Source organism: Opisthocomus hoazin, chromosome 9 (assembly GCF_030867145.1).
Source record: "Opisthocomus hoazin isolate bOpiHoa1 chromosome 9, bOpiHoa1.hap1, whole genome shotgun sequence".
NCBI lineage: Eukaryota > Metazoa > Chordata > Aves > Opisthocomiformes > Opisthocomidae > Opisthocomus > Opisthocomus hoazin.
Window position 1 is genome coordinate 38,115,977 of NC_134422.1, and position 555,208 is coordinate 38,671,184.

The 555,208-nt window shown below is 50.1% G+C and overlaps 16 protein-coding genes and 1 long non-coding RNA gene across 29 annotated transcripts; 16 read left to right on the forward strand and 1 right to left on the reverse strand.

The window, feature by feature from the left end:
- The first annotated feature begins 4,366 nt into the window (after positions 1-4,366).
- On the forward strand, positions 4,367-99,272 carry PCNT (pericentrin). Of its 10 annotated transcripts, none has more exons than XM_075429698.1 (55): positions 4,367-4,522; positions 10,246-10,443; positions 12,348-12,398; positions 13,336-13,515; positions 14,911-15,054; positions 16,654-16,818; positions 18,106-20,601; positions 20,686-20,778; positions 21,003-21,179; positions 22,185-22,440; positions 24,167-24,225; positions 24,404-24,578; positions 26,357-26,493; positions 27,014-27,125; positions 28,812-28,844; positions 30,085-30,349; positions 30,627-30,714; positions 31,998-32,214; positions 33,644-33,882; positions 35,904-36,379; positions 37,665-38,241; positions 39,372-39,605; positions 41,280-41,444; positions 44,118-44,264; positions 45,808-45,959; positions 46,786-47,000; positions 47,888-48,099; positions 49,555-49,717; positions 50,809-50,952; positions 54,264-54,302; positions 56,944-57,173; positions 57,582-57,701; positions 58,238-58,258; positions 60,930-61,157; positions 64,659-64,829; positions 65,833-65,985; positions 66,547-66,714; positions 66,975-68,096; positions 70,807-71,331; positions 72,142-72,247; positions 72,685-72,839; positions 77,943-78,140; positions 78,344-78,517; positions 79,156-79,351; positions 79,977-80,190; positions 80,887-81,037; positions 82,742-83,452; positions 84,152-84,432; positions 85,178-85,280; positions 88,509-88,673; positions 89,971-90,209; positions 91,176-91,264; positions 92,837-92,990; positions 94,999-95,126; positions 98,870-99,272. In XM_075429698.1, exons 1-55 carry the CDS (start codon positions 4,469-4,471, stop codon positions 98,911-98,913), a joined length of 13,509 nt encoding a protein of 4,502 aa, XP_075285813.1. In that variant the 5' UTR covers positions 4,367-4,468; the 3' UTR covers positions 98,914-99,272. The 10 variants fall into 10 exon arrangements, with proteins under 10 accessions (XP_075285813.1, XP_075285815.1, XP_075285814.1 ...); XM_075429700.1 differs by having other exon boundaries at positions 72,145-72,247; XM_075429699.1 differs by having other exon boundaries at positions 47,891-48,099.
- A 3,985-nt stretch (positions 99,273-103,257) lies between these two features.
- Positions 103,258-227,225, forward strand: DIP2A (disco interacting protein 2 homolog A). 4 transcript variants are annotated; one of them, XM_075430667.1, is made up of 39 exons: positions 103,258-103,391; positions 140,719-140,790; positions 157,914-158,033; positions 166,641-166,760; positions 171,952-172,197; positions 179,111-179,239; positions 180,053-180,172; positions 182,241-182,438; positions 184,052-184,143; positions 184,405-184,515; positions 185,280-185,403; positions 185,679-185,788; positions 186,232-186,334; positions 190,457-190,521; positions 190,852-190,945; positions 191,418-191,537; positions 192,972-193,086; positions 194,185-194,324; positions 202,077-202,213; positions 203,291-203,371; positions 203,570-203,697; positions 205,653-205,767; positions 206,915-207,116; positions 207,703-207,812; positions 207,952-208,032; positions 210,574-210,697; positions 211,522-211,643; positions 211,961-212,072; positions 212,305-212,414; positions 212,927-213,057; positions 214,824-214,992; positions 216,179-216,349; positions 218,471-218,500; positions 219,630-219,691; positions 220,696-220,753; positions 221,212-221,286; positions 221,913-222,087; positions 224,272-224,395; positions 225,225-227,225. In XM_075430667.1, the coding sequence occupies exons 1-39, from the start codon at positions 103,295-103,297 to the stop codon at positions 225,475-225,477; spliced, it is 4,746 nt and encodes a 1,581-aa protein (XP_075286782.1). In that variant the 5' UTR covers positions 103,258-103,294; the 3' UTR covers positions 225,478-227,225. The 4 variants fall into 4 exon arrangements, with proteins under 4 accessions (XP_075286782.1, XP_075286783.1, XP_075286784.1 ...); XM_075430668.1 differs by lacking the exon at positions 218,471-218,500; XM_075430669.1 differs by lacking the exon at positions 171,952-172,197.
- A 6,543-nt stretch (positions 227,226-233,768) lies between these two features.
- Positions 233,769-236,767, reverse strand: S100B (S100 calcium binding protein B). The gene is made up of 3 exons (XM_075430854.1): positions 236,458-236,767; positions 235,231-235,383; positions 233,769-234,713 (listed from the first exon to the last, which is right to left on the reverse strand). Exons 2-3 carry the CDS (start codon positions 235,366-235,368, stop codon positions 234,573-234,575), a joined length of 279 nt encoding a protein of 92 aa, XP_075286969.1. The 5' UTR covers positions 235,369-235,383; positions 236,458-236,767; the 3' UTR covers positions 233,769-234,572.
- Positions 236,768-242,241: 5,474 nt separating this feature from the next.
- On the forward strand, positions 242,242-252,034 carry LSS (lanosterol synthase). The gene is made up of 21 exons (XM_075429884.1): positions 242,242-242,378; positions 242,491-242,629; positions 242,708-242,816; positions 243,186-243,307; positions 243,641-243,737; positions 244,535-244,670; positions 244,898-245,006; positions 245,352-245,470; positions 245,854-245,951; positions 246,067-246,094; positions 246,658-246,714; positions 246,919-246,990; positions 247,649-247,699; positions 247,844-247,993; positions 248,337-248,433; positions 248,950-249,055; positions 249,607-249,672; positions 250,099-250,179; positions 250,476-250,646; positions 251,448-251,526; positions 251,747-252,034. The coding sequence occupies exons 2-21, from the start codon at positions 242,551-242,553 to the stop codon at positions 251,930-251,932; spliced, it is 2,013 nt and encodes a 670-aa protein (XP_075285999.1). The 5' UTR covers positions 242,242-242,378; positions 242,491-242,550; the 3' UTR covers positions 251,933-252,034.
- Positions 252,035-254,792: 2,758 nt separating this feature from the next.
- Positions 254,793-280,211, forward strand: LOC104338880 (maestro heat-like repeat-containing protein family member 2B). Its single transcript, XM_075431069.1, has 39 exons — positions 254,793-254,906; positions 262,414-262,514; positions 262,750-262,928; positions 263,409-263,545; positions 264,204-264,326; positions 264,775-264,940; positions 265,315-265,413; positions 265,683-265,834; positions 266,099-266,242; positions 266,681-266,773; positions 267,089-267,173; positions 267,285-267,398; positions 267,794-267,867; positions 268,311-268,430; positions 269,400-269,507; positions 269,692-269,860; positions 270,213-270,253; positions 270,526-270,667; positions 271,568-271,620; positions 272,028-272,135; positions 272,379-272,498; positions 272,675-272,797; positions 272,927-273,049; positions 273,096-273,257; positions 273,485-273,607; positions 273,676-273,729; positions 273,863-273,930; positions 274,281-274,410; positions 274,516-274,611; positions 275,080-275,184; positions 275,396-275,519; positions 276,458-276,567; positions 277,005-277,157; positions 277,985-278,130; positions 278,361-278,523; positions 278,814-279,007; positions 279,423-279,560; positions 279,760-279,871; positions 280,058-280,211. Exons 1-39 carry the CDS (start codon positions 254,793-254,795, stop codon positions 280,094-280,096), a joined length of 4,605 nt encoding a protein of 1,534 aa, XP_075287184.1. The 3' UTR covers positions 280,097-280,211.
- A 12,171-nt stretch (positions 280,212-292,382) lies between these two features.
- On the forward strand, positions 292,383-307,637 carry LOC142362436 (maestro heat-like repeat-containing protein family member 2B). Its single transcript, XM_075431070.1, has 32 exons — positions 292,383-292,412; positions 292,861-293,026; positions 293,401-293,499; positions 293,769-293,920; positions 294,185-294,328; positions 294,766-294,858; positions 295,174-295,258; positions 295,370-295,483; positions 295,879-295,952; positions 296,366-296,485; positions 297,455-297,562; positions 297,747-297,915; positions 297,977-298,308; positions 298,581-298,722; positions 299,623-299,675; positions 300,083-300,190; positions 300,434-300,553; positions 300,730-300,852; positions 300,982-301,104; positions 301,151-301,312; positions 301,540-301,662; positions 301,918-301,985; positions 302,336-302,465; positions 302,571-302,666; positions 303,135-303,239; positions 303,451-303,574; positions 304,513-304,622; positions 305,060-305,212; positions 306,040-306,185; positions 306,416-306,578; positions 306,869-307,062; positions 307,478-307,637. The coding sequence occupies exons 1-32, from the start codon at positions 292,398-292,400 to the stop codon at positions 307,617-307,619; spliced, it is 4,056 nt and encodes a 1,351-aa protein (XP_075287185.1). The 5' UTR covers positions 292,383-292,397; the 3' UTR covers positions 307,620-307,637.
- A 5,115-nt stretch (positions 307,638-312,752) lies between these two features.
- Positions 312,753-330,503, forward strand: LOC142362437 (maestro heat-like repeat-containing protein family member 2B). Its single transcript, XM_075431071.1, has 39 exons — positions 312,753-312,805; positions 312,958-313,036; positions 313,538-313,614; positions 313,734-313,839; positions 314,498-314,620; positions 315,069-315,234; positions 315,609-315,707; positions 315,977-316,128; positions 316,393-316,536; positions 316,974-317,066; positions 317,382-317,466; positions 317,578-317,691; positions 318,087-318,160; positions 318,604-318,723; positions 319,693-319,800; positions 319,985-320,153; positions 320,506-320,546; positions 320,823-320,964; positions 321,865-321,917; positions 322,325-322,432; positions 322,676-322,795; positions 322,972-323,094; positions 323,224-323,346; positions 323,393-323,554; positions 323,782-323,904; positions 323,973-324,026; positions 324,160-324,227; positions 324,578-324,707; positions 324,813-324,908; positions 325,377-325,481; positions 325,693-325,816; positions 326,755-326,864; positions 327,302-327,454; positions 328,282-328,427; positions 328,658-328,820; positions 329,111-329,304; positions 329,720-329,857; positions 330,057-330,168; positions 330,354-330,503. Exons 1-39 carry the CDS (start codon positions 312,753-312,755, stop codon positions 330,390-330,392), a joined length of 4,389 nt encoding a protein of 1,462 aa, XP_075287186.1. The 3' UTR covers positions 330,393-330,503.
- Positions 330,504-333,343: 2,840 nt separating this feature from the next.
- On the forward strand, positions 333,344-357,244 carry LOC142362438 (maestro heat-like repeat-containing protein family member 2B). Its single transcript, XM_075431072.1, has 37 exons — positions 333,344-333,665; positions 340,218-340,328; positions 340,666-340,892; positions 341,010-341,188; positions 341,700-341,805; positions 342,464-342,586; positions 343,035-343,200; positions 343,575-343,673; positions 343,943-344,094; positions 344,359-344,502; positions 344,940-345,032; positions 345,348-345,432; positions 345,544-345,657; positions 346,053-346,126; positions 346,540-346,659; positions 347,629-347,736; positions 347,921-348,089; positions 348,442-348,482; positions 348,759-348,900; positions 349,801-349,853; positions 350,261-350,368; positions 350,612-350,731; positions 350,908-351,030; positions 351,160-351,282; positions 351,329-351,490; positions 351,718-351,840; positions 351,909-351,962; positions 352,096-352,163; positions 352,514-352,643; positions 352,749-352,844; positions 353,313-353,417; positions 353,629-353,752; positions 354,691-354,800; positions 355,238-355,390; positions 356,218-356,363; positions 356,594-356,756; positions 357,047-357,244. The coding sequence occupies exons 1-37, from the start codon at positions 333,344-333,346 to the stop codon at positions 357,242-357,244; spliced, it is 4,734 nt and encodes a 1,577-aa protein (XP_075287187.1).
- A 3,642-nt stretch (positions 357,245-360,886) lies between these two features.
- Positions 360,887-375,367, forward strand: LOC142362439 (maestro heat-like repeat-containing protein family member 2B). Its single transcript, XM_075431073.1, has 31 exons — positions 360,887-360,970; positions 361,033-361,228; positions 362,890-362,986; positions 363,139-363,217; positions 363,910-364,020; positions 364,679-364,801; positions 365,250-365,415; positions 365,790-365,888; positions 366,158-366,309; positions 366,574-366,717; positions 367,155-367,247; positions 367,563-367,647; positions 367,759-367,872; positions 368,268-368,341; positions 368,755-368,874; positions 369,844-369,951; positions 370,136-370,304; positions 370,657-370,697; positions 370,974-371,115; positions 372,016-372,068; positions 372,476-372,583; positions 372,827-372,946; positions 373,123-373,245; positions 373,375-373,497; positions 373,544-373,705; positions 373,933-374,055; positions 374,124-374,177; positions 374,311-374,378; positions 374,729-374,858; positions 374,964-375,059; positions 375,203-375,367. The coding sequence occupies exons 1-31, from the start codon at positions 360,887-360,889 to the stop codon at positions 375,365-375,367; spliced, it is 3,522 nt and encodes a 1,173-aa protein (XP_075287188.1).
- A 534-nt stretch (positions 375,368-375,901) lies between these two features.
- On the forward strand, positions 375,902-386,217 carry LOC142362440 (maestro heat-like repeat-containing protein family member 2B). Its single transcript, XM_075431074.1, has 9 exons — positions 375,902-375,970; positions 376,909-377,018; positions 377,456-377,608; positions 378,436-378,581; positions 378,812-378,974; positions 379,265-379,458; positions 379,874-380,011; positions 380,211-380,322; positions 386,101-386,217. Exons 4-9 carry the CDS (start codon positions 378,436-378,438, stop codon positions 386,215-386,217), a joined length of 870 nt encoding a protein of 289 aa, XP_075287189.1. The 5' UTR covers positions 375,902-375,970; positions 376,909-377,018; positions 377,456-377,608.
- Positions 386,217-399,976, forward strand: LOC142362441 (maestro heat-like repeat-containing protein family member 2B; the record flags this gene model as incomplete). Its single annotated transcript, XM_075431075.1, has 32 exons — positions 386,217-386,237; positions 386,896-387,018; positions 387,467-387,632; positions 388,007-388,105; positions 388,375-388,526; positions 388,791-388,934; positions 389,372-389,464; positions 389,790-389,874; positions 389,986-390,099; positions 390,495-390,568; positions 390,982-391,101; positions 392,071-392,178; positions 392,363-392,531; positions 392,884-392,924; positions 393,201-393,342; positions 394,243-394,295; positions 394,703-394,810; positions 395,054-395,173; positions 395,350-395,472; positions 395,602-395,724; positions 395,771-395,932; positions 396,160-396,282; positions 396,351-396,404; positions 396,538-396,605; positions 396,956-397,085; positions 397,191-397,286; positions 397,755-397,859; positions 398,071-398,342; positions 398,785-398,855; positions 399,133-399,242; positions 399,554-399,832; positions 399,905-399,976. Coding segments are annotated over 32 exons (3,720 nt in total), but the record flags the coding sequence as incomplete, so codon positions are not given.
- A 2,189-nt stretch (positions 399,977-402,165) lies between these two features.
- LOC142362375 (uncharacterized) lies at positions 402,166-402,885 on the forward strand. The gene is made up of 3 exons (XR_012765014.1): positions 402,166-402,235; positions 402,435-402,546; positions 402,732-402,885. It is a non-coding gene; the product is annotated as an uncharacterized LOC142362375 (long non-coding RNA).
- Positions 402,886-414,604: 11,719 nt separating this feature from the next.
- LOC142362442 (maestro heat-like repeat-containing protein family member 2B) lies at positions 414,605-429,633 on the forward strand. Its single transcript, XM_075431077.1, has 31 exons — positions 414,605-414,964; positions 415,413-415,578; positions 415,953-416,051; positions 416,321-416,472; positions 416,737-416,880; positions 417,318-417,410; positions 417,726-417,810; positions 417,922-418,035; positions 418,431-418,504; positions 418,918-419,037; positions 420,007-420,114; positions 420,299-420,467; positions 420,529-420,860; positions 421,145-421,286; positions 422,187-422,239; positions 422,647-422,754; positions 422,998-423,117; positions 423,294-423,416; positions 423,546-423,668; positions 423,715-423,876; positions 424,008-424,226; positions 424,482-424,549; positions 424,900-425,029; positions 425,135-425,230; positions 425,702-425,806; positions 426,018-426,141; positions 427,080-427,189; positions 427,627-427,779; positions 428,607-428,752; positions 428,983-429,145; positions 429,436-429,633. The coding sequence occupies exons 1-31, from the start codon at positions 414,605-414,607 to the stop codon at positions 429,631-429,633; spliced, it is 4,359 nt and encodes a 1,452-aa protein (XP_075287192.1).
- A 7,197-nt stretch (positions 429,634-436,830) lies between these two features.
- On the forward strand, positions 436,831-451,555 carry LOC142362443 (maestro heat-like repeat-containing protein family member 2B). The gene is made up of 31 exons (XM_075431078.1): positions 436,831-437,190; positions 437,639-437,804; positions 438,179-438,277; positions 438,547-438,698; positions 438,963-439,106; positions 439,544-439,636; positions 439,952-440,036; positions 440,148-440,261; positions 440,657-440,730; positions 441,174-441,293; positions 442,263-442,370; positions 442,555-442,723; positions 443,076-443,116; positions 443,393-443,534; positions 444,435-444,487; positions 444,895-445,002; positions 445,246-445,365; positions 445,542-445,664; positions 445,794-445,916; positions 445,963-446,124; positions 446,352-446,474; positions 446,543-446,596; positions 446,730-446,797; positions 447,148-447,277; positions 447,383-447,478; positions 447,947-448,051; positions 448,263-448,386; positions 449,325-449,434; positions 449,872-450,024; positions 450,852-450,997; positions 451,228-451,555. The coding sequence occupies exons 1-31, from the start codon at positions 436,831-436,833 to the stop codon at positions 451,553-451,555; spliced, it is 3,993 nt and encodes a 1,330-aa protein (XP_075287193.1).
- A 4,352-nt stretch (positions 451,556-455,907) lies between these two features.
- On the forward strand, positions 455,908-476,518 carry LOC142362444 (maestro heat-like repeat-containing protein family member 2B). The gene is made up of 32 exons (XM_075431079.1): positions 455,908-456,229; positions 462,794-462,904; positions 463,242-463,468; positions 463,586-463,764; positions 464,276-464,381; positions 465,040-465,162; positions 465,611-465,776; positions 466,151-466,249; positions 466,519-466,670; positions 466,935-467,078; positions 467,516-467,608; positions 467,924-468,008; positions 468,120-468,233; positions 468,629-468,702; positions 469,146-469,265; positions 470,235-470,342; positions 470,527-470,695; positions 471,048-471,088; positions 471,373-471,514; positions 472,415-472,467; positions 472,875-472,982; positions 473,226-473,345; positions 473,522-473,644; positions 473,774-473,896; positions 473,943-474,104; positions 474,332-474,454; positions 474,523-474,576; positions 474,710-474,777; positions 475,128-475,257; positions 475,363-475,458; positions 475,927-476,031; positions 476,243-476,518. Exons 1-32 carry the CDS (start codon positions 455,908-455,910, stop codon positions 476,516-476,518), a joined length of 4,116 nt encoding a protein of 1,371 aa, XP_075287194.1.
- A 2,126-nt stretch (positions 476,519-478,644) lies between these two features.
- LOC142362445 (maestro heat-like repeat-containing protein family member 2B) lies at positions 478,645-497,245 on the forward strand. Its single transcript, XM_075431080.1, has 25 exons — positions 478,645-478,740; positions 478,971-479,133; positions 479,424-479,617; positions 480,033-480,170; positions 480,370-480,481; positions 486,287-486,397; positions 487,056-487,178; positions 487,627-487,792; positions 488,169-488,267; positions 488,537-488,688; positions 488,953-489,096; positions 489,534-489,626; positions 489,957-490,266; positions 490,662-490,735; positions 491,179-491,298; positions 492,268-492,375; positions 492,560-492,742; positions 493,406-493,547; positions 494,449-494,501; positions 494,909-495,016; positions 495,260-495,379; positions 495,556-495,678; positions 495,977-496,138; positions 496,366-496,488; positions 497,162-497,245. Exons 1-25 carry the CDS (start codon positions 478,733-478,735, stop codon positions 497,243-497,245), a joined length of 3,213 nt encoding a protein of 1,070 aa, XP_075287195.1. The 5' UTR covers positions 478,645-478,732.
- A 567-nt stretch (positions 497,246-497,812) lies between these two features.
- Positions 497,813-501,655, forward strand: LOC142362446 (maestro heat-like repeat-containing protein family member 2B). The gene is made up of 8 exons (XM_075431081.1): positions 497,813-497,854; positions 497,961-498,065; positions 498,277-498,400; positions 499,339-499,448; positions 499,886-500,038; positions 500,629-500,774; positions 501,005-501,167; positions 501,458-501,655. Exons 2-8 carry the CDS (start codon positions 498,063-498,065, stop codon positions 501,653-501,655), a joined length of 897 nt encoding a protein of 298 aa, XP_075287196.1. The 5' UTR covers positions 497,813-497,854; positions 497,961-498,062.
- The last annotated feature ends 53,553 nt before the right edge of the window (positions 501,656-555,208 follow it).

Sequence of the window (555,208 nt, forward strand, 5' to 3'; positions counted from 1 at the left end):
TGGTATGGCCCTTCATGTGAGTTTTCATCACTAGATAGTAACTAAAACCTCAAAAAAATTAAGGAGCATAGCTGGAACTCATCCCCGAATGCATAAAAGAGTAGAGAGGCTATGGTGTGACACCCTTCTGCTTACCATCTCCCAAGTGACATGTAGGGAGCAACCCTCCCAGCAAAAAAAACCCCAGGGTGACATCCATAAAATCAACACCAAGGCACAAGAAAGAAGCCAGGTAATAGATACTCATTCTCAGGATCATATTTCAAGCTCAGTTCTGCTCCTTGGGCAGCAAAGTTACGATCCCATCCTCACTTCAACGCCGTAGAAGAGCGGTATCTGAGCCACCGCTGGCAGCTGAGCAGCCGATAGATGCTTGTAGGTAGCTGCGTGGGAGCAGCACGGGGTCACCTCCTCCAGCTGTGACCCACGCAGCGTGTGCACGACCCATCCTTAGGAACACACGGGCTGGGAGCTGCTGGAGAGGTTATAGCCACAGAGACGCGGGGATCCCAAAAATAGCTGTGCCGTGGCAGAGCTGGGGCTCAGCTTTCTGCGGCGGGGCTCGTCTGGGAATGCTGCGAGTGACACGGCGGAACGGGAAGCCCTCTCACCTGCCAGCAGTTTTCCTGAGAAACAGCTCTCTGTACACTTCTGTGCTTTAAAACCCCCAATAGATTTTTCTCTCGTTATCTCCAATACCTTTGATCCTTACATCCTTTGGGCAGCTGCAACAACCTTCGGCGAGGAGTTTACTAGTTGTCTTAAACTTAAGCATAAGCCTAGTTATGCAAGTAAACTGCATAAGTATAGTTTACTTCAGTGTTAGGCAGAAAAAAGGATTACTTTTAGACTGTTTTAAATCCAGATTCCTGAAAAGTTTCTTGGAATCTTCTCTTTTGTTATGTGAAATGTATATGCCCGTTCTTCACGTGCTTTTGCCATACCATTTGCGACTTCTATTCCTGTATTGTATTCCCATTCTGGTGTCTTTTTTTCTGAGCAAGAGAATCTATTTAATTCATCCTCAAACAGTAGGTTTTCCTTATCCGTCGATCTCATAACTTGGCTGGGAAGGTGCAATGCAAGAGCCCAACCGGGCTGCCCTCATCCCCCCCGTCTCAGCCCCGCAGAAGGTTCTGCATCAGCTGTACCTTCGATCACTGTGCGTCCGTATGGTCTCGCCTTCATCCTAGCTGCTTCTCTCCATGCCTTGCTAGTCCCTAAACCCTTTTGGTTTTGATGGGGCCTGCGGGCACCGACCGGGCAGCGACGTAGTGAAGCGAGCTGTGTTGGCGTCTCCAGACAACCACAGCAGCCACAAGCCCGCTCCTCGTCGTTGCTGGTGCTGCGGTAGCCTTTTTGACCGCTGATGAGCATATTGAGTTGAGGTTTTGCCATCAACCGGTTTAATAACGTGCACCCTAGAAGTTCAATTTCTAGAGTTTTCATTGCAATATGAATAGAGGGTTACAAGAAAGGGTGACAAAAAAATCCAGGTATAATAATTCCATTAAAAATACAGCGCCAGCGTCAAGCAACCGAGTCGACAATAGAGGAAAGGAAGAGAGAGAAACTTCTTGATGCGACAGGTATCCCAGCGAAAATCCAATACGCTAGGTAAAAAAATGCTTCCCAGCAAATCTGCTAAGGGAGCTTTCCTGTCCCACGCTTACGGATGCTCCGGTCCTGGTGGGATCTCTGCTCTGTGGACATCTTACAACCTGCTAGGTAACGACTCGCCAGGAATCTGCCAGCTGGACGCACGAGGATCCTGCCAAAGGGGATCTATAGTTGCGTTGAATCGCAAACTAGGGATCACCCGTGAACATGGTGATGCAAAAGAGCAATACCAGACGAATTTAATACTGCAAAAGATTAACAGGAGTGTTGTGTGCACCTCGCAGGAGATAATTATTCCGCTCTATTTAGCAGCGCTGAAGTCAGAGTTTGAATACTGTGCCTAATTTTAGAAGTGGTGGTTTAGGAGGGAAAGAAAGTCCAGAAAAAAAGATTAAAAAAGGTAGATTTACAAAATGTAAGTTCTGAGGAATGCTTTCAAGAACTGGCTTTGTTTAGTTAGTAAATGGGGGGTGAGGACAGGACAGGCTAGCAATCTTTAAATAAATGAAAGGTTACAATCAAGAACAGAGTGGGGATTTTTTTCTGTCTGAAAAGACCAGGCAAGAAGCAATTGCCATGGTGAAGGAGAGGAAAACAGGACAAAAACAGGAAAAAATTCTTAATTGTGCAGTAAGATAAATAATGGAGCAGCTATCTAGGAAAAAACTTTCACAGAAGCTGTTTAAAAACAACACAGGAAAACAACTGTGATGAACATTGTAGGGCTATTGGATCCCTTCTCAGATACAAGAATGGATGAGATAACCTGGTGAGGTCCACACCAGTGCTACATTTCTATGGTGTCTTTTATTGGTTATGATACTTTATGCCCTTCATTTTAATTACTATGATTTCTAAAACACAATATAAAAAGAACCAGACAGACACACTTGGAAATATCTGGAGACAATAAACTTTCACGCTCTGGTTCCCCAGGGAGCAGTCTTTATCATTTCAGTCTTAGACGAGTTTTTTTATTTGCTAAAAGACTAAAAAAGAAAACAGGCACACAAAAAAATCTCCAATGATTAAGTGTGTATAATTTCCTTCCAATCAGCTGTCTGCTTCTGCCAATCGTAGCATTGCAAATTAACAGCTGAGAGCTCTTGCTAGGCTGCTTGGCGGTTACAAGTATTGTAGAAACGTCCCATCCGCATTTGAAGATAAACGTGAATAAAAGGTATCTACAGTTTGGTTATTTCATGCCGCTGCCATGGAACGATGTGGAATGGTGGATTTTACTGTTGTTTCTGAAAACAGTGATCCCAGATTGTACCAAATTATACTTACCGTTAAGTCTTCTTACTCAGGATGGAGCACACTGTACTAATCATATACTATAGACTATTGTCTTCTTCTACGGCAAGGGCAAACCACGAGTCTCTGCAAACGCTGCTCATTTATTTACAGATAACATTGCAGCAGCACCCAGAGATCTCCGGAAGGTTCCGTCACCAGTCGGATCTTAGATCAGCAGCGTTACCGGAGGGCACGGAACCCGAGTTGGGGGGTACCCGATTTGCGGCGTTGCTGGTGCTAGCTGGTTGCCGGCTAGCTGTTGGGCTGCTGGAGACGGGTCCCTTTTCAAATATTTCCGCCTGAGTCCATTTAATTTGGATTATTAGCACTGGAAATCCTGGCTATGAGGATGATGAGGGGACTGGAGCATCTCTCCTACAAGGAGAGGCTGAGGGAGCTGGGCTTGTTCAGCCTGGAGAAGAGAAGGCTGCGAGGGGACCTAATATATGCTTACAAATATCTCAAGGGTGGGTGTCAGGAGGATGGGGCCAAGCTCTTTTCAGTGGTGCCCAGCGACAGGACAAGGGGCAATGGGCACAAACTGAAGCAGAGGAAGTTCCAGCTGAACATGAGGAAGAACTTCTTCCCTCTGAGGGTAACGGAGCCCTGGAACAGGCTGCCCAGGGAGGTTGTGGAGTCTCCTTCTCTGGAGATATTCAAGACCCGCCTGGACAAGGTCCTGTGCAGCCTGCTGTGGGTGACCCTGCTTCGGCAGGGGGTTGGACTGGGTGACCCACAGAGGTCCCTTCCAGCCCCTGCCATCCAGTGATTCTGACAGACAGGCAGGGAGATAAGAAATATAATGCATGAGTTGGCTGTTTAAAAAAAAAAAAGAAAGAATTGCCAACAAAGCAAAACCCCATTAAATCCAAACAAACATCACTTATTTATTTCACATTCTTAGCCGGAACAAGAAGTCAATGGAGTAATTTATTTTAAACCACTTTGTTTTTTAGGTAACGCATCCGGCTTGATAAAACCGCCGTTACAGCCGCCATGACACCTTATCGGTTCTCCATCACTTTCCCGCCGCACCCATCCACCTCCTCCCATTGGCTGTCTGCCGCCACTGGGCGGGGCCGATGCTGGCGGCCCGTTTGAAACCGACCATCCCGCGCAGCGCGGGCGGGGGACGGCGACGTGTGCCATTGGTGGCTGCTGCGGAGGGGCGGGCACTGGCGGGGGTGGGGGTACGGGGCTCGCTGCAGCTTGCGCTGTCTATCCCGAGAGTCAGTTAGCGAGAGTGGGCGGGGCTAGGCTCACAGATGCTCTCGGCATTGGCTGGTGAGCCTCCCGGGTAGGGTGATTCTCGCCAATTGCCGGAGAGCTTCCTCTTTTCCCCTGGCGGGTGGGCCTTCCCTGATCTGTTATTGGCCAGCGCTGGCTGCCGCCGCGTCGCGGTTGGCGGAGGAGCCGATGTGGGCGGGGAGAAGTCTCTGAGGCGGCCATGACCGAAAGTTTTGTGCCCGCTGCGCTGTGACAGTTGGGGCAGCGAGGGGCGCGGGCCGGGGCCGCCTCCCGCCTCCGGGCCCCCGCCTCGCCTGCCGCCATGGACCTGGAGGAGGAGGCGCAGAGGCGGAAACTGGAGGTCGGCAGGGCCAAGGTGAGGGGAGGGGGGTCCCGGCTTGGGGGGGGCCGCGCCCGCCCTGCCGCCGCCTGGCCCCCGGCCTCCTGCGCCCCGGCCTCCGGTGCAGGCCGCAGCTTCGCCTCCGGCTCTCTCCGGGTTTCCCCCTCGCTGCGTGGCGGGGTCGGGACCGCCCTCGCTGGGGTCCGGGATTCCGGGGCGTTGCTGGGGGCTGTGTCGGGAGGGCGGTGGCCTTTACCGGGGCAGCGCGGCCCTGCCAGCCGGAACCGTGCCTGGCGGCGCTCCCCGGGTGCGGGGTGACCGGGAGGGGGATCCCCAGTCGCCACAGATGTGTGTGAAATTTATCTTCGCTGAGCAACGAGCAGCCTACAGTGCGCAGATACCTTCCCCCACGTTCTGGTTTTATTTTGGGTTTTAGTTCTCCCACTTTTAGCTATGTTTCAACTCAGTTATTTGTGGAAATACGGTATTTCCAGGCGAGAATCTCCAAGAGTAGGTGTTGCGTGTTTTACTCCTTCGGTGACTAGTCCGCTTGCCCTGGCGTCTGCAGGTGGGTTACTGGAGCCCTGGGTTGGCTGGTTCCCAGTCGTGCTGTCAGCAAACTCTTTGCACGCTGTAAGCCTGCAGTTAGGTGTGGTTTGGTGGGACGGTGGAGACACCTCGTACGACGTGAATGATGCACAGAAGTAACTTTCTGTTAGTGAGTGTCATCTCCAGCTATGTGATGAGCACTTGATGGGTATTAACCCTCTTAGACAAAACCTTCTCCTTTGTTTTTGTAATGATGTTCAAGAAGGTGGTTAGAAATGCCTGGTTACTTTTATTCAGCATTTCTGCTCGTTTTTGAGCTGTTATTTTCGTATTTCCCTTATGGGAATCTATTGCCAAATAAGGCTTGCTAGTCTGCAGCAACAGCTTTTTCCCCTGTTCTCGCCATCCCAGTAGGACTGGAGTGGGGGACTGTAGCTACAAGGAGATAGCTGAGGCTGCACAGGAGTTTTGGACAGATCAGATCTTTCCATGATGTGCTGCAGCCTCTTCACCCCTGATGTCGCTCCTAGTGATTGTTGCACAGACGTAGGGGCATGGCCCTTTCTGCAGGGGACCTGTCTGGAAATCTAGCTAGTGAGGTCAGAGGTGGCTTGGAGCTGTGCTGTCTGCCTCAGAGCTTTTCAGCAGTCTTCTGTGTTTCTGTTTCAGCTCCCTCCTCCCAGTGCTGTGTCAATTAATCAATTAAAGAGAGCGGTACTGGGAGGGGAAGCGGGGTTGTGGCTGGAGTGGTGCTGAAGCAGCTGGATGGTGGGCAGTACAGCTCTTCTGTCCCTGGCCTGTCCCACCCAGATGCTGCCATGGTTGCCACGCTCCTTGTGTCCGCTCAGCAGCTCCTCATCCGCTTGCCCTCACAGCCTTGGTGTGTGCTGGTGGACACAATCCCCTGTTGGAGAACGGTTGTGTAATTGGTTTCTGCTTTAATACTGAGAGAGCAGATTTTGAGAACAGGAGTTCTTCGGGTTGAAAAGTTACGCTAGCTGTGTCAAGACTTAAGTTAACATTTTTTTTTTGTAACCCTTCCCTAAGTGCCGTGTCTGTTTATAGTTAGAAAAATGTGATGGACTTGCCTTGAATAAGTTATTAGTTCCCACCTGTTGTACAGCTGTTGCTTGCCATTGGGAGGAAAAAAAAAAGTAGGGACGTGCATTGCGTTTCAAGTTCTGTGTACAGAGCCAGTGCTGCATTATTACTTTTTAAACTGTCTGATAAATATCTCTCATTTTACCATTTAAAAAAAAAAAGTGTTAGCAGCCCACCGATGTTGCTGTTGCATGGTATCGCATGCCTTGTATGCCGAGAGGAAAGCGTTCAGAAAGGCAGAGATGGATGTAGCGCTTCCTCTGCTTATTAAAATGTCACGGAGATCCGTTACTTAACTAGCAGATTGTGGGCACGAGACAATTTTTGAAAAACACCTGGATGAGTAAATGGAAACAATATCCATTGGGGACTTGCTAAACGCAAAGATAGTGTGTTTGGCTTCAGAAGGCAAGCACGCGAGCTGCAGATTCCTTAGTATGCTCACACCCAATTTCTGGCGTGTATGGCTGTGTGCTTGTTCTGGTTTTGTATCTTTTACTTATATACCTGCAGTTGTAGAGCTAACTTACGGAACAGAAGCATATTGGACTAATTAGTGGAAGAAATGCACCCTTGGTCTTACTTAGAGTAGTCCTTTGTGTGTTCTTCAGCCCCTTGTAGGATGTGGTCATGCTGCGGAGTAGGTGGGCTGCAGGGCTGCGTCTTGCTTCAGAAACCTCCTCTGGGTAGCCTGTGTTTTTGAAGGCTCTTCTGTAATGGAACAGTAGGGAAATGTCCCTCCTTCTTGTTCTTTTCCTTTGTATTTTTTCTTGCTTTCTTTGCGCAGCCCTCCTCATGAATATAAATGCAGTTTTGAAAGGGAGAGATACCTGTGAGCAGGTACAGTATTTGCCTCCTGTGGTGCAGGCCTGCAGCAGTTTAAGGTGATCCCACCGCCGGAGCTATGCAGAAGTGTTCGGTGTTAATCCAGATCAGCTGCGAGGGTGCTCGCCATGGCAGGAGACGGGAGCGCAGGGCTGGGTGTGTGTTGCTGGCCACTGTTGTAGCAACCTGGCTTGGAGCAACCCATGCAGTCAGGCTAACTGCTTGAATCTGGCAGTGTGAACTGCTGTGAGGGTTTCTGCCTTCCTTCTGCCCCCCCAAAACTTACTTTTTCTCTTTGGCATCCTCTTTGGCAGCTAAGTACTGACTATATCAGGTACTTCAGGTTTCCATTTTTAATAAATGCAATACTGATAGCCAAGGTAGTAACTGAGAAACAGAACAAAACCCAAATATTCAGTGCTGCTTTTTTCTCCTTGTTTTTTTTCCACCTCAAGCCAGCTAGCTAGTGTGCATGCTGGCCCTCTGTGCCTCTGGTGAGAGACCTGTGTGTGCCAGACCTCATGTGTGAGGAGCTTTTGCTGTTCCTGCGTTTTACACGGTAGTTGCTCAGAAAGGAGTGCGTGTTTTCCAGGAAGTTTTCCTGCTTCATCAGTTTGAGGAAGCTCTACAAAATGTTTCTGGGCTTTGTCTAAGAGCACTCGTGCTTATGTTTACCGTATCTAGGAGGTGGACTAAGGTTTATTTGAACAACCTGGTTCTGTGTGGTGCTGATGTGGTTTTCTGCTCTGTTCCATTTTCTGTGGGTATTCTTTTGGTACTGATTTCTGAAGCAAGTAAAGCAGTAAGTCGAGAAGTAAATTATGTGAGAGGTAGGCTGGGGAGAGCTGAAGGGTGCTGCATGTGCTGTAGTTCTGTCTGCTGGCCCACGCCGCTGGCGCCGGTCAGCTTGCAATAGTGTGGTGGAGGGATGTCAGCGTAGCAGTTTGACGGGGACGACACGGGGACCACAAGACACAGAACGTGGTGGGCTTGTTCCTCCAGTTCTGGGATGCTCGTGTGGTGCTGGCTGTCCCCCTTCAGTGGTGCCTGGCCGTTGCCGCTTCTAACCGACTGGTCCTGGGGGAATGAAGCTGCTGTGTATTGGTACCTGTGGAAAGGCCGTGTGTTTCTTCACGGAGATCTGCTTTGGATGCTGTGGTGGACAGTGCTGTTGGTGTTCCTGCGGCACGCTACATCTTGACTAAAAGTGAAGCTTTCACCTTTGCGTGTGCTGCTAGAAAGCAGACTGAGAATCGGGCCCTTCAAAAGGGGCGAGATGGGATCTCACCGGGGTGGGGGAGTGTCAGTGTTGCCTGCTTTCTTCATATTCACACGCACTGCTTCATGCTGGATGACTGTCGGTGTATCTGATGATACTCTTATAATGACACTTAAAGTCACATAGCTGATTAAAGGCTCTGGAAACCCGATGCTGCCCAAATTAGCACTTTTCCCAATCCAGGGATTCCGTAAATCTGGCGCGTGTTGAACTCCACTTTCATGGACTGGCAAGTCCAGTAGTTCCATAAAATTTTGGAGTAGTTGGATACTTTTGCATGATACATATTATGATTTCATGAGTTTAGTGCATGTGAATGGGACAAAATAAGCTTTTTGTTTTCTTTGAGCTGTGCATTTAAAAAAAATCATACTCATTTAGATGTTCAATTGCGGCAAATTGTGGTATTTTAATGTCAAAGACTGTCACCCTTCATGAAATCATTAACTGCTCTCTCTGATGGCCACTCTCTCTACCTTTCTCTTCGCATCTTTTCTAGTTGTTTTACTCCTGTTTTCCCTTTTTTCCTGCTTCAGCAGCTTCCTCTGTTCTCCATTTTTCTGCAGGTTTCCTCTTGTCTCTTTCCCCATGTTATCAGGTTAATTAGTGCAATAGCTATTTTTGACATCTATCGCCATCAGCAAGTGCTAGCGTTAACACCTGATTCCAGAGAATGGTGTTTGTGTCTCCCTACAGCTTGGTTTACTGCTCTGTTCATTTCGCTTACTATAAAAGGCAATAGGGCACCTGGCAATCTTTGTTTAATCTGCATTCACTATTAATTGCTATGGAAACTACAGAATGTAATCTTAAAAAGAAACTATTGTATGTAAACATCTTAACTGCTGGCAAGAAACTGATGTCCTTCTGCAAATATACCTTTTAGACAGGCTGCTGAGGGTGGCAGGTGTGTAACCACCTATCTGTTGAGTAACTAAGCTGTCGGGTAGGAGCTGCTGTAAAAGCCTGGGTGTAAGGAGAAGGGACTGAACTAAATCCATTTCACAAGTTGAATGAAAAGAAATGGACAAGATTTTTCTGCAAGGTGGCTGTTTTACAGGACAACCAAGCTGTCAAGCAGTGGATTTTCGTATTTATTGAAGGTAGAACTTGGCAATTCTGTCTGCATCTGGTCATCATTTGACTATTTTGTCTCATTATTAATGGTGCACTTGATAACTTATGGCTGTAACCTTGGACAAGGCTTTTTCTTTATGAGAAGGATGTCTGGATTTATGCTGTGAGGAAGATGTTACTTGGAAATGCTGCCTAAACACAATACTAGAGTTGAAAATACGATAATCCTTTCAAAGCTGTTTAAGGTGCTTGGGAAACTTGGGTAATAAATTCTGTCAGTGACATTCTTTAGAAGTCCCTGGTGCTTCCTAGGGCTGTGATACTCTGATAAAAGTAGAGCATCTGATTCTTCAACAGAAGAAATTAAAATGACCTGGCTTAATTGATTTTCTATTTATGTACTGGAGACTGCTTTCTGGCTAGGAAGTTTTGCTGTATTCTCTGAAGGGGGTGGCAGGGAAGGAGCATGAGGATTCACTTCCGTTAATTTTAATCTTAAAGCTTACGCTGGCAAAGATCTGTTTGGATACATTTCTAGGGGGTTATTGGTTTTGCCGGTCTTGCAGAAAGGCTGCTCAATTATTATTTTTTTCCTGCTGATGCTAGTATATTAACAACTCGTTCCTTTACTAATCTGTCTTGCTGTAATTCTGGATTGGCATTGACACACAAAGTTTCACTGAGTAAAATTTGATTCTTGTATGGAAATGAGTCGTTAGTACTGGTGTGAGATTTATTGCTTAATTTTGCACAGTTATCCAGTATGTTCTGAATGTGTAGAAAGTAGGAAGATAGAGCAGGTTTTCTGCAGATGTATATATTTTATCAAGATAGGATCTTCGTCACCCATGAGTGTGTTAATCTTGTGGTCCTGCTACCTTTTTCTCACTTACCTCTCCCTCTACCTCTTCCAATCTTTTCTGCACAGTTTGCTCACTTCAGACAACGAAAAACAAAAAGCGACGTCGCGCAGTCGCAGAAAAAGACGGCGAAGAGGAAGGGCTCGTCTGTCCACACACATGACGTTCCGAAGGAAGAGTACGCACTAGCGGCCCGAGATGTTGGTGAGGGTGTAGAGAGGAAGGCTGAAGACACCAACCTACTAGAGACAACAACAGAGACAGAGGTAAATCTTAGTATTTCTTGCATTTTGCTTCACTCTGTCTGTGGATAACAAGTGTTCCAGGTGATGGTTTTACTTGATTGGGCATTAGCTCGCTGGCACTGTCAGCTAGCTGCCATTGAGAAGTAAGGAAAGTGATGTATTTTCACCTGTAATAATTAACTCTCTTACAAAGTGATGTAAATAACTGGGAAAAACCTCCATTACATGGACTGGGAAGCTGGTACTGTCAAGGAGGTGTCTGCTGTTAGCCTGCTAAATTGAGGTCTTTCGCCTTTCACTGCCGTGAATTTCTCTTTGGGCAGGCTTCTGGTTATGTGGCTGTGACTCCATGAAATGGCAAATCCAGACTGGGAGGCGTAGTAGATGAGCAAAACTGTCAGCATCTTATAATGCACAGCATTAGTTTGCTGTTTTTATCGCTTTGCTGGCTCAAATGTGCTTAATGTTTTCTGAAAAAAACGCAGTTTGTTGCAGCATGCTCTTAGTAGCCATTGTAAAGCTAGCATAGATGTTACATTGTCCAACAAACTTGTTTAAAAAGTGACTCTGCTTTAAAAAGTGACTCTGCTTTAAAAAGTGACTCTGCTTTAAAAAGTGAGTCTGCTTGTGCCTGATGTATTTCAGTATATTTGTGCTGATGACCTGCTAGAGGTAGCCCTGTGGTCATGTCAATAAACATAGAAACATAGTTTCTGATATAGCTGGAGATGACCAGACATCTGCTAATAGATATACTGCTCTGCCTAAATTAAGCAGTTCCTTTCTTGCTTCAGCTCACCAGCAAGATTTTTATGTCAGCTGTGTATTAGACAGTCATGTGATGCCTTGCCTCTCTTTCTGTCTTGTGATAAAAATAAGCGAAAACATAGTTCTGAACAATTTCTGGGGGGGGGTGTTTAGGAATTAGTTTCCCAGTGCATTTCAGCACGTGGTCCATGCAAAGATTTGTGAGTTTTGGGGAGGTGGTGCCTTCTGCGTAAAAAAAGTCTCTGAGGCTGTTGCTGTGTGTTGTGAAAACATGTCAATAGCATCAAGCTAGTGTATTTGCAAACCTGAAGTAACGGAGGCTATAATTTGCATGTGTTATCCTGCTTTCTGTTGTGTGGTTATCCCTAGTGCTTTCGGGATATCCGGAACGTCATGCTAGCCTTGCAAAGGCTTCTGTGAAGCCGCATGCCAAGCTGTGTGCACCAAGAAAAAAGCGTGCCGTATTTTGTCACTCAGCTGTAGCGTTGTCAGCAGCATCCTTATTACATTTGTGTGAACTTAAATTAGAAAACAAGCAAAAACCACTTAAGGCTTCTAAACAGCTTCTGTCAAAATTGCTGGTTTGTGAAGCAAGTGGGATTGCTCTCTAGGTTACGTGGAGAGGGCAGCAGCAGTCGTTGAAAACTACTTCCTGCAGATTCAAAATACAGGGAGGGTTATGGGCTGCCTTTTCTAAATAGAGCTACAGTCAGCTTTGTCTCGTTGGTGAATTTAGTGAGAGGGAAATGTCTTTCAAGATATCAAGCTACATTAAGTATGTGTGTCAGAAAATAGAACTGCTTTAATAATCAGTCAGTAATATTTAGTAGTGGATTTAAGAGTGTTCAACTGTATTTGCAAGCCACAAAAGCAGAATATAAAACATTGAGTCTCAATGGTGAGAATTAGCCCTAAATTTGAGTAGACATTCATAACACTTTTAATTTTTTTTTTTGCATCTATTTCACGCATTTGACCATGGATGACCAGCAGAGTTTAGCATTAAAGTCAGTCTCTCTCTCTCTCTGGTATGTTGTCTCACAGTGCGGACATTTCTGGCTCGTGTGCTTAAGGTGTTCCCAGAATAATTCAGCTTTTCATTATGTATCTTTAAAATGGCCATGATTTAGTGTTTGTTTTATTTGTTTACTTACCAGGGGAGTGCTGACTTGTCCAGCTGGGATGTACTGAATGATCATGGGGCTGAAGTAAGTGTGAAAGAATGTATCTTTAGTAAAAGATGTTGATATATATGTGAGAGTATGATAATTGGTTACGAAATTGATTAGTTATTGAGCACTGTGATAAGAGTGATGTGACTTCACTATTTTACAGTCTAAACAAGGTACTTGCCTGTACGTACATGTACTAGCTGTGACATTGGTTGCTAAGAGAATTGGTTTTAGTGAAATCATGGACCTTGTCCAGAAAAATTTGAATGATGTTTTTAATTAAAAAGTAGTTTCACTCTTTAATTGTTTCATATAATTAAAACCAAAAAATATTCAAAATACAATACAAGATACTGTCTCCTCTGTGACAATAGTAACAGTATTACTCCTAAGAAACTACAGGATTGACTGGAGCGGCTTCTCTCTTTGTACGTGTTTTCTTGCTTTGCTGTTAAAGGCCATGGAAACTCGGAGTATGTTGAATGTTTATTTGCAATAGCTGCTTACACTTCAAAGTAATGTTAAGTCAAGAACTCTACAGTATTATTTTTTCCTGTGGATGGACTGTTCTCTGGTCAGCACAGAAGTACGTAAAAACTTTGTTTAGTTTTAGTAGTATTCCCCACCTGCCCACTTGTAAGTTGGAATGTGTTTTAAATCCCAACACGTGTCAAAATGGCGCTTTGCCACAATGTGGTGCTGTAGAATCACAAGGCTCTTCTCTCTCATTTAGTTTTGTGCCGTGAAGTAAGTAAGTATGAGAAAGTATAAGCTATGAAATTTTTATCTGAAATTTTTAAGAATTAAGGACTGTTTATGTAATGTTTCTATTAAATACAAAGTCCCAATGTTGAATTACTTTTAAACTAGAGTTTTCCCATAATTTAAGCTTGAATTTGTATTCAGAGTAATCACAAGACAGAAATGGTGTATTGTTTTGGTGAATAAATACCTTTTTGTTTCTTTTATGAAGACAGTTGTGGTAAATTCTGCTGCAGAATACAGTGAGCTTGATGCTAAGATGTGTCAGGCGAGAATAGCTGAGTTGGAGGAGAGACTTGTGGAGAAACAGGACGCAGTGGAAAGACTCACTGCGCAGATGGACGAGCTGCAGGAACAACTCGCCCAGCACAGTGACTCTGTGCAACTGCAGGTATGTTTCATAGAACTGGATAATGGAGATAATATGACTTTATTTTTAATCCTAAAAATACTTAGGAGGCAAAACTCAAAATGAATATTGGTTTGTACTGAAAAGTGTTTTGCCTGGTTAAACATGCACTGAGGTTTTCCATTCACCAGTGTCCAGGGCTTCATATGGATTGAATCAAGTGAGAGCAAATCAAATCTGAAACGTTTCTGTTTTTAGAGAGTTTTTATGAAGTGCGTAGTTAAATTCTTCTGCTGCGAAATGGTTTTTATGGGTAAATTTTCTTTACTATATTGAGGAGTGGGCCTTTATAGAAAAAACCCGTAAGAACCGCTAAGGTAAGTATAGTAATCATACATTGAGGTAGGGGCTCAATGTGAAAACATGGGACTTGCATTAAAATCAGTATTTATAAAAATATATATATTATGTTTGAGGTCGTACTGAAAAATGGGGCAACCCCCCCCCCCCCCCAACCTGAAGTATTGTTCAAACTATTGAAAAGGAAGTTCTTACTGAAATGTCAGTGTTTCTGTGGATATGCCTGGAAACCACTTTGTGGACGCAGCGCGGTTGCTTTTCAAATGTTCACGCGGGACAGCAGACACTACTGCCACCCCCCAACCCCGATGACTTTTTCCCCCGGAGATCATTCACACTTTTTGAATGTTTGTAAATACTCATGGCTTTTTGGTTTTGGGGTGTGTGTTTTTTGTATGGGAAAACGATTAAGTAGGATAAGTTAAACTTTATTAGACTGACATGTACTCTCCCCTCTCCTAAAGTGTTAAAAAGAAGATATTTTGAATTCCCTTTCTCTAGCATGTCTATGTAAAGGTAAATTATTGGTTGCTTCTGAAGAACAGTTACTTCCCCCTTTACATGTTGATTTTTTGCTTTTAGGACTGGGAAACAAAGGCATTTCCTGTTGGTGAGAAATTAGTCACACGAAGCTTTTTGTTTTATATAAAACAGGATTAATGTATCCCATCTCATTAGCTTTCTCTCACATGGCTGAAAAGAAGAGCTGACAGATAGGAAACAAGGGTGTACTAAAAATTCATTATATTCTGTAGAAAGCTTCATTGCTTTTATATCAATAAAAGCTACAAAATTTTTAGGTAAAAATATCTGTTTCATTACTGGTGTCATAATTTGTTTAAAAAAGTCACTTTTGATTAGGTTTGTAGTCTCTTTGAGATCAATGTAAGATTCCTCCTTCATCGCGCCTGCCATCATGTTTGAACACAAATATTTCTGGTCCTTTGGTGCAAGTTTCTTAAAACTTAAGTGTAACTATAGACTCCAACAGCTTTGCTTTAAGAAAGGTTACTGGGTTCCTAATATGTTAAGAATACTTTGATTTTTTTAAAAGTGCACGTCTTGTGATCCATGTAGGAAACCACTGTTCAAGAGCAAAATGAAGTCATCGGGAAACTAACGAGCTGCCTTCAACAGACGAAGAAGGATCGGGATGACCTACAGGAAGAGGCTTCACGTGTAGCTGGTCAGATCCATGGTTTACAGCTGCAGTTGCATCAGGTGTGCCTCTCCTCCCATTTTTGTTTCCTTACGAGGAGAATAAGAGCAGGTTTGCAGTATGAGTGTAAAACCGTATTGAGCTTGTCACAGAGCTCTTCATAGTTCAGTGTGCAATGCAGCAGTGAAAACAATTTCAGGGCGAGGCAGAGTTTTCTCCAGATGATAGGGAGAAGTCCTGGAGACATCCTTATATTTTTCTGCTTACTTGTGTGTGTAGTGTTTGGGAGGTTGTTACACTTCTTTGTCCGTCAGTTTAGCCCTTGTTGGGGAATTCTACACCATATTGTTGATGGTTTGGGATCCATACACAACAATCACCATAATGATACGGGCTTACTTGGGCTCAGTTTTCCTTGCCTTTGCCAAAGCAAGCTCCGAGTATACGCATGGGCAGCTACAACAGCTCAGCTGTTATGCAGTAATTTGCTATGTGGAGGTAATGTGACTTGGCTCAAAGAAGGAGATTTAAAATAACCTGAAGACAGTTGATGCAGCCCCTATGATACGTAGGAACCTGCTTCAGTGCAACAAGTTGATCATGGATCTAACCCCTGGATAATGAGATTCACTGCAGCCTTTCATCTACTTCAAAAGTTTTTTTTTAAATACTTTATTCTTATTTGGTGATGCTCAGTGTTTTAGTGGCTGTTCGCTCTGAACACCTGTATATTTGTTGTCTCAGGAGCCTTGTAGTAAATGCTAAAGAGTAATATTTATGCTTACTTACCATTTCAGGTTTGCAAGATAAGAATTGCACTAGGAGGGATTACATGTCTTAAACGTCTGGGTAGGAAGGGTGTTTAAAAAAAAAAATTAAAAATTAAACCTGGGACTTACTGAAGTCCAGGGATTATGTTGGAGGAGTTGCTTCTGCCCTGGAAAACAGATCCTCTGCTAAATGAAATTCAAACTTTGGGAAAGAACAAAAAAATACTGCTTTCCATGTACAATTCTGACTGCTGTTGACAAAATACAGTGAAAATTACTCTCCAGATGATTGTTAGAATTTGCTCCATAAGCCGTTGAAAGACAACAATAAAGCCTGTAAATAGCACTTCAGGCATATTCCAAACAAGGCTAGTGATATGATGCCAGTTGTTTGTGGAAGCATGTCAACTTTGTTAACAGATGAAAGTGCTAATACTGTCTTAAATATTACCTCCTTGGGTTTTAGCAAAGCCTTTGGAAAAAGGTTTAAAAAATCAATAAATCACATTTTATTTTACCCCTATAGAGGTAAATCTTTTCTTTTAATTTGGAGGGAGGTGGAGAGAGAAAAAGCTTGTAGCACTGAGCTGTAAATCCTTGGGGGAGCAGGCTGGTTTTGTTCATTGTCCTCTTACCTGTATGTCCAGTCCATGGGAAGTCCTGCTTTGTTTCTGGGGCTTCATAGAGAGGGATTATCTAACATTTATATCTTTACAGTAGGTAACAGTATCTAAAACAATGACAAGCATTGTATGACTTTCTAGGGAGATTGTCTTTTACCCTATGTTTTTCATTGAGAATCAATCAGGAGTAAATGAACACTTTGAGTCTTGTGTCTGAGTTATTTTGATACAAACTTTCTTCTGACTGTGAGTACCTTTATCTGTTCAGGTTACTGAGATGCTGAGGAATAAAAGCCCTGGGAAAATTCAAGTGTTAGAAGCCCAGCAGCAGATGGCCTTGTTTCAGAACCGTCTCAGAGAGCAAAATGCGCATTTGGAGATGCTGCGTCAGAAAGCATATGACCTGGAAGTACAGCTTGAGTCTTCTCAAAAGGTAAAAATTGTTGAAAGTGCTTTTATAATTGAGTTCTAGGCAGTTAGGTGTTTGTTGCGATTGTGCAAGCCAAGGTGGTGCTTTTGGGAGGAAGAACCTGCAATGAACATGTAGTTTGTGCATGATACAATATTGATGCTTTAAGACTGAAACTACACTTTAGTATGGAATTAAACATCTATTCTTCTGAAGGTAATGATATTCAGCTAAGGCAGAACAGCTGCTCGCAATTTAAGATATTTTTGGTTTTTTGTGCGAAGTAAATATTGAGTTCTGGCGCTTTATAATTTACTTCTTTATTGAAATGATTCCATCGGTTTCTGTTGCAGAAGGGTTGGTCTAACTCTGCTAAACTGCTGTATAACACGAAGAAGTGTGCACCAGGAGCAGGTTCACCTGGTGTTAGTCAAATTGAGGCATGTGGGAGCGTAACTGACAGAGGCTTGCAGTGGGGTGAAGGTTGATGGATGGGCTGTGTAAGCGTATGACAGCTCACAGTTTTGTGTGAACTTGAAAAACCTAGACGAGAGTAAAAGTTAACTGTATCTGTAATCATGTCAGTTTCAGATCCAAAATAAAGTTAAAAGCTTGTGTGGGAATGTTTTGATGGGATCATTTCGGAAACAAACTCTCTGAATAAACAAGCTAAGTTAAAGTTAAAAACACATAACAGATATATATTTTTGTTAATAATATGTATTTCAAATTTGGTGATAACTTTGACCTGCTGCAGTGGCATGGTCATTAAAAAAGTCTTTAGGCTTTTTGATTACTAACATGCATTAAAGGAACAGCTTAAAAGGTCCGATTTCCTTTAAGCACATAACCAGCAATACCATAGGTAGAAGCCTTAAACTTTGAAGTGAGTCAGATGAGTTAGAATTTGACATGGCTGTTCTGTTGGCCTGCTCCTGCCAGCAGGAGGTGTTTTCTCTGCTCAAATGGATGTGAAATGGAGAGGTGGCTGTAGCTCTGATTTTTTTAAACTTTATTTTTCTTTTAATAATAAAAATACGCAGAGTTTGAGACGTACACCGTTTTCTTTCTCTCTGGAGTCAGTGACACATCATTTGTTATTGCTTGGACAATTTGGTATTTGTTACCATATTTGAATAGTCTTTCAGTAGTACTTTCTGCTCGCAAGGATGTGCTTAAAAATCCTGTTGCCTAGGCCAATGATACACCTTGCACTTAGTTGTAAATATGTTTTTAATGTATCTTCATAAATAATGAGGCTTAAGGAAGTTAAAACGTGTCATATTTCATATGTAATATTTTATTTTTAAGAATACCAAAGATAAAGAGAATCTGCTTTCCCAAATGGAAGAGGATATGAAAGATACAATGCAACAGCTATACAAAAGCATAGGAGAAAAAGAAGAACATATTAAAAGTCTTCAAGATCTCCTGACAGCGGAAAGGTTTAGCTTGTCTATACTACAACATACACTTTCTCTCCGGGACTCAGAAATAACAGAATTAAAAAATGAAATAGCTTTATCCAAAATGAAAGAACAGCAACATATTGAAGAACTGAAAATCAGTCATGAAAAGGATATTTGCAGACAGTTGGAGAACTTGAGGGCTGAGCTGCAGAATTGCCACAGAAGAGAGATTGCAGAAGCCAAGCAGGTATATGAAGAAGAAATTATTTCAAAATATAAGAATGAACTCGAACAGCTGAAAAAAGAACTCTGTGGTCTGAATTCTGACGAGCACATTCAGAATTTGAATGGCATAATAATTGACTTAAATAATAGTCTTCGTGAGTCTGAAATTAATAAAGAAAATTTGAGAAAGAAACTTGAGATGCAACAGGAAGACTTCAAGAGAGAAAAATCTGAAATTGAGACTAGATACAAGGATTTAATCGATGGCCTAAAGTCTCAACTTTCTGATGCAGAAGAGCAGGTCAAGGAAGTCCAGCGATATAAACAAGAAAAACAGTTCTTGAATGAAGAGATTCAGAAACTGAATTCTTTCATCCAGGAATTAAATGAAAAGCGACTTTATGAGGCTGAAAAAAATATAGATGTAAGGCAAAAGCATGATGAAGAGATTGTTTCCAGTAAAAAGCTAAAAAAATTGAGGGAAAACCAGATTGTACCAGAAGTGTCGCAGTTGCAGAGAGCAGATCTTGAGGAGATGTGGAATAAACCGCACCAGTTCGAAAGCGAAGATGAGCTAGTTCACAAAGAACCAGAGTTCCAGCATGACTTGGGAGTAGGCTCCTCAAGGGATCAATTAGAAGAATTTCAGACTTCAAAGATCACACAGAACAATGAAAATACTGAAGGAGGTAACCTGTCTGAAGAAGGCTTGTCAGGGCTTTTCGGTGCTGATGAAGGCATATTGGCTAAATATCTCATCTCAACGGGGGGACCAGAAGAGTCGTATGTGTCCAGCACTTCTGAAGCTTACGCCATTGAAGAAGGTAGATGCAGTAGGTATGGGTTAGACAGTAGCAGTCTTCTAGAAGCCAGCAGCGATTTTATACCTCCTCTATTAAACTTTAGCCTTGATGAGAAAATGTGTCCTAGGGGTTTGGCTCAAGAGACCTTTGAAGAGAATGAGTTGGGAGCAGAGGCCTTTGCTTCGTTTTTGTCAGATAGCTCCCTGCAGCAAAACAAAATAAAAGACCACAGTGACGTAAAAGATGATGAGACAGCTTGTTTAGTAGAGAGATGTGTGAAGCTAACTGAGCAGCTCCATGAGAAGGAGTCAGCCTTGAAGAAATCTAGTCAGGAGACCCAAGAAGCTGTTGGAAAATGGAAAAAATTAATGGCTGAGCTCTCTCAGGTGCGTGCGGAACTGGATGAGGAGCGTGTAGCACGGATCCATTGTGAAAAAGCGCTTCTTCAAAAAACAGAGAAGGAGAAAGAATTGGAAAACAAAGTCATTCTTCTGGTAAAGCAGAAGGGTGAGGATGGAGGCCAACCTTACTGTGCTGTAGAGCCTCCAACGCAAGTGTCAAAACCCTCTACCTGGCAAGAAATGGTAAAAGACCTCCAGGAGGAAAGAGAAATGTTGATGGTGCAGCTGCGAACTCAGGAGCAGTTAGTGAAAGATGTTCAAGAGCAGAAAACAGCTTCTGATTCTGTAACAAGTGAAGTACAGTCACTTTTTGGACGTCAGTTGGCTGCTTTGCAAAGTCAAAGGGATGAAATGCAAAGCCAGCTTGATGCTCAGAAGGCTGAAAACCAGACAGTAGCAGAGCTGCTTGGTCAGAAAACAATATCTGAGGAGACATTGCTAAAAGAACAGGAGTTGCTCAAAGCTGAGGTCAATAATAAAGAAGAAAATTTAGCACTCTTATTGAAGGAAAAAACGGCCTTAGGAGAAAGATTATCTAACGTGGAGGAGGATCTAATAAAAGCAGAAAAAGCGCTAGCAGAGAACGCTAGCATCATTGAGGACCTTGAGAAGAACATACATGAACTTAATGCTGAAGTGAAAAACCTCAAAGAAACACAGGAATGTGAAAGGCTGGGATATGAAGACAGGTTAAACTTCAGCAACCTAGAAATTCATAAACTTAATGCTGAAATAAAGGCAAAAAGTACAGAATACAGGGAGGAAAAAACCCAGCTGACTGAAGAAATTGCCAATTTGAAGAAAGTTCATTTGGAACTTGAGAATCGCTTGCAGGAGTCCTTCCAGTCTGCACAAGCTGCTCAGGAGGCACAGTCCGAGATGGTGAGACACTACAAGGAGGAAATCGATAAAATGGAGACTCAGCGCCTTGCCGAATTAACTAAAGTGAGTTTGACACACAAGAAGGAGGTAGGAACCCTGATAATGGCATGGGCCTTGGGATTTCAGGATGCTTATGGTAATCATTGCAAACGTTTGTATGCCTGTTTTCAGATAGAAGAATTAAATGCTGAAATAAAAGATAAAGTGGAAAACCAGCGGAAGTTGGAAGAAGAAAGAAAGGAACAGATTGCTGTAATAAAAAAGGTGAATGCTGTAAAAGGGTTTATTTCAGAAAATTATACGAATTTTGTGTTGTTTGTCATTAAAGCAGTATAAAAGTTTTGGAGATGCAAAAATCTATTCATTGTTTTTTTTGTGATGTCTTTGATGTTGCATCAGGAGGAGGGGAGAATTTTGGCTAAGTAATTTATCAGGGGTCTAATAAACCATATTTTGAAGACCGCTCTTTATCCGAGTATTCTCTGCAGGTACATGAACGAGAGCATGATCGTGAAGTCTCTGAACTGATTGCTAAACATGAGGAGGAAATGGAGAAGCTTCGTGCTGAACTAAATAAAGAACAGCAGCACCTCTTGGATGAACTTCAGCAGCAAATGGCAGCCACACACAAAGCAGAGATTGAGCAAGCTCAGCTCCAATCACAGGTAAAATAAAGAAACGGTAATTACTGTAGCGGTTACCTGGCTGTTGCAAAGAGAAGGCTCCTTGATTTTTGTGCATCCTATGTGTGCTCTTTTATGTAGTGCTGCACTTGAAGAATTAGGAGTGTTCCGTTGGTGGGTAGTAGTAGATATTTTCTATAGGAGTTCTCCAGCATCCTCGTTTTTGAACATTAGTTCTGAAGAAAACTGGATGCTTAAATTGATGGGTTTAAAAAAACCAACAAACCTTTGTCTTTTGCATCTTAATAAGCTTAACAAAAATCAATAAAATAAATTAATTTTATAAAACATACTAAACCCCACCCACTTTCTAATTTTCCCACTAGTGTAATTAGGAATGCTTTAGTGCTAAACTGAAGTGTGTAAACCTGACTTTTTCCTCTAAATATTTACTGGGTTTTTGAACACTTCCACTAAATACAAAGTGGAGATGGAAAGAATACATCTAGCGTTAGGTCTAATTACAAGATGTTGGGTGTACTGTTAAGTTTATTTATGAATTGAAAAGTTCTGCTGGTCTGTTTCAGCTGACATCTCTAATTGTTGGATACTCCTCACTTTTTTAATGAGCCATTATGAATTTTGTTTCCACTTTTCCCAATTCAAAATTCAGAATTTTGCTTTTTAAGAAATTGTGACCAAGAGCAGATATGAGGAATTTCTATAACAGGTAGTTATATGAGCTTGTGTTCTGCTCTGATGACATTGTGAGGGCAGATGCAAGGTATTTGGTAGGAGATGGAGTTAAGAGACAGGCAAGGAAAGCCTCTTACTTCAGACTGAAAATGTTACACAAATCTCATTGTAACAAAAGTCTGCTTATTTTCGGGGTTCTGTCCCTGCCATGAAGAAACACTCTCCAAGTACAGAAAGGCAAAACTTAGATGTGTTTAACATTGAAAGCAATTGAAACTGAAACCGGGCATGAAAAAATTGAACACATTTCATGAAAGGGAAGGGAAAACCCCTTTTTCTTCTCCGTTACAGACACTGCACAGCCTTGAATTGGAAGCTTTACGCCTAAGCTTAAATAATATGCACACTTCCCAGCTTGAGCTTGTGCAGTCTAACTTGAGAAAAGAAAAGGAAACTGCCCTTGTGGAACTACGGGAGATGCTCAATGATAAGCGTGCCCAAGAGTTAGCCATTCTGCAAAGCCGCCATCAGCTGGAGTGGGAGAAGATTAAAGAACAGCGTCTGAAGGAAAAAGAAGACCTTGAATCAAAATATCAGCAAGAACTAGGTACTAAAAATTGAGAACAATAGATCATAAATTGAAACCCCGTCAGTACTTTTTTTCCTCCACACGTTCTTGTCTGGGTGTAGAGCTGGCCTTTTGCGTGACGGCTGGTGTTGCCTTGAATAGGGACAGCAGCTAGACTGGCATGCGCAAGAGAGCGTGTCTTGCATGCAAAAATGAAGTTGTCCAGACCTAAGTTTCATTTTTCTTCAGCTATATGGGTATATTGCTGCTACATCTGTAAAATGGTGCTATACGGAATTAGCTGCTTTCAGGAAGCATTAGACAGAGCTATCGTAAAGAATTTAATGGGTGCTCTTGCCCCTTATGCTTCTGAAGGGTTTTTGTTGCCCTAAGTCAGCACTGACTCCTGTTGTGTTTCTGACGATACGGAAATGCTTCCTGGCTTGCCTCCTCAGTTGATTCGAAAGGAGGATGAGGGAGTTGGAAAGGAACCAAAAGGCTCAGTTAGAACCTGTAGCTGGGTGTCCTTTGAGATGTGTTTGATAGAAGGTTGTATTTTGACATCAGCAAGAGGAAAGCTGCACTTGGTAGTGCTGAAGGCCTGCTGGTGGTGCGCTTGGCATTGTTTGGGATACTTGCCTCTTCCCAGATCAGGGGGCCATTTCTGGCCTGTATGGCAGAGCTGGAGGAATTTCTGGAGAAAGGTGAGGCCTGCAGCAGTTCACTGAGGAAGTTTAGGAATCATTCCTTTAGTTGTCATTCCCTGAGAGGAAGAGAATGTTTTAGGATTGTGTCTTTTTGACCCGAGAGTAGAAGACCATTTGTTACCACCAGTAATACAGTGAACTGATGGCATGGTGGGATTTGGGAGCAGGAGGAGGTCTGGATGCAGTTCTTAAGATCGATGCTGTTTATGGGCGTTTTTGCAGTGTAATTTCATATGAAAGTAACCACTTACGAGTGCTCAAATGTAGGGGCTGACAAAGAGAATCTGGAATCAGAGGGTCATAGAATCATATAAGGTCCCTTCCAACAAAAACCATTCTAGATCACCTAGTTCCAATCCCCCTGCCATGGGCAGGGACACCTTATAGCAGAGGTCTTCAGGAGACCTGCTGAGGGGCTGTGGATACTGTTACCTGAGAGACTAGAGAAGAGGTATTTCCCTTCAGGGAGGTGATGACTGGGCATGACCCAACTCAAGGGAGTGCTGGGACACTGTGGTGTAGCTTAGGTGATCTTCCTTCCTTTTCTGGACCTTTAGCTGGTTAGCTGGCACCGTCTTAGCCTCTGAGTTCTCATTTCCCACTGAGAGACTTGAAATAAGGTTGTGAGCTAAGGCAATGGTACTTTGAAGCTGTGAAGAGGGGACTGATAGGCCTTTACAGGGTTCTTGGAGATCAAGAATGGTGCTGAACAAGACGTTGTAGTGAATCTGGGGAGGAGCTGGCAAGGAAGAAGCTGTTGGTGTCTGTGGTAATTGAGCAGATAATAGCATCTGTCTTGCAGTTGGTTTCCTAGGCATTTTTAGAAATTTGAAGGGAGCTATAAGTGCTAGATGCTTATTTTCTAAGGTGAAAGTGAATTACCAGGCTATGGTGTAACAACAGCTTTGGATACAATGCAGTACCTGATGCTGCTGCATGCCTACCTATTCAAGCCCTGAGTCTGATGCTGAAAATGGAGATCTCATCTATGTTTCTACTTGTCATTTAACCATAACGTTTTATGTAAATTTATTAATAAGCAGTATTTTATTTCACAGTTGATCAGAGAAAGAAAATAGAATTGGAAATAGAAGAGATGCATATCCAGGCATTAGAGGTAAAAATTCTGTTCTTCATACAAGAAAAAAGTAAAACTCCTTTCAGTAAACTAGAGCTGGTAGAAGTCCCTTGTTGACTACACATTTATTGTAGAGGACAAATAAATGGAGGAGTCAAAAAATAAAGTGCTAACTTAGTGAATGTGTTTGCTTTAATAATGCATGTTTTGCTCTTAGGCTCTCAAAAGAAACTGGGAAATGGAATCTGATATGCGTTTAAAAAACACGTGTGAAGAGCTGTCTGAAAAACATCAGACTGAAATGGTGGAACTTCAGAAAACTCTGGAAATGGAACTAGAAAAAGCCAAAGCAGAGCTGGGGCTTCTTGCTCTTGAAAATGAACAGTCTAAAAGTAAGTGCCATGGTCTGGTCATAGGTGTGTTTATTGAACAATAGCAAAGCTAACTAGGTGTGTTGAGAACCTGTATAAAAAGCAAATACAAGATATATCCGTGTACTCTTACTGAAAAACTGGGTTGGAGGCATGAGACTGCCTAGAAAACAAGACTTGAGTGAAAAATTGTTTAAAGCCTAATTAGTTGTGTTGCGTTTTGACTTGCACAGAATATGAGATGGACTAGGTTTTCCTTCATGTATATTGAAGGGAGGTGCTGTTTTGCTTCCAGCTGAAAACAGGCTTTGGCAGTCCCTTAAGCAAAATTCCAGTTAATATCAGTAGAAGCTGCTTCTAACAAAATAAAATGGGGTTGGATTGTGAATAGTTAAAGCTTGGTGGAACAGTAGGAAATAGTGTTCTGGAAGTATTCTGTTTTTGAGACTACTGTAATTGGAGCTTTCATTAACTTGAAAAATGAAATCTGGATGAGTACCTAGTGGGTACATCAGTTTATGTCTTTTGCTGAGGTGCAGATAAGAGGACTTGGAAGAGTTTGTGTAGGTCTCAAAAACCTGACACGGTTTTAAAGATGGTGGTTGACTAGCACAATAGTGTTGGATTTGCTGTAAGTGGTGGCATGAAAAGGAGCCGTGACGTGGCGTGCTGTGAAAAGAGCTAGCTGGTCAGGCTGCCTAGCCTCTGAGGCACCGTGCAGGTGAGAGACGTGAGAAATAATGCAGTCTTCAGAAAAATGGAAATGCAATGTTAAAGGTACTGGATGATGCTGGCTGGCAGTCAAAGAGAGCAGGTTTGAGAAGTGAATCATAGAATCGTTAAGGTTGGAAAAGATCTCCAAGATCAGCAAGTCCAACTGTCACCTCAACACTGCCATGTCTGCTCAGCCATGTCCTGAAGTGCCACATCTACATGTTTTTGAACACCTCCAGGGACACTGACTCCACCACTTCCTTGGGTAGCCTGTTCCAATGCTTCACAACTCTTTCAGTGAGGAAATTTTTCCTAATATCCAATCTAAACCTCCCTTGACATAACTTGAGGCCACGGAGTGAAGAGCAGCCTTTTCAATCTGGCAAGGGCCGGATGCTTTCACAGTGTTTGGCTCGCCTTTGGCTGCCATGAGCATGTGTTTGTAGCAATGGCTTGTTCTTCCCAGCCAGCACTGGCCTTACTAGATCTCCCCGAACCTGTATCGCTAAGGTCCATTCTGTGAGGATAACGTGCCCCTCTTGCAGCTCACTGTGGCTGAAGTGCAGTCACTTGATTGCAGGTTCTTCCTGGGCAGGTCACGACTTGTTGACCACATGAGGTAGTAGCAAGTCTGCAGGATTCAGAGAGTGCTCGGCGCCAAGGCAGAGTGTACTTGGCATGAGCTTTCCCAGTCCTGCCTGTTTCTCTCTTCTACTGCCTGCTACTGAGTGCGGTCGTAGGAGAAATTCTGTGTTTGTAGGCTGTGAAGAAATACTTGATTCCTTGCTACAAGGGTATGTGCTTCTAGTTCAGGACGCTTGTTCATGTATGCAGAGAGCAAATGCTTATCCCTCTGCCACTGCTGTTGTTTACCTCTTGGCTAACAGTGTGGGCTGTGGAGAACTAGGAAGCTCTGCGTGGAAACGTTTGACTTTCAAATACTTTACTATTCAGGTATTTTTGTGATTCCCTTTAAGCTAGCATTCTAGTCTAGAGACATACATTTGTATTGTAGTTGCACAGAAGTTGTACAGGTTAGTCAGTAACCAGGATGGTGGTATAACAGAAGTCATTTTTAATTTTAGTGAAATGTGTAGAATTGGAGAAGCAACATCAATTAGCCATTACAAAATTACAAGACGAGCTGCAGGCTGAACATAACAAACTTCTAGAAGATATGAAGGTGAAAAGCCAAGAAAACGAACAGAACCTTCAGAAAGAGGTAAATAAGATATCTTTACTCTTTTCTAGTGATTCATTTCTCTCTACGTAACAAAACGAGACCATATACATATCATTTGGGTGACTTGTTTATGTTTAGGGATTTTATTGAAAAACTAAAATGCATGTCATGAAGTAGGTAAATACTCTGGGATTTCCTGTAGTGCTTCAGAATCTTCTGAATGCAATTGCCTTTGTGCCATTTGGTGCTGTTTCTTCCTCTGTGTTTATATACTGAATTTTTGGTCTCTTGTTTTTTGTTTTTATCTAGCTAATACTTTATTTTTGCCAGTGATAAATATGGTATCAGGAACAAATTCCCCTCTCTTAGAGGAGTGGTTCTAACAGTTAAGCACTACTCAGTGTTTCTGTTGCCTGGGTCAGCAGCTGAGAGCCTGGCTGTCACTAAGTGTTACCGCCTATTTCGGACAGAGCTGTCTGTTGCATATAAAATAAGCAATTAGAACAAAATTGTTTAAAAATTTGCGCTTTTTTTTTTTTTTTTTAACATGCCTTCATAGCTGGAGAAACTTCGTGTCATGCATGAAGAACTCGAGGCTCGGTCACAAGAAGAAATCAGGCAGCTTTGGTCTCAGCTTGATAGTACCCGAGCAAATCGGCAAGAGCTATGTGGTATGTTCAAAACTGACACATTTTGGTTTTTGCATCTTCTTCATATACAATTATGCATTATTGACATGAAATACTTCTAACTGTGTACCAGAAACACGCAGGTAGGTCACGGGAGTGTCAGTAGGTTGTACCCTAGAGATCTGTTTCTGAAGTGCGAGGTGAATCAGATGAGTAGCTGGCTCTGCAATGCCAAAAAGCACGGTATGGCTGTGGGGAAAAGCTTGCCTCAGCTGTTTTCCTTTGCCTTCCCATTTCATTCTGCACCTCATAAAAGTCTTTAATGGAAAACAAACATTTTTCATTGTAATGTCAAATTAAGTATAATGTATTTAAGAATTGGAGAAAATGCTGGTCAATGCAGTAACATGCTTCGATTTGTGCTCAATATGGAAGTGTGTATGTATTCAATTGAGAAAACTGTTAATTGTAGGAAGGCAGTAAAGCTCACTGCTTAGTTTGTGACTTTGAGTAGTTTATTGTGGCTATTTTCATTTATTTGGCGATAATTAAGAGATCAGACTGCTTAAAAAAAAAAAAGGCAGAAATGTTTTAAAACTGTAATTAGGTTAGATCTTGAGGTAGAAATGGCTTTTTTTCCCCTTGCAGGTTTGAGGTGAGTTAAAGAAAATGCTTTTTCATTGACACTCAAAATGGAGATTCACCATCTTCTGAAAGGCTTTTATTTCTTAAGTACAGAAAAGCCCCGGGTTAAAGATCTCTCCATTTAAAAAATAAAATAACAACATTCGGGTGATACTTCTGAAATCAGAATGAATGATAATGTTGTTTTCCTATAAGGCTAAAAATGACCTCCTTTTTCCATAGCGGTGCTTCTGTTTAAAACATAAACAATTTCCCTAAACCCTAAAATCAAAATAAAAGGAAAACATTGTGCATAGCAATTAACCCAAACAGTTTGGGGGTTTTTGTTGTTGTGTTTTTTTGTTGGTGTTTTTTTTTTAATTAATATTATGTCTGTCTGCATTAAACTTATGAAAAAGTTTTAGAGCTTGAGGAAAAAATAATGACTAGCTGGAATCTCACATTGTATGCTTTATATATCTTGGGATATCTGTTTCAAGATTTAGATGTATTAAAACAGTCAACTTTACAGTCTAGTGATTGAAGATGACACACTTTTTTGGTTGAAATGAAGCAGAACATGTCTTGGATGTGTATGTGTGTACAAACAGATGTGTAATACATGAAAGAAGAAATTTTGGGAAAAATAAAAAAGCTAGAGACCATGGTTAACCTTGACTATGTGTGCTCACCTTGTATTGAGACTGTAACATTAGGTGGTGGGTTTTTTTGGCTACCCCAGCAGCAGTAGCATGTTACATTTGCCTTTTGTTTTAAATACAATTTCATGTTTTCTAAATAATATTTCAAAAGCTATTTACAGTTACATAATAGGGTTTTGTGAGGGTAGGTTTTTTGTTAGGCTTTTTCGGTCATAAATTGAATAAATAATTTTTCTACTTAGACTTTACCTTGACTTTTTCAGATCTCTTTTTTGGTATTACAGAATTATAGCAGATAGCACTTTATAGAATTTGGTGGATTTCTTATATCTCCTCTCTGTAGCACTAATGTTTATTAACCTTTCAAATGTCTTTCCATGTTTCTAATCACTCCCATTCCCGTTCTTTGGACTTTTTCTGTTTCTTCTTCATCTTGCTTGAGATGGTGAGACCAGAAAGCAAGCCCATGGTCCAGGTGAGGATATCTCTTTTGGTGTGTGAGCTCTTAAAGGTGTTTTGTTTTATGCTGCTTTTTTTTCACCCAAGTGACTGTTTGACAATGCATTTGTGTTGGTTTGAGGACTTGCGGTGGTGGATTCAAACCATAGCAGCTGTATGATGGGATCGCTGGTCTGATGTAAGAGTTCAAAACTGTTAAATGCTTTTCTGGGTTAATTTTGTGCTGGCAGACTTTGCTGGTTAGGCAAAACATACCCATACCATATTGGGCTTCACTTGTCTGTCCCGTTGGTGGTGTTACTGGTCCCTGCTTGTCACTTGATTCTTCTGGTCCCCATGCAACTGCAGGCTTCAGCCATGTACTTAATTCTTTTATTCTTTCCGTTTGCATGTTTGTTGTGAGAATTTTTTAGATGAAGTGGGCATTTTCTGGGTTGCTGCACAAAAATACGCTGTGACAGTCAGCCATGTTGCTTGCTGTGTGGCATCCTCTGTTTCCATGAATGTTTCTGAATTTTCTCTTCTTGTGTAACATTAGCATCTGCTTTTCTCTGGGTTCTTTCTTCTGGAAATACAGTTCCATCTTCAGCTGACCCTATGGGGCTTCAGCTAACTGAAGTCGCCTGGGAATCTAAGACATCTGGGAAACTTTTTTAATTCCCTCTCATGGTTTTTGTCCTTTTTTTCCCCCTACCTTTTCCCTTCCTGATACATTACTGCTTTTTTAATACAAAACGTGGGGAAGAAAGCTCTCAGAGTTCATGAATGCACCGCAGTGCTGGCCATTGCGCTCACTCCCTGAAAGGAGGATGGCTTGCTGAACCAGCCTTGAGCACTATTTTCTGCTGCATTCTTTTTTTTTGTTGTTGTTGGATGGTTATTTTTAATTCACTGAATTCAGCCTCTGCTACAACAAAGCAAGCAGGTGTGAGGATTAAGTGATGTTGCAGGACTCTGCATGTCATTGGCCTGGACCTGAAGCACAAGGACACGAGGAGGGCTAGCAGTCTGCTCATAGTTTTGATTCTTGTCGTGAGGATGGTTTCTCTGAATGCAGTGTAAATGGAGAACATGGTTTTAGTGTCTTCCGAGGAAGGAATGTTTCATCTTTCAGAAGTTCATTTTTTTATGTAGCTTGTGGGATAACATTTTACTGCTATCTCAGTGACTGAAATATGGCTGAATGACTCACAGAATGACTTAGCCAAAAGATACGTGCTTCTGAGTACTTGTGTTTGGTTTTGCCTCTGTTCCAGAGCTGAAAGAGCAACTCCTGGCTCGTGCATCACGGGTGGAAGAAATAGAGCGTTTGAAAGAAGAATTTGAACAGCAGCGGCAGCAAAGAAAAAGTGAGCATGAAACTGAATTGGAACAACTGAGACTTTATTTTGAGAAGAAGTTAAGAGTCGCTGAAGAAAACTACAGAGAAGAATTGACTTTGCTGCATCAGAGACTGCAAGAACTGAAGGAATATTCACTGTCAGAGTTGGAAGTGAGTCAAGATCAAGCAGGGGACATCAGGTGATCTATTCCTTTTCCTTTCATCTCAAGCTATGACAGCATGCATCCATTTTAATTTTTTTAATGTAAAAGATTGTTAGCATCTAAATATATTGGAATTGGGCATTAGGTGATCTGTAGTTAGAAACACAGTGATGGAAGTCCCGAGTGTGCAGTCCTGAGCAGTGCTTATAGTTGCTCTGTGCCCATGTTCAGTACTACGTTGTAAGTCAGCAAGTTCATTTAACTTAATTTGTGACACATGTTACAATCTGAAACTTTAAAACCCTTTTCTCAGTTCTTCTGTTGCAGTTTTTGAAGACACTGCTGAAAGAGAGAGGAGGGATATGCTTCGTCAGCTAAATCAGCAGCTGGAACAACATCAGGTAAGATGTTTGATATATTGAAGTTCTACTATTCATGATGTGACCTGTATGAAAACTGATGTCTGATTCCCAGGTCTTAGCAAAAAGTTACTTAATTTGAGACATTTATTAAGGCTTAATTATTTCTGACAAGCATATTGTAAATTACCAACTTTAAGTAGTTCTCAGACTAGCAGAACAGACAAAACACGATATTCTGTGATCTTGCGTCCTCTCCTTGGGTTATCCCGTGCCTAGTAAGGAGCTTATCAAAGCTCTTCCACACAAGTGCAGAATTCATGGTGTTTCTCCTCTCTATAGATTCTGTAGTAATTGTGCCTTTTATAGCTGTCTGTTCTTTAAAAGTGGAGATGTGGATTTGGTCCCTGTTCTGTTTATGCATCTATTTTCATGTACCTTGTGGTACTTTAAGTTCTTGACTTCTTTGCTCGACTTACTTGAAGTTAACTAAGAGTTTCAAAAAGGGATTTTCTTTTTTTGGCTTTATAATTCTATTTTAAAACTATAAAAAGTAGTATTTTTTTTTTTAGTGAGGAAAGGACAAGCAGACAAGACATACTCAAGACGGCATGAGCTCCATTTTATTAGTAAATCACACAAAAACCTTAGTAGTTATAAATGAGAAATGTACACATCATGCCCTTTTTTCTTGCTGCTATTTGTTACCTAGAAGAATATGAAACTGCATTCATACTCAGGGTAATGACCTCTGAGTTCTGGGGGGGGGGGGGTGTGTCACCTCAATGTTGAGAGTTGATAGTTTCTCTACCCAGATGTGTGTGGGACTTCCCCCTCTATTATATTTTCAAAACAACTCCTGAAGCTCGAATCTGTCGTGTGACATGGTTCCAGAGTGTATCTACTTTTTTGTTTTTCTACTTGAAAGGTTCAAATATCCAGATTTTTTTTGAGACTATTTTGTTCTTACTTGCCCTTTTTCCCTATTCAGAGTAGGCCAAGACAACACTTAGGGACATGGTTTAGTGGTGGACCTGGCAGTGTTAGGTTTATGGTTGGACTCCGATGATCTTAAAGGTCTTTTCCAACCAAAATGATTCTATGATTCTGCTTTGAGGGGCTCCGCTGCTCTCATAGCAGATGGAGTGGCAGGAACAAAGCAAAACCAGCAGGGGTTTTGGAAACCATAGATGTATATAGAGATATATATATGTATGTACGTATGTGTCAAGCAGGTGCATTATGGTGCAATTCATGTAGTACTGTCATTGAAAGCGTGGTTTCTTCAAAGCTGAAGATGTCTCTCTAACCCATTTCTTATGTAGGAAGCACTTGCCTGTTTGCAGGTACAACTTAAAGAACAACACAGGCATGAATTAGATTCCCTAAGGTCTTCCCTTGCACTTCAATATAAGGAGGACTTAATGAAAATGAAGATGGATCTGTCAGACAAATATATAACAGAAATAGAGGAAATGAAGAGAAAGCATTGTTTAGAACTTGAGCAGCTCCGTGCCCGACTTTCAGAAGAACATATTAAAGGTAAGATGAGCTGACAGGCTGGGAAGTAAAACGGTAAGCTGCTTATGTGGCTTATATTTTTCTTTAAATATTTAAAGGCTTATCTGAAGAAGTTTTCAGTTTGTTATTAGTTTGCTCTAAACTGTAGGGAACACTTAAAACATGTTAATCCCTGGCATCGAACACTTTGCTTTTTGACTTTTATGGGCATGTTGAGTTGCACTTCCAAAGATGCGGTGACCGGAAGTTGATCATTCTGTAGTGAAACCTACTACAACTGTGGAGCGGTTGCTAGGAGGAGTTGATTAGGTTTCCATTCTTGATGCCTAGAAGGGCACTGTCAATTCCTGAATTAATATTTATTTGAAAATTTCTTAGTGTTGTCTGTCAGCTATGTTAAAGGTCTCTTGTATTCTTATGAAATAGGGTCAGTTCTCACTCTGTTCCATAGCGTAGACCCACTTCTGTGTTCCATGCCTGTTTTGCCTGTGTGCCTTTTGTGAGTTTGATAGTTCTCTGCTCATTTAAGATTAATATTTCTTTTTCCTCCTGTGTTTGCCAACTAGTTAGCATACATATTGGGATAAATTTTTTTGAACAAAGAGGGAAATATTTATGGGGAGCAGAATTTGTAAAAGGTATCTTTTTGCTGTAGGGTTCAGGTTAAAGTTCCTCTTATGGCTAAATTTAAGAAGACTTCCTGTGTGATCATGGGATTATGTAATTTCTGACCAGTTGCTGCTTCTCTTGGAATTGTAACTTATAGAAATGTACTGCCTTGTAGTGGTTCAGTATGAAATGCATGTATCACTGAGGTGCAGGTAAGGGATCATGGTAGTTCTTGTATCTGCAGCCTCCTTCTGGGAGCATGGTATGGTACACAGACATTTGAACTCGCCATCCATAACCTACAGTTAGCCATATAACACGCTATAACTGTATTCCACTCTATATTTGTTAAAAGGATCAGTGCAAGTTTTTTTAATTTGCAGTTATATTTTTATCTTCATTTATTTACTTTTAATACTAGGCAGTATATCAAAACTGCTCTAATTAGAATGTTTAGAGGTTTGTCCCATCTGCTTTTTGGGGGTATGCCTTATGTAAGTAGTATGTGCGAAAGAGGAGATAAAATTTGCATAAATCTGCCATTACATTGTGCAAAAAGCAAGTCAGATCCTGTGCCTGTTGCTGATAGGAGCGAGGCCCCGTCACAGGTTTCATGATCCTTCTCCATAATTTTGTGTGAGATACTGATAAATTTCAAAGGTGGGATAAAGCGGAACAGAGTACAAAATTATCCTGATAAGGGATTCTTGTTGGTTGGTAGTCAGTATGGCTACTGATAAACTGCACAGCTGACAATGTTCAGCTTTATTTCTGTGCGGTAGTAGGACTTGCTAAAAGGAAAATAAATTCCAAAATGTCTTTTTTATTTTTATCTTTTCAGAAATCACCAAACTGCGCCTACAGAGTGCTCAAGATGCAGCACGTCAAGTTGAAATGGAGGTGGCTGAGCGAGTGTCTGTGCTGGAGGAAGAGCACAAAGCTAGGCTCTCTCTTCTCCACTCTGAGAAACAGCGTATTGCAGAGCTTTTGGAAGAAATAAAACATTTGAAGGAAGAGATTACCAAACAAAAAGATTTTTCTGTGCAGAATGAAAAGCATCTGAAAGAGGAAATGGAGAAGGTAACTCATATTACAGTACTGCTTTGTATGGAGTTGAGCAAGCTCAGGTCCGTGGAGAAGGCCAAGGAAGGTAGAAGCAGCACTTATCTTGAAATGTGCCTAGCTTAGTGACAGTAGCTTCAGCTTTAGATGGGCTTGCATGGATACACACAAATATGGGAATACGAGTCTGAAGTTCAGAGCATTTTCATGTTAAACGCTTAGTTTCTCTGCAGGTGAACTTTTCTTTAAGAGCAGAGATAGTGCGGGAAGGCAGGTGCTTCAGGGGTTGATCCAGTCGGCCTTTTATATTGATGTGGGTCAAGCATACGTAGGCCGCTCCAATGCAGGCACGTACAAGAGGTCCTCATCCTGACCATCTCCCTGCAGCACATCGAAGTGTCCCGGTGCGAAAGTAACACGGTGCGCTTGCGTCCTGTCATGTGGTAACGCAGAATTCAGCAGAAAGCACTGTGGCAGATAGAAGAAATGCCTCTGCTGAATGGGTCCCCTCCAAGAAATTTCTGGGTTTCATAGGACTGTCTTTTGAAGCAAAGAATCAGAAGTAATTTTTCAGACCATTTTTGGGGGGGGAAGAAGAAAGAATCGGACAACACATTTCTGCTTTTACTTTGCTTTGGTGTAGCTCTTATGCTTTCACCATCAAAGTCTTGGAGTTGAAAGAATCGTACCTGGCACCTTCCCTCTTAGCAGTTAAATCAGCTGTCCCATCTGAGGAGGAACTTAGATTGGATGTTAATTCATTGTCGAATTTGTTCCGATACCTGAACGCTTATGAGAAGTAGATGGATGAAGCTCTCATTTCTCAAGTCCTCCTTTCCTCCCTTTTTAAAGAGAGATAGGTGTGTGTATCCTTTTTCCAGACTTACAAACTGGTGGAGAAGGATAGGGAAAACAGATTGTTTGCAGATTGTTTGTAGACAACGTGGAGACTCACCTGAAGCTTCTAGCAGGGAAGCTTTCAATACTGCTAATTTACTCCTACCACCTGCAGGATCTTGTTTGTGGCACTGCTGGCTGGGTAAGATAAGCATGTACAGAATGCGGTGTTTGAAGTGAGCCTGCACCGCGTGCTGATCCGCTGTTTAGAAATCTAGGTTTTGTCTGTTTTCTGATCTCTCACTCTCAGAAACAGTGAACCAGTTTCCTTGATTGCCTTTCTATTTCCAGTGTGCCTCCCAGAACGTTTCATGGATTGTGTTAATCAAAATCTGGGGTGGTTGCTTTGCTTTCCTTCCACTTCATTTAGCTTGTAACGTAAGTGAATGCTGAAATATTTTTTCAGAACAAAACTTCGAAGTGAAAACTAAAGAGTATACTTCATAGTGATGCTCCCATGTGATCTCTTATTAGTTTTTAATTTCCTTTTAAGAGGTGACCCTGTTGTTTCTTTAGTTTACTATTTATTTGATTACCTGTTTACCCCTAGTGTGTTTTTAGAGTCTTTTTTGTCTTTGGTCATTGAGCAATCATTTGATGCTTTGGCTTCTGTTTTTATGCTACATGCTTTTTATGTTGCTTTTATGCCACGTACGAGAACTGTCCTTGTCACAGACTTGGACGCTGCATATAAAGTACTACTGGAGCATAAAAGGAGAGGAGAGGTTTAAAAGAGATTTTTGATTATGCCCAGTATAAATATATAAGGTGTCTCTAGCTTTATAGGTTGAACTCCTGAAGTGGCCCCAAGGGAAAACAACATAGAGTACCACATTAATTCTAGAATGTTGCCTTAATTTGAACTCCTGAAGTGGCCCCAAGGGAAAACAACATAGAGTACCACATTAATTCTAGAATGTTGCCTTAATTTTTTTCTTACCTTCCCTACTTCAATTAATTATTAATAGTGCGTTGAAGTCAAGTACCTATAAACTGACTTTTCAGCCTTACTTTTAATTGGAAGGGTGACTTCACTGGAAGAACTGACTTGCTCCAAGACCTTAAATGCCTGACAACGTTCACTTCATGCACTTCAGTTTGGTTTTGGTATTTTATGCATTTTTTAATAACTGTGTTCACAGGTAAAATATAAAATTGCTGAGGATCACCAGAATAAATTAAGGGAAGCCAGAGAAGAAGTCCAGAAAATAGAGACTATGTACAAAGAAAAAGAGAAGAAATGGAAATGTGAAAGCGAGGACCAGAGAATCCAAGCAGAAGAGAAGTTATCGTTGTTGCGTGTAGAACTGCAAGACAGAGCGGAGTCTGAGAAGCAGAGCTTACAAAAGGAGTTTGAACTTCGTGAAGCTGAAATGAGTCAGCTTCAAGATCAGCAAGCTGCCAGAATTCTAGAATTGGAGAAGCTGGTGAAAGAGCAGCAAAACAACCTGCAGCATCTAGAGGACAGCCTGGCAAGCGCACAGGCTATGCAGAAATCTCAGGAGCAATTTGACAGCGACCTGCAGGCAGCCAAAGCGCTCATGGCAAAAGAAATGGAAAAGGCCACGCTTTGTCTGCAGGAAGAATGTGCACTGAAACTTATGGAAGCACAAAACAAGTCAGTCCCTGAGTATTTGAGCACTTTCACTTACTAATTCAGTCAGTGTTATTGACTTTCCTTAATTTAAAATTAAGGAGTGGTAGTGAGTTAGGTTTGTCACTTGATGGCACCAGCTGAATTTTATATGTAAAGCTTACTCTGCCAAGGAACAGTAATGCTGTCCATTATGGTTTACTATAGAATTTTGCTTCATATAAATGCATTTAGTTTAGTCTACCAAATCAAATGAGGTGTACTCTAGTTCTGCCTGTTACAGTTAAGAACACAACACAGCTAAAAATCACATACTAGGCTTGGAGAAGGCAAGGTGTTACAGGACCTGTAAGTGGAAAAATTCTCTGAATTTTTTCAAGTGTTTTCAAACAATTAAAATAATTTGAGCAAGTTTTTCCTGCTGAATGAAGCTTGTGTTATCCAGTGAATGCTGAGGTTGATGGGCCACATATGGTATTCTTCTGTTCTGATTAGACGTAAAGGTTGTAGCTGCTCAATTTTTTCTTCCCTTCCTGCCCCTGCTGTTTTAAGTGTATTAAATGAAATACTCAACTGCATGTTTGTATTTGCATGCATTGCTTCAAATTTATCCCTTCTTTCCTCCCCAAACATACACTCACAGAGGAAGATTAGGGACGTAATTGCAGTAAGAAAACACTGAAAGCAGGAACTTAGCCTTTAAATACCCAATCACTTTTTAATTATTGGTGTCTGTATCCAAAAATAATATAGTTAATGATTACAGGAAATCGCAGCACTTCAGATACTAAATTTTCTGCATCAAGCTTTAAGCAGACCTCACAGAGCTGAGATGAGTTTGGAGGAGCCCCCAAGTATCCCATATACGCTTCCATGGTGGTTTTATGTCTCTGTCTTAACCATGGCTTTTTAGAGATGTGTCTTATGATAGTTTGTTTACTTGCAGACAGCACATTTGAGATGTAGACAATGCATGTCCTAGATGCTCTCATATGGCACTACTTTCTCATAAAGACAGTGAACAATGTTTGTGTGCTGCTCTCTATTAGCGAGTAATTTAATAGGGGTGCCAGTCTACCTGGTGATAACAGATGTTACCAAATGACATTGCATAAACCTTTCATTGGCTATGAAATCATCGTTGTGGCTTGCTTTTTGAATTAGTTCTGTGATTGAAACATAAGGTAAAATTTATGGAGACTGAGTAAGGCCTATTTATTTTTCTTTGATTTTTATTATTTCAATTTAAAAATAAACACAACAGTGCCTTTTTGACAATATTCTGTTAATTTTCTTGGAAATAATACAGGTTTATGGAGGAGCACAAAGCTATGACTCAGAAATTCACAACGGAGCAAGAGATTCTTCTCCAAGAGCTGAGAAAGAAACATGTTGATGAGCTGGAACTCCAAAGTCAGCAGCTACAGGAGAAGCATAAGCAGCAGATTATGACTCTTACAGCTCAGTTTCAGACAAAGCACCAAGCTGAAATCGAGACACTTAAATCTACACTGGAAAGTAAACAGCAGGTTCAGCTTGAAGCTTGTGTTGCTGAACTACAGAGAAAGCATCAGGCACAGATTGATGAGCTCGAGGCTAAACACCTATCAAATCTGGATTCCTTGGAGTCGTCCTACCTATCTGAAATTCAGAATATAAGAGATGAACACAGTCAGGCTCTTGAAAAGCTACAGCTGCAGCACACGGAACAGCTCCTTGAAAAGGATAAAATGGATCAAGCCTGCTTGGTTCAGGAGATAGAGATGTTGAAATTAAAGCATGCCGAAGAACTTCAGCTTTCCCAAAATAATTTGAAAATTGAGCTAGCTACTGCTCATGTGGAAAAACTTAAAACCATGGCTGTTGAAGCAGAAGCAGCTCATAAGGTGAGTCGGAAAGAAAACTTGGCAAAGAAGGTAAAATTTCATGGTACGTTATGTGGGATCACCTTCTCTCTTGTTCTTGGGGTTGTATTTCTAAAAACTCATTTGTGCCAGCACTAACACTTGTGTGTAACTATATTGTGAGCTGAAATGGAAAACTGAGATGAAAATTAAGTCTATCTGTTGCTCCCCCACCCTGAATGCTCAGACTAATGGGTTTTCTATCTCAGTGTGTAGAAAAGGTACAAATGAGGGAAATATTTTTTACAGAATTCAGATTGGAGGGTCTCCATGTTGTGGCTCAGAGCTTCTCTGCCCGATAAAGTTACCATGTAATTCATCAGAAGTGATTAGAACAAAGTAGAGGTAATTCTGTAGGTTAAGCTATATCTCTAGCAGTCTAAAGATCCCTCCCTAATGGCACAGCCTCAAGGGGAAGAGTAGAAGAACGGTATCTCTAAAGATTCTGGATAGAATTTTGGGAGCAGGTTGTGGGTGAGCAGGTCTCGTCTTAGAGCCTTTAACAGAAGTCCATAGCGTTACTCTTGATAGGGCCGAGGTTTGAGCTTTTGTAGACTTCAGGTGGGTAAGAAATGATCCCAAGACTTCCAAGTCAGAGATAAGAAGGCTTAGCTCATTGCTAAAACTTCAGAGCCTTCCAGAGAGAAACATACTGTTTTTTCAGACTTGTCTGTCCCCATGCCCAGTTCCCAAACTGATGATTATGTTTTTGGTGTCCCCGCAAAGGCTAAGAGGACGGTCTTGGGGGGAGGAAAGGGATGTATTTTTGTTCTGTCCCATTTTCGCTGACCAATCTTAAATCAACATTTTAATTGTTCTTTAATGTGAAGAACTTCAAAAAGCAAAAGCTGAAGATCGTGCTGATGGGGAGTGCTGTCATAGATAAAGGAAAAAGTAGGGGATTTACAAAACTTTTTACTAGGTAAGAAAAATAAACCCATTTCAATGATACAGACAGTGTGCATAGGTATGTGTGCTCATCATTCATGAGGCAGTATTGTTTGTGTTTATTTAAAAAGGCTTGATATAGTAGGACACATGCTTGACAAATGGGTTACAAAAATATTTGTACTTACTTTTTTCTCCCCTTTTTTAAATTGATGCTTACACAGGATGATCTGAACACAGCTCTTCAAAATCAAAGGAAGTTGCTGGAAGAAGAAAAACGTCTGGCCCTCGATATATTACGTGAGGAAGTATTGCGTATGGAGGAAAAGCATAGAAAAGCACTCCAAGAACTTCAGGATCTTCATGAGGCAGAAATCAAGAAACATAAGGAAGAATACTCCAGGGAGCTGGAAAAAGAACTGGGGAAACTAAAAGCACAGCATGAACATGAGCAAGAGGTCAGAATGTTGCTAGTACCTAAACCCAAAATAATCCATACTTTCTGTTAAAATAAATTCAATTTGATTAAACTTGCGAGTAAGGCTGTATATCTAGATGCTTTTTGGATTCTTTTCTAATAGTGCCAGTAAATAAGAAGAGACAAAGTAAACATTTTCAAGCCTTGCTTTATCTAAAAGGTTTTAAAGGATTCGTATATGTGTATTAGCATGGATTTTTAAAATTTAAATCCATGTTTGTAGTGTTCTCTTTACTGGGATGGACGGAGGAGGGGGGAAATGGGCTGGCTTTCTTCTGAGTTCCTGCTGTATTTAATTCAAAACTTTAAAGCTGCCATTTTGATAGAAAATTAATAGGCAATAAATTAGGTTATTAACCATTTGTGGAAAGTAACTGCTCACTTCAGGCTTTTGTAAGTGAACAACCTTTACTAACCTCTATTTCTTCTTTTCTTAGAGAAATTATAGTAGGTAATACTTTTCCAAACATGTTTTCTCAGTGAGGTTTCGAAATCTTCCCAGTTGCCCTTAAAGCTTTACTATTTCTTCTTGCTGGGAATGTTTATGTGTAAGCTTGATGATGTTTACTTCCATAGGGAAGGCTAGAAATCTGATCGTCTGCACTAAGTTCTCTTTAAACATTGAAATGGAATGGGATGTTCTCCTTACTCAGTCTTTTATACAATCTGACTTCTGTTGATGCAAGCAGCCACAAACGATCAAGACTTTTCACTTTTCTGCATTATTACATTGGTGTGTTAGGAGAAGTCACAAACAAAATAAGCTTTATCCAGCTATAACCAAATAACATATGTTAAAATGTAGCTTACTTTTGCTTTTTCACTTACTAATCTGAAAATTGGATAGCATGCCAAGTAACCCCCTAGTCACTGCTGTACCTTTTGTATTACATGGTGCACCCCACAAAAACCTCTTGGGTCTGAGGAGATCCCCTGTGTTCTTTTGGGCTGTCAGGCTTTAGAGCTGGTAGTGGTTTCCAGCTGGCTGGAGTGCGTTGCAAACTCTCTTTACTTTTGGATGAATAGCTTGCCTGGGAAGTTAGTTTTGTGGGAAGTTCTCATGATTATTACATTTTTAAGCCCTTCGTCCTAGAAACAGGAGTTCTCTCTAGTCTGATGACTAGAGTGACTCTTTTTAGCGAGGATAATAGAAAAAGAAACAAACATAAATGACAAAAAAACCCCCTAAACCTTTCTCTGGTATTGTTGATGCACTTCTTTGTATCTCATAGGATAATTGCACTAAATCTAGCTGTGTAATGTTTAATCCCATTTGAACAAGAGAAATCACATTTCAACCAAGTATGCTCTCCTTGTGTTTCTCTCCCCTTCTTTCTTCCTTATTTCTCTGAATTTCTCTTAGGCAAACGTCTGTTGGAAAGACAATTAGTCTGACCTGATGGTCTCATGAATACAGGAGATACATGGTACCTAATGCCTTGTTGTTTTGTGCCTATTTTTGTAACTTTTCTCTTTAGTCAGCACGATGATAGATAGCAGCTCTGTGTGACCTTGAGGATTGGAGAGAACTATTGTAAAAATACTCATAAGAATTTGGCTGAGCTTGATGGTTTGGTTTGTTTTGTTTTGGTTTGGTTTTATTTTTTCCATAATTATAACACTGGCTAAAATATTTTGTATTACTTGTCTGCAGATGTACGCTTCTGCATCGGCCTCTGAAGTAGAAACTGTGCGGACAGCTCTTCTGGCTCAGTTTGAGGAGGTAAAACTGAAGCAGCAGCTTCAGTTCCAGGAAGAGATTGAGCTGCTGAAGTGTCAGTCGGAGGTACTGCTTGAGCAGCAGATTGCGCAGCTGAAGGTAGGGTCTGATGAAAGTGAACTTCAGAGCATGTGCTGGTAGCATGTTTTTCTGAAAAAGCAATATTGGAAACGTTGCGGTGTTTTGTAAGCAGCTGTTATTTACTACAGGGTTGTCTTAAAATCCTGAACTGGATGTGAAACGGTGCCCTTCAAACAAAACAAACAAAGAGTGGAAAGTATTTGTGTACTATATAGCTAAGCACAGTCCTTGCATATGTTTATGTTCAGTTTGTCATTTGAAACTTTTTTTTCTCTTGGTGTCTGCGAAGACTATGCCCTTGGCCTATCATTCCTTGTCTACTGCACTTGTGTATATATATGGCAAAAAATGTTCAGTGTTACATAAGCTTTCAGCAAGGTGTGTGGTGACAGTGAGCACTTCGCACAGGAGATATTTTTTTAGTTATTCTTCATTTCTGCTTTCTTGGGTTCATCATCTGTCTTCCAAGCTTTCATGTTGATGAGCATCTTCAAGATGCTTATCCCTGAAAATTGTCTTTGTTTGACCTCATAGAATCATTAAGGTTGGAAAAGACCTCTAAGATCAAGTCCAACCGTCACCCCAACACCACCATGCCTGCTAAACCATGTCCTGAAGTGCCACATCTACATGTTTTTTGAACGCCTCCAGGGCTGGTGACTCCACCACCTCCCTGGGGCAGTCTGTTCCAATGCCTGACCACTCTTTCAGTAAAGAAATTTTTCCTAATATCCGATCTAAACCTCCCCTGATGCAACTCGAGGCCATTCCTATACAATCATGTACGATACAGTAATCGCCTATCATCTTCTGAGCCTTGTGCAAAATGTCTTCATTGGTTAGGTGACAAGCACATGTCAAGCCACTAAATGAATGGAGAAGACATATCCTGTGTCCAAAGAGAAAGGGAGACTCGCCAACACACTGAGAGCAGTGCTTATATTCCTCTTGGAGCTATCGCTATACTGAGCATGTGCTGAGCTCAACTGGTTGAGCACAAATAAATTAGATGAGTTACCCTTTCCTTATTTGCTTCTCCTTGGGAGATTTCAACAGATCTTTCCTGTTCCTGTCAGTGCTCCAGCCAGAGGTGGGACTCTTCTGAACCGTTGTGCAAACCTCTAGAACTGGATGCTGCAGATGCACAGAAAATTTCTCCTCTTTCCCGCCTCTGGCCCACTGTGGAGTCCTGGCTGTTCTCTGACCTCGCTCGGTCTGGTGCAGCTGTCTTTTGAAACAGAGGACACACGTGTGTCCTGCAAAGCTGCTGGAGGTATATTTGGCATCGCTGTCCTCAGCTGAACCCCGGCCTTCCGTCCACAGGAGCTGGGGCTGGGCTGACTGTTGTGCGTATGCCCCAGAAGTGATTCCTGCTTTTCTCTCCTGTGCTGCCTAGGTGCTTTAGTTAGCACTGGGGACACAATGGGGACACCTCTCTTTTTGCTGACTTTTGCCAGGGGTAATTCTGCTGCTAGTACAGCTGTCTCTGGGGGTTTTTGCTCATTAACTTCCAGTTAATGTGACCAGTGTTTTGTCCCAGAAGAGACTGACTGGATCTCTTTGCAATGTCAGGCTGAGCTGCATCATAGTCTGATACAGGTTTTTACAATGAGCCTTCCCCTGCCTACTTCCCCCCTGCTCTTTTACGGGGTTGTCTTTATGCCAGCCAATTTCCCTGCTTTCTTCTCCCCTGCCTCCCCTAGCAGAATTTAGGTGTTCAGAGTTCCTTTCTGCAGTCTGACATACTCTTCTGATGGATGCACAGCTTCTGAGAAGGATGGGCAGGCTGCTACAAAGACTTTGTCCACAAGTTTGCTGTACTCCTGTGTGTCTGTTCATTGGCATCTTGCTAACTGCTGCTCTGCTGTTTGAGTCTACTCGGTGCGAGGGCTGGCTGAGTCTTCCCCAAAGGCTCCAGGGCAGCTCAGATGATGACATATGTTCTACTCTGAAGTCTTATTTCATGCTCTGGGGAAAAACTGGATTTATCAATAATAAAAGAGGCAGCTATCACCTTTGTGTCTTGGTGTTCATAGATCAAATCGCACAATTTTTTTAATACAGTGATCGAGAAGAGTCATTTCCCAGTCCTGGTGTTGCAGAAACAATTACTGATTAAGACTCCTTTTAGCCTCTTTGGGGAGGGATCCCAGGACCTTGTTTCACCTCCCTTATTTGCCGATGCAGGAGTAGGGGATGTTTGATAATCCCTTCCTTTAGAGCGCTTTAGAGTGCTCTGAGGGAAGTGAGGTCCAATTTCATAGCTTCTAGATAATTTAGCCATGCAAATGTACCTTGTAGATTTGCATTTTTTTCTGGTAAATCACTCCTCCTGTGTGGAACTCAGTACTATGCGTGTTGTACTATTTGCAGTTGCTTAAAGTGGTTTCTGTTCATCCATGTCTTGGCTTATCCATCCGTTTTCTGTCCCTCATCACTATCTCAGCAGTCTGAAATGAGCCAGGTCTCGGCACATTCAGATAGTTTATTTACCTACTTAACTATTTTTAAATCATAGTTTCAGCATCATTTTTATTGGGGTGTTAACTATGTAAGTTACTGCTAGTTAATCTGAGAGGTAAGGTGTGCACATTTAAATGGAAAAAAAAAAAAGGAGGGGAGGATTTTGGTTGTGGGTTTTTTGGGGTTGGTTCCTCCCTCTCTAAATGAAAGTATATGTGACTGCCGCAGGATGAATTTGAAGCTGAAAAAAAGGCATCACTACATGACAAGGAGCAGCTGTTGATTCAGGAGAGGGAGAAAGCACAGGCTGCTCACCAAAAGGAGCAGGAGATGTTATCAACCCAGTTGCAGGACAAAGCCGCAATAATTATCCAGGTGCGTGGAAAATATTTTAAACCTTGATTTTAAATGTGTGTTGGTGGTTGTGTTTTAGCACAGTGCTCAAACCGTTCTCAAGATGTATACAGAGGGAGTGTGTACAGAATTCTTATGATCGCTAGTTTTCAAGGTGTGATGTATGAGGGACTCTGTTAGTTGGACTGCTACAGCAGTAACGTGGAAATTGAAACTGGGTATCGGCTTGAAAACTGGTCTTCAGCCATTTCTCAGGGAGATGAAAACTGCTCTATAAGAGAAGATTAGATGTTTGCCTTTTTGTTGTCTGTGTATTGATGCCATCTGTATCTATCATGTTTTTTTTTGTCAAGAAAATAGTGCTCCAGTAGCTTTTGTTAGGCCAACTGACCTATAACTCGGAGGACGTAGGACAGGCAAATGGGAAGTTTGGATCTGGAAGAGGCAAAGATAGTGTTTGTTTGCCAAACAGAATGAAGGCAAAGATAGTATTTGTTTGCCAAACAGAATGAAATTTTATGCCTCCTGTAAAGCAAATACCTAGGTTGAAGCTAGGTTACCCAGAAAGCTTTAGAGAAACAGCTTTATAAAGGTATCTGTTTTCATCAGGGAGTTTAGAAAAGTCAAATTCTTTTTCAATGATTAAAATAATAGCTTTGAGTTTTCAAAATAGAAGATAAAACAAAAGAATACGTTTATGATTTCTCTCACAATTCAGGAAGCTCTGACCAAAATACAAGTTTGGTATATTAGACTGTTCTGTTAGGCCTTTATGTTTAGTGCGAAAACTGGGAATAATACTCAATTTCCCTACTGGAAGAAAAGCATTATTGTCTCCTGCTCTTCATACAGGATTTGGTGCGGGGTGAAAAAACTGGCACAGGAGTGGAATGCTTTTCTTTCCTTGCAGTTCCTCCCAGATAGAAATTTTGACTAATACGTTGGCTTACTTATGACACAGTTTCTAACAAAATAGAACTGATATTTTTGACAGCAAAATCTAGGGCTTGGGGTGGGTATTTACTCACTTATATGTATTTTATTTATATTTTAATGGGATGGAGGTGTCCTCTGAACATATATACATGAGGAGAGAAGACATTTTTCTAGAAATTGGTTTTCAAGCAGAGCTTATAAAGCAAAGAAGAAAGATGACTGGCATTGATGATGCTGGATCGGGTTGCCGTTCAGGTTTGTGTGCTACAGTGTCAAATTTGTGCTAGGACATCGCTTTGTGTCTTTGAGGCATAATGATGAACACAAATTAAGCCCAAACTAAAGTATGATGCAAAGTTTTTATGAACTTTTTGCATTACTTATATGCACTGAGTCTGAATGCAAGGCAGCTCCCTGCAGCAAAATCAACATCAGAGAAGGAGAACTGAAAAAATAACCATTCATTTTTCATCGTTCTGCTGTCCTTCATTTCTAGTGCTTGTAGAAGTAAATTTATGTAATAGCAGATGATGATTGTGTGAATATGTAGAAAGTGATAAAGGGTAAGATCATTGGGTGAGGTTTGTAGTTTAGACAAAATGATCGATTTTGTTGCTGTTTTCCACAGCTGGAAAAGAAAGTGGAGTCTTTAAACCATGAAATAGAGGAGACCAACTCCCAACTGGAGACACTCCTTCAGCGGCGGGACAGAGAAAACCAAGAAGGAGGGAATTTAGTAGCCTTGTTGAGATCTGATATCGAGCAGTCCAAGGATGAAAGGTTCATACATCTTGGGTTATATAATGTTGAGTGGTTGGCGTTTTGTTTGCTTGTTTTCTCACTTTCCATAAAGAAATCAATAACTAGGCAAAATTAAGTCAGCTCAAATTAATAGTGTAGGATGATAATATATTAGCTTTATTTGCAAGTTTTTTTGAGGGTTTTTTTAAATCCCAACCTACCTTGATATGGAAAGCAAGGATTTTTTTTTTCTTCCTTTTTTTCTTGTGGCCTGATGGAGACTTTAGTGTTTTGGGATTTCCACTGTATAATCTTGGAAAAAGCTAGGAAATGGAGAAAGCCTCTTGGCCATAGAAACCTTGCAGTGCAATGTAGATTGGTTTAGTGTGTCATTGGAGTGCATGGGCTAGAGGGAAACTGCTGTACTGAATAAGCTTCTAGAAGAATTCCCTCTCTCAACTTTGAGAACCTGGCTTACTATTTTTGTTAAAACTACAATGTTTTCATAAATATAATTTTTGTTGGCTACTATGCTGGAACACCCCGAATTATTTTGACATTACAGATACTGTAGCAGCAGACATGTTCTCCCTGCTGGTGCTTCCACAGATGTGGAAGCCTGAGATGCTTGTGACTGTAGTATGATCTCTCCGTCTACCTGTGGAGAAGACAAAGGTTTTTTTGCTGAGCCTGCTCTGTGAAAATAACCTTAGTTTTTTTGTGAGTCGTCTGAATCACCTTCACTGATAACTGTCAAGCTATGGCAAGATACAGGTTTTAGACTGTCAGTTTTTCAGTAGGTTCAAAGCATCTTTTAAATCAAGTACTTGCAATCTTTGAAGTGTTCGATATGCTTTTGTTCTAGGAAAAAACTGCAGGAATCTTATCAGCATGTTTTGAAATTGCTTATGGAGTTGGTGAAGGCCACGATAGCTGTTGAGGACCTCATCTGTAGCAAGATTGGTCTTTGCCTTGATGACAGTCTGGCTTCTGGAGATTCTAGAGAAAGTCACATTATTATGGAAGAAATGGCATTCATGCAGCATTTGAAAGCCAAAAAAAATCATCACCTAGAAAAAGGTGAGTATAAATCTACGTAATTGGATGTAGCCAATTCATGTTCTGGAAAAATACCTTTTCATTTCCTTTTACATGGATGAGGTTCAGAAGGGAGATGGCTCTTATTGCAGTGTTTTCCGTGTCCCTTTCAAAGTTGCTTCACGCTTAAGATAGTGTCTATCCGTGTTCTTTTGTTTTAATTCTTTTAATAGTGCAACTGCTACAACGTTGCTGGAAAAGGCTGAGTGGATTATAGGGCAGGAAAGAGGAAGTTGGGGAATGCAGAGTTTCAGGCCTGGTTGTATAGCACAGTATTTCCAAACATCATGAAAGACTGTCTTGATTTGTCAACACCTGAGTTATAGATGTGTACAAGTTTTCACCTTGTAACACATCTTCAGGACCAATCAATGTCACTGTCTGGTGTCAGTTGTGTTTTGGTTTCGGCTGCTGCCAGCAACAAAAGTGCCACGCGGCCGCCCCTCCCCCCCCCCGCCGGCGTGCGGAGGAGAATGGAAAGAAAGAGGCAGAAACTGGTGGGTCGGGATAAGGGCAGTTTAACAGAACAGCAAACAGAGGGAAACAGGAACAAGAACGATACAGATAAGGAGAAAACACGACAAAAACAGACCCGCTCTTTCGGACCGCACCGGCGCCGCACGCTCCCGAGCCGCGAGTGAGTTCCTGCCGCGCCACCCCTGCCACCGGAACCCAGCCTGACGGCACATGGTATGGAATACCGGGCTCTGTTTGGGCAGGTGGGGTCAGCCCCCACCCCCCAGCTGTGCCCCTTCCTGGAGTCCGGTGAAAATTAACCCTGTCCTGGCCAAACCCAGGACAAGTTGTTATCTGAGTGGCGAGTTCTGTGTCATTTTTCTGAGATTTTGAAGTAGTTTGCTTGTTTTCAGTAGATGAGCTACTTGATGAGACTCTCACAGAACACAACCAGCTGTCTCCAGCGACTGACGAGGGGTCTGACTTGAGCCAATACTTGTGTGAAAGTCTTTTTGCAAAGCCAGAATTGGCATGCGAAAATGAAGAAATGACACTGAAAATTTGTCATCGTTTGCGCACTGCAGTGGAGAGACTTCTGGAACTGGTTACGGAATCAACTAAACAAGTAAAACTTTAGTCTGTGTAGATGTATAATTACAATGAAAATGTGGAATCTGTTTTAAGGCTTGTGTATTTAGCACCCTGTAGGACTGGCTACTGAAAAGAAACGAATTTGGTCCGAATACATGACAAGCTATCAGTGTAGGGAGGCATGTGCATCCCCTGCTTCTTGCTGTGAAGATTTTGTCCTTATTTGATCATTTCTTATAAATGAGACTTTAATGAATTGTGTTTTTTTTCTTCTAGCAGATTCTGTAGGAAAGCTACAAATGGGTTGCCTTAAGTAAATTTAAACTAGGATTTTGGATGCATTTGGTAACTTCAGGAGACTGAGAGTTATGGGTTTTTGAGGGGGTTTTATCGCACTCCATCAGTGCTTCTTCAGCACTGATAAGGAGGTTCAAGAAAGCTCAGTCGCATGTTAAAATGTTTTGGGACTATATAGACAGCAACAAGCAAACGTCCTTGTAATTATATACTGCTTAACTGTGACGAAAGGAGCTGAACTCAATATCATAAAAGAATATGAGTATTTCCGTGCTGAGTTTTGCAGTGTTTAGACATTTGGCTTTGAGAAGAGATGTTGTAACTCTGAGGTAGATGTCTGAGTACTGTATACATTTAGAGGACTGAATTCAGTGCTACAGAAATTAGCTTGTTGATTAAAGCAGCCCCTAATTTAAGAGAAAATATGAAGGGAAGGAATATATCTGAAATTCATCTTTTCGTCAGGTATTTTGTGCAAACCAGAGAGAAGTGTCTGTGTGAAATATATATTCACCTTCTTCAAAAATACCTCCTAGAATGAGGTGCTTGAATTTGTACTTTTAGGTACTGATGCTGGTTCCACTAGCATGTTGCTAACTTGTGGTTAAAGCACTTGCCTGAGCCGTGGCAGATTTAGATACTAAGTCACTTTCATCAGCTGCATTCAAACATACTTTTCTTATGTCTGTGAAATGTTCACCAGGAGAAGCTAAATATAAAGTAAACAGGAGTGGGGCTGCTCTATTCTTTACCTTTGAACTTGAGACGTTGCGCATAGGAGTGCAGGATACGTAGTGTCAGATAACTGGCGCCCTACCTTGGAAACCTGGTGATGTATTGACTTCACTGTCTATTAGACACGCCTGAATCTCTTGAAGAACTTAAGAGTAACGAAGTGTCAAGCTGAGCAGTTTAGCCAACAGGGAGGTATCTCTTTTTATGCACAGTGAAGAAACTTACAGGCCTAAGGAAGATTTGTGGCGAAAGTATGGGTATGTGAGTACAAGGAGTCACAAAAGTGTCCAGGGGTTTTGGGCAAGGTCAACCTAGTACTAAACTGAAACTTGAAAACCTGGACCTCAATGCATAAATGTTACAAAAAATTAAGAAGGTTTTTGTTTAAATGTCTGTAGTATTAATACATTGTATGTGCATCCAAGATCCGATGCTAGGGGAAATTGTTTACTTCTAGCTGGAGAAGATGCATGAAAACCATGCGCAATTTGAAGAAGAATTCAGCCGCCGAAATCGGGAAACTGCCCAAGTGGTTAGTCACCACCAGGAGCTGATGGAGTGCCTCAGTGAGGAAAGTGAGGCCAAGAATCAGCTGGCACTAGAGCTTCATAAAGCAGAGGGTAAGAGGATGAAACCAATATAAAGAGATTTCAGTGTCATTTACTCATAGCTCATTCCTACAAGTATCTGTGATATACTTTTTGTGTCTTTTGTTGTTGATTTGCCTGTCTGTAATCCATTTTCTGCTTTTCAGATTGCCAAGTTACTCGAAGTATGGGTCTGCTCTTGCAAATCTACTACTTAATTCTCTTTGTGCATTTCCCTGGGGCAAGCGCAATAGTGCTTAGTCCTATAGTTATACCATTGACTGTGTGTGAAAAATACTGTAATTTTTAAAACAGCAGTTTGCGTTCCTGCATGTCTAAACATGGGAACTTGGATTATTGAAAAGAATGTATAGTCCCAGTGTAAATCAGCCCACCTGTCTGACCTCTGAAGGGTTCAGCACGAACTAGAGCGCTATTTGATGGTAGTGCAGGCATGAAGAGATTTTCTAAGAAGAGACAAAAAGGCTGAGGCCATTGATCTCAACAGTATCTCAGACTGCGTATCGTCTGTCTGATTCCTCCTTGTGAAGATTACAACTTCAGGTCTTCGACTTTATCTAGGGGAATCTTTGAGGGTTTCTGTTGCAAATTCAAGTTGAGCTTCTCTCCCTCATCATGGCGTCTGCTTTTCTTCCCTCTTCTCAGTCCGTGTTCCTTTTAGGCTTATTTCATCTTTACAAAATCCTGTTTCCTTCCTTTCTGTGAATCATTTCTGGATTTCTTAGGTTCTGAATCTACACTTCATCTTACTTTCTGGAGATTCTGTTTCTTGGAACCTCAGCAGAGGATGTGTCAGGCTCTCGTGTTGTGAGGTGATCCCAGGCCATCCAGGCGTAACGATCCCCATATACATTCTGCGTGTTTGGAGACATTCTGTGACATGGCAGCCTCATAAAAACTGTTAGAATATATTAACTGGAACATTTCATTCTTTAAGATACTTGAAAAAGCGTAGCTACAGTGTAAATTTAAGTCATCTTGCACTTCTTCCTTTCTATGTCACCTGCCTATTTGCAAAAAATTGTGTACTCGTGTTCAGACTGCTTTTTTCCAGTAGATGAGATTGTCTGTTGCTTTATTTGCATTCTGACTTGGAATTTTAGGCATTATTGAAGGTTATGTTGCAGAAAAAGCTGCATTGGAAGAAGCCTTGAATCTGAAAGAGGAATCTGAGCGTCGCCTTGTTGTGGAGCTGGAGAATATGCGTGAACGCTTCCAGGAGCTAACGCAGGAGCAAGCAATTCTTGGTGAGGAGTGGGTATGACACTATTGGTGGAAAACAAATGGTCTCCAGGCAGGGTACACTGCAATATGTTTCTGTAATTAGTCAGTCTTGGGTTTGATGACCTAGTGAGCAGCTCAGTCTGGTACAGAGGTTAGCAGGGTCTTCCTGGAAGAGCAGAAAATACAATAAAACAGCTGGTTCTCTGCTTGTAAGACAATACTACTGTTAGTGAAGAGTACTGCTGTAGTCTTATACTTAGTTAGAAATGGAAAGTGTCGTGAGAAAATAGGAGGTGTGTATTTGTGTATTAACTACAGGTAGTTAATTGCAACAGAGAATTAGCACCTAGTTAGTAACTGAAATGCTATTTTTTTGACACTGCAGTCAGAGAAGAGTTGGAGCTTCCAGGACTAAGGAGGTAGCTTAATGATGGAAGAAATAAAGTACTCCTGGAAGATAATTTGAATTACAAAAAAATTATGATGGTGATGAGTACTTAGTTTCATGCATAAACTTTTTCCCGGCTCCCCAGCCTTGTCCTGTCGAAACACACACGTGTGATCATTAAGGGTGCCCGTGGAAAGATTTTAATGATCAAGCTCAATGTCTGCTTAGGTTTTTAAAGGAAAGCACATGGGTTGAAAAAGCTGAATGAGGTAGTGTTCTTGGAGAGGATAAGCTGAGGCAAGTATCTTAAACTTCTCTATAAAGGGTGATTCACTGCAAGCCCAAGACAGCCACTTGAAGTGCCAAATCAAACTCGGGTAAGTAGGTGCAAATAAGCAATCCACAGAACTCCTTCTCCCACTCCATCACTCCCTCGGCCCCACAGAGTGTATGATGTGATAAAAGCTAACTACAGGGAGCTTGTGTGGGGAAGTGGAGTAGGATAAAGGGGAACTCTTCAACGCACTGGATGGGGTCTAGTAATAGTGAGTAGAAGCTGAGGCTGTGATAACTCACACTGCAAATGAAGGAGCATACGTTTTAACAGTGGCAGCAGTGATTTAATAAAGATTCAGAATCTTGGTATGTAATATAGCTGGCTTACATGTAAGTTTGTTTTTTTGTTGGTTTTTTTTGATTCAAAGAAGAAAATTCAGGAGGTGTTATGAGACTTGCTCTATGCAGGAACTCAAGACTGGGTTATGCTGGTTCTTAATGATGAATCTGTGAATCATTGAAATAGTGTTATATAGTTTTGGCTTCTTGAATTGACAGCCTTAACGTCATTCTAGTACTTGTGTAAGTGAACTTCTCTGTATCATCTTCCAGTAGAGATGTTATCGTTTGGGATCACTTGCCTTTCCATTTCTGCTAACGCCAACATTACGCTACCCTCAGCTATGTCACCACAATGCCACCTTCAGCTATGTTTAGCTCTTTACTGCCTGAGCAGACTGTAGAACAGGGAGCTGTATGTAGCACATGCTTAGTCAAAAATAAGGACAGCAAGAAACAGTTTTCTAGTGAATGTCTCCCTTGTCGGTAGTAGAAGAATGTAAAGATGCTAGGTTTCAGGGTATGGACCCAGATTCTGTAGGGGTGTGTTTGACTTGACACAGTCTGTATGTTGCAGTTATCTGTCCACTTTTCAGGAGCCTCTGTTGTAGACTCCTACCTGGCTTTCAGCCATACTGTAGCATTCCTCTGCAACTCTTGTTTGTCTCTCACCTCTCCCCCAGCTCGTCTTTTCTTCTCTTCACCTTGTTGCTCTTCACCTCTCTTCTGACTCTTGACTCCACCGTTTTCCTGGTCTTGTGGGCTAACGTCCTTCGGAGTTCTTCCTTTTGGCTCTGCACTCAACCTTTCAAATATAGTGCAATCAAAATACTCGTGTTTTATGTAGAATCATAAAGGGTTTGGGTTGGAAGGAACCTTTAAAGGTCATCTAGTCCAACCACCCCACAATGAACAGGGACATTTTCAGCTAGAATAGAATGTTTTCAGTTGGAAGGGACCTACAACGATCATCTAGTCCAACTGCCTGACCAGAGCTGACCAAAAGTTAAAGGCTGTTGTTAAGGGCATTGTCCACGTGCCTCTTAAACGCTGACAGGCTTGGGGCATCGACCCCCTCTCTAGGAAGCCTTTCCCAGTGTTTGACCACCCTCTCGCTAAAGAGATGCTTCCTGATGTCCAGTCTGAAGCTCCCCTGGTGCGGCTTTCAACCACTCCCATGCGTCCTGTCCCTGGATCCCAGGGAGAAGAGCTCAGCCCCTCCCTCTGCACGTCCCCTCCTCAGGAAGCTGTGGAGAGCAATGAGGTTGCCCCTCAGCCTCCTTTTCTCCAAACGAGACAAACCCAGAGTCTGTAGTTGCTCCTCAGGGGACATGCCTTCCACCCCTGTCACCAGCAACTGGACCAGGTTGCTCAGAGCCCCATCCAACCTGGCCTTGAATGTTCCCAGGGATGGGGCATCTACCACCTCTCTGGGCAACGTGTGCCAGTGTTTCACCAACCTCAGTGTAAGAAATGTCTTCCTTACCTCTAGTCTAAATCTACCCTCCTTTAATTTAAAACCATTGCCCGTTGTCCTATTGCTACAAGCCCTATTAAAAAGTATAGTAGATATGTTAATATTAAACATTGTGTCTGTCTCTGACCTCTCATATAACATTTTAATAATGTCTTACTATTACCTAAAGAGAGAACTGAGTAGTGATCTCATGCAGGTTGTTTTGGCTTACAGAGCCTACGCTCATTTGCCCCAGTAAGCAGAGGAAGAGGTTGGGGCAGACTTCTCTGTCTCTGGGGAAAGACAGCAGAACATCAGCGGGTTCAGGGGTTGTCACTGGAACTAAACACGTTGTGCTTGCTTTGCGACAGTAGTTATGGCCTCAAGGAATATGTACTGCAGGGAACGCAAAATAATTCTGTGGTATTGTTGAATGCAAGGATATCTGTGTGTCGTGGAGAAGTATGGCAGATTAGAGAGTCTGTAAGTCTGTGCCGGTGAGTCCCGCTGGACCGAATTCTGCTTTGAATCCCACAGCAGGGACTAAAAGGGGGGGTGAGGCAATAATTATTCTGTCTCTGTCTGGGGAAAACTGCAAAAAGAGAATATTGTCTTAGAAAATGCTGAAGTGACTAGCCAAGAATGTTGCAGCAAACTTGCGTGGTTGTAATGTAAAACTGTTTCTGTAGTAGCTCTAGTCCAATTACAGACATGGATCAACGTATGCTGTAAGGAGCTTTGTGTCTTAATAAAGATGAAGTGCTTTTTTTCTGAATGAAAGGTAGGCACTGTCTGCGTTGCATTTGAATTTTTAGTGCTTTAGGAGATGGAATGTCCTGTTCTTGTCTTGTACATCTCTGTGTTTCGATTTCTAGGAACACCTGTTGCTAACGTAGCACGAAAGAAAGGTTCAGGTTTGTAATGATCAGTGTGGCTTTTTCTGATTTGTGTTGCTGTAACACTGAGTGAATGAGTTGATAGTTTTGGTTTTGATTTAACAAAGAGGAATAGTACTTTGTAAATAGGCCCAAGAAGTTACTGGGATTATGTGTATCTTGGCAAAAAAAAAAGTTACAACTTCTGCGATGCATTAGAAAGCAACCCAAACTAAGAATATTCAATTCACTGATCAATATTTAAAGGAAAAAAATGTTTTGCTGCTGTTGGCTTAAAGTGCATTGTGCAATTATCTTCGAATTTGCCAGCTTCATTTTTATGCTGAGGGGATGGGGTGGGTTCTAAGCTTGCTGTGAGCTGCTGCTGATACACAGTGGGCTCTTAAAATGATTAAATGAAAGGGAGAAGACCAGAAAAAATATTTGACTTGATGTGAAATGGAGAGCCAAAAAACAAATGCAGCAAGAACTGAAGGAGAAGTCTAAGGGAGACTAGGGAACTGTGATTGAATGGATAGGTAGATCAGAAAAAAGAAGGGGGGAGCAGAAATGTAGGGAAGGCTGGCTAGGTATGGGAGGAAAAATGAAACCGAAAACAAGCAAGAAGGATCAGCAGAGTTTTACACGGAGTATGGAAGTCTTAAGGCTGAAGTAAAATTTGTAGGTGCCATATTGGAAGGGGCATCTTTTTTATTTATTTAACTTTCCTCCTAAACTAGAGTGTGCATACTTAACTTCTGAGTAGCAACCATGTAAGTCTGATAAATTCAGAGCTGCCAGGATTAGGTTTTGTGGTCTACTCAAAATATAATTCCCTTACCACATTTTTAGATTAATTTTATTTATACATATATATTCGTAGCTGTCTTCTCTTGCATGTTCACTGTCTCTTGTTTCTAGACTTTTTCTTTTCCCCCAAAGGGTGTGAACTGGGTAAACCAAGTCCCTCGGGTGAATAAAAAATAATTATCTAGGTAAATTCCAGTTAGGGTTAAAAAGATGCACTGGACTGTCTTGTCCATTACTGTATCTTTATTCTGTCTGTCCATTCAGATCCCTCAAACACTATTTTTATTTAAAATATTTTTGGTAACCACCTTACTGTTCTGAAACTTGCTGCTGCCCGCACAGTGAGAAGGAACATCTAACCTAGCATTCTCCGGGTAGCTACAGCCCAGCTCTTGCTAGCAGCTCATTAGAACTTCAGCAGCTGCATTTGCTGCAAGTGCTGAACCCTCAAAATCATCCCTTTTCCCCCACCCCAGCCATCTGTAGTACTCTTCCTCTGCTTTGGAATTGGTTGTGGTATGTGGAAAATACAATACATAAAAATCGTATGGTTTGGAGTTGATTGACATGGCTGATTCCTTGCAAAGCTGCTGCCCCCTCCCTTCTTTGATGTGGAGTACTAATGTGAGTAGAGTGGCCTCGCTAATAAAATGCTCTTAGAATGGAGCTTGGCGTTTGCTAATGACGATCTTGGGAACAGGGAGGAGCGTGCCGAGGCATTGGAATTGCATGGTTTGAATTAGCATTAATAAATAGCAGGTTTTTCCCTACAAAGAAACATATCTGTGATCTGGTGGTCTATTCATGTTGCTTGACATTATATTTATACAATTCGATGTGTGCTTAAAAAAAAAAATTTAAAAACTGCTCAAACAGATTACATGTATTGAGATTGGAAAAATTTGATACCTGCTTTCCATGATACACTTTAAATTCCATGTAAAATCTATTAGCCTAATTACTTTTTTACATTAACTTGCATTTCTGTCTGAGGTGGTGACCGTGACTGTTTATTTCAGTTTTATCTAATGAGTATTTTGTTCCTCAGAAAGCAACAGTGTTCCTTTTGAAAATAAAAAGAAGCCCTCGGCTTACTAATGACCACGAGAGCGTCAGTGCCTTTCTCGGGGTCCCAGCCCACCTACGTGCCCTTCCTGCGGGCGCGTGTATCTGCGCACGCCGTACCTTGCCCTCCTCTCTCTAAGCGCGTACGGTACAGTACTGGTGTATTCCCAGCTCCTGCCTGGCAGAAGACAGTGCTGGGTAAATGATCCGCTCTGTTGTGCGGCTGTGGCTGGGATTCGGTCTCCTGAGGGAACTCAGACTGGCGTCGGCTTTTTTCTGGGCTGTGTCTTTCAGCCTTGGATAACCTGGCTCTGTTGCAGCGCGCGATGGCAGCAGCCTGTGGCAGGCAGAGCCCAAGTTACATCCACAGCCCAGTGAACCACTGGATTAGGAAATTCAGAGCTTAGTCCATGTGGTTATTTAGCACTGCACTAGAAAAATAGGGAGCATGGCACAGCGATTGTGCAGTTGTGATTCCGTAGGCAACGGAGATGCCACTCTCGGTAATCGTGAGTTTGCAAAATTAGTGCTTGGAGTGAGATGTAGTTGGAATGTAGGTGTGGATTATCACTCAGAGGCAGAAAGTACTTATACTTACTAGGACTAGAGCTTTTTGAGATATGTAGTCTGGGTGTATATCTCCAGCAGTTCCTCAAAGTCCTTAATTAATCTTGTGATTTGTATTTAGCAACCAATAGCAAACTTAAAATGGCATTCTTCAGGTTACTGAATTTCATCTTAAACTCAATTTGATTTTTATACCATGCACTAACAACTTTGTTGTTATTTTTGTGTCCTTATTCAGGTCTACTCAAGGAAGTAGAACTTTTAGCAAAGGAGAAATTAGAGCTTCAGTGTCAGGCAGAAAAGGACCATTCCAACTTACGCTCTCAGATGAAAGTTTTGGAGGTCGAACTGGAAGAGCAGCTGAATAGTAATCAGGACCTGGCTACACAGTTACTGGAGGTTGCTGAATTAAAACAGCAAATTCAAGTTCTGGAAAAACAGCTTAAAAACCAGCGGCAATTCATGGATGTAAGCAAGCTTGGTACCACATTTCCATGGTTTTGGAGGTGATGAATACTCCTCCTAGTTTGGGACTGAGACTGGGAAGATGGTTCCTAAAATGCGATACTTTCCGTTTTGTTTGAAATTAAGACCTTGGTATTCTAGTATTGTAGAAGAAAAAAAAGGGGTAGTTTTTTTTTAATTCCTGTTCTGTAGTATTAAAGGTTTTTTTTGTTTTGTTTTTATTAATTGCTAATGGTAGTTTGTATGTACATTGAAGTCAAAAAGTCTTTCAGGACTACTAATAGTTGTTAATTATTTTTAGGTGAGCATAGTTTCTTCACCGCAAAAACAAACCCCAAAATCTTCTTATACTCAATATTTTAATGACATGCAAAGTTTCTTAAAAAAGGTTGTCTCTGGCTGGGCTTACAGGAACAAGCTATAGAAAGGGAACATGAACGTGATGATTTTCAGCAGGAAATTCAGAAACTGGAAGAACGATTAAAACTTTCATCAAAATCCCAGACTTCAGGAGAGCCCAAAGACTCCAGGGTGAGTAAAATCACACTTAGTGGCCAAATGAGTTTGTTTACTACAATTAAATACCAAAACCTGTATTGTCTTGGGGCACTGGCTTTTGAGAGACTGGGAGGGGGGGGTTTGTTGTCACCCAGAGGGCAGCTTTTCCCCCAACTGAGTGGGCTGCGCTGAGGCAGTGAGAGTCTACTTAACGTTATTTCTTATGGAGATGGAAAGAAATGTTCCATGTGCGTTACAGTAACTTTTTGCAGCCTATGAGTCTGGTTTACTTTTAATTTCAATTTTAATTGAGGAGGACAACAATACAGACACTCTGCTCTACAGAGCACGCCTGAGGCATGACTTCTGCGTTCTAAATGTGTTTAGGTTTTCCAGCTAGAACAGTTGTAATAAGAGATGTGCTTTGCATGCCTTGTCGTATGTAAGTTTATAAATCAGTCCTTTTTTTCACATGTTCATTTGTTTGATGCTTGGTTTCAAAGATTAACTTTTTTGTTTGCTTTTTTGGTGTTTCCCCCCCCCCCCCCCCATACATGAACATTATGCAGAACTATGAATTGATTCTACAGGTACGGAAAACAGCATGAACCTCTCTAACTTTTCTGTCCCTTTCCTTCCTATCCCTTCTAATAATTAGATCTGCTTTGGCTTTTTTTCTTGTTCTTGATATGTCAAGGCTGCTTCAGCTTGACTTGGAGGTAAGGATACACGTTTCAGAGAGGCAGAATTCTTGCAGGGAGTGAGGAACTGCTGTCAATTTAATTTCCTGTACATAAGTGCTTCAGTCTCCTGGCTTATTACTCAGACGTATTACAGGCAGTTACTTACTGTAAAAGAGCTTTTTGGCATGAAAGAAGATGAGGTTTGGAGTACGAAACAGATAACAGAATTACGATGATACGCTGTGCCTTAGCCTTCAGCTTTTGTTTGTAGCCCTGCTCTTAAGGCAGCTCCCATGTGTATACTACTTAATTTCATTTCTATCTATTCATTTATGTACAGTTCATGAAACTGTGTACTTTGCTGTCAGAGAAGCAAATCTTGTAGGAACAACTGAATCTGTGATAGAGTCAATTTTCCATGCTGGAGGGCACCTGATTGTCACTTGTCTCTGTAACACCTGATAGGTCTTCATTAGGCTGCGCAAGAAGTAGAGCGATTACATCAGTCTCGGTGTCTCATTTGCATGAATGCTGTTATCTGGCATTAAGATTTTTCATGTCCATCACACGCATGGTCTATGTGTTATTCACACTGTGGCAAAGATTAGAAAAAGAATGGCAAAGAGTTTTGTTCTGAAGGCCACATGACTTGTTGGATATCTGCTTGTACCCAGATGATGTACCTCTGGGGCACACAGAATCATAAAGGAGGTATGTCAGGTTATTCAAAATAGGTCAAACTGTGAACACAACAGCGTGCCTTCTATCCAAAGTAGTAGGTGGATGACAGTTAGTTACTCGTGTGCTGGTGGATTAGTGAAGAGGAAAAAAATTAAGACTAGCTGCTGTAACTTTGCAACCTCTCTCAGAAAGGATTAAAACTTAATTGGAGAAAGGCACACGAGGTAACCAAGCAGATGACACTTGTGAGTAGGGTGAGATATGCACGCAATCTGTGCCAAAATAAAATACCAGGGTTTAGACAGTTCTTGTACGGTTGTTTAATGCAGCTGTAATGTCGGTGATTGCTTAACTCGCTGTGAAACAATTTGGTTCACTTGAACTAATTTCTGCATGTGGGAGTTAGAGCATAAGTTCTTAGTTGTTCTCTCCGCTGCTCTCTAGGGCCAAGGTGGAATGATTTTGTGAAAAGAGTGCCGACTGGTACTGGGAACTGCCATCTGAGAGCATGCCGTGAGGGTGAAGGATGGAAAGGTGCTTCCTCAGCTGCAGAATGGCAGCATTAGCTTTCTAGCAATGTGGTGTTTAAAAAAAAAAAAAAAAAAAAGTTTTTCACATTTAAAGTGCCCTACTGTCTGGGATTCTGGTGATTCATGCCAAAATTTTACAGCATTAGGAAGTACCAAACTTCTAAATGAGTTTTTTCATTCCGAAAAGCTTTTTTTTAATTGCTGATGAGATGAGAAGGGAATAAGATATGTACATAATTAAGCAATTGTCTATGTGCCTGCAAGCAGTTGAAAATATAATGTTAATAACTTTTGGTTCTCTTAACCAGTCTGTGATGCTCTCCATGCTTATTAATTTGACTAAATTAACTCTATTTTTCTGTATTTTGCTAGAAGGTGTTTTTATGCTTTAGTAATATCTCTATAATATTTTGAAGATGTAAAGTTCTGTATCAAGAAAAAGAATTTTTATTTTATAGTATTGAAGTGAAATCTGCATAAATTCAGACACTTATTGGTCAACAAAGCACTTATTTTGTAAAATCTCATCTTCCTTACTCGTTGATACTGACCAAATTATTTCTCCTTTAGAAGGTTTCCTATTGCTTTCCTCTCTGAGCTTGCTTTCAGTGTGCAGAATGACTTTATCACTTCTGACGTAGTCTCCGTCACCCTCGGTTCTCTCCTGCCTCTGTTACCCACCAAAGCTCCTAGCCTTGCCTTTGTGCCAATTACTGGGATGAATGAGTGACTGTTTTCCTGCAGCTCTGTGCATGGTTGGATCTCAGTGAGCTAAAATGCAAAATTGTTATCCTCTTCATATTCAAGCGATTTTTGGAAAAAGAGTACCTGTTCTATGTTACTACTGTGAATCTCTGATTTGCAGGAATGGAGTATATTGCACTGCATATTTACCTTTCAATTCTTGGTATCTTTCTTTAAGCTGGAATTCCTCAAAGGAAGGAGTTCTGAGGTTACAGAAATACATCTAATGCTATTAGTAAGAATTCATGAAATCTTGGGGTTTTTTTTTTAATCCTAAATAAACAAACAAAAAAAAAAATCAACAAAAGAACCCCGCGCCACAAGGGCCCTTCTGGTGACCACTGGGCCTTGAGAGTATGCCTTCATCCAGCACTTTGCTAGAATACTGCAAATATTAAGAGAGAGGAATCAAATGTGTATTCAAGAGCTGCTGCATTTGGAAAACGAGACTTTACAAAGTTACTTGTTCATCCTTTCTGTCCACATCTGGTTTTACTTTCACCTGGGATCTTAGCGTAGTTTAGTCCATAGTAAAACTTCACCTACTTTGACATGAAATTACTATGGCTTCCAACTGGAAGTTTGTTATATTGCCTGAATATCTGTATATCATTTCTGTATAGGTAGAATCTTTGCAAGCACAAATAAAGGAGAAGATAGATGATTACAATAAGCTGTTGTTAGAAAAGGAGCAAAACCACCGAGAAATTACAGCTCGTGATAAAGAGATAGAAAAACTGATGGCACAGATCCGAGAACTGGAGCACAGCGGTGCTGACGTCTCAAAGACTGTACACCACTTGGAACAACAGCTGCAGAAAATGAAGAAAGTGGAAACCGAATTGAAACAAGTAATTTTTAAATACTTCTTTAAATGGAAGTGGGGTTGTGCAGTCATCAATGACTGTGTTACGGTGTTGTTTAGGCACCTAGTGGTGAGTTACTGTTGTATTAATGGCAGGTGTCACAGCTGCAGCTTTAAACAAACTCTGGTTTTATGAACTATAAGCCTACTTCCTACAGAGACTGCTTTTTGACAATTGTCATACTTGCATGCATTAGAGCTGCTCTTTTGCTTCTCTGGAAGTTCCTGAGAAAATAATTAAACATCATGGATCTTCAATAAATAACAGTGTTTAAATTCATATCATAATTGGTCGCTCTTCTTGCTGTGTGCCTTCAGAGCCAGATCCGCTTGCATACTCCAGAATTTTTAGTGCTCTGTTACTACTGCAGATTGTAATTCTTAACTCGAAGCTGTGATTCATTCCATTTGGCAAAGGTAACTCAGATGTTGGGTAAAATACAAATACCTTTTTTGCCACCTTGAACCAAATGTTTCAGTTTCCTCCCAGCAGTTTTCCTTGGTTAAGTATTGTTGGTGTGTTTGTCAAGTCAGAAGATTTGAGAATGGCATGATCTAAACTAAATTTGTTAGTTTAATTGCTAATTCTGTAACTATTTGCTTCCATTATTTTTCATTTTTAAAATATTAAACAAAATATATTTTTGTTTTAGCTTCAGCTAAGGTGATACAGAGTAGCCAGTCTCAGTGTATTAGGTGCTGTTACTCCCATCTACTTGGCACTTGTGAGATTCCATCTGGAGAGCTGCTTGGTTTTAGACTCCCATGTACAAGACAGACGTTGGCGTACTGGAGCAAGTCTAGCAAAGGGCCAGCAGGACGGTTACGGGGCTGGAGCAAATGGTTTTTGAGGCGAGGCTGAGACAACAGGGTTTGTTTGGCTTTGTGGAGATCTTACTGTTGCCTCCAACCACATAATATGAGGTTATGGAGAAGATGGAGTCAGACCTGGAGGTGCACAGTGAAAGGATGAGAAGATAAAAGCATAAACTGCAACGAGGGAAATTCCAGTGAAATTGTGGGGGGAAATGGCTGCACAGGGGGCAGCTGAATGTTGGAAAAGGGGCTCAGGGTGGCAGTGACATCTCTGACTTGGAGATGTTCAGAATTCGGCTGGCTGAGGCCTTGAGCAGGGCCATGCTGGTTCTGCTTTGCATCGGAGGTTGGACCAGAGAGCTCGAAAGACCCTGCCCAGCTTAAGCTATGCTGTGATTTTATCCAAACACACAAAAGCCGCACCCGTTAGCTTTCTGTATGACTTGCCTTGGGGTGGGTGGAGACTGTGGTGCTGCTGTTGGCACATTGCTCTTTCCTCTGAAATCTTAGCTTGCTGATAAACAGGCTTTCTTTATCCGTGCAGATTCAAAATGTTCTTTTAGCTGTCTGAATGTCCCAGGAAATTGGTCTTTCTTAAAAATCCTATATAAGCCAAATTCAGACTTTTTTTTGTTTTCTTTTTTCCCCGAGAAACTAATTCATCAGATTTAAACAAGGCTGTACTGTTCAACTTGCCAGCTGTAGGCATTGTAACAGCTTGACTTGAAGCAATTTTGTGCAGTAAGTTCCAACAGAGCTCTGAGAATGATTGATTGCACGTCATGAAATTTTTCTGTAATGATACACTTGATGTGAATGGCAATTACGGATCTTTTATCATCCCCCAAATTCCAGCATATGAAAAATGTAGGTATTGGAGATCATGGGTACTAGTGCTAGTAAGAAATAGGTCTAGAGAGAATAATTTTGAATATGAAATGGTATCTTTTTTTGAAGAATACTGACTAAACTCACAGCTAGCGGATCCATTTACCCTGCCGTCATGTGCACGGAGCAAGTATTTGTTTTCTCCTGGTCCAATTCCTTCTAGTTGTTTGGGCTGCTGATGGGTAACACTGAGGCTGCTGCTCAGGGTTGTGCTGGGAGGGTTGCTCGTTTGGGGTCTTGGAAATGGGGCTCATCTCAGGAGTCTGCTGTCCTATGGATTTTGGTATCGGTGGAAAGAGGTACCACATTAGACTACATCTGTGTGGGCATCCAGAAGAAGGTTTTACAGCGAAGCTGCATTACACAAAGTTCTGATTTTTTGCCTGGGTTGCCACTTGCTTTTGCTGGGTCACTGTAGCAACCTCGGGACATAGCAACTGGAGAATGCGAGGAGAAGCTTCGCTTTTGTGTGCAGAGCCGTGCCACGAGCTGCGGCACGCTTGCAGCTCTGCTGTCTGGTACGTGCAGGAACGTCTGAGGTAAGGCAGCCCAGTTCTGCAGGAATCTGGATTTGCACATCATTGCTGGAGGGGTTTTGTCAGTGAGCAAGATGAGCTTTAGAAGTGAATAACGTCTTATTTTTAGTTGATATAAATGGAAAAAAGATAGGCTCTGTTGTTGCTTGGGTTTCATGGTTACATGTGTCCTTTCGTGTACAGCAGCAGTGGCAAGAAGAGTTCATTTTTCCCTTCAGAACAAACAATTTCTGTGATAGGTGCTTTCCTACCCAAAAAAGTGCAGTTGATACTTTCATAATTATTACCTTTTGGTTTTTTATCCTGCCAGTGGTATTAGGTGTGAATGACACAGATGTGGACCCTCACTGCCTGCCTCCCCTATAATTTCCTTTCCTCTCATGTGCCGTGTGTGCCTGGACAGCCACAGAGCTGGCCCGAAAGCTGGGGGCTAGTGGGTGGGTAGCAGGTGGCCTATGCAGTGTGGACGTGAACTGTTTGCAATACCTGTTCTTGGGCGTGCTGTTTTGATACTGTGATACAGCATTACCTTGGTAATTTATATTTTTATTTTTTAATTGATGCTTCTTTCATTGTAGGATCAGTAGATGCTATATGCATGTACTCTGGGTCTCAGTTCTTTTTGATTAGAGAAAATATGGTCATATTCTACTTATTTTTATGGCAAATCATATGATGAGTCTAAAATAACCCTTCCGTGAGAGGTATGTGTATTGAGCTATGGAGAAATTTTTAAAATAAGTAGAACTATGGTAGCTTGCCAGACCACAGATCTGACAGAAACTTAGGGCTGGTGCTTCACATTCTGACTTAACATGGTGTATTTATAGTAGGTTTTTGATCTACCCAAAACTCTCTGTCTCTTGAATTTAAATTAAGTCTCCGCCTCATAAATTTAGCTCGGCAAATATATAGTATCATAATAAATTTGGAAATGGCTACAAGAACAAGATGTTTGGGTTATTAGATATATAAAATGCTGTGTGATTGAGAAAGTATAATACATCACTGAATGCTAGATTTTCAGAAGTTGTTAAACGTGGGTTAGAAAAAAATAAAGGGGTGAAAACTTAAATGAGCCAAAAACATTCAGTTGTTTTGAATTCCTGTTTCTTTTTAGGCCATTGGGATCACGTACTTTTCTTGTGCTGGGATTTGTCAGGGATGCTGAAGTATGTCGTCGGGATTGTTTTGCTTACAAATCTGACAACAATTAATTCTAACATTAAAAAATATATATTTTGCAGGATAAGGAGGCGCTGCAACAGCAGCAGTACAACAACCTGATTCAGATCTCTGCCCTCCAGTCTAAACTGGACGAAGCGAGGCACAGGGTACCAGCAGACGGCGGGTCTGCCCCGGTGCTGAAGGAGCAGTTGCAGGCGGAGCAGGAAGCACTGCAGACCAGAGAGAGAGAGGTAAGAGCTTTGGCAAGGTCCTCTAGACTTACGGGTCATTCATGTGACTGCAGAAACACTTTGGGCAAACTTCTGTACTGGGAATTTAAGCCATTCAAAAACTCGGTGACTAATGGTGTGGCAAACATGCCTTCTTACCCAGTACTGTCTCTGCTTTGGTGTTAACTAACCTTCCTTTTTCTTGGTTTGTTCTGTTTTGTAATCCCCCTGTCTGTCCGTCTCCCTTGCCACTGGAAACTGTCTTGTGATCATTCACATCAGCTTTGAGACTGATCGATATCTGTTGTAAACCGATTTTCATTTCCTTCCAAAGTTGAATTGGAGCAGGAGGTAGATATATTTCTGTTTGAAAGTGGGCAATAATTCCTTTTAAAAAAGGAAAGGACGGTTACCTATAATGGTGTCATCTGACCTTCTCTATTTTATGAGCCAGAAAATGTTAGCGATGAGCTCTTGTGCCAAGCTAAGCTGAAACCTGGTGTAATTGGTTACGTTATCTAGAACTTTTATTGGATTTACATGCACAGATGCATACACATCCCCCCTGTATGTTCATGTGATATTACATAATTATTTTAGTGTCTGTAATATACAAACATACAGACCAGTTTAGAATGTGCAAAGAACAACAACATGGGTGATCCTCCGGTTAATTGTACGCCATTGTTTCAATAGCAGCAAGATAATAAAAACCTTGATTATTCAGAACAGAAGTGAACAGATGTTTTATGAGCAGTTAGATATTATTATTTTTTTTTAAAGAAAATGGAAAACCACTTTTGCAATACTTTGGTTTCACAGCTGAGGGGCTGGAACACTAGCTTCTTACTCCCTTTTTGTGTCTCAAGTACTTTATTAATGCAAATTGATTAGAGAGAGTTTAAATCACAGAATTTGCCGGTTACTTGCTGGCAGTAAAGAAGACTATGAATGAAGTTTTATCTTTGCTGCTTAAATAAGAGGACTTAATTGAAACAACTATGCGTTTTCTTCTTTTTTTTAGATTGCAAGCTTGTTAGAGCAACTAGAACAATATAAAGATAATTTGGTCAGTAAAAACGAGGAGATATTGCAGCTGAACTTGCAGTTAGAGATGCAAAAGAACCTTAGCACTTCCAGCATCAGCCAGCTTCAGTTGGAGAATGCACACTTGAAGGTAGGTTTCCTCAGCTTCAGCATGCACCAGCTAAAACCTTAGAAGACCTCCTTTCTTGGGTGTTGTGGTCTTCATCTCATGATGTTATAAATGGATACTTAGTTTGCTCTCTAGTCAAGGGAATATTGCATTACTGTTACAAGGCTAATGCTGGTTACTGTAGAACAAAAAACCCCGATCCTCTAGATTCATGCTTATGGCATTATCTTCTGGAGTCATTGGATTTAAATAAAAAGCTTAGCTTTTTTCTAGCCCTGACAGATTATGAACTGCAGTGTTTTGCGTGCATTGCTGACCTCTGTGGCCATAGCAAATGGTACAAGTTACAAAACTGATTGGTTGTCGGTCTGGTGGCTAGAGTATTCCTGTCTTACCTTGAAAGTTGAGAAACGTTGCGGCAGTGGTACAAATCTAAACAAAGCAGCTGTGGTTGTGTTCTTGAGTTCTTTGAGATTATAGTAAGGAGGAGAATGTTTAAATGAAACTCTTGGTTCTGTTCTGCCAGTAGGTTGTGAGAGAAAGTAGGTCCTTTCTAATGAGATTGCTGGTTTTTCTGATCAGGAGGATCTAACAAAACTTCATGTGAAGCAAAATCAGGACCTGGGTGTTAGCGATTCCTCAGTTTTGTCATTCCCACAAGCACTACTTAAAGAAAAGAATGAAGAAATCGATCACTTGAATGAGCAGATGAAGAGGCTCCAGCACGAGCTAGAGAACAGTCTGAATAAAGTAAGAATACTGACTGTCTTCACTGCTTGATTTTGAGGGAAGCAAGGTATACAGAATCTTACTGTAAATGAAATCTATTTGATAATTCTCTTAAAGTAGAGAGTATTCTGAGTAGCTGCCAGCTGAAGTGTGCAGTTCTTCCTGCTGTTAAGTGTGATTTAATGCCTGCATGATTCAGATTTAAAATGTAATTTAAACTCTATGTGCAATAGTAATTCTACCTACATACAGTAATATTTGGACCTTATCCTTTTGCTCAGGTTGTGGAAGACCAAAAATCTGAAATTGAAGAACTCAAATCACTTGTTGAGCACCTTCGCGGTGACCAGGAAAGGCTGCGTAAAGACAAAGACGAAGAGGTAGAGCAACTCCATGGAATAATTGAGAAGCTTCAAAAAGAGCTGGCACAATTTGGACCAGTATGTCATGAAGTTAGTGACAACCAGGATGATCTCTATCAACTTGCTTTGGGAGAGCCAGTGGAGAACCTTCAGAACGAGTTGAGGAAGGGACTGGCGGATTGTCAGGGCGATATTGATCCAAACAGCAGAAATGCATTGCCTCTTTTCAAAGTGAGAGAACTTCAGGAGGAACTAGAGCTTGTCTCAACTGCCAGAGAAGCTCTGCAGCAGCAACTCGAAGAGAAGGAATCGCGATTCAAAATGGAAGTCGAAATTTTGGAGAAAAAGTGCCAAAAATTACGAGAATCATCAGAGCAGCATGTTGCAGAGCTAACCTCTCTGAGAAAACAATATGACGCGCTTCAGGAAGAGTACAGCCTTTTCCAAACACATTTTTCTCAGAGAGAGGTTGAAGCAAGGATGACTTCTTCCCGCATTCAAGAACTTGAAGATACTGTGAGAGAAAGGGAAGCAAATATTCTGGAGAAAGACAGGCAGATAAAGACAATGGCAGATCAAAGAGAAGCTGACACAACCGAGTTGCAGTGCTTAGCAAAAAAGGCAGCAGAGCTTCAAACAGAGTTGGAAAAGAGAGATGCGAATCAGGCTCAAGATGTTGATAGTCTTCAGCTAGAAGTTTCTAGGCTTGATTTCCAGGTGCAGGCGCTGAACCAGAAAGAAGTAGCATATCAGAGAGAAATCAATGAACTGCAAGATACCACTGCAAAACTGAAAGATCAGATGGAGGCATATATGAAAGAGCTTGAAGCCTTACAGTTGGAAAGAGGTGAACTTCTTTCTCAGTTGGAGTTGTACAAGCCAAAGGAGCAACGTGATTGTGAAGAGACTGACCTTCTCAAGCCGTTTTGCTGGAGAGGAAAAAAAGGCGAAGCCCTGAAAAAAGGAATGGAGGAACTGGAAGAACTGGAAGCAAACACTGCTCAGTCATTTGCAGTGCTGGCTTCTGCTGCTGATAAACTGGTGTGTTTGTTGTTTTTTTTTTTTTAAATAGTATTATTTGTGTTTTAAAATCATCCAGGTTTGTGTGTCATAAAGCCCTAAAGTTTATCCTTTTCAGTGCTTTAAGAAAGGGTGAAGATGAATACTGTGGCATAAAAATGGCTGTGGCGAGTCAGTCGAGGTCTGTCTATCTTTGTGTAGTTTCTCCAGCAGTGGGTAGAGGTAGGTGCCTGGAAGGTTTAGCAGGGCGAGGACATGCGGAAAACTGATCGAGTCAGTTTTTCTGAGCTGGATATGGTTTTGGGCATGGATCCTAAGGTACGGACTGGGTGGAGGTGGCAAGGTGTTGGCAGTGGGGGATCTGCAGGGGGGCCTCTGAGAAAAGGCTGGGGCTGCTCAGTGCTGGGCCCAGCTGGTTCCACTGCAGGACACAGCTGAGCCCATTGGCTATCTGGGCGGCACCACTGTGAAAACACATTTAAGAAAGTGCAAAACGCTGCACAGGCAGTGAGGAGTGAGGGAAAGAGTGTGACAAACAGCCTATGGAAGAGACCGTGCTAGAGCAAGTATCCGCACTGCAGGGGAGGAGGCAGAGAAGTCTGGAATGAAGGAGCAAAATTGAGACTGGGGAGAAAAGGCGGGGAGGCTGTTTCAGTGTTTGTTTCTTGCCATCCAACTCTAATGGCAAGAAATTAAATAAATTTTCCCCAAGTCAAATCTGTTTTGCCAGTGAGAGTAATTGGTGATATTCTTGTCTTTATCTTCACCCGTGAGCTCTTTCCACTTTTATTTTCTTCCCCTGATCTGTTGAGGAGGGAGAGGGAGAGAGCGGCTGGGTGGGCGTCTGGCAGCTGGCCAAGGTCAAGCTACCAGACTGTGTTCCCTGTGCTTTATGGCTGTCTTGGAGAACCACTTGGAAATACTTTCTCATGTATCATGTTTTCTTAGAAAGTTTTACTTACTGTGACTGTCTCTCATATTTACTCTGAATCTTTTCTAGAACCATTTGCTCCAGATAACCCAATGTGCACTTTTGGAAAGCAGTAGGACCCAGGTGACCTGTTTTTCAAAGAGCTGTAGTGGTCTGTCATATATTAACTTTACGGTCTTTTAAGGCTGGCTTACAGAGGTGATAGGTGTTAGTAAGGTGACTTACGTGAAAAGTTTCTGAGTGCATAGGAAAGGAAATAAGTTAGGTGTCAGGCTTATGTGGATTTTGGGCGTCCTGACTGGCAGTATGACGTGGATGTGAAAATCCAAGGTGGTTGACTTGTGCTGTACTACTTGCCCTTTGTAATGAAAAGGGAAGATGGCTTTTCAGCACGAGGCAGAAATGATGTTTTATAGGTAGAATTACAGGATTTCCAAGTTAGGCAAAATAAGTGAGCTTTTAATATTGGTGTCGCTCCTGGTAAAAACCTGCTTGCAGAGTTACTGTGATGTTACAGAATGTTTCACAGTACTTTGCCATTTCGCTTCATAGCTCGGCAGTCACAACAGGATGCCCATTCTTCGTTTTAAAACCTACTCAGTATTAAGAGCGGATTTTCATTAGACTTTCATCTGTTGTCTTTGAGCTACACTGATGTAGTTAGGATGTATCTTACTCAAGTTATACTTGAATGCCATCTCTCCTTAATTAAAGATATGATAGGACAATTACTTTGTAAAACCGTGTTTATTTTTTAAGCAGAAATCAAGAGTGTAGCTCTCCTCCAGCTGGAAAATACCTGGTTGTGTGCAAGGGTCAGAAGAACGGAGGAGGCTGGACATGTATTGTGGCCATGCTAGCTGTGTTTCCCTGTTGGCCTGTTAGAGGTGGCGGTTGGGTAGGAAGACTTTGGTCTGACCTGGTTTTAGGGAGTTGAGAAATGGTGTGCAGTGTTGCTGATCAGCAGAGACCCAAGTTTGTTGTCAGATGCTTGGAAAAATAAAAAATAAATGAGTAGAGTACCCCTGTGGGAGCAGGGTGCTATAAAGGTATGGCCTTTCCAAACTTTCAGATATAGCGCGTTGGTATGTATGGCTGCTGTGTGTCTCGCATGATGGGACACATGAATCCGTGTTGCTCTTCCCTCCAGTGGCTAGAAGCAGGTGGTTGACAGTTTCTCCTGCATTGGAATGGCAGGTGTAGGAATCGTCTGCAGATTTCTTCACTGTTTCTTCCTGGTGCCCTGGGTCAGGAATTAAGCCTTAAGATAATTTGGGAGATTTGTCATTAGGAAAGTAATGGGTTTTGAGTTGTATTTATTTGAAATATATTATATTATATATATTTGTGGAGTCTCCTTCTCTGGAGATATTCAAGACTCGCCTGGACAAGGTCCTGTGCAGCCTGCTGTAGGTGACCCTGCTTTGGCAGGAGGGTTAGACTAGATGACCCACAGAGGGCCCTTCCAACCCCTACCATTCTGTGATTCTGTGAAAGTAGAAAGATTATCTACACAGCTAGGATTACTTTTTTTTCCTGATTGATACAAAAGTCAGCTCTGCAGAAACACGTTTGTTTATTGTACAGATTTTATTTTTTTTCTCCTGTTGATGATATGCAAAAAGCCTGCTTAGCTGTCACATAAAATATACTAAAGTGTCGGATCATTTTTACAGAAAACCTGGGAATAATAATAGATACGACTATTAAATTTGAGAAGATCTTTTTAAATGCATGCTTTTCGGTTTGTAAAATTATACTTAAATTCCATTAAACAATTAATGTGTTGTTTTATTGTAGGAAAAAGATGAAGTTATATTTGACTTGACAACTCGCAATATAAATCCAAAAACTCAGATGAAGCAATCACAAGAAAATGTCTTGACACAGGAATTGGATGTCACCAAAAACTCTGAAGAGGAGCAAGTTCTGAAAAAGCATTGCCAGCAAATGTTGGAAATTCACCAGACTCCTGATTCTCCAAAACACAATTTGAACACAGGCAAAGACACTTCAAAAGACTTCCAGAATTTTATTGCAGATATGGCTTCGTGGGGCTCACCTGAGATTGTGAGAAAGCAAGATATGAGCGTGGAACTTCAACCGGCGCTTCATCTGACACCCTTTTCGGAAGGTGAAAGCCCAGATTTAGAAATTATGCACACCAGGTCATCTGTGCAAGAAGAGAACTCTGTATTGCTGGGATATTCTAACCTGTATGAAAATAGCAGTGAGGAAGCGGCAGTGGGAGCAGATAGAAAATCTCCAGCTTTCTCTGAAAGCACCTACTCTGTTGATGATGACCAAGACATGGAGAAGATTTTGGTAAGTGATATTTTGTGTCTGATCTCATTCTAATTCTCACTGTCAGATAGTGGAGCAAATTCTGGCCTGTATTAAAACACTGTTTACCACTGCTTCTAATAATTGAAAACAGTCTTTCAAAACCTAAAATTGAGCAATAAGCTGCTTACAGCAGGCTTTGTCTCCTGCATGTGTATACGCTGCTGACGTGGTGTCAGTGCACATATGGGTGTTGCTCTTGTGCTCTCAGAAGATTTGTTGAGAGGACTCTTCAAATCCTGGTGCTCTTCCAGTGATGCTACTGGGAAGTAATTGATAAATTTGTGATAATAACTTCATGTGCAAATAATTAAGCTGAAACCTGTAAAACATTTTTGCTACCATGGTACCTAATTTACTGTAACGGTTCTCCAGTTACTAATATCTATTGTTGAGTGGTAGAAGAGACTTTTCCAAAATTGGAGAATAGAATTTTTTCTTGTTAATGGAAATATTATATATATTTGTGTCTGTATCACTTCACTAGAAGATAAAAGTCTGTACTTCAGAAAATTAATCTTTGGTTGTACATTTTTGTGCCTTGCTCTTGAAGGGCAATTAATTATAAATACATGTCTCTTCCTTAAGAATATTGAAAGGGAATAAAAAAAAAGAGATGGAACAGGTTCCAAAGGGCACCAGTGTTGCATTCATTGTGGTATTTGCTATCTCTAACGCTATGGTCAAGTAGGCATTTGCTAAAATCTGCACTAGTAACAGAGTTGTTATAAATGCAGAAAACTCTACAGCTGGATTCAGAAAGCTAAATTAACATGAAAAATTATTTCTCAGCAGATGAGAGAAGCTGATAATCTAACTTTAACCCCTTCTGATTTACAAGATGATGTGAGATCAAGAGCATCTGCCGTAGATGCGATGAGCGATGGATATGGCAGCAGTAAGTTTAACTTTTTAGATTCCTTTCAGCTTTATAACTTCGATATAAAAATATCATAATGTTCCCTCCCTCTCCTGTTTGCTTTTATTGTAGATATTTTATTTGAAACCTATGTCTTTGTCAGGTCTTTCTTTGTTTAGAAAGACTTGTATATTTGTGCTGGTGAAAGTCTGGTTTTACCTTTACATCTTTATATACTGAAAAGGAGGCATGGCGTTTTAGTGAGTCCTGACGTAACTACAGCGCTTTCTCTGGTGCTAAAGGCGTCTTAGAACCTTTTTACTTGTTTAAGTTAGTTGAGATCTCGGTCAACTCACTTCAGCTGACCCTGTGCTCATACTAGCAGAAGAAATCATGCTTACTTTCCAAGCAGTTATGCCAGTTTCAAGTTCTTTTTCTCTTTATAACACTTGGGGGGGGCTGTCTTCTTTCTTCAGATACCAGCTCAAATTTGGCAGCTAAACTAAAGCAGGAGCTACAGACGTCAGACCACCTAGACGCTGGTTTCGTGGCTTATCTGCGGTACCGTGGAATGTTTCCAGATACTATGGAATCAAAGAGAGAAAACGAAATACTTTCACCACAGCTGAAGGTAAGAAATGATTAATATAAACAGACCAGCAAATTCAAACTGAAACAGTGAAAAAGAAATGCTCATATAAAGTAGTTAGCTGCTACCTTTACACTGTAAACTGTTCTGTAATGGTTTAAACTTGAAGTTGATTATGGTTCTTGAGTCATTTTTGCATCTCTTGTGACAAATTTACTGACGCTTGTCTTGCTTGTACTTGCTGGATTTAAAAAAGTTTTCCTAGGACAGCACTAGTGGTGGTACAAGGACTGATTGATCTGATCCATGGGCTTGTCTTGGAGGCTTTACAGAAAGCCATTTCATAAATAAGCGCAGCTAGCTGACACCATGCTCCCCTGCCTGTTTTTACCATTCTGATGAGATGGAGAGCTGTGGCAACACCACGGCAAAGTGTGGAGGGATTTCTCAGAGTCAGTTCAAGGAGCGTGAAGAATACACAGAAGTCTGAGCAGTGATTGCTTATTCTCTAGTCAGCCAGGCAAGTTTAAGAAAGTAAATGCCTGGGACTCAGGTTTGGTGCTGCAGCTGAAGGAGCTCTTGGGCGTTCCAGGAATTCCAGCTGGTGAAATTCGGTGCTCCAAATCGTCTGGTGTATGAGGCTGGTGAGAAGTACCTGGATAAGTGCAGTAGGCTGCAGGGAGTTCGAAGACTTGAAGAAACTTGAGTAGTAAGAAACTGGAGGATATATACTTCCTAGAAAGTGGCTGCTGCCTCCTTAAATGTTTAGCAGATTCTTTCAGCTTGCTCAGCAAAAGGAAGGAAGATCTGTGCAATGAAGGAAAGCTGTGCAAGGTGCTAGGGGAGGGTAAGCCTGAATTCAAACTCAAGCTGACTGACGCTAGTAACTCACAAGATGGAGGAGACTGGGCCTTCATCGCTGCTCGAGGCAGAAGGAAAACTCTTCCCCCATCTTCTGAATTGCCAGTTCATAACTGGCATGATGCTCTGTGGTTGGAGAATGAAGAGCACGTTGAGTAACTGACTTGATCCAGGAAAAGCCAACCATGCAAAGCTGAAGCAACCCGCTACTCGCATTAGAACCAGTGCCACTAGAAAAGCATGTAAAGTATTAGTAACTGGAGATTACTTACTGAGAGGTGCTGCAGCACCTGCTTGCTGTCCAGACAATTTCTGTAGAGAAGTTTACTGCCTACCAGGACCTTGTGTTCATGACATTGCTGAAAGGCTGCCAAGCCCAGTGAACGCTACGGATAATCTTCTGCTCCTACTGTTCTATCTAGGGTCTAACAATACTGTAACAGGGCAACCTGGAACCATCAGAACCTTTTAGCATTGATCTGTCCCTCAGATCAATGCTAAAAGCATTGGGACCACAGGTGGCATTCTCCTCTGTCCTCCCAGTCAGAGGAAGGGGTCCAGCATGGAGGACACGAACAGGTGAATGCCAGGCTATGTAGCTGGTGTTAAGGTATTGGTTCCTATGGTCATGGATGCACCTTAGAGTAGCTGCGTCTGTTCACCTGACCAGGTGGGACAAGAGCATCTTCACCAATAAGCTGGCCAAACCTATAAGCAGAGCTTTAAATTAAATTTAGCGGAAGAAGGGGATGGAGTTTTGAGCAACAGAGAAGAGACTGGGGCTGCTGATGTATTGGGAACCAACAGGGTAACACCTATGAAATGCCTTACAGAAACTGGGGCTCATTTCTCCAAACATGTGACTCATGGACAGCCCAAGTGAAGTGCCTGCATACCGATGCATATAGCATGGATAACAAACAGGAGGAGTTGGAAGTCACTGGGCAGCTAGAAAGCTAGGATCTAATTGCTATCACGGAAACTTGGGACACATCACAAGGGCTACGAAAATGATCCAAGGGCTGGAGCACCTCTCCTATGAGGACAGGCTGAGAGAGTTGGGCTTGTTCAGCCTGGAGAAGAGAAGGCTGCGGGGAGACCTGATTGCAGCCTTTCAGTACTTAAAGGGAGCCTATAGGAAAGATGGGGACAATCTTTTTAGTAGAGACAGCAGTGACAGGACGAGGGGTAATGGTTTTAAACTAAAACAGGGTGGGTTTAGGCTGGATATAAGGAAGAAATTCTTTACAATGAGGGTGGTGAAACACTGGAACTGGTTGCCCAGAGAGGTAGTGGAGGCCCCATCCCTGGAAACATTCAAGACCAGGTTGGACAGGGCTCTGAGCAACCTGATCTAGTTAGTGGTGTCCCTGCTCTCTGCGGGGGGGTTGGACTAGATGACCTCTAGGGGTCCCTTCCGACCCAAAACTTTCTATGATTCTATGATCACGCAGTTGGAATGATGCAATTGATGGCTATAAACTGTTCAGAAGAGACAGGCAAGGAAGGAGAGGCAACAGTGTTAAAAAAATAAAAAATGATTGATAGTACAGAGCTGTCTCTGAAAAACAGAGTCAGGACTGTTAATTCTGGGAGAGTAAGCTTTCAGTTGTTTAAGGAATTTGTGGATGGGACTCCCTGGGAAATTGCCCTTGGGGATAAAGGAGCAGAAGACAGCTGGCAGCTATTGAAGGACATCTTTCTTAGACCACCCGAGCTTTCGATTCCCACGTGTAAGAAATCAGGCAAGGAAGACAGGAGACACGCATGGCTGAGGAAGGGCCCCTTGGTCAAACTAAAGTGGAAGAAGGAAATGTGCAGGCAGTGGAACTGGAGATGTAGCCTGGGAAGAGTAAAGGGACGCTGCCTGGATGTGTAGGGGTGGGATCAGGAAAGCTAAGGCACAGCTGGAGGGGAATTTAGCAAGGAATGTGAGGAAGAATAATAAGAAGGGCTTCTACAAGTACATTGGACAGGAAAGGAAGATTCAAGAAATTGTGTGCACACACAAACATGATGAATAAAACAGAACTAATGACAACCAACAAGGCTGAGGTACTCAACAACTCTTTTACCAAGTTTTCGCTGGCAATCACTCTTCTCCCATCCTAAGTCCCTGAACCTCAAGACAGGGGCTTGGGGAATGAAGTCTCTTCTGTAGTAAGAGAAGATCGTGTACAAGACCACCTGAGGAACCTGGGCATACACAAGTCCATGAGACCCAAAGAGATGAATCCTGGGGTCCTGAGGGAATTGGCCACCAAGCTGAGTGGTGCAGTTGATTCACTTGAGGGAAGGGATGCCATCCAGAGGGACCTGGACAGGCTGGAGGAGGGAGCCCATGTGAACCTCATGAGTGTCAGCATGGCCAAGTGCAAGGTCCTGCATGTGGATTGGCGCAACCCCCAGTATCAATACAGGCTGGGGGATGACAGGATTGAGAGCAGCCCTGAGGAGAAGGACTTGGGGGTGCTGGTTGAAGAGAAGCTCAACATGACCCGGCAGTGTGTGCTCACAGCCCCAAAGGCCAGTGGTACCCTGGGCTGCATGCACAGCAGCGTGGGCAGCAGGGCGAGGGAGGGGCTTCTGTCCCTCTGCTCCGCTCTGGTGAGACCCCACCCCCGGGAGTCCTGCGTCCAGCTCTGGAGCCCTCAGCACAGGACAGACCTGGAGCTGTTGGAGCGGGGCCAGAGGAGGCCCCAGCCATGATCCGAGGGCTGAAACCCCTCTGCTGTGAGGAAAGGCTGGGAGAGCTGGGGCTGTTCAGTCTGCAGAAGAGAAGGCTGCGGGGAGACCTTAGAGCAGCCTGCCAGTATATAAAAGAAGCTTATAAGAAAGATGGAGAGGGGCTTTTATGAGGGCCAGTAGCAACAGGAGAAAGAACAACAGTTTTAAACTGAAAGAGGGTAGATTTAGGTTGGACATAAGTAAGAAATTCTTTCCTGTGAGGGTGGTGAGGCACTGGCACAGGTTGCCCAGAGAGGTGGTAGATGCCCCATCCCTGGAAGTGTTCAAAATCAGGTTGGACAAGGCTTTGAGTCACCTGATCTAATGAAAGATGTCCCCATGCCCATAACTGGGGGGTTGGACTAGATGATCTTGAAAGGTTGCTTCCAACCCAAGCCATTCTATGATTCTGTATCTAAAAAATCAATAATTCTCAAAGAGCATAGTTTCACAGCCTTCATGGAAGAGGTGCATTTTATTTTATCTTAAGACACAGGGGGTTTTTTACGCGGTTTCTTTCATGGATCATCAATCTAGACTTTACTGGCTGTAAGATCTGAGTGCATATTCCAGTACTGAATGCCTAGTTTGAAGACTTCAGTGTGCTGCTGTTGATAAAGTTTGCTAAAAGTTTTCATCACTTACAATTGGCTCTTGAAATAATCACTATTTTGATTCTGGTGACAGAAGACCAACTCAAGTTGGTTCAAAAGTTATGTCATACAAGAAAGTGCAAAGAAAGAATATGGAGAGTTAAAGTACTCTGTGTTGTTGTTGTTTAAAGTGCGTAGCAATGAGGAATAGCTCCCCATCGAGGCTGGGATATTTCTGATGAGATGTATATAGAAAAGGACTTAAATCTCCAGTGACCTTCCTTGCAAAGAGACCAGGAAACATCTGTGCGTGATGTAATGGTTTGTGAACAGGGAATTTATTTCAAGGAGATTATTTTGCCTGACAGTGTCAGAGGAAACAATTTCCACTGTGTAAATTACTAAGACTGATTATTTTGGGAGATGTTATTTGTACATAATCTGCTAAATCAATCTGTCCAAATACGTACTGCAGCTTTCTGGCATCACTGGGGTTTAGTAATATGGCTTCAGACGTGATGGAATTTAATTTATTCCCAGGAAAGTTAGCTGAATACTTCGGAAACAACAAAGATAAAGTACAGTCCCGTGGCTTAATCGCACATTAGTTTGTTGATGTACACAGCAGTAAGATGCCCTGGGCCAAGGCTGCTGTTTGTACTTTAACGTTGTGAATACAGCGTTTAAGAGTACAATGGCCACTGTATTGTTAAATATTGACCTCAGCTGTTAGGAGATAAAATTTTCTGGCAGCTGTTGGCTCACTCTCTGTGTGTGTGTGTGTGTATTAGTTTATTAACCATATCAAGCGGCAGGGCAGAACTCCCTGCTTTTATCTGTATCACAGCCTTGGACTGCCGCCTCATTTTTGTTGCCTAGCGCTATCGCATCCTACTCTTACACTGTCAGGATGCTGATGCCTGTTTCCTAATATTATGCATTATCGTTTTTTTTTCCTTCTCAGACTGTGCTGAGGATGGTGTATGAGGAGAGCCGCAAAATATTGGCTTTGTCAGAAGGTCCCTTTGGTTTTAGGGAGCTGAAAAATGTTCATCAGGCCAGAGCGGCGGTGGAGGGGTGGCAGAAGGAGGGCTTAGCCTTACTGGATGCTATACAGTCGCTGAAAGATTACCTTAGCAAGGTGGCGGATAGAGGAGACAAGGTATGACAATAAAAATATCCTTTAAAGCAAGGTAACCAGGTTTTTATATACATAGAAATGTATATTGTTTGAACAGGCCTCTTCAAACACCTTTGGTCTGCTTAATTAAACAGATAGGTATACTCTTACACAGAAATGATGTGAAAGACAGCAGGTTAGAGGTTGAAAGAGATGCCATTTTAAAAAGAAAAAAAATTTAACAGGAACATTCGGGTGTTGCTGCTGACTGGAGAGGAGAACTTCTGCAAGCAGTACAGAGCGTGTTTGAGAAGGAGAGAAACATGTTGCAAATGGACTTGAAGTCTTGCTTCTCCAATCCTGGGTCTGGTGATGGAAGTTCCTTAGTGGAAAAACTGGAGTATATCATGAAACAACAAGTAAGAAAACTTCTTAAAGTGTTATGCTCATAGATCACTTCTTCTATTCCCCTGTATGGTTTTTTTTAAGGTTTTTACGGTTTTATTACTTCTGTTGTTAAATCTTATCTTGTGCATTAATCCGGATTGCGTGGGATCAGTAGGCTTTTGTAGCCTATGCTTTGGTACCATTTTTCTCAACCTTTGTGTATTGTATTACAAGGCCTTTTGATTATTTTAGATGGCATCCAGAAAAAATAGTGACCTGGAGATTGTGGTAGTGAAAAGGGTATATTTGATAAAAAGGGAAGGAGGGGAAGAATTCCATCTAGAGCTGCACAGATTTCTCTTGCAAAGGGTATATATTGAGCTAACTCTGAGTCAGGGATTTTTTTGCTGATAACGTTTAGTTTTTAGGTTCAGACCAGATGGTCTGTCGTAACTATGATGTATAAAGTAGTATTGATAACTATTACTCTGTTTGGAATCTGGTGAAGTGGGGTTTTTCTTTTCTGCTTAATGTTAACATGAAGCATGAACTTAGTTATGTGAAGTTGCCTCTGTCTCAAACATGTACTGCAAGGGTTTCTCTAGGGTTTATCTTTATAGAGAATATAGGAATACCCATGTAGATTTAATAGGACTTGGTTTGTTTTCAGGACGAACAGAGGCAGATGGTGGTAGAGCACCTGTTCTCCTCAGACCGGAATAGCTTGCTGGCTGAAATACAGGACCTCCGGGCTCAGCTGCGCCTGACACATCTTCACAACCAGGAGAAGCTGCAGCAGTTGCAGGAAACCCTCATCAGCGCAGAAGATCGCGGGAGCAAACAAGCATACCAGCTTCGGAGGAAAGGTACTAGTCGCCAAGTTCTCGTTATCTGGTCTTCTATGTCAGTTCTTTCCTCTTTAGCCTAGCAGATAAAAGGCAAAAAAAATACTGCTCTGCAAAGAAGCTGATGCTGTACAACTCTTCAGTTGTACTAACACACTCGGGTTTCTTACGATTTCAGCAGAGGAAGGGATTCTTCTTTCTCATATTAGTGTGTAAGAAAAATCTGAAAAGCCAAGAGAAGCTTTAAAATAACCCAGAGCACTAGAACTGTTAAACAGTGTATACATGTAGAAAACCCATCAAGGATAATAAAAACCCTTGTTGATTTTCAGGAAATTCTTTATACGTATGTTTGCTTCATGAGGTTTAGAATCCATTAGTAACAGGTTCCTTGGAGCACATCACAGTAGCTCTCATGGTCTCGCCCAGCTTTCGTGTTCTTCCCACTTTGCCTGGTCCACTAGCAGCAGAGCTGTAGCGTGGATGTGCATCTCTGCCGATTGATCTCATGTTTGACAAAAAATGAATGCTCCAGGCAAGAACGCTTTACTACAGCTGATTTAACCCCCCAGTTTGAACCAGTGTAACTGATAACATGGTCAAGTTCTCTGTAATAGAAAATAACTGTTGACGTTTTCTTATCTAGTTGAATTATTAGAATATAAGCTGCAGCAAGAAAAATGTATCTTAAGTGACCTGCAGAGCACCCTGTCTGAGGAGCAGAAGAGAGCCTCTGAAACGTGTCATCTCTTGAATCAAGAAAAAGCAGCCCTGAAATTAGAGCTTTATGAAAGTAAGCAAGAGCACGAAAGGCTGCAGAAATCCATAGAAGATCTTCAGAGGGAAATAAATCAGTTACGGTGAGAAGTAGATTTATTTGTTTATTTTATTTATCAACAGGTCTGAAAGAGCTTTATACTCATTGGATCCACAGATGGCTTAGCACTTAAAAACACAAGGAGGAAACTAACCCCTCTCTCCCTTTTCATGGATATGTTGATTTTTCTTTACTAAATGCTTATATTTATCCTTCAGTTAAAATTTGCATCTTTACCTTTTCTGTCACCCTGACTGAGAAGGTTGTGGAAACAAGTGCATGTTGTATGGGTGTATTGAAAGTAAGCAAACTAGATCCCTGTATCCCTGATGTACTCTGCTTCTGCAGCTTTTCTCTTAGTCTTTTGGTTGGTACCTCCGCTTGCCTGTCATCTTGTGTATGGGTTTTTCTTCCCCCCCTCCTTTACTCCTACTGTATGCCAATGTTTTTCGTTCCTCACACAGGGCAACAGTTTTGCTCTGCCAGGATAGATAACTTCTCCCTATCTCTTAATTGTTACTAGATAGAGCAATTCTAGCTTTGCTTGCAGGGAGGTAAATGTTTTCAGATCTAAGTAGCTGTGACTTGAAAACTGAACCTCTTTAGAAAGAGCAGAGGCCATCCAGAAAAAACCAGATCAATAGACCAACTCACAAAATGCAACCCAAACCATCTTGCTTGTGTGACTGTTGAAAGATCTTCTGTTTTCAACATAGAAGTGTCACTTTGAACTTTGCAGTTTTGAATTGGGAAAAAAAGAAAAGGATTTGGCAGCTGCACTTGAAGACTTGCAGACTGAGCATCTGAAGGAGACAGAGCTACGAGGCTTGTTTGAGGAGCAGCAGCTTCAGCACAAGAAAGCAGAGGATGAAAAGACAAAGGCCTTGGAGGTAATGTCCTACACCTCAGTGCTTCAGTTCACCTCCCTTGGTGCGTGAAGTTAACTAACAGGTTATTTTTGCAGTCTTTTTCATGTCCCATGTTTTGCTTAATAACAGTTTAAAAAACAAAAGCCCAAACTTCTACTGAATGTGCATAGTGTATTTATTTTGTTTTCACAGAATTAAAGCTTTCGGTTACCCTCCTTAATTGCACATGCAGAAATAGGCAGAAGTTGCATACTTCCTCTCCCTCCCTCCACACCCCCAGCCCCCACCCCGCCCTCCACATCTTAGTGTTTTCGGAGCCTTATGCTTTCACATTTTCACCAGTTCTGCAGTGTCCCTTGCTATGCAGGGAGAGCCAGGTTCTACAACTGTGTAACTGCACTTTTTATTCCAGAGCAAATGTGCCGTGAGGATGTGGTCTGTATGATCGACTGAGATTATAAAGAAAACCACCCAATGGTACATCTGCTTGGCAAAGAGTAACTGGAGCCTTTCCAATGTAACATATATTTTTGGAGGTTAACCAAAGTCTTTTTGTTCCCTAAATTGAAAATAAATGAACAGCTTTCTCTCTGGTACTGTGACAGTAATGACTCAGTTCTTGTAAAAGGCCTACAGTGACTGGAAAGGGAAGAGGATTTAACATAAACCTTTTTTTAAACTAAAAGTCTAAAACCAAAGTCTATCAGAGAACTCCAAAATAATCCTAGATAAATGCCCTAAGTGAGAAAACATAATTCTGACTCTGTTTTCTTTGTAGTCTGGCCTCTCACATCATCCTTCTGGTAGATGTTTAGGTTTGTGGGTGACTTCTGTTTGTCGGGATTTTTGCTCGCATGGTAGGACACAGTGCTAACGTCCTTTATCTTGTACAAAAGCTGCTCGTGCAGGGAAGGCCGGGACCGGCTTGGCCAAAGGCAAAGAGCAAAGTGCGTCACCCCAGGCGTAGTTGTGCGACAGACAAAACCGTTCGCAGTTCCCGTCGCTTGGGAAGTGATGCCAGTCTTGCATTCCCAGATCCTCCCTGGAAGCCGTGCTGCGGAGAGCCGGTGCCACTCGGCATCTGACCCGGCTTCCTGCCAGATGAGAAGTGGTGCTGGCGGGGGGCAGGACAGACCCTCCTGCCAAGGGGTAGCCAGGCCAGCTCTGCCTGTCTGCCAGTGCCCTGGGACTGTCCCTCCTGTCGCGCCCTTTCCCTCTGCAGAAAGGCCGGCTCCAAAGCAGACCCTGGGGTTGGATTGTTTTTATCAGTCTGTACCGCATAGTTTAAACAGATGGAGTGTGAAATGCAGAGGTTTTTACATCCACTCTTACTGCCTAGATTTTTGGTTCTCTTTTAAATCAACATGGGTTATTTCTGCTTCCAGTGTCACTTAAGGGGATTGAATGATATAAAGAATAGTGATTTCCTAATGAGGGTCTTACTAATTGAAATAAAAATAACGTACCGGGAGCTATTTTAACATTACAATCTTTGGTTTTCTTACCTGGTGTCATGTTGCTAATAAGCATGCTTCTGGCACTTGTAATTAGAAAATTGAACTTGTAATTTCAAATTAAATGTTTCAATACCTGAACTACTCTAGTTCAGTCTTGAATTTCTTCCTGGATGAAACAGGAGGATGGAAATTGCAGAATGACAGCCTGCCCCACAGACGAGCGTTTGTGCTGGGCTGTTAATGCGTGCTGCTTCCCCCTTCTGTGCAGGAGCTGCGGGCGGCCTTGGAGCTGCAGTCGGTGCAGAGCAGCCAGCTGGCCATCTCCTTGGAGCACGAGCAAATGGTGAATGATAATCTCCGCAAGGAACTTCAGATCGAGCACTCCCGCTGTGAAGCGCTGCTGTCCCAGGAACAGACCAAACTGTCGGAGCTACAGAGAAATCTGGACGCTGAGAAAAATCGGTCGTTGGAGCTCCTGAATTCCTTGAATCACGAACGCCTTTTGACAGAACAGTTGAGCGTGAGAGTGAAGGAAGGTGCTTCCTGTCAGCACAGGGAGTCGCTGCTGGAACAAGACTTTGTTCGAGAGCTCCAGGCCCAGCTGGAAGAAGAGAGGTCCCGAACGACGGAGCTAGCTGCTGTTATTGAGAAGATGCACCAGAAGGCCATTCATTCCAAAAGGCAGCTAGAGGCCGAAGTGCAGATGTGCTGCGAAGAGACCCAGAAGGAGAGGGAGGTCAGTGACAAACTGCGAGCTACACTGGAATCTCTTCAGCACCAAAAGCAAGAGGTAATCCGTTCCTTAGAGGCCCAGAAGGAAAGAGAGGCGAAGCTGAAAGCTGACTGGGAACAACTGCAGGCGCTCTTCAAGACGATGAAAGAGCAAGATAAAAACAAGAAAGAGGAGAGAGAGCAAAGACAGCAGCCACAAACAGAGCTAGAGAAACAGAAGGACTGGCAGAGAGACCAAGAGAGACTGGTGAGAATTCCTCTGCAAGCCTTGCCTTGTGTTGAAATAGCCACAAACTGGGACTGAACCCTGTGGAAGGTGTTCTTAAATTGAAATTAATTCCTTCCCTTAAAGAAAGCATTCTGAAAAATGCATGAGATGAGCTGTTTCCCTGCATCTCTCAAACGCAGGCGGTTTCAGGGGTTTGTGTCTGCGTTTATTGTTGCCAAAAGTTGATCTGTACATCTTTGCCTATGTTGGGAATTGCTGGTTGTTAACAGGTGGAGAAGAATATGGCTTAAACACAGAATGGAACCAAGCTAGGTTTCATGTCGTTGCCCTTACTTTGAGCTAGGCTCCTAATAACGGTTTGCGACAGTATGGATTTCACCCTTCTTATTTCTTAGCTCCTTCACTTCCATAAGAGGAGGGGGAGGCTTTGTGGGCTCTCTGGAGCCTTGTCAGTCACCATGTCCGGCAATGGATAGAGAAAATGCCCACTCCAGAGCCATTAAGTGGCTTACTGGTGGCCCTGGAAGCAGTAGCGTAAGCCTTCCCCTCTAAGTGGTCTGTGACTTGAACACTGAGATGGGTATGCCAGTTAGGTGTGGTTCTTTTATTGGCAGTCTCTGTGTGTTTATAAAAAACCCAAACCAAAAAACACTTCTATGTATATAGACATGTGTATGTGTAAGATGCGATTAACTACTACTTACTCTGTTTAAACAGCAAAACTTGGAACAGCAACACCAGAAGGATGAACAAAGAATTAAAGAGCTGCAGGAAGTAGTGGCAGTATTAGAAGAAAGAGAAAGAAATGTCCCATCTCCGAGCCATCAGCAAGGACTGTTGTGCACCTTAAACAAAGATCAAAATGCCAGACAGGCCACGACAAAAGAAACTGAAAGATCACATTTGCAACAGCAGCAGCAACAGCTAGAGAAGATAAGACAGCAGTTGTTTTTTGTAACTGTGCACCTGAACGAGTTCATATATAAAACTGTAGATAAGTGAGTAGTTGTTCATAAAATCGTAGTTTTCTTTCCATCCTGCTTCTGAACTCACGTGGGTCATGGCTGAGAGCCCTGTGCTGAAGGGGGTGAGGGTATCTCTGCTTACAGGACTCAGCTGTGGGTGAAACCGTGGTTTCGTGGTGGCAGCAGACTCTGGTGGTTGTCATCACGCTGCGGCCATTCCTGAGAGAAGCTTGCGTGCCTGTGTTAGAACCTGATCCGTGAAGTGGTCCTGCTTAAAAAGCACAGCTCCCCAAAAACCCTACTGGGAAGAGTCGTTTGGTAGTTTGGCAGCTGCAGCAGTCTGATTAGAGAGCAATCATAAAACCGGGTTAATTGGCACACCTGCGGGTTTAGAATGGGAAACTCCATCAGGCACAGCAGGGAAAAGGTGGAGGTCAGGAATGAGTGGCCAAGGAGCGGTAACGTCTTAGTTCTCTGGCAGCAGAGGAAAATACTAGTGATGTCTTGCTGCAGCCTGAATTTGCGGGATAGAATTTCAGACTGGTATAAAATACCAACTTCTGGGTAAAACTTGCATGGCACTATCTAGGAATTCTACTCTTCAATTAAAATTAACAAAACTTGCTAATTTCTGTATGTATTCATGGTATTTTGTGTGATGAATAGTGCATAAGTACAGCCTCAAAACTTAAAGGTCATCCAGTAGAGAGAAGGAATCAAATGTACATTAACAATACCATGAATCAATCTGACACTGAAAAATATTTCTGTTTAACAGAACTGTTAACGATTGGTCTGCATCAAATGATGAAGCTGTTGCCTCTTTACTACAGACATTAAAGGAACTAAAATCGGATTTATTGTCTCCTCCTGCATCTCGGGTAAGGAAAACAGCATATATTTGTTGATTATCAGTAAGTTGTTCTGTATTCTTTGGGTTGCAGTACATGTGTGAGTTGATTGATTTGTTTATTTCCCCCCATCTCCTTCCTTTTTTGGTAAAACATTTTGAGGAAAATTGTGGTTTGTCTCGGGGATGGAAAAAAGATGTTCTCTTGTACTCACTGTCATTATATCGACATATTTTAGGATCAGACTCTTGCTTTTTTGTTCTATTGCAGAGTCTGCTTCTGACAGCACTTTTTTTCCTAGATATGTAATACTCCAAGGATATCAAACCCTGGGATGTGTGGCTGCTGCTTCTGAATACATCCAGACACATTTGTTTGTCAGCAAATTGTCAAGTAATTCTCAAAAAGCGCAGTAGTGATTTGTCATCTCGGGAGGGGCGTTTTGACTGATGTTTGCCATATTGCAAATATCTTATCCAAGCCTAGGGATTATCAAAGACTGAGCTCGGGTCTATTGTTACAAAACAAATCACAAAAACATAGCTTTTTAGATTCCATCTCATTCACTGGATAACTTTGCCCTATCATTTATGTCCTTCTTTCGTAATAGACATCTTCAACCACATTTCAGCCAAAATTTTGGGATTTAGGCTAATGAATGGTTTTGGCTCTGGTTTGATTCAGCCTCTCTCTCTCTTCCCTCACCTGCTTGATAGCAGATCCCCAGAAAACACACCTGGGAGAGAGTTCTGACTGTCTGATACACAAAGAGGCTTTTGTAACTGCTCTTGTCTTTCTGTCGCCTGTGCAACCACTTAGGTGGTTGCCAAGTGGATGATCTCCAGCCTTCAGCAAGGGGAGGTAACCTCTTCCCGAGCAGGTGTTCGTGGAGTTATTTTGGTTAAGCCTTCCTCTCACAAAGCTTTAGAGCCCTCTGCTGTGGACAGAAAGCTCGGAGAGCCTGTGGGGGGAACCAGACAACCTTACGGCTCTGTGTAAATCTGACGTAACAGGACTCCCTCCAGAGCTGAGCTGTTCTTCTGGCCTAGCTCCCTCCAAGTTGTTATTCTACCGGAAAATTAAAAATTAATTTGGGTGGTTTGTTTTTCCTCTGATACTGTTAAGTCTTCTGCCTTGGAAGCTCTGTTGCAAATGCTTCTCACAGCTTCTAGGTTCGCCAGGCTCTCGTCACCATCGATTAGCAGGCGTCTTAACATGAAGCCAGTGAATACCATGCAGAATAGCAGTCCCTCCTCTTGCTGGACCAGACTTTGCAATTGCCTCCTCCAGGGACTATGACTGCGCTAAAATAAAGGGACTCAAGTTTTCTGACTTCAGTTTTGTTTAACAAAAGAAGAGTTTAGTGGAGCACTCTAAAGACAAGTGCCTTTCTGTAGCTGAGAGAGCAAAAACTCTAACTTTGTATCCTCTTTTCTGTGCGCACAAATGTCCCCCTCTGCCCGCTTTTCAGGCTCTGATTTTTTTACACCCCCCCCCCCATCACCTTTTGTTTCAGGCTCCTCCCTATATTTCTCCTCCCTTTAAGGGACTGAGCCAAATGCTCTGGAGACCAAAGGGATGTGCTGCTGTTACCTCTCTCAGCTGCAATAAATTGGGGACTGTTAGACAGGGAAAGTGTCAAAATGCCCACATGGAAAGTCTGTACTAAAATGAATATGGAGTCAACTGGTGAATCAAATGCCAACTGATGCAGTAGTAATCAAGTGGGTAGATGGATCATGTAGAACTCCTCAGATACTACAAGTATCTGTTACTGCCTTCAAACTGAGCTTTTGTAGGTCTGTAAAATGTCTGGGATGGTGGGACCGTAGTCCTTATGGCAATGCTTGCTGAGGAGGCCAATAGAAGGAAGCTTTCCTCCACTTTAGTACAATACAGATGGGTTTTGTTTGCCATGTTTGAAGGGTTTTTAATAATATTTCTGAAGTGTGTTTTGTATCTGAAGTCCTTGTCTCTGCCTTTGCTCTCACAATGCTCTCCTGTCCCATCCCCGTGTGTGATGTGGCATAACCGCCATGCCAGTGAAAGCTGTAGGCAGGGAAACGCGTGCTTCAGTTTGTCTAACTTCAGTCTAAAAACTTCAAATTGTATAGAACATCTGCAAATGAGAGAACCAGTACAGGACAAGAGTTTAACTTGGACAGAAATCAATACCTAATTTCAAAACAATACTGAAGGTAGTGTTAGATTCTTGAAGCATTTTTTTAACTTGTTTTAAATATGCCGAAAACTGGAGAGCCTTTGCGTTCTGGAAGTTTAAAGAAGTCGTAAAGTCAAAAGGGAGGGGGGTGGATTATATGCCGTGAAGGTACAGATAGCATTGGAAACCCCATTTGTTGCTCTATATATTGCAGGCAGTAGAAAGACTTAGGTGGCTGTGGTTTATTAAACTTTATAAGATTTTTTGCTTGATAAGTTGTACTCTTCACAGAAGACAAATGTAAATGGCACGTGTTAGTGTAATAAGGTATTCAGAAGAAATTAGTACTGAAAAAGTTCCAAGTCCTAATAAGGTTGTACTAAAGTTGGTAGGAGAAATTGGAGTCCGTTGTGTGTGCTGGCTCCTCTAACGTGCAGATGTTATTTCAAGGGATAAAACATTAACTGCCTCAAAAAATGTCTTTTTTTTCTCTGGTCGTCTGCATCACGCACCTGTGCAACTGTTGGCCGTTAAATTGATAGTTGATGCGAAGAGGGTTATGAAGGCAGAACTTCCAATGTCCAATTCTTTGTGGAGCTGTGGGTCTTGTTCCTACAAGAGATGACTTCCCACCAAACCCTTTCTCCGAACTGAATGTGATTTTTCAGAATTTACTTCTGTACATGCTTCACGTGTTTTTGTGCACGCATGTACACAGACATCTTTCCTCACAGTTTCTGTGCTGCCTGTGGATGTGGAAGAAAGCCCGATGATTTTTTTTTTCCATTTCCAGGTGTTTGGGGGACTCTCTGTTACTAAAAGGAATAGGATTCCTGTAAAGCTGATCAGACAGATCTGTAGTGAACAGGTAGCTTGATGAACAACTAATTTGATACTTCTTAAGAAGGCCTGCTTCTGTGTTTCAGGTTTCCCATCCTCCCATTTAACCCCTGAATGCCACTGTTAATTTTCAGACTCGTTATTTTTATGTTTTAGTTTGTCCCTAAAGTTAGGTGATTAGTCAGGTTGAGGTGTTTGGCCGTGGCATTAATGTGCAAAAACCATCATGGCTCACTTCCTTGGGGTTTCTTTTTTAGGTCAGATTTACGGATGCCCCTGACTCTGTTCAAGAACTGGAAAGAGACGCTTGGCAGCGAGAGAGAAAGGTTTTGCAGAATGCACTGAAACAGGCTGAATCCGAACTGGCTAAAGCGACTGTTGCAATTGAAAACAAACCAGTGGTGGAAGCTTCCAGTCCTAAGGTAAAACAGTGGTGATGGCCGGAAAACGGGCTGCCTGGAGCTTGGTGAGCGAGCGATGCCATAGCCATTAGCATGTCACTCAAACCTTCGGCACTTGGTTTGCTTTCGCCATCTTGCCTGTTGTACAGATTTGCTGCGTGAGAACTGTTACCAGCTCAAGATCGAACTATTGGTAGTGTTGTTCTTGGGCATTGCCCCAGGGATTAATGTCACATGTAGGACAGGTGATTTAGTAATTCTACTTTTTTTTTAAATAAATATGATAAAACCTGCTGTGGTAGAGGAGCCAGGAAGTGTACAGTTCAGATTGCTGGGGATATAAGTGGCATTTAACTTTCTCTTATTGCTGTAGTACTTTTCCAATTGCTATTTTAAAAGGTGATTTCATAGATTAACAGTTTTATAAACTGCATATTAAATTAGGAACACTTTCCCCATGTGTCCCTCATGAGAAAAGTTCCCTTGTAACTTTCTTGGTGCTAGACAGGAACTGACACCAAAAGTCACCCAGCTCTTTGGCATCTCTTTCTACTCTTAAACGAGAAGGAGATTCCGATTTCTTCTTTAAGCATGAAAATATCAAACATCCTTTATTTTTAATTTTGCCCCCCTAATCTTAAATACTTTTTAGTCCTCCGACACATTTGATTGTAAACAAGGCAGATGGCCACTGACCCCAGCATGCTTTCTGGTTAATATTTATTTGAAGAGGATGTCATTTTCCTTGTTAAAGAGTAACAAAGTTTCAGAGTATGACAGTTTTGCTTTGAAACATTCAGTAGATTTAACTAGCAGTCTGAGGCTCCAAACTTGGATGCTTTTTAGCTAGGTACAGAATTGTTCCAGCTGCCCTTGTGTCTGCAGTCCGGACGTTCGACATGAAGCCAGCTGGTTTGTGGCTGGCTTTTTGCACGCCAACCGATAACCGTGCCAGAATTTTCTAGCCTAGCCAAGGCTTCACAGACACACAGAACTTCAGCAGACTTGGTACAAGCCTCCATGTGTGGTGTCCAAACTGCCAGAGCGTAACACTGCTGCTTTGCACCAAAACTGGCCAAGTTAGAGTCTGTTGTACAAATACTTGCTCAAAATTTCATTTTAGAGGTAAACGTACACTGCTTCCATACATCTTACTTATTAAGCAGCTTTCTACAATTTTGTGAAGCAAAATAGGTTTTACATACCCACACACAACCAAACTGTGGGAGATACTGCTGGAAAAAGCGACCAACTTTTCTTAGTGGTCTATAGCTAAATCTTAACAGATTGAATTTTTTTCCTTTTTTTCTTCATCCAGTTGCAGAGATTATATAGGAAGTACCTTAGAGCAGAGAGCTTTCGAAAGGCTCTGGTTTATCAGAAGAAATACCTCTTGCTGCTCCTTGGTGGGTTTCAGGACTGTGAGCAAGCGACCCTCTCTCTGATAGCGCGTATGGGAATCTACCCCTCGCCTGCAGATCTGCAGCTTGCTGGATCACGCTCCCGTGCTTTCACCAAGTTCAGATGTGCAGTCAGGGCCATCATCGCAGTATCAAGGTAAAGCCTAAACACTCGCTGTCCCTCACATGTGGCGTTTTCTTGGAAATTTTAAGAATGGATAGTTCCTGTGGTTTATCCTACATTAGCATTAAGCAAAAGCTATCTCCAAAACTAGTTGCAACGTGACTTGCTAGCTGTACTTGTGGCCAAACTGCTGTTTCAGAGTCAGCGCTGAGCTGGATGCGTACTAAGCTGAAGATCTGTGAAAAGCTGCTTCTGTCGTGAGAGACACCCAGCTGCAGTGCATGTGAGAATCCGTGCAAACCGTTGCAAACTGGTGTCCTTGCAGGTCTGGCCTGTGCCTGTTTGGACTCGCTGAGTAGTCTGTCTTGTATCAGAATGTGATCCTCCCATCACTGATGGTTTTCCTCTTAAACCCAGTAGTCTGTGTTTCACTGAGTGTGATTCCGTCATGCTCCGTCACTTACTATCAAGTGGATTTTGCTAGCTGTACTGGGGACAGTGTTCCATCTCAGTGGTTTTTCAGTCCATTTAATGAAAAAAATGGTTTTAAGTGTAATAGGTGGTTACTTCTGAGCAATTTCCTTCTCTAGTAAAAATGATTGCTAGAAAATTTAAGGCTTTGAGGAGATGGCACAGAATGTCTTTAGGCTGTGGCCTTTGATGTGGATGCTATAATGATAGCAATATTGAAGGATGGAGGAACAGTGACCTCCAAGCTCCTCCTCTGAGGCAGGAGGAGCTGCCACAGAACTCTCCACAGATTGGGGCTGGAGGAGCAGCGCCAAAACGAGCAAACCTTGCCAACAGTTAGAAGACCGTTGCAGAGCAGAATGGGTTAAGCCTTCATTCAGGAGGCTGAAGCTGAAGAATTCTTCTGCCATTCCTGCAAGGATTGTTGCTTATGTTGTTAAATAAGTTTTATGCCAACAAAGAGTTTAATATTACTTCAGTATATTTTTGCTTATTTTAATGACTGTACAAATTTATTTTGTTGCTAAGGTTGAAGTTTTTGGTGAAAAAGTGGAACAAAGTTAGCAGGAAGAGCACACAGGGTGAAACCATTTCTCACAGTATAGGAGGTAATACAGGTAAGCATTTGGACAGGTGCATTGTTTTAATCCTAATTTCTCTTTACTGATATTTCATTTAAAAATGAAAAAATACCCACAGAAGTGGCAAAATCTGTTTATCTGTTAACACAAATGTGTTTAGCCATTTCCTGAATGCGATGATTATGAGTTTAAAAGGACATTGCAGGAAATCACAATTGAAAACTTTCAGAATTTATAATTTGCAACAATGGCAAGCTCCTCCTCTTCTCCCTTTATTGCAACCGCTCAAGATGTGAAACTGAGTCCTGTGTTCATAAAACTCATCAGGGAATCATGTTTTGTACAGTTTGAAACTACCTGTAATGGAAATTAATGCCACTAAGTTGTCAATGCAGTCAAGTTATCAATAAGGCAAGGACAAACACTGCTTTAATAGTATTAAATGGGTACATGCGGTATCAAAAGAAGTCTTGGAAGTGGTGTGCTTGCTGGTGTTACCAGAGGTCAAAAAGGGTTGTAAGTGGCTCCAGAGGTTCAGAAGAGGCTTAACCTGATGGCAGATACCCCATAACTATTTTCTCTGGGGTTTGTTAGGTGCTGTCAGAGATGACGAAGTGGGGTGGATGGGTAGATGGTCTCATGCAGTTTGAGGACTGTGTTCGCTTGGGTTACTTAGGGAGGTGCGTGCAAGAATTTGAACAAAGATCTGAATGCAGTACCCAGTATGGTGGAACTGTCCCATCTGATGTAATGCTCTGTTACTTAAGGCTTTTCAACACTAAACAAAATTCAGATGAAATAGTGCATTTTTCATTACCTGCCATGACATAATTTTCACTGTTCTAAGTTTCTGGATATACCTGTTTAAAAACAAACAAACCAACCCCCCCTGTCCCGTCCCCCCCCCCCCCAAAAAAAAAACAAACCAAAAAAACAACCCACAACCAAAACACCAACTTGCTACATAAAACCACGGTGGTGTGGTTCCTATGAAACTTGAATCCTGAAATGCATGCTGAACTTTCTACCCCACTACAAAATAGCATCTTGGCAGCCTCGTTGAAAAATGTTTGATTTCTTTTTGTGTTTTGAAGGACTTACCAGAAGGGGTTTTTCTTTTTTAATGGAAACAAAACAACACACCACTCCAAACCTTCATCAGAGCAAAAAAAAAAAAAAATTGCTTCCTTTCTGTGCTGTCTCTAAAGTCAGAGAGTGTAAGTCAATAGTAACATACAGTTAGAGCAAACAACAAGAATGAAAATTTCTTGAAAAATTACTATGCTCATATCAGCCATGGGAACATCCCTTGTGAGGATACAGCAACAGCTGATAGAAAAAGCAAGTCTGGAGAAAGAAAACCGTGCAAGTTCTCCATTTGCAGGAGGACATTAAAATGTCAAACTGCCATTAAATCTGGTTAAAACAAACAAAGAAAACCAAACCAGAAAAGCAGATAGCTGAAGAAAGTGTATTTTAGCTGCATTTAAAACCAAACACAGTTGTACTCTGCTGTAATTCTTGTGGGTTTTATTGGTTATGTTTATGATAGCCTGTTTTGAATGGTTTCTGGTGCGTATTTTTTTAACTGTTTCCTATTTAACACAGCCTCTGGTACTAGAACAGAAGTTCTGAAAGAGCAGTGGCCGGCAGCCGTTCATCTCTGCTCTCCCCCGACCCGGGACACTGGGTTCTGCTGCAGAACGAGCTCGGCAAGATTTGTGAGCCGCTCCCCCAGGTCCTCGTACTGCGTGTGGGACAGGTCAGTCTGCAGCCTCTGCCTACATTCATCACCCCGATGGACAGTCTTTTATAAAAATGTAACTGCTTATTGGAGGAGGTACTTGAACAAGAAGAGGAATTTGTTTCCCGGGGTCTGATAAATGTTCTCTTTCTTTCAAGATGCTACAAGAGAAGAAAACCTCTCATTTGCTTTAATCATGTCTGATGTTCTTGGGCTGAGAACTTTCCTAGTGGTGTTCCCCAGTTTCGTTCGGACAGGCTACAGGATTTACAGGGGCTGTGTGCGTTAGCCTTCTCTGAGGGGTAATTCTTGTTGCATCCTGTCCTTAATTTCTGAGCATCCTGTGGAAGCAGCTCCCCTGCCATACGACAGCGCTGCGTTAGTAATAGCTGCCTTCAGACTCTGTGTGCGCAGACAGAACAGGCGGTGGAGAACTTGCGGGGTGGGTGCTGTTGCGGTTTTCCATGACTTGTGGCCAGTTCTGCACAGAAATACAGCCCCAACTGCTTGTTGCTGGGTTGGATGTCACAGGTGACATCCCGCACGGTCCTGCGAAGACAGCGCCTGAGCTGCAAGCTCTGTGCTTGGGTTGGAGGAAGGTGGCCTTCAGCCATTACTGACCCTCCCACTCCCAGGTTCTCCTGGGACTCAGAGCAACCTTGGGCATCGCATAGCCCGCTACTGGGTGTAGCATCTCCTCTCCCAAGCTGCTCATCCTATCACAGAATCATAGAACGGTTCGGGTTGGGTGCGACATTTAGAGGTTGTCTAGTCCAACCCCCCTGCAATGAGCAGGGACATCTTCAGCCAGATCAGGCTGCTCGGAGCCCGTCCAACCTGGCCTTGAACGTTTCTAGGGATGGTTCTATGTGGTTTCCTCCTTAAAGTAAGGATTTGCAGCAGTGGATGTGGAAGGCAGCTGTTCTCAGTCCCATCAGCTCGGGACGTGTCATTTGTTTCTTATCCTCCTTGCTAAACTAGAAACTTCAATTAGCAGGCAAGAATTTTCTCCATAAAGGAAAAAAAAGGGGACCAAGGAGGTAGCTGTGGTGATCTAGAGGTACGCGACGAGAGCAGATGCTCCAAATTATTTTACGTTTTTTAACATTGCTGACCGATCTGGGGGACAGGACAGTGCTGGTCACGAAGGACGGGTGGTGTTTTGTTTTGCATAGAACTTAGCAAAACATTTTTGGGAGTTAGAGACCTGCAAGCATTTCCCGAAATGCTTAATTCTACCCCACCCCGTTCCCCGTTCCTCACGGCACGTATCTGGGTCTGGCAGCCAGAAACAGTCGCTGGCAGCTTACCTGTCAAGAAGTGCCATCTGTACTGTAGGGAACAAGGGTAGCGATAATGGTAGGCCCTGACAGATTGCTCTGTGTGAGTGGGTTGGTGGTCGCTCAAGTCTCACGTGGAGAAGTTAAACGATGCCTCTTGCTGCTTTTGTTTCCTGGCGAAGTTGCACAGAAGGAGGGGATGGATAGGAACTACCTTCTGCTGATCAAAAGGGGGAAGGGATAAATCCAAACTCCAGATATGTTTGCACAGTGTGCCCTCCAATGTACGTTTCTGCTAATATTTGAAATTTGTTGGAAATGCAGCATACCATCTCAAGGGTCCCCTTGTTTAACAGTGTCCTTCAAGATGGCGTTTTGCCCGCTGAACGGGAGACTACACGCCTGGACGCAGCATGCTGCTCTTCCGTCCTTCTCCCCAGCAGTGGGTCTGTTCTCACATGGCCACTGGGACTGGCCTCTGGCTGCAGCTTTCTTACATGAGGGACTTTGTCTGGCGTATCAGTAGAGAGACATTCATAGATACTACAGCTTCTGTCAAAACATCCTTTCTTTTGACTCTCCTGTATACAAAGCTGCCCAGTCTATATTGTTTTATATGTAATTTTTTGGTGGTGGTGGTGTTTACTGTTGTTCTAATTTGCTTCACACCAAATTACTGCCCATATGTATATACTTATTTGAGAGTATAGCATGGGAAGAAGAAAATAATTTGTTTTCCTTTTAAGATCGCATCCATCCACAAGTCCAGCTTCAGAGAAGTCCCTTGCGCCTAGCCAGGATCCCGAACGCTCCCTGACGGAATACATCCATCGCCTAGAGGTCATCCAGCAAAGACTAGGGGGTGCGCAGCCAGGTAAGAACCCTTTGCAGCTGCCAGCAGCCTGGGCTGCCTTTGGCAAAGTTCTTTCTACTCATTGCCTATGACCCTTAAAACGTATAAAGATCGTCGTTATTGGGCAGGAAGGAGAAAAAGATTGAGTGAGTCTCTGAAATGAAACCTTTTTGTGAATCCTACCTGAAGCTAGTTCAAGTATGGCATTTCACAGAATCACAGAATGTTCGGGGCTGGAAGGGACCTCTGTGGGTCACCCAGTCCAACCCCCCTGCCACAGCAGGGTCACCTACAGCAGGCTGCACAGGACCTAGTCCAGGTGGGTCTTGAATATCTCCAGAGAAGGAGACTCCACAACCTCCCTGGGCAGTCTGTTCCAGTGCTCTGTCACCCTCAGAGGGAAGAAGTTCTTCCTTGTGTTCAGCTGCAACTTCCTGGGCTTCAGTTTGTGCCCATTGCCCCTTGTCCTGTTGCTGGGCACCACTGAAAAGAGCTTGGCCCCATCCTCCTGACACCCACCCTTGAGATATTTGTAAGTATATATTAGGTCCCCTCGCAGCCTTCTCTTCTCCAGGCTGAACAAGCCCAGCTCCCTCAGCCTCTCCTCTTAGCAGAGATGTTCCAGTCCCCTCACCATCCTCATAGCCCTCCGCTGGACTCTCTCCAGTAGCTCCTCATCTTTCTTGAACTGGGGAGCTCAGAACTGGACACAGTACTCCAGATGGGGCCTCACTAGGGCAGAGCAGAGGGGAAGGAGAACCTCCCTCGACCTGCTGGCCACACTCTTCTTGATGCACCCCAGGATGCCATTTGCCTTCTTGGCAGCCAGGGCACACTGCTGGCTCATGGTCAACCTGTCATCCACCAGGACACCCAGGTCCCTCTCCACAGAGCTTATTATTATTTCTCAAAATAAGTTCAAAGGGAAACTCTTCAGAGATAAGGCTGAATAACTTCATGTGATTTCCATCCCCCCTCTTGTTATCGGGTCTAAATAAGCAAGCATTGCTGTTTATATGAAGTTGTGTATAGAGTTAATATGCTTTAAAGTCAAAGGGAACCATTGTAATAGCTGAACAGGGCTTTCTCTGCAGCACAAATTGTAATACTTCCCTCGTTTATTGCCTCCTTATATTCCATAGCAGATTTTTTAAAAAATTTGGAGGCTGGTAAAAACAGCCATCTAGTTCTAAGATCAATTGAAAAGCACACATGAGATTGTAGTGGCACTTATCTTTGCTATTTAAAAAACTTCTACCTAATTTCTAGACTAAATTTACTTAGTTTGATCTTCTAATTACTCGCTCTTCTTGCATCTGCGTTACATCACAGAAATTCCTTGTCCCAAGGAAGAAGTTACAAACTGTCATCACATCATCCTCAAATCATTTCCTGTCAAGATATGATTAGATGTGTCTTCCAATGTTTTGTTATTTTTGAGACTTGTGTCTAAACCTTCTCCAGCGTATCAGTATCTCTGGATTGTCAACAACAGAGCTGGACCTCCGGCTGCAGTGTCATTTTTGCTAGACAAACACAAAGATAACTTGTTCCTTGTTTATCCATGTAACCATTGTGTTGCAGGGGCAGCCTCCTGCCGCCTGCCTTCCCCACCGCACGGCAGCGATGTAAATTTAACAGCAACGCTGTGTTTACAATATCCACGCACACAGAGCGTGCTCATGCAGCCCGTGCCATGGCCACGTGCTCCTGCACACCGGTCCTGGCAGGTGACTGGGCGAGGATGCCGGCGTTAGCTCAAGTTGCTGATAGGGATGGGTTCATGATGGTCATGGTCCATGTTGGGGTACAATGCAGAGCTTCATCCCAGGGAGAAGCACAAAGCTGCAGTGCTGCCTCCTGTGGGGAGGCTCCCGAGGAGCCTGCTGAGAGCTGTTCCTCCAAGGCATTTGGAGCATCCTCCCCACAGCTTGCTTCTCCTGTCCAGGTTTATGGGGCTTGTTTCCTGGTCTGAGCTAATACGGGCCACCGGGCCAGATAATGCCATGGGTGTTTTCATCCAACCTTTACCCCTTTCATCTGCTATTCCTGGTTCCTCCCCCATGTTACTTCTGGCTGCTCATCCCCACAATCAGTTTACTTCATTGTGCTACTTTTGGGTCACTCTGGTCCTTGATCTCTAGGCAAGCACTGATTACTTCCTTCCACCAACCGCCACCCTTGGCTCCCCTTAACTTCAGCCAAAATCTGGAGAGATGACCAGGTAGATATTTGGCTGTGGCACTGTGGGGGGGCCGTGTGGATTCCTTAACTGTTGTCAACTGCTGTTTCCCAGGCAGACTTGCCTCCTGCAATTGTCCTTCAGCCTTTGCCCAGAGATATGTGCCTTGATATCAGTTGTCCCAAGATAAGAAAAATACTTGACCATATCGGGAAAATCCCTGCCCGCCACCAGTGCTGTTACTGCTGGTCCCTCCTCTGGTCTTTATCATCAGCAGATCATCTCTGTGGTGGTTTTTATGGGAGAAGGGGTGGGGACTCAATCACTGGTCGCAGCATTCAGTAGCGGCTCGTGGCCCTGCAGTCATTGCAGGTGCTCATTTGAGTGACATCTGCTGCGCTGGCTCCTCGGCAGTACCAGGTTTGAACATCTAGTCTGCGTTCGAGAGGTGCTGTACTGTCCTTGTTCAGTTTCCCCACAATTTATAAAAGACATTATTTGTGACTACTGACTTAACTGCTTTTGGAAAGGTAATGATTCTAAGTTAACCTCCGAGGCAAATTTTTTATGGTTACTTGTTGAATTCCTAACAAAATTTAGTGTTAACTTTGAAAAATTAAACTCTAAAATTACGTGTTTCTCTGGAAAGAGAGGAATCTCAGCTTTGTCAGCATTCACAGGAGTCTGGTGTAGCTGGACAACAGATCTGGGGAAAGTCTAAAACATTGTTTGTTTTTCTGGTGCTTTGAGTTGATCTAATGGGGAAAAAAAAACCAACAAACAAGATAAAGTTTAAGAAAACAAACAAACAAAAAAGGCTGGCTTTGCTTACAAATCCTAGTCTTGCTCCTGTCACTGAGGTCAACAGCTATAGTGACACTTCCATATGGGAACTTTGACATTGTTCTCAGCAGGATTTTACCAAGAAACCTTAATACCATGACTTTGTTGGGTTTGGGGGGTTTCTTCCCCCAGATACTGCAATTGTTTATGGCAGATAGATAAACAAATTTTAGAATTGAAACCCGACGGCATTTCATAGAAATAAGGTATTTTGCTTTATGCTAAGTGTGGAGTAAGTATTCCACAACTGGGACACCATTAATAGCAATTTTGTGAAAAGCGTGTATCATTTTATTTTTTTTAATTTTCATGTTACCAGAACGATGATGTCAGGAATTACAGAATGATGTTGCAGCCTTTAGAACGGTGCAGTGAGCAAAATGATTTCCCGGTTTCTAATGAACTTCAAAACATCTACTGGGTGACAAGACCTCGTCCGGCAGCAGAATGCGTGTTGAATAATCTCAAGGGCAGCAGAGCTGGTGTGAGCAACCCTGCTGCTGTGTGTAGCGCAGGCCTGCGACTGAGCGCTGGTCTTGACGTGTGAAGGTTTGCTTTGGCAGACGTGCGAGCTCTTGCATCTTGTTTTGTATTGTTCCTAGGTGGCTCATGAAAATGGTAATTGCTTTCAGTGTAGCTCATGTGAAGCACACAGAGGAAATTACATACTGCTAACTGCACCCTGTTGCTTCATAACACAAGCGGTTTTCTAATGTTCATTTGTTTTATTTAAATTTAGGACAAGTTCCAGGCGCACCTCGCCAGCGAAACATGAAAAAGTGATGAGAACGCTGCTGAAGTCTGTACTGCGACCCCCCAAGCGGTTGCTTCCTTCTGAGTTGGTCCATGCTGAATGCAGGCACTCACGGTCTCTTGTGCAACTGAATAAAGGGCAGTGCTTTTGCCTCAGATTTTTATATGACCCTTTTTATTATATTTTAGTACTTTAAGAGGAAATTGCTTTTCACTAAGAACAACGTTTTACATTCTCATGTGAAATTACAGCAAAGTTAACAGCTGAAGTGTGCCTGCATCGCTGTATTGGAAGTTGCAAAGAGTCTCTTTGGTGTTTATTTTTCTATAGTGTATAGCTGGATTCCTTGTAAAAAAAAAAGTTATTAAAATGGCATTTTATTAGTGAATGCTTACGTTGTGTCATTATTTGTTTCCATCTTACCTATTTACTTTTTTGCTATTCCTAAAATTGTTTGGGTTTTAATATTTCTCCAGGCTCATTCTAACAGAACAGCCGAAATACTCTCCCAAATATCAAAGATAACTGTAGCCTTCTGTGAATTTAGGGTTTGCTCTTCTGGTTTTACAATAAATAAGTCCTCCCTCCCTCAGTCTTTCTCATCACATTCCAATTCAACGTCAAGCCACCACTCCTTCAGCTCCTCTGTGACTGAGCGATGCATGTGTAATAGATTTGTTCTGACTGAATTCATGCAATATCATTAATGTGTTTTCCTCCAGTGTGACCTTCACCTATCGGACTGATCTTTCCAGCCACGACCTTGACTCAGCGTCAGAGCTGTCCTTCCAGTTCCCTTTAGTGTTCCCTCTGGGGAGAGGGAAGAGCAGAGCTTTGGGGGCGAAACTGCCTCGGTGTTCGATATTTCCATACAGTGCAGGATGCCTGCCCTTACTGCGCTGCAGGTTTGTCCTGTTTGGTCTGTCCCCTCCACCCTGCTCCGAGTGACAGCTTGGGCAGGCAGCTTCTCTCGCTGCCCCGTCACAACCAGCTGCTCGTGTGCTGGGTTGTGTTTGCTGATGATTCGAATAGAGGTAACGGGTGCTAGTCCACAAAAGAGCCAACCCATGCTGGAGCTAGTGAGATGGAGAAGAGCCCTGGGAGACTGACAAGTAGTTTGGAAACAGCTGAACTCAGCTGGCTGCACCCTCGCCTCTCCCTCAACTTACCAGAGACTCTGAGAGAGCAGTCTGCAAAGGAGCTGCTTCTCTGCTGACACTTGGCAAACTGTGCTACAGAAATGCTTACATGTTTAGGAACTTAAAAAAAAAAAAAAAGAAATTCTTTCCAAAAGAGATTTGGATTAAACTAGTGTTTATAAATGGGAAAATAAACAGACTCAATGGAGGAAAGTAGAAATGAAGTTGTCTAAAGTGCAAATAGATGGGATAGAAGAGAAGTAAAGCTTACAAGCGCCAAATTAGAAGTTTTTAATGGAGTTCTTGGACTGCTGGTAGTTATTTGTCCTACTTAGTCTGGATCCTTTTAGCTTCATTTTCCTAATTCAAAAGGCCATAACTTTTGTTTAACGCTATGCATTTTTGGCAAAAAAACCCAAAGAAAGCCCTTAAACTCTATCAGTCCCTAATGTAAGTAGGACTCCTGATGGGCAAATCCTAGCTCTGCCCAGTACCTTGTGCTGTAGGTACCTTTCAGGGAGACATTTCCAAATGTCTGTTAAGTTGCTGGTCAGAGAAGAGAAAATAGGAGGTGTTCTGATGGTACACCCGCTTCCAGTCACAGTGTCTTAAGTGCAAAAATGAGTGATTCCAAATATCATGCTGAGTAAGACTTCTTTCTGTGATACTTACCTGTGGTATTTCTTGTCGTGGTATTTCACAGAAGCCATGTTTCTTAGGCTTACCTAAGATTCACTCTTCTCTCTCTTTTTCTTTAGGAAAAGTACAGGCAGAATTGTAATGCCAGAAGTATTTTAAGGCTCTGGTAATGCGAAATCTCTGCCTTGATGCTTAACTTTGGGGTATCAGAAAAATCTCAAAACACAAAAGCCCTAGGAACAAACACTATTTTCCCTTGCTGCTCTGTGCCAGATGCCAACACAGTGGGATAGTGGGTAATGTAGGTGTTCCTATGCACAGTCTACTTCATCCTTCTCAGAAATGAGGACTGTGAATGAAGTAAGGCTGGCTGTTAGCAGTTCACCTCTAAGCGAAGAGGGCTATCTGTAACTTGATGTATTTGCTGCCGAGGCTTCCCTAGACACGCTCCCCTGCCATCACCTGTGCAACCCAAGCGCTCGGCACCCACGGAGTGGCAGCGCTCTTCCCCTGCCTCTGCCCAAGCCTCTGCAGGGCTTGCATCCAGCTCTGCATTCCGGTGGAGCCTTTCCACGACAGTCTGTATGCCTCCCCTCTTCAGAGAGACCTCTTACCCCACAGGCACTGCAGCAGCCCCTCTGACACTGTCTCCCTGGGCATTCACTGTTTCCAGAAACACAGGCAGGAAGTAGGGGGCAAGAGGCAGATGCTGCAGAGAAGAAACCAAGCCCGTCGGTCTTCCAGGATCTGTGAGCCATACTTAACACGTCATCTGCAGCCACGCTCCCATCAGCTCCCTGGATCCCAAAGGGTTTTCTGAAGAGCAGTGGAACTACCATGGCAGAAATGTTTCTACCCAGTGTGGGGTGGTACAGCCAAGTTTTGAAGAGCCTGGCTTTCCAGTTACTGGTGTGGTGCCTGTGTGCCCTCTGAAGGGCATTTATACAGGACACGCTCTCTTGTGACGTGTTGACCTTGGTAGTATGAGCAGAGAAATCAGAGGCTGAGGCATTTCAGGATGGAGTAGGGAAAGAAGAAGCAGCAAGAGGGCAGGAGCAGAAGGAAAGGGAAGGAGCAAGGACCAGTTGTAGGTAACAGGAACAGAAAGTGGCTGATCCCGTAAATAATTTTTTGGCAGTCTTCCCTGAATGGAGCGTGAGCAGCGATTCTCCCACTGCTGCAGTGACCTGGAATATCTGCTAATGCAAATGTCTGCCTGTCTCACACTGAGCTCTGCTACAGCATCCCATCGATCCATGTTCCACAGAGTGCAAACATGAATGCCACCTTATCTCTTGCTGCTTGGAGCCTTCCAGGCCCAAACTGCTCTCTCATTCGAAGGCTGTACTGTACCGTGGATGCTGGGGTGCTGTGTGATGCGAACCCACACTAACCCATGTGAAATCTCTTGTGATTTTCTTTATACCTGTTATGTACGCATGTGAGGAGAACGGCATTCGTGTGACGGCTTCCTCAGCAGCGAGGGGTCCTGTTGTCAGAATAAACAAACTCTTCAGCCTCTGACATTCTCCTGCCAGTTCAGGAGCGGGGTCCACAGGGATGCTAAGTGCAGCTCCACAGCCACGTTATTCCGCAGCACTGCACTCGGGAGGGGAATGTGCAGAGAAAACGCTCCCTCCCTGCATTGCCCCGTCCCACGTGTGATACCGACACAAACCTGGTCACCCCAAAGGGGGAAGGTGTTTCTGACAGAAGTCGTTGTCAATAGAAAACTTCTCCCCAGATTTCTTCTCCGTTTTCTGGCTCCAGGAAAGTTATTGTCAGTGGCGGAGGGGTCCTTGGGGTCAGGAGCACCGCCAAGGTCCCGGATTCGCCTTCGCTGAGGGGGCTGCAGGAATGCCAGGGGAAGGTCAGGCGTCGGTGTCCTGCCACACGTTCACCCTGCAACCTGTGGTGAAACTGGGACGAGCTGCTGCCTTGACACAGGCTCCAAACCAAACCTTGCCTGCTGGTCCCTGTGACGCCAAACCTCCAAAGGCGTCTGTCTTTCAAAAAGAGACTTTATTTTGTTGTTTTTTCCTACTTTATGCAGGCCCAGGCACTGCTTTGCACCCAAGCTCTGGCATCCCCAGGCAGAGCGTGATCCCGCTCCACGGAAACCTCCCAGCGCCCTCCTGGGAAACGCTGCGCGGAGGATGGGCCCCGAGGCCGGGGCTCCGTCACCGTTCCCACCTTCTGCCGGGAGGAAGGAGCGGGCAGGGAGAGGAAGGCAAACGCTGTCGGTGTGTTCAGCGGGAGACAGGGCGCCGGCAGGCTGGGGCAGGACGGCAGCGGGACGAGACCCTCCCTCAGCGCCGGGGGCCGCGGCTCCCTGCCCCCGGGGGGAGCTCCCTCCGCCGAGCCCGGCCTCAGCCCCCGGCGCTCCCCCTCAGCGCTTCCCGCCTCCTGGCGGCGGGCGCGAGGCGGCCTGGGAGCGCCCCACCCCTCGCGCGCGGCCCCGCCCCTCGCGCGCCGCACGCGCCCCCGGCTGCGGCAGGGCGGTCCCATCCCGTCCCCTCGCGGTCCCGCTCCCGCTCCCGGGGCCGCCGCCGCCGCCCCCGGCCCGCCCCCGGCCCCACCTGCCCTGGGCGGCGGCCGCGGCGGGGCCCCGCTGCGCTCCTCGCCCCGCGCCATGGCGGCGGAGCGCGGGGGCTGCTCCCTGGAGGCGGTGCCGCTGCCGCCCGAGGTGCGCGAGAGCCTGGCCGAGCTGGAGCTGGAGCTGTCGGAGGGTGAGGGGCGGCCGGGAACGGAGCGGGGGGTGGCGGGGGGTGAGGGGGGCTCGACCCGGCGTCGCGGCAGGAAGCCGGCGGGTCGCTTCCGCTGGCCGCCCGGGGCCTGGTCCCGCTCAGGGGGCCGGGGAGGGGGTGCGGTGGCAGCTCCCCCCGGGGCTCCTCTCCTGCCGGCGGCCCTCGGAGGGGAGCCGGCCCCGGGGCTGCGGGGCCTGCGGGCAGCGGTGCGGGTTCAGCCGGCAGCTGGCCCGGCGCCGGGGTGGGGGCGGGGGCGGGGGCGGAGGCCCCTCCTGAGGCGCGCTGCCAGGGCCGTGAGGTGTTTCTCCCTTCAGTCCCAGCTGGCACCGAAACGGTCAGTCAGCACGCGGCTGGAGACTCCAAAAATACCTTTTTTTGTTAGTGGGCTTTTTAATTTTAGTATCCCTATTTATATCTTAAAATCTTCAACCCCTTCCTTTGGATCTCTCCAATTCCCAATGTTTTTATGCTCTCCCGTCCGCGAAGCTTCCAGGCGGGAGCGTGGTGAGGTTCCCTCCGCTCCTCTGGCTGACGAGCCCGGGGTCAGAGGTGGCAGAGACGCTCAGGTTCCCTTCCACAACAAACCCAAGCCCACCCGTTTGCTTGCCGTCCCCAGAAGTTACAGTTCCTTCCCTTCCACCCCCGGACCTGTGTTTGGTGGGAACAACCCTTCCGTGACCCCCCCCGTGGGAGTCACACTTGTTTTCTTGCTGGGGTTGAGGTGGATTTCTTCGCATCTTGGCCCGCCCTGCCGACGGGCGGGTGTGGGAGAGCACGCAAGGGGCAGGGGGGACGGAGGCAGCGTTTTCTGGGCGCAGTCAGTCATTGTCACGCCGCGCCTTGGCACGGAAGAGCTGAAGAGCTGTTGGTGCCGCGGTGCTGGGGCGGGAGCGTTCGGTCGGCTCCTCAGGTGTCGCGGTTTTCAGATCGGCGTGTTCAGGTGGGAAAAACTGGCGTTATTTCACCTCCGTGTGCCGGCCGACGTACGCCGTGGTTTAGGAAATGATTCACTGTCCTCGCCTCCAGTGTGGAACCTTTGGTGCAGAGGCAGGGGAAGAGCATAGGGTTGGTAACTCTGTTGTCCAAGTGTAACCTGTCGCTGCATGCCTGCCGGAGCAGTAGGAAGCAGTGCCTGACACGTACGGTTGCTTGTGCAAGAGGAGTTCCTGCCACTCGCGAGCTGCGGCAGCGCGCTCTCGGGCTGCGGCCGCGCTCGGTCCAGCGGCTCTTGCGTGCGTGCCTGCTGGCGCTCGCCGGTCGGCGGGGATGTCCTGGGCTTGGCTGCTCTCCTGTTGTAGGTCCAGATGGCTTGTTTAACTACTGGAATCTTTTTTTATGTCCACAGTACATTAAATCTGCGCAACGCCGAAAGTGATTGCGACCTGTCGTAGTGCAGTGCGTCTGATACTGAAGTTTGTATTGCCGTGTAGCTGCTGGGTTAATTAAGTGATTGGATAAAGTGATAATGTTGGCTCAAACTTCTTGACCACTCTCAAGATTTAGTTTATGGTCTTCAGGACGATTCCTTTTCTCCCTTCCCTCAATGACTTGAAAGCGTTTGCGTGCCGGAGTTCTTCAACATCTGGTAACATGTTCCATGCTCTTGTTCTGCGATCACTCAAAGTTTGTATATGCTGCTTTTAATGGGCCCCTCTGTCATTAATATTCAGAACTTGCTTACTTGGAGAGGAAGAAATACTGATCTAGGATTAGAAACTCACATTTTAGTCTATTTAAAGTGGATACAAATTTTGTATAGTACTATACTGCTTCTCAAAGAAGTAAATTGTTACCTGTTGAGATTGTCAGTTGTTTCCCTCTTTTTCTTTGAGCAGAATCGAGCCCATAGTGGAAGGCCACTAATGACAACAACTTCCTCGAGCTTTCAGCAGCCTTTTCACTGGGCGTACAGTGCTCTTCTGCGCTTTGTGTGTGCGTGTTGTAGCTGACCTCTGCCTTAACGAAGGCTTTCCTGTGTGCGTGTGTGAAAGCAGGCAGACTGCGGGGAGGTTTGGTGGGGCGTTCGTATGCTGAATACACCGCAGATTAGAGAAGGTCGTACCTGGGAGGATGTTACTGGAAACTGAGAGGAAGTGCAAAGGGAGGAAAAGAAGAGAAGAAACTTGAGAGCAAGTTCCTCTCTACTTTGTATGTGTAGTTTGTTAATTGGTATGTCGTGTGTGCTGTGTTGGGGCAGGAATAACATGTGCTTGCTTTGATTACATTATTTTCACCTGTAAATAAACTGGGAAGATGATTAAAAACTTCCTTTGGTCTTGCCCCAGGTTGTCGTAGTGAAAGATGGGGAAAGTGTTTGTGTTTAGAGAAAAACAAAAGCAGCAAAGGTGCATTGCTAAAGACAACTCAAAATCCCAAATAAAGTGTTCAGCTCAGAAGAGTTTTGGATGGGGAGGGAACTCCAACTCTTTCTACAGTTCTGATCATGTGCAGTGTGATGGATCCTTCCACTTTTACAAGATGCTAATCTCTTGATTGACGATTGATTCTATTCTTCATGTACTAGAAGAATTATAGTGGGGGGGGGGAAAATAACCCCACCCTAGAACAATGCTGCTAGCTTGCTTTATTATAACGACACTGTAATTTCTTTCTTGCTGGAGAAAAATGTTAGTGAATCTTATAGTGAAACCTAAGAGATCTACCACAACCTTTTGGGGGAGATAAAGACAATTTTGAGACGTGATTGGCAGCTAAGCTGACCTGTAGCTCACTGATCTGTTGACTAAGCTTTCTTACCTTAAGACTGTAAGATGCTGCAAATTTCTGAATCAATGGAAAGATAAGGAGTTCCCTAATCAGCCTGGCAGGATCTTCTGTAAAAGCATGAAAGTGATGCTGTCAAAGTCCAGTACGTTAGTTTTTATTAGTCGCTATACATTCTGTGCTCTGAAAGAGAACTAAGATGTATAAACCCACCTTTTTAAAAAAATAAAAAATCCAATCTGCAGTGGAAATTTAGTAGGAAAAACATTGATGTACTTTTTTAAAGCTCGTACCTGTTTTATGATAGTGTCTCATATATTTGTATGTATTTTTATGTATCTAAATGTGTGCATACACTGCTTTTCATTGAGGTGTGATAATTTTGAAGAGCAGGTCTCATTTAGACATAAATGTTACTTGTATATTTACATTCACGAAGACCACGTTTTATTTGAAAGCTATGCCTTGAAATAACTTTTGACAGTTCTCTTGTGAAAAGACTCCTCGTTTTTACCCTTTTCCTTTCCAGAGCTTTCCCAGTTTTTCTGCTACGGCTTTTTCCATGGCACAGAGCTATAATTTGCCAGCTTATGCAACGATATGAATGTTTTGGGTAAAAGAGAAAAACTTGAGAGGTGATGAAATCCTTCCTCCGGCAGGAAGAAGTCGTGACATTTAAAGACCCCTTTCTGAAGAGCGCTAGGCACTGCGCTTCCACCATTTGAGCAGCCTCACTTGTACTCTCCTAAGCCTAGGGGATGTGGAATTAGGTCATTTTTTGCTTCTTCCAGGTCATCCGTGTAGGAAGACGCCTCTCGTGTGCCTTTCTAATCCAAGGACAATATGCGGAGGAGCAGAAGCAGTCAAAGATAAATCCACGTCGTGCGTCCGTATAGCGATGAGGACCATCTCGCTGGTTTTAGCTTGTGTGGCTTTGGTTTTCAGAGCTGCTCATGGTGGTAGTTCCCTCAGCCAGCAGCTTGGGCTCTTACAAGAACGTACAATGCTTGTTTCTTTTCTTGGAAATTTTTTGTCCTTGTTGCTATGTGGTTCTGGTGAGACTGGGCCGCTGGGATGCATAACACATGATTTGCATTCAGGAGATGTTACCTAGACGCTGCGGAAGGAAAAATGCAGGTTTACAGACTTTCAGGTGGCTGTTTGACCAGCAGGTGAATGTTAGAATGCTTTTCTTTTTTTCTTCCAGTTTCTGATCAGCTTTAAATGTTAAATATCTGGATTTGGTTTTTCTGCTGTTTCCTGGGAATTTGTAGGTCAGGCTTATTTTGGAACTGAGCTGAAACCCTTAACAAGAGGCTGAAGATATTTTATTCCAGTCCAAGTCTATTCCATTACCTGTCTGACTGCCAGATGGGAAGTGCTCTTCTTGGTGGCTTCTGCCACACAGGCTACAGAACCAGTCCTGAGATAGGAATGTATTGTCATGTAGTTCACCATCTTAATTATAACTTGATTTTGCTGTTTATTCGGGGTGTTGTGTTGTCCATCTTGCTCTGAAGTTTCTGCTGAGCCTGGTGAAGTTTTAGTGGAAAGTGTGGCGGTTTGGATGGAGAGTTCGATGTGCAGGTTGCTCTGGTTCCAAATGAGATGTTTGCGTCTAACCTTGACAGAAAGCTCACTCTCACATAATTTTGATCCCAATTATTTATTTCCCACTTAAGAACGGAAGAATTGGGGTGTGTGACAAGGAAGCTTTGTCTGGGTTGGTTTTTTTTTGGGGAGGGAGGGAGTTTTGAGGTACTGTAATGCATAAGCTGAGTGGAAGAAGGTATCAGCTAAGAAGGGTTTCCTGAAAAAGTTAAAGGTGTTTAGTGTCTGACATATTTGGCTGCTGCAGATATTCCAGCAATACTCCAGCAAATACTTTTTGTAATAATTCTTAGCCGGTATTAGCCCATACTAACAGTCTGGTTGGGTTTTTTTAAAAATAAATTGGTAACAGAATCCGTTTTTTTGGCAGAACACCTTGCTTATAAAAACTAAAAATAGCGATCAGAGCTGAAAAATTTAACTTAATTGCTTTTGTTACACTAGCAGCATTGATGGGGTATGAAAATACTGGATGTGAAATGAGGCGAGAAGACACACACGCATGCACGCTATAACTTATTATTCTTACGATAAAGTATGGTATTTGGGTGTTTTTCCTGGTCTTAAAGTGGTAGTTTTCTGTTTACAGAAGTCTTCAAAAAGTACATCAGCAAATTGCAGTTGTTTACCTGTTCTGCTATCATTTTAATACTTGGAAATAAAAGCAATCTGAGGCTGTCAGTGAGAAGAACTGTTGGAACTGGGGACACAGATGCTTGGTAAGCGGATGGTAATCTGTGGAGCTCAACCTGCAGTGTCCTTGTTGCTGAATTTCTGGGCCTCTCCATCAGAAACTGTTAATTGTGTGATAGTACATGGGGCTTGCCAGATGCCCACGGGGACCGAGTAAGTCCAAAAAGCTTGTTCTCTTACACCCAACACAGGTCTTGGGAAGTGCCTGGCTGACATCCTTCAGGCTAGCTCATATCCTTAGGTCCGGTTTGTGACTGAAATCATCAAGCGATGTTCAAAGGGAAGCAGGTTTCTTATTTATTTATTTTTTTTCTTTTTTCCAATTTATTTATGATAAAATAGTCTTGTGGCAAGGAGCAGTTGCCATTGCAAGCTTCATGGTTACCGAATGCAAGGGATCCTTTGTTTCTGGTCATGTGAGGTATCTAAAGAAGGGCCTTGAGGGCTCGTTGTTGGTAACTATCAGTTGATGGAACAAGGCTAGCTCTTTCTGCCAGGCCTGTCTGGCAGTCGTGTGCTAATGTAGTCTTTATGAATGTTCGCTGCTTTAATGCTATATTGTATATAAGCCAACAAGTGGTAGCCCACTCATATGTGCCTTATATGGGTACAAGCATATTTATGTCCTTTTGTTAAAATCTGCCTGTATTTAAACTGCTTTTACTCTTACAGATTTTGATTGTAAAGCTACACAATAAAGTAGTTAAAATTACCTTCCTGAAATATTCAGAGAATTTCGGTATAATGGCTTGACCTTGTGGGAGTCCTGTGTTTGATTGGTGGGTCTCTAAGTACGTCCTCAACTCGTGTCAGTCTTAGGTTTATGTAATTTAGTGCATGTATTATGGGATTGTTATTATTTGGGAGAGACTCCATTATTTTAAGGAAGAGGGGGTCTTTTCATAGATTGTAACAGGTGGAGGGCTTCATTTGCTGCTGTTTGAAATGAAGAGAGTGAGCGTGTATACGGAATTCCAGTTACAGCCATCTTCGAGGTTACCTTCTGGATTAAAGCCGCTGCCTTCTCAGTGGCAGGCCTTTGCTCCACAACCTGCTTTGTGTTGACGCCCAAGCAGGTTTCTTGGTTGCTCTGAAAAGCTGGTGAAGCTCTGGGGCACCACAGGTGAAATGTTACCGCTGGATGGAGTTGCTGTCCCAGCCTTTCCGTTTCACTGGTGGCATCGGTGGACACAAGGTCACCTGAGGCGTTGGCAGGCTGGTGGTGAAGCAGCTGCCCAGTGGGTTGTCGTTGCTCTTTCGGGTCCCGTTGCTCTCACTGATCAGCTAGCCCAGGTCATTAAAGAACAGACACCGTATAACTTCAGCTTTCTGAACTGAATTTTATTCCAACAGTAGCAGCTGAAAGCTAGACTGCCTTTAAAGCCCCCTTCTTTTCCAGGTAAAACTTTCTGATTATGGTAGAAAATGCAAATTAACTTGTCTAACAAGGTGACCGTTGGAATGAGGGTTTTTCTTTTCCGTACTAGTTACGACAACTTTAATGAGACAGTTGCAATGAAACTGTAAAAAGGAAATTACATCCTTACTTAGTATGGTCAAGAACAGCCTTTTCCTTCTGGAATTCAGGTCAGAATCTCCCTACTCTGCCTCAGGATAGGACTGAAGTTTATCTGAAGGCCACGTTTCTGTTGAGATGAAGACAGTCCAGCTAGGTGGCTGGTCGGCAGGTGCCTGGTCTGCGGGATGCTTCCATCCATTGTGCTCCTCTTGACCACAGCACGTTTTGAAGGCGGTTCAAGCGTCGAATCTTGCCCTAACCACAAACTAGTTTGCTGGTAGAGCGGGAGAAGAAAGATGAGGCAGAGGAGGGAGGCATCGCTGCTGGGCTAAGCAGGAGTACTTCTGCAGAGCCGGGCTACTGGCATGGAGATGACAGCGACTGTTTTTCCTGTAGGTTTTTTGTCTCTTCCATTCTGTGCCTCAGCTGCATGACGCTGTAAAGCCTGGGTTGGCCTACGAAGGTGCAGGTGGGTCTGTTACTGACAGTGGCTGTCGAGGTTGAGCTGTCCTGTCTAGAAAGTGCGGGAGGTATTTTTCTAAACTGAGTTAGGTGTCATAATTGGCACCATTCCCAACGATTCAGAGTTATGCCATCATATTAGCATAATTGTAGTGGTGACAGCTGAGACTCTTGTAACTGTCTCTTGGATTACTACAGCGAAAAACAATTTTACACATTTTTGCTACTGTCTTCTTTTTTTTGACGTACACCCTCTTTAATTCTTTTCAAATGAAAAGCCTGTTCCTCAAAAAGAGGGAAGACTGTCACTTCGTGTTCACCTGTGGGAATGCAGTATGGCTGAGTTTATGATGCAAACCTTGCTGTGTCCTCAGCAGAGTTAATTCATAAACTAGGGATGTGAGAGAGATGACAGTTAACGTAGATGGTGTGAAGAGTTCAAAGTCTTATGTATCCTTCCACATTGTGAGAGAAAAACAAATTGACCCATTTTCTTTTTCTTACCACTTCTGGTGTGCTGGGTGATCAGAGCAGAGTTTACTTTTGTTCCCCTCTCTGCTTTGGAAGCTGATGAGAGAACTGAAGGGGCTCTTTTTGGCTTGGCCTTAAAGATTAGCAGCAGCCATGCCGGAGAGTTCTGTCGTGCTGGTGGAACATGATTGACTGTGGTTTTCATCTGTAACATGCCTTCCCTTTCACTCTGATTCCCACTCCCCAGTCATATTTATCTTCCATCTGTGTTTTTCTGCTCCTCTTCCTCCCCCTGCCCCTTTGGTTTTTTCCCCTGCCTGCTGGAACATGGGAGGATGAGCAGGGTGTCTAATCTTAGCTGAGAGCATCCTCGTGCGTTTTATCTTTAGCTTCTTCTAAGGAAAACAGTCCTGTGAGCAGTGAGAATCTGCAGAAGACGTAAGGACATCCAGTCTTATTTTGACGTCTGTGGCTTCCAGTTTAGGAGCGATGGGGATGCACTTAAGGACTTACAAAAAAAGGACTAAATCTACTGTGTTGTTACCTTTACCACTTTGAGGAAACAGAAGAAGGCACAACCAGGAGAACTGGGACTGCTAGGTCAGCAGCTTTCTTTCCAATCAAAGCAGTATTTCAGACTTGACCAGTTACGTGGTTGGGGCTTTTTTTTTTTTTGTCTTTTGGATTTCTGCTGCAGTTAACCAGTGTTTAAATTGTTCCCTTCCCTGTGTTTGAGCAGAAGAATGAAAAATACTCTGTGTCTCTATCAGGACTAATTCTGCATTGAATGATCAACTGTAATTGTTGGAGATTGAGGTTGAAGACTTAAGTGGCAGCTCGCTATGCTCCTGGGAGATACCTTAACTCATTGCTGGTCCAAATGGCAACGATAATGATAACTGTAAAATGCTGGGTTTTATCTAGCTAGGACATAGATAATGTTTGTCAGAAATTCCTTTAGGATTTCTGTAGATGCAATCCTGGGCAGCCTGCTCTAGCTGACTCTGCAGGAGCAGGGGGGTCAACTACTGGGAAAAAATATAATACTGGGATTTTGCTACTTGTCTTTCTGCCCTATTATCCTTTGTGTAGTGGTTTTCTGATTGGGCTTTTTTGGGGGGGAGGGAGGGCACCCTCCTGCTGCTGCGGGAGCTCATTCTTTCCATTTCCCATCTTGCAGATGAGAGAGTCTCAGTTTTTACAATGGGGATCTTGTGCTTGCCTTGCTTCCCTACTTTCTGGCAGCTCTGAAGGGAGCTGGAAGGGGCCTCTGTTGGGCTCTGGGCTCAGGGCAGGGTGCTGCTTCACCAGGAGGCTGAGTTGAAGCAGCAGCTCTTGCCCAAAAAGGGAATTCCTGTCCTCAAGCTTTTATCTTGAGCTACATCTGGTGCCCGTCCGATGCTGTGATACAGTGGCAGCAAGCTCACGTGAGAGAAAGTGAATGGGGTTTTTCAAGCAATTTTGTGAGTTGAATTGGCTTAGTGTTACAGCCAGATGGGCTCAGAGCTGGCTGGGAGGATTGGCTGGAGGAGAGAGGGATGAAGGAGCATGCCAGTACTTCAGCTTCGCTGCAGCATGAATCCATACCCGAAATAAGTTTTTTCAACATCTGCCTGTATCTGTACTGCTGTTCCTTCAGACCTGTCCTGGATCCAGCCTGGAATGAAACATTGTCCTTGCTGGTGATAGCAGCGTTTTGTCCTTCTAGAACTTGAAATACAAAAGCTCCCATAAATCATGGTGCCAAATCAATACATTAGTGTCCCACAGATCTGCGATTAATCAGATACAAGGAAAATACAAGCCACTCAATATTTTATCAGATAGCATTTGAAAAAGCTATTTGCATGTGGAGAGCTGAAAACCTGTGGTAGTAGGTGATTTGAATATAAGTAGAGTTGCCTTCAGCCCCATCCTGCCACCAAGAAGTTTCCTCAGGGCAGTCTGGGAACTGCAGCTTTTTTGGAGGCGAGGAAGGGGTTTTGGTTCTGTTTTTTCCTGTTGCAGCAAGGCGCGTAGGTAGGGGAGGCCGACGATAAAGGGTGTATGTCCTGTGGATGGTGGTACACCTGTGAGGCTGAAAAGAGAAGTCCTGTGAATAGCATAAAGAGTAATGATGAGCAATTTTTTTTGTACAGAGCAGGTTCAGCTCACGGATTCCGGTAAGCACCAGGCGCTGTGCAAAGTCCACGGTGGGCGGTGGTGAGTTCACTCCTTCGAGCAGGCTTTAGGTTCTCAACCGCCGGGAGAGTTCACGCTGACGTGTTCTCCTCTGGAGACCTCCCTGCTGCAGCCGCGCCGGTGGGTCTGTCCCACACTGCTCGCTTCTCCTCCTGGTTACTGTCCCCTGCGCCGGGATGGGCTGTGCCATCCCGGAGCTCGGCAGTTGTGATCCCGAGGTGACAAAGCAAGGAGGATTTCCAGCTAACTGCGTCACACCGTCCTCCGTGATGACGGCAGGGTTTTTACCTTTGGTCTTTGATCTGACCTCTTTTTGGCAGAAATAATCTGCAGGCTGTAATAAAGCAAGGAGAAGCAGCTGAGGGGTAAATATATATGCTACCGTGTTTTGTTGTCTTCAGGATCATTTTGTTTCCTGGTGTGAATCCTTAATTCTGTGTAAGTCCCACAGTATGAGATCTCCACCTTGCACTATAAGGAGTAAGAAATGTTAAGAAAATGCAGAAATTTGTCGTTGCAAAGAAACATACTGTGTCATTAAAGCATGCTGGGAGGCAGGGGTAGGAAAAGGCATTTGGGATGACGGGGAGGAGTGCTAATTTACAATTACATGTTGTTTAACAAAAATATTCAAATTTCTTGTTACAAATGTTTGAGTGTAATTTGTATTTGGTGGGAATTACTTCGGTTTGCATGGAGTATTCGCTGTTTCCAGAGACAGGAGCTCAGTAAAGATTTTTCCCTTCATTTTTTTTCCAGAGTAGTATTTGAAGAAAGGGAGAATTTAGGTTTGGGCATCTTTTTCTAATTTGTTTGTCGAAGTTTTAGTTTACCAAGTAACAATCACTAAGAAACTTAAACTGTGTCAACCAGCCTGGTTGAGGTTGTAGTACGTGTTGTGGGAATGACAGTGGCTGTACTTGGGACTGCTCATTCCTGCTCTCTGCCTTGTTTCTACTGCCCTTGGGTCATACATGTGCATAGTAAAATTCATGACCTTGCAACTTCTTAGCAGGCAAGCTGATGAATCCCAAGTCACTCCTTAGGCAGGAGCTAGAGGTCCTTTTGGTTTTGGTTTTTTTTTTCCCGTACTCTAGTGCAAGCACATGTGCAAGTGTTCCCTTTCCAGCTACACCACCATGTTTGTGAGATTTTGGGTTACTTTTCTTGAATAATGCAGTAAACCAGTCTGTTTGGAAGCCCTGCCATAGTAATTGACCTGTATGATTGTGTGACAGATGAAGGAGTGTGTTAAGGAAAGGTATTTTTAAATGCGAAACACTCTTCTGATTAACTCAAACTGGTTAGAACAAATTATATCGGTATTTCTAGATTTTTCAAACTTGTGATGCCAGGATTAGATGTTTCAGCAGCTGTTGCCTAAATGAGTGCAAAGTTGTGCTTTTTTCAAATTTGGGTTTTAGCAGGTATTGACACTGTTCTGCTTTGGTTTGTTTTTATTTCCATAGGACATCAAATTACAATTTTTTTCAGTGCCTGAGACTGACCATTAAGGTGTAGCAAATGGGAATCTTCCCTTCCTAATGAAAGGTGTTTTTCAGATGTCCTTCAGAATGTTTAGATTCTGTTAATTGGAAGAAAAACTCTGGGTGCTGGAAATACGTGTAACAGCTGTTTGCGGGAGGCAGGGGCTGCTCCAGACACCACAGAATGAAGGTCTACAAAAGGTAGCACTGTGGTTGTCGCCCTTTCCTTTTTCAGTTAAAGTGATTTTTTTTTTTTACCTTATCGTTAACAGTGGAAACTTGTGTCACAGCACACACTAAACTGGAGAAACGTGGGATAGTTTTCCAGCAGGAAGAGAAAGAGAACCAGAACATCAGGGAATAACTTGTAACCCTGTCAGTGATGTGCCTCTGAGATGCGCTTGGCGAACAGGCCACAAATCTTACCAGGTCCTGAACAATGTAAAAGAAGCTGAACTTGTTCTCCTTTTCCAGGATGGGTGACAAAAAAATTACTTGTGGACTGGCTGTGTGAATTATTACTTGGAAAATCGAATAATCAGCCATGAGCTGACAGCTTTGTAGTAGAGACATCTGTGCGATTCCCAGTTCCCAGGAGTTTGTGTCCTTCTTAAGCTGTTAACTTCTGTTCATAGGGGTCCCTCACATTCTGTGTTCGCTTGCAGCTACGGCTCAATAGTCTCATCTTATGCTACTGTTAAGATTATAAATAGTATTTTAAATAATGAAATGGCTATGTGTAAGTCCTGGTATATATTACTTTTGCCCCTGCAAGTTGTGTGGGTCTTAAACTTTGTTGTAAGTCTGTGAGTTGCAAAGTCATAGCCGGATAGTTGTGATGACGGAGGGAACTTTCAGGCTGGTTTGAGTCGATGGAGGAAGAAGAGCAGAATGCCCAGTGAAAACCAGTAAATGGTAGATAGTAGTAAGAAATAAATGAAGTGTTCTTTATATAGCTTCCATTTAAAAAGTACAAGATTTGACATATTCAGTGACTGAGTAGGTACTTACACAACTGCTATATTGCTGATCCTTCTCTCCTGGCAGGACCAGTGTTGTCTGGCATGCATCCAGAGGAGAAAAAGAAATTTAAAAGTAATTTTAAATACACAAAACTCGGGCGTAGCTAATACCTGACAGCTTGTTCCTGTGATGTGTCTTCTGTGCCCTACAGCACTTCATCGCATCTTCCACATGGCAAGCTCTTACATCAGGGTTGCTTTTACTATTTGTTTGGGTTGTTTCCTTTGGTGGTTAGGCCATTTTAGTCACTGTTGTGCTGCAAACAGGTAGATTTTTCTTGACTGTGGCAAGAACCTCATCTTGATTTTATCCAACTCTGTCCCAAGTCTTCAGTGCTAGTGACAGCCTGTGAGTGTTTTGGTGGCTTTGCCTTTCTTTAATGGATATTTGCAAGTAGTGAATTGAACCAGTAGATACTTCATGCTTAATTGTGAGCTGCGCTCTGCAGCGCTTCACTCGTGCTTTCTGTGTTTGTGCAGTTTGAGAAGCCCAGTAAGCTGACGGGCATTCATGTGTATGTTTAATGTTATTTTATGTGAAGTGCACATGGATATTTTTTGAATAATAAAGATCAAAGATTGTAAATGAGGTAGCATGAAGCTCAGTAGCTATTTCTCTGTCATGTTTGCGGTATGGTTATGTGCTGCAGTGAGGCGCGTGATAGCAGGATAAGCTCTTCTGGGTAAGGGGGGCGATTAACAGCAGTCTTACAACTTCAGACAGACACTTTCCTCAAGAAGAGATTTACCTGGCAGGTATTCTGGGAGCCATTCTGTTCTTCCCTTGCTGTCCCGCAGTGTTTTTTCTGTTATTCACTGAGCACATAACTAGTGGTCATGATAAAATAAAAGTGACATTGGCTAAATCATAACAAGAAGTACCCTTGCTGTGTTAAAACAAGCAACGTCTTGACAATGCAGAATAAAGAGACATTATGAATCGGTATGAGATAATTCCCTGTGGTGACTGAAGGGCACTGTTGGATAGATTGATGACTCAGGCAGTATTCATGTTATCAAAATGGTGTTCATCACGTGAAATGGGTTCTCAATCCCCTTTTATAAGGGGAATTCTAGACTTCAAAACTTGAGAACTTATTTTGCAATCTTTGTCACTGGATATTGTATTTGGTAGAATGACTGCAGAGAAATTGATAACTGACGCTGCAGAAAGACCATTGCCCTGTTTTGTGCTAGGAGAGCAATATGACTGTTCACTGGAAAATAGTGTTGTTGTGCCTAATTGATAGAAATATCTTCAGCAAAATGTGGTGCAGATTATTTTAGAGGTATTTCTGTAAGCACAACACTTTTACATTGTGACCAGAGGGGGGGAAAAACCCCCAGAATCCTGATCATGTTGACACACTACCTTCAGATGATAAACCAGGTGACAAAATAGTAACTTTTGCAGGTTTATGGATTTGTAGGCATTTTTAATAGCCGTGAAGTAATATGCATTTAATGGAATGAAGCCATTGGGTGTTTAGTGGTGAATGCCAGTGGACTGTATTTTAAGACTAAGGAAAGTTACGTTTAAAAGAAAGCCAATTACCAATATTATAGGAATTGGTGTTACTCATTTGAGACTCACCTTCAGGATTTGGACTTGTTTTTCTATAGAAGTGATTTATTTGATTGCAAGCATATCCGAGTATTTTTAATTTGTTTATTGAATTGCTGAGTTTCTGCAGTCTATATTTAACTGGCATGAGCATTTAAAAAAAAAAAAAAAGAAAATGTTTTAAGAAATTGAAGTGTTTTTTTTTTTTTTTTGAGAAAACCAGGAGGCACCGTTATTCCAGTTATTTTTTGAATTGAATCACAGAATGGTTTGGGCCGGAAGGGATCTTTAAAGGTCTGCTAGTTCAGCCCTCCCGCAACAAGCGGGGACACTTTCCACTGGACCAGGATGCTGAGAGCCCCGTCCAACCTGGCCTGGAACGTTCCCAGGGACGAGGCATCTACCACCTCTCTAGGCAACCTGTGCCAGTGTTTCACCACCTTCATTGTGAAAAATTTCTTCCTGGTTACTTTCCAAATAGTAATTCTCTTTTCTTCAGTGTCTCAGTACTTGCTCATCATAAATTCTTTTTGCCCAGCGTCTGGCTCTTGCTCTAACTCTTGTCTACTATTTTCTTTTTCTACTGCATGGAGGAAAACCTAACAGCGTGGTATTCCTTTCTGAATCAAGATGGTAGGACAGCTGGAGATCAGCTTAAAACAGATGACAAGCGGAGAAGAAGTTTTCTTTTCCTTGCCAGTGTTAGCTAAGAAGTTTTTATTCTATCTCTTTCTCCTCCCAGAATCAGTTCAAAATCGGCTTTATTTTTCTTTCTGAAAAATGCTTGTGGTCTTACAGTAAATACTTGCAAGATCTTAGGCAGGAAAGGACTTCAAGAGCATGCAGGGGTATATTCCCAGGTGGACCTCAGTGATGCTTTTTGTGCTGTAGAAAGTTGCAGCTCTTTGCCAAATGCTGTCCTCTGCTACCCAGGGAGGGTGGGAGCTTGGGACGCAAGGAAACCCTTTGCACTGGGTGGCTACTGCTTTACAGCCAGCCAGGAAAACAGCGTGGGAGGACCTCAGGACGATGCCGCTTGCACGTTCACATGGAGAACCAGTGGTGCTTCTACCAGGAGAACATCTACCTGTATTCAGAAAGGGTGCTGCAGCAAGCTGTTATTACTTCCTAACCTTTCTTAGGTGCTAATTAACAAATGTTGGCTCACCTCAGTTCTCACAGGTTTTTCAAGGAGGTTTCTGATGTCTGTGCTTTCATGTGACACTTCCTGGAGAGTCTTGAATATGTGTGAATTTATTAGAGGAGATTCCGAGCAGCAGGTCCTTTAATGACCAGGGGCTGTTGAAAGCAAGGCCTAAAAATAGAAATAAATGTAAAATCTGTCACTTGGCAGAGGAATGTCACGTTGATGCCTTTAAGCTTTTTTTGGTGTTTCCATTAGATTTTACTGGGTCTTGATGCTGTGTTAATAATGTTACTAATTTCCAGGTTTTGCAGGAGGAGACTTCACTAGTAGCTTTTGTAGTGAATTTTATTCTTGCTTACAATAAAGAAAGTAACAACAGGACCTTAAGGAAAATCTGCGTGCAGAATATTGACTTTTAAATTACCTTCCCCCCCCCTTCTTTTTCTTTCCTAGCTGCAATGAATTGTAGAGTTTTTCAGCGATGTTGCTGATGGCTGACATGAGTAATCAGAATTTCTTGATTTCAGTCTTCTTCTGGGAGGAAAATTAAAATAATGTTGCTTTCTAGAATATCAGGGGGAGGGAACCTTGGCAACTGTAAAAGCTTTAGAATTTTAAGCTCTTTCTCTTTCAGAATTTGGGAACTAAAATTATTTTCTAAATTTATGAATAAATCAGTTTAGCTGTTTAAAGAACACTTGAGTATCTAACAGAAATATATGAGGCTTTGAAATTATTATCCACTTGTGTCAGTTTTGGAGTGTTTTAAACCCACAGTTTACGGGTTAAGTCGTATACACTGGAAAAGTTGACAAGATGGTTGTGGAAAACTGTGATGCCTTTATTCCTGAGAGAAGCCAAAAAGGGAGCATCTCATTTCTGAAACACAGGAGGATTTAGCCACAAAACTGTAGAGAATATAGGATTATTGGGATTCAGTTGTTTTCATACTGACCAAGGCATGTACTAAGAAAACACATGGAAAAATCGGAAGAGCTTTGCAGATTAGGGATATTGGAAAGTTTAAAACTGCAGAATTTTGGTTGCAAAACAGAGCTGTTAATGATGGTATACCAAGACAATTTTCTTGGGAAGGGAGTTGCATTTCCAAAAGAGACATCTTGTACAAATGTATGTGTGTAGTAGTATAAAGATCGCACTAAATGGATTTTTCAGGAGTAAAAAAAAATCTAAATACTACCTAACCTTCTCTATGAGAAAATTATGTTGGCCTACTTTCCAGATTTATTTACATCTCTCAAACTAATGGATAATGGGGAAGTTGATGGTGACATAGGTTTCTACAGCTCTCTTACCAGACCTCTGGAGAGTCTAAATTTTCTAGGAGTAAAAAGCAAAATGTTTGCATGAATTAATAAAAGTCATGGTAGATAAGTGAATAGTAGCGCTGGTGGATTTTTTTTTTTTCCTCATATTAATCAAGACCGGAGAGGGAAGACTGAGAACTTAAGAAACCTAATCGAGTTAGATTAATGGGCAAGGCAAGTGAATCTTAGTGAATCTTAGCGTTTTTACAGGCCACATCAGCAGCTTCTACATATTAGATTAATAGGAATGTAATTGATTTAAAATTCCACAGCTGTTTATAAAATGCAGTAAGGCCATTAAAGCATCTTGTGATCATCAGTCAAAGTAAAGGGACTAATTATAGCTATTTGAAATCCTTAATTCTGAGAGTATCTGTATTTTTTGTACTAGCAATGCAGGGACTTCTTTATTCCCATCTAAAATAATGTAGAGCCCTGAAGCATTTGTCTGTTGTGAACAGGAATGGCTTTGTCTCAGTAATGTTTAAACCAATTATTCAAACAATTTAAACATGATTTGGGATGTCAGTTTAAAAATGCTAGTGTATTTCATTTGTTATCTCAAAAATCTTTAGAGTCTTGGTGGTATTAAAATAGTCACCATGAGAAGAAGTGGCGTTGAATCATAACTGTGTATTATGTTGTGACTGTTACATCTGGGGAAAAATAACTACAGATTCATAACTTTCAAGTAGAACAGACCATGTTTTGACATTTGTATGGGCATATGGCCATGCTGTAGTCCTTTCTGGTGACAGTAGAGTAAATCTTGATTGCATTGCTTTGGCATGCTTTCCTGAAAATGTGGTATTCACACAGAATCACAGAATCACAGGATGTTTAGGGTTGGAAGGGACCTCTGTGGGTCATCTAGTCCAACCCCCGTGCCGAAGCAGGGTCACCTACAGCAGGCTGCACAGCACCGCATCCAGGCGGGTCTTGAATTGGTGAGTTAAGAAATAAAACCCCCAAATCCTTTTGATACGCACTTCTTAAAAGTAGTTTTGGGTGGTTTTTGGTGGTGTTTTTTTTTTTTTGTAAATAAGTGAACTGCTGTACTGGAAATGGAGTTCAGATCGCCTGCTGAGTAAGCCTAGGTAGAGCAAGGATTGTGACATGAAAGGGAGCGGATGGCATCTACATGACGTTGGCCTCGTGCTGCTGTTCATCCCCCGAGCTTCTATGATCCCCATCCATGAGCTCTTGCATTGCCTGGAAGGCCATTTGCTTTAACTTTGAGGGCCAAACCAAGCAGCCCTTTAGCTTGATCCTCTGACATTAGTATCTTTGTTCTGAAACGTACAGGTTTGCTAAAGTAGGTCTAGACATGAAGTAGTTTAATGTGCTACTGTTAAACGTAACCTTGTAATTGGCTGAAAAAATGCTTCTGTAGCACAGCGTTTGGAAGGGTAACATCAGCGGTGCGGTAAGTTTGCCAAGGCTTTTGGAGGCAAATGTCAAAAGAGATTTCTTTGAACTAGGACAATTTCACTGCTAAATAGTTTCCCGTGTGGAAACTTCTATCTTACAATCTCTTAAGCTGAAGGGCAAGAGACTGAGTAAAAGTCCAATTTACCAGTAGATGGCTTTATTCTGCAGATATCTGAAAACTATTTGAATACAGGTTATAGGAGGTGAAACGAGATCCAGGTGTTATCTTTGGAGATACCAACTTCTGTGCAAGCAGTGCCATCTTTTTTTTAATGTATTTTTTCAGTTAGTTTGTTTCTTTTAAATGCTTGCGTGACCCTGCTTTCTGTACAGCATCCAGTCTCAAGCACTCAAAAGATTTTTCCTGCTTCATCAGGTGCTGAACACCAATGAGAGGTGCTGCTGGGCATCTTGGTGGGATTTTTGAGATAAAGCCATGCTCAGACTAAATCTGAGTAGGATCAGGTGGTTTTTGCATACCATAACATGCCTGAATGAGACCATTTTGAGTATAAACAAATACAGATTTTCTGGTTTAGGATGAAAAATTCTGAACTTGTGATGCCAGCCTAGTAACTCGTTCACAAGTACCCCGGATCTGTACCCCCAACCCTGACCTTCCTGTTCATGTGCTCGTGACTTCTGAAGCCTGTTCTATCCTGGCAAAAGAATTAAAAAACAAAACACAAACCTATTCAATATTCTGTTCATTGAACAATGTCTCTTCAGTGCATTGGGTGAGTCAGAGGTCATGTTGAAAAATAAGTGCGGTCATGTAGATTTTCCCAGTATTTGCACGCAGGGGACTACATTGGGTTGAATTGACAAGCTTAAGTCTGATTTTTCTGAACTCTCATATTTGTCTTTGTAACTTTAATGTTTGTATAAACTTGCATTTTGGGCAGTCAGACTTTGTATGTTAGTACTGGGTAGCATTGCATATGGTGGGGTTTTTTTGTAGCAGGCTTCACTGTTACGGCACCAAATATGTGAACGTTGTAAAGTTTGTAGATGAGTACTGCTTTAAGGAATTGCTTGCAACCTCTTTATCTTAGTAAAGAGATTCCAAGTGATTAAGTGATTAGTATCACTTAATAGTGATCACTGTGAAGGAGCTGTGGGGGAAAGCTGGTAGTAATGGAAGCGCTTGAGGAAAAGGGAACTGTTTGCTATTAACCTGAAGAGCTTTGGTATTTCACCAGTGGCTGAGGACAGGATAGTCCCTTGCTGCTTGTTATCTCCTTCTGGGCTCTGGGCAGCAGGATGCTATCCTATATGCTAACTGGGACTCAGCAGACCTTTCTGTGAGCCAGTTCAGATAATTCCAGTAAAAGAAAACTACTTCTCCCCACCCATCCCATTTTGTTTCCTTAAAATTTTGTTTCCTGGGTTAATCTCACTCGGGTTTTGGAGGGGTCTGAGTGCTGGAGCTGGTGCAGAGCTGTGGCGGAAGCAGTTCCTTGGAGCGCGCTGAAGGGGAGCAGGTCTGTCTCTCCCAGCTGCAGTCCTGCCTTCTGCAGCCGCACCCTTTGCCTGCTTGCCAGGGTGAAAAATAGTTGTGCTGCCGCTCCCCACCCGCTTAATGAACTGAAACAACTTTCAGCACATTTAAATGTCCTTTCAGCAACACTTGCGTTAATAACAGCACCAAATGTGCACACCGAATTTGACATGAGCTCTAGATAAAGCTGTATGGTATGGACATGGGCAAGATGCAGAAAATGGAGAGAGCTCACGTATGAGAGAAGAAAAGGGAAAACCTCTTGAGTGAGTTGCCTGGCTTGCACACTCATGGCTGTTGTAGTACAGTTACATTTTCTGTGTACTTCATTGATATTTCCTTGTGCGGAGATGCCAGAGGTGAAAATGAGGGCCCAGTTACCCTGTAGGAACTAAGAAGATCTACCAGCTTACTGATGCCAACAAGAGAGAGCTGTTTCAGTTCGGTAACTGAACAGAAAACTTACCTGGCACAAAATGAATGGGTCTGGCTGTTTGTTGACATGCAGAGTTAGTGATTTAACTGAAGGTACTCTGGGATCACCTGAGCTCTAAGGCTGGGGTATGGGAGGCTGCGATGGTTGGAAGTTATGAGCAGAGCTACATCTTTCAGCAGCGGTAACCTATTAAATTAGCCTAGGTGTGTTTTGTGACCAGACTTGGGGAAATTAATCTGTTTCCCTTAGTCCCATTTTTTAATACTATTTTCCTTAGTATCCTTTGGCCTTGGCTTGGGAACTTAGTTACTACACCTGGCCTCTTCTGTAATGTGCCTGCTGACTTTGAGGATCTTCACCTGCCTGTTGCTGCTGTTGAAACTGCAAGTGTGTCTGGAGAGGTCTACGATATTCTGAGACATGATTTTTTAATGCAGACATTGCATTGGTCTCCTGCTGCTGATGAACAGCGGGTAAATGCTTTCCTATTTCTGACCTGAAGCCAGACTTTCTCTGTATGAGGTTTGCGTTGGTGGCTCGGCAGGAAGAAAGCATTATGGTTTGGAAAGACAAGATCTGGCAGTCCAGAGAATTGTCAAAATAGTCATCGTTCTCTCCAACCTGATTTACAAGGAACTGTTTCCCAGACTCAGGAAAGTAAGAAACTGGCCACCAAGAAACCAGAGGCTTAATTTGGCAGGTTATAATAGCTAGAGCAATTTTATTTTGCATGACTGGAGGTAGGTGAGATAATAATGCTATGAACACTAGAAGAATGGATGAGGAGATATTCTCTGTAATTAAACATGTTGCCATTCCTGGGTTCAGAGCACAGCAACATCAAAAAATCATCAAAATGTGACCGGTTCAGACCGAAAGAATAATAACTTTATCAAGGACAAAAGAATCCCAAGAAATGCTGGAGCATAATCGTATTGAAATCCCATGTTTCTCAAGTAATTTGGGAAAGTCAGAAGTACTTAGAGCAATTCCCTGGTGGTCATAGGGAAGGTATAGAAGATGCTGTATGCCTTTTTTTCAGCTGTAATTGAGAATGTTAAGCCTAGTTCACTGGAGTGAGAGAACTAAATCAGCAACTGAGGGCAGTTTGCATGCAAGAGCCCTTGGGAAAGGTGGGTAAGAGGCTGGTGGAGAAGGTCTTTTGAACTGTTGATGTCCCTTATCTCCAAAGAAATTATCCAGAAGGTGGAGCCAGGCACTTCAGAGTGGTGCATGCAGGGAGAACCAGAGGCAGTGGACTTAAAATGAAGCAGGAGAGGTCTAGCTGGATGTAAGGAGAAGGATTAGGATTGGCCTTTTCACCATGAGGGTCATCAGAATTCCCAGAGAGGCTGTGCAGTCTGTTTGGGTTTTCAAGATCCAACTGGGTGAACACCTGAGCAACCCAGACTGACCTCTTCGTTTTCCTGCTTTTAGCAGGAGGGTGGACTAGAGACCTCCTGAGGTTCCTTCCAGCCTGAATTACTCTGTGATTCTATGTTAATTTTTGAGCAGTGCTAGGAGGAGTGGCAAAAGAGGAGTTATTTCATGAAGGCTTAGATGGAGGAAAAAAAGCTTAGGAAGCTTGCAAGGAACCCCCCACAGCTTTGAGAGATCTGTTAAATAGGTGATTTGGAAGGAATTAGGATGCATCTGGTAACACAGACATCTAGCAGATAACAGATGAACATATCCTAGGACAGGAGGAGGGCTATGTGAATAGGGAAGACTTGAGAATGCAGGTTGTTTGTATGGGCTAAATAGTGAATAGCTACCATGGGGGGATCCCTGAAAAAAATAGAGGTATTGGAGTTAGTGATGTGATAGTAGGAAGCTAGGAAGATTAGAAGTCACTATGAATGATTTAAAATGCAAGTTAATGGTACGACTTTAATTATGGAGTTATAGATACGACCACTTGCTGAATCACAGCATTTTTAGTGGATTTTCCAGGTTTGCCCCAATTATAGATGCTATTTTTCTCAAGCAATTGGCAATTGAATACTTTTTAGATTCCAGTGGGAGAAGTAAAGGTAGATAGCTAAGTAGCTTGGTGAGGAGTTTTAGAGGGAATGTCATCAGATATATGGACACAGGATCAAAGGATGTAGGGCAGAATACATATGCTGTATTCGGGGAAGCAGCAAGTGCAAAGAATAGGAGGAACTAGTGGATACTCAGCTGGCACAGGTTCACTGTTCAGTCTTGTAGTATCTAACAGTGGCTCTCCAGTTTGAGGCATGTCAGAGCATGAGGCAACCGTGAGCTTGGCCGGACTGGTTCCATACTGGTAAGCTTAGGTACTGCCAAACTGTGCTCTCAAAACTGGGAGCTCTGAACAAGTTAGATGTCCAAGTGGCTTCAAAAGAGTCCTGCTTAATACCTGTAGCTTGATGTCAGCGGCAGTGCTGTTAAGATCATTTGCACAAGAGGAGGAAATGGTTGTGAACGTCAGGGTGGGAGATGCAAGGAGCTGAATGTCCTGCAGGAGAGCTTTGGCAGTTTCTCAGTGTACAGCTACAGAAAGTTTGGGACCCATTGGCCAAGGCGGGTGATATTCAGGCTGCATGTGTTGGTGGAGCTCTTGAATAGATTCCAGAAGCTTTCTGAATTAACATTGTGTTCATCTGCTACTGGGAATCTGTTTGCTTCTGCTGCCTGCAAGCTGGGAAAGATGGAGGGGACTCAAAGAAATGGGAGAAGTAGTTAAGGAGTTGGCCTTGGTAGTTCTGCATGGACTGGGTTTATTCAGGAGGCTAATTAGCACTCACATGAAAAATAAAAGTGATGAGGACTCTCAAAGCTGTCATGGAAGGGAACAGTAAGAAGCAGTGGCTGGAAACATAACCTTAGATGGAACATAAGTGCACATTTTTTAGTTGTAGGAAGAACTGGAACAACATTTCTGCTGTTAGAGGATTTGAAATCAAGGTGAGCTGTGTTTGTAAAAATGCTGTTGTTCAAGTACAACTGTTGAACTTGCCATTGAAACCCAGTGAAACTTTAAAGGTCTCCATTAGGAAGCGTGTGTAGCTAGATAAACCTTCTGTATGGTGTTGACCAATACAGAGAGCCTAGCTAAGGACCCGTGTGCCAGTAATAAAAAGATACATTTTTGCCTAGGGATGGGGAGGAGGTCTTGCAAGATGGGAGTGTGTTCTTGTCTTAATGATCAAGTCCCTCATGTTGGGGCAGTTCTTACTAAACTCAAGTTCAGTCCAAGTTGGTTTTGTTAATTTTTGAAATACCAAGGTGTAAAAGCAGGTCACCAGTCATAACTCTAGCACTTATATATGCTGTGCCTGTGTGAGCTGCTAAGTCATGAATAGCAAACTCATGATTACAGCAGAAGAAATTTTTTGATGGATGAAATTTAAGAATTTTAATTTCTTTGAACTTTTTTACTTTTCTAGATTAGTTCTTTAGCTGCCATTCACATTCCAACCAAGCGAAGGCTGAGTCTGATCTGTTAATTTGAGCAGATATATAAAATGTGTGAATACTTAGGGAAAAGTAATTATTTGCTAGATTCCCTGTGAAGTCAATAACTTCTTCCTAGAAGGAGCAACACTTTCAAAGTTTGCACTGAGAAGAATTTTCAAGGGGATACTGCTGATGTACTTCTTGATGAATCACTTCTATATATATCAAGGCTTTTGTGGAGTGTGGGAGTAACGGAGAAGGGAAAGGAGAAACTGTTGCATGGGCTTAAGCAGACTATAACCGGTTAACAGAGATAACCATGCCAGTCTATTGTGGGCTTTTTTGCCCCAGTTTTGATTTCCTGGTTAATTGAGTTGGCAATCCATTCCTTGTGCTTCCTATGTTACTTTTATTTTTGGAAATTAATGCATTCATCTGCAGCTTCTAAACGGGGATTAGATTGCATTGAACAAGTTTCTTTAACAAAGGAATAGCTTGGATCAAAGAAAAAACACAGAATAGTTCACTTGAGTGAAACTTTGCATGTGAGATAAGCAGCAAACTTTTGGGCATAGCCGAGTACTTGATCAGATTGGTGAGGTAAATTGCTTGAAGTCTCGGTGTTCTTTGCCTTGTCATTATGAAATCTATGCATTAGTAGATTTGAATTATAAAATAAAGGTAAAAGACCCTGCAATTTTATTAATGTGAAGGCTGGGCTATACCTGTTGTTAAGAAAAGAAAATTAGTTATGTGCTAGAATAAAAGCCAGGTAGAATGGGCTGAACTGCTCTTCATATTACATTTATAAAATTACCAAATGAGTGTTAGGTTTTGGTCAGTCCTAAATAAAGGGAGTAGGTCTTCGCTTAATAACCAAGGTGGAATTTTGCAGCTAGCCCGTGGCAGTGCTTCAAAATATGTTGGGGTAAAATGATGGCTAAAAAAACCTGATTGGGATAATTTATTCCAGCAGAGTCCTCAGTGCTGTTCGTGGAGGATTGCTATCCCCTTGTGCTGGCTCTCCTGGTCACTTCCAAGTGAACTGTCTGAAAGCAAATTTGGCAGCAAAAAGTTCTTTTCAGCAGGTGGTGTGGGCTGCTGTTTGGGTAGTGCTGCGGTCGTACTCAGTGGCTTGTCACAGATGTAGATTTTTAAATTAATTCAGAAATGAAAGAAATGGACTTCTGGAAAAACAAGACAAAAGGTATGCGTAGTTGAGGAACTTTTCTAGTAAATACAAATTGGAAGCCAAGTGGAGTTTTATTCTAAGCTTTTTTTCCTCAGTTTTTCTGTGTTCAATTTTCCAGACAAAAGAATGTTACAGAGAGTGCGATCAATTTGACAACAGATATATTTTTGTAATGTTAAATGGGTTTAATAGATCCACCAATGTTATTTCTCCTACCTACCCGATGGTGACACTCATCAGAAAGGAGATTTATTGCTGTAGTGGTGCTCTTGGATTCCTTGCTACAGCTCATTTTGAGCCTCTTTTACATCATCGTTGCGTTGATAGCTAAGGAAGAGTTGTCAAGTGAAGGATGTAAAAACGCAGAAAGAAATCAGCGTCTTCCTTTTGAGGAACTAGTTTGCCTGGTGTCGGTGTCAGACTGGTGGCTCCTGTCTGGTCGCGTGGGATGCTCTTGGTCCTGGGTAGCGGCCCTCCACGCAGACAGCTGGCGCGAGACGATCGGTTTGATTTCTGTGAGCACTCACAGTTGCTGACTTTGAACAGATCTATGGCGTGTGCGGTGGGGTAAGCTTGGCTGGTAGAGCACTGCTCCCATGTGCATGAGTAAGCAAGAAAGGCCTCTACAAGCCGTGTTCTTGCACTTTTCAAGCTGAAAATTCAGGAAAGTACATTTGCTGATCATTTATAGGCTCCTAACCTCAGCCAGACACTTAATAAGTAGTGTTGCAAATCAAAATAAAAGTAAGTAAGTTTAGCCATCGTAGGGGAGTGGTGCTGGGGCTTCCTAAGCTTGTAAGCGCTGAAGTGTTCTGGTTGTAATAGGATTGATGGGTTTTTTTCCCTCTGCCATGAGGGGTGGTTTGTGTGCACCAGCTGGCTTGCTTTTCTGCATGCTTCCATGAATAATTCAGCTTGTTTCTTTTTTTACAATTTTTCAGTGTAGTTTATCATTTTGTAGTTGAGCCAGGAACTCTGAATCACTTCATCTGTTTCTTCATGATCGCATCAGATGATTTATGTGGATCGAACATAAAATCTCTTAGTGAGGTATAATTTCCTAGTAAAATTATATTGTATTATGTTATTTTGTAGCTTTATCATGAATACTGATGAAATTTTTTTTATAGTATACTATCTTTTTATTTTAAAAAGTCAAAGTGTTTGTGTTCGTAGTAAAACTTGTCCCAGTAGCCACCCCCACCCTGCCCCAGTTATTTCAACATCAATTTAAAACCTCTTTTGTCCTTTCCTCTAAAAGCAAGATTTGACAATGCATGTGAAGGTGTGCTAATAATGTGTCGGGAAACTAATCATACCTGAAACCGAGACCTAGAAATCCACTGGAAAAGTTTCATAGTTTACAAATTGAAATAACTTGAGTTCTGTATGGTGTAGGTATTGCAGGTTATGTGGCTTCTCTCTGTATGTTTTGAGTGTACTCCAGGAATTTTGAATATTGTGCTGTGATTTGTGTGTTTAGGGATTTTCTGGTGGTTTTTTAAAAGATTTTTGTGGTCTGGTTAATGAGTTGGATCTTCCCGTAGTCATGGATTTCTGAATAAGGCTGCTTCCGTCTTTAGTGTTGTGCATTGTGCCTAAACGGCATCTTTGCTGTGATCTGTTGGGCTTTGTGGTTGCTACCAAAGAATGAATATGAGCTTTTTGCAGCTGGTAAATATGAAATGCTCAGTTGCTTGTAGAACATCTGCAGCTGGTGGGGTAGCTTCCTGGGTATTAGTGGAGAGAACAAAAAACCCCAATGTCACCGACATCCAAAAAATAAAACCTCATACAAGACGTAGAAGTTTAATAGTCTGAAATACCTTCGTCTTGCTCATTAATCACTGTGCCTTTTGTAATGAGTGTGTGGAGGATGTGAAAGGAAAAAGATCAGGCTCCTTGGATCAGAAAGGGAGTTACAACTTAACAGCTTCAAGCAGCATTAACTGCTGCAGATATCCTCTTTTTTTTTTTTACCCAGACATTCCTCAAGGCAAGGGATGGCTTCATGATATAAGGCATTTATTACCAACTTAAATATGGATTTTGATTTGTGATTGGTTGTCTTAAGTGAATTATACAGATAAAATTCTATCTAGCCAAGAATTTTCATATGTTCACAGTGTTATTGGAGAGGAATGTGTATTCAAGTTGTTGTAAAAACCACGATAGAAATTTTTTCCTTTGTGATCCCCCGTTTCTACATCTGGTTGTTTCTAGTTGTGCATCTTTGGGGGCAGTTTTCAGGGAGTCTTTTGTGGTAACCACTGGATAAATTTTGATCTGAGACTGCTCCTGGACGTTATGGCAGTAACAATTTCCAGTGCAGCCAAGTGAAAGGGAGAGAAGTGTCTTTGTACCTAGCAGCAGGTCATCTTCCCTCTCCCTCCCCACTGCCTGCTTTAGGTTAAAATGACTTGGTTCACACAATTATTTCTGGCCTAATTCATTTATAATAGTTGACTACGATATGCCAGGCATAATTATTCTGCTTTCATATTGTGTCCCTTCTTCATCCAGGAAGTGGCAAGCAAAAAGTCTGAAGATGTTCATCTGTGCAGTATACTGAGATTTTGGTTATTTTGAAATACCACTTTCTTAATAGTGTTTAAAAGGGACACACACTGCATGCATGCCACATCCTTTCAAAAGCTTTTCATTTCTGTATTTTACCAAGAGATTTTTCAGCTGTGTCAGAAAATTTTTTTTAGCTCAAATTTTGAAAGATGCTGTTTGTTGATCTGCCTGACCACTCCTAGTCTTTTTTTTTTTTTCCCAACTTCTTTTGTTGGCTTTTGTGGGAAGCAGACAGTACCTTCTCTATGTACCAGATGATTTCCACCACATCACCCCATGCATATAGCTTTGCTCAGCTAAAAGGGGACGGTAACATTCCCGATTTACATAATAATGAGATATGAAAGCTGTATCTGGTTTGATAAATTTTGTTCACAACAAAGACGATTCTAATGAGCTTAACAGAAAGTATCAATCAAGTGTTACAGAAACAGTTTTAATGCTTAAAAATGCCCGATGTGATGAAGCTGCAGGGGGTATTGTATTTTGAAGCTGGTATCTATCTTCTTATACAGACCATAAGTTAACACAAGCTTAATGGAGGTGGTGGTTCATTTGTCCTTCTGGTGCGACAGTAGGTAAGAGCATGTTTCATTGAAAGGAAGCATCTCAACTTACAGAAAACAGGACTAGTTCTTAAGTAACTGTAAGAGCAGGAGCCACGATCAGACTGGTACACCTACAGATGTATGTATAGCTGGCATCTGTCAGTCTGTTTCTGTATTCTACAGAGAGCCCTAATGGGATAGAAGGGAAGTTTGAGCTTTTCCTGTCTCCCTGTGGAGAGAGCTTAAAGATTTACTGAAGCAGTATAAGAACAATTCATTAATTGGGCTAACTGAGCCTGGAAGCTTGCCAGGTTGCTGTTGTGATCCAATTATTTAACCTTCTTTTACCCTGTCAAATGCTGACTCCAGGCAGATGAAGCAAAGAACAACTTAAAGCCAGGCAGCTCAATACTTGTAAAGGACCAGTTCTCATCTTTCCAACGTACATGCACAGTTCACAGGCATGGATTTGTGCAGAACAGAATAACCTGGAATGCATAGGCTTTTCTCGTCCTCATTGTACTGCATACGTCATTCACCTTGGCTTTTTTTTAGTTTGTAAAATGTAAGCAGTGACTTCATCTAGCAACTGCTGTGAAACTTTGAAGAGTTGCTATATAATTGTGTCATAACAGAATTTTCTAATTCTAACATTTAGCATTGCTTTGCCAATTAATGGCTTGATCAGACTAAATTCAGGTCAAGACAAAGCACACCAGGCAATTAATGGTATTGTAAAATAGGTAGTCCCGTTGTGTAATTGTGCACAAAGTGGAAAACATAGTCTTCTGCTACTAAGTAAAATGACTCCCTTTCTGTCACTAAGATACATGCCATTAGCTAGTCAATATTTATTGTCTAGTTTCTAGAACTTGAGGTTTCGGTGATTTCATTGTGTATGCAAAGGTTTAATGAAACTCCGTACATTTAGGTAGTTGGGTATCTCCATGTTACTACTTTTACATGCAGACAAGTTCTGTCCTTTGATAAATTAAATTCTGACAAAGGGATAAAAGTCCTGCTGCAAATTAGGAATTACCAGTAACATATTTTCAGTGAACTTGTGCTAAGCTTCTAATACTACTTAAAAGGCATCTTGATGGTCTCAGGATGTTTAAGATAAGATCTTTGAAATAGAATTTCTTATAGGTTAGTTAAACACATCACCATATGGAATGATCAGATGTCACTTATTTCCATTTTAAACAGATTCGTATGAAAGATCATAATCAAGATATTTTCACACTTCACTTAGCTCATCATATGCAGACTAAATTAAGGCATGAATCGATAGCCCTTACTTCAGGAAATAGCAATGATTCAGGATAAAGCACTGCTGTTTGAATGCTTTGCAAACTTACAGATGTAAGGAAGTGTTCTTTTCTGGAAATTAAAGATAAAGCTTCACCCGCTTCTCACGCAGCCAATTTTCTATGCTTTTCAAAGACAACGGGAACATAAGCTTAGCTGTGGCTGAAATACTGTCCTATAGAATGAGTCTTGGAATGAAGGTATGTTGTATAGAGGAGAAAAAAAAAAAGAGACTTTTTGCTAGAAATTGCATGCCAGAGTGGACTTCAGATTACATGACAAGTTAAAAGTGCTTCTTTATAGCTGTGATTGCAAAGCCTGAGTTTTATAGAAGAGCAAACAATTGGAAACAGATGTACATATCACTCTTAAAAAAACCAAAAAACAAAAACCCAGACCACTGAGTTTAGCCATACAACTAATCTGTATACAGTCACTTATTGCAGTATAAAGTTCAGTAATGATGGAAATGTAGCTTGTAATACAATTTTAGGAACAGAGTCAAAGGTTAAGATTGAAATGGGAAAGTTATGAGTTGCTAAAAATGTAGAACCAAGGCTGCATAATAGACTGCTTATTTACAGACAGTAGCGAGATGTCCTGCTGGTTTATCAACGTGCTGTTGTTTAATAATTCAGCTGTTAGGGAAAGAATCCAGTGGTAAACTTCTGTAGTGCCCAGGAAAAAATGGTGGTTCCTCAGCTGGCAGAAATAGGAGAAAAAAAACCCACCACGGTTTACAGAAGAGCTGTGTTGATGTGGATCCAGTTTGGAAACAGTTTGTTTAGTAAGTGCACCTATTTCCAGAGAGGGATAAGTGATAATTATGGAAGAAATCGATCCCCCCCCCCCCCCCCCCCCCCCCCTTTTATTATCAGATTTAAACAGCACAGACCTACCAGAGACTGTATCTCAGGGATGGCAGCAAGGGTTGGGTTCTGAATAGTCTGGAGGTCCAAAATGATTTCTTGAATTCCAAGTAATGATTTTCATCTTCTAGTTCCTCTGTCACCTGTTGATCAGTTTGGGTTTTGCCTCATTTCTACAAAAAGTGTGGTATCTGGGAGAAGAATGTGTAGCAGGTAACCGAAGCTCCAGGGACTTTCCTCAAGGTCGTATTTCAATTTTGAACTGCTTTGCAAGTGTCAGATTCCATATTCATATGAACCACGTCTTCCAAATATTTACTATGTCAAGCCTTTAAGCGTATTTAAACAGCGAGTGTAAGTTTTATGATGATCTGCTGGAAAAGTCCACAAAACTGCATGTGAATAATAAAGTTTTGGTGGTTTTTAAAATTTTTTTAATGCCATAAGACCCCAGTCAACTTCGTAAGCTCTGCCCTTTAATCCTGGTGAGGAGCGTGACCTCCCAATGTCTCTTTCTTTCCCTCCTTTGCTGGATAGTGTGGCATTTCTCACCCGTGTGGCAAGTACTCATGCTCATGAGATCGTAATCTCATAACTCTGGGGTTAGTCTTCTCATCCAGAAGTTTAGCAATCCCAGAGTGAAGGATTAACAGGACTTTTCACTGCTGTTGGTGCAGTGGGCTGGGTTTCCTGGGGTCTTGTCCATCAACCGCTTTATCAGGAGTTGCAGTTGTGCTGGTTTCACCTTCTTCGAAAGAAAGTGCTCGACTTTGGAAACACCCTCATAATACTTGATTTTGAGACGTTAATTAAGCGGTAACCTTGGTGGGCAGTTTTATGGCTTGGTCTTTGTTTTGGTATTGGGTGTTAACAGGAGAATAGCTCTTTGGCAAGGTACTGACCTTGCCTTTTTGCCAGCTCTTGAATTCCACAGCATGGGAAGTGCTGCAGTGCGCTGCCCTGCCCGCTGAGGGAGTTCCGCACCCAGGAGAGCTGCTCCTCTTCCTCCTTCCTCCGCTTCCTCAAGGCCCTGTTATCAATTACTGAGTTTAGGTGTAAATACAACCATCCTGCTGCATTTCAGTGCCACACCCTATTCCTTTTCAGAATATCAGCAACTTGTATTGGTACTTTGGACTTCAAAAGCTGGGTGACAAAGGATGGGTGACATTACTGGAGCTGTATCATATATGACTGAGAGTATAGATCTGGCTTACTGTCATGACTCAGTATCAATTTCAGGAATTACATGTGGCTACTGCTGTGGATGTCCCCCTTGATGAACAAACAACTTGATCCTACTGTCATGCTGTCTCCATTTTCAGTCTTTTATGTGCTGGTTACTGTTAGCAAGGGCTTTCTGAAGCCTGCTGATCTACTGCTAAATGCGTCTTGCTGAAAAGACAAATGTTGTGTTCCTAGGATCGTGTCTTTTTTATTTTTCACTCTCTGCTTACTGCAGTTCTCAGAGCTATGTTTGAGAGAAGAGCGTCTTTGAGATTTTGTAGTAGGGATTGTTCTTCAGATGGTTTCATCGTCCTTGCCACAGATTAGACGCACCAATTACTCGGTACTACTTGCCTGTATTGCTTTCAAGCCTTTGAGTAGTAAGCATCCTTAAGGAACTTTCTCCCTGTTGATGCCGGTTGTGATTTCTCGTAGGTGCTCCCTGAGGCTGTTTCAAGAATGCTTAAGCGTGCAGTACACGTGCATGATATGGCTCAGAAGCTCACGATCTCTGCCGTCTTCATGATTAAATAGGTGTAGTTTCAGAGCTTTGCGCTGTTGGCATAGGAGATGAACCGTCCCTTGATGGTTCTGTTGTCATCAGCCTATGTAGCGGTGAGGTCTCTCTTCTCTTTCAATGTGCTTCCATTATCAGCAATTTCCTCGGGACTGATTGGTGTATTATTTACTCTGGAGGACAGATAACATGAGAAAGGGAGCTGTTTATTCTGCTGGCGGCGTGGTTCAGTGTTCCTCAGCACCATCGTTCGATTCCCCAGCTGTTACACTGAATGTTACTGGCTTTCCTTATTGTTGACTTTCATCATAGTTCTTAGAAATGCCTTGATTGTTTTTGCTTTTGTAGTGGACAAAAATCACATGTCAGAGTAATTATTTCTTTTGTAATTTTTTTGTTGTTGTTTCTGACTTTGAAGTTAGTCAAAATCGTGTAGCAATGCAATGTTCCTTTTATAATACTTTTAGGATGATGCAAAATAAAGCTTGGCGAACTGTTTCACTTAGAAATATTTACCAACGTGTCTATGGAGTAGAATTAGAAATGATGACTGCTGAACTGGTTCTTCCAACTCCACCAACCCTTCAAATATAGTGACAACCTGTCCCCAGAAACGCTGGAGGTTTACTTTAAATTTTTCCACAGGTGACTTTTGAGTTATGTTTTAGACTGGCAACTTGCCTGCCTTTTCAGATCATCCAAGATCCACCTCTTCAGGCAGGAGCCGGTATTCGCGCTCTTGACTTTCACTTCATACTGGCAGAACAGGCAAAAGTTTCTGCAGTGATTTGTCGATAGTTGATATACCTGAGGCTGTAGCTGTGCTCACTAGTGGCCAAACAGTAGAATACTTAAAGGTTTTGTCTTGCAGATCTAATAGATCTTATTCTTTTCATCTGCGTTTAATGCACAGTCATCTCATTTAGAAATGTCTCTGTTCTTGACCTCTACAAATCATAGAATCACAGCATGTTCAGGGTTGGAAGGGACCTCTGCGGGTCATCTAGTCCAACCCCCCTGCCAAAGCAGGGTCACCTACAGTAGGCTGCAGAGGACCTTGTCCAGGCGGGTCTTGAATCAGAGAAGAAGACTCCACAACCTCCGTGGGCAGCCTGTTCCAGGGCTCCGTCACCCTCAGAGTGCAGAAGTTCTTCCTCATGTTCAGCTGGAACTTCCTCTGCTTCAGTTTGTGCCCATTGCCCCTTGTCCTGTCACTGGGCACCACTGGAAAGAGTCTGGCCCCATCCTCCTGACACCCACCCTTCAGATACTTGTAAATATATATTAGGTCCCCTCTCAGCCTTCTCTTCTTCAGGCTGAACAAGCCCAGCTCCCTCAGCCTTTCCTCGTAGGAGAGATGCTCCAGTCCCCTCCTCATCCTTGTGACCTGGAGCCATTTCCTTAACTTTCACAAGTACGAGGCTCTCGCAGAGCCATCCTCAGCTGCATGGTACACACAGTCATCATGAGGAGGGTGTTTACAGCACGGACTCTTGAGATGTATTGCCAGCACAGTGTGTGGTGCCTGGTTTCTTATAGCTGCTCCCAGTGAGAATTCAAGTGCAAACTACTGATTTGAGGACTGGAGAAGTTGCTCACTAGCAAGCTCACCTTTCGAATGAGCTGTTCTGTGCCTGTCTGCATCTTGCCCATCTTCCCTTCTCCACCAGAAGCCTTCAAGGAGCTCCTCAGTGCAGGGATACAAAGCCACAACAGAGCTGAAAGAGCGCTGGCGTGTTCTCTGCCCTGTGGGTTCGTGGGCTGAAGAGGAGAGTCTGCTGCACTTGCGGGTGTCCTTGGGTGATCAAAGAAATCATGCTGTTAGGCACGCTGTGTTTATTCATGAACTGCATAGCTCACACATGCCCAGCTCCTAGTTAAAAAAAGAAAACTTTTTCTAAGTGTTGTTATCCAAAGGGGTAGAGCTACCATAAAACACTTGAGGTTACAAAGTCAGGGTTTTGCAGTGTGAGGATTCTGCGATGCGACGAGGCATGGCAGCTTTATCTAGGCAGTAAAGCACATGCTCATTTCCTATTCCTATTTCCTAGCCCTATTCTTGTGTTTTTGAAGATCATTGAGGCACTTACTCAGTGTTCACCACCTGCTTTTCAGAACTGAGAGTAAACTAGTTGAAATTTTTGAGCCAGTGAGTGGATAGCCAATGAAAAATAATTCATGAAAACCCAATAAAATGCAGGTAATATTTATTTGGTTAATTTGGCATTAAGATTCTGCTAGCTTTAGTGCTAACATTGTGAAATAAAAACATGCCTGAGTAGATTTGGGATAACTGCTTGACAGATTCTTTGTGCGCTAATTAAGAAGATAATTTTTATACATAATTTTAAGAAATCCCAACGCTTTCATCTCTGCCTAGGTTAATTTTCTTGGAGCCTCTGACATATTTTACAATATGTCAGATATGCCAGGCAGAGAACTAACAGCTCGACCCGGTGTCTAGCTTTATCCAGGCTTCCCAGCTGGTTTGCTGAGACTGGGGAACCTCATATTGCTTTTGTGTAGTCTAATAACTGGGGAGAAAGTGAGGCTAAATGACAGCAGCTGTGGCCCCGATGTACCAGATGTGGCTAAGCGGCTCTTTTTGGACGAGGTGAGAGATCACAAAGGACCCCAAATGATGGGTTAATCCCACCGAGGCTCTGAGGGGGTGGGGAGTGGGTTCGGGAGGAATCCACCCCTGAGCTTGGGAGAAAAGGACAAAGAAAAGCTTCTCTAGGCAGCAAAGGCTGGCTTGCCAGTGGGGCTGCACAAGTCAGCAGAGATGCTTTTGGCTTTGGTCTGCCCTTAACCCAATGCAAGGAAAATTCTTCAAGTCAGCGTTCCAGCAAAATCAAAAAATTTACAACTGCCAAAGCCAAAGCTGGAGATATTCTGGTTTAAATGAGACTCTCTTTCAACCTTGCCTTTTGGCATGCTTCTCCCATGGCATAACTCTTCAGCTGGGTGATGCCTGGCAAGGTAGCTGACCTGCGCAGAGGTTTGACGTCCGGATTACTTGAATCATTGATGAAGCCGTGAAAACTGCTGTCCTCGCTGAAGTCGTGGTGCTGCAAATTTGTGTTAGGTACAGCTTTGGTCACTTACAGAATTTGCTGAGATTGCTTTAGTGTTCCAAATTACTTATGTTTTGAGATAAACTGTTCTTCCTGTTGGTGGTAGTTGTCTGTTGAGTGGGGTTTTTTTCTTTCATTTCCTCCGTAACTGAAAATGATGCATCTTTTTTTGTATCCTTTTTCTTCCTTTGTAGAAGTGACTTAAAGCGTGTAATTTATCACTGTGATCAACTGTTCCCAGGCACACAGATCTGCTTTGGCCCTTGTGTTTTTTGGTTTGGTTTCATTCCCGTTTTGATATAATTGTATAACATACACACACGTAGATAAATTATATTTCTGTATTTGTCTTCTGTTAAAAAAAATTCTGCTCAAGAAGAATGATAACCAAAGCGTTTCTGTCTTGTGTCCAAATTCGATATGAAATATTTACACAGGTTTATGAGTAAAAACTGACAGATGCTGTTTGGTTGTAATTTGAAGTAGCTACAATGATTGAAGCACTCCAGGATTGGCATTTTTTTCCTTACCTGTTTTGAACAGTATCTTTAAGCTCTCCTTGGTTGTTTTGGCATACTGTCAGTAACTTGAAATGATGCATAATATTCACTTAATTGTGGGAGGATGGTAGAATGAAGTGACTTTATTTCTGTTAGCAGTGTCCTCTGATGTAGGAGGGAGGTGGATGTTTGAGGAAATGTGCTTAGAGCACATACTGCTGTAGACAATATTAAAAAATAACCACCAAAATGAACCCTGAAGTAGTAAGGAAAATACCTGAGAAATATATTTAAATACAGAGTAAGAACTTTTCTGTGTAAGATCTGACTGAGGAAAATAGGTTCTTGCTTCTGTGTACCCCAGCCACGCCATTCATCTGGATGAATTAGAAATGAGTGTTAGTAGTAACGTATCATCGTACATATAATTCTATAGCCTCATTTCCAAAGGGAATGAATCCCATGTAAATCATTCTCTGTCTTTCTCTGGGTTGCCCTCAGAACTCTTGGTTCTGCTGGTTGCCTGCAGCAAATTTTGGTAAGGATAAAGACAGATACCCAGCAAAGTCCCCAGTCTGGGACATCTGGTCAGATCTTTCTGCACACCTGACGGCTGAGGTCAGAAAGGCCTTGGAAATAGCATGGAGTAGCATTCCTGGAGTTCTATCACATGCAGGGCCTAAATCCATTCAAGCAAGAAGCATGCTAAGAGTCACAGAAAAATTCCTTTTTTTTTTTTTTTTTAAAAAAAAAAAACCCTCCTCGTATGGTTTCCAGACATAAAGTTTTGATTCTTTGTGTGAATAGGATGGAGAAAAATTTTCAGGTTTGGCAGAAAGCAGATGGCCAGAGGTAGGCTGTTTTCCTTAATCCTTATATATGTGATTCATGACCTATTTTTTTCTTCTCTGTAGTTTGCTTTGATATCTCTTATCATAGAATCATAGAATGGTTTGGGTTGGAAGGGACCTTTAAAGATTATCTGGTTCCAATCCCCCTGCCATGAGCAGGGACATCTTCCACCAGACCAGGGTGCTCAGAGCTCCATCCAACCTGGCCTTGAAGACTTCCAGGGAGGGGTCAGCCACGGCTTCTCTGGGCAGCCTGTGCCAGTGTTTCACCACCCTCACGGTGAAGAATTTTTTCCTAATATCTAATCTAAATCTGCCCTCTTTTAGTTTACAGCCCTTCCCCCTTATCCTGTCACTACACACCCTTGTGAAAAGCCCCTCTCCATCCTTCCTGTAGGCCCCTCCAGGTACTGGCAGCTGCTCTAAGGTCACCCCGGAGCCTTCTCTTCTCCAGGCTGAACAGCCCCAGCTCCCTCAGCCTGTCCTCATAGGAGAGGTGCTCCAGCCCTCTGATCATCTTTGTGGCCCTCCTCTGGACCTGCTCCAAGAATGTGCTTGAAGCAAAGATCTAAATTTAAAATTTTACTTCTGTATCCTAATTAAAGTCAAGACAATTATCTGCCTACGTTTCTAAAATTCACCTTCTACTTAAGTATGTTTTCAAAAATATCGTCAGATATTTTTAATATCGTTAATCTTGGTTATATTTCATGCTGATGTGATGCATTTGCCAGGTATGCAGGGATAAAAGTCCACTTTCTTAGTGGAACTGCATAACATCTTACCGTCTTTAAGCAAGTGTGAATTTTGGGGTGTGGATTTAAGTTGTTTAAGGTCACTGTTTTCATGTCTATGCTGAGATCTAGAAAATGGACAAAGCACCTATAATTTTGGTGGAGTTTGGGTTTTTTTTGTTTTTATACTAAGCTTACTGCTTGTTTTGCATGAAGGCACCTCGTTCTGTTGGTAGAATCATGGAAGTACAGATTCTGAAATACCTCAAAAAATTGTTTTGGGTTTATATAGATTTTTTCCTTTTATTCTAGTCTGTATATAAAGATGTTGCGTTTTACCAGTGGAGTCTGCCATACAGGTTTAAAAAGGAATATCAGATGACAACTGTGAATAAAAACTAGTGCTAGAAGGAGATGATCACCTCCTAGAATTTGAAAGTGGAGGCGCTGAGGTGGTGCTGAGTGGGCAACATGGTCTGGAGTTTGAAAGGGACTGCACAGATGTGCTGGAGGACATTCTCTGGGGCCCTGCTATATGGAGCATTTCTGATGGCCCAGTAGGGTGCAGAGCCAGCCTTGTCGGCTTCGTTGGCTTCTGCACATCTTTTGCGCTGTGTTCTGCCTCACGGTGAATATCTCCAGAACCAGGGTCAACACAGGTGCTGCAGACAAAAGCACTCTTCCTCTGCTGTGTAGCCCCAAGACGCTCATTTTCATATGTGCGCAGGTAGCGCTGCATGGGTGGTGTGTGTGTATGGCCGTGAATTTCTGACGTGCCCAGGTCTTTGTTGCTAATGTGACTGATTCAAAGTTAATGAGTTTAATCACTGGTGTTATGAAAATGAGAAGGCTTATTTACAAAGCTGTTCAAAATAATACAAATTTATTTCTTTGTTTCTTTAGGAGACATCACTCAGAAAGGCTATGAAAAGAAAAGAGCAAAGCTGTTAGCACGGTACATACCACTAATTCAAGGTAAGAGACTGCGTGTAAGTTACACCTTTTGTGCTAAATCTGTGAAAATAAGTAGTGGAGAAGTTCTTGCTCAATGGAATAGATGAATTAATAGTTTGATTAACATTACATCTAACCAGTATTGGAAAATGGCTGTTACAGAGAAGTGCAGAACAAGAGGTAAGTCTGAAATGGTTTTTGTAACACTTTACATGAGGTATGAAATGGTAACGTTTTTGTCAGCAAACTTTAGTTTGAGAACTGCATCCAAGACTTTAAGGTAACTTTAAAAAAGAGTGAAATTATTCCTGAAAGTTGGCCAGTTTCATTAAATGTAAACACTCACCAGCCATCACTCTCGTTCTTCAGTGTGCTTTTTTGTACATGGCCTCTGCTTCCCCATCCCTCTTCCCACCTCCAGTTTCTTCAAAATGCGGACTTTTTATTATAAACTATTGCTCCTTAAACTGGTTATTATCAGACTTTATCTTCAATGGCCAAAAACTAAATGCCCAGCTTTTTTTTCTTTATTTTTATACTAGGACGCTTAAATCACTTGGGGTTAAAGCTGTTCGGCTACCATTGCGCTTTGGTCTTGTATAATAACCGTAGGCAATTCCTTCCATATCTTGGGAGATTCCAGCTGAGATAAGGGAAAATGAGAAGACAGCTGAGATGAGTGGTTCCAATAAAGAGACACCGTAGATAAATGAGAGAAAAAGAAGAGGTGGTGTTTTACAGTGTTAGTGTTACGCTTTCAGATCAGAGAACGGAGGGAATGATGCTGCGATTTTGGTCTTGTTTTGGTTCTGGTATTTAGCAAAGATACTGATTTGAAGGAGGAATGGGCATCTCCAGCCAGTTTGGTGCAAAATCTTGATGCAGTGACCCCCGTGGCTCTTTGCAGCAGGGTAGACAGAAGTTTCAGTCTCAGGAGTTCTGCTGACTGCTGAGTTGTGGTGTTTTAGAAGAAGTTTTACGGTGTGTATTTGGCGTTGGACAGTTTGAACATGATCTGGTGTTTCGTTATGGGGTTTCTTAGCACAGGTTTGTTGTTGTGGGTTTTTTGTTTTTTTAAGAACAGCTGTCTCTTCTCCCGTAGCAAATTTATAATCCTCTCTAGGCCACGCAGGACCTAACTCGTCTCTATAAAATGGTTCATTCCTTGAATAGAAGCAGTCTGGATTTTTCTGATAAATATTGCAGTCAACAGCAAGCTTTAGCTTCACTGCCACAGCCTCTCCTCTTTACACCATTTTTTGCTAAGGAACTGTCTCCCTTTTCTGTTCAAAATACCCTGTCCTCCAGCTCAGCTTAGGTAAAGGTTTTGAGACCGGGCTGAATATGGATTTTGCCTGAGGATTAACAGCTGCAAGAAATGTTCTGTCAATGAACCATGTCATATCTTTGGATTTCTGTCTCTTGTTTTAATCTTTCATAAGCATTGATTTACTCTGCCTTTTCTGCTTTCTGCTGATAGTGGTGTTTTTTTTTTAATTTCCCTCTTCACGCTTAAACTGAAAGGCTGTTTGTGCAAATTGTTCAAGTTGTGAGCTGTCATGTGTAGCTTAGGAAAGTACAGCACTTTGTCTTCCATACTCTTTAAAGTAAGTTTTAGAGCTAGGGTGCAGTGTAAAACACCGTTGTTCCCCATTTCTGCATGAATACTGCTGGCTCTGTGTCATATTCTAACTCTTGGGGTCTTAGGAGCAACACTGACTCCTGTGCAGGGTTTCCAGGGCTGTTAGACTGAGAAAATTCAGTTGTCTGCTCCGGAAGCCTGCTGTGATACCTGTATAATTTCCAAAGGTGTTTTGTAATATCCTATTTAGGTAACCTGCTCATTCAGGAACTCATTCAGCTGAAGCGGTGTATGAAACTACAGAAATGACTTGTTAGACAGCTTTGGAAGAAAAAAAATGAGTAGGAAAAATACGTTGATGGCACTTTATTAGATTTGTTTTCACTGAAGCTTTGCTTCCAGACTTGAGGTGTTCAGGAGTATTTCTTTCAGGAGAGGTGACTGCATATAATCTAGGTTAACACCTGAACATCCTAGACAGTAATTGTAAGAAAGCGTGTCCTAGGGAGATGGCAGTGCAATTCGGCGGTCTCCTGGTTTGTCTGTGATCTGATATTAGGCTCAGCTAAGATCCCTAGCTCCCTATAGATTTCCAGCCACTTAAAAATTTCTCCACGTTCAGCCATTTCTTCCCTAATCATCTTAAGGAGTGGTTGAAAATTAGCTGATCCTGTGGTTTTGTCCTACTTGCTTGAGACCACATTTTCTAAGAAATACCGGATTACACAATTTGTCTGCCACTTCTGCCTAGGTTTGTATTAAAATGACAGGAATCCAGCCTTAATATGCTAAAAAGAGAGTGAGTGGGCTGTCTGCCTCTGAGCACAAAGAAAGATACTCTGGCAAAAAGACACAGTTTGCTTAAAACCCGAAGCTAACTACTTATTTCAGTTTCCTGACATATGTTCCATTAACCCAGTTCTAGCTTGGAATTTTGTTAATTGACACAGCTTCAGCGTGCCTCAGATTAATGTGTGGGAGTCTCAGTGGCTTTGAGCATGCAGTCATTTTTCATCATTAACAATTTGGTCGCAGGATTTTTTTGTAACATCCTTTGTTCAGTAGCATTCCTGATAGGATTGGTGAAGTGTCCCAATATCCATCAAGTTTTTGCAGACCTTTTTAGATTTGAAGAGTTCTTAGTCTGGGATTTGACCATCCCCAGGACCAGTAACTCGTGCCTTTCTAAAGTTGTTTTGGTCATCGTTTCCTTTCCAAGTATATGCGTTGTCGTCATTCCTCTGTTGCTTTATAAGGTAAAGACTGCTGACCAGTTAATTTTATCTCGTGTTCTTCAGTACATGAATTTCACAAAACCTGATGTGTTCCTCACAGTGTGTCAGTACCTAGCTCTGCTTGGTTTCTTGCAAAATTTCAGCTTCTAGTAAGATTCAGCTGATTCGTAATGTTTCTAACAAAATGTAGGGTGGGCAGTGAAAGCGCTGAGTAAGAAATAGAATTCCTGGTGCAAGGCAGGAAAGTAGAAAAAGGAATAATAGGGAAATTGTTTGAAGTGAAAGATTTTGATTGCTGTAACTTTATGAAATGATTAGAGAACTCGAGATAGGACTGGATGTTGATGTGATACTTGTAAAGGACAAAGTGATGGCACAGGTTTGGAAGCACCTGTGGAAAGAGATGGCTTAAATTTAGAGAAGAGGGTGACCGTTCTGTGAATCTGTTGTAGGTTCTCCAACTTAGACTTGAATGTGGACAGGTCTTGGTACAGTTTTGGGGTGATTCTTCTGTCTTGTAAGAAATTGGAAAATCTGTAATCATAGTGTTCAGATTGACATGGGTAGTTGATGGGATCTTCTAAGAAATATTGATGTATCAACAAATTGTATGATTTTTGTGTCTTAAAGCACACTCATATACTCATAAGATTTGAGTTCTGAAATTTTGATTTCTCATGTCTTACCTCATCAGCTGCCATGTAAAAACTAATCATGTGCGAGCTCCTGCTCTTCCAATGCTGAGTAAAATGCGTTGGATTAAGTTTCTGCTGCACAGTGTAGCTGAATCTGTAGGGAACCAAATTATTATGTAGTGTTAAATAACACCACAGAGGGCTTGGTGAGTAGAAAAAGACAGAAGTGGCTGCAAAACATATTTTCAATTAACAGTGAAATTAAGTAGGACACATTAGTGTTCAGGAGTTGTGTTCCTGTAGGCTCTGTTTTGCATTCTAAAATTCTAAACCTGCCATTATAAAGAGTTAGCAGAAATGTTAGATTTCACTTAGGAACCATAAAACTATCTAGTTACGGGGAAATACTAATTAAAATGTGTTATCTTGTGTTTCCTTGTTGTGTCCAACCAAATGCACGGTGTGAAAGTGAAAACAAGTGTTGAGTAATAGCAAGCCTTAACAGTAATCAGTCAGTAATCGGTTTCCTCAGTCAACATCTGCACCCAAATTTCATATAAAACTAGGTGGAAATAATAAACAATATCTGTAGGCAACCTGACGTGCTGCTAGGTGAATCTTCTGAGTGATGGATGACATCAGACACATTGCAAATATCCATCTTGAATGTGTATGAAACTTGGGTGTACAAAGATGCAGAAATAACATGATCAAAGGAGCAGTGTTTACAGTGAAATATGGCAACTTGCATCCTGGAGTATACTGTCCTGCTGGGGAACGAATACTGTACTACCTTCTTCCTTTTTTTAGTTGTAGCCAATGTTCCTTGTAATTTTTCTGCTGAATTTCAGGAAACTTCTGATGGTTGAAGGGACTGTTTCTTTCTAGAATCACTTTATATTCCCACATGTGGAGTGTTATCTTGGAACGAGAAACAATACCAGGGACGATGGCAACTCCAAAAGCCTCATTATAAGTAATCTCGGTGCGATGCTTGGGAGAGCAGGCAGCTTCTACCTGTGAAGTTACATTTGTCATTGGAGCATTAAAAAATTCACGTCAGGAAGTGGAATGTCATGAGTTGATTGTTGAATGTGAAATAAATAAAATTTCTTCTCTGCACTCAACTGTGATATGTTGATAGCTGTAGATTTCTTTTTAGTGGTTGCCATGCCATTACCTGAATTCTGCTGATACTCCAGACACTTGAAAAAATTTCAAACCTATTTTAACCAAAGGGGAAGACAGTGGTTCTGACAGCAACCAGTCAGTCACCTGAAAGTAGTCCGCGTTCCCTTTTGTTAAATCGGAATTACCCTGACCCATCCTTCACTACTGTGGTAATTTCCTGTTCACCTACCATCTGTTCCTTTGAAGAAACAATATTTTCTGTAGTTTTAAAAGCTTGGCCAGTGTAGCTGTTTTATACAGCTAGAGTCTTTTTTATATATATAATATTTATGATATATATTATATATATATATATAATATTTATGATATATATTATATATAAAAAAATAATAATAACAGCTATATAGCACTATATATATTTATTTTTATTTACCTGTGTTTTACTTGTTTTCTTCCTAGCTCTTGAATGTTTCAGGAGTCAGGTTTTACTGGTCTTAAATATGCTTTCAGTTGGAGAAAACTCAATGCTAGCATTTGACACCAGCTGTCACTTTGTAGATTAGTTGTCAGATGCCGGTGGAATCAGAGTGGTGCCTTGAGCACCTGTGTGCCATTGGGGCACACCTTCCGTGCTGGTACTGGATTTGCAGATTGACCACTGTGCTCGTTCGTAAACTCGGGGACCTAGCCAAGCACCCCAGGCTCATCAGGACTTGCACGTCCTGTATTTCTGGAGAACAGAAGATGAGTGTAAGCTTTTCTTTCCCTTTTTTTGCCATTTGTGAGAACAATAAGAATACATTCCAAATTATTTTCTGAGAAAGTCCAAGACAGATCTTGGTGTGGTAGCTAGAACCAGCCTGGGAGAGTTCTGCTGGGGGAAGAAAAAGAAGATTTCAGAGATTCTGTCTTGAGCAGCGTGTAAGTGGTTTTGAAAAGTACGTAAATGTACTTCAAATGTACTTAAGTACTTAAAAAAGGAGTTGTTTGTCAGAAGAACCTGCTAGAACCTGGAGAGGCGAGAACACTTCCAACCCAAAGCAGAAGAAATGAGGTAAGAACAAGCATGAAGAACACGTTAGTTGATTTTCCATCCTGAGATGACGGAAGGGACCTCTGTTGACTTGAAGATAATTGCTTCAGCTTGAGGCCATGCTTCTGCAGCCAGTGGAGGCTCTGCACTGAATCATCCAATGGCATAGACTTGTTCTGCATCAGCTACATGATTGTAATTAGCCACAGCGCGTAATGGTCTGTTCCACTTTGCTTTCTTACGCCATGTCTGTTTTGGTAGGTGTTAAGAGACAGTTTCTGTACAAGAAGAAACAATTCATGCCAAGTGAAAACTTAATCGTTTCACCCCTACCTCCTCTGATCATCTCTTCAGCCATCAAGTTTCACATAAAAGTTCCAAATGTCTTATCTTCATCTTGGGTAAATAAATTGTTAAGATTATTGCTTTTATGGATTTATTGTGAAAACAGAGAAGAGTGGTACATTAACCATAATGCAGCTGCCGCTTATCTGTTGGTGACAATATAACAAATATAAAGAAAACATAACTGGAGAGATATGTAAATACTAAATCAAACATGCTTCTACCTTATAAACTTGAAACCCTTTCCCCCCCCCACCCCCATTAGTCATTTTCCTCTGAGAGCAGGACATGGTGTGTTTGTCAACCTTAAGTACTGGTCCAGATTAATGGTAGTTTTAACAAAGTCTACCCGAGTGAAATCTGACATAAGGTGTGACCCACAAAACCCACAGTGTTTAGGTCAAGCTCCTTGTATTACTGTCAAAAAAACAAAATAAAAATAAGTAAAAGCAAGCTGTTGCCATGTGAAGCTTTGCATCTCGTTTCTTGAGAGCTAATGTTGGCTTGCTGTCCTGGAGTTTTCCTGTGGTGGGTGAAATTTAGAGACTTGCATGTCTCCAGTGTACTTTTTTCATAGAAGAATAGTGTAACTAGTGAGAACAAAAATCCATGAATTGATTGTCATTAACAAAATATTATTGCTAATATTAAGGATTAAAAAAGAAAAATTCAAAAATTCCCCAAGCCCCTGTATGGCAGCAAATTACAGGTTATTTTATTGAGTCAAAAGCAATGCCAAGTATTGGATTTTATAAATATCAAGTAACTTGAGCATATAGCTTCTTTTTAACGCGGCAAAGCCTCGCCTCTGAGTGTCACGAGATCCAGTGGTCATTCAGTGGTATCAGTTAAGCCAACTTTTCATGGTGCTTTTATCTGAGACAGATTAACACATACAGAGGCATCTTTCAGTTCCGTTACTAGTGCTGTCTTGTATTTAAGTTGGAGAATAATTAAGATTAAATAGTCTTAAAGGAAATAAGCTCATCTTTTTTACTTTATTAAAAGACATGGTTCTTCAGATTTTTTTAAAAATAAGGACAAGGGATTTCAGCTTGTTCTTTCGTAGATCTCTAAGGACCTCTTTGAGGCCTAAAACAGAAATGCTGTTCAGCCAGTGTCCTTTACTCAGCTGTGTGTTCCCAAGAGCTGATATTTTCTACTGCATCAACATCTTTCTAAGTGTGGGCTATCTAAAGGCGGTTCGAAATGTTAAAGCACCATGAGTATCGTTAGCGGTAGTATTGCTTGCAAGCCGTATACCACAAGGGGATTTTGCCATCGGGGATTTTGTAAGCAGAGGAATATTCTATTAGCTGGTACATCTGGTAAAAGTGAAGTACCTACAACTGCACAGGAATTATATGATATCTGAAATCAAGGGTTTTTTTTCTCTTTTTGTCTACTTTGTCCCAGCTGTTACTGGCTCTAGTAAAAGGTACTGTATTTCTGCATAAACTTTGATATGATTTGGTTTGCAGTTTCCTCTGCTCCAGATTTATCGCTCGTGGCTTTCCTTTCTTTGGGTCATTAAATCCAAAAAGTAATAAAAAGCTTGTGAGGTGTTGCTCCTTTTTCTAATGTTGTTGTTCTTGAAAACAAACGACCTTACTTTGGCTTCAAGGCAGAGACAGAAGGGAATGGGATTTATGTGCAAGCAGATGAGGGGAAGAGTTTATTCTTCAATGTAAACAGGGTTATGTAAGCTGGATGGCTGCCCCGAAGAACCACATTGCAAAACTCCTCAAAATATTTGCGGAAGGGTGTGGTAATGGCAAGTATGAATTAATTTAACAGCGAAGAGTTTGGACAAAGGGCTTATCATCAACAAACCTCCAGATAGGAGTACCAGCCAACTCTTCTATCTCATTTAGAGGTTTTCCCCGTTGCTTAGACCTAGTGTTAGTAACTACATCCTGACCAATTCCTTAGGTACTCTCTGAGCAAGGAAAGCAACCATAAAATCCCAGTTCCTTTCCATTTGATGTGTTGTGCTGTGTAGGAGATTGGTGTTGGGTATTAGCTGAGGGACTTCTGCACTGAACACGTGCAGGTGCTATGTCATCCTTCCATGTTAGTGTATTTCTGATGAAATTCCCTCTGGAGAAGTTCAGGTGCAAGTTTGGAATGGGAGATGGTCCCGTCTGGGTGTTTCTGGCTCTTGCCACTTGTACAAGTCCCTCTTCTCCATCATCTCGAGGCAGTGTTATAAAAGCATTAGTTTGGATAAAGCTTCAGCAAAAGATGCCTGGAAGAGACTTTTAGGGGGAAAAAAAATTACAGGGAGAATGGGGGGCCTTGCTGAAAGGGAAAAGAAGACCACATTGTAAAGGAAAATCATGATTTGCTTGGGTGGAAGGAGAGGAGACATTCAAAAGTGGTATCTCTAAAACAGAAGACAAGGTTGTCATCTAATGTGTGAGATGAAGCTGGGGGAATAGTGTCTGCCATGAGTGTTAATTTTGCTTCCTTACACTTGCAGATGCTCTGTTGCTTCCTGTGCCATTGCTTATTTTTCAAAAAACTTATGGGTTCCAATTAACTGGACTCATTTTTTTGTTCCACAGTTTTCTCAGGCACATGTTGTCTCCATCTCTTGGTGTAATTCTATGTCTTTTACCAGGCATGATTATGCTACTGTGAAGGTGCTGGTCTTCAGCTTCATTTCTAAACGGTTCAAGCTGTAACTCAAAAACCTCTTTCCTACCTTACTGATGTCCACATGAGCTATTACTGCTGGTTCATCTCCATTGTTTTGCAAGACCATGCTCAAATACGTTGTGAGAACTTTTCACCGTTACACCTAGGTGTGGCAAGTCATCACACAGCCCTCCGAGACTCTCAGAAATCTAGACAGTTGGTTCATGGTGCAAACGCCTAACGCAGCAATTCCCTTTTTCTTGCCTCTAGAGAGGTATCTATCAATTCAAAAGTAAATCCAGCCATTTTACCAAGCAGACACATTATGGAGTTTCTCTTCATTAGGTTGCTGCTGGACCAGATGAGCTTTCGAGGTCCCTTCCAACCTGGGCTGTACCGTGATATTATATAGTTGTGATTTTTGTCTTTCCTTCTTTGTGGGTATTTCAGCCTAGCATTCAGTTGGAATGAGATGAGTTTTACACACCCTACAGCACTTTGTTCTGTAGTTCCTTTTCTAAGGAATGTGCGGCTTACTCTGGTGTCTTGGAGTCTGCAATAGCTTTTATAATTTCTCATATTTATAATTCATAGGAAAAAAAGTACAGCTACTTTTCCTGATGCTGCTGCGTTAAAACTCCTCCTTTATATTATGGGTATAACATCTATGATCAAAGTATGTCCAAATTTTAATAGGCTAATTTGGTTGGATCTTAGTGTAATTGGTGTAAGTGAAATACATGAAAATGTAACGTGATCGTGTGGGCTATTTGAAAAAGCTGTTTATAGCTTCGCTGCTCACAGTTTCTGAAAATATCAAGAGATTGCTGTTCATGTGCCTTTTTAATTAAGTGATTTTTTTAGTATTGTACCTTTATGACCAAATTCCATTGTACATTCTTTTGGGAGCTTGAATGTTGAGATTGGGCTATTACATTGACTATGTTTTTTGTTGAGGTTTTTTGTGATAAATTACTTTTTCATGAAAAATAAAGAGTCATCTCGCACCAGCCTTAACTATATCTGTCTGGGTACAACAAATATTTTTGAGCCTGCTGCCAAGGGAAGAAACAAAATGTTAGTGATTTCACTCTGTCAATTAAGAAAAAAAAGAAAGAAATCAGTCCTCAGGCAGGTGGTTCTAAAGTAATCTGAACTTAAGTACTCAGGTTCAAGCCAGTATCTTTTCCTATGTTACTTTTGGTAATCAGTTTGTGGCTACCTCCTGAGTGGTGGTAAAGGCTATGTGGATAGTATAGAGCTTAATAGTCATATTATTTTAAGGGTGGCATATTCTGTATGGATCTTCATGCTATAGAATATTTAGTTGGGGGTTTGGAAGCTGCACAAAATATAAAGCTTGGTGTAAACCTTCTGACACAGTCAAGAGCATGCTGAACTCAAGGGATTTCATACTATAGGAGACATTGAGGTAAATAGTTTTTAAAAATTATGATAAAATTAAAAGTTACATTTCTGTGATCTCAGAGTTTTACCTAGAAATAATGTATTTCCTAGAAATAAAGTGGACTTGGTTGTGGGTTTCGTAGGTTTTGGTTTCCTTGGGCGTGCTTTGTAGGTGGTAGCCCTTCGTGCTCCCTTGTGCTTATGAAGTGTTGCTGCTGCTGCTGTTTCAGAGGCGTGTCTTTTTTGATAGGCAATGCCTTCTACTTTTCTCAACTAACGATGTAAGACCTCTGTTCCTGTCAGGAACCCAAAACATTGTTATATTCATTATCGTTGGTAGCTTGCTTTCTTTTCTAATTAGCGTGCTTAAATAATATTGCCTCTGCTGGCTCGGCTGGTATAACCAAGTTTACATAAGTGATGTGGCCAACATCACCTTGAAAGCTGACATCCCAGCCAGGATTGTTTCAACAGGGATCTTCCAAGGTCTGGGGCCCGAGTTGCCCACTTGCTCTCTGCTGGGGCTGCTTGCTGCCCAAGCAGCCATCTTCCACTTGCATCGTTCACATGACACTGGGCTGTGACTGGCAGGCAGGATCAGCTTACGTTAGGAGAGCTGGGCTGCTTGTGAAGCATCTCCTGAGCTGCTGCTTAGAATGGACTGTTATTTTGAGAAATAAAAATTCTAGCTAATGACACGTCGGTGTTCTGCTTATCAGTTGTGTCATAGTGTCTAAATAAGCATGTCTCTCACTGTTGGTATTGTCACTGAGACAGTTTAGTTTCCTGCCTAGGATTTGAATTCGTTGAATATTTAGCAAGCATCTTCTGTGCTTTTGTATTTTTTGCTGCTGTTGTATGTTTCCTTTAATGGAAAGTAAAAATGCCCTTAAAATTGTTTTTTTTTCTCCAGGTAAAAACTTAGGAGCTGAAGTTTTCTTGCTTGAGTAGAGGAAAATGTTATAGAACAGTGGAAGACTGTCAAGCATAATGCATGTATATATGATGCCTATTATTTTTTTTTTATTTTTAAATTCATGATTTTTTAGTATCTTACTCTGGGTGATAAATTACATTGGGTAGACGCTTGTTCAATCACTGACCCAGAAGTTACTCAGATAGTTTCAGATCTTGAAGACAAGAATGTGTGCGTCGGGTAAATATGTCCTGGGATGTGATATGACAGCAAAGAATGATAAAATTGAACTATGACCTGAGTGAGGACTGGATGCTTAATAACAGAAGTGAGGCTTCTCAGACCGAAAAGTAGAGAGAAATCCTCAGTCCTCAGATTTCAGTCTCTTGTGGGATAATTTCTGTTTAGTCTCCTGCCTTAAGTTTTCTATGAAAAGATCCGGAACTCAGCGTGTGTGTTTCCTGTAAGACTTCAGCAGCTCACGTTTTTGTGAGAAGAGTTTACTTTTTTCCTTTGCAGTTCAGTGGGAAATAACTATACCTAAGTTGTATTTAAAGATACCTGGAATTAATTTGAGTGTTACTGTGGAGCTGTGCTTGAGCTAGGTACACATTAGCACATCTACGCAGCTTTGCTTGAGAAGGCTCTGAGGAGTATGCAGTACCCTAGTGATGGTGAAATCGAGGGGTTACAGGCAGCTGCTTCATGTGGAGCTGCTACACAACGATGCACCACTTCTGCCACGATGTGTGAAGCGGTAGTAACGGGGAAGGAGAGGCTATTTCCAGCACACCTCACCATGCACCGGCTCCTTGTGGTCATTAATAAATGGCTGAAAAAACTGCCAGGGAAGACCTTACCCATTCTTGCAGACTACCTGTCTCTAAGTAGGAAACTCCTGAAGCTCCCTCTCCTAACTTAGGGCAGGGAAAGGCCCTAAGAAAAAGAAAAGGCTCCTAAGAAAGAGCTAAGAAATACTGCAGTCCTTGGCGAAAACCTCCCTCGTTTTGGTTGGGCTCTATGTCAGTGTGGGTGGTGAACAGACCGCACCGAAGAAGCATGGACAGGAGGTCTGTAGGGCTTGAATCCCTGGGGAGAGGGTGGAGAAGAGGGGCTGAAGAGCCTGGGGGTGGTGGTAGGGTGGTAAGGGCAGGAGCGTGCTGCGAAGGGGGTGGCTGGCCGTGGTCGATGGGCAGAGCAGGGTGCTGGCTGCAGGCGAGGCGGCAGAGAGGGACCAGAGCAGGGCTGGGTAGACCCAAAGGTTGGCCTGGAGCCAGACCGGGAGTTTCCCACACTTGTTTCATTTCTGCCTTGTCGTACCCCTTTTCCTTTCTTTTCGTGCTTTGAACCTGATCGTCGTCTTTAGTTGCTTTCCTATTTCTAGATCAGGTTCCACAGCCGCAGAAAGGTTTAATAGTGTACGCAGAGCCTGAAGTTTCCTCTTCGGCCTCCCTCTTCCCCTCTGCAAAGCTCTTTCGCACGATACGTCATCTTCTGCAGACTGGGTATTTGGATGCGTGATACATAACTGGGTAGCAGTGCAAGTAAAACTGAGAGGAGGGAATTGTTGCCATGCTATTTTAACTCCTTTGGTTTTACTTTTCAATTTACCATTAAAACTTGGAAGAGAATACTTTTGAAAGGTTCAGCTAGTAAACTGGTACAGCTTATCTCGTATAAATTAACCTAGTTTAGAACTGAAATTACTTTTGTCTGAATTTCTATTTTGGGAGGTGAATTTCAAGATCGGTCTTTTTGCGAAGGTAATTAGATTTGAATGTCTAATAGCTGTTTCAAATAAGGGTTTGCTGAGATATCAGTGAATGTCTTTAGAAACTGCTGACTTTGACGTTAAGACATCACATCTTGTTCAGATGAGATGAAAGAGGGAATAGGGCAACTGCTTTGCACGTGGGTTGCCCAGCAGAGTCCTCTAGCAATAAAAATTGTGCTTTTGCGAAGTATGTTTTTGAAATTTTATCTCTGCCTATCTGATGCCAGATGTGCTTAGCTAGGCGTCCTCCCCAGCGATGCTGGCAGAGTCTTTATTGTACTGTCAACTGCTCAGTGCTCTTAGAGTAAAATAATTTTTGCTTGTATAAGTCAAAATTGCTAGAAATGTCAGTGTTAGCCTTGATTCTCCAGTGTCAGTGGATGGAAAAATACAGTTATAATTCAAATAGTTACTTGAATTTCATCCTGTGGAAGTGCGTTGTTCAGTCAGGTGGAACAAGCAGCCTGTTTAAGATGAATTTTTATTCATGCTAGCTTTGGGTAACTTAAAAATGGACAAATCAGTGATAGTGAATCAAATGTCTTCAGTGTATACTTCTTAATATGTTATTTTTGTGAAGATCTTCAGTGTGAATGGGGGGAGTTAGCCTAATCATCTAGCTGCTTTTGCTGAAGGCTAAGGTAGTGGTTTGCGTAGTACCAGAATAAATTAACAAGTTCACCAAGCTTGTGGAACAGGATTTTTCTGGCTCATAATTGTGTAGCCTAGGAGTTAGATGCAGTATCTTACTATTTTTACCAAAAAGTAATGTTGTCCAGACTCATCCTTGGTATTTTTGCACTATGAATTGAAACCTTCTTTGTGAAAGCAAAAAGGGAGACTTAACCTGAAGAAACACGGTTGTGGTTTCCAACAGTGCCAATGATTTTTTGCCTCATCGTAATTTAAAGGGAACTTCTGAGGTTCATTGAGATATATTTCATCACAGTACAGCTGCCCTACCTCTGAGCCACAAAAATCTGTTCCGTAAGTGTTGGCAGAGGAGAGGGGTCTGGAGTTGGTAAGCTTTCGTGCGTGCTTATGCTGATTTGGGGTCCCTTCTCTTCTGTGCTCCCCCTGCCCCCAGTACTGGTGTAGCCAAATAGCAATGCTCAAGTTGCACATGGCTCGGGAGCATCCCACATGCAGCTTCTCATCTGCTGATTGATTGTACCAGTTAGCTCATTTTCCATCTTATTTTCCCCGTATATTCAAGGGCTAAATCACTGTGTCACATGCACCAGTGTCATTGGTCACAAACTGTGCTGCCCAGCTTTGTCAGGCACATGGGATCACAGACTGGGAGAGGGGCCTAGCTGTGGGCTTGTGAGTCCTGATTCCAAGGCTCTCTGGTTGCTTGCTTTCACACTGGCTGCCGGAGTTCAAAATGGGGATTCGTGGGCTATACCGTGCCCGGGGAGACAGACAAGTTTGGAAAGCTGGCTACAGAACTGTAGGACTGGAAAAGATACGAGTAAGGGTTTATGAGTAGAGCGTTAATTTCTGCTGCCACTTATAACTAATAACCCTCTTTTGGAGGAAGAAACTAGTGCACACACACAGAAAAAAATCTGCTCATTTGTTGCCGACTTCAAGTAAGGTCCTTTGTGACAAGATCACACAAAACCGACCTGATTGTTGGCATGTTGACCTAACTGAGTTGTAGATACGCTGTTGTCTGAAAATTTTGTGAATAGGCAGTTCTGGGGAGGCTCCCAGCTTAGCTGCTGGTCCTGCTCTCTTTTTCACCACCTTAGTGATCGCTCTGTCCGTTTGCATCTGCTCTTTTGTTGGCTCAGGCTTTGAGGAGTTGACTTGCTTCAATCTTTTTAATGACATATGAAGTTGTTGTTTACTGTTTGGCTCTTGACTTGTGGTTATGTAAAACATTTGTTCACATGAAGTGTAAAATACAATTCTCAAGTGTTTTCACCACTCATTGAGTATCGGACACATTAAATCAATGCAGCTAGTAGACTAAATTTGCTTTTCTTTTCAAAACAGAGTTCTGCTAAGGTGTTTCAAGGAACATTACCACTTTATATCGGGTAGCATTGAAGCATCATGTTCTCACTCAGCTCCATGTTATATCGGGTAGCATTGAAGCATCATGTTCTCACTCAGCTCCATGTTCAGCTGCTCTCCACCACTGAGTACACTGCAGTTTCTTGACTGGCCTGTCGCATTTCTCCTACCAGGAAATGCATTTGATGTTACTTAGGATGTCTTCTACATCGAAAGCTTTACTTTTGGAGAGTAGGAAAACTCCATTAGGTGAGAATGTGTGTGCTCTTTCTGTATAGCAAATTGTAAAAGATGGGAGCTTGTCTCTGGAGTTGGATTAATTCCTAAAACCTTAGATCAGTGTGATTTAATAAATGTTCCTTCATTTTCTATTGCTTAGGCTTATATTTTTTCCCCACACACCATCCCCGAACCTAGGGCTAGCTCAAGGTTGCCTTCTCAACATCCACGGGTGTCAAGTCTCAGCTGACGGTGGGGATGGAAAAGGGATTATGGAGCACATTCACCTAGTGGCGTTAACAGATACCTAAGTAAGCTGATGTGTAGCAACTGGTCCAGTCAGGAAGATGCTAAAACATTTTTCCTGTGGATATTATGTTTAAAGAGTGTGTCTCAGAGTTCCTGCTGATTAGCTGAGGTAGAACTGATATATTTAATCCAATTACTGTTTGAAAATTTACACTTCAAATGGGAAGACCATGTTTTACTGAAAGGTCTTAATAAAAATCTCTTCTAATTGCTGCATTTATTAATTACCACTTCCTTTCTTGGTACACAGTTGGAGTGGAGGGGAGGGAACAGAAACCCCGTGAGAGAAAGAGGAATCCTTTCTTACTTGTTAAAGTAATAGCTTTACTTGCAAAGAAGTTGGCACGGATTCCTCTGGAGTGATGTCTTCAGTTCAGTGAAAGCTGCGTTCTGTAAATATTTGCATTTTGATAATGTTGTTTCTAGTTCTGGCAAGACTTCAGAGCAGGTAGGAAAGCAGAAGCTCTTCAAGGGAAGGAAAGAGTAAAATGAAAAATAAACTCAGTACAAGGTACAAGGGCTAGAAACATAGCAGACTTGGTGCAGCAGGTCTTACGTGGTTAAGGAAAGTTTACTATTAAACACAACAATAAGCCAAATAGCCACATAAGATCATAAATTTATGATAGGTTCATATGAAAAAACCTTCCAACTGCATTGTAATTTTACCTGCGTTGATATGTAGTGGCTGTTGCACTTCTGAAGGTGATATTCACTGGTCTTAAAACAGTGCAGACTGAAGAGAGCCCGTTTTTGTTCTCTGTGTTCCTCCGGCTTCTCATGGCTGTGCGTGACGTGTCTTCAGAGAGCACCTGCATGGATTTCAGGTCTCGGTTTTGTGCTTTAGGTGCAGATGTATAATAGATGAGGAAAAAAAAAAATGCAAGTGTAAGTTCCTAATTCAAACCTGTATAGTCCTTGCAGATGTATCAAGAGCCAGCAAGGAGCCTTCTCCTTTGAGGGGTTGGGGAGCGGTAGGGAATATGTCATAGTTACTGTCCACCCCTTTGAGTACTTATTTCTGCTATGCTGGGATGTAAAGGTGAGGTTCGCCTTCCTGAACGTTAGCCAGGCTAAAGGTGGGCATCTGCTCTAGGTTATCTGCCCAGAGCCCTGTTCTAGACAGGGATGGAGGAAACAGCTAGAGAGAGATTCCGTTCCTTTTATATTTGTTACCTTTTATGGGGGTAGGAAGATCTGAAATCATTTAACGAGTACAGAAAGTACCCAGCCAACCTAATCAGAGCTGAAGCTGACAGAGTAATTCTGCCCTTAACATCTGCAAAGTTTCTGGTAGAGAATTGTGGAGTTTTTGTAAAATGTGAATCTTCCGAATGTCACTCTATTAGATGGGAATAGATTAAGCAGAAAGGTTTATCTGTTTTGTAAACGTTCCTAGATTTTACTCAGATTAGCTGTCTGGTGTTTAGACTCAAATGAAATTTGACAGGGTAGTTCAAGTTTTATCTAAAAGGTGGAGCAGCAGCATCTTGTCTTTTCAGGATCTCCAAGTCCTATGTGTGACTGTAACCATTTCTGCAGCGTTTCTATTGATGTCTAGCAGTAAGCTGGTGCCCCCTCCTCCCTCCACCAGCCACACAGATCTGGCCTACAGAACACCTGGTGACAGATGATGGTGACCTCCTGGAAGGAGCAAAAGAGTTTTTCTGTTATTCCGAAGTGTTTCTTGTCATCTGTGTGAAACGCTTATCAGATCAAGCTAGGTTTTAGCTTAAAATGCAGTTGGAAGGTGAGATTTTTTTAGAAGGTAGAGACTTAGGGCTCCAGTTGAACTTCTAAGTAAGTGTCAAGGGTGGTAAAAGCACCTAGACGTGGGAAGTAGGTGTTTTATTTGCAAACTTGAATTTGTACTGAAATAAAACTGTATTTCAGGTGTGGATCCATCCCTGCAAGCAGAGAACAGAGTGCCAGGCTCTTCACAAGCTGTCGCTGCTGTATCGAAACAGCAGAAATCCCGTTCTACCAACTCAAGGGATGAGCGCTTCCGATCCGGTAAGGAAAAGAAAAGTAGCTAAAACATCAGGTGTCTTAAGAGGAAAAGCGTACCAGTAAAGTAGTACCTACACCTAAAGAAAAAGTTGGAAGTGCTTTGGAAGAAGGGAAGAGCTAATGAGTATTTTTCAAGTAGCTTTTTGTATTTCTGTGCATGAGTGGTTTTGTTTGAATCCAGGATGGAGGAAATGCTAGGAGGGAAAGAAATTGTAGGCATGCCTTCGGATGTTTTGCTTATTGTGAGTTTTGCACCATGCTTAACAATTTTCTCTTGTTTGCTGATTGGGTTTCCGGTCTCTAGAGCAATTATTTAAACATTTAGAATGCTACAGCATGTGGGTTGTGGGGATGTTTTGGCTTGATTGGTTGGGCTGTTTTGTTAAAGGGAGGTTATAGGAGTGTCATATTTACTGTAGCTCACTTTCAGATATTTCCTGGTTTAAAGCAAGTGCACAAAAAAGGGAAATGTCACAATGGATATTCTACTTAATTTTAAATGGACACCACTGTGACAAAGCTGTTTTGGAAACTTCTGTGAAAAGATCAATATCCTCATCGCATCCTGTTTCCATTGTTGCTTTTCAGGTGGTTGAAGTGTACTGTTTCCCTGTGAAATTCCATGTCACAATAGTGAGAAAAGGCAGGTGTTTGGAACCTTTTCTCTCCTAAATACCTTTGGACTTTTAACTGGAAAATTTTCTGTTTGTTTTCCAGGATAATTATATGTCTTGGGTTTGGGGATGAGAAGTGCAGGTGAAGACATGTACTGCGCATCCTTAATATGTTGTTGGACTTGCGTCACCTTGCTTTGCAACTGCTTGGGCATAGTGCTTATTGCATCATACGTGCATTGTTGGCATTTAAAACCTAGCTCCCAAAATGGAGCTGATATGCCTGCATGGGTTCCTTATTAATAACCAAAGGATGAATGAGACTTCTGAAGTATTCTGAGGATATATACAGACTCCTGGGAAAGACGCATGTATTCAGCTACACAGAGAAGAAACTTCTGAATGTCAGGGAAGATTACATAGTATCAGAATTAACTAAATGACATGTTTAAGAATATGTCCTAATTGGTCATTTAAATTTATTTTTGAATTTCAAATGTATTGTTGATATAATTCTGCTGTTGAATATATACCGGGGAAAAAAACAGTTGTAGTGGTTGAATTACAGCCATGATTTTCAAGTTACTTTGTGACGAAGTAGATCACAAATAAATTGCAAGCAGAGTCAAGAATCTGATAGAAATTAATTAATTAAAAGTAGCATGTGATATTATTAAAATAACAAAATCTGCAGAAAGAGCACAACTAGAACAGGGAATACTGGGGAGCCATTAGCCGAGAGAGCTAGGAGGGTCTAGAGCAATAGACACGGGCAATTTTCGTGTCTCAGAGCCTCAGATGTCCTATTTAATTTGCACAGAGGATACTTAAAAAAGCAAACAAACCAAACAAGAAGCAAGTAAGCAACCCTGCCATATTGCTGGTATTGTCTGGGAGAAGTTTGGCGTAAGGCTCATTAGTCTTCTAGTGCAAGACATGTAGAAATGGGTGGATATTAATGAGTTCAGTGAGCAGACTTGCTTATGAATAGATGTGGCTTTTAAACATTAGTCTAACTATGAGTGCTAATTATCAGTGCTTATTCTGTTTCTGGAGTTAATATTTATATGGCCTTGTTGATTTTAAAATCGAGTTTCAGTGATTCAGAAGTACTGCTCACAGTCTCGTCACTCGAGAGCTTAGCCGATATTTTTACATCTCAGTATGAGTATTTCTGGATGACCCGAAGTGTTCAGCCAGTCCTGCCAGTGAACAGTTACTCGAGATGAAGCCTGATGGGTTATAGATTATTTCTTGTATTTATCACTGGGTTTGGTCAGTGCCAAAACCCTGGGTAGTACCTCATGAGGACTGCCATGTCCTTCCGTGGTTTCCCATCGGTGCTCCGGTAACCCGTGTTTCGTTAAATGTTCCTGCCTAGAACATGTTCTACACTTTGAAATTTAAACTCTTGGGACATAAGTTCTTAGTTGTAATAAAATTCTTAGTTGGATTTCTTTTTTCCAATTAGTGATATATGAAAAGGCTTAGTGTGCTCAGGCGGTATGAAGACCAAATAGTGATGGTTTTGCTTGACTTGATTTAGGTTAAACTTATGTCTGTGCAAGGTAATGTAGATACAGCTTTCAGAAGCAAATATATTTTCTCCTTTTTATTCTCTAGTTTTTAGAAAAACGTTCTACAGATTAATTGCATTAGTGGTTCTGCTCTTTATCTCAAAGAAGAGGTAGACTGAAAGAAAAACGCAAGGTGTTTGTTGCATGTGTTTTTACTCCTTGAAAGTATGACTACACTGATTCTAATAGTTGTTGAATCATTTAGTTGATTCAAGTCTGAAAATGCTTCACATTGGTGTTGATGCTCTTTTTCATGGCTACTCATGCTGTGAGATTATGTATCTATAGAGCATGAAGAGAAATGCTGGCAGGATATCTCAGAAAACCCCAGTTACTGCGAAGTAGCTTCTCTTTGTTCCTCCCAATACTTTGGCATAAAAAAGACTCCCAGTTTTGCTTCACAAAGCAGTCCCGATTTATCTGAGAAATTGTAGCTATGCTAAAAGCATTTTCTCCCTGAAGAAAAGGTGTCCACCACCACCGGCTTGAAATGTCCTTACCTTTTTAAATTACCCTGTATGCTGAAGCACATTACCTCGTGTGAAGGATAAACAGCTTTAGGCTATCATTCCGGATGCTGTTGCTTGCCTTGTTTATTCTTTAGACTTCTGGGGGGAGTGGAGGGTGTGTTGTTGTTTCTTTTTTTTATCTTCTTCTAGTCTTTCATTCTTTTTTTCCTTTCTTTGCATCTCATCAGTTCTGCTATGTCCTTTTCAAGAGTAGCTGATGAGGGTGGAATGAAACTTTTCATAGAACAGGATCTCTTTCTGGAGCAATTATAGTTATTTTAGAACCATCAACATAAATTACTTAAAATAAGCAAGTGAAACAATTTTGCCTTTTTGTGCAATTAATCTGACGTTTACTAGCTGTGAGCACTTTTTTTCATATAGTTTCCCAGAGTTGTTGTCCATTTAAATTAATTATCATCTTTCTCATCCACGGATTTTGGTCTTCAGGCAGTAATTATTACCAAAAAATTTCCAACAGTGAGTGCCATCAATAAATACTGCAGGCTACTAAATTACCTAAGAGTTCCCAGAACAGCGGTTACCGTTACAGCGCTGCAACTAGGTTTTCTTTCTGTGTAGTGGTGCCAGTGTGATGGAGGAAGCGAGAAATGCAGAGACTTTGCAAGCATTCGTCTGTGATAAGGGCTAAGGCTCTCGTACCCTCAGCCTGGGGATGGGTGGAATTGCCCTTGCTGCTGGCTTTTCTTTCAGGGAGGGTGTGCAGTTTCTGGGAAAGGCTCTGTGCCTTTTCCGTGCTCAGTGCCACGGCTGCCTGGTGTCGGATAAGACGGCAGATGTGTTAGCTGGTAAGCCTTTAGGGTGGGTGTCTGAAAAAGCTTTCCCAGCAGCTATACTTTCCCCTCTTGCACGTCTTTCTGGTCACTGTTCTTCAGCCTGTTGAATAGACAGCTGGAATATCCAGCCTGTTCTCCCACCTTGCCTGGAACAGGGTGCAGAGTGGCATTTGGGGAGCTGCTCCAGACGAGGAGCAAGCCTGTCCAGCTTGCTTATTATTTCATTCCTTTTACTTTTTTTAGTGAAGGCTGTTTCGTTGGGGTGATACCTGTACAGCAGTGTGCGACACACAGCAGCTCTCGCCCTCTCCTCTGCCCCTTTGCCCTCTCCTCTGTCCCGTTGCCCATTCCTTCTTTCCTTTCACAGAACTTCATCCCACACTGATCCTCTGTGCTCTACCAGCCTTCCCAGAGTGATACTAGCTTTTTAAAAAGTATTTTTGCTCCCCCCCCCCCTTTTTTTTCCTCAGTGGCAATTTTTGTCACAGGGAAGCAATCCTGGGGGACACAGGTTTGTAGCAGACATTTGTAGAGGCGGGCAGGGCTGGTTGCTTTAGCTGCTGGTATTTGGAGAGCTGTGAGCGGAAGGGAGACGAGTCAACCTGTGAGTGCCATTTTTTTTCTTCAAACAACTGCAGAAATTCTTCCTCCTGTGCCTAAGGCAGGAACAAGAATCAGAGGCTGACAAAATACAGCAGAGGTTACAAACAGGAAAGAAAAATGCTCTTCTGAGAGCTGGAGGGTTTAGTATATAAGAGTTTAGGTGATTTATAGTATAGTCCACAAACTATTTCTTCATTTTCCTCTCCCATCCTTTTTTAAGGACAAGGAGAAGGAAAGAAAATGAGAATAGGTACATAAAATGGAGGAGAAGAGTATGTGGTTTACTACAACAGAGGAAGGAAAAAATGTGAAGCAATAATAAATTACTGGTGGTTGTTTGCTAATAAAGTGCAGATACACAACCATTTTTTTTCAAGCCTTTCTTCTGCTTTTGGATAGCAACATATGGGTTTTTTCCCACTTTGGTGTGCATAATCTTCATTTTAGTAAGAAGCTGGCCTTGCTGTTCATCTCTTTCAGTGTTCCATTTCTCAGGGAACATTTGTGTTCCCTGTTCTCAGAAATATGATGTAATACGGATCGCATTTGATCGTATTTTAATGACACTTTAATCTGCTGAAGAAAGTGGAAAGCCGCAGTTCTTACATGTTAAATCAGTTTCACCGTAAATTTTTAAAAATTTTGTAATAGACAGTGGTAGAGAGATTCTTTTTGTAATTCCAATATCCAATTAAAATTTAATTTGTAGGAATTTATGGATTTTTTGTACCCTAAATGTTCTGCTGCTTTAAAATTATATCATTCCTTGTACTGTTTTTAGTGAAGGCTGTTTCATCGGGTGCATAATGCAGAAAAGCTCGTAAAGGAAATGTGGAACAGGAAGAAAGCGTTCCAGGGAAGTGAAACCGGTTAATGAATTTATTTGACTGGGAGAGGATGGTCCTACTCAGTTGTCACCCAAGGACAAGATAGTAAGAGAAAATATTCAATCTGGAGATAGATCTTAATGAGTACAGAAGGAACTGATGAGTTAAATCAGCACTATAAAAATAAAATATGAAACAGAATACAAATTCATCCTGACTGGCTTCTGGTTGCATTTTTATCATTTGATCTAGTATTTTCCAGGGTTTGGGGTGGGAGTAGGAGGACTAGAGGAGGAGGTGGTGCTAATTTTGCCCTCTGGAAATGGAATAAAAGGTAGTTCCCATGCTTGCTCCCACAAATCCGTGTGATGTTATGACCTGTCCCGCTCTACTTTGTGAAGACACCTCAACACACCCTTGCCTCAAGCTAGTCCTTTCCATTCCCTAGATACGCAACTAACCAGGAATGCTTTCATTTTTTTACCTGCATCATTATTTAATGACTTAATGAATGTATATACAGACTATAAATATTGTGTTTTGTTTTTCTCTTTTGGAAGACCTGTTCTGGAGAAAAACCATTTGTTATGTTCCCCTTCTTCCTACCAGATGTTAATGTAACAAAAATGTCTTCTAAATTATAGCTAGATAGATGTGTGGTTGAAGTGAATGCATCTAATAGTTATTATCTTTTTTTAAAAACATGCAGCTTGGTTTTGACTGAAAGTTCTGCTGTGGGAACGTGTCTGCAGGATTGGCATTTTGCCCCTAACTTCTAAGGCTGCAGAAATAACCTTTAATTTAAGTAATATTCTCAAGTCTATGGATAGCAGTAATGTCCTTGCTGCATCTAAGTAGCACAGCAAAACAAGATGGGTGTTAAATTCTGCTTAAACTTTCTGGAGTTGGATGAAGACAAGAGGTTTGCTTCTGGGTATCCATGAGAAAAAACTTCAGTGGTGGACGTTTACAAGGGAGGGGAAAAAGTCCAAAACCAAAGAACAGGAGAAACCAAGACTTGACAAAAAGCAGTAGCCCCGATGTGGAGAAGGGAGACATAGGTAATGAATTTAAATTCATCAAACATCTATTAACAGCCCCTTGGTGTGAAAGACAGCAGCAAAAATCTAACATGGTTCCCAGTATAAAAAAAAAAAAAGCTTCTCTCAAAAGATGGAGGTTTAAGAAGTGATTTGATACGGTTTTTTTCCGTTGTGACACATCATTCTTGAGCCTCACAGGATAGCTGCACAAAAAGTTCTTATTTGAGACAAGCATTTAACTAGTAAATTCCTAAATCTTGTAAGAACACACCAGTGGTATAGGATGTTTGCATATGTATTTTAAATACAGCCCTGAACAGATTATCCGGGGGGAGCTGCAGACTTGCAAAGTGACATTGTTACTGCGAGGAGCTGGATGGCGTCTGGGACCGTCCATGTGGGGCTTATTTTGATTTATTTGATCCTTTTGGCCAGGCTGAAGGGAACAGTTTGTTTCTCATTTGGACCAGTGACTTTGAAAGGCGGCTTCCTGATTTTTGGCTGAGTGGATTGGTTTTTTCTGGCATTTCTCTTAAAGGCGCTGTGCTCTTCCAGTACCGGGGTTTTAGCTTGCTTCTCTCATGGCATCTCTTTGATCTCATGTGTTGCAGTAAATCGTGCTCGGTAGTCAGGGACCAAAAGTGAGGTGCCTGAAGTATGTAGTGTGAATATGCTTTGGAGCAGGGGAGATTTTTACATGTGGAAATGGAATGGTTTTCATCTAACATAGGAAAAGAAGTCAGGTGAAGCTATGGTGATTTTTGTCTGATTTACTTAGGAATCAAAGTTCTGAAAGAAAGTCATCTGCCAGTATCTGTCGGCAGAGTAGTTTAGAAGGACACTGCATGAAGCCCTCTCTGGTGAGGTCACGCTTCTGAGTTTGTGGGCAGCATATATAACCTGTTTTTGGAAGGGGGAATTGAATAGTGGTCCCTCAAGTGTCCAGTGTTTATCCAGTGCACAGGAACACAGCTGCCTTTGGAAAGTGTTTTGTGCCAGGATTTCCTTACAGGTTCCAAGCGATATGCTGTGCTTTGCCGTTTCGTAGCCTTTCCTTTTCAGGGATGCTCAAAAATATCTTCATTATTATTATTATTATTCATATTTTGATTAAAATGTGTACTGATTAGCTTTCCCTTGAGTTAGTCAAAGTTAACTGGAAATGATCAGCATATTTAAAATAAATTTGGAAGAACCTCATGCTGAGCGTGACCAAAGCAGGTTCAGGGCTAGTACCAGAAATGGTACCTTTTTTTTTTCTTTTTTTTTTCTTTTTCCCAAAAAAGGCACAGTAATATATGGAGCTTTACTTGTAGTTGTCATCAGGGTTAATCCCTATAGGTATGAGTCAGAGAATTTTTTTTTTTTTTTTAAATATGTAAGTTGCATAAGCGTGTGTCACATGCCTGAGCTTCATACCGACAAGTCTATCAACCTGTTGTGTATTTGCAGCCTTAGGTGGATACTTAGTGAAAGAATACCTCTTTTTGTCAGATGGAACAGTTTCATTCTGTAATTCTTGTACAGCAGCTTCCACGTAAAGAAATGCGTTAAGACAAACACACAATCACAGTACTCGCTTTTGGGCCCTTTGTAGCTATGCGTAAGTGTGTGCATGTTGTACTTGTTTTTCATGAGTTTGAATCTTAGGTCATAAGTTAAAAGTATATTTTTGGTCTGCCTCGTTTCTCCTTGACATCTGTTCACTTCTCATGAATTTTCTTTCTGCATAAGTTTTCGCTTTTGACACCATTGAAATATAGATGGCAGAGAGGAAAAATCTGCTGAAGGCAATTTAGAGTTACTTGAATACATTAAATTTTGTCTGCGGCGTGGTCTTGATTGAACACTGAATTTCTCTTTAATCTTATCTTTGACTTAAAAATAAGAGAAGTTAAAATCTACCTAGTGAGTATATTAGGGTAATTTTTGCTTTCAGAAAAGTGAAAACAGTTTGTGTCTCTTCACTAACTCTTCATATACATTTAGCCTCTTCTTTCTGTTTTTTCTTACTTGCATTCTTTGGTGTGAGAGCCTCAAGTATGCTTTTTTCACTTCTTTTCCCCTTGTGGATATTGAAGGATGAGTTGTGTGATGCTCTTGCCAATTTACAGCATCTGCATTAAGATTTCCCCCCAAAATAAAAACAAATCATAGCTCAGAACTAAGGTTCTAGGTATTCTGTAACTGCAGCATTGATTTTCAGGGTGTTCTTCCTAAATGATACTTGCAAAGCCTTTTCAAGCTGATTTCATCAGGAAAATGTCGACTTGACCCTGCGTGTGTTCTCCTTTGACATTTGAAACCATTGCTTCTGAGCTGAATTTGAGTGGAGGCGGGCGTAAAATTCAGTCCTACTACACACCCTTGATGGAGTTGTCACAGCTTCAGAATTGCAATCCATGTTACTGCAGCTTAGCTTTGGACCTTGCTGCAAACCAAGAAGTGCTGCTTCCTCGGAAGCCGAGAACCTGCTGCTTTCTGCAAGCTAAGCAGTTGGGCTAAGCAGGACTAAAGCCAGAAGGGTCATCACGTGCGGTTCAGCCCTTCGGTTTGAGCTGAAAACCTATTGATGCTTTCTATGTTTTTAGAAAGAAACAATGATTAAACTTTATCTCTTCACTTTTGTTTTCTATGTAGATGTCCACACTGAAGCAGTACAAGCAGCGCTCGCAAAATACAAAGAGAGAAAAATGCCCATGCCTTCAAAAAGACGGTCTGTTCTCGTGCACTCTTCGGTAGAAACATACACCCCTCCAGGTATCTACTGAGTTAACATACGTAAATCTTGCCAGGTGAACGTGATAGCAAAATGTAAAGAGCAAATGCTTTGTTCTGCTAAGTTGTAAGTATGTTGCAATAAACTACTTGTATATGCATGGCTGAGTTTCCTGATAATCAGGTGTTGGTTGGGTTTGTTCTTTGATGTCTTTCCTCAAGATTTTTAGTGTCTCATCTAGAGATACTGTAGCTTGCTAAAGGTACACTTGAAAGCAGTAATAGAGTGAGCAGTTGTCCTTTATGCATTAAGTATCTTCTGTTACGTAATGTCTCGCTTGGAAGGAGATAATCTTGGCAAGCGTGTCAGAGCTGTAAATACCTTATTTCGCGTTGCATAAGATTCTTTTTTTAAGAGTTGAAGAAAATGCCAGAGCATTAAGTTGCTGCCTTAGCTTGCAGAATACTCATCAGATGGTTTGAACTGTGAGCAATTTAAAGCATTCAGAAAATCATATGCTATAATTGTTCAGGTTGTTTAGGGCAGAACGTTTTCTTTTAATTTTTTTTTTGGGGGGGGGGAAATAATCTTCCTGTTGTCTCACAATGAATTCTCTAGAGGTTAAGAAAATCTTTCTCCAGATAACATGTCATGCTAGCAAGCCAAGTGTTCTGGGGCCAGTGTCTTGTATACAAAGAAGAGGAATTTCCCTAAGCTGTTAAGTTTCGATTGATGTGCTCTTGCCTTTTCTCATGTGGCCTGGGAGTAGAAGCACACTGACCTCTAGTGCCCTTCTCCATCAATTCTATTTCTTATCCCCCTTCCATAGAAGAGCAGGTCTGTTGCTTCCTGGGTTATATTTCTTCCTCCATTTAAAGGAAATTCCACATTTCTTTGCTAGTCACACATTTTTCTATATTGTTTTTTTTGTTCATAGATAATAAGCTGCTTCTGTAGTCTGATAGATGATCTTTCTTCACCCTTAGGTTTTTGCCTATAAGATATGTTAAGGTATCATGCATTTTGATTAGTTTGTCCTTCTGGTCCTTCTGTACTCAGAAGCCCATGAGGGCAGCTCTTGCAGCAGGGTGGTTATCCTGCTCCTTAGTTTTGTTGCATGCATGTTACTTTTGTATGTGAAAGTGGTTGTGAATGTCATAAAGTGAAATCCTGGAAAAAATTAATGTATAGCAACCATCTGTATACTGAGGCTTTGAGAGAGAGGCCCTGAGGTTTCTGTTCATAGCTCTTCAAAGCAATATTCCTTCTCGCTCTCCAAAATAAACTCTGGTAGAACAGTCAGCAGTGCATTTCATGTAGCATCGCTCTGTCCTTTTCCCTCATTCCCCTAGTGTGACACATCACAATGTGCTTGGCATGAGGTGTATCACGACAAGAAAAGAGCACGCTGCTCTTCTGCCGAAGATTTGGTGTACAAAAATAGCTGGTGTCCAGAAGCTCTGCTGAGGGCGGAGGACAGCTAGGCTTTCCTGGCTCCCTTAGCATTTAAAACCAGAAGGAGTCTCCTTGCAGGTTTTTTTTTTTTTTTTTTTGAGAAAACCAAAATATCATTCTTTTTTGAATACCTTTGGAACAGATTTGAAGCAGTGTCCCTGCAGTTACTGCTGTGCCTGCTCTGCCTGAGGTCAGGGCTCTACGTGCTGCTCTGAAGGAGCAGAGTCTTGTGGGGGCTGAGAGAGTATAAAGAAAATTGAGATACTGTGGATAAAATGTTGGGTTATGTGATGAAAGCTGGTCTGCACACCTTTACAAGAGCACAGAGTGGCAGATGAGGGAGCCCAAATAATAGTGTACCCCAGCTATGCCCAGGCCTGTCCTGGGAGCCACCAGCTTGTCGTGGACCCGTCTCCACAAGCCCAGAGGAGCATGGGGGAGAACAGCAGGCAGGAAGCCAAGTTAAGGACTCGGGAGAAGGGTCACCCTGTCCAGGCCCCTCCCAGGGCTGTCCCTGCAGAACCTCAACCTTCCTGCCCAGGCATGAAAGCCATCAAGAGCAGGCAACGCTAGAGCATCTTCTGGATTGAGGGACGATGCCGCAGCGGGGTGTGGGACACACTATGGGATACAATGCAGAAGTATTTGGGGACATGAGGATGTTTGGATGAGGAACCACAGCGGGGGAAAGGGATAGATATAGGTGATTTGGGGAGGAAGAAGCATGGAGAGAATAGTGGGGGCTCGGGCTCCTGTGTCCAGATCCCTCCCACTGCTGGAGGGATCCACGTTGGACATGCGTGTGTGTGTGTGTGTGTGTGCCCTCTGTCCTGCCCAGCCAAAGAAGGAGCAGGATGGGACAGGGGGAATGGCCTGTGGTGGTGGGAGTGATTCCCTGCTTGCTGGAGAGGATCGTCTTCTAACACGCCTGCCCAAGCTGGGTAGCAGAGAAGACAAGTATACTCGTGCTGGGCTTTAGCAGGACACAGAAGCACCCTAACCAGTATATTCTGAAAGAAGAGTTACGTGTCTCCAGGATCTGTCGTGCTGTTTCTAAGGGAAGGTGATCTGTTATGAGATACCTTTATAAGGGAATGGACCGCTGGATGAATTCTGCATCATGGGAGATCAAGCCATTCAGAAATATTCCGAGGACTTGCTTCAGCTATATCAAGTCACAAAAGTAATTGTCCTTTTATGGGCCTGCCTTTATTTGCAAAGTTAGCTCAGTGAGAAAGATCTGAAATTGCAAAAAACCTGAGTAGCGCTGAAGCATCTGGTTTTGTTGCCTTGAGCTGTCAAACCACTGCTTTAATATCTTTGTGTTGGCAGAAGTTAATGCAATTAAAACCGGACTTTCTTAATAACTGAAATTGTGTTACAAACAGTTACCATCAGTCACCAGGAAGGAAGCATCCGATTCTGGTCACAACATTAAGTTCGAAACCAACTCCTGACCAGCAGATACGGAACTGCTTTCATCAGTCGTCCTTCCAAAAATTTTAATGTGCTTTTGTTTTCGTCCTATCGAGTCTCTCCTCCTTCCCATACGGATTTCACGTGATCCAAACTTGAGCTGTAGCCTTGCTGCAAGTTTGGTCCAAAGGGTGGTGGTTTCTGTGGCTGCCTTGGGTCCGGTCCCAGCCAGGAAGAGCTGCAAGCCAAGTACATAGCATTCCGCTCGCAGCACACCGAGATCCGCTAATTAACTCTTGAGGCTGCCACGCAGCTAGTTACGGATGCTACCTTGCTACTCTCCTGTCGTAATTGGGTTTTGGTATTAGGATGCTTTTACTATGAATCCTTGACTTTTACACACAGTTACTATTTTACATTTAAAGTGGGGTTTTCCCCCCTCCACTCATGTAAGACATCTGAAAGCTTAGAAATTTTAGAGAGACTTCACTGAATTTGTATCTGGATAAGGAGACACTATCACAGCACATATTCTTTTGAGAAACCTGTTCTTTTCATAGTTTTATTTCTTACTTTGATAGTACATCACAAATGTGTGGGGTTTTTTCGAGACCTGACTGTTCGTAGTCCTGTTTTGTTCCATATTCCTGGAATTGTTTATTTTTCCTTTCTGCCTACGAGAAAGAGAAGGTTGCAAGCACTGAGGGGCAGGTTTGGCTCCTCTCCAGGAGCAGATGGAGTCAGCAGCCAAAAGCTACAACCGTGGCAGTAGACCAGAAATATCATGCAAGGCACAGACCCAGGAAGGCTGATCCACCACAGCTGTATCTTCCCAAAGAACAATTGTTTGTGTATTTTCATTCAAAATTGTCATGTTTGACTAGGTATGGTCAAGACATGAGAGATCTGCGAGTTTAACTTTGAAAATGCCATTGAGTTAAAGGGGCTTCTTATGGAAAGATTTCTGATTTTTGTGGTTTGGGACTATTTACGAGCAGTTATTCTGAAGTTATCAGAAGCGCACATATTCTTGAAAAGCAGAAAATTAAACACCTGGCAGCTGAAATTTATTGCCAAAGACGAGGAAAAGATTTTTAATGTGGCTTCAACAAAATGTATATGGAATTGTATATAGCTGAAGAGTCACGTGTTCAGAGGATTAAAAAAAAAAAGCCAAAATCAAGGTTGCAGAATTTCTGATGCAACCCAGCCCACTATCACCCAGCATTTCCATGTCTGGAAGAGACTCAAGCATAGTGATGGACACCCTACCTCTTTCAGAAGCTGTTTTTCAGCTCCTGCTGACTTCTTCATTGGTCTGGCCATTATGTATGACTTAAAACTGCTCTTCACAAACTGACTTGATGTGAACCCTATCAGTATGTGGGCAATGCATTGTTTTAGGAGCTTTGCTTTAATTACCCGGGGGAGAGCAAGGGGGCGGGGTGGGGGGCATTTAAAGGATCAAGCACTGAAAATGCAGCAGTCTCTTTAGGAAGGCAAGATTTTTTTCCTGTAAGAAAGGTTTGTATTTTTCACTCAAGATCAACAGGGGTGTATTCTCTTGATATTTAGAAAGACCTTCTTATTTGTTGTTGAGCGGGTAATAAATGTGGAAGGGTTGAGTGCCAAAGGGAAACTTCTGGAAAGTTGTAAATAACTGAATGGTAATTAAAATAGGAGCCCTTTATCAGACTTCTAGCAGCAACAAATATAGATCTAGAATGAAAAGATGCTTTGCTAAGCATTTCTGTGTAGTACTCATTAATATCAGTTTATGTGGTTAAAATACAAGCTTTTAAATTACTTTTAATTATTCTTAGATTAATGAAATTACTCTTTTATTGAACTTTATAGCAATGTGCTTTTTTTAGTAATTATTTCTCAAAAAATTTGTCAAAAGAATTGAAAAGTGAACAATTTCCCCCTCAAAAAATAAAAAGAAAATACCCAACAAAAATACAATGGAATTTATTCAGGTGGGAAAAGATCCATTTTGCCTGTTCAGAAGTGAAATATTCTTTCCGTGGAATAGGTACGGTATGCTCACTGAGGGTGGTTGGTGAATGTAGTAGGTACCTTGGGTAGAAGTCTTTTTTGAGTCTTGCGTCATCCCAAATACAATAGGTGAATGAAATGTTGCTTCAAATGTGTGCTAGCTATAATGTGTAGAAGTTGTTGCATTAACCTAACAAAAGGGCAATGAGCAGAGTTTGTGCATGTGAATATACCATTTGCTTAATACCTGCATCTCATGTGTAGCACATGAGAATGCTGCGTGAAGAACATGCAAAAACTTCATGTTCCCGTCTGTTGGGTCATTCCCACATTACATGCCTGTCATCGTTATTTTAATCACAGACACATCGTCAGCATCAGAAGATGAGGGCTCGTTACGTCGGCAAGGGCGGATCACCTCCACTCCGTTCCAGAGCCATTCCAACGTAGAGCCCTGGCTTAACCGGGTTATTCAGGGCTCCTCCACCTCATCCTCTGCATCCTCCACCTCATCTCATCCAGGAGGGAAACCTGCTGCCGCTTCCAATACCGCTACTGCCACCGCTGCTGCCACTGTGCTTGCAGATCTCATGGCACACACCCAGCTAGGTCAGTAAAGAACTGCCTGTGTGGTTGGAATAAAATCAAATTTAAAAGCCCAAAGCGGGGCTAAACACAAAAGCCTTCCTCAGAAGATACCTGTAAATAGCCTTAAAATGTACAGTCCACAGACCAGGTATGTATAAATATGTTTAATTTAAACCAAACCAGTTGTTCATGAGATCTGAACATGCATTCTTCTCGGTAAAATGCTTGATTTATCAAGAAACTAAGGTTCAGTTTTACTGTATTCGAAAGCAGAAGTTCAAAGGGATCGTGGTTTGGGTGCGTGCTTTCCGATCTGGACATGTTTACCCTAGACAGTATCAGGTTATGGATTTCAAAGGTGACTCAATTGGTAAACACCCAAAAGACTAGAAAAACATCCACAATCTTTTGGAAAGTTACGAAATCAGAGGTACTGGCAAAGCTAGATTTCAAGCTCAAATGTGATTTTTTTCCTTCAATGAAAATTTAAGTCATGAATAGTCCTTTATTGCGAAATGAGAGTGAAAATGAAGTACTGGTAAGCCCAAATGTAAATGTGAGTTCTGTCTCAATGTCTGTAACGCTGAAGGTCCGGAACTTTAGGTTGCTTATTTTTGTCCTGAAATGCACTAGTCTTGTGCTTTTGGAAGATTTGGTAGGGAGGGTCTTTTCTGCCATGGAAATAATTTTTACAGTGTTTTTATACACTGTAATGAAGATCGATAGTGGATTTATGTGTTTGCAACAGGTCCGCACTAATGTTAAATAATGGGCAAGGACCTAGAGGAGGAACAATAACTTTGTATTTCAAATAATTTTTTCCCCCAAAGTAATTTAGAAAAATGAAATGAAGAATGATGCTTGTATTTTACCTATAGCATGAAGTTCTTGTGCTTCTAGTAATATGCAGTAGGCATCACATATGTTGTTCCTGGACGTTTCAGGTTTTGGCAGTTTTAGTGCTCTACTTACCCGACTTGTGGGTTGTCTGTGACTGTGTGCCCACAGACAGTTTTTTTCTGTTTTGTTACAAAGAACAGGTTAGGTCAGATGGGGAAAACGCACTGAAATGCTTTAGATTTAAACTGAGTATACCAGCTTCTGTATACTTAGAGCTGTCAATTAACGTGATAATTGAAGGCACAAATATATTTCGCGAACACCCGTTCGTTTAGCTGGTCTAGCTGTTACCTGCAGATTTTGTTGAAAGCCCAGTCATGTATCCTTTAGGCTTGTCTGTTCAGACGATACAACCAGTTCACCCGGGCGTGGGGCAGCTGTTCACGAGAGGGTGGGTTCGCCATTCCCTGCTGGTTTGCCCTCTGAGTTCCTCCTGCCAGGTTTGGGGCATCAGCCTTAGTTCGTAGCAGCTGTGGGCTTCAAAACGCAACCGATGGTTGTAGTTTGTGACCAGGAATTTCACTTCTTCACATTCCTAAAGCACATGAAACGGGGAGAGGAGCCTGCAAGAGGATCCTGTGGATCGTCTGTGTGGCTTAGGTGCTGACAGAAGCAGGGATCAACTCATCATGACACAATTCACAGTGCAGGCAATTATCTGCAAGTGGAGCTGAGATGGGAGATGGCTGCCTCTCCTCAGCTCTTTTTGGCTTCCTTTGTGTTCTGGAAGGCTCTCTAGATGTTAGAGACTCTGGGAAGGGTTATCCCTGTCTTTCCCACTTGCTTTTGCTCCCCTCTATGTTGTTTTGTGGGGTGATCTCTTTATCGTGGAAGCTAAGTCTGGAGAGGAATTCCGACATCGAAGCTTTTACAAGGCAAATGAAGCCTGCTTAGTGCTCTTGCCTTAGAAAGCTCCTGCGTGCTGAAATGTTGGGATTTCTTTCGTGTCTTACAAAGTTGCAGGCAGCATTTGGCTTTGTTCGTTTTTCTTCACTTCATCAGCACTTCATCCATAAACATGGTTAGAAAGCTTTGTGTCTTTGTTTAACTCTTGTGGCTTTATTGCTAGTGACATTTGTCCTGTTTGTACAAAGCATACCCATCTTTCTGCCTTTAAAGAAATCTAAATTTTCATCTTCCTGTTTCCAAGCTTATTTATAATGAGAAATTTGTAGGGGGGGTTTGTACATGCATGTAAATAAGGTGGAATATGTCTACAGCTTGCTTTGAGGGCATTCTGGATTTCACATTATGAATTTATAGGAATCATGTTTAACTCCTGAAAATTAACAAATAAACATAGAAGATTAGCCCTAATTGTAAGTGTGATTAATTCTTAATGTAGCTGGTAAAAACTTGCAAGATATGTAAAATGTAAACCAGCATCCTGTTATGTGTAATGTCTCCGGCCACATAAATACATACCAAATTTCACAACTAGCTTCTTAAGACTTACCCATCAGGACTATTTACTCATGGAAATTATATGCATAATCAAGGCCTTATTAACAGTTCAAAGTCCAGCATTTAAGCAGCTAAATGTTGGACAGCATGCAGTGGAATGGTTTGAAATTTCAGTAGGGAGAAATAAATATGTAATTACAGTATCTATCAGGAAGGAAGCTCAGGGATTGTTAAGAGCCAGTCCATTAAAAATTCTCAGAAAGGTAAAATTTCCAGTTCTTCTGACAAAAAATTAGATGTCCTTTTGCATAAGAATAATCTTCCTCATTTCTGAAATGCTTACCATATTCCATCAGTTTTCATTTCTGGCTTGGAAACATTTGTGCATGTCCAATAACAATTCAGTTGTGGTATTTTCGATGTTTGTCTATAGTCTGCCTTGCTCCCAGGAACATGAAAACTTATTCCGTTCTTACATTGAAAGCTTCTTTGATTATCAGTAAATGCTAGTATACTTTCAAAAAGGACCCTTTTGGTTTGTCCTAGAGCATAAAAGAAGAGTTTGTTTATTTTCTCAGTTAATGTGCTGACCAATCGGCAGTATAAAAGGCATCTTACGTACTTTAAATACTATGCCTTACTAAAATATTCTCTAATTTGACTATATACTGAATAACTATTCACAATTTTGATATGTTGGAGAATTTAAATTTAGCAGATTGTGCCCTTGCAGCTCATCTTCTCCAGCTTGCATTTTTAACGATGAGATCATGCTCAATTCCCAAGCAATAGACTGCAGTGTCGGAAGTGCAGAGTTACAGTATTTCATAAAGTCAGATAGGAATAGACATTATTTTTAAGCATTTGTCTTTAACCTATAAAAGCAAGGACAACATATACGTGTTGTTTTAGGGGCTTTGTTTTTTTTTTCTTTTTAGTGTAATATTTTCTTTAAAATGAGTAAGGCTAACAGCGTGTCTAGTTTTTTTTTTTTCAAGGTCACCATCTCAACGAGGGAGTATTTCCCACCTTAGCTCTTGTTAGAGTAACTGGAAAAATGGATTAGCGTGGTGTTTGACCCACTGTTGAAAGACTTAAAAGTACAATTCCTTTTCTTAAGGAGAAGCAGAGTTATAGGAGTAGGTGTTCTGAACTGCTGTGGCTCTGTAAGCAGTGTTACAGTCGTTTTAAAAGTGAAATGTTCCAAAGTTTTCGAAGAGTTTATTGAAGAGGAAATGCAAGAATGAAGTAGTGGGTTGTGGATCCTCTTGATTTCTGGCTGGGTTGGTGCGCTGTTTTTTGTTTTACTGTTCCAGTATAGTTCAGTAAGCTTCTTTTAAATGTCCTTTTTGCTCGAGTGGCTTCCTAGAGACAGAACAATCACACACAGCCATCTCTAGGTCTAACCGGACTTCCTGCTAGGTAGGGACCTTTCTATTTGAATCTTCACCCTGAGACTCTTCCTTAGAGACTGCTTGCTCTCTGATGCCTGGTTTTAATTTTCTGTATTGTATCCCATATGTTCTTTCTTGGGCCACTGCTCTCTTTTGCATTTATCCCTGTCTTCTGATCAGTAAGGAAAGGTATTTCAGTCTAAATCCAATTAACTTTTTTCCAGAAGTCACAAGTCTGTTCAGACCCTTTTTTTTTGACTACTCCCCACTTCTCTTTCTCAGCTATGCCACAGTATCTCTAGATGATACAGACTAATTTCATGGATTCTCGTGGGCCTGTATTAATAAAATGCCTAAATAATTAGTGAAGCTAATGTGATTTTTATCTGGGCATAAATCCTGAAAATTGAAGTTACTTGTTCTACATGCATGGGAAGAATTTTGCCTTCTCAAGGCAGAATCGGGAGGGAGAGTCAGTTCTTTGCTGTACACAGGATGAAATAGCTGTGTGCAGCAGAGAAGCTGTTCATGAGGACCCCTGCCATTTCTTTGCTGTGGTGAGGGACATTGATTTGCCTGAAACTGGGCTCCGAGATGCTTGTGAAATATGTGAATGCTGTAAATTAGCACCTCCATATAGAGCTATTTTTTGTGCTTGTTTTCAGTTGGGAATGATTGTTAATGGATTTTTTTGTTTCTTTTCTGAGCATTCTCGGTTTTTGTGTGATTTCTTTGAGCTGTTCCCAAGTATACAGCTCTTCCATAAATGTTCCCAGATAGCTTCTTCCTGATGTTATTTTCTGAGCATCTAATTGCAGAGCTTTTGTATTTCAAATATCTGTCTCAGACACGTGGGCAGAAGATTGCTTTATCCTAACAGGAATATCCATGGTAAAACCTGCACCCGTGCAGCATTTCAACTTCTGTGCTTTATGCATGGCTTCTGACCCACGTGTGCACCAGGTCTCATAGCGTGTGTCAGCCTCGCTTGTCCTGTCTCCTGGTAGTTATATCTGTACTTACGTGTGTGTCACTTCCAGTGTAGGTTTTGAGTCACCTTACTGTTCAGTGGTGACAGCTTAATCCATAGGAATGCCATTTTGGGGCCTTCCACTGATGAAGCCACACTGCAGATTCATCCCTAATTGTAGTCCTTGCTGGTGTATTCAAGGAGTGGAAGCTTTAGAAATTGGTAATCACTGCAGAGTTTGTCAGTGGAGAAGCATCGATTTATGGGTTAATACTGCGATATGGGAATCGGGTGCATATGACTCTGTCCTTTTCTGTGATTGATTTGTATGCTGCGTGAAGTCCGTGTTTTGGGACTTTGGTAAAGCTAAAGAAAAAAACCAACGGACAATCAACTCAAAAAGTATGTAGAACAGATGAAGAGCATTTCAATTTACTCTGAATACACGGGCTTTCTGTACGCCCTGTGCAGTGGTCGTATGGATCAGTTTTAGGCATAGTTGTCACCTTTTCTTGTTACTGGTTTTAACTAGGGCATCTGTCAGAAAGATGAAGTGAGGCTTTGTCCTTCTTGCACCTTACCCACATGAAAGGAAGTTGTGGTCCTTGCTTCGTACCCAACAAGACAGGTCTTTGCAGTACAAAAATTGGTGTTGCAATGACGACCGTGGGAAAATATGGGAATGGATTGAATTTTTTTCTTCTGGCGATCCCTGTAAAACAGCCAAGAGCTGCACTGGCGGCTTGTATGTCAGCTCTGGAAGTCTGTGAACAGAGCTATGAACGCTGGTTATCTTAGTGCCGATCGCTTCCTCAGAACGCGTGGGGTAATACCTCTATTTTATGGCACTGCCTACATCTCCCTATGCTTTCGGTTCTTTCTGCAGAACCTGTGGCGTGCTGAGGTCCTTCAATGGGTATCGCTGCAGAGCTGCGTGAGCCCCGGCAGTTCCTCCAGCACAGTGCAGCAGTGTGTGCTTAAGCTCTTTCCTGTTGCACTCCTATTTTTACTCATTAGGATTCCGAACGTACCAGGCCTCCAATTCTTGTTTTTCCTTATGTGAGTGCTTCTCCCGGATGCTGCCCACTTCCTAACGCGTGATTCCATTCGAAACCGTTCCATACTCTAGGTCACGAGTTTGGAATGCTGATATTCCCTAAGCATTGTTCTGCAGCACAGAAACGTGCTGCAGTTCCAAGCAAAGCAGGCTTTTGCCCCAGGATTGCTACAAGGTGGTTCTCAAACTCCTATGAGTATGTGAGGATTTGAGAATTGCCCTGCTTTCCCTATGTAAATATACATTATAAAACATTGAGGTATTTATTGCTTGTAGCGCAGACCGTTAGAGTGAAACAGTGTGGTGTGTCCGGCCGCAATGCCTCAGAAAATCCTGTGCGAAATCTGCCTGTTGTGAGCAGTGTGCGTGTAACGCTGACGTACACACCACTTGGTTTGTTGAGTGTTACAAGCTCGGTTGTTCTCACTGACAGATGCCCCAGTGAAGAGTGCACTGTGTCTGTACCACAACATAAACAGGAAGCTTCTACTTACGTTATCTTACGAGACTGTTAAAAGCAGGGGGTAAGAAAAGCTGCTAAAGGAAAACCGTGACTGGTCTCACAAACTGCAGGTGACGTTTTTTTAGGTCAGGAGTTACTTTCCTCAGAGGGAGTCTCTTATTTCTCCGTGTCCATCCTCAAGACGTGTTCAGACCTAAGTGTGCTATCTTTGCCACCTTAAACCTTACTCTGTGTTTCTCAGCACAAGTCTTCCTCTTACAGCCTGCAGAATGTAGATAAGTGCTTCACGTTATCCTGGGGCAAAAGTTCCTTTCTTCTTAAGCCTGATGCTTCTGTCCCTTGCTCTTCCTATGGGACTTAGACTAGTCGTTCCAGTTTTGTGGTGACACTTTGGGTGCCTGTATTTCTTCTGAGAGATGTGAGACAGGGTTTCTCTGTAGACTTGTGCTTTTTACTCATAATGAATCTCCTTGCTTTCACCTTGAAGTGATGGAGTGACCCACTGCTCTCTTTATTTGTCAGAATTTGTTTGAATCCCTTTGAAAGTTGGAATAGCTCCTCTACACCCTGGAGAGACATGGTGGTTCCTTTCAGGCTTCCACCTGTATCTAGAAGGTTTTGGTTACCGTTTGACTAGAGAAATCAGAGTTTCATTGAAAACACAAGAATGCTGTAAGAAGCAACTTTGAATGCATTGATTCTTCAGATGATTGATGAGCTCCCATATCTGTCTTCCATTTCTACAGATAACCACTCTGCTCCTCCAGATGTGACCACTGGCCTGGTGGAACATTTGCATCATGAGCGTCCACAGGTAGCATCGGTGCGAGGAGTTCCCAGAGGCTACAACAGCAGCATTTTGGAAACCGCAGATGGTGATTGTGTTATAAACCTCCTACCTTTCACTCTGTGTCCCTTCTCCTGAATAAGCGTGTGTGTAACAGAGCTTGGCACCCATCGTGTGCTACGGGCCTGCCACCTCCAAAGCTTTGCAGTGGTGTGGTGTAGCCGCCGGCCTGCCACAGGAGAGGAAACTGTACTGCAGTTCCCATGTTCTGCTGGTGGGAGCCACGTCCCCGTTTCTGTGTATTTCTATAGTAAGCGGCAGTGCAGGCCCTTTAGTCTCACATTTTAATTTTATATTGCTTCAGAGCTTTAAATTTCAATAAATATAAACAAATATACACATTTATATTTGGTGGTTTTTTTTTTTATCACATATACAGATGAAAATCAGCATTTGACATGGTGTTGTGATTATTTTTTGCAAGCTGTGTAAAATACTGAAAGATTCGCGTATTTTTTCCAAGCATTCTCACACGTTCAGAACTGAATGAATGTTAAAATGTAGCAAATACCTAGACTGTTGAAGAAAAGAACATTTTTCAGGTTTGTATTGGAATCTCATGAAGGAGTCAGCAGTTTGAAAAGCTAAATTAAAGTGTGAGAAGGTATATGCATCAGCCAGGTAGCTAGGGAACACCATTGTTTTAAAACAAAAAAATCCATGGTTGAAAGTGTCACTGATGGAAGCTGGTTTTTTTCCAAAGAAGCTGCTCATCCTGAATGACTCTTCCACCTGGAAGCTGTGCTGAGCTTAGCGTGGTGTTGTCAGCAGTGTGGCAGCATGCGTTTTAGTGTATGTTATTTTAATATGTGGTAAGTAATAAATCTTTTCTGTTTGGCAGGTGTCCCAGTGAATAGCAGAGTGTCCTCTAAAATCCAGCAGCTTCTGAATACCTTGAAAAGACCAAAGCGCCCACCTTTGAAAGAGTTTTTTGTTGATGATTTTGAAGAGCTACTAGAAGGTTAATTTCCTTTCAAACATATTTTTCGCTCTGTGTAAGCGGTTCACAAAAGAACTGATAAGTCTTAGCAAGACTTTTCACTTCCCAAGAGAAAACAAATCATGGTGGGGTTGTTATACTGGAGAGAGAAAGGTCATAAGCTATCACAAGTGAAACATAATCTTCAGCTCAGCCCTCCTGTTCAGTCTACTTGTTGTCTGCCCTCCTCCCTTGCTTTGGAAACTCTTCTGATTCAGCCCAGTTTGGCCCAGTGTCATGAGCTGGTGAATACTAAAGTCACTGATTCACAGATACTTGGAGAAATTCTGTTCACATCTTTGTCAAGGACCTCCTTGGTGCATCCAGAAACTGTCATGTTTGGTGATGGTCCCACCATCACTTTTTGCCTCAGAGATTCTCAGCTCTGCCTTGTGGTAATCAGTGAAGTTGTAGAGGGTACACTTTGGAGTAAGTGAGGGCGTAGCCTAAGCGTAACTGATGGTTCAGTGGACCTCTGGAAGCCTCCGACCATCCTCCTGTTCAGCGCAGGCCTGACCAGATCAGGCTGCTCAGGGCCGTGTCTGGTTCCAAACATGGAGATTCCGCAGCCGCTCTGGCTGCTCACATTCGGCTGCTTGTCGACGAGCAACCCCACATCCTGCTCTGGGAAGCTGTTTTGTAGCTGATCAGTGCCCAAATTTAATTAGATGAAAAAAGTTGCTTGCTAGCAACTGGAATTTGTTATGATAATATTGTTTGTATGCATGAAATCCAGAAACCTTCATTATTTCCTTCTCTGGAGATATTCAAGACCCGCCTGGACAAGATCCTGTGCAGCCTACTGTAGGTGACCCTGCTTCGGCAGGGGGGTTGGACTAGATGACCCACAGAGGTCCCTTCCAACCCCTACTATTCTGTGATTCTGTGATTCTGTGATTTCAGAGGTTCAGGGGAATTAAATGCATTGAGTGCACTGTGCAGTGTGCTTGTCTGTGCAGTACGTGGAAGGATAGTGCTTGTACGTGCTCTGCAGATATTGCTCAGCTCAAAAACACTATTTTCTTCTCTGTATGCATGTGTCCAGGCAGAAAGAAAAGCATCTCTACCAAATGTCGAAGTTGCTAGCAATATGTAGCTGCCTTTAAAACCAGCTGCATCAGCCAGTTTTGGAGAATGGCTTTTCTGTGCTCTTAGTCTTAAAGATTAAATGAAAATTTTGTTCTCTGTGACATTTTTGAGCAGCTGGTACTAGATTCCTTGTACTATTTATTTTGATACTTCACGTTACGAAGTCATTGGGTTTCTAGTCTTCTGCTGAAGACCTTACAAACTTCCATTGAGATGCATGTAGGTCATTGTGGAGAGCAGAGAGCATCCCTTTGAACTGTGAATTTTAGTTATTGCATAGATTGTTAGCTAAATCCAACTATGTCTCTGCTTTGCTAACAAAGATCAAGATACTTTGTCTTCTTGAGCAGCTTGGTGCAGGATTTTAACAGCAGGCGCCAGCAAACGGCATGCAAATCCTGCGATATTCCACAGCTGAGAGAGATGATCTGGAAATCAAACAAAATATTCTGTGAGCGATACAGTTTTAGTTGTAGGTAATCCATACCAGGAGCATTTAGTCTGGCTTTTTTTTTTTATGTGTTGTTACAGAAGCATAGCGTCGTTCTTCATCACCTGTTGAGAATTTGGTGCAGCAAAGAAAAATGTCAAATTGTCACTGAAGCCATTCTCTCTGATAACAGTTCTTGACTTGGTGTAGGCTTTCACTTAAATAGATGTGCAGGACAAACAGCAGAATATACTGTCTTTCCAAAGTAGAGAAGAAGCACAAACTAGGGTTTCAAATTCTGTTCCTGTGGCCAGGTCCTCTGAATCACGTGGAATCAGAACTCCAAAGTGATAGTAATTATTTTTTGTGAAGCCAGCAGTGATTAGCATAGCGTGATCATAAAGCAGAGGAGAAGTAATGATAGCTGTGAGGAAGAGGAAGGTGAGACTGGTTCATAGAGTAGTCTGTTCAGTATAACTTGCACGTTTGGTAAGGATTGACGTTTGCCATTTTACTGTGCTCTGGTTTTAGTGCAACAGCCTGACCCAAATCAACCAAAGCCTGAAGGAAATCAAATGAATGTACTGAAGGGTGAGCCCTTAGGCGTGGTGACCAACTGGCCGCCGTCGCTGCTGGCTGCCCTGCAGCGCTGGGGAACCACCCAGCCGAAAGCCCCGTGTCTGACGGCGTTGGACACGACTGGGAAAGCCGTGTATACGCTTACCTACGGTAGGTGTTGGGGACACCTGTGAGGAAGAATTGTGGAACAAACAGTTTGCTTGAGAGGGTCTGGCTGTGGTCATCAGAGGTACTTTGAGATTGCGGTTCGAATACAAATTATGAATTCATTGTACATGAGTAACATTTTAAAGAAAGTTAATGAAGGGACAGTGTACATGGTATTGATTCTTTACAAGCGGCTATTCGTGAATTTCAAACAATTGTGGATATTTTCTTTAAAAACCACTAAAAATAGCGTGGTGTAAAATAGGAGGAAGAAACAGAGGACTAATAATGCACTTTCAGATTCCCAGAGTAGATACTAAATTTTAGCCTGTTCGTGTATATCCTTATAGAGAAGACTTGTACTTCAGGAGTGTATTGAGGCTGTTACTGTGGGAAATGGAACTTGCCTGTGTCAATGAGCTGGAAGCATTATAGGAATTGCATTTTTTGGAGAGATAATTGTGTCCCCCAGGACAGTGAACTGCAGCATTTCATTGTATAGTATGTTAGAATGTTAAAATTCCTTGTTTGCATTCTTACAATGAAGTATGCTTACAGGAAAGGTAACCGAGCAGCTGCATTAGTTTCATTACTTCACAGCGGAGCTGTAAGAATTGTTTAGAATACCATGTTTAGTTTTATGTTTTTAAAAAAAAGAAGGGAAAAGAAAAACTAACAAGAAGCCAAGGTCTAATTTTTACTTGGACTCTCTGCCAAGTGCACTGAATGCACTTCTGTAAAGAACTGGCCATTTGATGTCCTTGAGTCCTGCATAACTTTTTTCTGTAGAATTGGAGATTACACGGAAAAAAAAATGGTTGAAGTAAAGAAGTTTGAGACTGACAACCACAAAATAACTGATGGTGGCCGCGTGGTCTCGAAGGATTGAGTGTGGATGTCAGTCCATAATGAAGGCCCGATACTAGAAAGCTGAGTTCCAGGTGCCTGCTGTTCGCTGTGGCGTGCTTCACTGGGGGATTCTTGCTTAGATATATACAAGCAGGGTTTTTTTAGCAAAGCTCTTCTGTCTTTTGGAGACTACAAACTAAAAATTTATTTTTCTGTAGTGTCAAATAAGTAGTTAGATTATTGTCATCGTATTTAATAGCTTGGAATAATTTTTTGTTGTGAATTATGGAGGGCTGTCTGTGTAGGTCACTACTGAGCACTGCACTGGCATTTCACAGAGCCAGATCCTGCGGCGTTTATTCCTACCCTTTGTTTCTTCAATTTCGGTGAACTTTTTGTCTGGTTTAGGATTTTTCTTTTCATCCCAAGCAGTTTGCTTTCTCTGAGAGCCCTTAGGAAGGAGTCCTATAAAGTGCCTTTTAGCAATGCAGTTAGGTTGTATCGACCAGACTGTGCATGTGTGTGTGTGTGTGTGTGTGTGTACACAGGCACTGAAATGTTGGAAGAACTCCGTAGGTTTGTGAGGTGGGGTTGCGTTCACGACGACAATGTTCGCTTTTCCTTAATTACTTGCTCACATGCCTGTTGACCCTGTTCTGATACTACCACCTTGCCTAGTGCATATATAAGGCACTGAGATTTGCCAATTAAATGTTAAAATTTTAACCTCTATTTTTTAATTTCTGTGTTGTCTTTTTTTCCTTCAGGCAAGCTGTGGAGTCGAAGCTTGAAGTTAGCGTATACCCTGCTAAACAAGCTGACCACTAAGAACGAACCACTGCTGAAGCCTGGAGACCGGGTAGGCTTCGGTTTGAAGTGGTCTCTGTGGATAAAACGGACAGTGAGGAACAGCTTTAGCTGAAGAAGGCTTTGTAATACTGTGACTTGTAATACTACGTCATCACAACATTTAGTATTTCTGTTCCTAGTTTAAATACAAACCTGAACATTGTTGTGAAATTTTTTTTCCCACAAATTAAAAAGCAGCCCTGCCCCCCTGCCCCCCCAGCTCACAACGATGACAAAAACCATTTCTTGTTATTTTAATGTATTTTTGTAGGTAGCTCTCGTGTTTCCTAATAGCGATCCAGTTATGTTTATGGTGGCGTTTTATGGATGTCTCCTGGCGGAACTTATTCCTGTTCCAATAGAAGTTCCACTAACAAGAAAGGTAGGAAAATACATTCAACATGTTTATAGCTTCGTAAATAAGTAGAATGGGGGAGTCTAAATGCTATGGTCCTTGTATGGGACCCCTCAAAGCCTGCACTTTTGAAAGCAGTACGGTGCACCAGCTGCACTAGTCAGTGCACATTAGGTGTTTGGAAAGTGTTTAAGATTTAGTTAGGAAAGGGGGGAAGTAGTATGAAGCTAGTAAATTAACTGTCTTAGGATATGTAACTGTAGAAATTATTTTAATTCATTATTTTTGAAAAGATGTGCAAAAGAATTTCTTAAAATGTAATATAGAAATGCTGTCTGTTCAGCTCTCATGCTGAGTAAGGAGAGTACAGACAGGTAGAGACACTCTAGTAACTGGAGATTATTAGGGGAGGTGTGAAGTCAGAGTTGAAAAGCTTCAGGCTCTGCTCTTCAGTGCCTCGGGACTCAGAAACAGCACCAGACCAGCTCTTTTACCACAGCATCCATGTCGGGCTGGAGAGGGATGCACAACCATTGCTTTTGACACTACTTCGCTACCATTGCTCGCCAGATCTACTGCCAAATCTGACTTAGTTGGCACTAAGCAAAACTAAGCCTTTTGAGTGTAGATTTTGGTCTTTTGTCTTCCGTAAAAGGTGTCTTATGGGCTAGAAGTTTGTTTTTTCCTGTGATACAAACTGGCTTACTGTTTTCTAAACATGGAAAAGTTACAGTGAACGGTACAAAAGCTTCATTACTTGTAGGTGTGCTTATAAGATGGTTTCTCTGCAGGATGCTGGCAGCCAGCAGATTGGATTCCTTTTGGGCAGCTGCGGAGTAACACTAGCATTAACCACTGATGCCTGTCAAAAAGGCCTTCCTAAAGCTCAGACTGGCGAGGTGGTTACATTCAAAGGTATGTTTTTAAGCTGCTCAAATTTCTTCATAGGCTAAAGAGCAGATATATCCATTGTTGCTATTAAACAACAACCTCTGAGTTTGCTTGCATGCTTCTAGCTTACATATAAAGAAGAACTGCCTTCGTTGTCAGGACAGCGCTTAGTGCGGTTGCTTCTTGGCAGAGGGGTGATGCTGCGGCTTTTGCTTGCCTCCTGTTGTTATCTCTGAGTACTGGGGGGAAAATCTGATTTTTGGAACTGCAATGACAGTAACTTTTCTTTTTCTTTGAAGGCTGGCCTCGTCTTATTTGGTTTGTGATTGATGGGAAGCATCTGGCAAAACCAACTAAGGACTGGCATCCGCAAGTACGGGATGCCAGTGCTGAGATTGCTTATATTGAGGTGATCCAGTTTAATATGTCTAACTTACGGTTACTCTATTGCAGTTTATGTCACAGCATGTTTTCTTTCTTTAATGTCTTGATGCAATAAAAGAGATGACTATAATTTAACTGTGGAACAAGAACGTTTCCCTGAAGGTTGCCAGGCAAACTTTCATTTGAGTGGTTACGCTGAGTCAGATTGAAGATTGGGGATAATTGGTATTTTTGGATCCCTGGGACATATTTGTTTAGTTGGGGTAGAGAAATGGTTAGATTTCATATGATGTTAGTATATTCTATGAACATAAATGGATCTTTTGTGCTAGCTTTGATTTTTTTTTTTTTTTTTTTTCAAAAAAAGCTTGCTTCATTTTTATAATAAAATATCCTTTCAATTCCCTAGTGTAAATTTTCTAGATTTTGTTGTTAATCTAATGCCTATGGAAACTTTCTCTTTTTCAGTACAAAACAAGTAAAGAGGGCAGCACAGTGGGCATTACAGTATCTCATGCTTCCATGCTGGCACACTGTCACGCATTGACTCAGGCATGTGGTTATTCAGAAGGTAAGTTAGATTCAACTTTAAAATGATGCTCATAGTTTAGAATATTCAGACAATTTATGTTGCAAAATCACGTTTACAGTTTTAAAAGAACTTTAGATAAGCAGAGGTAGCTTTACCTGCAAAGGAAAAGAGAAACTTCCCGATTCATAATCGGTGTGATATGTGAAGGAAAGAAAGAAGCTGCTTGTGAAATCGTAATGAATATGTATTAAAATTATTTTAACCTAAGATCCTTATTGATTTTATTCAAGGGTTTCGATTTTTCCATCTTCATAAATGTGTTAGTCGGCGGTAAGAACTGTACTGATTTTTCACCCTTTTGAAAACAGCTTTGCTACGAATCTGTTTTGCCCTCCCTAATGCCTTTTGAACACTCTGGCCACTTCACGGAGTCCTAAGGTGGCCAGTTTGAGATGCCCAGGTGCAAAGTTAGAGGAGCCCTCCCAGCAGAAATTGAGGGAGCTTGCTTAGACTGATCCTGGAGGCCATTTGGGTAGCTTGGATCTCTTTGAACAGGTTTGGATGCTGCCACTTCCAGTGGTAGCTGCTCTAACAGTGCAGACTGGTGTGCCTTGCAGACAGGCTGATGTCAGTTATGCAGCTTCTTGTCTCTCAGCAGAAAGAGTTGTGGTTATTGTCCAAAGGGAAGGCCTTTTGAAGTCTTGACTTGAAACCCAGTAAAGACTAGGTGAGATGTAATATGCATCACAGTCTGCATCACAGTCGCTATAACTCTTCTACTTTGTGATTCACTCCTGAAAGAGAGGCTTGATCGAGAAAGTTTGAGGGTTACCACATTAAAAAACACCCCGACTTGCTTGATGTTACTGCTCTTGCACCTCTGATGACCCTGCCTGCCTAGGTCACAAAGCTAGAAGTCCTAGTGCAAGTTGTCTGGCCCAATTACTTGAACTATGTCTGTGACTCTAGATAGCACAGTGGAGGGCAGGAGCAGATTGCTGATGGTTGCTAACTGTCCTCTCTCATGCTAACTTATTTTTCCTTCCTTCTTTGGGCAGTTGGTTTACCCCTGTGGTGCTCCGCAGTCAATACAAGCAGTGTGATAAGGTAGAAGAGGTTTTCACAGTCAGACATCTGTACTCTTTTTAGTTAGCATCAAAGAGGACCCTCTCCCATTTTCATTTCGGAACACCTTCCCATCACAGCTGCCAACTACAAGAACTGTGCTGGGAGACACGAGGGTGCGCCCAGTTTCTAGGTGAAGGATTGTACAGCGGCTCCTGAATCCTGAAAGGATGATGGCAACCAATTATGGATCAAAGGGGTCTCTACATCTTTATTTTCAGACAAATGCAGAGTAGTGTTGCTAGCCATTAACGCTTCAGCTCTTCACAGAGGGTACTGAATTCTCTTGTCCTCTTGTATGTTCATTTTTCAAATTTCTATTGCCACATGCTAGAGATGCTGTCATGAGGTTGGTGTTCTGTATAGACCATGCCCAGTATAAAGCATTGCCTTCAGTTTTGGTTATTGCTTCTTGCAGCTTCACAATTTTGGCCACAGTAGTTCGTATTTTCAGAAAGGAATGGATCTTCCTCTTAGTTAATCATGTCCTACAAAAGATCATCTCCATGGGGATTTGCATAAAGTGAGAGATCTACTTGTTTCCAGTCATTCTCTCAATTAATAGCGAAGAACTGCACCTGGCTTTAACCATATGCCCAGAGTGCATCTGTGCTGCGATTAACCAAAAACCTTTCCCTTCAAAATCTGTTTGCTGGAAGAATCTCATGGTTTGGCTAGTTTTTATCCCATATTGTGGTAGTGTGCACTGATGTATCTTCGGGACACACTGAGTCACGGAATGGTTGAGATTGGAAGGGGCATCTGGACATCATCTGGTCCAAGCCCTCAGTTCAAGCATGGCCACCCAGAGCAGGTTACCCAGGACCATGTTCTGACAGCTTTTCAGTGTCTCCAAGGATGGAAACTCCACAACCTCTCTGAGCAACTTTTGTCAGTGCTCAGTCACCCCTCCCCCCCCGAGTTTTTCCAGATTCTCCAGTCCCTTCATCTTAGTCCACTCCATCTCAGTGACCCTTTGCTGAACTGACTTCAGTAGCTCCATCTCTCTCTTGTACTGGGGAGCCCAGAAGTAGACACAATACTGCTGGTTGTGGCCCTCACCAGTGGTGAGCCAAGGGGAATGATCACCTCCATTGACCTGCTGACACCACTTCTCCCAGTGCACCATCAGTCGTCTTTGCTGTAAGGGCACATTCTGGTTCACATTCAGCTTGGTGGCCACCATGAACCCCAGGACCCCTTCTGCAAAGCTGCTCTCCAGCCAGTTTTCAGTCCACCTCTCTGTCTGCTCATCCAGAACTTCACCAGCTTGTTTATGGGGATCATACAGAGTCTGTCATAAGATGCTGTGAAACTGCTGACTGCTTTCTTCAGCAAATCCACTTCTGTGCAGTTCGCTTCTCCTGAAGGTTGAAAAGAATTGAGGGTATGGAGGATTTGTGTTTCCTTATATACGGGCTCACGACTGGGACTACGCGCCTGTCTCAGAGTGATCAGAGCTCTCCGTCACCCAGAGAATGAATGGATGTGGGGCTGACTTACTGAAGTATTTTATTTATTGGGAAATAGCTGTGTACATTCTGAAAAATGCAAAAGAATAATAAATAGCCCAAAGAACAATTTCTTGTGCATGCAGCCATCCTACATCAGTGATAAGCAAGTCTCACCTGATCAGTACAAGATACCCCACTGAAACCAGATTGAACCTTTGATTTAAAACCTTTGGTTCTGTTTTTTATAAATGACATAATCTGTTCCAATTTCTCAGAGAAAACACTGAAGAGAAGTTAGTACAGCCAGTATTTCTCACGAAGTTGAATTCTTTCAAATATAGCCAAGCTTTTTCAGATGAAAAAGTTTACATCAAAACTGAAGTTTTGGCCTGCATAGTTCATAGGCAAGTGTAACAAAAATGTGGAGGTGGTATTACAATGAAAACAGGATCTTAAAATACCTTGTAATAATCTACTCTACAATTGTAATTTAAAGATGATTGTTGTAAGTAAAAGAAGACACTTTCAGCTTAAGCAGCCTGTTTATTGTAGACAAGAAGCCTGGCAACATAGCTTTGATTTCTTAATGATGTTGGAAGTTTGCTGACGACACCAAACTGGGAGGTGTGGTAGATACACCAGAAGGCTGTGCTGCCATTCAGCATGACCTGGACAGGCTGGAAAGCTGGGCAGAGAGGAACCTGATGAGGTTCAACAAAGGCAAATGCAGGGTCCTGCACCTGGGGAGGAACAACCTCATGCACCAGTACAGGCTTGGGGTGGACCTGCTGGAGAGCAGCTCTGCGGAGAGGGACCTGGGTGTCCTGGTGGACGACAGGTTAACCATGAGCCAGCAGTGTGCCCTGGCTGCCAAGAAAGCCAATGGGATCCTGGGGTGCATCAAGAAGAGTGTGGCCAGCAGGACGAGGGAGGTTCTCCTTCCCCTCTACACTGCCCTGGTGAGGCCTCATCTAGAGTACTGTGTCCAGTTCTGGGCTCCCCAGTTCAAGAAAGATGAAGAGCTACTGGAGAGAGTCCAGCGGAGGGCTACGAGGATGATGAGGGGACTGGAACATCTCCCCTACGAGGAGAGGCTGAGGGAGCTGGGCTTGTTCAGCCTGAAGAAGAGAAGGCTGCGAGGGGACCTTATAAATGCTTACAAATATCTGAAGGGTGGGTGTCAGGAGGGTGGGGCCAAGCTCTTTTCAGTGGTGCCCAGTGACAGGACAAGGGGCAATGGGCACAAAGTGAGGCACAGGAAGTTCCGTCTGAACATGAGGAAGAACTTCTTCCCTCTGAGGGTGACGGAGCACTGGAACAGGCTGCCCAGGGAGGTTGTGGAGTCTCCTTCTCTGGAGATATTCAAGCCCCGCCTGGACAAGGTCCTGTGCAGCCTGCTGTAGGTGACCCTGCTTCGGCAGGAGGGTTGGACTAGATGACCCACAGAGGTCCCTTCCAACCCCTACTATTCTGTGATTCTGTGATTCTGTAATTTTCATAGGTGCTTTAACAAATGTTTTGGGTTCTTAAATATTCATGTAAATATGCCTCTTAAGTCTGATCGTTTTTCCTTTGCTTTCAGCTGAAACTCTAACAAATGTCTTGGATTTCAAAAGAGACGCTGGCCTTTGGCATGGAGTGTTAACAGTGAGTATTCAAATGAATGAAAAAAACTGCAGCAAGTTGCTTCTTTCAGGGGTAAAGTATTGATATCAGAGTGAGGTCGTAAACTCTCTCAAACTATTTATATTTCAATATTTTTGTTTTTCGGAATAAAGTTACTTTTTCAGTAACAAACTGCACAGATAGAGTATATGTTTTTACTGACTATACACATAGTTTTCACGACCAGTTAAATGTAAGAGTTATGCTATAGCTGTGATGATCTTTTTTGTTTCAGTATAGGTACATGCTGTGTATTCTTTGAGCCACTTGAAAGTTTATTTTTTTTAATATTTTTTAATATTTTTCTCATAGAGTGTTATGAACAGGATGCATGTCATCAGTATTCCCTATGCATTAATGAAGGTTAATCCACTTTCCTGGATACAGAAAGTCTGCTCATACAAAGGTAACCTTAAAAAGTGTTTTTACTTAACCCATCTCTTTCTGGATGGTTTAAAAAAAATAAAATAAATTTGTTTGTATAAAATGTTTGCTCTAGCTGAGGCCACTGCCGTTTTATCCAGCTGACTTTCTTTGCCACAGCTTTAGCAATTAGGTACTCCATTCAGTATTATAAGTACTGATAGATTCATGGATGAGTGACATTGCTGGCTTCTTCTGATAGACCTTTAAAGAAACTGTGTTTCTCATCTCAGTATTTCAATTTATAGTAAACATTTAAATTCTATGATCAAGTCCATCTGCAGACACTGAGTATACACATGTCGTAGAAGTTAAATATTTGGCATCTGTATTTGTTTTCTGTGTTTGTAATTTGTTTCATAAATTTATGTAAACACACAAAAGTATTTATATAATTTTACAATTGGTCTTTATTTTGTTCTGCACGCACACCATAATTATGTTTTTATTTTCAGCCCGCGTAGCAGTAGTAAAATCACGCGATATGCACTGGTCACTTTTGGCTCAGAGGGATCAGAGAGATGTCAGCCTGAGCTCTTTACGAATGTTAATAGTGGCAGATGGAGCGAATCCATGTGAGTATGGAGGCATTTTCTGAGTGTCAGTCCAAGGTGAACTGAAGCACACTGTAAATCACAGAACTCTGGGTCTGCACTGTAGGAGCTCAGCAGCACTGGCTGTAGTTCGTCGTCAGCAAAACAGGGACAACAGCCAAGGACACTGGAGTGAAACTTCTGTAGAAAATGTTCTGAAGGCTCTATTCTTCATATAAAAAATAGTTGGCAGTGTAATTTAAAAGAGGCTTTTAACATTTCAAGTAAATCATAGTGCCAGTTTCAAAGTGGTTGCTTATGTATTGCACGTAGAGATAAAATCTTTGGCTTGCAGGGTGTCTGATTCTGTACGTGCCCCTAGGGCTTGTCTGAGTCACGTACAAGGACATAAAAATGGAAGCAGTCACAGCCTTAACTCAAAACCGTGACAGCTATTAACTAGAGTACGCGGTAGGTTCTTGCCTTTTTCTGTCAGTGGTATGGTGGTGGTTTACAGTAATTTGAGGTAGAAGCTGGGAGGGGTTTTTTGCAACAGGCAAGAATATACCTTAGTTGCTTAATTTTGCTCTCGTACACCAGAAGATCAATAGTATTTCAGATTCCCTGGAGTTGCATGATGAGAGGTCAGCGAGTCGTGGTAGTGGAAAACGGAAGCTTGAAATGGTCTTGCTAAGATGGTATTAGTTGTAAGCACTGTTTCAGAGCTGATGCTTAGAAGGTTAGGCAGACAGTTCTATAGTAAAATACTGTTTGTGTGTTGGTGATGTCACTGCTTTTTCATTGCTGTTTGCACTTCTTCGCTATATTTAGCTGTGTAAATTCAGTTTTTTAACTTCATCTTTTCATCAGTGCTGTACTCTTATATGAATTGACATGAAATTATACCCAGGATGTAGTATAATCAGTGACGTTTGCTGGTTTGCATTGTGTGCTGCAATTCCTGTAAAACACAAAGCTGTAGGTGATCAGGGGTCCTCTGGCACTTGGAGCTCAGTGCTGAAGGCCAGGTAGAGCTCTGAACTGAAGTGAAGATATGTCAGAAGCATTTGGTGTTAATTTCTGAATGCTTTGGTTCTGCGGCCTCCGTAAGAAACACTCATATAGGAGCTATATAGGAAGCTGACAGAGTTACCCTTAGTGACAAAATATTCTGGTCACTGAAGGACTTTCCGTGATGTTAAGTGTTACGGAGTGCTGCCAGGGAAAGAGAATATGCAGCTGTGAATTTCACTCAGTGAATTAGTTGTTAACCACTGGGAGTTTTTTCTCCAAATCTAACATCTAGTAGTAGGGTGGAATGTCTTTTAGGCAGTTTGAAAGTACACTGGTTTTTGTGCATGCATGCAACCATATTTGTATAGCTGAGCTGAGAGTAAGCACAGTCTTTTAAATCCTGCAGCTCAAGCTTTCCTGCCCTTGGGAAAATGTTTCCAATTGTGTGTTTATTCTTTTTAGGGTCAATATCTTCCTGTGATGCATTCCTGAATGTATTTCAATCCAGAGGTTTGAGACCAGAAGTAATCTGTCCCTGTGCTAGTTCTTCAGAGGCACTAACTGTTGCTATTCGCAGGTAATTCTCTTTCCTGAGCAGTGAACTGAAGCATTTCTTGACTATTGCAATGTATGTGGTGTTAAAACAGTAGCCAGAAAAGGCGATTACTCACATGAAGGTGCCCAAAGACCTAGACAGACAAAAAGCCTGAGGCTCGCAGGTATCTCCTTCACTGAGGGATGGGTGATGTTTGTTTTCATTAAAGCGTTTAATATTTTCTACAAATAGCCAGCCATAAGGGTGTGGGGTTTTTTACTGCTTGGGAAAGCAAGGTCTCATCCTCACTGATGTTGCTGGAGGACCTTTATAAAATGCCTCAAAAATCAGGACTCATTTGGGAGGAAGAAGATGCTGAATATTCACGTAATTGCTCATATACAATGTCTTGTAAACAGAGGGCTAAAGAAAGAAAAAAAATATTTGTAACTGGCCTGAAGAATACCGTTGAATTTCTGGAAATAGCAAGGGATGCTCTGAAAAAAAGGAAATACTTTGATTATGAATAGATGTATGGATTGAATATGCTGGAATTTTTAGACAGTGGTTTTGATCAGAATGTGATTTTTCAGAAAATCAGTTTCAAGAGAACTTGAAGCAAAAAAGTTTGAGATTTTGGAGAGTACTTTCTCTGGTGGGAGAACTGACATTTCCCAACTTAAAAAAAGTGTATGTAAAGAACGGGTTTTTTACAACAGCACCTGGAATCTTTTGTTCCGTTCCATCCTGAAAGTTGAACAGTTACACAAAATGGAGTTGTTGGTCCTCAATCAATTCTGCTCAGAGCAAGAAGTGTTGAGCCCTCCAAACACCTCCTAATTTTTCATGGTGTTTAGGAAATATAGCCTTTGAATGCTGATTCTTGACACTTCTTTGCCGGCAATGGAACTAAACCCTGTCTGTAACGTTTCAGAGAGGGAGGAAGCTATGTGATGTTTTGTCCTAGCTCTTTTTTCATCTAGTTAAAATGTATTACCAGTCTTAACTCCCTTTTTGTTTCAAATGAGAAACTGTTATTTCTCTTAACCTTAACAAGCCTGAGAGACTTGCACAATGTTTTTGATTACCATATTGCCATTGGTCTGTTGATTCATATCTGATTTTCTTTCTGTTTCTCAGACCTCCAGAACTGGGTGGGCCTCCTCCAGGAAAAGCAGTGTTATCTATGAATTGTCTGAGTTTTGGCGTGATACGAGTGGATACCGAAGAGAAGTTGTCCGTGTTAACTGTACAGGATGTTGGTCAGATTATGCCTGGAGGTAGGAAATCATTTCATGTAGTTTTGAGCATACTCCACATAAGTTATCTTCACTGTTGTGCTGATGAAATAAATAAAAACGTCAAATGATAAATACCTTCAAGGTAGTATGACTTACATTTTGACTCATTGCCTAAACACGTCACGATTAAGTACTGTCTGAACTAGATTATTCAGTGTTTCCAGTAGAAATTAGTTGACAATGAATTTGCATGACCATAGGTTTTGGTTTGGGCAGATGCTTTTGGCTGCTCTGCAGAGTTGTGTTATTGTTCACTTGTTAGCATTAGTACTGACTGATGTACAGCTACGGAATAACAAATACAGCGAAACAAAACGTAAAGTGTAGTAAGAAATACTGTGTTTCATCCAGGAGTGATAGTCCGCGTATTAGAATAAAATAGAATAGAATACAGAATATTTGCAGTTGGAAGGGACCTACAACGATCATCTAGTCCAACTGCCTGACCAGAGCTGACCAAAAGTTAAAGCCTGTTGTTAAGGGCATTGTCCACGTGCCTCTTAAACGCTGACAGGCTTGGGGCATTGACCCCCTCTCTAGGAAGCCTTTCCCAGTGTTTGACCACCCTCTTGCTAAAGAGATGCTTCCTAATGTCCAGTCTGAACCTCCCTTGGTGCGGCTTTCAGCCACTCCCATGCGTCCTGTCCCTGGATCCCAGGGAGAAGAGCTCAGCCCCTCCCTCTGCACGTCCCCTCCTCAGGAAGCTGCGGAGAGCAATGAGGTTGCCCCTCAGCCTCCTTTTCTCCAAACTAGACAAACCCAGAATCTGTAGTTGCTCCTCAGGGGACATGCCTTCCACCTCTGTCACCAGCTTTGTTGCCCTCCTCTGGACGCATTCACGTACCTGGGATCACAGAGACATGGTGGGATACAGTCTCTTTCAGAAGGACAGGAGAGAACAGGGGGTTTTTTATGTGATGGAACAGGTGAAGTGCCTTACCTGAGGGTAGGTGAGGAGCCAACTGAGAGCTTAAAGATAAGGATTAAAGAGCAGACCACTATGGGTGACATTGCAGTTGGTGTCTGCTGTTGACTGCCTGACCAGGAGGAATAAGTGCATGAGGCCTTCTGCAGATGGCTAGGAACAGCCTCACATTTGTAGGCAGACACCTTTCCTGTCTGCGGATAAGAATTTCAGCCGTTGTGTAGCAAGTGGCATTGATCTTGTTTCATTTTCCTCATTACTCCCAGAAGCACTTTGCAGCCGATAAGGTTGGTGGTTCAGTTATTCTTACTGAACTTAAACTCAGAGCTTCCTCCTGCTGAGCAGAAGCTCTGCCCTTCATACCAAAAAATAAAGGGAAAGGAGGCCTTCCTGTGGGAATTCATGTCTGACCTGCTGCTTTTAACTGCAGAAAACTGAACATCTCTATTCTGACCTTCTAGGTAGATAGAGTATGGTGACCTAATCTGACTTAATGGCTTCTGAATTGCTTCACCTGAATGTTCAAATTCAGGTTGTTAAGCTTGTCTGGAAAGACCCAGAGGACGGTCAGCTGTGACTGACTTCTGTGTCTCAACAGAGCGATTATTTTTCCACTTCAGCTAGAATACGTATGGCATAGACTACTACTGCAATCTGGTTTGGCTGTTAAGACTACTGGTGGCCCCTAGAAACCCCACTGAAATTTAGCTGTGCTGCCAATCTTCTACTTAGATTGTGGGTTGGTCACAGGAACATGATGGGAACAAGTTTGCATGCCCTTCAGGTAGTTATTGACGCTTTGGTGAACCGACTGAGGTTAAACTGGATGTTGGTCCATTTTTTGAGAGTTCAAAAAAGTGATATTTGATGCAGAATCAATTAAAATCTTTTTTTTGGATCAATTTATCACATGGATATCTTCCTGGTTTCCTGTAGGTGTGCTCTCTGGGCAGAGGGTGCTTGACTACACTAGGGCACATAACAGCATACAGTTGTGTTGCACCTTGAGCTACTCTTTGTGTTCAGCCATTAGTTACAGCTGTAAGTCCACTTGGTTAATCTTCCATAGTACATTTGCTCAGTGGCAGGTTCAAGTCTGCCTTATGACCTGCATGTTTCTGGGTAAGTAATGCCACCTTCCTCTTTTACGTAAGTGGTTAATGAAAAACATCTCCCTGTCCTAACGAAATGCTGAATTGGGTAGCGAGAAGGTTCTTTGACAAAACTCATTCTCCTTTGTCAAATGCCTTGGAGCATTGTCTGGCAGATCTAATGGACCCTTCTGGTTTAGGATGCCCTTGACAGGCATTAGTGAGAAATGTCGAGTGACTTGTCTGATTGGGGGGGGGGGGAAACATCCATTTAGTGCCTCGAGGTGATATGATTTGTAATTGATGGCTATTGCTAATTTAAAATGTCATAGTAAGTCACAAAACTACTTATAGGCTAAGCAGAAGCTGGGCAACTTGATGAATTAACTCTTACAAAACTGGTCAGCATTGGGCTGTCAGTATCTGGGGCAGGTGAGCTTCCATTGGACCAAATGATATAAGTTCCAGCTCTGAAGGTATATTTTAGCAGAAATTTCTCTGTACATTCCTGGAGTCAGAACATACACAATAGAGTTCTTTCTAGAGGTTAATCCAATTAATTTGTTCCCTGTGACTGTCTCTTTGAAAAAAACAAAAAAAGCCCCGAATTTAAAAGCTTCCAGAATAGGAAGAAAGTAAAAAGGCAACAATTATTTATAGATGTGTGCCAAATGAAAAGAAATGAATGACTTAAGGAAATTAAAGACTTATTTTCAAATGAGTCTGCATGTACATTCTAACAGTGGATATACTTGTGCCTTGCCTTGTAAGATTTATGCTTCTTCCTGTGTAGTGTTCACAGAGGGTGTGCTCTGTCCATTCTCACTTGGTGTTTGGCGTACAGGAGAGGACATACCACCACTGCCTTTCCTGTTAGTTGCCCTCTTGAATTACTCTGACTGATGAGTCTTGCTTTTTATCTCGTTTTGGTTTGTAATTTTTTCCTTTCCTTAGATTGCTGTGCATTCACCAAAGGCCTAATTTGAGTCACATACCATCCCTGAAGGCTTTGTGCCATCTTCTGATCCCCATGGAATACATTTAAGGTCTTGGAATTGACTACGTGCCCTAGTCTTTCAAATATCTTCTGGCATAGGAGCTCACGTTCCTGAATTTCATTTGGTCAAACATGCTGTGAAAGTGGTCTCCTAGCCAAGAACTAGTAGTCATGCTGAGGCTTGTTCAGTCAAGCCAAATGGTTTTGATCTCATTACCCTTGAAGATCTCTGGTGTACTTTATTCAGCAACCAGCCGGTTAAAAGGCCATGGATGAAGTGTCCACTTTTGCTGCTCTTTTCTTCAGATCTTGCTATTTGTTCTGAGACACTGAGCCCACCTGCTTAGGGGATCTTACTCAACAGACCCCTCAGCACCAAGATCATGTCTCGTGTCACTGCTGTTTAACCCATAGGCCACTCTTGATGCTGCATCCTCTTCAGTTGCCTTGGCTGTTCTCTTTCATTATCTACCATGAATGCCCATCACAAGAGCCACCAGGGAAGTACAAGCATCCACGAAGAAATCTTCCCATCAAAGATAGCGTGGCAGTGTTCCTAAGAGAGAACCTAGTATGTGTTCCCCCAGAATCTCCTCTGCAGCTCCTGGAGGGATGATGTTTTGCCTCACCTGTTGATCACCTTGGGCTATTTTGCATGGTTTCAGTCTGGGACTGACATTGCCAAGAAGCAATATTTGGCTCGTAACGATCTTCAGTTCATTTTTTCAGATTAGACTGGTAAAGATGTTAGGGGAAGTACCAAACATCTCTTCTTCTGCCTGTTTTGTGCCTCCAACTTTCACATCAACTGGGATGCGACTGCTGTGTCATCTGTCACCTTGGAAGCATATTATGCCTTATGCTTGGGCCTGGGTATGGATGCTCGGGATATTCAGTTAAGTTTGCCTCCCTGCTACTTCCCAACTATAAGTTTCCATTCTTTTACAGGGATCCTTCTCACATTCCTTCTCTGACAGGAGAGTAACCCTCTCTAATCCAGAAGATCTATATCCATATAGCTCCTAATCATACAAAGCCTGATTCATGGAAAATGTGCTACAGCAGCTACTTTCTTATACTGAAGCAGAAAACTTTGGACTGGTGCCAGATCTTGGGCTTCTGCAAGATGAATTTAGGAATATACAGTTTCAAGTTGTGGACTGTGACTGTATTCTGTACCTTTCCCAGAAGTTCAAGAATGGTTCGAATTTCTCAAATGGCCGAATGCTTACTTGACCTCCAGTCTAGGGATGTCTTGGATGTTCCATGTCTCAGCAAATATTTGCCCAGGTTCTGGTAGTTACCACAATGCATCTTCCCTGCCAAGGAATCCAGTTCCTTTATCTCAGTGCCTGATTGGTGAAGGGTTGTTACCGAGCAGCTTTGTGAAGGATTCGATCTTTTTCCTTAGGCGTTGAATGTGAGATAGCAGTACCTCATTCCCACTCAGTCTGTAGAATTTATCATAGTAATTGGTTCTGTGTGTTTAACTTGGCTTCAGTCTATTACATGATGGCACCACAGCCTGCCACTGCAGAACAACTTCTCTTGGGGATCTGTGGCAATGTGTACGCTTGTGATGAGATGTTTTCTTCGAATTTAAATGTTGTGCTTTGGGTGCATGTGTGACCACCTTTAAGGTCTAGATGCTTGTTCATCCTTATGTAGGAAGTTGGTTTGCTTTATGCCTGTTACCCTTCCTGGAAGAGCAGGGAAACATTCAGGTCCTTGCATTGGGCATCCTCATATGCTGTTTTCTTCAAAGATTAGATTTTTCTGGAAAACCCTGCAAATACCTTCCACAGTGGTGACAGAGGTATTTTATCATAGCCTTTTAGTGTTTTTCCTAAGGCTTCATGCTTCTAGAACAGAAGTTTAGTATAACTAAAGACTGTAGTGCAAGGGGGGCACTCTTTTTTTTTTTTTCTCATGAACCCAGGCCTTTTAGGAAGACTTGCTTACTACAAGAAGATCCTGAAGTTCTACTGTTGGCACACAGTAACAGTCCAAATGGGTATCAGTTGTGTACGGATCCGCTATGAAACCATGAAAGTGTAACAAGAGAGCACTTTCTAACACTCGTCAGGCATCTTTGATAGTAGCCTTCTGCTGTGCAGGTCTCTGACATTCTTCTTGCATTTATGCTGTCCTGGTCTTGAAACATCCAAAGCTGAAGCCAGTCCTTGGTAGGGTATCAGTGCGGTTATTTGTCTGCACAGTAGGATTCTCATCCTCTGCCAGAAATCTCATGGCAGGGCTAACTGCTGAGAGTCACCATCTGTGGGAATGTACATGTGGACTCATTTGAAGAAAACAAGCTTTCTTACCAGTAATCGGTATTCTTCGTGATGTGTAGTCCACATGTACATTCCCGTCCCATCTGCTTTTCCCTTCTCTCTAATTCTTTTTCAGATGCAATGCTGTTGAGAGAGACTGAAATGGTGGTAGATGCACTCTCTTGTATGTCACACATGAAGCGGGAAAAGAAGGAGAAGCAAGAGTACAGGCTCTGCAGATACTGCAAAAGGAAAACCTTGCAGTATCACATGGCAGGGCAGAACTATGCCTGCTCTTAGAATGTACATGTAGACTACCTGTATCATACATTGGTTACTGGTAAGTATGTTTTTTCACTTGATCAGGGCGATAGGATTGTCCTTGGGCTTCAGGGATGGAGCATCGTTTGGGGACTGTAGGCTGATCTGTTGGTTTTTCCATGTTTGTGAATGAGTTGAGGATGGTAGCGGTTGTGTATGCCTACAGTTTGTTGCTCTGTCTCCAGTTACTAACACTTCTCTCTGCATCATTGCTTAAGGGTTACATTCAGAATTCTGAGATTAACTCATGGTATTTTTTGTGGTAATAAACTATTTATTTTGTTTCAAATTACCATTGAGTTTTAAACGGCCTTTTTTCCAGTTTCTTCTCCTAAATTGCAAAATTATTTTTTTGCACAATTAACCGATAGTTCATACTGTAGAATTTAATGACAGTCTTCTAGTTCAAACATATAATTTTCAGCAGCTGAAACTGTTGTTCTAATTTGGACTTGGACCCATACTGGAATTTGAGTTGTGTCCCCTTATTTGGTCACCAAAGGTTATCATTGCATGGTTCCAAACATTTTATTAACAAATGCTGGTTGTTCTGATAGATAGTTTTTATGAAACCAAGATAATTTAGAGGTTGGTCTATTGGTAGGGTGAATTATTGTCTCTTGTTCAGATTGAAGTTGTTGAGAACCGAAGACTTCTCTGAGATTTGAAGATGTACATACGAACCTGTTCTATTGGCAGAGCTCTTGGTCCATGCTTGCAGCAAAGCTGGCTTTATCATGTAGTAGTATTAAAGGAAATGTGCCACTCCATTTAGGATTTCTCTTCATGCTAGCTGGAACAGTGGTAAAAGTAAGGGCTGTCTGTGTATCACTCAAGATGGGCTAAATTAGAAAACAGTAATACAGTCCTTCATAACGGCTGTTGTAAGCCTCAGCTGGGCTTCCCGTCTGACATGTGATCTGCGCGAAAACATTCAAAAGGTCCTGATAGAAATAAACCAACTAAATCAATTACTAATACCTCTGGGGTCTCATGGTTGTTTTCTCTAATATAAAATGCATGACCTCAAAGTACTCTGATAATCTGAGTTGGAAGCGGACGCAATGGGAAAGGGCAGAACATTAATTTATGGCATAATCTGTGTTATTTTTCAAAGGCTCTGTTTATTTTCCATTGACCCAGATAGCCATTTTGATTTCTTTGTTAATCTTGAGTTCTAAGCACTAAGCTAAACTTCCTTGCTCCATTGTGCCTTCTTCCTCCATATCCTTTTTCCTTTCCCTATGGGACTAGGGAAGGACAAGTCCAGGCTGCTTAAGCAAGGGCTCTGCTTAGCCAGAGAAATCTCTGAGAAAACAGTGGCTTCAGAGGTGAAATCCAACCAGTGACCAGAGCAAAGCTCAGTGTAATATTTAGTTTATAAGCGTGTATATCCTTGATTAAAAATAAGAAAATTTCAGTGTAGGAAGACTTCTGAGATTTCAGAAGAGAATTGGTCAGGATAGTAGCAGCAGGACCTTTACGAAATGCAGTCCTTTCAATGAGTTGAAGAAGGTCATCAAACTGAAGGTAGGGAGGAGGTAGTATGTAATCACAAGAGTAAGTTCAGTAAGGGACATCTTTGAGATGACGTGCCTGTGGTCTCCAAGTAATACTCGGCAGACTGGCCTGCTTTAAAAGAAGATGGAACGTAACGCAGAAAAGTCATTGACCTGACAGTAGGAGAATACAACAGCCTAGTTTTGTCTCTGTTTCTATTGAGTTTCTCACATAACTTAAGGGACGATACTATGAATACCAAACTGTGCAATAAATAGAAGGAATGGTATGTCTGTAATTGGTGTCTTCTTATTTTTCGTCTTTATTTGCATGTATGCCTGTACTTCATCAAACCATCTGCCTTCATGTTGAAAAGCATTTGCTATGGTTTTGGATTCGGTTGCTGCTGATGTGTAGGCTGTAAAGCACTGTAAGAAAAAAAAAATTTGCATTTGTGAACTTGCATCTTGAATCTCAGAGAACACATGATGCAGGCTGTCAGAAAGATAGAGCTCTCTTGCATGTTGCAGTTTTGCTGTAGCTTATAGATGATTGATTTTCAAATCTTTATCTGCCTCTCAGTGGCAAAGCTGTGATTCTGTGTTCTTCCTCTCCCTTTAGCAAATGTGTGTGTTGTGAAGGTGGATGGGACTCCTTACCTGTGTAAAGCCGATGAGGTTGGAGAAATATGTGTGAATTCAGGTGCGACCGGGATGGCATATTTCGGCCTCCTCGGAATCACCAAGAATGTTTTTGAGGTTTGTATTTCTCTTTGTAATGTAAATTTTCGTTGTTACTTTCTAGTATTTCTTCATGCAAATAAACTTACTTGTTCCTTAAACCTCCTTTTTTATTTTATTAGAAAAAGCCCTGGCCAAATATGCTTTGCTTCATTCTCTGTCGGAACTGGAAATTCTGTCTCTTACAATCAAACATAAAAAGTACCACCAGCAGTCAGTCAGCAGCCTCTGTATTCTACGGCCTAGTTTTGTGCCTGTGTTAGCATTTAAATTCATCTTAGTTCTGTATTACCACTGCAGTCTCTCGTAAAGTTACCTGAAGCCTTTTCAGGTTAATTGGCACAGAGTTAGAAGCTGGTCTGGTGTTTGGGAGCTTCTTCAGACAATCAAAATGCGTTTGTGAAGATAGAATGAATTATTTAGAAAAGCTTCCTTTGTGTATTGCAAACAGCATGTGCTTTTCAAAATGAACTTTAGTGCTGATTTGCTGTAACGCTTAGAGCACTCAACAGTTTGCTGTTGGATCTATGAAATTGTGTTCCCAGGTATATGGAAGGAGAGATGGTAAGGGTGATAGCATAACAGTCATGAGCCTTGTAGATTGTCAAAGTAACGCAAAACCGATCTTTCTGCCCAGATCTTCCCTCGCAGTGGTACCTCAGTTTAATGTTTTCCCTTTTCTGGCAAGAAAGGAGTGAAAGTCCTTAGGAGTCGCACAGGCAGTAGCGTTACACTGGGCAGCAGTTTGAAGACTCGGCTGAGTATGGAGTTCTACCAGAGAGATGAAAGAAATTCTGACCGTAGTCTTCTCTTTCAAAAAAAACTCTTTCTGTCAGCTTGCCCAGGCTTGGCTCTTGAAACAGCCTAGCTTTCAGCTCTGCCCTTAAGATAAGAAAGGTGGCTACCGCAGAGTTAAGAATTACTGTGGTGTTCGTTGTTCAAAAATCTCGTTCGTACTTGGCATGATAGTAACTGTTGTCAGCGGGTAATTTTTGGGCTGAGCGTAGAGCTGCAATGAAACACAAGCAGAAAGCATTTGAACTTGCCTTTTCTTATCAGTTCTGTGAGTGTCTGAATGCTTATGTGTTCTTTCAGGCCATTCCAGTGACGGCGGCCGGCGTGCCCGTTTCAGACCAGCCCTTTACAAGAACAGGACTGCTTGGCTTTGTGGGTCCTGTAAGTGTGAGTGACCCGCCTGGGGCCCTGTGTTGTCCTGACTCCCAACTCTGAGGGATGCCCCCGAATTCAGCAGAATTCTGTGTCAGGGCAACGACCTCATACAGGTCTTGAGAATATTGCTGGCTTTAGTCAGGTGTGTGTCGCTGGGAGTCTGGAGGTTTTTGCCCTCTATTTCTAACCCTGTCTTCTTTTCAGGACTATTTGGTGTTTGTGGTAGGAAAGCTGGATGGCCTAATGACAGTCAGTGGCCGCAGGCACAATGCAGATGATGTGGTAGCCACCGCCTTGGCAGTCGAACCCATGAAGTTTGTCTATCGGGGAAGGTAAGTATATTAAAAACTTCACTGCTGCTGATGGGACTTTGTTGCTCCTTTTTTTCACTGCAAATGAGCAGCAAGTAACATAGTGCACACAGGAGCTCTACATGTTTCCCCTGTGTATTTTGTAGGAAAGGTGGCACTAGGTTGTGATATGCCAGGTAAGCACTTGGCTGTCTTGGAAGACAATGACACCCTGCTTCATGCATAGTAGATTTAAAATTACTTCCACATAGTATAAGCATAGATCTTTAAGCATCTGTTTAAAACTTCTCTCAAAGCTTCTCTTAAGACAGTCAAATGAAGCTTGTGTGCCAAATGTAAAACACAACTCCCCATTGTCCACCTGAGCCTTCATGCCGAGTGGCCAAGGGAAGAACTTCAAAGATAGTATGCATTGTATCACCAGCCTTACTGCTCTTCAGTGGTCAATGGCTCAATGTCCACATAGAGATCACTGACAAGTGGTGTCCCTCAGGGATCCATATGGGGATCAGTACTGTTTAATATCTTCATCAATCAGTGGGATCAAGTGCACCCTCAGCAAATTTGCAGATGACACCAAGCTGAGTGGTGTGGTTGACATGCCTGAGGGAAGGGATGCCATCCAGAGGGACCTGGACAAGCTTGAGAAGTGAGCCCATGTGAACCTCATGAGGGTCAACAAGGCCAAGTGCAAGGTCCTGCATGTAGGTTGGGGCAATCCCAAGCACAAATACAGGCTGGGGGAGGAAGGGATTGAGAGCAGCCCTGAGTTGAAGGATGTGGGGGTGCTGGTGGATGAAAAGCTGGACATGACCCAGCAATGTACGCTGGCAGCCCAGAAGGCCAAGCGTACCCTGGGCTGCATCCCCAGCACCATGGGCAGCAGGGCGAGGGAGAGGATTCTGTCCCTCTGCTCAACTCTGGTGAGACCCCCCCAGGAGTCCTGCGTCCAGCTCTGGAGCCCTCAGCACAGGACAGACCTGGAGCTGTTGGAGCGGGGCCAGAGGAGGCCACAGCAATGATCCGAGGGCTGGAACCCCTCTGCTGGGAGGAAAGGCTGGGAGAGCTGGGGCTGTTCAGCCTGGAGAAGAGAAGGCTGCGGGAAGACCTTAGAGCAGTCTGACAGTATCTGGAGGGGCGTGCAAGAGCTAGAGAGGGACTTTTTACAAGAGCACGGAGTGACAGCGCAAGGTGTCTTGGTTTTCAACTGAAAGAGGGGAGATTGAGATTACAGATAAGGAAGAAATTCCTTAGGATGAGAGTGGTGAAACACTTAAACAGGTTGCCCAGAGATGCCCCCTCCCTGGCAGTGTTCAAGGCCAGGTTGGATGGGACTTTGAGCACCTGGGCTGGTGGAAAGTGTCCCTGCCCATGGCGGGGGGGGTGGAACAAGATGGCCTTTAAAGGTTCCTTCCAACCCAAACCATTCCACGATTCTGTGAAAGTCAAGCTTTCCTCATTTTTGCATCACTTGTGCAATTCACATATCCTAAAAATAATGGCACATACCTGGTTGAGGCATTATTAATATTTTATCCTAGAAGACGCAAGCCTAAAACTCATTTAATTCACAAGGGGAGTAAGTAGTGCAAGCACTGATAGGCAGGCTGCTCCATGATTTGGCATAGTTGTCTTTCAGGAGGGACATCGCATGTCAGGGCAGCAAGTTTAGCGTGCATGATGGAGTTACGTAGGCAAGGTTTGCACAGCCCCTGCACGTATGGAACCTGCCCGTGCGAAACGCGTGCTACAGTGGTGACTGCAAATTCACTTGACCCCCAACAGAAATAAATTATAATAATGAACCTACCTTTGTTCTAAATTTGTCTGTGGTTTTGTGATGACCTGGCATGAATAATGCTTGTGCGTGTTGGAACAGTTACCATTAAAGGTTGCAGTCATCTCCACACTGTAATAAACCATGCTACGTTCATCATATGTTGCATCCTATCATTCTTCTGTCCTTTGCGTTTTAGGATAGCAGTGTTTTCTGTGACCGTTTTGCATGATGATCGGATAGTGCTTGTGGCAGAGCAGCGCCCTGACGCGTCAGAGGAGGATAGTTTTCAGTGGATGAGCAGGGTTCTACAGGTAGTCAGTCTGTCCTTTCTCTCTTTCCAGGTGAATAAGGCTGATGTATGAAATGAGAATCTCGGAGCATCTTTTTTTTCGATAAGAAAAACCTAGCAATGTAACTACAGAGAGTTGTAATAAGCTGACTTTTGAATGCATTTCGGGGTTTGATAGCTAACAGAATTTTGTAAAAAGTACGACTTTCTTTCAGAATGTTTTTCAACTTCATGCTACCAGGATTCTTAAAGTCCTAAGGATGATAGTTTTTGGTTTTTTTAATTCTACGTATCTCTGCTGATTTCATACTGGCTGAAAGGTAGAGTCTGAAAATGTTGAAGGGTATACTTAGTGCCAAGTGTCAAAGAAGACCCCAAAATCTTTTTATGTCACTAATGTCCTTATTCTAGATCTGCAAAGCATTGAAAACTTCTTCCCTTGATTACTTTATTGTGTTTCAAGGGGGGGCCAGGAGGGAGGGGAATTCGGATATATTTGCGTTTGAGGATATCAGAATTAATCGATCAGTGCTAAGGAATTAAAAAGCGAGAGAGCAATTATGAAAGACTACACCGGCGAAGGGATGACTGAAGGGAAGACTGGAGAGAAGGACTTAAGGGAAGCCAGTTGTGTAATAACGGTTTCTGCTGAATTTCAGCTTTGTAATCTTTTGGGGGGGAACACCTGGTAATAGGCTGTTTTTCATGGGATGAAATATTTTTATTTCTCTTTTTAGAAGTGTCATGGCTAAAATAGACACTTTAAGTTTTAGGCAGCAAGATGCTTCCCTCTCTATTTTTGTGGTTTTATGTTCTACCGCGCTTTTGTGATTGTGCCATACGTGCTAAATTTGCTGTGGTATAATTTTGGCTTTTGAAAATCTCTGCACTTTTTGCCCACTTTTAAGAGACTTTCCTAATCCCTGATGTGCAGGTGGCATCCCCTTGATAGAGTGCACAAGCAAAGTCCTGGGTCTGCTCCTGCTCCCATTGAAGTCATGGCACAACTTCTATGAGTTCAGTGAGTGCAGAATTGGACCCTTTATTTGCAAATTGTGGTGCAAGTAAAAATTTTGATGTTACTAAATGCCTTGAATTCAAATTCTTGTTCTAGCTGCATCCTAGTTGATAACATGGAATGTGTTTTTGTTTTCCTCCTTTCTATCAAGGCAATAGACAGCATTCACCAAGTGGGCGTCTACTGTCTGGCCTTGGTGCCAGCCAACACTTTGCCGAAGGCTCCCCTCGGAGGAATTCATATTTCAGAAACCAAGCAGCGCTTTTTAGAGGGTGCTCTGCACCCATGCAACGTCCTGATGTGTCCACATACTTGCGTTACTAACCTGCCTAAGCCTCGGCAGAAACAACCAGGTGGGTGAAGCGGAGAGTGTGTTCCTTTCGTTCTGCGTGTCCGTCTCTGGAGGTATGCATGGAGTGTGGTCCGAAGGCGATGTGACAGCTCCGGGCTGCGCGTGCTGGGTGGCTTTAAGCTGCGTACCTTGGCCAAGCTAGCGGTGTGTCGGAGCAGCCCAGAGCTCAGGGAGGGCATTGCAGTCTGCCTCGAGTCTCACGTAAGTGCGAGGACGTACAGCGCGTACCGGTTTCAGGCTGCTGTAGCTACCTTAGAAATTCTTCCTGTACCGGCCATCTTGCAAAGGCCGGTCCGCAGACGTGCTGTAGCTCGTGTAATAAAACTGAAGTACAGACTGACCTCAAGCTGCTGCATCAGTAGCAGACTGATTTTTTTAATGTACTAAACTCATAACGGGCTGATTTTTTGTGTACCATTCTATCCTTTCCTCTCTTTTTCTGTGCAGTGTGATCCTTGGGTTTAGCTTTTCATGTTTCCAGATCTATGTCACATAATAGCATTTATAGTAACCTAAAGGCTGAATTATAGATTGTTATGTATTCCTTGCATTACTTTTTCCTCATTTTGCACTTTTTCAAAATGCAGATGTTGGTCCTGCTTCAATGATAGTAGGAAACCTTGTTGCTGGAAAGAGAATTGCACAAGCCTCAGGGAGAGATGTTACGCAGTTGGAGGATAACGACCAGGCGAGAAAGGTAACGCTGATGTCCTGGTATTATCAAATATTTGAATTGGCTTCTTCCAAGTGAGAGAAGACCAGTTATGGTATTCTGCTGAAGCTAAGGATGGTGCATTCTGAGTGCATCTGAGTGTCTCCTTTTTTTTCTGTTTCAGTTCCTGTATTTAGCAGATGTTCTTCAGTGGCGAGCTCAGACAACTCCAGATCATCCCCTCTTCCTTTTGTTGAATTCCAAGGTGAGATGCACTTGATGTCATATTTAGAGGTTGAGATCAGTAAAAGATTGTTTGAATTCTAAGAAAATTCCATTTGGAAGTCTTTTCCTAAAATGCTTCAGGTTATTGTGATGATGTGGGATGTCATGGTTTTGAAGCATACAAAACTTGCTCACTAGCAAGCAGTGTAATTTTTCCACATCTGGAATTTTATTCCACATCTTTATTCCACATCTGGAATTTCAGTGTGCATTCTGCCTAGCTTAAAACATTGCAGTAATTGCATTTCCTGATGGAACACAACTTTTGTCATGTTCATGGAAGCCACAATTCTGTCTTCATCCCTGAGCACAAGGATAAGTGGAAGGCAGAGCTGGAGGATTTTTTAATTAGAAGATGTAGAGGTGAAGTAGAGGACTACTGGGACAGCTTTGGAGTCACATTTTCCAGCAGCACTGCACACCCTTCAGGAGACACGGATACCTTGTCCTCGGCTCGGCTCTGCCCCCCAAAAGGGTGGCACTTACAGTCACTCAAACACGAACAAATAAATGCTTCGGATTTGGAGAACAGGCTCCATGTACTTAGAGGCTCTATATACTTATTTTATTCAAGGGCTGTCTGAACCCTTATGACGTATGATAAGGCAACAGTCATATTCCTCAGTAAATACAGAATTTATGCTCATAGCCACTCTGCACATGACTGTCATTGGTTTTGGAGCGTTCACATGCCCTGTGCCACAAACACTGCGTAAAGGGATGTGAAAAAACATGCACTTCTGCATGTTCCTCAGTATTCCGGCCTCCCTGGGCTTGAGGAGCACTGCTGTTGTGCACGTGTCAGAAAACCCAAATATTTTAGATTCTTCTGCTGCTGTTCCAGCACCTTTTTTATTCCCCTTCTTTCTTTCCAGGAGACAAAATCGGTCAGTTTTTGTTTGAGCCTGTATTCAGTAGCTACCCTTCCAGTGACAAATTGGGCCTGCCTTGTGCTGTGCTGGGCTGCAGACACCTGGGATGGGGAACGTGCTTTCGGAAGGTCCGGCAGCAGTCCTGGGGAAGTGAAGGATTTGCCTTCGGGTGTCTCATTCAGCCCGGACATGGTTCAACAATCTGACTTTTCTCATGAGACTCTGCTTTAGCAGAAGAAACTGCTTCAATATGGTTATTGTTAAAAGCCACGGAGCTGGTTTATTCCCTCAGAGTAAAGAGGCTTTTGAGGGAAGTTTTCTAGTATGAAGCAGCCCCTTTCTGGGTCACTTTGTTCAGGCAGCTTTTACCCTTCACAAGGAGACTCTGCAAAAAGGAAACATGGAACTTAGGCATGAAGAAATTCTCTGTTGGTCAACCCATGCCTTAAATAGCTGAGACTCGGAAGCTGCAGTGCTAAACATGAGCGTGTTCACAACTCTCCATGAGAAACCCTTTTGTTTTACTCCTTTTCACGTCAATATTTTTCTCCCAAGTCCTAGAGCTGCTGCTGTTGCTATATCAACAATGCACTGTATTCACTGTTCCTCTTTGGCATGACTTTAGCTCCCAGGCTTTACCAACAGTTTCCTTAGTCAAACTCATCAGCCTGACAGTGCCACCCTGCACCAAACTAGGCCTTGGATCAGACAGCGGTGCGCTTGGGCCGAGGATTACACGTGATGGCTCGTCTTTGGCTTGAAACTGAGCTCTTGTGTAGCAAACGTTTGCTGTGATAATCCTTATCTGTACAGCGGGAGGCTTGATTCAGCCTCTGACCGACTGTTTCCCTCCGAGGTGGTTGTCCCACCGGTTTTCCTTGAATCAGATTGTAGACTTGGAAAAACGGATACATCCCAACCTCACAGGCTGAAGGCTAAGGCATCGCTTCCTAGGCTGGATAGCAAAAGGGTGTTTTCTGTCTTCAGATCAAACACTGGACTAAGCCTTTTGGAGTCCCCATGCCTTTGCGCCTGCCTAAGCGATCCAAAGGTACAGCGGCTTCTGTGTGAAGCCTTGCCAGAAGTGTGGTTGTGGGAAATATGCTTTCTACAAGACGGACAGTAGATGCACTGAAGTAGAAGTGACAGTGCACGCCAGCCACAGGTCAGGCTGCCTCTCTGACCCTTTTGAAGAATGTCTGTACCAAAGAGATCAGCAGAGTTCCCTTTGCGCTTTGAAGAACGTCGATTGCAGAAGCATCTCAAGGTTTGGCTGTGCGTGGTAGGGTAAAGCTGGTGGTGCAGTGCTCCGCTTGCTGCTGAAACAGTCGTGTTACTACTACTACCGTTCCTTCTCCCTTGGACTGTGAAATTTCCAATATTTGTAAGGTATTCTTCCTGTGGTACCAAATACATTTGGAAGCTGCTTCACTGTCTGATGTTCAGAATAATAGATATAAAATTCTTTAGCATTCTATAAGTTCATGGGACCAGTAGCACGGTTTTTGAAACACCAAGACAGAACCTTTAGAAGTGTTTGCTGTTTTGTTGAAGTAAAGACAATGAAATATCTCATCTGCAGCGTGTGCTTTATTCAGTTTCTAACTGTTCTCCACACAGTTTTCTGATGGTGCTTTTGTTTTGTGCAGGGCACTGTAGCTAGCACTGCGTCGTGCATCCAGCTGCACAAGAGAGCAGAGAGAGTGGCGGTCGCGCTGATGGAGCGAGGACGGCTGAATGTCGGGGACCACGTGGCCCTGGTTTATCCTCCCGGTAAGGCAATGCAGACAGCAGAAATCAAAGTCAGCCATCACAAGAAAAGGAACAACGCTTGCCAAGACAGAGCATTCAAACATTCGTTTAACATAGTGGTCTATGGCAGTGACTGAGTATTTCAAGGAAGAGGCTTCTCGTTTTATTGTTAAGTCGCTTCTCCAAGTGGCAAACTACACTTACCAAACTCCTCATCTACCCGCTCCGGATGTCCAGGCCGTTACGCAAAAATAATTTGATTTAAACCACATGAAAGATTCTTGATTTTCAGCCTCGGAGAATGGAATAAAGCCGCATATGTATCCATCAAAGCTAGATTAGGGATGTCAGTGCAGGAACACCCTTTCTTTCCTGAGTGGCTGTCTCTAGAAGTGAAATCTGGAGCCCAGACTTGCATTACTGGTGTGTATTTACACTGTACCTCGGAAAAAAACACCTGCCTTATAAAAGTAGGATGACTGCATATTTCAGAGCGATAATTGTGAAAAACCAATGTATGCTTCTTAAAAGAATCTTGAGTTGTCATCTTCCTAACCTACAATACTTTGTTACCTTTGATACTTTATGCTACCTGTCCATGAAAATGTATCCCTACAAATTTAAAGTTTGTAGAGTTTGAATAATTTTTACTAACTCTCAAATGCCAATTATTTTAACCTTATAGAATTGGGCATGGCCAGGAACAGCCAGTCAGTTTGAAGAGACCTTTGTGACAAATCCTTACATCTTAATAAAATAAATCAGTGTGTATTTTGATTTTGGTGACAGAGTTTGGCCTTTTGTTCTGATAAAAGTGGCTTTAATTTCACAAATGTCTTTTCCAGGAGTAGACTTGATAGCAACTTTCTATGGCTGCTTATATGCTGGCTGTATACCTATCACCGTTCGCCCACCTCATCCCCAGAATCTCGCTACCACTCTGCCCACTGTCAAAATGATTGTAGAGGTATGTAGAAGACATTGCTCTCCTCATGCTTTTGGTGGGTGTAGGCTGGTTGATGCAGCCTGGTAAATTGCTTTGCCACAGTCAGTGTGAAATAAGCTAGGAAAGGAAATAAGGACTATGCTGTGGCTGAGTAAATAAATACTTTTTCAGAAACTTGTTTAAAATATTCTTTCTATTGTTGTGATTTATTTTGCTTTGTTCCCAGTATTTTTCTTCATCTGTTCAGCTTACTGGTTATCTCATCTGCATGGATATGAAATCACTTGAGTATTCATTCACTAGTTTTATAAAAGTTTTTAATGCTGTGTCTTTTACAGGTCAGTAAGTCTGCGTGTATACTGACCACACAAGCGATAATGAAACTGCTGAAGTCCAAGGAAGCTGCAGCAGCTGTTGATATTAAAACATGGCCCACTATTTTGGATACAGGTGCAGAATGTTTGCCCACTAGCCAAAACATAAATAGTTTGTAGACTGATATCTTTCTTTTGTTATACCGTAACCGCCTAATTGAATGGATGTATCTTGCATGGCATCGGAATAGCTGTCCGGAAACTACAGAAAGCATCTGGTGTCAGTGCTGTAAAGATAGATTTTTGTCCTCCGCTCTTTTTCTGAGATAATAATATGGCACTCTTCTCGTTTGATATCTTTTAAATAGATGACGTGCCTAAAAAGAAGCTGGCTAGTATTTTCAGACCTACATCTCCAGATATGTTGGCATACTTGGACTTCAGTGTGTCTACTACTGGCATATTAGCAGGAGTAAAGGTAGAGTAACAAGAGAGAGATTATTATACTTTGTTTCCTTATATATAGGCATATTCCGCATTCATTTGTTCTGCCAGAGATGAAATACAAAAACGTAAGTGGACCATCCTAGTGTTAAGAAAGCTTATTTTTAGCTTTGCATTACATCAGAATTTTTTAATGCACTTTTTGGAAGCATACGGTCTTACTGGCTTTGTGTGAGGAATCACTGAGGGGACTAAATGGAGAGTGTTTGTCGTGAAGTTCGTGAATGTTTTCTTTGGTGATTTATCGTAGAGATGTCAGACGTCATTTGGCATCATTCAATGTCGTGACGGATGTCATTTGCCACTAGCATGAAAAGTACCTGTGGCATTTTGGGCTTGTATCCCTTTCCTGTTTTAAAGGTGCTTAAAAATCCCCAAACCACTACATGTTGCCACATGTTCTCCAATAAACATTTCTGTCGGTTATTGCTCGTGATGTCCTTTTTTTTAAGAAAGTCCCTGAGAGCGCCTGTTTTCCTCTTGCAGATGTCGCATGCAGCCACCAGTGCCTTATGTCGCTCCATAAAGCTGCAGTGCGAGCTGTACCCTTCGCGTCAGATCGCCATCTGCCTCGACCCGTACTGCGGCTTGGGGTTTGCGCTGTGGTGCTTGTGCAGGTACGTCGTTGAGCTGTGGCCTTTCTCCTCTGTTCCCAGCCTTCTCTTAATGCAAGGGAACAGCAGGGTATGAAACTGTTGGAGAAACCCAAATTCACCTTTTTATACGGATTTCGTAAAATACTTTTGTGGTAACGAAATCCATTAAGTAAGTTAGTTACTTGAGTACCTTGGGTTTTGCAAGTGGAATTAATTAGATACCAAATCCAAGAAAAAAGGACTTCACTGTCTACTTCACGTGGATTAAATAAATCCTTTCAAAGTCTTTTGAGATTAATCCATATCTTTTTACAAGACCCATAAGGTGTTGACTGCAAGATTAGTATGCACTAAGAAATACTGCTAAAGGAGCAATTAAATGTTTCTTAAAGTGAATGAGACCTGAATTGACTCAGTCAGGTAACTACTCTAATGCAGCACATTTTGCAAAGCTGCAAAATTTTCCTCTTTCTTGCCTTTTAAAAGCATTCCGTGTGCTTTAACTAATCCAAAGATTTAATAGCATTTCAGACATTTCATTTAAAAAAATGCAGAAACTGAATATGACAGGTTATTTTGTAAACAGATAAAGTTAATTCAATCTTACTGTAGTTAACGTGGTCCTTCCCTCTCCAGTTTCTCCAACTGTAAAGGAAGTGTACTGAAGGAAAGCAAAAAATTTAATATTGGTAACATCTGATGACTGATTTCATCAATAAAGTGAGGCAGGGTGGAGGGAGAAGAAACCTCGGTGGTGGAAGAATTAAAATCTAAATGGATTTTGAAAAAGTATTCTTAGGGAAGGGAACTACATGTGTCACGCTTTCTATACAAGAGTTAATATAAGGTTGCTTTGTTTCATCAATGTTAGAGCTTTGTTTTAGTGTGAAAGGCTATTTTATTACAGAATGGTTTTTTTTTTTCTATTTTATGTTTAAATGTTTTAAATGTTTAAAAAGAAAACAAAAAACCCCTCATCATATTGCCCACTACAAAAACACATCAGCTCTAGTCAGGAGAGATCACAAGCCTGCCAGCCTACCTGTTGAAAGCAGTTAGAGATGCTGTTATTTTTTTCAAGATGCATTGGTTTCTGTAAGCCTGGTTTTACAGAGGACTGTGTCACTGATTTTGTTGATAGTAACCAATCTAAAAAACATTTAGCAGTTTAAGACTGTATGGCCTTGCATTTACTGTCTTGAAATGAGTATATAATATTTTTAAATAAACAAATAATTAAATGGTGATGTGACTCTGAATTTGACTTTCTGTCCGCTCATGTTATCTGGTGTCCAGGTTAAATATTTCCCATAAATGCTGTTTAAAAACTGAGAAACCTATGACAAAGGCTAGAAAATGCTACTAAATCCTTGAATGGTGCAATATGGGTGTTAGAGACTCGTTTCACTCAAAGCAAAAGGTGCATCTTCCCTAGAATGACTTGCAAAAATAAGCTCCATGACCAGCTGTAATCTGTGACTGGAATGATGTCTCAAATGCAAAGGTTTTAGCGTCAGAAGTGTTCTGTCTACTCAAGGCATTGAGTATTTCCCTATAGTTCAGTACAATTTACTGCAGGACAAATATACTCACCTTAAAGTTTGTGACTTAACTCAAACCCATAGCTCCAAGCTAACTAAGAGATACTTGCTCTCTGTGGAGATGATAAGCTGAAATTCAGATAGATACCAAGCTCTGCTGTATTTGCTTCATTTTCACTTCACGTAACCTTTGGCTTTTTTATGCTAGCTTGAAGCGTTCCTGTTTCTTTTTCTCCCTCTCCCTAGTGTTTATTCGGGTCATCAGTCCATTCTGGTCCCTCCCCTGGAACTGGAGAGCAATGTGTCGCTGTGGCTGTCTGCTGTAAGTCAGTACAAGGTGCGCGTCACGTTCTGCTCCTACTCGGTGATGGAGATGTGCACCAAAGGGCTTGGAATGCAGACTGATACACTCCGGGTGAGTGGACTTAGTTTTTCAGGGTACTGACATACAAATACATGTATCTTTTTAAAAGTATTTCATTTTGGCTTGCAGAAGATGAGCCATAAGTGTTGCTTGGAAAGCCTTTCGTGGTGACTTGCTTTTGGGGAAATGTTGAGGTTGCGGGAGGTCTCAGCTCTGATGTTTCGGGTGGGGAAAAAAAAAAAAGTCTTATGTTTTCAGCTTTACTTATTTGTGCCACATCTGTGCTGCTGGGTATTTCTGAGACTTCAGGCAAAATGCTTAGCAAGCCTATTACCTATTTTTTGTCTGAGACAAAAAGAACAAGTGACTAAACAAAAATCCACACCAAAAAAAAACCAACCCAAAGCCCCATTAAGTCCCCAAATCAAAAAACCTCTCCCCCCAGAAAAAACAAAACAAAAAGCCCCCCAAAACCTGGCAAGTCTCACCTGCTTTCAGATCTCTTGACACCAAAAGTATGGAGTTCTAAAATGGATGTAGTCTTCTTAACAGCAGCAATTACACAGTAATACATCCATTTATTTTTGAGGGAAATCTCTTTAGCTGAAACTTAGTGTCCTTGCAGAGGCGCCTCTGCCTCCGTGGTGGGAGACTTCCCACGTCGGTAGTAGCTAAGCTGCTCAGGGCTTCCCCTGGGAATGTCTGGCAGCTCGTTGGGCGCTAGAAAGCAGCTACATTGTGCTCATTCTCAGCGTAGACAAAAAACCTCTGTCCCTCTGTTCTGCTGGACCTCACTGAAGGGAATCCTGGCCCGCAGCCGGTTGCTGCAGGTTCACATTCACGCTGATGAGAGCTAAGACTGCCTCAACGCTGCGTGTGAGCTGCGCGGCACCCGGAGCAAGCGGGTCTCTTGTGAGCCCAGCCCGGTGACACAGTGACATTTTGTCTGGTTTTTCAGCTCAAAATGAGGAATGGCTGTCTTGCTGCTACGTGATGCAAGCAGTTTGCCTCTTGTGCTTCAAACCCTGCCACAAAGCTGCTTGGCACGATTTTAGCGGGTTGTCCTGGGTGGATGGAGCCAAACTGAGCACAGTCCGCGTCTGTATCGTTTAACCGGTTCATGTCAGTTACTCTAGTGTTTTTAAAGTCCGTCTGTTCCACAAATTGAAACGACTTATTGCTAGAATTGTTGACTCCAAACTTAAAACGTTGTTGTTTTCTTCCCCCGACCGGTCAGATGAAAGGAGTTAACCTGTCCTGCGTGCGAACGTGCATGGTGGTTGCCGAGGAGAGGCCGAGGATTACATTAACACAGTCTTTCTCCAAGTTATTCAAAGACCTGGGCCTCTCTGCTCGCGCGGTGAGCACGACGTTTGGGTGCAGGGTCAACGTAGCAATTTGCTTACAGGTGAGATTAAACTGCTTATTCTTCATTCAGAATCTCTGGAGACTTTATAAGAGATCACATTCAGCTGTATGTCATTTTTTTTCTAATGAACTAGAGCTCCACTGCTTGCTGGCTTCACCGCCAAGTTAAATAGGCCTTGAAGGTGTGGATGATGATAATTTCACTTTTCTTTACAAACTGACCGATTGATTTGCCTTTCTAATACAGAGGGGTCAGTATTAGGAAACTTGTTTCCTTCCTACTGTGCAGCAGCAGTATGAAATGAAATACACAGCTTCCTGTTCATAAACATATTTAATATTTCAAGCAGTGCTGTTTCAGCTTTTGCGTGACTCAGATTTTGTCCGTTTGAAAAACAGCTTATGTATATGTGGAATTAAATGGAAGACAGAGTTCCCCAAATAAGACCCAGCAAAATTGACAAGGTTGACAGTTTTTTTTCTTACTTCACATCTCAAATGAGTATTAGCAACATGCAAATATGTTTATCTCACCTCATGGGAGAGTTGGACTTTTTTTTTCCATTAAAGGTATAAAATTGGAAGCTTTGAGGGGGAGAATATGCCTGTAAAGTACACAGCCCTACTTCACAGGCTGGAGACAGTAACACACTGTGGTCCAGACCCACCTTTGATAGTTCAGTATTCAGTTGACAATAAACTTGTGTGTGTAATTTAACCAGATTAAATCTAACTTTTCTTAATGAGATGTTTCTTCTCTAGTTAGGAGAGAAAAAAGAAAATGTATTGCACAACTTACCTGAAAATCAGACACGAAGTATGGTCTAGGAGATGGCAAAGCACCCTGGGTTGTGGATGATACTCGAGTTAATCAATAAACAGCTCGAGTTTCAGATGCGGCAGCCTGTAGCTTTTTATGTGGGGAATTTCGTAGAAGGCGCATGCATTAAGTGTGTGTGCAATTGTAAGTTTTATTTCCAATTTTATTGGTATGAATTACACATAATAAAAAAATACGATGCTACGAAGATTTCTACTGTGCTTCTGCAAAACTTTTTTTTCTTTTTATTTTTTTTCTGGTGCCCACTAGATGGAGGACTTTTTTTCCTCTCAGAATATGCTTTGATGTTCCAGATTTCCTACGGGAGAGATGTTTTGGGCCATGAGCTTCTGAAATACGTTGCCATTCCTAATTGTTTCTTTAGTTCCTATAGTTTCTTTCACACATATTAAAGAAGAGAAGGTTTTTAACAACCCCTAGATAAATGGCTATAAAGAAATGCAGCCAGAGCCATTTTATGAATCGGTAGGTGGAAAAACAGGAAGGATATAGCTGTGATTAAGATGACTGCACAGGAAGATTTTTTATTAGTTGAATAAAAGATTTCAGTTGCCAAGTGTGAAAGAACAGCTTTCTGAATTGCCTGTCTCCATAAGAATTTTAAAAGCCAGTTTTGGATATTTGCTGTTCAGACTGCACGAAGGGGGAAAAACCAGGTTTTGTACAGAATGTTAAATGGCAATGTGAAAAGTACTCCGAGAAAACTGTGAAGAGTGTAGGGTTGCTGGGCAGTTAAGCTTACCCTCCATTTTATGCCTTTTTCATCTCTTCTCCATCCTTCAGCCGTTTTTAGTGGTTGTGGGGTTTTTTAACCCCTTTCTCCCACCATTCCAAAGTGATATCTGTGTTTGACTTTTACAAACCATTGAATTTAAATGAATACAGATTAATAGCCAAACCGAATGGGTATTTGGTACAAGCTAGCATGCAAATAAATTCATAACATCTGCCAGCCTGACTGTACTGGTTTACTGAGAAGGTGTTTCTGAAGCTGCAAGCAGCCTTTAGATACTTCCAGGTGGAGGAGGGATTTATAAACAAGGCAACAGGTATTAGGGACGATCTGCCTTAAACCGCTTTGTGTTTATTAACCGGGAGTTGCATGTTTCTCGGTGAACCACTTAAAAGTGCCAAGTTCTGAAGTAATCTGAAATGGAAATTTTCCTTTCACTCTAAAACAGTATGAGTTTTGTTTTCTGTCTTACTGTGTGTATCTTATGTTTCCAGTGCCTCTTTGTTTGTATTTTCTTTTTTCCCCTTTCTCTCTGTTTCCCACACTTTGATGGCCTCTGTTACCTCTGTTTGTGGTCCCGCTGTCAGCCAAACAGGCTGGGCAAGCTGGCTGAGCAGGTATAGTGATGCATGTGTGCTTGTGATGTCTGAAAGTCCGTCTGATTCAGCGCTGTCACTCTGTAAGGAACGTGCGCCGTTTGAGAGAGTTGTTATTTGAAACAGACCAAGTGAGATTTTTTTTTCTCCTAAAGAAGTTCAGTTTTGCTCCCAAAGAACACTTGTAGCTGAAGTATGAAACCTCTTTCTCAAACAAGCCAGAAGGGGGGTTATAGCAATGATTAAAATTACTGAATGCTATGTTCCTAAAGATAAAGATCATGCTGTTCATCTGGTGTGGCTGTCGGTGTCACTGAGCCTCAGCAGTGCTACAAAAGCGCGAGGGAATGTCATTACAAAGACATTATTGCTGTTCTCCAGCACCGCAATCTGGAGCCGGTGGCAAAGTGGCCTCAATCTAAGTATTTCTGACATGAGGAACTGTGCTATGGAGGGGAATAGTCACCAAAACTTTGCCTATATTTTTAGCTTAAATATGCATTTCAAAGCAGTTTCTAGTTATTTTGAGATTAAATTCTGCTGGGGGAAAAAAACAAGGGCCCCTGTTCCCCTTTTGGGAAATGGAAAGCCTCTCCCCAGAGCTGGTCAGAAGGTTTCTCCTCTGGCTGCAACAGAGCTCTTCCTCTTCCTAGGCTGTTACTGGCAGGAGCCTTGAAAAGATAAGGGTTAGAGTTACATTTCAGTTGAATGTTGGTGGGTTTTTTTTTTTTTTTATTTAAAAGTTGACCAAACTGTTATAAAGTAGAACAGTTGAGCTTTGGGAAAGGGATTAGGACCACACAGGTTTATGCTTACATGCTTTGCACTTGCTGCGTAGTTTTTGCAGAAGGTGCTTAACCGAACTAAAATTTTAAAAGTTTAAGTTTTGCATTTAAAAATTTTAAAAGCTTAAAGACTTATCGATACGAATACATAGTTCACTTGTGCATTCGTTTACTGATTCCATAAAACATCGAATCTTTACAACAGGCACGCTAGAAAGGGGGGCTATTTTACTATATTTCTGGTAGATTAGGGCAGTACTTTGTCAATAAAAAAGGGAGAGCAATTTGTGAATTCATATGGCTGTGAGAATGAAGGCAGGATTTTCTGGCTTCTGTTGAATTTCTTTCTTCCTGCTTCTTCTTAGGGAACAGCAGGACCAGATCCAACAACAGTCTACGTAGATATGAGAGCACTTCGACATGACAGGTAAGGATTACATTAAAGCATTAACTGTAGAGGAGAAAGTTCAGCCTTGTTGCATTGCATGGGTTTGTTGAAATATTCTTGGCAGCAGGTAATGCCTCATCACCATATGCAAGGAATCCACCCTAGAGCATGACAGCTGCGTGCTGGAAGTGCTCCGGCATCTCCTCTTCCATCACTTGTTCTGCTGTTCCTTTCCAGACCCTCACCTAACTTGCTGTCTGTTCATCCGTCCTGTATAATCTCGACTCGTTAGCTGTTTCTTACCTGACCACACCACTAGCAGAAAGGGACTTTGCCAGCTGGCTGGTTAGTCACAGAACCACAGAAACAGTTAGGGTGGACAAGGTCCTGTGCAGCCTGCTGTAGGTGACCCTGCTTTGGCAGGAGGGTTGGACCAGATGACCCACAGAGGTCCCTTCCAACCCCTACCATTCTGTGATTCTGTGATTATGTGGGCAGGATCTCAGGATGTCCCTCATGGAGCCTCCTGCTCAAAGCAGGACCAGCTTCAAGGCTTCATCGGGTTCCTGAGGGCCAGGACCAGTTCAGTACAGAAAATCTCCAAGAATGGAGAACCTGCTCCTCTCTGGGTGTGTGTGCTGAGACTGATACCCCGCACTGGGCAAGTTTTCCTTACTGGCATTTCCCATCTTGCACATTATGTCCCTGGCCTTTTCTTCTTATGGTGTGCACCTCTGAGAAATCTGGCTCCGTCTTCTCCGTAACAATCCTTTAGGTAGTGGAAAAACCACAGATAGAGTTCCCCTTAGTCTTTTTTTTTTTTTTTTCTTTCTTCTTCAGACCAAACCAACTCAATTCCCTCACCCTCCTAGATCCATCCAATAATTCACTGCGTTGTGAATAACTGAGTGTAACTGGCTGGCATTGCAACAATTGTCAGTGCAGCTCTGGGTAGGATAACACTGGATATACTGGAACACATCTGTTTAACTTCTATTTCAGTTCATAAATCTTTGTACAAATGCATTCTCTTATTTTCTCAGGGTCCGTTTGGTAGAGAGAGGTTCTCCGCACAGTCTGCCGCTTATGGAGTCTGGGAAGGTGAGAGACCAAGAGCAACCCTTCCTGCTCATGACCCTTAACCCAGGTGGTGAGCTGCTGCAACTGGATCTCAGGACAGAATCTGTGCAAGGAGCTTCACTGATCACAGCATATCTAGGAGAGGCACTAGAGAGAGCATAAAATGAACAGCTAGTTAAAATGAAGTCAGGTGTGTAAAGTGAAGCAATAGGGGACGTTGCTACAATGGAATAAATCAGAGGCCTTCACACGGAAGGCATTTTTCAGGTGTGAAACAGACTTCAACTCTGAAGCTGCCAAATAGCTGCTTGGAGTTTAAATGACTGAACACCTCGGCAGGAAGAGATGGTTGATACCTGTGGTGTAGGGGGGAAGAACTGCACAGACTGGTGACTTCTGGGGCTCTGCTTTACTAACTCTTGTTTTGATAACTTCAAGTTCTCTTAACTTCTGTTTTAAACATTTTCTTCTTCCTCAAGATTCTTCCCGGGGTAAAGGTCATCATAGCACACACAGAAACCAAGGGACCTCTGGGAGACTCGCATTTAGGAGAGGTAAAACTTTGATGCCGTTGCACTTGGTTTATCAGCAGTGATTTAATATGTAGAGAAATCATGGCCGATAAGTGCCTGTCTCTTAGTGGGACGGCCGCATAATGTGGCAAGTGAACTCTAAGAGAGCTGTTGACATACTTGTGTCTATGTCTGCGTGGTTTCCTCCCTCCTCCGTCACACTGCTGCATGCCAGCACCGGGTGCTGTCAGCTGTCTGACTGGCAGCTGGTAAGGGCAGTGAGTATCTCAAGTACTCCCATCAGTGGGCAGTAGTAAGGAGGTCATGTACTGTTTGGTTTAATCTTTGTTTTATATACATCTGGATTTGTGTATACTAAGATGCCCAACTAATAGAAGACTGCAGTTTAACAGGTGATCCCTTACGGGTAGCCAAATGCCTACTTCATTTCTCCTCTGCCATCTACAATTACATGTATATAAAACTCCTTTTTCCTGATCATTTTCTGTGAGGCAGAAGTTAATGAATTATTTTAATAAAACTACTCCTACAAAAAAATTGTCAGTGGAACAGATCTTTTAAATCAATAAATGATGCTACCTGGCTCTGGCAAAATAACCTGTGTTCATACATCCCCTTCTGTTTTGCTGTTTTTTTATAACCCCTAGATATGGGTGAGTAGTCCGCACAATGCTACTGGTTACTACACAGTGTATGGAGAAGAAGCACTGCACGCTGATCACTTTACTGCTCGCTTGAGTTTTGGAGACACTCAGACCGTATGGGCTCGGACTGGGTACCTTGGCTTCCTGCGCAGAACAGAACTCACTGATGCTAGCGGAGGTGAGAGAAAACAAACGTACTTGCAGAAGCATGTGTCTGCAGCTCCTTGGGGCAGCCGCGCTAGCGAGGAGTGAGCTGTCCCACAAGTTCATCCTAACGTCCACCAGGGAAAAGTGCTGAACGTAACAGGAACTGTTAGTCTGTACATGTTAGTCGATTGTGGTGACACTGGGTAATCGTGCAAAATGAGAAATTCATAATGCCCTTCTGACAGATTTAGAAATCATGTTCATCCTCCTTTGTTTCTGCTTACATAAAGTAATGTGAGCGCGTTTGTTAAAAGCAGTAGAGCCACTCTACTGACTTTTCCTCTGAACCTCTTTCCTTACAGACAGGATGCTGAATTTTAGTGCTGATCTAGAGAATACAAATAATGTTGTAAAAAAATTCAGCAGTTTCCGGACATGCACAAATGCCAGTGATTGCCCAGCCCTGCAGAAGTTAAAGGTCTAGAGGAGTAACTTCTTCCTAATTTTTCCAGTATAGAAAATAAATTGTTGATTTCATTTTTTTTGGACCTAAGCCAAGATGTTTAAACTTGAGAAATGCAAGCAGATGGCAGAAAAACTGTGCCTTTTTCTATTGAGACAGAATATGGAATAGGTATAACTCTTGATTGTCACACATTTAAAAAAAAAAAAAAATCTCTAAACACCTGAAGAAAAGGTGTTTGAATGCTTATGACTTACTAGCAAATGTACATTGCTAATTGTCTGTGCTTGGATGTAAATGAATGGTGGTCTCCACATGGATAGTGTCAGTGTCCCCTCACTGCTGTCACTGGGTGGTGAACTGCAGGGGGTTCACAGACACCTTCTACATTTCCTGTAATCACTCACGGTACCAGATAGAAAAGCAGTGTTCCCAGTGTTCGGTCTTCATCAGAGATGCGTGGTGTCCTTAGCCCACTGCTCCTGCTGCTGGACAGAAGGGTCCCTTCTTGGCACCAAGGCTCTCCACCCGCTCAGCCCCTTTAGTGCACCGAGCAGTTCCGTGCTGGCCAGCCCCTCCGGGGTCTCCCTCTGGAAGGTGCGTGCTCTCAGGCTGCTGCGGGGAGCTGATGTAACGTAGATTCAGCTCCCTGAGAAAGCTGGTACTGCGTGTCGTCTTCCCCTTCCGAGCTGGCAGAGCACGATAGCAGAACACTCAGCCAAGGTGCTCTAAGCTTTCCTTGTTTTCCTCCTCTCTGATTTTCTAGGGTGGTTAGCTGACCTCCGGGGCACACTGTGCTGCTGATTAGCGCAAGGTTCCGCACAGGGTGCTGTGACGGAATGGTCCTTCTGCCCCTGCTCAAAGTAAAATGGCTCCCTGTCCTTGAGCAAGCTGGTAGTTCACAGAAATTGGCATCTGTGAGCAGACATTCACAAAGAAAGAGAGGTTGCAGGTGTTCAGGCACCAGATTACTACAGCAAGTTTTTGTGCCTGGTAGCTTTCTGAAGAATCATGTATCACAGAGATTTTTACCACTGTGGAACAATGTCAGTTGTCCTTTAGTTTGTCAGCAGTGTATGGCTTGCATGAGACACAGCGCAGCTTCCCAACATCCTTTTCATCTCAGGTCACACGATTGAGCAGAATTATAAAACGGGTGCAAATGAAAAAGCAAAGTTGAACAGAACAGAGTTACAGGATGAACGTGGCAATGTGGAGAGCACGTTCTTCAAGAACGGTCTAAGAGAGCTTTGCTTATTTAACCTAGTAAAGCTAAGGCTGAAGAGGGGATGGTGTTGTTCCGGCTGCAGGGAACTGAAGAAGCTGAGAAGAGTATTTCTGGCATGAGGACAAGTGGGTATAGGCTGGTTTTAAAAAGGAAAAAAAAAAAGGTAAATTTGGAAATTGGAAAAATGTTCCTGTTGGTCAGAGGAGGGACGTTCTCTGGTAAGAACAGGGGACAAAAAGATGCTTGAACGATGGATTTTGATTGGTTTATGAACGGAGATTATATTACGTGAGAGAAGGGGCAGAACAGGATGACCCAGGAATTGTTTTTAGTCTGGTTTCATTTGCTTGGAATCAATAGGCGAAACTGCTGAACGACCTCTTAATTCTCTGCTCTCCAAAAGGTAGAGCTTGATGTGTCTTAGAGACTCCTTCTCCTAGGAGGCATCAGGAATAAGCACGTACAAATGACCACATTTGTTCTGTCGATCTGGCGATTTTTTAAATGTCTGTGCTGTATTGCAGAGAGGCACGATGCCCTGTATGTGGTAGGCTCCTTGGATGAAACGCTGGAGCTCAGAGGAATGAGGTACCACCCCATCGATATAGAGACCTCTGTAATAAGAGCACATAAGAGCATTGCAGAATGGTAAGAGCCTCAGTACTACTTTTCTGTACCCTTTTATTTCTTCTAAAGCAGCAGAAGTCAAGCTTTGTGGAACAGCACCCTAAACTGAGAGCTTGCAGTAGAGGGAACTCGTCAAAGCTTTGCGTAGAAATTACCGCAGTGGGAGTAATTGAAATATTTCAGTTAGCCACCTCTGTATCAGAGTTTGGTCTTCGTAGTCTGAAGGAGAGGGAGGGCAGGGCATGAACGGAGCAGCAGAGCACTTGCAAGTTGTGCTGCCGACTTCCCTGGCTGTGTCGGAAAGTGCGCGCTCGGATGTGGTAAACACATCTCCAGGATTTCTTGAATGGTGTCTGCTAACCTCTATTGCTCTCGTTTGGTCCTCAGGGATGATGCATGCCAGGGGCTGTAGGTCCTCTTCTGTCTCCCAGCGGTAGTGTTTACTTGTAGTCTTTGGGAGGTTCTGTCTTTGCTGTAATAATCTGTGAAGGTTTACACAAGTACATTAATAGCGAGTATGCGCACACGGAATGTGAAATCTTAGAGTCCCGTTTCAATACATAAGTGCAAAGGACTCTGAAATACGTGATTGTGTACACGGAAAAGACCTACTTACATTTTGTACGTGGACAATTAAAAAACAAGCAGCAGTGAATACCCCAAGTAGTTACAGCTTTAAAACCTCTTGATTTACAAATATTTTCACATTACTATTATATCACTTGTTCTCATTTATTCTGTGGTTCAAGTACTTAAAAAATTTATTTCCAGTGAGTCTTTCTTTGATAACAAGCTTCCTTGGACTATGTGGGTTTTTTTCTCACCGTTAATGTTTGTGTCATGCCGACAGCGCTGTGTTTACATGGACCAACTTGCTGGTGGTGGTTGTGGAGCTGGAAGGCTCGGAACAAGAAGCGTTGGACCTGGTCGCACTGGTAACAAACGTGGTTCTGGAAGAGCATTATCTCATCGTCGGTGTTGTCGTCATTGTGGACCCCGGTGTTATTCCTATCAATTCCCGTGGTGAGAAACAACGAATGCACTTGAGAGACGGATTTTTGGCTGACCAGTTGGATCCTATTTACGTTGCCTACAACATGTGAAAAGAGAAAATCACATCAAGGCTAAAGCACCAAAATCAAGGGACTTTCCAAATAATAACATTGGAATCCATTTTCTGCGTTTTTAAAAGCTGTTGAAGACCTTAGGAAAATGGAGATACTAATCTTCACGGACCTTCATCTCTCAGATTGCATTTGCTTTCATAAACCCATTGTAACAGTTACAGCTGTCTTAGGATGGAGAGTTTACTGGAATTCCTGAAGGAAACGTGTTAGAACTATCATGAACCAATGGTTTTTTTACAATAATTATGAATGTCAGTACTTGATGCACTGCATAAAAGGACATAAAGTGGGGTGGGGAGAGAACACCAGCTGTGAGGAGGACTCTTGGAAGTAATACTGAAAGTCGTGAGTAACCGTTCGGAGTTCAGCCTCCGTGTGATTGTTTGCAATATATTGGCGGTATCTGGGTTGGGACGTAACTTTCAAGATTGCACACATCTCTGCCATATTCTCTACTGTACTGAAAGGAATTTTGCACATATTTGAGATTTGAAAATGCAGCCTTTTTATTTTAAATCACTGACTCATCCCTATTCAGAAGAAACAAATTCATTCCAGTCCCGGATTCAGTGTAACAACAATTATGCTGCTGTTCAGCTTTTTTGTACCAAGCAAAAACAAATACTGCAACTGTAACAAGGTTACTTATTGTGCCATGCTGGACTCTGTAATGCTATAAACTTTATAATAAAATATAAATTAATATCCAGTTTTAACTACTTGATGCAGGAGCCTTCACTGCTCCTGCTGTCATAACTTCATGTTAAAGTTGCTTGTTTTCCTACCATTAGCTGTTAATTACTGCCCTGCATAACGCCAAGTATTTGAAAATTCATTCCAAAGCCAATAGTCTCTGAATGATTCGTAGAAATGTTTACAAAGCATGGTCTTGCAATATGTTTTCCCTGAATATCCTGTGCTAAAACTTCCGATAGTGATTTCTTTTTATTTCCCCACCGTGGAAAAGATACTCAGTGTTAGTTAGCTTGATCTGCTGTGGTACAAACTTCTTTTTTTTTTTTAGAGTTGTGTTTAGACAGACTTTTTTGTTCAAGCTGAAATACCCAGTTCGTTGAGTCACGCTTGACGAATTAAGGTTTTGAAGTTTCTGCCTGATCTAATACTGCAGTGAACCTACTTCAGAGAGAGAATGTGAAATGATTCAAATACTTCATGTGTTTGAAGCTAAGCACGAGACTAGCAAATAACTATTTTTATAGGGTTGTTAAAGACTTTGAGCTACATAAATTTTTTTTTGATAATGCACAAGTTTGGCAAAAGAGCCAGGTTTTTCTGCAAGGCAATTCTGCCTGGATCAGTGCCTAAGAAAGGTGGACATCAGTCTCCTGATATGAGGATATCAAATTGACTCTAGGGTCAAATAAACTAGAAAATCTTCAACAAAAAGCTTTCATATATAGTAGTTCTTCGCCCTCATGGTGTTTTACTGTGGTGTATTATACAGCTGCATACTCTGACTGTAATTATGTACAGAACTTGTGTAACTTATTGTTTAAGTACAGCAACCTCTAGCAGCGGACTTTGGGACGCTCCTCCTAACACAACAGCTGGCAAAAGGAAAGAACTACCTAACCCCAATTTTAATGTTGTAGTTTTTTAGCAAATAAAGCATTGTAAGATTTTTTTTTTGTATTGAGATATGACAGTGAGACAAGTTGCCTTGTAAAGTAAATCTAAAAAAGCACATTAAACATTTCAAAACAGCTCTTGCAAATCTGACTTGCGTGCTGAAACTTGCGCTGTTCAGTCAAAAAGTACTTTGTCTACAGTACAGTTTTTACCCCTGTTTTGGACAGTTTTAACGCTTGGAGAGCTTTTTCTGCAACATTTAATTACAACTGCTTCACAGTTAAAGCAACCGCACATCCCCACAGCTTGGCTGTCCCTGAACTCCATGTTTCCAGTGCCCAAACTGAAGGGCTCCCCGGGGTCGGGCTCGCCTCCCTGCCCTGGCCCGAGTGCGGCTGCTCCCCCCGACCCCCGCCGCACGCGGCCTTCTCTGGCCCTGGGGCTGAGGCGCACGGCCGGGGAGCTCAGCACCGCTCCCCTCGGCACGGCGCTGCTCCTTTCCCTCAGCAAGGCCGGACAAAATGGCGGCCGCAGGCCCGCACCGCGCTGCCCGCCATGTTGCCGGCGGGGCCGAGGCGGAGCGGCCGCACGGGTACGAGCAGAGTGGGAAGGCCTTGGCGCAGAAGGCCGGGCTGGTCCTCCACACCCGCCTGCGCACCGGGGAGCGGCCCTATGGCGGGAAGAACTTCGCTCCTCTGCCCACCTCGTGTCGCACCGGCACCTCGAGTCAGGCGAGAGGAACTTCAGGTGCTCTGCCTGCGGGAGGGCCTCCAAGCAGGCGGCGTCCCTCAAGCAGCACCTGAGGACCCACGAGGCACGAGCCTTCTCCAGGTCCTCCTACCTGCAGCTTCACATGAGAACGCACGGTGGAGGGCAGCCGTACCACTGGTTTGCAACCAGACGTACGCCAAGATTTCCACCTTTGGAAAAACGTTTGTGTAAAGCACCAGCAGGACGAAGAGAGGCCCGGCGCTAGGCCCGGGCCGATCACCACCAGGGCAAAAGCGCTGGCTGAGCAGAAAACGCAGGAGCAGAAACAGCAGCGTGGCGATGGCGGCCTCGAGGAACGTCAGCAGGCTGGCCCAAAGCAGCAGCAGCAGGCGGAAAGGCTGTAGAAGTCACCAAAAGAACCGTGCCTGGCCCCCCGCAGCATGGCTCGCGGGGGGCAGAATGGCTGGTTTAGCTTCTATCAAAAGAAAATGACGTGCTGCGCCAGTGTCACTCCAGAACTTGCTTCCAAGTGGAATTCTTTCCCTGACACAGGGTTCAATGTGAACGCTTCTCTGGGGCGCAGCAAACGTGTAAAAGTCTGCTGAGGGTCCCCGCAGTCGGCGCGGCGCGCAGAACGCTCTGTGGTTACGGTGGGATCTATCTGTGGGCCCCAGTGGTTTTCGTTTTGTGCCAGCAGCGTTTTCTAACACAGACTTCCAGGGCTCGTGACCGAAGTGCCTGCTTTTACCCAGATTGAAAGAGGGCTGCGGCATTGTATGAGGAAATAAATTAAGCTGTAGTCTCTTAAACGAAGGCAAAGTTCTTGTTCGAAGAGGCGAGAGAGGTGGGGCGCCTACGGGAAACAGAATTGTACCGACAGCGCGTTTAGGGAACGAGCAGGAATTTATCTCGCAAGACACGATTGGTTTTTAAAAGCACTGTATGTAGCAAGAAGATGGCATCTTTGTCCCTCCTCTGTTTTTTCTCGCTGTTCATTGCAACAAGGCGTTGTACGTAGTGCCCCGATGATGCCGTGTATGAAGTGCGTCTGAAGCACGGCAGGTTTCACTGCCGAGGCCACCCAGCTCCTCCTCCTCAAAACTAACGAAGGCAGGTGTCAGACACCCGGAATTCAGCTGAATCAGCTTGACACTTGGAATACCAGCTTGCGGTAAAGGCACAAGAATGATTTTTACTTTTTTCCTGCCTGATCCTCTGGCAATGTAAAATGCAGTAACAAGGGAGTTGTAAGCCCCGTCTCCGGAATTAGCAGATTGCTGTGGCCAGTTCGCTGGCCAGTCGCCACGCGGAGGGAAGGGGGCAAGATGCCACGGAAGGGTTGCTGTCGCGGTGGAATGTTTCAGGTTTATTCTGGGGTGTGAGAACGGACTCCAGTGAGTACTAAATAACTTTGTAAGCATGAGTAAAACTGCCTTTATTGCAGCAGTGTTCTTTATGAGCCAGCACTTTGTACTGACTTTTATAAGCTGTATGTTACTCTAGCAACAGTGCTTTACACCTTTGTTTATCGCTTGTTGTTACCCAGGAATTTATTATCGCAGAAAAAAGGAAGCAATGAGTTCATCTTAAGTGCACATTCAGTACCAAGTGCATTTTCTGTACCAAGTCCCTGGGTTTTTTAACGCTGTTTCCCTGCCATTGTGTGAAAACACATATTATGCACTTTAAAGATCTTTTCAGATAGGCTTCTGGTTTCTATAGTATATTCACAACTCTGTTTTAAGGCCAAAAAAGGCATTTCCCAAAAGCTTGCACATTTAAAGTATTGCAGTGTGTCAGGCCAGAAATCACGTTAGTAGAAGACAGAGCAGGATTACATCTAAGAACTGATGTGTAGCTAACAAAACTGCGTTGGAGAATTCTCTTAACTTCTTGCACTTCAGGATTTACTCGATGCTGGGTACGCTAACATAGAACTCTTACTGTTGAACGGATGTTTATATTCAGCTGCTTAATAGAATTTAAATATTTATGCAGTCAGATATTTGAATTGAGATGTTTCTAAGCCAGAGTTTCTTGTCATGAGAAGTTCTAATGTGTGTTTCTTCTACAGTCTTCAGATTTTGTTTTGTGACCAGTTGTGTTGTTTAGGAGGAACTAGACACACTGCGTTTTATTTCCACTTCAATTATGCCCATGCCATATAACCAGGGTTCTATCTTTTTTGTATTTCAATACATGTTATTAAAATAATGTACACCGCTGTCTTTTCCTCCAGTCACGTGTTTTGGTTTTATGTTTGTTTTTTTAAAATGCTATTCTCACCTAAACATAAAAGTTTTCTTATGGAAGTGAAAAACATATGCTAATTTTCTGGCATTACTTAAAACTCAGCTTGCTTGCAAAAGTAACTGCAAAATAACCATTAGTCTTTATTTCTGGCATTTTTCTCTGCAAAACATGGACGACAGTGCCACGGTGGCTGTGTTTATACTTGTAACACAGCATGCCTAGATGCAGAATCAAAATTTCAGTTGCAACAAGATATAAAAGTGGCCTTTTAAAGATCAGTTTGACATTGCTTAATAGTTTTGGAGGTGGTTTATTTTGTTTAAAAAGCTTCCCATTTTGCTTTTCTAGTTTCCTGCTCTGTCAGCTGCTTTCCCCCTGCAATCGGAAGTCCACACTGTTTGGGATGCAGGATGAGCTCAGACTTTGTACGGTAGCATCCAGTGTCGAGAATATTTCAGAATGGAAAAACTGAAAATATGCTGTAGTGCCCTGACTGTTGCAGTACAGTAAGTAAGGCCAGGGGAATCCGTTAGGTGTAATATCTGATAGGGGGAACAAACTCAGTCCATGGATCACTCACAGAAATGAAAATTAAATGTGTTTTTCAGCTTAAGGTACAGAGGGAGCAGGAGTGTGCTTCCGTGTCGCTGAACTGCCAGGGTGGAGGAGCACCTCTCAGTGCCGTCACAGCTTGCAGCGCGGAGTTCGGAACGCGTGGGAGATGCGGTCCGGCAGCGCAGTGCTTTGTTTATGCAGTTGCTTTACTCCATCCAGCAAGGTCAGGAATGTTCCTTCTCTGGGGTCTGTAAAAGTCCGCATTTGATTTGTGGATCATTGGTGGGAAAAGCGTTTTTTGTTTTTAAGACAAAATCTTTCTCTTGCTGTCGGCACATGAACTCTCCCATTGAATGATTCAGCCTGAATGCACGTCCTTGAACAGTTAACAAGACAGAGATTGTTTTTTTCAGATGTGCTAACAGCAATAATCATCACTCCCAGCAAGATTAGATCCTATGTGGAAGAACGTTTCTATCTTTGTCTTTTTTTTTTACAGGCTTTGCCTAGAATTATCTGGGGGGCGAGTATAAGTGCAGACTCCCAGAGCAAAAGGTAATGGCAGTGTTTTACATGATGAAAATGCAGTTCAGCAGAGGTACAGCACAGCATGTATGCACTAAATCCACCCCAATCTGCCACTTTTCTAGTGTGTGAAGTTAATTTGAGTCTGTTAAACGTTTTGGGCTCCTCCTGTTGTTGTACTTTCTTCTCTTTGTTTCACTTTTAGTACTGTTAAAAGTAGTGCTTGTCTTGACAGGGCATTTAATGTAAATAATTGGTCTGTTGGTGCCCTTCCTGGTGAGAAATTCACTTGCGTCCTCTTCTATAGGGAGTCAAAAGCATAACTGACAACGGTGTCCAAGCGTTAGGCAGGTGTCGCTGGTATAATGCTGCTGTTCCATCCTCGGGGAGCCTCGCAGGGCCCTGGGGGTCCCACGGCGCAGGCCCCAGAGCTCCGTGTTACCACAGTAGCCTTTCTGCAAGTCGTCACGCGCCAGTCTGCGCTAATGACAAAAATGGGGATTTTCTGAGCTCTGCTGGGATCGATGCTGTGTCAGGTCAATGTAACCAGTGCCAGTGAGGTGCTGCAAGAGCACGCACGCCTTGGGTATCCAGCAGGCCGTTGGCTGGGATGGGGGCATAACTAAAAACTCAATGATGTTATTAGGCTATCACCTTCCCTTCCTGAAGAGTGAAAACGAGTGGTGTCAGGACTGGCACTTTTCAGTATCTAGGCTGTCGTTGCTGGGAGGTTAGCGAGTTGCTTAAACCCTTTGAGCCTCCCTCAGAGCGGGCTGCCTTGCACGGCTCCAACAGCTGCTCCTTGGTCAGCCCCAAGGCTCGAGTGGTTTTCTTTCCTCCGCAGAAAGCCTCGCCGTGCTTCTGAGCCCCTCACAGCACTGCTCAAACCCCTTGTCGGCGTGGCAGCATCCTAGGCTGGACCCGGGGGGCTCGCGTGGTCCGTGGGGCCCAGGGTGTTGGCAGAGGTGCTGTGGGTGCCGGTGCATGCGAGGGAGCAGCGCGCAGGAGGGATTGGCAGTGGTGAGGTGTCGGCGGCGTTGCCCAACGTGCGTTGCTTGCCTCCCCCAGCACGCCAGCACACAGCTGTCCCCACAGCCGTGCTCTCAGCCGAGGCACCGCCTGTGCCGGAGCGGCGGGACACAGCGGGAGCAGAGCTGCACTGCCGACCGGGTGCTGCCGAGGCCCGTGATCGTGCAGTCCCTGTTTCAGGAATTTCACTTCGGGAAAGCTGCGCTTTCCTTGCTGGCCAGGGAGGAGCGGCCAGGGCTTCGTAGCCTGAGCACCGCATGCCGCACCGCTGGCGCTCAGGGCGCTCGCCTCAAAGGGAGACATGCTCTCTGCCTCCCTGACAAGAGGCACCAGCTCCTGTGGCAGGTGAAGCCTCTCTGAATCCCCAGCAGTGGCGTTGCTAAGTCAGGATCAGCCTTATGGGCAGAAACACGTGCGCAGTCACACTGTGTCACTCCCTGCTCTCGTCGCTCGCCAAGGGGCCGGACAGCCTGCTCTGCGTCTCGCCGGCTTTGCCAGCGTTCACGCCGCGTGTTACACCTCCGGCGCTTTGCTGCGGCAGTGCTGTGCAGAGCGGCTGGAAAGGCTCCGTCTCGGGGAAGGGTTCCTCACCCGTGCAAGCGCTGCTGGTGCGGTGAGGCAGAAGGCAGGTGGCACTTGGAGACCCGCCAGCCAGCCTCACATGCAAGCCCTTGTGCTGAAGCATCAGACCCCTCTGCTGAACTCGGGTTCAGGCTCAAGAGAGGGTCATGAGAGTCCCGTCTACCCTGCCTAACCTCGGGGACGCTCTGGGGCAGGCAATGTCCCCATTTGTTGTCCTCACATGCTGCCTCAGGTCTGTGCACGCGGTGAAAGCAGCTGAACCGAGAACTGATGAGGCTGTTAAAAATGTGGTGGAAGTAACTTGGATGCTAAACAAGTTCTCTACAAACGAGCACTGCCCTGGGATGGCAAACGGCTTTTTTGATTCTAGATGGAGTACAAGATGTTGTCTTTTCTGTAGGCATGTCTCTGCCCGAGTGTCCCCTTTCACAGCTTGGGGGGAGGCGGTTGAGAATAGCGAGATGGTCCCTGTCTGAAGACGTCTCATTTTGCACGTGAAATCGTTATAAAATGGGGGATGAGGTAAAAACGACGACAACAACATCTGGGGGCGTCTTTGTCGTGAATTTGTCACTATAGGTGTTGCTAGCCGTGAATGCCTAACTCACCGGTGTCGCTGAGCTGGGTGGCGAGTGCAGACTGAAACAGACGGGAGCAGAGGCTTCGGGGAGGTTGTCCTAGGTTTGGTTTGGGCTTTGCCAAGACTCACCGGTGCAAGCCCCTGACGGACACGTGCTGAGCAGCAGCAGTCCCGCAGAGGTGCCTCGTGCTCCTTCGGCCTCACAGGTACGTCTGCCCGTTCGGCCAGCCGTGCGGAGCGTGGTGGTGGTGACAGCCGTGAGCTGTTTGGCCAGCCACAGCGATGCCAGGGGGGAGGTGAAGGCCCGATGCCCAGCAAGCAACCCGGGGGCGCGAGCCATGGCAGTGCTTCCGGCTGCGTCCTCCAGCCTTCCCCTCTGACAGCGCAGGGCAGCCGGGGAGGTGCAGAAGGACACGTTTCTCACCAGAGACTGATCGCGGCCTGGAGACCAAACCAACATTTTATTCTCGCCGTTTCCACGCGCTCCGGAGGCTGCACCTGGTCTGCGTTAAAGCACTGTGGTCTTACTGGGCAGATCCCCCCTTCCCTGCTGCCTGAGCCTGGAGACCTTGCCCATGCACGTCCCCGGCCCAGCAGCTGTCCCCAGCCCAGGAGCCTCTTACGCTTTCGCTTGCACTTCTGCAGGCTGCTAAAAGCAGGAGGATTCGTCGACAAGAGAAAAGCCCGGGCTGTTAGATGGTTATGCTTTGCCTTTCAAGCCAGGGGTGTCTCGATTTGCCAAGGAATGCGTGGGCTCTGCTGAGCCCCTGTGACGGGACAGGAGCTGCGCTGCCTGGGTTAGTACCATGCACAGGGCGCTCGGAGCCCGCAGGAATCAACGGGAGCCTTTCCGTTTAGGCCAGTGGGCTCAGAGCCGGGCTTCTGTAACCAGCCCTTCTGCATCACCTCCTACTTCAGCCCTTGAATTTCCCTTTTACCCTTTGCAAGCAAGCTTGTATCGCAGCCTCTGCCTGCCTCCAGCCCCGTGCCCGTCCCTTGCATACAGCAGCAGGGAAGGAGCGTGAGGCAAGGCGTTCGCACACCGCATCGAGCCAGGCGGGCACTGAGCCTGAGTCGTGTGGGTGTTTCTTGTTCACAAAGCCACAGAACTTAATTAGCTGCTTAAGTCTAGCACAAGCTTAACTCCAAGGAGCCCCTAATTGCACCCAGTCTTTTTCCCGGAGGAGCGATGCTGCTCTGCGTCCCTCCGGCGTGAGCAGGAGGTGCTCACCTGCTTCCCACCAGCTCACTCATGCTCAAAGAACTCATGGCAAGCAGCGGTGACCATGGCGATGAAGGCTACAAACTCCTGGAAGTCGCACTCTGCATCCCCATCGCTGTCCAGTGCCTCCATGACTTTGTCCACGGTCTCCTGGTCTTTGATCTCCTGAAGGGACAGAAACAGGCAGCCAAAGCTGGGGAGGATCGGTGCGAGGCCCAGATGGTAACACGTCCCCGCTTCTCCAGCGCTCGCATGCCTGAATCTCTGTTCAGAGGCAGCCCGAATAGCTCGTGGCTGTTTCCCATCTCTGTTGGGGCACTGCCCTGCGCCTGCAGCAGCATCTGCGCAACAGCAGCCCTCCTGAAGGGGGAATCGCAGCCACGGCTGTGCCTCTGGGAAGGGACATCCCGAGCCCTTTGGAGCAAGGATGTCCTGCCTTCCCGGGGAAGGAAATTTCCCTGGTATCCGACCCAAACCCCAGCCCCCAGCGCAGGCTGTTGCCCTTGTCCTGCCACCCACTGCTCCTGAAGAGCTGGAGCAAAGTGTTTAATGCACTGCTGGGTGAAGAAACCCCTTCCCCTGCGCTTGCTTCCCGTGGGAGACGGAGTTAGTGGAGCCGGGCAGCTGCTCTGCGGGGCTCCCTGAGCCCAGCCAGGCGTGCTGCGCGGAAGGCAATACTTACGCCAAGGAAATGGGTCAGCTCGTTGTTAATGAGCTCCTTCAGTTCCGATTTCTTCAGCTTGTGCTTGTCTCCCTCCTTCCCTGAGTACTGGTGGAAGGCATCAATGATGGCGATCATGGCCTTCTCCAGCTCGGACATGATCGCAGCGTGGCCCTGAGGTCAGAGGGAGCGAATGGTGCGTTAGCCTGGGCAAGCTCCAGCGATGCCTTTTGCTTCCCCCCCTCCACACATCAGCAACGCCGGGCCCTGCGCTCAAAACGTCCTGCTGAGAAGCACCGCGAGCAGCTCTCGCTTCTGGGAGGAAGATCCCGAGAGACCTCCGTGAGCTCTCGAGGAGAGGGGAGCAGCAACGTGAGGAGTGCCCAGTACGGGGCTGGGACATCCCCTGGGACTGATGTGAGTTTGGCACCTTGGGTCTCTGAGTGTGCAGAGCGTAGGATAGAAGATGAGGAGAGGCTGCAAAGCTCTGGTGGCTTCCAGCAAGGGGCTCTTGCGTTTTCCCTGCGTGCCGACCTGGCTAGCAGGCGGCTTGTTGTCAGTTCACGTCGTCTTTGGCTCCTGCTGCTTAACCCGTGGCGTTGTTCTCCTTGCTTGGGAGAGGGTCAGGCAGGGGGGCTCATTTCTGTGTATGGAGCTGCAGAAAGGTTTTGCTGGCCCCTCTCGGCTCTGCCTTTCTTGCCTGCAGGCCTGTCTCCAGCTGAGCAGCCAGGGGAACCCGAGCAGGACCCAGTTTTGGTGAGTGTCAGCAGGACAAAACAAGCACAGCTCCTCTACCCTCCCTCCTCCCACGCTTGATCTGGAGACCCTCTCGAGCATGTTAATCATTGGGATTGCAGCGTTTCCTTCAGATTTCGCAAACAGACAAACCAAAGAGACTCTGATGGAAAAGGGAGAGATGCAAAGCTGCCTTCCCAAGAGCTGCTGAATGCACTGACTCTGGGAGTGGGGGGGGGAGGCACCTTGTTTTCTGGCAGTCGGTTAGTTCATACCCCACAGATAAATGTCTCCTGCCCTGCCTCCTGGCTCCTGTCTCACCACCACAAGGCCCGATGCTCAAGGCACTCGGCGTCCCGACTGCCGGAGTGTTTCCAGCCAGGTAGGAAACACTCCTGAAGCCCTGCATGCACGTTCGTGCAGCTCCCCGACGGCCTTCGCTGCGGTGGCAGAGCTCAGAGCTGTGGCGATGCCCCCCGTGCCACCCCCCCCGGCACCCCAATCCCCACTCACCTCCCTGCTGTTGGCGGGGCTGCGGCACGGCAACTCAACGGCCGGGACCCCCGAGTGCTTGCAGGCTTCTTATGCCCGGGGCGGAGAGCCTCGGCGCCCGCGGTGCCAATGGCGGCTGGAGGCGGGGGCGTGCGGGGCCGCACTGCGCAGGGACGCACACAGGGACGCGTTGACTCGCCGCCAGCCCGCAGCTGCGGGCGTGGGAGCCGGTGCGGAGAAAGCCGCCGTTGTGAGGAAGAAAAGAACGGGGCAGTCAGCGGGAGAGGCGGCCTGGCGGCACGGCTCGTGCTGCCGCTCTCGGCCGCAGCGAAGGCAGTGAATCGTGACCCAGCGCTGGGCTGGGGGCCCCGACGCTGGGCTGGCTGTCCCGACGCTGGGCTGGCTGCTATGGAAGCCATCCAAACTCGATGAAGGACATCGTTTTAACTTCGTAGCAACTAACCCCGGCAGTCTGGGGGACAGTAGGGCCCTTTGCGGGGAAATTGCGGTGGCATCGGGCTGCAGGGGGTTGAAGGACAGAGCTGGCGGCAGCAGCGGCTGCTCCCTGATGCCTGCGAGGGGGACAGTGCCGGGTTCTGGGGCGTGCCTGGCTGTACCCTCATGAAAAGCCTCATCAAGGGGCTTTGGGTTATAAAGGTGCTCTCACGAGGCTGTCACCCGGCCAGTAACTGCGGCACCACCTTTTTGTCTGCGGGGACAGCGGGGACCTCCTGCCTGCGTGTACCTGTTGTCCACGTCACGGCCACGTGGGTGGCGTTGCTCAGAAGCCCTCTGCCAGCCCCACGGGCGTTAAATTCACTTTGATTTAAACCCACCAGCTGTAAGTTTCCCTTTCCACCAGAGAATCCCTCGCAGGCACAGACCCGAGGGAGGTGATGCTTTGTGGGGACCAGGGGGCCACCTGGCAGGGAAGGGGGCTCTGGAGGGGACCCCTTTTGCCCAGACTGCTCCTGGTGGCACAGGACAAGCGGGTGGTTGATAAGCACAGAGAACATGCTGAAGAAAGCAGGTTTTCACTGCATTTCGTTGCCTAGCCACGCTTTTTCTCAAAAATGAGATGGGATGAGCCAAAGTTGAAGCTGTCTGCTATTACTGATGTGGCATGTTTCCATTTATGCCTTGTTCCCTGCAGCACAGGATCAATAATGGCTTTGTGTCTTAGGCCTTTGTTGAATTTCAGACTCTGTGCAGCTCGGAACAGGTCACCACTGTTACCAAGAAGACGGTTCAGCAATACCCGTGACAGAGAGCCCAGCCATGTCATTTTATTACCACGGTCCGCTCCTGTGGAGAAATGTGAGGAGTATAAGAACCTTACACATGTGCTTGTGGGGTAGGATGAAGATCTGGATGCCTTCAAAAATGTCCCTTTGCAGAGACGAGACTGGGTTGCTGGACACAGTCCCTGGTGGATCCTGTGTTCCCCAAAGCTGCCATTGGTGTGATCGCTGCGACAACACCTACTGCGTTAACAGTTTTTCGCATACTGATGTGTGGAAGAAACCCGTCCACATTAATGATTTCCTGACATCAGCTCTTGAAAGCTTTTGTAGCAGCTTCAAACACAGGTCTGGGAAAAATTAATTTCCCTAGTGTTAAGGTTGAGTATTGTCCTGGTTTCGGCTGGGATAGAGTTAATTTTCCTCTCAGTAGCTGTTGTGTTTTGGATTTAGTACCAGAAGAATGTTGATAACACTGATGTTTTTAGTTATTGCTGTGAAATCAAGGACTTTTTCCAGTTTTTCATATTCAGCTGATCAGCAGGAGCTGGGAGGGAGCACGGCCAGACAGGTAGCCAAGCTGGCCAACGGAAATATTCCATACCATAGATGTCATGCTCAGTCTATAAATGGGGGTTGGCCGGGGGCAGGGAGCTATTGGTTCTTCTCTTTTCCATGACTTCCAATCCTCTCTTGTCTGGGAGTTCGAACCTCTCTGGGACTTCGTTTTCTTTCATAAGTTTTGTGAAATTTGCAAAATTCATGAGTTCGGCATTCCGCTTTCACTGCTCAGGGGCTGACTGCGAATCATTCGCTGGGTGTTGAGAAAATTGTGTTGTATATAGTTTGGTTTGAGTATTCATTATTATCATTATCATTAGTATTAGTATTTCCTTTGTTGTCTTATCGAACTGTCTTTGTCTCAGCCCACGAGTTTCCCCTTTTGTCCGTTTCTCCTCCCCACCACCCTGGGGGGGAAGGGGAGGGGTGAGCGAGTGGCTGTCCGGTGCTTATTTGCCAGTTACGGGGTTAAACTGTGGCAATTATGTTGACTCTAAATGCAGATCTGACCACTGAAATTCTGGCATTTACAGCCTTGCGAACTGCAGCTGTGCTCTCGTTGGACTGGCAGGGATAGGAGGCGTGCTTTTAGGCAGTGGTGTTCCTAGTGTGGAGGTAGTTTTTCAACAATCGTGCAGTATTCTGTTTTTTCCAAGGATATTTGTATTCCCTTAAGAGCTGGCTATAAAAGGGGCTCTCTGTCAGCAGGAAAGACACAGTATTTTTCTCCGTCAATAGCAATTTGATCTAGTAGCTATCTTAGCTCAGTCGTTAGCCAAGAAATGCGTCAAAGCATCCCATTTCTAGTCAGAGACCAGGTCCTAGCTCGGCCTCGTTTAACAATTTTCTGATGTCGTTCTTGAAAGTGACCTTCTCTTAAAATGGAACAGAAAAACCAGCATTTTGCAGATCAAAACCTGAACAGTCCTGAAGTTCTCTTTCCTCCTTGTTCTTACTGTCCATTTCACCCCAAATCATTCTGACTTCTGTATGTTACAGGGAACTATCTGGAATGCTCTGCTGCGCTGGCTGGTGGGACGGGAAGGAGCAGCAGGATCAGGTGTGAACGTCAGAAACCTTGGCCCTCTCCTGCCTCTGCTAATGAGCAGCTCCAGATGACTTCCCTGATCCTTGTCCAGGCTCATATCCTAGCAAACACTGATCTTCTGGCCTGGGCCACCCCTGACCCCGCCTGTGAAGGTCCAGGAGATCTGGGCATGGGTGTGGGGCTGAAAGCTGTGCTGTTAGTGCTGCCCAAAGAGCTGTTACCGTTAATTTAAAATTCACGGTGCTTATCTTTGAACAGGAGGCTGTAACCTTGGGGCTTCTTTCCTCAGGGTCACCTCTTCCTTGCCAGAGCTTTGGGCTGATGTGTTTAAAGAAACAGAGGGTCCTACAGAGCCCCAGGCCGAGCAAAACACTTCAGCCCTCTGTCTGTCTGCCTCTCCCCAGTAAAACACAATGTGGGCTCTTCATAGCGGGCCCCGGGAGAAAAGCCAGTGTATTTCTTTGTCTCTCTGGTCTGTGTGGCACCAGGCTCTGCCAGACCACGGGACAAAGGGCGGTCATTGAACTGGGAGAAAAAAGTAATGAAAGCAGAGGAATTTGGGTGGGAGGGGAAGAAGCTGCTTCTGCCCCCGCGGGGCTGTGCTCGCAGCCCCAGCGCACAGAGCGGCATTGCAGAAGGCAGGTTCCCCGGCTCTGTGCCACGGCTGCCGTGTCCGTTTCTGAACCCACAAACATGGCAGCAGGAGACAAGCTAGGGTCCTCGTGGGCAGCCTTGGATGACGTCTAGAAGCAGAAACACCAGGACACGTCCAGAAACTGGGCTGGTGTTTGCTGAAGTCGTTGGAGGGTGATGATGGACCCGATTTCGTGCCCTGCGCATAGGCCCGAGGGGTTGTGTACGCCCCGGGAGGGACCTGCTGGGCCGTGCGTCATCTCTGTCGGCCCTGTGCAGATGTGGCCTCTGCCCAAAGATGAGGAGGCACTGAGCAGGCTCCGTGGGATGAGCAGTGGGCTTTTATACCCCCACAGAACAGGCTCACAAGGTTTGGATGGTGTCCCCCTCTCGAGAACCACAGGCAAGGGTAGCTTTACATCCACCTTCCTCTCAGAAATTCTGGGCTCTGGCTAACTGCCATTTCCCCTGGTCCCTTCGTTCCCCCACTGTCCTCCCAGAATGACCAAGCGCGAGGGTTGCAGAGGAGCAGCTCTGGACCTTGCTGCTGGCCCACCAGGTGCCATCATCTTGGCAGTTTTTGTGACCCCTTAAAACACCGACTTGGACTACTGCCACTGCAGCAAATTCTCCGGAGTTGAAAGCACTGGGATGTTCTTACCTTGTCTGGGACATGGCCTTGAGCTGCTTAGGTCAGTTGCTGGCTGGATTCAGCTGAAACAACAAGAGGCTACTCTTCAGTTCGTTGAAAAGACATATGAAGATGTTCTTCATAAAACATGCAAGAGAAGGCACTACAGCATCGATCTGGAGCATCCCTCCGGCCCCAGGAACTGACAGCAGCCCGGGTGGGAGAGGGCTGCAGGCTGGCTGGTGGAGCGGGGTGCTGAGGGCTCACACCCAGTGCTGCCCGGAGCCAAGTTACCTTGACAGGGACAGAGGAAAACGCGGGGTTTTTTTTAGATGCTTCTAAACCACCCGTGTTTCTGCTTAAAATATTTCTGACCATTTCGGTTCTATCTTCTCCCAAAACAGAGGTGGCCACGTTTAGACTGTGTTTGTAAGAGCCCTTTGATCACGTCCTTTGGAACACGAACTAGCTGATACCCCATGGGTTTGAAGTGCCTTTGCAGTGTTTGCTCCAGCAGCACACCAGCGAGCAGCTGGCGGGTGAGCCCGTGCGCACTGAGCCTCGTGTCCCGGCCGGCAGTAAAAGGGGCCAAAAGTTTCATAGCTAAAATGGAATTTCTAAGGCAGGCAGGTTGTATGGAGACAGAAAGTCAAGTGGTTCCCCTTCCGTCACTGCCTTTAGGCAAACATTACCATAAATTAACTGGAAATTAGCTGAAGGTTTTGGAATCTGCGAGGAATTGGAGATGCTGACATGAAGCTCGTCTCGGGCAGATGCGTTGTGACAGTTTGTTTTTATCTTCAACCAGAAACAACGGGCTGTTAAGCCCCAAGTCCAACACCCGTACCAGTGAACTTCTGCAGTTCCCTTTGTCCCTTTGAAATGAGCAGCAGGAGCAGCACAGCTCTCCCTAGTGAGGAGCCGTGGTACCAGTCTCGGAATGTAACTTTATTATATACATCTCGTAATATAACTGGTAATACAACTATTAGTCTCGAGAACAGGAGATGTTATGTTCATGCCGTGACACTCCCCAGGAGGGCTTCATTACTTGTTTGGAAAAAATTCTGCTGTAACCGATCACAGCCAGGGCTGAACCTGTGTGCAACCTAAGCCCAGTTTATGAAATAAATGCCAAATTAATTCTGTAATTCCCACACAAAATGACTGTATCCCCTCCAGCTAATCCCTGAGGCTATGCTGGGCGTGAGCGAAGAGCCGTTTGCTGGCGGGGGAGCGTTTCGAATTCCGCTTGCGGTGCGTGAAGAGCAAAGCACTGATCACAGGCGCGCTGTCTGTGCGGGGGTGCTGCTGGGTGCCCCCTTTGCGAGGGGCCCTGCGGTCCCCTCGGGCAGCAGAGGGCGCTGAGCGGGGCGGGGGGTGGTCGGCGGGGCGGGGCGGGGCCCGAGGAGCTCCGCCTCGGGGGCGGGGCTACTGCGCTGCGCCGCGTCCCCATTGGCTGCCGCCCGTGAGGCGATGTCGGCCGAGGGCGGCGCCCCGCCGGTGCCGGTGCCGGTGCGGTGCGTGCGGCGGTGGGGCCGGGGGCGGCCATGGCGGCGGACGGCGGGTGGGTGCCGGGGACGGGGCGGGGAGGGGGCGGCGTGGCGGCCGCAGCTAACGGTGCCCCGTCCCCGGCAGGGCGCTGCGGCGGCGCGGCGGCCCGCGGCGCTCGGCGGCGGCCACGGAGCTGCCCGCCTGGCGGCTGCGCTGCGAGGGCGGGCGGCAGCGCTGGCGCTACCTGGGCGATGGCGGCGGCGACGACGACGACGACGGCGGCGAGCGGCGGGCGCAGACGGCGCTGGAGGAGCACAGCCTCGGGCTGGACGCGGTGCGGGGCCGGGGGAAGGGGGGGGCCCGGGCCGAGGACGCGGTGCGGGGCCGGGGGAAGGGGGGGGCTCGGGCCGAGGGGCGGCCCCGGCTGAGGCGCTGAATCCCCGCAGGGCCAGGAGCCGCCGGCCCGGCCGGCGGGCGGCACGGCGCGGGAGGCCTCCCGCAGGGGCATGCGGTTCTACGCCGCGCTGCAAGCCGAGGACGGGCACTGGGCCGGCGACTACGGCGGGCCCCTGTTCCTCCTGCCAGGTAGGGGCCGCGGGTGCCTTGCCCGGGGGGGCGAGCGGGGCGCGTTGGGCTGCGGTGAGAGCGCGTCCCGCCTTGCAGGCCTGCTCATCGCCTGCCACACGGCCAAGATCCCGCTGCCCGAGGGCGTCCGGAAGGAGATGGCGCGCTACCTGCGCTCCGTGCAGCTCCCGGACGGAGGATGGGGCTTGTGAGTAGCCAAGGTGCCGCCGGTAGCGACGGCACTGCCGAGGTCCAGGCCTGCCCCGGCGTGGGGAGCAGGGCCTGGCAGCTGCCGTGCCCGTGGGCCCTCGCGTAGCGCTCCCGGCGCTGCAGCTTTTGCCGCGGAGCTGGCCGGAGCGCTGAGCCCGGCTGCGTCTCCTCGGCGGCGCTGTGCCCCGAAGCATCACCCCAACGTGGGGCAGGGTGGTCCAGAGCGATGGTTCTCCCTGGGTCAGTGGGGGTCTCCCCTTGTCCGCAGTCACCCCAGCATCCCGCTTCGCCCTTGAAGCCAGCCCTGCGTGGTGGGTTGTGGCTGGCTGCTGCTAGTAGCTGGCTGACGGCTACGCTGTCTCCGCAGGCACGTGGAGGACAAGTCGACGGTGTTTGGCACAGCGCTCAACTACGTAGCCCTGCGGATCCTGGGGCTCGGACCGGATGACCCTGACGTCGTGAGGGCCCGCGTCAACCTGCACAGCAAAGGTCAGCTCCGTCGTGGCCAGCACAGCGGCCGCGGGGCTGGTACGCTGGGGAGAGAGGTCTGGCCGGACCCGAGGGCTGCGGGGAGCGTGGGGGGCTGTGAGGTAGCCGAGAAACTGTTGCTCTTGCTTGCCCTTGATGACAGCTGCGCTTTCAAGTAGTGGTAGGAAAGCGTGTTATGTTTTCGTGCCGTCGCCTGCTTGCCCTTTTTTGGGACGTGTCCCAGCCCGCATGGCGTGCCTCCAAACCTGGGGAGAAGCGGGCCTTGCAATGGGGAAGACAGCAGGGAGCTGGCGTGGTTGCGTTTGGCCTGAAAGCGGGTCTCGCTCTCTGCAGGAGGTGCTGTGGGAATCCCTTCCTGGGGGAAGTTTTGGCTGGCTGTGCTGAACGTTTACAGCTGGGAGGGAATGAACACGCTTCTCCCAGAGATGTGGTATGTGCCGCCCTCAGCGTGGAGGTGGGGGTATTGTCAGTCCTGCCACCAGACCCACCCAGCGCTTCCCGGGCGCTGGTGTTTGCTGGGGTAACTCCAGCTGTGGCCTGGAACCGGGGGTGCTCAGGCTGCCTGTCAGCTGGGAGGCCAGCAGCAAGGCCAGCCAGCGGGGGGACAGCACTGAACGCTGCACCGAAGGGAGATGCCAGAGCTCAGCCCTCTTGGCTTTTACCCACCCTGATACCTCCGTGTGCTCCCTGCCTGCCGCCAGTATCCTCTGCTCGGAACTGGGCCCTAGCAGGGCAGGACAGCCACATGTGAGGCTGCCAGCCCTGACCATCACTCGTACCCTCCCCAGTTACTCAGAGAGCCACGGGGTGTCAGGGAAAGCGTGTGGCATTTTCCCTGGGGGAGATCAGGGGCTGCACAGTACCGAGGGCCGCCGGTGCTTTGTCATCAAACGCACTGAACCGTCAGTCTGGGCCTCTGCCTGCAGAGTCGCGTGGGGAAGAGAGGGACCCCTGAACTGACTGCTTCCCTCCCTCCTCCCCGAGCCCAGGACCCTGCCTGCCCTGTGTCAGCTAGGCCGGGAGCGGTGTCTGCTGGCCCTGGTGGGGAGGGTCTGAGCAGGGCCAGGCTGTGTGGATATTGCCTGCTTTTCTCCTGCAGTTGTACCAGCAGCAGCAGGCCTGGGACAGGGGATAGGGAACAGCATGCCCTGCTCCGGGCATCCCCCTGTCAGCACCTCATGCTGCCCTTGGCCCTCCTGACAGTAGCACCTTCTCTGTTGCAAACAGGCTGCTCCCTACGTGGTTCCCAGCCCACCCGTCCCGGCTCTGGTGTCACTGCCGCCAGGTTTACCTCCCCATGAGCTACTGTTACGCCAAGCGTCTGTCAGCAGAAGAGGACGAGCTCATACGGAGCTTGCGGCAGGTAAAGAGCTGACCCTGGTGGGGCTCCCTGACCAGGACACGTGGCTCGCTGACCGCCCGCTGTGCCAGCCACATCCTTGCGGGCCAGCCTCTGGCTTGCGAAGTGACAGCTCTCCGTAATCGCAGAGTCTCTCTGTCCAGGCAGCGGAGCCACCTTCTAGCAGTGAGCTGCCTCTGGGTGCTTGCTCCCAGCTTGCCGGGCTAATGGGCTTCCTTGTCTTGTGCCAGGAGCTGTACGTGCAAGACTACGCCAGCATCGACTGGCCAGCCCAGAGGAACAACGTGGCTGCCTGTGACGTGTACACCCCGCACAGCTGGCTGCTGGGGGCTGCCTACGGTGAGCGCGGTGTCGCCTGGGGTGGGAGGGCCCTTCTCGTGTGAGCTGGTGTTGGTGGTGGAACTAAAGCTGCCTTGTACCATGGGGGCTCTTCAGGGTCTGCAGCCAGCTACCGGTATGTGCCCTGGAGCTGGGATCGAGACGTGGATTGTGTGATCACTGGGCTTCTCCCTCCCTGAGAGCAGCAGAGCCTCGTGCCCAGAGCCTTGGGCCACTCCAGGGCAGAGCAGTTCCCATGCTTTCCTCGGCTGGTCATCACATGAGCAGTGGTGCAGCCCTCCACAGCAAGTGAATCTGGCTGCGTGGGGTGGGTTTCTCACTGCGTGTCCCTTTTTTCTCCTGCAGCCATCATGAACGTGTACGAAGCCCACCACAGCACCCACCTGCGGCAGCGAGCCATCGCAGAGCTGTACGACCACATCAAAGCTGATGACAGATTCACCAAGTGCATCAGCATTGGGCCGGTAGGGCACTTGCTGTCGATACTATAAAATCTTGCCCTTCGCTCTTTAGGGACCGGCGTGCGGCCCCCCAGCCCTGTGCAGCTGGGGCGTGTGACCAGAATCCCCAGATCTTGCCCAGACGCAACTCCCGCTGCTCCTGATGCTCAAGGGCTCAATGCTGACAGGGCGCAGAAGGTGCAGCAGGCGTGGGGGCAGCGGTGGCCCTGGTGAGGGGTACCTCTCCTTGTGGTCCAGGGAAATGATCTGAGGGGAAGCTCTGGAGTAAACTGTCGGGATTAAGCCCAGGACCACCTCTGGATGGCTTTGTGCTGAGTGGGAGAGATGTATGTGTCTGGAGCTGGAGGAAGCTGTATCCAGGGCAGTGACAGTGCTGCTTTTGTCAGATTTCCAAGACGATCAACATGCTGGTTCGCTGGTTCGTGGATGGGAAGAACTCTCCAGCTTTCCAGGAGCATGTTTCCAGGATCCCCGACTACCTCTGGTAAGGGCTGAGCGTGGCTCTGATCCCAGTGGAGTGAGCACGCTGTGGCTCCCGACCCGCTCCCTGGCACTCTCGCTGTGCCCGCGCTGCAGCACTCTGCTCTCTCCTCCCACAGGCTGGGCCTCGACGGCATGAAGATGCAGGTGAAGTGCTGTAGGAGTTCAGCTGTGACTGAGAGGGACCCTGGCATGCTGGGGCAGCCCGTGGAACAGTGGGATAGCTTGTTGACCCTGGGCCTGAGCTCCTGGCGTCTCACCTTCGGTGCCTGGTGGCCTCGTCTGTCTCGCTGCCGCTTCCCCTGGCTGTGCCATCCTGCTAGTTTGCCTTTCTGTAGCTGTGAGCTGGGGGGGCAGCTCTAGGCCTCCCTCCCCTTCATCCCCTGGGAGAAGGGAAGGAGGAAGACAGGCTCCTGATACTGCGTGTGGATTGAGCTGTGCGTGTCCTGTAGCCATTGCATCCCTCTGCTCCTTATCACTAGCCACCCCTCCTGTCTTGGCTGTGCACAGAGCAGGCTGAAGCAGCTGTCTCATTTCCTATCCCCTTGCTGTCCCTGAGCTGCTGCGTCTGTCCCCTCTATGCCAGCACATCAGCTGTGACGCTGGGTGACATAAAACTGAGACGGAGGGATGTGCTGTCCCGTAGACCCCACAGCTGGGTTAGGCTGCTGCCAGCACCTGCCCCTCACTGTCTGCTTTCTCTCTTCCAGGGCACAAATGGATCCCAGCTCTGGGATACGGCGTTTGCCATCCAAGCCTTCCTGGAGGTAACGCCCCCCTCAGTGCTAGATGCTGCCTTAGGAACATGGTCCCTCCTGGCGCGTCCCCAGATCCCAGCAGCTCCTACTGTGCATCCCCTCAGAGCTCTGCTGTGCCAGTTCTGGCATTGCATTGTACGACTGAGCCGGGCAAACACACGTTTGGTGGCCACAGCCCCTTGCTGACTGCTGACCGTGAACCTCTTTTTCTAGGCAGAAGCCCAGAAGATGCCTGAATTAACATCCTGCCTACAAAATGCCTACGAGTTCCTCCGGTTCACCCAGGTGAGCGGTGGTGCCTCTCACACGCTGGCTGTGCAGACTTGGCTGCTCCTCAGAGCCCTGTTGGATGCGTCTGTTGCCTTCTGAAGAGCTCTTCTGAAGGCCTGGACTAGCAGAGTCCTAGGGACAGCTTGCCGTTTTCTGCTCCCTGTTGGTGGGAGCCATCTTTGCAGCTTGGAGAGGACCTTGGCCAGGCCTGGGGATGTTTGAGTTGGCTGCCTGGGCTGAGAGAGGCTGGAAAACTGAGAGCCTAGGCTTCTTTGCCCTTCGTCCTGTCTGGTGCCCACACGTTTGAGGCACGCTTCTGGGAAACTCAGGCTCCTTGGCTCAAGGTGGGAGTCACCATCTCCAGCAGCTCGGTGCAGATGCAGTCGTAGGTCTTGCTTACGGTGCTGCCATTGGGAGCGTTGAAAGCAGATGGCTCCCTGGCAGGAAAGTACTCAAAGAGGGGACTTTAGCAACACTTGCTGAAACCAGGCCAAAATGTGATTTATCTTCAACACTCCCTGCTCCAGAGCTGACCTCTTTCCCTGTCTGCCTCCCTCAGTAAAAGACAGGTGGTGCCCAGTCCCACACGATTCTGCATCTGCGATGGTTTCAGCCCATGGTCCTGCAGCCAGGCACCTCCAGCCTGCCCTCACTTGTTTCTTGTCTCCTGCAGATCCCAGAGAACCCACCCGACTACGAGAAATATTACCGCCATATGAACAAGGTATGGTTGGAACTGGTCTCTGAAGGACGGGTGAACGGGACAGTGACTTGGGCAGAGGGGATGGGAATGAGGGGCAGCACCTCGCCCCTGACAAGAGCAGAACAGATCAGGGGAAGGTGCTGAGCCCTCCTGACCGCTTTCCAGGGTGGCTTCCCCTTCAGCACCCGAGACTGCGGCTGGATCGTGGCAGACTGCACAGCAGAGGGACTGAAGTCGGTTATGCTGCTGCAGGAGAAGTGCCCCTTCATAGCCAAGCTTGTCCCGCCTGAGCGCCTCTTTGATGCCGTGAATGTGGTGAGCGCTGCAAAAATCGGGGCCGAGGGAAATTCAGACAGCTAAACCGAGCTAAAAGAAGAGAAGTCAAGGCCTGAGGAGTTGTTAGATGTAGTATTACTAAGCAAGGCCTGTGGCCTGGTATGGCAACACCGTGTTTTCTGTGGTACGGAGCTACGTATGTGGCAGAATGTAACGTGGTGGTCCAGACTGGGCCTGCCTGTCAATGTGGTTTGGCACTGGGGCTGTCTGCCAGCCCCGTGGACTTGTGGGACTGACTTTGTCCCTCACAGCTGGCTTGGGGACAGGCTGGGGTGGTACTACCTGTGAGCCAGTCCCAGGCCCTCTCTGCTTCTCTGGGCAGTTGCTGAGCATGAGGAACTCGGACGGAGGCTTTGCCACATACGAAACCAAGCGAGGAGGCCACTTGCTGGAGCTGCTGAACCCCTCGGAGGTGTTCGGTAAGGGGAGCTGTGTGGGGCTGGTCATCCTGCCTGCTGTGAAGGGACACAGTGGACTGGCCTCGTGGTGCCTGGTGGGTCACAGAATCACAGAATGTTTGAGGTTGGAAGGGACCTCTGTGGGTCATCTGGTCCAATGCCCTGTTGAAGCAGGGTCACCTAGAGCAGGCTGCATAGGACCTTGTCCAGGCGGGTCTTGAATATCTCCAGAGAAGGAGACTCCACAACCTCCCTGGGCAGCCTGTTCCAGGGCTCTGTCACCCTCAGAGGGACAAAGTTCTTCCTCATGTTCAGCTGGAACTTGCTCTGCTTCAGTTTGTGCCCGTTGCCCCTTGTCCTGTCGCTGGGCACCACTGAAAAGAGTCTGGCCCCATCCTCCTGACACCCACCCTGCAGATATTTATAGGCATTTGTAAGGTCCCTCTGTGCCCTGGGTCCAAGGGAGAGGTTGGCGGCGTGTGGCTCAGGCTCCACGGCGGAGGGGCTGTTGCACTGATACCCTTCACCTGCTGGCAGGCGACATCATGATCGACTACACCTATGTGGAGTGCACGTCGGCTGTCATGCAGGCACTGAGACACTTCCACAAGGAGTTCCCTGAGCACAGAGCTCCAGAGATCAGGTGAGGCACTGAAATGAGAGTCGGGCAGGGGAGAGGACAGGCTGCCATGTCCCATGCTGCCTGCTGTGGCCCCTGCTGAGCCCTGTCAGAGGTCTTGCCTGGACCTCTTCATTGGCATGGAGCAGCCCCTGTGGTGGCCCTTGGCGTGCGCACAGCTGGGGTGCTGGTGACTTCTCCAAACCAGAGTCCCCCACAAGAAGCTGGGGCCCAGCCCCTCCCAAGGAGCAGAGCATAGGCTGGTTGGGATCAGACAGGGGGAAGCTGGTGGTGATCTGCCTGCTTCTTGACTTAGCAGTCGCCTTGATCTTGCGGACAGTTGTAGACTGGGTCCCCTGCTTGCGTGCTGGCGTGAGGCAGAAATGCACCCAGATTGCACCAGAAATGCGCGATGTGACCCTGAGATGCTGAGCGGCGTGGCTGCCTGCCTGCCTGCTCTTGCCTCCTCAGCCCCGTGGGGCCCATCAAAGCCTCGGAGGGACTGATGGGTGCCCCTAATGAAGCAGCCACGGAGTTTGAGCCGCTTCTGAAGCGAGTGTCTTTTTCTTGACCAGGGAGACTCTGCAGAAGGGCCTGGACTTCTGTTGCAAGCAGCAGCGAGCCGATGGGTCGTGGGAAGGGTAAGCAGTGTTCCCAGTGCCCAGCGTTCCCCTGGCTGCCCTAGTGTGAGAGGGACCGTGATGGCAAGCGTTCCTGGCTGGCAGGAAGGGCAAGTAGGGGCTGATCCTCCCCTAGGTCCTGTGCTTTGCTCTTCTGTCCTCTCCCTCCAGCCCAGGCAGAGCAGGCACCTCATGCATTGCACGAGACCCAGACAGCCCCAGCGGACTGGGTTGGCTCCAGCTCTTGTGGTCCCAGAGTGTCCGGTGACACCTGAGTGAGCTGGGAGCAGGCGCTGGTGGGACTGGGCATGGTTGCACCGTTGGGGAAGGCAGGCTGCAGCTCTGTGCCTGGCTCTGCTCTTGCTGTGAACACGGCCATATCGCAGCTTGCACCTTGCTGCCGGGGGCCTCGCACCCCTGACAGTACCGCTCTCCCCTTCCTCCTAGGAGCTGGGGGGTTTGTTTCACCTACGGCACCTGGTTTGGTCTGGAGGCGTTCGCCACTATGCAGCACACATACCGTGACGGGTGAGAAGGGGCTGCGTGGTTCCTCTGCCCCTAGCTACCGCCTGGGCTGGGGCAGGGGTCCGTGGTGGGGCTGGGTGGATGCCCTGGCTGCACGTGGGCTCTCCTGCCCCAGGTGCTGCTCCTCTCAAGCCCCGTGCCTGCAATGTGACCGGGGCACTCCCTGCCTGACCCTCGAACTCCCGGGGCAGTCCCGGTCGTGGGCAGGGCAGAGCACAGCTCCTGTTTGCAGCTGGGAAACGGGTGTGCAAAGGCTCCCTGTCGGCATCCCTGACCGATTCTCTGCTCCATCCTTGCAGGGTTGCGTGCCGAGAGGTGGTCCAGGCCTGCGAGTTCCTCCTCTCCAAGCAGATGGCAGATGGCGGGTGGGGAGAGGACTTTGAGTCGTGCGAGCAGCGCACGTATGTCCAGAGTGCCACGTCGCAGATCCACAACACGTGTTGGGCCCTGCTGGGGCTCATGGCGGTCAGGTAGGAGCAGCCCTCACCTCTGCACTCACCATCTGGCCCCGAGTGCTCAGTGGGATGGGCAGTACAGGCTGGGTTGTGTGGCAGAGCTGGCACGGGCCCTGGGCCTGGCTGCTGTGGGCCGTGCACCCAGCCGTGTTTGTTCATGACCTCGTTGGTCACAAGCTCCCTACAACTGCCTGAAAGGAGGGTGTAGTGAGGCGGGTGTTGGTCTCTTCTCCCAAGTAACCAGTGATAGGACAAGAGGAAATGGCCTGAAGTTGCATCAGGGGAAGTTTAGATTGGATATTGGGAAAAATTTCCTTACTGAAAGAGCGGTCAGTCATTGGAACAGGCTGCCCAGGGAAGTGGTGGAGTCACCGTCCCTGGAGGTGCTCAAAAAACGGATAGATGTGGCACTTCAGGACATGGCTGAGCAGGCCTAGTGGTGTTGGGTTGATGGTTGGACTTGCTGATCTGAGAGGTCTTTCCCAACCTTAATAATTCTGTGATTCTATGATAAAAAGCCTCCTGCGATGGGGGAGCGGCCTGCGCAGCGCTCCACAGACCGGCGAGGCTCATAATGCCGGGCGAGGGGGAGCCAGTGCAAGGCAAAGATCTGAATCGCAGCCGCAGGCCGCCGGCCTGGGAACGTGTTGCCGTGTTCGTAATGTCTGGTGTGCTCGGGTTGCGAGGGGCCTGCCCAAAGCACTCGGCATGCCTGGGACAAGCTCGGGGCAGCCTGGAGGTGGTTGGGGACCCTAAGCACATGGATGGGTGGTTGGAGATGGGTTGGTGTGCTCACGTCTCCCTCGTGCTTTGCAGGTACCCTGACATCGACGTGCTGGAAAGGGGCATCAAATTGTTGATTGATAAGCAGCTGCCCAACGGGGACTGGCCTCAGGTACGCCTGTCCTCTGGTCTTTCCGAGGGGTTCCTTGGTGTTGCAGACGTCCTGGGCATTGTGCAGCCATGGCAACGGTGCGCTCTCCCTTACCTGGCAGGGAAGCCACGTGTGGCTTTTGGCGGGGGACTTCAGAAACGGCAATGAGCTCAGCACCGCTCCCCGGATGCGCTGTGGTCCCCTGTCACCCACACCATCTTTCTGTCTGTCTCTCTCTCAGGAGAATATTGCTGGGGTGTTCAACAAGTCGTGCGCCATCAGTTACACCGCGTACTGCAACGTCTTCCCCATCTGGACGCTGGGGCGTTTCTGCCGGCTGCATCCCAACAGCCCCCTTGCCGGGCAGCTGCAATCCGGATCCTCAGCTGAGCCGGGGAAGACCGTGCCGGAGGCCTTGTCTGCCTGAACCCGGGCCGCCGCAGACGCCGTGGCCTCTGACTTATCCCGGACACCGTCTGCTGCGTGGGACCAGGGGGGGTTTCCTGAACAGGAGATCTCAGCGCTGATCTTAACACGTGGACTGCTGCCGTTGCTGGGGAGGAGTGCTGCCGTGGTGCTGCAGAGTCTCTGCTTTCTGTTGAACCTCTTCTAAATATCCCCTTTTAAAGGTTTACCCGGGTATATCCTCCCTCACGGGACGGGGCGTGAAGTGCCTTTTCAGCCCAGTTTGGGGATCTGAGCAGAGAAAGCTGCCAAGCAGCGCTGTGTTACACATCCAGACAGATTCTCTCTCATCCCGGCTAGAGCAAGGCTGCCTTGATCTTCCCCTCGTGCTGTCCGGGTTGGCTGTCTGCAGCAGGAGTGTGGGATCTGGGGCCTCCCCTGTGCCCAGCACCGTGATGGGGTGCACTGCGCAATCCCTGCTCAGCCGGCCTCTGTGCTGGGGGTGCCAGCGACTGCCTTTGAAGTGCTCTCTGTCCTGGAGCCTGTGCCAGGAGGGGAAGGGCACCAGTCCTCCCCCAGGCAGATGGGAAAAAGGAGTGCTTTGCTCAGTTTCCTTAGCGTTCTGTCCCCCGGCTGGAGGCACCTGGCTTCCCACAGCCTCGCCGGTGAAGTCACCAGCATCGTTCCCACTTAGGAAAAGGGGAAAGTGAGGCGGAAAGCACTGCGGTGGTGAGCGTCAGGGCACAGCCCCGGTGCCTGGGCTCCAGCCTTCCCCCAGCGCAGCAGGTGCCTGTGTTCAGGCCGTGGTGCGGTTGGGCATTCACATTTCATTGTCAGAACTGGAAGTTGCTTGGCTGACGGGTTAATAAATTGCTGATGGTGTTGGAAGTGGAGCTTCCCTGTGCGTTGGTCTCCTTCTGGTCTGCCCCAGTGTGTGTCCCAAGCGGAGGGGAGCTTGCACAGCAGCAGCCTGTGACCCGGCTTGGGGCTTCTGTCCCCAGTGGTGCGGGCACCATCTCCACCAACACACAAGCCACACTTGGATGGAGCCTGGACCTGCTTCACTCTCCAATGCCTTTGGCCCCAGAGAAACATCATCGAGGAAGCAGCTGACTAAAGGGGAATGATCACCTCCCTCCACCTGCTGCTTATGCTCCTGTGAATAAGCCCAGGGTGCAGCTGGCTGCAATCTCTTGGACTCGTTGCCCACCAGGACCCCCAGCCCATTTTTGCAAAGCTGTTCCCCAGCCAGCTGGCCAGCCCTGGCATGGGGGGTTACTCCCTCCGACGGGCAAAATATTATATTTGCCTGGGTCTAACTTCATAGCAGAACCGTAGACCTTGCTGTTCAACCCATTTCTCCAGCCTCTGAGAAGCGGCTCTGCTCTGTAGCTTCTCTTCCACCTGGCCAGACTGGTGGGGTCTGCAGGCTTTGTAAGCGTGCGCTCCATCCCCTTGCCCGGGCTGTTAGCTAGAAAAGCTTACTTCAGCGAACTCGGCTCGGGCTGTTTTGACAGCCCTGTTTGCCTTTTCCAAGTCCTGGGCTCCTCTGCACCTGTCTGTGATACTACTCTGCATTTACAGCTCCTCCATGTTCTCCATCACAATCGGGAAGAGGGTTTTGTTGTTGCCATGATTTTGTTCTGGCTTTAAATCATTGTAGGGGAACTTGACAAAACCAGTGTCCTTTCAGCATCTTCTTGGAAGTTTGTTTTTTTCTTTTCCTTTTATTATATACAGTCTCTTGACACCTAATGCTGCAAGCAACGTGGTGTCCCTAGGAGTGCCCCAAAGAAGCAGATGGGTGACATTAGATACCAGTTAGGTGCTTTTATGCCCTGTGTGGTGTCTTTTGTTTCCACCTTTGCACAAGATCAGGAGCAGGGAGTGGCAGTTCCTAAGCTTTCTTCTAGCTGAAACTGACTTAATTCAGGTGTGATGTGGCCATGTGTCTTGAGAGGATGTGGCTCTTTGGATTTCCACCTAGGTTTTGGCTTGAGAACACATTTCCCTTTAACCCGACAAAACGAAGGTTGCCTTGCAAATTTCATAACTGTAATTTGCTGACTGTGATTTATTTTCTGCCCTCCCTTGGGACTGCAGGAGCTCTTCAGTTTCAGAGCAGGAAAATGTGCCCTCTGCTTTGTGAGTGGGTCCTCTCTGAAGGTGAACCAAGCCTGTTAGCTCGGGGCTTCAGGCTGAACTTTGTCTTGTTTCTGAGCAGAGGCAGAAAGGGGGATCATAGAATACCTCAGGCTGGAAGGGTCCCACGAGGATCTTTGAGTCCAGCTCCCTGCTCCTGGCAGGTTTGGGCAGAGAGAGGGCATGCGGTCCCTTCCAGGGGATGCGTGCTTCCGGGCGGGGCAGCTGCAGCTTCCGTCTGTGTTCTGTGTCCTGGACCGTGCCTTCCCCAGGTCCGGATGATCCCATTGCTCTTTGCGCTCAGTGGGCACCTCGGTTGCCATCCCAAGGGTCTGGAACAGCCTGGCTCAGCGGCACAGTGCCAGCTGAGGGCTTTGTGTCTCACACTGGAAGCTGAGGGGGTGGATCTGCCTTGCAGGTTTTGCATCTCGGAAGTTGCTGGAGGGTTGCTGTGGCTCAAACACCCGTGGGGGGCACAGAGCCCAACTGAAATGCCTCTGGGCAAGCGCACGAAGCATGGGCAATAAACAAGAGGAGCTGGAGACGTGCGCATGCCTGCAGGGCTATGATCTGGCTGGCATCATGGAGACGTGGTGGGATGGCTCCTGTGAGTGGAGTGGGAGCGTTGGGATGGAAGGACACAGGCTCTTTAGCAAGGACAGGCAGGGCAGATGGGGGGGGGGGGGTGTGTTGCCCTCTATGGCAGTGACCAGCTGGAGTGCATGGAGCTCTGCCTGGGGATGGATGAGGAGCCAACGGAGAGCTCATTGGTCAGGATTAAAGGCAGGGCAGGGACAGATGACATGATAATGTGGGGGTCTGCTACAGGCCACCAGCCCAGGAAGACCGACCAGGTGAGGCCCTCTGCGGGCAGATAGGAGCAGCCTCACGCTGACAAGCCCTGGTCCTCATGGGGGACTTCAGCCACCCCAATATCTGCTGGTGGTACAACACAGCAGGGCAGAAGCAGTCCAGGAGGTTCCTGGACCACGTTGACGATGAGTTTCTTCTGCAGGTGACAGAGGAGCCCCCAGGGATAGGTGCTGTGCTGGCCCTCGTTCTCAGCAGCAGGGAGGGGCTGGTGGAGAAAGTGGAGCTCAAGGGCAGCCTTGGCTGCAGTGACTGTGAAATGGTGGAGTTCGAGATCCTTGGGGCAGCGAGGAGGGCGCACAGCAAGCTCATTGCCCTGGACTGGAGGAGAGCTGACTTTGGTCTCTTCAGGGACCTGCTCAGTAGAGTACCATGGGACTGATAACTGTAAATGTAACAAATGTAACATGTAGGGGATGTTATCACTTCAGGTGGTCAGAAACAAGTCTTGGTTCTTTGTGAATATTGGGACGGTTGCAAGACAAGGGACTCCTGAATAATCCCTTTAGGCGCCTGGGCCTTGGGAGAACAGGTATGCAAACTACAGCGATAAGGAGGCTGCAGGATAATCTGAAGACCCCTGCCCAGAGACGCCAAACAAACATGTGCGATGGACATTACCATATATTAATGAATTCTCGGAAAAGCCATTACTATGATAAACATTTCTTGGAAATGTAATGAATATGTATGTTAACATAGCATAAATACCTAGTAACTGTGTCTCTTTGGTGCACACGTTTGGAGGAGAGATCCCCCGTGTGCCTGGCGCCGCCATAAAGAATACCTGCTTAATAGTCTGCCGACCATTGAGTCTTCAATTCTGGCTTTTCACGGCATCATTTCTGGCACCCCAGATGGGACCCGCTCTGCTCGGCTGCAGGACCCGCTGAGAACAGGACTCCCTAGGGTACCCCTGGGATTTCCCGGAGGGACTCCTCGCCTCACTCGGATCACTGCGGGAGCAGACAAGGACCATCTAAACGAGTAAAGGTATTCTTTTTTTTACTTTCTTTCTCTGTTTTGGTATGTGAGACCAGTCATTTGGAGAGTTCTCGTAAGTTGTAGGAGACGTCCTACGCTGAGCGCTGTACACCAGGCTACTAGTGCCTGAGGGTGTACGTCTTGGTACGTTGGTGCAGGCACGGGTTAAGCTTTGCACTTCTGTAATAACGTGCTTTTGGTAATTGTGCGTTGGTACAAGCATGGGTTAAGCTTTGTACTTCTGTAATAACGTACTTTTGGGTATTGGTGCGTTGGTGCAGGCACGGGTTGTGCTCTGCACTTCTGTAATAACGTGCTTTTGGTAGTTGTGCGTTGGTACAAGCATGGGTTAAGCTTTGTACTTCTGTAATAACGTACATTCGGTATGGTACGCTTAGGAAACCCGCTTAAGTTGTACTTCTGGCGATACGGATTTGTTGGTATTGAACTCGGATATCGGATATCTCGGATACTGGCTTGTTAACATACCCATCAGGCATCGTAAAACCAAAAAAAAAAAAACCACCTTGCACGGTGAACCTCTTTTCTTGTGACCAGAATATTAATTGTGACATTTTTGGAACGTGGTCAGAGCGGGACAGAAGGGGACGACAGATTAAAATTGTTAAGATAAAGACTAACAGAGGTACAGAATCAACAAAGTAAAATGGGGGACAGCAAAGCAGTGGTATTTTAAAGAAAAGCCCCTTAGGATGTCTTCTAGCACATTGGAAAGCTTGTGTGACTGTGTATGAAGCCTCTGTGTGAAAGACAAATAAGTCAAAAAAAAAAAGAAAAAAAAAAAGAGAGAAAAAAATGGTGAAGGAAAAAAAAAAGAAAAAAACCCACCACGTACGTTTGGTATGTTCTGCTGATTTCCGGTTTTTGACTTGGGACTGTTGTATTTGAACTCTGAGTCTTCGGGGCCGTGGTTTATGATTTCTTAAGTATCAGTGCAGGGTCTTCCCATGGGGGGGATTTTGAGAGCCTCTCCCAGGATCTAGACGGCAACATTGGGAAAAGTAGGGGGAGACCCCTCACTCGACAACATCTTAATAATGTATGGGGTTTGGTTTGCTTAAAGAAAATCGGCATGATTTAGGAATTGAGTTGGGAATTTGGGGATTGGTTTTAAAATACAAGTTGGTATATATTGTGGGGTTACAAGTTCTCTAGTTATTTGGCATTGATCGATCATTTAGGGACTCTGGTTTTGGGGTATGTATTAAATATACTGTATATATTGTTTTGAAAGAGCTCAATGTATATAAACATGTTAACTGAAGTGGTTTGCATGTATATATTGTTCTACTTAGGTGATACAGTTTGTAAACAGAAGGATTTTAAAAGATCGCTTCTAGGTTGTGTGTGTGTGTGTGTGTGTGTTTGTGTGTTGTGTTAACCGATTGGTGGAGAAGTTGAGAAGTTATTTTATTGTAACATGAGCTTCGGAGGGAGGTGATCCCCTCACAAGGAAACAATTAATTGAATTATGATATGTTGTTAGAATTGATGCGGTTTTGTGGACAATTAAAAAGTATAGGAGATGAAAAGTTTAACGTGGTATTGAAAAAAGAAAAAAACAAAAAAAAACCAAAAGGAAAACCCCTCTGGATTTTCCGAAGGGTTGTGTAAAGTGATTAGAACAGAAAGGTATCAAGTTACAAGCTGCTTTGCTAGCTGCTGCTCTAAATGAAGAAAGAAAAAAAAAAAGCAAAGTTCTTAGAAGTTAAGCAACAGAAAAACGAAATGAAAAAGAGGGGAAACAAGGTAACTTTTTACAGTATGGACTACTAGTGGAGTGTGAATCAGAATACAATACTCCTGTGTTACCAGTAAAAAAAAAAAACAAAAAAAAACCAGGTGGAACTTACTGGGTAGTACAGGATTTAAGAGAAGTGAATAATATTGTTAGGGGCATACACCCTGTGGTAGCAAGTATGGTTTACGGTATTGGATTTAAAGGATGCATTCTTCTGTCTGCCTTTAGCCAAAGAAAATCTGAATTTATTTGCATTTGAGTGGGAAAATCCTACCATGGGTAAAAAAAAACCCCAGCTTGCCTGGACAGTGTTACCCCAAGGTTTTAAGCATAGCCCAACAATCTTGAGAAATCAACTAGCATGAGAACTTGAAGCATGGAACCCTTCCTCCAGAGATGGAACCCTTTTACAGTACATTAATAGCAACTGAAACAAAACCTGACTGTATACAGTGGACTATCAGTTTGTTAAACTTTTTGAGATTAAATGGGTATCAAGTCTCTCAACAGGAAGCTCAGATGGTGCGGCAACGGGTAACCTACCTTGGATGCAAGCTGTCTGGACAAAGAGAACTAGGAACAGAACAGAATGAAGCCATCTGCAGGACTCCCCTCCGTCAGACGGTAAAAGAGCTCAGGACCTTTCTGGGACTGACAGGTTGGTGCTGGTTATGAATTTATAATTATGGAATAATAGTGAGACCCTTATGTGAACTTTTGAAAAACAACCCCACCTGATTGATCTGGTCCAAAGAAGCTCAAAATGCATTTCAGACACTTAAGAAGGATCTAATGAAGGTCCCGGCTCTGGGCCTGCCTGGTGTTACTAAACCCTTTTGGCTGTTTTCTTATGAGACACAAGGCATAGCTCTGGGGATCCTAGCTCAACATCTGGGACCCTAGAAAAGAGCTGTGGCCTATTTTGCTAAACAGCTGGATGGAGTAAGCAAAGGATGGCCAGGATGTCTGCAAGCTGTGGCGGCGGTGGTCTTGACTGTTCAGGAAGCCCGAAAATTCACCTTGGGCAAAAGATCACAGTACCGATCTCACACAGTATCAGCTGTACTGGAACAAAAAAGGGAACCACTGGCTTTCCCCATCCCGATTTCTACAATACCAGGCCATTCTGATTGAATCAGATGATATTAATATTGTAGTAACTAATATTACAAACCCAGCTTCTTTTCTCAGCGGGTCAATCTCTGAACCATCGGTACATGATTGCTTAGAAACCATAGAGACTGTGTACTCCAGCAGACCAGATCTGAAAGAGGAACCCCTGGAAGATGCACAGGACTCCTGGTTCACGGATGGAAGCAGCATTGTCGGACAAGGTATTCGAAAGGCCAGGTATGCGGTGACAACAGCAGACGAAGTAGTTTAGTCTCAGTCACTACCTGCTGGAACATCAGCTCAAAAGGCTGAAACTGTTGCCCTAACTAGGGCTCTGGAGTTAACAAAAGGAAAAAGATAAACATATGGACAGATTCCAAATATGCCTTTGGAGTTGTCCACACTCATGGGACAATTTGGAAGGAGCGAGGACTACTAACTGCGCAAGGGAAGCACATTATATATGCTGAGGAAATCCTTCGACTATTAGAAGCTGTTCAACTACCAGCAAAAGTTGCCATCATGCACTGCCGAGGACACCTGAAGGGTAACACTGACCAGGAAAGAGGTAACAGGTTGGCTGACTCTGAAGCTAAACAGGCAGCAGAGAGAATGTAAGAGATTTTAGCCTTAATTCCAGATTATAGAAATAGAAACCTGAGTGACCAAGAAAATGTTGAGTACTCTAAAGCTGATGAAGAATTAATAGAGGGATTAGGGGGCCAAGTTCCATCCCAGGGGTGGGCCTACTTAAGTGATGGCAGAATTATAATCCCTGCTAAACAGATATGGGGGGTGGTTAAAGAAGAACACAATAGGACACACTGGGGAGCGGACTCCCTGTATAAATTTTTAAATCAGAAATTAATAGGGAACAATTTGTATACTACAGTCTGACAAGTAACCCAACAATGGGAAACATGTTTAAAAATAACCCCAATACAGGTAACCAGGTACAGTTAGGAAGTATTGGGAAGGGAAGTATACCGGGACAGCATTGGCAAATTGATTTCTCTGAACTTCCAAGAAAAGGAGGGTACAGGTACTTATTATAATGTACTCATGGATACCTTTTCAGGTTGGCCAGAAGCATTCCCTTGTAGAACAAATAAAGCAAGGGAAGTAACTAAGGTATTATTAAATGAAATAATACCTCGATTTGGGGTACCGACAATTATCTCCTCAGATAGGGGGACGCATTTTTGTGCAGAAGTAGTGCAACAGGTCAGCAAACTGTTAGGAATCAATTGGCAGTTACATACGCCCTACAGACCACAAGCCAGTGGGCAAGTAGAAAAGATGCAAAAATATGCCAAGAAGCGAATCTATATTGGTACCAAGCATTGCCTATTGCACTGCTTTGGATACGTGTAAAACCTAGGGCCAAAGAAAATTTGAGCCCTTTTGAGATACTGTATGGGAGACCATATCAGGCTAAATATCAGGGGGAAGATTTGAACCAGTTGGGAAATCAGTATCTACAGAATTATGTTATATCCTTAGGAAAACAATTAGAAAGGATTAGTAAAAATGTTTTGGGTACCAGGGCTAAAGGGGTAGATCACTCGATCCATCCATTTAGCCCTGGAGATTGGGTTTATGTTAAGAGAATTTTTCAGGTGATCCACTGAGAGAGAAGTGGAATGGACCTTACCAGGTGTTGCTGACTACCTTCACTGCAATCAAGATTAGAGAACAACCGGCCTGGATCCATTATTCCCGAGTGAAGAAGGCTCCTAAACCAGGATGGATGGTCGAAAAGGCTGGCGGTTTGAAACTATGATTGCGGCGGTAACTTTGTTAAACCTAGGCTTTTTAGGATACTGCGATCATGACAACTCGAACTACATGACTGGACCAAGATGTGACCTACAGATATTAGATAACAACACCCAGATATTGGTCAGCAATAATAGCTGCCTATGGAAAGCAAGATCCAACACTTGTTCGTGCTGACCCCCTTCCATACACACAAAAATTGTACTTGCAGAGATGGGTGGAATGATTATTTGATCAACAAAACTACAGTAGAAGTAGGAACTTGGGATTTGAAAGGGACAGGCGCGATATATATAGATTTTTGTAACAGCACCCAATTAGAAACCTATAGCCCCTTGAACTGGGATTATTTTAGGAATGTACCAATTGGCTGGGTAAACCGTGGAACATTTTACAGAGCAAATCTCACAGCCACTGACGGGCCCTGTAAATATACCCGACGGGTATTGGTGGCTATGTGGTGATGGCATTAGCAGAAAGCAGCTCCCTGCGGGTTGGAAGGGAATGTGTACCATAGGTCATCTAGTTAGCCAGGACCGAATATATAATCAGTCCCAAATACCTAAAGGCGTATTAAGAACATCATGGAGACAAGCCAAACGGGAAGACAACCCACTTGTAAGTAGGGGAACAAAATTTAACCTCTTGGCTCCCCAATTTAGAGTGGTTGAAACAATTATTCATGGGAATGATCACACTGGTGGTTTTGGGAATACTTGTTTGCATGCCTCTCAAATGTTTCCTTTGGTGTTGTCAGGCCTCAGTTGAGACATACAGTGACTGGAAAAGGAACAAGATTAGGCACCAAGTAGAAACTGGAAAATACTTTTCCCAGAGCCTTGGCATGAAGGACTACAGGAATTTGAAAATAATACCTACAAAATAGAATAGTGAGGATTCATAGCTTTCTAGCTACAAATCCTCAAAAGAAAAGGAGGGATTGATAACTGTAAATGTAACAAATGTAACGTGTAGGGGATGTTATCACTTCAAGTGGTCAGAAACAAGTCTTGGTTCTTTGTGAATATTGGGACGGTTGCAAGACAAGGGACTCCTGAATAATCCCTTTAGGCGCCTGGGCCTTGGGAGAACAGGTATGCAAACTACAGAGATAAGGAGGCTGCAGGATAATCTGAAGACCCCTGCCCAGAGACGCCAAACAAACATGTGCGATGGACATTACCATATATTAATGAATTCTCGGAAAAGCCATTACTATGATAAACATTTCTTGGAAATGTAATGAATATGTATGTTAACATAGCATAAATACCTAGTAACTGTGTCTCTTCGGTGCACGCGTTTGGAGGAGAGATCCCCCGTGTGCGCGGCGCCGCAATAAAGAATACCTGCTTAATAGTCTGCCGACCATTGAGTCTTCAATTCCGGCTTTTCACGGCATCAGGACAAAGCCCTGGTGGGAACAGGGGCCCAAGAAAGCTCATTTTAACATTCAAGGATGACCTCCTGCAAGCTCAGGAGCGATGCATCCCAACAGAGAAGTCACCCAGAAACGGCAGGAGGCCTCCGTGGATGAACAAGGAGCTCCTGGACAAACTGAAGCAGAAAAAGGAAGCCTAGAGAGGGTGGCAGCAAGGGCAGGTAGCCTGGGAGGAATACAGAGAAATTGCCCGAGCAGCCAGGGATCTGGCTAGGAAAGTTCAAGCCCTGACAGGATTAAATCTGGGCAGGGGTGCCAAGGGCAGCAAGAAAAGCTTCTCTAGGTATGTCAGTGATAAAAGGAAGACTAGGGAAAGTGTGGGCCCTCTCTGGAAGGACACAGGAGACCTGGGTACCCGGGATGGAGAGAAGGCTGAGGGACTCCACGAGTCTTTTGCCTCAATCTTCACCAGCGAGTGAAGGAGGAGGTGCAGGGGAGGGCACCCACGGACACAAGCAAGAGCCTCCTCTTTGGAGAAAACCAGGGAGAGAAAACGCAGAGGGAAAAGGCCAGGTCAGTCCCGTTGAGACCACGTTGCCTGGGGTCCCTGGAGGGCGACGTGGATTGGGGACGGGGCTGGGAAGGGCTGTGGGGAGAAAGTCATTGCCAAAACTGTTGGAGGACCACGAGTGAGTTCAAGTGAGGGAGAATGGGGCAATCCCACGTTTCTGAGCCGGGGAGGGGGTCCCTGGGATGCTGCCATGTCCGGGCCGGGCCGGTCCCCAGCTGTTGTGTCCCCATGTCACAGTGTGAGGTGCCGCGCCCTGCAGCAGGGTCACAATGGCCGGGCCCCATACCTGCCCCCGGGAGCTGGTGCTGCCCCAGTTTCTGGTGGCATTCGCGGGAGGAGGACCTGGAGAGAGCTGTGTGTCCCTCCAGGGGATCCTGCTGCCAGGATGATGAGGAGAGCGCTCCGAGCACTCCGAGGTGAGAGGCCGGGGGGAGGCTGGGGGCTGCTGCCTGCTGGGGGCTGCGTCCCCGTCCCGGGTGGGTGCTGGGGGCTGCGTCCCCGTCCCGGGTGGGTGCTGGGGGCTGCGTTCCCGCCACCTCTCATTCTGCTGCCGGGCACCTCCGAGAGCGCTCTGGCTCCATCCTCTGCCTGCCCTCCGTGGGGCAGCTGGGGCTGCCCAGCCCTCCTGTTCCTCTCCCATGGGGCAGGGCCCCACGTCCATCCCCTGCCCAGCTCGGGGTCCCCACTGCTGTGCTGGCACTGGGCCCAGTCTCCCACTGTGGTCTTCCCAGTGGCGCCGCAGTGGGGGGAAGGCTCCCTCCCCTCATCCCACTGACTGTCCTCTTGCCACCACAGCACAGGACGGGCGGTGAGTGCTGGGGGAGGCTGTGAAGATCCTCACCCCTCCCTGCTTGGAAGCCCTGCAGCCTGCGAACCATTTCTTTCTTTTCTTCCAGCCTTCTGCTCGTGCTGCTGTGTCCAGTCCAGACCTGAGCATCCTGAGGATGGAGGCAGGGAGAAGGAGACTGTCCCTGTGGCCGTCACTGCCTTGGAGGTCGTGGGGACTTTGCTAAAGCATCTGCAAGACCATGAGGTGAGGCCGGGGGGCTTGAGGGCCCCCCTCCCTGCCCCTGGCTTCCCCGGCACAGCGGCAGAGGGGGATCTCGCCTGACGGCACCTCTGCCCTCCCGCAGGCGCTTCGTCCCTGCCGCTCAAGCTGGACAAATGCCACTGCTCCCTGGCTCCCTCCTTTCCCTGGGAGCTCACAGCGCTCTCCTGGGCAAGGCAAAGCGTCTGGCGTAACCCCCAGCATCTCTGCAGCGCCTTTACCCAAGGCCCCTCCTTAGCTTTGGTTCGGGAACTGTCCCAGTGCCAGGGCCCCAAGGTGCAGGGTGCTCATGGCTTCCCCTCCTCGGGGCATGGTCTCATTCCCACACTTTCCCCTGCCTCGTCTGGGGCTCTCCCTCTGACCTCCGCCATTCCCCGGCCTCGGGAATGGCTTTCTGGGCTCCTGCATGGCCTCTTACCCTGGTGGAGTTGGTCTCCCTGCCTGGCTCTCTGTTGGTGTCGGAGGTGCCACAGGAGATCTTGCTCTTGGCTGTGTCTGTCCTGAGCGATGCCTGCAGCTGGTCCCTCGTGCCCGTGGCACACAGATGATTTGTGGGGCAGCAGGTCTCTCTCGTGGCTCGCCGGGAACGAGGACAAAGCAAGTCCCAAGTCTCATCGCTCCCTCCCCTTTGGTCTGTCCTCAGGGTGACCGAGTGGAGATATACCGGGAGCTGGAGAGCGTCTTGCAGGGAGACGATGGCCGTTTGCCGGGCGGCATCGTGAACCGCCTGATAGCAGAGGCATCCAGCGACATGCGGGCAGCCCAGGTGAGCTTGTTCTCTTCCAAGGCCACCAAAGCAGCCTGCCTACGCCCCTGGGTTTTGGGGAAATACAGAGCAGCGCAGAGATGTTCCTCGGTTATTCCCACCAAGCTGGGTTCAGCTCAAGGTTGTTCCTCCTGGCTTGATGAAGAACCTTGGGCACCCAGCAGCCCCATGGAGAGGCCCCACGGGGGAGGGTCTGGAGTCTGCGACAGTTTGTTCCCAGCATCTCCGCAGAGAGGGAGAGGAGGCAGCAGCACAGGGCTGTGCCGGGGAGAAGTGTCCCTCGTCTCCCGGAGAAGCTGCTTGCCTGCCCCGGGGTACAAGAGGCAGCGGACGCCCTGGCCCGAGCACAACTGCAGCAAGGGGACTTGCACGGGAGACAGGGGCGTTCAGCCTGTGCGAGTGCCTCAGCCGTTTCCTCAGGAGTGCTGAACCTGTGGTGCTTTTCCAGGGTGTGACAGACGACATGAAGACGGCTGCTAGCGATGTCCTGGTGGCTCTGGCCCGCTCCCACTTCCACTTTGTCATGTCGGAGCTCCAGAGACACCTGAAGGCCATGGGGAAGGTTCCGGAGGAGTTTGTGCTCCTCACCCTAGGCAAACTGTCCCGCAGCTACGGTACGGCACCCTTGGCCTCCCGGTTTGGGTCGGGGTCTGCGGTAGTGGGCAGCAGGGATCCTCCCCCTTCCTAAATGCTCTGTGTTGGGCTGGGGGGCTATGAAATTGCCAAGCCTCCCCGCTGCATGCCAGGGCCGGCCAGCAGCTCGGTTCCTGGAGGGTGGGAACCCACTGGAGAGAAACGCGTGGGGTCTGTGCCCCCCACTGTCCTCCCTGTTTCCCCAGAGAGCTTCCCTGCTGTGTCCCCCTTGGGGAATGCAGCCCTCCCCATGCCCTCTGGCATGGCCCGGCAGCCCCAGCCTTGCCAGAGATTGACCCCAGTCTCCCGTGTCTCTCGCTGACCCTCGGTCCCTCTGTCCCTGCCTTCTCCGCAGCCCTGCAGTGCATCCCCTTTGTGGGAATGACGCTGTTGGCCCTGCGCGCCATGCTGAGCCAGGTGGGGAGCGGCCGGATCCTGCGCACCTTCTGCAGCGGTGAGTGTTAGGGTAGTGGTGAGCAGCTCCTTGGCCGGGGTTGCCGGGGCAGGGGTGGCCTTTGATGGCTCCGCGCGGTCTCCGAGGGAACGTGGTGGGCGTCAGCCCCCGGTGAGGTCAGGCCTTGGCGATCCCAAAGCGCTGTGAGTGTGTAGAAGGAGCAGGGGGAACCTGGGACGTTGCGGTGGGCAGGACACAGCGGCACTGCACAGAGGTCCCCTCCCTGCTGCAGACTGTCATGTGCTCCCTTCTCCTTTGTCCTGGTGCAGTTGTGGAGCAGTGGTCGAAAGGGGTCACCGCATACTTCTGCAGCCGGGAGCAGTGCCCCTTCCCTCGCAGTCGGGAAGCGCGGCTGTGCCGAGACATTTACCCGGTCTTCCGCTACGTTGTGGCGAATTTGCTGCACTGCGAGGAGGAAGAGGTGAGAAGTGCTGCTTTCCATGCCTGGGGCCGCAGCGGGCATGTCCACGTCAGCGGGCCCATCTGTGCGCGGCGGGGTGCGAGCAGGGTGGAGAGGGAGCAGTCTGGGCGAGGAAGCCCCCCAAGCCGGGAGCCTGCCGCCCTGTGTCTGGGGGCTCCCTGGGGGGAAGCAGCAGAGTCCTGGGGCCTTTGTTCGGGGAGGGCTGGGGCAGCAGCATGGGCAAAGGCTGTCTCTCCCAGCAGGGCTTCTCCTTTCCCTCTCCAGGACAAGCAGGCTGTCCTCGGGGCAGTGACTGCCATGACGGTGGCCCTTCTGCACGGGGAGCGGCACGGATACCATGCCTGGGAGCCGTTCCTCTGGCTCCTGCAGCAATATCAGGAGGTGCGAGACACCTCCCAGGTCACCAAGGTGAGGAGTCGTGTGGGGCCCAGCGTGGCTGCTCGGGTGGGTCTGTGCGAGTGCCCAGAGGACCTGGGAAGGCCTTTGAGAAGGACCAGGGAGAGCAGAGGAGGCCTGAGGCTTGCGTGCGCTCTTGGGGCAAGAGCAGGGCAATGCAGGGGGGGGCCAGGAGGGAGCCAAGCGTCACATCCGTGAGGCTCATCTTCTGGCATTGCCACCTCCCTGGGGCTGTGCGTGCGGGAAGAGCTTTGCTCGAATGCCCAGGGCTGTGTCCAGTCCCGATGCTGCTCTGAGGGGAGGGCAACGAAGCCCCGTGCCAGGAGGGTTTGGGGTTTTCCCTGGGAGCTGGTGACAGGGACTCCCCTTAGCCCAGATGTGCTGGGTTTCTCCCGTCGCAAGTGGCTTGAGGTGGCTTGAGCCTCCTCTTGCTGCGCCGTTCTCTTGCAGAACCTCAGCTATCTGCTGGAGACGCTGGAGGGACTTCAGAGCCCAATCCCCCAGGGCTTGGCTCTGGCCATCAGCTCGGCTGTGTACTGCCAGGTAAGGGGAGCCCGCACGCCGGACTGCGCGGAGGGGAAAGGCTGCCGGCGGGCAGGGCAGGGCAGGGCAGGGCGTCCCTCCGCCGGGACCTTCCCGCAGGCCAGCAGCACGCCAGGGTTTGTGATTCCGGTGCCACGGAGGTGCCTGCACGCTGCAAGAGGCCTGGTCCTGGCTGTCTGGAAGGGGAGCGAGGGGCAGCCCAGCTCCCTGGGCCATTTGCCTCTCGGCCGAGTGGCAGGACTCTGGGAGAGGAGGGCAGGCAGCGCTGCTTCTTTTCAGTCCCCTTCTGCGCTGACGTGAATTTCTTTGAAACAGGCTTTGTTCCTACGGCTCTGTGATGTGACCAAAGAGCCTGGCCTGGGTCGCAAGGCAGTGCTGTCCCGCTGCATCGTGCTGCTGGGTAAGGAGCGGAGGCTGGGCGATGCCCCGCTGTGCCGTGGCAGCTCTGTTCCAGTCCTCAGCAGCTGGAGGCAGCTGCCTGCTAACGCAGAACGTGATTTCTTCTCTGCAGCCCGCACCTACCCGGAGGAGACGATTGCGTTTCTGCGCTGCCAGCTGAGCAGCAGGAGCAATGCCTATCGCGTGGCAGCTCTGGGCCTGCTGAGAGAACTGGCCCGCTCTGATGGTCAGTGCCTGGGACGCGAGGCGGGGGTTGGGGCTGGTGGGCTGAGAGCAGGAAGAGGCTGGAAGTGGTGCACCTGCACCCGAAAGGAGCTGCAAAGAGCAGGTCCCCAGCTGAGCTGATGCTCCAAGCTCAGTGACACAGGCGGGCTGGTGGGCGCAGGAGCTGCTTGTACCCGTGCCATTTCTCTAGTTCTCTGTTACCGTAGCTTTTGATCCCTATAAAATAGCCGTGCCTCTAGAAACGGAGTTGCTCTGGGTACGCTGCTGCCTCCTGTGAAGTCAGACTTGGGCCCCGCTTTTCTGTCCCGCTAACGTATGAAAAGCTCAGAAGCTTCAAGGGGTGCCTTGTGCCGTGGGGGCTCTGCCTCAGTGCGCACCTCTCCGTGTCTGTTCCAGACCCTGCAACAAGAGAGCAGCTGCCGCAGCTGGTGGAGGCCGTGCGGTCGGTGTGCAGCAACCCCAGTGCCCAGGTGAGCTGGTTTGGGAAGGGGCTGCCAGGGCGGCAGAGAAAGCCTCTCCCTGGGGGCAGAGCCTGGTGAGGCTGTAGCAGGAGCGGCAGTTTGGGGGCTGACCTGGGCGACCGTTCCGTTTCCCTGCTTCCTCGTGCTCCCCGGAGAGCTGATGGTGAGAGGTGATGCTGCTGCTGGCGTGGGCAGCGTTGGAGTGCCTGGGGAGGTGACAGCACGTTGCCCAGGTGGTGGGTGCTGTCTCCTCCCTGGGGAGAGCTGGCAGCCTGGGGTGGGGAGGTCACAACGGATGGGCAAATGCACATGCAGCCAGGTGCTAAAGTCCGTGACTGAGCTGCGGAGCAAAAGCTGCTGCCATGCCCTCACCATCTCTCTGCAAGCCACTAAGGCGGCTCCCAAGCGAAGGTGTTGACCAGGAGGGTGGTAACCACGGTCTCCCCTGGCAGGTGCAGACAGCAGTTGTGGAGTTCATCAGGGAGCTGCTGAGCTCTGGCTCCCAGAGCTGTCAGGAATGGGATGTGGTGGGGCACATCTTCAACGAGTTCGGCCGGATCTCGGGCAGACTGGTAAGGGCAGAGCGGGACAGCCGGGGCTTTGCCCAGTGCCTGGGCTGTGCTGAGAGCTCCTGCGGGCATCCTTGGCCGTGGAGACCTCCACGCTGCAGGGCCGTCGTCGCCAGCACTGCCATCGGAGCGTGCTCCAAATGGCCGCTCCTCATGGGTGTCTGTGCTGCTGTCGGTGGAGGCGTCGGTGGGTGGTGTGGGTTTGCACCTGGGCGTACCACCCGGGACTGCGTGTGCAGCCCACGGGCTGAGCAAAGCTGCCTTCCGAAGGGAGGGACCTTGTAGGGAGGGGACATCCTCCATCCTTAGATGCTGATGGATGATCAGCAAAACGCAGCCAGTGCAGGGAGGTGGGCCTGGCTGGAGGAGCTTTCTGTGGGGCTCTTGTGCTGGGGCCCTCCAAAGCATGCCCTGCCCGTCTGAGAGCAGTCTTGGGGGCCCGTGTCCCTTCTGGCATGGGGACAGGCCTTTTGGCAGTCCCTTCGGTGAGCGTTTCCAGCTGGGTGCCCAGGAGATGAAGGCTGGGGATGGCCGAGCCTCCCGCTGACTTGCCGAGGATCTTCGACACGCGTGCGTCGCGGTGCTGCAGGGCTTGGGCTGGCTCTGCTTCGGGAGCAGGGTGCAGGAGGGGGCTGCTGGGTTCCACTCCGCATCCGTCGGACCTGCTGCCACCAGGTCTGGCCGTGAGAAGAGCCCCGCTGAAGGGCACGTTCCTCACCTGTGCTGCACTGGCATGACAGCAGCATTTGGGTCCTGAGGGACCGTGCAGACTAGCAGCATCTCTCTGCTCGCAGACTTCCCAGTCCTTGCCAGCATCTGGGAACTGGTCCCTGAGCTAGGTCTGGCTGTCCTTGTCCTCCTTCAGGAGGTCAGTGGTCCTGGGAGGCTGTTGCAGGAGCACTGGGAGGGCCATGTCTGAGCCTTGTCGGTTGGGAGCTGAGTAACGGGGCTTTGGGCAACTGCGTCTTGCAGGTGGCAGAAGGCCATTTGGCCTGGGAAAACCCGGAGGAACAAGCTCTTCAAGCCCTGTGCATGGAAATCGTGGGCTCGCTGGACGTCTCTCTGAGAGGGATGACCAAGGTAAGCCACCCTGTGCCCCGCTGCAGCGGCCACTTCTTCCCTTCAGGGCATTTTTCCCCATGCCCTGAACCTCTCCCCGATGTGCGCTGCAGCGCGCGAGGCTCAGGGAAAAGCAAACCATCCTTTCTGTCTGCGAGCGGAGTGGAAGTGCCGCTGTGGTGAATTGCCTGGTCTTTCTCTGCAGCTCCTGTGGCCGAGGCTTCTGGAGTACGTGGTGCCAGCCCAGTACAGCGGCATGCTGATCCCGCTGTCCCGCTGCCTCCGAGCCCTCGTGGAGAGGCAGGAGAGAGCGGGGCACGAGGAAGAAGAGAAGCCCGATGCCGTGAACTCCCCGGAGCAAGATGGGAGCCCTGGTGAGTGCCGCTGGGTTTGGCTGGGGGCCGGTCCGGTCTGTGTCTCCGTGTTCCTCCGCAGCCCTGAGCAGGAGAGCCAAAGGGCAGAGGCAGGCTCTGCTGCTGGGCATGGGGGGCTCTGCCCTGCGTTGCCCCTTGCCCGGCGCAGAGACCTGGCTCTCCTGGGGAGCCGGGGCTTGTTCCCGGCCGTGCCGGAGCTGCCTTCATCTCCCGCTGGGCAGCCCTCGGGAGCCCCTGGCCCAGCGCCCTGGCAGCACGGCCGCTCTCAGCCCTGTGCGGGGGTATCGGAGGTGCGAGGGGCAGGGCACGGCGGGGGCTCGTCCGCTCATCCAGCCTTTGTTCCTCCCCGCAGCCCGGCTGCCGACTCCCCAAGCCCTGCTGGTTCGACTGCTGGTGAGTAGCGCGGCCCTGAGGAAAGAACTTTCCTGGCCGGGGGTGATGGGAGAGCCCACGGCAGAGATGCTGTTGAGGCCAGTGCCGGGACCCCCGAGGAGGAGGCAGCGCGCCTGAGCCCGCCGGGGATCCCCCTCCTTCCTCGGGGCTGGCAGCACCCTGGTGAAGCCGCTGGCCGCCCGCAGAGCTCCCTCCCTCCCTCCCTCCCTCCGTGGCGGGAGAAGCTGTGGCTGCGGCGGCAGGAGCGACCCTTCCCTCCTGTCCTCGCCTAGGTGTTGGCAGCGGCTCCTGAAAAGACCGGCGAACGCGCAGCCGCTGCCTTGCGGCTGCTGCAGGCTCTCCACGGCAGGATCCACAGGGCCGTGGCGGCGGTGTGGGCCACCGAGATGCCGCCCCTGCTGCAGTACCTGGAAGGTGAAGCGCGGGTGGGGAGGGAGGGACGAGGGGCAGGGAAATGCAGCGTCCCAGCGTGATGGGGGGGAATGGGGCCCAGTTCCTCAGCGCTTGCTCCGCAGCCTTTGGCCTTCCAGGGAGCCAGTGCTGAGGCTGGGGGCAGCCATGGCCCAGTGGATGGACGGGGCCGTTGGTGTCCCCTAGGACAGCAGGTCACGGTGGCACCCCCGTGTCCTGGTGGGGGTTCAGGGCAAGGATTGGACTGGTACTGCTGGAGGGGCTGCAGCTCCCAGGCTTCGGAGGGCCAAGTTCCCAGGGCCACAGACGGGCTCAGGTTGCGTCAGGGGAGGTTTAGTTTGGCTATTAGGAAAAATTTCCTTACTGAAAGACTGGTGAAGCATTGGAACAGGCTGCCCAGGGAAGTGGTGGAGTCACCATCCCTGGAGGTGCTCAAAAAACGGGTAGATGTGGCACTTCAGGACATGGCTGAGCAGGCGTGGTGGTGTTGGCGTGAGGGTTGGACTTGCTGATCTGAGAGGTCTTTCCCAACTTTCTTGATTCTATGATTTTATGATTCTATGAAATGGGCAGAAAGTGGTGGGTGATTCAGGAGAAAACGGGTGTTGCCGGTGTGTGCTGGCACTCAGTGGTCCAAGTTGTTCTGGGAGCTGCAGTCAGGCAGTGGGGATCAGCCGCGGTCTGCGCGTCCTTCCCCAGCTTGACTCAGTGGCTCTGACAAATGCCCCTGGGATCCCTCCTGTGTCTGTGGCCTCCCAAGGGCTGTGGTGTAGGTGCTCGCAGGCCCTCTCCAGCCTGATGGCCTGGGACTTTTGGGACGTGTGACCGCAGAGGAGACTACTGGGCTCTTCTTGGCTGTGAGCTTCAATAGCAGCAAGGGTTTTGCTTCTTTCTGCTTTCCAGGAACAACCGAGGTCTCCCTGGACTCTGCAGACTGGGAGGAGCGTATGCTGAAGGTACAGCATCCCTGGGGGAGAAGAGGGAGCGCGCTGAGCTGTGGGAGGAAGCTCGGGGCTGCCTGTGCCGGCACCGGGCGGTGGGGGCACCTGCAGAACGCCCCGTGGCACCCCCGCAGTAGTGCCTGCCCGCTCGGAGGAGCTGCTGTCTGCACACACGCCACAGCTGATGGCCAGTGCCCTGGGACGCTGCAGCACACACCTTGGCCACGGCCGCCTCCTCGGTGTCCGGCGTGCCGGGGGTGTTGGGAGAGGAGGGAGGCTGGTGAAAAGAGGGTTGGCTGGGGTGGGGGAAGAGACTGCCGTTCCCGGCAGCTGTCCCTGCGCAGTGTCCCGGGACACAGGGGCGTGGAAAGGGCCCCGGCCAGGGCCAGGAGAACACTCGCATCCTCTCCTGTTCCCCACAGTTCCTGCGAGCGTCGCTGGAGCCCATCGAAGACGGGGCCTGGACCGTGGGGCTGAGCCAGGAGCTGAGCCAGCAGCTGGGCAGCTCTGTCCCCGGCTCCTGGGAGAAGGTATGTCCCCTGCCCCGCGCCGGGGCTGGTGCCCATGCTCTGCCCACACAGGGGGTTTCCACTGCGTGCCGTTCCCCCTCCCCCAAAAGATGCGTCCCCCAGGGCTGCCCCAGCGGCTGGCTACAGCCCGGCGTGATGGCTGGCTTCGCCCGCTCCCAGGGCCAGTCAGGCCCTTCTGGGGCCAGCCCTCTCGTGACGGGTCGGGCCATGACTGCAGCTCAGGCTCGGCCTCTTCCCTTTCAGCTGTTCCTCTACAAGGCTCTCGGGACAGCGCTGGCGGCTTGTCGGGACCTCGGACACGTCCGTGGGGAGGTGCTGAGGTTCCTTCAGGAGGCGAACCCTATGGAGCTGCCTGAGGCCCAGGTGAGGCGATGTCCATGTCCTGAGCATCCCCTGCTGCTCCTGGCCCTGCTCCAGGCCTCCTTGACTTCCCCGTTGCTGCCGTTTCGCCCTTGCTGCAACGTCCTACCTGGCCGTTGTCGCTGGCCACGGCGGAGTGCCTGGGCTGGAGCTGACTCCTCGTTTCTCTGCGGCTGCAGGGCATGATTTCTGTTGTGTCCCGTGCTGCCGAGAACCACTTCCACCTGGTCTTGGACACGGTGACAATGTTCTCCTCCGCTTTCACCGGAGACTGGCTGTGTCAGACTTCCACGGGCTGGAAGGTAAACGATCCAGGGTTTTGCTGTTTAGCTTTCCATTTCTGGCTTGATTTCCCCTTCTCCCCAAGCCGCGGCAGCTGCATTTAGAGAAGGCCTCTTGTAAGAGCTCCCCGAGAGCTGTGCTGGGTGCAGCTCCTCCCCATCCCCATGCGAGAACCCACGCTGCGGGATGGGAACAGCTCCCGGCCCCGGAGCTGGCGGCTCGGGGAGCTGCGGGGAGGTGCCCGGCTGAACGAGGAGCTGCCGCAGGAGCCCGTGGCAGTCCTGGGGCTGACATCTTGGGGCATCTCTGTCGACACAGGTACAGCAGCAGCAGAATAAGGAGAGAGCCCAGGCCACTTGCGCTGCTCTGATGCACACCTACAGCAGCATAGCCCTGTGTGCACCCAAGGAGCAGCTGCTCGCCTGCGTGGAGAAAGAAATTGTGGGCAACATTCTGCAGCTCTGCGGAGCCAGAGAGAGGGTAGGAGCTCGGGGTGCGCAGGGCAGGGCTGCCTGGGTGCCCTCGCTCCAGCCCCTCGGGGCTGGGGCATACCGAGATGGTGGGTCTGTTTCTAAAGATCCCCCAAGCACGGGTTTGTTCTCCCCATCCAGATGCAAACCCCCCACGGGTTCCCTCTGCCCATGCTCCTCTTGCACCCCTCAGCCCTTCCAAGAGTTCAAGGGGTGCTTTGCTCTCTTTGCCCTCAGGACTGGCAGCTCAAGCTGGCCTTGGTGCAGAGCGTCACTGAGGTCAGCAGTGCCATCCAGGCTGTGGGCGACTGCGGCAGCTTTGAGCTCGGCTTGAAGCAGAAGGTGATGTGGACCCTGCTGGTGAGTGTCTGTAGCTGGGGCAGTGAGACAGGGGAGTTTGGGGCTGCGCCATGCTCTGCTTTCCCCAGAGGCACGATGGTCTGTCGGCTTGGTGGGAGCTGCTGGAGCTGTGTCCCGAGCTGGTGGGGCCCTTGGGTGCCTTGGGGCATCCATGGGGGTGACGGGGCAGCGTCTGTCAAAGCCTGTCAGCAGGGGAGGGCTGTCCCGTGCCCCTGCGGGCTGCCAACTCTGTGCTTGTGTCTCTGGGCCTCACAGGACTGGTTGGAGAGGGAGCCGTGGGACTCCCTGGTGCATGGAGTGTTGCAGCCCCTGGAGAAGTTGAGGTGAGGTCTGTTCCCCGGGCTCTGGGGCCTCCCAGTGCGCCCCAGCCAGCCCAAGTGACTTGAGCTTGGGGCCGGGAGCTGCTGGGGCTGTGGAGCGGGAGGCTGTTCCCCATTGTGGGGGTCTCCCGAAGGAAGGGAGCCCTGGGGGTTCCTCAACCTGGGGGTGGGGGTTTGCCCACTGCCTGGGCAGAGGCAGGAGTTGCTGGAGCTGAAGGCAGGGCTTGCTGGCGTGGGCTGGGCGTGTTGTATTTGGGGCCCTTGATTAGGTGGAACCCAGTTGTGCTTTGAGGCACGCTGGAGAGGGCAAGTAAATCCGCTTTCTTTTTTCTCTTCATTTTTCCTCTGGCCAGCAAGCTGAGGCCACTTCTGAGCCAGGAGGACAATCGGAAGCTGCTGGCAGTGTGCTGCCACAGTGTCGTGTCCTATCCGCCTGAGAGGCAGAAGGGAAGGCAGGCAGCGAAGGCAGCTGTAAACGTTCAGGTACCCAGCGGCCAGTGCCTGCCCACCTCTGGGTCAGGTTCCCAGCTCAGCGTGCCCTGGCCGTCCCCATGGTGCAGAACCTCAGCTCTCCTTTCCTGCCTTCAGGTTCTGCACAGCAGATGCATGCAAGATCTGGGCCACCTCATAGCAACTCTGCTGGAGGCGGAGGCAAGCTCGACCAGCTTGGACGACGTGGTCGATGTGAGTAGCCCTGGGGCAAGAGGGAGAGCGTCAGAGGGGCAGGGCATTGAGTCTGCAGAGGGTGGCAAGAGGTGGATACCTTTGCTATGGGAAAGCAGGGCTTTGGCTCCTCGCTCTGAGGCTGTGTGTTTGTGCGGGGCGAGGGGCTGAGCTGGGGGACGCGAGCCCCCGGCCATGTGGCCTCAGGACAGGCAGAGAAGTGGGCCGTGCCAGAGGGAAGGCCGGGAGCCAGCCCGGAGCTGGACGAGAGCAGCCGGGGGCGAAGGTTGGAGTGGGGAGCCGCTGGCAGGGAGGCAAGAGCCGTCTGAGGGCAGAGGCAGCGGGGGAGAGCGGGGCGGTGGAGACAGCAGTGCCAGTGCTCGGTGGGGCTGGGGGCTGCGCCAGGAAGGGGCCAGAGAAGGAGGGAGATGGAGAGAGATCTTGGGGAGAGAAAGACGCCGGTTGTAAGAGAGATGTGCCCTGCCCCAGGTGCTGAAGGACTGGCTCACCTCGGGGACAGAATGGGAGCGGGAGAGAGCCCTGTGGATTTTAGCCCATGTGCTGGGAGCTTACAAGGAGCGATTTGAGCTGATGGTGAGTAGGGACCTCCTGTGTCCCACTGTGCCCCCTCCCCATCATTGATGGCCCCGGAAGAAAGCCCGGCCTGGCCGGGTGCTGGGTTTCGGGGCTCTGGGATCACGGGGCAGCCCTTCTGCCAGTGGCCACTCAGGGAGCGGGATGGGCGGCAGAGGCCAGCGGGTGCTGGGGCTGCCTGCGACCCTTTCCCTGCTGCTCTTCCCTGCAGAGAGGACGTCCTTGGAATGGCTTCGGCTCCCTGGTGGGACTGCTGGGCACTCTGACTTGCGACTGCGTTGCCACGATCCACCAGAGGCCGTGGCTCTGCCTTGCCTACCTTCTCCAAATACAAGGTGAGGAGAGCGGGCGCTTCCCAGCTGTGCTCAGCCAGATCCTTCCTCCCTTCCTGGCTTGGCACGACCGGGATCCTGCAGGGCCCGTCCCCGTCCCCGGGAGGGAAGCGGGAGACAAGGTGCTCGGCTGGTTTTGTGCCCCCAGCTTGTAAGTCCTCTGCCTCCCTGGCCGTCTCAGGAAGGGTCCCTGGGAGAGAGTGGCTGAGTCCCACCTCCTCGGAGCACGTGTGATGGTGGGTGGTCAGGGCCATCCCCTGCTGCTGTCTGAGGGCAGGACATTGTCGCCAACGCTGGGAACTGTCCCCCGCAACGTCTGTCCCCCTCCACATGCCAGGAGAGGCAGAGGCTGGTCAGCCACCTTGCTCGGATGAAGTCCCTGATGTTTCAGAGGATGCCTTCCCCTTTGCTCGCTCCCTTGAGCCTGGAGAGACAGGCAGCTAGCCAGGCAGTCTCCAAACTCACCCCTGCCAGGGAAGACATCTCCTGCCGAGCACAAGAGGGGAAGCCAATTTGCTGCCCAGAGCAAAGTGGGTGGGGAGGAGGCCTGGCGCGTGCTGCAAAGGGTTGTCTTTCACCCTTTTCCTCTTCAGGCAGCGGGGTCTGCGTGTGCTGGGGAAGTCCCAGGGAGTTTTCCCGAGTCCCAGAGACGAAGGTGGCCTGTGTGGGAATCAGGGACACAGCTGCTGGGAGCAGAGGCCGGTGGCTGCTGAAACCCTGCAGCCCCAGCAAATAGTTCAGGGAGGAAGAGGGATCTTTCCAGCCTGGGATTTGTCAGCCGCTTCTCGAGCTCAGGAAACCCTGCTGCACCGAGTTCAGGAGGGCCTGGCTTTCCCTGTGGCCTTCGCTGCCACCACTTGGGTTCTCCTTGAACAGTATCCGGGGCCAGAGGCTGGGTTTCCGTAGACATGACTCCTCTTTTCTCCTGGTGTTTGTTTCAGCCAAGACCAGGAAGGTGGTGTCTGGGGCAGATGAGATCAGGCGCCTGTGTGAGGAGCTGAGGAGCCCAGAGCCCGAGACTCTGAAAGAGAACGGTGTCGCAATAGCAAAGGTAACTGGCCCCAAAGCAGTGGGCTGGCGGCCCAGCTCCGGGGCTCCTGCACATCCCCCTGCTCCCCTCCAGAGCCTCGTGCTGTCTCCGGAGCGACCTGCCCAGGACGGCTGTTGTTAGCAAGCAGGAGGAGGCTTTGAGGCAGGACTGCCCTTTAGGCATGCTGGAGCAGATCCTCTGTGTGTGTGTGTGTGAGTGAGTGAGTGAGTGCTCTTGTCAGAACACAACTGTGGTCTGTAAGCAAACAACACGGGGGGAGACGCTTCCACATCAGTTGGCTGCATCAGATGTAAACAGCACTGTGTGCACAGCGGGAGGATCAAGCCCTCACCCCCTCCATGACTGCCACACTGGCAGTCCTGTCCAGCTTCCTGTCCTTGCCGCATTGCTGGAGCAGAGCTGTGATGCAGTCTTTTCTGTTCCTGACTTCTCTCCAGGCCATTTGCAAATACATCCCTCCAGCGCAGGCGAGAGACTTTCTGACCGCTGTCCTGGACAGCCTCAGGCACGTCAGACCCACGTGTGTGAAGGCAGTGTGGAAGTGGGTGTGTCGCTTCCTGGTGGAATCCACCGAGGAAATAGTCCCGGAGGTAAAGGAGAACTTTTTTTTCCATTCGACGTTGCCTTTTCTCCTGTTGGCTGTTGCACTGCACCCTGTGCAGTTGGCACGGGCTCAAGAAACAGCGCCGGTGTGCCGAGCCGAGGGGCTGCTGATGATTGGAGTTGTGCATTAGCACCTGCTGCTGGTGTCCGCTCCGTCTGGTGACAAGGACACGGGCACCTCTTGTCCGCCGTCTCCCATAGTCCAGGTCCTTGCCATGAGGGAGGCAGCTGTCACTGGGAGGCCTCGCCTTGCCGTTCCTGCCCTTCCTCTGAGGTCACTGTCAGCCCTCGCTGCCCAGGGACGCGCTTCACCCTGCTCTTTGCTTTCCCCGGCTGGGGTGTTACCCAGCCTCCGAGGTGGCCGCCCTTTAGCCACCAGTTGCTGCCCGTTTGGAGGCTGGGAGCCTCTGGCCTGGTGCTGTGCCTGCCCTTTCATGGCTCCTGTTCTCCACTGTCAGCCTTTGAAAGGCCCAAACAAACAAAGTCTCCTTCCTTCAGGGGAAGGTCCTCTGCGTGGGGTTGGCGCTTTGGGAAAGGAGGGTAGAGGCAAGGAAAAATGTCCCTGGAGACCTGGGTTCCTCTGCAAGGAGAGACGTGGCCTTGCAAGGCCACACGTGTGCAGCTGCCAAGAGCACGCTCAGCTCCGGCCATGAGCCAGGGTCAGGCAGGGTGGAACGGGGCGAGGTTTCGAGCTAGACCTGGGCTCCCTGTCACGGGAGCAGGCATTGCTCACGTGCTGAAGGACCGTGCCTGGGCCCCGCAGGAAGGGGTAAAGGATGCACCGAGCCCTTCTTTCTCCCATTCTTCCATCCAGATGCCAAAAATCCTGCAGACCCTTTACACCTACATGGAGAAGAGCCCCCACAGGCCCTTCTCTTTCCGTGCGGTGTTCTTCCTCACCTGCTCTCACCGGGAGCCTGCGATCAGCTGTCTCCTCCAGAAGGGTCTGCCCATGGACGGGTACGTGCACTACCCACCTCCCTCGCTGTAGTCAGAGAGAGTCCTCGCAGCTTGCTTGTGCTGTGGGGGGTGGTTAAGAAGCAGGTCTTTTTTCTGCCTGAACTGTCTTGTGCTTGTGTCTGGACCGCGAGTGGAGCGTTGTAAGCCCCGCTGCAGACGAGGAGAAGGTTTGAGGGCGCTGCAGCACTGCAAGGGTACAGGCTCAGAGGTGAATGTCTGTTCCCTTACAGAGACACGGTGGAGCTGTGGAGGAGCCTCGGGAGAAGCACCATCGGGACTCGGGTCCTGAAGTGCTTAGCAGAGAAACTGAACCGAGTGGGGAACAACTGCCTGCAGGATGAGGACTCTGCTTGTGAGCGGCACAGCCGTCGCGCTGCTCTGGAGGCTGTGACGGTACGTTCAACAGCAGACGCGTTTCTGCATCTTCGCTTCTGCTTTCTAACTCGTTCTTCGGCGCGAGGGAGTCGGGTGCCCTTTGTGGATGCCCGTGGAGACTCCCAGGGCGCTGTGCTGGGCCGGCCTGCGGTGTGGGGAGCGGGGACAGTTTTGTGCTCCTGAGGCACAAGGCTGTTGCAGAAGTGACGATTGTGGAGAGTAAGCACCCTGCCCAAGGCAGGCAGGGAACCAGGCTGGTGGAAAAGGCCTTGCCTGACCAGGTGGTTCTCCGTCATGTTCCTCTGTAGATCACCCATGCCATCTCCGAGGTGGTGCTAGCTCTGGGGAGCACAGAGGAGCTCAAGCGGCTGCTTCCCCACCTGCTTCCCAGCCTCCTGAGGTGGGCCAGTGAAACACTGGGTGAGGAGAGATCGCTTTCTCCCCTGAGCACCTGGAGAGAGCTGTTCCTCGAGTGCGGGATCGCTGAGGAGAAGCCTTGCAGGTAAGGAGCCGGAGCTTCCTTTGAAGCTTTGGCTTCAGTTCCCCTTGCCAGGACATGTGCATTGATGGGACCCTCAGCGGGAGGAGCGTGCCCCTCGCGGGCACCCGCATCATTCTTGGCAAAGCGCTGGTGGGAAGAGGTAGTAGGTGTTGCCGTGGTTATGTAGCACGGAGTCAGCTAGGGACGTGGGTTTTCTGCTGCTTGTGTGGGTTTGGGGGATGGAGAAGATGCCAGTGTCGTTAGCTGCAGTCTTGCAGGCCCTGAAGCATCATTTCAGGGGTATTTAGCTTTGCCACAGATGAATTTTTCCCCTAACCTGCTGTGATTTCCAATTTCTTTGGGTTTGTGGCTGTGGTGTTGTGTTGTTTTGTTTGACTGCGTTTTGACTTGTGTTGTGTTTGGTTTCATTTCCCAGGCTTTTCCTTGTGGCTTTAGAGAAGGTGCTGGGCAGATGCCTGGCTGACAAATGGATGCGGCTGCTGACGAATCAGGCGGCCTGGGCTCTCCTGGAAAATCCCCTCTGTCACCCTGATGGGGTGACTCTCCTGACCAGGTAAGAGCCCCAGGGATGCATCTGGCCACGTCCAGTGGAGCTGTGCCCGGGGAAGTGGCTGCCGGGACCCTTCCGGCGTGCCTGGGAAGCTGTCCTGAGCAGAAGAAGAGTGTCTGCGTCAGTGCAAGTGAGGTTTGGAGACCTGGCCTGTGGCCTTCCGGGGTAACTGTGTGTCCCTCGCTTGTGCTCCCTTGCGCAGCGTCCTGCTCCGCGCTGAGCTCGTATCGCCGTGTCTGATGAAGAACCTCTCGGCATGGCTCAATTCCCACTCGGCGAAGCTGTGGGTGACAGCTGTAGCTTTCTTTGCTGAGGTAAGGCAGGGGGTCGGCAAGGAAGGGTTCAGAGGGGTTTGACTGAGATACTGCTCCTTGGGATGTCTTTTTTTTTTTTTTTTTTTTTTGGGGGAAGATCCCTGGAGAAAGGGTCCCTGGAGCAGGACAGCCAGAGGAGCGCCTGGCTGGGACCAGGTCCCCATGGTGCTCCTTGTGTCGTTGCAGCTCTTACAGCACTACGGTGTGACAGGTCCCGAGGGGTGAGGCGGGCGCTGGAGGAGTCCTTCTGCAACACCTGGCCCCAGCCAGCACCAGGGAGTTCAATAAAGCTCACCAAAAACTGCCTGAAGCAGAGCGTATCGCTTGCCCGGTGGCACAGTGTGGGGGTAGCAGGGGGAAAGGGAGGCACTGGGTGGAGTAGGGGACACTGGGAGCAGGGTGGGACGAACTGAGGGACACAGCAGTTCGAAGGGGGTGGAAAGGAGGGCAGCCGGGGGATGAGTGGGGGTGTTGGGGGCTGCCTTGATCTTCCCTTGATCTTCCCCTCGTGCTGTCCGGGTTGGCTGTCTGCAGCAGGAGTGTGGGATCTGGGGCCTCCCCTGTGCCCAGCACCGTGATGGGGTGCACTGCGCAATCCCTGCTCAGCCGGCCTCTGTGCTGGGGGTGCCAGCGACTGCCTTTCAAGTGCTCTCTGTCCTGGAGCCTGTGCCAGGAGGGGAGGGGCACCAGTCCTCCCCCAGGCAGATGGGAAAAAGGAGTGCTTTGCTCAGTTTCCTTAGCGTTCTGTCCCCCGGCTGGAGGCACCTGGCTTCCCACAGCCTCGCCGGTGAAGTCACCAGCATCGTTCCCACTTAGGAAAAGGGGAAAGTGAGGCGGAAAGCACTGCGGTGGTGAGAGTCAGGGCACAGCCCCGGTGCCTGGGCTCCAGCCTTCCCCCAGCGCAGCAGGTGCCTGTGTTCAGGCCGTGGTGCGGTTGGGCATTCACATTTCATTGTCAGAACTGGAAGTTGCTTGGCTGACGGGTTAATAAATTGCTGATGGTGTTGGAAGTGGAGCTTCCCTGTGCGTTGGTCTCCTTCTGGTCTGCCCCAGTGTGTGTCCCAAGCGGAGGGGAGCTTGCACAGCAGCAGCCTGTGACCCGGCTTGGGGCTTCTGTCCCCAGTGGTGCGGGCACCATCTCCACCAACACACAAGCCACACTTGGATGGAGCCTGGACCTGCTTCACTCTCCAATGCCTTTGGCCCCAGAGAAACATCATCGAGGAAGCAGCTGACTAAAGGGGAATGATCACCTCCCTCCACCTGCTGCTTATGCTCCTGTGAATAAGCCCAGGGTGCAGCTGGCTGCAATCTCTTGGACTCGTTGCCCACCAGGACCCCCAGCCCATTTTTGCAAAGCTGTTCCCCAGCCAGCTGGCCAGCCCTGGCATGGGGGGTTACTCCCTCCGACGGGCAAAATATTATATTTGCCTGGGTCTAACTTCATAGCAGAACCGTAGACCTTGCTGTTCAACCCATTTCTCCAGCCTCTGAGAAGCGGCTCTGCTCTGTAGCTTCTCTTCCACCTGGCCAGACTGGTGGGGTCTGCAGGTTTTGTAAGCGTGCGCTCCATCCCCTTGCCCGGGCAGTTAGCTAGAAAAGCTTACTTCAGCGAACTCGGCTCGGGCTGTTTTGACAGCCCTGTTTGCCTTTTCCAAGTCCTGGGCTCCTCTGCACCTGTCTGTGATACTACTCTGCATTTACAGCTCCTCCATGTTCTCCATCACAATCAGGAAGAGGGTTTTGTTGTTGCCATGATTTTGTTCTGGCTTTAAATCATTGTAGGGGAACTTGGCAAAACCAGTGTCCTTTCAGCATCTTCTTGGAAGTTTGTTTTTTCCTTTTCCTTTTATTATATACAGTCTCTTGACACCTAATGCTGCAAGCAACGTGGTGTCCCTAGGAGTGCCCCAAAGAAGCAGATGGGTGACATTAGATACCAGTTAGGTGCTTTTATGCCCTGTGTGGTGTCTTTTGTTTCCACATTTGCACAAGATCAGGAGCAGGGAGTGGCAGTTCCTAAGCTTTCTTCTAGCTGAAACTGACTTAATTCAGGTGTGATGTGGCCATGTGTCTTGAGAGGATGTGGCTCTTTGGATTTCCACCTAGGTTTTGGCTTGAGAACACATTTCCCTTTAACCCGACAAAACGAAGGTTGCCTTGCAAATTTCATAACTGTAATTTGCTGACTCTGATTTATTTTCTGCCCTCCCTTGGGACTGCAGGAGCTCTTCAGTTTCAGAGCAGGAAAATGTGCCCTCTGCTTTGTGAGTAGGTCCTCTCTGAAGGTGAACCAAGCCTGTTAGCTCGGGGCTTCAGGCTGAACTTTGTCTTGTTTCTGAGCAGAGGCAGAAAGGGGGATCATAGAATACCTCAGGCTGGAAGGGTCCCACGAGGATCTTTGAGTCCAGCTCCCTGCTCCTGGCAGGTTTGGGCAGAGAGAGGGCATGCGGTCCCTTCCAGGGGATGCGTGCGTCCGGGCGGGGCAGCTGCAGCTTCCGTCTGTGTTCTGTGTCCTGGACCGTGCCTTCCCCAGGTCCGGATGATCCCATTGCTCTTTGCGCTCAGTGGGCACCTCGGTTGCCATCCCAAGGGTCTGGAACAGCCTGGCTCAGCGGCACAGTGCCAGCTGAGGGCTTTGTGTCTCGCACTGGAAGCTGAGGGGGTGGATCTGCCTTGCAGGTTTTGCATCTCGGAAGTTGCTGGAGGGTTGCTGTGGCTCAAACACCCGTGGGGGGCACAGAGCCCAACTGAAATGCCTCTGGGCAAGCGCACGAAGCATGGGCAATAAACAAGAGGAGCTGGAGACATGCGCATGCCTGCAGGGCTGTGATCTGGCTGGCATCATGGAGACGTGGTGGGATGGCTCCTGTGAGTGGAGTGGGAGCGTTGGGATGGAAGGACACAGGCTCTTTAGCAAGGACAGGCAGGGCAGATGGGGGGGGGGGGGGGGTGTTGCCCTCTATGGCAGTGACCAGCTGGAGTGCATGGAGCTCTGCCTGGGGATGGATGAGGAGCCAACGGAGAGCTCATTGGTCAGGATTAAAGGCAGGGCAGGGACAGATGACATGATAATGTGGGGGTCTGCTACAGGCCACCAGCCCAGGAAGACCGACCAGGTGAGGCCCTCTGCGGGCAGATAGGAGCAGCCTCACGCTGACAAGCCCTGGTCCTCATGGGGGACTTCAGCCACCCCAATATCTGCTGGTGGTACAACACAGCAGGGCAGAAGCAGTCCAGGAGGTTCCTGGACCACGTTGACGATGAGTTTCTTCTGCACGTGACAGAGGAGCCCCCGGGGAGAGGTGCTGTGCTGGCCCTTGTTCTCAGCAGCAGGGAGGGGCTGGTGGAGAAAGTGGAGCTCAAGGGCGGCCTTGGCTGCAGTGACTGTGAAATGGTGGAGTTCGAGATCCTTGGGGCAGCAAGGAGGGCGCACAGCAAGCTCATTACCCTGGACTGGAGGAGAGCTGACTTTGGTCTCTTCAGGGACCTGCTCAGTAGAGTACCATGGGACTGATAACTGTAAATGTAACAAATGTAACATGTAGGGGATGTTATCACTTCAGGTGGTCAGAAACAAGTCTTGGTTCTTTGTGAATATTGGGACGGTTGCAAGACAAGGGACTCCTGAATAATCCCTTTAGGCGCCTGGGCCTTGGGAGAACAGGTATGCAAACTACAGAGATAAGGAGGCTGCAGGATAATCTGAAGACCCCTGCCCAGAGACGCCAAACAAACATGTGCGATGGACATTACCATATATTAATGAATTCTCGGAAAAGCCATTACTATGATAAACATTTCTTGGAAATGTAAGGAATATGTATGATAACACAGCATAAATACCTAGTAACTGTGTCTCTTTGGTGCACACGTTTGGAGGAGAGATCCCCCGTGTGCCTGGCGCCGCCATAAAGAATACCTGCTTAATAGTCTGCCGACCATTGAGTCTTCAATTCTGGCTTTTCACGGCATCATTTCTGGCACCCCAGATGGGACCCGCTCTGCTCGGCTGCAGGACCCGCTGAGAACAGGACTCCCTAGGGTACCCCTGGGATTTCCCGGAGGGACTCCTCGCCTCACTCGGATCACTGCGGGAGCAGACAAGGACCATCTAAACGAGTAAAGGTATTCTTTTTTTTACTTTCTTTCTCTGTTTTGGTATGTGAGACCGGTCATTTGGAGAGTTCTCGTAAGTTGTAGGAGACGTCCTACGCTGAGCGCTGTACACCAGGCTACTAGTGCCTGAGGGTGTACGTCTTGGTACGTTGGTGCAGGCACGGGTTAAGCTTTGCACTTCTGTAATAACGTGCTTTTGGTAATTGTGCGTTGGTACAAGCATGGGTTAAGCTTTGTACTTCTGTAATAACATACTTTTGGGTATTGGTGCGTTGGTGCAGGCACGGGTTGTGCTCTGCACTTCTGTAATAACGTGCTTTTGGTAGTTGTGCGTTGGTACAAGCATGGGTTAAGCTTTGTACTTCTGTAATAACGTACATTCGGTATGGTACGCTTAGGAAACCCGCTTAAGTTGTACTTCTGGCGATACGGATTTGTTGGTATTGAACTCGGATATCGGATATCTCGGATACTGGCTTGTTAACATACCCATCAGGCATCGTAAAACCAAAAAAAAAAAAAACACCTTGCACGGTGAACCTCTTTTCTTGTGACCAGAATATTAATTGTGACATTTTTGGAACGTGGTCAGAGCGGGACAGAAGGGGACGACAGATTAAAATTGTTAAGATAAAGACTAACAGAGGTACAGAATCAACAAAGTAAAATGGGGCACAGCAAAGCAGTGGTATTTTAAAGAAAAGCCCCTTAGAATGTCTTCTAGCACATTGGAAAGCTTGTGTGACTGTGTATGAAGCCTCTGTGTGAAAGACAAATAAGTCAAAAAAAAAAAGAAAAAAAAAAAGAGAGAAAAAAATGGTGAAGGAAAAAAAAAAGAAAAAAACCCACCACGTACGTTTGGTATGTTCTGCTGATTTCCGGTTTTTGACTTGGGACTGTTGTATTTGAACTCTGAGTCTTCGGGGCCGTGGTTTATGATTTCTTAAGTATCAGTGCAGGGTCTTCCCGTGGGGGGGATTTTGAGAGCCTCTCCCAGGATCTAGACGGCAACATTGGGAAAAGCAGGGGGAGACCCCTCACTCAACAACATCTTAATAATGTATGGGGTTTGGTTTGCTTAAAGAAAATCGGCATGATTTAGGAACTGAGTTGGGAATTTGGGGATTGGTTTTAAAATACAAGTTGGTATATATTGTGGGGTTACAAGTTCTCTAGTTATTTGGCATTGATCGATCATTTAGGGACTCTGGTTTTGGGGTATGTATTAAATATACTGTATATATTGTTTTGAAAGAGCTCTATGTATATAAACATGTTAACTGAAGTGGTTTGCATGTATATATTGTTCTACTTAGGTGATACAGTTTGTAAACAGAAGGATTTTAAAAGATCGCTTCTAGGTTGTGTGTGTGTGTGTGTGTGTTTGTGTGTTGTGTTAACCGATTGGTGGAGAAGTTGAGAAGTTATTTTATTGTAACATGAGCTTCGGAGGGAGGTGATCCCCTCACAAGGAAACAATTAATTGAATTATGATATGTTGTTAGAATTGATGTTGTCTTGTGGACAATTAAAAAGTATAGGAGATGAAAAGTTTAACGCGGTATTGAAAAAAGAAAAAACCAAAAAAAACCCAAAAGGAAAACCCCTCTGGATTTTCCGAAGGGTTGTGTAAAGTGATTAGAACAGAAAGGTATCAAGTTACAAGCTGCTTTGCTAGCTGCTGCTCTAAATGAAGAAAGAAAAAAAAAAAGCAAAGTTCTTAGAAGTTAAGCAACAGAAAAACGAAATGAAAAAGAGGGGAAACAAGGTAACTTTTTACAGTATGGACTACTAGTGGAGTGTGAATCAGAATACAATACTCCTGTGTTACCAGTAAAAAAAAAAAACAAAAAAAAACCAGGTGGAACTTACTGGGTAGTACAGGATTTAAGAGAAGTGAATAATATTGTTAGGGGCATACACCCTGTGGTAGCAAGTATGGTTTACGGTATTGGATTTAAAGGATGCATTCTTCTGTCTGCCTTTAGCCAAAGAAAATCTGAATTTATTTGCATTTGAGTGGGAAAATCCTACCATGGGTAAAAAAAAACCCCAGCTTGCCTGGACAGTGTTACCCCAAGGTTTTAAGCATAGCCCAACAATCTTGAGAAATCAACTAGCATGAGAACTTGAAGCATGGAACCCTTCCTCCAGTGATGGAACCCTTTTACAGTACATTAATAGCAACTGAAACAAAACCTGACTGTATACAGTGGACTATCAGTTTGTTAAACTTTTTGAGATTAAATGGGTATCAAGTCTCTCAACAGGAAGCTCAGATGGTGCGGCAATGGGTAACCTACCTTGGATGCAAGCTGTCTGGACAAAGAGAACTAGGAACAGAACAGAATGAAGCCATCTGCAGGACTCCCCTCCGTCAGACGGTAAAAGAGCTCAGGACCTTTCTGGGACTGACAGGTTGGTGCTGGTTATGAATTTATAATTATGGAATAATAGTGAGACCCTTATGTGAACTTTTGAAAAACAACCCCACCTGATTGATCTGGTCCAAAGAAGCTCAAAATGCATTTCAGACACTTAAGAAGGATCTAATGAAGGTCCCGGCTCTGGGCCTGCCTGGTGTTACTAAACCCTTTTGGCTGTTTTCTTATGAGACACAAGGCATAGCTCTGGGGATCCTAGCTCAACAACTGGGACCCTAGAAAAGAGCTGTGGCCTATTTTGCTAAACAGCTGGATGGAGTAAGCAAAGGATGGCCAGGATGTCTGCAAGCTGTGGCGGCGGTGGTCTTGACTGTTCAGGAAGCCCGAAAATTCACCTTGGGCAAAAGATCACAGTACCGATCTCACACAGTATCAGCTGTACTGGAACAAAAAAGGGAACCACTGGCTTTCCCCATCCCGATTTCTACAATACCAGGCCATTCTGATTGAATCAGATGATATTAATATTGTAGTAACTAATATTACAAACCCAGCTTCTTTTCTCAGCGGGTCAATCTCTGAACCATCGGTACATGATTGCTTAGAAACCATAGAGACTGTGTACTCCAGCAGACCAGATCTGAAAGAGGAACCCCTGGAAGATGCACAGGACTCCTGGTTCACGGATGGAAGCAGCATTGTCGGACAAGGTATTCGAAAGGCCAGGTATGCGGTGACAACAGCAGACGAAGTAGTTTAGTCTCAGTCACTACCTGCTGGAACATCAGCTCAAAAGGCTGAAACTGTTGCCCTAACTAGGGCTCTGGAGTTAACAAAAGGAAAAAGATAAACATATGGACAGATTCCAAATATGCCTTTGGAGTTGTCCACACTCATGGGACAATTTGGAAGGAGCGAGGACTACTAACTGCGCAAGGGAAGCACATTATATATGCTGAGGAAATCCTTCGACTATTAGAAGCTGTTCAACTACCAGCAAAAGTTGCCATCATGCACTGCCGAGGACACCTGAAGGGTAACACTGACCAGGAAAGAGGTAACAGGTTGGCTGACTCTGAAGCTAAACAGGCAGCAGAGAGAATGTAAGAGATTTTAGCCTTAATTCCAGATTATAGAAATAGAAACCTGAGTGACCAAGAAAATGTTGAGTACTCTAAAGCTGATGAAGAATTAATAGAGGGATTAGGGGGCCAAGTTCCATCCCAGGGGTGGGCCTACTTAAGTGATGGCAGAATTATAATCCCTGCTAAACAGATATGGGGGGTGGTTAAAGAAGAACACAATAGGACACACTGGGGAGCGGACTCCCTGTATAAATTTTTAAATCAGAAATTAATAGGGAACAATTTGTATACTACAGTCTGACAAGTAACCCAACAATGGGAAACATGTTTAAAAATAACCCCAATACAGGTAACCAGGTACAGTTAGGAAGTATTGGGAAGGGAAGTATACCGGGACAGCATTGGCAAATTGATTTCTCTGAACTTCCAAGAAAAGGAGGGTACAGGTACTTATTAGTACTTACGGATACCTTTTCAGGTTGGCCAGAAGCATTCCCTTGTAGAACAAATAAAGCAAGGGAAGTAACTAAGGTATTATTAAATGAAATAATACCTCGATTTGGGGTACCGACAATTATCTCCTCAGATAGGGGGACGCATTTTTGTGCAGAAGTAGTGCAACAGGTCAGCAAACTGTTAGGAATCAATTGGCAGTTACATACGCCCTACAGACCACAAGCCAGTGGGCAAGTAGAAAAGATGCAAAAATATGCCAAGAAGCGAATCTATATTGGTACCAAGCATTGCCTATTGCACTACTTTGGATACGTGTAAAACCTAGGGCCAAAGAAAATTTGAGCCCTTTTGAGATACTGTATGGGAGACCATATCAGGCTAAATATCAGGGGGAAGATTTGAACCAGTTGGGAAATCAGTATCTACAGAATTATGTTATATCCTTAGGAAAACAATTAGAAAGGATTAGTAAAAATGTTTTGGGTACCAGGGCTAAAGGGGTAGATCACTCGATCCATCCATTTAGCCCTGGAGATTGGGTTTATGTTAAGAGAATTTTTCAGGTGATCCACTGAGAGAGAAGTGGAATGGACCTTACCAGGTGTTGCTGACTACCTTCACTGCAATCAAGATTAGAGAACAACCGGCCTGGATCCATTATTCCCGAGTGAAGAAGGCTCCTAAACCAGGATGGATGGTCGAAAAGGCTGGCGGTTTGAAACTATGATTGCGGCGGTAACTTTGTTAAACCTAGGCTTTTTAGGATACTGCGATCATGACAACTCGAACTACATGACTGGACCAAGATGTGACCTACAGATATTAGATAACAACACCCAGATATTGGTCAGCAATAATAGCTGCCTATGGAAAGCAAGATCCAACACTTGTTCGTGCTGACCCCCTTCCATACACACAAAAATTGTACTTGCAGAGATGGGTGGAATGATTATTTGATCAACAAAACTACAGTAGAAGTAGGAACTTGGGATTTGAAAGGGACAGGCGCGATATATATAGATTTTTGTAACAGCACCCAATTAGAAACCTATAGCCCCTTGAACTGGGATTATTTTAGGAATGTACCAATTGGCTGGGTAAACCGTGGAACATTTTACAGAGCAAATCTCACAGCCACTGACGGGCCCTGTAAATATACCCGACGGGTATTGGTGGCTATGTGGTGATGGCATTAGCAGAAAGCAGCTCCCTGCGGGTTGGAAGGGAATGTGTACCATAGGTCATCTAGTTAGCCAGGACCGAATATATAATCAGTCCCAAATACCTAAAGGCATATTAAGAACATCATGGAGACAAGCCAAACGGGAAGACAACCCACTTGTAAGTAGGGGAACAAAATTTAACCTCTTGGCTCCCCAATTTAGAGTGGTTGAAACAATTATTCATGGGAATGATCACACTGGTGGTTTTGGGAATACTTGTTTGCATGCCTCTCAAATGTTTCCTTTGGTGTTGTCAGGCCTCAGTTGAGACATACAGTGACTGGAAAAGGAACAAGATTAGGCACCAAGTAGAAACTGGAAAATACTTTTCCCAGAGCCTTGGCATGAAGGACTACAGGAATTTGAAAATAATACCTACAAAATAGAATAGTGAGGATTCATAGCTTTCTAGCTACAAATCCTCAAAAGAAAAGGAGGGATTGATAACTGTAAATGTAACAAATGTAACGTGTAGGGGATGTTATCACTTCAGGTGGTCAGAAACAAGTCTTGGTTCTTTGTGAATATTGGGACGGTTGCAAGACAAGGGACTCCTGAATAATCCCTTTAGGCGCCTGGGCCTTGGGAGAACAGGTATGCAAACTACAGCGATAAGGAGGCTGCAGGATAATCTGAAGACCCCTGCCCAGAGACGCCAAACAAACATGTGCGATGGACATTACCATATATTAATGAATTCTCGGAAAAGCCATTACTATGATAAACATTTCTTGGAAATGTAAGGAATATGTATGTTAACATAGCATAAATACCTAGTAACTGTGTCTCTTCGGTGCACGCGTTTGGAGGAGAGATCCCCCGTGTGCGCGGCGCCGCAGTAAAGAATACCTGCTTAATAGTCTGCCGACCATTGAGTCTTCAATTCCGGCTTTTCACGGCATCAGGACAAAGCCCTGGTGGGAACAGGGGCCCAAGAAAGCTCATTTTAACATTCAAGGATGACCTCCTGCAAGCTCAGGAGCGATGCATCCCAACAGAGAAGTCACCCAGAAACGGCAGGAGGCCTCCGTGGATGAACAAGGAGCTCCTGGACAAACTGAAGCAGAAAAAGGAAGCCTAGAGAGGGTGGCAGCAAGGGCAGGTAGCCTGGGAGGAATACAGAGAAATTGCCCGAGCAGCCAGGGATCTGGCTAGGAAAGTTCAAGCCCTGACAGGATTAAATCTGGGCAGGGGTGCCAAGGGCAGCAAGAAAAGCTTCTCTAGGTATGTCAGTGATAAAAGGAAGACTAGGGAAAGTGTGGGCCCTCTCTGGAAGGACACAGGAGACCTGGGTACCCGGGATGGAGAGAAGGCTGAGGGACTCCACGAGTCTTTTGCCTCAATCTTCACCAGCGAGTGAAGGAGGAGGTGCAGGGGAGGGCACCCACGGACACAAGCAAGAGCCTCCTCTTTGGAGAAAACCAGGGAGAGAAAACGCAGAGGGAAAAGGCCAGGTCAGTCCCCTTGAGACCACGTTGCCTGGGGTCCCTGGAGGGCGACGTGGATTGGGGACGGGGCTGGGAAGGGCTGTGGGGAGAAAGTCATTGCCAAAACTGTTGGAGGACCACGAGCGAGTTCAAGTGAGGGAGAATGGGGCAATCCCACGTTTCTGGGCCGGGGAGGGGGTCCCTGGGATGCTGCCATGTCCGGTCCTCGGCCCACGGTGTGTCCCCAGCTGTTGTGTCCCCGTGTCACAGTGTGAGGTGCCGCGCCCTGCAGCAGGGTCACAATGGCCGGGCCCCATACCTGCCCCCGGGAGCTGGTGCTGCCCCAGTTTCTGGTGGCATTCGCGGGAGGAGGACCTGGAGAGAGCTGTGTGTCCCTCCAGGGGATCCTGCTGCCAGGATGATGAGGAGAGCGCTCCGAGCACTCCGAGGTGAGAGGCCGGGGGGAGGCTGGGGGCTGCTGCCTGCTGGGGGCTGCGTCCCCGTCCCGGGTGGGTGCTGGGGGCTGCGTCCCCGTCCCGGGTGGGTGCTGGGGGCTGCGTTCCCGCCACCTCTCATTCTGCTGCCGGGCACCTCCGAGAGCGCTCTGGCTCCATCCTCTGCCTGCCCTCCGTGGGGCAGCTGGGGCTGCCCAGCCCTCCTGTTCCTCTCCCATGGGGCAGGGCCCCACGTCCATCCCCTGCCCAGCTCGGGGTCCCCACTGCTGTGCTGGCACTGGGCCCAGTCTCCCACTGTGGTCTTCCCAGTGGCGCCGCAGTGGGGGGAAGGCTCCCTCCCCTCATCCCACTGACTGTCCTCTTGCCACCACAGCACAGGACGGGCGGTGAGTGCTGGGGGAGGCTGTGAAGATCCTCACCCCTCCCTGCTTGGAAGCCCTGCAGCCTGCGAACCATTTCTTTCTTTTCTTCCAGCCTTCTGCTCGTGCTGCTGTGTCCAGTGCAGACCTGAGCATCCTGAGGATGGAGGCAGGGAGAAGGAGACTGTCCCTGTGGCCGTCACTGCCTTGGAGGTCGTGGGGACTTTGCTAAAGCATCTGCAAGACCATGAGGTGAGGCCGGGGGGCTTGAGGGCCCCCCTCCCTGCCCCTGGCTTCCCCGGCACAGCGGCAGAGGGGGATCTCGCCTGACGGCACCTCTGCCCTCCCGCAGGCGCTTCGTCCCTGCCGCTCAAGCTGGACAAATGCCACTGCTCCCTGGCTCCCTCCTTTCCCTGGGAGCTCACAGCGCTCTCCTGGGCAAGGCAAAGCGTCTGGCGTAACCCCCAGCATCTCTGCAGCGCCTTTACCCAAGGCCCCTCCTTAGCTTTGGTTCGGGAACTGTCCCAGCGCCAGGGCCCCAAGGTGCAGGGTGCTCATGGCTTCCCCTCCTCGGGGCATGGTCTCATTCCCACACTTTCCCCTGCCTTGTCTGGGGCTCTCCCTCTGACCTCCGCCATTCCCCGGCCTCGGGAATGGCTTTCTGGGCTCCTGCATGGCCTCTTACCCTGGTGGAGTTGGTCTCCCTGCCTGGCTCTCTGTTGGTGTCGGAGGTGCCACAGGAGATCTTGCTCTTGGCTGTGTCTGTCCTGAGCGATGCCTGCAGCTGGTCCCTCGTGCCCGTGGCACACAGATGATTTGTGGGGCAGCAGGTCTCTCTCGTGGCTCGCCGGGAACGAGGACAAAGCAAGTCCCAAGTCTCATCGCTCCCTCCCCTTTGGTCTGTCCTCAGGGTGACCGAGTGGAGATATACCGGGAGCTGGAGAGCGTCTTGCAGGGAGATGATGGCCGTTTGCCGGGCGGCATCGTGAACCGCCTGATAGCAGAGGCATCCAGCGACATGCGGGCAGCCCAGGTGAGCTTGTTCTCTTCCAAGGCCACCAAAGCAGCCTGCCTACGCCCCTGGGTTTTGGGGAAATACAGAGCAGCGCAGAGATGTTCCTCGGTTATTCCCACCAAGCTGGGTTCAGCTCAAGGTTGTTCCTCCTGGCTTGATGAAGAACCTTGGGCACCCAGCAGCCCCATGGAGAGGCCCCACGGGGGAGGGTCTGGAGTCTGCGACAGTTTGTTCCCAGCATCTCCGCAGAGAGGGAGAGGAGGCAGCAGCACAGGGCTGTGCCGGGGAGAAGTGTCCCTCGTCTCCCGGAGAAGCTGCTTGCCTGCCCCGGGGTACAAGAGGCAGCGGACGCCCTGGCCCGAGCACAACTGCAGCAAGGGGACTTGCACGGGAGACAGGGGCGTTCAGCCTGTGCGAGTGCCTCAGCCGTTTCCTCAGGAGTGCTGAACCTGTGGTGCTTTTCCAGGGTGTGACAGACGACATGAAGACGGCTGCTAGCGATGTCCTGGTGGCTCTGGCCCGCTCCCACTTCCACTTTGTCATGTCGGAGCTCCAGAGACACCTGAAGGCCATGGGGAAGGTTCCGGAGGAGTTTGTGCTCCTCACCCTAGGCAAACTGTCCCGCAGCTACGGTACGGCACCCTTGGCCTCCCGGTTTGGGTCGGGGTCTGCGGTAGTGGGCAGCAGGGATCCTCCCCCTTCCTAAATGCTCTGTGTTGGGCTGGGGGGCTATGAAATTGCCAAGCCTCCCCGCTGCATGCCAGGGCCGGCCAGCAGCTCGGTTCCTGGAGGGTGGGAACCCACTGGAGAGAAACGCGTGGGGTCTGTGCCCCCCACTGTCCTCCCTGTTTCCCCAGAGAGCTTCCCTGCTGTGTCCCCCTTGGGGAATGCAGCCCTCCCCATGCCCTCTGGCATGGCCCGGCAGCCCCAGCCTTGCCAGAGATTGACCCCAGTCTCCCGTGTCTCTCGCTGACCCTCGGTCCCTCTGTCCCTGCCTTCTCCGCAGCCCTGCAGTGCATCCCCTTTGTGGGAATGACGCTGTTGGCCCTGCGCGCCATGCTGAGCCAGGTGGGGAGCGGCCGGATCCTGCGCACCTTCTGCAGCGGTGAGTGTTAGGGTAGTGGTGAGCAGCTCCTTGGCCGGGGTTGCCGGGGCAGGGGTGGCCTTTGATGGCTCCGTGCGGTCTCCGAGGGAACGTGGTGGGCGTCAGCCCCCGGTGAGGTCAGGCCTTGGCGATCCCAAAGCGCTGTGAGTGTGCAGAAGGAGCAGGGGGAACCTGGGACGTTGCGGTGGGCAGGACACAGCGGCACTGCACAGAGGTCCCCTCCCTGCTGCAGACTGTCATGTGCTCCCTTCTCCTTTGTCCTGGTGCAGTTGTGGAGCAGTGGTCGAAAGGGGTCACCGCATACTTCTGCAGCCGGGAGCAGTGCCCCTTCCCTCGCAGTCGGGAAGCGCGGCTGTGCCGAGACATTTACCCGGTCTTCCGCTACGTTGTGGCGAATTTGCTGCACTGCGAGGAGGAAGAGGTGAGAAGGGCTGCTTTCCATGCCTGGGGCCGCAGCGGGCATGTCCACGTCAGCGGGCCCATCTGTGCGCGGCGGGGTGCGAGCAGGGTGGAGAGGGAGCAGTCTGGGCGAGGAAGCCCCCCAAGCCGGGAGCCTGCCGCCCTGTGTCTGGGGGCTCCCTGGGGGGAAGCAGCAGAGTCCTGGGGCCTTTGTTCGGGGAGGGCTGGGGCAGCAGCATGGGCAAAGGCTGTCCCTCCCAGCAGGGCTTCTCCTTTCCCTCTCCAGGACAAGCAGGCTGTCCTCGGGGCAGTGACTGCCATGACGGTGGCCCTTCTGCACGGGGAGCGGCACGGATACCATGCCTGGGAGCCGTTCCTCTGGCTCCTGCAGCAATATCAGGAGGTGCAAGACACCTCCCAGGTCACCAAGGTGAGGAGTCGTGTGGGGCCCAGCGTGGCTGCTCGGGTGGGTCTGTGCGAGTGCCCAGAGGACCTGGGAAGGCCTTTGAGAAGGACCAGGGAGAGCAGAGGAGGCCTGAGGCTTGCGTGCGCTCTTGGGGCAAGAGCAGGGCAATGCAGGGGGGGGCCAGGAGGGAGCCAAGCGTCACATCCGTGAGGCTCATCTTCTGGCATTACCACCTCCCTGGGGCTGTGCGTGCGGGAAGAGCTTTGCTCGAATGCCCAGGGCTGTGTCCAGTCCCGATGCTGCTCTGAGGGGAGGGCAACGAAGCCCCGTGCAGGAGGGTTTGGGGTTTTCCCTGGGAGCTGGTGACAGGGACTCCCCTTAGCCCAGATGTGCTGGGTTTCTCCCGTCGCAAGTGGCTTGAGGTGGCTTGAGCCTCCTCTTGCTGCGCCATTCTCTTGCAGAACCTCAGCTATCTGCTGGAGACGCTGGAGGGACTTCAGAGCCCAATCCCCCAGGGCTTGGCTCTGGCCATCAGCTCGGCTGTGTACTGCCAGGTAAGGGGAGCCCGCACGCTGGACTGCGCGGAGGGGAAAGGCTGCCGGCGGGCAGGGCAGGGCAGGGCAGGGCGTCCCTCCGCCGGGACCTTCCCGCAGGCCAGCAGCACGCCAGGGTTTGTGATCCCGGTGCCACGGAGGTGCCTGCAGGCTGCAAGAGGCCTGGTCCTGGCTGTCTGGAAGGGGAGCGAGGGGCAGCCCAGCTCCCTGGGCCATTTGCCTCTCGGCCGAGTGGCAGGACTCTGGGAGAGGAGGGCAGGCAGAGCTGCTTCTTTTCAGTCCCCTTCTGCGCTGACGTGAATTTCTTTGAAACAGGCTTTGTTCCTACGGCTCTGTGATGTGACCAAAGAGCCTGGCCTGGGTCGCAAGGCAGTGCTGTCCCGCTGCATCGTGCTGCTGGGTAAGGAGCGGAGGCTGGGCGATGCCCCGCTGTGCCGTGGCAGCTCTGTTCCAGTCCTCAGCAGCTGGAGGCAGCTGCCTGCTAACGCAGAACGTGATTTCTTCTCTGCAGCCCGCACCTACCCGGAGGAGACGATTGCGTTTCTGCGCTGCCAGCTGAGCAGCAGGAGCAATGCCTATCGCGTGGCAGCTCTGGGCCTGCTGAGAGAACTGGCCCGCTCTGATGGTCAGTGCCTGGGACGCGAGGCGGGGGTTGGGGCTGGTGGGCTGAGAGCAGGAAGAGGCTGGAAGTGGTGCACCTGCACCCGAAAGGAGCTGCAAAGAGCAGGTCCCCAGCTGAGCTGATGCTCCAAGCTCAGTGACACAGGCGGGCTGGTGGGCGCAGGAGCTGCTTGTACCCGTGCCATTTCTCTAGTTCTCTGTTACCGTAGCTTTTGATCCCTATAAAATAGCCGTGCCTCTAGAAACGGAGTTGCTCTGGGTACGCTGCTGCCTCCTGTGAAGTCAGACTTGGGCCCCGCTTTTCTGTCCCGCTAACGTATGAAAAGCTCAGAAGCTTCAAGGGGTGCCTTGTGCCGTGGGGGCTCTGCCTCAGTGCGCACCTCTCCGTGTCTGTTCCAGACCCTGCAACAAGAGAGCAGCTGCCGCAGCTGGTGGAGGCCGTGCGGTCGGTGTGCAGCAACCCCAGTGCCCAGGTGAGCTGGTTTGGGAAGGGGCTGCCAGGGCGGCAGAGAAAGCCTCTCCCTGGGGGCAGAGCCTGGTGAGGCTGTAGCAGGAGCGGCAGTTTGGGGGCTGACCGTGCTCCCCGGAGAGCTGATGGTGAGAGGTGATGCTGCTGCTGGCGTGGGCAGCGTTGGAGTGCCTGGGGAGGTGACAGCACGTTGCCCAGGTGGTGGGTGCTGTCTCCTCCCTGGGGAGAGCTGGCAGCCTGGGGTGGGGAGGTCACAACGGATGGGCAAATGCACATGCAGCCAGGTGCTAAAGTCCGTGACTGAGCTGCGGAGCAAAAGCTGCTGCCATGCCCTCACCATCTCTCTGCAAGCCACTAAGGCGGCTCCCAAGCGAAGGTGTTGACCAGGAGGGTGGTAACCACGGTCTCCCCTGGCAGGTGCAGACAGCAGTTGTGGAGTTCATCAGGGAGCTGCTGAGCTCTGGCTCCCAGAGCTGTCAGGAATGGGATGTGGTGGGGCACATCTTCAACGAGTTCGGCCGGATCTCGGGCAGACTGGTAAGGGCAGAGCGGGACAGCCGGGGCTTTGCCCAGTGCCTGGGCTGTGCTGAGAGCTCCTGCGGGCATCCTTGGCCGTGGAGACCTCCACACTGCAGGGCCGTCGTCGCCGGCACTGCCATCGGAGCATCCTCCAAATGGCCGCTCCTCATGGGTGTCTGTGCTGCTGTCGGTGGAGGCGTCGGTGGGTGGTGTGGGTTTGCACCTGGGCGTACCACCCGGGACTGCGTGTGCAGCCCACGGGCTGAGCAAAGCTGCCTTCCGAAGGGAGGGACCTTGTAGGGAGGGGACATCCTCCATCCTTAGATGCTGATGGATGATCAGCAAAACGCAGCCAGTGCAGGGAGGTGGGCCTGGCTGGAGGAGCTTTCTGTGGGGCTCTTGTGCTGGGGCCCTCCAAAGCATGCCCTGCCCGTCTGAGAGCAGTCTTGGGGGCCCGTGTCCCTTCTGGCATGGGGACAGGCCTTTTGGCAGTCCCTTCGGTGAGCGTTTCCAGCTGGGTGCCCAGGAGATGAAGGCTGGGGATGGCCAAGCCTCCCGCTGACTTGCCGAGGATCTTCGACACGCGTGCGTCGCGGTGCTGCAGGGCTTGGGCTGGCTCTGCTTCGGGAGCAGGGTGCAGGAGGGGGCTGCTGGGTTCCACTCCGCATCCGTCGGACCTGCTGCCACCAGGTCTGGCCCTGAGAAGAGCCCCGCTGAAGGGCACGTTCCTCACCTGTGCTGCACTGGCATGACAGCAGCATTTGGGTCCTGAGGGACCGTGCAGACTAGCAGCATCTCTCTGCTCGCAGACTTCCCAGTCCTTGCCAGCATCTGGGAACTGGTCCCTGAGCTAGGTCTGGCTGTCCTTGTCCTCCTTCAGGAGGTCAGTGGTCCTGGGAGGCTGTTGCAGGAGCACTGGGAGGGCCATGTCTGAGCCTTGTCGGTTGGGAGCTGAGTAACGGGGCTTTGGGCAACTGCGTCTTGCAGGTGGCAGAAGGCCATTTGGCCTGGGAAAACCCGGAGGAACAAGCTCTTCAAGCCCTGTGCATGGAAATCGTGGGCTCGCTGGACGTCTCTCTGAGAGGGATGACCAAGGTAAGCCACCCTGTGCCCCGCTGCAGCGGCCACTTCTTCCCTTCAGGGCATTTTTCCCCATGCCCTGAACCTCTCCCCGATGTGCGCTGCAGCGCGCGAGGCTCAGGGAAAAGCAAACCATCCTTTCTGTCTGCGAGCGGAGTGGAAGTGCCGCTGTGGTGAATTGCCTGGTCTTTCTCTGCAGCTCCTGTGGCCGAGGCTTCTGGAGTACGTGGTGCCAGCCCAGTACAGCGGCATGCTGATCCCGCTGTCCCGCTGCCTCCGAGCCCTCGTGGAGAGGCAGGAGAGAGTGGGGCACGAGGAAGAAGAGAAGCCCGATGCCGTGAACTCCCCGGAGCAAGATGGGAGCCCTGGTGAGTGCCGCTGGGTTTGGCTGGGGGCCGGTCCGGTCTGTGTCTCCGTGTTCCTCCGCAGCCCTGAGCAGGAGAGCCAAAGGGCAGAGGCAGGCTCTGCTGCTGGGCATGGGGGGCTCTGCCCTGCGTTGCCCCTTGCCCGGCGCAGAGACCTGGCTCTCCTGGGGAGCCGGGGCTTGTTCCCGGCCGTGCCGGAGCTGCCTTCATCTCCCGCTGGGCAGCCCTCGGGAGCCCCTGGCCCAGCGCCCTGGCAGCACGGCCGCTCTCAGCCCTGTGCGGGGGTATCGGAGGTGCGAGGGGCAGGGCACGGCGGGGGCTCGTCCGCTCATCCAGCCTTTGTTCCTCCCCGCAGCCCGGCTGCCGACTCCCCAAGCCCTGCTGGTTCGACTGCTGGTGAGTAGCGCGGCCCTGAGGAAAGAACTTTCCTGGCCGGGGGTGATGGGAGAGCCCACGGCAGAGATGCTGTTGAGGCCAGTGCCGGGACCCCCGAGGAGGAGGCAGCGCGCCTGAGCCCGCCGGGGATCCCCCTCCTTCCTCGGGGCCGGCAGCACCCTGGTGAAGCCGCTGGCCGCCCGCAGAGCTCCCTCCCTCCCTCCCTCCCTCCGTGGCGGGAGAAGCTGTGGCTGCGGCGGCAGGAGCGACCCTTCCCTCCTGTCCTCGCCTAGGTGTTGGCAGCGGCTCCTGAAAAGACCGGCGAACGCGCAGCCGCTGCCTTGCGGCTGCTGCAGGCTCTCCACGGCAGGATCCACAGGGCCGTGGCGGCGGTGTGGGCCACCGAGATGCCGCCCCTGCTGCAGTACCTGGAAGGTGAAGCGCGGGTGGGGAGGGAGGGACGAGGGGCAGGGAAATGCAGCGTCCCAGCGTGATGGGGGGGAATGGGGCCCAGTTCCTCAGCGCTTGCTCCGCAGCCTTTGGCCTTCCAGGGAGCCAGTGCTGAGGCTGGGGGCAGCCATGGCCCAGTGGATGGACGGGGCCGTTGGTGTCCCCTAGGACAGCAGGTCACGGTGGCACCCCCGTGTCCTGGTGGGGGTTCAGGGCAAGGATTGGACTGGTACTGCTGGAGGGGCTGCAGCTCCCAGGCTTCGGAGGGCCAAGTTCCCAGGGCCACAGACGGGCTCAGGTTGCGTCAGGGGAGGTTTAGTTTGGCTATTAGGAAAAATTTCCTTACTGAAAGACTGGTGAAGCATTGGAACAGGCTGCCCAGGGAAGTGGTGGAGTCACCATCCCTGGAGGTGCTCAAAAAACGGGTAGATGTGGCACTTCAGGACATGGCTGAGCAGGCGTGGTGGTGTTGGCGTGAGGGTTGGACTTGCTGATCTGAGAGGTCTTTCCCAACTTTCTTGATTCTATGATTTTATGATTCTATGAAATGGGCAGAAAGTGGTGGGTGATTCAGGAGAAAACGGGTGTTGCCGGTGTGTGCTGGCACTCAGTGGTCCAAGTTGTTCTGGGAGCTGCAGTCAGGCAGTGGGGATCAGCCGCGGTCTGCGCGTCCTTCCCCAGCTTGACTCAGTGGCTCTGACAAATGCCCCTGGGATCCCTCCTGTGTCTGTGGCCTCCCAAGGGCTGTGGTGTAGGTGCTCGCAGGCCCTCTCCAGCCTGATGGCCTGGGACTTTTGGGACGTGTGACCGCAGAGGAGACTACTGGGCTCTTCTTGGCTGTGAGCTTCAATAGCAGCAAGGGTTTTGCTTCTTTCTGCTTTCCAGGAACAACCGAGGTCTCCCTGGACTCTGCAGACTGGGAGGAGCGTATGCTGAAGGTACAGCATCCCTGGGGGAGAAGAGGGAGCGCGCTGAGCTGTGGGAGGAAGCTCGGGGCTGCCTGTGCCGGCACCGGGCGGTGGGGGCACCTGCAGAACGCCCCGTGGCACCCCCGCAGTAGTGCCTGCCCGCTCGGAGGAGCTGCTGTCTGCACACACGCCACAGCTGATGGCCAGTGCCCTGGGACGCTGCAGCACACACCTTGGCCACGGCCGCCTCCTCGGTGTCCGGCGTGCCGGGGGTGTTGGGAGAGGAGGGAGGCTGGTGAAAAGAGGGTTGGCTGGGGTGGGGGAAGAGACTGCCGTTCCCGGCAGCTGTCCCTGCGCAGTGTCCCGGGACACAGGGGCGTGGAAAGGGCCCCGGCCAGGGCCAGGAGAACACTCGCATCCTCTCCTGTTCCCCACAGTTCCTGCGAGCGTCGCTGGAGCCCATCGAAGACGGGGCCTGGACCGTGGGGCTGAGCCAGGAGCTGAGCCAGCAGCTGGGCAGCTCTGTCCCCGGCTCCTGGGAGAAGGTATGTCCCCTGCCCCGCGCCGGGGCTGGTGCCCATGCTCTGCCCACACAGGGGGTTTCCACTGCGTGCCGTTCCCCCTCCCCCAAAAGATGCGTCCCCCAGGGCTGCCCCAGCGGCTGGCTACAGCCCGGCGTGATGGCTGGCTTCGCCCGCTCCCAGGGCCAGTCAGGCCCTTCTGGGGCCAGCCCTCTCGTGACGGGTCGGGCCATGACTGCAGCTCAGGCTCGGCCTCTTCCCTTTCAGCTGTTCCTCTACAAGGCTCTCGGGACAGCGCTGGCGGCTTGTCGGGACCTCGGACACGTCCGTGGGGAGGTGCTGAGGTTCCTTCAGGAGGCGAACCCTATGGAGCTGCCTGAGGCCCAGGTGAGGCGATGTCCATGTCCTGAGCATCCCCTGCTGCTCCTGGCCCTGCTCCAGGCCTCCTTGACTTCCCCGTTGCTGCCGTTTCGCCCTTGCTGCAACGTCCTACCTGGCCGTTGTCGCTGGCCACGGCGGAGTGCCTGGGCTGGAGCTGACTCCTCGTTTCTCTGCGGCTGCAGGGCATGATTTCTGTTGTGTCCCGTGCTGCCGAGAACCACTTCCACCTGGTCTTGGACACGGTGACAATGTTCTCCTCCGCTTTCACCGGAGACTGGCTGTGTCAGACTTCCACGGGCTGGAAGGTAAACGATCCAGGGTTTTGCTGTTTAGCTTTCCATTTCTGGCTTGATTTCCCCTTCTCCCCAAGCCGCGGCAGCTGCATTTAGAGAAGGCCTCTTGTAAGAGCTCCCCGAGAGCTGTGCTGGGTGCAGCTCCTCCCCATCCCCATGCGAGAACCCACGCTGCGGGATGGGAACAGCTCCCGGCCCCGGAGCTGGCGGCTCGGGGAGCTGCGGGGAGGTGCCCGGCTGAACGAGGAGCTGCCGCAGGAGCCCGTGGCAGTCCTGGGGCTGACATCTTGGGGCATCTCTGTCGACACAGGTACAGCAGCAGCAGAATAAGGAGAGAGCCCAGGCCACTTGCGCTGCTCTGATGCACACCTACAGCAGCATAGCCCTGTGTGCACCCAAGGAGCAGCTGCTCGCCTGCGTGGAGAAAGAAATTGTGGGCAACATTCTGCAGCTCTGCGGAGCCAGAGAGAGGGTAGGAGCTCGGGGTGCGCAGGGCAGGGCTGCCTGGGTGCCCTCGCTCCAGCCCCTCGGGGCTGGGGCATACCGAGATGGTGGGTCTGTTTCTAAAGATCCCCCAAGCACGGGTTTGTTCTCCCCATCCAGATGCAAACCCCCCACGGGTTCCCTCTGCCCATGCTCCTCTTGCACCCCTCAGCCCTTCCAAGAGTTCAAGGGGTGCTTTGCTCTCTTTGCCCTCAGGACTGGCAGCTCAAGCTGGCCTTGGTGCAGAGCGTCACTGAGGTCAGCAGTGCCATCCAGGCTGTGGGCGACTGCGGCAGCTTTGAGCTCGGCTTGAAGCAGAAGGTGATGTGGACCCTGCTGGTGAGTGTCTGTAGCTGGGGCAGTGAGACAGGGGAGTTTGGGGCTGCGCCATGCTCTGCTTTCCCCAGAGGCACGATGGTCTGTCGGCTTGGTGGGAGCTGCTGGAGCTGTGTCCCGAGCTGGTGGGGCCCTTGGGTGCCTTGGGGCATCCATGGGGGTGACGGGGCAGCGTCTGTCAAAGCCTGTCAGCAGGGGAGGGCTGTCCCGTGCCCCTGCGGGCTGCCAACTCTGTGCTTGTGTCTCTGGGCCTCACAGGACTGGTTGGAGAGGGAGCCGTGGGACTCCCTGGTGCATGGAGTGTTGCAGCCCCTGGAGAAGTTGAGGTGAGGTCTGTTCCCCGGGCTCTGGGGCCTCCCAGTGCGCCCCAGCCAGCCCAAGTGACTTGAGCTTGGGGCCGGGAGCTGCTGGGGCTGTGGAGCGGGAGGCTGTTCCCCATTGTGGGGGTCTCCCGAAGGAAGGGAGCCCTGGGGGTTCCTCAACCTGGGGGTGGGGGTTTGCCCACTGCCTGGGCAGAGGCAGGAGTTGCTGGAGCTGAAGGCAGGGCTTGCTGGCGTGGGCTGGGCGTGTTGTATTTGGGGCCCTTGATTAGGTGGAACCCAGTTGTGCTTTGAGGCACGCTGGAGAGGGCAAGTAAATCCGCTTTCTTTTTTCTCTTCATTTTTCCTCTGGCCAGCAAGCTGAGGCCACTTCTGAGCCAGGAGGACAATCGGAAGCTGCTGGCAGTGTGCTGCCACAGTGTCGTGTCCTATCCGCCTGAGAGGCAGAAGGGAAGGCAGGCAGCGAAGGCAGCTGTAAACGTTCAGGTACCCAGCGGCCAGTGCCTGCCCACCTCTGGGTCAGGTTCCCAGCTCAGCGTGCCCTGGCCGTCCCCATGGTGCAGAACCTCAGCTCTCCTTTCCTGCCTTCAGGTTCTGCACAGCAGATGCATGCAAGATCTGGGCCACCTCATAGCAACTCTGCTGGAGGCGGAGGCAAGCTCGACCAGCTTGGACGACGTGGTCGATGTGAGTAGCCCTGGGGCAAGAGGGAGAGCGTCAGAGGGGCAGGGCATTGAGTCTGCAGAGGGTGGCAAGAGGTGGATACCTTTGCTATGGGAAAGCAGGGCTTTGGCTCCTCGCTCTGAGGCTGTGTGTTTGTGCGGGGCGAGGGGCTGAGCTGGGGGACGCGAGCCCCCGGCCATGTGGCCTCAGGACAGGCAGAGAAGTGGGCCGTGCCAGAGGGAAGGCCGGGAGCCAGCCCGGAGCTGGACGAGAGCAGCCGGGGGCGAAGGTTGGAGTGGGGAGCCGCTGGCAGGGAGGCAAGAGCCGTCTGAGGGCAGAGGCATCGGGGGAGAGCGGGGCGGTGGAGACAGCAGTGCCAGTGCTCGGTGGGGCTGGGGGCTGCGCCAGGAAGGGGCCAGAGAAGGAGGGAGATGGAGAGAGATCTTGGGGAGAGAAAGACGCCGGTTGTAAGAGAGACGTGCCCTGCCCCAGGTGCTGAAGGACTGGCTCACCTCGGGGACAGAATGGGAGCGGGAGAGAGCCCTGTGGATTTTAGCCCATGTGCTGGGAGCTTACAAGGAGCGATTTGAGCTGATGGTGAGTAGGGACCTCCTGTGTCCCACTGTGCCCCCTCCCCATCATTGATGGCCCCGGAAGAAAGCCCGGCCTGGCCGGGTGCTGGGTTTCGGGGCTCTGGGATCACGGGGCAGCCCTTCTGCCAGTGGCCACTCAGGGAGCGGGATGGGCGGCAGAGGCCAGCGGGTGCTGGGGCTGCCTGCGACCCTTTCCCTGCTGCTCTTCCCTGCAGAGAGGACGTCCTTGGAATGGCTTCGGCTCCCTGGTGGGACTGCTGGGCACTCTGACTTGCGACTGCGTTGCCACGATCCACCAGAGGCCGTGGCTCTGCCTTGCCTACCTTCTCCAAATACAAGGTGAGGAGAGCGGGCGCTTCCCAGCTGTGCTCAGCCAGATCCTTCCTCCCTTCCTGGCTTGGCACGACCGGGATCCTGCAGGGCCCGGCCCCGTCCCCGGGAGGGAAGCGGGAGACAAGGTGCTCGGCTGGTTTTGTGCCCCCAGCTTGTAAGTCCTCTGCCTCCCTGGCCGTCTCAGGAAGGGTCCCTGGGAGAGAGTGGCTGAGTCCCACCTCCTCGGAGCACGTGTGATGGTGGGTGGTCAGGGCCATCCCCTGCTGCTGTCTGAGGGCAGGACATTGTCGCCAACGCTGGGAACTGTCCCCCGCAACGTCTGTCCCCCTCCACATGCCAGGAGAGGCAGAGGCTGGTCAGCCACCTTGCTCGGATGAAGTCCCTGATGTTTCAGAGGATGCCTTCCCCTTTGCTCGCTACCTTGAGCCTGGAGAGACAGGCAGCTAGCCAGGCAGTCTCCAAACTCACCCCTGCCAGGGAAGACATCTCCTGCCGAGCACAAGAGGGGAAGCCAATTTGCTGCCCAGAGCAAAGTGGGTGGGGAGGAGGCCTGGCGCGTGCTGCAAAGGGTTGTCTTTCACCCTTTTCCTCTTCAGGCAGCGGGGTCTGCGTGTGCTGGGGAAGTCCCAGGGAGTTTTCCCGAGTCCCAGAGACGAAGGTGGCCTGTGTGGGAATCAGGGACACAGCTGCTGGGAGCAGAGGCCGGTGGCTGCTGAAACCCTGCAGCCCCAGCAAATAGTTCAGGGAGGAAGAGGGATCTTTCCAGCCTGGGATTTGTCAGCCGCTTCTCGAGCTCAGGAAACCCTGCTGCACCGAGTTCAGGAGGGCCTGGCTTTCCCTGTGGCCTTCGCTGCCACCACTTGGGTTCTCCTTGAACAGTATCCGGGGCCAGAGGCTGGGTTTCCGTAGACATGACTCCTCTTTTCTCCTGGTGTTTGTTTCAGCCAAGACCAGGAAGGTGGTGTCTGGGGCAGATGAGATCAGGCGCCTGTGTGAGGAGCTGAGGAGCCCAGAGCCCGAGACTCTGAAAGAGAACGGTGTCGCAATAGCAAAGGTAACTGGCCCCAAAGCAGTGGGCTGGCGGCCCAGCTCCGGGGCTCCTGCACATCCCCCTGCTCCCCTCCAGAGCCTCGTGCTGTCTCCGGAGCGACCTGCCCAGGACGGCTGTTGTTAGCAAGCAGGAGGAGGCTTTGAGGCAGGACTGCCCTTTAGGCATGCTGGAGCAGATCCTCTGTGTGTGTGTGTGTGAGTGAGTGAGTGAGTGCTCTTGTCAGAACACAACTGTGGTCTGTAAGCAAACAACACGGGGGGAGACGCTTCCACATCAGTTGGCTGCATCAGATGTAAACAGCACTGTGTGCACAGCGGGAGGATCAAGCCCTCACCCCCTCCATGACTGCCACACTGGCAGTCCTGTCCAGCTTCCTGTCCTTGCCGCATTGCTGGAGCAGAGCTGTGATGCAGTCTTTTCTGTTCCTGACTTCTCTCCAGGCCATTTGCAAATACATCCCTCCAGCGCAGGCGAGAGACTTTCTGACCGCTGTCCTGGACAGCCTCAGGCACGTCAGACCCACGTGTGTGAAGGCAGTGTGGAAGTGGGTGTGTCGCTTCCTGGTGGAATCCACCGAGGAAATAGTCCCGGAGGTAAAGGAGAACTTTTTTTTCCATTCGACGTTGCCTTTTCTCCTGTTGGCTGTTGCACTGCACCCTGTGCAGTTGGCACGGGCTCAAGAAACAGCGCCGGTGTGCCGAGCCGAGGGGCTGCTGATGATTGGAGTTGTGCATTAGCACCTGCTGCTGGTGTCCGCTCCGTCTGGTGACAAGGACACGGGCACCTCTTGTCCGCCGTCTCCCATAGTCCAGGTCCTTGCCATGAGGGAGGCAGCTGTCACTGGGAGGCCTCGCCTTGCCGTTCCTGCCCTTCCTCTGAGGTCACTGTCAGCCCTCGCTGCCCAGGGACGCGCTTCACCCTGCTCTTTGCTTTCCCCGGCTGGGGTGTTACCCAGCCTCCGAGGTGGCCGCCCTTTAGCCACCAGTTGCTGCCCGTTTGGAGGCTGGGAGCCTCTGGCCTGGTGCTGTGCCTGCCCTTTCATGGCTCCTGTTCTCCACTGTCAGCCTTTGAAAGGCCCAAACAAACAAAGTCTCCTTCCTTCAGGGGAAGGTCCTCTGCGTGGGGCTGGCGCTTTGGGAAAGGAGGGTAGAGGCAAGGAAAAATGTCCCTGGAGACCTGGGTTCCTCTGCAAGGAGAGACGTGGCCTTGCAAGGCCACACGTGTGCAACTGCCAAGAGCACGCTCAGCTCCGGCCATGAGCCAGGGTCAGGCAGGGTGGAACGGGGCGAGGTTTCGAGCTAGACCTGGGCTCCCTGTCACAGGAGCAGGCATTGCTCACGTGCTGAAGGACCGTGCCTGGGCCCCGCAGGAAGGGGTAAAGGATGCACCGAGCCCTTCTTTCTCCCATTCTTCCATCCAGATGCCAAAAATCCTGCAGACCCTTTACACCTACATGGAGAAGAGCCCCCACAGGCCCTTCTCTTTCCGTGCGGTGTTCTTCCTCACCTGCTCTCACCGGGAGCCTGCGATCAGCTGTCTCCTCCAGAAGGGTCTGCCCATGGACGGGTACGTGCACTACCCACCTCCCTCGCTGTAGTCTGAGAGAGTCCTCGCAGCTTGCTTGTGCTGTGGGGGGTGGTTAAGAAGCAGGTCTTTTTTCTGCCTGAACTGTCTTGTGCTTGTGTCTGGACCGCGAGTGGAGCGTTGTAAGCCCCGCTGCAGACGAGGAGAAGGTTTGAGGGCGCTGCAGCACTGCAAGGGTACAGGCTCAGAGGTGAATGTCTGTTCCCTTGCAGAGACACGGTGGAGCTGTGGAGGAGCCTCGGGAGAAGCACCATCGGGACTCGGGTCCTGAAGTGCTTAGCAGAGAAACTGAACCGAGTGGGGAACAACTGCCTGCAGGATGAGGACTCTGCTTGTGAGCGGCACAGCCGTCGCGCTGCTCTGGAGGCTGTGACGGTACGTTCAACAGCAGACGCGTTTCTGCATCTTCGCTTCTGCTTTCTAACTCGTTCTTCGGCGCGAGGGAGTCGGGTGCCCTTTGTGGATGCCCGTGGAGACTCCCAGGGCGCTGTGCTGGGCCGGCCTGCGGTGTGGGGAGCGGGGACAGTTTTGTGCTCCTGAGGCACAAGGCTGTTGCAGAAGTGACGATTGTGGAGAGTAAGCACCCTGCCCAAGGCAGGCAGGGAACCAGGCTGGTGGAAAAGGCCTTGCCTGACCAGGTGGTTCTCCGTCATGTTCCTCTGTAGATCACCCATGCCATCTCCGAGGTGGTGCTAGCTCTGGGGAGCACAGAGGAGCTCAAGCGGCTGCTTCCCCACCTGCTTCCCAGCCTCCTGAGGTGGGCCAGTGAAACACTGGGTGAGGAGAGATCGCTTTCTCCCCTGAGCACCTGGAGAGAGCTGTTCCTCGAGTGCGGGATCGCTGAGGAGAAGCCTTGCAGGTAAGGAGCCGGAGCTTCCTTTGAAGCTTTGGCTTCAGTTCCCCTTGCCAGGACATGTGCATTGATGGGACCCTCAGCGGGAGGAGCGTGCCCCTCGCGGGCACCCGCATCATTCTTGGCAAAGCGCTGGTGGGAAGAGGTAGTAGGTGTTGCCGTGGTTATGTAGCACGGAGTCAGCTAGGGACGTGGGTTTTCTGCTGCTTGTGTGGGTTTGGGGGATGGAGAAGATGCCAGTGTCGTTAGCTGCAGTCTTGCAGGCCCTGAAGCATCATTTCAGGGGTATTTAGCTTTGCCACAGATGAATTTTTCCCCTAACCTGCTGTGATTTCCAGTTTCTTTGGGTTTGTGGCTGTGGTGTTGTGTTGTTTTGTTTGACTGCGTTTTGACTTGTGTTGTGTTTGGTTTCATTTCCCAGGCTTTTCCTTGTGGCTTTAGAGAAGGTGCTGGGCAGATGCCTGGCTGACAAATGGATGCGGCTGCTGACGAATCAGGCGGCCTGGGCTCTCCTGGAAAATCCCCTCTGTCACCCTGATGGGGTGACTCTCCTGACCAGGTAAGAGCCCCAGGGATGCATCTGGCCACGTCCAGTGGAGCTGTGCCCGGGGAAGTGGCTGCCGGGACCCTTCCGGCGTGCCTGGGAAGCTGTCCTGAGCAGAAGAAGAGTGTCTGCGTCAGTGCAAGTGAGGTTTGGAGACCTGGCCTGTGGCCTTCCGGGGTAACTGTGTGTCCCTCGCTTGTGCTCCCTTGCGCAGCGTCCTGCTCCGCGCTGAGCTCGTATCGCCGTGTCTGACGAAGAACCTCTCGGCATGGCTCGATTCCCGCTCGGCGAAGCTGTGGGTGACAGCTGAAGCTTTCTTTGCTGAGGTAAGGCAGGGGGTCGGCAAGGAAGGGTTCAGAGGGGTTTGACTGAGATACTGCTCCTTGGGATGTCTTTTTTTTTTTTTTTTTTTGTGGGAAGATCCCTGGAGAAAGGGTCCCTGGAGCAGGACAGCCAGAGGAGCGCCTGGCTGGGACCAGGTCCCCATGGTGCTCCTTGTGTCGTTGCAGCTCTTACAGCACTACGGTGTGACAGGTCCTGAGGGGTGAGGCGGGCACTGGAGGAGTCCTTCTGCAACACCTGGCCCCAGCCAGCACCAGGGAGTTCAATAAAGCTCACCAAAAACTGCCTGAAGCAGAGCGTATCGCTTGCCCGGTGGCACAGTGTGGGGGTAGCAGGGGGAAAGGGAGGCACTGGGTGGAGTAGGGGACATGGGAGCAGGGTGGGACGAACTGAGGGACACAGCAGTTCGAAGGGGGTGGAAAGGAGGGCAGCCGGGGGATGAGTGGGGGTGTTGGGGGCTGCCTTGATCTTCCCTTGATCTTCCCCTCGTGCTGTCCGGGTTGGCTGTCTGCAGCAGGAGTGTGGGATCTGGGGCCTCCCCTGTGCCCAGCACCGTGATGGGGTGCACTGCGCAATCCCTGCTCAGCCGGCCTCTGTGCTGGGGTTGCCAGCGACTGCCTTTGAAGTGCTCTCTGTCCTGGAGCCTGTGCCAGGAGGGGAAGGGCACCAGTCCTCCCCCAGGCAGATGGGAAAAAGGAGTGCTTTGCTCAGTTTCCTTAGCGTTCTGTCCCCCGGCTGGAGGCACCTGGCTTCCCACAGCCTCGCCGGTGAAGTCACCAGCATCGTTCCCACTTGGGAAAAGGGGAAAGTGAGGCGGAAAGCACTGCGGTGGTGAGAGTCAGGGCACAGCCCCGGTGCCTGGGCTCCAGCCTTCCCCCAGCGCAGCAGGTGCCTGTGTTCAGGCCGTGGTGCGGTTGGGCATTCACATTTCATTGTCAGAACTGGAAGTTGCTTGGCTGACGGGTTAATAAATTGCTGATGGTGTTGGAAGTGGAGCTTCCCTGTGCGTTGGTCTCCTTCTGGTCTGCCCCAGTGTGTGTCCCAAGCGGAGGGGAGCTTGCACAGCAGCAGCCTGTGACCCGGCTTGGGGCTTCTGTCCCCAGTGGTGCGGGCACCATCTCCACCAACACACAAGCCACACTTGGATGGAGCCTGGACCTGCTTCACTCTCCAATGCCTTTGGCCCCAGAGAAACATCATCGAGGAAGCAGCTGACTAAAGGGGAATGATCACCTCCCTCCACCTGCTGCTTATGCTCCTGTGAATAAGCCCAGGGTGCAGCTGGCTGCAATCTCTTGGACTCGTTGCCCACCAGGACCCCCAGCCCATTTTTGCAAAGCTGTTCCCCAGCCAGCTGGCCAGCCCTGGCATGGGGGGTTACTCCCTCCGACGGGCAAAATATTATATTTGCCTGGGTCTAACTTCATAGCAGAACCGTAGACCTTGCTGTTCAACCCATTTCTCCAGCCTCTGAGAAGCGGCTCTGCTCTGTAGCTTCTCTTCCACCTGGCCAGACTGGTGGGGTCTGCAGGCTTTGTAAGCGTGCGCTCCATCCCCTTGCCCGGGCTGTTAGCTAGAAAAGCTTACTTCAGCGAACTCGGCTCGGGCTGTTTTGACAGCCCTGTTTGCCTTTTCCAAGTCCTGGGCTCCTCTGCACCTGTCTGTGATACTACTCTGCATTTACAGCTCCTCCATGTTCTCCATCACAATCGGGAAGAGGGTTTTGTTGTTGCCATGATTTTGTTCTGGCTTTAAATCATTGTAGGGGAACTTGGCAAAACCAGTGTCCTTTCAGCATCTTCTTGGAAGTTTGTTTTTTTCTTTTCCTTTTATTATATACAGTCTCTTGACACCTAATGCTGCAAGCAACCTGGTGTCCCTAGGAGTGCCCCAAAGAAGCAGATGGGTGACATTAGATACCAGTTAGGTGCTTTTATGCCCTGTGTGGTGTCTTTTGTTTCCACCTTTGCACAAGATCAGGAGCAGGGAGTGGCAGTTCCTAAGCTTTCTTCTAGCTGAAACTGACTTAATTCAGGTGTGATGTGGCCATGTGTCTTGAGAGGATGTGGCTCTTTGGATTTCCACCTAGGTTTTGGCTTGAGAACACATTTCCCTTTAACCCGACAAAACGAAGGTTGCCTTGCAAATTTCATAACTGTAATTTGCTGACTGGGATTTATTTTCTGCCCTCCCTTGGGACTGCAGGAGCTCTTCAGTTTCAGAGCAGGAAAATGTGCCCTCTGCTTTGTGAGTAGGTCCTCTCTGAAGGTGAACCAAGCCTGTTAGCTCGGGGCTTCAGGCTGAACTTTGTCTTGTTTCTGAGCAGAGGCAGAAAGGGGGATCATAGAATACCTCAGGCTGGAAGGGTCCCACGAGGATCTTTGAGTCCAGCTCCCTGCTCCTGGCAGGTTTGGGCAGAGAGAGGGCATGCGGTCCCGTCCAGGGGATGCGTGCGTCCGGGCGGGGCAGCTGCAGCCCCCGTCCGTGCTCGGCTCTGGCCAGGCGCGGCCTCCCCTCCTCGGACCCCCGCAGCGCTCTGCTCCCGGCCGAAGCAGAGGAGAAAACTCCGGTTCCCGCCGGAGCCGCTGAGGGGAGGGGGCGTGGCCAGCGCCTGCCCGCAGAGAGCGGCGAGGGAGCGCGAGGGGGCGGCGCGCGGCGCGGCGGCTGGGGCGGGAGGCGCGCGGAGGCAGGCGGCGGGCGGCCGTGCGCGCGGGTCGGGGCCCCTCAGGGCGGGCCGGCGGGCGCTCCTCAGGCAGCGGCGGAATGGCGGGCGGGGCCGGGGAGCCGCGGCGCCTGGGGTTGCGTGAGGAGCCGGCGGAGAGCTGCTGGGCCAGGGGTAAAGGCAGGGCAGGGACAGGTGGCATTGCAGCGTGGGGGGCTGCTGTGGTAACGATGAGTTCCTCCTGCAGGTGACGGAGCAGTCCCCGGGGAGAGGTGCTGTGCTGGCCCTCGTTCTCAGCAGCAGGGAGGGGCTGGTGGAGAACGTGGAGCTCAAGGGCGGCCTTGGCTGCAGTGACTGTGAAATGGTGGAGTTCGAGATCCTTGGGGCAGCGAGGAGGGCGCACAGCAAGCTCATTGCCCTGGACTGGAGGAGAGCTGACTTTGGTCTTGTTATAAATGACAATACGCCATTTGCATTATTTTTTTCTTTATTAATATTTGAGGCAATAAAAAGCAAGCAAACAGCGCTGGGTGCGCGGGGGGTCACTGCTCCACCAACATACAAACCTTCTAGTGGCACCGGCGGTCTTTATATTCTCTCCGAGCTGTTCGTTTCCGCGAAGTCTCCTCCTTCTTTTGATTCTCTGCGCTTACACGGCATAATTTCTTTGCGCATGCGTCTTATGATGTTGGTGGTCTGTATAGTTCCTCTGGTGGTCTCCGGGATGAAGAGTCTCTTCTTCCTCGGTGTCCTCTAAACGTCCTTTTTTGGCGCGCTGCCGCAGCCTCCCCACCGCTGCCCGCTCATCTTGCATAAGCAGTATACGTTAGCCCAGTGTCTAACCGCACTGCACTTCCATATTCGCCCAATCTCCAACCCACAGATATCCTGTCTATAGTTCCATGCCTTCTGCAGTTTTGTTATTTCACATTATGCTAGTTTCCACAGTTGCACAGTATGTGCACTCGACACGAGTCATCTTGTAGTCTATTGCAATCCCCCATCTTTTTTTCTTTATCTCATTGATTCGTGTTCTTGCTTCAAATTGAGCTAAACCTCGTTGAACCGGAGTGGGCTCCTTTTCTTCATTTTAATTATTACCGAGGAATGGGTTTTTCCCCTTTGAACCATTTCTGGATCCATTGGTATTGCTGAAATCTGCATCCCTTGAACAACAGAATGAATTAACCGAATAAAGCATGGAATCATACAGGGTAAAAGCAAAAGTCTTATAACAGAGTATAATAATATGAATCTTAACTTTTTCCATCAAACTCCGTTAAACAAATTATCTCACCAGTTATCAGATAAAATAGAGTTCCATTTCTGTATTGGCACATGAGCAATTCTTTCTGTTTCATCAGTAATTTTTGTAATGGCTTCTCCGTTACCATCTATGTTTAGACAACACTCTAAGGTATTAAATTTTTCACCAACCTCTCTTGCCTTCCGTAGAGTTGGTGGTATATACCAATTTACATGGGACGTGGCCCACGTATTTAGTGAAATTATTTTCTTCCCTGGCTATACAAATTTGACCAATTACTTCATGGCTTAAGAGCTATCCCTCAGGTCTCTTCTCTCTGAGAGTAGTGTGTATTTGATTCTACAATAGAATTTGTTTTGGGGTTAGTCCCTCTCCTCTCCAGGGCCATTGTTCAGTCATTTGTGAGCTTTCACAAATCCAACAACGAGTTATATTTAATTCTTGTGTTTTGTATTAAATTTATGAACAGGTTTTTACTTGGGGTGGGTAGATCCCATTCACTGAGTCTTTGTTTTAGTTTATCATATATGTTCGCAGGTGGCCTGCCTGGTTGTTTAGAGTGCTGTATTTGTTTGGTTACATTTCTAACTAATTCTTCTTTATATTGATTTTGTACTCCCCCTCCATCAGTATATCTCAACATACCTGTTTTGGAAAGTGACCGTACCACTGTTCTTCCATACCGGGTCAGTCGATAGCACTTAGAACAGGCATCTTGGGTCAATTCCCTCAAATTCGAGACCAAAAGCAGTATCCCTAGAATCCATTTTATCCCTCTGTCTCCCTCGCTTACCGGGTTGCTTCCGGCAGCGGGTTTTCTGTTTTTCTTCTCGACAGCAAGGGTAGTGGCCTGGGATTTCCCATCTGCTTTGTTTCCCTTCATGTTTCTTTTTATGGCTTCCCAGCTCTTAGCTTTGACTGCTTCTCAGTTATGGTAAGAACAGTAGGGCACCTGACTTTTTTTGTGACACTCCCTTTTCCCAGTCACAGTTTTACTTTGCAATTTACCTCTATTACCCTGTATGAACAATTTTCCACCACTGTGGCCCATTTGATTCAATGATTTTTTTGCTATTAATTTTTTAGTGTTTGTTCAGTAATTATACGCTCAAGATGTTCACACTTCGGGCATAAGCCTTTAGGGGCGTTATTTCCCGGGGAAATGGTAATACCACCACTCTTTACAGTAGCTGCATTGAGCACATACTATTGGGTTACAGTCACAATTACTGGTATCGCAACTGAATTTAGACATCTATCCTTTTGGAAGATTATCTGTAACTCTTCCATTCATGAACTGGCTTCTTTATTCGTGATGTGTGAGTCTAACCTTTTTCTGCGGTTCGGACAGTAGTCTCTGTAGTCAATAAAACAAGATAAGGTCCGTCCCATCGAGGAGACAAACTTTCTTCTTTTCATGTTTTGATCAACACTTTGTCTCTGGGCTTAATTTTATATTTGGTAAAATCCAAAGGGGCTCCCTCCTTTCTCACCCCAAAAAGCGCTCTGGCTCCATCCTCTGCCTGCCCTCCGTGGGGCAGCTGGGGCTGCCCAGCCCTCCTGTTCCTCTCCCATGGGGCAGGGCCCCACGTCCATCCCCTGCCCAGCTCGGGGTCCCCACTGCTGTGCTGGCACTGGGCCCAGTCTCCCACTGTGGTCTTCCCAGTGGCGCCGCAGTGGGCGGAAGGCTCCCTCCCCTCATCCCACTGACTGCCCTTTTGCCACCACTGCCCAGGACGGGCGGTGAGTGCTGGGGGAGGCTGTGAAGATCCTCACCCCTCCCTGCTTGGAAGCCCTGCAGCCTGCGAACCGTTTCTTTCTTTTCTTCCAGCCTTCTGCTCGTGCTGCTGTGTCCAGTGCAGACCTGAGCATCCTGAGGATGGAGGCAGGGAGAAGGAGACTGTCCCTGTGGCCGTCACTGCCTTGGAGGTCGTGGGGACTTTGCTAAAGCATCTGCAAGACCATGAGGTGAGGCCAGGGGGCTTGAGGGCCCCCCTCCCTGCCCCTGGCTTCCCCGGCACAGCGGCAGAGGGGGATCTCGCCTGACGGCACCTCTGCCCTCCCGCAGGCGCTTCGTCCCTGCCACTCAAGCTGGACAAATGCCACTGCTCCCTGGCTCCCTCCTTTCCCTGGGAGCTCACAGCGCTCTCCTGGGCAAGGCAAAGCCTCTGGCGTAACCCCCAGCATCTCTGCAGCGCCTTTACCCAAGGCCCCTCCTTAGCTTTGGTTTGGGAACTGTCCCAGCGCCGGGGCCCCAAGGTGCAGGGTGCTCGTGGCTTCCCCTCCTCGGGGCATGGTCTCATTCCCACACTTTCCCCTGCCTCGTCTGGCGCTCTCCCTCTGACCTCCGCCATTCCCCGGCCTCGGGAATGGCTTTCTGGGCTCCTGCATGGCCTCTTACCCTGGTGGAGTTGGTCTCCCTGCCTGGCTCTCTGTTGGTGTCGGAGGTGCCACAGGAGATCTTGCTCTTGGCTGTGTCTGTCCTGAGCGATGCCTGCAGCTGGTCCCTCGTGCCCGTGGCACACAGATGATTTGTGGGGCAGCAGGTCTCTCTCGTGGCTCGCCGGGAACGAGGACAAAGCAAGTCCCAAGTCTCATCGCTCCCTCCCCTTTGGTCTGTCCTCAGGGTGACCGAGTGGAGATATACCGGGAGCTGGAGAGCGTCTTGCAGGGAGACGATGGCCGTTTGCCGGGCGGCATCGTGAACCGCCTGATAGCAGAGGCATCCAGCGACATGCGGGCAGCCCAGGTGAGCTTGTTCTCTTCCAAGGCCACCAAAGCAGCCTGCCTACGCCCCTGGGTTTTGGGGAAATACAGAGCAGCGCAGAGATGTTCCTCGGTTATTCCCACCAAGCTGGGTTCAGCTCAAGGTTGTTCCTCCTGGCTTGATGAAGAACCTTGGGCACCCAGCAGCCCCATGGAGAGGCCCCACGGGGGAGGGTCTGGAGTCTGCGACAGTTTGTTCCCAGCATCTCCGCAGAGAGGGAGAGGAGGCAGCAGCACAGGGCTGTGCCGGGGAGAAGTGTCCCTCGTCTCCCTGAGAAGCTGCTCGCCTGCCCCGGGGTACAAGAGGCAGCGGACGCCCTGGCCCGAGCACAACTGCAGCAAGGGGACTTGCACGGGAGACAGGGGCGTTCAGCCTGTGCGAGTGCCTCAGCCGTTTCCTCAGGAGTGCTGAACCTGTGGTGCTTTTCCAGGGTGTGACAGACGACATGAAGACGGCTGCTAGCGATGTCCTGGTGGCTCTGGCCCGCTCCCACTTCCACTTTGTCATGTCGGAGCTCCAGAGACACCTGAAGGCCATGGGGAAGGTTCCGGAGGAGTTTGTGCTCCTCACCCTAGGCAAACTGTCCCGCAGCTACGGTACGGCACCCTTGGCCTCCCGGTTTGGGTCGGGGTCTGCGATAGTGGGCAGCAGGGATCCTCCCCCTTCCTAAATGCTCTGTGTTGGGCTGGGGGGCTATGAAATTGCCAAGCCTCCCCGCTGCATGCCAGGGCCGGCCAGCAGCTCGGTTCCTGGAGGGTGGGAACCCACTGGAGAGAAACGCGTGGGGTCTGTGCCCCCCACTGTCCTCCCTGTTTCCCCAGAGAGCTTCCCTGCTGTGTCCCCCTTGGGGAATGCAGCCCTCCCCATGCCCTCTGGCATGGCCCGGCAGCCCCAGCCTTGCCAGAGATTGACCCCAGTCTCCCGTGTCTCTCGCTGACCCTCGGTCCCTCTGTCCCTGCCTTCTCCGCAGCCCTGCAGTGCATCCCCTTTGTGGGAATGACGCTGTTGGCCCTGCGCGCCATGCTGAGCCAGGTGGGGAGCGGCCGGATCCTGCGCACCTTCTGCAGCGGTGAGTGTTAGGGTAGTGGTGAGCAGCTCCTTGGCCGGGGTTGCCGGGGCAGGGGTGGCCTTTGATGGCTCCGTGCGGTCTCCGAGGGAACGTGGTGGGCGTCAGCCCCCGGTGAGGTCAGGCCTTGGCGATCCCAAAGCGCTGTGAGTGTGTAGAAGGAGCAGGGGGAACCTGGGACGTTGCGGTGGGCAGGACACAGCGGCACTGCACAGAGGTCCCCTCCCTGCTGCAGACTGTCATGTGCTCCCTTCTCCTTTGTCCTGGTGCAGTTGTGGAGCAGTGGTCGAAAGGGGTCACCGCATACTTCTGCAGCCGGGAGCAGTGCCCCTTCCCTCGCAGTCGGGAAGCGCGGCTGTGCCGAGACATTTACCCGGTCTTCCGCTACGTTGTGGCGAATTTGCTGCACTGCGAGGAGGAAGAGGTGAGAAGTGCTGCTTTCCATGCCTGGGGCCGCAGCGGGCATGTCCACGTCAGCGGGCCCATCTGTGCGCGGCGGGGTGCGAGCAGGGTGGAGAGGGAGCAGTCTGGGCGAGGAAGCCCCCCAAGCCGGGAGCCTGCCGCCCTGTGTCTGGGGGCTCCCTGGGGGGAAGCAGCAGAGTCCTGGGGCCTTTGTTCGGGGAGGGCTGGGGCAGCAGCATGGGCAAAGGCTGTCTCTCCCAGCAGGGCTTCTCCTTTCCCTCTCCAGGACAAGCAGGCTGTCCTCGGGGCAGTGACTGCCATGACGGTGGCCCTTCTGCACGGGGAGCAGCACGGATACCATGCCTGGGAGCCGTTCCTCTGGCTCCTGCAGCAATATCAGGAGGTGCGAGACACCTCCCAGGTCACCAAGGTGAGGAGTCGTGTGGGGCCCAGCGTGGCTGCTCGGGTGGGTCTGTGCGAGTGCCCAGAGGACCTGGGAAGGCCTTTGAGAAGGACCAGGGAGAGCAGAGGAGGCCTGAGGCTTGCGTGCGCTCTTGGGGCAAGAGCAGGGCAATGCAGGGGGGGGCCAGGAGGGAGCCAAGCGTCACATCCGTGAGGCTCATCTTCTGGCATTGCCACCTCCCTGGGGCTGTGCGTGCGGGAAGAGCTTTGCTCGAATGCCCAGGGCTGTGTCCAGTCCCGATGCTGCTCTGAGGGGAGGGCAACGAAGCCCCGTGCAGGAGGGTTTGGGGTTTTCCCTGGGAGCTGGTGACAGGGACTCCCCTTAGCCCAGATGTGCTGGGTTTCTCCCGTCGCAAGTGGCTTGAGGTGGCTTGAGCCTCCTCTTGCTGCGCCATTCTCTTGCAGAACCTCAGCTATCTGCTGGAGACGCTGGAGGGACTTCAGAGCCCAATCCCCCAGGGCTTGGCTCTGGCCATCAGCTCGGCTGTGTACTGCCAGGTAAGGGGAGCCCGCACGCTGGACTGCGCGGAGGGGAAAGGCTGCCGGCGGGCAGGGCAGGGCAGGGCAGGGCGTCCCTCCGCCGGGACCTTCCCGCAGGCCAGCAGCACGCCAGGGTTTGTGATCCCGGTGCCACGGAGGTGCCTGCAGGCTGCAAGAGGCCTGGTCCTGGCTGTCTGGAAGGGGAGCGAGGGGCAGCCCAGCTCCCTGGGCCATTTGCCTCTCGGCCGAGTGGCAGGACTCTGGGAGAGGAGGGCAGGCAGCGCTGCTTCTTTTCAGTCCCCTTCTGCGCTGACGTGAATTTCTTTGAAACAGGCTTTGTTCCTACGGCTCTGTGATGTGACCAAAGAGCCTGGCCTGGGTCGCAAGGCAGTGCTGTCCCGCTGCATCGTGCTGCTGGGTAAGGAGCGGAGGCTGGGCGATGCCCCGCTGTGCCGTGGCAGCTCTGTTCCAGTCCTCAGCAGCTGGAGGCAGCTGCCTGCTAACGCAGAACGTGATTTCTTCTCTGCAGCCCGCACCTACCCGGAGGAGACGATTGCGTTTCTGCGCTGCCAGCTGAGCAGCAGGAGCAATGCCTATCGCGTGGCAGCTCTGGGCCTGCTGAGAGAACTGGCCCGCTCTGATGGTCAGTGCCTGGGACGCGAGGCGGGGGTTGGGGCTGGTGGGCTGAGAGCAGGAAGAGGCTGGAAGTGGTGCACCTGCACCCGAAAGGAGCTGCAAAGAGCAGGTCCCCAGCTGAGCTGATGCTCCAAGCTCAGTGACACAGGCGGGCTGGTGGGCGCAGGAGCTGCTTGTACCCGTGCCATTTCTCTAGTTCTCTGTTACCGTAGCTTTTGATCCCTATAAAATAGCCGTGCCTCTAGAAACGGAGTTGCTCTGGGTACGCTGCTGCCTCCTGTGAAGTCAGACTTGGGCCCCGCTTTTCTGTCCCGCTAACGTATGAAAAGCTCAGAAGCTTCAAGGGGTGCCTTGTGCCGTGGGGGCTCTGCCTCAGTGCGCACCTCTCCGTGTCTGTTCCAGACCCTGCAACAAGAGAGCAGCTGCCGCAGCTGGTGGAGGCCGTGCGGTCGGTGTGCAGCAACCCCAGTGCCCAGGTGAGCTGGTTTGGGAAGGGGCTGCCAGGGCGGCAGAGAAAGCCTCTCCCTGGGGGCAGAGCCTGGTGAGGCTGTAGCAGGAGCGGCAGTTTGGGGGCTGACCTGGGCGACCGTTCCGTTTCCCTGCTTCCTCGTGCTCCCCGGAGAGCTGATGGTGAGAGGTGATGCTGCTGCTGGCGTGGGCAGCGTTGGAGTGCCTGGGGAGGTGACAGCACGTTGCCCAGGTGGTGGGTGCTGTCTCCTCCCTGGGGAGAGCTGGCAGCCTGGGGTGGGGAGGTCACAACGGATGGGCAAATGCACATGCAGCCAGGTGCTAAAGTCCGTGACTGAGCTGCGGAGCAAAAGCTGCTGCCATGCCCTCACCATCTCTCTGCAAGCCACTAAGGCGGCTCCCAAGCGAAGGTGTTGACCAGGAGGGTGGTAACCACGGTCTCCCCTGGCAGGTGCAGACAGCAGTTGTGGAGTTCATCAGGGAGCTGCTGAGCTCTGGCTCCCAGAGCTGTCAGGAATGGGATGTGGTGGGGCACATCTTCAACGAGTTCGGCCGGATCTCGGGCAGACTGGTAAGGGCAGAGCGGGACAGCCGGGGCTTTGCCCAGTGCCTGGGCTGTGCTGAGAGCTCCTGCGGGCATCCTTGGCCGTGGAGACCTCCACACTGCAGGGCCGTCGTCGCCGGCACTGCCATCGGAGCATCCTCCAAATGGCCGCTCCTCATGGGTGTCTGTGCTGCTGTCGGTGGAGGCGTCGGTGGGTGGTGTGGGTTTGCACCTGGGCGTACCACCCGGGACTGCGTGTGCAGCCCACGGGCTGAGCAAAGCTGCCTTCCGAAGGGAGGGACCTTGTAGGGAGGGGACATCCTCCATCCTTAGATGCTGATGGATGATCAGCAAAACGCAGCCAGTGCAGGGAGGTGGGCCTGGCTGGAGGAGCTTTCTGTGGGGCTCTTGTGCTGGGGCCCTCCAAAGCATGCCCTGCCCGTCTGAGAGCAGTCTTGGGGGCCCGTGTCCCTTCTGGCATGGGGACAGGCCTTTTGGCAGTCCCTTCGGTGAGCGTTTCCAGCTGGGTGCCCAGGAGATGAAGGCTGGGGATGGCCGAGCCTCCCGCTGACTTGCCGAGGATCTTCGACACGCGTGCGTCGCGGTGCTGCAGGGCTTGGGCTGGCTCTGCTTCGGGAGCAGGGTGCAGGAGGGGGCTGCTGGGTTCCACTCCGCATCCGTCGGACCTGCTGCCACCAGGTCTGGCCGTGAGAAGAGCCCCGCTGAAGGGCACGTTCCTCACCTGTGCTGCACTGGCATGACAGCAGCATTTGGGTCCTGAGGGACCGTGCAGACTAGCAGCATCTCTCTGCTCGCAGACTTCCCAGTCCTTGCCAGCATCTGGGAACTGGTCCCTGAGCTAGGTCTGGCTGTCCTTGTCCTCCTTCAGGAGGTCAGTGGTCCTGGGAGGCTGTTGCAGGAGCACTGGGAGGGCCATGTCTGAGCCTTGTCGGTTGGGAGCTGAGTAACGGGGCTTTGGGCAACTGCGTCTTGCAGGTGGCAGAAGGCCATTTGGCCTGGGAAAACCCGGAGGAACAAGCTCTTCAAGCCCTGTGCATGGAAATCGTGGGCTCGCTGGACGTCTCTCTGAGAGGGATGACCAAGGTAAGCCACCCTGTGCCCCGCTGCAGCGGCCACTTCTTCCCTTCAGGGCATTTTTCCCCATGCCCTGAACCTCTCCCCGATGTGCGCTGCAGCGCGCGAGGCTCAGGGAAAAGCAAACCATCCTTTCTGTCTGCGAGCGGAGTGGAAGTGCCGCTGTGGTGAATTGCCTGGTCTTTCTCTGCAGCTCCTGTGGCCGAGGCTTCTGGAGTACGTGGTGCCAGCCCAGTACAGCGGCATGCTGATCCCGCTGTCCCGCTGCCTCCGAGCCCTCGTGGAGAGGCAGGAGAGAGCGGGGCACGAGGAAGAAGAGAAGCCCGATGCCGTGAACTCCCCGGAGCAAGATGGGAGCCCTGGTGAGTGCCGCTGGGTTTGGCTGGGGGCCGGTCCGGTCTGTGTCTCCGTGTTCCTCCGCAGCCCTGAGCAGGAGAGCCAAAGGGCAGAGGCAGGCTCTGCTGCTGGGCATGGGGGGCTCTGCCCTGCATTGCCCCTTGCCCGGCGCAGAGACCTGGCTCTTCTGGGGAGCCGGGGCTTGTTCCCGGCCGTGCCGGAGCTGCCTTCATCTCCCGCTGGGCAGCCCTCGGGAGCCCCTGGCCCAGCGCCCTGGCAGCACGGCCGCTCTCAGCCCTGTGCGGGGGTATCGGAGGTGCGAGGGGCAGGGCACGGCGGGGGCTCGTCCGCTCATCCAGCCTTTGTTCCTCCCCGCAGCCCGGCTGCCGACTCCCCAAGCCCTGCTGGTTCGACTGCTGGTGAGTAGCGCGGCCCTGAGGAAAGAACTTTCCTGGCCGGGGGTGATGGGAGAGCCCACGGCAGAGATGCTGTTGAGGCCAGTGCCGGGACCCCCGAGGAGGAGGCAGCGCGCCTGAGCCCGCCGGGGATCCCCCTCCTTCCTCGGGGCCGGCAGCACCCTGGTGAAGCCGCTGGCCGCCCGCAGAGCTCCCTCCCTCCCTCCCTCCCTCCCTCCGTGGCGGGAGAAGCTGTGGCTGCGGCGGCAGGAGCGACCCTTCCCTCCTGTCCTCGCCTAGGTGTTGGCAGCGGCTCCTGAAAAGACCGGCGAACGCGCAGCCGCTGCCTTGCGGCTGCTGCAGGCTCTCCACGGCAGGATCCACAGGGCCGTGGCGGCGGTGTGGGCCACCGAGATGCCGCCCCTGCTGCAGTACCTGGAAGGTGAAGCGCGGGTGGGGAGGGAGGGACGAGGGGCAGGGAAATGCAGCGTCCCAGCGTGATGGGGGGGAATGGGGCCCAGTTCCTCAGCGCTTGCTCCGCAGCCTTTGGCCTTCCAGGGAGCCAGTGCTGAGGCTGGGGGCAGCCATGGCCCAGTGGATGGACGGGGCCGTTGGTGTCCCCTAGGACAGCAGGTCACGGTGGCACCCCCGTGTCCTGGTGGGGGTTCAGGGCAAGGATTGGACTGGTACTGCTGGAGGGGCTGCAGCTCCCAGGCTTCGGAGGGCCAAGTTCCCAGGGCCACAGACGGGCTCAGGTTGCGTCAGGGGAGGTTTAGTTTGGCTATTAGGAAAAATTTCCTTACTGAAAGACTGGTGAAGCATTGGAACAGGCTGCCCAGGGAAGTGGTGGAGTCACCATCCCTGGAGGTGCTCAAAAAACGGGTAGATGTGGCACTTCAGGACATGGCTGAGCAGGCGTGGTGGTGTTGGCGTGAGGGTTGGACTTGCTGATCTGAGAGGTCTTTCCCAACTTTCTTGATTCTATGATTTTATGATTCTATGAAATGGGCAGAAAGTGGTGGGTGATTCAGGAGAAAACGGGTGTTGCCGGTGTGTGCTGGCACTCAGTGGTCCAAGTTGTTCTGGGAGCTGCAGTCAGGCAGTGGGGATCAGCCGCGGTCTGCGCGTCCTTCCCCAGCTTGACTCAGTGGCTCTGACAAATGCCCCTGGGATCCCTCCTGTGTCTGTGGCCTCCCAAGGGCTGTGGTGTAGGTGCTCGCAGGCCCTCTCCAGCCTGATGGCCTGGGACTTTTGGGACGTGTGACCGCAGAGGAGACTACTGGGCTCTTCTTGGCTGTGAGCTTCAATAGCAGCAAGGGTTTTGCTTCCTTCTGCTTTCCAGGAACAACCGAGGTCTCCCTGGACTCTGCAGACTGGGAGGAGCGTATGCTGAAGGTACAGCATCCCTGGGGGAGAAGAGGGAGCGCGCTGAGCTGTGGGAGGAAGCTCGGGGCTGCCTGTGCCGGCACCGGGCGGTGGGGGCACCTGCAGAACGCCCCGTGGCACCCCCGCAGTAGTGCCTGCCCGCTCGGAGGAGCTGCTGTCTGCACACACGCCACAGCTGATGGCCAGTGCCCTGGGACGCTGCAGCACACACCTTGGCCACGGCCGCCTCCTCGGTGTCCGGCGTGCCGGGGGTGTTGGGAGAGGAGGGAGGCTGGTGAAAAGAGGGTTGGCTGGGGTGGGGGAAGAGACTGCCGTTCCCGGCAGCTGTCCCTGCGCAGTGTCCCGGGACACAGGGGCGTGGAAAGGGCCCCGGCCAGGGCCAGGAGAACACTCGCGTCCTCTCCTGTTCCCCACAGTTCCTGCGAGCGTCGCTGGAGCCCATCGAAGACGGGGCCTGGACCGTGGGGCTGAGCCAGGAGCTGAGCCAGCAGCTGGGCAGCTCTGTCCCCGGCTCCTGGGAGAAGGTATGTCCCCTGCCCCGCGCCGGGGCTGGTGCCCATGCTCTGCCCACACAGGGGGTTTCCACTGCGTGCCGTTCCCCCTCCCCCAAAAGATGCGTCCCCCAGGGCTGCCCCAGCGGCTGGCTACAGCCCGGCGTGATGGCTGGCTTCGCCCGCTCCCAGGGCCAGTCAGGCCCTTCTGGGGCCAGCCCTCTTGTGACGGGTCGGGCCATGACTGCAGCTCAGGCTCGGCCTCTTCCCTTTCAGCTGTTCCTCTACAAGGCTCTCGGGACAGCGCTGGCGGCTTGTCGGGACCTCGGACACGTCCGTGGGGAGGTGCTGAGGTTCCTTCAGGAGGCGAACCCTATGGAGCTGCCTGAGGCCCAGGTGAGGCGATGTCCATGTCCTGAGCATCCCCTGCTGCTCCTGGCCCTGCTCCAGGCCTCCTTGACTTCCCCGTTGCTGCCGTTTCGCCCTTGCTGCAACGTCCTACCTGGCCGTTGTCGCTGGCCACGGCGGAGTGCCTGGGCTGGAGCTGACTCCTCGTTTCTCTGCGGCTGCAGGGCATGATTTCTGTTGTGTCCCGTGCTGCCGAGAACCACTTCCACCTGGTCTTGGACACGGTGACAATGTTCTCCTCCGCTTTCACCGGAGACTGGCTGTGTCAGACTTCCACGGGCTGGAAGGTAAACGATCCAGGGTTTTGCTGTTTAGCTTTCCATTTCTGGCTTGATTTCCCCTTCTCCCCAAGCCGCAGCAGCTGCATTTAGAGAAGGCCTCTTGTAAGAGCTCCCCGAGAGCTGTGCTGGGTGCAGCTCCTCCCCATCCCCATGCGAGAACCCACGCTGCGGGATGGGAACAGCTCCCGGCCCCGGAGCTGGCGGCTCGGGGAGCTGCGGGGAGGTGCCCGGCTGAACGAGGAGCTGCCGCAGGAGCCCGTGGCAGTCCTGGGGCTGACATCTTGGGGCATCTCTGTCGACACAGGTACAGCAGCAGCAGAATAAGGAGAGAGCCCAGGCCACTTGCGCTGCTCTGATGCACACCTACAGCAGCATAGCCCTGTGTGCACCCAAGGAGCAGCTGCTCGCCTGCGTGGAGAAAGAAATTGTGGGCAACATTCTGCAGCTCTGCGGAGCCAGAGAGAGGGTAGGAGCTCGGGGTGCGCAGGGCAGGGCTGCCTGGGTGCCCTCGCTCCAGCCCCTCGGGGCTGGGGCATACCGAGATGGTGGGTCTGTTTCTAAAGATCCCCCAAGCACGGGTTTGTTCTCCCCATCCAGATGCAAACCCCCCACGGGTTCCCTCTGCCCATGCTCCTCTTGCACCCCTCAGCCCTTCCAAGAGTTCAAGGGGTGCTTTGCTCTCTTTGCCCTCAGGACTGGCAGCTCAAGCTGGCCTTGGTGCAGAGCGTCACTGAGGTCAGCAGTGCCATCCAGGCTGTGGGCGACTGCGGCAGCTTTGAGCTCGGCTTGAAGCAGAAGGTGATGTGGACCCTGCTGGTGAGTGTCTGTAGCTGGGGCAGTGAGACAGGGGAGTTTGGGGCTGCGCCATGCTCTGCTTTCCCCAGAGGCACGATGGTCTGTCGGCTTGGTGGGAGCTGCTGGAGCTGTGTCCCGAGCTGGTGGGGCCCTTGGGTGCCTTGGGGCATCCATGGGGGTGACGGGGCAGCGTCTGTCAAAGCCTGTCAGCAGGGGAGGGCTGTCCCGTGCCCCTGCGGGCTGCCAACTCTGTGCTTGTGTCTCTGGGCCTCACAGGACTGGTTGGAGAGGGAGCCGTGGGACTCCCTGGTGCATGGAGTGTTGCAGCCCCTGGAGAAGTTGAGGTGAGGTCTGTTCCCCGGGCTCTGGGGCCTCCCAGTGCGCCCCAGCCAGCCCAAGTGACTTGAGCTTGGGGCCGGGAGCTGCTGGGGCTGTGGAGCGGGAGGCTGTTCCCCATTGTGGGGGTCTCCCGAAGGAAGGGAGCCCCGGGGGTTCCTCAACCTGGGGGTGGGGGTTTGCCCACTGCCTGGGCAGAGGCAGGAGTTGCTGGAGCTGAAGGCAGGGCTTGCTGGCGTGGGCTGGGGGTGTTGTATTTGGGGCCCTTGATTAGGTGGAACCCAGTTGTGCTTTGAGGCACGCTGGAGAGGGCAAGTAAATCCGCTTTCTTTTTTCTCTTCATTTTTCCTCTGGCCAGCAAGCTGAGGCCACTTCTGAGCCAGGAGGACAATCGGAAGCTGCTGGCAGTGTGCTGCCACAGTGTCGTGTCCTATCCGCCTGAGAGGCAGAAGGGAAGGCAGGCAGCGAAGGCAGCTGTAAACGTTCAGGTACCCAGCGGCCAGTGCCTGCCCACCTCTGGGTCAGGTTCCCAGCTCAGCGTGCCCTGGCCGTCCCCATGGTGCAGAACCTCAGCTCTCCTTTCCTGCCTTCAGGTTCTGCACAGCAGATGCATGCAAGATCTGGGCCACCTCATAGCAACTCTGCTGGAGGCGGAGGCAAGCTCGACCAGCTTGGACGACGTGGTCGATGTGAGTAGCCCTGGGGCAAGAGGGAGAGCGTCAGAGGGGCAGGGCATTGAGTCTGCAGAGGGTGGCAAGAGGTGGATACCTTTGCTATGGGAAAGCAGGGCTTTGGCTCCTCGCTCTGAGGCTGTGTGTTTGTGCGGGGCGAGGGGCTGAGCTGGGGGACGCGAGCCCCCGGCCATGTGGCCTCAGGACAGGCAGAGAAGTGGGCCGTGCCAGAGGGAAGGCCGGGAGCCAGCCCGGAGCTGGACGAGAGCAGCCGGGGGCGAAGGTTGGAGTGGGGAGCCGCTGGCAGGGAGGCAAGAGCCGTCTGAGGGCAGAGGCAGCGGGGGAGAGCGGGGCGGTGGAGACAGCAGTGCCAGTGCTCGGTGGGGCTGGGGGCTGCGCCAGGAAGGGGCCAGAGAAGGAGGGAGATGGAGAGAGATCTTGGGGAGAGAAAGACGCCGGTTGTAAGAGAGACGTGCCCTGCCCCAGGTGCTGAAGGACTGGCTCACCTCGGGGACAGAATGGGAGCGGGAGAGAGCCCTGTGGATTTTAGCCCATGTGCTGGGAGCTTACAAGGAGCGATTTGAGCTGATGGTGAGTAGGGACCTCCTGTGTCCCACTGTGCCCCCTCCCCATCATTGATGGCCCCGGAAGAAAGCCCGGCCTGGCCGGGTGCTGGGTTTCGGGGCTCTGGGATCACGGGGCAGCCCTTCTGCCAGTGGCCACTCAGGGAGCGGGATGGGCGGCAGAGGCCAGCGGGTGCTGGGGCTGCCTGCGACCCTTTCCCTGCTGCTCTTCCCTGCAGAGAGGACGTCCTTGGAATGGCTTCGGCTCCCTGGTGGGACTGCTGGGCACTCTGACTTGCGACTGCGTTGCCACGATCCACCAGAGGCCGTGGCTCTGCCTTGCCTACCTTCTCCAAATACAAGGTGAGGAGAGCGGGCGCTTCCCAGCTGTGCTCAACCAGATCCTTCCTCCCTTCCTGGCTTGGCACGACCGGGATCCTGCAGGGCCCGGCCCCGTCCCCGGGAGGGAAGCGGGAGACAAGGTGCTCGGCTGGTTTTGTGCCCCCAGCTTGTAAGTCCTCTGCCTCCCTGGCCGTCTCAGGAAGGGTCCCTGGGAGAGAGTGGCTGAGTCCCACCTCCTCGGAGCACGTGTGATGGTGGGTGGTCAGGGCCATCCCCTGCTGCTGTCTGAGGGCAGGACATTGTCGCCAACGCTGGGAACTGTCCCCCGCAACGTCTGTCCCCCTCCACATGCCAGGAGAGGCAGAGGCTGGTCAGCCACCTTGCTCGGATGAAGTCCCTGATGTTTCAGAGGATGCCTTCCCCTTTGCTCGCTCCCTTGAGCCTGGAGAGACAGGCAGCTAGCCAGGCAGTCTCCAAACTCACCCCTGCCAGGGAAGACATCTCCTGCCGAGCACAAGAGGGGAAGCCAATTTGCTGCCCAGAGCAAAGTGGGTGGGGAGGAGGCCTGGCGCGTGCTGCAAAGGGTTGTCTTTCACCCTTTTCCTCTTCAGGCAGCGGGGTCTGCGTGTGCTGGGGAAGTCCCAGGGAGTTTTCCCGAGTCCCAGAGACGAAGGTGGCCTGTGTGGGAATCAGGGACACAGCTGCTGGGAGCAGAGGCCGGTGGCTGCTGAAACCCTGCAGCCCCAGCAAATAGTTCAGGGAGGAAGAGGGATCTTTCCAGCCTGGGATTTGTCAGCCGCTTCTCGAGCTCAGGAAACCCTGCTGCACCGAGTTCAGGAGGGCCTGGCTTTCCCTGTGGCCTTCGCTGCCACCACTTGGGTTCTCCTTGAACAGTATCCGGGGCCAGAGGCTGGGTTTCCGTAGACATGACTCCTCTTTTCTCCTGGTGTTTGTTTCAGCCAAGACCAGGAAGGTGGTGTCTGGGGCAGATGAGATCAGGCGCCTGTGTGAGGAGCTGAGGAGCCCAGAGCCCGAGACTCTGAAAGAGAACGGTGTCGCAATAGCAAAGGTAACTGGCCCCAAAGCAGTGGGCTGGCGGCCCAGCTCCGGGGCTCCTGCACATCCCCCTGCTCCCCTCCAGAGCCTCGTGCTGTCTCCGGAGCGAGCTGCCCAGGACGGCTGTTGTTAGCAAGCAGGAGGAGGCTTTGAGGCAGGACTGCCCTTTAGGCATGCTGGAGCAGATCCTCTGTGTGTGTGTGTGTGAGTGAGTGAGTGAGTGCTCTTGTCAGAACACAACTGTGGTCTGTAAGCAAACAACACGGGGGGAGACGCTTCCACATCAGTTGGCTGCATCAGATGTAAACAGCACTGTGTGCACAGCGGGAGGATCAAGCCCTCACCCCCTCCATGACTGCCACACTGGCAGTCCTGTCCAGCTTCCTGTCCTTGCCGCATTGCTGGAGCAGAGCTGTGATGCAGTCTTTTCTGTTCCTGACTTCTCTCCAGGCCATTTGCAAATACATCCCTCCAGCGCAGGCGAGAGACTTTCTGACCGCTGTCCTGGACAGCCTCAGGCATGTCAGACCCACGTGTGTGAAGGCAGTGTGGAAGTGGGTGTGTCGCTTCCTGGTGGAATCCACCGAGGAAATAGTCCCGGAGGTAAAGGAGAACTTTTTTTTCCATTCGACGTTGCCTTTTCTCCTGTTGGCTGTTGCACTGCACCCTGTGCAGTTGGCACGGGCTCAAGAAACAGCGCCGGTGTGCCGAGCCGAGGGGCTGCTGATGGTTGGAGTTGTGCATTAGCACCTGCTGCTGGTGTCCGCTCCGTCTGGTGACAAGGACACGGGCACCTCTTGTCCGCCGTCTCCCATAGTCCAGGTCCTTGCCATGAGGGAGGCAGCTGTCACTGGGAGGCCTCGCCTTGCCGTTCCTGCCCTTCCTCTGAGGTCACTGTCAGCCCTCGCTGCCCAGGGACGCGCTTCACCCTGCTCTTTGCTTTCCCCGGCTGGGGTGTTACCCAGCCTCCGAGGTGGCCGCCCTTTAGCCACCAGTTGCTGCCCGTTTGGAGGCTGGGAGCCTCTGGCCTGGTGCTGTGCCTGCCCTTTCATGGCTCCTGTTCTCCACTGTCAGCCTTTGAAAGGCCCAAACAAACAAAGTCTCCTTCCTTCAGGGGAAGGTCCTCTGCGTGGGGTTGGCGCTTTGGGAAAGGAGGGTAGAGGCAAGGAAAAATGTCCCTGGAGACCTGGGTTCCTCTGCAAGGAGAGACGTGGCCTTGCAAGGCCACACGTGTGCAACTGCCAAGAGCACGCTCAGCTCCGGCCATGAGCCAGGGTCAGGCAGGGTGGAACGGGGCGAGGTTTCGAGCTAGACCTGGGCTCCCTGTCACGGGAGCAGGCATTGCTCACGTGCTGAAGGACCGTGCCTGGGCCCCGCAGGAAGGGGTAAAGGATGCACCGAGCCCTTCTTTCTCCCATTCTTCCATCCAGATGCCAAAAATCCTGCAGACCCTTTACACCTACATGGAGAAGAGCCCCCACAGGCCCTTCTCTTTCCGTGCGGTGTTCTTCCTCACCTGCTCTCACCGGGAGCCTGCGATCAGCTGTCTCCTCCAGAAGGGTCTGCCCATGGACGGGTACGTGCACTACCCACCTCCCTCGCTGTAGTCAGAGAGAGTCCTCGCAGCTTGCTTGTGCTGTGGGGGGTGGTTAAGAAGCAGGTCTTTTTTCTGCCTGAACTGTCTTGTGCTTGTGTCTGGACCGCGAGTGGAGCGTTGTAAGCCCCACTGCAGACGAGGAGAAGGTTTGAGGGCGCTGCAGCACTGCAAGGGTACAGGCTCAGAGGTGAATGTCTGTTCCCTTACAGAGACACGGTGGAGCTGTGGAGGAGCCTCGGGAGAAGCACCATCGGGACTCGGGTCCTGAAGTGCTTAGCAGAGAAACTGAACCGAGTGGGGAACAACTGCCTGCAGGATGAGGACTCTGCTTGTGAGCGGCACAGCCGTCACGCTGCTCTGGAGGCTGTGACGGTACGTTCAACAGCAGACGCGTTTCTGCATCTTCGCTTCTGCTTTCTAACTCGTTCTTCGGCGCGAGGGAGTCGGGTGCCCTTTGTGGATGCCCGTGGAGACTCCCAGGGCGCTGTGCTGGGCCGGCCTGCGGTGTGGGGAGCGGGGACAGTTTTGTGCTCCTGAGGCACAAGGCTGTTGCAGAAGTGACGATTGTGGAGAGTAAGCACCCTGCCCAAGGCAGGCAGGGAACCAGGCTGGTGGAAAAGGCCTTGCCTGACCAGGTGGTTCTCCGTCATGTTCCTCTGTAGATCACCCATGCCATCTCCGAGGTGGTGCTAGCTCTGGGGAGCACAGAGGAGCTCAAGCGGCTGCTTCCCCACCTGCTTCCCAGCCTCCTGAGGTGGGCCAGTGAAACACTGGGTGAGGAGAGATCGCTTTCTCCCCTGAGCACCTGGAGAGAGCTGTTCCTCGAGTGCGGGATCGCTGAGGAGAAGCCTTGCAGGTAAGGAGCCGGAGCTTCCTTTGAAGCTTTGGCTTCAGTTCCCCTTGCCAGGACATGTGCATTGATGGGACCCTCAGCGGGAGGAGCGTGCCCCTCGCGGGCACCCGCATCATTCTTGGCAAAGCGCTGGTGGGAAGAGGTAGTAGGTGTTGCCGTGGTTATGTAGCACGGAGTCAGCTAGGGACGTGGGTTTTCTGCTGCTTGTGTGGGTTTGGGGGATGGAGAAGATGCCAGTGTCGTTAGCTGCAGTCTTGCAGGCCCTGAAGCATCATTTCAGGGGTATTTAGCTTTGCCACAGATGAATTTTTCCCCTAACCTGCTGTGATTTCCAATTTCTTTGGGTTTGTGGCTGTGGTGTTGTGTTGTTTTGTTTGACTGCGTTTTGACTTGTGTTGTGTTTGGTTTCATTTCCCAGGCTTTTCCTTGTGGCTTTAGAGAAGGTGCTGGGCAGATGCCTGGCTGACAAATGGATGCAGCTGCTGACGAATCAGGCGGCCTGGGCTCTCCTGGAAAATCCCCTCTGTCACCCTGATGGGGTGACTCTCCTGACCAGGTAAGAGCCCCAGGGATGCATCTGGCCACGTCCAGTGGAGCTGTGCCCGGGGAAGTGGCTGCCGGGACCCTTCCGGCGTGCCTGGGAAGCTGTCCTGAGCAGAAGAAGAGTGTCTGCGTCAGTGCAAGTGAGGTTTGGAGACCTGGCCTGTGGCCTTCTGGGGTAACTGTGTGTCCCTCGCTTGTGCTCCCTTGCGCAGCGTCCTGCTCCGCGCTGAGCTCGTATCGCCGTGTCTGATGAAGAACCTCTCGGCATGGCTCAATTCCCACTCGGCGAAGCTGTGGGTGACAGCTGTAGCTTTCTTTGCTGAGGTAAGGCAGGGGGTCGGCAAGGAAGGGTTCAGAGGGGTTTGACTGAGATACTGCTCCTTGGGATGTCTTTTTTTTTTTTTTTTTTTTTGGGGGAAGATCCCTGGAGAAAGGGTCCCTGGAGCAGGACAGCCAGAGGAGCGCCTGGCTGGGACCAGGTCCCCATGGTGCTCCTTGTGTCGTTGCAGCTCTTACAGCACTACGGTGTGACAGGTCCCGAGGGGTGAGGCGGGCGCTGGAGGAGTCCTTCTGCAACACCTGGCCCCAGCCAGCACCAGGGAGTTCAATAAAGCTCACCAAAAACTGCCTGAAGCAGAGCGTATCGCTTGCCCGGTGGCACAGTGTGGGGGTAGCAGGGGGAAAGGGAGGCACTGGGTGGAGTAGGGGACACTGGGAGCAGGGTGGGACGAACTGAGGGACACAGCAGTTCGAAGGGGGTGGAAAGGAGGGCAGCCGGGGGATGAGTGGGGGTGTTGGGGGCTGCCTTGATCTTCCCTTGATCTTCCCCTCGTGCTGTCCGGGTTGGCTGTCTGCAGCAGGAGTGTGGGATCTGGGGCCTCCCCTGTGCCCAGCACCGTGATGGGGTGCACTGCGCAATCCCTGCTCAGCCGGCCTCTGTGCTGGGGGTGCCAGCGACTGCCTTTGAAGTGCTCTCTGTCCTGGAGCCTGTGCCAGGAGGGGAGGGGCACCAGTCCTCCCCCAGGCAGATGGGAAAAAGGAGTGCTTTGCTCAGTTTCCTTAGCGTTCTGTCCCCCGGCTGGAGGCACCTGGCTTCCCACAGCCTCGCCGGTGAAGTCACCAGCATCGTTCCCACTTAGGAAAAGGGGAAAGTGAGGCGGAAAGCACTGCGGTGGTGAGCGTCAGGGCACAGCCCCGGTGCCTGGGCTCCAGCCTTCCCCCAGCGCAGCAGGTGCCTGTGTTCAGGCCGTGGTGCGGTTGGGCATTCACATTTCATTGTCAGAACTGGAAGTTGCTTGGCTGACGGGTTAATAAATTGCTGATGGTGTTGGAAGTGGAGCTTCCCTGTGCGTTGGTCTCCTTCTGGTCTGCCCCAGTGTGTGTCCCAAGCGGAGGGGAGCTTGCACAGCAGCAGCCTGTGACCCGGCTTGGGGCTTCTGTCCCCAGTGGTGCGGGCACCATCTCCACCAACACACAAGCCACACTTGGATGGAGCCTGGACCTGCTTCACTCTCCAATGCCTTTGGCCCCAGAGAAACATCATCGAGGAAGCAGCTGACTAAAGGGGAATGATCACCTCCCTCCACCTGCTGCTTATGCTCCTGTGAATAAGCCCAGGGTGCAGCTGGCTGCAATCTCTTGGACTCGTTGCCCACCAGGACCCCCAGCCCATTTTTGCAAAGCTGTTCCCCAGCCAGCTGGCCAGCCCTGGCATGGGGGGTTACTCCCTCCGACGGGCAAAATATTATATTTGCCTGGGTCTAACTTCATAGCAGAACCGTAGACCTTGCTGTTCAACCCATTTCTCCAGCCTCTGAGAAGCGGCTCTGCTCTGTAGCTTCTCTTCCACCTGGCCAGACTGGTGGGGTCTGCAGGTTTTGTAAGCGTGCGCTCCATCCCCTTGCCCGGGCAGTTAGCTAGAAAAGCTTACTTCAGCGAACTCGGCTCGGGCTGTTTTGACAGCCCTGTTTGCCTTTTCCAAGTCCTGGGCTCCTCTGCACCTGTCTGTGATACTACTCTGCATTTACAGCTCCTCCATGTTCTCCATCACAATCAGGAAGAGGGTTTTGTTGTTGCCATGATTTTGTTCTGGCTTTAAATCATTGTAGGGGAACTTGACAAAACCAGTGTCCTTTCAGCATCTTCTTGGAAGTTTGTTTTTTCCTTTTCCTTTTATTATATACAGTCTCTTGACACCTAATGCTGCAAGCAACGTGGTGTCCCTAGGAGTGCCCCAAAGAAGCAGATGGGTGACATTAGATACCAGTTAGGTGCTTTTATGCCCTGTGTGGTGTCTTTTGTTTCCACATTTGCACAAGATCAGGAGCAGGGAGTGGCAGTTCCTAAGCTTTCTTCTAGCTGAAACTGACTTAATTCAGGTGTGATGTGGCCATGTGTCTTGAGAGGATGTGGCTCTTTGGATTTCCACCTAGGTTTTGGCTTGAGAACACATTTCCCTTTAACCCGACAAAACGAAGGTTGCCTTGCAAATTTCATAACTGTAATTTGCTGACTGTGATTTATTTTCTGCCCTCCCTTGGGACTGCAGGAGCTCTTCAGTTTCAGAGCAGGAAAATGTGCCCTCTGCTTTGTGAGTAGGTCCTCTCTGAAGGTGAACCAAGCCTGTTAGCTCGGGGCTTCAGGCTGAACTTTGTCTTGTTTCTGAGCAGAGGCAGAAAGGGGGATCATAGAATACCTCAGGCTGGAAGGGTCCCACGAGGATCTTTGAGTCCAGCTCCCTGCTCCTGGCAGGTTTGGGCAGAGAGAGGGCATGCGGTCCCTTCCAGGGGATGCGTGCGTCCGGGCGGGGCAGCTGCAGCTTCCGTCTGTGTTCTGTGTCCTGGACCGTGCCTTCCCCAGGTCCGGATGATCCCATTGCTCTTTGCGCTCAGTGGGCACCTCGGTTGCCATCCCAAGGGTCTGGAACAGCCTGGCTCAGCGGCACAGTGCCAGCTGAGGGCTTTGTGTCTCGCACTGGAAGCTGAGGGGGTGGATCTGCCTTGCAGGTTTTGCATCTCGGAAGTTGCTGGAGGGTTGCTGTGGCTCAAACACCCGTGGGGGACACAGAGCCCAACTGAAATGCCTCTGGGCAAGCGCACGAAGCATGGGCAATAAACAAGAGGAGCTGGAGACATGCGCATGCCTGCAGGGCTGTGATCTGGCTGGCATCATGGAGACGTGGTGGGATGGCTCCTGTGAGTGGAGTGGGAGCGTTGGGATGGAAGGACACAGGCTCTTTAGCAAGGACAGGCAGGGCAGATGGGGGAGGGGGGGGGTGTGTTGCCCTCTATGGCAGTGACCAGCTGGAGTGCATGGAGCTCTGCCTGGGGATGGATGAGGAGCCAACGGAGAGCTCATTGGTCAGGATTAAAGGCAGGGCAGGGACAGATGACATGATAATGTGGGGGTCTGCTACAGGCCACCAGCCCAGGAAGACCGACCAGGTGAGGCCCTCTGCGGGCAGATAGGAGCAGCCTCACGCTGACAAGCCCTGGTCCTCATGGGGGACTTCAGCCACCCCAATATCTGCTGGTGGTACAACACAGCAGGGCAGAAGCAGTCCAGGAGGTTCCTGGACCACGTTGACGATGAGTTTCTTCTGCACGTGACAGAGGAGCCCCCGGGGAGAGGTGCTGTGCTGGCCCTTGTTCTCAGCAGCAGGGAGGGGCTGGTGGAGAAAGTGGAGCTCAAGGGCGGCCTTGGCTGCAGTGACTGTGAAATGGTGGAGTTCGAGATCCTTGGGGCAGCAAGGAGGGCGCACAGCAAGCTCATTACCCTGGACTGGAGGAGAGCTGACTTTGGTCTCTTCAGGGACCTGCTCAGTAGAGTACCATGGGACTGATAACTGTAAATGTAACAAATGTAACATGTAGGGGATGTTATCACTTCAGGTGGTCAGAAACAAGTCTTGGTTCTTTGTGAATATTGGGACGGTTGCAAGACAAGGGACTCCTGAATAATCCCTTTAGGCGCCTGGGCCTTGGGAGAACAGGTATGCAAACTACAGAGATAAGGAGGCTGCAGGATAATCTGAAGACCCCTGCCCAGAGACGCCAAACAAACATGTGCGATGGACATTACCATATATTAATGAATTCTCGGAAAAGCCATTACTATGATAAACATTTCTTGGAAATGTAAGGAATATGTATGATAACACAGCATAAATACCTAGTAACTGTGTCTCTTTGGTGCACACGTTTGGAGGAGAGATCCCCCGTGTGCCTGGCGCCGCCATAAAGAATACCTGCTTAATAGTCTGCCGACCATTGAGTCTTCAATTCTGGCTTTTCACGGCATCATTTCTGGCACCCCAGATGGGACCCGCTCTGCTCGGCTGCAGGACCCGCTGAGAACAGGACTCCCTAGGGTACCCCTGGGATTTCCCGGAGGGACTCCTTGCCTCACTCGGATCACTGCGGGAGCAGACAAGGACCATCTAAACGAGTAAAGGTATTCTTTTTTTTACTTTCTTTCTCTGTTTTGGTATGTGAGACCGGTCATTTGGAGAGTTCTCGTAAGTTGTAGGAGACGTCCTACGCTGAGCGCTGTACACCAGGCTACTAGTGCCTGAGGGTGTACGTCTTGGTACGTTGGTGCAGGCACGGGTTAAGCTTTGCACTTCTGTAATAACGTGCTTTTGGTAATTGTGCGTTGGTACAAGCATGGGTTAAGCTTTGTACTTCTGTAATAACGTACATTCGGTATGGTACGCTTAGGAAACCCGCTTAAGTTGTACTTCTGGCGATACGGATTTGTTGGTATTGAACTCGGATATCGGATATCTCGGATACTGGCTTGTTAACATACCCATCAGGCATCGTAAAACCAAAAAAAAAAAAAACACCTTGCACGGTGAACCTCTTTTCTTGTGACCAGAATATTAATTGTGACATTTTTGGAACGTGGTCAGAGCGGGACAGAAGGGGACGACAGATTAAAATTGTTAAGATAAAGACTAACAGAGGTACAGAATCAACAAAGTAAAATGGGGCACAGCAAAGCAGTGGTATTTTAAAGAAAAGCCCCTTAGAATGTCTTCTAGCACATTGGAAAGCTTGTGTGACTGTGTATGAAGCCTCTGTGTGAAAGACAAATAAGTCAAAAAAAAAAAGAAAAAAAAAAAGAGAGAAAAAAATGGTGAAGGAAAAAAAAAAGAAAAAAAACCACCACGTACGTTTGGTATGTTCTGCTGATTTCCGGTTTTTGACTTGGGACTGTTGTATTTGAACTCTGAGTCTTCGGGGCCGTGGTTTATGATTTCTTAAGTATCAGTGCAGGGTCTTCCCGTGGGGGGGATTTTGAGAGCCTCTCCCAGGATCTAGACGGCAACATTGGGAAAAGCAGGGGGAGACCCCTCACTCAACAACATCTTAATAATGTATGGGGTTTGGTTTGCTTAAAGAAAATCGGCATGATTTAGGAACTGAGTTGGGAATTTGGGGATTGGTTTTAAAATACAAGTTGGTATATATTGTGGGGTTACAAGTTCTCTAGTTATTTGGCATTGATCGATCATTTAGGGACTCTGGTTTTGGGGTATGTATTAAATATACTGTATATATTGTTTTGAAAGAGCTCTATGTATATAAACATGTTAACTGAAGTGGTTTGCATGTATATATTGTTCTACTTAGGTGATACAGTTTGTAAACAGAAGGATTTTAAAAGATCGCTTCTAGGTTGTGTGTGTGTGTGTGTGTGTTTGTGTGTTGTGTTAACCGATTGGTGGAGAAGTTGAGAAGTTATTTTATTGTAACATGAGCTTCGGAGGGAGGTGATCCCCTCACAAGGAAACAATTAATTGAATTATGATATGTTGTTAGAATTGATGTTGTCTTGTGGACAATTAAAAAGTATAGGAGATGAAAAGTTTAACGCGGTATTGAAAAAAGAAAAAACCAAAAAAAACCCAAAAGGAAAACCCCTCTGGATTTTCCGAAGGGTTGTGTAAAGTGATTAGAACAGAAAGGTATCAAGTTACAAGCTGCTTTGCTAGCTGCTGCTCTAAATGAAGAAAGAAAAAAAAAAAGCAAAGTTCTTAGAAGTTAAGCAACAGAAAAACGAAATGAAAAAGAGGGGAAACAAGGTAACTTTTTACAGTATGGACTACTAGTGGAGTGTGAATCAGAATACAATACTCCTGTGTTACCAGTAAAAAAAAAAAACAAAAAAAAACCAGGTGGAACTTACTGGGTAGTACAGGATTTAAGAGAAGTGAATAATATTGTTAGGGGCATACACCCTGTGGTAGCAAGTATGGTTTACGGTATTGGATTTAAAGGATGCATTCTTCTGTCTGCCTTTAGCCAAAGAAAATCTGAATTTATTTGCATTTGAGTGGGAAAATCCTACCATGGGTAAAAAAAAACCCCAGCTTGCCTGGACAGTGTTACCCCAAGGTTTTAAGCATAGCCCAACAATCTTGAGAAATCAACTAGCATGAGAACTTGAAGCATGGAACCCTTCCTCCAGTGATGGAACCCTTTTACAGTACATTAATAGCAACTGAAACAAAACCTGACTGTATACAGTGGACTATCAGTTTGTTAAACTTTTTGAGATTAAATGGGTATCAAGTCTCTCAACAGGAAGCTCAGATGGTGCGGCAATGGGTAACCTACCTTGGATGCAAGCTGTCTGGACAAAGAGAACTAGGAACAGAACAGAATGAAGCCATCTGCAGGACTCCCCTCCGTCAGACGGTAAAAGAGCTCAGGACCTTTCTGGGACTGACAGGTTGGTGCTGGTTATGAATTTATAATTATGGAATAATAGTGAGACCCTTATGTGAACTTTTGAAAAACAACCCCACCTGATTGATCTGGTCCAAAGAAGCTCAAAATGCATTTCAGACACTTAAGAAGGATCTAATGAAGGTCCCGGTTCTGGGCCTGCCTGGTGTTACTAAACCCTTTTGGCTGTTTTCTTATGAGACACAAGGCATAGCTCTGGGGATCCTAGCTCAACAACTGGGACCCTAGAAAAGAGCTGTGGCCTATTTTGCTAAACAGCTGGATGGAGTAAGCAAAGGATGGCCAGGATGTCTGCAAGCTGTGGCGGCGGTGGTCTTGACTGTTCAGGAAGCCCGAAAATTCACCTTGGGCAAAAGATCACAGTACCGATCTCACACAGTATCAGCTGTACTGGAACAAAAAAGGGAACCACTGGCTTTCCCCATCCCGATTTCTACAATACCAGGCCATTCTGATTGAATCAGATGATATTAATATTGTAGTAACTAATATTACAAACCCAGCTTCTTTTCTCAGCGGGTCAATCTCTGAACCATCGGTACATGATTGCTTAGAAACCATAGAGACTGTGTACTCCAGCAGACCAGATCTGAAAGAGGAACCCCTGGAAGATGCACAGGACTCCTGGTTCACGGATGGAAGCAGCATTGTCGGACAAGGTATTCGAAAGGCCAGGTATGCGGTGACAACAGCAGACGAAGTAGTTTAGTCTCAGTCACTACCTGCTGGAACATCAGCTCAAAAGGCTGAAACTGTTGCCCTAACTAGGGCTCTGGAGTTAACAAAAGGAAAAAGATAAACATATGGACAGATTCCAAATATGCCTTTGGAGTTGTCCACACTCATGGGACAATTTGGAAGGAGCGAGGACTACTAACTGCGCAAGGGAAGCACATTATATATGCTGAGGAAATCCTTCGACTATTAGAAGCTGTTCAACTACCAGCAAAAGTTGCCATCATGCACTGCCGAGGACACCTGAAGGGTAACACTGACCAGGAAAGAGGTAACAGGTTGGCTGACTCTGAAGCTAAACAGGCAGCAGAGAGAATGTAAGAGATTTTAGCCTTAATTCCAGATTATAGAAATAGAAACCTGAGTGACCAAGAAAATGTTGAGTACTCTAAAGCTGATGAAGAATTAATAGAGGGATTAGGGGGCCAAGTTCCATCCCAGGGGTGGGCCTACTTAAGTGATGGCAGAATTATAATCCCTGCTAAACAGATATGGGGGGTGGTTAAAGAAGAACACAATAGGACACACTGGGGAGCGGACTCCCTGTATAAATTTTTAAATCAGAAATTAATAGGGAACAATTTGTATACTACAGTCTGACAAGTAACCCAACAATGGGAAACATGTTTAAAAATAACCCCAATACAGGTAACCAGGTACAGTTAGGAAGTATTGGGAAGGGAAGTATACCGGGACAGCATTGGCAAATTGATTTCTCTGAACTTCCAAGAAAAGGAGGGTACAGGTACTTATTAGTACTTACGGATACCTTTTCAGGTTGGCCAGAAGCATTCCCTTGTAGAACAAATAAAGCAAGGGAAGTAACTAAGGTATTATTAAATGAAATAATACCTCGATTTGGGGTACCGACAATTATCTCCTCAGATAGGGGGACGCATTTTTGTGCAGAAGTAGTGCAACAGGTCAGCAAACTGTTAGGAATCAATTGGCAGTTACATACGCCCTACAGACCACAAGCCAGTGGGCAAGTAGAAAAGATGCAAAAATATGCCAAGAAGCGAATCTATATTGGTACCAAGCATTGCCTATTGCACTACTTTGGATACGTGTAAAACCTAGGGCCAAAGAAAATTTGAGCCCTTTTGAGATACTGTATGGGAGACCATATCAGGCTAAATATCAGGGGGAAGATTTGAACCAGTTGGGAAATCAGTATCTACAGAATTATGTTATATCCTTAGGAAAACAATTAGAAAGGATTAGTAAAAATGTTTTGGGTACCAGGGCTAAAGGGGTAGATCACTCGATCCATCCATTTAGCCCTGGAGATTGGGTTTATGTTAAGAGAATTTTTCAGGTGATCCACTGAGAGAGAAGTGGAATGGACCTTACCAGGTGTTGCTGACTACCTTCACTGCAATCAAGATTAGAGAACAACCGGCCTGGATCCATTATTCCCGAGTGAAGAAGGCTCCTAAACCAGGATGGATGGTCGAAAAGGCTGGCGGTTTGAAACTATGATTGCGGCGGTAACTTTGTTAAACCTAGGCTTTTTAGGATACTGCGATCATGACAACTCGAACTACATGACTGGACCAAGATGTGACCTACAGATATTAGATAACAACACCCAGATATTGGTCAGCAATAATAGCTGCCTATGGAAAGCAAGATCCAACACTTGTTCGTGCTGACCCCCTTCCATACACACAAAAATTGTACTTGCAGAGATGGGTGGAATGATTATTTGATCAACAAAACTACAGTAGAAGTAGGAACTTGGGATTTGAAAGGGACAGGCGCGATATATATAGATTTTTGTAACAGCACCCAATTAGAAACCTATAGCCCCTTGAACTGGGATTATTTTAGGAATGTACCAATTGGCTGGGTAAACCGTGGAACATTTTACAGAGCAAATCTCACAGCCACTGACGGGCCCTGTAAATATACCCGACGGGTATTGGTGGCTATGTGGTGATGGCATTAGCAGAAAGCAGCTCCCTGCGGGTTGGAAGGGAATGTGTACCATAGGTCATCTAGTTAGCCAGGACCGAATATATAATCAGTCCCAAATACCTAAAGGCATATTAAGAACATCATGGAGACAAGCCAAACGGGAAGACAACCCACTTGTAAGTAGGGGAACAAAATTTAACCTCTTGGCTCCCCAATTTAGAGTGGTTGAAACAATTATTCATGGGAATGATCACACTGGTGGTTTTGGGAATACTTGTTTGCATGCCTCTCAAATGTTTCCTTTGGTGTTGTCAGGCCTCAGTTGAGACATACAGTGACTGGAAAAGGAACAAGATTAGGCACCAAGTAGAAACTGGAAAATACTTTTCCCAGAGCCTTGGCATGAAGGACTACAGGAATTTGAAAATAATACCTACAAAATAGAAATGTGAGGATTCATAGCTTTCTAGCTACAAATCCTCAAAAGAAAAGGAGGGATTGATAACTGTAAATGTAACAAATGTAACGTGTAGGGGATGTTATCACTTCAGGTGGTCAGAAACAAGTCTTGGTTCTTTGTGAATATTGGGACGGTTGCAAGACAAGGGACTCCTGAATAATCCCTTTAGGCGCCTGGGCCTTGGGAGAACAGGTATGCAAACTACAGAGATAAGGAGGCTGCAGGATAATCTGAAGACCCCTGCCCAGAGACGCCAAACAAACATGTGCGATGGACATTACCATATATTAATGAATTCTCGGAAAAGCCATTACTATGATAAACATTTCTTGGAAATGTAAGGAATATGTATGTTAACATAGCATAAATACCTAGTAACTGTGTCTCTTCGGTGCACGCGTTTGGAGGAGAGATCCCCCGTGTGCGCGGCGCCGCAGTAAAGAATACCTGCTTAATAGTCTGCCGACTATTGAGTCTTCAATTCCGGCTTTTCACGGCATCAGGACAAAGCCCTGGTGGGAACAGGGGCCCAAGAAAGCTCATTTTAACATTCAAGGATGACCTCCTGCAAGCTCAGGAGCGATGCATCCCAACAGAGAAGTCACCCAGAAACGGCAGGAGGCCTCCGTGGATGAACAAGGAGCTCCTGGACAAACTGAAGCAGAAAAAGGAAGCCTAGAGAGGGTGGCAGCAAGGGCAGGTAGCCTGGGAGGAATACAGAGAAATTGCCCGAGCAGCCAGGGATCTGGCTAGGAAAGTTCAAGCCCTGACAGGATTAAATCTGGGCAGGGGTGCCAAGGGCAGCAAGAAAAGCTTCTCTAGGTATGTCAGTGATAAAAGGAAGACTAGGGAAAGTGTGGGCCCTCTCTGGAAGGACACAGGAGACCTGGGTACCTGGGATGGAGAGAAGGCTGAGGGACTCAACGAGTCTTTTGCCTCAATCTTCACCAGCGAGTGAAGGAGGAGGTGCAGGGGAGGGCACCCACGGACACAAGCAAGAGCCTCCTCTTTGGAGAAAACCAGGGAGAGAAAACGCAGAGGGAAAAGGCCAGGTCAGTCCCGTTGAGACCACGTTGCCTGGGGTCCCTGGAGGGCGACGTGGATTGGGGACGGGGCTGGGAAGGGCTGTGGGGAGAAAGTCATTGCCAAAACTGTTGGAGGACCACGAGCGAGTTCAAGTGAGGGAGAATGGGGCAATCCCACGTTTCTGGGCCGGGGAGGGGGTCCCTGGGATGCTGCCATGTCCGGTCCTCGGCCCACGGTGTGTCCCCAGCTGTTGTGTCCCCGTGTCACAGTGTGAGGTGCCGCGCCCTGCAGCACGGTCACAATGGCCGGGCCCCATACCTGCCCCCGGGAGCTGGTGCTGCCCCAGTTTCTGGTGGCATTCGCGGGAGGAGGACCTGGAGAGAGCTGTGTGTCCCTCCAGGGGATCCTGCTGCCAGGATGATGAGGAGAGCGCTCCGAGCACTCCGAGGTGAGAGGCCGGGGGGAGGCTGGGGGCTGCTGCCTGCTGGGGGCTGCATCCCCGTCCCGGGTGGGTGCTGGGGGCTGCGTCCCCATCCCGGGTGGGTGCTGGGGGCTGCGTTCCCGCCACCTCTCATTCTGCTGCCGGGCACCTCCGAGAGCGCTCTGGCTCCATCCTCTGCCTGCCCTCCGTGGGGCAGCTGGGGCTGCCCAGCCCTCCTGTTCCTCTCCCATGGGGCAGGGCCCCACGTCCATCCCCTGCCCAGCTCGGGGTCCCCACTGCTGTGCTGGCACTGGGCCCAGTCTCCCACTGTGTTCTTCCCAGTGGCGCTGCAGTGGGGGGAAGGCTCCCTCCCCTCATCCCACTGACTGTCCTCTTGCCACCACAGCACAGGACGGGCGGTGAGTGCTGGGGGAGGCTGTGAAGATCCTCACCCCTCCCTGCTTGGAAGCCCTGCAGCCTGCGAACCATTTCTTTCTTTTCTTCCAGCCTTCTGCTCGTGCTGCTGTGTCCAGTGCAGACCTGAGCATCCTGAGGATGGAGGCAGGGAGAAGGAGACTGTCCCTGTGGCCGTCACTGCCTTGGAGGTCGTGGGGACTTTGCTAAAGCATCTGCAAGACCATGAGGTGAGGCCAGGGGGCTTGAGGGCCCCCCTCCCTGCCCCTGGCTTCCCCGGCACAGCGGCAGAGGGGGATCTCGCCTGACGGCACCTCTGCCCTCCCGCAGGCGCTTCGTCCCTGCCGCTCAAGCTGGACTAATGCCACTGCTCCCTGGCTCCCTCCTTTCCCTGGGAGCTCACAGCGCTCTCCTGGGCAAGGCAAAGCGTCTGGCGTAACCCCCAGCATCTCTGCAGCGCCTTTACCCAAGGCCCCTCCTTAGCTTTGGTTCGGGAACTGTCCCAGCGCCGGGGCCCCAAGGTGCAGGGTGCTCGTGGCTTCCCCTCCTCGGGGCATGGTCTCATTCCCACACTTTCCCCTGCCTCGTCTGGCGCTCTCCCTCTGACCTCCGCCATTCCCCGGCCTCGGGAATGGCTTTCTGGGCTCCTGCATGGCCTCTTACCCTGGTGGAGTTGGTCTCCCTGCCTGGCTCTCTGTTGGTGTCGGAGGTGCCACAGGAGATCTTGCTCTTGGCTGTGTCTGTCCTGAGCGATGCCTGCAGCTGGTCCCTCGTGCCCGTGGCACACAGATGATTTGTGGGGCAGCAGGTCTCTCTCGTGGCTCGCCGGGAACGAGGACAAAGCAAGTCCCAAGTCTCATCGCTCCCTCCCCTTTGGTCTGTCCTCAGGGTGACCGAGTGGAGATATACCGGGAGCTGGAGAGCGTCTTGCAGGGAGACGATGGCCGTTTGCCGGGCGGCATCGTGAACCGCCTGATAGCAGAGGCATCCAGCGACATGCGGGCAGCCCAGGTGAGCTTGTTCTCTTCCAAGGCCACCAAAGCAGCCTGCCTACGCCCCTGGGTTTTGGGGAAATAAAGAGCAGCGCAGAGATGTTCCTCGGTTATTCCCACCAAGCTGGGTTCAGCTCAAGGTTGTTCCTCCTGGCTTGATGAAGAACCTTGGGCACCCAGCAGCCCCATGGAGAGGCCCCACGGGGGAGGGTCTGGAGTCTGCGACAGTTTGTTCCCAGCATCTCCGCAGAGAGGGAGAGGAGGCAGCAGCACAGGGCTGTGCCGGGGAGAAGTGTCCCTCGTCTCCCTGAGAAGCTGCTCGCCTGCCCCGGGGTACAAGAGGCAGCGGACGCCCTGGCCCGAGCACAACTGCAGCAAGGGGACTTGCACGGGAGACAGGGGCGTTCAGCCTGTGCGAGTGCCTCAGCCGTTTCCTCAGGAGTGCTGAACCTGTGGTGCTTTTCCAGGGTGTGACAGACGACATGAAGACGGCTGCTAGCGATGTCCTGGTGGCTCTGGCCCGCTCCCACTTCCACTTTGTCATGTCGGAGCTCCAGAGACACCTGAAGGCCATGGGGAAGGTTCCGGAGGAGTTTGTGCTCCTCACCCTAGGCAAACTGTCCCGCAGCTACGGTACGGCACCCTTGGCCTCCCGGTTTGGGTCGGGGTCTGCGATAGTGGGCAGCAGGGATCCTCCCCCTTCCTAAATGCTCTGTGTTGGGCTGGGGGGCTATGAAATTGCCAAGCCTCCCCGCTGCATGCCAGGGCTGGCCAGCAGCTCGGTTCCTGGAGGGTGGGAACCCACTGGAGAGAAACGCGTGGGGTCTGTGCCCCCCACTGTCCTCCCTGTTTCCCCAGAGAGCTTCCCTGCTGTGTCCCCCTTGGGGAATGCAGCCCTCCCCATGCCCTCTGGCATGGCCCGGCAGCCCCAGCCTTGCCAGAGATTGACCCCAGTCTCCCGTGTCTCTCGCTGACCCTCGGTCCCTCTGTCCCTGCCTTCTCCGCAGCCCTGCAGTGCATCCCCTTTGTGGGAATGACGCTGTTGGCCCTGCGCGCCATGCTGAGCCAGGTGGGGAGCGGCCGGATCCTGCGCACCTTCTGCAGCGGTGAGTGTTAGGGTAGTGGTGAGCAGCTCCTTGGCCGGGGTTGCCGGGGCAGGGGTGGCCTTTGATGGCTCCGTGCGGTCTCCGAGGGAACGTGGTGGGCGTCAGCCCCCGGTGAGGTCAGGCCTTGGCGATCCCAAAGCGCTGTGAGTGTGTAGAAGGAGCAGGGGGAACCTGGGACGTTGCGGTGGGCAGGACACAGCGGCACTGCACAGAGGTCCCCTCCCTGCTGCAGACTGTCATGTGCTCCCTTCTCCTTTGTCCTGGTGCAGTTGTGGAGCAGTGGTCGAAAGGGGTCACCGCATACTTCTGCAGCCGGGAGCAGTGCCCCTTCCCTCGCAGTCGGGAAGCGCGGCTGTGCCGAGACATTTACCCGGTCTTCCGCTACGTTGTGGCGAATTTGCTGCACTGCGAGGAGGAAGAGGTGAGAAGTGCTGCTTTCCATGCCTGGGGCCGCAGCGGGCATGTCCACGTCAGCGGGCCCATCTGTGCGCGGCGGGGTGCGAGCAGGGTGGAGAGGGAGCAGTCTGGGCGAGGAAGCCCCCCAAGCCGGGAGCCTGCCGCCCTGTGTCTGGGGGCTCCCTGGGGGGAAGCAGCAGAGTCCTGGGGCCTTTGTTCGGGGAGGGCTGGGGCAGCAGCATGGGCAAAGGCTGTCTCTCCCAGCAGGGCTTCTCCTTTCCCTCTCCAGGACAAGCAGGCTGTCCTCGGGGCAGTGACTGCCATGACGGTGGCCCTTCTGCACGGGGAGCGGCACGGATACCATGCCTGGGAGCCGTTCCTCTGGCTCCTGCAGCAATATCAGGAGGTGCGAGACACCTCCCAGGTCACCAAGGTGAGGAGTCGTGTGGGGCCCAGCGTGGCTGCTCGGGTGGGTCTGTGCGAGTGCCCAGAGGACCTGGGAAGGCCTTTGAGAAGGACCAGGGAGAGCAGAGGAGGCCTGAGGCTTGCGTGCGCTCTTGGGGCAAGAGCAGGGCAATGCAGGGGGGGGCCAGGAGGGAGCCAAGCGTCACATCCGTGAGGCTCATCTTCTGGCATTGCCACCTCCCTGGGGCTGTGCGTGCGGGAAGAGCTTTGCTCGAATGCCCAGGGCTGTGTCCAGTCCCGATGCTGCTCTGAGGGGAGGGCAACGAAGCCCCGTGCAGGAGGGTTTGGGGTTTTCCCTGGGAGCTGGTGACAGGGACTCCCCTTAGCCCAGATGTGCTGGGTTTCTCCCGTCGCAAGTGGCTTGAGGTGGCTTGAGCCTCCTCTTGCTGCGCCGTTCTCTTGCAGAACCTCAGCTATCTGCTGGAGACGCTGGAGGGACTTCAGAGCCCAATCCCCCAGGGCTTGGCTCTGGCCATCAGCTCGGCTGTGTACTGCCAGGTAAGGGGAGCCCGCACGCCGGACTGCGCGGAGGGGAAAGGCTGCCGGCGGGCAGGGCAGGGCAGGGCAGGGCGTCCCTCCGCCGGGACCTTCCCGCAGGCCAGCAGCACGCCAGGGTTTGTGATCCCGGTGCCACGGAGGTGCCTGCACGCTGCAAGAGGCCTGGTCCTGGCTGTCTGGAAGGGGAGCGAGGGGCAGCCCAGCTCCCTGGGCCATTTGCCTCTCGGCCGAGTGGCAGGACTCTGGGAGAGGAGGGCAGGCAGCGCTGCTTCTTTTCAGTCCCCTTCTGCGCTGACGTGAATTTCTTTGAAACAGGCTTTGTTCCTACGGCTCTGTGATGTGACCAAAGAGCCTGGCCTGGGTCGCAAGGCAGTGCTGTCCCGCTGCATCGTGCTGCTGGGTAAGGAGCGGAGGCTGGGCGATGCCCCGCTGTGCCGTGGCAGCTCTGTTCCAGTCCTCAGCAGCTGGAGGCAGCTGCCTGCTAACGCAGAACGTGATTTCTTCTCTGCAGCCCGCACCTACCCGGAGGAGACGATTGCGTTTCTGCGCTGCCAGCTGAGCAGCAGGAGCAATGCCTATCGCGTGGCAGCTCTGGGCCTGCTGAGAGAACTGGCCCGCTCTGATGGTCAGTGCCTGGGACGCGAGGCGGGGGTTGGGGCTGGTGGGCTGAGAGCAGGAAGAGGCTGGAAGTGGTGCACCTGCACCCGAAAGGAGCTGCAAAGAGCAGGTCCCCAGCTGAGCTGATGCTCCAAGCTCAGTGACACAGGCGGGCTGGTGGGCGCAGGAGCTGCTTGTACCCGTGCCATTTCTCTAGTTCTCTGTTACCGTAGCTTTTGATCCCTATAAAATAGCCGTGCCTCTAGAAACGGAGTTGCTCTGGGTACGCTGCTGCCTCCTGTGAAGTCAGACTTGGGCCCCGCTTTTCTGTCCCGCTAACGTATGAAAAGCTCAGAAGCTTCAAGGGGTGCCTTGTGCCGTGGGGGCTCTGCCTCAGTGCGCACCTCTCCGTGTCTGTTCCAGACCCTGCAACAAGAGAGCAGCTGCCGCAGCTGGTGGAGGCCGTGCGGTCGGTGTGCAGCAACCCCAGTGCCCAGGTGAGCTGGTTTGGGAAGGGGCTGCCAGGGCGGCAGAGAAAGCCTCTCCCTGGGGGCAGAGCCTGGTGAGGCTGTAGCAGGAGCGGCAGTTTGGGGGCTGACCGTGCTCCCCGGAGAGCTGATGGTGAGAGGTGATGCTGCTGCTGGCGTGGGCAGCGTTGGAGTGCCTGGGGAGGTGACAGCACGTTGCCCAGGTGGTGGGTGCTGTCTCCTCCCTGGGGAGAGCTGGCAGCCTGGGGTGGGGAGGTCACAACGGATGGGCAAATGCACATGCAGCCAGGTGCTAAAGTCCGTGACTGAGCTGCGGAGCAAAAGCTGCTGCCATGCCCTCACCATCTCTCTGCAAGCCACTAAGGCGGCTCCCAAGCGAAGGTGTTGACCAGGAGGGTGGTAACCACGGTCTCCCCTGGCAGGTGCAGACAGCAGTTGTGGAGTTCATCAGGGAGCTGCTGAGCTCTGGCTCCCAGAGCTGTCAGGAATGGGATGTGGTGGGGCACATCTTCAACGAGTTTGGCCGGATCTCGGGCAGACTGGTAAGGGCAGAGCGGGACAGCCGGGGCTTTGCCCAGTGCCTGGGCTGTGCTGAGAGCTCCTGCGGGCATCCTTGGCCGTGGAGACCTCCACACTGCAGGGCCGTCGTCGCCGGCACTGCCATCGGAGCATCCTCCAAATGGCCGCTCCTCATGGGTGTCTGTGCTGCTGTCGGTGGAGGCGTCGGTGGGTGGTGTGGGTTTGCACCTGGGCGTACCACCCGGGACCGCGTGTGCAGCCCACGGGCTGAGCAAAGCTGCCTTCCGAAGGGAGGGACCTTGTAGGGAGGGGACATCCTCCATCCTTAGATGCTGATGGATGATCAGCAAAACGCAGCCAGTGCAGGGAGGTGGGCCTGGCTGGAGGAGCTTTCTGTGGGGCTCTTGTGCTGGGGCCCTCCAAAGCATGCCCTGCCCGTCTGAGAGCAGTCTTGGGGGCCCGTGTCCCTTCTGGCATGGGGACAGGCCTTTTGGCAGTCCCTTCGGTGAGCGTTTCCAGCTGGGTGCCCAGGAGATGAAGGCTGGGGATGGCCGAGCCTCCCGCTGACTTGCCGAGGATCTTCGACACGCGTGCGTCGCGGTGCTGCAGGGCTTGGGCTGGCTCTGCTTCGGGAGCAGGGTGCAGGAGGGGGCTGCTGGGTTCCACTCCGCATCCGTCGGACCTGCTGCCACCAGGTCTGGCCGTGAGAAGAGCCCCGCTGAAGGGCACGTTCCTCACCTGTGCTGCACTGGCATGACAGCAGCATTTGGGTCCTGAGGGACCGTGCAGACTAGCAGCATCTCTCTGCTCGCAGACTTCCCAGTCCTTGCCAGCATCTGGGAACTGGTCCCTGAGCTAGGTCTGGCTGTCCTTGTCCTCCTTCAGGAGGTCAGTGGTCCTGGGAGGCTGTTGCAGGAGCACTGGGAGGGCCATGTCTGAGCCTTGTCGGTTGGGAGCTGAGTAACGGGGCTTTGGGCAACTGCGTCTTGCAGGTGGCAGAAGGCCATTTGGCCTGGGAAAACCCGGAGGAACAAGCTCTTCAAGCCCTGTGCATGGAAATCGTGGGCTCGCTGGACGTCTCTCTGAGAGGGATGACCAAGGTAAGCCACCCTGTGCCCCGCTGCAGCGGCCACTTCTTCCCTTCAGGGCATTTTTCCCCATGCCCTGAACCTCTCCCCGATGTGCGCTGCAGCGCGCGAGGCTCAGGGAAAAGCAAACCATCCTTTCTGTCTGCGAGCGGAGTGGAAGTGCCGCTGTGGTGAATTGCCTGGTCTTTCTCTGCAGCTCCTGTGGCCGAGGCTTCTGGAGTACGTGGTGCCAGCCCAGTACAGCGGCATGCTGATCCCGCTGTCCCGCTGCCTCCGAGCCCTCGTGGAGAGGCAGGAGAGAGCGGGGCACGAGGAAGAAGAGAAGCCCGATGCCGTGAACTCCCCGGAGCAAGATGGGAGCCCTGGTGAGTGCCGCTGGGTTTGGCTGGGGGCCGGTCCGGTCTGTGTCTCCGTGTTCCTCCGCAGCCCTGAGCAGGAGAGCCAAAGGGCAGAGGCAGGCTCTGCTGCTGGGCATGGGGGGCTCTGCCCTGCGTTGCCCCTTGCCCGGCGCAGAGACCTGGCTCTCCTGGGGAGCCGGGGCTTGTTCCCGGCCGTGCCGGAGCTGCCTTCATCTCCCGCTGGGCAGCCCTCGGGAGCCCCTGGCCCAGCGCCCTGGCAGCACGGCCGCTCTCAGCCCTGTGCGGGGGTATCGGAGGTGCGAGGGGCAGGGCACGGCGGGGGCTCGTCCGCTCATCCAGCCTTTGTTCCTCCCCGCAGCCCGGCTGCCGACTCCCCAAGCCCTGCTGGTTCGACTGCTGGTGAGTAGCGCGGCCCTGAGGAAAGAACTTTCCTGGCCGGGGGTGATGGGAGAGCCCACGGCAGAGATGCTGTTGAGGCCAGTGCCGGGACCCCCGAGGAGGAGGCAGCGCGCCTGAGCCCGCCGGGGATCCCCCTCCTTCCTCGGGGCTGGCAGCACCCTGGTGAAGCCGCTGGCCGCCCGCAGAGCTCCCTCCCTCCCTCCCTCCCTCCCTCCGTGGCGGGAGAAGCTGTGGCTGCGGCGGCAGGAGCGACCCTTCCCTCCTGTCCTCGCCTAGGTGTTGGCAGCGGCTCCTGAAAAGACCGGCGAACGCGCAGCCGCTGCCTTGCGGCTGCTGCAGGCTCTCCACGGCAGGATCCACAGGGCCGTGGCGGCGGTGTGGGCCACCGAGATGCCGCCCCTGCTGCAGTACCTGGAAGGTGAAGCGCGGGTGGGGAGGGAGGGACGAGGGGCAGGGAAATGCAGCGTCCCAGCGTGATGGAGGGGAATGGGGCCCAGTTCCTCAGCGCTTGCTCCGCAGCCTTTGGCCTTCCAGGGAGCCAGTGCTGAGGCTGGGGGCAGCCATGGCCCAGTGGATGGACGGGGCCGTTGGTGTCCCCTAGGACAGCAGGTCACGGTGGCACCCCCGTGTCCTGGTGGGGGTTCAGGGCAAGGATTGGACTGGTACTGCTGGAGGGGCTGCAGCTCCCAGGCTTCGGAGGGCCAAGTGCCCAGGGCCACAGACGGGCTCAGGTTGCGTCAGGGGAGGTTTAGTTTGGCTATTAGGAAAAATTTCCTTACTGAAAGACTGGTGAAGCATTGGAACAGGCTGCCCAGGGAAGTGGTGGAGTCACCATCCCTGGAGGTGCTCAAAAAACGGGTAGATGTGGCACTTCAGGACATGGCTGAGCAGGTGTGGTGGTGTTGGCGTGAGGGTTGGACTTGCTGATCTGAGAGGTCTTTCCCAACTTTCTTGATTCTATGATTTTATGATTCTATGAAATGGGCAGAAAGTGGTGGGTGATTCAGGAGAAAACGGGTGTTGCCGGTGTGTGCTGGCACTCAGTGGTCCAAGTTGTTCTGGGAGCTGCAGTCAGGCAGTGGGGATCAGCCGCGGTCTGCGCGTCCTTCCCCAGCTTGACTCAGTGGCTCTGACAAATGCCCCTGGGATCCCTCCTGTGTCTGTGGCCTCCCAAGGGCTGTGGTGTAGGTGCTCGCAGGCCCTCTCCAGCCTGATGGCCTGGGACTTTTGGGACGTGTGACCGCAGAGGAGACTACTGGGCTCTTCTTGGCTGTGAGCTTCAATAGCAGCAAGGGTTTTGCTTCCTTCTGCTTTCCAGGAACAACCGAGGTCTCCCTGGACTCTGCAGACTGGGAGGAGCGTATGCTGAAGGTACAGCATCCCTGGGGGAGAAGAGGGAGCGCGCTGAGCTGTGGGAGGAAGCTCGGGGCTGCCTGTGCCGGCACCGGGCGGTGGGGGCACCTGCAGAACGCCCCGTGGCACCCCCGCAGTAGTGCCTGCCCGCTCGGAGGAGCTGCTGTCTGCACACACGCCACAGCTGATGGCCAGTGCCCTGGGACGCTGCAGCACACACCTTGGCCACGGCCGCCTCCTCGGTGTCCGGCGTGCCGGGGGTGTTGGGAGAGGAGGGAGGCTGGTGAAAAGAGGGTTGGCTGGGGTGGGGGAAGAGACTGCCGTTCCCGGCAGCTGTCCCTGCGCAGTGTCCCGGGACACAGGGGCGTGGAAAGGGCCCCGGCCAGGGCCAGGAGAACACTCGCGTCCTCTCCTGTTCCCCACAGTTCCTGCGAGCGTCGCTGGAGCCCATCGAAGACGGGGCCTGGACCGTGGGGCTGAGCCAGGAGCTGAGCCAGCAGCTGGGCAGCTCTGTCCCCGGCTCCTGGGAGAAGGTATGTCCCCTGCCCCGCGCCGGGGCTGGTGCCCATGCTCTGCCCACACAGGGGGTTTCCACTGCGTGCCGTTCCCCCTCCCCCAAAAGATGCGTCACCCCGGGCTGCCCCAGCGGCTGGCTACAGCCCGGCGTGATGGCCGGCTTCGCCCGCTCCCAGGGCCAGTCGGGCCCTTCTGGGGCCAGCCCTCTTGTGACGGGTCGGGCCATGACTGCAGCTCAGGCTCGGCCTCTTCCCTTTCAGCTGTTCCTCTACAAGGCTCTCGGGACAGCGCTGGCGGCTTGTCGGGACCTCGGACACGTCCGTGGGGAGGTGCTGAGGTTCCTTCAGGAGGCGAACCCTATGGAGCTGCCTGAGGCCCAGGTGAGGCGATGTCCATGTCCTGAGCATCCCCTGCTGCTCCTGGCCCTGCTCCAGGCCTCCTTGACTTCCCCGTTGCTGCCGTTTCGCCCTTGCTGCAACGTCCTACCTGGCCGTTGTCGCTGGCCACAGCGGAGTGCCTGGGCTGGAGCTGACTCCTCGTTTCTCTGCGGCTGCAGGGCATGATTTCTGTTGTGTCCCGTGCTGCCGAGAACCACTTCCACCTGGTCTTGGACACGGTGACAATGTTCTCCTCCGCTTTCACCGGAGACTGGCTGTGTCAGACTTCCACGGGCTGGAAGGTAAACGATCCAGGGTTTTGCTGTTTAGCTTTCCATTTCTGGCTTGATTTCCCCTTCTCCCCAAGCTGCGGCAGCTGCATTTAGAGAAGGCCTCTTGTAAGAGCTCCCCGAGAGCTGTGCTGGGTGCAGCTCCTCCCCATCCCCATGCGAGAACCCACGCTGCGGGATGGGAACAGCTCCCGGCCCCGGAGCTGGCGGCTCGGGGAGCTGCGGGGAGGTGCCCGGCTGAACGAGGAGCTGCCGCAGGAGCCCGTGGCAGTCCTGGGGCTGACATCTTGGGGCATCTCTGTCGACACAGGTACAGCAGCAGCAGAATAAGGAGAGAGCCCAGGCCACTTGCGCTGCTCTGATGCACACCTACAGCAGCATAGCCCTGTGTGCACCCAAGGAGCAGCTGCTCGCCTGCGTGGAGAAAGAAATTGTGGGCAACATTCTGCAGCTCTGCGGAGCCAGAGAGAGGGTAGGAGCTCGGGGTGCGCAGGGCAGGGCTGCCTGGGTGCCCTCGCTCCAGCCCCTCGGGGCTGGGGCATACCGAGATGGTGGGTCTGTTTCTAAAGATCCCCCAAGCACGGGTTTGTTCTCCCCATCCAGATGCAAACCCCCCACGGGTTCCCTCTGCCCATGCTCCTCTTGCACCCCTCAGCCCTTCCAAGAGTTCAAGGGGTGCTTTGCTCTCTTTGCCCTCAGGACTGGCAGCTCAAGCTGGCCTTGGTGCAGAGCATCACTGAGGTCAGCAGTGCCATCCAGGCTGTGGGCGACTGCGGCAGCTTTGAGCTCGGCTTGAAGCAGAAGGTGATGTGGACCCTGCTGGTGAGTGTCTGTAGCTGGGGCAGTGAGACAGGGGAGTTTGGGGCTGCGCCATGCTCTGCTTTCCCCAGAGGCACGATGGTCTGTCGGCTTGGTGGGAGCTGCTGGAGCTGTGTCCCGAGCTGGTGGGGCCCTTGGGTGCCTTGGGGCATCCATGGGGGTGACGGGGCGTAGTCTGTCAAAGCCTGTCAGCAGGGGAGGGCTGTCCCGTGCCCCTGCGGGCTGCCAACTCTGTGCTTGTGTCTCTGGGCCTCACAGGACTGGTTGGAGAGGGAGCCGTGGGACTCCCTGGTGCATGGAGTGTTGCAGCCCCTGGAGAAGTTGAGGTGAGGTCTGTTCCCCGGGCTCTGGGGCCTCCCAGTGCGCCCCAGCCAGCCCAAGTGACTTGAGCTTGGGGCCGGGAGCTGCTGGGGCTGTGGAGCGGGAGGCTGTTCCCCATTGTGGGGGTCTCCCGAAGGAAGGGAGCCCCGGGGGTTCCTCAACCTGGGGGTGGGGGTTTGCCCACTGCCTGGGCAGAGGCAGGAGTTGCTGGAGCTGAAGGCAGGGCTTGCTGGCGTGGGCTGGGGGTGTTGTATTTGGGGCCCTTGATTAGGTGGAACCCAGTTGTGCTTTGAGGCACGCTGGAGAGGGCAAGTAAATCCGCTTTCTTTTTTCTCTTCATTTTTCCTCTGGCCAGCAAGCTGAGGCCACTTCTGAGCCAGGAGGACAATCGGAAGCTGCTGGCAGTGTGCTGCCACAGTGTCGTGTCCTATCCGCCTGAGAGGCAGAAGGGAAGGCAGGCAGCGAAGGCAGCTGTAAACGTTCAGGTACCCAGCGGCCAGTGCCTGCCCACCTCTGGGTCAGGTTCCCAGCTCAGCGTGCCCTGGCCGTCCCCATGGTGCAGAACCTCAGCTCTCCTTTCCTGCCTTCAGGTTCTGCACAGCAGATGCATGCAAGATCTGGGCCACCTCATAGCAACTCTGCTGGAGGCGGAGGCAAGCTCGACCAGCTTGGACGACGTGGTCGATGTGAGTAGCCCTGGGGCAAGAGGGAGAGCGTCAGAGGGGCAGGGCATTGAGTCTGCAGAGGGTGGCAAGAGGTGGATACCTTTGCTATGGGAAAGCAGGGCTTTGGCTCCTCGCTCTGAGGCTGTGTGTTTGTGCGGGGCGAGGGGCTGAGCTGGGGGACGCGAGCCCCCGGCCATGTGGCCTCAGGACAGGCAGAGAAGTGGGCCGTGCCAGAGGGAAGGCCGGGAGCCAGCCCGGAGCTGGACGAGAGCAGCCGGGGGCGAAGGCTGGAGTGGGGAGCCGCTGGCAGGGAGGCAAGAGCCGTCTGAGGGCAGAGGCAGTGGGGGAGAGCGGGGCGGTGGAGACCGCAGTGCCAGTGCTCGGTGGGGCTGGGGGCTGCGCCAGGAAGGGGCCAGAGAAGGAGGGAGATGGAGAGAGATCTTGGGGAGAGAAAGACGCCGGTTGTAAGAGAGACGTGCCCTGCCCCAGGTGCTGAAGGACTGGCTCACCTCGGGGACAGAATGGGAGCGGGAGAGAGCCCTGTGGATTTTAGCCCATGTGCTGGGAGCTTACAAGGAGCGATTTGAGCTGATGGTGAGTAGGGACCTCCTGTGTCCCACTGTGCCCCCTCCCCATCATTGATGGCCCCGGAAGAAAGCCCGGCCTGGCCGGGTGCTGGGTTTCGGGGCTCTGGGATCACGGGGCAGCCCTTCTGCCAGTGGCCACTCAGGGAGCGGGATGGGCGGCAGAGGCCAGCGGGTGCTGGGGCTGCCTGCGACCCTTTCCCTGCTGCTCTTCCCTGCAGAGAGGATGTCCTTGGAATGGCTTCGGCTCCCTGGTGGGACTGCTGGGCACTCTGACTTGCGACTGCGTTGCCACGATCCACCAGAGGCCGTGGCTCTGCCTTGCCTACCTTCTCCAAATACAAGGTGAGGAGAGCGGGCGCTTCCCAGCTGTGCTCAGCCAGATCCTTGCTCCCTTCCTGGCTTGGCACGACCGGGATCCTGCAGGGCCCGGCCCCGTCCCCGGGAGGGAAGCGGGAGACAAGGTGCTCGGCTGGTTTTGTGCCCCCAGCTTGTAAGTCCTCTGCCTCCCTGGCCGTCTCAGGAAGGGTCCCTGGGAGAGAGTGGCTGAGTCCCACCTCCTCGGAGCACGTGTGATGGTGGGTGGTCAGGGCCATCCCCTGCTGCTGTCTGAGGGCAGGACATTGTCGCCAACGCTGGGAACTGTCCCCCGCAACGTCTGTCCCCCTCCACATGCCAGGAGAGGCAGAGGCTGGTCAGCCACCTTGCTCGGATGAAGTCCCTGATGTTTCAGAGGATGCCTTCCCCTTTGCTCGCTCCCTTGAGCCTGGAGAGACAGGCAGCTAGCCAGGCAGTCTCCAAACTCACCCCTGCCAGGGAAGACATCTCCTGCCGAGCACAAGAGGGGAAGCCAATTTGCTGCCCAGAGCAAAGTGGGTGGGGAGGAGGCCTGGCGCGTGCTGCAAAGGGTTGTCTTTCACCCCTTTCCTCTTCAGGCAGCGGGGTCTGCATGTGCTGGGGAAGTCCCAGGGAGTTTTCCCGAGTCCCAGAGACGAAGGTGGCCTGTGTGGGAATCAGGGACACAGCTGCTGGGAGCAGAAGCCGGTGGCTGCTGAAACCCTGCAGCCCCAGCAAATAGTTCAGGGAGGAAGAGGGATCTTTCCAGCCTGGGATTTGTCAGCCGCTTCTCGAGCTCAGGAAACCCTGCTGCACCGAGTTCAGGAGGGCCTGGCTTTCCCTGTGGCCTTCGCTGCCACCACTTGGGTTCTCCTTGAACAGTATCCGGGGCCAGAGGCTGGGTTTCCGTAGACATGACTCCTCTTTTCTCCTGGTGTTTGTTTCAGCCAAGACCAGGAAGGTGGTGTCTGGGGCAGATGAGATCAGGCGCCTGTGTGAGGAGCTGAGGAGCCCAGAGCCCGAGACTCTGAAAGAGAACGGTGTCGCAATAGCAAAGGTAACTGGCCCCAAAGCAGTGGGCTGGCGGCCCAGCTCCGGGGCTCCTGCACATCCCCCTGCTCCCCTCCAGAGCCTCGTGCTGTCTCCGGAGCGAGCTGCCCAGGACGGCTGTTGTTAGCAAGCAGGAGGAGGCTTTGGGGCAGGACTGCCCTTTAGGCATGCTGGAGCAGATCCTCTGTGTGTGTGTGTGTGAGTGAGTGAGTGAGTGCTCTTGTCAGAACACAACTGTGGTCTGTAAGCAAACAACACGGGGGGAGACGCTTCCCCATCAGTTGGCTGCATCAGATGTAAACAGCACTGTGTGCACAGCGGGAGGATCAAGCCCTCACCCCCTCCATGACTGCCACACTGGCAGTCCTGTCCAGCTTCCTGTCCTTGCCGCATTGCTGGAGCAGAGCTGTGATGCAGTCTCTTCTGTTCCTGACTTCTCTCCAGGCCATTTGCAAATACATCCCTCCAGCGCAGGCGAGAGACTTTCTGACCGCTGTCCTGGACAGCCTCAGGCATGTCAGACCCACGTGTGTGAAGGCAGTGTGGAAGTGGGTGTGTCGCTTCCTGGTGGAATCCACCGAGGAAATAGTCCCGGAGGTAAAGGAGAACTTTTTTTTCCATTCGACGTTGCCTTTTCTCCTGTTGGCTGTTGCACTGCACCCTGTGCAGTTGGCACGGGCTCAAGAAACAGCGCCGGTGTGCCGAGCCGAGGGGCTGCTGATGGTTGGAGTTGTGCATTAGCACCTGCTGCTGGTGTCCGCTCCGTCTGGTGACAAGGACACGGGCACCTCTTGTCCGCCGTCTCCCATAGTCCAGGTCCTTGCCATGAGGGAGGCAGCTGTCACTGGGAGGCCTCGCCTTGCCGTTCCTGCCCTTCCTCTGAGGTCACTGTCAGCCCTCGCTGCCCAGGGACGCGCTTCACCCTGCTCTTTGCTTTCCCCGGCTGGGGTGTTACCCAGCCTCCGAGGTGGCCGCCCTTTAGCCACCAGTTGCCGCCCGTTTGGAGGCTGGGAGCCTCTGGCCTGGTGCTGTGCCTGCCCTTTCATGGCTCCTGTTCTCCACTGTCAGCCTTTGAAAGGCCCAAACAAACAAAGTCTCCTTCCTTCAGGGGAAGGTCCTCTGCGTGGGGTTGGCGCTTTGGGAAAGGAGGGTAGAGGCAAGGAAAAATGTCCCTGGAGACCTGGGTTCCTCTGCAAGGAGAGACGTGGCCTTGCAAGGCCACACGTGTGCAACTGCCAAGAGCACGCTCAGCTCCGGCCATGAGCCAGGGTCAGGCAGGGTGGAACGGGGCGAGGTTTCGAGCTAGACCTGGGCTCCCTGTCACGGGAGCAGGCATTGCTCACGTGCTGAAGGACCGTGCCTGGGCCCCGCAGGAAGGGGTAAAGGATGCACCGAGCCCTTCTTTCTCCCATTCTTCCATCCAGATGCCAAAAATCCTGCAGACCCTTTACACCTACATGGAGAAGAGCCCCCACAGGCCCTTCTCTTTCCATGCGGTGTTCTTCCTCACCTGCTCTCACCGGGAGCCTGCGATCAGCTGTCTCCTCCAGAAGGGTCTGCCCATGGACGGGTACGTGCACTACCCACCTCCCTCGCTGTAGTCAGAGAGAGTCCTCGCAGCTTGCTTGTGCTGTGGGGGGTGGTTAAGAAGCAGGTCTTTTTTCTGCCTGAACTGTCTTGTGCTTGTGTCTGGACCGCGAGTGGAGCGTTGTAAGCCCCGCTGCAGACGAGGAGAAGGTTTGAGGGCGCTGCAGCACTGCAAGGGTACAGGCTCAGAGGTGAATGTCTGTTCCCTTACAGAGACACGGTGGAGCTGTGGAGGAGCCTCGGGAGAAGCACCATCGGGACTCGGGTCCTGAAGTGCTTAGCAGAGAAACTGAACCGAGTGGGGAACAACTGCCTGCAGGATGAGGACTCTGCTTGTGAGCGGCACAGCCGTCGCGCTGCTCTGGAGGCTGTGACGGTACGTTCAACAGCAGACGCGTTTCTGCATCTTCGCTTCTGCTTTCTAACTCGTTCTTCGGCGCGAGGGAGTCGGGTGCCCTTTGTGGATGCCCGTGGAGACTCCCAGGGCGCTGTGCTGGGCCGGCCTGCGGTGTGGGGAGCGGGGACAGTTTTGTGCTCCTGAGGCACAAGGCTGTTGCAGAAGTGATGATTGTGGAGAGTAAGCACCCTGCCCAAGGCAGGCGGGGAACCAGGCTGGTGGAAAAGGCCTTGCCTGACCAGGTGGTTCTCCGTCATGTTCCTCTGTAGATCACCCATGCCATCTCCGAGGTGGTGCTAGCTCTGGGGAGCACAGAGGAGCTCAAGCGGCTGCTTCCCGACCTGCTTCCCAGCCTCCTGAGGTGGGCCAGTGAAACACTGGGTGAGGAGAGATCGCTTTCTCCCCTGAGCACCTGGAGAGAGCTTTTCCTCGAGTGCGGGATCGCTGAGGAGAAGCCTTGCAGGTAAGGAGCCGGAGCTTCCTTTGAAGCTTTGGCTTCAGTTCCCCTTGCCAGGACATGTGCATTGATGGGACCCTCAGCGGGAGGAGCGTGCCCCTCGCGGGCACCCGCATCATTCTTGGCAAAGCGCTGGTGGGAAGAGGTAGTAGGTGTTGCCGTGGTTATGTAGCACGGAGTCAGCTAGGGACGTGGGTTTTCTGCTGCTTGTGTGGGTTTGGGGGATGGAGAAGATGCCAGTGTCGTTAGCTGCAGTCTTGCAGGCCCTGAAGCATCATTTCAGGGGTATTTAGCTTTGCCACAGATGAATTTTTCCCCTAACCTGCTGTGATTTCCAATTTCTTTGGGTTTGTGGCTGTGGTGTTGTGTTGTTTTGTTTGACTGCGTTTTGACTTGTGTTGTGTTTGGTTTCATTTCCCAGGCTTTTCCTTGTGGCTTTAGAGAAGGTGCTGGGCAGATGCCTGGCTGAGAAATGGATGCAGCTGCTGACGAATCAGGCGGCCTGGGCTCTCCTGGAAAATCCCCTCTGTCACCCTGATGGGGTGGCTCTCCTGACCAGGTAAGAGCCCCAGGGATGCATCTGGCCACGTCCAGTGGAGCTGTGCCCGGGGAAGTGGCTGCCGGGACCCTTCTGGCGTGCTTGGGAAGCTGTCCTGAGCAGAAGAAGAGTGTCTGCGTCAGTGCAAGTGAGGTTTGGAGACCTGGCCTGTGGCCTTCCGGGGTAACTGTGTGTCCCTCGCTTGTGCTCCCTTGCGCAGCGTCCTGCTCCGCGCTGAACTCGTATCGCCGTGTCTGATGAAGAACCTCTCGGCATGGCTCGATTCCCGCTCGGCGAAGCTGTGGGTGACAGCTGAAGCTTTCTTTGCTGAGGTAAGGCAGGGGCTCGGCAAGGAAGGGTTCAGAGGGGTTTGACTGAGATACTGCTCCTTGGGATGTCTTTTTTTTTTTTTTTTTTTTTGTGGGAAGATCCCTGGAGAAAGGGTCCCTGGAGCAGGACAGCCAGAGGAGCGCCTGGCTGGGACCAGGTCCCCATGGTGCTCCTTGTGTCGTTGCAGCTCTTACAGCACTACGGTGTGACAGGTCCTGAGGGGTGAGGCGGGCGCTGGAGGAGTCCTTCTGCAACACCTGGCCCCAGCCAGCACCAGGGAGTTCAATAAAGCTCACCAAAAACTGCCTGAAGCAGAGCGTATCGCTTGCCCGGTGGCACAGTGTGGGGGTAGCAGGGGGAAAGGGAGGCACTGGGTGGAGTAGGGGACACTGGGAGCAGGGTGGGACGAACTGAGGGACACAGCAGTTTGAAGGGGGTGGAAAGGAGGGCAGCCGGGGGATGAGTAGGGGTGTTGGGGGCTGCCTTGATCTTCCCTTGATCTTCCCCTCGTGCTGTCCGGGTTGGCTGTCTGCAGCAGGAGTGTGGGATCTGGGGCCTCCCCTGTGCCCAGCACCGTGATGGGGTGCACTGCGCAATCCCTGCTCAGCCGGCCTCTGTGCTGGGGGTGCCAGCGACTGCCTTTGAAGTGCTCTCTGTCCTGGAGCCTGTGCCAGGAGGGGAGGGGCACCAGTCCTCCCCCAGGCAGATGGGAAAAAGGAGTGCTTTGCTCAGTTTCCTTAGCGTTCTGTCCCCCGGCTGGAGGCACCTGGCTTCCCACAGCCTCGCCGGTGAAGTCACCAGCATCGTTCCCACTTAGGAAAAGGGGAAAGTGAGGCGGAAAGCACTGCGGTGGTGAGAGTCAGGGCACAGCCCCGGTGCCTGGGCTCCAGCCTTCCCCCAGCGCAGCAGGTGCCTGTGTTCAGGCCGTGGTGCGGTTGGGCATTCACATTTCATTGTCAGAACTGGAAGTTGCTTGGCTGACGGGTTAATAAATTGCTGATGGTGTTGGAAGTGGAGCTTCCCTGTGCGTTGGTCTCCTTCTGGTCTGCCCCAGTGTGTGTCCCAAGCGGAGGGGAGCTTGCACAGCAGCAGCCTGTGACCCGGCTTGGGGCTTCTGTCCCCAGTGGTGCGGGCACCATCTCCACCAACACACAAGCCACACTTGGATGGAGCCTGGACCTGCTTCACTCTCCAATGCCTTTGGCCCCAGAGAAACATCATCGAGGAAGCAGCTGACTAAAGGGGAATGATCACCTCCCTCCACCTGCTGCTTATGCTCCTGTGAATAAGCCCAGGGTGCAGCTGGCTGCAATCTCTTGGACTCGTTGCCCACCAGGACCCCCAGCCCATTTTTGCAAAGCTGTTCCCCAGCCAGCTGGCCAGCCCTGGCATGGGGGGTTACTCCCTCCGACGGGCAAAATGGTATATTTGCCTGGGTCTAACTTCATAGCAGAACCGTAGACCTTGCTGTTCAACCCATTTCTCCAGCCTCTGAGAAGCGGCTCTGCTCTGTAGCTTCTCTTCCACCTGGCCAGACTGGTGGGGTCTGCAGGCTTTGTAAGCGTGCGCTCCATCCCCTTGCCCGGGCAGTTAGCTAGAAAAGCTTACTTCAGCGAACTCGGCTCGGGCTGTTTTGACAGCCCTGTTTGCCTTTTCCAAGTCCTGGGCTCCTCTGCACCTGTCTGTGATACTACTCTGCATTTACAGCTCCTCCATGTTCTCCATCACAATCGGGAAGAGGGTTTTGTTGTTGCCATGATTTTGTTCTGGCTTTAAATCATTGTAGGGGAACTTGGCAAAACCAGTGTCCTTTCAGCATCTTCTTGGAAGTTTGTTTTTTTCTTTTCCTTTTATTATATACAGTCTCTTGACACCTAATGCTGCAAGCAACCTGGTGTCCCTAGGAGTGCCCCAAAGAAGCAGATGGGTGACATTAGATACCAGTTAGGTGCTTTTATGCCCTGTGTGGTGTCTTTTGTTTCCACCTTTGCACAAGATCAGGAGCAGGGAGTGGCAGTTCCTAAGCTTTCTTCTAGCTGAAACTGACTTAATTCAGGTGTGATGTGGCCATGTGTCTTGAGAGGATGTGGCTCTTTGGATTTCCACCTAGGTTTTGGCTTGAGAACACATTTCCCTTTAACCCGACAAAACGAAGGTTGCCTTGCAAATTTCATAACTGTAATTTGCTGACTGTGATTTATTTTCTGCCCTCCCTTGGGACTGCAGGAGCTCTTCAGTTTCAGAGCAGGAAAATGTGCCCTCTGCTTTGTGAGTAGGTCCTCTCTGAAGGTGAACCAAGCCTGTTAGCTCGGGGCTTCAGGCTGAACTTTGTCTTGTTTCTGAGCAGAGGCAGAAAGGGGGATCATAGAATACCTCAGGCTGGAAGGGTCCCACGAGGATCTTTGAGTCCAGCTCCCTGCTCCTGGCAGGTTTGGGCAGAGAGAGGGCATGCGGTCCCGTCCAGGGGATGCGTGCGTCCGGGCGGGGCAGCTGCAGCCCCCGTCCGTGCTCGGCTCTGGCCAGGCGCGGCCTCCCCTCCTCGGACCCCCGCAGCGCTCTGCTCCCGGCCGAAGCAGAGGAGAAAACTCCGGTTCCCGCCGGAGCCTCTGAGGGGAGGGGGCGTGGCCGGCGCCTGCCCGCAGAGAGCGGCGAGGGAGCGCGAGGGGGCGGCGCGCGGCGCGGCGGCTGGGGCGGGAGGCGCGCGGAGGCAGGCGGCGGGCGGCCGTGCGCGCGGGTCGGGGCCCCTCAGGGCGGGCCGGCGGGCGCTCCTCAGGCAGCGGCGGAATGGCGGGCGGGGCCGGGGAGCCGCGGCGCCTGGGGTTGCGTGAGGAGCCGGCGGAGAGCTGCTGGGCCAGGGGTAAAGGCAGGGCAGGGACAGGTGGCATTGCAGCGTGGGGGGCTGCTGTGGTAACGATGAGTTCCTCCTGCAGGTGACGGAGCAGTCCCCGGGGAGAGGTGCTGTGCTGGCCCTCGTTCTCAGCAGCAGGGAGGGGCTGGTGGAGAACGTGGAGCTCAAGGGCGGCCTTGGCTGCAGTGACTGTGAAATGGTGGAGTTCGAGATCCTTGGGGCAGCGAGGAGGGCGCACAGCAAGCTCATTGCCCTGGACTGGAGGAGAGCTGACTTTGGTCTTGTTATAAATGACAATACGCCATTTGCATTATTTTTTTCTTTATTAATATTTGAGGCAATAAAAAGCAAGCAAACAGCGCTGGGTGCGCGGGGGGTCACTGCTCCACCAACATACAAACCTTCTAGTGGCACCGGCGGTCTTTATATTCTCTCCGAGCTGTTCGTTTCCGCGAAGTCTCCTCCTTCTTTTGATTCTCTGCGCTTACACGGCATAATTTCTTTGCGCATGCGTCTTATGATGTTGGTGGTCTGTATAGTTCCTCTGGTGGTCTCCGGGATGAAGAGTCTCTTCTTCCTCGGTGTCCTCTAAACGTCCTTTTTTGGCGCGCTGCCGCAGCCTCCCCACCGCTGCCCGCTCATCTTGCATAAGCAGTATACGTTAGCCCAGTGTCTAACCGCACTGCACTTCCATATTCGCCCAATCTCCAACCCACAGATATCCTGTCTATAGTTCCATGCCTTCTGCAGTTTTGTTATTTCACATTATGCTAGTTTCCACAGTTGCACAGTATGTGCACTCGACACGAGTCATCTTGTAGTCTATTGCAATCCCCCATCTTTTTTTCTTTATCTCATTGATTCGTGTTCTTGCTTCAAATTGAGCTAAACCTCGTTGAACCGGAGTGGGCTCCTTTTCTTCATTTTAATTATTACCGAGGAATGGGTTTTTCCCCTTTGAACCATTTCTGGATCCATTGGTATTGCTGAAATCTGCATCCCTTGAACAACAGAATGAATTAACCGAATAAAGCATGGAATCATACAGGGTAAAAGCAAAAGTCTTATAACAGAGTATAATAATATGAATCTTAACTTTTTCCATCAAACTCCGTTAAACAAATTATCTCACCAGTTATCAGATAAAATAGAGTTCCATTTCTGTATTGGCACATGAGCAATTCTTTCTGTTTCATCAGTAATTTTTGTAATGGCTTCTCCGTTACCATCTATGTTTAGACAACACTCTAAGGTATTAAATTTTTCACCAACCTCTCTTGCCTTCCGTAGAGTTGGTGGTATATACCAATTTACATGGGACGTGGCCCACGTATTTAGTGAAATTATTTTCTTCCCTGGCTATACAAATTTGACCAATTACTTCATGGCTTAAGAGCTATCCCTCAGGTCTCTTCTCTCTGAGAGTAGTGTGTATTTGATTCTACAATAGAATTTGTTTTGGGGTTAGTCCCTCTCCTCTCCAGGGCCATTGTTCAGTCATTTGTGAGCTTTCACAAATCCAACAACGAGTTATATTTAATTCTTGTGTTTTGTATTAAATTTATGAACAGGTTTTTACTTGGGGTGGGTAGATCCCATTCACTGAGTCTTTGTTTTAGTTTATCATATATGTTCGCAGGTGGCCTGCCTGGTTGTTTAGAGTGCTGTATTTGTTTGGTTACATTTCTAACTAATTCTTCTTTATATTGATTTTGTACTCCCCCTCCATCAGTATATCTCAACATACCTGTTTTGGAAAGTGACCGTACCACTGTTCTTCCATACCGGGTCAGTCGATAGCACTTAGAACAGGCATCTTGGGTCAATTCCCTCAAATTCGAGACCAAAAGCAGTATCCCTAGAATCCATTTTATCCCTCTGTCTCCCTCGCTTACCGGGTTGCTTCCGGCAGCGGGTTTTCTGTTTTTCTTCTCGACAGCAAGGGTAGTGGCCTGGGATTTCCCATCTGCTTTGTTTCCCTTCATGTTTCTTTTTATGGCTTCCCAGCTCTTAGCTTTGACTGCTTCTCAGTTATGGTAAGAACAGTAGGGCACCTGACTTTTTTTGTGACACTCCCTTTTCCCAGTCACAGTTTTACTTTGCAATTTACCTCTATTACCCTGTATGAACAATTTTCCACCACTGTGGCCCATTTGATTCAATGATTTTTTTGCTATTAATTTTTTAGTGTTTGTTCAGTAATTATACGCTCAAGATGTTCACACTTCGGGCATAAGCCTTTAGGGGCGTTATTTCCCGGGGAAATGGTAATACCACCACTCTTTACAGTAGCTGCATTGAGCACATACTATTGGGTTACAGTCACAATTACTGGTATCGCAACTGAATTTAGACATCTATCCTTTTGGAAGATTATCTGTAACTCTTCCATTCATGAACTGGCTTCTTTATTCGTGATGTGTGAGTCTAACCTTTTTCTGCAGTTCGGACAGTAGTCTCTGTAGTCAATAAAACAAGATAAGGTCCGTCCCATCGAGGAGACAAACTTTCTTCTTTTCATGTTTTGATCAACACTTTGTCTCTGGGCTTAATTTTATATTTGGTAAAATCCAAAGGGGCTCCCTCCTTTCTCACCCCAAAAAGCGCTCTGGCTCCATCCTCTGCCTGCCCTCCGTGGGGCAGCTGGGGCTGCCCAGCCCTCCTGTTCCTCTCCCATGGGGCAGGGCCCCACGTCCATCCCCTGCCCAGCTCGGGGTCCCCACTGCTGTGCTGGCACTGGGCCCAGTCTCCCACTGTGGTCTTCCCAGTGGCGCCGCAGTGGGGGGAAGGCTCCCTCCCCTCATCCCACTGACTGCCCTTTTGCCACCACTGCCCAGGACGGGCGGTGAGTGCTGGGGGAGGCTGTGAAGATCCTCACCCCTCCCTGCTTGGAAGCCCTGCAGCCTGCGAACCGTTTCTTTCTTTTCTTCCAGCCTTCTGCTCGTGCTGCTGTGTCCAGTGCAGACCTGAGCATCCTGAGGATGGAGGCAGGGAGAAGGAGACTGTCCCTGTGGCCGTCACTGCCTTGGAGGTCGTGGGGACTTTGCTAAAGCATCTGCAAGACCATGAGGTGAGGCCAGGGGGCTTGAGGGCCCCCCTCCCTGCCCCTGGCTTCCCCGGCACAGCGGCAGAGGGGGATCTCGCCTGACGGCACCTCTGCCCTCCCGCAGGCGCTTCGTCCCTGCCGCTCAAGCTGGACTAATGCCACTGCTCCCTGGCTCCCTCCTTTCCCTGGGAGCTCACAGCGCTCTCCTGGGCAAGGCAAAGCGTCTGGCGTAACCCCCAGCATCTCTGCAGCGCCTTTACCCAAGGCCCCTCCTTAGCTTTGGTTCGGGAACTGTCCCAGCGCCGGGGCCCCAAGGTGCAGGGTGCTCGTGGCTTCCCCTCCTCGGGGCATGGTCTCATTCCCACACTTTCCCCTGCCTCGTCTGGCGCTCTCCCTCTGACCTCCGCCATTCCCCGGCCTCGGGAATGGCTTTCTGGGCTCCTGCATGGCCTCTTACCCTGGTGGAGTTGGTCTCCCTGCCTGGCTCTCTGTTGGTGTCGGAGGTGCCACAGGAGATCTTGCTCTTGGCTGTGTCTGTCCTGAGCGATGCCTGCAGCTGGTCCCTCGTGCCCGTGGCACACAGATGATTTGTGGGGCAGCAGGTCTCTCTCGTGGCTCGCCGGGAACGAGGACAAAGCAAGTCCCAAGTCTCATCGCTCCCTCCCCTTTGGTCTGTCCTCAGGGTGACCGAGTGGAGATATACCGGGAGCTGGAGAGCGTCTTGCAGGGAGACGATGGCCGTTTGCCGGGCGGCATCATGAACCGCCTGATAGCAGAGGCATCCAGCGACATGCGGGCAGCCCAGGTGAGCTTGTTCTCTTCCAAGGCCACCAAAGCAGCCTGCCTACGCCCCTGGGTTTTGGGGAAATACAGAGCAGCGCAGAGATGTTCCTCGGTTATTCCCACCAAGCTGGGTTCAGCTCAAGGTTGTTCCTCCTGGCTTGATGAAGAACCTTGGGCACCCAGCAGCCCCATGGAGAGGCCCCACGGGGGAGGGTCTGGAGTCTGCGACAGTTTGTTCCCAGCATCTCCGCAGAGAGGGAGAGGAGGCAGCAGCACAGGGCTGTGCCGGGGAGAAGTGTCCCTCGTCTCCCTGAGGTGCTGCTCGCCTGCCCCGGGGTACAAGAGGCAGCGGACGCCCTGGCCCGAGCACAACTGCAGCAAGGGGACTTGCACGGGAGACAGGGGCGTTCAGCCTGTGCGAGTGCCTCAGCCGTTTCCTCAGGAGTGCTGAACCTGTGGTGCTTTTCCAGGGTGTGACAGACGACATGAAGACGGCTGCTAGCGATGTCCTGGTGGCTCTGGCCCGCTCCCACTTCCACTTTGTCATGTCGGAGCTCCAGAGACACCTGAAGGCCATGGGGAAGGTTCCGGAGGAGTTTGTGCTCCTCACCCTAGGCAAACTGTCCCGCAGCTACGGTACGGCACCCTTGGCCTCCCGGTTTGGGTCGGGGTCTGCGATAGTGGGCAGCAGGGATCCTCCCCCTTCCTAAATGCTCTGTGTTGGGCTGGGGGGCTATGAAATTGCCAAGCCTCCCCGCTGCATGCCAGGGCTGGCCAGCAGCTCGGTTCCTGGAGGGTGGGAACCCACTGGAGAGAAACGCGTGGGGTCTGTGCCCCCCACTGTCCTCCCTGTTTCCCCAGAGAGCTTCCCTGCTGTGTCCCCCTTGGGGAATGCAGCCCTCCCCATGCCCTCTGGCATGGCCCGGCAGCCCCAGCCTTGCCAGAGATTGACCCCAGTCTCCCGTGTCTCTCGCTGACCCTCGGTCCCTCTGTCCCTGCCTTCTCCGCAGCCCTGCAGTGCATCCCCTTTGTGGGAATGACGCTGTTGGCCCTGCGCGCCATGCTGAGCCAGGTGGGGAGCGGCCGGATCCTGCGCACCTTCTGCAGCGGTGAGTGTTAGGGTAGTGGTGAGCAGCTCCTTGGCCGGGGTTGCCGGGGCAGGGGTGGCCTTTGATGGCTCCGTGCGGTCTCCGAGGGAACGTGGTGGGCGTCAGCCCCCGGTGAGGTCAGGCCTTGGCGATCCCAAAGCGCTGTGAGTGTGTAGAAGGAGCAGGGGGAACCTGGGACGTTGCGGTGGGCAGGACACAGCGGCACTGCACAGAGGTCCCCTCCCTGCTGCAGACTGTCATGTGCTCCCTTCTCCTTTGTCCTGGTGCAGTTGTGGAGCAGTGGTCGAAAGGGGTCACCGCATACTTCTGCAGCCGGGAGCAGTGCCCCTTCCCTCGCAGTCGGGAAGCGCGGCTGTGCCGAGACATTTACCCGGTCTTCCGCTACGTTGTGGCGAATTTGCTGCACTGCGAGGAGGAAGAGGTGAGAAGTGCTGCTTTCCATGCCTGGGGCCGCAGCGGGCATGTCCACGTCAGCGGGCCCATCTGTGCGCGGCGGGGTGCGAGCAGGGTGGAGAGGGAGCAGTCTGGGCGAGGAAGCCCCCCAAGCCGGGAGCCTGCCGCCCTGTGTCTGGGGGCTCCCTGGGGGGAAGCAGCAGAGTCCTGGGGCCTTTGTTCGGGGAGGGCTGGGGCAGCAGCATGGGCAAAGGCTGTCTCTCCCAGCAGGGCTTCTCCTTTCCCTCTCCAGGACAAGCAGGCTGTCCTCGGGGCAGTGACTGCCATGACGGTGGCCCTTCTGCACGGGGAGCGGCACGGATACCATGCCTGGGAGCCGTTCCTCTGGCTCCTGCAGCAATATCAGGAGGTGCGAGACACCTCCCAGGTCACCAAGGTGAGGAGTCGTGTGGGGCCCAGCGTGGCTGCTCGGGTGGGTCTGTGCGAGTGCCCAGAGGACCTGGGAAGGCCTTTGAGAAGGACCAGGGAGAGCAGAGGAGGCCTGAGGCTTGCGTGCGCTCTTGGGGCAAGAGCAGGGCAATGCAGGGGGGGGCCAGGAGGGAGCCAAGCGTCACATCCGTGAGGCTCATCTTCTGGCATTGCCACCTCCCTGGGGCTGTGCGTGCGGGAAGAGCTTTGCTCGAATGCCCAGGGCTGTGTCCAGTCCCGATGCTGCTCTGAGGGGAGGGCAACGAAGCCCCGTGCAGGAGGGTTTGGGGTTTTCCCTGGGAGCTGGTGACAGGGACTCCCCTTAGCCCAGATGTGCTGGGTTTCTCCCGTCGCAAGTGGCTTGAGGTGGCTTGAGCCTCCTCTTGCTGCGCCATTCTCTTGCAGAACCTCAGCTATCTGCTGGAGACGCTGGAGGGACTTCAGAGCCCAATCCCCCAGGGCTTGGCTCTGGCCATCAGCTCGGCTGTGTACTGCCAGGTAAGGGGAGCCCGCACGCTGGACTGCGCGGAGGGGAAAGGCTGCCGGCGGGCAGGGCAGGGCAGGGCAGGGCGTCCCTCCGCCGGGACCTTCCCGCAGGCCAGCAGCACGCCAGGGTTTGTGATCCCGGTGCCACGGAGGTGCCTGCAGGCTGCAAGAGGCCTGGTCCTGGCTGTCTGGAAGGGGAGCGAGGGGCAGCCCAGCTCCCTGGGCCATTTGCCTCTCGGCCGAGTGGCAGGACTCTGGGAGAGGAGGGCAGGCAGCGCTGCTTCTTTTCAGTCCCCTTCTGCGCTGACGTGAATTTCTTTGAAACAGGCTTTGTTCCTACGGCTCTGTGATGTGACCAAAGAGCCTGGCCTGGGTCGCAAGGCAGTGCTGTCCCGCTGCATCGTGCTGCTGGGTAAGGAGCGGAGGCTGGGCGATGCCCCGCTGTGCCGTGGCAGCTCTGTTCCAGTCCTCAGCAGCTGGAGGCAGCTGCCTGCTAACGCAGAACGTGATTTCTTCTCTGCAGCCCGCACCTACCCGGAGGAGACGATTGCGTTTCTGCGCTGCCAGCTGAGCAGCAGGAGCAATGCCTATCGCGTGGCAGCTCTGGGCCTGCTGAGAGAACTGGCCCGCTCTGATGGTCAGTGCCTGGGACGCGAGGCGGGGGTTGGGGCTGGTGGGCTGAGAGCAGGAAGAGGCTGGAAGTGGTGCACCTGCACCCGAAAGGAGCTGCAAAGAGCAGGTCCCCAGCTGAGCTGATGCTCCAAGCTCAGTGACACAGGCGGGCTGGTGGGCGCAGGAGCTGCTTGTACCCGTGCCATTTCTCTAGTTCTCTGTTACCGTAGCTTTTGATCCCTATAAAATAGCCGTGCCTCTAGAAACGGAGTTGCTCTGGGTACGCTGCTGCCTCCTGTGAAGTCAGACTTGGGCCCCGCTTTTCTGTCCCGCTAACGTATGAAAAGCTCAGAAGCTTCAAGGGGTGCCTTGTGCCGTGGGGGCTCTGCCTCAGTGCGCACCTCTCCGTGTCTGTTCCAGACCCTGCAACAAGAGAGCAGCTGCCGCAGCTGGTGGAGGCCGTGCGGTCGGTGTGCAGCAACCCCAGTGCCCAGGTGAGCTGGTTTGGGAAGGGGCTGCCAGGGCGGCAGAGAAAGCCTCTCCCTGGGGGCAGAGCCTGGTGAGGCTGTAGCAGGAGCGGCAGTTTGGGGGCTGACCGTGCTCCCCGGAGAGCTGATGGTGAGAGGTGATGCTGCTGCTGGCGTGGGCAGCGTTGGAGTGCCTGGGGAGGTGACAGCACGTTGCCCAGGTGGTGGGTGCTGTCTCCTCCCTGGGGAGAGCTGGCAGCCTGGGGTGGGGAGGTCACAACGGATGGGCAAATGCACATGCAGCCAGGTGCTAAAGTCCGTGACTGAGCTGCGGAGCAAAAGCTGCTGCCATGCCCTCACCATCTCTCTGCAAGCCACTAAGGCGGCTCCCAAGCGAAGGTGTTGACCAGGAGGGTGGTAACCACGGTCTCCCCTGGCAGGTGCAGACAGCAGTTGTGGAGTTCATCAGGGAGCTGCTGAGCTCTGGCTCCCAGAGCTGTCAGGAATGGGATGTGGTGGGGCACATCTTCAACGAGTTTGGCCGGATCTCGGGCAGACTGGTAAGGGCAGAGCGGGACAGCCGGGGCTTTGCCCAGTGCCTGGGCTGTGCTGAGAGCTCCTGCGGGCATCCTTGGCCGTGGAGACCTCCACACTGCAGGGCCGTCGTCGCCGGCACTGCCATCGGAGCATCCTCCAAATGGCCGCTCCTCATGGGTGTCTGTGCTGCTGTCGGTGGAGGCGTCGGTGGGTGGTGTGGGTTTGCACCTGGGCGTACCACCCGGGACTGCGTGTGCAGCCCACGGGCTGAGCAAAGCTGCCTTCCGAAGGGAGGGACCTTGTAGGGAGGGGACATCCTCCATCCTTAGATGCTGATGGATGATCAGCAAAACGCAGCCAGTGCAGGGAGGTGGGCCTGGCTGGAGGAGCTTTCTGTGGGGCTCTTGTGCTGGGGCCCTCCAAAGCATGCCCTGCCCGTCTGAGAGCAGTCTTGGGGGCCCGTGTCCCTTCTGGCATGGGGACAGGCCTTTTGGCAGTCCCTTCGGTGAGCGTTTCCAGCTGGGTGCCCAGGAGATGAAGGCTGGGGATGGCCGAGCCTCCCGCTGACTTGCCGAGGATCTTCGACACGCGTGCGTCGCGGTGCTGCAGGGCTTGGGCTGGCTCTGCTTCGGGAGCAGGGTGCAGGAGGGGGCTGCTGGGTTCCACTCCGCATCCGTCGGACCTGCTGCCACCAGGTCTGGCCGTGAGAAGAGCCCCGCTGAAGGGCACGTTCCTCACCTGTGCTGCACTGGCATGACAGCAGCATTTGGGTCCTGAGGGACCGTGCAGACTAGCAGCATCTCTCTGCTCGCAGACTTCCCAGTCCTTGCCAGCATCTGGGAACTGGTCCCTGAGCTAGGTCTGGCTGTCCTTGTCCTCCTTCAGGAGGTCAGTGGTCCTGGGAGGCTGTTGCAGGAGCACTGGGAGGGCCATGTCTGAGCCTTGTCGGTTGGGAGCTGAGTAACGGGGCTTTGGGCAACTGCGTCTTGCAGGTGGCAGAAGGCCATTTGGCCTGGGAAAACCCGGAGGAACAAGCTCTTCAAGCCCTGTGCATGGAAATCGTGGGCTCGCTGGACGTCTCTCTGAGAGGGATGACCAAGGTAAGCCACCCTGTGCCCCGCTGCAGCGGCCACTTCTTCCCTTCAGGGCATTTTTCCCCATGCCCTGAACCTCTCCCCGATGTGCGCTGCAGCGCGCGAGGCTCAGGGAAAAGCAAACCATCCTTTCTGTCTGCGAGCGGAGTGGAAGTGCCGCTGTGGTGAATTGCCTGGTCTTTCTCTGCAGCTCCTGTGGCCGAGGCTTCTGGAGTACGTGGTGCCAGCCCAGTACAGCGGCATGCTGATCCCGCTGTCCCGCTGCCTCCGAGCCCTCGTGGAGAGGCAGGAGAGAGCGGGGCACGAGGAAGAAGAGAAGCCCGATGCCGTGAACTCCCCGGAGCAAGATGGGAGCCCTGGTGAGTGCCGCTGGGTTTGGCTGGGGGCCGGTCCGGTCTGTGTCTCCGTGTTCCTCCGCAGCCCTGAGCAGGAGAGCCAAAGGGCAGAGGCAGGCTCTGCTGCTGGGCATGGGGGGCTCTGCCCTGCATTGCCCCTTGCCCGGCGCAGAGACCTGGCTCTCCTGGGGAGCCGGGGCTTGTTCCCGGCCGTGCCGGAGCTGCCTTCATCTCCCGCTGGGCAGCCCTCGGGAGCCCCTGGCCCAGCGCCCTGGCAGCACGGCCGCTCTCAGCCCTGTGCGGGGGTATCGGAGGTGCGAGGGGCAGGGCACGGCGGGGGCTCGTCCGCTCATCCAGCCTTTGTTCCTCCCCGCAGCCCGGCTGCCGACTCCCCAAGCCCTGCTGGTTCGACTGCTGGTGAGTAGCGCGGCCCTGAGGAAAGAACTTTCCTGGCCGGGGGTGATGGGAGAGCCCACGGCAGAGATGCTGTTGAGGCCAGTGCCGGGACCCCCGAGGAGGAGGCAGCGCGCCTGAGCCCGCCGGGGATCCCCCTCCTTCCTCGGGGCCGGCAGCACCCTGGTGAAGCCGCTGGCCGCCCGCAGAGCTCCCTCCCTCCCTCCCTCCCTCCCTCCGTGGCGGGAGAAGCTGTGGCTGCGGCGGCAGGAGCGACCCTTCCCTCCTGTCCTCGCCTAGGTGTTGGCAGCGGCTCCTGAAAAGACCGGCGAACGCGCAGCCGCTGCCTTGCGGCTGCTGCAGGCTCTCCACGGCAGGATCCACAGGGCCGTGGCGGCGGTGTGGGCCACCGAGATGCCGCCCCTGCTGCAGTACCTGGAAGGTGAAGCGCGGGTGGGGAGGGAGGGACGAGGGGCAGGGAAATGCAGCGTCCCAGCGTGATGGAGGGGAATGGGGCCCAGTTCCTCAGCGCTTGCTCCGCAGCCTTTTGCCTTCCAGGGAGCCAGTGCTGAGGCTGGGGGCAGCCATGGCCCAGTGGATGGACGGGGCCGTTGGTGTCCCCTAGGACAGCAGGTCACGGTGGCACCCCCGTGTCCTGGTGGGGGTTCAGGGCAAGGATTGGACTGGTACTGCTGGAGGGGCTGCAGCTCCCAGGCTTCGGAGGGCCAAGTGCCCAGGGCCACAGACGGGCTCAGGTTGCGTCAGGGGAGGTTTAGTTTGGCTATTAGGAAAAATTTCCTTACTGAAAGACTGGTGAAGCATTGGAACAGGCTGCCCAGGGAAGTGGTGGAGTCACCATCCCTGGAGGTGCTCAAAAAACGGGTAGATGTGGCACTTCAGGACATGGCTGAGCAGGTGTGGTGGTGTTGGCGTGAGGGTTGGACTTGCTGATCTGAGAGGTCTTTCCCAACTTTCTTGATTCTATGATTTTATGATTCTATGAAATGGGCAGAAAGTGGTGGGTGATTCAGGAGAAAACGGGTGTTGCCGGTGTGTGCTGGCACTCAGTGGTCCAAGTTGTTCTGGGAGCTGCAGTCAGGCAGTGGGGATCAGCCGCGGTCTGCGCGTCCTTCCCCAGCTTGACTCAGTGGCTCTGACAAATGCCCCTGGGATCCCTCCTGTGTCTGTGGCCTCCCAAGGGCTGTGGTGTAGGTGCTCGCAGGCCCTCTCCAGCCTGATGGCCTGGGACTTTTGGGACGTGTGACCGCAGAGGAGACTACTGGGCTCTTCTTGGCTGTGAGCTTCAATAGCAGCAAGGGTTTTGCTTCCTTCTGCTTTCCAGGAACAACCGAGGTCTCCCTGGACTCTGCAGACTGGGAGGAGCGTATGCTGAAGGTACAGCATCCCTGGGGGAGAAGAGGGAGCGCGCTGAGCTGTGGGAGGAAGCTCGGGGCTGCCTGTGCCGGCACCGGGCGGTGGGGGCACCTGCAGAACGCCCCGTGGCACCCCCGCAGTAGTGCCTGCCCGCTCGGAGGAGCTGCTGTCTGCACACACGCCACAGCTGATGGCCAGTGCCCTGGGACGCTGCAGCACACACCTTGGCCACGGCCGCCTCCTCGGTGTCCGGCGTGCCGGGGGTGTTGGGAGAGGAGGGAGGCTGGTGAAAAGAGGGTTGGCTGGGGTGGGGGAAGAGACTGCCGTTCCCGGCAGCTGTCCCTGCGCAGTGTCCCGGGACACAGGGGCGTGGAAAGGGCCCCGGCCAGGGCCAGGAGAACACTCGCGTCCTCTCCTGTTCCCCACAGTTCCTGCGAGCGTCGCTGGAGCCCATCGAAGACGGGGCCTGGACCGTGGGGCTGAGCCAGGAGCTGAGCCAGCAGCTGGGCAGCTCTGTCCCCGGCTCCTGGGAGAAGGTATGTCCCCTGCCCCGCGCCGGGGCTGGTGCCCATGCTCTGCCCACACAGGGGGTTTCCACTGCGTGCCGTTCCCCCTCCCCCAAAAGATGCGTCACCCCGGGCTGCCCCAGCGGCTGGCTACAGCCCGGCGTGATGGCCGGCTTCGCCCGCTCCCAGGGCCAGTCGGGCCCTTCTGGGGCCAGCCCTCTCGTGACGGGTCGGGCCATGACTGCAGCTCAGGCTCGGCCTCTTCCCTTTCAGCTGTTCCTCTACAAGGCTCTCGGGACAGCGCTGGCGGCTTGTCGGGACCTCGGACACGTCCGTGAGGAGGTGCTGAGGTTCCTTCAGGAGGCGAACCCTATGGAGCTGCCTGAGGCCCAGGTGAGGCGATGTCCATGTCCTGAGCATCCCCTGCTGCTCCTGGCCCTGCTCCAGGCCTCCTTGACTTCCCCGTTGCTGCCGTTTCGCCCTTGCTGCAACGTCCTACCTGGCCGTTGTCGCTGGCCACGGCGGAGTGCCTGGGCTGGAGCTGACTCCTCGTTTCTCTGCGGCTGCAGGGCATGATTTCTGTTGTGTCCCGTGCTGCCGAGAACCACTTCCACCTGGTCTTGGACACGGTGACAATGTTCTCCTCCGCTTTCACCGGAGACTGGCTGTGTCAGACTTCCACGGGCTGGAAGGTAAACGATCCAGGGTTTTGCTGTTTAGCTTTCCATTTCTGGCTTGATTTCCCCTTCTCCCCAAGCTGCGGCAGCTGCATTTAGAGAAGGCCTCTTGTAAGAGCTCCCCGAGAGCTGTGCTGGGTGCAGCTCCTCCCCATCCCCATGCGAGAACCCACGCTGCGGGATGGGAACAGCTCCCGGCCCCGGAGCTGGCGGCTCGGGGAGCTGCGGGGAGGTGCCCGGCTGAACGAGGAGCTGCCGCAGGAGCCCGTGGCAGTCCTGGGGCTGACATCTTGGGGCATCTCTGTCGACACAGGTACAGCAGCAGCAGAATAAGGAGAGAGCCCAGGCCACTTGCGCTGCTCTGATGCACACCTACAGCAGCATAGCCCTGTGTGCACCCAAGGAGCAGCTGCTCGCCTGCGTGGAGAAAGAAATTGTGGGCAACATTCTGCAGCTCTGCGGAGCCAGAGAGAGGGTAGGAGCTCGGGGTGCGCAGGGCAGGGCTGCCTGGGTGCCCTCGCTCCAGCCCCTCGGGGCTGGGGCATACCGAGATGGTGGGTCTGTTTCTAAAGATCCCCCAAGCACGGGTTTGTTCTCCCCATCCAGATGCAAACCCCCCACGGGTTCCCTCTGCCCATGCTCCTCTTGCACCCCTCAGCCCTTCCAAGAGTTCAAGGGGTGCTTTGCTCTCTTTGCCCTCAGGACTGGCAGCTCAAGCTGGCCTTGGTGCAGAGCATCACTGAGGTCAGCAGTGCCATCCAGGCTGTGGGCGACTGCGGCAGCTTTGAGCTCGGCTTGAAGCAGAAGGTGATGTGGACCCTGCTGGTGAGTGTCTGTAGCTGGGGCAGTGAGACAGGGGAGTTTGGGGCTGCGCCATGCTCTGCTTTCCCCAGAGGCACGATGGTCTGTCGGCTTGGTGGGAGCTGCTGGAGCTGTGTCCCGAGCTGGTGGGGCCCTTGGGTGCCTTGGGGCATCCATGGGGGTGACGGGGCGTAGTCTGTCAAAGCCTGTCAGCAGGGGAGGGCTGTCCCGTGCCCCTGCGGGCTGCCAACTCTGTGCTTGTGTCTCTGGGCCTCACAGGACTGGTTGGAGAGGGAGCCGTGGGACTCCCTGGTGCATGGAGTGTTGCAGCCCCTGGAGAAGTTGAGGTGAGGTCTGTTCCCCGGGCTCTGGGGCCTCCCAGTGCGCCCCAGCCAGCCCAAGTGACTTGAGCTTGGGGCCGGGAGCTGCTGGGGCTGTGGAGCGGGAGGCTGTTCCCCATTGTGGGGGTCTCCCGAAGGAAGGGAGCCCCGGGGGTTCCTCAACCTGGGGGTGGGGGTTTGCCCACTGCCTGGGCAGAGGCAGGAGTTGCTGGAGCTGAAGGCAGGGCTTGCTGGCGTGGGCTGGGGGTGTTGTATTTGGGGCCCTTGATTAGGTGGAACCCAGTTGTGCTTTGAGGCACGCTGGAGAGGGCAAGTAAATCCGCTTTCTTTTTTCTCTTCATTTTTCCTCTGGCCAGCAAGCTGAGGCCACTTCTGAGCCAGGAGGACAATCGGAAGCTGCTGGCAGTGTGCTGCCACAGTGTCGTGTCCTATCCGCCTGAGAGGCAGAAGGGAAGGCAGGCAGCGAAGGCAGCTGTAAATGTTCAGGTACCCAGCGGCCAGTGCCTGCCCACCTCTGGGTCAGGTTCCCAGCTCAGCGTGCCCTGGCCGTCCCCATGGTGCAGAACCTCAGCTCTCCTTTCCTGCCTTCAGGTTCTGCACAGCAGATGCATGCAAGATCTGGGCCACCTCATAGCAACTCTGCTGGAGGCGGAGGCAAGCTCGACCAGCTTGGACGACGTGGTCGATGTGAGTAGCCCTGGGACAAGAGGGAGAGCGTCAGAGGGGCAGGGCATTGAGTCTGCAGAGGGTGGCAAGAGGTGGATACCTTTGCTATGGGAAAGCAGGGCTTTGGCTCCTCGCTCTGAGGCTGTGTGTTTGTGCGGGGCGAGGGGCTGAGCTGGGGGACGCGAGCCCCCGGCCATGTGGCCTCAGGACAGGCAGAGAAGTGGGCCGTGCCAGAGGGAAGGCCGGGAGCCAGCCCGGAGCTGGACGAGAGCAGCCGGGGGCGAAGGCTGGAGTGGGGAGCCGCTGGCAGGGAGGCAAGAGCCGTCTGAGGGCAGAGGCAGTGGGGGAGAGCGGGGGGGCGGTGGAGACCGCAGTGCCAGTGCTCGGTGGGGCTGGGGGCTGCGCCAGGAAGGGGCCAGAGAAGGAGGGAGATGGAGAGAGATCTTGGGGAGAGAAAGACGCCGGTTGTAAGAGAGACGTGCCCTGCCCCAGGTGCTGAAGGACTGGCTCACCTCGGGGACAGAATGGGAGCGGGAGAGAGCCCTGTGGATTTTAGCCCATGTGCTGGGAGCTTACAAGGAGCGATTTGAGCTGATGGTGAGTAGGGACCTCCTGTGTCCCACTGTGCCCCCTCCCCATCATTGATGGCCCCGGAAGAAAGCCCGGCCTGGCCGGGTGCTGGGTTTCGGGGCTCTGGGATCACGGGGCAGCCCTTCTGCCAGTGGCCACTCAGGGAGCGGGATGGGCGGCAGAGGCCAGCGGGTGCTGGGGCTGCCTGCCACCCTTTCCCTGCTGCTCTTCCCTGCAGAGAGGACGTCCTTGGAATGGCTTCGGCTCCCTGGTGGGACTGCTGGGGACTCTGACTTGCGACTGCGTTGCCACGATCCACCAGAGGCCGTGGCTCTGCCTTGCCTACCTTCTCCAAATACAAGGTGAGGAGAGCGGGCGCTTCCCAGCTGTGCTCAGCCAGATCCTTCCTCCCTTCCTGGCTTGGCACGACCGGGATCCTGCAGGGCCCGGCCCCGTCCCCGGGAGGGAAGCGGGAGACAAGGTGCTCGGCTGGTTTTGTGCCCCCAGCTTGTAAGTCCTCTGCCTCCCTGACCGTCTCAGGAAGGGTCCCTGGGAGAGAGTGGCTGAGTCCCACCTCCTCGGAGCACGTGTGATGGTGGGTGGTCAGGGCCATCCCCTGCTGCTGTCTGAGGGCAGGACATTGTCGCCAACGCTGGGAACTGTCCGCCGCAACGTCTGTCCCCCTCCACATGCCAGGAGAGGCAGAGGCTGGTCAGCCACCTTGCTCGGATGAAGTCCCTGATGTTTCAGAGGATGCCTTCCCCTTTGCTCGCTCCCTTGAGCCTGGAGAGACAGGCAGCTAGCCAGGCAGTCTCCAAACTCACCCCTGCCAGGGAAGACATCTCCTGCCGAGCACAAGAGGGGAAGCCAATTTGCTGCCCAGAGCAAAGTGGGTGGGGAGGAGGCCTGGCGCGTGCTGCAAAGGGTTGTCTTTCACCCCTTTCCTCTTCAGGCAGCGGGGTCTGCATGTGCTGGGGAAGTCCCAGGGAGTTTTCCCGAGTCCCAGAGACGAAGGTGGCCTGTGTGGGAATCAGGGACACAGCTGCTGGGAGCAGAAGCCGGTGGCTGCTGAAACCCTGCAGCCCCAGCAAATAGTTCAGGGAGGAAGAGGGATCTTTCCAGCCTGGGATTTGTCAGCCGCTTCTCGAGCTCAGGAAACCCTGCTGCACCGAGTTCAGGAGGGCCTGGCTTTCCCTGTGGCCTTCGCTGCCACCACTTGGGTTCTCCTTGAACAGTATCCGGGGCCAGAGGCTGGGTTTCCGTAGACATGACTCCTCTTTTCTCCTGGTGTTTGTTTCAGCCAAGACCAGGAAGGTGGTGTCTGGGGCAGATGAGATCAGGCGCCTGTGTGAGAAGCTGAGGAGCCCAGAGCCCGAGACTCTGAAAGAGAACGGTGTCGCAATAGCAAAGGTAACTGGCCCCAAAGCAGTGGGCTGGCGGCCCAGCTCCGGGGCTCCTGCACATCCCCCTGCTCCCCTCCAGAGCCTCGTGCTGTCTCCGGAGCGACCTGCCCAGGACGGCTGTTGTTAGCAAGCAGGAGGAGGCTTTGAGGCAGGACTGCCCTTTAGGCATGCTGGAGCAGATCCTCTGTGTGTGTGTGTGTGAGTGAGTGAGTGAGTGCTCTTGTCAGAACACAACTGTGGTCTGTAAGCAAACAACACGGGGGGAGACGCTTCCACATCAGTTGGCTGCATCAGATGTAAACAGCACTGTGTGCACAGCGGGAGGATCAAGCCCTCACCCCCTCCATGACTGCCACACTGGCAGTCCTGTCCAGCTTCCTGTCCGTGCCGCATTGCTGGAGCAGAGCTGTGATGCAGTCTCTTCTGTTCCTGACTTCTCTCCAGGCCATTTGCAAATACATCCCTCCAGCGCAGGCGAGAGACTTTCTGACCGCTGTCCTGGACAGCCTCAGGCATGTCAGACCCACGTGTGTGAAGGCAGTGTGGAAGTGGGTGTGTCGCTTCCTGGTGGAATCCACCGAGGAAATAGTCCCGGAGGTAAAGGAGAACTTTTTTTTCCATTCGACGTTGCCTTTTCTCCTGTTGGCTGTTGCACTGCACCCTGTGCAGTTGGCACGGGCTCAAGAAACAGCGCCGGTGTGCCGAGCCGAGGGGCTGCTGATGGTTGGAGTTGTGCATTAGCACCTGCTGCTGGTGTCCGCTCCGTCTGGTGACAAGGACACGGGCACCTCTTGTCCGCCGTCTCCCATAGTCCAGGTCCTTGCCATGAGGGAGGCAGCTGTCACTGGGAGGCCTCGCCTTGCCGTTCCTGCCCTTCCTCTGAGGTCACTGTCAGCCCTCGCTGCCCAGGGACGCGCTTCACCCTGCTCTTTGCTTTCCCCGGCTGGGGTGTTACCCAGCCTCCGAGGTGGCCGCCCTTTAGCCACCAGTTGCTGCCCGTTTGGAGGCTGGGAGCCTCTGGCCTGGTGCTGTGCCTGCCCTTTCATGGCTCCTGTTCTCCACTGTCAGCCTTTGAAAGGCCCAAACAAACAAAGTCTCCTTCCTTCAGGGGAAGGTCCTCTGCGTGGGGCTGGCGCTTTGGGAAAGGAGGGTAGAGGCAAGGAAAAATGTCCCTGGAGACCTGGGTTCCTCTGCAAGGAGAGACGTGGCCTTGCAAGGCCACACGTGTGCAACTGCCAAGAGCACGCTCAGCTCCGGCCATGAGCCAGGGTCAGGCAGGGTGGAACGGGGCGAGGTTTCGAGCTAGACCTGGGCTCCCTGTCACAGGAGCAGGCATTGCTCACGTGCTGAAGGACCGTGCCTGGGCCCCGCAGGAAGGGGTAAAGGATGCACCGAGCCCTTCTTTCTCCCATTCTTCCATCCAGATGCCAAAAATCCTGCAGACCCTTTACACCTACATGGAGAAGAGCCCCCACAGGCCCTTCTCTTTCCGTGCGGTGTTCTTCCTCACCTGCTCTCACCGGGAGCCTGCGATCAGCTGTCTCCTCCAGAAGGGTCTGCCCATGGACGGGTACGTGCACTACCCACCTCCCTCGCTGTAGTCAGAGAGAGTCCTCGCAGCTTGCTTGTGCTGTGGGGGGTGGTTAAGAAGCAGGTCTTTTTTCTGCCTGAACTGTCTTGTGCTTGTGTCTGGACTGCGAGTGGAGCGTTGTAAGCCCCGCTGCAGACGAGGAGAAGGTTTGAGGGCGCTGCAGCACTGCAAGGGTACAGGCTCAGAGGTGAATGTCTGTTCCCTTACAGAGACACGGTGGAGCTGTGGAGGAGCCTCGGGAGAAGCACCATCGGGACTCGGGTCCTGAAGTGCTTAGCAGAGAAACTGAACCGAGTGGGGAACAACTGCCTGCAGGATGAGGACTCTGCTTGTGAGCGGCACAGCCGTCGCGCTGCTCTGGAGGCTGTGACGGTACGTTCAACAGCAGACGCGTTTCTGCATCTTCGCTTCTGCTTTCTAACTCGTTCTTCGGCGCGAGGGAGTCGGGTGCGCTTTGTGGATGCCCGTGGAGACTCCCAGGGCGCTGTGCTGGGCCGGCCTGCGGTGTTGGGAGCGGGGACAGTTTTGTGCTCCTGAGGCACAAGGCTGTTGCAGAAGTGACGATTGTGGAGAGTAAGCACCCTGCCCAAGGCAGGCAGGGAACCAGGCTGGTGGAAAAGGCCTTGCCTGACCAGGTGGTTCTCCGTCATGTTCCTCTGTAGATCACCCATGCCATCTCCGAGGTGGTGCTAGCTCTGGGGAGCACAGAGGAGCTCAAGCGGCTGCTTCCCCACCTGCTTCCCAGCCTCCTGAGGTGGGCCAGTGAAACACTGGGTGAGGAGAGATCGCTTTCTCCCCTGAGCACCTGGAGAGAGCTGTTCCTCGAGTGCGGGATCGCTGAGGAGAAGCCTTGCAGGTAAGGAGCCGGAGCTTCCTTTGAAGCTTTGGCTTCAGTTCCCCTTGCCAGGACATGTGCATTGATGGGACCCTCAGCGGGAGGAGCGTGCCCCTCGCGGGCACCCGCATCATTCTTGGCAAAGCGCTGGTGGGAAGAGGTAGTAGGTGTTGCCGTGGTTATGTAGCACGGAGTCAGCTAGGGACGTGGGTTTTCTGCTGCTTGTGTGGGTTTGGGGGATGGAGAAGATGCCAGTGTCGTTAGCTGCAGTCTTGCAGGCCCTGAAGCATCATTTCAGGGGTATTTAGCTTTGCCACAGATGAATTTTTCCCCTAACCTGCTGTGATTTCCAGTTTCTTTGGGTTTGTGGCTGTGGTGTTGTGTTGTTTTGTTTGACTGCGTTTTGACTTGTGTTGTGTTTGGTTTCATTTCCCAGGCTTTTCCTTGTGGCTTTAGAGAAGGTGCTGGGCAGATGCCTGGCTGACAAATGGATGCAGCTGCTGACGAATCAGGCGGCCTGGGCTCTCCTGGAAAATCCCCTCTGTCACCCTGATGGGGTGACTCTCCTGACCAGGTAAGAGCCCCAGGGATGCATCTGGCCACGTCCAGTGGAGCTGTGCCCGGGGAAGTGGCTGCTGGGACCCTTCCGGCGTGCCTGGGAGGTTGTCCTGAGCAGAAGAAGAGTGTCTGCGTCAGTGCAAGTGAGGTTTGGAGACCTGGCCTGTGGCCTTCCGGGGTAACTGTGTGTCCCTCGCTTGTGCTCCCTTGCGCAGCGTCCTGCTCCGCGCTGAGCTCGTATCGCCGTGTCTGATGAAGAACCTCTCGGCATGGCTCGATTCCCGCTCGGCGAAGCTGTGGGTGACAGCTGAAGCTTTCTTTGCTGAGGTAAGGCAGGGGCTCGGCAAGGAAGGGTTCAGAGGGGTTTGACTGAGATACTGCTCCTTGGGATGTCTTTTTTTTTTTTTTTTTTTTTGTGGGAAGATCCCTGGAGAAAGGGTCCCTGGAGCAGGACAGCCAGAGGAGCGCCTGGCTGGGACCAGGTCCCCATGGTGCTCCTTGTGTCGTTGCAGCTCTTACAGCACTACGGTGTGACAGGTCCTGAGGGGTGAGGCGGGCACTGGAGGAGTCCTTCTGCAACACCTGGCCCCAGCCAGCACCAGGGACTTCAATAAAGCTCACCAAAAACTGCCTGAAGCAGAGCGTATCGCTTGCCCGGTGGCACAGTGTGGGGGTAGCAGGGGGAAAGGGAGGCACTGGGTGGAGTAGGGGACATGGGAGCAGGGTGGGACGAACTGAGGGACACAGCAGTTTGAAGGGGGTGGAAAGGAGGGCAGCCGGGGGATGAGTGGGGGTGTTGGGGGCTGCCTTGATCTTCCCTTGATCTTCCCCTCGTGCTGTCCGTGTTGGCTGTCTGCAGCAGGAGTGTGGGATCTGGGGCCTCCCCTGTGCCCAGCACCGTGATGGGGTGCACTGCGCAATCCCTGCTCAGCCGGCCTCTGTGCTGGGGGTGCCAGCGACTGCCTTTGAAGTGCTCTCTGTCCTGGAGCCTGTGCCAGGAGGGGAGGGGCACCAGTCCTCCCCCAGGCAGATGGGAAAAAGGAGTGCTTTGCTCAGTTTCCTTAGCGTTCTGTCCCCCGGCTGGAGGCACCTGGCTTCCCACAGCCTCGCCGGTGAAGTCACCAGCATCGTTCCCACTTGGGAAAAGGGGAAAGTGAGGCGGAAAGCACTGCGGTGGTGAGCGTCAGGGCACAGCCCCGGTGCCTGGGCTCCAGCCTTCCCCCAGCGCAGCAGGTGCCTGTGTTCAGGCCGTGGTGCGGTTGGGCATTCACATTTCATTGTCAGAACTGGAAGTTGCTTGGCTGACGGGTTAATAAATTGCTGATGGTGTTGGAAGTGGAGCTTCCCTGTGCGTTGGTCTCCTTCTGGTCTGCCCCAGTGTGTGTCCCAAGCGGAGGGGAGCTTGCACAGCAGCAGCCTGTGACCCGGCTTGGGGCTTCTGTCCCCAGTGGTGCGGGCACCATCTCCACCAACACACAAGCCACACTTGGATGGAGCCTGGACCTGCTTCACTCTCCAATGCCTTTGGCCCCAGAGAAACATCATCGAGGAAGCAGCTGACTAAAGGGGAATGATCACCTCCCTCCACCTGCTGCTTATGCTCCTGTGAATAAGCCCAGGGTGCAGCTGGCTGCAATCTCTTGGACTCGTTGCCCACCAGGACCCCCAGCCCATTTTTGCAAAGCTGTTCCCCAGCCAGCTGGCCAGCCCTGGCATGGGGGGTTACTCCCTCCGACGGGCAAAATGTTATATTTGCCTGGGTCTAACTTCATAGCAGAACCGTAGACCTTGCTGTTCAACCCATTTCTCCAGCCTCTGAGAAGCGGCTCTGCTCTGTAGCTTCTCTTCCACCTGGCCAGACTGGTGGGGTCTGCAGGCTTTGTAAGCGTGCGCTCCATCCCCTTGCCCGGACTGTTAGCTAGAAAAGCTTACTTCAGCGAACTCGGCTCGGGCTGTTTTGACAGCCCTGTTTGCCTTTTCCAAGTCCTGGGCTCCTCTGCACCTGTCTGTGATACTACTCTGCATTTACAGCTCCTCCATGTTCTCCATCACAATCGGGAAGAGGGTTTTGTTGTTGCCATGATTTTGTTCTGGCTTTAAATCATTGTAGGGGAACTTGACAAAACCAGTGTCCTTTCAGCATCTTCTTGGAAGTTTGTTTTTTTCTTTTCCTTTTATTATATACAGTCTCTTGACACCTAATGCTGCAAGCAACGTGGTGTCCCTAGGAGTGCCCCAAAGAAGCAGATGGGTGACATTAGATACCAGTTAGGTGCTTTTATGCCCTGTGTGGTGTCTTTTGTTTCCACCTTTGCACAAGATCAGGAGCAGGGAGTGGCAGTTCCTAAGCTTTCTTCTAGCTGAAACTGACTTAATTCAGGTGTGATGTGGCCATGTGTCTTGAGAGGATGTGGCTCTTTGGATTTCCACCTAGGTTTTGGCTTGAGAACACATTTCCCTTTAACCCGACAAAACGAAGGTTGCCTTGCAAATTTCATAACTGTAATTTGCTGACTGTGATTTATTTTCTGCCCTCCCTTGGGACTGCAGGAGCTCTTCAGTTTCAGAGCAGGAAAATGTGCCCTCTGCTTTGTGAGTAGGTCCTCTCTGAAGGTGAACCAAGCCTGTTAGCTTGGGGCTTCAGGCTGAACTTTGTCTTGTTTCTGAGCAGAGGCAGAAAGGGGGATCATAGAATACCTCAGGCTGGAAGGGTCCCACGAGGATCTTTGAGTCCAGCTCCCTGCTCCTGGCAGGTTTGGGCAGAGAGAGGGCATGCGGTCCCGTCCAGGGGATGCGTGCGTCCGGGCGGGGCAGCTGCAGCCCCCGTCCGTGCTCGGCTCTGGCCAGGCGCGGCCTCCCCTCCTCGGACCCCCGCAGCGCTCTGCTCCCGGCCGAAGCAGAGGAGAAAACTCCGGTTCCCGCCGGAGCCTCTGAGGGGAGGGGGCGTGGCCGGCGCCTGCCCGCAGAGAGCGGCGAGGGAGCGCGAGGGGGCGGCGCGCGGCGCGGCGGCTGGGGCGGGAGGCGCGCGGAGGCAGGCGGCGGGCGGCCGTGCGCGCGGGTCGGGGCCCCTCAGGGCGGGCCGGCGGGCGCTCCTCAGGCAGCGGCGGAATGGCGGGCGGGGCCGGGGAGCCGCGGCGCCTGGGGTTGCGTGAGGAGCCGGCGGAGAGCTGCTGGGCCAGGGGTAAAGGCAGGGCAGGGACAGGTGGCATTGCAGCGTGGGGGGCTGCTGTGGTAACGATGAGTTCCTCCTGCAGGTGACGGAGCAGTCCCCGGGGAGAGGTGCTGTGCTGGCCCTCGTTCTCAGCAGCAGGGAGGGGCTGGTGGAGAACGTGGAGCTCAAGGGCGGCCTTGGCTGCAGTGACTGTGAAATGGTGGAGTTCGAGATCCTTGGGGCAGCGAGGAGGGCGCACAGCAAGCTCATTGCCCTGGACTGGAGGAGAGCTGACTTTGGTCTTGTTATAAATGACAATACGCCATTTGCATTATTTTTTTCTTTATTAATATTTGAGGCAATAAAAAGCAAGCAAACAGCGCTGGGTGCGCGGGGGGTCACTGCTCCACCAACATACAAACCTTCTAGTGGCACCGGCGGTCTTTATATTCTCTCCGAGCTGTTCGTTTCCGCGAAGTCTCCTCCTTCTTTTGATTCTCTGCGCTTACACGGCATAATTTCTTTGCGCATGCGTCTTATGATGTTGGTGGTCTGTATAGTTCCTCTGGTGGTCTCCGGGATGAAGAGTCTCTTCTTCCTCGGTGTCCTCTAAACGTCCTTTTTTGGCGCGCTGCCGCAGCCTCCCCACCGCTGCCCGCTCATCTTGCATAAGCAGTATACGTTAGCCCAGTGTCTAACCGCACTGCACTTCCATATTCGCCCAATCTCCAACCCACAGATATCCTGTCTATAGTTCCATGCCTTCTGCAGTTTTGTTATTTCACATTATGCTAGTTTCCACAGTTGCACAGTATGTGCACTCGACACGAGTCATCTTGTAGTCTATTGCAATCCCCCATCTTTTTTTCTTTATCTCATTGATTCGTGTTCTTGCTTCAAATTGAGCTAAACCTCGTTGAACCGGAGTGGGCTCCTTTTCTTCATTTTAATTATTACCGAGGAATGGGTTTTTCCCCTTTGAACCATTTCTGGATCCATTGGTATTGCTGAAATCTGCATCCCTTGAACAACAGAATGAATTAACCGAATAAAGCATGGAATCATACAGGGTAAAAGCAAAAGTCTTATAACAGAGTATAATAATATGAATCTTAACTTTTTCCATCAAACTCCGTTAAACAAATTATCTCACCAGTTATCAGATAAAATAGAGTTCCATTTCTGTATTGGCACATGAGCAATTCTTTCTGTTTCATCAGTAATTTTTGTAATGGCTTCTCCGTTACCATCTATGTTTAGACAACACTCTAAGGTATTAAATTTTTCACCAACCTCTCTTGCCTTCCGTAGAGTTGGTGGTATATACCAATTTACATGGGACGTGGCCCACGTATTTAGTGAAATTATTTTCTTCCCTGGCTATACAAATTTGACCAATTACTTCATGGCTTAAGAGCTATCCCTCAGGTCTCTTCTCTCTGAGAGTAGTGTGTATTTGATTCTACAATAGAATTTGTTTTGGGGTTAGTCCCTCTCCTCTCCAGGGCCATTGTTCAGTCATTTGTGAGCTTTCACAAATCCAACAACGAGTTATATTTAATTCTTGTGTTTTGTATTAAATTTATGAACAGGTTTTTACTTGGGGTGGGTAGATCCCATTCACTGAGTCTTTGTTTTAGTTTATCATATATGTTCGCAGGTGGCCTGCCTGGTTGTTTAGAGTGCTGTATTTGTTTGGTTACATTTCTAACTAATTCTTCTTTATATTGATTTTGTACTCCCCCTCCATCAGTATATCTCAACATACCTGTTTTGGAAAGTGACCGTACCACTGTTCTTCCATACCGGGTCAGTCGATAGCACTTAGAACAGGCATCTTGGGTCAATTCCCTCAAATTCGAGACCAAAAGCAGTATCCCTAGAATCCATTTTATCCCTCTGTCTCCCTCGCTTACCGGGTTGCTTCCGGCAGCGGGTTTTCTGTTTTTCTTCTCGACAGCAAGGGTAGTGGCCTGGGATTTCCCATCTGCTTTGTTTCCCTTCATGTTTCTTTTTATGGCTTCCCAGCTCTTAGCTTTGACTGCTTCTCAGTTATGGTAAGAACAGTAGGGCACCTGACTTTTTTTGTGACACTCCCTTTTCCCAGTCACAGTTTTACTTTGCAATTTACCTCTATTACCCTGTATGAACAATTTTCCACCACTGTGGCCCATTTGATTCAATGATTTTTTTGCTATTAATTTTTTAGTGTTTGTTCAGTAATTATACGCTCAAGATGTTCACACTTCGGGCATAAGCCTTTAGGGGCGTTATTTCCCGGAGAAATGGTAATACCACCACTCTTTACAGTAGCTGCACTGAGCACATACTATTGGGTTACAGTCACAATTACTGGTATCGCAACTGAATTTAGACATCTATCCTTTTGGAAGATTATCTGTAACTCTTCCATTCATGAACTGGCTTCTTTATTCGTGATGTGTGAGTCTAACCTTTTTCTGCGGTTCGGACAGTAGTCTCTGTAGTCAATAAAACAAGATAAGGTCCGTCCCATCGAGGAGACAAACTTTCTTCTTTTCATGTTTTGATCAACACTTTGTCTCTGGGCTTAATTTTATATTTGGTAAAATCCAAAGGGGCTCCCTCCTTTCTCACCCCAAAAAGCGCTCTGGCTCCATCCTCTGCCTGCCCTCCGTGGGGCAGCTGGGGCTGCCCAGCCCTCCTGTTCCTCTCCCATGGGGCAGGGCCCCACGTCCATCCCCTGCCCAGCTCGGGGTCCCCACTGCTGTGCTGGCACTGGGCCCAGTCTCCCACTGTGGTCTTCCCAGTGGCGCCGCAGTGGGCGGAAGGCTCCCTCCCCTCATCCCACTGACTGCCCTTTTGCCACCACTGCCCAGGACGGGCGGTGAGTGCTGGGGGAGGCTGTGAAGATCCTCACCCCTCCCTGCTTGGAAGCCCTGCAGCCTGCGAACCGTTTCTTTCTTTTCTTCCAGCCTTCTGCTCGTGCTGCTGTGTCCAGTGCAGACCTGAGCATCCTGAGGATGGAGGCAGGGAGAAGGAGACTGTCCCTGTGGCCGTCACTGCCTTGGAGGTCGTGGGGACTTTGCTAAAGCATCTGCAAGACCATGAGGTGAGGCCAGGGGGCTTGAGGGCCCCCCTCCCTGCCCCTGGCTTCCCCGGCACAGCGGCAGAGGGGGATCTCGCCTGACGGCACCTCTGCCCTCCCGCAGGCGCTTCGTCCCTGCCACTCAAGCTGGACAAATGCCACTGCTCCCTGGCTCCCTCCTTTCCCTGGGAGCTCACAGCGCTCTCCTGGGCAAGGCAAAGCCTCTGGCGTAACCCCCAGCATCTCTGCAGCGCCTTTACCCAAGGCCCCTCCTTAGCTTTGGTTTGGGAACTGTCCCAGCGCCGGGGCCCCAAGGTGCAGGGTGCTCGTGGCTTCCCCTCCTCGGGGCATGGTCTCATTCCCACACTTTCCCCTGCCTCGTCTGGCGCTCTCCCTCTGACCTCCGCCATTCCCCGGCCTCGGGAATGGCTTTCTGGGCTCCTGCATGGCCTCTTACCCTGGTGGAGTTGGTCTCCCTGCCTGGCTCTCTGTTGGTGTCGGAGGTGCCACAGGAGATCTTGCTCTTGGCTGTGTCTGTCCTGAGCGATGCCTGCAGCTGGTCCCTCGTGCCCGTGGCACACAGATGATTTGTGGGGCAGCAGGTCTCTCTCGTGGCTCGCCGGGAACGAGGACAAAGCAAGTCCCAAGTCTCATCGCTCCCTCCCCTTTGGTCTGTCCTCAGGGTGACCGAGTGGAGATATACCGGGAGCTGGAGAGCGTCTTGCAGGGAGACGATGGCCGTTTGCCGGGCGGCATCGTGAACCGCCTGATAGCAGAGGCATCCAGCGACATGCGGGCAGCCCAGGTGAGCTTGTTCTCTTCCAAGGCCACCAAAGCAGCCTGCCTACGCCCCTGGGTTTTGGGGAAATACAGAGCAGCGCAGAGATGTTCCTCGGTTATTCCCACCAAGCTGGGTTCAGCTCAAGGTTGTTCCTCCTGGCTTGATGAAGAACCTTGGGCACCCAGCAGCCCCATGGAGAGGCCCCACGGGGGAGGGTCTGGAGTCTGCGACAGTTTGTTCCCAGCATCTCCGCAGAGAGGGAGAGGAGGCAGCAGCACAGGGCTGTGCCGGGGAGAAGTGTCCCTCGTCTCCCTGAGAAGCTGCTCGCCTGCCCCGGGGTACAAGAGGCAGCGGACGCCCTGGCCCGAGCACAACTGCAGCAAGGGGACTTGCACGGGAGACAGGGGCGTTCAGCCTGTGCGAGTGCCTCAGCCGTTTCCTCAGGAGTGCTGAACCTGTGGTGCTTTTCCAGGGTGTGACAGACGACATGAAGACGGCTGCTAGCGATGTCCTGGTGGCTCTGGCCCGCTCCCACTTCCACTTTGTCATGTCGGAGCTCCAGAGACACCTGAAGGCCATGGGGAAGGTTCCGGAGGAGTTTGTGCTCCTCACCCTAGGCAAACTGTCCCGCAGCTACGGTACGGCACCCTTGGCCTCCCGGTTTGGGTCGGGGTCTGCGATAGTGGGCAGCAGGGATCCTCCCCCTTCCTAAATGCTCTGTGTTGGGCTGGGGGGCTATGAAATTGCCAAGCCTCCCCGCTGCATGCCAGGGCCGGCCAGCAGCTCGGTTCCTGGAGGGTGGGAACCCACTGGAGAGAAACGCGTGGGGTCTGTGCCCCCCACTGTCCTCCCTGTTTCCCCAGAGAGCTTCCCTGCTGTGTCCCCCTTGGGGAATGCAGCCCTCCCCATGCCCTCTGGCATGGCCCGGCAGCCCCAGCCTTGCCAGAGATTGACCCCAGTCTCCCGTGTCTCTCGCTGACCCTCGGTCCCTCTGTCCCTGCCTTCTCCGCAGCCCTGCAGTGCATCCCCTTTGTGGGAATGACGCTGTTGGCCCTGCGCGCCATGCTGAGCCAGGTGGGGAGCGGCCGGATCCTGCGCACCTTCTGCAGCGGTGAGTGTTAGGGTAGTGGTGAGCAGCTCCTTGGCCGGGGTTGCCGGGGCAGGGGTGGCCTTTGATGGCTCCGTGCGGTCTCCGAGGGAACGTGGTGGGCGTCAGCCCCCGGTGAGGTCAGGCCTTGGCGATCCCAAAGCGCTGTGAGTGTGTAGAAGGAGCAGGGGGAACCTGGGACGTTGCGGTGGGCAGGACACAGCGGCACTGCACAGAGGTCCCCTCCCTGCTGCAGACTGTCATGTGCTCCCTTCTCCTTTGTCCTGGTGCAGTTGTGGAGCAGTGGTCGAAAGGGGTCACCGCATACTTCTGCAGCCGGGAGCAGTGCCCCTTCCCTCGCAGTCGGGAAGCGCGGCTGTGCCGAGACATTTACCCGGTCTTCCGCTACGTTGTGGCGAATTTGCTGCACTGCGAGGAGGAAGAGGTGAGAAGTGCTGCTTTCCATGCCTGGGGCCGCAGCGGGCATGTCCACGTCAGCGGGCCCATCTGTGCGCGGCGGGGTGCGAGCAGGGTGGAGAGGGAGCAGTCTGGGCGAGGAAGCCCCCCAAGCCGGGAGCCTGCCGCCCTGTGTCTGGGGGCTCCCTGGGGGGAAGCAGCAGAGTCCTGGGGCCTTTGTTCGGGGAGGGCTGGGGCAGCAGCATGGGCAAAGGCTGTCTCTCCCAGCAGGGCTTCTCCTTTCCCTCTCCAGGACAAGCAGGCTGTCCTCGGGGCAGTGACTGCCATGACGGTGGCCCTTCTGCACGGGGAGCAGCACGGATACCATGCCTGGGAGCCGTTCCTCTGGCTCCTGCAGCAATATCAGGAGGTGCAAGACACCTCCCAGGTCACCAAGGTGAGGAGTCGTGTGGGGCCCAGCGTGGCTGCTCGGGTGGGTCTGTGCGAGTGCCCAGAGGACCTGGGAAGGCCTTTGAGAAGGACCAGGGAGAGCAGAGGAGGCCTGAGGCTTGCGTGCGCTCTTGGGGCAAGAGCAGGGCAATGCAGGGGGGGGCCAGGAGGGAGCCAAGCGTCACATCCGTGAGGCTCATCTTCTGGCATTGCCACCTCCCTGGGGCTGTGCGTGCGGGAAGAGCTTTGCTCGAATGCCCAGGGCTGTGTCCAGTCCCGATGCTGCTCTGAGGGGAGGGCAACGAAGCCCCGTGCAGGAGGGTTTGGGGTTTTCCCTGGGAGCTGGTGACAGGGACTCCCCTTAGCCCAGATGTGCTGAGTTTCTCCCGTCGCAAGTGGCTTGAGGTGGCTTGAGCCTCCTCTTGCTGCGCCGTTCTCTTGCAGAACCTCAGCTATCTGCTGGAGACGCTGGAGGGACTTCAGAGCCCAATCCCCCAGGGCATGGCTCTGGCCATCAGCTCGGCTGTGTACTGCCAGGTAAGGGGAGCCCGCACGCTGGACTGCGCGGAGGGGAAAGGCTGCCGGCGGGCAGGGCAGGGCAGGGCAGGGCAGGGCAGGGCGTCCCTCCGCCGGGACCTTCCCGCAGGCCAGCAGCACGCCAGGGTTTGTGATCCCGGTGCCACGGAGGTGCCTGCAGGCTGCAAGAGGCCTGGTCCTGGCTGTCTGGAAGGGGAGCGAGGGGCAGCCCAGCTCCCTGGGCCATTTGCCTCTCGGCCGAGTGGCAGGACTCTGGGAGAGGAGGGCAGGCAGAGCTGCTTCTTTTCAGTCCCCTTCTGCGCTGACGTGAATTTCTTTGAAACAGGCTTTGTTCCTACGGCTCTGTGATGTGACCAAAGAGCCTGGCCTGGGTCGCAAGGCAGTGCTGTCCCGCTGCATCGTGCTGCTGGGTAAGGAGCGGAGGCTGGGCGATGCCCCGCTGTGCCGTGGCAGCTCTGTTCCAGTCCTCAGCAGCTGGAGGCAGCTGCCTGCTAACGCAGAACGTGATTTCTTCTCTGCAGCCCGCACCTACCCGGAGGAGACGATTGCGTTTCTGCGCTGCCAGCTGAGCAGCAGGAGCAATGCCTATCGCGTGGCAGCTCTGGGCCTGCTGAGAGAACTGGCCCGCTCTGATGGTCAGTGCCTGGGACGCGAGGCGGGGGTTTGGGCTGGTGGGCTGAGAGCAGGAAGAGGCTGGAAGTGGTGCACCTGCACCCGAAAGGAGCTGCAAAGAGCAGGTCCCCAGCTGAGCTGATGCTCCAAGCTCAGTGACACAGGCGGGCTGGTGGGCGCAGGAGCTGCTTGTACCCGTGCCATTTCTCTAGTTCTCTGTTACCGTAGCTTTTGATCCCTATAAAATAGCCGTGCCTCTAGAAACGGAGTTGCTCTGGGTACGCTGCTGCCTCCTGTGAAGTCAGACTTGGGCCCCGCTTTTCTGTCCCGCTAACGTATGAAAAGCTCAGAAGCTTCAAGGGGTGCCTTGTGCCGTGGGGGCTCTGCCTCAGTGCGCACCTCTCCGTGTCTGTTCCAGACCCTGCAACAAGAGAGCAGCTGCCGCAGCTGGTGGAGGCCGTGCGGTCGGTGTGCAGCAACCCCAGTGCCCAGGTGAGCTGGTTTGGGAAGGGGCTGCCAGGGCGGCAGAGAAAGCCTCTCCCTGGGGGCAGAGCCTGGTGAGGCTGTAGCAGGAGCGGCAGTTTGGGGGCTGACCGTGCTCCCCGGAGAGCTGATGGTGAGAGGTGATGCTGCTGCTGGCGTGGGCAGCGTTGGAGTGCCTGGGGAGGTGACAGCACGTTGCCCAGGTGGTGGGTGCTGTCTCCTCCCTGGGGAGAGCTGGCAGCCTGGGGTGGGGAGGTCACAACGGATGGGCAAATGCACATGCAGCCAGGTGCTAAAGTCCGTGACTGAGCTGCGGAGCAAAAGCTGCTGCCATGCCCTCACCATCTCTCTGCAAGCCACTAAGGCGGCTCCCAAGCGAAGGTGTTGACCAGGAGGGTGGTAACCACGGTCTCCCCTGGCAGGTGCAGACAGCAGTTGTGGAGTTCATCAGGGAGCTGCTGAGCTCTGGCTCCCAGAGCTGTCAGGAATGGGATGTGGTGGGGCACATCTTCAACGAGTTTGGCCGGATCTCGGGCAGACTGGTAAGGGCAGAGCGGGACAGCCGGGGCTTTGCCCAGTGCCTGGGCTGTGCTGAGAGCTCCTGCGGGCATCCTTGGCCGTGGAGACCTCCACACTGCAGGGCCGTCGTCGCCGGCACTGCCATCGGAGCATCCTCCAAATGGCCGCTCCTCATGGGTGTCTGTGCTGCTGTCGGTGGAGGCGTCGGTGGGTGGTGTGGGTTTGCACCTGGGCGTACCACCCGGGACCGCGTGTGCAGCCCACGGGCTGAGCAAAGCTGCCTTCCGAAGGGAGGGACCTTGTAGGGAGGGGACATCCTCCATCCTTAGATGCTGATGGATGATCAGCAAAACGCAGCCAGTGCAGGGAGGTGGGCCTGGCTGGAGGAGCTTTCTGTGGGGCTCTTGTGCTGGGGCCCTCCAAAGCATGCCCTGCCCGTCTGAGAGCAGTCTTGGGGGCCCGTGTCCCTTCTGGCATGGGGACAGGCCTTTTGGCAGTCCCTTCGGTGAGCGTTTCCAGCTGGGTGCCCAGGAGATGAAGGCTGGGGATGGCCGAGCCTCCCGCTGACTTGCCGAGGATCTTCGACACGCGTGCGTCGCGGTGCTGCAGGGCTTGGGCTGGCTCTGCTTCGGGAGCAGGGTGCAGGAGGGGGCTGCTGGGTTCCACTCCGCATCCGTCGGACCTGCTGCCACCAGGTCTGGCCGTGAGAAGAGCCCCGCTGAAGGGCACGTTCCTCACCTGTGCTGCACTGGCATGACAGCAGCATTTGGGTCCTGAGGGACCGTGCAGACTAGCAGCATCTCTCTGCTCGCAGACTTCCCAGTCCTTGCCAGCATCTGGGAACTGGTCCCTGAGCTAGGTCTGGCTGTCCTTGTCCTCCTTCAGGAGGTCAGTGGTCCTGGGAGGCTGTTGCAGGAGCACTGGGAGGGCCATGTCTGAGCCTTGTCGGTTGGGAGCTGAGTAACGGGGCTTTGGGCAACTGCGTCTTGCAGGTGGCAGAAGGCCATTTGGCCTGGGAAAACCCGGAGGAACAAGCTCTTCAAGCCCTGTGCATGGAAATCGTGGGCTCGCTGGACGTCTCTCTGAGAGGGATGACCAAGGTAAGCCACCCTGTGCCCCGCTGCAGCGGCCACTTCTTCCCTTCAGGGCATTTTTCCCCATGCCCTGAACCTCTCCCCGATGTGCGCTGCAGCGCGCGAGGCTCAGGGAAAAGCAAACCATCCTTTCTGTCTGCGAGCGGAGTGGAAGTGCCGCTGTGGTGAATTGCCTGGTCTTTCTCTGCAGCTCCTGTGGCCGAGGCTTCTGGAGTACGTGGTGCCAGCCCAGTACAGCGGCATGCTGATCCCGCTGTCCCGCTGCCTCCGAGCCCTCGTGGAGAGGCAGGAGAGAGCGGGGCACGAGGAAGAAGAGAAGCCCGATGCCGTGAACTCCCCGGAGCAAGATGGGAGCCCTGGTGAGTGCCGCTGGGTTTGGCTGGGGGCCGGTCCGGTCTGTGTCTCCGTGTTCCTCCGCAGCCCTGAGCAGGAGAGCCAAAGGGCAGAGGCAGGCTCTGCTGCTGGGCATGGGGGGCTCTGCCCTGCATTGCCCCTTGCCCGGCGCAGAGACCTGGCTCTTCTGGGGAGCCGGGGCTTGTTCCCGGCCGTGCCGGAGCTGCCTTCATCTCCCGCTGGGCAGCCCTCGGGAGCCCCTGGCCCAGCGCCCTGGCAGCACGGCCGCTCTCAGCCCTGTGCGGGGGTATCGGAGGTGCGAGGGGCAGGGCACGGCGGGGGCTCGTCCGCTCATCCAGCCTTTGTTCCTCCCCGCAGCCCGGCTGCCGACTCCCCAAGCCCTGCTGGTTCGACTGCTGGTGAGTAGCGCGGCCCTGAGGAAAGAACTTTCCTGGCCGGGGGTGATGGGAGAGCCCACGGCAGAGATGCTGTTGAGGCCAGTGCCGGGACCCCCGAGGAGGAGGCAGCGCGCCTGAGCCCGCCGGGGATCCCCCTCCTTCCTCGGGGCCGGCAGCACCCTGGTGAAGCCGCTGGCCGCCCGCAGAGCTCCCTCCCTCCCTCCCTCCCTCCCTCCGTGGCGGGAGAAGCTGTGGCTGCGGCGGCAGGAGCGACCCTTCCCTCCTGTCCTCGCCTAGGTGTTGGCAGCGGCTCCTGAAAAGACCGGCGAACGCGCAGCCGCTGCCTTGCGGCTGCTGCAGGCTCTCCACGGCAGGATCCACAGGGCCGTGGCGGCGGTGTGGGCCACCGAGATGCCGCCCCTGCTGCAGTACCTGGAAGGTGAAGCGCGGGTGGGGAGGGAGGGACGAGGGGCAGGGAAATGCAGCGTCCCAGCGTGATGGGGGGGAATGGGGCCCAGTTCCTCAGCGCTTGCTCCGCAGCCTTTGGCCTTCCAGGGAGCCAGTGCTGAGGCTGGGGGCAGCCATGGCCCAGTGGATGGACGGGGCCGTTGGTGTCCCCTAGGACAGCAGGTCACGGTGGCACCCCCGTGTCCTGGTGGGGGTTCAGGGCAAGGATTGGACTGGTACTGCTGGAGGGGCTGCAGCTCCCAGGCTTCGGAGGGCCAAGTTCCCAGGGCCACAGACGGGCTCAGGTTGCGTCAGGGGAGGTTTAGTTTGGCTATTAGGAAAAATTTCCTTACTGAAAGACTGGTGAAGCATTGGAACAGGCTGCCCAGGGAAGTGGTGGAGTCACCATCCCTGGAGGTGCTCAAAAAACGGGTAGATGTGGCACTTCAGGACATGGCTGAGCAGGCGTGGTGGTGTTGGCGTGAGGGTTGGACTTGCTGATCTGAGAGGTCTTTCCCAACTTTCTTGATTCTATGATTTTATGATTCTATGAAATGGGCAGAAAGTGGTGGGTGATTCAGGAGAAAACGGGTGTTGCCGGTGTGTGCTGGCACTCAGTGGTCCAAGTTGTTCTGGGAGCTGCAGTCAGGCAGTGGGGATCAGCCGCGGTCTGCGCGTCCTTCCCCAGCTTGACTCAGTGGCTCTGACAAATGCCCCTGGGATCCCTCCTGTGTCTGTGGCCTCCCAAGGGCTGTGGTGTAGGTGCTCGCAGGCCCTCTCCAGCCTGATGGCCTGGGACTTTTGGGACGTGTGACCGCAGAGGAGACTACTGGGCTCTTCTTGGCTGTGAGCTTCAATAGCAGCAAGGGTTTTGCTTCCTTCTGCTTTCCAGGAACAACCGAGGTCTCCCTGGACTCTGCAGACTGGGAGGAGCGTATGCTGAAGGTACAGCATCCCTGGGGGAGAAGAGGGAGCGCGCTGAGCTGTGGGAGGAAGCTCGGGGCTGCCTGTGCCGGCACCGGGCGGTGGGGGCACCTGCAGAACGCCCCGTGGCACCCCCGCAGTAGTGCCTGCCCGCTCGGAGGAGCTGCTGTCTGCACACACGCCACAGCTGATGGCCAGTGCCCTGGGACGCTGCAGCACACACCTTGGCCACGGCCGCCTCCTCGGTGTCCGGCGTGCCGGGGGTGTTGGGAGAGGAGGGAGGCTGGTGAAAAGAGGGTTGGCTGGGGTGGGGGAAGAGACTGCCGTTCCCGGCAGCTGTCCCTGCGCAGTGTCCCGGGACACAGGGGCGTGGAAAGGGCCCCGGCCAGGGCCAGGAGAACACTCGCGTCCTCTCCTGTTCCCCACAGTTCCTGCGAGCGTCGCTGGAGCCCATCGAAGACGGGGCCTGGACCGTGGGGCTGAGCCAGGAGCTGAGCCAGCAGCTGGGCAGCTCTGTCCCCGGCTCCTGGGAGAAGGTATGTCCCCTGCCCCGCGCCGGGGCTGGTGCCCATGCTCTGCCCACACAGGGGGTTTCCACTGCGTGCCGTTCCCCCTCCCCCAAAAGATGCGTCCCCCAGGGCTGCCCCAGCGGCTGGCTACAGCCCGGCGTGATGGCTGGCTTCGCCCGCTCCCAGGGCCAGTCAGGCCCTTCTGGGGCCAGCCCTCTCGTGACGGGTCGGGCCATGACTGCAGCTCAGGCTCGGCCTCTTCCCTTTCAGCTGTTCCTCTACAAGGCTCTCGGGACAGCGCTGGCGGCTTGTCGGGACCTCGGACACGTCCGTGGGGAGGTGCTGAGGTTCCTTCAGGAGGCGAACCCTATGGAGCTGCCTGAGGCCCAGGTGAGGCGATGTCCATGTCCTGAGCATCCCCTGCTGCTCCTGGCCCTGCTCCAGGCCTCCTTGACTTCCCCGTTGCTGCCGTTTCGCCCTTGCTGCAACGTCCTACCTGGCCGTTGTCGCTGGCCACGGCGGAGTGCCTGGGCTGGAGCTGACTCCTCGTTTCTCTGCGGCTGCAGGGCATGATTTCTGTTGTGTCCCGTGCTGCCGAGAACCACTTCCACCTGGTCTTGGACACGGTGACAATGTTCTCCTCCGCTTTCACCGGAGACTGGCTGTGTCAGACTTCCACGGGCTGGAAGGTAAACGATCCAGGGTTTTGCTGTTTAGCTTTCCATTTCTGGCTTGATTTCCCCTTCTCCCCAAGCCGCAGCAGCTGCATTTAGAGAAGGCCTCTTGTAAGAGCTCCCCGAGAGCTGTGCTGGGTGCAGCTCCTCCCCATCCCCATGCGAGAACCCACGCTGCGGGATGGGAACAGCTCCCGGCCCCGGAGCTGGCGGCTCGGGGAGCTGCGGGGAGGTGCCCGGCTGAACGAGGAGCTGCCGCAGGAGCCCGTGGCAGTCCTGGGGCTGACATCTTGGGGCATCTCTGTCGACACAGGTACAGCAGCAGCAGAATAAGGAGAGAGCCCAGGCCACTTGCGCTGCTCTGATGCACACCTACAGCAGCATAGCCCTGTGTGCACCCAAGGAGCAGCTGCTCGCCTGCGTGGAGAAAGAAATTGTGGGCAACATTCTGCAGCTCTGCGGAGCCAGAGAGAGGGTAGGAGCTCGGGGTGCGCAGGGCAGGGCTGCCTGGGTGCCCTCGCTCCAGCCCCTCGGGGCTGGGGCATACCGAGATGGTGGGTCTGTTTCTAAAGATCCCCCAAGCACGGGTTTGTTCTCCCCATCCAGATGCAAACCCCCCACGGGTTCCCTCTGCCCATGCTCCTCTTGCACCCCTCAGCCCTTCCAAGAGTTCAAGGGGTGCTTTGCTCTCTTTGCCCTCAGGACTGGCAGCTCAAGCTGGCCTTGGTGCAGAGCGTCACTGAGGTCAGCAGTGCCATCCAGGCTGTGGGCGACTGCGGCAGCTTTGAGCTCGGCTTGAAGCAGAAGGTGATGTGGACCCTGCTGGTGAGTGTCTGTAGCTGGGGCAGTGAGACAGGGGAGTTTGGGGCTGCGCCATGCTCTGCTTTCCCCAGAGGCACGATGGTCTGTCGGCTTGGTGGGAGCTGCTGGAGCTGTGTCCCGAGCTGGTGGGGCCCTTGGGTGCCTTGGGGCATCCATGGGGGTGACGGGGCAGCGTCTGTCAAAGCCTGTCAGCAGGGGAGGGCTGTCCCGTGCCCCTGCGGGCTGCCAACTCTGTGCTTGTGTCTCTGGGCCTCACAGGACTGGTTGGAGAGGGAGCCGTGGGACTCCCTGGTGCATGGAGTGTTGCAGCCCCTGGAGAAGTTGAGGTGAGGTCTGTTCCCCGGGCTCTGGGGCCTCCCAGTGCGCCCCAGCCAGCCCAAGTGACTTGAGCTTGGGGCCGGGAGCTGCTGGGGCTGTGGAGCGGGAGGCTGTTCCCCATTGTGGGGGTCTCCCGAAGGAAGGGAGCCCCGGGGGTTCCTCAACCTGGGGGTGGGGGTTTGCCCACTGCCTGGGCAGAGGCAGGAGTTGCTGGAGCTGAAGGCAGGGCTTGCTGGCGTGGGCTGGGGGTGTTGTATTTGGGGCCCTTGATTAGGTGGAACCCAGTTGTGCTTTGAGGCACGCTGGAGAGGGCAAGTAAATCCGCTTTCTTTTTTCTCTTCATTTTTCCTCTGGCCAGCAAGCTGAGGCCACTTCTGAGCCAGGAGGACAATCGGAAGCTGCTGGCAGTGTGCTGCCACAGTGTCGTGTCCTATCCGCCTGAGAGGCAGAAGGGAAGGCAGGCAGCGAAGGCAGCTGTAAACGTTCAGGTACCCAGCGGCCAGTGCCTGCCCACCTCTGGGTCAGGTTCCCAGCTCAGCGTGCCCTGGCCGTCCCCATGGTGCAGAACCTCAGCTCTCCTTTCCTGCCTTCAGGTTCTGCACAGCAGATGCATGCAAGATCTGGGCCACCTCATAGCAACTCTGCTGGAGGCGGAGGCAAGCTCGACCAGCTTGGACGACGTGGTCGATGTGAGTAGCCCTGGGGCAAGAGGGAGAGCGTCAGAGGGGCAGGGCATTGAGTCTGCAGAGGGTGGCAAGAGGTGGATACCTTTGCTATGGGAAAGCAGGGCTTTGGCTCCTCGCTCTGAGGCTGTGTGTTTGTGCGGGGCGAGGGGCTGAGCTGGGGGACGCGAGCCCCCGGCCATGTGGCCTCAGGACAGGCAGAGAAGTGGGCCGTGCCAGAGGGAAGGCCGGGAGCCAGCCCGGAGCTGGACGAGAGCAGCCGGGGGCGAAGGTTGGAGTGGGGAGCCGCTGGCAGGGAGGCAAGAGCCGTCTGAGGGCAGAGGCAGCGGGGGAGAGCGGGGCGGTGGAGACAGCAGTGCCAGTGCTCGGTGGGGCTGGGGGCTGCGCCAGGAAGGGGCCAGAGAAGGAGGGAGATGGAGAGAGATCTTGGGGAGAGAAAGACGCCGGTTGTAAGAGAGACGTGCCCTGCCCCAGGTGCTGAAGGACTGGCTCACCTCGGGGACAGAATGGGAGCGGGAGAGAGCCCTGTGGATTTTAGCCCATGTGCTGGGAGCTTACAAGGAGCGATTTGAGCTGATGGTGAGTAGGGACCTCCTGTGTCCCACTGTGCCCCCTCCCCATCATTGATGGCCCCGGAAGAAAGCCCGGCCTGGCCGGGTGCTGGGTTTCGGGGCTCTGGGATCACGGGGCAGCCCTTCTGCCAGTGGCCACTCAGGGAGCGGGATGGGCGGCAGAGGCCAGCGGGTGCTGGGGCTGCCTGCGACCCTTTCCCTGCTGCTCTTCCCTGCAGAGAGGACGTCCTTGGAATGGCTTCGGCTCCCTGGTGGGACTGCTGGGCACTCTGACTTGCGACTGCGTTGCCACGATCCACCAGAGGCCGTGGCTCTGCCTTGCCTACCTTCTCCAAATACAAGGTGAGGAGAGCGGGCGCTTCCCAGCTGTGCTCAACCAGATCCTTCCTCCCTTCCTGGCTTGGCACGACCGGGATCCTGCAGGGCCCGGCCCCGTCCCCGGGAGGGAAGCGGGAGACAAGGTGCTCGGCTGGTTTTGTGCCCCCAGCTTGTAAGTCCTCTGCCTCCCTGGCCGTCTCAGGAAGGGTCCCTGGGAGAGAGTGGCTGAGTCCCACCTCCTCGGAGCACGTGTGATGGTGGGTGGTCAGGGCCATCCCCTGCTGCTGTCTGAGGGCAGGACATTGTCGCCAACGCTGGGAACTGTCCCCCGCAACGTCTGTCCCCCTCCACATGCCAGGAGAGGCAGAGGCTGGTCAGCCACCTTGCTCGGATGAAGTCCCTGATGTTTCAGAGGATGCCTTCCCCTTTGCTCGCTCCCTTGAGCCTGGAGAGACAGGCAGCTAGCCAGGCAGTCTCCAAACTCACCCCTGCCAGGGAAGACATCTCCTGCCGAGCACAAGAGGGGAAGCCAATTTGCTGCCCAGAGCAAAGTGGGTGGGGAGGAGGCCTGGCGCGTGCTGCAAAGGGTTGTCTTTCACCCTTTTCCTCTTCAGGCAGCGGGGTCTGCGTGTGCTGGGGAAGTCCCAGGGAGTTTTCCCGAGTCCCAGAGACGAAGGTGGCCTGTGTGGGAATCAGGGACACAGCTGCTGGGAGCAGAGGCCGGTGGCTGCTGAAACCCTGCAGCCCCAGCAAATAGTTCAGGGAGGAAGAGGGATCTTTCCAGCCTGGGATTTGTCAGCCGCTTCTCGAGCTCAGGAAACCCTGCTGCACCGAGTTCAGGAGGGCCTGGCTTTCCCTGTGGCCTTCGCTGCCACCACTTGGGTTCTCCTTGAACAGTATCCGGGGCCAGAGGCTGGGTTTCCGTAGACATGACTCCTCTTTTCTCCTGGTGTTTGTTTCAGCCAAGACCAGGAAGGTGGTGTCTGGGGCAGATGAGATCAGGCGCCTGTGTGAGGAGCTGAGGAGCCCAGAGCCCGAGACTCTGAAAGAGAACGGTGTCGCAATAGCAAAGGTAACTGGCCCCAAAGCAGTGGGCTGGCGGCCCAGCTCCGGGGCTCCTGCACATCCCCCTGCTCCCCTCCAGAGCCTCGTGCTGTCTCCGGAGCGACCTGCCCAGGACGGCTGTTGTTAGCAAGCAGGAGGAGGCTTTGAGGCAGGACTGCCCTTTAGGCATGCTGGAGCAGATCCTCTGTGTGTGTGTGTGTGAGTGAGTGAGTGAGTGCTCTTGTCAGAACACAACTGTGGTCTGTAAGCAAACAACACGGGGGGAGACGCTTCCACATCAGTTGGCTGCATCAGATGTAAACAGCACTGTGTGCACAGCGGGAGGATCAAGCCCTCACCCCCTCCATGACTGCCACACTGGCAGTCCTGTCCAGCTTCCTGTCCTTGCCGCATTGCTGGAGCAGAGCTGTGATGCAGTCTCTTCTGTTCCTGACTTCTCTCCAGGCCATTTGCAAATACATCCCTCCAGCGCAGGCGAGAGACTTTCTGACCGCTGTCCTGGACAGCCTCAGGCATGTCAGACCCACGTGTGTGAAGGCAGTGTGGAAGTGGGTGTGTCGCTTCCTGGTGGAATCCACCGAGGAAATAGTCCCGGAGGTAAAGGAGAACTTTTTTTTCCATTCGACGTTGCCTTTTCTCCTGTTGGCTGTTGCACTGCACCCTGTGCAGTTGGCACGGGCTCAAGAAACAGCGCCGGTGTGCCGAGCCGAGGGGCTGCTGATGGTTGGAGTTGTGCATTAGCACCTGCTGCTGGTGTCCGCTCCGTCTGGTGACAAGGACACGGGCACCTCTTGTCCGCCGTCTCCCATAGTCCAGGTCCTTGCCATGAGGGAGGCAGCTGTCACTGGGAGGCCTCGCCTTGCCGTTCCTGCCCTTCCTCTGAGGTCACTGTCAGCCCTCGCTGCCCAGGGACGCGCTTCACCCTGCTCTTTGCTTTCCCCGGCTGGGGTGTTACCCAGCCTCCGAGGTGGCCGCCCTTTAGCCACCAGTTGCTGCCCGTTTGGAGGCTGGGAGCCTCTGGCCTGGTGCTGTGCCTGCCCTTTCATGGCTCCTGTTCTCCACTGTCAGCCTTTGAAAGGCCCAAACAAACAAAGTCTCCTTCCTTCAGGGGAAGGTCCTCTGCGTGGGGTTGGCGCTTTGGGAAAGGAGGGTAGAGGCAAGGAAAAATGTCCCTGGAGACCTGGGTTCCTCTGCAAGGAGAGACGTGGCCTTGCAAGGCCACACGTGTGCAACTGCCAAGAGCACGCTCAGCTCCGGCCATGAGCCAGGGTCAGGCAGGGTGGAACGGGGCGAGGTTTCGAGCTAGACCTGGGCTCCCTGTCACGGGAGCAGGCATTGCTCACGTGCTGAAGGACCGTGCCTGGGCCCCGCAGGAAGGGGTAAAGGATGCACCGAGCCCTTCTTTCTCCCATTCTTCCATCCAGATGCCAAAAATCCTGCAGACCCTTTACACCTACATGGAGAAGAGCCCCCACAGGCCCTTCTCTTTCCGTGCGGTGTTCTTCCTCACCTGCTCTCACCGGGAGCCTGCGATCAGCTGTCTCCTCCAGAAGGGTCTGCCCATGGACGGGTACGTGCACTACCCACCTCCCTCGCTGTAGTCAGAGAGAGTCCTCGCAGCTTGCTTGTGCTGTGGGGGGTGGTTAAGAAGCAGGTCTTTTTTCTGCCTGAACTGTCTTGTGCTTGTGTCTGGACCGCGAGTGGAGCGTTGTAAGCCCCACTGCAGACGAGGAGAAGGTTTGAGGGCGCTGCAGCACTGCAAGGGTACAGGCTCAGAGGTGAATGTCTGTTCCCTTACAGAGACACGGTGGAGCTGTGGAGGAGCCTCGGGAGAAGCACCATCGGGACTCGGGTCCTGAAGTGCTTAGCAGAGAAACTGAACCGAGTGGGGAACAACTGCCTGCAGGATGAGGACTCTGCTTGTGAGCGGCACAGCCGTCACGCTGCTCTGGAGGCTGTGACGGTACGTTCAACAGCAGACGCGTTTCTGCATCTTCGCTTCTGCTTTCTAACTCGTTCTTCGGCGCGAGGGAGTCGGGTGCCCTTTGTGGATGCCCGTGGAGACTCCCAGGGCGCTGTGCTGGGCCGGCCTGCGGTGTGGGGAGCGGGGACAGTTTTGTGCTCCTGAGGCACAAGGCTGTTGCAGAAGTGACGATTGTGGAGAGTAAGCACCCTGCCCAAGGCAGGCAGGGAACCAGGCTGGTGGAAAAGGCCTTGCCTGACCAGGTGGTTCTCCGTCATGTTCCTCTGTAGATCACCCATGCCATCTCCGAGGTGGTGCTAGCTCTGGGGAGCACAGAGGAGCTCAAGCGGCTGCTTCCCCACCTGCTTCCCAGCCTCCTGAGGTGGGCCAGTGAAACACTGGGTGAGGAGAGATCGCTTTCTCCCCTGAGCACCTGGAGAGAGCTGTTCCTCGAGTGCGGGATCGCTGAGGAGAAGCCTTGCAGGTAAGGAGCCGGAGCTTCCTTTGAAGCTTTGGCTTCAGTTCCCCTTGCCAGGACATGTGCATTGATGGGACCCTCAGCGGGAGGAGCGTGCCCCTCGCGGGCACCCGCATCATTCTTGGCAAAGCGCTGGTGGGAAGAGGTAGTAGGTGTTGCCGTGGTTATGTAGCACGGAGTCAGCTAGGGACGTGGGTTTTCTGCTGCTTGTGTGGGTTTGGGGGATGGAGAAGATGCCAGTGTCGTTAGCTGCAGTCTTGCAGGCCCTGAAGCATCATTTCAGGGGTATTTAGCTTTGCCACAGATGAATTTTTCCCCTAACCTGCTGTGATTTCCAATTTCTTTGGGTTTGTGGCTGTGGTGTTGTGTTGTTTTGTTTGACTGCGTTTTGACTTGTGTTGTGTTTGGTTTCATTTCCCAGGCTTTTCCTTGTGGCTTTAGAGAAGGTGCTGGGCAGATGCCTGGCTGACAAATGGATGCGGCTGCTGACGAATCAGGAGGCCTGGGCTCTCCTGGAAAATCCCCTCTGTCACCCTGATGGGGTGACTCTCCTGACCAGGTAAGAGCCCCAGGGATGCATCTGGCCACGTCCAGTGGAGCTGTGCCCGGGGAAGTGGCTGCCGGGACCCTTCCGGCGTGCCTGGGAAGCTGTCCTGAGCAGAAGAAGAGTGTCTGCGTCAGTGCAAGTGAGGTTTGGAGACCTGGCCTGTGGCCTTCTGGGGTAACTGTGTGTCCCTCGCTTGTGCTCCCTTGCGCAGCGTCCTGCTCCGCGCTGAGCTCGTATCGCCGTGTCTGATGAAGAACCTCTCGGCATGGCTCAATTCCCACTCGGCGAAGCTGTGGGTGACAGCTGTAGCTTTCTTTGCTGAGGTAAGGCAGGGGGTCGGCAAGGAAGGGTTCAGAGGGGTTTGACTGAGATACTGCTCCTTGGGATGTCTTTTTTTTTTTTTTTTTTTTTGGGGGAAGATCCCTGGAGAAAGGGTCCCTGGAGCAGGACAGCCAGAGGAGCGCCTGGCTGGGACCAGGTCCCCATGGTGCTCCTTGTGTCGTTGCAGCTCTTACAGCACTACGGTGTGACAGGTCCCGAGGGGTGAGGCGGGCGCTGGAGGAGTCCTTCTGCAACACCTGGCCCCAGCCAGCACCAGGGAGTTCAATAAAGCTCACCAAAAACTGCCTGAAGCAGAGCGTATCGCTTGCCCGGTGGCACAGTGTGGGGGTAGCAGGGGGAAAGGGAGGCACTGGGTGGAGTAGGGGACACTGGGAGCAGGGTGGGACGAACTGAGGGACACAGCAGTTCGAAGGGGGTGGAAAGGAGGGCAGCCGGGGGATGAGTGGGGGTGTTGGGGGCTGCCTTGATCTTCCCTTGATCTTCCCCTCGTGCTGTCCGGGTTGGCTGTCTGCAGCAGGAGTGTGGGATCTGGGGCCTCCCCTGTGCCCAGCACCGTGATGGGGTGCACTGCGCAATCCCTGCTCAGCCGGCCTCTGTGCTGGGGGTGCCAGCGACTGCCTTTGAAGTGCTCTCTGTCCTGGAGCCTGTGCCAGGAGGGGAGGGGCACCAGTCCTCCCCCAGGCAGATGGGAAAAAGGAGTGCTTTGCTCAGTTTCCTTAGCGTTCTGTCCCCCGGCTGGAGGCACCTGGCTTCCCACAGCCTCGCCGGTGAAGTCACCAGCATCGTTCCCACTTAGGAAAAGGGGAAAGTGAGGCGGAAAGCACTGCGGTGGTGAGCGTCAGGGCACAGCCCCGGTGCCTGGGCTCCAGCCTTCCCCCAGCGCAGCAGGTGCCTGTGTTCAGGCCGTGGTGCGGTTGGGCATTCACATTTCATTGTCAGAACTGGAAGTTGCTTGGCTGACGGGTTAATAAATTGCTGATGGTGTTGGAAGTGGAGCTTCCCTGTGCGTTGGTCTCCTTCTGGTCTGCCCCAGTGTGTGTCCCAAGCGGAGGGGAGCTTGCACAGCAGCAGCCTGTGACCCGGCTTGGGGCTTCTGTCCCCAGTGGTGCGGGCACCATCTCCACCAACACACAAGCCACACTTGGATGGAGCCTGGACCTGCTTCACTCTCCAATGCCTTTGGCCCCAGAGAAACATCATCGAGGAAGCAGCTGACTAAAGGGGAATGATCACCTCCCTCCACCTGCTGCTTATGCTCCTGTGAATAAGCCCAGGGTGCAGCTGGCTGCAATCTCTTGGACTCGTTGCCCACCAGGACCCCCAGCCCATTTTTGCAAAGCTGTTCCCCAGCCAGCTGGCCAGCCCTGGCATGGGGGGTTACTCCCTCCGACGGGCAAAATATTATATTTGCCTGGGTCTAACTTCATAGCAGAACCGTAGACCTTGCTGTTCAACCCATTTCTCCAGCCTCTGAGAAGCGGCTCTGCTCTGTAGCTTCTCTTCCACCTGGCCAGACTGGTGGGGTCTGCAGGTTTTGTAAGCGTGCGCTCCATCCCCTTGCCCGGGCAGTTAGCTAGAAAAGCTTACTTCAGCGAACTCGGCTCGGGCTGTTTTGACAGCCCTGTTTGCCTTTTCCAAGTCCTGGGCTCCTCTGCACCTGTCTGTGATACTACTCTGCATTTACAGCTCCTCCATGTTCTCCATCACAATCAGGAAGAGGGTTTTGTTGTTGCCATGATTTTGTTCTGGCTTTAAATCATTGTAGGGGAACTTGGCAAAACCAGTGTCCTTTCAGCATCTTCTTGGAAGTTTGTTTTTTCCTTTTCCTTTTATTATATACAGTCTCTTGACACCTAATGCTGCAAGCAACGTGGTGTCCCTAGGAGTGCCCCAAAGAAGCAGATGGGTGACATTAGATACCAGTTAGGTGCTTTTATGCCCTGTGTGGTGTCTTTTGTTTCCACATTTGCACAAGATCAGGAGCAGGGAGTGGCAGTTCCTAAGCTTTCTTCTAGCTGAAACTGACTTAATTCAGGTGTGATGTGGCCATGTGTCTTGAGAGGATGTGGCTCTTTGGATTTCCACCTAGGTTTTGGCTTGAGAACACATTTCCCTTTAACCCGACAAAACGAAGGTTGCCTTGCAAATTTCATAACTGTAATTTGCTGACTGTGATTTATTTTCTGCCCTCCCTTGGGACTGCAGGAGCTCTTCAGTTTCAGAGCAGGAAAATGTGCCCTCTGCTTTGTGAGTAGGTCCTCTCTGAAGGTGAACCAAGCCTGTTAGCTCGGGGCTTCAGGCTGAACTTTGTCTTGTTTCTGAGCAGAGGCAGAAAGGGGGATCATAGAATACCTCAGGCTGGAAGGGTCCCACGAGGATCTTTGAGTCCAGCTCCCTGCTCCTGGCAGGTTTGGGCAGAGAGAGGGCATGCGGTCCCTTCCAGGGGATGCGTGCGTCCGGGCGGGGCAGCTGCAGCTTCCGTCTGTGTTCTGTGTCCTGGACCGTGCCTTCCCCAGGTCCGGATGATCCCATTGCTCTTTGCGCTCAGTGGGCACCTCGGTTGCCATCCCAAGGGTCTGGAACAGCCTGGCTCAGCGGCACAGTGCCAGCTGAGGGCTTTGTGTCTCGCACTGGAAGCTGAGGGGGTGGATCTGCCTTGCAGGTTTTGCATCTCGGAAGTTGCTGGAGGGTTGCTGTGGCTCAAACACCCGTGGGGGACACAGAGCCCAACTGAAATGCCTCTGGGCAAGCGCACGAAGCATGGGCAATAAACAAGAGGAGCTGGAGACATGCGCATGCCTGCAGGGCTGTGATCTGGCTGGCATCATGGAGACGTGGTGGGATGGCTCCTGTGAGTGGAGTGGGAGCGTTGGGATGGAAGGACACAGGCTCTTTAGCAAGGACAGGCAGGGCAGATGGGGGAGGGGGGGGGTGTGTTGCCCTCTATGGCAGTGACCAGCTGGAGTGCATGGAGCTCTGCCTGGGGATGGATGAGGAGCCAACGGAGAGCTCATTGGTCAGGATTAAAGGCAGGGCAGGGACAGATGACATGATAATGTGGGGGTCTGCTACAGGCCACCAGCCCAGGAAGACCGACCAGGTGAGGCCCTCTGCGGGCAGATAGGAGCAGCCTCACGCTGACAAGCCCTGGTCCTCATGGGGGACTTCAGCCACCCCAATATCTGCTGGTGGTACAACACAGCAGGGCAGAAGCAGTCCAGGAGGTTCCTGGACCACGTTGACGATGAGTTTCTTCTGCACGTGACAGAGGAGCCCCCGGGGAGAGGTGCTGTGCTGGCCCTTGTTCTCAGCAGCAGGGAGGGGCTGGTGGAGAAAGTGGAGCTCAAGGGCGGCCTTGGCTGCAGTGACTGTGAAATGGTGGAGTTCGAGATCCTTGGGGCAGCAAGGAGGGCGCACAGCAAGCTCATTACCCTGGACTGGAGGAGAGCTGACTTTGGTCTCTTCAGGGACCTGCTCAGTAGAGTACCATGGGACTGATAACTGTAAATGTAACAAATGTAACATGTAGGGGATGTTATCACTTCAGGTGGTCAGAAACAAGTCTTGGTTCTTTGTGAATATTGGGACGGTTGCAAGACAAGGGACTCCTGAATAATCCCTTTAGGCGCCTGGGCCTTGGGAGAACAGGTATGCAAACTACAGAGATAAGGAGGCTGCAGGATAATCTGAAGACCCCTGCCCAGAGACGCCAAACAAACATGTGCGATGGACATTACCATATATTAATGAATTCTCGGAAAAGCCATTACTATGATAAACATTTCTTGGAAATGTAAGGAATATGTATGATAACACAGCATAAATACCTAGTAACTGTGTCTCTTTGGTGCACACGTTTGGAGGAGAGATCCCCCGTGTGCCTGGCGCCGCCATAAAGAATACCTGCTTAATAGTCTGCCGACCATTGAGTCTTCAATTCTGGCTTTTCACGGCATCATTTCTGGCACCCCAGATGGGACCCGCTCTGCTCGGCTGCAGGACCCGCTGAGAACAGGACTCCCTAGGGTACCCCTGGGATTTCCCGGAGGGACTCCTCGCCTCACTCGGATCACTGCGGGAGCAGACAAGGACCATCTAAACGAGTAAAGGTATTCTTTTTTTTACTTTCTTTCTCTGTTTTGGTATGTGAGACCGGTCATTTGGAGAGTTCTCGTAAGTTGTAGGAGACGTCCTACGCTGAGCGCTGTACACCAGGCTACTAGTGCCTGAGGGTGTACGTCTTGGTACGTTGGTGCAGGCACGGGTTAAGCTTTGCACTTCTGTAATAACGTGCTTTTGGTAATTGTGCGTTGGTACAAGCATGGGTTAAGCTTTGTACTTCTGTAATAACGTACATTCGGTATGGTACGCTTAGGAAACCCGCTTAAGTTGTACTTCTGGCGATACGGATTTGTTGGTATTGAACTCGGATATCGGATATCTCGGATACTGGCTTGTTAACATACCCATCAGGCATCGTAAAACCAAAAAAAAAAAAAACACCTTGCACGGTGAACCTCTTTTCTTGTGACCAGAATATTAATTGTGACATTTTTGGAACGTGGTCAGAGCGGGACAGAAGGGGACGACAGATTAAAATTGTTAAGATAAAGACTAACAGAGGTACAGAATCAACAAAGTAAAATGGGGCACAGCAAAGCAGTGGTATTTTAAAGAAAAGCCCCTTAGAATGTCTTCTAGCACATTGGAAAGCTTGTGTGACTGTGTATGAAGCCTCTGTGTGAAAGACAAATAAGTCAAAAAAAAAAAGAAAAAAAAAAAGAGAGAAAAAAATGGTGAAGGAAAAAAAAAAGAAAAAAAACCACCACGTACGTTTGGTATGTTCTGCTGATTTCCGGTTTTTGACTTGGGACTGTTGTATTTGAACTCTGAGTCTTCGGGGCCGTGGTTTATGATTTCTTAAGTATCAGTGCAGGGTCTTCCCGTGGGGGGGATTTTGAGAGCCTCTCCCAGGATCTAGACGGCAACATTGGGAAAAGCAGGGGGAGACCCCTCACTCAACAACATCTTAATAATGTATGGGGTTTGGTTTGCTTAAAGAAAATCGGCATGATTTAGGAACTGAGTTGGGAATTTGGGGATTGGTTTTAAAATACAAGTTGGTATATATTGTGGGGTTACAAGTTCTCTAGTTATTTGGCATTGATCGATCATTTAGGGACTCTGGTTTTGGGGTATGTATTAAATATACTGTATATATTGTTTTGAAAGAGCTCTATGTATATAAACATGTTAACTGAAGTGGTTTGCATGTATATATTGTTCTACTTAGGTGATACAGTTTGTAAACAGAAGGATTTTAAAAGATCGCTTCTAGGTTGTGTGTGTGTGTGTGTGTGTTTGTGTGTTGTGTTAACCGATTGGTGGAGAAGTTGAGAAGTTATTTTATTGTAACATGAGCTTCGGAGGGAGGTGATCCCCTCACAAGGAAACAATTAATTGAATTATGATATGTTGTTAGAATTGATGTTGTCTTGTGGACAATTAAAAAGTATAGGAGATGAAAAGTTTAACGCGGTATTGAAAAAAGAAAAAACCAAAAAAAACCCAAAAGGAAAACCCCTCTGGATTTTCCGAAGGGTTGTGTAAAGTGATTAGAACAGAAAGGTATCAAGTTACAAGCTGCTTTGCTAGCTGCTGCTCTAAATGAAGAAAGAAAAAAAAAAAGCAAAGTTCTTAGAAGTTAAGCAACAGAAAAACGAAATGAAAAAGAGGGGAAACAAGGTAACTTTTTACAGTATGGACTACTAGTGGAGTGTGAATCAGAATACAATACTCCTGTGTTACCAGTAAAAAAAAAAAACAAAAAAAAACCAGGTGGAACTTACTGGGTAGTACAGGATTTAAGAGAAGTGAATAATATTGTTAGGGGCATACACCCTGTGGTAGCAAGTATGGTTTACGGTATTGGATTTAAAGGATGCATTCTTCTGTCTGCCTTTAGCCAAAGAAAATCTGAATTTATTTGCATTTGAGTGGGAAAATCCTACCATGGGTAAAAAAAAACCCCAGCTTGCCTGGACAGTGTTACCCCAAGGTTTTAAGCATAGCCCAACAATCTTGAGAAATCAACTAGCATGAGAACTTGAAGCATGGAACCCTTCCTCCAGTGATGGAACCCTTTTACAGTACATTAATAGCAACTGAAACAAAACCTGACTGTATACAGTGGACTATCAGTTTGTTAAACTTTTTGAGATTAAATGGGTATCAAGTCTCTCAACAGGAAGCTCAGATGGTGCGGCAATGGGTAACCTACCTTGGATGCAAGCTGTCTGGACAAAGAGAACTAGGAACAGAACAGAATGAAGCCATCTGCAGGACTCCCCTCCGTCAGACGGTAAAAGAGCTCAGGACCTTTCTGGGACTGACAGGTTGGTGCTGGTTATGAATTTATAATTATGGAATAATAGTGAGACCCTTATGTGAACTTTTGAAAAACAACCCCACCTGATTGATCTGGTCCAAAGAAGCTCAAAATGCATTTCAGACACTTAAGAAGGATCTAATGAAGGTCCCGGCTCTGGGCCTGCCTGGTGTTACTAAACCCTTTTGGCTGTTTTCTTATGAGACACAAGGCATAGCTCTGGGGATCCTAGCTCAACAACTGGGACCCTAGAAAAGAGCTGTGGCCTATTTTGCTAAACAGCTGGATGGAGTAAGCAAAGGATGGCCAGGATGTCTGCAAGCTGTGGCGGCGGTGGTCTTGACTGTTCAGGAAGCCCGAAAATTCACCTTGGGCAAAAGATCACAGTACCGATCTCACACAGTATCAGCTGTACTGGAACAAAAAAGGGAACCACTGGCTTTCCCCATCCCGATTTCTACAATACCAGGCCATTCTGATTGAATCAGATGATATTAATATTGTAGTAACTAATATTACAAACCCAGCTTCTTTTCTCAGCGGGTCAATCTCTGAACCATCGGTACATGATTGCTTAGAAACCATAGAGACTGTGTACTCCAGCAGACCAGATCTGAAAGAGGAACCCCTGGAAGATGCACAGGACTCCTGGTTCACGGATGGAAGCAGCATTGTCGGACAAGGTATTCGAAAGGCCAGGTATGCGGTGACAACAGCAGACGAAGTAGTTTAGTCTCAGTCACTACCTGCTGGAACATCAGCTCAAAAGGCTGAAACTGTTGCCCTAACTAGGGCTCTGGAGTTAACAAAAGGAAAAAGATAAACATATGGACAGATTCCAAATATGCCTTTGGAGTTGTCCACACTCATGGGACAATTTGGAAGGAGCGAGGACTACTAACTGCGCAAGGGAAGCACATTATATATGCTGAGGAAATCCTTCGACTATTAGAAGCTGTTCAACTACCAGCAAAAGTTGCCATCATGCACTGCCGAGGACACCTGAAGGGTAACACTGACCAGGAAAGAGGTAACAGGTTGGCTGACTCTGAAGCTAAACAGGCAGCAGAGAGAATGTAAGAGATTTTAGCCTTAATTCCAGATTATAGAAATAGAAACCTGAGTGACCAAGAAAATGTTGAGTACTCTAAAGCTGATGAAGAATTAATAGAGGGATTAGGGGGCCAAGTTCCATCCCAGGGGTGGGCCTACTTAAGTGATGGCAGAATTATAATCCCTGCTAAACAGATATGGGGGGTGGTTAAAGAAGAACACAATAGGACACACTGGGGAGCGGACTCCCTGTATAAATTTTTAAATCAGAAATTAATAGGGAACAATTTGTATACTACAGTCTGACAAGTAACCCAACAATGGGAAACATGTTTAAAAATAACCCCAATACAGGTAACCAGGTACAGTTAGGAAGTATTGGGAAGGGAAGTATACCGGGACAGCATTGGCAAATTGATTTCTCTGAACTTCCAAGAAAAGGAGGGTACAGGTACTTATTAGTACTTACGGATACCTTTTCAGGTTGGCCAGAAGCATTCCCTTGTAGAACAAATAAAGCAAGGGAAGTAACTAAGGTATTATTAAATGAAATAATACCTCGATTTGGGGTACCGACAATTATCTCCTCAGATAGGGGGACGCATTTTTGTGCAGAAGTAGTGCAACAGGTCAGCAAACTGTTAGGAATCAATTGGCAGTTACATACGCCCTACAGACCACAAGCCAGTGGGCAAGTAGAAAAGATGCAAAAATATGCCAAGAAGCGAATCTATATTGGTACCAAGCATTGCCTATTGCACTACTTTGGATACGTGTAAAACCTAGGGCCAAAGAAAATTTGAGCCCTTTTGAGATACTGTATGGGAGACCATATCAGGCTAAATATCAGGGGGAAGATTTGAACCAGTTGGGAAATCAGTATCTACAGAATTATGTTATATCCTTAGGAAAACAATTAGAAAGGATTAGTAAAAATGTTTTGGGTACCAGGGCTAAAGGGGTAGATCACTCGATCCATCCATTTAGCCCTGGAGATTGGGTTTATGTTAAGAGAATTTTTCAGGTGATCCACTGAGAGAGAAGTGGAATGGACCTTACCAGGTGTTGCTGACTACCTTCACTGCAATCAAGATTAGAGAACAACCGGCCTGGATCCATTATTCCCGAGTGAAGAAGGCTCCTAAACCAGGATGGATGGTCGAAAAGGCTGGCGGTTTGAAACTATGATTGCGGCGGTAACTTTGTTAAACCTAGGCTTTTTAGGATACTGCGATCATGACAACTCGAACTACATGACTGGACCAAGATGTGACCTACAGATATTAGATAACAACACCCAGATATTGGTCAGCAATAATAGCTGCCTATGGAAAGCAAGATCCAACACTTGTTCGTGCTGACCCCCTTCCATACACACAAAAATTGTACTTGCAGAGATGGGTGGAATGATTATTTGATCAACAAAACTACAGTAGAAGTAGGAACTTGGGATTTGAAAGGGACAGGCGCGATATATATAGATTTTTGTAACAGCACCCAATTAGAAACCTATAGCCCCTTGAACTGGGATTATTTTAGGAATGTACCAATTGGCTGGGTAAACCGTGGAACATTTTACAGAGCAAATCTCACAGCCACTGACGGGCCCTGTAAATATACCCGACGGGTATTGGTGGCTATGTGGTGATGGCATTAGCAGAAAGCAGCTCCCTGCGGGTTGGAAGGGAATGTGTACCATAGGTCATCTAGTTAGCCAGGACCGAATATATAATCAGTCCCAAATACCTAAAGGCATATTAAGAACATCATGGAGACAAGCCAAACGGGAAGACAACCCACTTGTAAGTAGGGGAACAAAATTTAACCTCTTGGCTCCCCAATTTAGAGTGGTTGAAACAATTATTCATGGGAATGATCACACTGGTGGTTTTGGGAATACTTGTTTGCATGCCTCTCAAATGTTTCCTTTGGTGTTGTCAGGCCTCAGTTGAGACATACAGTGACTGGAAAAGGAACAAGATTAGGCACCAAGTAGAAACTGGAAAATACTTTTCCCAGAGCCTTGGCATGAAGGACTACAGGAATTTGAAAATAATACCTACAAAATAGAAATGTGAGGATTCATAGCTTTCTAGCTACAAATCCTCAAAAGAAAAGGAGGGATTGATAACTGTAAATGTAACAAATGTAACGTGTAGGGGATGTTATCACTTCAGGTGGTCAGAAACAAGTCTTGGTTCTTTGTGAATATTGGGACGGTTGCAAGACAAGGGACTCCTGAATAATCCCTTTAGGCGCCTGGGCCTTGGGAGAACAGGTATGCAAACTACAGAGATAAGGAGGCTGCAGGATAATCTGAAGACCCCTGCCCAGAGACGCCAAACAAACATGTGCGATGGACATTACCATATATTAATGAATTCTCGGAAAAGCCATTACTATGATAAACATTTCTTGGAAATGTAAGGAATATGTATGTTAACATAGCATAAATACCTAGTAACTGTGTCTCTTCGGTGCACGCGTTTGGAGGAGAGATCCCCCGTGTGCGCGGCGCCGCAGTAAAGAATACCTGCTTAATAGTCTGCCGACTATTGAGTCTTCAATTCCGGCTTTTCACGGCATCAGGACAAAGCCCTGGTGGGAACAGGGGCCCAAGAAAGCTCATTTTAACATTCAAGGATGACCTCCTGCAAGCTCAGGAGCGATGCATCCCAACAGAGAAGTCACCCAGAAACGGCAGGAGGCCTCCGTGGATGAACAAGGAGCTCCTGGACAAACTGAAGCAGAAAAAGGAAGCCTAGAGAGGGTGGCAGCAAGGGCAGGTAGCCTGGGAGGAATACAGAGAAATTGCCCGAGCAGCCAGGGATCTGGCTAGGAAAGTTCAAGCCCTGACAGGATTAAATCTGGGCAGGGGTGCCAAGGGCAGCAAGAAAAGCTTCTCTAGGTATGTCAGTGATAAAAGGAAGACTAGGGAAAGTGTGGGCCCTCTCTGGAAGGACACAGGAGACCTGGGTACCTGGGATGGAGAGAAGGCTGAGGGACTCAACGAGTCTTTTGCCTCAATCTTCACCAGCGAGTGAAGGAGGAGGTGCAGGGGAGGGCACCCACGGACACAAGCAAGAGCCTCCTCTTTGGAGAAAACCAGGGAGAGAAAACGCAGAGGGAAAAGGCCAGGTCAGTCCCGTTGAGACCACGTTGCCTGGGGTCCCTGGAGGGCGACGTGGATTGGGGACGGGGCTGGGAAGGGCTGTGGGGAGAAAGTCATTGCCAAAACTGTTGGAGGACCACGAGCGAGTTCAAGTGAGGGAGAATGGGGCAATCCCACGTTTCTGGGCCGGGGAGGGGGTCCCTGGGATGCTGCCATGTCCGGTCCTCGGCCCACGGTGTGTCCCCAGCTGTTGTGTCCCCGTGTCACAGTGTGAGGTGCCGCGCCCTGCAGCACGGTCACAATGGCCGGGCCCCATACCTGCCCCCGGGAGCTGGTGCTGCCCCAGTTTCTGGTGGCATTCGCGGGAGGAGGACCTGGAGAGAGCTGTGTGTCCCTCCAGGGGATCCTGCTGCCAGGATGATGAGGAGAGCGCTCCGAGCACTCCGAGGTGAGAGGCCGGGGGGAGGCTGGGGGCTGCTGCCTGCTGGGGGCTGCATCCCCGTCCCGGGTGGGTGCTGGGGGCTGCGTCCCCATCCCGGGTGGGTGCTGGGGGCTGCGTTCCCGCCACCTCTCATTCTGCTGCCGGGCACCTCCGAGAGCGCTCTGGCTCCATCCTCTGCCTGCCCTCCGTGGGGCAGCTGGGGCTGCCCAGCCCTCCTGTTCCTCTCCCATGGGGCAGGGCCCCACGTCCATCCCCTGCCCAGCTCGGGGTCCCCACTGCTGTGCTGGCACTGGGCCCAGTCTCCCACTGTGTTCTTCCCAGTGGCGCTGCAGTGGGGGGAAGGCTCCCTCCCCTCATCCCACTGACTGTCCTCTTGCCACCACAGCACAGGACGGGCGGTGAGTGCTGGGGGAGGCTGTGAAGATCCTCACCCCTCCCTGCTTGGAAGCCCTGCAGCCTGCGAACCATTTCTTTCTTTTCTTCCAGCCTTCTGCTCGTGCTGCTGTGTCCAGTCCAGACCTGAGCATCCTGAGGATGGAGGCAGGGAGAAGGAGACTGTCCCTGTGGCCGTCACTGCCTTGGAGGTCGTGGGGACTTTGCTAAAGCATCTGCAAGACCATGAGGTGAGGCCAGGGGGCTTGAGGGCCCCCCTCCCTGCCCCTGGCTTCCCCGGCACAGCGGCAGAGGGGGATCTCGCCTGACGGCACCTCTGCCCTCCCGCAGGCGCTTCGTCCCTGCCGCTCAAGCTGGACTAATGCCACTGCTCCCTGGCTCCCTCCTTTCCCTGGGAGCTCACAGCGCTCTCCTGGGCAAGGCAAAGCGTCTGGCGTAACCCCCAGCATCTCTGCAGCGCCTTTACCCAAGGCCCCTCCTTAGCTTTGGTTCGGGAACTGTCCCAGCGCCGGGGCCCCAAGGTGCAGGGTGCTCGTGGCTTCCCCTCCTCGGGGCATGGTCTCATTCCCACACTTTCCCCTGCCTCGTCTGGCGCTCTCCCTCTGACCTCCGCCATTCCCCGGCCTCGGGAATGGCTTTCTGGGCTCCTGCATGGCCTCTTACCCTGGTGGAGTTGGTCTCCCTGCCTGGCTCTCTGTTGGTGTCGGAGGTGCCACAGGAGATCTTGCTCTTGGCTGTGTCTGTCCTGAGCGATGCCTGCAGCTGGTCCCTCGTGCCCGTGGCACACAGATGATTTGTGGGGCAGCAGGTCTCTCTCGTGGCTCGCCGGGAACGAGGACAAAGCAAGTCCCAAGTCTCATCGCTCCCTCCCCTTTGGTCTGTCCTCAGGGTGACCGAGTGGAGATATACCGGGAGCTGGAGAGCGTCTTGCAGGGAGACGATGGCCGTTTGCCGGGCGGCATCGTGAACCGCCTGATAGCAGAGGCATCCAGCGACATGCGGGCAGCCCAGGTGAGCTTGTTCTCTTCCAAGGCCACCAAAGCAGCCTGCCTACGCCCCTGGGTTTTGGGGAAATAAAGAGCAGCGCAGAGATGTTCCTCGGTTATTCCCACCAAGCTGGGTTCAGCTCAAGGTTGTTCCTCCTGGCTTGATGAAGAACCTTGGGCACCCAGCAGCCCCATGGAGAGGCCCCACGGGGGAGGGTCTGGAGTCTGCGACAGTTTGTTCCCAGCATCTCCGCAGAGAGGGAGAGGAGGCAGCAGCACAGGGCTGTGCCGGGGAGAAGTGTCCCTCGTCTCCCTGAGAAGCTGCTCGCCTGCCCCGGGGTACAAGAGGCAGCGGACGCCCTGGCCCGAGCACAACTGCAGCAAGGGGACTTGCACGGGAGACAGGGGCGTTCAGCCTGTGCGAGTGCCTCAGCCGTTTCCTCAGGAGTGCTGAACCTGTGGTGCTTTTCCAGGGTGTGACAGACGACATGAAGACGGCTGCTAGCGATGTCCTGGTGGCTCTGGCCCGCTCCCACTTCCACTTTGTCATGTCGGAGCTCCAGAGACACCTGAAGGCCATGGGGAAGGTTCCGGAGGAGTTTGTGCTCCTCACCCTAGGCAAACTGTCCCGCAGCTACGGTACGGCACCCTTGGCCTCCCGGTTTGGGTCGGGGTCTGCGATAGTGGGCAGCAGGGATCCTCCCCCTTCCTAAATGCTCTGTGTTGGGCTGGGGGGCTATGAAATTGCCAAGCCTCCCCGCTGCATGCCAGGGCCGGCCAGCAGCTCGGTTCCTGGAGGGTGGGAACCCACTGGAGAGAAACGCGTGGGGTCTGTGCCCCCCACTGTCCTCCCTGTTTCCCCAGAGAGCTTCCCTGCTGTGTCCCCCTTGGGGAATGCAGCCCTCCCCATGCCCTCTGGCATGGCCCGGCAGCCCCAGCCTTGCCAGAGATTGACCCCAGTCTCCCGTGTCTCTCGCTGACCCTCGGTCCCTCTGTCCCTGCCTTCTCCGCAGCCCTGCAGTGCATCCCCTTTGTGGGAATGACGCTGTTGGCCCTGCGCGCCATGCTGAGCCAGGTGGGGAGCGGCCGGATCCTGCGCACCTTCTGCAGCGGTGAGTGTTAGGGTAGTGGTGAGCAGCTCCTTGGCCGGGGTTGCCGGGGCAGGGGTGGCCTTTGATGGCTCCGTGCGGTCTCCGAGGGAACGTGGTGGGCGTCAGCCCCCGGTGAGGTCAGGCCTTGGCGATCCCAAAGCGCTGTGAGTGTGTAGAAGGAGCAGGGGGAACCTGGGACGTTGCGGTGGGCAGGACACAGCGGCACTGCACAGAGGTCCCCTCCCTGCTGCAGACTGTCATGTGCTCCCTTCTCCTTTGTCCTGGTGCAGTTGTGGAGCAGTGGTCGAAAGGGGTCACCGCATACTTCTGCAGCCGGGAGCAGTGCCCCTTCCCTCGCAGTCGGGAAGCGCGGCTGTGCCGAGACATTTACCCGGTCTTCCGCTACGTTGTGGCGAATTTGCTGCACTGCGAGGAGGAAGAGGTGAGAAGTGCTGCTTTCCATGCCTGGGGCCGCAGCGGGCATGTCCACGTCAGCGGGCCCATCTGTGCGCGGCGGGGTGCGAGCAGGGTGGAGAGGGAGCAGTCTGGGCGAGGAAGCCCCCCAAGCCGGGAGCCTGCCGCCCTGTGTCTGGGGGCTCCCTGGGGGGAAGCAGCAGAGTCCTGGGGCCTTTGTTCGGGGAGGGCTGGGGCAGCAGCATGGGCAAAGGCTGTCCCTCCCAGCAGGGCTTCTCCTTTCCCTCTCCAGGACAAGCAGGCTGTCCTCGGGGCAGTGACTGCCATGACGGTGGCCCTTCTGCACGGGGAGCGGCACGGATACCATGCCTGGGAGCCGTTCCTCTGGCTCCTGCAGCAATATCAGGAGGTGCGAGACACCTCCCAGGTCACCAAGGTGAGGAGTCGTGTGGGGCCCAGCGTGGCTGCTCGGGTGGGTCTGTGCGAGTGCCCAGAGGACCTGGGAAGGCCTTTGAGAAGGACCAGGGAGAGCAGAGGAGGCCTGAGGCTTGCGTGCGCTCTTGGGGCAAGAGCAGGGCAATGCAGGGGGGGGCCAGGAGGGAGCCAAGCGTCACATCCGTGAGGCTCATCTTCTGGCATTGCCACCTCCCTGGGGCTGTGCGTGCGGGAAGAGCTTTGCTCGAATGCCCAGGGCTGTGTCCAGTCCCGATGCTGCTCTGAGGGGAGGGCAACGAAGCCCCGTGCAGGAGGGTTTGGGGTTTTCCCTGGGAGCTGGTGACAGGGACTCCCCTTAGCCCAGATGTGCTGGGTTTCTCCCGTCGCAAGTGGCTTGAGGTGGCTTGAGCCTCCTCTTGCTGCGCCATTCTCTTGCAGAACCTCAGCTATCTGCTGGAGACGCTGGAGGGACTTCAGAGCCCAATCCCCCAGGGCTTGGCTCTGGCCATCAGCTCGGCTGTGTACTGCCAGGTAAGGGGAGCCCGCACGCTGGACTGCGCGGAGGGGAAAGGCTGCCGGCGGGCAGGGCAGGGCAGGGCAGGGCGTCCCTCCGCCGGGACCTTCCCGCAGGCCAGCAGCACGCCAGGGTTTGTGATCCCGGTGCCACGGAGGTGCCTGCAGGCTGCAAGAGGCCTGGTCCTGGCTGTCTGGAAGGGGAGCGAGGGGCAGCCCAGCTCCCTGGGCCATTTGCCTCTCGGCCGAGTGGCAGGACTCTGGGAGAGGAGGGCAGGCAGAGCTGCTTCTTTTCAGTCCCCTTCTGCGCTGACGTGAATTTCTTTGAAACAGGCTTTGTTCCTACGGCTCTGTGATGTGACCAAAGAGCCTGGCCTGGGTCGCAAGGCAGTGCTGTCCCGCTGCATCGTGCTGCTGGGTAAGGAGCGGAGGCTGGGCGATGCCCCGCTGTGCCGTGGCAGCTCTGTTCCAGTCCTCAGCAGCTGGAGGCAGCTGCCTGCTAACGCAGAACGTGATTTCTTCTCTGCAGCCCGCACCTACCCGGAGGAGACGATTGCGTTTCTGCGCTGCCAGCTGAGCAGCAGGAGCAATGCCTATCGCGTGGCAGCTCTGGGCCTGCTGAGAGAACTGGCCCGCTCTGATGGTCAGTGCCTGGGACGCGAGGCGGGGGTTGGGGCTGGTGGGCTGAGAGCAGGAAGAGGCTGGAAGTGGTGCACCTGCACCCGAAAGGAGCTGCAAAGAGCAGGTCCCCAGCTGAGCTGATGCTCCAAGCTCAGTGACACAGGCGGGCTGGTGGGCGCAGGAGCTGCTTGTACCCGTGCCATTTCTCTAGTTCTCTGTTACCGTAGCTTTTGATCCCTATAAAATAGCCGTGCCTCTAGAAACGGAGTTGCTCTGGGTACGCTGCTGCCTCCTGTGAAGTCAGACTTGGGCCCCGCTTTTCTGTCCCGCTAACGTATGAAAAGCTCAGAAGCTTCAAGGGGTGCCTTGTGCCGTGGGGGCTCTGCCTCAGTGCACACCTCTCCGTGTCTGTTCCAGACCCTGCAACAAGAGAGCAGCTGCCGCAGCTGGTGGAGGCCGTGCGGTCGGTGTGCAGCAACCCCAGTGCCCAGGTGAGCTGGTTTGGGAAGGGGCTGCCAGGGCGGCAGAGAAAGCCTCTCCCTGGGGGCAGAGCCTGGTGAGGCTGTAGCAGGAGCGGCAGTTTGGGGGCTGACCGTGCTCCCCGGAGAGCTGATGGTGAGAGGTGATGCTGCTGCTGGCGTGGGCAGCGTTGGAGTGCCTGGGGAGGTGACAGCACGTTGCCCAGGTGGTGGGTGCTGTCTCCTCCCTGGGGAGAGCTGGCAGCCTGGGGTGGGGAGGTCACAACGGATGGGCAAATGCACATGCAGCCAGGTGCTAAAGTCCGTGACTGAGCTGCGGAGCAAAAGCTGCTGCCATGCCCTCACCATCTCTCTGCAAGCCACTAAGGCGGCTCCCAAGCGAAGGTGTTGACCAGGAGGGTGGTAACCACGGTCTCCCCTGGCAGGTGCAGACAGCAGTTGTGGAGTTCATCAGGGAGCTGCTGAGCTCTGGCTCCCAGAGCTGTCAGGAATGGGATGTGGTGGGGCACATCTTCAACGAGTTTGGCCGGATCTCGGGCAGACTGGTAAGGGCAGAGCGGGACAGCCGGGGCTTTGCCCAGTGCCTGGGCTGTGCTGAGAGCTCCTGCGGGCATCCTTGGCCGTGGAGACCTCCACACTGCAGGGCCGTCGTCGCCGGCACTGCCATCGGAGCATCCTCCAAATGGCCGCTCCTCATGGGTGTCTGTGCTGCTGTCGGTGGAGGCGTCGGTGGGTGGTGTGGGTTTGCACCTGGGCGTACCACCCGGGACCGCGTGTGCAGCCCACGGGCTGAGCAAAGCTGCCTTCCGAAGGGAGGGACCTTGTAGGGAGGGGACATCCTCCATCCTTAGATGCTGATGGATGATCAGCAAAACGCAGCCAGTGCAGGGAGGTGGGCCTGGCTGGAGGAGCTTTCTGTGGGGCTCTTGTGCTGGGGCCCTCCAAAGCATGCCCTGCCCGTCTGAGAGCAGTCTTGGGGGCCCGTGTCCCTTCTGGCATGGGGACAGGCCTTTTGGCAGTCCCTTCGGTGAGCGTTTCCAGCTGGGTGCCCAGGAGATGAAGGCTGGGGATGGCCGAGCCTCCCGCTGACTTGCCGAGGATCTTCGACACGCGTGCGTCGCGGTGCTGCAGGGCTTGGGCTGGCTCTGCTTCGGGAGCAGGGTGCAGGAGGGGGCTGCTGGGTTCCACTCCGCATCCGTCGGACCTGCTGCCACCAGGTCTGGCCGTGAGAAGAGCCCCGCTGAAGGGCACGTTCCTCACCTGTGCTGCACTGGCATGACAGCAGCATTTGGGTCCTGAGGGACCGTGCAGACTAGCAGCATCTCTCTGCTCGCAGACTTCCCAGTCCTTGCCAGCATCTGGGAACTGGTCCCTGAGCTAGGTCTGGCTGTCCTTGTCCTCCTTCAGGAGGTCAGTGGTCCTGGGAGGCTGTTGCAGGAGCACTGGGAGGGCCATGTCTGAGCCTTGTCGGTTGGGAGCTGAGTAACGGGGCTTTGGGCAACTGCGTCTTGCAGGTGGCAGAAGGCCATTTGGCCTGGGAAAACCCGGAGGAACAAGCTCTTCAAGCCCTGTGCACGGAAATCGTGGGCTCGCTGGACGTCTCTCTGAGAGGGATGACCAAGGTAAGCCACCCTGTGCCCCGCTGCAGCGGCCACTTCTTCCCTTCAGGGCATTTTTCCCCATGCCCTGAACCTCTCCCCGATGTGCGCTGCAGCGCGCGAGGCTCAGGGAAAAGCAAACCATCCTTTCTGTCTGCGAGCGGAGTGGAAGTGCCGCTGTGGTGAATTGCCTGGTCTTTCTCTGCAGCTCCTGTGGCCGAGGCTTCTGGAGTACGTGGTGCCAGCCCAGTACAGCGGCATGCTGATCCCGCTGTCCCGCTGCCTCCGAGCCCTCGTGGAGAGGCAGGAGAGAGCGGGGCACGAGGAAGAAGAGAAGCCCGATGCCGTGAACTCCCCGGAGCAAGATGGGAGCCCTGGTGAGTGCCGCTGGGTTTGGCTGGGGGCCGGTCCGGTCTGTGTCTCCGTGTTCCTCCGCAGCCCTGAGCAGGAGAGCCAAAGGGCAGAGGCAGGCTCTGCTGCTGGGCATGGGGGGCTCTGCCCTGCGTTGCCCCTTGCCCGGCGCAGAGACCTGGCTCTCCTGGGGAGCCGGGGCTTGTTCCCGGCCGTGCCGGAGCTGCCTTCATCTCCCGCTGGGCAGCCCTCGGGAGCCCCTGGCCCAGCGCCCTGGCAGCACGGCCGCTCTCAGCCCTGTGCGGGGGTATCGGAGGTGCGAGGGGCAGGGCACGGCGGGGGCTCGTCCGCTCATCCAGCCTTTGTTCCTCCCCGCAGCCCGGCTGCCGACTCCCCAAGCCCTGCTGGTTCGACTGCTGGTGAGTAGCGCGGCCCTGAGGAAAGAACTTTCCTGGCCGGGGGTGATGGGAGAGCCCACGGCAGAGATGCTGTTGAGGCCAGTGCCGGGACCCCCGAGGAGGAGGCAGCGCGCCTGAGCCCGCCGGGGATCCCCCTCCTTCCTCGGGGCTGGCAGCACCCTGGTGAAGCCGCTGGCCGCCCGCAGAGCTCCCTCCCTCCCTCCCTCCCTCCCTCCCTCCCTCCGTGGCGGGAGAAGCTGTGGCTGCGGCGGCAGGAGCGACCCTTCCCTCCTGTCCTCGCCTAGGTGTTGGCAGCGGCTCCTGAAAAGACCGGCGAACGCGCAGCCGCTGCCTTGCGGCTGCTGCAGGCTCTCCACGGCAGGATCCACAGGGCCGTGGCGGCGGTGTGGGCCACCGAGATGCCGCCCCTGCTGCAGTACCTGGAAGGTGAAGCGCGGGTGGGGAGGGAGGGACGAGGGGCAGGGAAATGCAGCGTCCCAGCGTGATGGAGGGGAATGGGGCCCAGTTCCTCAGCGCTTGCTCCGCAGCCTTTGGCCTTCCAGGGAGCCAGTGCTGAGGCTGGGGGCAGCCATGGCCCAGTGGATGGACGGGGCCGTTGGTGTCCCCTAGGACAGCAGGTCACGGTGGCACCCCCGTGTCCTGGTGGGGGTTCAGGGCAAGGATTGGACTGGTACTGCTGGAGGGGCTGCAGCTCCCAGGCTTCGGAGGGCCAAGTGCCCAGGGCCACAGACGGGCTCAGGTTGCGTCAGGGGAGGTTTAGTTTGGCTATTAGGAAAAATTTCCTTACTGAAAGACTGGTGAAGCATTGGAACAGGCTGCCCAGGGAAGTGGTGGAGTCACCATCCCTGGAGGTGCTCAAAAAACGGGTAGATGTGGCACTTCAGGACATGGCTGAGCAGGTGTGGTGGTGTTGGCGTGAGGGTTGGACTTGCTGATCTGAGAGGTCTTTCCCAACTTTCTTGATTCTATGATTTTATGATTCTATGAAATGGGCAGAAAGTGGTGGGTGATTCAGGAGAAAACGGGTGTTGCCGGTGTGTGCTGGCACTCAGTGGTCCAAGTTGTTCTGGGAGCTGCAGTCAGGCAGTGGGGATCAGCCGCGGTCTGCGCGTCCTTCCCCAGCTTGACTCAGTGGCTCTGACAAATGCCCCTGGGATCCCTCCTGTGTCTGTGGCCTCCCAAGGGCTGTGGTGTAGGTGCTCGCAGGCCCTCTCCAGCCTGATGGCCTGGGACTTTTGGGACGTGTGACCGCAGAGGAGACTACTGGGCTCTTCTTGGCTGTGAGCTTCAATAGCAGCAAGGGTTTTGCTTCCTTCTGCTTTCCAGGAACAACCGAGGTCTCCCTGGACTCTGCAGACTGGGAGGAGCGTATGCTGAAGGTACAGCATCCCTGGGGGAGAAGAGGGAGCGCGCTGAGCTGTGGGAGGAAGCTCGGGGCTGCCTGTGCCGGCACCGGGCGGTGGGGGCACCTGCAGAACGCCCCGTGGCACCCCCGCAGTAGTGCCTGCCCGCTCGGAGGAGCTGCTGTCTGCACACACGCCACAGCTGATGGCCAGTGCCCTGGGACGCTGCAGCACACACCTTGGCCACGGCCGCCTCCTCGGTGTCCGGCGTGCCGGGGGTGTTGGGAGAGGAGGGAGGCTGGTGAAAAGAGGGTTGGCTGGGGTGGGGGAAGAGACTGCCGTTCCCGGCAGCTGTCCCTGCGCAGTGTCCCGGGACACAGGGGCGTGGAAAGGGCCCCGGCCAGGGCCAGGAGAACACTCGCGTCCTCTCCTGTTCCCCACAGTTCCTGCGAGCGTCGCTGGAGCCCATCGAAGACGGGGCCTGGACCGTGGGGCTGAGCCAGGAGCTGAGCCAGCAGCTGGGCAGCTCTGTCCCCGGCTCCTGGGAGAAGGTATGTCCCCTGCCCCGCGCCGGGGCTGGTGCCCATGCTCTGCCCACACAGGGGGTTTCCACTGCGTGCCGTTCCCCCTCCCCCAAAAGATGCGTCACCCCGGGCTGCCCCAGCGGCTGGCTACAGCCCGGCGTGATGGCCGGCTTCGCCCGCTCCCAGGGCCAGTCGGGCCCTTCTGGGGCCAGCCCTCTTGTGACGGGTCGGGCCATGACTGCAGCTCAGGCTCGGCCTCTTCCCTTTCAGCTGTTCCTCTACAAGGCTCTCGGGACAGCGCTGGCGGCTTGTCGGGACCTCGGACACGTCCGTGGGGAGGTGCTGAGGTTCCTTCAGGAGGCGAACCCTATGGAGCTGCCTGAGGCCCAGGTGAGGCGATGTCCATGTCCTGAGCATCCCCTGCTGCTCCTGGCCCTGCTCCAGGCCTCCTTGACTTCCCCGTTGCTGCCGTTTCGCCCTTGCTGCAACGTCCTACCTGGCCGTTGTCGCTGGCCACAGCGGAGTGCCTGGGCTGGAGCTGACTCCTCGTTTCTCTGCGGCTGCAGGGCATGATTTCTGTTGTGTCCCGTGCTGCCGAGAACCACTTCCACCTGGTCTTGGACACGGTGACAATGTTCTCCTCCGCTTTCACCGGAGACTGGCTGTGTCAGACTTCCACGGGCTGGAAGGTAAACGATCCAGGGTTTTGCTGTTTAGCTTTCCATTTCTGGCTTGATTTCCCCTTCTCCCCAAGCTGCGGCAGCTGCATTTAGAGAAGGCCTCTTGTAAGAGCTCCCCGAGAGCTGTGCTGGGTGCAGCTCCTCCCCATCCCCATGCGAGAACCCACGCTGCGGGATGGGAACAGCTCCCGGCCCCGGAGCTGGCGGCTCGGGGAGCTGCGGGGAGGTGCCCGGCTGAACGAGGAGCTGCCGCAGGAGCCCGTGGCAGTCCTGGGGCTGACATCTTGGGGCATCTCTGTCGACACAGGTACAGCAGCAGCAGAATAAGGAGAGAGCCCAGGCCACTTGCGCTGCTCTGATGCACACCTACAGCAGCATAGCCCTGTGTGCACCCAAGGAGCAGCTGCTCGCCTGCGTGGAGAAAGAAATTGTGGGCAACATTCTGCAGCTCTGCGGAGCCAGAGAGAGGGTAGGAGCTCGGGGTGCGCAGGGCAGGGCTGCCTGGGTGCCCTCGCTCCAGCCCCTCGGGGCTGGGGCATACCGAGATGGTGGGTCTGTTTCTAAAGATCCCCCAAGCACGGGTTTGTTCTCCCCATCCAGATGCAAACCCCCCACGGGTTCCCTCTGCCCATGCTCCTCTTGCACCCCTCAGCCCTTCCAAGAGTTCAAGGGGTGCTTTGCTCTCTTTGCCCTCAGGACTGGCAGCTCAAGCTGGCCTTGGTGCAGAGCATCACTGAGGTCAGCAGTGCCATCCAGGCTGTGGGCGACTGCGGCAGCTTTGAGCTCGGCTTGAAGCAGAAGGTGATGTGGACCCTGCTGGTGAGTGTCTGTAGCTGGGGCAGTGAGACAGGGGAGTTTGGGGCTGCGCCATGCTCTGCTTTCCCCAGAGGCACGATGGTCTGTCGGCTTGGTGGGAGCTGCTGGAGCTGTGTCCCGAGCTGGTGGGGCCCTTGGGTGCCTTGGGGCATCCATGGGGGTGACGGGGCGTAGTCTGTCAAAGCCTGTCAGCAGGGGAGGGCTGTCCCGTGCCCCTGCGGGCTGCCAACTCTGTGCTTGTGTCTCTGGGCCTCACAGGACTGGTTGGAGAGGGAGCCGTGGGACTCCCTGGTGCATGGAGTGTTGCAGCCCCTGGAGAAGTTGAGGTGAGGTCTGTTCCCCGGGCTCTGGGGCCTCCCAGTGCGCCCCAGCCAGCCCAAGTGACTTGAGCTTGGGGCCGGGAGCTGCTGGGGCTGTGGAGCGGGAGGCTGTTCCCCATTGTGGGGGTCTCCCGAAGGAAGGGAGCCCCGGGGGTTCCTCAACCTGGGGGTGGGGGTTTGCCCACTGCCTGGGCAGAGGCAGGAGTTGCTGGAGCTGAAGGCAGGGCTTGCTGGCGTGGGCTGGGGGTGTTGTATTTGGGGCCCTTGATTAGGTGGAACCCAGTTGTGCTTTGAGGCACGCTGGAGAGGGCAAGTAAATCCGCTTTCTTTTTTCTCTTCATTTTTCCTCTGGCCAGCAAGCTGAGGCCACTTCTGAGCCAGGAGGACAATCGGAAGCTGCTGGCAGTGTGCTGCCACAGTGTCGTGTCCTATCCGCCTGAGAGGCAGAAGGGAAGGCAGGCAGCGAAGGCAGCTGTAAACGTTCAGGTACCCAGCGGCCAGTGCCTGCCCACCTCTGGGTCAGGTTCCCAGCTCAGCGTGCCCTGGCCGTCCCCATGGTGCAGAACCTCAGCTCTCCTTTCCTGCCTTCAGGTTCTGCACAGCAGATGCATGCAAGATCTGGGCCACCTCATAGCAACTCTGCTGGAGGCGGAGGCAAGCTCGACCAGCTTGGACGACGTGGTCGATGTGAGTAGCCCTGGGGCAAGAGGGAGAGCGTCAGAGGGGCAGGGCATTGAGTCTGCAGAGGGTGGCAAGAGGTGGATACCTTTGCTATGGGAAAGCAGGGCTTTGGCTCCTCGCTCTGAGGCTGTGTGTTTGTGCGGGGCGAGGGGCTGAGCTGGGGGACGCGAGCCCCCGGCCATGTGGCCTCAGGACAGGCAGAGAAGTGGGCCGTGCCAGAGGGAAGGCCGGGAGCCAGCCCGGAGCTGGACGAGAGCAGCCGGGGGCGAAGGCTGGAGTGGGGAGCCGCTGGCAGGGAGGCAAGAGCCGTCTGAGGGCAGAGGCAGTGGGGGAGAGCGGGGGGGCGGTGGAGACCGCAGTGCCAGTGCTCGGTGGGGCTGGGGGCTGCGCCAGGAAGGGGCCAGAGAAGGAGGGAGATGGAGAGAGATCTTGGGGAGAGAAAGACGCCGGTTGTAAGAGAGACGTGCCCTGCCCCAGGTGCTGAAGGACTGGCTCACCTCGGGGACAGAATGGGAGCGGGAGAGAGCCCTGTGGATTTTAGCCCATGTGCTGGGAGCTTACAAGGAGCGATTTGAGCTGATGGTGAGTAGGGACCTCCTGTGTCCCACTGTGCCCCCTCCCCATCATTGATGGCCCCGGAAGAAAGCCCGGCCTGGCCGGGTGCTGGGTTTCGGGGCTCTGGGATCACGGGGCAGCCCTTCTGCCAGTGGCCACTCAGGGAGCGGGATGGGCGGCAGAGGCCAGCGGGTGCTGGGGCTGCCTGCGACCCTTTCCCTGCTGCTCTTCCCTGCAGAGAGGATGTCCTTGGAATGGCTTCGGCTCCCTGGTGGGACTGCTGGGCACTCTGACTTGCGACTGCGTTGCCACGATCCACCAGAGGCCGTGGCTCTGCCTTGCCTACCTTCTCCAAATACAAGGTGAGGAGAGCGGGCGCTTCCCAGCTGTGCTCAGCCAGATCCTTGCTCCCTTCCTGGCTTGGCACGACCGGGATCCTGCAGGGCCCGGCCCCGTCCCCGGGAGGGAAGCGGGAGACAAGGTGCTCGGCTGGTTTTGTGCCCCCAGCTTGTAAGTCCTCTGCCTCCCTGGCCGTCTCAGGAAGGGTCCCTGGGAGAGAGTGGCTGAGTCCCACCTCCTCGGAGCACGTGTGATGGTGGGTGGTCAGGGCCATCCCCTGCTGCTGTCTGAGGGCAGGACATTGTCGCCAACGCTGGGAACTGTCCCCCGCAACGTCTGTCCCCCTCCACATGCCAGGAGAGGCAGAGGCTGGTCAGCCACCTTGCTCGGATGAAGTCCCTGATGTTTCAGAGGATGCCTTCCCCTTTGCTCGCTCCCTTGAGCCTGGAGAGACAGGCAGCTAGCCAGGCAGTCTCCAAACTCACCCCTGCCAGGGAAGACATCTCCTGCCGAGCACAAGAGGGGAAGCCAATTTGCTGCCCAGAGCAAAGTGGGTGGGGAGGAGGCCTGGCGCGTGCTGCAAAGGGTTGTCTTTCACCCCTTTCCTCTTCAGGCAGCGGGGTCTGCATGTGCTGGGGAAGTCCCAGGGAGTTTTCCCGAGTCCCAGAGACGAAGGTGGCCTGTGTGGGAATCAGGGACACAGCTGCTGGGAGCAGAAGCCGGTGGCTGCTGAAACCCTGCAGCCCCAGCAAATAGTTCAGGGAGGAAGAGGGATCTTTCCAGCCTGGGATTTGTCAGCCGCTTCTCGAGCTCAGGAAACCCTGCTGCACCGAGTTCAGGAGGGCCTGGCTTTCCCTGTGGCCTTCGCTGCCACCACTTGGGTTCTCCTTGAACAGTATCCGGGGCCAGAGGCTGGGTTTCCGTAGACATGACTCCTCTTTTCTCCTGGTGTTTGTTTCAGCCAAGACCAGGAAGGTGGTGTCTGGGGCAGATGAGATCAGGCGCCTGTGTGAGGAGCTGAGGAGCCCAGAGCCCGAGACTCTGAAAGAGAACGGTGTCGCAATAGCAAAGGTAACTGGCCCCAAAGCAGTGGGCTGGCGGCCCAGCTCCGGGGCTCCTGCACATCCCCCTGCTCCCCTCCAGAGCCTCGTGCTGTCTCCGGAGCGAGCTGCCCAGGACGGCTGTTGTTAGCAAGCAGGAGGAGGCTTTGGGGCAGGACTGCCCTTTAGGCATGCTGGAGCAGATCCTCTGTGTGTGTGTGTGTGAGTGAGTGAGTGAGTGCTCTTGTCAGAACACAACTGTGGTCTGTAAGCAAACAACACGGGGGGAGACGCTTCCCCATCAGTTGGCTGCATCAGATGTAAACAGCACTGTGTGCACAGCGGGAGGATCAAGCCCTCACCCCCTCCATGACTGCCACACTGGCAGTCCTGTCCAGCTTCCTGTCCTTGCCGCATTGCTGGAGCAGAGCTGTGATGCAGTCTCTTCTGTTCCTGACTTCTCTCCAGGCCATTTGCAAATACATCCCTCCAGCGCAGGCGAGAGACTTTCTGACCGCTGTCCTGGACAGCCTCAGGCACGTCAGACCCACGTGTGTGAAGGCAGTGTGGAAGTGGGTGTGTCGCTTCCTGGTGGAATCCACCGAGGAAATAGTCCCGGAGGTAAAGGAGAACTTTTTTTTCCATTAGATGTTGCCTTTTCTCCTGTTGGCTGTTGCACTGCACCCTGTGCAGTTGGCACGGGCTCAAGAAACAGCGCCGGTGTGCCGAGCCGAGGGGCTGCTGATGGTTGGAGTTGTGCATTAGCACCTGCTGCTGGTGTCCGCTCCGTCTGGTGACAAGGACACGGGCACCTCTTGTCCGCCGTCTCCCATAGTCCAGGTCCTTGCCATGAGGGAGGCAGCTGTCACTGGGAGGCCTCGCCTTGCCGTTCCTGCCCTTCCTCTGAGGTCACTGTCAGCCCTCGCTGCCCAGGGACGCGCTTCACCCTGCTCTTTGCTTTCCCCGGCTGGGGTGTTACCCAGCCTCCGAGGTGGCCGCCCTTTAGCCACCAGTTGCCGCCCGTTTGGAGGCTGGGAGCCTCTGGCCTGGTGCTGTGCCTGCCCTTTCATGGCTCCTGTTCTCCACTGTCAGCCTTTGAAAGGCCCAAACAAACAAAGTCTCCTTCCTTCAGGGGAAGGTCCTCTGCGTGGGGTTGGCGCTTTGGGAAAGGAGGGTAGAGGCAAGGAAAAATGTCCCTGGAGACCTGGGTTCCTCTGCAAGGAGAGACGTGGCCTTGCAAGGCCACACGTGTGCAACTGCCAAGAGCACGCTCAGCTCCGGCCATGAGCCAGGGTCAGGCAGGGTGGAACGGGGCGAGGTTTCGAGCTAGACCTGGGCTCCCTGTCACGGGAGCAGGCATTGCTCACGTGCTGAAGGACCGTGCCTGGGCCCCGCAGGAAGGGGTAAAGGATGCACCGAGCCCTTCTTTCTCCCATTCTTCCATCCAGATGCCAAAAATCCTGCAGACCCTTTACACCTACATGGAGAAGAGCCCCCACAGGCCCTTCTCTTTCCATGCGGTGTTCTTCCTCACCTGCTCTCACCGGGAGCCTGCGATCAGCTGTCTCCTCCAGAAGGGTCTGCCCATGGACGGGTACGTGCACTACCCACCTCCCTCGCTGTAGTCAGAGAGAGTCCTCGCAGCTTGCTTGTGCTGTGGGGGGTGGTTAAGAAGCAGGTCTTTTTTCTGCCTGAACTGTCTTGTGCTTGTGTCTGGACCGCGAGTGGAGCGTTGTAAGCCCCGCTGCAGACGAGGAGAAGGTTTGAGGGCGCTGCAGCACTGCAAGGGTACAGGCTCAGAGGTGAATGTCTGTTCCCTTACAGAGACACGGTGGAGCTGTGGAGGAGCCTCGGGAGAAGCACCATCGGGACTCGGGTCCTGAAGTGCTTAGCAGAGAAACTGAACCGAGTGGGGAACAACTGCCTGCAGGATGAGGACTCTGCTTGTGAGCGGCACAGCCGTCGCGCTGCTCTGGAGGCTGTGACGGTACGTTCAACAGCAGACGCGTTTCTGCATCTTCGCTTCTGCTTTCTAACTCGTTCTTCGGCGCGAGGGAGTCGGGTGCCCTTTGTGGATGCCCGTGGAGACTCCCAGGGCGCTGTGCTGGGCCGGCCTGCGGTGTGGGGAGCGGGGACAGTTTTGTGCTCCTGAGGCACAAGGCTGTTGCAGAAGTGATGATTGTGGAGAGTAAGCACCCTGCCCAAGGCAGGCGGGGAACCAGGCTGGTGGAAAAGGCCTTGCCTGACCAGGTGGTTCTCCGTCATGTTCCTCTGTAGATCACCCATGCCATCTCCGAGGTGGTGCTAGCTCTGGGGAGCACAGAGGAGCTCAAGCGGCTGCTTCCCGACCTGCTTCCCAGCCTCCTGAGGTGGGCCAGTGAAACACTGGGTGAGGAGAGATCGCTTTCTCCCCTGAGCACCTGGAGAGAGCTTTTCCTCGAGTGCGGGATCGCTGAGGAGAAGCCTTGCAGGTAAGGAGCCGGAGCTTCCTTTGAAGCTTTGGCTTCAGTTCCCCTTGCCAGGACATGTGCATTGATGGGACCCTCAGCGGGAGGAGCGTGCCCCTCGCGGGCACCCGCATCATTCTTGGCAAAGCGCTGGTGGGAAGAGGTAGTAGGTGTTGCCGTGGTTATGTAGCACGGAGTCAGCTAGGGACGTGGGTTTTCTGCTGCTTGTGTGGGTTTGGGGGATGGAGAAGATGCCAGTGTCGTTAGCTGCAGTCTTGCAGGCCCTGAAGCATCATTTCAGGGGTATTTAGCTTTGCCACAGATGAATTTTTCCCCTAACCTGCTGTGATTTCCAATTTCTTTGGGTTTGTGGCTGTGGTGTTGTGTTGTTTTGTTTGACTGCGTTTTGACTTGTGTTGTGTTTGGTTTCATTTCCCAGGCTTTTCCTTGTGGCTTTAGAGAAGGTGCTGGGCAGATGCCTGGCTGAGAAATGGATGCAGCTGCTGACGAATCAGGCGGCCTGGGCTCTCCTGGAAAATCCCCTCTGTCACCCTGATGGGGTGGCTCTCCTGACCAGGTAAGAGCCCCAGGGATGCATCTGGCCACGTCCAGTGGAGCTGTGCCCGGGGAAGTGGCTGCCGGGACCCTTCTGGCGTGCTTGGGAAGCTGTCCTGAGCAGAAGAAGAGTGTCTGCGTCAGTGCAAGTGAGGTTTGGAGACCTGGCCTGTGGCCTTCCGGGGTAACTGTGTGTCCCTCGCTTGTGCTCCCTTGCGCAGCGTCCTGCTCCGCGCTGAGCTCGTATCGCCGTGTCTGATGAAGAACCTCTCGGCATGGCTCGATTCCCGCTCGGCGAAGCTGTGGGTGACAGCTGAAGCTTTCTTTGCTGAGGTAAGGCAGGGGCTCGGCAAGGAAGGGTTCAGAGGGGTTTGACTGAGATACTGCTCCTTGGGATGTCTTTTTTTTTTTTTTTTTTTTTGTGGGAAGATCCCTGGAGAAAGGGTCCCTGGAGCAGGACAGCCAGAGGAGCGCCTGGCTGGGACCAGGTCCCCATGGTGCTCCTTGTGTCGTTGCAGCTCTTACAGCACTACGGTGTGACAGGTCCTGAGGGGTGAGGCGGGCGCTGGAGGAGTCCTTCTGCAACACCTGGCCCCAGCCAGCACCAGGGAGTTCAATAAAGCTCACCAAAAACTGCCTGAAGCAGAGCGTATCGCTTGCCCGGTGGCACAGTGTGGGGGTAGCAGGGGGAAAGGGAGGCACTGGGTGGAGTAGGGGACACTGGGAGCAGGGTGGGACGAACTGAGGGACACAGCAGTTTGAAGGGGGTGGAAAGGAGGGCAGCCGGGGGATGAGTAGGGGTGTTGGGGGCTGCCTTGATCTTCCCTTGATCTTCCCCTCGTGCTGTCCGGGTTGGCTGTCTGCAGCAGGAGTGTGGGATCTGGGGCCTCCCCTGTGCCCAGCACCGTGATGGGGTGCACTGCGCAATCCCTGCTCAGCCGGCCTCTGTGCTGGGGGTGCCAGCGACTGCCTTTGAAGTGCTCTCTGTCCTGGAGCCTGTGCCAGGAGGGGAGGGGCACCAGTCCTCCCCCAGGCAGATGGGAAAAAGGAGTGCTTTGCTCAGTTTCCTTAGCGTTCTGTCCCCCGGCTGGAGGCACCTGGCTTCCCACAGCCTCGCCGGTGAAGTCACCAGCATCGTTCCCACTTGGGAAAAGGGGAAAGTGAGGCGGAAAGCACTGCGGTGGTGAGAGTCAGGGCACAGCCCCGGTGCCTGGGCTCCAGCCTTCCCCCAGCGCAGCAGGTGCCTGTGTTCAGGCCGTGGTGCGGTTGGGCATTCACATTTCATTGTCAGAACTGGAAGTTGCTTGGCTGACGGGTTAATAAATTGCTGATGGTGTTGGAAGTGGAGCTTCCCTGTGCGTTGGTCTCCTTCTGGTCTGCCCCAGTGTGTGTCCCAAGCGGAGGGGAGCTTGCACAGCAGCAGCCTGTGACCCGGCTTGGGGCTTCTGTCCCCAGTGGTGCGGGCACCATCTCCACCAACACACAAGCCACACTTGGATGGAGCCTGGACCTGCTTCACTCTCCAATGCCTTTGGCCCCAGAGAAACATCATCGAGGAAGCAGCTGACTAAAGGGGAATGATCACCTCCCTCCACCTGCTGCTTATGCTCCTGTGAATAAGCCCAGGGTGCAGCTGGCTGCAATCTCTTGGACTCGTTGCCCACCAGGACCCCCAGCCCATTTTTGCAAAGCTGTTCCCCAGCCAGCTGGCCAGCCCTGGCATGGGGGGTTACTCCCTCCGACGGGCAAAATGGTATATTTGCCTGGGTCTAACTTCATAGCAGAACCGTAGACCTTGCTGTTCAACCCATTTCTCCAGCCTCTGAGAAGCGGCTCTGCTCTGTAGCTTCTCTTCCACCTGGCCAGACTGGTGGGGTCTGCAGGCTTTGTAAGCGTGCGCTCCATCCCCTTGCCCGGGCAGTTAGCTAGAAAAGCTTACTTCAGCGAACTCGGCTCGGGCTGTTTTGACAGCCCTGTTTGCCTTTTCCAAGTCCTGGGCTCCTCTGCACCTGTCTGTGATACTACTCTGCATTTACAGCTCCTCCATGTTCTCCATCACAATCGGGAAGAGGGTTTTGTTGTTGCCATGATTTTGTTCTGGCTTTAAATCATTGTAGGGGAACTTGGCAAAACCAGTGTCCTTTCAGCATCTTCTTGGAAGTTTGTTTTTTTCTTTTCCTTTTATTATATACAGTCTCTTGACACCTAATGCTGCAAGCAACCTGGTGTCCCTAGGAGTGCCCCAAAGAAGCAGATGGGTGACATTAGATACCAGTTAGGTGCTTTTATGCCCTGTGTGGTGTCTTTTGTTTCCACCTTTGCACAAGATCAGGAGCAGGGAGTGGCAGTTCCTAAGCTTTCTTCTAGCTGAAACTGACTTAATTCAGGTGTGATGTGGCCATGTGTCTTGAGAGGATGTGGCTCTTTGGATTTCCACCTAGGTTTTGGCTTGAGAACACATTTCCCTTTAACCCGACAAAACGAAGGTTGCCTTGCAAATTTCATAACTGTAATTTGCTGACTGTGATTTATTTTCTGCCCTCCCTTGGGACTGCAGGAGCTCTTCAGTTTCAGAGCAGGAAAATGTGCCCTCTGCTTTGTGAGTAGGTCCTCTCTGAAGGTGAACCAAGCCTGTTAGCTCGGGGCTTCAGGCTGAACTTTGTCTTGTTTCTGAGCAGAGGCAGAAAGGGGGATCATAGAATACCTCAGGCTGGAAGGGTCCCACGAGGATCTTTGAGTCCAGCTCCCTGCTCCTGGCAGGTTTGGGCAGAGAGAGGGCATGCGGTCCCGTCCAGGGGATGCGTGCGTCCGGGCGGGGCAGCTGCAGCCCCCGTCCGTGCTCGGCTCTGGCCAGGCGCGGCCTCCCCTCCTCGGACCCCCGCAGCGCTCTGCTCCCGGCCGAAGCAGAGGAGAAAACTCCGGTTCCCGCCGGAGCCTCTGAGGGGAGGGGGCGTGGCCGGCGCCTGCCCGCAGAGAGCGGCGAGGGAGCGCGAGGGGGCGGCGCGCGGCGCGGCGGCTGGGGCGGGAGGCGCGCGGAGGCAGGCGGCGGGCGGCCGTGCGCGCGGGTCGGGGCCCCTCAGGGCGGGCCGGCGGGCGCTCCTCAGGCAGCGGCGGAATGGCGGGCGGGGCCGGGGAGCCGCGGCGCCTGGGGTTGCGTGAGGAGCCGGCGGAGAGCTGCTGGGCCAGGGGTAAAGGCAGGGCAGGGACAGGTGGCATTGCAGCGTGGGGGGCTGCTGTGGTAACGATGAGTTCCTCCTGCAGGTGACGGAGCAGTCCCCGGGGAGAGGTGCTGTGCTGGCCCTCGTTCTCAGCAGCAGGGAGGGGCTGGTGGAGAACGTGGAGCTCAAGGGCGGCCTTGGCTGCAGTGACTGTGAAATGGTGGAGTTCGAGATCCTTGGGGCAGCGAGGAGGGCGCACAGCAAGCTCATTGCCCTGGACTGGAGGAGAGCTGACTTTGGTCTTGTTATAAATGACAATACGCCATTTGCATTATTTTTTTCTTTATTAATATTTGAGGCAATAAAAAGCAAGCAAACAGCGCTGGGTGCGCGGGGGGTCACTGCTCCACCAACATACAAACCTTCTAGTGGCACCGGCGGTCTTTATATTCTCTCCGAGCTGTTCGTTTCCGCGAAGTCTCCTCCTTCTTTTGATTCTCTGCGCTTACACGGCATAATTTCTTTGCGCATGCGTCTTATGATGTTGGTGGTCTGTATAGTTCCTCTGGTGGTCTCCGGGATGAAGAGTCTCTTCTTCCTCGGTGTCCTCTAAACGTCCTTTTTTGGCGCGCTGCCGCAGCCTCCCCACCGCTGCCCGCTCATCTTGCATAAGCAGTATACGTTAGCCCAGTGTCTAACCGCACTGCACTTCCATATTCGCCCAATCTCCAACCCACAGATATCCTGTCTATAGTTCCATGCCTTCTGCAGTTTTGTTATTTCACATTATGCTAGTTTCCACAGTTGCACAGTATGTGCACTCGACACGAGTCATCTTGTAGTCTATTGCAATCCCCCATCTTTTTTTCTTTATCTCATTGATTCGTGTTCTTGCTTCAAATTGAGCTAAACCTCGTTGAACCGGAGTGGGCTCCTTTTCTTCATTTTAATTATTACCGAGGAATGGGTTTTTCCCCTTTGAACCATTTCTGGATCCATTGGTATTGCTGAAATCTGCATCCCTTGAACAACAGAATGAATTAACCGAATAAAGCATGGAATCATACAGGGTAAAAGCAAAAGTCTTATAACAGAGTATAATAATATGAATCTTAACTTTTTCCATCAAACTCCGTTAAACAAATTATCTCACCAGTTATCAGATAAAATAGAGTTCCATTTCTGTATTGGCACATGAGCAATTCTTTCTGTTTCATCAGTAATTTTTGTAATGGCTTCTCCGTTACCATCTATGTTTAGACAACACTCTAAGGTATTAAATTTTTCACCAACCTCTCTTGCCTTCCGTAGAGTTGGTGGTATATACCAATTTACATGGGACGTGGCCCACGTATTTAGTGAAATTATTTTCTTCCCTGGCTATACAAATTTGACCAATTACTTCATGGCTTAAGAGCTATCCCTCAGGTCTCTTCTCTCTGAGAGTAGTGTGTATTTGATTCTACAATAGAATTTGTTTTGGGGTTAGTCCCTCTCCTCTCCAGGGCCATTGTTCAGTCATTTGTGAGCTTTCACAAATCCAACAACGAGTTATATTTAATTCTTGTGTTTTGTATTAAATTTATGAACAGGTTTTTACTTGGGGTGGGTAGATCCCATTCACTGAGTCTTTGTTTTAGTTTATCATATATGTTCGCAGGTGGCCTGCCTGGTTGTTTAGAGTGCTGTATTTGTTTGGTTACATTTCTAACTAATTCTTCTTTATATTGATTTTGTACTCCCCCTCCATCAGTATATCTCAACATACCTGTTTTGGAAAGTGACCGTACCACTGTTCTTCCATACCGGGTCAGTCGATAGCACTTAGAACAGGCATCTTGGGTCAATTCCCTCAAATTCGAGACCAAAAGCAGTATCCCTAGAATCCATTTTATCCCTCTGTCTCCCTCGCTTACCGGGTTGCTTCCGGCAGCGGGTTTTCTGTTTTTCTTCTCGACAGCAAGGGTAGTGGCCTGGGATTTCCCATCTGCTTTGTTTCCCTTCATGTTTCTTTTTATGGCTTCCCAGCTCTTAGCTTTGACTGCTTCTCAGTTATGGTAAGAACAGTAGGGCACCTGACTTTTTTTGTGACACTCCCTTTTCCCAGTCACAGTTTTACTTTGCAATTTACCTCTATTACCCTGTATGAACAATTTTCCACCACTGTGGCCCATTTGATTCAATGATTTTTTTGCTATTAATTTTTTAGTGTTTGTTCAGTAATTATACGCTCAAGATGTTCACACTTCGGGCATAAGCCTTTAGGGGCGTTATTTCCCGGGGAAATGGTAATACCACCACTCTTTACAGTAGCTGCATTGAGCACATACTATTGGGTTACAGTCACAATTACTGGTATCGCAACTGAATTTAGACATCTATCCTTTTGGAAGATTATCTGTAACTCTTCCATTCATGAACTGGCTTCTTTATTCGTGATGTGTGAGTCTAACCTTTTTCTGCAGTTCGGACAGTAGTCTCTGTAGTCAATAAAACAAGATAAGGTCCGTCTCATCGAGGAGACAAACTTTCTTCTTTTCATGTTTTGATCAACACTTTGTCTCTGGGCTTAATTTTATATTTGGTAAAATCCAAAGGGGCTCCCTCCTTTCTCACCCCAAAAAGCGCTCTGGCTCCATCCTCTGCCTGCCCTCCGTGGGGCAGCTGGGGCTGCCCAGCCCTCCTGTTCCTCTCCCATGGGGCAGGGCCCCACGTCCATCCCCTGCCCAGCTCGGGGTCCCCACTGCTGTGCTGGCACTGGGCCCAGTCTCCCACTGTGGTCTTCCCAGTGGCGCCGCAGTGGGGGGAAGGCTCCCTCCCCTCATCCCACTGACTGCCCTTTTGCCACCACTGCCCAGGACGGGCGGTGAGTGCTGGGGGAGGCTGTGAAGATCCTCACCCCTCCCTGCTTGGAAGCCCTGCAGCCTGCGAACCGTTTCTTTCTTTTCTTCCAGCCTTCTGCTCGTGCTGCTGTGTCCAGTGCAGACCTGAGCATCCTGAGGATGGAGGCAGGGAGAAGGAGACTGTCCCTGTGGCCGTCACTGCCTTGGAGGTCGTGGGGACTTTGCTAAAGCATCTGCAAGACCATGAGGTGAGGCCAGGGGGCTTGAGGGCCCCCCTCCCTGCCCCTGGCTTCCCCGGCACAGCGGCAGAGGGGGATCTCGCCTGACGGCACCTCTGCCCTCCCGCAGGCGCTTCGTCCCTGCCGCTCAAGCTGGACTAATGCCACTGCTCCCTGGCTCCCTCCTTTCCCTGGGAGCTCACAGCGCTCTCCTGGGCAAGGCAAAGCCTCTGGCGTAACCCCCAGCATCTCTGCAGCGCCTTTACCCAAGGCCCCTCCTTAGCTTTGGTTCGGGAACTGTCCCAGCGCCGGGGCCCCAAGGTGCAGGGTGCTCGTGGCTTCCCCTCCTCGGGGCATGGTCTCATTCCCACACTTTCCCCTGCCTCGTCTGGCGCTCTCCCTCTGACCTCCGCCATTCCCCGGCCTCGGGAATGGCTTTCTGGGCTCCTGCATGGCCTCTTACCCTGGTGGAGTTGGTCTCCCTGCCTGGCTCTCTGTTGGTGTCGGAGGTGCCACAGGAGATCTTGCTCTTGGCTGTGTCTGTCCTGAGCGATGCCTGCAGCTGGTCCCTCGTGCCCGTGGCACACAGATGATTTGTGGGGCAGCAGGTCTCTCTCGTGGCTCGCCGGGAACGAGGACAAAGCAAGTCCCAAGTCTCATCGCTCCCTCCCCTTTGGTCTGTCCTCAGGGTGACCGAGTGGAGATATACCGGGAGCTGGAGAGCGTCTTGCAGGGAGACGATGGCCGTTTGCCGGGCGGCATCGTGAACCGCCTGATAGCAGAGGCATCCAGCGACATGCGGGCAGCCCAGGTGAGCTTGTTCTCTTCCAAGGCCACCAAAGCAGCCTGCCTACGCCCCTGGGTTTTGGGGAAATACAGAGCAGCGCAGAGATGTTCCTCGGTTATTCCCACCAAGCTGGGTTCAGCTCAAGGTTGTTCCTCCTGGCTTGATGAAGAACCTTGGGCACCCAGCAGCCCCATGGAGAGGCCCCACGGGGGAGGGTCTGGAGTCTGCGACAGTTTGTTCCCAGCATCTCCGCAGAGAGGGAGAGGAGGCAGCAGCACAGGGCTGTGCCGGGGAGAAGTGTCCCTCGTCTCCCTGAGGTGCTGCTCGCCTGCCCCGGGGTACAAGAGGCAGCGGACGCCCTGGCCCGAGCACAACTGCAGCAAGGGGACTTGCACGGGAGACAGGGGCGTTCAGCCTGTGCGAGTGCCTCAGCCGTTTCCTCAGGAGTGCTGAACCTGTGGTGCTTTTCCAGGGTGTGACAGACGACATGAAGACGGCTGCTAGCGATGTCCTGGTGGCTCTGGCCCGCTCCCACTTCCACTTTGTCATGTCGGAGCTCCAGAGACACCTGAAGGCCATGGGGAAGGTTCCGGAGGAGTTTGTGCTCCTCACCCTAGGCAAACTGTCCCGCAGCTACGGTACGGCACCCTTGGCCTCCCGGTTTGGGTCGGGGTCTGCGATAGTGGGCAGCAGGGATCCTCCCCCTTCCTAAATGCTCTGTGTTGGGCTGGGGGGCTATGAAATTGCCAAGCCTCCCCGCTGCATGCCAGGGCTGGCCAGCAGCTCGGTTCCTGGAGGGTGGGAACCCACTGGAGAGAAACGCGTGGGGTCTGTGCCCCCCACTGTCCTCCCTGTTTCCCCAGAGAGCTTCCCTGCTGTGTCCCCCTTGGGGAATGCAGCCCTCCCCATGCCCTCTGGCATGGCCCGGCAGCCCCAGCCTTGCCAGAGATTGACCCCAGTCTCCCGTGTCTCTCGCTGACCCTCGGTCCCTCTGTCCCTGCCTTCTCCGCAGCCCTGCAGTGCATCCCCTTTGTGGGAATGACGCTGTTGGCCCTGCGCGCCATGCTGAGCCAGGTGGGGAGCGGCCGGATCCTGCGCACCTTCTGCAGCGGTGAGTGTTAGGGTAGTGGTGAGCAGCTCCTTGGCCGGGGTTGCCGGGGCAGGGGTGGCCTTTGATGGCTCCGTGCGGTCTCCGAGGGAACGTGGTGGGCGTCAGCCCCCGGTGAGGTCAGGCCTTGGCGATCCCAAAGCGCTGTGAGTGTGTAGAAGGAGCAGGGGGAACCTGGGACGTTGCGGTGGGCAGGACACAGCGGCACTGCACAGAGGTCCCCTCCCTGCTGCAGACTGTCATGTGCTCCCTTCTCCTTTGTCCTGGTGCAGTTGTGGAGCAGTGGTCGAAAGGGGTCACCGCATACTTCTGCAGCCGGGAGCAGTGCCCCTTCCCTCGCAGTCGGGAAGCGCGGCTGTGCCGAGACATTTACCCGGTCTTCCGCTACGTTGTGGCGAATTTGCTGCACTGCGAGGAGGAAGAGGTGAGAAGTGCTGCTTTCCATGCCTGGGGCCGCAGCGGGCATGTCCACGTCAGCGGGCCCATCTGTGCGCGGCGGGGTGCGAGCAGGGTGGAGAGGGAGCAGTCTGGGCGAGGAAGCCCCCCAAGCCGGGAGCCTGCCGCCCTGTGTCTGGGGGCTCCCTGGGGGGAAGCAGCAGAGTCCTGGGGCCTTTGTTCGGGGAGGGCTGGGGCAGCAGCATGGGCAAAGGCTGTCCCTCCCAGCAGGGCTTCTCCTTTCCCTCTCCAGGACAAGCAGGCTGTCCTCGGGGCAGTGACTGCCATGACGGTGGCCCTTCTGCACGGGGAGCAGCACGGATACCATGCCTGGGAGCCGTTCCTCTGGCTCCTGCAGCAATATCAGGAGGTGCGAGACACCTCCCAGGTCACCAAGGTGAGGAGTCGTGTGGGGCCCAGCGTGGCTGCTCGGGTGGGTCTGTGCGAGTGCCCAGAGGACCTGGGAAGGCCTTTGAGAAGGACCAGGGAGAGCAGAGGAGGCCTGAGGCTTGCGTGCGCTCTTGGGGCAAGAGCAGGGCAATGCAGGGGGGGGCCAGGAGGGAGCCAAGCGTCACATCCGTGAGGCTCATCTTCTGGCATTGCCACCTCCCTGGGGCTGTGCGTGCGGGAAGAGCTTTGCTCGAATGCCCAGGGCTGTGTCCAGTCCCGATGCTGCTCTGAGGGGAGGGCAACGAAGCCCCGTGCAGGAGGGTTTGGGGTTTTCCCTGGGAGCTGGTGACAGGGACTCCCCTTAGCCCAGATGTGCTGGGTTTCTCCCGTCGCAAGTGGCTTGAGGTGGCTTGAGCCTCCTCTTGCTGCACCGTTCTCTTGCAGAACCTCAGCTATCTGCTGGAGACGCTGGAGGGACTTCAGAGCCCAATCCCCCAGGGCATGGCTCTGGCCATCAGCTCGGCTGTGTACTGCCAGGTAAGGGGAGCCCGCACGCTGGACTGCGCGGAGGGGAAAGGCTGCCGGCGGTCAGGGCAGGGCAGGGCAGGGCGTCCCTCCGCCGGGACCTTCCCGCAGGCCAGCAGCACGCCAGGGTTTGTGATCCCGGTGCCACGGAGGTGCCTGCACGCTGCAAGAGGCCTGGTCCTGGCTGTCTGGAAGGGGAGCGAGGGGCAGCCCAGCTCCCTGGGCCATTTGCCTCTCGGCCGAGTGGCAGGACTCTGGGAGAGGAGGGCAGGCAGAGCTGCTTCTTTTCAGTCCCCTTCTGCGCTGACGTGAATTTCTTTGAAACAGGCTTTGTTCCTACGGCTCTGTGATGTGACCAAAGAGCCTGGCCTGGGTCGCAAGGCAGTGCTGTCCCGCTGCATCGTGCTGCTGGGTAAGGAGCGGAGGCTGGGCGATGCCCCGCTGTGCCGTGGCAGCTCTGTTCCAGTCCTCAGCAGCTGGAGGCAGCTGCCTGCTAACGCAGAACGTGATTTCTTCTCTGCAGCCCGCACCTACCCGGAGGAGACGATTGCGTTTCTGCGCTGCCAGCTGAGCAGCAGGAGCAATGCCTATCGCGTGGCAGCTCTGGGCCTGCTGAGAGAACTGGCCCGCTCTGATGGTCAGTGCCTGGGACGCGAGGCGGGGGTTGGGGCTGGTGGGCTGAGAGCAGGAAGAGGCTGGAAGTGGTGCACCTGCACCCGAAAGGAGCTGCAAAGAGCAGGTCCCCAGCTGAGCTGATGCTCCAAGCTCAGTGACACAGGCGGGCTGGTGGGCGCAGGAGCTGCTTGTACCCGTGCCATTTCTCTAGTTCTCTGTTACCGTAGCTTTTGATCCCTATAAAATAGCCGTGCCTCTAGAAACGGAGTTGCTCTGGGTACGCTGCTGCCTCCTGTGAAGTCAGACTTGGGCCCCGCTTTTCTGTCCCGCTAACGTATGAAAAGCTCAGAAGCTTCAAGGGGTGCCTTGTGCCGTGGGGGCTCTGCCTCAGTGCGCACCTCTCCGTGTCTGTTCCAGACCCTGCAACAAGAGAGCAGCTGCCGCAGGTGGTGGAGGCCGTGCGGTCGGTGTGCAGCAACCCCAGTGCCCAGGTGAGCTGGTTTGGGAAGGGGCTGCCAGGGCGGCAGAGAAAGCCTCTCCCTGGGGGCAGAGCCTGGTGAGGCTGTAGCAGGAGCGGCAGTTTGGGGGCTGACCTGGGCGACCGTTCCGTTTCCCTGCTTCCTCGTGCTCCCCGGAGAGCTGATGGTGAGAGGTGATGCTGCTGCTGGCGTGGGCAGCGTTGGAGTGCCTGGGGAGGTGACAGCACGTTGCCCAGGTGGTGGGTGCTGTCTCCTCCCTGGGGAGAGCTGGCAGCCTGGGGTGGGGAGGTCACAACGGATGGGCAAATGCACATGCAGCCAGGTGCTAAAGTCCGTGACTGAGCTGCGGAGCAAAAGCTGCTGCCATGCCCTCACCATCTCTCTGCAAGCCACTAAGGCGGCTCCCAAGCGAAGGTGTTGACCAGGAGGGTGCTAACCACGGTCTCCCCTGGCAGGTGCAGACAGCAGTTGTGGAGTTCATCAGGGAGCTGCTGAGCTCTGGCTCCCAGAGCTGTCAGGAATGGGATGTGGTGGGGCACATCTTCAACGAGTTTGGCCGGATCTCGGGCAGACTGGTAAGGGCAGAGCGGGACAGCCGGGGCTTTGCCCAGTGCCTGGGCTGTGCTGAGAGCTCCTGCGGGCATCCTTGGCTGTGGAGACCTCCACACTGCAGGGCCGTCGTCGCCGGCACTGCCATCGGAGCATCCTCCAAATGGCCGCTCCTCATGGGTGTCTGTGCTGCTGTCGGTGGAGGCGTCGGTGGGTGGTGTGGGTTTGCACCTGGGCGTACCACCCGGGACCGCGTGTGCAGCCCACGGGCTGAGCAAAGCTGCCTTCCGAAGGGAGGGACCTTGTAGGGAGGGGACATCCTCCATCCTTAGATGCTGATGGATGATCAGCAAAACGCAGCCAGTGCAGGGAGGTGGGCCTGGCTGGAGGAGCTTTCTGTGGGGCTCTTGTGCTGGGGCCCTCCAAAGCATGCCCTGCCCGTCTGAGAGCAGTCTTGGGGGCCCGTGTCCCTTCTGGCATGGGGACAGGCCTTTTGGCAGTCCCTTCGGTGAGCGTTTCCAGCTGGGTGCCCAGGAGATGAAGGCTGGGGATGGCCGAGCCTCCCGCTGACTTGCCGAGGATCTTCGACACGCGTGCGTCGCGGTGCTGCAGGGCTTGGGCTGGCTCTGCTTCGGGAGCAGGGTGCAGGAGGGGGCTGCTGGGTTCCACTCCGCATCCGTCGGACCTGCTGCCACCAGGTCTGGCCGTGAGAAGAGCCCCGCTGAAGGGCACGTTCCTCACCTGTGCTGCACTGGCATGACAGCAGCATTTGGGTCCTGAGGGACCGTGCAGACTAGCAGCATCTCTCTGCTCGCAGACTTCCCAGTCCTTGCCAGCATCTGGGAACTGGTCCCTGAGCTAGGTCTGGCTGTCCTTGTCCTCCTTCAGGAGGTCAGTGGTCCTGGGAGGCTGTTGCAGGAGCACTGGGAGGGCCATGTCTGAGCCTTGTCGGTTGGGAGCTGAGTAACGGGGCTTTTGGCAACTGCGTCTCGCAGGTGGCAGAAGGCCATTTGGCCTGGGAAAACCCGGAGGAACAAGCTCTTCAAGCCCTGTGCATGGAAATCGTGGGCTCGCTGGACGTCTCTCTGAGAGGGATGACCAAGGTAAGCCACCCTGTGCCCCGCTGCAGCGGCCACTTCTTCCCTTCAGGGCATTTTTCCCCATGCCCTGAACCTCTCCCCGATGTGCGCTGCAGCGCGCGAGGCTCAGGGAAAAGCAAACCATCCTTTCTGTCTGCGAGCGGAGTGGAAGTGCCGCTGTGGTGAATTGCCTGGTCTTTCTCTGCAGCTCCTGTGGCCGAGGCTTCTGGAGTACGTGGTGCCAGCCCAGTACAGCGGCATGCTGATCCCGCTGTCCCGCTGCCTCCGAGCCCTCGTGGAGAGGCAGGAGAGAGCGGGGCACGAGGAAGAAGAGAAGCCCGATGCCGTGAACTCCCCGGAGCAAGATGGGAGCCCTGGTGAGTGCCGCTGGGTTTGGCTGGGGGCCGGTCCGGTCTGTGTCTCCGTGTTCCTCCGCAGCCCTGAGCAGGAGAGCCAAAGGGCAGAGGCAGGCTCTGCTGCTGGGCATGGGGGGCTCTGCCCTGCATTGCCCCTTGCCCGGCGCAGAGACCTGGCTCTTCTGGGGAGCCGGGGCTTGTTCCCGGCCGTGCCGGAGCTGCCTTCATCTCCCGCTGGGCAGCCCTCGGGAGCCCCTGGCCCAGCGCCCTGGCAGCACGGCCGCTCTCAGCCCTGTGCGGGGGTATCGGAGGTGCGAGGGGCAGGGCACGGCGGGGGCTCGTCCGCTCATCCAGCCTTTGTTCCTCCCCGCAGCCCGGCTGCCGACTCCCCAAGCCCTGCTGGTTCGACTGCTGGTGAGTAGCGCGGCCCTGAGGAAAGAACTTTCCTGGCCGGGGGTGATGGGAGAGCCCACGGCAGAGATGCTGTTGAGGCCAGTGCCGGGACCCCCGAGGAGGAGGCAGCGCGCCTGAGCCCGCCGGGGATCCCCCTCCTTCCTCGGGGCCGGCAGCACCCTGGTGAAGCCGCTGGCCGCCCGCAGAGCTCCCTCCCTCCCTCCCTCCCTCCCTCCGTGGCGGGAGAAGCTGTGGCTGCGGCGGCAGGAGCGACCCTTCCCTCCTGTCCTCGCCTAGGTGTTGGCAGCGGCTCCTGAAAAGACCGGCGAACGCGCAGCCGCTGCCTTGCGGCTGCTGCAGGCTCTCCACGGCAGGATCCACAGGGCCGTGGCGGCGGTGTGGGCCACCGAGATGCCGCCCCTGCTGCAGTACCTGGAAGGTGAAGCGCGGGTGGGGAGGGAGGGACGAGGGGCAGGGAAATGCAGCGTCCCAGCGTGATGGAGGGGAATGGGGCCCAGTTCCTCAGCGCTTGCTCCGCAGCCTTTTGCCTTCCAGGGAGCCAGTGCTGAGGCTGGGGGCAGCCATGGCCCAGTGGATGGACGGGGCCGTTGGTGTCCCCTAGGACAGCAGGTCACGGTGGCACCCCCGTGTCCTGGTGGGGGTTCAGGGCAAGGATTGGACTGGTACTGCTGGAGGGGCTGCAGCTCCCAGGCTTCGGAGGGCCAAGTGCCCAGGGCCACAGACGGGCTCAGGTTGCGTCAGGGGAGGTTTAGTTTGGCTATTAGGAAAAATTTCCTTACTGAAAGACTGGTGAAGCATTGGAACAGGCTGCCCAGGGAAGTGGTGGAGTCACCATCCCTGGAGGTGCTCAAAAAACGGGTAGATGTGGCACTTCAGGACATGGCTGAGCAGGCGTGGTGGTGTTGGCGTGAGGGTTGGACTTGCTGATCTGAGAGGTCTTTCCCAACTTTCTTGATTCTATGATTTTATGATTCTATGAAATGGGCAGAAAGTGGTGGGTGATTCAGGAGAAAACGGGTGTTGCCGGTGTGTGCTGGCACTCAGTGGTCCAAGTTGTTCTGGGAGCTGCAGTCAGGCAGTGGGGATCAGCCGCGGTCTGCGCGTCCTTCCCCAGCTTGACTCAGTGGCTCTGACAAATGCCCCTGGGATCCCTCCTGTGTCTGTGGCCTCCCAAGGGCTGTGGTGTAGGTGCTCGCAGGCCCTCTCCAGCCTGATGGCCTGGGACTTTTGGGACGTGTGACCGCAGAGGAGACTACTGGGCTCTTCTTGGCTGTGAGCTTCAATAGCAGCAAGGGTTTTGCTTCCTTCTGCTTTCCAGGAACAACCGAGGTCTCCCTGGACTCTGCAGACTGGGAGGAGCGTATGCTGAAGGTACAGCATCCCTGGGGGAGAAGAGGGAGCGCGCTGAGCTGTGGGAGGAAGCTCGGGGCTGCCTGTGCCGGCACCGGGCGGTGGGGGCACCTGCAGAACGCCCCGTGGCACCCCCGCAGTAGTGCCTGCCCGCTCGGAGGAGCTGCTGTCTGCACACACGCCACAGCTGATGGCCAGTGCCCTGGGACGCTGCAGCACACACCTTGGCCACGGCCGCCTCCTCGGTGTCCGGCGTGCCAGGGGTGTTGGGAGAGGAGGGAGGCTGGTGAAAAGAGGGTTGGCTGGGGTGGGGGAAGAGACTGCCGTTCCCGGCAGCTGTCCCTGCGCAGTGTCCCGGGACACAGGGGCGTGGAAAGGGCCCCGGCCAGGGCCAGGAGAACACTCGCGTCCTCTCCTGTTCCCCACAGTTCCTGCGAGCGTCGCTGGAGCCCATCGAAGACGGGGCCTGGACCGTGGGGCTGAGCCAGGAGCTGAGCCAGCAGCTGGGCAGCTCTGTCCCCGGCTCCTGGGAGAAGGTATGTCCCCTGCCCCGCGCCGGGGCTGGTGCCCATGCTCTGCCCACACAGGGGGTTTCCACTGCGTGCCGTTCCCCCTCCCCCAAAAGATGCGTCCCCCAGGGCTGCCCCAGCGGCTGGCTACAGCCCGGCGTGATGGCCGGCTTCGCCCGCTCCCAGGGCCAGTCGGGCCCTTCTGGGGCCAGCCCTCTCGTGACGGGTCGGGCCATGACTGCAGCTCAGGCTCGGCCTCTTCCCTTTCAGCTGTTCCTCTACAAGGCTCTCGGGACAGCGCTGGCGGCTTGTCGGGACCTCGGACACGTCCGTGGGGAGGTGCTGAGGTTCCTTCAGGAGGCGAACCCTATGGAGCTGCCTGAGGCCCAGGTGAGGTGATGTCCATGTCCTGAGCATCCCCTGCTGCTCCTGGCCCTGCTCCAGGCCTCCTTGACTTCCCCGTTGCTGCCGTTTCGCCCTTGCTGCAACGTCCTACCTGGCCGTTGTCGCTGGCCACGGCGGAGTGCCTGGGCTGGAGCTGACTCCTCGTTTCTCTGCGGCTGCAGGGCATGATTTCTGTTGTGTCCCGTGCTGCCGAGAACCACTTCCACCTGGTCTTGGACACGGTGACAATGTTCTCCTCCGCTTTCACCGGAGACTGGCTGTGTCAGACTTCCACGGGCTGGAAGGTAAACGATCCAGGGTTTTGCTGTTTAGCTTTCCATTTCTGGCTTGATTTCCCCTTCTCCCCAAGCCGCGGCAGCTGCATTTAGAGAAGGCCTCTTGTAAGAGCTCCCCGAGAGCTGTGCTGGGTGCAGCTCCTCCCCATCCCCATGCGAGAACCCACGCTGCGGGATGGGAACAGCTCCCGGCCCCGGAGCTGGCGGCTCGGGGAGCTGCGGGGAGGTGCCCGGCTGAACGAGGAGCTGCCGCAGGAGCCCGTGGCAGTCCTGGGGCTGACATCTTGGGGCATCTCTGTCGACACAGGTACAGCAGCAGCAGAATAAGGAGAGAGCCCAGGCCACTTGCGCTGCTCTGATGCACACCTACAGCAGCATAGCCCTGTGTGCACCCAAGGAGCAGCTGCTCGCCTGCGTGGAGAAAGAAATTGTGGGCAACATTCTGCAGCTCTGCGGAGCCAGAGAGAGGGTAGGAGCTCGGGGTGCGCAGGGCAGGGCTGCCTGGGTGCCCTCGCTCCAGCCCCTCGGGGCTGGGGCATACCGAGATGGTGGGTCTGTTTCTAAAGATCCCCCAAGCACGGGTTTGTTCTCCCCATCCAGATGCAAACCCCCCACGGGTTCCCTCTGCCCATGCTCCTCTTGCACCCCTCAGCCCTTCCAAGAGTTCAAGGGGTGCTTTGCTCTCTTTGCCCTCAGGACTGGCAGCTCAAGCTGGCCTTGGTGCAGAGCATCACTGAGGTCAGCAGTGCCATCCAGGCTGTGGGCGACTGCGGCAGCTTTGAGCTCGGCTTGAAGCAGAAGGTGATGTGGACCCTGCTGGTGAGTGTCCGTAGCTGGGGCAGTGAGACAGGGGAGTTTGGGGCTGCGCCATGCTCTGCTTTCCCCAGAGGCACGATGGTCTGTCGGCTTGGTGGGAGCTGCTGGAGCTGTGTCCCGAGCTGGTGGGGCCCTTGGGTGCCTTGGGGCATCCATGGGGGTGACAGGGCGTAGTCTGTCAAAGCCTGTCAGCAGGGGAGGGCTGTCCCGTGCCCCTGCGGGCTGCCAACTCTGTGCTTGTGTCTCTGGGCCTCACAGGACTGGTTGGAGAGGGAGCCGTGGGACTCCCTGGTGCATGGAGTGTTGCAGCCCCTGGAGAAGTTGAGGTGAGGTCTGTTCCCCGGGCTCTGGGGCCTCCCAGTGCGCCCCAGCCAGCCCAAGTGACTTGAGCTTGGGGCCGGGAGCTGCTGGGGCTGTGGAGCGGGAGGCTGTTCCCCATTGTGGGGGTCTCCCGAAGGAAGGGAGCCCCGGGGGTTCCTCAACCTGGGGGTGGGGGTTTGCCCACTGCCTGGGCAGAGGCAGGAGTTGCTGGAGCTGAAGGCAGGGCTTGCTGGCGTGGGCTGGGGGTGTTGTATTTGGGGCCCTTGATTAGGTGGAACCCAGTTGTGCTTTGAGGCACGCTGGAGAGGGCAAGTAAATCCGCTTTCTTTTTTCTCTTCATTTTTCCTCTGGCCAGCAAGCTGAGGCCACTTCTGAGCCAGGAGGACAATCGGAAGCTGCTGGCAGTGTGCTGCCACAGTGTCGTGTCCTATCCGCCTGAGAGGCAGAAGGGAAGGCAGGCAGCGAAGGCAGCTGTAAACGTTCAGGTACCCAGCGGCCAGTGCCTGCCCACCTCTGGGTCAGGTTCCCAGCTCAGCGTGCCCTGGCCGTCCCCATGGTGCAGAACCTCAGCTCTCCTTTCCTGCCTTCAGGTTCTGCACAGCAGATGCATGCAAGATCTGGGCCACCTCATAGCAACTCTGCTGGAGGCGGAGGCAAGCTCGACCAGCTTGGACGACGTGGTCGATGTGAGTAGCCCTGGGGCAAGAGGGAGAGCGTCAGAGGGGCAGGGCATTGAGTCTGCAGAGGGTGGCAAGAGGTGGATACCTTTGCTATGGGAAAGCAGGGCTTTGGCTCCTCGCTCTGAGGCTGTGTGTTTGTGCGGGGCGAGGGGCTGAGCTGGGGGACGCGAGCCCCCGGCCATGTGGCCTCAGGACAGGCAGAGAAGTGGGCCGTGCCAGAGGGAAGGCCGGGAGCCAGCCCGGAGCTGGACGAGAGCAGCCGGGGGCGAAGGTTGGAGTGGGGAGCCGCTGGCAGGGAGGCAAGAGCCGTCTGAGGGCAGAGGCAGCGGGGGAGAGCGGGGCGGTGGAGACAGCAGTGCCAGTGCTCGGTGGGGCTGGGGGCTGCGCCAGGAAGGGGCCAGAGAAGGAGGGAGATGGAGAGAGATCTTGGGGAGAGAAAGACGCCGGTTGTAAGAGAGACGTGCCCTGCCCCAGGTGCTGAAGGACTGGCTCACCTCGGGGACAGAATGGGAGCGGGAGAGAGCCCTGTGGATTTTAGCCCATGTGCTGGGAGCTTACAAGGAGCGATTTGAGCTGATGGTGAGTAGGGACCTCCTGTGTCCCACTGTGCCCCCTCCCCATCATTGATGGCCCCGGAAGAAAGCCCGGCCTGGCCGGGTGCTGGGTTTCGGGGCTCTGGGATCACGGGGCAGCCCTTCTGCCAGTGGCCACTCAGGGAGCGGGATGGGCGGCAGAGGCCAGCGGGTGCTGGGGCTGCCTGCGACCCTTTCCCTGCTGCTCTTCCCTGCAGAGAGGACGTCCTTGGAATGGCTTCGGCTCCCTGGTGGGACTGCTGGGCACTCTGACTTGCGACTGCGTTGCCACGATCCACCAGAGGCCGTGGCTCTGCCTTGCCTACCTTCTCCAAATACAAGGTGAGGAGAGCGGGCGCTTCCCAGCTGTGCTCAACCAGATCCTTCCTCCCTTCCTGGCTTGGCACGACCGGGATCCTGCAGGGCCCGGCCCCGTCCCCGGGAGGGAAGCGGGAGACAAGGTGCTCGGCTGGTTTTGTGCCCCCAGCTTGTAAGTCCTCTGCCTCCCTGGCCGTCTCAGGAAGGGTCCCTGGGAGAGAGTGGCTGAGTCCCACCTCCTCGGAGCACGTGTGATGGTGGGTGGTCAGGGCCATCCCCTGCTGCTGTCTGAGGGCAGGACATTGTCGCCAACGCTGGGAACTGTCCCCCGCAACGTCTGTCCCCCTCCACATGCCAGGAGAGGCAGAGGCTGGTCAGCCACCTTGCTCGGATGAAGTCCCTGATGTTTCAGAGGATGCCTTCCCCTTTGCTCGCTCCCTTGAGCCTGGAGAGACAGGCAGCTAGCCAGGCAGTCTCCAAACTCACCCCTGCCAGGGAAGACATCTCCTGCCGAGCACAAGAGGGGAAGCCAATTTGCTGCCCAGAGCAAAGTGGGTGGGGAGGAGGCCTGGCGCGTGCTGCAAAGGGTTGTCTTTCACCCTTTTCCTCTTCAGGCAGCGGGGTCTGCGTGTGCTGGGGAAGTCCCAGGGAGTTTTCCCGAGTCCCAGAGACGAAGGTGGCCTGTGTGGGAATCAGGGACACAGCTGCTGGGAGCAGAGGCCGGTGGCTGCTGAAACCCTGCAGCCCCAGCAAATAGTTCAGGGAGGAAGAGGGATCTTTCCAGCCTGGGATTTGTCAGCCGCTTCTCGAGCTCAGGAAACCCTGCTGCACCGAGTTCAGGAGGGCCTGGCTTTCCCTGTGGCCTTCGCTGCCACCACTTGGGTTCTCCTTGAACAGTATCCGGGGCCAGAGGCTGGGTTTCCGTAGACATGACTCCTCTTTTCTCCTGGTGTTTGTTTCAGCCAAGACCAGGAAGGTGGTGTCTGGGGCAGATGAGATCAGGCGCCTGTGTGAGGAGCTGAGGAGCCCAGAGCCCGAGACTCTGAAAGAGAACGGTGTCGCAATAGCAAAGGTAACTGGCCCCAAAGCAGTGGGCTGGCGGCCCAGCTCCGGGGCTCCTGCACATCCCCCTGCTCCCCTCCAGAGCCTCGTGCTGTCTCCGGAGCGACCTGCCCAGGACGGCTGTTGTTAGCAAGCAGGAGGAGGCTTTGAGGCAGGACTGCCCTTTAGGCATGCTGGAGCAGATCCTCTGTGTGTGTGTGTGTGAGTGAGTGAGTGAGTGCTCTTGTCAGAACACAACTGTGGTCTGTAAGCAAACAACACGGGGGGAGACGCTTCCACATCAGTTGGCTGCATCAGATGTAAACAGCACTGTGTGCACAGCGGGAGGATCAAGCCCTCACCCCCTCCATGACTGCCACACTGGCAGTCCTGTCCAGCTTCCTGTCCTTGCCGCATTGCTGGAGCAGAGCTGTGATGCAGTCTCTTCTGTTCCTGACTTCTCTCCAGGCCATTTGCAAATACATCCCTCCAGCGCAGGCGAGAGACTTTCTGACCGCTGTCCTGGACAGCCTCAGGCATGTCAGACCCACGTGTGTGAAGGCAGTGTGGAAGTGGGTGTGTCGCTTCCTGGTGGAATCCACCGAGGAAATAGTCCCGGAGGTAAAGGAGAACTTTTTTTTCCATTCGACGTTGCCTTTTCTCCTGTTGGCTGTTGCACTGCACCCTGTGCAGTTGGCACGGGCTCAAGAAACAGCGCCGGTGTGCCGAGCCGAGGGGCTGCTGATGGTTGGAGTTGTGCATTAGCACCTGCTGCTGGTGTCCGCTCCGTCTGGTGACAAGGACACGGGCACCTCTTGTCCGCCGTCTCCCATAGTCCAGGTCCTTGCCATGAGGGAGGCAGCTGTCACTGGGAGGCCTCGCCTTGCCGTTCCTGCCCTTCCTCTGAGGTCACTGTCAGCCCTCGCTGCCCAGGGACGCGCTTCACCCTGCTCTTTGCTTTCCCCGGCTGGGGTGTTACCCAGCCTCCGAGGTGGCCGCCCTTTAGCCACCAGTTGCTGCCCGTTTGGAGGCTGGGAGCCTCTGGCCTGGTGCTGTGCCTGCCCTTTCATGGCTCCTGTTCTCCACTGTCAGCCTTTGAAAGGCCCAAACAAACAAAGTCTCCTTCCTTCAGGGGAAGGTCCTCTGCGTGGGGCTGGCGCTTTGGGAAAGGAGGGTAGAGGCAAGGAAAAATGTCCCTGGAGACCTGGGTTCCTCTGCAAGGAGAGACGTGGCCTTGCAAGGCCACACGTGTGCAACTGCCAAGAGCACGCTCAGCTCCGGCCATGAGCCAGGGTCAGGCAGGGTGGAACGGGGCGAGGTTTCGAGCTAGACCTGGGCTCCCTGTCACAGGAGCAGGCATTGCTCACGTGCTGAAGGACCGTGCCTGGGCCCCGCAGGAAGGGGTAAAGGATGCACCGAGCCCTTCTTTCTCCCATTCTTCCATCCAGATGCCAAAAATCCTGCAGACCCTTTACACCTACATGGAGAAGAGCCCCCACAGGCCCTTCTCTTTCCGTGCGGTGTTCTTCCTCGCCTGCTCTCACCGGGAGCCTGCGATCAGCTGTCTCCTCCAGAAGGGTCTGCCCATGGACGGGTACGTGCACTACCCACCTCCCTCGCTGTAGTCAGAGAGAGTCCTCGCAGCTTGCTTGTGCTGTGGGGGGTGGTTAAGAAGCAGGTCTTTTTTCTGCCTGAACTGTCTTGTGCTTGTGTCTGGACCGCGAGTGGAGCGTTGTAAGCCCCGCTGCAGACGAGGAGAAGGTTTGAGGGCGCTGCAGCACTGCAAGGGTACAGGCTCAGAGGTGAATGTCTGTTCCCTTACAGAGACACGGTGGAGCTGTGGAGGAGCCTCGGGAGAAGCACCATCGGGACTCGGGTCCTGAAGTGCTTAGCAGAGAAACTGAACCGAGTGGGGAACAACTGCCTGCAGGATGAGGACTCTGCTTGTGAGCGGCACAGCCGTCGCGCTGCTCTGGAGGCTGTGACGGTACGTTCAACAGCAGACGCGTTTCTGCATCTTCGCTTCTGCTTTCTAACTCGTTCTTCGGCGCGAGGGAGTCGGGTGCGCTTTGTGGATGCCCGTGGAGACTCCCAGGGCGCTGTGCTGGGCCGGCCTGCGGTGTTGGGAGCGGGGACAGTTTTGTGCTCCTGAGGCACAAGGCTGTTGCAGAAGTGACGATTGTGGAGAGTAAGCACCCTGCCCAAGGCAGGCAGGGAACCAGGCTGGTGGAAAAGGCCTTGCCTGACCAGGTGGTTCTGCGTCATGTTCCTCTGTAGATCACCCATGCCATCTCTGAGGTGGTGCTAGCTCTGGGGAGCACAGAGGAGCTCAAGCGGCTGCTTCCCCACCTGCTTCCCAGCCTCCTGAGGTGGGCCAGTGAAACACTGGGTGAGGAGAGATCGCTTTCTCCCCTGAGCACCTGGAGAGAGCTGTTCCTCGAGTGCGGGATCGCTGAGGAGAAGCCTTGCAGGTAAGGAGCCGGAGCTTCCTTTGAAGCTTTGGCTTCAGTTCCCCTTGCCAGGACATGTGCATTGATGGGACCCTCAGCGGGAGGAGCGTGCCCCTCGCGGGCACCCGCATCATTCTTGGCAAAGCGCTGGTGGGAAGAGGTAGTAGGTGTTGCCGTGGTTATGTAGCACGGAGTCAGCTAGGGACGTGGGTTTTCTGCTGCTTGTGTGGGTTTGGGGGATGGAGAAGATGCCAGTGTCGTTAGCTGCAGTCTTGCAGGCCCTGAAGCATCATTTCAGGGGTATTTAGCTTTGCCACAGATGAATTTTTCCCCTAACCTGCTGTGATTTCCAATTTCTTTGGGTTTGTGGCTGTGGTGTTGTGTTGTTTTGTTTGACTGCGTTTTGACTTGTGTTGTGTTTGGTTTCATTTCCCAGGCTTTTCCTTGTGGCTTTAGAGAAGGTGCTGGGCAGATGCCTGGCTGACAAATGGATGCAGCTGCTGACGAATCAGGCGGCCTGGGCTCTCCTGGAAAATCCCCTCTGTCACGCTGATGGGGTGACTCTCCTGACCAGGTAAGAGCCCCAGGGATGCATCTGGCCACGTCCAGTGGAGCTGTGCCCGGGGAAGTGGCTGCCGGGACCCTTCCGGCGTGCCTGGGAAGCTGTCCTGAGCAGAAGAAGAGTGTCTGCGTCAGTGCAAGTGAGGTTTGGAGACCTGGCCTGTGGCCTTCCGGGGTAACTGTGTGTCCCTCGCTTGTGCTCCCTTGCGCAGCGTCCTGCTCCGCGCTGAGCTCGTATCGCCGTGTCTGATGAAGAACCTCTCGGCATGGCTCAATTCCCGCTCGGCGAAGCTGTGGGTGACAGCTGTAGCTTTCTTTGCTGAGGTAAGGCAGGGGGTCGGCAAGGAAGGGTTCAGAGGGGTTTGACTGAGATACTGCTCCTTGGGATGTCTTTTTTTTTTTTTTTTTTTGTGGGAAGATCCCTGGAGAAAGGGTCCCTGGAGCAGGACAGCCAGAGGAGCGCCTGGCTGGGACCAGGTCCCCATGGTGCTCCTTGTGTCGTTGCAGCTCTTACAGCACTACGGTGTGACAGGTCCTGAGGGGTGAGGCGGGCGCTGGAGGAGTCCTTCTGCAACACCTGGCCCCAGCCAGCACCAGGGAGTTCAATAAAGCTCACCAAAAACTGCCTGAAGCAGAGCGTATCGCTTGCCCGGTGGCACAGTGTGGGGGTAGCAGGGGGAAAGGGAGGCACTGGGTGGAGTAGGGGACACTGGGAGCAGGGTGGGACGAACTGAGGGACACAGCAGTTTGAAGGGGGTGGAAAGGAGGGCAGCCGGGGGATGAGTGGGGGTGTTGGGGGCTGCCTTGATCTTCCCTTGATCTTCCCCTCGTGCTGTCCGTGTTGGCTGTCTGCAGCAGGAGTGTGGGATCTGGGGCCTCCCCTGTGCCCAGCACCGTGATGGGGTGCACTGCGCAATCCCTGCTCAGCCGGCCTCTGTGCTGGGGGTGCCAGCGACTGCCTTTGAAGTGCTCTCTGTCCTGGAGCCTGTGCCAGGAGGGGAGGGGCACCAGTCCTCCCCCAGGCAGATGGGAAAAAGGAGTGCTTTGCTCAGTTTCCTTAGCGTTCTGTCCCCCGGCTGGAGGCACCTGGCTTCCCACAGCCTCGCCGGTGAAGTCACCAGCATCGTTCCCACTTGGGAAAAGGGGAAAGTGAGGCGGAAAGCACTGCGGTGGTGAGAGTCAGGGCACAGCCCCGGTGCCTGGGCTCCAGCCTTCCCCCAGCGCAGCAGGTGCCTGTGTTCAGGCCGTGGTGCGGTTGGGCATTCACATTTCATTGTCAGAACTGGAAGTTGCTTGGCTGACGGGTTAATAAATTGCTGATGGTGTTGGAAGTGGAGCTTCCCTGTGCGTTGGTCTCCTTCTGGTCTGCCCCAGTGTGTGTCCCAAGCGGAGGGGAGCTTGCACAGCAGCAGCCTGTGACCCGGCTTGGGGCTTCTGTCCCCAGTGGTGCGGGCACCATCTCCACCAACACACAAGCCACACTTGGATGGAGCCTGGACCTGCTTCACTCTCCAATGCCTTTGGCCCCAGAGAAACATCATCGAGGAAGCAGCTGACTAAAGGGGAATGATCACCTCACTCCACCTGCTGCTTATGCTCCTGTGAATAAGCCCAGGGTGCAGCTGGCTGCAATCTCTTGGACTCGTTGCCCACCAGGACCCCCAGCCCATTTTTGCAAAGCTGTTCCCCAGCCAGCTGGCCAGCCCTGGCATGGGGGGTTACTCCCTCCGACGGGCAAAATATTATATTTGCCTGGGTCTAACTTCATAGCAGAACCGTAGACCTTGCTGTTCAACCCATTTCTCCAGCCTCTGAGAAGCGGCTCTGCTCTGTAGCTTCTCTTCCACCTGGCCAGACTGGTGGGGTCTGCAGGCTTTGTAAGCGTGCGCTCCATCCCCTTGCCCGGGCAGTTAGCTAGAAAAGCTTACTTCAGCGAACTCGGCTCGGGCTGTTTTGACAGCCCTGTTTGCCTTTTCCAAGTCCTGGGCTCCTCTGCACCTGTCTGTGATACTACTCTGCATTTACAGCTCCTCCATGTTCTCCATCACAATCGGGAAGAGGGTTTTGTTGTTGCCATGATTTTGTTCTGGCTTTAAATCATTGTAGGGGAACTTGACAAAACCAGTGTCCTTTCAGCATCTTCTTGGAAGTTTGTTTTTTTCTTTTCCTTTTATTATATACAGTCTCTTGACACCTAATGCTGCAAGCAACCTGGTGTCCCTAGGAGTGCCCCAAAGAAGCAGATGGGTGACATTAGATACCAGTTAGGTGCTTTTATGCCCTGTGTGGTGTCTTTTGTTTCCACCTTTGCACAAGATCAGGAGCAGGGAGTGGCAGTTCCTAAGCTTTCTTCTAGCTGAAACTGACTTAATTCAGGTGTGATGTGGCCATGTGTCTTGAGAGGATGTGGCTCTTTGGATTTCCACCTAGGTTTTGGCTTGAGAACACATTTCCCTTTAACCCGACAAAACGAAGGTTGCCTTGCAAATTTCATAACTGTAATTTGCTGACTGTGATTTATTTTCTGCCCTCCCTTGGGACTGCAGGAGCTCTTCAGTTTCAGAGCAGGAAAATGTGCCCTCTGCTTTGTGAGTAGGTCCTCTCTGAAGGTGAACCAAGCCTGTTAGCTCGGGGCTTCAGGCTGAACTTTGTCTTGTTTCTGAGCAGAGGCAGAAAGGGGGATCATAGAATACCTCAGGCTGGAAGGGTCCCACGAGGATCTTTGAGTCCAGCTCCCTGCTCCTGGCAGGTTTGGGCAGAGAGAGGGCATGCGGTCCCGTCCAGGGGATGCGTGCGTCCGGGCGGGGCAGCTGCAGCTTCCGTCTGTGTTCTGTGTCCTGGACCGTGCCTTCCCCAGGTCCGGATGATCCCATTGCTCTTTGCGCTCAGTGGGCACCTCGGTTGCCATCCCAAGGGTCTGGAACAGCCTGGCTCAGCGGCACAGTGCCAGCTGAGGGCTTTGTGTCTCGCACTGGAAGCTGAGGGGGTGGATCTGCCTTGCAGGTTTTGCATCTCGGAAGTTGCTGGAGGGTTGCTGTGGCTCAAACACCCGTGGGGGGCACAGAGCCCAACTGAAATGCCTCTGGGCAAGCGCACGAAGCATGGGCAATAAACAAGAGGAGCTGGAGACATGCGCATGCCTGCAGGGCTGTGATCTGGCTGGCATCATGGAGACGTGGTGGGATGGCTCCTGTGAGTGGAGTGGGAGCGTTGGGATGGAAGGACACAGGCTCTTTAGCAAGGACAGGCAGGGCAGATGGGGGGGGGGGGGTGTTGCCCTCTATGGCAGTGACCAGCTGGAGTGCATGGAGCTCTGCCTGGGGATGGATGAGGAGCCAACGGAGAGCTCATTGGTCAGGATTAAAGGCAGGGCAGGGACAAATGACATGATAATGTGGGGGTCTGCTACAGGCCACCAGCCCAGGAAGACCGACCAGGTGAGGCCCTCTGCGGGCAGATAGGAGCAGCCTCACGCTGACAAGCCCTGGTCCTCATGGGGGACTTCAGCCACCCCAATATCTGCTGGTGGTACAACACAGCAGGGCAGAAGCAGTCCAGGAGGTTCCTGGACCACGTTGACGATGGGTTTCTTCTGCACGTGACAGAGGAGCCCCCGGGGAGAGGTGCTGTGCTGGCCCTTGTTCTCAGCAGCAGGGAGGGGCTGGTGGAGAAAGTGGAGCTCAAGGGCGGCCTTGGCTGCAGTGACTGTGAAATGGTGGAGTTCGAGATCCTTGGGGCAGCGAGGAGGGCGCACAGCAAGCTCATTGCCCTGGACTGGAGGAGAGCTGACTTTGGTCTCTTCAGGGACCTGCTCAGTAGAGTACCATGGGACTGATAACTGTAAATGTAACAAATGTAACGTGTAGGGGATGTTATCACTTCAGGTGGTCAGAAACAAGTCTTGGTTCTTTGTGAATATTGGGACGGTTGCAAGACAAGGGACTCCTGAATAATCCCTTTAGGCGCCTGGGCCTTGGGAGAACAGGTATGCAAACTACAGAGATAAGGAGGCTGCAGGATAATCTGAAGACCCCTGCCCAGAGACGCCAAACAAACATGTGCGATGGACATTACCATATATTAATGAATTCTCGGAAAAGCCATTACTATGATAAACATTTCTTGGAAATGTAAGGAATATGTATGATAACATAGCATAAATACCTAGTAACTGTGTCTCTTTGGTGCACACGTTTGGAGGAGAGATCCCCCGTGTGCCTGGCGCCGCCATAAAGAATACCTGCTTAATAGTCTGCCGACCATTGAGTCTTCAATTCTGGCTTTTCACGGCATCATTTCTGGCACCCCAGATGGGACCCGCTCTGCTCGGCTGCAGGACCCGCTGAGAACAGGACTCCCTAGGGTACCCCTGGGATTTCCCGGAGGGACTCCTCGCCTCACTCGGATCACTGTGGGAGCAGACAAGGACCATCTAAACGAGTAAAGGTATTCTTTTTTTTACTTTCTTTCTCTGTTTTGGTATGTGAGACCAGTCATTTGGAGAGTTCTCGTAAGTTGTAGGAGACGTCCTACGCTGAGCGCTGTACACCAGGCTACTAGTGCCTGAGGGTGTACGTCTTGGTACGTTGGTGCAGGCACGGGTTAAGCTTTGCACTTCTGTAATAACGTGCTTTTGGTAATTGTGCGTTGGTACAAGCATGGGTTAAGCTTTGTACTTCTGTAATAACGTACATTCGGTATGGTACGCTTAGGAAACCCGCTTAAGTTGTACTTCTGGCGATACGGATTTGTTGGTATTGAACTCGGATATCGGATATCTCAGATACTGGCTTGTTAACATACCCATCAGGCATCGTAAAACCAAAAAAAAACCACCACCTTGCACGGTGAACCTCTTTTCTTGTGACCAGAATATTAATTGTGACATTTTTGGAACGTGGTCAGAGCGGGACAGAAGGGGACGACAGATTAAAATTGTTAAGATAAAGACTAACAGAGGTACAGAATCAACAAAGTAAAATGGGGGACAGCAAAGCAGTGGTATTTTAAAGAAAAGCCCCTTAGGATGTCTTCTAGCACATTGGAAAGCTTGTGTGACTGTGTATGAAGCCTCTGTGTGAAAGACAAATAAGTCAAAAAAAAAAAGAAAAAAAAAAAGAGAGAAAAAAATGGTGAAGGAAAAAAAAAAGAAAAAAAACCACCACGTACGTTTGGTATGTTCTGCTGATTTCCGGTTTTTGACTTGGGACTGTTGTATTTGAACTCTGAGTCTTCGGGGCCGTGGTTTATGATTTCTTAAGTATCAGTGCAGGGTCTTCCCATGGGGGGGATTTTGAGAGCCTCTCCCAGGATCTAGACGGCAACATTGGGAAAAGTAGGGGGAGACCCCTCACTCGACAACATCTTAATAATGTATGGGGTTTGGTTTGCTTAAAGAAAATCGGCATGATTTAGGAATTGAGTTGGGAATTTGGGGATTGGTTTTAAAATACAAGTTGGTATATATTGTGGGGTTACAAGTTCTCTAGTTATTTGGCATTGATCGATCATTTAGGGACTCTGGTTTTGGGGTATGTATTAAATATACTGTATATATTGTTTTGAAAGAGCTCTATGTATATAAACATGTTAACTGAAGTGGTTTGCATGTATATATTGTTCTACTTAGGTGATACAGTTTGTAAACAGAAGGATTTTAAAAGATCGCTTCTAGGTTGTGTGTGTGTGTGTGTGTGTTTGTGTGTTGTGTTAACCGATTGGTGGAGAAGTTGAGAAGTTATTTTATTGTAACATGAGCTTCGGAGGGAGGTGATCCCTCACAAGGAAACAATTAATTGAATTATGATATGTTGTTAGAATTGATGCGGTTTTGTGGACAATTAAAAAGTATAGGAGATGAAAAGTTTAACGCGGTATTGAAAAAAGAAAAAACCAAAAAAAACCCAAAAGGAAAACCCCTCTGGATTTTCCGAAGGGTTGTGTAAAGTGATTAGAACAGAAAGGTATCAAGTTACAAGCTGCTTTGCTAGCTGCTGCTCTAAATGAAGAAAGAAAAAAAAAAAAGCAAAGTTCTTAGAAGTTAAGCAACAGAAAAACGAAATGAAAAAGAGGGGAAACAAGGTAACTTTTTACAGTATGGACTACTAGTGGAGTGTGAATCAGAATACAATACTCCTGTGTTACCAGTAAAAAAACAAACAAACAAAAAAAAAAAAAAAACAGGTGGAACTTACTGGGTAGTACAGGATTTAAGAGAAGTGAATAATATTGTTAGGGGCATACACCCTGTGGTAGCAAGTATGGTTTACGGTATTGGATTTAAAGGATGCATTCTTCTGTCTGCCTTTAGCCAAAGAAAATCTGAATTTATTTGCATTTGAGTGGGAAAATCCTACCATGGGTAAAAAAAAACCCCAGCTTGCCTGGACAGTGTTACCCCAAGGTTTTAAGCATAGCCCAACAATCTTGAGAAATCAACTAGCATGAGAACTTGAAGCATGGAACCCTTCCTCCAGAGATGGAACCCTTTTACAGTACATTAATAGCAACTGAAACAAAACCTGACTGTATACAGTGGACTATCAGTTTGTTAAACTTTTTGAGATTAAATGGGTATCAAGTCTCTCAACAGGAAGCTCAGATGGTGCGGCAACGGGTTATCTACCTTGGATGCAAGCTGTCTGGACAAAGAGAACTAGGAACAGAACAGAATGAAGCCATCTGCAGGACTCCCCTCCGTCAGACGGTAAAAGAGCTCAGGACCTTTCTGGGACTGACAGGTTGGTGCTGGTTATGAATTTATAATTATGGAATAATAGTGAGACCCTTATGTGAACTTTTGAAAAACAACCCCACCTGATTGATCTGGTCCAAAGAAGCTCAAAATGCATTTCAGACACTTAAGAAGGATCTAATGAAGGTCCCGGCTCTGGGCCTGCCTGGTGTTACTAAACCCTTTTGGCTGTTTTCTTATGAGACACAAGGCATAGCTCTGGGGATCCTAGCTCAACATCTGGGACCCTAGAAAAGAGCTGTGGCCTATTTTGCTAAACAGCTGGATGGAGTAAGCAAAGGATGGCCAGGATGTCTGCAAGCTGTGGCGGCGGTGGTCTTGACTGTTCAGGAAGCCCGAAAATTCACCTTGGGCAAAAGATCACAGTACCGATCTCACACAGTATCAGCTGTACTGGAACAAAAAAGGGAACCACTGGCTTTCCCCATCCCGATTTCTACAATACCAGGCCATTCTGATTGAATCAGATGATATTAATATTGTAGTAACTAATATTACAAACCCAGCTTCTTTTCTCAGCGGGTCAATCTCTGAACCATCGGTACATGATTGCTTAGAAACCATAGAGACTGTGTACTCCAGCAGACCAGATCTGAAAGAGGAACCCCTGGAAGATGCACAGGACTCCTGGTTCACGGATGGAAGCAGCATTGTCGGACAAGGTATTTGAAAGGCCAGGTATGCGGTGACAACAGCAGACGAAGTAGTTTAGTCTCAGTCACTACCTGCTGGAACATCAGCTCAAAAGGCTGAAACTGTTGCCCTAACTAGGGCTCTGGAGTTAACAAAAGGAAAAAGATAAACATATGGACAGATTCCAAATATGCCTTTGGAGTTGTCCACACTCATGGGACAATTTGGAAGGAGCGAGGACTACTAACTGCGCAAGGGAAGCACATTATATATGCTGAGGAAATCCTTCGACTATTAGAAGCTGTTCAACTACCAGCAAAAGTTGCCATCATGCACTGCCGAGGACACCTGAAGGGTAACACTGACCAGGAAAGAGGTAACAGGTTGGCTGACTCTGAAGCTAAACAGGCAGCAGAGAGAATGTAAGAGATTTTAGCCTTAATTCCAGATTATAGAAATAGAAACCTGAGTGACCAAGAAAATGTTGAGTACTCTAAAGCTGATGAAGAATTAATAGAGGGATTAGGGGGCCAAGTTCCATCCCAGGGGTGGGCCTACTTAAGTGATGGCAGAATTATAATCCCTGCTAAACAGATATGGGGGGTGGTTAAAGAAGAACACAATAGGACACACTGGGGAGCGGACTCCCTGTATAAATTTTTAAATCAGAAATTAATAGGGAACAATTTGTATACTACAGTCTGACAAGTAACCCAACAATGGGAAACATGTTTAAAAATAACCCCAATACAGGTAACCAGGTACAGTTAGGAAGTATTGGGAAGGGAAGTATACCGGGACAGCATTGGCAAATTGATTTCTCTGAACTTCCAAGAAAAGGAGGGTACAGGTACTTATTATAATGTACTCATGGATACCTTTTCAGGTTGGCCAGAAGCATTCCCTTGTAGAACAAATAAAGCAAGGGAAGTAACTAAGGTATTATTAAATGAAATAATACCTCGATTTGGGGTACCGACAAGTATCTCCTCAGATAGGGGGACGCATTTTTGTGCAGAAGTAGTGCAACAGGTCAGCAAACTGTTAGGAATCAATTGGCAGTTACATACGCCCTACAGACCACAAGCCAGTGGGCAAGTAGAAAAGATGCAAAAATATGCCAAGAAGCGAATCTATATTGGTACCAAGCATTGCCTATTGCACTACTTTGGATACGTGTAAAACCTAGGGCCAAAGAAAATTTGAGCCCTTTTGAGATACTGTATGGGAGACCATATCAGGCTAAATATCAGGGGGAAGATTTGAACCAGTTGGGAAATCAGTATCTACAGAATTATGTTATATCCTTAGGAAAACAATTAGAAAGGATTAGTAAAAATGTTTTGGGTACCAGGGCTAAAGGGGTAGATCACTCGATCCATCCATTTAGCCCTGGAGATTGGGTTTATGTTAAGAGAATTTTTCAGGTGATCCACTGAGAGAGAAGTGGAATGGACCTTACCAGGTGTTGCTGACTACCTTCACTGCAATCAAGATTAGAGAACAACCGGCCTGGATCCATTATTCCCGAGTGAAGAAGGCTCCTAAACCAGGATGGATGGTCGAAAAGGCTGGCGGTTTGAAACTATGATTGCGGCGGTAACTTTGTTAAACCTAGGCTTTTTAGGATACTGCGATCATGACAACTCGAACTACATGACTGGACCAAGATGCGACCTACAGATATTAGATAACAACACCCAGATATTGGTCAGCAATAATAGCTGCCTATGGAAAGCAAGATCCAACACTTGTTCGTGCTGACCCCCTTCCATACACACAAAAATTGTACTTGCAGAGATGGGTGGAATGATTATTTGATCAACAAAACTACAGTAGAAGTAGGAATTTGGGATTTGAAAGGGACAGGCGCGATATATATAGATTTTTGTAACAGAACCCAATCAGAAACCTATAGCCCCTTGAACTGGGATTATTTTAGGAATGTACCAATTGGCTGGGTAAACCGTGGAACATTTTACAGAGCAAATCTCACAGCCACTGACGGGCCCTGTAAATATACCCGACGGGTATTGGTGGCTATGTGGTGATGGCATTAGCAGAAAGCAGCTCCCTGCGGGTTGGAAGGGAATGTGTACCATAGGTCATCTAGTTAGCCAGGACCGAATATATAATCAGTCCCAAATACCTAAAGGCATATTAAGAACATCATGGAGACAAGCCAAACGGGAAGACAACCCACTTGTAAGTAGGGGAACAAAATTTAACCTCTTGGCTCCCCAATTTAGAGTGGTTGAAACAATTATTCATGGGAATGATCACACTGGTGGTTTTGGGCATACTTGTTTGCATGCCTCTCAAATGTTTCCTTTGGTGTTGTCAGGCCTCAGTTGAGACATACAGTGACTGGAAAAGGAACAAGATTAGGCACCAAGTAGAAACTGGAAAATACTTTTCCCAGAGCCTTGGCATGAAGGACTACAGGAATTTGAAAATAATACCTACAAAATAGAATAGTGAGGATTCATAGCTTTCTAGCTACAAATCCTCAAAAGAAAAGGAGGGATTGATAACTGTAAATGTAACAAATGTAACGTGTAGGGGATGTTATCACTTCAGGTGGTCAGAAACAAGTCTTGGTTCTTTGTGAATATTGGGACGGTTGCAAGACAAGGGACTCCTGAATAATCCCTTTAGGCGCCTGGGCCTTGGGAGAACAGGTATGCAAACTACAGCGATAAGGAGGCTGCAGGATAATCTGAAGACCCCTGCCCAGAGACGCCAAACAAACATGTGCGATGGACATTACCATATATTAATGAATTCTCGGAAAAGCCATTACTATGATAAACATTTCTTGGAAATGTAAGGAATATGTATGTTAACATAGCATAAATACCTAGTAACTGTGTCTCTTCGGTGCACGCGTTTGGAGGAGAGATCCCCCGTGTGCGCGGCGCCGCAATAAAGAATACCTGCTTAATAGTCTGCCGACCATTGAGTCTTCAATTCCGGCTTTTCACGGCATCAGGACAAAGCCCTGGTGGGAACAGGGGCCCAAGAAAGCTCATTTTAACATTCAAGGATGACCTCCTGCAAGCTCAGGAGCGATGCATCCCAACAGAGAAGTCACCCAGAAACGGCAGGAGGCCTCCGTGGATGAACAAGGAGCTCCTGGACAAACTGAAGCAGAAAAAGGAAGCCTAGAGAGGGTGGCAGCAAGGGCAGGTAGCCTGGGAGGAATACAGAGAAATTGCCCGAGCAGCCAGGGATCTGGCTAGGAAAGTTCAAGCCCTGACAGGATTAAATCTGGGCAGGGGTGCCAAGGGCAGCAAGAAAAGCTTCTCTAGGTATGTCAGTGATAAAAGGAAGACTAGGGAAAGTGTGGGCCCTCTCTGGAAGGACACAGGAGACCTGGGTACCCGGGATGGAGAGAAGGCTGAGGGACTCAACGAGTCTTTTGCCTCAATCTTCACCAGCGAGTGAAGGAGGAGGTGCAGGGGAGGGCACCCACGGACACAAGCAAGAGCCTCCTCTTTGGAGAAAACCAGGGAGAGAAAACGCAGAGGGAAAAGGCCAGGTCAGTCCCGTTGAGACCACGTTGCCTGGGGTCCCTGGAGGGCGACGTGGATTGGGGACGGGGCTGGGAAGGGCTGTGGGGAGAAAGTCATTGCCAAAACTGTTGGAGGACCACGAGCGAGTTCAAGTGAGGGAGAATGGGGCAATCCCACGTTTCTGGGCCGGGGAGGGGGTCCCTGGGATGCTGCCATGTCCGGTCCTCGGCCCACGGTGTGTCCCCAGCTGTTGTGTCCCCGTGTCACAGTGTGAGGTGCCGCGCCCTGCAGCACGGTCACAATGGCCGGGCCCCATACCTGCCCCCGGGAGCTGGTGCTGCCCCAGTTTCTGGTGGCATTCGCGGGAGGAGGACCTGGAGAGAGCTGTGTGTCCCTCCAGGGGATCCTGCTGCCAGGATGATGAGGAGAGCGCTCCGAGCACTCCGAGGTGAGAGGCCGGGGGGAGGCTGGGGGCTGCTGCCTGCTGGGGGCTGCGTCCCCGTCCCGGGTGGGTGCTGGGGGCTGCGTCCCCATCCCGGGTGGGTGCTGGGGGCTGCGTTCCCGCCACCTCTCATTCTGCTGCCGGGCACCTCCGAGAGTGCTCTGGCTCCATCCTCTGCCTGCCCTCCGTGGGGCAGCTGGGGCTGCCCAGCCCTCCTGTTCCTCTCCCATGGGGCAGGGCCCCACGTCCATCCCCTGCCCAGCTCGGGGTCCCCACTGCTGTGCTGGCACTGGGCCCAGTCTCCCACTGTGTTCTTCCCAGTGGCGCCGCAGTGGGGGGAAGGCTCCCTCCCCTCATCCCACTGACTGCCCTCTTGCCACCACTGCCCAGGACGGGCGGTGAGTGCTGGGGGAGGCTGTGAAGATCCTCACCCCTCCCTGCTTGGAAGCCCTGCAGCCTGCGAACCATTTCTTTCTTTTCTTCCAGCCTTCTGCTCGTGCTGCTGTGTCCAGTGCAGACCTGAGCATCCTGAGGATGGAGGCAGGGAGAAGGAGACTGTCCCTGTGGCCGTCACTGCCTTGGAGGTCGTGGGGACTTTGCTAAAGCATCTGCAAGACCATGAGGTGAGGCCAGGGGGCTTGAGGGCCCCCCTCCCTGCCCCTGGCTTCCCCGGCACAGCGGCAGAGGGGGATCTCGCCTGACGGCACCTCTGCCCTCCCGCAGGCGCTTCGTCCCTGCCGCTCAAGCTGGACTAATGCCACTGCTCCCTGGCTCCCTCCTTTCCCTGGGAGCTCACAGCGCTCTCCTGGGCAAGGCAAAGCGTCTGGCGTAACCCCCAGCATCTCTGCAGCGCCTTTACCCAAGGCCCCTCCTTAGCTTTGGTTCGGGAACTGTCCCAGCGCCAGGGCCCCAAGGTGCAGGGTGCTCATGGCTTCCCCTCCTCGGGGCATGGTCTCATTCCCACACTTTCCCCTGCCTCGTCTGGGGCTCTCCCTCTGACCTCCGCCATTCCCCGGCCTCGGGAATGGCTTTCTGGGCTCCTGCATGGCCTCTTACCCTGGTGGAGTTGGTCTCCCTGCCTGGCTCTCTGTTGGTGTCGGAGGTGCCACAGGAGATCTTGCTCTTGGCTGTGTCTGTCCTGAGCGATGCCTGCAGCTGGTCCCTCGTGCCCGTGGCACACAGATGATTTGTGGGGCAGCAGGTCTCTCTCGTGGCTCGCCGGGAACGAGGACAAAGCAAGTCCCAAGTCTCATCGCTCCCTCCCCTTTGGTCTGTCCTCAGGGTGACCGAGTGGAGATATACCGGGAGCTGGAGAGCGTCTTGCAGGGAGATGATGGCCGTTTGCCGGGCGGCATCGTGAACCGCCTGATAGCAGAGGCATCCAGCGACATGCGGGCAGCCCAGGTGAGCTTGTTCTCTTCCAAGGCCACCAAAGCAGCCTGCCTACGCCCCTGGGTTTTGGGGAAATACAGAGCAGCGCAGAGATGTTCCTCGGTTATTCCCACCAAGCTGGGTTCAGCTCAAGGTTGTTCCTCCTGGCTTGATGAAGAACCTTGGGCACCCAGCAGCCCCATGGAGAGGCCCCACGGGGGAGGGTCTGGAGTCTGCGACAGTTTGTTCCCAGCATCTCCGCAGAGAGGGAGAGGAGGCAGCAGCACAGGGCTGTGCCGGGGAGAAGTGTCCCTCGTCTCCCGGAGAAGCTGCTCGCCTGCCCCGGGGTACAAGAGGCAGCGGACGCCCTGGCCCGAGCACAACTGCAGCAAGGGGACTTGCACGGGAGACAGGGGCGTTCAGCCTGTGCGAGTGCCTCAGCCGTTTCCTCAGGAGTGCTGAACCTGTGGTGCTTTTCCAGGGTGTGACAGACGACATGAAGACGGCTGCTAGCGATGTCCTGGTGGCTCTGGCCCGCTCCCACTTCCACTTTGTCATGTCGGAGCTCCAGAGACACCTGAAGGCCATGGGGAAGGTTCCGGAGGAGTTTGTGCTCCTCACCCTAGGCAAACTGTCCCGCAGCTACGGTACGGCACCCTTGGCCTCCCGGTTTGGGTCGGGGTCTGCGATAGTGGGCAGCAGGGATCCTCCCCCTTCCTAAATGCTCTGTGTTGGGCTGGGGGGCTATGAAATTGCCAAGCCTCCCCGCTGCATGCCAGGGCCGGCCAGCAGCTCGGTTCCTGGAGGGTGGGAACCCACTGGAGAGAAACGCGTGGGGTCTGTGCCCCCCACTGTCCTCCCTGTTTCCCCAGAGAGCTTCCCTGCTGTGTCCCCCTTGGGGAATGCAGCCCTCCCCATGCCCTCTGGCATGGCCCGGCAGCCCCAGCCTTGCCAGAGATTGACCCCAGTCTCCCGTGTCTCTCGCTGACCCTCGGTCCCTCTGTCCCTGCCTTCTCCGCAGCCCTGCAGTGCATCCCCTTTGTGGGAATGACGCTGTTGGCCCTGCGCGCCATGCTGAGCCAGGTGGGGAGCGGCCGGATCCTGCGCACCTTCTGCAGCGGTGAGTGTTAGGGTAGTGGTGAGCAGCTCCTTGGCCGGGGTTGCCGGGGCAGGGGTGGCCTTTGATGGCTCCGCGCGGTCTCCGAGGGAACGTGGTGGGCGTCAGCCCCCGGTGAGGTCAGGCCTTGGCGATCCCAAAGCGCTGTGAGTGTGTAGAAGGAGCAGGGGGAACCTGGGACGTTGCGGTGGGCAGGACACAGCGGCACTGCACAGAGGTCCCCTCCCTGCTGCAGACTGTCATGTGCTCCCTTCTCCTTTGTCCTGGTGCAGTTGTGGAGCAGTGGTCGAAAGGGGTCACCGCATACTTCTGCAGCCGGGAGCAGTGCCCCTTCCCTCGCAGTCGGGAAGCGCGGCTGTGCCGAGACATTTACCCGGTCTTCCGCTACGTTGTGGCGAATTTGCTGCACTGCGAGGAGGAAGAGGTGAGAAGTGCTGCTTTCCATGCCTGGGGCCGCAGCGGGCATGTCCACGTCAGCGGGCCCATCTGTGCGCGGCGGGGTGCGAGCAGGGTGGAGAGGGAGCAGTCTGGGCGAGGAAGCCCCCCAAGCCGGGAGCCTGCCGCCCTGTGTCTGGGGGCTCCCTGGGGGGAAGCAGCAGAGTCCTGGGGCCTTTGTTCGGGGAGGGCTGGGGCAGCAGCATGGGCAAAGGCTGTCTCTCCCAGCAGGGCTTCTCCTTTCCCTCTCCAGGACAAGCAGGCTGTCCTCGGGGCAGTGACTGCCATGACGGTGGCCCTTCTGCACGGGGAGCGGCACGGATACCATGCCTGGGAGCCGTTCCTCTGGCTCCTGCAGCAATATCAGGAGGTGCGAGACACCTCCCAGGTCACCAAGGTGAGGAGTCGTGTGGGGCCCAGCGTGGCTGCTCGGGTGGGTCTGTGCGAGTGCCCAGAGGACCTGGGAAGGCCTTTGAGAAGGACCAGGGAGAGCAGAGGAGGCCTGAGGCTTGCGTGCGCTCTTGGGGCAAGAGCAGGGCAATGCAGGGGGGGGCCAGGAGGGAGCCAAGCGTCACATCCGTGAGGCTCATCTTCTGGCATTGCCACCTCCCTGGGGCTGTGCGTGCGGGAAGAGCTTTGCTCGAATGCCCAGGGCTGTGTCCAGTCCCGATGCTGCTCTGAGGGGAGGGCAACGAAGCCCCGTGCAGGAGGGTTTGGGGTTTTCCCTGGGAGCTGGTGACAGGGACTCCCCTTAGCCCAGATGTGCTGGGTTTCTCCCGTCGCAAGTGGCTTGAGGTGGCTTGAGCCTCCTCTTGCTGCGCCGTTCTCTTGCAGAACCTCAGCTATCTGCTGGAGACGCTGGAGGGACTTCAGAGCCCAATCCCCCAGGGCTTGGCTCTGGCCATCAGCTCGGCTGTGTACTGCCAGGTAAGGGGAGCCCGCACGCCGGACTGCGCGGAGGGGAAAGGCTGCCGGCGGGCAGGGCAGGGCAGGGCAGGGCGTCCCTCCGCCGGGACCTTCCCGCAGGCCAGCAGCACGCCAGGGTTTGTGATCCCGGTGCCACGGAGGTGCCTGCACGCTGCAAGAGGCCTGGTCCTGGCTGTCTGGAAGGGGAGCGAGGGGCAGCCCAGCTCCCTGGGCCATTTGCCTCTCGGCCGAGTGGCAGGACTCTGGGAGAGGAGGGCAGGCAGCGCTGCTTCTTTTCAGTCCCCTTCTGCGCTGACGTGAATTTCTTTGAAACAGGCTTTGTTCCTACGGCTCTGTGATGTGACCAAAGAGCCTGGCCTGGGTCGCAAGGCAGTGCTGTCCCGCTGCATCGTGCTGCTGGGTAAGGAGCGGAGGCTGGGCGATGCCCCGCTGTGCCGTGGCAGCTCTGTTCCAGTCCTCAGCAGCTGGAGGCAGCTGCCTGCTAACGCAGAACGTGATTTCTTCTCTGCAGCCCGCACCTACCCGGAGGAGACGATTGCGTTTCTGCGCTGCCAGCTGAGCAGCAGGAGCAATGCCTATCGCGTGGCAGCTCTGGGCCTGCTGAGAGAACTGGCCCGCTCTGATGGTCAGTGCCTGGGACGCGAGGCGGGGGTTGGGGCTGGTGGGCTGAGAGCAGGAAGAGGCTGGAAGTGGTGCACCTGCACCCGAAAGGAGCTGCAAAGAGCAGGTCCCCAGCTGAGCTGATGCTCCAAGCTCAGTGACACAGGCGGGCTGGTGGGCGCAGGAGCTGCTTGTACCCGTGCCATTTCTCTAGTTCTCTGTTACCGTAGCTTTTGATCCCTATAAAATAGCCGTGCCTCTAGAAACGGAGTTGCTCTGGGTACGCTGCTGCCTCCTGTGAAGTCAGACTTGGGCCCCGCTTTTCTGTCCCGCTAACGTATGAAAAGCTCAGAAGCTTCAAGGGGTGCCTTGTGCCGTGGGGGCTCTGCCTCAGTGCGCACCTCTCCGTGTCTGTTCCAGACCCTGCAACAAGAGAGCAGCTGCCGCAGCTGGTGGAGGCCGTGCGGTCGGTGTGCAGCAACCCCAGTGCCCAGGTGAGCTGGTTTGGGAAGGGGCTGCCAGGGCGGCAGAGAAAGCCTCTCCCTGGGGGCAGAGCCTGGTGAGGCTGTAGCAGGAGCGGCAGTTTGGGGGCTGACCTGGGCGACCGTTCCGTTTCCCTGCTTCCTCGTGCTCCCCGGAGAGCTGATGGTGAGAGGTGATGCTGCTGCTGGCGTGGGCAGCGTTGGAGTGCCTGGGGAGGTGACAGCACGTTGCCCAGGTGGTGGGTGCTGTCTCCTCCCTGGGGAGAGCTGGCAGCCTGGGGTGGGGAGGTCACAACGGATGGGCAAATGCACATGCAGCCAGGTGCTAAAGTCCGTGACTGAGCTGCGGAGCAAAAGCTGCTGCCATGCCCTCACCATCTCTCTGCAAGCCACTAAGGCGGCTCCCAAGCGAAGGTGTTGACCAGGAGGGTGGTAACCACGGTCTCCCCTGGCAGGTGCAGACAGCAGTTGTGGAGTTCATCAGGGAGCTGCTGAGCTCTGGCTCCCAGAGCTGTCAGGAATGGGATGTGGTGGGGCACATCTTCAACGAGTTCGGCCGGATCTCGGGCAGACTGGTAAGGGCAGAGCGGGACAGCCGGGGCTTTGCCCAGTGCCTGGGCTGTGCTGAGAGCTCCTGCGGGCATCCTTGGCCGTGGAGACCTCCACGCTGCAGGGCCGTCGTCGCCAGCACTGCCATCGGAGCGTGCTCCAAATGGCCGCTCCTCATGGGTGTCTGTGCTGCTGTCGGTGGAGGCGTCGGTGGGTGGTGTGGGTTTGCACCTGGGCGTACCACCCGGGACTGCGTGTGCAGCCCACGGGCTGAGCAAAGCTGCCTTCCGAAGGGAGGGACCTTGTAGGGAGGGGACATCCTCCATCCTTAGATGCTGATGGATGATCAGCAAAACGCAGCCAGTGCAGGGAGGTGGGCCTGGCTGGAGGAGCTTTCTGTGGGGCTCTTGTGCTGGGGCCCTCCAAAGCATGCCCTGCCCGTCTGAGAGCAGTCTTGGGGGCCCGTGTCCCTTCTGGCATGGGGACAGGCCTTTTGGCAGTCCCTTCGGTGAGCGTTTCCAGCTGGGTGCCCAGGAGATGAAGGCTGGGGATGGCCGAGCCTCCCGCTGACTTGCCGAGGATCTTCGACACGCGTGCGTCGCGGTGCTGCAGGGCTTGGGCTGGCTCTGCTTCGGGAGCAGGGTGCAGGAGGGGGCTGCTGGGTTCCACTCCGCATCCGTCGGACCTGCTGCCACCAGGTCTGGCCGTGAGAAGAGCCCCGCTGAAGGGCACGTTCCTCACCTGTGCTGCACTGGCATGACAGCAGCATTTGGGTCCTGAGGGACCGTGCAGACTAGCAGCATCTCTCTGCTCGCAGACTTCCCAGTCCTTGCCAGCATCTGGGAACTGGTCCCTGAGCTAGGTCTGGCTGTCCTTGTCCTCCTTCAGGAGGTCAGTGGTCCTGGGAGGCTGTTGCAGGAGCACTGGGAGGGCCATGTCTGAGCCTTGTCGGTTGGGAGCTGAGTAACGGGGCTTTGGGCAACTGCGTCTTGCAGGTGGCAGAAGGCCATTTGGCCTGGGAAAACCCGGAGGAACAAGCTCTTCAAGCCCTGTGCATGGAAATCGTGGGCTCGCTGGACGTCTCTCTGAGAGGGATGACCAAGGTAAGCCACCCTGTGCCCCGCTGCAGCGGCCACTTCTTCCCTTCAGGGCATTTTTCCCCATGCCCTGAACCTCTCCCCGATGTGCGCTGCAGCGCGCGAGGCTCAGGGAAAAGCAAACCATCCTTTCTGTCTGCGAGCGGAGTGGAAGTGCCGCTGTGGTGAATTGCCTGGTCTTTCTCTGCAGCTCCTGTGGCCGAGGCTTCTGGAGTACGTGGTGCCAGCCCAGTACAGCGGCATGCTGATCCCGCTGTCCCGCTGCCTCCGAGCCCTCGTGGAGAGGCAGGAGAGAGCGGGGCACGAGGAAGAAGAGAAGCCCGATGCCGTGAACTCCCCGGAGCAAGATGGGAGCCCTGGTGAGTGCCGCTGGGTTTGGCTGGGGGCCAGTCCGGTCTGTGTCTCCGTGTTCCTCCGCAGCCCTGAGCAGGAGAGCCAAAGGGCAGAGGCAGGCTCTGCTGCTGGGCATGGGGGGCTCTGCCCTGCGTTGCCCCTTGCCCGGCGCAGAGACCTGGCTCTCCTGGGGAGCCGGGGCTTGTTCCCGGCCGTGCCGGAGCTGCCTTCATCTCCCGCTGGGCAGCCCTCGGGAGCCCCTGGCCCAGCGCCCTGGCAGCACGGCCGCTCTCAGCCCTGTGCGGGGGTATCGGAGGTGCGAGGGGCAGGGCACGGCGGGGGCTCGTCCGCTCATCCAGCCTTTGTTCCTCCCCGCAGCCCGGCTGCCGACTCCCCAAGCCCTGCTGGTTCGACTGCTGGTGAGTAGCGCGGCCCTGAGGAAAGAACTTTCCTGGCCGGGGGTGATGGGAGAGCCCACGGCAGAGATGCTGTTGAGGCCAGTGCCGGGACCCCCGAGGAGGAGGCAGCGCGCCTGAGCCCGCCGGGGATCCCCCTCCTTCCTCGGGGCTGGCAGCACCCTGGTGAAGCCGCTGGCCGCCCGCAGAGCTCCCTCCCTCCCTCCCTCCCTCCCTCCCTCCCTCCGTGGCGGGAGAAGCTGTGGCTGCGGCGGCAGGAGCGACCCTTCCCTCCTGTCCTCGCCTAGGTGTTGGCAGCGGCTCCTGAAAAGACCGGCGAACGCGCAGCCGCTGCCTTGCGGCTGCTGCAGGCTCTCCACGGCAGGATCCACAGGGCCGTGGCGGCGGTGTGGGCCACCGAGATGCCGCCCCTGCTGCAGTACCTGGAAGGTGAAGCGCGGGTGGGGAGGGAGGGACGAGGGGCAGGGAAATGCAGCGTCCCAGCGTGATGGAGGGGAATGGGGCCCAGTTCCTCAGCGCTTGCTCCGCAGCCTTTGGCCTTCCAGGGAGCCAGTGCTGAGGCTGGGGGCAGCCATGGCCCAGTGGATGGACGGGGCCGTTGGTGTCCCCTAGGACAGCAGGTCACGGTGGCACCCCCGTGTCCTGGTGGGGGTTCAGGGCAAGGATTGGACTGGTACTGCTGGAGGGGCTGCAGCTCCCAGGCTTCGGAGGGCCAAGTGCCCAGGGCCACAGACGGGCTCAGGTTGCGTCAGGGGAGGTTTAGTTTGGCTATTAGGAAAAATTTCCTTACTGAAAGACTGGTGAAGCATTGGAACAGGCTGCCCAGGGAAGTGGTGGAGTCACCATCCCTGGAGGTGCTCAAAAAACGGGTAGATGTGGCACTTCAGGACATGGCTGAGCAGGCGTGGTGGTGTTGGCGTGAGTGTTGGACTTGCTGATCTGAGAGGTCTTTCCCAACTTTCTTGATTCTATGATTTTATGATTCTATGAAATGGGCAGAAAGTGGTGGGTGATTCAGGAGAAAACGGGTGTTGCCGGTGTGTGCTGGCACTCAGTGGTCCAAGTTGTTCTGGGAGCTGCAGTCAGGCAGTGGGGATCAGCCGCGGTCTGCGCGTCCTTCCCCAGCTTGACTCAGTGGCTCTGACAAATGCCCCTGGGATCCCTCCTGTGTCTGTGGCCTCCCAAGGGCTGTGGTGTAGGTGCTCGCAGGCCCTCTCCAGCCTGATGGCCTGGGACTTTTGGGACGTGTGACCGCAGAGGAGACTACTGGGCTCTTCTTGGCTGTGAGCTTCAATAGCAGCAAGGGTTTTGCTTCCTTCTGCTTTCCAGGAACAACCGAGGTCTCCCTGGACTCTGCAGACTGGGAGGAGCGTATGCTGAAGGTACAGCATCCCTGGGGGAGAAGAGGGAGCGCGCTGAGCTGTGGGAGGAAGCTCGGGGCTGCCTGTGCCGGCACCGGGCGGTGGGGGCACCTGCAGAACGCCCCGTGGCACCCCCGCAGTAGTGCCTGCCCGCTCGGAGGAGCTGCTGTCTGCACACACGCCACGGCTGATGGCCAGTGCCCTGGGACGCTGCAGCACACACCTTGGCCACGGCCGCCTCCTCGGTGTCCGGCGTGCCGGGGGTGTTGGGAGAGGAGGGAGGCTGGTGAAAAGAGGGTTGGCTGGGGTGGGGGAAGAGACTGCCGTTCCCGGCAGCTGTCCCTGCGCAGTGTCCCGGGACACAGGGGCGTGGAAAGGGCCCCGGCCAGGGCCAGGAGAACACTCGCGTCCTCTCCTGTTCCCCACAGTTCCTGCGAGCGTCGCTGGAGCCCATCGAAGACGGGGCCTGGACCGTGGGGCTGAGCCAGGAGCTGAGCCAGCAGCTGGGCAGCTCTGTCCCCGGCTCCTGGGAGAAGGTATGTCCCCTGCCCCGCGCCGGGGCTGGTGCCCATGCTCTGCCCACACAGGGGGTTTCCACTGCGTGCCGTTCCCCCTCCCCCAAAAGATGCGTCCCCCCGGGCTGCCCCAGCGGCTGGCTACAGCCCGGCGTGATGGCCGGCTTCGCCCGCTCCCAGGGCCAGTCAGGCCCTTCTGGGGCCAGCCCTCTCGTGACGGGTCGGGCCATGACTGCAGCTCAGGCTCGGCCTCTTCCCTTTCAGCTGTTCCTCTACAAGGCTCTCGGGACAGCGCTGGCGGCTTGTCGGGACCTCGGACACGTCCGTGGGGAGGTGCTGAGGTTCCTTCAGGAGGCGAACCCTATGGAGCTGCCTGAGGCCCAGGTGAGGCGATGTCCATGTCCTGAGCATCCCCTGCTGCTCCTGGCCCTGCTCCAGGCCTCCTTGACTTCCCCGTTGCTGCCGTTTCGCCCTTGCTGCAACGTCCTACCTGGCCGTTGTCGCTGGCCACGGCGGAGTGCCTGGGCTGGAGCTGACTCCTCGTTTCTCTGCGGCTGCAGGGCATGATTTCTGTTGTGTCCCGTGCTGCCGAGAACCACTTCCACCTGGTCTTGGACACGGTGACAATGTTCTCCTCCGCTTTCACCGGAGACTGGCTGTGTCAGACTTCCACGGGCTGGAAGGTAAACGATCCAGGGTTTTGCTGTTTAGCTTTCCATTTCTGGCTTGATTTCCCCTTCTCCCCAAGCTGCGGCAGCTGCATTTAGAGAAGGCCTCTTGTAAGAGCTCCCCGAGAGCTGTGCTGGGTGCAGCTCCTCCCCATCCCCATGCGAGAACCCACGCTGCGGGATGGGAACAGCTCCCGGCCCCGGAGCTGGCGGCTCGGGGAGCTGCGGGGAGGTGCCCGGCTGAACGAGGAGCTGCCGCAGGAGCCCGTGGCAGTCCTGGGGCTGACATCTTGGGGCATCTCTGTCGACACAGGTACAGCAGCAGCAGAATAAGGAGAGAGCCCAGGCCACTTGCGCTGCTCTGATGCACACCTACAGCAGCATAGCCCTGTGTGCACCCAAGGAGCAGCTGCTCGCCTGCGTGGAGAAAGAAATTGTGGGCAACATTCTGCAGCTCTGCGGAGCCAGAGAGAGGGTAGGAGCTCGGGGTGCGCAGGGCAGGGCTGCCTGGGTGCCCTCGCTCCAGCCCCTCGGGGCTGGGGCATACCGAGATGGTGGGTCTGTTTCTAAAGATCCCCCAAGCACGGGTTTGTTCTCCCCATCCAGATGCAAACCCCCCACGGGTTCCCTCTGCCCATGCTCCTCTTGCACCCCTCAGCCCTTCCAAGAGTTCAAGGGGTGCTTTGCTCTCTTTGCCCTCAGGACTGGCAGCTCAAGCTGGCCTTGGTGCAGAGCATCACTGAGGTCAGCAGTGCCATCCAGGCTGTGGGCGACTGCGGCAGCTTTGAGCTCGGCTTGAAGCAGAAGGTGATGTGGACCCTGCTGGTGAGTGTCTGTAGCTGGGGCAGTGAGACAGGGGAGTTTGGGGCTGCGCCATGCTCTGCTTTCCCCAGAGGCACGATGGTCTGTCGGCTTGGTGGGAGCTGCTGGAGCTGTGTCCCGAGCTGGTGGGGCCCTTGGGTGCCTTGGGGCATCCATGGGGGTGACGGGGCAGCGTCTGTCAAAGCCTGTCAGCAGGGGAGGGCTGTCCCGTGCCCCTGCGGGCTGCCAACTCTGTGCTTGTGTCTCTGGGCCTCACAGGACTGGTTGGAGAGGGAGCCGTGGGACTCCCTGGTGCATGGAGTGTTGCAGCCCCTGGAGAAGTTGAGGTGAGGTCTGTTCCCCGGGCTCTGGGGCCTCCCAGTGCGCCCCAGCCAGCCCAAGTGACTTGAGCTTGGGGCCGGGAGCTGCTGGGGCTGTGGAGCGGGAGGCTGTTCCCCATTGTGGGGGTCTCCCGAAGGAAGGGAGCCCCGGGGGTTCCTCAACCTGGGGGTGGGGGTTTGCCCACTGCCTGGGCAGAGGCAGGAGTTGCTGGAGCTGAAGGCAGGGCTTGCTGGCGTGGGCTGGGCGTGTTGTATTTGGGGCCCTTGATTAGGTGGAACCCAGTTGTGCTTTGAGGCACGCTGGAGAGGGCAAGTAAATCCGCTTTCTTTTTTCTCTTCATTTTTCCTCTGGCCAGCAAGCTGAGGCCACTTCTGAGCCAGGAGGACAATCGGAAGCTGCTGGCAGTGTGCTGCCACAGTGTCGTGTCCTATCCGCCTGAGAGGCAGAAGGGAAGGCAGGCAGCGAAGGCAGCTGTAAACGTTCAGGTACCCAGCGGCCAGTGCCTGCCCACCTCTGGGTCAGGTTCCCCGCTCAGCGTGCCCTGGCCGTCCCCATGGTGCAGAACCTCAGCTCTCCTTTCCTGCCTTCAGGTTCTGCACAGCAGATGCATGCAAGATCTGGGCCACCTCATAGCAACTCTGCTGGAGGCGGAGGCAAGCTCGACCAGCTTGGACGACGTGGTCGATGTGAGTAGCCCTGGGGCAAGAGGGAGAGCGTCAGAGGGGCAGGGCATTGAGTCTGCAGAGGGTGGCAAGAGGTGGATACCTTTGCTATAGGAAAGCAGGGCTTTGGCTCCTCGCTCTGAGGCTGTGTGTTTGTGCGGGGCGAGGGGCTGAGCTGGGGGACGCGAGCCCCCGGCCATGTGGCCTCAGGACAGGCAGAGAAGTGGGCCGTGCCAGAGGGAAGGCCGGGAGCCAGCCCGGAGCTGGACGAGAGCAGCCGGGGGCGAAGGCTGGAGTGGGGAGCCGCTGGCAGGGAGGCAAGAGCCGGCTGAGGGCAGAGGCAGCGGGGGAGAGCGGGGCGGTGGAGACCGCAGTGCCAGTGCTCGGTGGGGCTGGGGGCTGCGCCAGGAAGGGGCCAGAGAAGGAGGGAGATGGAGAGAGATCTTGGGGAGAGAAAGACGCCGGTTGTAAGAGAGACGTGCCCTGCCCCAGGTGCTGAAGGACTGGCTCACCTCGGGGACAGAATGGGAGCGGGAGAGAGCCCTGTGGATTTTAGCCCATGTGCTGGGAGCTTACAAGGAGCGATTTGAGCTGATGGTGAGTAGGGACCTCCTGTGTCCCACTGTGCCCCCTCCCCATCATTGATGGCCCCGGAAGAAAGCCCGGCCTGGCCGGGTGCTGGGTTTCGGGGCTCTGGGATCACGGGGCAGCCCTTCTGCCAGTGGCCACTCAGGGAGCGGGATGGGCGGCAGAGGCCAGCGGGTGCTGGGGCTGCCTGCGACCCTTTCCCTGCTGCTCTTCCCTGCAGAGAGGACGTCCTTGGAATGGCTTCGGCTCCCTGGTGGGACTGCTGGGCACTCTGACTTGCGACTGCGTTGCCACGATCCACCAGAGGCCGTGGCTCTGCCTTGCCTACCTTCTCCAAATACAAGGTGAGGAGAGCGGGCGCTTCCCAGCTGTGCTCAGCCAGATCCTTCCTCCCTTCCTGGCTTGGCACGACCGGGATCCTGCAGGGCCCGGCCCCGTCCCCGGGAGGGAAGCGGGAGACAAGGTGCTCGGCTGGTTTTGTGCCCCCAGCTTGTAAGTCCTCTGCCTCCCTGGCCGTCTCAGGAAGGGTCCCTGGGAGAGAGTGGCTGAGTCCCACCTCCTCGGAGCACGTGTGATGGTGGGTGGTCAGGGCCATCCCCTGCTGCTGTCTGAGGGCAGGACATTGTCGCCAACGCTGGGAACTGTCCCCCGCAACGTCTGTCCCCCTCCACATGCCAGGAGAGGCAGAGGCTGGTCAGCCACCTTGCTCGGATGAAGTCCCTGATGTTTCAGAGGATGCCTTCCCCTTTGCTCGCTCCCTTGAGCCTGGAGAGACAGGCAGCTAGCCAGGCAGTCTCCAAACTCACCCCTGCCAGGGAAGACATCTCCTGCCGAGCACAAGAGGGGAAGCCAATTTGCTGCCCAGAGCAAAGTGGGTGGGGAGGAGGCCTGGCGCGTGCTGCAAAGGGTTGTCTTTCACCCCTTTCCTCTTCAGGCAGCGGGGTCTGCGTGTGCTGGGGAAGTCCCAGGGAGTTTTCCCGAGTCCCAGAGACGAAGGTGGCCTGTGTGGGAATCAGGGACACAGCTGCTGGGAGCAGAAGCCGGTGGCTGCTGAAACCCTGCAGCCCCAGCAAATAGTTCAGGGAGGAAGAGGGATCTTTCCAGCCTGGGATTTGTCAGCCGCTTCTCGAGCTCAGGAAACCCTGCTGCACCGAGTTCAGGAGGGCCTGGCTTTCCCTGTGGCCTTCGCTGCCACCACTTGGGTTCTCCTTGAACAGTATCCGGGGCCAGAGGCTGGGTTTCCGTAGACATGACTCCTCTTTTCTCCTGGTGTTTGTTTCAGCCAAGACCAGGAAGGTGGTGTCTGGGGCAGATGAGATCAGGCGCCTGTGTGAGGAGCTGAGGAGCCCAGAGCCCGAGACTCTGAAAGAGAACGGTGTCGCAATAGCAAAGGTAACTGGCCCCAAAGCAGTGGGCTGGCGGCCCAGCTCCGGGGCTCCTGCACATCCCCCTGCTCCCCTCCAGAGCCTCGTGCTGTCTCCGGAGCGAGCTGCCCAGGACGGCTGTTGTTAGCAAGCAGGAGGAGGCTTTGAGGCAGGACTGCCCTTTAGGCATGCTGGAGCAGATCCTCTGTGTGTGTGTGTGTGAGTGAGTGAGTGAGTGCTCTTGTCAGAACACAACTGTGGTCTGTAAGCAAACAACACGGGGGGAGACGCTTCCCCATCAGTTGGCTGCATCAGATGTAAACAGCACTGTGTGCACAGCGGGAGGATCAAGCCCTCACCCCCTCCATGACTGCCACACTGGCAGTCCTGTCCAGCTTCCTGTCCTTGCCGCATTGCTGGAGCAGAGCTGTGATGCAGTCTCTTCTGTTCCTGACTTCTCTCCAGGCCATTTGCAAATACATCCCTCCAGCGCAGGCGAGAGACTTTCTGACCGCTGTCCTGGACAGCTTCAGGCACGTCAGACCCACGTGTGTGAAGGCAGTGTGGAAGTGGGTGTGTCGCTTCCTGGTGGAATCCACCGAGGAAATAGTCCCGGAGGTAAAGGAGAACTTTTTTTTCCATTAGATGTTGCCTTTTCTCCTGTTGGCTGTTGCACTGCACCCTGTGCAGTTGGCACGGGCTCAAGAAACAGCGCCGGTGTGCCGAGCCGAGGGGCTGCTGATGGTTGGAGTTGTGCATTAGCACCTGCTGCTGGTGTCCGCTCCGTCTGGTGACAAGGACACGGGCACCTCTTGTCCGCCGTCTCCCATAGTCCAGGTCCTTGCCATGAGGGAGGCAGCTGTCACTGGGAGGCCTCGCCTTGCCGTTCCTGCCCTTCCTCTGAGGTCACTGTCAGCCCTCGCTGCCCAGGGACGCGCTTCACCCTGCTCTTTGCTTTCCCAGGCTGGGGCGTTACCCAGCCTCCGAGGTGGCCTTGCAAGGCCACACGTGTGCAGCTGCCAAGAGCACGCTCAGCTCCGGCCATGAGCCAGGGTCAGGCAGGGTGGAATGGGGCGAGGTTTCGAGCTAGACCTGGGCTCCCTGTCACGGGAGCAGGCATTGCTCACGTGCTGAAGGACCGTGCCTGGGCCCCGCAGGAAGGGGTAAAGGATGCACCGAGCCCTTCTTTCTCCCATTCTTCCATCCAGATGCCAAAAATCCTGCAGACCCTTTACACCTACATGGAGAAGAGCCCCCACAGGCCCTTCTCTTTCCATGCGGTGTTCTTCCTCACCTGCTCTCACCGGGAGCCTGCGATCAGCTGTCTCCTCCAGAAGGGTCTGCCCATGGACGGGTACGTGCACTACCCACCTCCCTCGCTGTAGTCAGAGAGAGTCCTCGCAGCTTGCTTGTGCTGTGGGGGGTGGTTAAGAAGCAGGTCTTTTTTCTGCCTGAACTGTCTTGTGCTTGTGTCTGGACCGCGAGTGGAGCGTTGTAAGCCCCGCTGCAGACGAGGAGAAGGTTTGAGGGCGCTGCAGCACTGCAAGGGTACAGGCTCAGAGGTGAATGTCTGTTCCCTTACAGAGACACGGTGGAGCTGTGGAGGAGCCTCGGGAGAAGCACCATCGGGACTCGGGTCCTGAAGTGCTTAGCAGAGAAACTGAACCGAGTGGGGAACAACTGCCTGCAGGATGAGGACTCTGCTTGTGAGCGGCACAGCCGTCGCGCTGCTCTGGAGGCTGTGACGGTACGTTCAACAGCAGACGCGTTTCTGCATCTTCGCTTCTGCTTTCTAACTCGTTCTTCGGCGCGAGGGAGTCGGGTGCCCTTTGTGGATGCCCGTGGAGACTCCCAGGGCGCTGTGCTGGGCCGGCCTGCGGTGTGGGGAGCGGGGACAGTTTTGTGCTCCTGAGGCACAAGGCTGTTGCAGAAGTGATGATTGTGGAGAGTAAGCACCCTGCCCAAGGCAGGCGGGGAACCAGGCTGGTGGAAAAGGCCTTGCCTGACCAGGTGGTTCTCCGTCATGTTCCTCTGTAGATCACCCATGCCATCTCCGAGGTGGTGCTAGCTCTGGGGAGCACAGAGGAGCTCAAGCGGCTGCTTCCCCACCTGCTTCCCAGCCTCCTGAGGTGGGCCAGTGAAACACTGGGTGAGGAGAGATCGCTTTCTCCCCTGAGCACCTGGAGAGAGCTTTTCCTCGAGTGCGGGATCGCTGAGGAGAAGCCTTGCAGGTAAGGAGCCGGAGCTTCCTTTGAAGCTTTGGCTTCAGTTCCCCTTGCCAGGACATGTGCATTGATGGGACCCTCAGCGGGAGGAGCGTGCCCCTCGCGGGCACCCGCATCATTCTTGGCAAAGCGCTGGTGGGAAGAGGTAGTAGGTGTTGCCGTGGTTATGTAGCACGGAGTCAGCTAGGGACGTGGGTTTTCTGCTGCTTGTGTGGGTTTGGGGGATGGAGAAGATGCCAGTGTCGTTAGCTGCAGTCTTGCAGGCCCTGAAGCATCATTTCAGGGGTATTTAGCTTTGCCACAGATGAATTTTTCCCCTAACCTGCTGTGATTTCCAATTTCTTTGGGTTTGTGGCTGTGGTGTTGTGTTGTTTTGTTTGACTGCGTTTTGACTTGTGTTGTGTTTGGTTTCATTTCCCAGGCTTTTCCTTGTGGCTTTAGAGAAGGTGCTGGGCAGATGCCTGGCTGACAAATGGATGCGGCTGCTGACGAATCAGGCGGCCTGGGCTCTCCTGGAAAATCCCCTCTGTCACCCTGATGGGGTGACTCTCCTGACCAGGTAAGAGCCCCAGGGATGCATCTGGCCACGTCCAGTGGAGCTGTGCCCGGGGAAGTGGCTGCCGGGACCCTTCTGGCGTGCTTGGGAAGCTGTCCTGAGCAGAAGAAGAGTGTCTGCGTCAGTGCAAGTGAGGTTTGGAGACCTGGCCTGTGGCCTTCCGGGGTAACTGTGTGTCCCTCGCTTGTGCTCCCTTGCGCAGCGTCCTGCTCCGCGCTGAGCTCGTATCGCCGTGTCTGATGAAGAACCTCTCGGCATGGCTCGATTCCCGCTCGGCGAAGCTGTGGGTGACAGCTGAAGCTTTCTTTGCTGAGGTAAGGCAGGGGGTCGGCAAGGAAGGGTTCAGAGGGGTTTGACTGAGATACTGCTCCTTGGGATGTCTTTTTTTTTTTTTTTTTTTTTGTGGGAAGATCCCTGGAGAAAGGGTCCCTGGAGCAGGACAGCCAGAGGAGCGCCTGGCTGGGACCAGGTCCCCATGGTGCTCCTTGTGTCGTTGCAGCTCTTACAGCACTACGGTGTGACAGGTCCTGAGGGGTGAGGCGGGCGCTGGAGGAGTCCTTCTGCAACACCTGGCCCCAGCCAGCACCAGGGAGTTCAATAAAGCTCACCAAAAACTGCCTGAAGCAGAGCGTATCGCTTGCCCGGTGGCACAGTGTGGGGGTAGCAGGGGGAAAGGGAGGCACTGGGTGGAGTAGGGGACACTGGGAGCAGGGTGGGACGAACTGAGGGACACAGCAGTTTGAAGGGGGTGGAAAGGAGGGCAGCCGGGGGATGAGTAGGGGTGTTGGGGGCTGCCTTGATCTTCCCTTGATCTTCCCCTCGTGCTGTCCGGGTTGGCTGTCTGCAGCAGGAGTGTGGGATCTGGGGCCTCCCCTGTGCCCAGCACCGTGATGGGGTGCACTGCGCAATCCCTGCTCAGCCGGCCTCTGTGCTGGGGGTGCCAGCGACTGCCTTTGAAGTGCTCTCTGTCCTGGAGCCTGTGCCAGGAGGGGAGGGGCACCAGTCCTCCCCCAGGCAGATGGGAAAAAGGAGTGCTTTGCTCAGTTTCCTTAGCGTTCTGTCCCCCGGCTGGAGGCACCTGGCTTCCCACAGCCTCGCCGGTGAAGTCACCAGCATCGTTCCCACTTAGGAAAAGGGGAAAGTGAGGCGGAAAGCACTGCGGTGGTGAGAGTCAGGGCACAGCCCCGGTGCCTGGGCTCCAGCCTTCCCCCAGCGCAGCAGGTGCCTGTGTTCAGGCCGTGGTGCGGTTGGGCATTCACATTTCATTGTCAGAACTGGAAGTTGCTTGGCTGACGGGTTAATAAATTGCTGATGGTGTTGGAAGTGGAGCTTCCCTGTGCGTTGGTCTCCTTCTGGTCTGCCCCAGTGTGTGTCCCAAGCGGAGGGGAGCTTGCACAGCAGCAGCCTGTGACCCGGCTTGGGGCTTCTGTCCCCAGTGGTGCGGGCACCATCTCCACCAACACACAAGCCACACTTGGATGGAGCCTGGACCTGCTACACTCTCCAATGCCTTTGGCCCCAGAGAAACATCATCGAGGAAGCAGCTGACTAAAGGGGAATGATCACCTCCCTCCACCTGCTGCTTATGCTCCTGTGAATAAGCCCAGGGTGCAGCTGGCTGCAATCTCTTGGACTCGTTGCCCACCAGGACCCCCAGCCCATTTTTGCAAAGCTGTTCCCCAGCCAGCTGGCCAGCCCTGGCATGGGGGGTTACTCCCTCCGACGGGCAAAATGGTATATTTGCCTGGGTCTAACTTCATAGCAGAACCGTAGACCTTGCTGTTCAACCCATTTCTCCAGCCTCTGAGAAGCGGCTCTGCTCTGTAGCTTCTCTTCCACCTGGCCAGACTGGTGGGGTCTGCAGGCTTTGTAAGCGTGCGCTCCATCCCCTTGCCCGGGCTGTTAGCTAGAAAAGCTTACTTCAGCGAACTCGGCTCGGGCTGTTTTGACAGCCCTGTTTGCCTTTTCCAAGTCCTGGGCTCCTCTGCACCTGTCTGTGATACTACTCTGCATTTACAGCTCCTCCATGTTCTCCATCACAATCGGGAAGAGGGTTTTGTTGTTGCCATGATTTTGTTCTGGCTTTAAATCATTGTAGGGGAACTTGGCAAAACCAGTGTCCTTTCAGCATCTTCTTGGAAGTTTGTTTTTTTCTTTTCCTTTTATTATATACAGTCTCTTGACACCTAATGCTGCAAGCAACGTGGTGTCCCTAGGAGTGCCCCAAAGAAGCAGATGGGTGACATTAGATACCAGTTAGGTGCTTTTATGCCCTGTGTGGTGTCTTTTGTTTCCACCTTTGCACAAGATCAGGAGCAGGGAGTGGCAGTTCCTAAGCTTTCTTCTAGCTGAAACTGACTTAATTCAGGTGTGATGTGGCCATGTGTCTTGAGAGGATGTGGCTCTTTGGATTTCCACCTAGGTTTTGGCTTGAGAACACATTTCCCTTTAACCCGACAAAACGAAGGTTGCCTTGCAAATTTCATAACTGTAATTTGCTGACTGTGATTTATTTTCTGCCCTCCCTTGGGACTGCAGGAGCTCTTCAGTTTCAGAGCAGGAAAATGTGCCCTCTGCTTTGTGAGTAGGTCCTCTCTGAAGGTGAACCAAGCCTGTTAGCTCGGGGCTTCAGGCTGAACTTTGTCTTGTTTCTGAGCAGAGGCAGAAAGGGGGATCATAGAATACCTCAGGCTGGAAGGGTCCCACGAGGATCTTTGAGTCCAGCTCCCTGCTCCTGGCAGGTTTGGGCAGAGAGAGGGCATGCGGTCCCGTCCAGGGGATGCGTGTGTCCGGGCGGGGCAGCTGCAGCCCCCGTCCGTGCTCGGCTCTGGCCAGGCGCGGCCTCCCCTCCTCGGACCCCCGCAGCGCTCTGCTCCCGGCCGAAGCAGAGGAGAAAACTCCGGTTCCCGCCGGAGCCGCTGAGGGGAGGGGGCGTGGCCGGCGCCTGCCCGCAGAGAGCGGCGAGGGAGCGCGAGGGGGCGGCGCGCGGCGCGGCGGCTGGGGCGGGAGGCGCGCGGAGGCAGGCGGCGGGCGGCCGTGCGCGCGGGTCGGGGCCCCTCAGGGCGGGCCGGCGGGCGCTCCTCAGGCAGCGGCGGAATGGCGGGCGGGGCCGGGGAGCCGCGGCGCCTGGGGTTGCGTGAGGAGCCGACGGAGAGCTGCTGGGCCAGGGGTAAAGGCAGGGCAGGGACAGGTGGCATTGCAGCGTGGGGGGCTGCTGTGGTAACGATGAGTTCCTCCTGCAGGTGACGGAGCAGTCCCCGGGGAGAGGTGCTGTGCTGGCCCTCGTTCTCAGCAGCAGGGAGGGGCTGGTGGAGAACGTGGAGCTCAAGGGCGGCCTTGGCTGCAGTGACTGTGAAATGGTGGAGTTCGAGATCCTTGGGGCAGCGAGGAGGGCGCACAGCAAGCTCATTGCCCTGGACTGGAGGAGAGCTGACTTTGGTCTTGTTATAAATGACAATACGCCATTTGCATTATTTTTTTCTTTATTAATATTTGAGGCAATAAAAAGCAAGCAAACAGCGCTGGGTGCGCGGGGGGTCACTGCTCCACCAACATACAAACCTTCTAGTGGCACCGGCGGTCTTTATATTCTCTCCGAGCTGTTCGTTTCCGCGAAGTCTCCTCCTTCTTTTGATTCTCTGCGCTTACACGGCATAATTTCTTTGCGCATGCGTCTTATGATGTTGGTGGTCTGTATAGTTCCTCTGGTGGTCTCCGGGATGAAGAGTCTCTTCTTCCTCGGTGTCCTCTAAACGTCCTTTTTTGGCGCGCTGCCGCAGCCTCCCCACCGCTGCCCGCTCATCTTGCATAAGCAGTATACGTTAGCCCAGTGTCTAACCGCACTGCACTTCCATATTCGCCCAATCTCCAACCCACAGATATCCTGTCTATAGTTCCATGCCTTCTGCAGTTTTGTTATTTCACATTATGCTAGTTTCCACAGTTGCACAGTATGTGCACTCGACACGAGTCATCTTGTAGTCTATTGCAATCCCCCATCTTTTTTTCTTTATCTCATTGATTCGTGTTCTTGCTTCAAATTGAGCTAAACCTCGTTGAACCGGAGTGGGCTCCTTTTCTTCATTTTAATTATTACCGAGGAATGGGTTTTTCCCCTTTGAACCATTTCTGGATCCATTGGTATTGCTGAAATCTGCATCCCTTGAACAACAGAATGAATTAACCGAATAAAGCATGGAATCATACAGGGTAAAAGCAAAAGTCTTATAACAGAGTATAATAATATGAATCTTAACTTTTTCCATCAAACTCCGTTAAACAAATTATCTCACCAGTTATCAGATAAAATAGAGTTCCATTTCTGTATTGGCACATGAGCAATTCTTTCTGTTTCATCAGTAATTTTTGTAATGGCTTCTCCGTTACCATCTATGTTTAGACAACACTCTAAGGTATTAAATTTTTCACCAACCTCTCTTGCCTTCCGTAGAGTTGGTGGTATATACCAATTTACATGGGATGTGGCCCACGTATTTAGTGAAATTATTTTCTTCCCTGGCTATACAAATTTGACCAATTACTTCATGGCTTAAGAGCTATCCCTCAGGTCTCTTCTCTCTGAGAGTAGTGTGTATTTGATTCTACAATAGAATTTGTTTTGGGGTTAGTCCCTCTCCTCTCCAGGGCCATTGTTCAGTCATTTGTGAGCTTTCACAAATCCAACAACGAGTTATATTTAATTCTTGTGTTTTGTATTAAATTTATGAACAGGTTTTTACTTGGGGTGGGTAGATCCCATTCACTGAGTCTTTGTTTTAGTTTATCATATATGTTCGCAGGTGGCCTGCCTGGTTGTTTAGAGTGCTGTATTTGTTTGGTTACATTTCTAACTAATTCTTCTTTATATTGATTTTGTACTCCCCCTCCATCAGTATATCTCAACATACCTGTTTTGGAAAGTGACCGTACCACTGTTCTTCCATACCGGGTCAGTCGATAGCACTTAGAACAGGCATCTTGGGTCAATTCCCTCAAATTCGAGACCAAAAGCAGTATCCCTAGAATCCATTTTATCCCTCTGTCTCCCTCGCTTACCGGGTTGCTTCCGGCAGCGGGTTTTCTGTTTTTCTTCTCGACAGCAAGGGTAGTGGCCTGGGATTTCCCATCTGCTTTGTTTCCCTTCATGTTTCTTTTTATGGCTTCCCAGCTCTTAGCTTTGACTGCTTCTCAGTTATGGTAAGAACAGTAGGGCACCTGACTTTTTTTGTGACACTCCCTTTTCCCAGTCACAGTTTTACTTTGCAATTTACCTCTATTACCCTGTATGAACAATTTTCCACCACTGTGGCCCATTTGATTCAATGATTTTTTTGCTATTAATTTTTTAGTGTTTGTTCAGTAATTATACGCTCAAGATGTTCACACTTCGGGCATAAGCCTTTAGGGGCGTTATTTCCCGGGGAAATGGTAATACCACCACTCTTTACAGTAGCTGCATTGAGCACATACTATTGGGTTACAGTCACAATTACTGGTATCGCAACTGAATTTAGACATCTATCCTTTTGGAAGATTATCTGTAACTCTTCCATTCATGAACTGGCTTCTTTATTCGTGATGTGTGAGTCTAACCTTTTTCTGCGGTTCGGACAGTAGTCTCTGTAGTCAATAAAACAAGATAAGGTCCGTCCCATCGAGGAGACAAACTTTCTTCTTTTCATGTTTTGATCAACACTTTGTCTCTGGGCTTAATTTTATATTTGGTAAAATCCAAAGGGGCTCCCTCCTTTCTCACCCCAAAAAGCGCTCTGGCTCCATCCTCTGCCTGCCCTCCGTGGGGCAGCTGGGGCTGCCCAGCCCTCCTGTTCCTCTCCCATGGGGCAGGGCCCCACGTCCATCCCCTGCCCAGCTCGGGGTCCCTACTGCTGTGCTGGCACTGGGCCCAGTCTCCCACTGTGGTCTTCCCAGTGGCGCCGCAGTGGGGGGAAGGCTCCCTCCCCTCATCCCACTGACTGCCCTTTTGCCACCACTGCCCAGGACGGGCGGTGAGTGCTGGGGGAGGCTGTGAAGATCCTCACCCCTCCCTGCTTGGAAGCCCTGCAGCCTGCGAACCGTTTCTTTCTTTTCTTCCAGCTTTCCGCTCGTGCTGCTGTGTCCAGTGCAGACCTGAGCATCCTGAGGATGGAGGCAGGGAGAAGGAGACTGTCCCTGTGGCCGTCACTGCCTTGGAGGTCGTGGGGACTTTGCTAAAGCATCTGCAAGACCATGAGGTGAGGCCAGGGGGCTTGAGGGCCCCCCTCCCTGCCCCTGGCTTCCCCGGCACAGCGGCAGAGGGGGATCTCGCCTGACGGCACCTCTGCCCTCCCGCAGGCGCTTCGTCCCTGCCGCTCAAGCTGGACTAATGCCACTGCTCCCTGGCTCCCTCCTTTCCCTGGGAGCTCACAGCGCTCTCCTGGGCAAGGCAAAGCCTCTGGCGTAACCCCCAGCATCTCTGCAGCGCCTTTACCCAAGGCCCCTCCTTAGCTTTGGTTCGGGAACTGTCCCAGCGCCGGGGCCCCAAGGTGCAGGGTGCTCGTGGCTTCCCCTCCTCGGGGCATGGTCTCATTCCCACACTTTCCCCTGCCTCGTCTGGCGCTCTCCCTCTGACCTCCGCCATTCCCCGGCCTCAGGAATGGCTTTCTGGGCTCCTGCATGGCCTCTTACCCTGGTGGAGTTGGTCTCCCTGCCTGGCTCTCTGTTGGTGTCGGAGGTGCCACAGGAGATCTTGCTCTTGGCTGTGTCTGTCCTGAGCGATGCCTGCAGCTGGTCCCTCGTGCCCGTGGCACACAGATGATTTGTGGGGCAGCAGGTCTCTCTCGTGGCTCGCCGGGAACGAGGACAAAGCAAGTCCCAAGTCTCATCGCTCCCTCCCCTTTGGTCTGTCCTCAGGGTGACCGAGTGGAGATATACCGGGAGCTGGAGAGCGTCTTGCAGGGAGACGATGGCCGTTTGCCGGGCGGCATCGTGAACCGCCTGATAGCAGAGGCATCCAGCGACATGCGGGCAGCCCAGGTGAGCTTGTTCTCTTCCAAGGCCACCAAAGCAGCCTGCCTACGCCCCTGGGTTTTGGGGAAATACAGAGCAGCGCAGAGATGTTCCTCGGTTATTCCCACCAAGCTGGGTTCAGCTCAAGGTTGTTCCTCCTGGCTTGATGAAGAACCTTGGGCACCCAGCAGCCCCATGGAGAGGCCCCACGGGGGAGGGTCAGGAGTCTGCGACAGTTTGTTCCCAGCATCTCCGCAGAGAGGGAGAGGAGGCAGCAGCACAGGGCTGTGCCGGGGAGAAGTGTCCCTCGTCTCCCTGAGGTGCTGCTCGCCTGCCCCGGGGTACAAGAGGCAGCGGACGCCCTGGCCCGAGCACAACTGCAGCAAGGGGACTTGCACGGGAGACAGGGGCGTTCAGCCTGTGCGAGTGCCTCAGCCGTTTCCTCAGGAGTGCTGAACCTGTGGTGCTTTTCCAGGGTGTGACAGACGACATGAAGACGGCTGCTAGCGATGTCCTGGTGGCTCTGGCCCGCTCCCACTTCCACTTTGTCATGTCGGAGCTCCAGAGACACCTGAAGGCCATGGGGAAGGTTCCGGAGGAGTTTGTGCTCCTCACCCTAGGCAAACTGTCCCGCAGCTACGGTACGGCACCCTTGGCCTCCCGGTTTGGGTCGGGGTCTGTGGTAGTGGGCAGCAGGGATCCTCCCCCTTCCTAAATGCTCTGTGTTGGGCTGGGGGGCTATGAAATTGCCAAGCCTCCCCGCTGTATGCCAGGGCCGGCCAGCAGCTCGGTTCCTGGAGGGTGGGAACCCACTGGAGAGAAACGCGTGGGGTCTGTGCCCCCCACTGTCCTCCCTGTTTCCCCAGAGAGCTTCCCTGCTGTGTCCCCCTTGGGGAATGCAGCCCTCCCCATGCCCTCTGGCATGGCCCGGCAGCCCCAGCCTTGCCAGAGATTGACCCCAGTCTCCCATGTCTCTCGCTGACCCTCCCGGTCCCTCTGTCCCTGCCTTCTCCGCAGCCCTGCAGTGCATCCCCTTTGTGGGAATGACGCTGTTGGCCCTGCGCGCCATGCTGAGCCAGGTGGGGAGCGGCCGGATCCTGCGCACCTTCTGCAGCGGTGAGTGTTAGGGTAGTGGTGAGCAGCTCCTTGGCCGGGGTTGCCGGGGCAGGGGTGGCCTTTGATGGCTCCGCGCGGTCTCCGAGGGAACGTGGTGGGCGTCAGCCCCCGGTGAGGTCAGGCCTTGGCGATCCCAAAGCGCTGTGAGTGTGTAGAAGGAGCAGGGGGAACCTGGGACGTTGCGGTGGGCAGGACACAGCGGCACTGCACAGAGGTCCCCTCCCTGCTGCAGACTGTCATGTGCTCCCTTCTCCTTTGTCCTGGTGCAGTTGTGGAGCAGTGGTCGAAAGGGGTCACCGCATACTTCTGCAGCCGGGAGCAGTGCCCCTTCCCTCGCAGTCGGGAAGCGCGGCTGTGCCGAGACATTTACCCGGTCTTCCGCTACGTTGTGGCGAATTTGCTGCACTGCGAGGAGGAAGAGGTGAGAAGTGCTGCTTTCCATGCCTGGGGCCGCAGCGGGCATGTCCACGTCAGCGGGCCCATCTGTGCGCGGCGGGGTGCGAGCAGGGTGGAGAGGGAGCAGTCTGGGCGAGGAAGCCCCCCAAGCCGGGAGCCTGCCGCCCTGTGTCTGGGGGCTCCCTGGGGGGAAGCAGCAGAGTCCTGGGGCCTTTGTTCGGGGAGGGCTGGGGCAGCAGCATGGGCAAAGGCTGTCCCTCCCAGCAGGGCTTCTCCTTTCCCTCTCCAGGACAAGCAGGCTGTCCTCGGGGCAGTGACTGCCATGACGGTGGCCCTTCTGCACGGGGAGCAGCACGGATACCATGCCTGGGAGCCGTTCCTCTGGCTCCTGCAGCAATATCAGGAGGTGCGAGACACCTCCCAGGTCACCAAGGTGAGGAGTCGTGTGGGGCCCAGCGTGGCTGCTCGGGTGGGTCTGTGCGAGTGCCCAGAGGACCTGGGAAGGCCTTTGAGAAGGACCAGGGAGAGCAGAGGAGGCCTGAGGCTTGCGTGCGCTCTTGGGGCAAGAGCAGGGCAATGCAGGGGGGGGCCAGGAGGGAGCCAAGCGTCACATCCGTGAGGCTCATCTTCTGGCATTGCCACCTCCCTGGGGCTGTGCGTGCGGGAAGAGCTTTGCTCGAATGCCCAGGGCTGTGTCCAGTCCCGATGCTGCTCTGAGGGGAGGGCAACGAAGCCCCGTGCAGGAGGGTTTGGGGTTTTCCCTGGGAGCTGGTGACAGGGACTCCCCTTAGCCCAGATGTGCTGGGTTTCTCCCGTCGCAAGTGGCTTGAGGTGGCTTGAGCCTCCTCTTGCTGCGCCGTTCTCTTGCAGAACCTCAGCTATCTGCTGGAGACGCTGGAGGGACTTCAGAGCCCAATCCCCCAGGGCTTGGCTCTGGCCATCAGCTCGGCTGTGTACTGCCAGGTAAGGGGAGCCCGCACGCCGGACTGCGCGGAGGGGAAAGGCTGCCGGCGGGCAGGGCAGGGCAGGGCAGGGCAGGGCAGGGCAGGGCGTCCCTCCGCCGGGACCTTCCCGCAGGCCAGCAGCACGCCAGGGTTTGTGATCCCGGTGCCACGGAGGTGCCTGCAGGCTGCAAGAGGCCTGGTCCTGGCTGTCTGGAAGGGGAGCGAGGGGCAGCCCAGCTCCCTGGGCCATTTGCCTCTCGGCCGAGTGGCAGGACTCTGGGAGAGGAGGGCAGGCAGAGCTGCTTCTTTTCAGTCCCCTTCTGCGCTGACGTGAATTTCTTTGAAACAGGCTTTGTTCCTACGGCTCTGTGATGTGACCAAAGAGCCTGGCCTGGGTCGCAAGGCAGTGCTGTCCCGCTGCATCGTGCTGCTGGGTAAGGAGCGGAGGCTGGGCGATGCCCCGCTGTGCCGTGGCAGCTCTGTTCCAGTCCTCAGCAGCTGGAGGCAGCTGCCTGCTAACGCAGAACGTGATTTCTTCTCTGCAGCCCGCACCTACCCGGAGGAGACGATTGCGTTTCTGCGCTGCCAGCTGAGCAGCAGGAGCAATGCCTATCGCGTGGCAGCTCTGGGCCTGCTGAGAGAACTGGCCCGCTCTGATGGTCAGTGCCTGGGACGCGAGGCGGGGGTTGGGGCTGGTGGGCTGAGAGCAGGAAGAGGCTGGAAGTGGTGCACCTGCACCCGAAAGGAGCTGTAAAGAGCAGGTCCCCAGCTGAGCTGATGCTCCAAGCTCAGTGACACAGGCGGGCTGGTGGGCGCAGGAGCTGCTTGTACCCGTGCCATTTCTCTAGTTCTCTGTTACCGTAGCTTTTGATCCCTATAAAATAGCCGTGCCTCTAGAAACGGAGTTGCTCTGGGTACGCTGCTGCCTCCTGTGAAGTCAGACTTGGGCCCCGCTTTTCTGTCCCGCTAACGTATGAAAAGCTCAGAAGCTTCAAGGGGTGCCTTGTGCCGTGGGGGCTCTGCCTCAGTGCGCACCTCTCCGTGTCTGTTCCAGACCCTGCAACAAGAGAGCAGCTGCCGCAGCTGGTGGAGGCCGTGCGGTCGGTGTGCAGCAACCCCAGTGCCCAGGTGAGCTGGTTTGGGAAGGGGCTGCCAGGGCGGCAGAGAAAGCCTCTCCCTGGGGGCAGAGCCTGGTGAGGCTGTAGCAGGAGCGGCAGTTTGGGGGCTGACCTGGGCGACCGTTCCGTTTCCCTGCTTCCTCGTGCTCCCCGGAGAGCTGATGGTGAGAGGTGATGCTGCTGCTGGCGTGGGCAGCGTTGGAGTGCCTGGGGAGGTGACAGCACGTTGCCCAGGTGGTGGGTGCTGTCTCCTCCCTGGGGAGAGCTGGCAACCTGGGGTGGGGAGGTCACAACGGATGGGCAAATGCACATGCAGCCAGGTGCTAAAGTCCGTGACTGAGCTGCGGAGCAAAAGCTGCTGCCATGCCCTCACCATCTCTCTGCAAGCCACTAAGGCGGCTCCCAAGCGAAGGTGTTGACCAGGAGGGTGGTAACCACGGTCTCCCCTGGCAGGTGCAGACAGCAGTTGTGGAGTTCATCAGGGAGCTGCTGAGCTCTGGCTCCCAGAGCTGTCAGGAATGGGATGTGGTGGGGCACATCTTCAACGAGTTCGGCCGGATCTCGGGCAGACTGGTAAGGGCAGAGCGGGACAGCCGGGGCTTTGCCCAGTGCCTGGGCTGTGCTGAGAGCTCCTGCGGGCATCCTTGGCCGTGGAGACCTCCACACTGCAGGGCCGTCGTCGCCGGCACTGCCATCGGAGCATCCTCCAAATGGCCGCTCCTCATGGGTGTCTGTGCTGCTGTCGGTGTAGGCGTCGGTGGGTGGTGTGAGTTTGCACCTGGGCGTACCACCCGGGACTGCGTGTGCAGCCCACGGGCTGAGCAAAGCTGCCTTCCGAAGGGAGGGACCTTGTAGGGAGGGGACATCCTCCATCCTTAGATGCTGATGGATGATCAGCAAAACGCAGCCAGTGCAGGGAGGTGGGCCTGGCTGGAGGAGCTTTCTGTGGGGCTCTTGTGCTGGGGCCCTCCAAAGCATGCCCTGCCCGTCTGAGAGCAGTCTTGGGGGCCCGTGTCCCTTCTGGCATGGGGACAGGCCTTTTGGCAGTCCCTTCGGTGAGCGTTTCCAGCTGGGTGCCCAGGAGATGAAGGCTGGGGATGGCCGAGCCTCCCGCTGACTTGCCGAGGATCTTCGACACGCGTGCGTCGCGGTGCTGCAGGGCTTGGGCTGGCTCTGCTTCGGGAGCAGGGTGCAGGAGGGGGCTGCTGGGTTCCACTCCGCATCCGTCGGACCTGCTGCCACCAGGTCTGGCCGTGAGAAGAGCCCCGCTGAAGGGCACGTTCCTCACCTGTGCTGCACTGGCATGACAGCAGCATTTGGGTCCTGAGGGACCGTGCAGACTAGCAGCATCTCTCTGCTCGCAGACTTCCCAGTCCTTGACAGCATCTGGGAACTGGTCCCTGAGCTAGGTCTGGCTGTCCTTGTCCTCCTTCAGGAGGTCAGTGGTCCTGGGAGGCTGTTGCAGGAGCACTGGGAGGGCCATGTCTGAGCCTTGTCGGTTGGGAGCTGAGTAACGGGGCTTTTGGCAACTGCGTCTTGCAGGTGGCAGAAGGTCATTTGGCCTGGGAAAACCCGGAGGAACAAGCTCTTCAAGCCCTGTGCATGGAAATCGTGGGCTCGCTGGACATCTCTCTGAGAGGGATGACCAAGGTAAGCCACCCTGTGCCCCGCTGCAGCGGCCACTTCTTCCCTTCAGGGCATTTTTCCCCATGCCCTGAACCTCTCCCCGATGTGCGCTGCAGCGCGCGAGGCTCAGGGAAAAGCAAACCATCCTTTCTGTCTGCGAGCGGAGTGGAAGTGCCGCTGTGGTAAATTGCCTGGTCTTTCTCTGCAGCTCCTGTGGCCGAGGCTTCTGGAGTACGTGGTGCCAGCCCAGTACAGCGGCATGCTGATCCCGCTGTCCCGCTGCCTCCGAGCCCTCGTGGAGAGGCAGGAGAGAGCGGGGCACGAGGAAGAAGAGAAGCCCGATGCCGTGAACTCCAAGGAGCAAGATGGGAGCCCTGGTGAGTGCCGCTGGGTTTGGCTGGGGGCCGGTCCGGTCTGTGTCTCCGTGTTCCTCCGCAGCCCTGAGCAGGAGAGCCAAAGGGCAGAGGCAGGCTCTGCTGCTGGGCATGGGGGGCTCTGCCCTGCGTTGCCCCTTGCCCGGCGCAGAGACCTGGCTCTTCTGGGGAGCCGGGGCTTGTTCCCGGCCGTGCCGGAGCTGCCTTCATCTCCCGCTGGGCAGCCCTCGGGAGCCCCTGGCCCAGCGCCCTGGCAGCACGGCCGCTCTCAGCCCTGTGCGGGGGTATCGGAGGTGCGAGGGGCAGGGCACGGCGGGGGCTCGTCCGCTCATCCAGCCTTTGTTCCTCCCCGCAGCCCGGCTGCCGACTCCCCAAGCCCTGCTGGTTCGACTGCTGGTGAGTAGCGCGGCCCTGAGGAAAGAACTTTCCTGGCCGGGGGTGATGGGAGAGCCCACGGCAGAGATGCTGTTGAGGCCAGTGCCGGGACCCCCGAGGAGGAGGCAGCGCGCCTGAGCCCGCCGGGGATCCCCCTCCTTCCTCGGGGCCGGCAGCACCCTGGTGAAGCCGCTGGCCGCCCGCAGAGCTCCCTCCCTCCCTCCCTCCCTCCCTCCCTCCCTCCGTGGCGGGAGAAGCTGTGGCTGCGGCGGCAGGAGCGACCCTTCCCTCCTGTCCTCGCCTAGGTGTTGGCAGCGGCTCCTGAAAAGACCGGCGAACGCGCAGCCGCTGCCTTGCGGCTGCTGCAGGCTCTCCACGGCAGGATCCACAGGGCCGTGGCGGCGGTGTGGGCCACCGAGATGCCGCCCCTGCTGCAGTACCTGGAAGGTGAAGCGCGGGTGGGGAGGGAGGGACGAGGGGCAGGGAAATGCAGCGTCCCAGCGTGATGGAGGGGAATGGGGCCCAGTTCCTCAGCGCTTGCTCCGCAGCCTTTTGCCTTCCAGGGAGCCAGTGCTGAGGCTGGGGGCAGCCATGGCCCAGTGGATGGACGGGGCCGTTGGTGTCCCCTAGGACAGCAGGTCATGGTGGCACCCCCGTGTCCTGGTGGGGGTTCAGGGCAAGGATTGGACTGGTACTGCTGGAGGGGCTGCAGCTCCCAGGCTTCGGAGGGCCAAGTGCCCAGGGCCACAGACGGGCTCAGGTTGCGTCAGGGGAGGTTTAGTTTGGCTATTAGGAAAAATTTCCTTACTGAAAGACTGGTGAAGCATTGGAACAGGCTGCCCAGGGAAGTGGTGGAGTCACCATCCCTGGAGGTGCTCAAAAAACGGGTAGATGTGGCACTTCAGGACATGGCTGAGCAGGCGTGGTTGGTGTTGGCGTGAGGGTTGGACTTGCTGATCTGAGAGGTCTTTCCCAACTTTCTTGATTCTATGATTTTATGATTCTATGAAATGGGCAGAAAGTGGTGGGTGATTCAGGAGAAAACGGGTGTTGCCGGTGTGTGCTGGCACTCAGTGGTCCAAGTTGTTCTGGGAGCTGCAGTCAGGCAGTGGGGATCAGCCGCGGTCTGCGCGTCCTTCCCCAGCTTGACTCAGTGGCTCTGACAAATGCCCCTGGGATCCCTCCTGTGTCTGTGGCCTCCCAAGGGCTGTGGTGTAGGTGCTCGCAGGCCCTCTCCAGCCTGATGGCCTGGGACTTTTGGGACGTGTGACCGCAGAGGAGACTACTGGGCTCTTCTTGGCTGTGAGCTTCAATAGCAGCAAGGGTTTTGCTTCCTTCTGCTTTCCAGGAACAACCGAGGACTCCCTGGACTCTGCAGACTGGGAGGAGCGTATGCTGAAGGTACAGCATCCCTGGGGGAGAAGAGGGAGCGCGCTGAGCTGTGGGAGGAAGCTCGGGGCTGCCTGTGCCGGCACCGGGCGGTGGGGGCACCTGCAGAACGCCCCGTGGCACCCCCGCAGTAGTGCCTGCCCGCTCGGAGGAGCTGCTGTCTGCACACACGCCACAGCTGATGGCCAGTGCCCTGGGACGCTGCAGCACACACCTTGGCCACGGCCGCCTCCTCGGTGTCCGGCGTGCCGGGGGTGTTGGGAGAGGAGGGAGGCTGGTGAAAAGAGGGTTGGCTGGGGTGGGGGAAGAGACTGCCGTTCCCGGCAGCTGTCCCTGCGCAGTGTCCCGGGACACAGGGGCGTGGAAAGGGCCCCGGCCAGGGCCAGGAGAACACTCGCGTCCTCTCCTGTTCCCCACAGTTCCTGCGAGCGTCGCTGGAGCCCATCGAAGACGGGGCCTGGACCGTGGGGCTGAGCCAGGAGCTGAGCCAGCAGCTGGGCAGCTCTGTCCCCGGCTCCTGGGAGAAGGTATGTCCCCTGCCCCGCGCCGGGGCTGGTGCCCATGCTCTGCCCACACAGGGGGTTTCCACTGCGTGCCGTTCCCCCTCCCCCAAAAGATGCGTCCCCCCGGGCTGCCCCAGCGGCTGGCTACAGCCCGGCGTGATGGCCGGCTTCGCCCGCTCCCAGGGCCAGTCAGGCCCTTCTGGGGCCAGCCCTCTCGTGACGGGTCGGGCCATGACTGCAGCTCAGGCTCGGCCTCTTCCCTTTCAGCTGTTCCTCTACAAGGCTCTCGGGACAGCGCTGGCGGCTTGTCGGGACCTCGGACACGTCCGTGGGGAGGTGCTGAGGTTCCTTCAGGAGGCGAACCCTATGGAGCTGCCTGAGGCCCAGGTGAGGCGATGTCCATGTCCTGAGCATCCCCTGCTGCTCCTGGCCCTGCTCCAGGCCTCCTTGACTTCCCCGTTGCTGCCGTTTCGCCCTTGCTGCAACGTCCTACCTGGCCGTTGTCGCTGGCCACGGCGGAGTGCCTGGGCTGGAGCTGACTCCTCGTTTCTCTGCGGCTGCAGGGCATGATTTCTGTTGTGTCCCGTGCTGCCGAGAACCACTTCCACCTGGTCTTGGACACGGTGACAATGTTCTCCTCCGCTTTCACCGGAGACTGGCTGTGTCAGACTTCCACGGGCTGGAAGGTAAACGATCCAGGGTTTTGCTGTTTAGCTTTCCATTTCTGGCTTGATTTCCCCTTCTCCCCAAGCCGCGGCAGCTGCATTTAGAGAAGGCCTCTTGTAAGAGCTCCCCGAGAGCTGTGCTGGGTGCAGCTCCTCCCCATCCCCATGCGAGAACCCACGCTGCGGGATGGGAACAGCTCCCGGCCCCGGAGCTGGCGGCTCGGGGAGCTGCGGGGAGGTGCCCGGCTGAACGAGGAGCTGCCGCAGGAGCCCGTGACAGTCCTGGGGCTGACATCTTGGGGCATCTCTGTCGACACAGGTACAGCAGCAGCAGAATAAGGAGAGAGCCCAGGCCACTTGCGCTGCTCTGATGCACACCTACAGCAGCATAGCCCTGTGTGCACCCAAGGAGCAGCTGCTCGCCTGCGTGGAGAAAGAAATTGTGGGCAACATTCTGCAGCTCTGCGGAGCCAGAGAGAGGGTAGGAGCTCGGGGTGCGCAGGGCAGGGCTGCCTGGGTGCCCTCGCTCCAGCCCCTCGGGGCTGGGGCATACCGAGATGGTGGGTCTGTTTCTAAAGATCCCCCAAGCACGGGTTTGTTCTCCCCATCCAGATGCAAACCCCCCACGGGTTCCCTCTGCCCATGCTCCTCTTGCACCCCTCAGCCCTTCCAAGAGTTCAAGGGGTGCTTTGCTCTCTTTGCCCTCAGGACTGGCAGCTCAAGCTGGCCTTGGTGCAGAGCATCACTGAGGTCAGCAGTGCCATCCAGGCTGTGGGCGACTGCGGCAGCTTTGAGCTCGGCTTGAAGCAGAAGGTGATGTGGACCCTGCTGGTGAGTGTCTGTAGCTGGGGCAGTGAGACAGGGGAGTTTGGGGCTGCGCCATGCTCTGCTTTCCCCAGAGGCACGATGGTCTGTCGGCTTGGTGGGAGCTGCTGGAGCTGTGTCCCGAGCTGGTGGGGCCCTTGGGTGCCTTGGGGCATCCATGGGGGTGACGGGGCGTAGTCTGTCAAAGCCTGTCAGCAGGGGAGGGCTGTCCCGTGCCCCTGCGGGCTGCCAACTCTGTGCTTGTGTCTCTGGGCCTCACAGGACTGGTTGGAGAGGGAGCCGTGGGACTCCCTGGTGCATGGAGTGTTGCAGCCCCTGGAGAAGTTGAGGTGAGGTCTGTTCCCCGGGCTCTGGGGCCTCCCAGTGCGCCCCAGCCAGCCCAAGTGACTTGAGCTTGGGGCCGGGAGCTGCTGGGGCTGTGGAGCGGGAGGCTGTTCCCCATTGTGGGGGTCTCCCGAAGGAAGGGAGCCCCGGGGGTTCCTCAACCTGGGGGTGGGGGTTTGCCCACTGCCTGGGCAGAGGCAGGAGTTGCTGGAGCTGAAGGCAGGGCTTGCTGGCGTGGGCTGGGGGTGTTGTATTTGGGGCCCTTGATTAGGTGGAACCCAGTTGTGCTTTGAGGCACGCTGGAGAGGGCAAGTAAATCCGCTTTCTTTTTTCTCTTCATTTTTCCTCTGGCCAGCAAGCTGAGGCCACTTCTGAGCCAGGAGGACAATCGGAAGCTGCTGGCAGTGTGCTGCCACAGTGTCGTGTCCTATCCGCCTGAGAGGCAGAAGGGAAGGCAGGCAGCGAAGGCAGCTGTAAACGTTCAGGTACCCAGCGGCCAGTGCCTGCCCACCTCTGGGTCAGGTTCCCAGCTCAGCGTGCCCTGGCCGTCCCCATGGTGCAGAACCTCAGCTCTCCTTTCCTGCCTTCAGGTTCTGCACAGCAGATGCATGCAAGATCTGGGCCACCTCATAGCAACTCTGCTGGAGGCGGAGGCAAGCTCAACCAGCTTGGACGACGTGGTCGATGTGAGTAGCCCTGGGGCAAGAGGGAGAGCGTCAGAGGGGCAGGGCATTGAGTCTGCAGAGGGTGGCAAGAGGTGGATACCTTTGCTATGGGAAAGCAGGGCTTTGGCTCCTCGCTCTGAGGCTGTGTGTTTGTGCGGGGCGAGGGGCTGAGCTGGGGGACGCGAGCCCCCGGCCATGTGGCCTCAGGACAGGCAGAGAAGTGGGCCGTGCCAGAGGGAAGGCCGGGAGCCAGCCCGGAGCTGGACGAGAGCAGCCGGGGGCGAAGGCTGGAGTGGGGAGCCGCTGGCAGGGAGGCAAGAGCCGTCTGAGGGCAGAGGCAGCGGGGGAGAGCGGGGCGGTGGAGACAGCAGTGCCAGTGCTCGGTGGGGCTGGGGGCTGCGCCAGGAAGGGGCCAGAGAAGGAGGGAGATGGAGAGAGATCTTGGGGAGAGAAAGACGCCGGTTGTAAGAGAGACGTGCCCTGCCCCAGGTGCTGAAGGACTGGCTCACCTCGGGGACAGAATGGGAGCGGGAGAGAGCCCTGTGGATTTTAGCCCATGTGCTGGGAGCTTACAAGGAGCGATTTGAGCTGATGGTGAGTAGGGACCTCCTGTGTCCCACTGTGCCCCCTCCCCATCATTGATGGCCCCGGAAGAAAGCCCGGCCTGGCCGGGTGCTGGGTTTCGGGGCTCTGGGATCACGGGGCAGCCCTTCTGCCAGTGGCCACTCAGGGAGCGGGATGGGCGGCAGAGGCCAGCGGGTGCTGGGGCTGCCTGCGACCCTTTCCCTGCTGCTCTTCCCTGCAGAGAGGACGTCCTTGGAATGGCTTCGGCTCCCTGGTGGGACTGCTGGGCACTCTGACTTGCGACTGCGTTGCCACGATCCACCAGAGGCCGTGGCTCTGCCTTGCCTACCTTCTCCAAATACAAGGTGAGGAGAGCGGGCGCTTCCCAGCTGTGCTCAGCCAGATCCTTGCTCCCTTCCTGGCTTGGCACGACCGGGATCCTGCAGGGCCCGGCCCCGTCCCCGGGAGGGAAGCGGGAGACAAGGTGCTCGGCTGGTTTTGTGCCCCCAGCTTGTAAGTCCTCTGCCTCCCTGGCCGTCTCAGGAAGGGTCCCTGGGAGAGAGTGGCTGAGTCCCACCTCCTCGGAGCACGTGTGATGGTGGGTGGTCAGGGCCATCCCCTGCTGCTGTCTGAGGGCAGGACATTGTCGCCAACGCTGGGAACTGTCCCCCGCAACGTCTGTCCCCCTCCACATGCCAGGAGAGGCAGAGGCTGGTCAGCCACCTTGCTCGGATGAAGTCCCTGATGTTTCAGAGGATGCCTTCCCCTTTGCTCGCTCCCTTGACCCTGGAGAGACAGGCAGCTAGTCAGGCAGTCTCCAAACTCACCCCTGCCAGGGAAGACATCTCCTGCCGAGCACAAGAGGGGAAGCCAATTTGCTGCCCAGAGCAAAGTGGGTGGGGAGGAGGCCTGGCGCGTGCTGCAAAGGGTTGTCTTTCACCCCTTTCCTCTTCAGGCAGCGGGGTCTGCGTGTGCTGGGGAAGTCCCAGGGAGTTTTCCCGAGTCCCAGAGACGAAGGTGGCCTGTGTGGGAATCAGGGACACAGCTGCTGGGAGCAGAGGCCGGTGGCTGCTGAAACCCTGCAGCCCCAGCAAATAGTTCAGGGAGGAAGAGGGATCTCTCCAGCCTGGGATTTGTCAGCCGCTTCTCGAGCTCAGGAAACCCTGCTCCACCGAGTTCAGGAGGGCCTGGCTTTCCCTGTGGCCTTCGCTGCCACCACTTGGGTTCTCCTTGAACAGTATCCGGGGCCAGAGGCTGGGTTTCCGTAGACATGACTCCTCTTTTCTCCTGGTGTTTGTTTCAGCCAAGACCAGGAAGGTGGTGTCTGGGGCAGATGAGATCAGGCGCCTGTGTGAGGAGCTGAGGAGCCCAGAGCCCGAGACTCTGAAAGAGAACGGTGTCGCAATAGCAAAGGTAACTGGCCCCAAAGCAGTGGGCTGGCGGCCCAGCTCCGGGGCTCCTGCACATCCCCCTGCTCCCCTCCAGAGCCTCGTGCTGTCTCCGGAGCGAGCTGCCCAGGACGGCTGTTGTTAGCAAGCAGGAGGAGGCTTTGAGGCAGGACTGCCCTTTAGGCATGCTGGAGCAGATCCTCTGTGTGTGTGTGTGTGAGTGAGTGAGTGAGTGCTCTTGTCAGAACACAACTGTGGTCTGTAAGCAAACAACACGGGGGGAGACGCTTCCACATCAGTTGGCTGCATCAGATGTAAACAGCACTGTGTGCACAGCGGGAGGATCAAGCCCTCACCCCCTCCATGACTGCCACACTGGCAGTCCTGTCCAGCTTCCTGTCCTTGCCGCATTGCTGGAGCAGAGCTGTGATGCAGTCTCTTCTGTTCCTGACTTCTCTCCAGGCCATTTGCAAATACATCCCTCCAGCGCAGGCGAGAGACTTTCTGACTGCTGTCCTGGACAGCTTCGGGCACGTCAGACCCACGTGTGTGAAGGCAGTGTGGAAGTGGGTGTGTCGCTTCCTGGTGGAATCCACCGAGGAAATAGTCCCGGAGGTAAAGGAGAACTTTTTTTTCCATTAGATGTTGCCTTTTCTCCTGTTGGCTGTTGCACTGCACCCTGTGCAGTTGGCACGGGCTCAAGAAACAGCGCCGGTGTGCCGAGCCGAGGGGCTGCTGATGGTTGGAGTTGTGCATTAGCACCTGCTGCTGGTGTCCGCTCCGTCTGGTGACAAGGACACGGGCACCTCTTGTCCGCCGTCTCCCATAGTCCAGGTCCTTGCCATGAGGGAGGCAGCTGTCACTGGGAGGCCTCGCCTTGCCGTTCCTGCCCTTCCTCTGAGGTCACTGTCAGCCCTCGCTGCCCAGGGACGCGCTTCACCCTGCTCTTTGCTTTCCCCGGCTGGGGTGTTACCCAGCCTCCGAGGTGGCCTTGCAAGGCCACACGTGTGCAACTGCCAAGAGCACGCTCAGCTCCGGCCATGAGCCAGGGTCAGGCAGGGTGGAACGGGGCGAGGTTTCGAGCTAGACCTGGGCTCCCTGTCACGGGAGCAGGCATTGCTCACGTGCTGAAGGACCGTGCCTGGGCCCCGCAGGAAGGGGTAAAGGATGCACCGAGCCCTTCTTTCTCCCATTCTTCCATCCAGATGCCAAAAATCCTGCAGATCCTTTACACCTACATGGAGAAGAGCCCCCACAGGCCCTTCTCTTTCCATGCGGTGTTCTTCCTCACCTGCTCTCACCGGGAGCCTGCGATCAGCTGTCTCCTCCAGAAGGGTCTGCCCATGGACGGGTACGTGCACTACCCACCTCCCTCGCTGTAGTCAGAGAGAGTCCTCGCAGCTTGCTTGTGCTGTGGGGGGTGGTTAAGAAGCAGGTCTTTTTTCTGCCTGAACTGTCTTGTGCTTGTGTCTGGACCGCGAGTGGAGCGTTGTAAGCCCCGCTGCAGACGAGGAGAAGGTTTGAGGGCGCTGCAGCACTGCAAGGGTACAGGCTCAGAGGTGAATGTCTGTTCCCTTACAGAGACACGGTGGAGCTGTGGAGGAGCCTCGGGAGAAGCACCATCGGGACTCGGGTCCTGAAGTGCTTAGCAGAGAAACTGAACCGAGTGGGGAACAACTGCCTGCAGGATGAGGACTCTGCTTGTGAGCGGCACAGCCGTCGCGCTGCTCTGGAGGCTGTGACGGTACGTTCAACAGCAGACGCGTTTCTGCATCTTCGCTTCTGCTTTCTAACTCGTTCTTCGGCGCGAGGGAGTCGGGTGCCCTTTGTGGATGCCCGTGGAGACTCCCAGGGCGCTGTGCTGGGCCGGCCTGCGGTGTGGGGAGCGGGGACAGTTTTGTGCTCCTGAGGCACAAGGCTGTTGCAGAAGTGACGATTGTGGAGAGTAAGCACCCTGCCCAAGGCAGGCGGGGAACCAGGCTGGTGGAAAAGGCCTTGCCTGACCAGGTGGTTCTCCGTCATGTTCCTCTGTAGATCACCCATGCCATCTCCGAGGTGGTGCTAGCTCTGGGGAGCACAGAGGAGCTCAAGCGGCTGCTTCCCGACCTGCTTCCCAGCCTCCTGAGGTGGGCCAGTGAAACACTGGGTGAGGAGAGATCGCTTTCTCCCCTGAGCACCTGGAGAGAGCTTTTCCTCGAGTGCGGGATCGCTGAGGAGAAGCCTTGCAGGTAAGGAGCCGGAGCTTCCTTTGAAGCTTTGGCTTCAGTTCCCCTTGCCAGGACATGTGCATTGATGGGACCCTCAGCGGGAGGAGCGTGCCCCTCGCGGGCACCCGCATCATTCTTGGCAAAGCGCTGGTGGGAAGAGGTAGTAGGTGTTGCCGTGGTTATGTAGCACGGAGTCAGCTAGGGACGTGGGTTTTCTGCTGCTTGTGTGGGTTTGGGGGATGGAGAAGATGCCGGTGTCGTTAGCTGCAGTCTTGCAGGCCCTGAAGCATCATTTCAGGGGTATTTAGCTTTGCCACAGCTGAATTTTTCCCCTAACCTGCTGTGATTTCCAATTTCTTTGGGTTTGTGGCTGTGGTGTTGTGTTGTTTTGTTTGACTGCGTTTTGACTTGTGTTGTGTTTGGTTTCATTTCCCAGGCTTTTCCTTGTGGCTTTAGAGAAGGTGCTGGGCAGATGCCTGGCTGAGAAATGGATGCAGCTGCTGACGAATCAGGCGGCCTGGGCTCTCCTGGAAAATCCCCTCTGTCACCCTGATGGGGTGACTCTCCTGACCAGGTAAGAGCCCCAGGGATGCATCTGGCCACGTCCAGTGGAGCTGTGCCCGGGGAAGTGGCTGCCGGGACCCTTCCGGCGTGCCTGGGAAGCTGTCCTGAGCAGAAGAAGAGTGTCTGCGTCAGTGCAAGTGAGGTTTGGAGACTTGGCCTGTGGCCTTCCGGGGTAACTGTGTGTCCCTCGCTTGTGTTCCCTTGCGCAGCGTCCTGCTCCGCGCTGAGCTCGTATCGCCGTGTCTGATGAAGAACCTCTCGGCATGGCTCGATTCCCGCTCGGCGAAGCTGTGGGTGACAGCTGAAGCTTTCTTTGCTGAGGTAAGGCAGGGGGTCGGCAAGGAAGGGTTCAGAGGGGTTTGACTGAGATACTGCTCCTTGGGATGTCTTTTTTTTTTTTTTTTTTTTGTGGGAAGATCCCTGGAGAAAGGGTCCCTGGAGCAGGACAGCCAGAGGAGCGCCTGGCTGGGACCAGGTCCCCATGGTGCTCCTTGTGTCGTTGCAGCTCTTACAGCACTACGGTGTGACAGGTCCTGAGGGGTGAGGCGGGCGCTGGAGGAGTCCTTCTGCAACACCTGGCCCCAGCCAGCACCAGGGAGTTCAATAAAGCTCACCAAAAACTGCCTGAAGCAGAGCGTATCGCTTGCCCGGTGGCACAGTGTGGGGGTAGCAGGGGGAAAGGGAGGCACTGGGTGGAGTAGGGGACACTGGGAGCAGGGTGGGACGAACTGAGGGACACAGCAGTTTGAAGGGGGTGGAAAGGAGGGCAGCCGGGGGATGAGTGGGGGTGTTGGGGGGAATCTTAAAGGGTCAACAATGGCTTAGGGGCTGAGCAGAGGGACAGAGTGAGGCAGAGGGGTCTGGCTGGCCCATCGGACCCCTGCCCGTTAGCACAGGCCCCACTGGTGCTGCTCCACAGCCCCGGCAGGGCTGGGCACATCCGCATGGAGCAGGGGCAAGTCCCCACAGGGATCTCGCTGGCAGAGGAGTGGTTTCATCCCTGGGGCTGCCGCGTGCTCTGGCCCCACTGCGAGCCCATGTAAGCCTCTGGTTTCCTGTCCTAGGGGTCCCACCGTGTGTCTGGTCCAAGCTGAAGACTCTGCAAAGTTTGCTCCAACGCAACACATGCTTTCACCTCGCGCAGCGACATTGCTTGGTCGATGTGAGGATGGAGCTGTGAGAGGAAGCTGAACCCCTTTCTGGATTGAACACCAGGCTGAAGGTGTTCTGCTGTGAAGGGCACCAGCAAGGGCTGAGGTGCTGGGGCCAGGGGAACCTACCTATATGCTCTTACGTGTGGCATGCTAGAAATAAGTCAGTAGAACAGGAATGCAGACCAGCTGAAACTGGAGATTTTTCATCTGTGCCACTCAAGGCAGCTCCATTGCATTGGATGGAATGGTGATAGCTTACAATAAATAAGGCTCACCTGTGAGGTTCTTCTTGAAAATGTGACAAGCTTTCTGAAAAGCTGTAGGGAGAACTGTGGAAACTAGAAATAGGAGCTAAAGATGACTGGTTACAGCATCTCTGCAGGGGCCCAGTCAATGATATGGATTTATTTACAATTGAGGAAAGAAGTACCTTAGCTTTTGCCCTAGGACTTTTCTTCAGGATCTGATTCTTCAAAATTCAGAGGTACTTCTAGAAGTGCTAACAAAACTTGTCTCCTGCACGAAGTCTGTGTCTGAATCACCTTTTGAGAATTTCCAGAAATAGTTCAGCAACTTTTGCTATGAATCCTGAAACAGGCAGCTTCCTTCCTCCTTTGGTTTGAAAAGGAATTAAAGGTTTAGCTGGATTCATGTGAATGTTGCTGATTATTGCACTGCACTGTGATTACTGTTTAGCTGGTGTATTTGCTAATGATGGGATAGTTGAACTTCAGAAATGTAGTGCTAATGATGCTTTTCCTTGACCCTGTAGTGGAATGAGTGCTTTTTGTGTAGTGGAGCAGAGATATTGAGCATTACCAAGACTAGGCTGTGTGCTGCAGAACTCATCTGATCTTTGTGTATAATAGGTTTGCCTGTTTTTTTACAAATACTGTACCCTAAAGAGTTGTAACACAAAACAATTGAGTTACAACAGAGTATCTGAGCTCAACAGCTGTAACCACTCACGTGTTAGAGAAGACCAAAACCTTGCAGTGATAGATGCCAGGAACTGTGAGGTGCTAAACTGGCAGAAGTAAGCAGTCATACTTCTGTGACTATTGCTTGTAAAGTAAAATTCTCATTTTGTTTCAATATGAGCAACAAAACTGAGCTTCTGGGTGTATCGATGGTCAAATGCCTTTAGTCTTGGATCACTAGAAAAGAGCAGAGGATATGGTCTGTGTAACCACTTCAGTCATTGTTGTGTCAGAGAATATCAAGGGTTAACAAGAATAGCAAAGCTGTATAGATGTTTTTCACAATAAAGATGCGACTCTAAAAATAACTGGATGGAAACTACACAGTGTATCTGGAGGAGAACAAACTTCAGGAACTGCAGACTTGGAATTTGTTTGGAGTGGTGGTGGATGCAATCCCATAGCCACTCTTTTCAAAGCTTATTTTCCCATCTCACGCACGCAAACGAACATCTAAATGCTTGTGCCGCAGATGCAGGAGTGCAGAAAACAGGCAGACAGGTTTTAATCAAACTTTATTAAACTTTTTAATAGATGAGCACCGTAAGGCATTCTTTTTAAAGTTTAAGGTCAGATGATCTCATGATTTTTCCAGGTTAGAGGTTACTAATTTATAATAAGGTCAGGAAAAACAATCAGCTTTAAAATTGAGTGTACCTACTCTTTTGTTTGCTGTACAACCTGCTGTTTGATGAAAATTAATCAATTCACCCCACGTTCTGTGCTGCAAATACAGAGGCTATGAAAGCCTCTTAATCTCAATCTAAAATACTCTTGCTGTTACTGAAATTGAATCTGCTGTGGCCTGTCACCAGGCAGATGCGCTAGACTCATTCTTTTTTGCTTTCTGGCATCTATAGCTTTCCCACCAGCTAAACTGGACAAATTGCGGTGTTGATTTGCTTAGTAAGGACTCGGGGTAGCATGCAAAGATTGAGTGAACTCCTTTCCTCTCCCACCAGTCCATAGAGGAACCGAGGGGTGGGAGGGTATTGGGCGTGTGTGGGGACAGCAGGATTAAGTCATGTGTAGGGATAGCAGGTTGAGAAAGAGATTAAGGCACCAGGGGTGGGCGTCTTCCCTTCAGAATGTTTCACTGTAATAATCCACAGCAAAACCTGGTGCTGGGATTTTTAGATTTTCAATATTTTGGCATAAACCACCCTGGAGAAGGTGGAACCTTCCTCAGACTTAAACTTTGTGATGACTTTCTTCTTTGCAGTAGACCTTAATCTCTAAACTCTTAAGAACCATCAGTTCAGAATCTGGCAGTTGTAGTTTACTTTTTCTCCAGGCAAAGTAGATAAACAAGAACTTGGGTGTTGCTTGTTTCTTGGGCAGACTGAAGGTCTGTATCTATATCTATATATATATATTTTTTTTTTTTTTTTACTTATGTGATTGTGTATATATATATTTATATATGTGTGTGTGTGTATATCAGGGATCTATACCAATTTCATCTACAAAAAGTACTCTTCTCCATGACATGATGTAATGTGTCTCATACTTGCTGTTTTACAAAAATGCTGTTCATCCCTGGATCTACAGGTTGCTGTTGTTCTGGGGACCCTTTGAACTGAGAGGCAGCGGATAAAACCTCAATGTTGAGACTCCTGTTTTCCAAGCAGCGTTCAGCAGGAGGATGGCACTGCCCGCATCGGTGGTCACACTGTAAAACCAAGAGAGTGAGCACTCCAGCCTCAGTCAAACAGCAGAGGAGAGCCCCGAAGCAGCACAGCTATCTGGCAAGAGTAATTTTTCCAATGGCAATGATGGAGTCTTAAAAAAAAAAAATAAATAAAAAGCTTAAAAATAAGCTTTGAAAACTGTTTTGCTAGCTGGTTAAAATTAGCACAGAAAGTACTGAGAGGCGGGCATGGTCATGGAAGCAAAAAGGCATTTTGCTGTTTCATTTCGTTGTGGTTAGGAATACTTGTCTGTGAAGGAGAGGCTCGCCACCAGGATGCTGTCTTCATCAGCCTTTTTGAGATGGAGACATCAACTACAGAAAGACCTGGGGAGAGGGCTGCTGATGGTGAAACGCTATTCCCCGTTGCTTTTTGGTGTTTATCGGAGGTTTCAGGTCCCTCACTCTGCAGCAGAAGAGCTCATGCTTCAGCAGTAGTAGCCCAGTGAGCTAATTTGTCTGAGTGTTTTGAAACAACAAAATGAAGAGAGAAATAGAAAGAGGCAGGCTGCCGCCTTCACAAAATCCCAGAAGTAGGAGTCATTTTTTGGTGTGTCGAAAAAGCCCGCAGACCAAGTCTCCGTTTGTCTGAAAGTGACATATTAGTCTCCAAGAGTTACTTAGAAAAGAGAAAATAAATGGCCCCAGTAGCCAGTAATTTTCTGTTTCTGTGTATTTAAGGGAAAAGAAACACAGTAGCTATTGCCTGGATCAAAATGAGTACTTCACTTATAGATAGGTTGGGCTTTTTTTTCCCCTTTTGCTCACGATTCAGAGAACAAATACCCACGGTGATATTTTAAGGATGCTGTTCTGAATTTTGTTGCCCTTCCAGTTAAAATAAAACACAAAGTTTTGTAGCTGCGAAGGAATTTGGTATATATAACTCAATGAAATAACAGATTCATGGCTGAACTTCTCTTAGCTATTTCTTTATCACACTCAGGGACTGGGCTGTGTACCGAAGAGCAGAAATTCATATGTAGGTTATTTTTTGACCAAACTTTCTCCCTTCTACAGAAGGGAGTAAAAGAACTAGATACAATTCATGTTGGGTAATAGGGCAATGACCAAGAAAGCATTAAATTCTACATTTTTATTAACTCTGGGAACAGTGGGGAAAAAACAAAAAAGCTGGCTGAGAAGCCTGTTCCTGCTCTCCAGAAGCTTCTTGTGGTGCAAATCCACTGATGCCAGGAGGTAACCAAAACAGAGGATCTGTGAGGAGAATTTCATGGCTACTGACATGCTCGGTAGCAATCCTGGCAACTAGATTGCGCGTATATATACTTTCTGATTTTCGGTTGTGAGTATTGTAATTTCTAAGCAGTCCCTTTCTACTTAAAAAGCACCAAAACCCAAACATTCATATTGGGTTAATCCTCATTTTGCTGCCTGTATATTTGCTATTGTGATAACTGTCATTAAGAATTAATCTTTTTTTTTTTTTTTTTGTTATAGTAGGGGCTATAGTCTAAAACAGACCAAGGGATCCACCATCCCTTCACCAATGGCAAAAATCAAAATGCATGAGAGGAAGAGAAGCGATGGGGGAAAAAAAGAAAGATGTAGAGAGGTAAATTAAACTATCTCAGGCGATGCAGCGGTAAAGCTGGACGAGTCCTGGAGATGCAAAGTAAAGCCCTAGGGCTCATGCTCACCAAATAAAGAGCTGTAGCAGTTCAAGATGTTGCTACCCTTGGGCAACGTTTCCGTCCCCGCAGCATTTATCTCAGAGTCCTGCATCTCTGTGCACTGCTTCCTCAGAGGGGAGCCAAAGCTCTGCCCGGGACAAGGGACCGCGCATCCTCTCTGCATCCTTGGGGACACCGCCACCCGTGGGGTGGGTCACCGGAGCTGGACCTACACCAGCAGCGTTCACCACAGCTTGCCTTGCTGAAGTCTGGTGCTTGACCACGTTTTTCTTCTCTCCTGAGTGTATACTTAGTTTTCCTGATGGAAACATGGGGGTGGTGCGTGCTGTGGCTTTTATGGTAAACTGAAGGGGTACATAATGGTAAATGAAAAAGTGAAAGGTGAATACATACATGTATTTTACCTGAGGTTGATTTGTTACACTCAGCTTACTCTGATTTTAATTGTAAGTGGTCATTTGGATAGGGCTTCATCAACAGCAGTTCTTCTTAAAGAAGTGGCAATTTGGAAGGGTTCTGTTTTGGGCACTGCTTATTTGTCTTCTACTGGTGATGATTTAAGCAAGTAGGGTAGAAGACCACAGGAGGATGGAAGTGTCAGGGTGTGCCATCTGTGAACACAGCCTTGAGGCTCATCCTACTCTGAATGTGCATTATCTATCTATGTTAAAAATATCTGGAGTCTAGACAGCTGTGAAATTCTGCAAATGAAAAGCTTCATGCAAATATGATTTCCTTAATAGCAGAACTGTTCTAAAGTCTCTGAACTTGTTTTACAAATCAATGGAGCAAAGTGGCTTTTGTGGAATTATTGCTGCAAATAAGATGAAAATCAAACCCACTGTCTGGAGAATTAGATCTCAAAATAGGTTTTACTCTGAACTTGCACGGTGTTTTGCAAAATCTGGTTTAAACACGGTTGAAAACCCTCACTAAGGGCTGTTACTCTCCTAGATACTTATGAAAAGCAGAATGACTGGTGTGTACCTTCCTTAGGGAAGCTATGTCTACTCTTGGATTTCAGGATGTTCTCAAAGGATTGCTTTCTGTTTTATAAAAATACTGCAAGAAGAAAGCAAAGAAGGAATTCCTACTGTTTCCTTCTAAGCTTCTCCGTGAACGATTATGCTGGCTAGCAAGTTCTGCAATATGCCTAAACGCAAGCCTGTAATCTTTTAATGCATTGAACGCACCAAACAAAGTGCTTTTCAGTGCAATCATACACAGCTAAGCGTATACATTTTTCTGCGTTTTGTACATTCTGTGTTGTTGGTGTAGCTATGGCAAGTATTCATATTTTTTCTTCTGTATGTTCTGTATGTTCTGTATGTTTTTAAATTCCAGTTCGAATGGCAAGCGGGCAGAGTGCTGTACATACACAGAAACTTGCCATCGGTCAGCACCTTTTCTGTGTGGGAAGCGCTGTCACCGCCAGACGTGCACTGGTACATGTGGGGCACGGCAAGGCACTGGGAGTGTGATCAGCGCAGACTTGCTGAGGCCTTCCTTCCCAAGGTCCTGCTGCATGCTCAGGAGACTTGTGGTGTTTAAAGATGAAGGACAAAGCCCAGCTACTGAAGGTAGGGCTATGCTTGGTGTATTTCTCTATTGGATTTTCCCTGGGGGATTTATGTAGATCCTCCTCCTAATGCTGAGACTCCTCCACATGTGCGTGAATCTGCTACCGACATCATCAAATTCTGCCGTGCTCATTGTAGAATTCAAGGTGACTGGTGGGAGCAATAGCTTACGACGTGTACTCTCTTTCACTCCTGGAGATGAAGAGCACCATATGTCTTTCCTGGAGCTCGCTGTGCACAGGAGGGTGAGGCAAACTCCTGCTTGTGAAAACTGAGAGTGAAAACCAGATCTTGCCACACTGCCTTTGTGCTCTGACCTACCTTTTTGGCTGTGTAGTAGCAAAAAAAAATATTTGATTACTATACACTTGCATTCAAGGAGCACAAAGGGTCTGTTTCCAGCTGCTGTCTCTTTTGGGCTTCCTACTCTGTCTTCTCCCTCTCTGTGATACTAGAGGAAGAGCAGTCTTCTGGAAATCAGACCAAACCAGATCTTAAACTACGGACGAAGTCGCAGTTGTTGCCGCCTCTCCACATCAGTGGTTCTGGTAGAAAAGAGGCTTTCGACAAGTGATAGCCACTATGGTGGTGTGTTCCTTGAGATGATACAAAACACTTGGTGGGGGGAACCCCACCTCACGAATATATGTTAAAAACGTGCTATATGTAAACTATGTGCTGGATATTCTAAAAGGAACAAATAGTAATCTTCAACATAAAGGGTTTCTGGGGGAGGGATTACTCCCAGCCATTTTTTAGTATGTTTGTTTCCAGATCTAAATACAAAGAATTCACACTGTGCTAATCATTTTCTGAAACGACTCCCAATTGCCTCCCATGCTTCAGCAAAACTATAGAAAATGACACTTTCTGAAATCTGTGGGTCAATTTAAAAATCCTGCTAGAGTTTCTGTCAAAGAGAGCAAAGCCTGTCTGTTCACAGGACTTCGCTTTTTGAGAGGGTGGAAGGTTATACTTTGGAGAGTGGGGGGGGGGTGTTGTATCCTGCTACTCTTTTCTGTCTTTTATCTTTTTTTTTGCTTGATCTGACAGCAAGATTCTGTCCTTGTCATTCATGTTTGTGAGTCTCAGGAGAATGGCACATACCATTTCTGCGCTATTTTTATTCCTTCCTCCTGGTAATCTATTGGTATTTTCAGCCTAAATCGGGTCACCTTGAAGATTCAATAATGGCAGTATGGGAAGCCAATTCTGGAAGAAAATCAGCTGGTTTATTTCATTTTTTTTGTTTTGCTGGATGAGAAAAGGGAAGTTTTTGTCCTCTGGAGAGGATTCTTGAGTAGATTTTTATCTTTGGTGTTCTTAAGCTATAATATAAAGGTCTGGGGCACTGTTTTTCACATTGACAGAATAATTAATCTTAGTTGCGTTGATTGTTTTGCTGTACTTTAGTGGGTAAGTGATTAGAAATGGCTTTATATCACAAGTTAGAGTAAGGTGTCTTATCCAAATGTCTATGAGTTGGCAAAAAAAAATAGGTACCATTTGGTGCGTGGAAAATGGAACTGCATCAGCTACATGGCACTAGCAATGCAGCCTTCCATCTGCATCGTTCTTCAGCCTATTTGTGTGTAGATTATCCCTCATGAAAACAGTAGATGATTTATTGTAATAGCACCTTGATGGCTCTGCTTTTCCTAGGTTAGAGACAACCAAAGCATGACTGAACGGATTCAAACAATGGTTCTGGTTGTTGGCCATCTGTCAGGAGTGTGGCAACGCACACACAGCCCAGCGACAGTACAGGGTCCGAACCTGCCGTTCCCTCATGGGGACTGAGCACTTGGTGCATCTTCTCCTGGAACAATTTCGAGATTTTTTTCATTATTTCAATGGCCTTTGGATGCCTTTGAGTATAATTTTTTGTTGGAAGAAGAATTCAGCTGATGAGCAATTTTTCTTCTGCTTCTGAGAACGCTAGCTCTGGGGGTGTGTGTGTGTGTATAGATATATAGATATAAATATATATATATATATACACACACACCCCTCCTTCATCTTTGAACAGCGTGGGTCTCCTCTGCATGTATTGCAACCTCTGGAAGCTGGCTCACCTCCAGCTCTGTGCTGACCACACTCCAAACACATTACTGAGTGCACTGAGATGATATATATATACACACACATAGGAAGAGTGGAAATTCTGGAAAATGTGTGCAAACTCTTGGCAAGCAGCCAGAGCAAATGTGAGAGAAAACGAATATCTTTTTTTTCCAGATATCTGGGCAGTGTTTGGTCCTCGGGTCTCTCCTGGACAGTTAGGGATGCACTTTTGTGCAGTAGAGCTGTAATTCCGCGTATTTCCCCAGTATCCATAGCTCTGAATTTGTCTTCCAGCAACCGCGCTACATGCTGAGAGTCAAGTGGGGCTTTTTACACCATATCCACAATGAAATCTATTCTAATGAAATACATTATGTACTTAATACTTTCGGTTTAGGGCGTGAGGTTACTAGCAGGAATGGGGAGCCAAGTTCACCAGCCTCCCAGCCGAGTACTTAAGCCGAAACTGATGCTTTGTCAGCTCAGAGCAGCCAAAACTACTTTGTACTTTATTCTGTCTGGCTATGATTTCTGCCTGAATCCTGTTAGCATCTAAGCTGTACCCACGTATTCTGATATACACGTAAGGGATGTCACAATAAAAGATGCTTGAAATGATAATTCCTCATATTTCTCTTTCTATCCAGCTTATTTCATAGAGGGCCTGCACTCACTGACTGCTGATTCATTGCTGTACAGTTTTGGCTGGGTGTCTGAATGCCTTGAGTGCCCTCAGACTTGTAAACCCTGGAAGCTGTTTTGTGCTTGCAACAGCAGCGAGTCTTTCAGCCTCTGGAGACCTCTCCATATATGCAGCGGGTGTCAGGAGTAGATTATGGAGAAGCCCATTAGGACCCCTACCCAACAAATCCTCCACTGAGGTAAAACAGTTGGCAGAGAGGTCTTGTTGTTTCTGCTTACAGAGGTGTTTCTTAATAAGCTCCAGCAGATCTAGGAACAATTTGATTACTAGGGAGTTTCTCAAGGGGGCACTTGAAAAATGACGGAAACTTGAGTTTTCAGGGTGATTTTCCTGCCTGCCTTGTTTGCATGAGACAGAGTGAGCTGGGATTTCAGTTTTTGCTGGATATTTCCTGCTTTAACTCCTTTTTTGCTGCCTGTGAACTTGCTGCAGCTGAAGGAGGAGGGAAGGAGAGGGAAAAGATGCTCAGCAGAAAGAAGTCAACTACATTAAAAATACAGAAATGTCTCAAAGCTGGTTTTACTGCTGAAACTGGAGGGAGGAAAGGATTTTTAAGTGTCAGTAGGGCATAAGAGCTATTGCAGAGTCCAGTTGTCCCTGGGTTTTGAATTCCCAAACGCATTTTTGTAGCGTAGTATTTCATCTAACAAGGAGGAGGAATCCAGGGCAACGGTGTCAGCTGAATTGTAGGTGAATAAAACTACAGGCTGGGGCTAGAAGAGATTATTTTCAGTGATGTCTTCTAGAATAGCCTGGGATTTCCAGGCAGGGTGTTCTTCTCCCTTGTTTAGAGCCTCTCTTGCCAAGAGCAAAGCAAATGCAGCTTTTGGGTACTATTTTCACTGGAAAATGGTGTAAGGTATTACTTAGCACTGTTCAATTATTTTTTGGCCAGTCGTATAAAAAGCTACTGAGTTTTATACCTGTGGTTTTGATGAAAGCGTGACTAGAAGGAGAATAACGGGGTGCTTGAGCAGAAACTGATTTTGAGTCCCTGACCACTGGCTTAGGGACAAGAAAGACAAATACAAGGAAGAAATGTTGGATGAAATTCCAAACACGACAGCCATCACTGCTTGATCTGTAGCATCAATCGCTGTGATGCCTGAACTGTTTTACAGGGAAATTCAATCCTTATGGTGTGGTCTTTGGGCATTCTTAAGCAGGTTTTTCTGTTCCTCGTCCTCATTAATTGTGTTAACTTCTAATACCTGCTTCTCAAAGGTCCAAATTTGAATGTAAAACCTGTGAATATAGTAATTACACTTTCTTCATGTCTTTTTCAGACTTGCTGAGAAAGCATTCAGGGACAAAAAAGGCATAAAATGAACAAGCAGGCGATAGGCATGTTTTTATGGAATTCAAAGTGCAATCATTGCCTCTGTCAGCTGAAAAGTTGTGTCTGAAGTGAGCAGCTAACCAAAATGTAACTGCCAGATAAATTCAAATGTAAAAGTATGCTCCTCCTTCTCCTCACCTTCTTCCCTCCTGTCTTTTTTAAAATAAGATGTTTGGGCGTTTTGGGTGGATTGATGTAGTGTATCACTATGTCAGAACTGGGAGTTTCAAGCCATGTAGGGTTTTTCTGGTTAAAACCAACATCAAAATATGGCCTGGAAGTCAGCTGAGTTTCTAGCTGGCAAAATCAAAATAATCTCCATAGCAGTAGTAGTTTTACTCCTGGAGTCAGGCTGTATAGCCATATAGGTTATTTAGGATTCCCATTCAGGATCCTGTCTGGATTCAGGTTATCTGCAGGGCTTGAGAATTTGTTTGTTTGCTTTTTAGGACCCAGGATTTTTCATGACACAATACTACTCAAAGTTTTGGGGGTTGGTAAGCTCCAGCTTCACTTTCAGCAGAAACCTCGAATCTCAAAATGATTTTAAATGCTTGCAGCTCCTGCATTTGGACAGGGTGCTTCGGCCTGAGCTCCGGGTGTGAGCTTGGCAGCCTGACAGGGCTTTCTTTGTCAGCGCTGGCTTTGAGCAGCGCCCGGCAGATGGTGCAATGGGCTTGGGTTTAGCTGCAGAAATGCTTCTCTCCCAAGGTTTCCCTCGAGTTGAAGTTCAGTGAGGTGCTTCTGCACGCTCTGACCTGAAGCTAACATTTTTAAAAAGCGAGTTTTAGAACTAAGAATATACAGTTCTGTATTTTTGGGGGTTTCTTTTGCTAAAGAAGTCTGTTGAATTTGATATGCATTTCTGTAATATCTCCCCTGTCCTTATAAAGACTTCTGAAAACAGAACCAAATTTTCAGGGAAGCCATGACTTTGCTTAATCCCTGTAAGCGGCGAAGTGCAGCCTTGGTCACCCACGATTATCGCAGCATCTGACAAAGTGGGGCTCAGCACCTTTACCTCCTGTGAGAAACAAGAGTTGCTTAAAGCTGTGTCTATAGGAGGCAAGTCAGTTCCTAGTACAGTATGTTTGCAGTTTAAAACCAGTCAATAGTTTAAAACCAGTTACTTTCTACCCCCAGACACTAATATCCTGATGTTAACAATCAGTACTAGACAAGACATCTCTATATTTCCACTTAATTAATTGCAATTAATTAGAAGACTGCTTTTTGCATAGATAAACAGTCTGCCTGTTTGTTCTTGATGCTGCCTTTCTTGTACAAAATCAAAGGGTGTATTTGGTGCTGGAAATTGCAGGCCAAAATGCTGTTGACCAACTTTCTATAGAATAGCCCAAGATACGACTTCTGGTTATGAGCAGAGATGATTACATCCCCCTTACAACTCTTTACTCAAAAAACCCTAAACAAACAAACAAAAAATCCACACAGATACTTTCTTTCTTCTTTTTTATGTTGGGGTCACACTTAGCAGAAATGACAGTAACAGAAATCTTAGTAACAGAGCAGTGCAAAGATGATATGGGGTAGTTTTCCTTCTCTGATTCTCTTAACATGTGCCCACCAGTTTGTGAAAACTTTGGAGAGGCTGAGATGTTGCAAAATGCATGTTGAGGAATCAAGAGAAGTTGTAAAGCTCTACAGAGGCTTGAATCCCTTGCAGCAGATGCTGCTTCTGTGTTATTTTACTCCATTTCTGAGTAAGCTACACAAATTTAGCTTTAGAGCCAGAAGCAATGAGTAAAGAGAAAATCATGTCGTCTTTGGAGATAAAAGTCAAACTGTATCTAGAAGAGCATGCACAAATTCCTTCCAGGGTTATATGGGCTTGCTTCAACAATTTGCTCGTAGTGTTTAAAAGAACCGTTAAATTACTTGCCAGTCTCCTGTTAATAATGGAAAACTCTTCATAGAGCTGAAGACCTGAACAATGGAGATGCCCCAAAAGTGCAATAGGTTTTATTGTAATCATGAAACCACAGTCTATAAATATTTTAAATCTCTTAAAATGTGTTTCTAGCTCTGCCTTTTGTGGGCTCCTGAATGCAGCACTAATGTGAGCAAAATGCTTCTGGGAAACCCAGGGAAATGCAATCAGATTCAATTTAGTATTGACCTACCTACTTTCTTGTGCTTGCTGGATTTGGTGGTAAATCAGCCGTAGACCGCTTAGTGTTTGTTTTAACAAATGTGAGTACTGGAACCCAAGTCCACATCCAGAGTTCAAACACTTTTTAGGCTCCCACGGGGTGGAAACACGGAAGAAGCAGCGAACTTAGTTGTTGTAAGAGGAAATTGCTGTCATTTTATAGATATCTTTTAGTTTAGCAGGCACCTATGCAACGCCTCTGGCTGCGAGCGACAAGTCGTGGAGTGTGATGTGTCTTCTCCAGAAAGTCTCACTGTGGCACAGGCATGAGAGAGCAGAGTAGTACATCTGCCACGTCCTGTGGGATAGTACAGAGCGTGTCACAAAATCATAGGATGATTTGGGTTGGAAGGGACCTCAAACATCATCTCGTTCCAACCCCTCTGCTGTGGGCAGGGACCCCTTCCACCAGCCCAGGGTGCTCAAAGCCCCGTCCAACCTGGCCTTGGACAACGCCAGGGAGGGGGCAGCCACAGCTTCTCTGGGCAGCCTGTGCCAGGGCCTCACCACCCTCACAGGGAAGAATTTCTTCCTTATATCCAGTCTAAATCTCCCCTTTTTTAGTCTAAAGCCATGACCCCTTGCCCTATCACTCCATGCCCTTGTAAAAAGTGATGTGATGTGATGTGAGCATCTTCCTTTCTCAGAGCATAATGGGGCAAAGTTAATAAGGAGTAATAAGGTGAAGAAGGGCACTCTTGGTGTTCAGTGCAAGTAAGCATAGTGAAAGTGCCTAAATGGGCTGTCCAGTGTGTGAATGAGCCTGCCTTCGTTTCTGGGCTGTTCCTCAGGACGCATCTTCTGTCTTCCCTTGCCGTTCTGCCCCTTGACTGACAGTCCCCGTACTCTTTCTCCTGGGTCAGTATTATGCCCATGTGGCTGTGAAATGCAGGTTGCGGCAGATGGTCTGGATTTCTCTTTCATGAATGGCGATTTGAGGAATTGTTTCATTTCACATTCCTCCTGGGAATTTAGGCGCAGTATGTTTGTTTGGGGAAGCCTGCACAGAGCAGACAGTTACCAGACCCTTGCTTTCCAACTCATCCAGCATGATTACAGCAGGCGTTTCTGCCTTTTCAGCCCACTGGACGTTTACGGACTCCTTTACTGCGCAGGCTCTTTTTTTTTCCTCCCACACTTTGCAGCGAGGCAAGAGGCACTTGCTGTTTACACACAGTGCAACCAACATGGCTCAGTGACTGCAGCACTCGATTAAAGTTAGCCAGGAAAAGTACAACCAAGTCAGAGGCTCGCAGCGTTGTGCTGCTTATTAGATACTCTTCTGATACCCAGAAATCAAGTCAAATCTCACATATTAATGTCCCAGGCAAACTCTTAATTACTAAATTAAACAGGTTATTTAGTTGTAAGGTTTAGAAATAGCACTGCTGATTTATCTGTTCAGCAAAGGAGAGGGAGGTGTGTACAGCCCATTATTTCCTGATAAAAGTTATGCACTGGTTGAATATAAAACATCTTATGTTTATAATTTTAAGCCTGTCATTGTCATTGAAGCTCAACTTACTACCACACCTCCGTTATGGTCAGGAAAGCATATCCAGCTTTTCACTATAAGCAACATTTAGAGATAATATAGTGACAGAGATTTAAGTATATTTTATATCTGTAAAGCAAAACTGGAAACAGCGAACAAAAGTAATCGCTGTGCGTTATTCTTTATCTTTTTGCATTTAATAGTCGGATTTGAATTCTGAATGCTTTGCCTAAGCAGCAATACTGCAGAACTAAGACCCCTTCTGTCTCTTTTTAAGGAGCTGATTTAGAATGCAAATTCTAGATAACTTTTCTCGTTTCTTGTAACAGAAATATCTACTAGATATTCAAAATCCCCCTCCCTTTTTCTACTTTTCCAGGTAACAGGAAACTGGCATTTTCCATATATCTGAGAGCAGTAAGTTATTACTATTATAATCTCTGCAGGTTTTTCAAAAAGAGTCAGGGCCTTTTCCTTTATATCATTCGTGTGGCCTTCACTGTGGGTGGTAATGTGGCTCCTTGACTCCACCAGACCTGGAGCAGGGATGGGATGGGCAAAGTGATCTCACAGGCTGGGTCTTGCCCAAGCCTGTTCACTCCTATGTGTCCTGATGCCGTTACAGAACCTGGCAGAAACAAAGCAGGAGAGATTTATTGAAGAGGCTTACAGTTAGAGCTACACAGATTACAGCAATCATCGTAATGAATTTGGTATAATATGGAATTCGGAGAAAAGGGCAAGTATCTAATCAAAATAGCATTGAGTCCCAAAGCAAAGATAAAATTGGTGAGATAGGAGGTCCAGCTTGATTTTTAAAGATTTATCGCCCAATTTATTCACTTTAATTCAGGCAGATTAAAGTATAAAACCCAGCTATCACCATGCAAATATCAACACGATTAAATAATATAATCTTTGGAGGCAAGTATTTAAGTCAAGTAATTTAGCCAGTTAAACTTTTCCTTCCGAAACAAGTCTTTTAGCTCCCTTATCTGCAATGCAGATCACTTGCGTTCGGTTCGGCTTTGGTCTGCATGAATAATTTCCAGTTGGAGTTCAGGATGTGAAACAAGGTGAGAATGTCTGTAGAGCTCTGCAGTGGGCTGAGGAAATCGGACATCTGCATTTTGAAAAAGGGCAGTTCTGTACCTGCAGCTGTGTGATCCTATATTTGTATTTATGTGTAAAATTAAATCACTGGTTTTGTGTCTTCTGTTCTACCGAGGAGTTCATCTCCCTATTGCTGGCATTGGTTGGATTGGGGAACAGTCAGCCACTTCTTCCTCAGGCCTCTGGCTGTTTCAGCCTGAGGAGATAACTACCAGAAACGTCCTGCCCTATCAATAGTTTATTAAAACCTTTGCAAAATTTAGAAAGAAAAATGTTAATGTAGTTGCAATAGAAGCCAGTGGTCAAGTGAAGCCTTTGTGACCTTCTGTGGAGCGTTCAGTCCCTTCCTCCTTGTGACTCTTTTGCTTAAGGGTCAAGTGATCCCCTCCAGTGAGCCAACTGGCTGAGCTCTTTTAGTCCCACTTTATATTTTCTCCAACAGGTCCCTTGGGGGAAGGGGACTGTCCCCTTGGGCAGCCCCAGGGGCTGGGTGAAGGTGGTTGGCTCTGTAGGTGGCACCTTCACCACAGCCGGGTGATGTGATGTGCACGGGGAGCTGCTGGGTTGGTACGTGCACCTATTTACCTTGAATGTGAATGTGTCTCGGTGTTTGGTTTCAAAGAAGTCAAACCAGTTGCATCTTCTCAGCCCAGAACTGGTGCAGGGAGGCAGCTCTTCCGGCTTTCTACTTCCTTCTCCCTATTTTCATCCCTGAATAACCAGCTTCCACTCTTCTGAGGCAACCAGCTCCATTTAATCATCTTCCAAGTACTGCAGGTTTTGTTTTTCCCTTTGTTGTTATGCAGATTGCTGCTGCTCGGGTTGGCTTTGTTATTACAGCTGTTAATATTGCGTGATAAAATGGATTGTTAATTGCCGAACCTCTGAAGGGCAGACAACAGCCTGCTTACTGCCTACGGTAGATGCGGGAGGCTGTCAAGGACTGTTGGGACCTGGTGTCAGACCAGTCACGTGCTGGAAGGCTACCTCAGAAGGCGGTTTTGAAAGTGAGGGGGTGGCTCCAGCGTTAGGAATATTCCTCAAGCTGATCAGCGACTCCCTGTTGCTGAGAGGTGCTCCTTGAAGTGTCAGTCCGGCTTAGCTATAAATTACTTGCGGGATATATCTGATACTAGCTCATGTTAGCGCTGCCAGCAGCTACTACAAATCATATTTTCTCTTGATGTAGGAAAAGTTGGAAATGTTTTTCTGTCACAGGGTTGTCTAAAACTGTGTCCCGCGGTGTGGGAGCTATTTAGAGACCTTTACAAAACGAACCATGTCAGTACTCAAGGATGCTGATTTCTGTTTGCGCCACTCTCCCCTCCTTATTTCAGTAAGGCCCAGCTGTCTCCGAGTGCTGCTGCCTGCCATTGTGTGGCTGCTGTTGTTATTTAAGGAAAGTTGATGCAGATTTGTTGTTTTCACTTATTTTTATGAACATGTGAGGATATTTTGCCTCCTAGGCAACACGCTCCCGCCCCCTCCCCAGCTCATTTTTAGCTCTACCAACAGTATTAGGGAATACTATTTAGGAACACAGAAGGGAAAACCTGAGAGCGGCTTGCTGAGTGGGTCCTTTAGTTTGAGACTAGACAAATCATTCCATATGAATTTATGATGTGGTATGACAACATAAAGAGCAAATGTAATTTCATGTTGCGTTATCATTTATTGGATTTATAACGAAAATGCAATTACAGGGGAGCCTTGCTCATTGAAACATGATGAGCATGCACACCAGTACAAGTTTATACTATTGCACTGTAGCTGCTGCTAGCACAAAATGGGTTCTGTAGAGATAGCGGTGAGGTTTCATTTAGAAGTAATAAATCTGTGACTTAAAAATACAGGGATTTAAGTTTTGAAAAACTCTGCTGGTGGCTGGCAGTGGCCCCAGAACAGCGGAGGTGGCAACTGACCTTCAGCACAGTGACGTTCCTCTAAATCTCTTCAAGTTACTTCTAATCATTGAGGAAAGTCTTTGTCTACACATGGATGTCCCATCTATTCTTTTGGCTTCTGCTTATAAACAGAATTGGTGACATTTCGGATCCCTTTCTTCCTCTGCCAAAAAAAAAAAAAAAATTTCTGTAAGTGCTGGGGTCAGAGTTGGCAGAAAAGGTAAAATATTAGTGAGACCAGTATAAAGGTGACATGAATTGGATTTTCTTGCCAGATTCTCTTAAAATATGTCCACCAGTTTTCAGGAACTCAGAGTCCACAATGTTGGAAAACGGACAGGCAAACAAAATCACTTATCCTTGTAAATACAAATCTCCGCTGCCTTCCATTTTCCCTTCAATCTTACATCTTAGTCTATTGACTCTGTAACTATGGAGGAAAGATGGAGAGGACTATTGAGAAGGATCCTGGAGAAGATCAATCTAGCAGCCTGCCGGCCCCTTAGTCTGTACTGATTCTATTTCAATGGAAATTATTTTGTCTACGAAACTAAAACGGCACTGATCAAATACAACAGTGCTATCTGACAACTGCCATTTGGGAAGATAGTCATTCACATGCACAATAGTGGCATGACTGTAAAGAAAGAGAAATCTTTGCTAGTCCACTTATTTTACTTTGAAGGAGCTGTAAGAGAAAGTGATGATTTGCTCTGGTGTTTGGTGGGTTGTTCTGGTTTTTGGGGTTTTTTTTGAGAAATTGCACCTGAAGAATATTTTCATTTAGAAATCAAGATGGTAAGAAACTAGAAGGAGCTCACAGTAGGACAGCAAAAGGCTTTCAACACTAAGGTTGTCCAGTTCTCCCCTTTCTCACAACATATGTTGGATAGCTAGAACAAGGACAAATGCAGTGGGTGGCAGATGTATAGGAACATTCTCATGTCCAGCTGGATGGACCTTGGCAGGACACTGCAGACACGGGGGGCATCCGATGAAGGTGGGGCCCTTGGCATCTGCTGAAAGCCATGGATGCATCCTTCTAGGCAGAGTTGCATCCAGACAGCTCAGAGCATGGCTCATGTCTGCAAGCAGACCAGATAATTCTCCCTGGGCTTTTGTTCTCTGTGGTTTTGTTCTTGCTAAAAAATCAGCCCAACATTTGTAATAGAAGAGAAAAACATCAGGATGAAGGAAGAGTGAGTAGGCTCTGCTGGAATTGGTCCATATTTTGTAAGTATGAGTTAATGAACAAAAGTGATTGCAGGGAAACTCATTTTTTTGAGAGCATACATTTAAAAAGAGATATTAACACTGTAGCGTGCCAATCAGACACTGCAATATCCATGGTAAAATGCCAGTGTTCCAGAGATCTGACAAACCCAGCATTTGTTATTTACCTATCCAAAATGCTTGGCTTCGAAAAAGCACTGCCGACTGCCAGCAGAAGGGTGTTCATTACAAATTCAACACAACATGCAGTCAGCTTCAGCATGGAGCTAACTGTAGGGGGTTTCTTTGGCTCCGCTTATAAGGTAGAAAATATATTAATTGGCCCATAATTCAAGCTGAAATAAGAAAAGGAGAAAGATAAGATGAGCTGTCAAGGGAAGCTGCTAAATTCGCTGGTGATTTTTGGGTAGCGAGTTGAGGGAAAGGAGAACTTACCCTTGAGAACTGCACAAAATCATTTGTAAAGTCATTAGTCTTATGAATTATTTTGACTGTTATTGTTATTAATTATTTGTACTGAAGTAGCACTCAGAAAAGAGTTATGCTAAAAATCCTATTCTCCTGACTTCTGCAAAAGCACACAATAAAAAGGCAATCTTTCCCCTGAAGAGCTTTTTTTTTTTTTTCATTTTCATAATTTCATCTGATATTTCCATCCTCTCTTTTATTCCAGTACATGGCACCTGAACCTCTTCCTCAGAGCTGTGTTGGTGTTTGACAAATATGAAATTCATGCATCTGCACTCTTTTATGTCTCTGACTGTCCTTTGGTTTTCCTCTTCTTCGTGTGTGATTCCTTTTTCTTATAGTTAATTTTCCCCTTCTATTCTCTTATCTCCTTTTCTGCTATTTCTTCTGTTGTCTCAGTCTCCATCTTTTAACCCTTCTCACTCTTCTCTCATCTTTTCCATGCACTCTTTTTGGCATTTTCCCTCCTGATTTTCTTTCCACTTTTGGGGGAGATCTGGGAAGAAGTAACTTCTGTCATCATTTGTCCTAGCTGCACTTTTCCTGGTGAATTCTTCTACCCTTCCTCGCTTTCCATACCCAGCAAGAATCTGCCAACAAGAAAGGTTATTTGGGGAAAGCACACCTTTTGGCAGAGAAGATGATGCTGCACCATGACTTGGGGCTCTGCTGGGAGTCACTAACTGCTGGAAGGTCCAGCTGGGGAGGTTCTGCAGGGTCTTCAGTACAAGACAACTACACTGAATTTACTTGGGACATAGCCTGGATATTATAGAGTTTTAGAAATAATAAGCTTGCTTTGTGAGCTCCCTGGTGAAGTTCCAATATTGTCTACTGGCTTGTGGTGAAGAAACAGAAACTTGGCAAAAAGGACAAAGTTAACTATCGGCAGCTTGTCCTCCTGCTCTGCTATTAATGCTGGTGGCTTACCATAGTTTACGTTTGCAATAATTACAGCTGTATTGCCAAAGTAGCCTTTAAATGGGATTGTTGTTGTTGACATAACTGTTATTGTTCAAGGACTGCATTTTTCAATTAGGGGGAAATACATGAGATACATTATCTATTACAATCTCTTTTAATGACAACAACGGATATGGAAATTAGTCCAGAGTATAAAATTAAAGATATTTGAATAATTATAGTGTAATCAAGTCAAAATTACTGATGCCTTTATTTGAGGCTAGATTATGTGGAAAACAGCACAAGAAAATACGTGCTTTGAAATCTGAAACACACCAGTATTTCATAGCACATTTGCATATATTGCACCAAATAAGTTTGGTTTATGTTTGTCAGAGATTTAAAACATAAATAACAGTAACTAGGCATGTTTGTCAGAGATTTAAAACATAAATAACAGTCACTAGGCTTGGGTATGTTGACAGAAACTCCTTTGTGGTTCAGTCTCAGGTGTTTTGGTATTGGGGATTTGCAGCATAAAGGTGAATTTAATGGTGCTCAACAAGGTGGTTCAGAAACATCTGCATTATAAATGCCTGTTTATTGGACTTTCTTGGAAAAGTTTCAATCTTTTGTCAGTTCCCTTCTCCCCTTACTTATCTGATGCTACACATACTCTTTATTTGAAGACAAATAAACAAAAAGGCCAGGGAGCCCAAGGGAGGTCAGAGACATCAGTTCAAGGGACAAATATTCATTTTCTTATTGTATATTAAAAAAAAAAACAATCCCAAACAAACAACAAAAGAAAAACTCAAACCAACCAAACAAAACCCCACACTTCCCCCCCCCCCCCCCCCGCCCCGTTTTTCAGGCTTTGAAGAAAACAACTTTTTCTGTAATTCTTTACTTTTAATAGCAAGTGCTGACTCACCAAGGCAGAAGGAGGAGAAGGAACAGTTCAAGGCTCCGGCAGACTTCCAGCTGGTAAGTCTCTGGCACTGCCTGTGTCAAAGGAGAACTGGAAACAGAGCTAGTCTATTTATTTATTTGTGCAAAAAGGATGGCAAGAAAATAATTTGTATCATTGGACTTCATTGCAGAAGGTGATAAGGCTGTATTTACATTTTCTTTTTTCTGAGGCATTTAATTCCCAAACATAATGTGAAAAGTTGACAGCAAAGCCTTTATAAGAATTTTAAATCCTTAAGCCAACTGGCAGATAATTGTGGGTTTTGTATTAGTGGAGAGAAAGACATTAGAGTTCAGCTAGTCGTTAAGATTTAAAATAACAGCAGAGATAAGAACTCTTTATGAAAGTTGCTGCTGAAGTCAAAGTGAGCCCTGAGATTTGTCATGCAATGGGCAAAGTTGTCTCCAGCAATGAGAAGACGAATAATTTAAATGAGACCTGGTGAGCTGGAAAACATTTTCAGTGGTGTTTCTCCTTTTCCTCTTTAGATTTCTCCCCCCTCTTATTTTCTGTGTAGTTTTTTCAGGACGTAAAGATGTGAGGTATCACAAAAGAAAAATCTCGGTAAATTCTGTCTAATCAGTTCAGAGTATGAGGGACATGAAAAAGGGGTGTTTTCAGTGCGGTTTTTGAGGAAAAGGAAGGAGAGATTTATTCTGTTAACAAGGGTAGATAGGTAAGACAGGCATCCTCCATTTTTGTCCATTTTCCATGGTAGATGGAAATTGGACTAAAACAAATAAGAGAGCTCCCTCTCACCCATAAAACATTGTCGGCAATAACAGTGTAGTTTTACCGGACATCAGGCTTATGAAATTCAACACAAATTGGAACTGCAAAAGTTGAGAAGAAATATGGAAGCCACTGGTCAAGAGGCGTTTTACTGCCTCATGGTAAGCTGCTGCTGTGTTCAGACAATGTTGAAACAAATAAGAATTTGGACTAGTAAAAACAAGACTGCTGTTTTTCATCTTTATTTAGTAAGGAAAAGTAGAGAATGAGGAAGATTTGGGGCTTTGATTCTTGATGCTTGGCTCTGGTCCCGAAAGCACAAGAATAATTTCTTTGGGGATGGCCAAGCAGAAATTCTTGGCAGTCTTGGGTAGTAATGGGAAGACATTTTAACTGGCAGTTAAAATTACTCTGAACTACAGGTAGACTTCCTATAGTGTTGCCTAATGAAATTTTCACGAGCCCTGTACAGTGATCTCCATGCTTGGAGGGTTCCACCATTGTAATGCTTCATAACCTGTAACACAGGCTCCTCACCTGAGAATCCTGAAAGCACTGCATTGGAAATGAGCAGGAAATGTTGTGTATTAACAAATTGCATGACCTATTTTTATAGCAATCAGAACGGTTGTCAAAAGACTGAGTAGGAAGTTTTGGGAAATGGCTAAGAAAGTTAATAAAGCCGAGTGGTTCGTCAGTCTGGCTGAGGCAGCTAATGTTGCAGATGCATTAGAGACATGAAGCTGATCCAAATGAGGCCCTTGGCATGGGCAACTAATATGGGGAAACAGTAAGTGGCACTTCCAAGTTTAAGAACTTGAAGTTCTTACAATATTGTATATATTTAATCTTCCTGCTACTACTTTTAGGAAGCAATTGTTTAAAAAGTTGTTCATTGCCAGTTAAAATAATTCACTAATGAACTCAGCAGTGAATCTACATTCCGCTATATAGTCTTGAATCATGTTATTGTTTTAGAGTATCTGAACTAGTGGATATTTAGATAATACCTTTGAAGAGCCAGAGGAAAATAAGAAAATGGGAGAAAGTATTTGATACTCTTATTTAACTTTTAGTCATTTTCATTAGAAAAGAGTTTGAAGTCTCCATTCAGAGTATATCAGGTATCGCCATGCAGTAGAACAAAATCTTTTCCTGAGATCCAAGGAGAGGTGTTCTTAGTGAGTTACGGAAGATCAGAATGGGACCAATGCAAGGCACAGGATTTTGTAACAAACCTTGAATTTAGTTAGGGTTTTTATAATCAGAGTTTCTCAAGCTGGAAACCAATTCCTGGTGTGCTTGGACCATACTGTTGGAAACTGAATGCACAAATAGCGTTTGCTGAAGTACAGGGTAATTTTCTGCAACCATCTGAACAAAATTAGGAAGGTTTATTTCTGTTTGTGCAGTTTAATCTCTCTCTTGCCCAGACCTGCCCTCCCCGCCAAGCGCAAGCTCAAGCTCCCACAGTGTCACACCAAAAATACATTTGTTGAAGTTAATGGCAAAAATTAATGTGAACTAATGTAAGCACACATAAGCAGACTCCGATGCGTAGACTATAGAAAGAAGACAATAAAAGCAAATGTGTGTTTATGGTGAGATTCAGGCAAAGCTCTGCACAGCTTCCGGTGTCCATTCCACCACCTTTGCGCTGTCATGGTAGGCTTGAAATGATCAGGAGAAAAGGGTTCATTCCCTAATCTAATGGAATGGGTTCAAGCCCATGTTATAACCTCCAATATACCTGTGGTACTCTGTACTGCTGATATTATTTAACTCAGCCTCTTGACAATGTGTCGTCAAGCGACTGGGCTTCTGCTACTTAAAAAGATATTTCATTCCTATAGACATGTGTTTCTAGTATGACAAGACAAGGAAGAAAGGAAACTTGATTGTGCTTGTGGGTTTTCCATAACTGCTGCTAATCCAAGGCAGTTTAGTCATCATCAAAATCTTGGTTTTCTCCTAAAGGAAAGTTGCTGTTAACTATTTTGATTGTGCCTTCTAATATCTCCATAGGGTTAGAGATGGTTGAAAAACATTTCACATTTCAAAGGTGTTTCTGTTTTGCAGAGTTCAAATTGATCAAATTAGACTTTTTTTTGTTTTGTTTTTTAAACAGTAACAAAGCAGATTCCCTTGGAAAAGAGAAATATTGGAAAAGGAAGTATTCCGTTTCAAAGAAAGTTTGTTATTGCTTTACTTGAGCCTAACTTTCAGTTGAAGGAAAACAGTGCTCAGAACAATGCTTCAATGAGCACTCTATTGTTCCTTTTTTTGAGCTCTTTTCTTCCTTAAATCAAATCTTATTATTCATTTGAAATGCCTCGATTGTTTCTATGAAATGTTAGAGTTAAGTGTCCAGTTACCCTGAGAGCCCAATGCCACTGTCGTAGATGTAGAGTTGTGTGGAGAGTAACCTTTAACCGTCTCATATGCAGTGCTCTGCCAAGTAGTCCTCAGGATCTGCTTCTTCCTCATCCCGTAGCAACCACTGGAGAGTGTTTATGAAGTGAACTAATTCAGAATTTACCATTTCCTATTAAAAAATGTGAGTTTCTTCCTTATAGTGAATTATGCAAATGAGACATCATTATTCCTTCCCAGGAAGAAAACAAAACAGAAAAATAATGACATGGGCTGAAGAACTTGCTTCTCACAATGCGCATGTGATTGCCGGAGTCAGAAATATAATTGACAGAACAATTATACTTTCATTTCCTCGAACCGTTCTTCCATGCCGTTTCAAATCTAACTTTGGCAGGTCAGAGAAAATAACTGCGTGAGCCTACGTACTGCAGTCAGGAGTCTGGCACAACCCTCTACCGAGAAGTGGCTTTGCAGGGGGTTTGTTTCTTTTCCACTGCATTTGACAATAATGCGAAGGAGAGCTTTGCCTCCCTGTTGGCTTACAGTGGTGAGCCACGTATTTTTTCAGGCAGTCTCCTGTCAGCTAAAGATTTGTGAAAAAACAACCCTACAAATAGCACATAATAATGTTTATGTAAGAGAACTTGCTGCTTCCAGCGGTTAATCATGTGCCAAACGTGAGACATTTTTTAAGCAATGCCTAAATAATGAATCTTTTTAAGCTTAAAGCTAGGTCATTTTTATTCATTTTAAGTCAATTTCTAGTGCTACAAAATGCCTATTTTGTATTGACAGCTGTGAAATAACCAAATGTCTATTTTGTATTGACAGCTGTGAAATAACCAAATGTCAAGTTTGAATCTTGCAAGCTTGTTTTACATGTTTTCATATGCCCACATGTGCTGACTGAAGGTAGTGGGTCACGCACACACAAATGAATCTGGGTCAGACTATTAAATTACTGAAATCCAAATTCCACTCTGCTAGAGCCGAACACGTCTCAAACATTTGAAGGATACAAAATCCAATCAGTGCAGCTGAGTAGTGTTACATATTCCCATCTACAACAGAAACTGTGGAATTCTTCCCTCCTTGGGAATTGTTCTTCCTCCCACAGAGACAGTCGCTCTTCAGCCTTCCTCTCCAAGCACAGCAGACCACTGTTGGTACAGCTGAGTTCTAGGCGAGGAAACAGGCTTCTTGCGAAGGTACCGAGTTGCACCGATACCGTTAGAAATAAAACACAGACCCATGTTATACTGAAATGACATAGAACAAGGTTTCTCTTCTTATAACTTGGAAGACTTCAGCAGTGCTACAACTACAACAAAAAGATATTGGCATGCAGTAAAGCAAATAAATGTTGTTTCTCTTTAGACTGCACCAAATCCTGCTGAGCTATACACATCAGTGAAACGCAGATGTTTGTTTTGCTCATCAAAAATGTTTGTCTTCTAAGTTCAGAATTAAAATTCACTTTTCTTTTTTGATGACAGATGATACTTACAGAAAATGCATACTTATGTAAAATTAAATGAAACAGCAACTACAAATGACATTTTTACTTTCTCATTTGCTCTCATGTTATCTCTATATATGTGATTTTGGTATATCTTTAAAATTCCTTTCTGGGTTTATTTAAAACATGATTATCTACGCATACTTCTGTTGTAGTTATATTGTTATTTAAAAAGGAATGCAGTATTGTATTTTTCCTCACTAAAATTAAGTGTCTAAATTCAGGCAAAGTACTGTAGTCATATTCTGAAGCCATGAATGTTTTAGTGGTGATTAACCAATCACGGTTGTCACATAGGCAAAGACAGATCCAAAATTCATTCCTGTCATTAGGTTTTGATTTATGCCCTACATAAAGTGTTTGAGGTGTTTCACTAACATTTATGGTACTTCTTGTCCCTTAGGTGGTGATGCCTGTTTGTAACAGATCTGAAGTTTTGAAGGTATGTTCTTCACACTCCCATCTATTACAACAAATCACTTGCCCTGTGCGGTTGCCTCTGCTGTACACAGCAGAACAAATGCCATGGCGGAATAAACCATTTATGTTCAGACTTCATAGAAAGTACCTTAAAACAGTGTTATTTGCATTGTCTGAGGATGGAATGAGCAAGGTAACAATAAGCGAACATGCTAACAGACGGAACTGTCCTTCTGCGGCTGGGCTCTCCGTGAGCATTGCCCTGAGGCCCCCAACCCCTTCTTCCCTTCCCACCCAGCCAAGCTCTAGCGCTTCCCAAATTCTGGACAGCAAAACCTTCAGGCAGGTCAGGTAAGATTCCCACCGCGGGGTCCAGAGTTTGAAGATAATGCTTTCCTCTCTCCAGAGCCCTTCTGCCAGGGATGAGCGTGCCCATGGTGGGAACATGGACGTCCCCTGTGGTAGCTGTTGGAGGAGCTTTTGTGTCTGTTTGGTTGTCTGAAGCATTTTTTTAAGCCCGATCACTGCTTTTCTTCAGCTTGGAAGAGTAGCGGTGTGAAGAAAACCAATTAGCATATACCTAAGTCTCTAATACGTCAAGCAGAACTTTAAATAATGCCCGTAATGGAGTGGTTTCTAAATACAGATGGTATATTTTATACATTAGGGACCTCTGGCATCCAAAGGCCAACTAGCTTTCTGCAGAGTATATTTTAAATCTTGGTGTGCCTGCTGGATACTGCATTCCCCAGAGTCTTTCTGTTAAGAACAGCAGGAGAATTTTATTATGAAAGTAAGAACTAGGTGGCTCATTATCTTTGTAGTGCATCATTCCCCATAGGATCATCTGATCATCTGTTTGCTGAATGATTCCAGTAGTTTCGCTCCAACACCCTTGCCTGGGAAGAGGCACTCTCTCTAGATTTACGATTAATTGCATGAATAGTTTGGCTCTTTTCTCATTGTATTTTCATCCTTATTGACTTTTTTTTTTGAAAGTTGCTTATTACCAACTATACACGTGTAAGTGACAAGCAGTGAGCTTAACTCCTACAACATTTATCTGGTTTTACGCCTCCTAGGCTTTCTGTAACTGCTTCCACTTGGAGATTGATTCTTTTTTAAAATCAGTGTCATTCCATTGACCAGAGTGCTCTCATGCCACACAATGAGAAGTACCTTTTCTGGAGTCTGTGAAACAATGCTGACGTGGTCTCTGACCAGATTTATTTGGTAACAGCTCATCAACAGGGCAATAATTGGAAAAGCATGTCAGAGACTTGAGAACAGAAAGAAAACTAGAAGTATTCTCCACACAGGCTGATGTGTCCATGACTCACACAGCAAGACTATGACCGGGCAGCAATGACACAGTTTTCAGAGCAGTATTTACATGCAGCTTCAAAAGAATGGAAACAAAACGAAAGTCAAAAGTGGAGCTGCGCAGAAGTTCCTGACCTAATACTATTGTATTGCACAATACTTTATCAATTCTGGAAGTCCCTGTGTGCTTCTTAGATTCTGCTGTTAAAACAGCTTAAATGTTGCTCTAAATGGCATGTGTCCATGTCGGGGATCCTGCGGGGCTGTGAGGACAAAGTCTGGTTGCCAGGCTTTCACAAAAATCCCAGGGGGGGTCCCTGTTGTCTCAGCCGCATCCTTATGTCAGCCATAGAGGTGATGGCTATGGTAAAGGTTCATATGCTGCTTGCTTGTTGCTGATGATCTCCCTATCCTCATTCCTTCTACGACTGGATTTATCTTGTAGGTTTGTTTTTCGAAGCTGAAACCAAACCCAGTTCAGGGACAATTTGTCCCAGCATCCCTTGTCTAAAACCTTAGACTGCAACTTTTTTGAAAACAAAGGATTCTGCGATGGCATCATGCTGGCAAAAGAAGTCGCTTTGATTGAAAGATTTTTCTAGCTGGGATCTTTTCCAATGAAGAATGTAATGATATATTTATACCCTATCCATGAAAGATTGAATAGGATAGCAATGGTAGAAGTTTATCTCTAGGGGCAGTCTAAGGACTAAGCTGCACAAAATTACCTGCACTCAGATCGTTTCTGTCAGTGGGTATCCAGAGTAACTCACGGGTTGCCTAGCTGACACAAACTCATACAAAGATGTCTGTAGCCCAGCCTACTACAGGCAGGATCTTGTAATAACAATGTGTGTGTGGTGAGAGAGAAAAAGATTGTTTTAAAAGTATATACAAAATAAATAGTTTTGATATAAAGGACAAGGTTCTGTTGCGCCCTACTCTGGCTAGGATGAACTTGCAGTAAAGGCAACTTCTGCCTGTAAACTGCCACACACTTGCACAACAAAATGTCTGGATGTAATTCAAAGCCTCCCTGACTGGAGATCTTATGTGGGCGGGTGAGATAGCAGATAGCAGTAGGGTTGGCAGGTTGAAGGGCAGGGCCAGCACGTCCTTAAGACACCACTGAATGTGGCGAGGAGTGCTCATGGCGCTTGGTTAATCGTGTAGGAGTGGTTTTGAGCTTGCTTGTCCTGGTCTTTCAAACAAGTTTGCCTTGAGAAGGATGGCTTGGAAAAACTGTATCCTCTACTCCCATTAATATCCCTCCACCCTGTACTGCTTGCAGGGACAGAATTTTGTCCATGAGCCTTCAACGCTAGCTGTCTAGCTGAGTCCAAGAAATCTCTAGTGGCAAACTAAGAAAACTGTAGAAGAGACGGGTTTTGGACAGATAGCTCTCTCCTGTCTCTGTCAAACATTTTTAAGGTCAAAGAGTTTGACATTTGTCTTATGAGCGACGACTGAGAGCAGGCAAGTATAACTCTATAGGAGTATGTTCTACTATTTCTGTGATTGATTGGGTGTATTTCAGACAGTTTTAATTCACTTTAATGCTGCTGAGTTGTTTTCAGCCTTTACCTGTCAAGTCACGGAATGCCTTCTCACTTTGTCTATAGGTTGTGGTGGCACGACCAGAGAAAGGGTCCTAGAAGCCTACGTCTGCAGTGTTTCTTACCTGTGAAAAGAAAATCAGCTTCAGCCTTGGAAACAATCACGTATTTGCTTAGCCATATGCACTCCACTTGTTCCATTGACTTCGTCGGGAACACGCATGTATTGTAAGTTGAGCATGTGCTTAATTACCTTACTAAATCAGGGTCTATATGCATAAAATTAAGTATAAGTGTAAGTGCCTGTGTATTCAGGGGCCAAACGGAAACCACAGTAAAATAGAGAGTTGCATTTTACATTCATTAACCAAGCAAAAATCTCATTGAAGTCAGTAGTCGTTTTGCTGAGTAAGGCCAAGAGGCATCTGGCCCATACAGCTCGCATCCCCAGCTGCAACTCTTCACGTACAAGAGTTAAAATACAGCACTGCTGCGCCAGGCTGCGAGTGAGGAGAGAGAGGTCTAATCAGGCTGCCGCAAAAATCCCACAGCAATTTGCCACGTCTGTGAGAAGTTCTAAAACAAGGTTTTAGAACGGAACAAGAGACTCAATTTATTCAGCAGAATTAAAGAAATCAATTCAGGTTATGGGTTAATATGAACCTCTGACACACAGAGATAGAGCCCAACATTGTTTCATTGTATGCAATGGGTGTCTTGCTGAGGGACAGCACAACTGCGACAAAATACATTGAACTTATACATAAGGTAACCCCCTCCCAAGCATATAAAACAATTTGGGACAATATAAAATCACACCTAGCAAACACGATTATAATATAATCATTCCATTCACTAACAGATACTTAAGGAATGCTCTTGGAGGAGAGAGCTCCAGATGTCATTTTTATATATCTCTCCAGGTTTCCCTTAATAAAAAAAATCAGTCAAATATGCCTGTATCAGTTCCTCATATCGTCTTCTGCATGTGCTGAAAGGCAGAGCTTTTCTTTCTTATAAATAATGCTACTGGGAGACGAAGGCAAACAGGGCTGATCTTTGAATTAAGGCTGGATGCAGAAGTAGTTAATAAGTTTATTATTTCATACAAAGAAGAGCTCAAATGGCTTAGGTCAATAGGTGCCTGGTGGTTAACCCACATCCCCAAGGCGTGGTGTCTTGCCCAAAGAGAGGATCAGGACTGTCTCTGATCCAGGGCTCACACAGTTACCTGGAGATGCTGTAGGTGGTTCTGAAATACTCAGAGACAGACATGTATCTTTTTTTTTTTTTCCTGTTAAAGCTGTGCTGTGAGAAAAGTCTCTCTTGGGCTACCGAACTTTCCCCAGGACAAAGTTTGCCGGTGGCAATCCTAAAGAGACGGTGGTGTACTCCTCCAGGTGAGCAACAAGATCTGAATTCTTCAGGTGGTTAATGGGAATGGAATGAGCCTCTATTCACTTTATTGAATTCTGAGACGTGATCCTTAGGTTTCAGTTTCTCTCCAAGTTTTGTAAAGTGATCTGTCTACCTCGAGAGCATAGTTTACATCAGACAGTAGGAAGCCAAGGAGCTGGATGTTGCCATGCTGAAGTGAAGCCCCCCTTCTGGATCTTGCTCTGCTTCACAAAGACACGTGAATAGATTTTCCTCCAGAAAAGGAGCGTGTGTTTGTGTCTCAGGCTGGGAGGCCTCTGGGGTGTTGTAGAGAGAGGCATCATGTACAAGGCCATTTTTCTAGACAGAGTTTGGTGAGCTGCAGGAGGATCTACTGTGACACGGTCCGGGCTGAGAAACTGCCAATCCAGAAAAAAGTATCCTTAATCTAAGGTCTTTATTGCCTAATTCTTATTTTTTTTCCCTAAATTGTCATGTTGCTATGTATAGAGTTACCTTGTAACCCCTAAGCATGCCCTGTTCAGAGCAAGATGGCAGCTCCACCTGTTCAGGACAAGCATGCAAGCTCTCTAAAGTCCAGACAGGTCTATCTGAGAATGCTCTATAGGACAGCAGCAGCTTGGGACTGTCTCATCACTAGAAACGGGGTATGAAGGAACAACCTGCCTGCGGTGTTAGATACGGCTGAGCAGAACTCTCTGTTGCCAATTCACAAACAAGATTTTTCTGGTAAAATAGAAATTAGACGTTCATAACAGATCAAAAAAAAAAGAAGAAGAAAACATGTTGATTTGGTTACAATTCACTGGGAAATACTATCATATCACATGGCCACAAAAGACTAGGGAGACTATTAAAAGTATATTCAGTTGCAAAGAGATGCTAAAAAAGGCAAAGGACAGAACAATGCTGTTTGAATCTTTGTTCTGTGATGGTACCTCCTCGTGACTATGCAAAGTCTTAAGAGAGAAAAGGAAGGGATGGTTATTGTGCATGTGGAATTAGCATGGCAAAATTGTTTGTGATTTAAAGTAAAAGAAGGATACTGCGTGAGTCACAGCAAAAAAAGCAATGGCAGCAGACTGGGGACACAGATGAGTCAGAGAAGCTGTTTGTGTCAGAAGTCTGAGAAAAATTAAAGAAATTCTGAAAATAAAGTCTCTCAAATGTTAGTTTAAATTACACAGTGCTAGTTTCTATAACATGTTATAGAGTTCACAAGGTTTTTTATATTACTTCTGGTCCTTCTAGTAATCATACAAGCATTATGTTTTCTTAAAAAAATATTTTCAACAATACAAAAGAAACTGTTGAAACAGCAGCTCTAAGAAAACTGCAAGCAAATACTTACTAAATTCAGAGTAGGCTATGGTAGTTCAAAGACATCAGTTATCTTGTTTATAGTCTGTAATTAACCTGGTAAAAGATAGAAATTCCCACTTTTTTGAACCAAAGAAGTTTCCATAAATTGTGGGATAGACTGATTATTTTTTCTTAATCTGAGTTTTGAGTAATTCTTGTGTTTTTTCTTATCTTTTCTAATCCCAATATTAAAGTCGTCATCTAGTTCAGGCAGAACAGAACAATAACTAAAGGACATGAATGATTCCCCCCTGCAATTGTCTATCAAAGGTGTAAGACAGACCACTGCCATAATCTATGCTTCCAGCCTTAATAAAACGGTTCTAGTCTAGCACAGAAACAGTCTAGCAGTTTAGTGACTCTCCACTAAATCACTCCCCGTCCTCTGGTCTGAGAAACGGTTTTGGCAGTTTGACTTGAGGTTGAAAAGCCCGCTGTCTTTGCTGGGAGCGGAACCTTCCCGACGTCTCGGTGTTTTCCCTTCCGCAGCCCGCAGGGCGGAGAGGTGGCGTTTCAGCCGGTAAAACCTTTGGATGTTTCGGAGGGGAAAGGAGCAGCTCGTAGTGCCCACGTTTGGCTCGGACACCGGGAGGGACCAGGGCAGAGCCTGTGCTCCAGCCGAGGTGAAGCGTATCGGTAGCAAAAGCACTGTCTGCAGTGGCAGGCTTGGAAAAGGTCTAGGCACTAGGGTAACCTAGTGAAAAAAAAAATAGATGAACACTAATTTGGGAAGGAAAAGGGAGGGTAGGAGTTATCAGTCAGGTAGCTTACGCACGTAGAAAATTCATGCAGTTGGAGACGGTGGAGTAAGAAATAAAGCAAGAGAAGCCATAAGGTGAACTGGAATGTAAGGGAAGGAGATTATTGCTGGGAGTTAGTCAACCAGGAGACAGAGACACAAGCAGGAGGAAACAAGAATGATCCTCCAGGGCACTAGCAAGGACACGACACAGAAATAAAGATTTAACAAGAAGTAATGACAGAGCTTTGTCTTTTGTTTGGTTGTTTGGGGTTTTTTTTTCCCCATTGTGATTGTACTTATCTTTCTGTATGTTTTAAATTTTTGTGGCTGGCAGCAGTAAAATGCCAAAACTTGCAGTCTTGGCTTTTTTACTACTGATGTGGTTATTTAATGCGCAATTTATTGGCAGTTACTGCTAAAAATACTTGCAAGATGGCTCAAACGCTGGTTTTATTGTAACCACAATGAAAACAAACAGGACCATAGTTTTAGGAAATGAGACAAGGTTTCGAAGCAAGATGTTTCTGTGTTTAAGCCGTTTGGCTTGTTCTGCGTGAGGATCTTCTTTCTGAGGACATCCCCCAGCCTACCCCCAGCCTTTTGAAAGCAAGACGAATAACTAGTTTTCTCACAAAGAGACATTCTGTAAGTTTCCCTAGGGGCAAGTATACTTCCAGAAGGCTTTGAATTACAAAGAGGAAAATCAGATGGAATTGATCTTAAATACCCCTTTCTGCAGGTTAGAAAATGGATCCCAAATTTTTGGTGTGTCACACAGAATAGTACAAGACCTGATCATTTAATGACTTTTTTCAATTCAGTTGAGTAATTTCTGTTCAGGGTTTATTTACTTCTGCAGTGTCTTGCTTAATTTTTTTGGTGACTCTTCCTTTTTTTTTTTTTTTTTCAATTCACAATTTTTAATTTCAGTTTTTTAAATGTCTCAGCAGTAACTTCTGTTATCATTGACATTTCTGTGTCACCATAATATGAACTACTGCAGTGGGAAACATAATCCTCTAATCTGGCTAGCTCAGATGCATTGTTCACATAGAGACATTTTCTAATTCAGTGTATTTATTAACAGCTCTGAGCACTCTGTTCACTCTGGCATCTGCACTGGGAACTGTTTTATTAATGGAAACTAGTCAGACAGTGGGTTTATGCCTATGACGTATTCTACTACCTGGAATAACAGTGCTGGTCCCTATGCTTGCAGGATTCAAAGCTCTACCTTTTGGTTAGAGAAGCTGTAAGATATACATATATATGTGTGTGTGTGTGTATCTATGTGTATGTATATATACCTTCAGATTGCCAGTAAATCAACCCTTTTATTGAGAGGGCAGATCTGAATATTCATCCAACCTTTCCTAAGTTTTCTGGGGAATCCTAAAAATCATTTGTGATATCAATTCAAGACAGTAAAGTATTTTGGCAGTTTCAGGTTTTCAGATGAGTGTTCAGTTTTCTGCAGGAACAGATTTTTCCAGGATATCTTTTCAGAACCTCAGTTCTAGGAAATGGAACTTTTCTGACTAGTCTTAGTATTTAATTACTTTATTTCTCATCTGTTACCCCTAAAACTTACACTGAGTTGCTGTCCTTCGGTATCCCAAGCCTGAGCCTAATGTAATGATTGATTGTTTTCAGGTCTAGCATACACAGACATTCAGACTGTGAGATCTGTGACTGTTTTGGTGGGCTATTTGTTTCAACAGCATCTCGTTTTGAAAAGCATAATAATCTTGTGCTTCTTCTGTCACTTCATAAAAAGCTGCCTGCAGGAGGTACTTTTAGGAATGGTGCCTGATTTATTAGTCCGTTAGTGCACAGTTTGGTAATGGCCACTGTTGAAGTCAGAAAACTGGGCTAGATGAATTTGTGGTAAAACTGACCTGCCGCTTAGGCTTTCATTTGAATGCTAAAAAGGACACATAGCAAAAAGTGAATGTATAATATATAGAAATAGTCTTATAGACTTAAGTGATATCTGGATATGCAGATACTTTTAGTAAAGTCAAAGCAAATTGCTTCTTAAGTAGATCTAAAATCCCAGGATGGGGTGGAAGATCGTTAGTGGTATGATTTAATTTAGACAGTCATACAGTCAAATTAGAGGTTAATGGCAAATACCATCGTGATCTTTAGACAGGAGACTGAATTGTCAATATAGGAAATACAATACTGCATCTCCATGAAACTAAGATTCATCTTACTGTGGCTGTTCTATGCTGGAAGCATCCTAGAAGTGTGCCTTTATTCTTCACCCTCTCCTTCCCCTCAAAAAGGCCAAAGGAAAAAGGTTTTATGGACAGCTTCCCAGAATGATACAGAGGATGAAACATCCCTCAAGCTGCAAAGCGAGAAGAAAGGTCCTCGCCACTAATGATGTTTCCTATTACCAAATGCTCTGAGATCTAAAAATTAAAAACAAGAGCAAACATTATTTGTATTTATCTATCTGTATGTGCTATATTACAAACACATGCTCAAAGGTTTAATGTTGTTTTGGAGAAGTGCTCGTTAATGACTATGATTCATTGTAAAAAATAATATAAGCTGATTGGGGAAAAGGTAAGTTTATAACATGCAATTGTTTTGAAGAATGGAAAATCATTTTTCTCCAAAGTTGGCCCACTTATTAGGAAGCCCTTTGTTGTAACACCCAGCTCTTGGAGAAACAAATCAGTGCTAGTTGGTTTCATCCTTTATTGACAGTGGCATTTTGGATTTGGCACTGTATGGAGAACTGTTTTCAGCTGAAGTTGTTGGTGCAGCCACTGAACGATGCTATTGTTGTAAAGAGAAAATAATTTCATTAGAAGGCTACTGAGGGGTGTACTGAAATCACAGAAGAAATATCTATGCATGTTGCAACATGCAAAAAGCCCAAGGAAGCAATTGCAAAAAGGTATATTTTGGCAATCTCAGAAATAAAGGGAGTCTTCACTAACAGTGTTTCTGTTGCACTGTTACCAGGTGTTCTTTTTCCCCTGTAACTTCAAGACACCCATCTTTGCATCCTTGAATCTGTATCAGTTTCAGATTATTCTTTGTTGCTACCATACCTCTCAAACCTTCTCTCTTCAATTCATGATTTTCCCTTATTTTTTATCCCAGTTTACCCACCTTTGTTTGTGTCTGTATCTCTGTACTGTTCCTTTCATATGCCAAAGACTGGCAACGCCAACCTTGCACATACCTATTTGTTACCATCTCCTCCATCTTCCTTACTTACATTTTCTTGGAAAGCTGTACATCAGTGCTCCTAACAAAAATCATTGTCTGAGAATCCTGAGATATCCCTAAGAACTAGAAGTATGTGACTACACACACATACATCTTCAATTTACTAATATATTGCTAAGGGTAATTTTGTACAAAATGAAAACCCAAAAACAACTTAAGATACACAAACAGACTTAGGTAAATATGCTAGCATTCAGATATTTCCTTCTGCAGCAAATTAACGCTTAATATAGCTACGGTGTGAAATTCACTGGGCCTCAGTACTCAGCACTTGTCCATTGTATTTATCATTTCTGTTCTCACCGACCCTTTCTAGGGAGTCATTGAGCCTAGTGCAATAATTTGCTGCAAATAGCCCTTATTCAAATGAGGACTTGCTCGTGAGAATTATGAATTCATATGGAGATAGCTCTTACAGGATCAGATCTAATATAAGAAATTGTATCAGGTGAACTTTTGTAAATGAGGTTTCCAGACCATTTCTCTCTTTCTAGTTGTACTGTTACCTATGCTGCCACCGTACTCCAAAGAAATTCATTATTCTTCCATTTCTTTACTTTAAATGAAATGTTTGCTGAACCTAATTGATACTGCAATGTCTCTCTTTGCAGGGCAAAGAGAATTGTGAAGAGTAATTCAAGTCTATTGAGTTATTCATAGCCATTGTGTTTGACTGCGCCCTACTGACATTGTATTTTTCTTCTGAAAAATATTGGAAATCATTTTCACTGATGGAACTGATGGGAAACAATGAGTCAATTGCATGAGAGACAGTGGATTCAGTAAGCTCAACACAAATTATTGTAGAAAGTTTTAAAAGTGTCTTTGTCCATAAAATGTCAGTGCTTTTTTTTTTTTTTTTTTTTTCCTCCTCAAGGTTACTTTGAAAACAAACCTTTGGAGGCTGCCATACACTCTTGATTATTCTGAGAGCCAGTGAAGAAAGAAAACAAAAATACCTACAGTAAGAGACAAGCAATGAGAATGACTAGAAAAGGTGGCGAGGTGCAGTCAGTTCTGTGGGCTTCAGGTAAGCTGGTGTAGGGTTTTTAAGTCTGCTCTTGTAAAATGGGAACTTTGGGTCTTAGAGACTCTGATGGGTCTTTAGATAAAAGGGTTTCTTTGCTCTTCCGCCCTGGCAATCCACAAGAGCAAATGTTTCATGCCACTCTGCAACGACCGCTGTAATGCAATTAAAATGCAAATGAGTAAGTGAGCCCACTGGCTACTCCAACCACCCTATGGAGGTTTTACTTTTGGCTAATATTAATGTGTGCACTGTTAGAATTTGGTCCCATCAGTGTCATATTGAGCTCGACTTGTTACAGTCTCAATGTCCTAAGACCGCGCCCATCTTTCCATCCGAAATCCCTCTTCTGTATGAACAAATGCCTCTCATTTATTTTGCCTGAAGTTTGCCTGTGTGGTCTCTGTCCGTGAGTAACTCGCATTCCTCTGCTTTTCAATAGTTTGGTTCGGTTAGGGCATAAAACCTGAATAAATTTCAATTATTTTTTTCTTGGAGCAGTATAGCATAAATTGCTTAAAATATATACTAGCTATTAATTTTGAATGTTAGTTAATTGTACCTTGATCTTTATTTTACTACTGACTCATAAAGTTAATGGACTACATTCCTGTCTTTGTTTGACAGCATGTAAAGACTGACCATTAAATGTTAACTATGGTTTTAGAGTGAGATTCCTTGAGAACAGAGTGGATTTTATTTTGATGAAGAGACTACCCCTAAGGAAGCTGATTAGGGAGGAAATTGTTAGATATGAGACAAATACTGTTGTTCATTTTCCCCACTGTCTACCAGAGCTATCTTTGTGGTTGTGACACATTCATGGGCAAGGTGTTTCATGGTGTGAAATCTTTATTTCCTTCTGATTACTATTCCTCTTCTCTTTGTAGCCTTAAAAAAAAAAAAAATCAAGACTGATGAGAATCAAACTACAGAATATGGGAAAACCTAAAATACGCTGCCTTTCTACCAATTTCCTGACAAATGAGATACTGTACTCCCGAGTCTTTATTTGTCAGACAAAGGCTGTGAGAACAGCAAGTGGCATAACATGAATCCATTCTTGTGTCAATTACTTTAGCGAAAATGGAAAATAGTGGTACTGCAGCTCACGAGTACCCTTGAAACGGTCAAGAGCTGCAAACGTACGAGATGCTCTGCTCTGCACAGCTGGTTTAAGTACGCACACCATCTCCCGAAAACTGCTGTGCCCAGCTCAGTAATTTTCTTCCCACTGTGAGGGGATGTTATAGAGGTTTGTTTATTATAAACTTTGAGAGAGTTGAAAGCCAAAGTATATAGACACCTTTTATCGGAGATGGCCTTATGATGAAAGTGCATAGTACGCCTTGTTCTTGGGATATCTGAATATAGACTTCTTCATTCAGTGAAGAGCGTAACAAGGCGGAACAACAAGAAATACCACAGCTCTCCAGCCAGAAAAAAAAATTACACAGAACACATAAAAAGCAGGCAATTTAATTCACCCTTCTGACTTCAGGCCTACTGCTATTCCTCTACAATAGCAGGCTGCATAAGAATAAATGAAATTAATCTGCCATTAAGCGATTTTTCACAGTTCATGTTTAAAAATAACACTGGTAACAACAGGCAGGCATGAAGCACAGGTACTGCTGCAAGCCCACAAGTCTGTAATCTTACGATTGTGTTGCATGGCCATATAGTTGCCTGTGGTTGGAGTTCCTTTTTCTTGTCCTCTCGCTTAACAAAGACTGCAAGCACAACACGAAAAGCTTACGACACTTGTTGCAAGTTTTGTCTTTATGCACAATCTGATCTTTCTCTTTGTAGCCTTCTGAAATTGTGTACGTTGGGTGTGGAACTCTTGCTGGCCTTTCTGAAGTAAACCCCAGCTCAGTGACAAAGCAATTGTGATTTTTCCTGGTTAGATGCTGAAATCAAGTCACACAGTGAGCAATAGTCAGCTGAATTAACGCTTCAGTTACTAGTGCCTAGAACTTACAATTTTATTGAAGGAATAGTTTCCTAAGGATCACTAAAAAAGTAATTCTGTCAATGTTTCTGGTTTAATAAAAAGTAGGAGGGCAGATAGATTCTGTTCTCAAAAAAATCTCCAGCACCGCTTCAAACCCCACACTGAAGTTTAAATTCAGTCCATGGATGTTTCTGGTGTCTTAGGTACTTAGATCCATTAAAGACAATTTTGGAGCTACGCTCACTGGAACCAAAATCTTCTTATCTTTCAAAGCTCAACTATCTTTGGCCTCAGCTTGATTCTTTTATTTTTTATAAAGCTTTTTCTGTCTGCCACACTAGGTGAAAAGCTGTAAAAAGAAAATGTATAAGGAGAGCCTACAATAGATAAAGCATAGTTACACAGTGGTTGAGTTTGAAAGATATGCTCAGTCTTTTAATCTGTCTGCTTTCAGCACCGTGAAAGACTGTCCTCCACAATAATCTCTTAAGTGCTTTATCTAATGCTGACACTCAGTGTTCGTTGGTACAAACAGTGCTAATATCTTGGCTAAACTGATAGTTGGCAAGTGCTGTTATGCATGTGAGTCCTCTACTGGATACAGAGCAGTGGGGGGGGTGGGGTGGTGTACCTGCCTCAGAAATGCTTATTCACACAAGAAGTGTTGAACCAGTCCAAAAATGTCCTATTCTCAAATTAAAAAAAAAAAAAAAAACAACAAAAAAAAGTTTTGAACTAAACCCAAGTGGCCATGGGCAGGGACCCCTTCCACCAGCCCAGGGTGCCCAACGCCCCGTCCAGCCTGGCCTTGAGCGCTGCCAGGGAGAGGGCAGCCACATCTTCTCTGGGCAACCTGGGCCAGGGCCTCACTGCCCTCACAGGAAAGAATTTCTGCCTTATCTCTAACCTCAATTATCTCCTCTCTTACAGTCTAAAGCAATGACCCAGGGCACGCTTGGCCTTCTCGGCTGCCAGTGCACTTTGTCGGCTCATGTCCAGCCTCTCATCCACCAGCACCCCCAAGACCTTCTCCTCAGGGCTGCTCTCAATCCCTTCCTCCCCCAGCCTGGATTTGTGCTTGGGATTGCCCCGACCCAAGTGCAGGACCTTGCACTTGGCCTTGTGGAACTTCATGAGGTTCGCACAGGCCCACCTCTCCAGCCTGTCCAGGTCCCTCTGGATGGCATTTTTTTGTTTGGAGTCTTGCTGAATAGAGCTCCTGCATACACCTGGCATGTACTGAAGCAGTGCATAAATGCAGTTAGAGCACTGTATACAGCCTGCTGGCTATGAAGAATTGATTTTAAGCGTATGATTTCTGATCAGAAAGTTCTTAAGAAGACTTCATTTATGGCAAAGAGGAATTTTATAAATGAGCACTTTTTTCCTTCTCTAATAGGGCATATTTGGTTGTGCTATTTTTAATAAAGGCCATTGTGAAAAGAATACAATCAGTTGGAGTGGTTAAAAGACGCTAGACCTTGTCTCAATAGAAAACCCTGGAATTACAATATATAAGATGTGTTTATAAACTGGCATCAACTTTTACAATACCGAATAGTTCACGGTAAATTCCTCTTTGTGATAATGGTAGGCCAAATTCTGTGCTTGTACCAGGGAAGGGTTTCCTGAGGGCTTTGGATGAATCTTACTGAAGTGTCTGCATTTATATACATGCTTTAACTGAGGGATTTTTAGACCAGTAAGTGTTTTGAAAACAGTAAAAACAATTTTGCTCCTAAGGGTCCAGCCCACTCCTCCTTCTTGAGGATATTGTCTCAGCGGTACTTACTACTGTTTGAAAATAAAATAGGGCTTTCATAAGTCATCAGAAATTCTGTTCTGGATAAAGAATTAGGAGGGACTCCATTGAATAAGAAAATATGTGTTTTTGTTTAGTCAGTTTTCAGCGTAGCTAGTTTCAATGCATGATTCTGTATTAGAGGGAAACGGAGGTAAATTAGACTTTCAGAAATTAGGTCCAGATCCAGACATTCCACTGTTTAGTTGAACTCAGATTTGGGGTTTATACAATCGGTAGTGACTTGTACTTCAGTTGAGACCTACACTGTATCTGTTTGGAGAACAGGGATTTTTGTTCCATCTTTAGCTGGTTGTATTTTACAGGTGTGTATCTGGAAGGTACCTATGTGACTTTAAAATTGCCCTAACTCAATTAATTGTAATAACGGTGAAATGGAACTATATGAAAGAGAACAGGGAGATCAGATAGCTCAGTTGGACAGCATTGTCTTTTCGGAGCACTGCATCCTTTATACGACATAGCATGCTTTCCTTTCTTTCCTTTATAGCTGACGCTTAGGTGTCTGTTCTGCTTTAGTCTGTAATACATCTTCTAAGGCATGGTGTTCCAAAGAACTCCTCCTGCTGTAGGTATTTCAGATCAAAGCCAGTGCCTATCAAACATGCTAATGAAAACAGCTTAAAACAAGTGTAGAACATAAGTACATTTCAGCACGAGGAAAAAGTTACTCAGCTAACAACAATAGTTTTCATGTAGAATGTGATGCGAGACAGTTGATATATCTACAGCACAAATTAATTCACTTTATGAAGTGGACTGGGTTAAGGCACATAAAAAGAATTGCTTATGCCATTGCGGTGAATATCGAACAGCCCATTCAGGTAGTTTGCATTTGTAATTCTCCTTAGAATATTAGGTGTAAGAAAGGTTCCTGTTGCTCAATTACATTTAACGTGGCAAATTAGTTCAGGCAAAATACAGCTGCCCTATTCAATTCTAAAGTTATCTTTCCATAGAGTATCAAGGTACTGCTAGTAAATATAGATGACTCAATCAAATGCGTAATCAAGGGCTATAATGCTATGAACAAATACGTAGCTCAAATGTATACCATAACGAAGGTATAGTTCATTAGTGTCTGCCTAACTTTGCTTATATTGTTAACAGCAATCTAAGCAACATAGCAAAAGCTACAAAATCCTAAATATTTCTGAATGAGGATTGAGGAAATAATACATGCAAAGTACATCCTGGATAATCTGTGTGGATAAAATGTTATCCGCAAGGGGAAAATGTAGCTTCTTTCAATTTTATAATCTCCTCCCTAATGTCTCTGTTCTCTGTTCCCTGCACCTTGGTGCACTGAGCTGGGCCTGCATGGTTCAGCGCAGGAGGAAAGCAAAGGAAAGTTTAAGGGAGGAGAGAATAGCACGTGGTCTCCCTATTATGTTGCTATGTACTTACTATATGTCTATCAAACACAGAGAAAGAAGGGAATCCTGATATCTCTTCCTGGATGATCATACAGCGCTAGTTGGAATTGAGTCTAAAGGAAGTGCTTCTCATGGTGCATAAGAAAGTCTGATCATCCCATCAAAACAGGAGAGAATATTACTAATCTGTATTAAAAAGGCTAATGAAATGAAGTGCAATATCCTGCCAGCTGTGGTTTAGAATTCTCCCCATTTTTTTTGTTTTCTGAATTGCGAAGCAGGAAAAACCATAATCAGTGCAGGGCATGGAAGTGATGGAGAAGGAAGTAATTTAAAAGTGTGTTTTCATTTCTCGGATCCGAAGAGCCTGAAGGACCAGTTCAATTTCTGGTTTAAACAAGAGCAGCCATCTGACATGCTATAACTCTCCAGAAAATACAAGTCGAAAAAAGTCTGGGCTGGGGGAATAGAAAGCACATGATTTTTCTCATTTATTTTGAACTTTAACACATACGAGTTCTCTAATGCAGAGATATTTCTTCCATGCCTTGTAGTAGACAAGTTACATGGGCATAGCAAAGGTCTGATCCTGCACTGCGAGTCTGTATGTTCAGAGCAACAGCTGATACACATTTTGGTCACATTTATGGTTTTTACCATCTTCTATGGCATTAAAACAGTCATGAGATTTCTAGTGATTCTGGACCTTAACGGTGCGCTTTGCAATCAAATAAAAATGGCTTTCAGGAATGTCAACCAGCAAGAAATGTTGATATAGAAACTGTTTCTGACACTCAAGAGGGGTGTTATGACTTTTTGTGTATCTATGTTCTGCATTTTAAAGTGCACTGAACAAATATTCCAGAGGGAAAGGGCATACGTTATTGCAGTCCAGGGGCAATATCAGAGTTATAAGATTGATTTTGTTTGGTATTTATTCAGCTATTCTGGATTAAGTATATTATTACTCTGCAACACTGCATATACAAAGCCCTGATAGCCCACGTAGTCTCTGTCAAAATATACCTCAGTGTAAACACATGCTTGAAATAATTCAAGATGTAATACCACAGGTCAGCTCAACCAATGAAAATGTGCACCAAAAAATGCTTTAGGATTCCTGAACGCAGTTTTGTGAGGCAGTTTGTTAGGTTTCATGTTTTGTTACTCTCAAAGTTTAAGAATAGTGTATTTCTACCCAGGTCCTACAGCTTTTCTTCTCACAGGTTGATACCTGCTGAGATGCACAGAAATGCCTGGTGAATGCAGGTCAGTGGAGGTCACTGGCTTTGGTCTGGACCACTGCTGTGAAAGAGCACTTTAGAAGCAGGGCCACTGAGGTCAACAGCTGTACACGGTTCAGCTATGTGAAGTAGTTAGGAAGCAAGGGACCTACCACTTCAGAAATGATCAGTCGTCCTCTAGAAGTTAAATATCTGCAGTTAATTAAACGGGCAATATAATTTTGTGGCAAAATCCCAGGGCAGGTAGGGCAGCGGGGCGGGGGGGGGGAACGGAAAACCTGGAGATCATCTTGCAGATGTACTCACCCAATGGTACGTATCAAAGAGTTGATAAAGCACCTAAGCAGCCTTCACGTTCTAAAATCCTTTTACAGGTCACCACAGCACCCATGTCTGTAGTAAGATGTACACCCATGAGTTTTTCAAGCTTGCTTAGAAAAACCTTCGTACAAAGATCCCAGAATTAATATTGGTATGGCGAGCAAGTGCCTTTGTGTGTCTCATTAAAATACAAATCACGGATGAGTGTTCCCCTTTCCTAATAAACTGAGCATCATGTTAATGCTCAGAACTATCAAAATTCATTTCACTTTATTATTGCAACAGAAAACCAAATTAAGAATTTGGATAAATTCTTTATTTTTCCCTTGTAATCCATGACATTTATTACAGTTCAAATGGTTAAAATGTATGGGAGAAGACATTTATTTCATGAACATTTAACAAGAGAATGTATTTCACTGAAATGTTGAAACAGAATGTAGGAGCTGATTAGACACGCTTGCCACATCGCCTGTGCATGAACTTGCAGAACTCGAGGAATCTGGGGAGATGTAATGGTACCGGCATTATGCATGGCAATGCTGTAACTCGGAAATTAAAACTATACACGTTGTTTGTTTTCAAGTTTGGTATCACTCCTTTATCTAGAGTATAATTAGTAAAAGCAACAACAACAAAAAACCCCAAACCCAAACAACAACCCTTGCATCTATATAAACTTGAAGGCATTTATATTTAGAAAAATGTTTTCCCCTGATTAATAACTAATGCAATTGGTTGTCTTTCATTTTAGTGTTGTTTAATTCCACTCAAATCTGAGCTTCTGGTATAAATTATTTAGATCAAGAAGTGAACTTTTGTTTCTAATGGATTACTTGTGGAATAGAACATGCAGTAAGATGAATAATGGAGGGGAATTTTTAAAAATTGCAAACTGACCTTTGAAATGTCAGAATTTGGATGTTTCCTGTAATCAACATTCGGTGATAAATGAGAGCAGTAAATGTAAAGATCCTTGGTTCAAAAGTGTGTGTAATCGAAATCCAATGAGAGATCGATGGCCTTTTGGTGAACTTTTCTGAAAAGGTCAAATGACAACATTTATGGGAAAGTTTTCGTGTGCTTGGAGGATGATTATAAATGGATTTATTGCATTTCAGTGTTCTAGCTGTGGAGGAAAACTATGCCCATATGTGTGACTTCTAGATATTTATATGCATATGTATGTAATTTTCAGTCATTCACCCCCATAGGTGTGTAAATATTATGGATAAAATATGTATGCGTGTATCTTCATGTATATATATTAGTTGAAAATTTAAGTTAGAATTGTTACTAATGTTCATAGATCAGTGAAATGTTACGTCAAACACATGAAATATTATCTAGTTATTTTTAAGTTCTTAGGAGGACCGAACATGAACTCGGTGGGAAGTCTTTTCATTCTGCCAACAGCAACAGCGTGTTGGAAATGAAATAACCAACAAAAGCTCGTATCGCATTATCAGAATCCCCACCACACTGTGCAGGAAGGAAACATCTCGCTAGCAAAGGTACGTTTAGGAGCAAGTCCACCAAGGCATTTTCGTCTGAGTGACTGTTGGAGAATGTTTTTGTGCTAATCTCATGCAAAGTAGCACCAAAAAGTCCAATATGATTCAAAGCTGTAAATTAGATGGGGTCATCACTAGGACATCAAGTTTTTGGTGTCTGTCCTGCAGTTTTGTACTTGAAATGATGAAAATATGCTATTCATTTTTCTGAATGATTGACATGGGGGTTTTTTTGGTGGTGAAATTATATACGTGTTCAGCTTTTAGTAGGGACCTGAACTACCTGATATTTTTAATCTCCTTAAAAATTTATTCTTGAAGAAGGCCTATTTTCCATGTTTCTGTGGAAAAGAATGGATTATGTCTTAGATTTCATTACAAAAGGTTCATATGCTTGTAGCTTAAACAAAATTACTTTTAAAATATTTGGTTATTACATCAATGTTACCGTGAATTACTGGAAAATCATGTAGACAACATTAGCTTTGACTGGACTGTATTTTACAGTGTGTGAGATTTAAAATCAGGTACACTAGTTGCAGGAAATTAACATTTATTGAAACATATAAAGAAATGATCAAACTAATTTGTTGACTATTTGACTGTCCAAGTGTATGTTGTAATTTGTAATTACATGCTGTTATATTTTTATAAGTTCAAAATGTCTTCGCCAAATTCCCAGCTGCCAGTGAAAGCATTTGGCTTGTCTTATGTAAAATGTTATTTTAGAAAGAAATTGAAAGACTGGAGGATTCTGTATGGGTGCTTTATTAGTAAAGCTTGTTCTTTTATGTAGTATCAGCTACAAAAAGATAATCTGTAAAGCACTTCATAGTTCTGTAAACTCTTCTGTTACCTCCAAAACATGCTTTCCTCCTATTAAGCAGAATTTGAAATCTAGTATTTACTTATTCATACCCGCCTTTCCAGTTACCCCTTCGCTTTTCGGCTTAAGGTCAGGAGAGTGACTCAATCCAACAGTTTTCTGAAAGACACGACAGGTTTGGTCTGGAGTGCTGGTACTGTTGGCTTGTCTCGTGGGATTGTTCCAGTTCCTCCAGCATGACCTTCAAAATGCTCCTGGCTTCCAGGCTTGCCTCAGCTTGTAAATATTCTGTTTTCCACTCATATTTTCAACCCAGATTCCTGAACACCATGGTGTTTCGGACTCTACTCAGTGTCTGCATGTGGCTCTCTGCTTGTGCCTTTGCGGGCGCTCAGCCCTCCTGCAGGGACTTTGTATTATTTGCTAATTTCAGTCCGATTGGAAAATGTCTTGGAAATACGAAGGGTGCTGCATGTTTGATGAGAACAGGCATCCAAACACACGAGAGAGTTTAGTGGCAGTTCAGCTCTCATTAGACACCAGAGCATCCATGTAGAAATACACTCTTGAATTTTTGTCTCACTCACTGAGGACGTTCAATGAGAATTTGCAGTTTTGGACAACTGATCGTTGAGCCACGGGGCATGAACCCACAGCAACCCGCTTTCTGCAGTTTTACTGTTCACAGAACTGTTTGCTTCCTTCATGGAGTTTCAAAAAGAGATCTGAGAGCCCAACTCAATTGTTGTCTCCTTTTGCGTCATTCATCATTAATGAACTAACGTGGATAATATAATTACTCTGATCGTAGTAAACAGGTTTGATGGCTCTGGTGACAAGTGACCTGCTCACACGCTCCTTGCTTTACTGGTTCTGTGCTACTTGTAAAAGTGGGATGAGGAGGGGGAAAAAGAAGAGATTTAACAGCGTAAAGTAGCAGTTATAACTGGACATAGAAATACATTTGTAGAAAGGTAAGCAATTTCTACCATGCCCCCCTAAGAGTTGAACTGCAGTTTAAATTAAACGAAAATTAAATTAAATGAAAAAGAGTGGTTGCATATGAGAAAACGGCAATATGTCTTAGGTGACATATTTCATTGGTATGCAAGTATTCAATGCCAAATTGCCGGGATAAAAAGCACAGGTGCTCTGGTCTTTAAGTGGCCTGCTCTATTAACATTTCCTTACAGTATGCAGCATTAACTATTTTTGGAACTATCCTCAACTTCAGTGTGTCAGTTATTATTTCATACCATTATTCTGCAATCCGAAGCTGGAGCTACAAGTTGTGAAGTGTTGTGTTTTCATTTGCATTACCAGATGCTTTGATATTGCAGACAAATGGGAGTTGGAGTCTGATTTTTCTGACATGGCTGACTGATGCATTTTATATTAAATACAGCCAGTAGAAACTGGCCAGGAATATCCTATCTCATAATTATTATCAGTTGTGATTAAAAGATGGGTTACGTTAAGACAGCTTTGTCACAATCTTCCTTTAAAAGACAAAATAAATGCCTTTAAATTCAGGCAGGATGCTCAGCATGTCAAGCTGTTGTCTCTAAAAGTAGTGGAAGGAATTGCTTCCTTTCTTAATAGTTTTGGTCTTCACTATGAAATGAGCTTCCAATAAATGACACCTCTAGCGATAGCATGGATGAGAATAGTAAATTAGAAGTGTAAAACCCAATGAGTAGGTTAAGAATGCAACCATTTATTCACCTGTTTTTATACTTTGGGTAAATTTTCAGCACTGTGTACATATGCCTTTATTATACTAAGGAGATTTGCATTTTAATTCCCCGCACATCATAAACCTTTATAAACTTTTGCCAGAAATAACAAATGTCATACCCTTGCATGCTCTGATCTACTGTTTAACCAAAAAGATGAATGTATTAAGACCTTAAATCTATCACAAGGTTACATATTTTCGTATTAACACAGGAGTTAATGCTAGCAGCTATACAGAAGATGGCATATTGTTTGGACATTAAATCTTTCGACTGACTTGCCAGCTAAGGCATAAATATTCAGAAGAATAATGACTTTCTTCATGCGAGCTAATGTTTTGCTCACAGTTTTGCACTTGTGTTTACAAATCTTTGTTTGTTTCTAAATATCAAAGAGTGAGTCAGGCACTTGGACACGCAGTTACTGAATTTTGCTTTCATAATTTAGTTTGCAAACGTATTTTACATTTGCAGATAGTGAGGTCAGGCCTTGACTTAGCTTCAAAAATACCAGTCATGGTAAAATATTTGTCCTTCCAACATGAAAAAAATTGTTCAGCTGTCAATGGAAAACATTAGTTCAAAGACTTTTTTTGGCTGGTACATTTTACTGGTAAAATCAGGGTGATGTTTACGTGAGGAGATGCTCCATCAGGGATATATTTTTGAAGTGAAGTGGAAACAAAGAATTCTAAGACTACTTATGAAGTGCTAATGCTGTGAAACAGATTTGAAAGTCCTCAGGAAGTTGCCTCCATTGATACATGAGAAAACCTGATCTGATTTAAGTAAGTTTTAATGTTTATCTCTTCTTCTCGTCTATTCTCTTCAACCTAAATGAACTCAAAGCTAAACTTTTCATGATGCCCCACATAAAAACTTCTGTCTGGAGTAGAATAAGCATCAGCTGCTTCATTAGCTGTGTGAGACCGCCTGGGATTTTATGAACAAATCAATTCTGGTTCAGTAAGGTTACTATTTGGCTATCAGAAGCTGCCAGTAAAGAGTGTAGCAATAATATGCAAAATTCTTTTAAAGTTTATTTTTTTAAGAAAGTGTACATGCCCTGAGTTGAGATTTCTCTCACAGGTTTGCAGGCTCCAGACTTTGTATTAGAAAGTGTGTGTTTTGTGAAAGTTCCTGTGAAGAAGCAAACCGCACCCAGTTGGCTGTTACAGGGAGCAGATCTGAAATATCATCAAATGCCAACATTTTGTCCTCCTGTGTCCTTCCACTGTGTTCAGCCAAAGATAATTTTTACGGTAGGCTAAGAGTTATGGTTTTTGGGGAAGATGGTAAAGAACTGTGAGCTCATATAATCATAACATTTCTGCAGCTTTACCTGATAAAGATCTTCCAGCAGAAAAAATTCTGTGGTAATTTGTAAAGGAAACTTTCTACTGTCATTATATTTTCAATTGCTGAAAAGATGGATGGCATTTAGAAATGCTACTTTCAAAAGAGAAAGGTAGCTTCAGATTTTTTCTTTTCAGTGGTTCTTTCTATAATTTCATAAAAAGAGTTTGTCATCGTTTTCCTTTCATGAACAGAATTTAAAATGCTGATGCTGCCAACTTTCAGCTTTGCAGAAACAAATAATTCATGTTCATATAACACGGTCCTTGATGTAGGAAGTATAGACATCTCCAGATATGTGGTGGCTTGCTGTTTGAAAAGGACATGTGAAAAAACGTATTCAGGAGATGCACTGAATCCTATCAGGACCATTTCATAAGTTTGACCCACAGAAAAATTTCACAGAAGGAAACAAATATTTTCTGGCTATTTTATGCTTTTACCTCTATAAGCACTAGGTTCAGCTCAGCTTAGATGGGAAATATCAGCCTGATGTATACATTTTTCAGTAGCACAGAACAGTGGAAGAAACTCTTACACAACTTCTTACGGGTTGGTTAGCACACAGGGGAAGCATGACTGATGCAAAGGGAAAATGTCCAAACACACCTATGCCACAAAAAGCTTTTGCTACCTCATAGCCATCTATTGTCAGCTCAAGTTAGCATATACGTATGTCTTTGCATGGGGTTTTGCATTGGTGTCTGTCCTAGAGGGTAAAAGGAGGCTTGGATTTTGTTTGGGTGAAAGGCAAAAGGAACTTCTCTGAAAACTGTTAACAGCATGAGGTTTGTGCTTGGCGAAGAGCAGACAGCAACTCAGCGCTAACAAAGCCAACACAAATGAGCGCGCCCCTCTATCGTCAGAACTTAGCACAGGCAATATATTCAGCGTGAGAGGAAGGGCAGCTGTTTTTCAAAGTTTTAATCTCCATCCCTGAGCTACTCTTATCCAAAAAGGCAATAAAAGTGACCTTCCCTAGCTTTTGCTTCTCATGATTGAAGGCGGAAAATGACAAAGCAAACCAAACAAGCCGTTAGAAATCATACTGTCAAGTCCAACGTAACTATTTCATTTGGCTCTTCTGCTGGAATCCGATTCAGAAAATGCAACTACAGCGAAGTAGGAAACACGAACAAAATTAGGAGATACCATATAGTTTTTGGAAGGAAAAAGTAGGATTCTTCAGAATTTTTATCTTGTCTTGGAAGGGGCGTAAGCAATGCTAGCGTAGGGTCGCATCTTGCTGAGATAGGAGGTGGCGATGCAGGTTAGGCTGCTGGTGGGCCACCAGTAGATATCGCGGGGATTAAGGCGTGAAGGACTGTGGGCTGCTGCGGTACGACCGGTGACTAGCGGATGGCGATAAAATGCTGCGAATTATTGCGTGTGAGATTTAGAATGGTCTTCAAGTACTCAAAATTCAGACCTGGCAGTTGAGTGCACAAAGCAGATGTTTGACTGCTCCTGTGATTTGAGACTGGTGTGGTGATAAACAGTCCGACATAAAACGAGCAGCAGTGGATTCAGGCAGGGTTCATGGCAGATATATATGCAGTAACATATTATATGTGGAATGAGCGATTTACTGAAGATTCAGAGCTCCAGGTCTGACACTAAGATATCAATCATATGGGATTTGTATTGAGAGGTGTTTGCTTTCTGCCTGCAGATAACAACCTCCTGTGAATGACTTGAGAGATTTGCATGTAAACCTGCCTAACAGCCTAAATGTGAGTCATGGGCTTTTCTCTCCTGCTTTGTCATGAAAAGTATATTTAAAATGTATTTGTATATACTTTATATATAAAGTGTGTTCCTATATACTTCATGTATGCTTATGTACATAAAAGTAAATTTAAATCTCAGCTTCGGTGCATAGGTAACTACAGTAGTCTTTGTTGTACAAAACGTAGTGGGAAATTTTTTTTGCTAAATCTGCTGTTCCTCTAAATATTCCATCTCCAAGATGTACCATTTGAAACCTCAGTTATTATTCTGAGACTGTACTGTATTCAAATGATATAATGCATCATGCTTGGTGGGCACTGAATCTGAATATAAAGGAAAATTCACACCCTTAGTCTCTCTATATCCATGTAAAACTGTGGTATCGATATGCTGAAAATTTGGTAGGATTAAATTTAATTTTCTTTAAAAATTAAGAATTTAATTTCTACTTAGGACTGATAAAATATTATTTTTCCTTTCTATGTTACGGCAATTCTTGAATTTTCTCTTAAATGATTGATTTTGTATTTTATGTTTTTATTTTCTATTTTATCTGTGTACACAATAGAGTATTTGAAGCACAAGGCATGCTCTTAATGTATTCAGCTGTGGAAAACAGAAGCTATTCTATTACTAGATTTGCTGTAAAGAACACTGACACCCACACTGGAGCAAAGATAATAAAAGTAAGTTATTGTAAATTGTAAAAGATATGGTAGATTTTATGGATATAAAATCTAGTAATTGCTATTGTTATATAATGGCAATTAAAAAGCACTATGAATAATAAGGCCTGATTCAAAGACTACTAACAAGGCCAACTGTAGGAGAAAAACAAATGTCCGGTGAAGGAAAGATACCGTGTAAACGGGAAGAAGAGAATATTCCATTCTTTGATATACAAACCTGGAGAACACAGAGCATAAGCAGATGTTTCTGAAAGCTACGGCAACTGGAAACTATGACATAGAGAAATCCGAATGACTGAGAAAATCCACATAGGGATCTGAGGTACACTAGGTTGAAAAGTGTATTTACCTTCTGCGCTTCCGCCTAGTTCAACACGATGGATTATGAAAGTCAAAGGCGTAGAAGACTACGTGGCTTATTTGATATGAAGATTTCTGTACCTCTTCTTGATCTTTTAGCACATATTTTTCTCACTGTCCCGATTCCCCTGCGTTCTCACACACACGATTATGAATATGTAACTTTCTGTGAGCTCCTCAACTTCTCTGCCATCTTCAGAGGTCTTTGAGCTGAACCCTTCTAGGCATTCCCAAAGGACTTTGGCACTCTGAAGTTCTTTTCACATCTTGATGTGAGGATTCTTTATCTCCCTTTTGTTGTTGTTCTAATCTGGTCTCTTCTTTTTATTCACACAGAACCTTTGTCTGCTCGTGTGCCCAATAGGTGGCGGATGAATGTAATTTTTCTGCAGCCTTCAGTTCCACCCACCCCTATTATCTCTTAAAGACTCTAAGGATTTTTTACTTAATTCTCTTTTCATGTATTGTGATCATTATCTTGACTTCATCCCATTAATTACTATCATACATCTTTATTGAACTTTATAGTCTGAAAACGAAATGTAGAAAAACATTGTGGGCTTGCTCACAAACATACTCAGTTAAATGTAATCTTGCCATGTGATTTTCAGTGGATTTGAAATTATGTGATCTTTTCCCTTTGAAACAACTTTTCAATTAAAAACAGTAGCCAGACTTCCAGAAAAAAGTTACATTATTTTCTGGATCCGTCCTGAAGTTCTTTGTTCCGGTAAATCTCTGGAGGCTGGATAACTAAAGGAGCTTTGGATTAGCTGACTGAAACTAATGGCATTAAATCAATTGCTACAAGAATATATTTAGGCTGAGCATTAATAATATGGGAGGCTGGATGGCATAATGATGGAGCACTGGCCTGGGATTCGGGAGGTCTGGACTGCATTCTTGGCTCAGCCAATCACTTGCTGGGCGACCTCAGGAAAGTCATTT

What these genes read in the sequence shown, in the direction of transcription:
- PCNT (XM_075429698.1), top strand. Translation starts at nt 4,469, where the DNA reads ATGGACCTGGAGGAGGAGGCGCAGAGGCGGAAACTGGAGGTCGGCAGG. An exon ending in AAATCATCACCTAGAAAAAG is followed by an intron (nt 47,001 to 47,887) that starts GTGAGTATAAAT and finishes GCTTGTTTTCAG; the next exon opens with TAGATGAGCTACTTGATGAG. An exon ending in CTTCTGCTGCTGATAAACTG is followed by an intron (nt 68,097 to 70,806) that starts GTGTGTTTGTTG and finishes GTTTTATTGTAG; the next exon opens with GAAAAAGATGAAGTTATATT.
- DIP2A (XM_075430667.1), top strand. Translation starts at nt 103,295, where the DNA reads ATGGCGGCGGAGCGCGGGGGCTGCTCCCTGGAGGCGGTGCCGCTGCCG. An exon ending in GGAGCTGGAGCTGTCGGAGG is followed by an intron (nt 103,392 to 140,718) that starts GTGAGGGGCGGC and finishes TTGTTTCTTTAG; the next exon opens with GAGACATCACTCAGAAAGGC. An exon ending in AGAGCACTTCGACATGACAG is followed by an intron (nt 219,692 to 220,695) that starts GTAAGGATTACA and finishes TTATTTTCTCAG; the next exon opens with GGTCCGTTTGGTAGAGAGAG.
- S100B (XM_075430854.1), bottom strand. Translation starts at nt 235,368, where the DNA reads ATGTCCGAGCTGGAGAAGGCCATGATCGCCATCATTGATGCCTTCCAC. An exon ending in AGCTGACCCATTTCCTTGGC is followed by an intron (nt 234,714 to 235,230) that starts GTAAGTATTGCC and finishes CTGTCCCTTCAG; the next exon opens with GAGATCAAAGACCAGGAGAC.
- LSS (XM_075429884.1), top strand. Translation starts at nt 242,551, where the DNA reads ATGCGGTTCTACGCCGCGCTGCAAGCCGAGGACGGGCACTGGGCCGGC. An exon ending in CCGGACGGAGGATGGGGCTT is followed by an intron (nt 242,817 to 243,185) that starts GTGAGTAGCCAA and finishes CTGTCTCCGCAG; the next exon opens with GCACGTGGAGGACAAGTCGA. An exon ending in TCGACGGCATGAAGATGCAG is followed by an intron (nt 246,095 to 246,657) that starts GTGAAGTGCTGT and finishes TCTCTCTTCCAG; the next exon opens with GGCACAAATGGATCCCAGCT.
- LOC104338880 (XM_075431069.1), top strand. Translation starts at nt 254,793, where the DNA reads ATGGATGAGGAGCCAACGGAGAGCTCATTGGTCAGGATTAAAGGCAGG. An exon ending in CAAACTGTCCCGCAGCTACG is followed by an intron (nt 264,941 to 265,314) that starts GTACGGCACCCT and finishes CCTTCTCCGCAG; the next exon opens with CCCTGCAGTGCATCCCCTTT. An exon ending in CCTGCTGCAGTACCTGGAAG is followed by an intron (nt 270,668 to 271,567) that starts GTGAAGCGCGGG and finishes TCTGCTTTCCAG; the next exon opens with GAACAACCGAGGTCTCCCTG.
- LOC142362436 (XM_075431070.1), top strand. An exon ending in GGAGCAAGATGGGAGCCCTG is followed by an intron (nt 297,916 to 297,976) that starts GTGAGTGCCGCT and finishes GTTCCTCCGCAG; the next exon opens with CCCTGAGCAGGAGAGCCAAA. An exon ending in GGGAGGAGCGTATGCTGAAG is followed by an intron (nt 299,676 to 300,082) that starts GTACAGCATCCC and finishes TGTTCCCCACAG; the next exon opens with TTCCTGCGAGCGTCGCTGGA.
- LOC142362437 (XM_075431071.1), top strand. Translation starts at nt 312,753, where the DNA reads ATGTTTCTTTTTATGGCTTCCCAGCTCTTAGCTTTGACTGCTTCTCAG. An exon ending in CAAACTGTCCCGCAGCTACG is followed by an intron (nt 315,235 to 315,608) that starts GTACGGCACCCT and finishes CCTTCTCCGCAG; the next exon opens with CCCTGCAGTGCATCCCCTTT. An exon ending in CTGCTCTGGAGGCTGTGACG is followed by an intron (nt 328,821 to 329,110) that starts GTACGTTCAACA and finishes GTTCCTCTGTAG; the next exon opens with ATCACCCATGCCATCTCCGA.
- LOC142362438 (XM_075431072.1), top strand. Translation starts at nt 333,344, where the DNA reads ATGGGGGACTTCAGCCACCCCAATATCTGCTGGTGGTACAACACAGCA. An exon ending in ACACCTCCCAGGTCACCAAG is followed by an intron (nt 344,503 to 344,939) that starts GTGAGGAGTCGT and finishes GTTCTCTTGCAG; the next exon opens with AACCTCAGCTATCTGCTGGA. An exon ending in AGGAGCTGCCGCAGGAGCCC is followed by an intron (nt 351,283 to 351,328) that starts GTGGCAGTCCTG and finishes CTGTCGACACAG; the next exon opens with GTACAGCAGCAGCAGAATAA.
- LOC142362439 (XM_075431073.1), top strand. Translation starts at nt 360,887, where the DNA reads ATGGCGGGCGGGGCCGGGGAGCCGCGGCGCCTGGGGTTGCGTGAGGAG. An exon ending in TGGAGCTGCCTGAGGCCCAG is followed by an intron (nt 372,947 to 373,122) that starts GTGAGGCGATGT and finishes CTGCGGCTGCAG; the next exon opens with GGCATGATTTCTGTTGTGTC. An exon ending in TCTGCGGAGCCAGAGAGAGG is followed by an intron (nt 373,706 to 373,932) that starts GTAGGAGCTCGG and finishes CTTTGCCCTCAG; the next exon opens with GACTGGCAGCTCAAGCTGGC.
- LOC142362440 (XM_075431074.1), top strand. Translation starts at nt 378,436, where the DNA reads ATGCCAAAAATCCTGCAGACCCTTTACACCTACATGGAGAAGAGCCCC. An exon ending in GCTGAGGAGAAGCCTTGCAG is followed by an intron (nt 379,459 to 379,873) that starts GTAAGGAGCCGG and finishes TTCATTTCCCAG; the next exon opens with GCTTTTCCTTGTGGCTTTAG. An exon ending in GGGGTGACTCTCCTGACCAG is followed by an intron (nt 380,012 to 380,210) that starts GTAAGAGCCCCA and finishes TCCCTTGCGCAG; the next exon opens with CGTCCTGCTCCGCGCTGAGC.
- LOC142362442 (XM_075431077.1), top strand. Translation starts at nt 414,605, where the DNA reads ATGGCCTCTTACCCTGGTGGAGTTGGTCTCCCTGCCTGGCTCTCTGTT. An exon ending in AGACTTCCACGGGCTGGAAG is followed by an intron (nt 423,417 to 423,545) that starts GTAAACGATCCA and finishes TGCTGGGTGCAG; the next exon opens with CTCCTCCCCATCCCCATGCG. An exon ending in AGGAGCTGCCGCAGGAGCCC is followed by an intron (nt 423,669 to 423,714) that starts GTGGCAGTCCTG and finishes CTGTCGACACAG; the next exon opens with GTACAGCAGCAGCAGAATAA.
- LOC142362443 (XM_075431078.1), top strand. Translation starts at nt 436,831, where the DNA reads ATGGCCTCTTACCCTGGTGGAGTTGGTCTCCCTGCCTGGCTCTCTGTT. An exon ending in CCTGCGCACCTTCTGCAGCG is followed by an intron (nt 438,278 to 438,546) that starts GTGAGTGTTAGG and finishes GTCCTGGTGCAG; the next exon opens with TTGTGGAGCAGTGGTCGAAA. An exon ending in CCGCTGCATCGTGCTGCTGG is followed by an intron (nt 440,037 to 440,147) that starts GTAAGGAGCGGA and finishes TCTTCTCTGCAG; the next exon opens with CCCGCACCTACCCGGAGGAG.
- LOC142362444 (XM_075431079.1), top strand. Translation starts at nt 455,908, where the DNA reads ATGGGGGACTTCAGCCACCCCAATATCTGCTGGTGGTACAACACAGCA. An exon ending in TCTCTTCAGGGACCTGCTCA is followed by an intron (nt 456,230 to 462,793) that starts GTAGAGTACCAT and finishes TCACGGCATCAG; the next exon opens with GACAAAGCCCTGGTGGGAAC. An exon ending in TCCCCGGCTCCTGGGAGAAG is followed by an intron (nt 472,983 to 473,225) that starts GTATGTCCCCTG and finishes CTTCCCTTTCAG; the next exon opens with CTGTTCCTCTACAAGGCTCT.
- LOC142362445 (XM_075431080.1), top strand. An exon ending in GGGGTGACTCTCCTGACCAG is followed by an intron (nt 480,171 to 480,369) that starts GTAAGAGCCCCA and finishes TCCCTTGCGCAG; the next exon opens with CGTCCTGCTCCGCGCTGAGC. An exon ending in CCTGCGCACCTTCTGCAGCG is followed by an intron (nt 488,268 to 488,536) that starts GTGAGTGTTAGG and finishes GTCCTGGTGCAG; the next exon opens with TTGTGGAGCAGTGGTCGAAA.
- LOC142362446 (XM_075431081.1), top strand. An exon ending in CTACCTTCTCCAAATACAAG is followed by an intron (nt 498,401 to 499,338) that starts GTGAGGAGAGCG and finishes TGTTTGTTTCAG; the next exon opens with CCAAGACCAGGAAGGTGGTG. An exon ending in AAGGGTCTGCCCATGGACGG is followed by an intron (nt 500,775 to 501,004) that starts GTACGTGCACTA and finishes GTTCCCTTACAG; the next exon opens with AGACACGGTGGAGCTGTGGA.